Source organism: Anabrus simplex, chromosome 1 (assembly GCF_040414725.1).
Source record: "Anabrus simplex isolate iqAnaSimp1 chromosome 1, ASM4041472v1, whole genome shotgun sequence".
NCBI lineage: Eukaryota > Metazoa > Arthropoda > Insecta > Orthoptera > Tettigoniidae > Anabrus > Anabrus simplex.
In genome coordinates, this window is record NC_090265.1 from 154,670,842 (window position 1) to 155,138,907 (window position 468,066).

The 468,066-nt window shown below is 39.6% G+C and overlaps 1 protein-coding gene across 9 annotated transcripts; it reads left to right on the top strand.

The window, feature by feature from the left end:
- Nucleotides 1-4,062: 4,062 nt before the first annotated feature.
- On the top strand, nucleotides 4,063-444,458 carry DIP2 (disco-interacting protein 2). 9 transcript variants are annotated; one of them, XM_067157712.2, is made up of 27 exons: nucleotides 4,063-4,189; nucleotides 117,249-117,323; nucleotides 170,330-170,410; nucleotides 314,720-314,848; nucleotides 322,493-322,771; nucleotides 323,074-323,190; nucleotides 329,771-329,976; nucleotides 332,866-332,989; nucleotides 339,261-339,466; nucleotides 340,672-340,914; nucleotides 342,683-342,944; nucleotides 347,554-347,788; nucleotides 354,605-354,744; nucleotides 362,366-362,583; nucleotides 365,595-365,807; nucleotides 369,907-370,138; nucleotides 381,765-381,895; nucleotides 383,918-384,164; nucleotides 386,558-386,697; nucleotides 391,128-391,255; nucleotides 401,254-401,418; nucleotides 402,924-403,039; nucleotides 403,478-403,701; nucleotides 417,627-417,821; nucleotides 422,444-422,690; nucleotides 429,702-429,825; nucleotides 441,538-444,458. In XM_067157712.2, the coding sequence occupies exons 1-27, from the start codon at nucleotides 4,096-4,098 to the stop codon at nucleotides 441,788-441,790; spliced, it is 4,824 nt and encodes a 1,607-aa protein (XP_067013813.1). In that variant the 5' UTR covers nucleotides 4,063-4,095; the 3' UTR covers nucleotides 441,791-444,458. The 9 variants fall into 9 exon arrangements, with proteins under 9 accessions (XP_067013813.1, XP_067013796.1, XP_067013833.1 ...); XM_067157695.2 differs by lacking the exon at nucleotides 170,330-170,410 and adding an exon at nucleotides 175,484-175,579; XM_067157732.2 differs by lacking the exon at nucleotides 170,330-170,410 and adding an exon at nucleotides 175,484-175,579 and having other exon boundaries at nucleotides 422,444-422,633.
- The last annotated feature ends 23,608 nt before the right edge of the window (nucleotides 444,459-468,066 follow it).

Below are 468,066 nucleotides of genomic sequence, written 5' to 3' on the forward strand. Positions count from 1 at the left end.
CATCTTCCTCAATGAGATGTTCTCTTGATTTTCAACTTATTTGAGGGAACTACGGGAATGTTTTCTGTTTTCAAGCCACGGGTTACGTGCCACATCCGAGAGGTAATCAGTTCCAGTTATAGAGAGACAACAAATCAACCGGGTTTCGCGTGAAAATAACACAGCGTTGCCCCTCGTAACGACAGCATCAAGAGTGTTCACAACAACTGTTGTTATTGTTTCATTTAAGGAGCTTAAGATATTGTGATCAACGCCCTCATAATCTTGGTATTTGTGAAAAATTGGATAAATTGCTTGTATGTCGTGATCAAATGAAGCTAGTATTGGTTAATTATGCTTTTGTTATTGTGGCAAAATTAAGGCCAGATGGCCTTCTCTTGAGAAGAAAGTAGAAGTATTCATCCGAAGTTGAAGTGAAAAGCCACGGTACTGTTTTAATCCGCATCAGTCCAATCCCTCAAATTAAATTCGGAAATCGAATAGAGAACAGCTGAATAGGATGCTACTGTGTCATCCCATACACCGTAACTGAGTGTGTTATAGACTTGACTGTACTCGTTAGGTAAATCTAAGAACATACATGGTTTATTTAAGCGTTTAGAGTTAGCTTTTGAATTAACCTAGTCAGCGGTGTGAGGGAATATTGTTCTAAACCTTCAGAACCAATAGCTGATGAGATGGGTAATTGTTGTTGTTGAGCCCGCTGTCGGATTTCATGCCAGACAGTATGCATTGTCTTTCTGCTGGACCGGTTGCCATATGGTGGTGGTCTACGTTCTGAATAGTGTTCTCTGTTGTCTATTCAGTGTGCCAGACTACAGTTTATCCTTCTCCTGTCAAGTTACCATCCTCCCTTACGTATTACTATAGAACAGTTTACAACCAACCAGGCTGGCTGTCCGCATTATTCGGATGTACAATTAAATGGACATGTTTAGAGAGATAAAATAAATTATGTAATTTGTTATCAACTGACACCGGTACTTTAAAGTGAAAAGTTTAATTGCTACATAATTAAAGATGGCTGTTACAGACTTCCACATCTTTTTGACTGCCATTGAGTTGATCACTGAGGATAACATTTCTTGCAGTTGTATTGAATGAAGTTAAAGATTAGTAGTAGTTAACCGAAGTTGGAGTAATGTGGATCTGACCGCCTATTGGAAGCAAGGAAAATTGCGAACTCCAACTTCTGTTTTAGATTTGTAGTGGCCTGAAACGTAAGCAACTGAAGATGGCCGTTCAGGTAGGGTTGAAAGCACTCGACTGAGGTCCTTGATGTACCGTTAAAATATCAGAGGAGTTAGTATATTTCATCGGAACTTTTATCATCACTACAAAAGAGCATTATTATTGAACTTATTTGTTGTTGAATTTTAGGAGGTTAAGGGCACCATAGTCATCAGCTGCCTCTACTTACGTGAATGCAAGTTTTGTGTTTTTGTCTTTTATGTGTATGATTATATTTATTTGGGGTTAGGGTATATACTGTTGTTCTGCATTTCTATTAAGTTTTTCAATACTCTTGACTTACATTTTCTTCTACTTACATCTTACCAGTGCTTCCTCTTTTACCGCAATAGACAACACTTATCTGTATAGTCCTTAGTTGCTGGCTCCGTGATGTAGAGGTAGCGTGCCTTCCTCTTCGCCGAGTTTCATACTCAGCTCGTCCAAGCCATCCGAGGATTTCGGTCCTAGACTGAGGAATGGAATGGGTGAAATTCTCGCGAATTCTGCTCTCGGTCATTGATTTTGGGATCTCCATTGAAAAATATTATTACCTCTCCTTCAGCTACTGGTAATATCATCCTTATGATATGTTCCGAGCTGTCAGTGGAGAGATGGCATGGAATGACATTAGTAAGCTTGAGTGGAGCTTTACAAAGTAGGAAAGATCATAATATGAAGATAAAGTTGTAACTCAAGAGGACAAATTGGGGCAAATATTCATTTTCAGGACGAGGAGTAAGGGGTTGGAATAATTGATAAAGGGAAAAATGTTCGATAAATTTCCAAGTTATTTGAAAACATATTAAAGAAAAGGTTAGGGAAACAATTGATAGGGAATCTGCTACCTGAGCAACAGCCCTAAATGCAGATAATTGAATACTGATTGATATATTGGTGGGTTGATTGCGTTTACTCAGCCTTGTGAGGTCAGTTGAAGAGCTATCTAATATAACAGACAACGGATCCCGTCAAGAAAGCCAAGCAGTACGGCAATACACTGACCATGTGACAACCTAAGTCTGCAGACCATGTGGCCAGCAATCATCCTGACAGGCCAAAACCCTCAGTGGGCTCTTTTATACATCATCTTTTATTCTCGTTAGAAGGCGTTTGTTCTCGTATAGTCGACCCAGGTTTCTTATTTTTTTAGATGGTGGTGGTGATTGTTTTAAGAGGAAGTACAACTAGGCAACCACCTTTTTTTTAGAAGAAGAGGTGATTGTAGATACCATTATGAATCTAAATCCGCTTGTTAATCGACCTTAGACGGAAATTATTCCTTCTTTACAATAGGTAATAAGACTCCTTACATCGATTCATGTGATACGAACCATTTGAGTACTTGTTGGAAATGTTAAAGGTCTCTCAATATGGTTCACCTTATTCAGTCCACCTTGATGAGTAAGGTGAGTACGCGTACGTATAAAACAGGACAGATCCTATTCGAGGGTCTGCTGTGAAATAGTGCTGCACCACTTGGAAGAAACGACGCAATGAATTCCTTGTTCCGTCTTCAGACAAGCGAATCAGTTGATGAAAACATATAAGTCAATGTTGTGCGCTTGTCAGGAGAGAGAACGTTCAGATTGTCTCCATTTGTATTATTACTATAACAAGTAGACCTAATCACAAGGAGGATAGTAATCGCAAGATCTCTCTCTCTCTCTCTCTCTCTCTCTCTCTCTCTCTCTCTCTCTCGAGTTAAGGTGGATTTCAAGCTCAGATCTCAGAGTGATGATTTCCCCATACATTCAAGGAAAAATCTGAGAAAGGGCCTTGTTTTACTTTCTAGGCATCCGTTCAAATAATTTAGTTAATTTAAAGACATCCACATTACAATCACAATCTCTAAGCTAGAAGAGCTACGACTCTTTCGTTCCTTCCCTTTGACTAAACGTAGAATGTGATAAACTTTTCAATGATATCGCACATAACTGGTAAGAGATGAAATGTTCGGGTCCATTCTTGAACAAAGCGAAATTCAGTGTCAACGAGTCTGCGAAGATTATTCATAACATAAAATCGATGATCTGGATTGAATGAAGAGAACAAATTAATCAGTGAGTAACGTTCAATACATTAATACACAGATACTTGTTCGTATTAATAATTACTTGCCCAGGCGACCGAGGTTCGAATCCTGGCGAATCAGATGATGGAATTTCCACCTAGAAAAATTGCATTGCATCTGGAGGGGCATCTGGTCTTCAACCCCGGCCAAAACCCAAAATAAGTCAGGGTGGCACCAGTAGTCTCAGGAAAAAACAGGGAAAACTGAAGAAAATCTAAGTCACTATTAAGCAAACTGTTTTCTAATGAACAAACCTTTTTTTTTTTTTTTCAGAATTACTTCTTTGAGAATATTAGTATTCTTTCAACATCTTCGACTGCTTGTTTATGTTAGATATGTTGATTTGTTCTTTAATTTAACATCCTAGACAAAGGTGAATTAAAGATAGACTGTGTTATCTGTACTGAAAACACAGCTATTGGCATGTGTGTGTATTTTATGACTTCCTGTCTATGTATACCCTTTCTGTTTCTAACACTTATAGTCAGCCGAAGGATCCTCATATTACAGATGGCATTTTGAAACATCAGTGGTCGTAATTATAGAATTCCTAGGGGAAATGCATATGGTTTTATATTCTTAATACGATTCCATTGTTCTGTAATATCGATTTTTGTGGCAGTGGAAGTGTGTTGTGGGTGGGCGGAGCATGTAACACATGCGCAGAGCTGGGCCCACATGGTGCATGAGCGAGCCCGCAGGCCCCGGCCGGCTCGCCGCCAGTAGCAAGGCAAGCTGTGAGACGGCATGTAGCCCATTCTGTGCGTAAGTGCTCGTGTTTTTCGCGCGCCATGGAGGACGACGAGGAGGCTGCCCGCAAGCAGAGCGTCGTCGACTTGGAAGAGCTCTACGTGTGGTTGCAGCAGTTCGAGGATCCAACCATCGGTATGTTGGAGTGAAGTGCAGTGATCACATGTAATCTTACCGTTCGAAGTTCCGGAGTTTTCGATCTATTTTTGGAGCAATGCAGTTCTATCAATAACGGCGTTTTTTAAATTTTAAATGTAATTCCCTAGTTGAGTTTTTAATCAGTGTTCGATTGGTCTTTATTCAAGAAATGTTCGCGTACGAATTTCTCGGAGAGCTTAAACGACCTTCCTCGCTGGTCAAGAGCCAAATGAAATTGGCACTAAATCCCAAGTTTGTTGTGTAGGGACATTTCTTTCGTACTTTCCAACACCACCTATTGATGGTCCTTGGTTCGTTAATAGAATCGCTTTAACATTAGGACGGCTGAAAACGTCATCGTCGGTCGTTCTTTGCCAGCTTATTTATATTTTTTTTTCTGATAGATCGCTCGCCTGCATTCAACAGTTCGACGAAGTGCATCTTTGGTCCTTTTGTGGTTGAAACAGTTATGAGTGTTTATCTGACTTGCACACCTTTTAAGGGTTATTCGGCCATCAGGTGTTAGGAAGGTGGATTGTGTTTTCTGGTGCTGTTCATCAACGTTCCTTTATTGAATATACATTGCACTCCAGTTTGTTGGAGAGTTGACTGCCCTTCCGCTTGGTGAAGTGTCACTCTGACGTACCTGCAACTTACATCTAGACACGCTCTGAGCGAAATTACGCGTCTGGCGAATGAACTATTTCCTCAGGAGTGATTTCCTTCCGATCACTGCCATTCAGGAACGGTCATATAGTACTCGAGTATACATACATTGCATACCATCAAAACTAAAAGTATAGTGCTCCTACTTTGCAAAAGTAGCTATCTAGCAAAAGTTTCAGCGATGTTCATCTTAGTTACAAGCGACAGTTTTCAGTGTCATTCCCTTGGTATCTTGTTGGGATTAGAGATATCGCAGTCATTCACCTTGTTGTTCTGATTTAATAATTTCGTGTGGCTGTTTCTAGCCGGATAAGCCAGTCACATCATGCAATGGCACACTGATATAGCTCAGATATTAAGAACAACAGACTAATCCGGCTATAGCAGCACAGGTAACAAAGATCCGATTACTGATTACCATTGTAAGGCAGACCCTCTGATGAGGGTGGGCGGCATCTACCCTGTGTAGGTAACTGCGTGTTATTGTGGTGGACAGTGTTATGTGTGGTGTGTGAGTTGCAGGGATGTTGGGGACAGCACAAACACCCAGCCCCGAGCCACTGGAATTAACCAATGAAGGTTAAAATCCCCGACCCGGCCGGGAATCGAACCCGGGACCCTATGAACCGAAGGCCATACGCTGACCATTCAGCCAACGAGTCAGACGTTGTTCTGATTAATTTGTTTGATTGTTTTCTGATTGTGTTATTGCATCGGCTGTAGAAGATAATCTGTCGTTATATTTTGCAAGATTACGACACGTTCTCCAAGCATTGGAATATATCTCGTCAGCATTTGCTCACAGAAAGATGTATAAACCCACATCGGAATGACATCTGTCAATAGTGGGAATCAGCCATCGGATCTTTGTTACCTGTGCTGCTGTAACCGGGTTAGTCTGTTGTCCTTACTATCTGGGCTATATCAGTGTGCGATTGTATGATGTGACTAGATAGATCCAGGTTCTAATTCAAGTGTGAGAAGCTTTACTAGAATGTTGTACAATTGGCTTTACGTTGCATCGACACAGATAGGTCTTACGGCGACGATGGAACAGGAAAGTACTAGGAGTGGGAAGGAAGCGGCCGTGGCCGTAGTTAAGGTACAGCCCCATCATTTGCCTGCTGTGAAAATGTGAAACCACGGAATATCTTTAGGTCTGTCGACAGTGGGGTTCGAACCCATCATCTTCCGAATGCAAGCTCACAGCTGCGTGCCCCTAAGCGCACGGTCAACTCGCTCGGTGCGAGAATGTTGTATCTTCAACACTCTTCGTCTATTCGGAAAGCTGTAGTGCCGGAATTTCGCCCTGAAAATGGAATTTTAAATATGTCAACTAACTGTCGTATTTAAACGCTCTCAGATTCCAAGCCGAGGTTCAGTACCTTAACCTTGATCATGGGAGAGAATGTGAAACTGGAGTTCCTGTCGGTCGAAAACAGTATATAAATTAAAGTGAAATAAAAGTTCAGGTATAACACTTGAAAAATAACCTTTATCAAACACAGATTTTTATTTTTTACAGTTGGCTTTACGTCGCACCGACTCATATAAGTCTTATGGCGACGATGGGATAGGAAAGGCCCGGGATTGAGAAGGAAGCAGCCGTGTCCTTATTTAATCCACATCCCCAGCATGTGCATGGTGTGAAAATGTGAAACCACGGAAAACCATCTTCAGGGCTGCTGACAGTGGGGTTCGAACCCACTATCTCCCGGATGCAAACTCACAGCGGCGCGCTCTTAACCGCACGGCCAAACACAGAATTACATGTTTCGCAAAATCAGTTCATCTTCAGATAATAATATGAAATTCTAAAAGGATTTAATTGCGTGAAGTCCACCTGTTCAATACACGTTTGCCATTTAATAAATGGTCTGTTTTAAAAGCTACATAATTCTTTAAATTTCATCTTAAATATTATTTAAAGTCAATACGGAACCGGAATGTAGTTCATTAATTGTAATCTTTAGATTCATCAAGTCACGTTGGAATCATATAGACTACGTTACTGTATAGATGTGTTTACGGTATGTTACCTTATTACAGTACTGAGAAAGAAAAGCGGATTAAAATTACAAGCTGAACGTTATCGCACATATTATGATAAATATGTAAAGGCCATTTTTTTTCAATTATGTCTATAGTTTTTTCAGTCTTGTCGTTGGCAAATCGACACTGAAAAACATGACTTATGTCCAATTAGGTGGCGCGTAATAGGCAAGCGCCTAACCAACTTCGTTATTAATAATCTTATTGGCTTTATATCCTACTGACTACTTTTACGGTTTTCGGAGACGCCGAGGTGCCGGAATTTAGTCCCGTGGGAGTTCTTTTACGTGCCAATAAATCTACCGACACGAGACTGACGTATTTGAGCACCTTGAGCAGGATCGAACCTGCCAAGTTGGGGTCAGAAGGCCACTGCCTCAACCGTCTGAGCCGCTCAGCCCGGTACCATCTTCGTTAGTCGGCCGCTGTTTCTGTTATTGGAATCGAGCTTTGGTTCTTTAAATACTTTGAACCGGTCTTCAGCCATAACCTTTTTGGCTTATATGCACCCTTTCTCATATATGACCAGTTGTTCGGTTTAAGTCTAGCAATCTCATGAGACTTCGGGCAAGGGATTGTAACTTACTCGTCTGCCATATACGTTTTGTCTTATGCTGTTACATTAAGGATTGGAGAAAAGGAGTCCATGAAACCATGATGGTCGCTGCAATTTCTGCGACCATGATTCACACGGGTGCATTCTCCATAAACCTTCTCAGTTGTGCCACAACGGTGAAAAATGATTCTTTTCTACTCACCAATACCTTTCATCTGATATTGAGTGATTCAGTGGCAGAGTTACTGAGTTACATCGGTGTATGTCATTGTATCAGGTGTCCGGCTCCATGGCTATATGGTTAGCGTGCTGGCCTTTGGTCACAGGGGTCCCGGATTCGATTCCCGGCAGGGAATTTCGCTGGTACGGGGGCTGGGTGTATGTGTCGTCTTCATCATCATTTCATCCTCATCACGACGCGCAGGTCGCCTGTGGGAGTCAAATCAAAAGACCTGCATCTGGCGAGCCGAACTTGTCCTCGGACACTCCCGGCACTAAGAGCCATACGCCATTTCATTTCATTGTATCAGGTAATTTAATGACTCATGGTTCTCATTCATGATACAATGTGGGATGGTTGCGATACTTCTTCGAAGGCGCTTTCTCTTAATTAGAATCGAACCGATGTGCGTCATTGTGTAGACTATCCTAGAAGATACTCCCTCAGCGTACACATATGAGGAGACAGTAGAGGATGCTACTTTCTATTGTAATATGCAGCGATGGCTATGTGTACCGTACGCATTTCGTTACTTCCTGTATTGGGTGAGCCATAATTGATGTCATGAACTGCCATTGAAGGTGTAATGGGACAATATTATAGCATGTTATTGATAGAGCACTACACCTTTTGCAAATAGCATGGCATCTTGGAGAGATAAACCTTGAGATTCAGTGACATCATTGCCTTTACGTCAGTAGTAGTCGATGATTTCTGTTTGGTTTACACAAAGCTATGGGGGAAACATATGATACGCTTTCGTATTGTGTTCGTCACAACATTAAGAAGCTCTTTCGACAGATTATCGTGCAGTAACACAACGAGCGCGCATCACAGTGGAAACCTTTTGTTGTCTCCGATTGCAGTTTTAACAGGCACAATATACGAGAATTATGTACCAATTGTTTCCTTTATCCTAACATTAAACTTGTACTCTCATGTCGGTGTAGCTGTAAGTAACTGAACCAAGATATAGAAAATGATATTTTAAATTTTAATAAATCGCAGACAGCATAAATGGACCGGCTTCTAGTTGGTATGGCAGCGGCCTGCTAGTATTCAGTCGTACTTTATGCAACACTGGTCGTATTTTGACAGAATGACTCCCGCTCGTTGCTTTATGTGTGCTATGTTCATTCCTGTGTTTCATTAGGTTCGTCAAGTCAGGTTTGCTCACTTTTTGAACATAATTAGAGTTCTGAAAGCAAAGGATACTAGTTTTTTAAAAAGTGCTTGTAATTAAGATAATTAAACCAAAATAATTGTACTTCCGCTGATACAATTATATACATTTTCGACCGTTCAACTTTGATTCCTGGATTTCACACTTCTGAGTATATATATGGTAGATCCGCGGTATGGACACGATTTTTCGGATTAGCAGATGCGTCACGAATATTATATGTAAGGATGTAGACAACGGAGAAGAAAAAAGCGAGAATGATTGCTAGTGTAAAAGAGTAGGAGGGTATTCGCAAAGCTAGAAATTAACGCGCTGGTAAAGCTCTGCGTAACAACCGGCTTCTAGACTTCCGCGGGGAGGGGGTGAGGATAACTACGACGTACAGTATATGAGGAAAATGGAAGAGGATAGATTGCCTTTTTTTAATAAGTTACTTTACGTCGCACCAACACACAAGTTTTGTGGCGACGATGAGATAGGAAAGGGCTAGGAATGGGAAGAAACTGGCGGTGGCCTTAACTAAGGTACAGCATTTGCCTGGTGTTAAAATGGGACACCACGGAAAACCATCTTCAGGGCTGCCGACGGTGAGGTTCGAAGCCACTATCTCCCGAATGCAAGCTCACATCCGCGCGGCCGTAGCTGCACGGCCAACTCGTCCGGTAAGGGATAGCTTAATAATTTCGTGTGGCTATTGCTAGCCGAGTGCAACCCTTGTAAGATAGACCTTCCGATGAGGGTGGGCGCCATCGGTCATGTATAGGTGACTGTGTGATATTGTGGTGGAGGATAGTGTTATGTGTGGTGTGTGAGTTGCAGGGATGTTGAGGAACAGCACAAACACCCAAACACCCCCCCCCCCGAGCCACTGGAATTAACCAATGATAGTTAAAATCCCCGACCCGGCCGGGAATCGAACCCGGTACCCTCTGAACCGAAGGCCAGTACGCTGACCATTCAGCAAACGAGTCGGACAAGGGATAATTGAGCGACAGCGTTCTCATAAATGCGACCACAATTTGAATCCCCACCACAAGATATGGGATTCCGCAAATGTGAAGTCACGTCCCTGTTATTAGGGAGAGGGCCAGTGCTATGACCATGACAACAGCTTGCTTCCTTGATTGCTTTCCTCCAAAATATCAATTGACTATCAGCATAACGGGCTCATTGGATTCAGCCTTTAATGATTTCATAGAAAGATACTTTAAAACAAATGGGGCTACAGTGTTAGTTGCAGGCACATAATCCATTCACTGAGTTTTGCAGCCTGGACGCTTAAAGCACAGCTCATAATAACGTGTGCAGGCCTAAATTTCCTCTCTTAATTTAATATTTGCAACAAAGTATTTTCATTATGTTTAGAATTATAAATAGGGTAATAATAATAATAATAATTATAATGATAATAATGATAATAAACTGCGAGAATGAATCTACAATACCATGGTTCTGAAACAAAAATTTAATAAAACAGCTATATAAATTATTTAGCTTGCTGAAATTCTTCCCTGATTGAGAGAGACTATTTAGATATTAGTGTAATTGTTGGTTTAACTTGCAAGTACAACCTGGCTTTCTTAGACCAAACGGATGGGTTAAATCCTAGAACATTTAGTATCTGTTAGGACGTTAAACCGGCATACTCGTACATTACCAAGTGCTGAATGTAGGTAGAACCTCTCACCAGGAAGACATAGTCTGAGCCTTGGTGACTACTGTGATAATTTTGCCATGGGAAGTAACATATTTTTCAGTTATATTTACTCGTATCCTAGTACATACGTCTGCAAAATTTCGAGTGAAATGTGATAATTCTTAGTTATCTCCGACCAAGGTAACTGAAATACTTTTCTCGGGGTTAACGCACATGAAATTTTCTAAACGGGAAATCATGTTACAGTGGTTCATATTCTATGTAAATCTGCTGGGTATTTGGTTTGTGAACACGAAACTAATAATTGCTTAAATGCACAACGAAATGGCGATGGAAATGAAAATTAAGTCGTATAAGTTAAATATCGTGTAGGAATTTAGTAGTAACCGGGCGAGTTGGCCGTGCGCGTAGAGGCGCGCGGCTGTGAGCTTGCATCCGGGAGATAGTAGGTTCGAATCCCACTATCGGCAGCCCTGAAGATGGTTTTCCGTGGTTTCCCATTTTCACACCAGGCAAATGCTGGGGCTGTACCTTAATTAAGGCCACGGCCGCTTCCTTCCCACTCCTAGCCCTTCCCTGTCCTATCGTCGCCATAAGACCTATCTGTGTCGGTGCGACGTAAAGCCCCTAGCAAAAAAAAAAAAAAAAAAAAGGAATTTAGTATTTGCGTGTATGCCACTCACTTTTATGTGCAGTCGTTTTGAGTCATATGCCAGTAATGTTTATTAACTGGCGCGTGCATAGTAGCGTTGCTACGAATCATAGGTCGTCTAGATATTATATCTCTTGAAACAACGATGATGTTCATATATTGTAATGGCCATGGATTTATATTCACCAGTGCTTATCTAAAAAGTAGCGTTAGTGTGGTCCCTTACGAAGTTTAACCGTAATTATTGGGCCTCGGATAACGATTTTTCCCTAGTTTTTAAAATTCGACAGTACCACAGCATTTTGGAATGTAAATGCGAAAACATCCAAGTTGAACTGCACTCTGGGTGACCGCTAAAACATCACCGTGGAACAACTGTTCAGAAGCTGTTGACAGGAGGTAGAATCACCTGTATAGAAAAACCTACCTTTAATCGAAATAAGGGTTCAAAGATGAGAAATACACCAATGTTAAAGTAAAAAAATGTCAATTCAGAACATTATGTGCGTCTTCGTCTTATTTATAACTGTTACGTAAGTGTTTGAGAAGTACTTATACCGGTGAATAATAATAATAATAATAATAATAATAATAATAATAATAATAATAATAATAATAATAATAATAGCGTATGGTTTCCGCAGAGGCCTGGTGCAGGTCTTTTTCTAGTTGACGGCCTGTAGACGACCTGCATGTCTGTGAAGATGAGGCCCTACCTAAGATGATATTTATTAATGTAGGTGGCGCACACACACCCATACCCCGAACCAGACGAATTAACCAATTAAGGTTAAAATCCACATCCTGGCCGGGAATCGAACCCGAGACCCCTGAATCATAGGCCAGAACGCTAACCATTTAGCCATAGAGATTACTGTAATAATAATAATAATAATAATAATAATAATAATAATAATAATAATAATAACTTCAACCTAAAAAAATAGCCCAGCTAAATGGCCTAGACGGTAGAAGCGCTGACCTTCTGAGCCCAAGTTGGGAATTTAAATCCTGGCTTAGTCCGGTGGTATTTCAAGGTGCTCACGTAAGTCATTCTTTTATCGGCAGATTATTATTATTATTATTATTATTATTATTATTATTATTATTATTATTATATTCAATTTATTGGGTAAATAGTAATGATGTAAGAGTTTTCATTTGGGAGATTTTGGGTTCGAACAACATCGATTTTACGTACTTTACCATTTCACATCAGTCAGATTGTGGGGCTGTACCTTAATTAAGGTCATGGCTGCTACTTTCCCCCTAGTGCTTTTCTGTCCCTCGTCGCTGAATTCCTATCTTTGCTAGCGTGGTGTTAAATAATAATAATAATAATAATAATAATAATAATAATAATAAAGGTCCTTTCAATTATTATCAGCTTTTTTAGATTATGTAATGCCGGAAATTTCCCCTAAAACGAGACAAATACATCTGTTGACACTTGTTATCTTACGTGCATGTACTCTTCAAATGACAACCGACTGCATCAGGATTCGATCCTGAAACTTTAAACCCTGGATGCGATTGCTATCCCACAGGTCCACTGACCGTCACTTCTCCATCTATCGTAAATTTATCCCCGTAGTATAAAAAAATTCAGTCGAGCTTTGCTACGTGTTTGAGATGAAGGAATTAATATGAAAGGGCAATTGTGTACGTATTGTGCTCTTTAAGAAGCAGTGTTAAACACGCGGTTAACTAGGTGCTACTTCTCGAGTCTCTTGTCTTGGTGACAGTCGAGACTGAAATATCCCATCCTGTCAGTGTCATAGCTTTAATTAAACCCATCTGTAACAATTACAATGCTGAGCATGGGCATTGCTGTCCCCAGAGAATATGCCGCAGACGTTGCTTGCGTCACACCTTACGTCATCTGTTGTGTGAGTCGACTCTCGGCGAGGAATGTAACAGCATGACCTCCTCTAGGAAACGAAAATAACTTTTGAACCTGAGGATAAGGAAGATAGCTTGTTGATAAATATAAGTCTCATTTGTAGTGCAACAGCCGTATAATAGAATTAGTAAGTGCATGCGCGGGAACTACTTCTGTATATTTTTACGCATAAAAAATTGGACTATCAGAGGTGAAATGTTTATATATTATTTTATTGGACTTGATGAGATCTTAAAACACTAGTATTAATCCATTTTTTAATTGTAGTACTATTAATTATAATGTTACTGGTTTTTACGTTCCACTAACAACTTCTGAAAGTTTTCGGAGACGCATAGTTGCCGGAATTTTGTCCCTCCGTTCTTTTACGTGCCAGTAAATCTACCGACACGAGACTGACGTATTTGAGCACCTTTAAATACCACCGGACGGAGTCATGATCGAACCTGCCAAGTTGGGCTCAGATCAGCGCTGTACCGTCCTAGCTACTCACCCCGGCTGTAATACCATTGAACTGAACCGTCGATATATTGGAAGTAATTGAGTAATGGAATTACTTGTAATGATTACTTTTTAGTAAATTTTACTTATAATCTTTACTTTTTTCAAATTTTTACTCGTAATTTACTTCTCGAAATATAATTGTAATCGATACATTTTCCTAATAGTTACGTTCTAGTAATTGATAGACTACACATCGCGTCGTGGTTTGTCAACTTTGGAGCCCCTTCTCTCGTAAAGCGTCGCGCCAAGGGTATAATGCCAAGGATATGACGCGCACTCGTTCATTTACGGGCAGTTTGTTGCGGTTACTGGTTGAGATTTAGATAATCGTGTACTACGTGGTGGAGAATGGAGGCAGAATAAACTCGTGACAGCGAGGGGGTTAAGTAAGGAATTCCCATTCCATTCAAATATTTTGAATTAGTTATCCTGAAAACAATGAGAACATGAATCTGACTTGCAAATGTTGCTTGTGAGCAATCATTTTGAAAGTTTTAGTCTCAGTGTTTCTATGCTAAAAACATAAAATGGAATAATGATTTTTCTTACAAACTTTGATATCATTCCATCCCCACGTAAAAAAAAGGACTGTGATTTCCTGAAGACTCACGTTCTGTGAATTCATTGTAATTGAGTAAAATATTTCTCATGTAACTGTAATTCAGCCCGATTACCTTTATTGTGTACTTTTACCATCCCCAGTGATAAATTAGGGAAACTGCACCGATCTTAAAATAGTGGTTCGAATCCTAGTGCTGACAGCATTTATTTTCACGTTCTCGTCTAGAAATTGCTGGAATTATACCTGGTCTTAAAGTTAGTAATAGTACTCTGTATTCAAATATCAGTCCGCCTCTGTGGTGTAGTGGTTAGCGTGATTAGCTGCCACCCCCGGAGGTCCGGGTTCGATTCCCGGCTCTGCCACGAAATTTGAAAAGTGGTATGAGGGCTGGAACGGGGTCCACTCAGCCTCGGGAGGTCAACTGAGTAGAGGTGGGTTCGATTCCCACCTCAGCCATCCTGGAAGTGGTTTTCCGTGGTTTCCCACTTCTCCAGGCGAATGCCGGGATGGTACCCAACATAAGGCCACGGCCGCTTCCTTCCCTCTTCCTTGCCTATCCCTTCCAATCTTCCCATCCCTCCACAAGGCCCCTGTTCAGCATAGCAGGTGAGGCCGCCTGGGCGAGGTACTGGTCATTCTCCCCAGTTGTATCCCCGACCTATAGTCTGAAGCTCCAGGACACTGCCCTTGAGGCGGTAGAGGTGGGATCCCTCGCTGTGTCCGAGGGAAAAGCCGACCCTGGAGGGTAAACAGATGATGATGATTCAAATATCAACAGTACCTCAGATCTTGCAATAACGCAGGTTACCAGTTTCATCTCTATCTTTCTTCTTTCTTAATCCGTTTATCCTCCAGGGTTGGTTTTCCCCCTCGGACTAAGCGAGGGATCGCACCTCGAGCGCCTCAAGGGCAGTGTCCTGGAGCATGAGACGTTTGGACGGGGATACAACTGGGAAGGAGGACCAGTACCTTACAAAGGCGGTCTTACCTGCTATGCTGAACAGGGGCCTTGTGGAGAGATGGGAAGATCAGAAGGGATAGACAAGGAAGAGGGAAGGAAGCGGCCGTGGCCTTACGTTAGGTACCATCCCGGCATTTGCCTGGACGAGAAGTGGGAAACCACAGAAAACCACTTCGAGGATGGCTGAGGTCGAAATCGAACCCCCTCTACTCATTTGACCTCCCGAGGCTGAGTGAACCCCATTCCAGCCTTCGTACCACTCTTCAAATTTCGTGGCAGAGCCGGGAATCGAACCCGAGCCTCCTGGGGTGGCAGCTAATCACATTAATCACTATACCACAGAGGCGGACACCAGTTTCATCTCACAGAGGTAAACCAGATAAGTCTCAAGCACTAACAACGCCGGCCGGTGTAGCAGCTCAAGAAATAAGGCGTTGGTTTTGTAACTGAACTTCTCCTGCCTGCTGGTTTGAAACTAGTCTAGGGCATGGATGTGTGTGTTGTCGTTCTTTGCTTGTCTAATATAATGCGTTAATAATCATTTCTCCTAATGGTAACCCTGTTGCATACATGCATTTCTCCTGACACGAGTAAAAATGAAATTATAATTAGCTGGCTGAATTGCCCATCGATCCGACTGCCAAAAATATATTATTAAAATAGCCCTAACAGCATCAAGAGTGATGACCACGGACGTTATACCTCGCCCGGCCCTGAATGTTGTTCCTACAATTAGTACGAATAACTCGTTCGTATCCGGGTTCAGTTATTCACTGGCACTGCATCATGCAAGTCGAGTCAACAGCTTCTTTTTTACGGCTCGGTTGAAGAGCGACGGGTGCTCTTGTAGTGTTTTTACCGTTTGAACTTCGTCTTAATATGATGCATGACAATAACTCTGAAGCTGATGCGTATCTAACGTCGTCGCCGGCAGTTGTTTAAACGTACGATACCGAGCGAGTTGGCCGTGCGGTTAGGGCGCGCAGCTCTCACCTGCAGTCGGGAGATAGTGGATTTGAGCTCCACTGTCGGCAGTCCTGAAGATTGTTTTCCCTGGTTTCCGCATTTTCATACAAGGCAAATGCTGGGACTGTATCTTAATTAAGGCCACGGCCACTTCGTTCCCACTCCCAGCCCTTTCCTGTCCCATCGTCGCCATGAGACCTATCTGTGTCGGTGCGACGTAAAGCAACTTGAAAAAAAAAAAAAAAATCCGTACGAAGTCGTGTGCCTCTTGCTAGCGTACGCTGTAACTATAACCTGTTCATTTTTGCCCCAAGTTCTTAAAGTGGGTGTACAGAATAGCTCTATTTACCATCCACAGGAATTTACAGATTATATAATAAAAGTATGCCACTATATTTAGTGAAATCGAATCAAAGTGTAGCAAAGCTAATGAAAAGTGAAATGGAGTATGTCTTTTAGTGTCCGAGGACATGTTTGGCTCGCCAGGTGCAGGTCTTTTAATTTGACTCCCGTAGGCGACCTGCGCATCGTAATGAGGATGAAATGGTGATGAAGACGACACATACACCCAGCCCCCGTGTCAGCGAAATTAACCAATGATAGATAAAAATTCCCGACTCTGCCGGGAATCGAACCCGGGACCCCTGTGACCAAAGGCCAGCACGTTAACCATTTAGCCATGGAGCGGGACAGCAGAGCTAATGAAGTGAGCTTACGGTTGCGATTAACGGTATTCTGTAAGAAAGAAGCCAGCATCTGGACGATTTTTTTTTTATCATTTTGTTTTCAGACCGACTTTACTATACGAGGGTGAAAGGTATATAGACTCTGGATATCTTATTCATAAGTTGGAAATTGTGGACATGAAAGTGCGAGAATGATTGCTGGCAAAACAGATGGGAATAATAGGATGAGGGCTCCCAGAATGAGGAAATAAAAGTTAAGTGAGAAGTAAACTCAATGGGATCCGGCCCCGCGGTGTAGGGGGCAACGCGTCCGCCTGTCACCCGACGGCCCGGGGTTCGATTCCCGGCTGGGTCAAGAGTTTTTAGTTGTAAAATGATATTCATGTCCGTGGCCTGGGGACTGGATGTTTGTGTCGTCCTTAACGTTCCTTTCCTCAAGTTCAACACTCTACACTTCCTCCATTCCAATTACACGCAGGTTCATATCATATGGTGCAAGTAGGGGCAAAAGAACTCTATAGGTCGACACCCCGAACAAATAGCATTTTCTATTAAAAAAACTAAAAAAACTCGATGGATGAAGCTGTACGCATAAACCGGCTTCAGTGGTGGGATCATGTGACGCGAATGGAGGTGGAGAGTAATGGACACGGCCTTGGAGGTGAAAGAACTAAAGAGAGACCAAGATGACGATGGTTTATACGCAGGTTTTAATGATAAGGGGTGTGGAACTAAACGAAACCACAGAGCAAATAGAGAATTGTGGAAGCGGTTAATTAATTCAGTAAGGATTGTAGACTTTATGTGTGTATGTATGTATGTATGTATGTATGTATGTATGTATGTATAATAAAAGTTAAATCAATAATACAAAAATACTCTTATACTCTTCGAACTTCAGCGAGCGACGATCAACAAATATCCACTAAATATCCAAGTTTGTTTTGGGAGCTCAACGCCGTCATCGTCCATTCTGCATTTTGATAGACGAAAAACAAGCCTCTGCCTGGTGTTGCGGCTCGTAACGTAAAGTAGAATGAACTTAGAGGAGATGGCGTAAACTAAGGCACGTGTATAAGACTGGCATTTGCACACGTATAAAGAATTTCCGTGATGTTTCAGAATGTCTCGTAGTCTGCTTAAAAGATAATATCTAAGTATACAGTAGCTGATCCTCTTCATGACTCCTCATTTGGACAGTCCCTACGTACATTGTCGCAACTGTGATAAATTGCGTTTTATAATGCAAAAGACTTTTGTTTGAATAGACTATACTTTAGCAGTGTGTGAAAAACAACGTAAAATGCATTTATGAGCATGATCAGGCAACCTAAAGTACTGAAAGTGTGCAGCAGGTTGTGCTCGAGAAGCTTTATAGCGCTTTCCTCTAAAGTTATGAGTTTCGTAGGGAGCATACGTAGGGACAGTCGATTTGTACGTTATCCAGTTTTATTGAATATTGTGCAGTAATATTCCAGTGAAGACCGTATGAGGGAGTGTATTGAATTTTTATCACTGCAATGTATGGCAGTTCTGAACAATGTATTTTTTATAAAGCTAAGTACCTGGAATGTTTTTCTTGTTATTATGTCAATGTGCTTGCTTCAATATTGCTTCAGGTATTTCCTGGATGTGTCCCAGAGGCTGGTAGACTGCTCAGTAGTCGTCACAGAAGTTTATGCACTGCAGTTGTAGGGAAAATCTAAAGCAGAATTTCAGTGAGACAGCGAGATATTTTTTAAACACTTATTTTGTGGATAAGAAAGTGCTATTACATCATCCTTCGGGCAACGTCTTCTACAGCACCTACAGGGACCCACTTCCCTGAATTACTCTGTACCACCCGTACTTCAGCAGCTTCTCCAATATCGTAATCATAAAAGAGACTGCAACATTTCTGAAAGCCAGAATTATGGCGTGAATTCGAATCATTAGCGTTGACCTTCAATGCTTGTCGTTGTATTTAAATTACGTGACTTGATAAGTAAGCATGTGAGCTAAGAGACATGACTATTAATGTTAAGTAATGATCTATGATATATATACTGTATTTCAAGGAATCCGAACTACTGCGACGTGACTTTCCACATCTAAAAGCTCACTTTGATGAACTGAGATTAGAACCCAGGCCTCTTTGGCGAGAATCGAACGTCAAGATTATACTCACCACATTGGCTTTAGTTATTATTGACTTGAAATCATTAAAATAAATTTGCTTTAACCACGCATTGAGTTCATTCTTAGCTTTTTATCTCTTAGATCTTTTTGCCTGGTATATGTTTACTCGTTTCGAATGTTTTATCACGTTTTCAAAATGGTTCTCATATTCTTACAAAATATAACAATTCTTCTAATAAAACTGCAGCATACACTCGACTGAATACCACCAACAGACTGCCGACGTGCCGAGTACAGACTGCCAGTGTGCAGCCATCTATGTAAACAAGTTGTCACAAACGCAGTGGGTCGACCCTTTTTTTACTGCATTGTGAAAAGTATACACTGCTAGTGAGAAACATTGAAGAGGACCCGTACGATGTATCTGTAGCATTCAGGTAAAAGTGCATAATGACGAGTATTAGCATTTATTTTGCTGAACCACCGATTACAACTTCGTAACTCATGGCACAGTTTTTTTTTAGAAGAATCTCCAGATCCAAAGTGCACAAGTAGTTGCTACAAATGCATCATTTTGAGTCAGAAAACACATGTCCATTTATGTCATAGTCGACATTCACAGTATTTGTTTGCATATTACTTGATAGTTTTACTGCCCAGCTCCATGACTAAATGGATAACATGCTGGCCTTATAGTCCGAGGGAAACCGGGCGAGTTGACTGTGCGATTAGGAGCTCGCAGCTGTGAGCTTGCATCCGGGAGATAGTGGATTCGACACCCACTATCGGCAGTCCTGAAGATGGTTTTCCATGGTTTCCCATTTTAATTCCAGGCAAATGCTGGGGCTGTACCTTAATTAAGGCCACGACCTCTTCCTTCCCATTCCTAGGCTTTTCCTATCCCGTCGTCGCCGTAAGACCTATCTGTGTCGGTGCGACGTTAAACAAATTCTTTTAAAAAATGTCCAAGGGATCCCAGGTTCGAATCTCGGCAGGATTGGAGATTTCAACCTTAACTGGTTAAATCGCCTGGCTCGGGGACTGGGAGTTAATGATGCCTTCAACATTAGTAATTATTTTAGGTAGGACCCCACCTCACAGGCATGCATGTCGCCTATATCTACTATATAGAAGAGGCCATACGCCATTATTATAATAGCTGTACTTCTGTATTTTTACTCATTGCCTATATACGAAGATGTGCATCGTCCCCGCTATCTCGGGAGTATCGAGGGGAAGCTGTGTACCGTGTTCCACCTGTTCAAACATCCCGCCTAGTAAATCTACTGATTAACTGATTATCTATTGAACATTGATTTTCCCATTGATACCACTTGAGTATGTGCATTGTGCGCTAATCCCAGGCAGGTTCAGCTCCATCCCTTGTTTCCTCCAGCGCGCCCATCCCCTTTTGTTAGCTCGCAGCTGGCTGGCTGAGTGGGTGTTTGTTTTCGGAACCTACATTTTACGTGCAATCTCTCTCCTCTTGTGTTCCATTATAAACTAACACATTCTCGTTGAGATAGTGCTGACGTAGTTTGATGAAAGCAGATCACAATGGTTGACCTGAATCCTGCATGAATCTGTTGACCCAGCGGACCTTTAGCTGCTGACATTCAAAGGAATACACAGGCGTGGCGTATTGTGCAACAAGCGTTAGTTTGACGAGAGACGACACACAATTCGCTGGCTTTATACATTTTCAAGTGGAGCTGTTTAATTTAGTTGATTATAATTTTCATTATCGTTAATGAACTCTTTTTTTCATTTTTGGGTATGAGATGGACTAAAAGCGCTTTATATTCAGAGTATGCACATTACTTCTCATTCAAGTAGATTCTCATTAACATTGTTATCCTTTTCAGCCTTTGATCTACAATCCTTTGTGAGCAAACTGAAGTCTGAACAATATCTTACTCTCCTGGTGGTGACTGGTAATTATTGTTCTAAAAGGAAATATAAATGGGCAACCAACCGCCTCCAGTACTGTTAACATTTCAGCTTCTGCACTTCTTAAAATAAATAAATAAATAAATAAATAAATAAATAAATAAATAAATAAATAAATAAATACTGTAAATAGAGCCTCCGTGGCTCGGGCGGCAGCGCGCCAGCCTCTCACCAGTGGGCTCCGTGGTTCAAATGCCGGTCACTCCATGTGAGATTTGTGCTAGAAAAGCGGAGGCGGGACAGGTTATTCTCCGGGTACTCCGGTTTTCCCTGTCATCTTTCATTCCAACAACACACTCCATTATCATTTCATTTCATCTGTCAGTCATTAGCCATGGCCCTAGAGGAGTGAGACAGGCTTCGGCAGTCGCCACAATTCCTATCCTCGCCGCTTGATGAGGGTTTCATTCATTCATTTCATTGCTGACCCGGTCGAATAAGTGGAAACAGGCTCTGGATTTTTATTTTCATTCACATAAATAAATATTAGTCTCCTCCTTCTCTTATTGTGTATGACCGAGTTGTTTATTCTCCTAGGTACCTTGCTACCCCCGGTTTGTGTGATATCCCGAAACAACGTATTTTTCACTCATGTAAAGCAAAAACGGCCTGATAAGTGAGTATCAGTTTCGTAAGTGCCGGGCCAGGGAGCTTAGGTGGAAGAGCGCTGGCCTCCTGAGCTCCAGTTGGCGGGTTCGATCCCAGCTCAGTCCGGTGGTATTTGAAGGTACTCATATACGTCAGTCCCTTGTAAAAAAAACTCCTAAGGGACTAAATTCCGGCCCCTCGGCGTCTCCGAAAACCGTAAAAGTAGTTAGTGAGACGAAAATAATTAGCATTAAATTATTAGTTTCGTAAGCCACTAAGCTACTTCCATCCTGGGAGAAACCACCCAGCATTCACGCCCCTTCCTTACGATTATTATTATTATTATTATTATTATTAGTATTATTATTAGAATCACCACGCGGAATAACATTCCGGTATCTTCTTATTGTGGACACGGCCGATGTAGAAATACCATTCTTTTAATTCTTAGCAATGTACAGGCAAAATTCTTTATTTTATATATCGACGGCTTACTTCTAAAACCTCGTATCTCGCAATGCTCTTTCTACCCATTATTTTCCTTAAGACTGGTCACGCCCCCCAGCTACATATTTATATGCAGCCCATCAGAATAATTTTCTTTGAGTTCATTTTCCTATGCTAATTTGTAAAGGAAATTGAACCTTAAATGCATTATACCGTAGGAGTGCGTGAATACGTGATGCAAACAACATCCCTACTATACGGTATGGTAAGGTCCATTTTACTTTACACAACAGCATAGGAAAGTGAACACAATGAAAATTGTTCTGATGGACTGCATATCCATATGTGGCCGGGAGGCGTGGCCATTAAGGAAAATAATGCGTAGGAAGAACATCGAGACATACGAGGTTTTAGAAGTAAGCCGTCGATATACAGTTTTTAATTCTCAGGTTCCAAATCAGTGAAGGTTTTGTTTAAAAAACGTATTAATGTACACATTATCAAAGTATAAATAAATGTGTTACTTGCTCTCATGTTGGCTAAATATTCATTTAACTTGCCTACGCATCCTTGACATGCGTGTGCAATTAGTGGGCGGTAGATACTTTGCTGATGAAAAGCATCAGGCCCTATAAAGTTATAATGTCAATTTAAATATACTACATTTCGGCATACATTTAGTAATGTTACGCCCTTTTATGAGTTAGTGTTAATAGGCGCCAGGGAGTGCCAAAGTTTTGTGTTGAAAAGTGGTATTTTAACGAATAGGCCTAGTAGTAAATCATCCGCAAGTCTCTGTTATGAGTGGTATGAAAGTGTTGCTAATAGTGTCAGTTGGTGTGGACGTTAAGTAGGCTTGGCAGACTGATATGTAAAGCATATTCTGAGTGAGGAAAGGAGCGGCAAAATACCTCACTCCTAATTTCTCTAGTATGCCTCTACAGTGACACCTAAGTTGTTTGCGTACACTAAATCATCTGGGATGGTTCTTCCCTAACGCCTAGTTTACACAATGCCAGTTGATGCGACAATTGTCAAAAGACACTTGACTGGCTTACAATTATTGGCTACATGTGAACACTTCGATCCAGCTGTCTAGGCAACTGCCCTCACAATTGCCCAGACAATCGATTGTCTCCAAGAGTAGACTAAGGACAACCAACTGGGCCTACCTGCAACCCCCACCGCCCGTAGCTCAGTATTGTCGGGAGAGTTGGCGCCGTGTGAACGTGACAGCCAGTATCTGTATATTTATTTTGTGCCAGTTCGCTTATGTCAACCGGGAGATGGAGCCGCCTGCGTGGTCTTGATAATGTAAACACTTTAATTTTTAAATTACAGTGGAACCTCGATATCTCGAATCACCTCGGGAGCTAAATTTTATTTCGAGTTATCGAAATTTCGAGATATGCATAATATCGTTTTTGAGCATGTATAGCACATAATTGAATCATATGTATCTACGGGCTTTTACTGAATACAGTATTTTTAACAGTATTTACGAGGGCGGGTTGAAGAGTTCTCGGAATCACCGCTAGATGTCAGTGCTAGAGCAACGAGGTTCCCGCGCAATAATCACACATCCTTTGTGAGTGAACACGTGGCGTGTCAGTGCTCTAGCTGCAGGAGTGTGGTAGTGACAACTCTTTGTTGTTGTTCCCGTGTAGTGATTTGTGACAATGGAAAAAAACTGAGATTCGAGCAGTGATTAAGTACTTCGTAAAGAAAGGTATGAAAGCAAAACAAAATTCATGCCGACTTTCAAAACACACTGGGGGACTCTGCTCCTTCATTTTCAACTGTTGCCAATTGGACCAGCGAGTTTAAATTTGGTTGGGAGAGTTTGGATGATGATCCGCGTAGTGGGCGGCCAAAAAGTGTTACGACCCCAGAATTTATCGCAAAAGTGCATAAAATGGTCATGGAGGATCGTCGACTGAAAGTGCAAGAGATTGCTGAAGCAGTAGGGATGTTTTCTGAACGGGTATATTATATTTTAACCGAAGAATTGGGTATGAAAAAATTATCCGCAAGATGGGTGCCGCGGCTCTTGACATTGGACAATAAACGCACCAGATTGGAAATGTCCGAACAAAGTCTGGCCCGTTTTCAGTGCACCCAACAAGATTTTTTGCGCCGGTTTGTGACTACAGATGAAACTTGGGTCCACTATTATACCCCAGAGACAAAACAGCAGTCATACGATATTTAATTTTCATACCACCACCAAAGAAAGCAAAGGCAGTGCGTTCGGCCGGAAAGGTCATGGCCTCAGTTTTCTGGGATGCAAAAGACATTCTGCTGATAGATTATCTTCCTACTGGCCAAACAATTACAGGGCAATACTATGCAAACCTCCTAGACCAACTACAGGAAAAGATACGCGAAACAAGGCCTGGTTTGGCAAGGAAAAAGGCCATCTTTCATCAGGACAACGCTCCGCCGCACACAAGTGTTATTGTCATGGCAAAACTTCATGAACTGGGGTACGAATTGTTGCCACATCCACCTTATTCGCCTGATTTGGCACCATCAGACTTTCATCTATTCCCCAAGCTGAAAATTTTCCTCGGTGGACGGAGATTTTCTACAAGGGAAGAACTGACAGCCGAATTGGAGAGGTATTTTGCAGGCCTAGAGGAATCTCATTTTCGAGATGGGATCAAGGCATTGGAACATCGCTGGACCAAATGCATTAGTCTTTTTTTGCTAGTTGCTTTACGTCGCACCGACACAGATAGGTCTTATGGCGACGATGGGACAGGGAAGGGCTAGGAGTGGGAAGGAAGCGGCCGTGGCCTTAATTAAGGTACAGCCCCAGCATTTGCCTGGTGTAAAAATGGGAAACCACGGAAAACCATTTTCAGGGCTGCCGACAGTGGGGTTCGAACCTACTATCTCCCGAATACTGGATACTGGCCGCACTTAAGCGACTGCAGCTATCGAGCTCGGTAATGCATTAGTCTACAGGGAGACTATGTTGAAAAATAAAAGCAGTTCCACGAGGAAAGATACTTAATTCTAGTACATTCCGAGAACTTTTCAAACCACCTACGTAAAAATGTACAAACAAACTCTACTTTACGACATTACTTTAATTACAACATTATAGTAACTTTTTAGAAGACAGAATTCAGTACATACAGTAGTGAAAGAAGAAACATACCTCCGTTAACACCTTTGGGATAAAATCCGTTAGTCTCTTCTGTTTGTTACTATTAACCTTTCCTCCCTTCATGTTGAAACTTCTCGTCAATGCCACGCAGCCGAGATTCGTAAATGGATCTTGTCATCCGTGACTTCGGGGGTTGCTTTCGTAAGTGACCGGTAATTAATTCACATGCAAGAAACTGTGAGGCTTCGCCGATTTTCCGATCACTAGAAGTTTTAGTTTTTCAGTTCCCTTCATATTAACTCCCAGCATCACCCTTTTCTTACTTGTTAACATTACTGTTCCTCACAAACCACAAATGCCGTATTGCACAGTAATGTTACATAAAATTCGAGTTGCAGAGTATTTTTTGTTTTAAGGGAGGAAATATTTGCTTCGAGAAATCGAGAAATTCGTGTAACCGAATTTCGAGTAATAGAGAAATACACGTGAAGAATAGGACAAACGCCCTGGAAATTTAAATTACATCGAGATAATGAAAATTCGGGTAATGGAGGTTTGAGATATCGAGGTTCCGACTGTGTTTCTAAGCTGTTCGCGTAATTACGGCTCCAAAGTAGGATGACGATACTAACGTAAAATTCATTGAGCTATATAGGGAACGATTTTGTTTGTGGTACCAGCACGAAGACCTGTACAAAGACAAAAATCCTCGTCAGGCGGCACTTTCTGAGATTACCGATAAAATGAACATTCAAGGATTCGGTGTGATTGAGGTCAAAACTTTGCATGACTCAGCAATGAATTTTCTTCACATAATTACAAAATAAATTTAATTCCCTAAGGGACACTACCGGTCTCGAAAACCAAGAATAACGGCCGAGAGGATTCGTCGTGCTGACCACACGACACCTCGTAATCTGCAGACCTTCGGGCTGAACAGCGGTCGCTTGGTAGGCCAATGCCCTTCAAGGGCTGTAGTGCCATGGGGTTTGGTTTGGTTTTAAGGAACACTACAGATGCTGATCACTCAGTCATTTCTCGTCATCTACTGGCGTGGCAATAGCTTCCTCGTGTGAACGAGATCTCGTTCAACTGGACTGGCGAGCTATTATCCCGCAATAATTAGAGGAACTGTCCGCAACAATTCTCTCATCTGGCATCGTTTAAACTAGGCATTAATGCCAGCTGCCTGCCCCCAGGGCGCACAAGGATACTATGTGGAAGTATCTTCAGCTCACTAAAATATACAGTGAGCAGCGAACCTATACATTTTGATGAAATTAGTAGGAAGGCAGTGGAAGCATGCACTGGGAGCTGAAAATGCAGCGAGCTGGTATAATACCGGATGTTCGTTCTGGCCCTGTTTTCCAGGGGTTAATGCTCTTGACCCGACAGAGCGGCGGAGACAAAGTGCCATTATCTCAATGTCAGGTCAAGTTGGAATTCATATCACTAATTATGTACACTGAACATAGATAATAATTATTTGTGTGAGCTGTCTGTCTAATATTTACCTTCGAGTGTTCGTGCACTAGCGATGTTAGGACGAAGATTTATTATTTAATTTTCATTCTGCTAGCGACAGCTCTTCAGTACTTATCACTGAGCGAGTTAGCCATGCGATTAGGGGCGCGCAGCTGTGACCTTATATTCGGGAGATAGTGGGTTTGAACCTCACATGTCGGCAGCCCTAAAGATGGTTTTCCGTGGTTTCCCATTTTCACACCAGGCAAATTAAACTTAATTAAGGCCACGGCCGCTTCCTTTCTACTCCTAGCTCTTTCCTATCCCATCGTAGCCATAAGACGTAAAGCAGATTGTAAATAGACGTAGGCCTACATACATCCGAACGAGTTGGCCGTGCGGTTGGGGGCGCGCAGCTGTGAGCTTGCACTCGGGAGATAGTGGGTTCGAACCCCACTGTCGGCAACCCTGAAGACTGTTTTCCGTGGTTTCCCATTTTTCACACCAGGCAAATGCTGGGGCTGTAACTTAATTAATGCCACGACCGCTTCCTTCCCACTCCTAGCCCTTTCCTATCCCATCGTCGCCATAAGAACTAGTAGCTTAAAAAAAAGAAATAGAAATCAGTACTTCTCCATTGGTGGACAGTCATTTCACGTTCTCTGCTTGCGACAGTTGTACCTCGTTCTGATGGATACTGGATTCTTTGTACACTGTTGACTCTCATTACGTAGAGAATATACTATAAGAATGAGTGGTCTGCACTTATGAATTTGATTGGTAACGTCTTCACTATGTGTCACCGCTTCTTGTGGGGAAACGGGGAACAACTCTACATGGATGAAGTAGAACGCCCAAAGTAAGATCACCTATTTTTCCGGCGAGCAGGTAATGTGTGCACAAGTGCATATTTTCATGTCGATATCAGTGACATAGGTGTCATTAAAAGTAGATAATAATAATAATTATAATAATAATAATAATAATAATAATAATAATAAAACCGAGCTCGATAGCTGCAGTCGCTTAAGTGCGGCCAGTATCCAGTATTCGGGAGATAGTAGGTTCGAACCCCACTGTCGGCAGCCCTGAAGATGGCTTCTCGTGGTTTCCCATTTTCACACCAGGCAAATGCTGGGGCTGTACCTTAATTAAGGCCACGGCCGCTTCCTTTCCACTCCAAGCCCTTCCCCGTCACATCGTCGCCATAAGACCTATCTGTGTCGGTGTGACGTAAAGTAGCAATAATAATGATGATAATAATAATAATAATAATAATAATAATAATAATAAATATGAACTAATTATGCATATTGTGAATGGTCGATATTTTTATCACTTCTGGTTTGTTTTCTAACGGAGAGTCCTTGAGTGGAGCTTTTTAATCTTTGATGGCAGACATTTAATCGAAGTATTTTCGTAAGGCTGACTACCTTCTGCACGACAGGTAGAACCATGTACGGCTGCAGCATTCAGTTAGTCTTCTACACACGTAAATACCTAACATCCGGATAGCTGCACGCTTGTCGCCATGTACAGCCTCTCACTCTCTCTCACCGGGGGGGAAGGGTCGTAGTTCCTCTCGTACTGTGGTTTGGAAATCGGGCATCACTTTTTTTTTTTGAGGTTGTTGTCGGCATTTTGACACTTTTGCTTAGTAAGTCTATATTAGCTGCTAGATTTCCGAACCTGCAGTCGTTCTTAGTCCCTTTTGGCCCTTAGTTTTACGCATTTCCTCCAGTGAAGTGGTTGTATAGTGCCTTATTTTCAAGTACAGCAAAACGTTTATCACTCCGAGTGTCATCTTCAAATGGTGCACAGTTGTACGGACCCTACAACACCATACCCTGTTAATAAACTTAGAGACATTATGGCAGTATGAAGAATTGTATGAAGCGATTTGGTTTGTAGAGCTCTTGATATTGTTCACAGCATCTGCCTCTTGAGTATCAGTAGGCTATGGAAAATGTTAATTCTGATTTTTGGGAGACGGTGGGTTCTCTGGTTTCCCATTTTCAACATTTTCACACCTTATCTAAGGCTATGGCCACTTCCTTCCCTTTCCTATCCCATCATCGTTGACGGGCGATGTCGAAAAAACAGCTTGCCAGCTAGCTGGCTCTATTTCCCGGTCGACCCTCCTTGAATTTTTTATTTCATTGGTCTAGGGCAGGGATGGTGAACCTATGGCACGCATACCACTAGGTGACACGCGAACACGACTTCTATGGAACGTCAGACTACATCTATATATATAAAATAAGAGTTTTGTCTGTACATTGCTCAGAATTTAAAAAGGATGGTATTTCTGTATCAGTCGTGCCCACAGCAACAAGGAAATGACCTTTTTACTTTTCCGTAATGTCTGTCTGTCTGTCTGTCTGTCTGTCTGTCTGTCTGTCTGTCTGTCTGTCTGTCTGTCTGTCTGTCTGTCTGTCTGTCTGTCTGTCTGTCTGTCTGTCTGTCTGTCTGTACACGCATCACGAGAAAACGGCTGAAGAGAATTTAATGAAAATCGGTATGCAAAGTCGGAGAATACGTCGCTACAATCTAGGCCATAAATAACTTTATTCACGCTGACTGAAATGGTAGTTTAGTGGAAGGCCTAAAACTTAATTCTCAAATATTTATGTTATTAGTGGTCGTATCTGAATGAAAATCGATATACAAAGTCGGGGAATAAGTCTCTATAATCTAGGCCATAAATGATTTTACTCATGCTGAGTGAAATGGTAGTTTAGGGGAAGGCCTAAAATTTAGATCTCAAATATTTGTTATTAATGGTCGTATCTTAACGAAAATCGGTAGGGAAAGTCGCTACAATCTAGGCCATAAATAATTGTATTCACGCTGAGAAAAATGATAGTTTAGGGGAAAGCCTACAATGGAATTCTCAAATATTTATGTTATTAATGGTCCTATCTTAATGAAAATCGGTAACTTACGCAAAGTCGGGGAATAAGTCGCTATAATCTAGGCCATAAATAACTTTATTCACACTGAACGAAATGGTAGTTTAGAGGAAGGCCTAAAATTTAATTCCCAAACAATTGTTATTAGTGGTCGTATCGATAAATACTACATAAATAAAGTTATACAGCACTATATTTCCGATCATTTATGTCTTATACATTGTTACCATACCGGCTATGGTCAGATATTCATGAATTTGGATTTTTGTTGCTAAGTTCTTATCAACGCCGAGTCACGAGAAAATGGATTTAATGAAAATCGGTATGTAAAGTCGGAGATAAGGAATTACAGTCTACGCAATAAATAATTTTGTAAGACGCCCTAATATCGCAGTCTAAAAAAATATGAAGGCCTACAATATAGAAAGCTCATAAAATTGATCAACAATAACATTACATTGACCATTGTTTGTTGTGATGTGCTTTGTCTTCTGTTGCCACTCATCTCCGATATATATATTTGCTATTTGTTTTACGTCGCACCGACAAAGATAGGTCTTATTGCGACGATGGGATAGGAAAGGCATTGGGAGTGGAAGGAAGCGGCCGTGGCCTTAATTAAGGTACAGCCCCGGCATTTGCCTGGTGTGAAAATGGGAAACCACGGAAAACCATCTTCAGGGCTGCCGACAGTGGGGCTCGAACCCATTATCTCCCGATTACTGGATACTGGCCGCACTTAAGCGAAAATCATGGTAGTATTTGGTGGGACGTACTGTAAAAACCAATATTTTTTATTTAATCAGAACCTCTTCGACTCTATCCTACGTCCGTCCTTCCGAGTTAATGACCGAATTGTCGTCCCTATCTGCGCCCGCAACTCTCCACTATCATTTTGCAAGTCTACCGTGCAGAGATGAGCCACTTGAGTGCTCGTGGAGCAGGTTAACAGGATCTAATTACTTCTCAAACCCATAGGGTCGTCCGTTCGTTCATTCGCTTGCTGTATGGCAATTAAAAATAATTACCTTTGCAGTGTATACTTACGTAAGGGAGTGATGGTATGAGGTTTTCCACATACTGAATCATGTATGGAGTTGAAGGGCTTTCACTGACTTCAGAAGGTCGTGGTTTGTTTTCGTATTCGTCGCACTGCACTGTGGTCTGCTATTCAAATTCATTTTAATTCATTTTTTATACTCTCATCGTATGAAAATGATATACAGTAGTTAATAAGCTTTCCGAATTGCTTTGGAAGTGATTTTGTATTTTACAAAGCTGTCTGCTGTTATGGATTATCGTTAACACATATCACGAAATTATGATATAGGAGAAAATTATTACGGAAACACTATTGTACAAAATCCCTGGGAAAATGCAAAAGTATATTTCAGAGGGATGAAACGCTTCAAGATAAACTTCTGCAAATAATACTACCACTACTACTACTACTACTACTACTGATAATAATAATCGTATTAGTTTTCGTCCCATTAACCTAAAGTAACTCCTGGTGTCTCCAAAACCGTAAAAGTAGTTAGTGGGATCTAAAACCAGTAATATCGGAAAACCATCTCCAGGGCTGCCAGTGGTGAAGTTTAGTTTCACCAATTCGTGAATTCAAGTTTAGTTACTCGACCCATATCACGCACGTTACTATTAGTTGCGAATAAATTCTTTTAGGACTCAGCAAAGTACTTAGAGACGACGTTTATTTCCTTACTTATTACATTCTTTTGCTGTGGGTTATTTTTCTCCCTGGCATTCCCGTTTAGGCGGACTGCTCCAACCCGTCAGGGAGGGGAACAGAAATATTTCTCTCGCTCTTCTTTTCTCTCTTTGGTCCAAGTTGTTCCGGTCGTTTTCTTCGGTTTACCTTCTTGGTCAGCTTGCCATTTGTAAATTTTGGATCTAAAGGTCTCCATTTTTCTTGGATATCTTCTTGTGTGATTCCTACCAATTTAAGGTCGTTTCTTATTTCGTCAGTCCATTTCATAGCGTCTGTTTTGTCTGTACTCCTGTAGTAGAATTCGACTATTTGATTCGTGAGTCACTCAGAGCTGATTCTTTCGATGTATCCGTAAAATTTTGATCTGCGTTTTCTAATGTCACTATGAATGTCTGTGGATTGTTTGAATCTGAGTTTGTTTCTGAATCTGTATTGTTCACCTGCGAGTTTTGGGTGTAGAATTTTCCATATGACTTTGCATTCTTTTTTCTTATTTATGTGTGCTTTAAATCAATCAGTTGACCAATAAATCAAATCATCATTGATATTCATTTGCAGCTGTTGCCGAGGTGGCAGATTTCCTATATTCCTGTTCAAAAAGAATCTTTCCGAGCCATAGAGGCATTCTAGATTAATGCCCGTATTGGAATATCTTGGTTTTTATTTTATTATTATTATTATTTTCCGGCATAGCTGTTATTTTGGTATTGGGATCGAACCAACACAGCATTAGTTCCCCAGCAGTCTTGATAGTGGGCGCAACTATGGAGGCCTATATTCTGCATGTTATTGATGTTAGCAAAGAGGCCAGTATAGTTTGTGTATGTTTAGTTATTGTGCAGAATATACCTCCCGGAGTGTGTTCTGGGAAGCACGGCGCGCCAAATGAACCGTTGTGTATTCCGCTGCAGGTCTCGTCTCGCGCAGCTATGTATCATCGCAATAATGCTGCTTTAACTGCGCTTGCACTTGCCTAGCACACCATTTGCAACTCCTTTTATTCTTAGAACAAGTGCTCGTAAAATGAAACAACAGGACGGAGGCACAGTGTTCTGAGCTGGAAGCCGGAAGAATATTAATAACATTTAATACCTACCTTGGCCCTTTCAAGACTTACAGTACCTAGTCCTAGAAGGATAGAATCCTATACTCAAGAGGTCATATCTCGCGGAGGTTTGCCCTGCTGCCCCTATCATTTTCAATTCATTCTATTAATTTTTTTCTTACATCGTCATTGAGTTAGGGGCAACTCGATCAGAGATGAACCTCATTCTTCGAGAAATCAGAACTCGTCCTGCTGTTAGTGCTGCAATAATAATAATAATAATAATAATAATAATAATAATAATAATAATAATAATAATAATAATAAAAATTTCTAGAAAACTTGAAGATACTAAAGCTTCCCATCTACACTCACAATGTGGCACAAAAGGGTGGAATTTTGAAGAACTGCAACATCGTTAGAACATTCCTGAATGCTCACTATAGACCCTAAATGTGAGGCTGCAAACTTTGTAGCGACAAATCTAATGAAGATGTTCTGTATATTGTAAATGTATGTAAATATGACATTTATGATGAAATTCCATTTCTTATACTTAATGTATCGAAAAACGAGCTATATTACAAGCTATAAAGTTGTGAGATAAATAAATAAATAAATAGATAAATAAATAGATAGATAAATAAATAAATAAATAAAATAAATAAATACGCTGAGGCAAAACTGAGACAATGGCCAGAATAGAAGATCCTGCGATTGAGAAAAAGAAAAGAAAATTCTACATGAAGATCTTTGGACCCAAAAAAGTGTCTGAAATATTTATCATCCATTCGAGGGATTAAATGCGAAAATCAGAAAGATCACCATCGCATTGAGAAAGAGGAGGTTGGCCTTTTACGGACACCCGAAGAGAGCCCCGAGTGACTGCCTTATAACATACTCATACTCGTTCTTTAAGAAAACTGGAAAACCTATCCCCGCTGGCTGACGGAAGTGCACAAAGATCTACGCGAAGGTTACACTGATAAAACCAACTGTGGGCTACGAATACACAATCTACACGACATTTTCTCTGTTCTCAGATTAATACCTCTTTCTTTACATGATCGCCGAAGGTTTCTCAGACTTAGGATTCACCTATCTCGTTCTTTCTCTATTCCGCAACTTTCTTTCAAAAAAACAAGTCTGTCTTGAATTTCTGCTGCTTTTATATAACATTATATATATAATGTCGAAAATGTGTACCACATAATTTATTTCACCTGCCCACACATCAGCCGACACAAAGCTGGCATATTTTAGCACCTTCAGATACCCCTGGACTGAACAGGGATCGAACCAGTCAACTTGCACTCGGAAAGCGAGTGCTTTACTTTCGTGAGCCACTTAGCACGGTTTTTAGTAATGAGAGGGACTGGTATCTCGTTCGTGCAGTTTCTCCCTCAGAACAACATTTACGGGCGCTTTAGATATATAGAGAAACATTTTGAGAAGCGACAAAGTGTTTTTCGTCATCATTCATCTTTGTCTTCGAAAGTAAATAAAAAGCATTTTCAAACAGTGAATGTATTTTTCCTGTGTTGATTCACGTTATCTTACGAAGAGAAGAAGAAACGTTATTTCGCCTTTGTTGCCTCCATTTAAGCGTCCATATTTCACCTGTCACCCGACCATGCAAGAAGTCAGCTATCTGGCCTTGGTGAAGAAAAACATCTTTCCTTGCTATTAGAGCAATCTAAAGATTTCTTGTGGACCCAAGATTTTCGCCGCAACCTGTTTCACCAGTTCGTTTCCTATTTACATCGAGAGATCGGTTATTATCAGAATTGGTATACTATCCTGAGTTCGTTGCCTATTTACATCGAGAGATCGGTTATTATCAGAATTGGTATACTATCCTGAACTACCGAGCTCGATAGCTGCAGTCGTTTAAGTGCGGCCAGTATCCAGTATTCGGGAGATAGTAGGTTCGAACCCCACTGTCGGCAGCCCTGAAAATGGTTTTCCGTGGTTTCCCATTTTCACACCAGGCAAATGCTGGGGCTGTACCTTAATTAAGGCCACGGCCGCTTCCTTCCCACTCCTAGCCCTTTCCTGTCCCATCGTCGCCATAAGACCTATCTGTGTCGGTGCGACGTAAAGCAACTAGCAACAAAAAAAAACTATCCTGAACTTGCTATAAACATGAACAGTTCAACAAATAACGTAAATCCCTGAGAATTAAAACGAAAACCAGTCTGTATTTCATCCACGAGAACCTTTGTTTCATCGGTGCTGTTATCTTATTCGCTCTTGTCGAAATGCGATCAGCCGGATCAGTACTTACCTTGCTTACTTCTTTAGTTAGGAATGACCTATACGAACATATTTTAACTGATTCCATTGAAACATGTGTGTATATTCACTGCGAAATAATAATAATAATAATAATAATAATAATAATAATAATAATAATAATAATAATAATACACAGACAGCTGCCTTCCAGCTCATGACCTGATAGATCACTGCATAGATATTTTCACTTCGCGTCTAGGGTAGGGGAGAGGAGTGCGACAGGCTTCGGCAGCCGGTACAATTCCCATCCTGCCGGTAGATGGGGCTTCATTCATTCTATTCCTGACCCGGTCACATGACTGGAAACAGACTCCTGAGCAAATACATTGTTGAAATTTTCGTTACGGAAGTAGAAAGTGGAGCCTTAAGAAGACTAACTATGAAGACTATGTGTGTGTGTTTTCATTCATATCGCTTTTCATTATTGAATGTGTGAGGCGAATGGAATAAGAATTCCTTTGACATGTAGGAACCACTTTGGGTGTAGAAAGATGTGTACAATCTGTGTGGAGAAGACAAAAAGTGCCGTTCTCAGCTTGATCGTGTTACCGCTGACGTCACAGACGACGAACCGACCGCTTGGCATGTATAATGAGGACTCGTTCGTCACTACCAGGAATCACACTTAGGTCCGACTGTCACCCGCACGTGCGTACGAGTGCGCGTAAACGGCGAGCGATTGTCACGTTAAACTTCGTTGATATTCATGATTCATTAATTTTGCTTCTGCTTGTAGATGTGATATGTAACGGAGTCCACCAGAATGCAATTTTATATCAGTATCGCAAAGAATAGAAATTGTTAGAGTTCTGTTGGCTGGATTCGCTGTGTGCAGCGTCCTTTAACTATGATGTGTTTTATGTGATACATTACCATGCGTATTATTAATCAGTCTTACCGAGCTCGATAGCTGCAGTCGCTTAAGTGCGGCCAGTATCCAGTAATCGGGAGATAGTGGGTTCGAGCCCCACTGTCGGCAGCCCTGAAGATGGTTTTCCGTGGTTTCCCATTTTCACACCAGGCAACTGCCGGGGCTGTACCTTAATTAAGGCCACGGCCGCTTCCTTCCAATTCCTAGACCTTTCCTATCCCACCGTCGCCATAAGACCTATCTGTCGGTGCGACGTAAACCAAAATAGTAAAAAAAAATAAAAATAATAATAATAATAATAATAATAATAATAATCAGTCTTAATGACCAAGTCAGAAGACAACTGGTCTTATAAATCCAATATACTTAGGCAAGTGTTCGAGCTCTGATCAAGTTAATGTCCTTAAAATGCTTCATTCTAACTGCATTCACTAGTACATTAATTACTTGCTGGATACATCATTTTTCGAATCTCTAGTGTGTCTGAAGACCGGCAACGGTTGTTTATATTGTAAAGTTCGATTACCGTTTGAATACATCGAAACAATGCTGAATCCATATGTTACGTGGCAATACTGGTGGAATATTCGCATCGTTGCTGGCTAACCAAACTGCACGCATCTGTTCCTATGATTATATTGTTAATACATTAATATTAACCCGGAATGTTCAAATAATATTGGTAGAGGAAAACTAAGGGATGATTCACACTATTGGTACGATCACGGTCTGCTCACGCCACGGTCACAGTCCGATCACAAACAGTAGGTATTCACATTAGGACGAGCAGCCTAAGGGCAAGTTCCGGTCTTGAACACTCAGTTGAGATCAGGCCGTTGTTGCTGTATAGAGGCATGATTTTTTCGCATTAATTTATGTTCGATTTCGCGAAAAGGAAACATTTTTTCGCGTTATTTCGCGAAATAGGGCTGACCCCATCGCTTTAATTTCGCTTTAATCATTTCGTAAAATTATTCATAAATTCGTGATATTTATGAGTTATTTGTGTGAAAGGTAGATAAAGAGAAACAAAATTGATTATCATTAATTATGCCTTATATAATCTTGATTAGAACTATAATATACTGTAGGTCTAATCAAGATTAATAACAAATTGTCCTTTCTCTATATAGGGCCACAGCTGTAACTCTGTATGGCCATACCATTAAGGGATTTTACAATTTTAATTAATACGAAGAGGTACTTCTGTCGAACTGAGAAATCGTTATTCTGTCATCTGTTTCTCTTCACACATGTGATATTGGAATACAGTTTCAAGATCGTTATTTTCAACGAATTTCACTGCATTTTCGCACTTATCGCTAACTAAGTGCATTTCGCTTTAACCTGGCCTTGTCGCTTTAATTCGCTGTAATTCGTCAAAACAAAATCACTGATTTCGTAACCTGAATCATATGATTCTTTAAGATATCTCAAAATCGCTTCAAAATATTTCTTGTCGTGTTTATCGTTAAAGCGAAAATATCATGCCTCTATTGCTGTACAATGGCAGGCGAGTTCTCTACGAGAGAATAGGCAATTATTGCGATTGCGCTGGATGATGAAGAAGAAGAAAGAAGAAATGTGAACAAAAAATGTACAAGGAGAACATGTTGGATACATCCACGTTTTATTAATAGGAAAAATGAAGGGGAATATTATACTCTCTTTCCTCATTTAATGGACGGTGAAAGTAAATTTTTACAGCACTTTAGAATAAACATTGGTACCTTCGAAATGATCCTGTCAGAAATTGCTCCCGAACTTCAGAAAACAAACTCAGCATTTAGAGAAGCCATAACTCCAAGGCAGAAGCTGGGGTGGGTACTGAGAAGCGCAGGCACTACTGTACGCTCGCATGTGCGCTGCTTGCACGTGGTGTATTCACACTGCCGCCGGTCCGTTCATAGAACGGTACGATCACGCTCCGGTCAAATATTCTTTGGGAAGATCGTTGTTTGCTCGTGCTCGCACCGTGATCGTACTGTGATCGCTAGTGTGTACAGTTCCCATCAAGTCAGTTCAATAATATCTGACTGGACCGCGGCCGTGGCGTGAGCGTACCGTGATCGTACCCATAGTGTGAATAATCCCTAATACGTTGTCCTTTGTGCACTGAAAATCCGTTAATTGGTGGCGCCTATAATTTTAACGATAAGTACCAGTATACATTTTAAGTACTGTCAAAAAAAAATCGGTCGTGATACTCCTTTGCCCCGTTTTTTTCTTCTTTTTGGTTTGGTTTCTGCTTCGTCTGAGCAGCCCTCCCAATCACGTCTTCCTTTCTAGTGATTTAAAGTCGCACTGATATCAATTTTCAGCGACGACAGGACAGGGAAGGATATTACTCCAGCATTTGCACGGTATGAAAATACTCTCAAGATGTCTGTCGCAGTTGGTGAAGAAATATCTGTTGATTTAAGCATAGCAAGGAAACAAGTTTGTTTAAAATAAAAGTTGGAATTATATTCTAGCTCTGAACGAGTTGGCTACGTGGTTCACGCAGAGTACATTAGCTGTTAGCTTGTTATAATCGATCAATCAATCAATGCTACATTCACCGCTGATCTGCGTTTTGGGCTGTCTCCCTAGTCTTTTCTTTAACGATTTGAAAGAAGTTGGAAATGTATGGATCATCTCCACTGGTAAATTATTCCAATCTCTAATTCCTCTTTCTATAAACGGATAATTCCCCAATTTGTCCTCTTGAATTCCAACTTTACATTCGAATCGCACTATCGGCAACCTGGAAGATGATTTTCTGTGATTTCTCATTTTTACGCCAGACACATGTTGGGGCTTTAACTTAATTTAGGCTAAGGATATTTCCTTCCCAGTCCTAACCCTTTTCTATCCCATTGTCTCCAGCAGACCTCTCTGAGGTCCGTCTCTGTGGTGTAGTGGTTAATGTGATTAGCTGCTACCCCCGGAGGCCCGGGTTCGATTTCCGGCTCTGCTACGAAATTTGAAATGTGGTACGAGGGCTGGAACGGGGTCCACTTAGCCTCGAGAGATCAACTGAGTAGAAGTGGTTTTCCGTGTTATCCCGCTTCTCCTCCAGGCAAATGCCGAGATGATACCTAACTTAAGGCCACGGTCTCTTCTTTCCCTCTTCCTTCAAATCTTCCCATCTCCGACAAGGTCCCTGTTCAGCATAACAGGTGAGGCTGTCTGGGGGTACTGGTCTTCCTCCCAGTTGTATCCCACCGACCGAAAGTCTCACTCTCCAGGGCACTGTCCTTGAGGCGGTAGAGTTGGGATCCCTCGCTGAGTCCGAGGGAGAAACCAACGCTGGAGAGTAAACAGATTAAGAAAAATGAAAGAAAGCAGACCTGTTTTAGTCGGTACGACTTAAATACAATAGCAATAATAATATGATCTAGCAAACATTTAAATGTTAAAATAATTTGGCTTGTTTGTCTATAGCGATTCATTCTTAACAGTTCTGCACGTCTGTGGTTATTAACATAACCCTATGTTGGTTAATGAAATAGAATTGCGTGCTGAGCTGTTCTTTGCCACATTCCCACCACGTTTCGTTTACTGCAGTAAAATATATGTTCATGGTGATAGAAATCCGAGAACGAAGAGACAGGCAGCATTTTGATGAAAACGGTTGCTCGGTAAACTGTGATGTCACGTAATTTTAATTGCTGAACGCCATTGTTATCTGAAATGAAGTACGTAACACAAAAGCAAAATATTGGAAGCTCATTCTGAACCCACTGTAACTATTAGTATTATTGTGACATACTGCTATTGTGTGGCGCTGCGTGGTGATGAATGGAAGCAAAGTTCCTGAAAAACGGACAATGCTCGCTATACATGGCAAGTAAATAGCACCAAGGCAGATAATATATATTGGACATGTAAAATTAAAGCCAGTCTTTTCAAATACGAGTTTGTAATTTATCCTTATCGTACGTTCTTTCTGGAACAACTTGTTTAATTTACAAAGTTACTAGCTACTCTCACCGCTGGGTTCTGTGGTTCAAATCTAGGTCATTCCATGTGAGATTTGTGCTGGACAAAGCAGAAGTGGGACAGGTTTTTCTCCGGGTACTCTGGTTTTTCCTGTCATCTTTCATTCCATCAACACTCTCCAATATCATTTCATTTCACTTCATTTGTCAGTCATTAATCATTGTCCCAGAGAAGTGTGACAGGCTGCGACAGCCGACACAATTCCTATCCTCGCCGCTAGATGGGGGCTTCATTCATTCATTCCATTCCTGACCCGGTCGAATAACTGGAAACAGGCTGTGGGTTATCATTATCACTAGCTAAATTACCTGTTCCTAGTACGGATTGATGAGCAAGGATTAAAGTAGTTAAATTAAGGTGGCCCCAAGTATATGTGCGTCTTACAACACGCCAATATGAGACATACTGTGGAAGATGAGAAGTAAGGTGGATTGCCATTCCTTGCCTCACTGGGCCAGAAAGTGCTGCTCCAGCACGACCAGCCCTATAAATAGCATTATTCATAACACTCAGACACATAGTTGTGGTTCGAATGACATTATTTAGTACCACCCACACCTCAGCAGCATGCATGTTGTCACAGTCGGTGGAAGCTACATTTTGCTCTGGCCTGTGCCATATTGCATCCATCAAGAAATGGCAGCAGGTGGTATATTTGAACATTCTAAATGCGATTTATTGTTGCTGAGATTTAGTGTAAGAGATGGTTTCGAGCTGTGACTTCACTGCAAATAAAAACACCTATCTATCTATCTATCTATCTATCTATCTATCTATCTATCTATCTATCTATCTATCTATCTATCTATCTATCTGTGGGGTGTGATAACCGAGTGTTATTTTCATTAGCTCCTCTGTAAGGCGTTGGTTGTTCGATTCTCCCCTGGTTTGGATTCTATGTAAAACTGGAGGACTCATGGCTGTGATTACGATATCAAGTCACGTAAACATTCAAGCTAGCTTGCAGCTTTTTAATTATTTAAAGTTTACCATTTGCTTTACGTCGCACCGACACAGATAGGTCTTATGGCGACGATGGGATAGGAAATGGCTAGGAATGGGAAGGAAGTGGCCGTAGCCTTAATTAAGGTACAACGCCAGCATTTGCCTAGTGTGAAAATGGGAAACCACGGAAAACCATCTTCAGGGCTGCAGTCAGTGGGGGTTCGAATGCAAGCTCACAACTGCGCCACACTACCCGTATGGCCAACTCGCTCGGTTTGCTTTTGTAATCTATGAATCTTTTAGAAACTAGAACTATGTGAATTTTCACGTAGTTTTCTTTTTTTTCGGACCTACTTTATCAGAAGCGACATTCGGACATTTTCAGCAGCCGTATAGTGCATGCGTGTATTCTGCCCTGGTCATGGTAAACCTTTCTTAGGTATTACTTACCGAGCTCGATAGCTGCAGTCGCTTAAGTGCGGCCAGTACCCAGTATTCGGGAGATAGTAGGTTCGAACCCCACTGTCGGCAGCCCTGAAGATGGTTTTCCGTGGTTTCCCATTTTCACACCAGGCAAATGCTGGGGCTGTACCTTAATTAAGGCCACGGCCGCTTCCCTCCCACTCCTATCCGTTTCCTGTCCCACCCATCGTTATTATTATTACTATTATTATTATTATTATTATTATTATTATTATTATTATTATTATTATTATTATTATTATTTCATAATGTGAAAAATGCGCCTGTTGTACGTATTTAGTTTATCTATTTGTGCATTTTAAACTCTATTAGGGCAAATAATAATTGTATATTAGAACAAAATATTCATATACGTCTTCGATTGTGCTTTCATGCCTTACGAGCAGTACCTTGTACCGTAGTCAGTATCGCACACGATTTGAATGTTAATGGGCATGTACAAAGGTGTCGACCGAAACAGCATTAGGAAGACACCATAAACCTAAACCTGTACAAGACGAATTTACTTTCAGTAAACGCGTTTAAGCGTATTAATTGGCAATTAAAGATCCAACGGGTAGACCCTTCGCGAGCAGGACAAACGTTAAGAAGAAGGAAGGTGGTTTCCTCGTTGCTAGCCACGTTCGCAGCCGAATGCGCTGACAAGTGTTTCACTTTAAGACCACAACGCTGAATTGATTATTTCCCAGGTGAACCTTCATCCACACCGACTTATTATTATTATTATTATTATTATTATTATTATTATTATTATTATTATTATTATTATTATTTATAAATAGCGGTCCTTTAGTATTGTTGGTGTAATCACTCATATACAGTATATGAACAGTATTTGTAAGCTCCGTCTTCTTTGCTCAGAGCAGAGTGGAGTTCGTACTGGTGCACTCTGGCGTACTTGGTCAATACTAGCACTCCTAGGCCTTTCCTATCCCTTCGTCGCTATAAGAACTATCTGTGTCTGTGCGACGTAGAACAAACGGCAAAAAATTATTATTATTATTATTATTATTATTATTATTATTATTATTATTATTATTATTATTATGTATATCATTCGCTGGGGCCATCGAGGACCACGTTAAGTCTTGTTGCATTTGACACTGAACTTGGCCTTATTCTTATTATTATTATTATTATTATTATTATTATTATTATTATTATTATTATTATTTATAAATAGCGGTCCTTTAGTATTGATGGTGTAATCACTCATATACAGTATATGAACAGTATTTGTAAGCTCCGTCTTCTTTGCTCAGAACAGAGTGGAGTTCGTACTGGTGCACTCTGGCGTACTTGGTCAATACTAGCAAACATGCCATCTCCCGATCAAGTTACCGTTAAATTAGTATTGACGATACGGGGCAAATATGAGGGAGATTTGGTTACTAGATGGGTTTTCATGTTTGTTACGGTCAATAGCCAGTGGGCAGATGTGTTTGAACTGCAACAAAAAAAGAAGAGGCTTAGATGAGTGTGTTTAGTGAAGTGGGACTGCTTGCATTGACTACACACTTCTCTTGCTCCTCCATCTGCTACTATTGACTCTAATATGGAGCGTGTTGCTCTTTGTCAACTACGTTCGTAGCCACATGCCCTCATATGTCTTTCATTTTAGGACTATGGCACTAATTTGAATATTTCCAAAATGAATCTTAGTCCACACCGACTTCGAGCGATTGCCACAATTGAGTCTTCTTCTTCTTCTTCTTCTTCTTCTTCTTCTTCTTGGACTTTTCCCAATTTCTTGGGACGGATACTTAAGAAGGATCTGTCCCTGTTTTACGACATTACGCCTTTCCTGACGCCAATCCTGTACGGAGGAATGTACTCGCTATTGCGTTTCTCTGTGGTGGTTGGTAGTGGGGTGTGTTGTATGTAGATGAAGAGAAGTTCATTAAAACAAATACACAGTCCCTGAGCCAGAGTTATTAACCGTACGCATTTAACATGACTGGTCTGAAATCGAACCCAGGGCCCTCTGAACCGAATGCCACCACGCTACCGTTCAGCCAAGGAACCAGACCCTGCAATCGACTTTTTATGGGCCACTATTTCCGTGTGCTTCAAATAATAATTATTATCCTCGTGGTGTAAGGGAAGCGTGTCTGCGCTATACCAAGATGCTCGAATTTCGACTTGTGCAAGCTGAGGACCCAATATGCATATCGTCTTGTTTTGTCAGTGTCAACCGGAATTCGATCCTGCAACTGTTGGCCAGGTGGCAGACCCCGTATCAGTTGTTTACCTAGCCTTTTCTTAAACGTTTTCTAATAACTTGGAAATTATTGAACATGTCTTTTGATTATTCCTGTCCCTTATTCCTCGACCTATAAGTGAATATTTGAGCATAGAAGATGTGTACCTAATCAGCTGTGCTTCGCAGCTAGTAAAAGAAAATTAAATATGCACTTACGTGATCTAGTAAGCTCAATGCGAGCTGAAAGCAAATACTGTAGTAACTTGCGTTACAGGAATGTTTGCTCCCTTTTCGTGTTCACAACGTACTCAGTAATGGCTCCTTGTAGAATCTGGTAGCATACCAACAGTTTTCTGCCTTCCATTGTCCCAAAATTCCAGCATATCGAGACTGAAAACGATCTTCAGAAATATCGATGCTCAAGTTGGACGAGCTAGCCTATATGTTGTGCGGTACCGCCACAGTGATACAAAAGTGTAATCGATGGGTCGAGGAGCGGCAGATTTAATCACGTGAAGGATCGCAACGGCTCCACCGAACCACTATTCTCCGGACCACCTTTTGAGCAGACTAAAGCGGAAGTGAGTGTACTGACCAGGGGATGGAGCGGGTGACAGGGGCAGCGCCTACGGTGTTGTCACACGGTAGGTAAAGGGGCAAGGGGGGTGCGCCACTCTGAGCGAGTTTTGGCAATGGTGCAGTCAATGCGGAGCTGCCATACTTACTCAATGGATGTCCTGAACACGTGAGTGCAGTTCCAATCATAGTCTGTTTAAAACAGCAGTGAGATAATTTTATCAGTGTGCTTCGCTTTTACAAAAACAGTGTATGTGCGTATTGTGTGCTAATTCATAATATTCTTGTAGTCTCTTGTACGTTTGTGGGTTACTTCTTACTCGTTACTGGATATTATTGTGCAATGGATCCGAACAAAAATTCACCAGACTGTTATCAGTTGAAGAAGAAACGCAAGATTTTTACTTCCGGCGAGAGCAATATGATTATGTCTGTTTATAAGCATTTCCGAGCGAATAGTATTGACGGCGGGATTAGTTTACCTCGTGTGCTGACCCCGGCTCTGATTCCGACTTGGGTGTGCAGCCACTCGATAGTGACACAGATTAATTACTGCGGCACAAGGTAAGTTGACGTTGAAACCCCCTGAATAATAATAATAATAATAATAATAATAATAATAATAATAATAATAATAATAATAATAATAATAATAATAATATTTCTTATAAAAATATATTTTTAATTAATTTATTGAAATTGTTCGTTCGTTCGTAATCTGTTTACCCTCCAGGGTCGGTTTTATCCTCGGACTCAGCGAGGGTTCCCACCTCTACCGCCTCAAGGGCAATGTCCAGGAGATTCAGACTTTTGGTTCGGGGTTACAACTGGGGAGAATGACCATTACCTCGCCCAGGCGGCCTCACCTGCTATGTTGAACAGGGGCCTTGTCGAGGGATGGGAAGATTGGATGGGACAGGCAAGGAAGAGGGAAGGAAGCGGCCGTGGCCTTGAGTTAGGTACCTTCCCGGCATTTTGCCTGGAGGAGAAGTGGGAAAGCACGGAAAACCACTTCCAGGATGGCTGAGGTAGGAATCGAACCCACCTCTACTCAGTTGACCTCCCGAGGCTGAGTGGACCCCGTTTCAGCCCTCGTACCACTTTTCACATTTCGTGGCAGAGCCGGGAATCGAACCCGGACCTCCGGGGGTGGCGGCTAATCAGCTAACCACTACACCACAGAGGCGGACTGTTGAAATTGTACTGGACAAAGCGGAGGTGGGACAGGTTTTCGCCTGGATCCCCAACTTCATCTGTCAGTTTCAAGTTAATTCCAGTACGAGTAGGCCCCTACATAATCCTCACTTCTCTCGCTTTTTCATAAATCGCCCGTGAGTAGCAGCTCATTTCAATCAGGAATCAGGCCATATATTTAGATAATAATAGTGAATAATAAATAATAAAATATTATATATACTGTATATTGATACTGATGATGATGATGATGATGATGATGATGATGATGATAATAATAATTTAATGAATGTAATGCTTACTGTTTATGTCAAAAGAATTCGTTCCCAATGCTTTAAGCGTGAAATTGTAGTTAATACATTAAACTTGTGAAAGCCTCCATGGCTCAGGTGGCAGCGCGACGGCCTCTCAACGCTGGGTTCCGTGGTTCAAATCCCGGTCCCTCCAAGTGAGATTTTTGCTGGACAAAACGGAGGCGGGACAGGTTTTTCTCCGGGTACTCCGGTTTTCCCTGTCATCTTTCATTCCAGCATCACTCTCCAGTATCATTTTAATTTCATCTGTCAGTCATTAATCATTGCCTCAGAGGAGTGAAACAGGCTTCGGCAGCCGGCTCAGTTGCTGTCCTCGCCGCAAGATGGGGCTTCATTTATTCCATTCCTGACCCGATCATTGACTGGAAAACAGATTGTAGGTTTTTACATTTAAAATGTAATTCAGTAAATTAATTGTTTAAAGATGTAAGCCGTTAAAAAACTGTATGGGATTCTAACACGCATACGTGAATGTATTAATTATTTTAAATCCATTCGAGGTTCAATCCGTGAGCTGTGCAGTATTATAGTGGTGGAGTACAACTTTGAATCGCGCGCCGGCTCATTTGGCAACCACGGCGAGTGTGACGAGACAATGACGTCACTTCCGCTTTTGTCTGCTCAAAAGGTGGTCCGGAGAATAAAGTAGAGGACAACTACTGTAAGTTGTTCATGGCTATTTGGAGTTAGACAGCTACCTCACATTCGGTCAAGAACTCGGACATGTTCCACAGCAATCAGTCTCCACACGCACAGTTCGATGTAGTTTGCAATATTGGGGCTTTTTTTTTTCAAAACGTCCATGGCCACCGTAGACTGTACATCAAAGGCATCTGTGGCTGTAGTGACAACTAGAATGTCTCGTGTGCAGAAGCATTATTGACGTACCATTGGCTTTCAGTCTCTATGCGCAACGGTTCGTAGCACGTAACGACTGGATGCCTACTTTTTACTTGCCCGTATCATCAGATCTGCCGCCTGTTTCAGAAATGATCAAGGAGATACCTCAGACCTCCTGTCACTTCAGCACACACACACACACACACACACACACACACACACACACACACACACACACACACACACACACACACACACACACACACACACACACACACACACTCTCTCTCTCTCTCTCTCTCTCTCTCTCTCTCTCTCTCTCTCTCTCTCTCTCTCTCTCATGCGACGGTAACCTTCAACAAACTAACCTCAATGTAAGTATCAGTAATGGAGGTTCCCCTGCCCAAGTAAATGATCAATCAAGATATTCTAAGTCGGTTTTTAAGCTTAATGAGGAATTTTTGAAATAAACATACTCTCTCACCCTGACTCAATTTAATGTTACATATTTCTGGCTGTATTTTGATACACGCATTACTATGGTCCTGAAAATGGCGTATGGCTTTTAGTGCCGGGAGTGTCCGAGGATAAGTTCGACTCGCCAGGTGCAGGTCTTTTGATTTGACTCCCGTAGGCGACCTGCGCGTCGTGATGAGGATGAAATGATGATGAAGACGGCACATACACCCAGCCCCCGTACCAGAGAAATTAACCAATTATGGTTAAAATTCCCGACCCTGCCGGGAATCGAACCCGGGACCCCTATGACCAAAGGCCAGCTCGCTAACCATTTAGCCATGGAGCCGGACACTATAATTCTATTCTTCGGTGTTTGCCTGGTGTAAATAATTCAGCTCCCTTCTTGAAATTTGCTATTGTCGGACTGAAGTGAAACCACGCTGCAATAATACACACAAGGAAATATATGCTATTACCAGTGGCGGCGCCTGGATAAAGCGTCTGGGGGTTCACTGCTGTCGAAAATAACGTGTTGAGATTTATTGTTACTTGATGTTTATATAGATGTAAAATAGTGACATTGCTTGATTAGAAACGCGACTAGCTGGCAAGTTGGCCGTGCCGTTAGGGACGCGCGGCTGTGAGCTTGCATCCGGGAGATAGTAGGTTCGAATCCCACTGTCGGCAGCCCTGAAGATTGTTTTCCGTGGTTTCCCATTTTCACACCAAGCAAATACTGGGGCTGTACCTTAATTAAGGTCATGGCCGCTTCCTTCCAACTTCTAGGCCTTTCCAACCCCATCGTCGCCATAAGACCTATCTATGTCGGTGCGACGTAAAGCCACTAGCAAAAAAAAAAAAAAAATCCAAAAAAACAAAGAAACGCGACTTTCCTTTGAAGGGACACGGCTACAGCTCGAAGAAGTTACCAAAACAATGTAGATGAAAGACAGAGAATATGAGGTGCAATTACTTAAACCTGATCCAATTTCCTCTGATTTTGGAGACGTTGCTTGTGTATAAATAACTTCTTCAAGAACGTGTTAGGCAGACTACTGTTGTTTATGTATTGACGTATTTTGCTGCTTACTTTTCATAAAACACGTATTACTAATGAAAAGCTCCAAGGGTTCTCAACTTGGGAGCGTGGGTTGGCGACCACGGGGTCCTTAGCTGAGTCATGGCATTGCTTCCACTTACTTGCACCAGGCTCTTCACTTTTATCTATCCCATCCGACCTCCCTTGATCAAATCTTGTTCTTTTCCGACCCCGACGGTATTAGAGCACTCGAGGCCCAGGGAGTGTTTCATTTTCACGCCCTTCATGGTCTTTGTCTTTCTTTGGCCGACACCTTCATTTTCGAAGTATAGGATCCCTTCCATTTTTTCCCTAATTAGTGTTATGTAGAGGATGGTTGCCTAGTTTGTACTTCCTCCTAAAACAATAATCACCATCACCATTTACTAATGAAACGTTTCATTAATTACATAAACTTAGGCTGCGTACGCCTATTGATGCTAGACATAAGGTAGATACCAAAATATTCTGGCTCATTGCGGTTAATTACATCAGAATTACAAAATCGTCAAATTAAAACCCCTCCAAAACTTACCACATACGGCAAACTTTAACCGCGCGCTCTGATAGTGCTTCGGCTAATTTCGGAACTGCTCGATGTAACTCGTGTCTATCGCTGGTCCAGTCGCCAGCGATTCCTGGGCTATGTTTTCCCTGCTCCTCACAGCCCCTCGCCTTGTGCACCCGCCTTACTTCTCACGGCTCCGCGCCCGTAATCCTGAAATTGAACCTCTTCGCTGGTTCAGAAGAGCAACAGACTGTTGATGTCAAAAATAGCGCTACGCGCGTGGATATGCAGAGCTTATTAAAGGAATAAGGTGTAATAAACCATTTTACATAGACTTATTTATTTCCAGGGGGTTCATTGAACCACTGAACATATAGAACGCACCGTCACTGGCTATTGCATATGCCGTAAATCAATAACAGTAGCTACACAAACGGCTAAGTCTGCAATCTGTACCAAATACAAGGTTAGGTTAGGTTGAAAACGACATTTCCTTCCATTTCAACTGAATTGATCTTTATAGAGAAGGTGACGTAGCTTTCCTTTTCGGAGGACTTCTCGCTCGCAGATTTTTCTTGCTTCTTATACATCCTAATTGAATTCAATACATACGAATTGGACGAAATAAGACCGTGTTAATAAAATGCTGCGTTCGTCTTTTAGCACCAACTACGTTATTAAATCCGAAAATGCCACAATTCTACTTACCTGCTATTACCCAAACAGATTTACAATCCTCCAGAAAAGGAAAATATGCTTCACTTATAGCCGCAAATGTAACACTAGTGATTTTCACAATACGGCAGTGGCAGTACGTATAATATTGCAAGTCACGACAATATAATGACTATATAGTGCCAACATGCAAGATTAACAGTAACTATATCGGTAAGTAGGGTCCTTAAACTGTACGGTTAGCGACACTGAATCGAACCCAACATTTGGAAAATAACTATGAATTACTACCTTCAGTATTAACAGGGGAGAAAGAGTGAGTGTATGAGTTTACATGGCCGGGGCTATAAGTACTGTTTACGCATGGACTGAAAATACCATAGATAAAATTTTATTAATTATGGAGCGTTTCAGTATGTCTGTTAGCACACTAATTATCCAGATTTTTTGTCTGAACTTTGGTACACTATTTTTTACTGTTAATGCTATGAGTCCGCTGGATACCGTGGTTCAAATCCCGGTCTGTCCGTGTGAGATTTGTGCTGGACAAAGCGGAGGCAGGACAGGTTTTTCTCCTGGTACTCAGGTTTTCCCTGTCAACTTTAATTCCAGCAACACTCTCCATTAACATTTCATTTCACCTGTCTGTCATTTATCATTGCCCCAGAGGAGTGCGACAGGCAGCCGGCACATTTCCTGTCCTCGCCGCTAGACGGGGGCTTCATTCATTCCATCCCTGACTCGGTCAAATGACTGGAAACAGGCTGTGGATTTTCGATGCTATGAGTATTTACGTCTAACTGCCCACGTAAAATTACATTTTACTGTTATGTATTATACTGTTGAATCATATTAGTTATGATGATATTGCAGACACTTTTGCTGCAGTTACGACTAGGAGGAAGTTCTGTAATGTTGTATTTGTTAGTAAATAAAATATTTTCTCGTTATTAGATGTAGGGAATTAATAAAAAAAGTTTGTTAATGATGAAATTGTTGTTAATTTTAAATTTTGTAGCAAATATATAAACATGTATCTTATAAAAGGGGCCCCTAAAAGATTCAATGAGACGAGACCCCTACACCATAAATCTGCCCCTGTTTGAAAGTGTAATCTTTCCCTCCCTTATACCAGTTGATGTCTATATAGCATATCGTGGCTTAGATGACTCTTGCATAGCAATGTATAATGGACGAGTGATGTGTAGTGCCTTTGACAGTCACGAGTTTACAGTTCTATTAATCCGAGTACAGAGTAACGTTTTCACGCATGGGGTAACTGTATCGTAATAAATTTAAAATCATGTTGATATGAATGCTACTGAAAACGGTGCAATGCATTGAATATCCCCATTCCTGATTGACGGCGATTGACAAGTGAACGTTCCAGGCGAGCACTGTGCTGTGGTATGGCCTGTCAAACACATTTCGCATTCCGCGTGAGACTGATACACCATGGGGATGTAGATGTACAGGTTTATCTGGCTTTCTGGGAACATCATTTTATTTTTCAGATTATTATTATTGAGCGAGTTGACTACATGACACGGTAGCCGTAAGCTTGGATTTTGGGAGATGGTGGGTTTGCCTACCACTGTCGAAATCCCTTAAGCTGGACCACTCCAATTAAGGACATAGCCCCTAACTTTTTAGTTTTAGTCCTGTTCTTTATTGGTGTTGTTGGAGACCTACATTTGTTACTGCGTTCTTAAGCTCCTAGCAAAAAGGAAAAGGAAATCCTCAGACACAATCTACCCATAAAGAACATTAGTCTGTCAACACATCCAAATGTCCTGCATATATCGGAGTGTCACATAGTTCCTCTTTTTTCCTCACGTTCCAGCTCTATCTTTTTCTTCTTCCCGGCATTTTCCCCACTTTATTGGAGCCAGCGCTTAAAAACATGGATTTGGCCCAGTTTTATGGCTGGAGGCACTTCCTGACAACAATCCTGTGTTTGAAGGATGCATTCGCTATTGTGTGTGTGTGTGTTTGTGTGTAACAGTACGTTAAGGTCCGGCTTCATAGCTAAATGGTTAGCGTGCTGACCTCTGGTCACAGGGGTCCCGGGTTCGATTCCCGGCAGGGCCGAGAATTTTAACCTTAATTGGTTAATTTCGCTGGCACAGGGGCTGGGTGTATGTATCGTCTTCATCATCATTTCATTCTCATCACGACGCGCAGGTCGCCTACGGGAGTCAAATCAAAAGACCTGCATCTGGCGAGCCGAACTTGTCCTCGGACACTCCTGGCACTAAAAGCCATACGCCATTTCATTTTAGTGTATTAAGACAAACAAGAACACCCAGTACCCATGCCGGAAGTATTAACCATGTGTAGTTAAAATCCTCGACCGAACCAAAGGTCAGTACGCTGACCACTCAGCCAAGGTGCCAGACCCGTTCCAGCTCAATCTGTGATTGAAATTCTTCGACGAGTCGAGAATGGAACCACGATAAGAGGCAGACACGCTACCCTTACGCCATCATCAGAGAGTCAATGTTCCACGTTTCTCAGCAGTGAAGGAGGTGCCGACGGCAAGTTTCTACGGACGATTGAATTGTGCCTCGGCGTGTTGTCTAGACGGCGAGAGCGATCACTCTGCATTAGCATTGGCCCGTCCTTCTCGTATCGCACTACAAGTGTTTACACACAGCCACTGTGTTTATCGCCCTCGTAAATAGTGAGCTGCGTGGGTGGCTTCGGGTTCCACCTGCTTTTTGTCTTCTCTTCAGTCTCATGGTGATGTATTACAGGTTTCTTTATTTCAGAGGCATATTACATGATGTATTTTATGAAATTTTAAACTGTTAACGGAATCAGGAGGCTGTGGAAGTCAAGTCTTCATATTTCATTTGAAATACTATCTGTTCCTCTGTACCATAGGCGCGTGCCTCTGCCAAACAGTGACATTTATTCTTCTGAGAACAAATAAAACATTTATTTAGTTTCCTTTCTTCCTAGGTTAATCGTCGGCTCGATGGTCGTGCGATGTCTGTGGGCGGTGACGTTTAAAGATGTTTCAGCTGTGTGTTGTCGGACTGAGCAACTCTGACGGTAGGAGGCGCTGACCTGAGCCCGAGTTGGTGGGTTCGATTCCGGCTCAGTCCGATGATATTTGAAGGTGTACAAATACACCTGTATCGATAAATTATGTAAAAGAACTTATGCGGGACAGAATTCTGGCACCTCGGCCTCTCCGTAAAACGTAGTAAATAGGACGTAAAACTAGTTTATTATTATTATTATTATTATTATTATTATTATTATTATTATTATTATTATTATTATTATTATTATTATTTAGTCTATTATGTGTCGCTGCGGGAAAAAATTCCAGCGCCTGTTAAAACCGGTAATTCTTTGATAAGCTTAACCAAGCGTAGTGCGCCACGGTTATGGATCAAAGATCTGCATTCGGGAGACGCGTGGGCTCGAATCCTACCGTCGGCTGTCCTGAGAATGGTTTTCTGAGGTTTCCCATTTTCACTTCCAGGAGTTCCTATTCAAACACCACAGCCGATTCCTTCCACCTCGTTACCCAAATTTCATTCCTCGTTATTCATTTCATCCTCATTGACTCAACTGAGGTTGGCGTCGGGAAGGGCATCCGATCGTAAAACATGCCACATAATTTAATCTCACCTAATCCCTACGCCTTATAAGGAAACGGGATTAAGGGGTGGATATACAAACAGATTAGAATAGTTTCTTTTTGTCTGACTATTAGGCTATTATGCCCTCTCTTCCATCTAAACAGAAAGAAGGGATGTTAAACAAAAATAATATATTACAATACTGTACATATTAACTTGAGCAAAACAATGGAAAAACTCACTCCTCACCTTTCGCGGCACGCCACTTTAAACTTGCGATGAGAGGGATTGTCCCTAATGTTCGCAGGTCATACCAAATTCCATGCCCTGGACGCAGAGATTATAAAGGAGCGGTTGTAAGCAGCAGTGCGGTTTACAGGTGTGGTAAGAGAGGAGCCAGATCTCGTATTGCGGTCATGATATGAAGAGAGGTAAGAAAAAGGTGAAGAAAGATAGTTGGGAGTATTAGTGGAAAGTATTTTGTGCAGAAGTGATAAAATGTGAAATTCACGGCGCTGGTGCACTCGAAGCCACGACAATTCCTTATAATATGGTGATATGTGAGCATCATATCGCAGATTAAATATATATCTTACGCAGCTATTGAGGCTCCGGTCCAGTTTCTTGTTACTGTCGCAGGTAATTTCAGTCAACACAGTGTCATAATAGTCAAGTAAGTATAGGTACACCCTCAGACCACAAAAGACGGATTACGGAACGCTGTTCCTCCTTGGTGCAAACAGAGAGTGACACGGCTATCTTTACGTTGCAACAGCGCAAGCTGTACTGATCTGATAACGCTAAAATCTACCACAGACGTGGTCAACGGTGCCATCTAGCGGCTGGTGAACACACAACGCCACAGAGCCAACCTAAAGACAATTAGAGCAAAATTGCAGACACTTATTAACTTGCGTACGTAACGATGACAGCGTTACGTATTTCATATCTCTCCAAGTACTATCGGTCTTAGTAGATGCTGTGGAATAGGGTTCTGTAACATGCCGTTTAATCTTGTGACATAGAAATCTCACATTTAAACCCCCTTAAATGCCAACTGACTGCGCCGACGTTAACTATTGAGACAGACATCTAACTGAGCTTAGGAACTAGTGTCCGGATTCTAAGTCCAAATAATAAGATCCACGGATATCTACAGTCTACACAAATACAAAAGATCTCTAGTGACACATACTACCCTTGAGGGTCTTGTATAGCCAAGATAACTGCTGCCCACGCATATGGAGTGCAGATATTACATTGCCATTTGGTCAGTGTGACATTTTCAGTCATATTGCTTGAATCTCGTAACCGGCTCCTCTATCTCTCACATCAACAAATCCTATGTTGGTGCCTGCTGACTGAGTGAGCTCTTTTCCAACACTCACTCCAGAATTGAAGTTATTTGGACTGACCAGAATTCAATCCTGGGCCATCAGTCCGTAGGAAAAATGTCTTGAAAACGATATTTTCCCCAGGTTGTAACATGAAACAACGGTTTAATCTAGGAGTCAAGAGGAGTTGGTACTACTTCATGCAGTTCATCAACCCCGTGTAATTAGAGTTGCAAAATTTTGTCTGGAAGCGTGTGTCGATGTAGTGTATTCTGGTGTGTGTACGTCCAATTAACCGGCGCTATGATTGGAAAGGAAACGACCATAGTTCTTATGCTGCGTACTGGCTTGAAGTTGAAATCGAAAGCCAATACGTGTAAACGAAAGGTATTTAACCCAGGTCATAGGACAGAACGAGTAACGAGGAAGGTATGAAATAGAGGAAAAGGAAGACTACACAATTTTGATCCTTATCGCTCTTTACATTGTGCGAATTTTCATTAGCAGGGGAAGAAGTGAAATTTGGTTAGCGTAGGTTACAGAGGTGATTATTTCAGAGACAGCTTGGGTTCCTCGTTGTCCGCCTTACACTTCGCTTACATCCAGGGAACTGTCGTAGGTCAACCCCATAGATACCTCGAACACAGAACACCTGTTATAATCAGGGCTTGGATAGTTTTAGATTCACCTTATGTAAGTTTAATTAATTTTCATAGAATTTCGTGTATTTATTAATTTTTCAAGTTTAGGTCATATTTCCCTTTTTTGGGGTACAAAGATGTATTTAATTTGCATTTACTTATTTATAGATTACGTTGACGTTAATCTAATTTATGTTTACATTCTTCTTTCTTTTATCGATTTTGGCCAGCTGTGGACCACGTAAATAACTCCTCATGATTTAAACTTTCTTTGGCGCCTGTACTCCTTCATCCTCCTGCTTGCTGCTTCTTTTCTTTCAGCCGTCCATTGTTGTTTCTTATTGGTCGCTGTTTCTGGCTCTAGGAAACCCTTAAATGAGTGTAGCTTTTTTCAGAAGGTGGTTCTATTGCGGATGTCTTGATGTGGGATGTTCATTTCTTACATGTTTACATTCATTTACCTTATTTCTTTACAGTTTTAAGATTATGCGAATTTGCTCGCCTGTGTTTACGTGACTTCGATAAATTAAATAGATATTTGTATGATATTAATTGTACGTTCCACTAAATGCTTTCACGATGTATTGGAGACGCTGAAGTCCCGTAAATTTTGTTGCGCAGGAGTTCTTTTACTTGCCAGTAAATCTATAAACACGTGACTGACTTATTTGAACATCTTCGATTGAGCCGGGATCGATCCCACTAACGGACCCTGAAGGCCATCGCTTACTCTCAGAGCCACTCAGTCCAGGTTTGAGAAATTTAAGTGACAGTCATAAACCTATGTACAACCTGTGACAATACAGTTCGGTGAACGAAGTCAGAACGGTCGATCCGGCAACACTGGCGACACGCAACGCTGCACCTGCGTAGCAGCAGGTTTTGACCACCTGCTCCCAACGTTGTTCAGTTGATCATCGCGTGTGTGCCGTGTAAGACCTGTTTGACACGGTGCGTGTTTAGTGCGTTGGTTCTGAAGTGCGAACAGGAACATGAAGGACCAAAAGATCCATGCACAGGTTTGTTTTAAGCTTGGCAAGACACCGAAAGAAACGCATGCGATGCGGGTACGTGTTTATGGAGATTAAGCACTGTCCTTGAAGTGTGTGTACGAGTGGTTCGCCCGTTTTCGAGGAGGCTGGGAAAGTATTTCTGACAGCCCCCGTAGCGGAAGACCGGCGACCGCCGTCAGTGACGAAAACATAGAGAAAGTGAAGACATTAATTACGAACGATCGGCGATTAACTGTGCGCATGATAACGAATGAACTGCAGATTAACCGCGAATCCGTGCGACAAATCGTTACCCAGAAGTTAGGGAAGAAGAAAACATGTTCTCGTCTTGTGCCACATCACTTGACTGACGATCAGAAGCAGGCACGTTTAGAGGCTTCACAGGATTTTGTCGAAACGGCGGATGCGACACCAAATTTCTTGAACAGTATTGTCACTGAGGATGAAACCTGGTGTCTCAGGTACGACCCTGAAACGAAACGGCAAAGCATGGAATGGCGTTCTCCGGGATCCCCTCGTCGGAAAAAGGTCAGAGCCCAAAAGTCACGCATCGAACTCGCTTTGAAAGGAAAGAGATTTGACGATATTCCTGACATCCAACGAAACGTTATGAGGCTTTTGTATACCATCTCAAAGGAAGCTTTCTTGCAAAGTTTCCAGGACATGTATCGCCGATCTCAGCAGTGCATAGTTACGGGAGGGGACGATTTCGAAGGACAGTAAGGTCACTGTCGTGCATTGTTCATCTATGTTGATATGACAGGGCTATTCACCGAACTTTAGTCACAGGTTGTATGTCCAACCCTTGTTCCGTTCCTGTACGGGGTCGGACATGAAGTGATATGAATCTTCGTAGATAATTTTAAATAACAATGTTATTATTGGCTTTACGTCCCACTAACTACTTTTTCTGTTCCGCAGGAGTTCTTATACGTGCCAGTAAATCTACCGATACGTGGCTGACGTATTTGAGCACCTTCAAATACCACCGGACTGAACCAGGATCGAACCCGACAAGTTGGGGTCAGGAGACCAGCGCCTCAACCGTCTGAGCCACTCAGCCTGGTGTAGCTAATTTTTTTTTACCGTTCCTGACGTCAACCTCATCATAGGAGTTAATGAAATGAAATGAAATGAATGGCGTGATATATGATAGTTGGGAGGGAGGATGTGAAACCCGGTGCCGGCACATAGCCTGCTCCTGTCGAAGCTTTACGTCCCCATCCGACGGACGAGTCACGATCAAGAGCGACATATGCCCTCACTCCATACGAGCACTGAGCAGAGGTTTGTAATTTAATCCAAGCTTCTGGCACACAATCTATTGATGAGGAATTGTAAACTACCACATCCCCTAGGCCTACTGTGCCGACCAACATTCTAATGGTAAATATTTTTTCGGCTAACGGCTAACAGCGGTGCCAGACCGCACATACTTCAACGCCTGAAGGACCACGGCCACCAGGGAGGCTAAATGGCAGGCATGAATGAGTACGTGTTATTCTGGTGTTATGTGATTATGTCAAAATATACATCTATTGATCAAGTTGTCTTGTAGCCTTTATCAGTTCTTTTTAACTACGTTTGTACCCTGGAAAATGGAGTGGTTTGTGCGCAGATGTGGTCTGTCGTGTAGTAGCACTTGGCAACGTCAGAGGGGAGGTGAATTAGTTCTGAAATCTCGGATAGACGGAATTAAGCTCTTTCTGAGAGGAGTTGACGGGTGCGGTGAATATAATGCTCCAGATTGTGTATGGAATTGTATGATAACCTACATATGGCCTTTATTTTCTGAGAGGTAAAGATAATAGGTTGCCTGCACTGTAATATGCCTCTGCTAAGCTCTGCGAGATGTTTACACTGAGTTTGTAGATTATGTCTCGGCGAATTAATCCTATAAGTTAAAATGATCCGAGCAAATCTCTCTTATATTATCCCTTTAGCTCAGCTTCCAAGTTGTACATAAACGTTTTTTGTCCGTCGAGGTCTAACAGTAATCGTAGATCGCCCGGATTTGACTCCCGCCTCTAGTGAAAACCTACAACCTGTTTTCCAGTCATTGACCAGGTCAGAGATGTAATGAATGAAGCACATATAGGCTGTTAGTATGATGGGGTCGCCACTCCCAAAGTGATATATTAATGACTGATAGATGCTATGAAATGAGAATGGAGAGTGTTGCTAGAATGAAAGATGACAGGGAAAACCGGAATACCCGGAGAAAAACCTGTCCCGCCTCCGCTTTGTCCAGCACAAATCTCACATGGAGTGACCGGGATTTGAACCACGGTATCCAGCGACGAGAGGCCGACGCGCTGCCGTCTGAGCCATGGAGGCTCTCCCGCCTCTAGTACGAACTATGAATTAAAATCTGTTTTGGTGCCGATGACCCTAGATGTTAGGCCCCTTTAAACAGCAAGCATCATCATCAGCATCAAATCTAATTTGAGTGTAGTGAGCCACTGAGTGTAGTGGCCAGCTTCTTCATCTGCACACTCCCGCCTCTAGTGCGAACTATGAATTAAAATCTTTTTTGGTGCCGATGACCCTAGATGTCAGGCCCCTTTAAACAGCAAGCATCATCATCAGCATCAAATCTAATTTGAGTGTAGTGAGCCACTGAGTGTAGTGGCCAGCTTCTTCATCTCCACACTGTAATTAGTAACATTAGCACACCAACAGAGTGTAATCATTCTACCGTAAAAGTAACAACATAAATACTAGAGTTATTCTGATCTCTTAACAGCAAACCGCAGGTCGAGTTATAATAACACAAAAATCATTCTTGTTTCTCGCAACAGCAAACGGAACTATAATAACACGAAGATAAAAATCATACTTGTTTTTCGTAACAGCAAACTGCGTTTGACTGGCCGAATGTAGCCGGGTTTATCATTTTGGCAGGCGACTGGCGTGACGTTCGGAGAGAGCGGGTGCGCTCAGCTGCGGACGAAGGCCAAAAACTAACTCCCTGAACCTTTTACGCCTCCCAGCGTTGCCGACTTATGAGATCTATTGACAGACAGCAGATGCGCAATGACTATAGAAATTTGTCTATCAACTGCACTAATGAAATTTACGTGAACCGAAGGTGAGAAAACAGAATAGTAAGGGAGAGCATTTTATTCTGAAGAACCGCATTCGTGCATCAATTATTTACCGTATTACCGATGTAGTTTGTAAACTCTCTCCTTTGATTTACGTAATATAAATATATTTCGTTCTCAACCGGCCCTTATCATTTCGTTTCTCATATTTAATCTGCGATTCACCAACAGCTGTGGCCTTTATGATTTAAAAAAACTATGATTCAGGCTTGAATGAAATTTATTTTCCTGTAGGAGTTACTTATATTAAGATCGGCTTCATTTATACAATTAGAGATAATTTTTGCGTTTGTGAACCGGTACGACCTTCTCATGACAAATATTGTAGATGTTCGCTACTTTGTAGCTTTTAGTACTTATTCTTGATTGATATTGTGATGGTGTACAGTAGTATAGATTTCATTCAGAAAACCGGAGTTTCGTATGCCACCATCGGCAACCCATAGATGGCTTTCCGTGGTTTCACGTTTTCACAGCTGGCAAAGAAGGGGGCTGTACCCTTATTAAGACCACAGCCGGTAGTTTCTCACCTTCTCTAGCCCTTTTCTGCTGGGGACTAGTAGCACAACGAATGTTTATTTCATATAATTTTTTGCCATGTAATGGGCCTATATCGGCCCCGTGGTGCAGGGGTAGCGTGCCTGCCTCTTACCCGGAGGCCCCGGGTTCGGTTATCGGCCAGGTCAGGGATTTTTACCTGGACCTGAGGGCTGGTTCGAGGTCCACTCAGCCTACGTGATTAGAATTGAGGAGCTATCTGACGGTGAGATAGCCGCCCCGGTCTAGGAAGCCAAGAATAACGGCCGAGAGGATTCGTCGTGCTGACCACACGACACCTAATCTGCAGACCTTCGGGCTGAGCAGCGGTCGCTTGGTAGGCCAAGGCCCTTCAAGGGCTGTAGTGCCATGGGGTTTGGGTTTAGTTTGGTAATGGGCCTATATAGTGGATCGAATGCGTCTTACAGTATCTAGTTAATGAAAGTGATTTTTTGATTAAATGAACTTTATTAATTGCTCTAGTGATCATGATCTTTAAATGTAAAAGGTTGCTCATTTATCACCGGTGAGCTTTAGTGTATTAAAGAGAAATCTTGCTGGTAAAGTCGGTTCCATTCGATACGGTGCAAATATGGACGTCAAGCTATAAGTATTGGGAGGAGTTCGTGTTCTACATTGCAGTATTCAAATGGCAGGAAGCAAGTACCACTCACTGGGACTTTCCTTTCCCAATGCACTAAGAAGCTTGCTTCATGACACCTTTCATAAGTTGTTCATACCTTTCTCGTATATCATCTTCAGTGACCAGTGCACAGATCGCAATCTCTGTATGAGAAGTTTTTAGCTAACTGAAGCTTATCGGATATTCTTTTTTTTTTCTTTTTCGATTTGCATCCACAATTACACTACCAAAGTTACATTGAAGAGATAGAAATGGTACACTGTATAATATGTTTTTTGGTACTAATTTCTGACCCTAGCATTCGTCGGTGAACTGATTTTCCCCTGCGACCTAGTCCGAGAAAGGAAAAGTAACTGACTACCTATCCTTGTGTGTCATGTGTTGTGGACTCTCGGGGACTTGCGGCTGAGTCAGCCACAGGCGGAACAAATCGAGCGTCTTTTCTTTGGAATTTTTCCAGTTCTCGAATTAAGTTATACTGGGAGAGTCCCATTCACAGGAACCATACTCTCATTGTGCTCTTACCAGAGACTAATATGCTCTCTCCTTTACATCCTCACTGCAGCCCCTAAATACCCTCATAATTCCGTTTCGTCAATGAAGACTTTTCTTAGGTTAACACCTATGAGGAACTTTCATCCCATCAACTCAGTAATTAAAACTAAGAGCACCTTTCCTCTGTGTGAAACTAACAATCTGACTTTTCATCCCGTTGTCCATCTGTTGGCAGTCGCTCACAATCTTGTTACTTATTTATTACTCCATACAGTATAACATCACCCGCAGAAATCCTTATTTATGATTCCAGTTCTTTTTTACTCATGTCATATATGCAAGAAACACAAAGGTCCAATAATATTGCCCTGCGGAATTTCGCTATTAATGATCACAGGACCATATCTTCATTTACTCTCATTCTCTGAGTTCTATTTTCTAGAAATATAGCCACCCATTCAGTCACTTAGGAATACGAATTTAAATACATGAAGCGACGACAATTAAGTGGAACCCTGTATGATCGTTGGCTGTAGAAAATACGTTAATATTGTGTGATAGGAACCAAACTATAATATTTAATAGTAACGCTTAAAAAAGGAAAACATTACAGTGTGTGAAGTGGGATGCCTTGTAGCCTCCATGGCTCAGGCGGCAGCGCGCCGGCCTCTCACCGCTGGGTTCCGTGGTTCAAATCCCGGTCACTCCATGTGAGATTTATGCTGGACAAAGCGGAGTTGGGACAGGTTTTCCTCCGGGTAATCCGGTTTTCCCTGTCATCTTTCATTCCAGCAACACTCTCCAAAATAATTTTATTTCATTTCATCTGTCAGTCATTAATATTGCCCCAGAGGAGTGCGACAGGCTTCGGTACCCGGCACAATCCCTATCCTCGCCGCTAGATGGGGGCTTGATTCATTCCATTCCTGACCCGGTCGAATTACTGGAAACAGGCTCTGGATTTTCATTTCAAGTGGATGCCTTACCATTGGGAGTTTAATCGGGAGTGAATAATTGGTTGTTCATTTACAGCCCTTTGTTCTCTCTGTTAATATAACCTTGTCAGTCGCCGAGGGTCAGATGGAAAATTGCATTAATAGCTGTTATCTGTGTTTTACAATAACCAATTGAAATAACATGGATATGACGTGACAGAGGGAGATTGCCGTGGTGTGTATGTGTTCAAACGTGTGTGATGTGATGACGCACGAGATTTAATGGAGGATCCTGCTCTGAAAATACAGCGATGGATCGAAATCGCAATAACTTCGTCATTAAACCATTTTTGTTGCTTTGTGTGCTTCCTGCTGCTCAAATTAAACACATTCAATGGTAGCGTGAAACTATTTAACCACTGAATGGATTTATTATGGCTTAAAATCAATGGACTCTGCACATTAGGCTTCGTTCTTGGAAATAATAATAATAATAATAATAATAATAATAATAATAATAATAATAATAGATACTAAAAATCTAGACTGTTCTTGAAAACCTAACTTGATAACCAAGTGTTCGACGCAAACATGTTGCATGAGCGGTGTGGCGAAACTAAGGTGAATGGCTCGATCCATGAACTTGCTTGAACTTTGGAGTAATAATGTCTACGGCATCAGCTTGCAGATGGTCTGTAGCAACAAAGGCACAGGTAGCATCCAAAAGAAATCATGAAAGAATTAGAAAACTCGGTTCTGGGTGTCGGTAGCTTCAGAATGCCATCCCAAGTGTGATTTTCTCCAATATTTTTCGGCCTTTACTCCGAAAATTGGTAAGATAAAATGTGTTTTCGGGTCTCGGTACGTCTAGTTTATATATAAATAGCGGAAACGAAGATACGGTATATGCTTTTTATTCTGTCGCACTTGCAGTGAATCTTAGTTAATCGGAGGGAACTTCGTCGAGGAGAACAGGAAAAACTACGGGAACATGGAAGAGCATATAATACCTCAGTAATAATAATGTTGAGTTGAGAATGTATAAGCCAGGTAATAGAGTGCAGTTAATTAACATTATGAGTGGAATGTGGGACAGGAATGTAAAAGAAAAATAGACGAGAGAATGATTAATACGATGATTACTGAAGGTAGAAGAATTGATATTCTAATATTATCATGATGTTGAAGTGTAGAGTATGCTACTTCTTTCCAGTAATGAAATGAGTAAATTTAGTTCAAAGAATTGCAATATTATAAATAATTCTAGCACACTATCTTATCATTAGTTACAAGTATATAGCACCAGTGAATGTACGAATTTGTTCTTTTCTAGTTAAAACAGCGTCTTCTTATTTACTTTTGTATTTCTTCATATGGTTATGTCTTTTTTTCGTGTTAAATGTTTACTTTTTGTGTCGTGGCTAACATTTATCCGGAAGTGAAAAGTGAAAAGTGACAAGATCCATCAACCAGTCGATATTTGTGTGATAAATATTAAATTACTGTCAGTTTATCACAAATGTTTCACCTTCCTTCAGGGCTTGTTCAGTGCAAGATTCCTTTGTTCAACTATTCAGAACATTCATTAGAGAACCTACTTCTTTCTGGTTGTTTTGTTTATACGTCAATAGCTATTTCACTCCGATTGTCAAATTACGCAAATATATATAAAGTATTTTTTCATATTCTCAGATTATATTCAGCTTTGGATGACTGACTGACTGTTATGGTAGAAACAAACCAAACCCCATGACACTACAGTTCTGGTGGGCCAACCAATCTACCTCTGCTCAGCCCAAAGGTCTCCAGATTACTAGGTGACATGGTCAGTGCGGCGTATCCCCTCGGCCGTTATTTTTGGTCTTCTAGACAGGAAATTCTATCTCACCGTCGGATAGCTCCCCAATATTTTCCTCAAGTACGCTGACTGTACCTCCAACCAGCCCTCAAGTCCAAGTAAAATTTCTGATCTGGCCGGGAGTCGAACTCTGTAAAAACTTTAACAGTTTTTAACAGGATGGTGAAGTGTTGTGAAATTAGTAGTAGTGTCCATCACTCTCCTATCGTTATTTTTCGATTCAAGTTCATTCGAGATAGTTCTTGAATATATTTATTGTTTGCTTTTCGGACAGATTTTGTATCACGTATCGAAACTTACTTATGTCATTGTAAACATGTTACGTCACTGGCTGAACAACGGAATCGTGCACTGAAGAAGCTTTCGTCACTGTAATGATTCTTCTGGGCACTCAAAAGAGTATTTGAGATCAAGAAAACTGTAATATGTACCACTTCTTAAACGTATTCACATATTGAACGTATTTTGATGTAAAATGCGTTTGCAGCTTCGGGATCGTACTTGGGCCAGTAAGGTTTGCGCAAACATGAAAGTTTTAACATCGAAATAAGGACTAATGTTGTATCTAGCAACAAGAGTCTCGAAGTCGGTATGACGTCATCAGGTTACATTACCATTGAAACGCTCGTGTATTCTACTTTTACCAAACCCTTCAGTATAAATGCTCAAGAATTCAGGTTATCTGGCAGTGATCGTTCTCACATGTATTGCATGGGCTTCATGGCAAAGGCATCCGCACACTCTACAAGTGACAACATCCGTATTAAATCCTGCTACTCGTGGAACACCTCTACGTGCTTGAATTGATTAGTACTCATCAAATTTACTGGTAGTTATGCGTATTTAAGAGGTCGTAGTTTGAAGTACATAAGTTGTTTGGTTTTCTTGCCGCTTGGATAGAATCCAGTCAATATTTACACTCTGTTCGACATGTGTTATTTAAACATGTACGTTGTATCGATTAGGTGAAGTCATTGACCCTCGTGTGTCATTTTCTAATATCCTCTATTTAGCAGATGCCGTGGAACTCTTCCTGACATGGCTTATTCCTGTGTTTCAGTTGAACCGGTACGGAACAGTACGCTAGCTACATACATACATAATCATCATAGACCGTTATCCCTTTCAGCGTTCAGTCTGCAAGCCTCTGTGAATTCAATAAACGTCGCCACAATCCTCTATTTACAACTAGTGCTGTGGCCTCGTTTAGTTCTATATCTCTTTTCTTTAAATCGTTATAAACTGAGTCTAATCATCGTCGTCTGGGTCTCCCTCTACTTCTCTTACCCTCCGTAACAGAGTCCATTATTTTCCTACGTAATCTATCCTTCGTTCGTCGTGTTTATTCCTAACTTAGCCTATATATCCTCGTTCCGAGTACCCTCCTGCCATTATTCCCATCTGTTTGTACCAGCAATCATTCTCGCTACTTTCATGTCTGTTAAGAAGGAAGTCAGCTTTCGGACGAAACTATATTTACATCGGTCTGTTTTCAGACCAACTTTGCATTACGGGAGCGAAAGCTGGGTGAACTCAGGATATGTTATTCATAAGTTAGAAGTAATAAACATGAAAGTAGCGAGAATGATTGCTGGTACAACCAGGTGGGAACAATGGCAGGAGGGTACTCGGAACGAGGAGATATAGGCTTAAGTTAGGAATGAACACGACGAATGAGTTGTACGCATAAACCGCCTTCGGTGGTGGGATCATGTGAGACGAATGGAGTAGGTTAGGTTACGTAGGAAAATAATGGACTCTGTCATGGAGGGTAAGAGGCGGTAGAGGGAGACAATCAATCAATGAATACTGATCTGCGTTTAGGGCAGTCGCCCAGGTGGCAGATTCCCTATCTGTTGCTTTCCTAGCCTTTTCCTAAACGATTTCAAAGAAATTGGAAATTTATTGAACGTCTCCCTTGGTAAGTTATTCCAATCCCTAACCCCCCTTCCTATAAATGAATATTTTCCCCAGTTTGTCCTCTTGAATTCCAACCAAGACCAAGACGACGACGGTTAGACTCAGTTTCCAGTGATTTAAAGGCCACAAAACTAGTTACAAATGGAGGATTTTGGCGGCCAGATATTTCCTTCGAGAATTAGAATTAAACTTTCTCACCATTGATATTTTTAGGAATTCATACTGAGTTCGAATAATCCACGTTTTCAGTCAGTATTCTGCGAGTTATATCTGTTACCAAATGTGTGTGTCCAACCCTTCTCCCGTTTCTTTATGGGATCGGATATATATATACCGTCTTATCGGTTTGATTTGATATTCACCTCATTTGAGATTCATGAATACAAGTTGATTAAAAATGCAGAACGATACTTGTTGTGTATACATGAAGCAGAAAGCGATTGTGCCGCTGGCGCGACTGATCCTTGTTAAAGACCCGTAACGGTGTGTTCGAGAGTGGTTCGATCGCCGTATTCTTCGTTTAGTATTCACTCGCTCTCGTTAATAAATCCGATTCTCGGCACTGACTGGTCAGAGTAGATGTTATGGAAAAATATAGCTATTTTGAGTTCTTCACGACAGATAGCTTTTCCCCCGCCAATGCACACGATGGAGATTTTCCGACTCATCGGCATGTCGCGGGAACAGATGTTTAGAGAGGCATAGTTTTCGTCCCGGGATTCTCATGTCCTCGCTCTCAGCAACAACAAAAAAGTTAAAATATTTAGTGTTACAGGGCTGGCCCTGTGGTCTAGGGGTAGCGAGGCCGCACCTCACCCGCAGGCTGCGGGTTTGATTCCTAGCCAGATGAGAGATTTGTACGTGGATCTGAGAGCTGGTTCGAAGTTCTCTCAGCCCACCTGAGAACAATTCAGGATCTATATGACGGTGAGATAGTGACCCTGTTAGAAAGCTAAGAATAACGGCTGAGAGGATACGTCATAGAATCGACAGGTCTACGGGCTGAGCAGCGATCGCTTGATAGGCCATTGCGTTTGTTTGTTTGTTTGTTTGTTTGTGGAAAGGGATGAGCCCCACGTTTCCTAGACCAGTGCTTAAAAATATATTTCCATAATTGTTCAAATAATAGGTTTATTCATTCATTAATAATGTGCAAAATACATACTGTATGTGTACACAATTTCTCACTGCTCATTCGGTTCTATCAAGCAATTTGCTAATCAATTCCAATAAATTCATTCACTCATTCTTGTGCTCACATAGACCGACCTCCTTTCATTCTGCTGTACTAATCTGTTATTCAGTCATTTTCTCACATACTCATAGGGGCACATGTGACAGTTCCTTTAAACAGTGTTTTTCTTTATGTATAGTTAAAATGAAGGAAGATGCACGTTTCTGGCGTCCCCTGAAAACTAATTCCATAGATTTTCTTTTTCGTTTTGCGGAGAGCAAAAAAATCAATAATAATAATAATAATAATAATAATAATAATAATAATAATAATAATTCTAGTGGCTTTTATCGGTGACCTACCTATACGACTCCCGCACAGCCAGATAGCCTGCAGATGTCGGTGTGGCGTGCCTACTACTTGACGGAGTCAGCTGACACTCATGTCAGGCAACTCCTGATTTAAACTGAACAACGATGAGCGAACCATGTTTAACTCGTCTCTGTAGGATTCATATACTAGAAATATAATGCAGGGCCTCAGGATTAGACACAGGCACGCCACCCCTACTCAAGTAGTAGTAGTAATAATAATAATAATAATAATAATAATAATAATAATACCTAGTACTCGGATGTTTATGGTCCTAAACATCACAAGAGATCCCTGTGCCGTAAATATATGACCTAAAAGTTACAGTAATGCCTTCAACATATTTGTTAATGGTTTTTTTCAAATCAAGGAAATAACAAGGCGAAAATGCCATTAGCTGAAAAATCCTAAATCTGGTATTTTTAAAATGATCATTATTACCGAGTGATCAGACTGATTATAAATCGTGAAATAACACTGAAGTGCCGTAGTTAAAAACTGGATACATTTTAGCCTATCCTGTATAGAACAGGATAATGGGGAAGATCCCCATACAAAACTGTTGACTGGAAAGAGAGGTACGTTAGTAATTCACACTTAATTCAGCTGAAGTTCTAGTTCATCTACATCGTCTTCTTCCTAGCCTTCCGGGCGAGTTGGCCGTGCGGTTAGGGGCGCGCAGCTGTGAGCTTGCATCCGACAGATAGTGGGTTCGAATCCCACTATCAGCAGCCCTGAATATGGTTTTCCATTTTCACACCAGGCAAATGCCGTTGCTGTACTTTAATTAAGGCCACGGCCGCTTCCTTTCCTATCCCATCGTCGCCATAAGACCTATGTGTGTCGATGCGACGTAAAGCCAATTCTAAAAAAAATAATCTTCCCAGCCTTTTGGCCTTTTTCCCAATTTATTGAGGTCGGCACTTGATGTGGATTTACTCCGGATTTACAGCCAGATTTTTTTTTTTTTTTTTTTTTTTTTTTTACAATTTGCTTTGCGTCGTAGTTCTCAGATAGGTCTCATGCCGACGATAGAATAGGAAAGGGGAAGGAAACGGCCATAGCCTTAATTAAGATGTAGCCTCAGTATTTGCCCGGTGTGAAAATGGAAAACCACGGAAAACCATCTTTAGGGCTGCTGACCGTGGGTTCGAACACACTATATCCAGAAAATGCCCTTCCTGATGCCAACCCTATGTGGAGGGATGTTTTCACTATTGCATGTTTCTATGGTGGTTAGTAGTGCGATGTATCTGCAGATGAAGATAAGTGTATTAATAGAAACACAAGCACCCAGCCTCTGAGCCAGGTGAATTTAACCATCACAGTTAAAATACTCGGCCCGTCATCGATTTGAGCCCAGGGTCCTCTGAACCGAAGACCTGTACGCTGAGCATTCAGTGTAGGAAAACTGGACTTCTAGTTCATTTAAATTATATTATGTATTATAATATATACAGCGTACTACACTGGTCAAAAACGTGTTGCATATTTCGAGATTCTGTATTTCTGGACCAAATATAATACAACGTTGTTAATCCTACAATAGTGTACAGTGTAAACAAACATAAAACCACTTTACCTTAGAAATAACACATGGGTCAATGTGCAAAAAGGAGTGTTTCGTCGTACAGCAATGTAAACAAAAACTCACGTGATCCTTAAACCACAATTAAAGTCCATTTTCTGTGTAATCAGTAATGTGTGTGCCTCCATGAGCCCTGGGACATTGTTGGAACCGGTGTGGCATGCTCAATACCACGGTATCCAGTACATCTTGCGGAAGATTGTCCCATTTCTGTAGCCTATGACAGCAGAGGTAAGGTTTTGTACTGTAGAGCTCGTGGTTGGGGGCGTTGAAAATTGCTTTTTTCAGTAATCTCCATACATGCTCCACGCAATTCTAATAAGGAAGCGATGGTGGCCGGACCATCCTTTGAATACCTTGTCTTTCCAAGAACCTATTCACAGACTGTGTGCGGTGGGCACGAGCATTGTCGTCCATTAAAGTGAAACTGCCCCATTGTCAGCTCTAAATCCACGAACAATGGATTCAAGGACGTTGTCCTCATATTTTTGTGGCGTCGTATTGCCCTGGATGTCAGGAAAGCAAATGTAACGCGTTTAAAAATCATACAAAACAAAGATATGCAACATAATTTACCAGTCGTGTTCAGAATCTTGCATTACGCAAAACTTGTTTTGACCAGTGTAGAATTCTTCGTGAAACACTTGGGTTAGTCGGTAACAACGACTGTAGGTAATCAGGTGAACTGAACTTGTATCCCCAGATGTAAACGTAAAACGACTCTCAAGACACAAGTCACAAGTGATCCGGTCCTAAAATATTTATGCAGGAAGACCATTAATATGTAAATGGAAATACCTGCTATGTTTGCTAGATGATAGCAGTATGCAGTTACTAAAGTAAATTGAATCGATATATTACTTTACATCCCCCAAAATTGTAGAAATGTGATCTGAAATTGAAATGTATGTCTATCAACTTATACACAAAATAAAAACAATGTGCGTAGGTTATTTGGAATACGGGTGTCATACAATGTTTGTAATTAATTCTTCTTCGTTTTCTTTTTCTTCCGCGTTCCCACATATATGGGGTCGCGGGTGCGAAGTGTGTAGCAAATGGGAATTCGGGCGTTTTACGGCCGGATGCCCTTCCTGACGCAACCCCATATACAGGGAAGAGATCACTGTCTGATTATTAAGGGGAAAGTGTTAGGACAAACACAAATACACAGTCCCCGAGTCAGAAGAATGAATCAGAGGTGATTAAAATCCCCGACCCGGCCGGGAATCGAACCCGGGAACTTCTGAAGCGAAGGTCTCAACGTTGACCATTCAGCCAACGAGTCGGACAATGTTTGTAATTGATTAAGCTTTAAATATGGTAGGTGATTAACTGCCGGGCCCCATTCATTTCATTCTTTCATTTTAATCATAGAACATTGTTTTCAGCTTCTACAGCTGGCACCTGTTCCTTTATTTCAGTCTTTCAAGTACAGTCTAATCATCGTCCTCTATGTTTCTCTGACCATGAACTCGGCTTACATGACACAAGATTGATTATCGAGAGGTGTGAGCAAGAAGTTTTTTTATTTTTTTTATTTGTACTTTGTATAATTCAAACTGAAAAAAGGAAAGAGCAGCTAGTAGTTACTTGGCAGATAACTGACTTGTACTATAGCACTGATTGATCGCCCTGACTGCCTGTTTCAGCCTACTCATCCACGTAATTCAGACTTCGCTGACTCCCTGGAAAAATAAAATCCCGTGGCACTACAGCCCTTGAAGGTCCTGGGCGTACCAAGCGACCGCTGCTCAGCCCGAAAGCCTGCAGAGTACGAGTCATGTGGTCAGCACGATAAATCCTTTCGGCCGTTATTCTTGGCTTTATAGACCGGGGCCGCTATCTCACCGTCAGATAGCTCCTCAATTCTAATCACGTAGGCTGAGTGGACCTCGGATATTGTTCTCAGACATTCTTCAAGGAATTATATAAAACCAAACCCCATGGCGCAACAGCCCCGAATGGCTATGGCCTACCAAACGACCGCTGCTCAGCCCGAAGGCCTGCAGATTACGAGGTGTTGTGTGGTCAGCACGACGAATCCTCTCGGCCGGTATTCTTGGCTTCCGTCAGATAGCTCCTCAATTGTTATCACATAGGCTGAGCGGACCTCGAACCAGCCCTCAGATCCAGATAAAAATCGCGGACCTGGTCGGGAATCGAACCCGGGTCCTCCGGGTAAGAGGTAGGCACGCTACCCTTACACCGCGGGGCCGGCATCAAGGGATCATATAGCCTATATTATTCTTCCTTCTTCAGCTTTGCGACTGATGGCATTGAGGTTAATGGCTTTTGATCTGAAACGATCAGGCATCATGTGTGAAGTTTATATGAACACTAATTTTTGGATCTGATTAGCATATTTGATAGGTACCACTCCAATTATTGCAGATACGTATTTTTAAATAACAATATCACCAAACATTTCTAGTGCAGTCGGCTAGTCGTCGCCTCCTATTCCTAAGATAAGAATTTCGATTCCACGTGAGGGCGGTGGTATTTAAGGGGTTTAAATGATACAGGTTCTTTGTTTTTTGTGGTGTTTCAAATTTACAATACTCTGGCCTCTCTTAAATTCTACATCAAACTAGGACAATAATTACCTTATATACGACACAGGAATCATGGAGAAGAGTCACGTAAAACTGTGTGGACCGGGCTGAGTGGCTCAGACGGTTGAGGCGCTGGCCTTCTGACCCCAACTGATCTGGTTCAGTACGGTGGTATTTGAAGGTGTGCAAATACGTCGGCCTCGTGTTGGTAGATTTACTGGCACGTAAAAGAACTCCTGCGGGACTAAATTCCGGCATCTCGGCATCTCCTAAAACCGTAAAAAGCAGTACGTAAAAACAAATATTATTATTAAAACTGTGTGTATCTGATGGCGCGTCGTAGGATAAGGGAGTTTGGTTTCTGTGCTTGTTCCAGTTTTAAATCCTTCTCGAACAAACTTTTCCATTTTATTTCTCCCCGCAGAGGCATTGAGCTGGACACTATTACTAGGCAGTTAAACCGAAGAAAGGCAATTCGTAACCTCGCGTAGTCTAAGCTTATGGAGGCGTTAATTGCGGATTCATTACCTGACACCGCACTTCGCTGTATCAGGTTAAACATATCATCATCATCATCGCGACCGTCATCATTGTCGTTTGGAGCTGTCCTGATTGTTTATAACTTAGTGTCAGTTTCGTGAAAAACCTCCAAATTGCTGTAAAGTTTCCTTTTCTCTTCTTATATCTATAACTTTCGTACTCATACAATGATAGGAATAATCTAGGTAAATCAGTAATTGTTTATGTTCTCTTGATATTTAGTGCAAGGACTTCATAGGAGACAGGCAGTCAGGAGGGTAGGAAGTGGGAGGCTTCTCGCACCAGCTGTGTGCAGCCCGCTGTTTATAGCGCCACGCTGTGGCCCCCAGCCTAGCTTCACATTCTTTTCTTGTATCTTCCCTCTTCTGCTCGCTCCATGTCACATTTTGTGGAACGTGACAAGAAATATCACAACTTGTGCTCTGTGCTTCGCGGCGAGACTGCCTTTCCTGCTTTCTGTCCTTCCATTACTGTCCTTAATCGTCTTTTCTTTCTCTTTTCTCTCTACTCGTTGTTTGGCTCATCACTTTCCTGCTCCCCGCGTGCCATTACTTATTTACAAGACGCTGCGGACGTTGTGATAACATTAGGAACAGCGTTTGCAATATTTCAAGTTAAAGAAAAACTTAGAAAATGGAGAATTTCAAGAAAATCCTTTTAACTCTTAGTTTGTCATTTGTGACTGGCGCTAATTTCACTCGTGAAATATGTTCCAGTATGTTTTACCTTCTGCTGGCTGCTAGGGAACTGTCACTTTTTACTGCACCATTTTCCTCGGCCGCAAATTCATATCCTTTGTAAAACGCTGGTCTGTTATCACTAGAGACGATTATAGGCATTAAAAACAGTTAAAATAGGCAGGCATATAGGCTCTTAAATTAGCCAAATAGGCATGTAAATAGGCACTAACGTGTAAAATAGGCAACAAAACAGGCATGACAAAACTTATAATTCAATAACACGCTCAATTAGGTATAAAATGAATTTACAACAAGCAACGTTTCAATGTTTTCGGGTAACAATCTTATTCTCCTGTCGGACAGAATGTTTTGTACTGAGAGAAATCTCTTAACATCACAGGAAGTGATTGGACAAAACTTCAATGAAGCCACTTCATCTGGTTTTAGTTCAACTGCTTCATCTACCTCACCTCGTAGCATCCTGGCTACTTTTACCGTCGTTTTCCATAATGGATTCTGCTGCAGGACTCTTATGGAACATTTTACTAGACAGCGGCTACCTTCTCAGAGGTTCGGTCAGCATTTCTCCTGACTTCTTCCACAACCCTAAATGACTCCACCGGGGGAAAGCCACTCGTCTCCTACTCGGTGATTGCTCCCGGCAGCTTGTTGAATTCTGAAGGTGCTCCATTTTATGCAAGGGGGATATTAGCTGCCATCATTGCAGTACACAGGTCTATAGCAAATTGTTGTTGGTCGCTGTTCACAATGGACTGGTAGAAAAGCTGCGATTGCAACGCTTTCTGTACTCGTGTCAAATTCATCGCAGTATTTCTATGTTGATCTATATGGTATTTTTTTCACATTTGATCTGAAAAATAATAAAATTGACTTAAATTACAATGTTCTTATATTCCTAAAGCTGGGCTAATTGGCCTGGTGCGGGTCCTTTTCTTGTAGACGGCCTATTAGGCGACGTGCATGTCTGTGATTATTTCTAATGTTGAATACGCCACATACACACAGCCCCGGAGCCATTGGAATTAACCAATTAAGGTTAAAATCCCCGACCCGACCGGGAATCGAACCCGGGACCCTGTGATCCTAAAGCCAGTACGCTGACCATTCAGCCAACGAGTCGGACAGTATAAACATGCATTTGTTTCATTAAAAAAAGAGAAAGACTATTAGAGGTGATGTTTCTAGAAGTACAAAACTTTAAAGCAGGAACAAGAGAATTCGTAATTTACATGGAAATATGTCCTCAAAATGTTCAGTTATAAGCTGGCAGTTTCCTGTCGAGTTCACCGGGTGAAAAAATCATGAAACTTATGCGAAACGATACCTGAGTAGCGTAGAGGAGAGATCCTTCCTACATGCTTGCCAGAAACTCACCAAGCTGCCTCCAGCAGTATTTTTACTTATATAGACAAATTAAAACGGAGGCACTATAAATCTCAGATTTGTGAACATTTTATATGTTGCTATTCGGCTGCTTTGGTCATCCGGGTCAGCTGTCATGAAGACTATTTTCTGTTGCGTGCAATAGATCCTGCATCATGTGTGCCCATCTTGTACGTCTAGCCTCTGTGATATCGTTCTAGCTGCACCACATTCGATCTTCACCCTGTGTTTCGCGAAGGCATAGCGGAAGTGTAATAGAGCTAACTAGAGCCTACACATAGCGCTGGTGAAAGTTACTCACGATTTTAAAAAATTACAATTCAGTTGTAGTCCGCTTTTGTGGTGTAGTAGTTAGCGTGATTAGCCGCCACCAACGTAGGCTCGGGTTCGATTCCCGGCTCTGCCACGAAATTTGAAAAGTGGCACGAGGGCTGGAACGGGGTCCACCAAGCCTTGGGAGGTCAACTGAGTAGAGGCGGGTTCGATTCCCACATCACCGGACGAGTTGGCCGTACGGTTAGGGGCGCGCACCTGTGAGCTTGCATCCGGGAGATAGTGGGTTCGAATCCGACTGTCGGCAGCCATGAAGATGGTTTTCCGTGGTTTCCCATTTTCACACCAGGCAAATGCTGGGGCTGTACCTTAATTAAGGCCACGACTGCTTCCTTCCAACTCCTAGACCTTTCCTATCCCATCGTCGTCATAAGACCTATCTGTGTCGGTGCGACGTAAAGCCGCTAGCAAAAAAATAAAATTCCCACCTCAGCCATCCTTGAAGGGCTTTTCTGTGGTTTCCCACTTCTCCTCAAGTAAATGCCGAGATGGTACCTAACTTAAAGACGTGGCCACTTCCTTCCCTCTTATTTGCCTGCCCTGTTCAAACTTCCCATGCCTTCACAAGGCCCCTGTTCAGCTTAGAAGGTGAGGTTGTCTGGGAAAGGTACTAGTCCTCCTCCCCGGTTGTATTCCCCGACCCAAAGTCTCACGCTCCAGGACACTGCCCTTGACACGGGAGAGGTGAGATCCTTCGCCGAGTCCGAGGAAAAAACCTACCCTGGAAGGTAAACAGAAGAAAGAAAGAAAGAAAGAAAGAAAGAAAGAAAGAAAGAAAGAAAGAAAATATTTCAGTTGTAAATCTCTATTTTCGCGGGAATTGAATCTGAGTTCAAATTACCGATTTTTAATTTTCATCTACTCTGTGACAAGAGACCATCGGCGTTCTAACTCCTCGTTCAGTAATAAAATGACTATCTACATTTTAGTAATTTAAATTAATAGGCCTATAAATGCTACAATAAAATGCGATCGTAGTACAGTTAAAAAAAAAGATAAAAGGAACAAACCAACTTACCAAGCTTGGCAAAAGACTACCATTCCATCCGTAGTGAAATTGGAATCTCCTGTGATCCACCGCTTCAGCCAGTAGGACTTCAGACGATTTTTCTTTGCAGTTACATTTTTTACGTCACGCCGACACAGATAGGTCTTATGGGGACGATGGGATGGGAAAGGCCTAGGAGTGGAAAGGAAGCGAACTTGGCCTTAATTAAGGTACAGCCCTAGCATTTGCCTGGTGTGAAAATGGGAAACCACAGAAAACCGTCTTCATGGCTGCCGACAGTGGGGCTCGAACCCACTATCTCCCGGATGCAAGCTTACAGCTGCGTGCCCCTAAGCGCACATCCAACTCGCCCGATAATTTTTCTTCTGGTATTGCCACAGACACCCTTCTTCTTCACAATAAATCGCAACACGTTTTGAAGATAAAGCGTACGCGTACAACAGTTCACATCGAGAAGGAGGTATAAGAGTTCGACGTTGATTGGTTCTCGCATATGTCTTAGAATGTTGGAGGGGTTGAAGGCTTCGAGGTCAAATTATTCCTTGTTTCTCCTGACGGAAATTTCTCAAGAACTATTTCTGGTGACTTTCAAGAATTCCCATTTTTGTTCTTGGGGTAAACAGATCTTGAGAAATGAGAAGATAATACTGTCGAGCGCATCAGTTGCAATATAATGCACTGGAGGAAAATCGGCTTTTAAAATAGATTAAAAAGGCATCAAATAGGCACCGAATAGGCAATTATACTCCAAATAGGCACAAACCCCTGAAACAGGCATTTATAGGCACAATGAAACCAAATAAATCTAGCTTAAAGGAACCTGAAACAGATTTATATCTCAAAAGCCTACGTTTCTGAGCACAGGAATAAAATAGGCACATAGGCAAATTCCCATCTCTAGTTATCACATAAACTTCTCCTTGGCTTCTCATTTTCGTATAATATGTTGCAGTTCGACTGTGGTTGCTCCATAACAATCGTGTGTCTTGAGTGACGTGTGTGATATCGAAGATACCGACGGCATTGCTCGAAATTGGCAAGAATTTAATTAAATAGACTGGATATATTCTACAATACTTCCAGGATTCATCGGTGTGTCTTAGTTGTAAGCGTATCTTCGTTAGTGTTCTTGAGATTTTTGGTTCATGTTCATGTACCGCTTCGATTTTTTCTTGAACCAGTTTTTACTCAGCCCATCGAGAACAATATTGAAGATCTATTCGAAACGCTAGGTATTAACTTCATTGTCGGTAACCGCCATTAACGTCGGTGGGATATATCGATATAACGCTGTGTAATCGAACGGAATTTTCTTTAAATCAAATATTAGGAACATAAATGGTCTAGAAATCAGGAAATGGAATAGTACCGATGGATTCGTTGGTGGTTGAAGTTTGAATCTCGGTGATTGCGCAGTGGAATGTTCTGAAAAGTCATTTTGTGACAAGTGATTTGTTTTCGCAGCATTCACACACCTAGTCGTAACATTGAGAGTTCGTTTACTTCTATTGGTTTTTCGTGTAATAAGAATCTTTTTCATAGTTTTAAAATTTTCACTCTTACAGGATTTGTCGGTTCAGATTTAAATCTCGTTCATGATTGTGCCCCACAATCGAGTTTTCCAAGTTAAATGACGGTTTGAGATAAATTTAATGTAACGTGTTTTCTTAACCCAGCACCGTCTGCTCAAATCGCCTTTTTTTTTAACGTTTTAGATGATATTTGTATCTGTCAGTTACTTGTTATTCCTTTTCCCCCAAGTTTGATTGACTGACCTGAAGAGGAAAAGACATTGTCCTACCTATTCACCATACAGTATTTGCTACGTCTGTACTCATCAGGCTCTGTAGGTCAACGATATATGCCATGTTATGCCATACTAAGTGACGACAACACGTCATTCTTGCCATCAACTGAAAAATGTACTACCTCCCTTCTGTGAAAGAGGATTATATTTCTACGTCTTACTGTGGGCAGACAATGTAATATTTTCCTCATTATTTACCTCGTAATTGAGATATTTAAAGATATTATCACCGGGCGAGTTGGCCGTGCGGTTAGGGGCGCTCAGCTGTGAGCTTGAATCCGGGAGATAGTGGGTTCGAACCCCACTGTCAGCAGCCCTGAAGATGGTTTTCCGTGGTTTCCCATTTTCACACCAGGAAAATGCTGGGGCTGTACCTTAATTAAGGCCGCTTCCTTTCCACTCCTAGGCCTCTCCTATCCTATCGTCGCCATAAGATCTATCTGTGTCGGTGTGACGCGAAACAAATTGCAAAGATATTATCTTATTAATTCCATTCCGGAGTTTATGAATCGATCAATTTAAACCGTTTAAAAAGAGCCCATCCTGTGGAGAAGCTCATTACACCTGAAAAATATTGCTCTGTACGAGCTCTATGCTGAAGACATATCATTGGATCAAATGGATACGTGAAGATGTTATTCATAGGCAAAACAAATAGTGCGAAACGCTTCATCCCTCCCCCCTTTTTTTTCATTTCGTTTTTTCACGAATACTGGACGTATGATTCTGAAAGCAACTTTTGCTTGTTTTAAATTTTAGCTCCACTTAATAAAAAAATTCAGATACTGCTGCATATCAGACATTCAGTTAATACAGGCACTGTAAGTCAACTGAGATGCCATGTTATGCCATACCGAGTGACAAGTCTTCGTCATTTTTGCCATTTAAAAAAAAGTATTTCCTGCCTTCTGTGGAAGAGGGTTTGGTTTGGTTCCCCTACCCGAAGCCCAAAGTTGTCAGATTGAATCCCGATATATTCGGCTGCATTTAAGCATGATTAAGAGTCATTGAATCGACTGCGGACTTGTGAAATTTGGATGGATCGCAGCGTTGCAAGTGCTGGAAGATACCATGGATAGACCAAGTCACTAACGATGAGGTCCTCCGACGTGGCGGGAAGTCATGCTAAGTCCAACTCTCGCAAAATACAGGAAAGGAGCCTTTTTCTCTCACATCTTCGGAAATTGCAAATACCGCCTGTTAGGAATAGAAGGCAAGATTGAAGAGAAAGGTGGACAGAAAGGATTATCCCGGGTGCTGAAACTCCGACAGTGGTTCGATATCTGCGATACGGTAAAGTGAGACGGGTAGTGCAAAATAAATACCCCGCAATGGTGAAGAGACTGCACCGGAATAATAATAATAATAATAATAATAATAATAATAATAATAATAATAATAATAATAATAATAATAGTCCGACTCGTTGGCTGAATGTTCAGCGCACTGGCCTTCTGTTCATAAGGTCTTGGGTTCGATTCTCGGCCGGGTCAGGGATTTTAATCACTTCTGATTAATTCTTCTGGCTCGGGGACTGGGTGTATTTGTATGTATCCGTCCCAACACTCTCCTCATCATATTCAGACAACATACCACACTACCAACCACCACAGAAACACGCAATAGTGCTTACATCGCTCCATTATAGGGTTTGCGTCAGGAAGGGCATCCGGCCGTGCGACGCAGTTCGCACCCGCGACCTCACAGGTGCGGGAAAATGCGGTAGGAAAATAATAATAATAATAATAATAATAATAATAATAATAATAATAATAATAATAATAATAACCCGGGATATGAAAATTCAACACCAACAACACGACTAAGACACGCCTGCTTTACCTACCATTTAAGACTTTAGCTGCTCCATATTGCGAAGGTTTGAAACCTGATATGGGTATTCGATGAACTATGTTACAAAGACAGTACGACCGTAGTGTGTAGGTGACGGTGGAACCGGTTGATGGGCGTTCTGGGTGGAGCCCATAGGCTTGTGCCTGATTAAAGTGTTACATAAATATCACTTTCGTCGGCCTTTGACCTCTTCAAGGCTATTTTGCATCTATAGGTACGTAATCTGGCGTAGATTGCTTCAAAGGAAATTTAGAAAAAAGACGCAACGTTGTGAGAAGAAAGAGTAAATACCGTATGATCGCTCTTCTAGGTCGTGCGAACGGTAGTTTGCTTGTGAAATAGCAACATTTGCTCGTACGTAAGTCCCGCTATTGTATCCTCGTTTCTGTCCTCCCTCGAAAGTATTTGCCATCTCATGTTTGCAATCTCGTTACTACCGAGTGAGTTGGCCGTGCGGTTAGGGGTGCGTAGTTCTGAGCTTGCATTCGGGAGATAGTAAGTTCGAACCTCGCTGTCGGCCTGAAGATGGTTTTCCGCGGTTTCCCATTTTCACTCCAGACAAATGCTAGGGCTCTACCTTAATTAAGGCTATGGTTGCTTCCTTCTCACTCCTAGTCCTTTCCTGCCCCATCGTCACCATAAGACCTGTCTGTGTCGTTGCGATGTAGAGCCAGTTCTAAAAAATTAAATAAAAATCTCGTTAGTTAATTTAGGGGCTAGAGGTTTCTCTGGTCATTAGACAAAGATTACATCGTGCCTGAAGCAAGATGAATCGAAAAGTTTTGGGCAGTGTACAAATAGTATCATTCAACAGAATCAAACCCACGGTCTATATAGGACATTAAAATCCTTGGCCTACCAAGCCGATTGGTGCGGTCTGCAGATGTTGGAGTGTCACGAGGTCAAACTGAAGATATTCTCAGCCGCATTGCTTGGATTCCGTGATCGGGTCCACTGCCTCTCATAACAGCAGCTCCTTAGTCTCACAAGACTGAGTGAGCCCCGTTGCAACTTAAATCCATCATAATTTCTGCGTAATCACACATAGCTATATCAATAACATATGAATTATAACACAGTAGAGATTTCCACCTGTTCAATACTAAATTGTATTTATTTACGTTACATGGGACTAGTTTCAACCCTCCTCGGGGTCATCATCAGCCATATTAAAACATACACAGTGTATGACGAAATCCTAAAACATGTTTTTAAACGGTAATCATCTTATGGATATATAATTTACAATATGAACTGTGGTTGAAATGTCTTTCTGTCTCACGTTAGTCTTATCCATGTTTTTTGTTTGCAACATTTCAATCACACTTCATCTTGTAAAATTATATAGCCATAAGATTCTTACCGTTAAAAACATGTTTTAGGATTTCGCCATACATTGTGTATGTTTTAATATGGCTGATGATGACCGCGAGGAGGGTTGAAACTAGTCCCATGTAATGTAAATATTGTAAATACATCTTAGTATTGAATAGGTGGTAATCTCTGCTGTGTTATAATTCATATGTTATTCTCATTTCAATATGGACCAACAACATGAAATTTATAACCCTTGATAGCTATATCAAGCCATCTTGTACGCTTCGTTCTGGTGACTGTTAAACTGTTGTTGTTCCTATCTATGCTGAGGTTGTTGATTTACGTTTAGTATTTAACTGGCCTGATCTCTCTTTGGTGAGATAGATTGTACAAAGTGCACTGTATCTTCTGGTATGGCCTAGATCCAGTTTGTTACTTTCATTTATCTGTCTGTCTCACGTCAGTCTCATCCATGTTTTTTTGACGACATGAAAGTGACCGAATGTTGCTGTTAAGACCATTGCCTTTTCAGCTAGTTCCCGTTATGAATATTGTGAAAGTGTAATTCATAGGATCGGTTATTGTTTGCTTTAGATTGCGGTTGAACAACATGTGTCGTCTGTTGGTTTGACTTATTGCCAGACTGAGATAGGTTTTCGGTGACTGCTGACTATAGAATAGGAAAGGGCTAAGATTGGAAAGGAAGTGGCCGTGTCCTTAATAAAGGAGAAGTCCGAGCATTCATCTGGTGTGAAAATGGCGAAAACTACGGGAAACCGTATTCAGGGTTGCCGATGGTGGGGTTCAAACCCCTAGTACGCCTCGTCTGTGACGCCTGTGTTATCTGTGTTATGCTGATGGTGAATATGGTAAGAATCCAACCAGTCTTCGGGCTGATGACTTTTAACATACAACGGTGTTTCAGTAAACAAAGAAAGGAACAGCAGTTCCGAGTCAACATTTTACTGTACACACAACCGCACAAAAATTGGGTCGTCGCAGATGACTTTCTTTCAAAATCTTGTTGTTTGAATAGGATTCCAAGTATCATCTTTTCGGCCATTGGCTTTAGTTGAATATCCTCGCGTTTTGAGAATGTATAAAATTAAATACAGTCGAAACCGTTTTTGCGACATCAGTTTTAACGGCGAATTGGATATAACGGCGAAATACAACGGTCGCGTCTAAATCCTACATAAACAGTGTATTTAAAACATCGCTTAGTATGACGTCGCATATTACGATATATCGTATGAAATGACGTAGTTTGTTCACATTTTCGGAGAAGTGTATCGGCTATAACGTCCAATGTTGATTTTTGTTTGTTAAGTATTTGGAGATTGCTGACAACAATGTAACGCTTATTATTGTAGATTGCAAATCAGTCTGTCTGTTAAATAGTCGTGGCAAGCATCGCTGCAAAGATGTCGCAGAATAAACGGAAGGTGTTTAATATTGAACAAAACTCGCACATGCAGTAATATGGCGATTAGAAAATAGGGAAACAAGTATCAGCATCGCGAAGGAATTGTGTGTCTCACACTGCATGATTTCTACAATTTTGAAGGACAGATAGAAAATACAGTCTCTATTTGAAGAAAATTCTTTAAAAATCTGAGCACAAAGATATTGAAGAATCTTTACTTAGATGGTTTAAGCACTAGAGAACAAATAATAAATCAATCACTATTGATCTGCAGTCGCCCAGGTGGCAGATTCCCTATCTGTTGTTTACCTTGTCTTTTCTTAAATAAATAATGTGCCGATCAATTGTCCTATTCCTCAAGCGAAAGCCAATGGAATTCCTTACAGTCCCATTCCACGAATACTGTAAATACAGTACTTATTTCAGTTACGTTTTATGAAGTTTCAACTTAAATCGGTTAATTAACCACGTAAGTGTGCAACCTAAAACATACACATGGCATTTTTGCAGCAAAACAAACAAACCGGTTTGAACGGCTATCGGCTATAACGGTGGTGGTTATTATTGTTTTAAGAGGAAGTACAACTAGGCAGCCATCATCTGTATAACACTAATTAGAGAGAAAAAATGGTAGAGATCCAACATTTCGAAAAATCAAGGTATCGGCCAAAGATAGGCAAGGGCCACGAAGGGCGTGAAAATAAGACTCCCTAGACCTCGAGTGCTCTAATACCGTCGGGGTTGGAAAAGAACAAGAGTTGACCAAGGGAGGTCGGGATAGGATAGATGAAAGTGGAAGCAATGCTAGGACTCAGCTGAGAGCCCCGTGGTCACCAACCCACGCTCTTAAGTTAAGGACCCCTGGGTCCCCTTTCTGTCGCCTCTTACGACAGGCAGGGAATATCGTGGGTGTTATTCTACCCCCCACCCCCACCCACAGGGGGTTCGGCTATAACGACCGTTGATTGGCGGTCCCTTCGGAGTTGTTATAACCGATTTCGACTGTATTTCCTTCCGGCATATGTTTGTGTCGTTTATACAAATAAATCATTGTGTGTTCATTTCAGTGTGTTTCACTGTCTTTGCGAACAACTGTGCTATATTCAGCTGTGATGGAGTGGTGCTTTGTTGACAACAGACTCGGCGAACCGCTAAGTGATGATAAGAGTTCAGGTTATAGGCTGAGTGAAAGAGAAAGCCCTTTTATGATTGAGTGACGGGAACAATTTGTGATACATGATAATCTCTTAAGGACGTTGTGGAACTGAACTCAAATGAAGTCTGACGTTTTGACAAGCTGTGAGTAATAATCACCTTGTTTTTCTTTAGAGCATATAGTCCGCGTAAATGAACGAACGCCTTGTGAACTCGCTCTCGGGCTTCAGTGTTAAATTACCATCAAAATATGAGCTAGTGGAACAATAAAATATGAAGTTATGTCCCTCATTTGTTGCACATCAGCCCGTGTCATTCACTAGTGGTGACAGCGCGCACAGCCAAGGACGGTTGCTATTGTGTCTGGTGCTTGGCGCCCAGGCCTTGATGGCGCTTTTTATGAATTTTATTAATCGGACACCGGTATTGTTCGATTCCGCTCCTCAATTCTTTGTTTTCATCTGGTTGCCAACCTTCAGAACTGGTTTTGCTCTTCCCTTCGTTACGCACAGATACAAAGTGGATGCTGGACAGGAAGTACTGAAGTTAATGGTTAATTTTACACCTCGATTTAATTTTCATTCCGCAGGGAGACTTGAACGTCGTGGTTCATACGTATCTGTATGGTAACTGTCCTATAACCTATGGTGATATTATTGCTGTCTAGGTCTAGCATTGAGAAATGTGCCATCCCAGCATTCGCCCGAATTCCAGATGGAGAAAACCAGTTAATCACTGAAAGTTGGAGCAATGCCTTAGCAATACCAAGGTATTTCAAATAATATGTTTTGCCAACGGGGGCATATGTTGTGACCACTACAAATATATTTTATTTAGATGATTTGTGCTTTAATTTATAGGCATAGTGTTTAGAGTAATCATCGCCATCGAATATTCAGTCCAAAGACTGGTCTGTTGTCATAAAATGATGCCAAGCTGTACGGTTGATAGCAGCCCTTGTCATTGCTATGTAGTTTCCCATTCCGATATCTTCCTGGATTTGCTTCGGATATGTATCTAGTTAGGTGCAAATGTAGTAAACAATCTGCCCTATGCTGACGACTTGGTCTTAATGGCAGATTGTGCAGAAAGCCTGGAGTCTAATATCTTGGAACTTGAAAATAGGTGCAATGAGTATTGTATGAAAATTAGCCTCTCGAAGACGAAATTGATGTCAGTAGGCAAGAAATTCAACAGAATTGAATGTCAGATTGGTGATACAAAGCTGGAACAGGCAGATCATTTCAAGTATTTAGGATGTGTGTTCTCCCAGGATGGTAAGTGAGATTGAATCAAGTTGCAGTAAAGCTAATGCAGTGAGCTCACAGTTGCGATCAACAGTATTCTGTAAGAAGGAAGCCAACTCCTGGACGAAACTATCTTTACATCGGTCTGTTTTCAGACCAACTTTGCATTGAAAGCTAGGTGAACTAAGGATATGTTATTCATAAGTTAGAAGTAAGACATGAAAGTAGCGAGAATGATTGCTGGTACAAGCAGGTGGGAACAATGGCAGGATGGTACTCGGAATGAGGAGATAAGTTAGGAATGAACCACATGGATGAAGTTATACGCATAAACCGGCTTCGATGGTGGAGTCATGTGAGGCGAATGGAGGAGGATAGGTCACCCAAGAGAATAATGGACTCTGTTCTGGAGGTTAAGAGAAGTAGAGGGAGACTAAGACGACGATGGTTAGACTCGGTTTCTATCGATTTAAAGATAAGAAGTATAGAACCAAATGGGGCCACAGCACTAGTTGCAAATAGAGGCTACATTTAGTAAATTCAGATAGGTTTGCAGACTGAACGCTGAAAGGCATAACGGTCCATAATGATGTATGTATGTATTATTTTACTGGTGCTAACATCCCACCAGCTATTTTTAAGATTCCTGGAGACTGTGCCGAGGATTTTTTTTTTTTTTTTACAATTGGCTTAACGTTGCACCGACACAAATACATAGGTCTTATGGCGACGATGGGATAGGAAAGGGCTAGGAGTGAGTTGGAAGTGACCGTAGCCTTAAGGCCTTAATTAAGGTACAGTCCCAGCATCTGCCTAGTGTGAAAATGGAAAACCACGGAAAACTTCCTTCAGGGTTGCCGACAATCGGGTTCGAACGCACTCTCTCCCGAATGAAAGCTCACACCTTTGCGCCCCTAACCGCACGGCCATCTCGCTGGGTGGAAATTTTGTTCCACAGGGGTTCTTTTATGTGCTGGTTAATCAATCGTCTTGAGGCTGATATTTGAGCACTTTCAAATAAATACCACGGGAATGAATTGGGATCTAACTCGCCAACTTGGGCTCAGAAAGTCAGCGCTCTATCGTCTAAGCCAGCATGCCTGGATTTATTATTTTATTTGTGATTTTAATCCCTTGTCGGAAATGATTTATTTATGCTCGTGAGGTGAATATTGTTGTAATGTAGGAGCCTTAGCCTAATTTCTTGTGGCCGTACTGTAAGTTATAGTTCCCTATGGAAGGAGAATTCGTGACCAAATTTCGTTAAGGGTCTCGTTTTCAACTGCTTCGTCTTAGATTTGGAATCGTGAAGGTTACTCAACGTGTTACTACATATTTCTAAGTCCGGTGGTACTTGAAGGTGCTCTTATACGTCAGCCTCGTGTCGGTAGATTTACTGGCACGTAAAATAACTCCTGCGGAACTAAATTCCGGCACCTCGATATCTCCGAAAACCGTTAAAACGTAGTTAGTGGGAGGTAAAGCCAATCACATTATTTATTATCATGGTTCCAAAGTCTCATCTTCCCCCCCCCCCCCCATAAAGAAGAAATTCTCGAATTATTCCTCTTCCATACAATGATCAGACGTCTCGCTTGCTAGTATTTATTCCATGAACAAGACGATCAACTTCGGTAGTAACGACACATTGGAGACTACTTATGCATGTATTATTAATCTAGAAATCACAATCTAAATAAAGTAATGCCATGGAAATATTTCCAATTTGAAAGCATGATATTGTGCCCGTTATTGTAGCGGAATACGAAATCCTTCCCACTCAAAGGCCTAATCCTATTCCATCGTCGCCATAAGACCTATCTGTGCCGGTGCGATATAAAGCGAATTGAAAAAAAAATAAATTAAAACATAGAAAATAGTTGCGATCGGCAAGAAACATTAGTAGTGGCACCTCCAATGGTACACCAGCGTGTGTGGCGCAGGAGTTACCGTAGGTAAGAGTGTGGGTAAAGTAAATTCAAAGCAACGATCTATTGCTATCGGTGTTTACATTGCACTGACTCAGACAGGTCTTATGGCGATGATGGGAGAAGACAGGGTTAGAACTGGGAAGGAAGCGTCCGTGGGCTTAAATGGTACTGCCCCAGCATATAACTGGTGTGAAAATGGAAAACCACGGAAGGGGCTGCCGACATTGGGGTTCAAAGCGCGTAGTTATCTCGCTCGGTAAAGCAGCAACCAAAACAGAGAAAATCTCGCAGTCAGTGCACACGTGAAAGATGTTAAAAGTTTAGTTCGAATGGCTTTGCGTTCTATACAGCCAGCAGAAAGTAAGAAGTACCAACACAAGCGGTGTTGTTAAGAAACCACGGAAAACACGTAACAATATTATTAAGAAAACAACAGTACACCTGGGCATGGTATTGATGACCTGCGAGGGAAGTCGCTGAACTTACTACTCACTACTCGCTTTCTCGGATTGTGAGGGGTTGGGGTGGGATATTCTTGAGGTTAATAATGTGATTTCTTAGTTCCTACATAATGGATTGAGATAAAACCAAGTGCAGAGAAATTCTGTGTCTACTTTAACATTGACAAGTTTCTTTAAAAACAGATTTGCAGATTTTGTGTTTATTCAGTCTAAACAGAACGACAGGCAGAGAGACTGACAAAACTTTCAAAAATGATGGATGCCATTTCCGCATCGTGTATACTATCATCCCTCTCAAAATCGCAACACAAAACAAATAGACGGACAGACACAACATTCTTATTATGTTAGTAATTTTACGACAATAAACCAATATTAGAAGTTTGTTTTTAAATGGCTAAAGAAGGGTGAAGAAAACGTAGAGGCACGTCTCCCTCCACCGCGCAGCTCTGATATCGATCTCTCGCCTGTCTTGCTTCACGGCTCATTCATGCGGCACAGCCTCTCCCATTCAACCCGTCCGGCGAAATGAAATGCACGTCGCCCGCCTTTTACTCAACCCCACGCTAGTGTAGATAATAAACAGCGCGTATAGGTGTCAAAACATTCTGGAAGTGATACCTCGAGCAGGAATGAATACACAGTACTGTTAAATTCCACGTACTGAATTATGCTGCTGATGATCTCGCAAACGAGCAGACACAAACCGGAGTTTAAAAAAAGAAAACATGAGCGAATCCAGAAACAGAAGAGACAAACGACCTTGAACGAACAAAAATCAAAAAGAGAGCCATTACAGTAAAAGGAATGGACTCTTCAAGTGTGTAGCGTCTCTAGATGATCGCTCAACTTAGCCATATCCGACTCCATCGCTGAGTGGTCATCGTCTTGGCCTTCGGTCTTCGGGGCCTTGGGTTCGATTCCTGGCTAGTTTGATGGATTTTAATCTTAAATGGTTAATTCACGCAGTGCGAATATTGGTTGGTTGTACCGTCCCCAACGTTGCTGCATCTCGCTTTCCACACGCACAATCCTCCACCATACAAACACGCAGTTTCATATTAACGGCAGAAGCCGCCCATCCTAGTTGGAGGGTCTGCCTTACAAAGCCTTCATTAGGCTAGCAATAGTCATACGATATTATTATTATTATTATTATTATTATTATTATTATTATTATTATTATTATTATCCTTGTGTGAAATTGGGAAACGACAGCAAACCATCTTCAGGGCTACCGACGGTGGAGTTCGAACCCACCATTTCCCGAATTCAAGCTTATAGTTTCGTAATCCGAACAACACGGTTAACTCGGTTGGAGTTAAGATCTCCGTAGGTGCACTCAGTGTCAGCCGACGAATGAAATTAACTCAGTCATAGGAACCGCCCAGTAGAATTTTGCTTTCGGTGCTGAATAGCAGCACAATCGGAGTGTCGAAATTGGTAGGCAAGCCACCTAGTCGGCACTGCTTCAGAAGGTTTGCGGCTTGGTAGCTGAGCTCATATTAATTCTTCATCTCATCAGGATCATCACCATTAGTGAAGTCTTCGCCTTTGTGAACTATAGGCCCTACCATGGTTGTATCTATCTAGGGAACTATTTATTTTGCATTATTTTATTTTATTTTCAATAGTAAATCTGAGTTAGGCAATAATGACTGTTCATTAGCAAAATACGTCGTGTTTCAAAGGACAAGGCAGTAAATCTGAGATAGGCAATAATGATTGTTCATTAGCAAAATGCGTCGTGTTTCAAAGGACAAGGCAGTTGTGACGTTCGTGTGACTTGCGTGTGTATTTTTCTTTTATTAATTCTGCTGCATATTGTAGGCTGCAGTTGGGGTATAATTAAAATGCAGTGAACCGTGGTGTGGTGATCGAACAAACCACCACGCACAACCTTGCGCGCCGGAAATGGCTTTGTCAGTGCCCTTCCTGTGACGTCAGTTTGCCGCTTCGCCCGGCTTACCTTAGCTTCCGGCTGGACCAAACATTGCGGCTGATGTTAAGTATTCTTCTTCAGTTGTTCTGGAAACTGTGTCCGAGCCTGATGTTCGGTTCTTTTGGAATGCAATTTAATTAATTTGGACTTTATTACTGGAGTCTAAACGAGTATTGTGTCCCATCGCCTCTGCTGTCACTAGTCTGAAGGGTGTGTACTATTCATCAGCTTCCGGTAGCGCCCTCTTATGTGGGCGTATTTATCAACTGTGCAGCCGGAAGTGTCATGAAACCGACTTCGATGGGCTAATTGGAGATTCTACGCTAATTGATGATTCTGCGTAAGGTTCTGACAGATCTGTAGATGTTCCTTCGCATTCTTGATACGCGAGAAACTGTATTGTAAGTCATTTTTTTCCATTTCATTTATATATGATTTACTTTCGCTATTGGATTCTGAGATACGAATTTTTATTGTTTTTGATTGGATATTATAATGACATATGTCCTGTTTTCATGATTTAATTCCATATGTATTTCCATGACCGCGTTAATGCTCAGTGACTTATGCTGTGAACCGTACCGAGCACTGTTTCTTCCGTGGTTTACCCATTTTCATCTCCAGGCGATTGTCGGAACGGTACGTGCTCAAAAGATTTGGCCACTTCCTTGCAGTTCCCTTGCCGAAATCATTCTCATTTCTGAGCCATACAAATATATAGTTGGCTGTCACCTGAGCGATAGGCAGGTTGACGACAGTGAAATGATCCCTGGCGCAGCCTGAGGGTGAAATTACTTTAGAAGGTAATCTAGTAAAATAAAAATAAAAGGTAGTCCTAGTCCTCTGAGAAGGAGAAACACAAAAACGTCCATTATTTGTAACCATAGCACGAAGTGAGAGTAATTTGCTCTGTGCACGATCATCTCTGTTTCTAGGAATTAAATGGGTATCATTTCTAAGGTTAAGTGAACCCTAGAGCCGTGAGCTTCTCCAGGTTCTGAAGTATCATGTCTAAATTTCTTGTCTTCCTGACTGGGAATCAAATTAATATTCGTCCATGTAAGCCAAGCAAATGCCTTTGCTGGCGAGACCTAGTGTTTACAGTTCACCGTGTCTTCTAGTATGGGCTGGAGCAAATTTGTTACTTTCATTGATCTGTATCTTATCCTTGGCTTTGGTGATATGAAAGTGACTGAAGTATGAGTGATGCTAATAATGCCGTTCCTTATGCAGCCAGTCCCTGCTATGAATGGTGTGAAAATGCTCATAGGGTCGGTTGGTGCCTGCTTTTCAGTGGGCTTGGCAGACTGATGTGTAATAGCAACTTCTGGCTCGGTCAGGAAAGCAACGGGAAACTACCTCACTCCTCATTTCCCTAGTACGCCTCTTCAGTGATGCCTAGACCATCTATGATGGTGGAGCTGTTGAGGATCCAGCCAGCCTTAGGGCTGAAGAATGGTCATACGTACATACAAGCCAAGCAAGCCTTTTCTAGCTAACCACTTTTACAAATAAAAATTCAGAGCCAGTATAGATTATTATTATTATTATTATTATTATTATTATTGTTGTTGTTGTTTTACGTCCCCCTAAAACTACTTTTACGGTTTTCGGAGACGCAGTGGCCCTGGAATGTCCCACAGAAGTTATTTCAAGTTCCGGTGAATCTACTGACGCTTAGCTAGCGTATTTAAATATTTTGAAATATCACTGAACTGAGCCGTGATCGAACCCGCCAGCTTGGGCTTAGCGCTCTACGTCTGAGTTATTTAGCCCGGCCCTCTTAAATGTAACCAGTGTTGAATGCCGTCCGCTTGTGCCGGGATTTTGCGCTTTATCAGACGCAACTGACCGATAGAAGATCAACATGGAACCTGTGCATATAGCGTTTTGCAACTTTAGCATTATGAGATTGCGGAAGATTAGAAACAGTCGTGTTCGGGGCCCAGGGAGAGTCTTATTTCCATCTCTTTCACCTGAAGTATCGACCCCTTTTGAGAGAATTTACCCCTTCAACATCTAAGTGACTCCTTTTATAAATCAAGAACTACCCGGCAAGTTGGCCGTGCGGTTAGGGTCGCGCAGCTGGGACCTTGCATCCGGGAGATAGTGGGTTCGTACCCCACTATCGGCAACCCGGAAGATTCCCATTTTCACACCACGCAAATGCTGGGGCTGTACCTTAATTAAGGCCACGGCTATTTCTTTCGCATTCCTAGGCCTTTCCTGTCCCATCGCCGCCAAAGACTTGTCTGTATCGGTGCGGCGTGAAACAAATTGTAAAATATATACAAAAAAATCAAGAACTATTTGTCTCACAGTATTACGAAATCTTGCTAGCCTAATAGTCCCAGGCACAGTGGATGAATGTTCGGACATCCTTGAGGAATACACCAGCTGAACCATGCACCAGATGACCTTCTGTCGCATGTTACTTGGATATTTCTTTTATATAAGATAATTATTACGAGGAATGTTTGAATAAAACAATTGATGAGAGAAGATGTGCTGTATTATTTAGGCTACTTAACGCTGTAAGACATAATAGCGTGTAATTACAACACATGCGGGTTATTTATTATAATCATCTGTACAGACTATCCGTGTGGTGTTGTTGCGTTTTTATTATTTGGGGAACTTCCCTCTTTTCTTCCTTCAGATAAGTTGTGTTGAACCCACGCCTTTCTTGCAAGGACAACCGCAAACCCCACGTCACTGGAACACGTGACGGCCGTTTCTGGACAATAGGTAATAACAGTTGTAGTTAGTATGTAAATATATTACAGATGGATTACAAAAGAAGAGAAAGAATTGTTTCTACTCTGGCGTCCGAGACGATGAGCTGAATTAAGTGTTTTTTTGAACCCTGGATGTTCCTATTCTTGATCGTTGTTGTCTTGGAAAGTCAATAATAATAATAATAATAATAATAATAATAATAATAATAATAATAATAATAATCGTATGTTGTTGCTGCTGTTTTGTTATTTGGGGAACTTCCCTCTTTTCTCCCCGACCTCATTGGGGCAGTCGGTTAGTTGTTGTCCCTCTGTCTGTTCCGTAGATAAGGGTTCGATGCTGGGACTCTCTTTCTCACTTCACCATGTCTCAAGTTCTCTGGGATACAGGCTAGTTTGAATAATTATTGTTTCACACTCTTGCTAGAAACTTTGATCACGTATTGTGATACCTACAATAAACTTATTTTCTCTTCGACCACAGTTCAGTTACACTCTTCCTCCTTATCTTGAATACAGACTTATACCCTCGGTGCAACTTTCTTCTTGTTGGAAAACATCCAAGTAGCTACATTTTGGAGATAAAGTATAAAATACTGCGCCTACTTTCTGATGATAATGGGAACATCATGTTTTGCGCATCTTATTCGGAAAACAAAAAAATGTCACTGTCTTGTTCAGCAGACATGAGAAAGAGAATGTCAGATGGAAGAGTGTGTGAATGAATAGTGATATATGGAGATGTTTGAGTACATCTAACTGGTTGTAATCCTCGTTGAGAGGGACAAAGCCTTTTACTTCACTGTGACCGTGATGTGGATGATTTGATGAGGGTATGAGTCATGCTAAATAGACTCCTTCAGTTCGGAGGGCAGATCTTATCAAGACAAGAATGTGCAGCTCCACTGTTACTGTGTGTGTGTGCTCTTGACTAGAAAAGAACTTCTGCCTTTTCAGTTTCTACCTCTTGGCTCGCTTCGAAAATAGAAGAAAAACACATCTGGAAACACAATATTTCCCTCTGTCGGGAAGGAAGACTGAATAATTTCAAGTTGATTAATTCAGTATTGATTCTGGGTTTCCGAAATAAGAAGTTTTTCGAATAATATTAGTTACGAGTAACCGAAAAGTTAATTGTGCTGAAGAAGATAATAACGGCTGCTACTTTTAACGTTATTGGTTGTGTAAATTGTTAATGTTAGGCATGCTTGTAATCTGGATTTTTGTTGTTGCCCTAGCTTCATCATTTTAATTCCTTCATACACCATTAAGATCCTTTGCATTAATGTGAAGCCTGTCTGATAAACTGTGGATTGTCGTTGGTGTGTTTAGTTGTTATTGGTACTGGAATTCGGAAGGAATCGGTAGTGGATTACTTACTTCATCCCAGCATTCTGCTGAAGTTGAGGTGATAAAAGAGGGGAATGACGATGAAAAGCAAATACTAGGATGGTTGGAAATGGCATGAGAATGGAATGTGTTTTTTACAGTATTTGATTAACCCCCCTTCAGTTGCTGTAAATGTTAACGAGTGCCAGCTTGTCAGAATTTTGTCCTTCCCTATTTCTTTAACAGCCGGCGCGGCGGTGTAGGGGTAGCGTGCCTGCCTCTTGTCCCGGGTACGATTCCCAGCCAAGTCAATTACTTGATACGAGAATTGGAAAAGATCCAAAGGAAAGCAGTTCGACTTGTTCAGGGTGATTTTCGACAACAGGGCAATGTTATAAAAATGTTTCAAACTTCGGGCTAGGAAGACTTGGGAGTAAGGTAAACTCGAAGAGAGAGAGAGAGAGAGAGAGAGAGAGAGAGAGAGAGTGGTGCCGGCACATAGCCTACTCCTGTCGAATTGCACCAAGGGGTCTTTTCAAAACAAAACGACCCCATCTGACAGACGAATCATCGCCAACCGCGACATATGAGCAGTAAACATGAACTATGAGGCCACAATTTGAATGGTACAGACAAAATTATAATTTATTTGTGTAGATTTAGACAGTGTTTCCAGGAACACTTTAAACGTATAGAAGTATCAGAAGATAAAGGGCACTCATTATGTCCTAACTCACATAAAATCGACACTTGCGTTTGGATTTCAGTTTGCAATTCACAATCCTTACATGATATTTACTTGGATTCCATTCAGAGATTCGTTTTGTTCCCGTCTCTCAGGCGAAACTTTTTTAGATTGGCTGCCGACAGTTCTGAATTGTATTGGGTGGTGGGTTTTCCCTCAGTTCGAAAGTGTGTATTTTTCGCACTTCTGCTGCTGGTTCTCTCTTTTTTTTTTTTTTTTTGTCTCTAGCTACATCATTTCTAGACAAAAATCTGTAAAATATACACGACAGTGCAGTGTCAGATCTGGACTGGAATTAACAAGATATTTTTATATCCCAGTGCATTTCAGACTCCAATTTTGGTTCTGGATTGATCATCTTCATCTTCTCAGCATTTGTCCCGCAGTGGAGCAGGGTGCGCTGTTTTGCAAGCCAATCTCCACTTAATTCTATTAAGGGCATCGTTTGAAACAAGATGAAAATAGCGCATGTCTTCTTGAAGGCGATCAAGCCAGCGTTTCTTGGGCCGACCACATGGCCTATTTCCAGATGGAGTGATGCGAAGTGCCGTCTGTACAATAGATGACCCTTATCTATGCATTACTGGCCGGCACCTAAGTCGGGTCTCGCACATCTTGTTAACGATATCCCATGATTTTCCGGATTTCTAGGTTGGTGACATGATCTAACCGGGTCACTCCAAGCGACCAGCGAAGCATGCGCATCTCCATGACATGAAGTGCTTGCTCGTGCTTGACTATTGCTGGCCATCATTTAGTGCCATACAGGGTGACTGGGCGAACAACAGTCCTGTGGACCTTGCACTTCAGGTGGATTGATTATTTATTCTCTTTTCCGAAAGATTGCCAGCGCAGATTCGTGGACGCCTTCTTAGTTAAGTAAAGCAATCGATAATCATTGTTATTTTTTAACATAAATATAACTTAATGGCTGGGGGTTATCTGAAAATCTGCGTCATGAAGAAAAAGCGATACAGAATGTGTGACGCGATGTTACCTAGCAACCGTGCAGGTTGTGTAGTGAGAGACACACACAATGTGTGACGCGATGTTACCTAGCAACCGTGCAGGTTGTGTAGTGAGAGACACACACAATGTGTGACGCGATGTTACCTAGCAACCGTGCAGGTTGTATAGTGAGAGACACACACAGTGTGTGAAGCGATGTTACCTAGCAACCGTGCAGGTTGTGTAGTGAGAGACACACAGAGTGTGTGACGCGATGTTACCTAGCAACCGTGCAGGTTGTGTAGTGAGAGACACACAGAATGTGTGACGCGATGTTACCTAGCAACCGTGCAGGTTGTGTAGTGAGAGACACACACAGTGTGTGACGCGATGTTACCTAGCAACCGTGCAGGTTGTGTAGTGAGAGACACACACAGAATGTGTGACGCGATGTTACCTAGCAACCGTGCAGGTTGTGTAGTGAGAGACGTACAGAAGGCTCCTTTTTTCAATGAGGCCTCATCTAGTCGTACTCTAGAGAACTGATTATATTTCATTTGCGGTAGTTTTATAGGCACTGAGTAATTAGCCCCTTTCTATGTACTGAATTCTACACCTCCATATTCCATACAGATGTATCTAGAAAACAATTCGTTAGATGTAAATAAATTAATCGTTATCGATTTGAGTTTCATTTATTGAAAGATTTACGATCATTTGATTTTCCCAAAAGGGACACCATTTTAATGGTATGTTGAATCTCTAGATGCAGTATATATGTACTGTTGTTATTTACGGGCTCAGTCGGTAACGTTGCAAGAGACTACCCTCATTTTTTCCGTATTGAAAGTCTGTTAAAAGGAGAACAATAAAACTTTGATTTCCACCTATTCAATACATTAAAAGCAATTATAAAATTAGGATCTCATCCTTATTTTATGGCTTAATTGCTTTGTCATTTTTATGGACGAAAAGAATAATATTCAAGCCTAAACTCAGATGTTTTGAGAGTGTATTAAGATTCCAATTCCATATGGTACAACAAGTGGAAACGTTTACGCCAGTTGTAAGAAAATGTTTTAATGTGTACACAACAAATAATTTTAAGACATTCAGCAATTCAACAGATTGTAAATGTATTTATATAGAGACAAACTAATGGCATTGCATTTTTAAATATTAGAATGAGGTTTTAAAGTTTCAAACTCAATAAATAGTCATATTATTTTCAATAAGACGAGGTAATATACAAACATTTTATATTTAAGAGGTTTTGAAAGCTTATTATGGATAAGTTTGTTAATGGCAAACCATAAGTGTAAGTTTCTAGAACAATGCTATCAATTTAACCTTGTAAGGATATTTATAGTTGAAGATGTTCAAAATATGAACGAAACATGTCCTATGTTTTAACAATTAAGCAATAAAATAAGGATGAGATCCTGATTTTATAATTGCTTTTAATGTATTGAATAGGTGGAAATCAAAGTTTTTTTGTTCCTCTTTAAAACATTAACGTTCTAAAAATCTCTGTTCATCTTCATATTACCATAGTAACTAAGCATACTGTCGGTCAACTTTCATGATATCTAGAATTTCTCACTTACTTTACTAAGAAAAAACAGTTTGCCCTTCAGATTTATGATACAGAATACTATAACGCGTTGTATAGCGTTCGACCATTACATACAAAAACTTAAGCTCACACGGTGAACTGATCTTGCTAAGTTCTATATAATGGTCCTACATCATAAATACCTATGAAAGAGTGAGAAGTGAGAAGGGATGATGAAATTAGAAGAAACCATGAGAATAGGCCTACTTGTTATTAGTACCATTACATGCGGAACACCATGGGTCGACGTTACTTGCGACTAGTAGCAACTTGCGAGGAAAACCTTGTGTCTACGTTAAATAGGAGCGGTACTATTATCCCAGAAACACTACGGGTCTGGGCGTTGTTGGTGATAGTGGTCATCGTGTGTATTCCACCGGTCGGTTCCACTGTGTTCAGAATGGGTCTGCTTTATCTATGAATAGTGGCACTTTACGAGAAACACCATGGGTCTACATTGCCTATGATTAGTGCCTCTTTGTAAATGAGAAACAGCAGGGGTTTGGCTGGCGCCCGTGATTGATACCACTATGTGAGTAAAACGTTGCCTGAGAGTAGTCGTACCATTATGTGAGGAGCACTATGGATTTGTGCATCCTGTGGGTGTTGCCATAATGTGTGATACACCGTGAGTCTACATCGCCTATGATTAGTACCACCATGTGAACACCACCACGAGTATATGTGACCTGTGATTGGTTCCACTAAGTGAGGAACACCACGGAAATACCGGCGCCCGTGATTAGTCCCACTACGTGCGAAACACCATAGGTTTTTGTTACCTGTGAGTAGTGCCATTGTGTGTGACATACCATGGGTTTACTTTACCTGTGATTAGTACCACCATGCGAGAAACACCCTGAGTCTACGTTACCTGAGATTTTTTTGTTTTTTTGTTTCTGCTAGTTGTTTTACGTCGCACCGACACAAATAGGTCTTACGGCGACGATGGGACAGGAAAGGGCTAGGAGTGGGAAGGAAGCGGCCGTGGCCTTAATTAAGGTACAGCCCCAGCATTTGCCTGGTGTGAAAATGGGAAACCACGGAAAACAATTTTCAGGGCTGCCGACAGTGGGGTTCGAACCTACTATCTCCCGAATACTGGATACTGGCCGCACTTAAGCGACTGCAGCTATCGAGCTCGGTTTTACCTAAGATTAGTACCACTATAGGAGGAACACCATGGTTCTACTTTACCAGTGATTAGTACCATTATGAGGGGCCGCTGCCCTGGATTTTGGACCCCTGTAGATAATGAGTACCGTCCCAATAATGAAGGCATTTTGAATTGGATCTACTAATTGCTTTGTTTCACGATCATTTTTTTCATCATCATTCGTTTTATATTCTAGTCAGTGGATACATTTTGAAGTTTTAATTTTCGTTTCGTTCACCTCGTACCAGTAGGGGCCGATGTCCTGGCTTAGGCCCCTTTAAACAACAAACATCATCATCATGTAATGGGTTGTATGGGTCCCGGAATTTTAATTAGTATCAGATTATTTACCGGGCGAGTTGGCCGTGCGCGTAGAGGCGCGCGGCTGTGAGCTTGCATCCGGGAGATAGTAGGTTCGAATCCCACTATCGGCAGCCCTGAAGATTGTTTTCCGTGGTTTCCCATTTTCACACCAGGCAAATGCTGGGGCTGTACCTTAATTAAGGCCACGGCCGCTTCCTTCCCAGTCCTAGCCCTTTCCTGTCCCATCGTCATAAGACCTATCTGTGTCGGTGCGACGTAAAGCCCCTAGCAAAAAAAAAAGTATCAGATTAATAGTAAATCACTGAAATTACACAAACTTTGTACAGAGGGATGATTTTCAATTTTAGTGTTACTGTTACACACTGCCCATGTACATCATTTCTCTCTCTTTTCTTTTCAACACTACTTTTCGCATGAGTCGACCGTGCGCACAGACTCGGTTTGGGTTGCAGCCGGGATTTTAGGTCGTATGCCCTTCCTTCTCCCACGTGCTGCTTCTAGTAAGTGATCCCCACTCGAAGTCTGTGATATTCTAACATTCTAGATGAGTACTTATTCTCTTCAGTTTGTGTCGCACGTTACTTTAAATGGAAGGATGTTCTAGTCAGCCCGGCCACCCACTCGTATGTTCCTTTTGGTTTATATGATATGGGATGGACGTAATGGTTTTCCGCGGAACTGTAGCCACATTGACCAAATGACTCTACGATTATGACACATGGCATGCAATGGCACACTATAATAAAATTAGATTTGGTACGAGAAGCCAGTAAAGGACTGTGAGGGTCTGTCGCAGTGGTCGATGTGTTGGCATAATAGCTTCTCGACCTGTTGGCGCGAACTCGATTCTCGGTCATGACACCATAAATTAGACTGATCTGAAGAAGTGGAATGGGTAGCTGTTAATCTGATGTAACGCAGTGCGTTCTTGGAATTGATTCCATGGCTTTGGGCCCTGTTGACCATATAGCCAACTTCACTTCTTACACCTTTTTCCTCCCCCCTCAAATTTCGGTGGGATAGCGGTTGTGAACTATGTAGCACATGTAGACTTGGCCCTTTTTAACGGCCGTATGGCCTTCCTGATTCCAACCCTACGTGGTGGGATGTATTCATTACTGCGTGTTTCAGTGGTGGTTGGTACAGTGGTGTGTTGCGCGTTCATGAAGAGGAGTGTTTTGGGACAAAAATTTAGTTCCCGTGTTAGAGGGATTACTCTGAACCGAAGGTCTTGACGCTGACCGTTCAGTCGAGAAGCTGAACCATACAGCTTACTACATACTATATTTTACAAAATAAGTACGACATAGGTATGGGTAATAAATGAATGAATGATTAGATGAATGAATTAACACTCTCTCTCTCTCTCTCTCTCTCTCTCTCTCTTTCTCTCCGGCTCCATGGCTGAGTGATCGTCGGAGGACGTCAAAAAAGCCAAGCAGTATATCTGAAGATGTTGTTCGCTGTCCACGTGAAAGTCTAATTATCGACAAGCCGTTACTAGTCATCAACAGAAATTGTTGGTTAAATACTTTATAATAGCGTATGTAACGTAAGGGAAGTGTGACATTGATACCAATTAGACCATTCTAGAAGTCGAAGTACACACTGTCTTAATTTTATTTAGATGTGAGGCGAATGGAGGAGGAAATGTTACCTAGGAGAAAAATGGACTCTGTTATGGAGGGTAAGAGAAATAGAGGGAGACCAAGACGACGATGGTTAGACTCAGTTTCTAACGATTTAAAGATAAGAGGTATATAACTAAATGAGGCCACAGCACTAGTTGCAACTAGAGGATTGAGGCGACGTTCAGTAAATTCACAGAGGCTTGCAGACTGAACGCTGAAAGGCATAACAGTCTTTAATGATTATGTATGTATGTTATACAAGTAGCCTATGTTTAATGTCACCTTGCAACGCCAATGTTAGGTCGGTGGAGCTCAGGGGTTTAATCTGGGAATTACCCACAGGTTTTAAGGCTGAATGCTTTTTCTTACGCTACTAGCTGGTTTTATTGGAATAATTCCAGTCTGGCTGCATGGCTGAGTGATCAGCGTCTTGACCTCCGGTCCACGGGATCCCGGGTTCGATTCCCAGCCGGGTCGAGGGATTTTAATCTTAAACGACGTGAGGTCTGGGAGTTTGTGCTATTCTCAACATTCCTGCAACTTATACACCAAGCCCCAACACTGTCCTCCACCACACAATTTCTAATACGCGGAAGACGCCACCCACCCTCGTCGGAGGACGTACCTTACATGGTTTGCACCAGGGTAGCAATAGCCAAACAAAATTATTATTATTATTATTATTATTATTATTATTATTATTATTATTATTATTATTATTATTATTATCTGTCTGTCTGGTCATCAGCCCAGAGGCTGGTTGGATCCTCAAATAGCACCACCAAAGGTTATGCGGTTTTATAAGGAAACCCCAAAAACCAATGGCAGCACCAAAATGAGGCGTATTAGGCAAGATGAGGAGTGAGGTAGTTTGCCATTGCTTTCCTCACTGGGTCAGAAAGTACTATTGCAGCACGACTGACCCTATGAGCAGCACCTTTCATAACACTCGGATGCACTAGTCATGCTCCGAATGTCATTACTCAGCACTTCCCATACCCCAGCAACTTCCATACTGTCACAGCCATGGATGTTGACTGGGACTTCGGTGGAAGCTACACTTTACTCTCTCGATAGCTGCAGTCGCTTAAGTGCGCGGAGTATCCAGTATTCGGGAGATAGTAGGTTCGAACCCCACTGTCGGCAGTCCTGAAAATGGTTTTCCGTGGTTTCCCATTTACACACCAGGCAAATGCTGGGGTTGTACCTTAATTTAGGCCACGGCTGTTTCCTTCCCACTCCTAACCCTTTCCTGTCCCATCGTCGCCATAAGACGTATCGCTGTCGGTGCGACGTAAAGCAACTAGCAAAAAAACAAAAAACAAAAAAAACAACACTTTAATCTGGCCTGTGCCAAGAGATGGATGCATCAAGAAATGACAGCAGGCAGAATTATTTATTATTATTATTATTATTATTATTATTATTATTATTATTATTATTATTATTATTGGAACTCCCTTCTAAAATTGGCGGAATTCCAACATTGATCGATTGGGCTGGGAACCCAGTGGACTGACCCACTTTCATGTGGACAAGGGGAGTTATAATGTCTAGTGAAACCACATTTTTTCCGATAAGTATAACGTAAAACATACTAGGGTTATACTTTTCAGTTGCTGTAACTTGTCCTACTCTTCCCTTTCCAGTAGCTTGCAATTCCTTTCTTCTCCTCTTTGGAATAAACGTTGATGTGGATGTTTTCTACGGAGAGTCAGTGTTATATAGCTCACTCTTCCTCCCTCGTTCTTGATCAGAATTTACGCACACATAGAGCGACTTGTAAGACTTTTCTAGAAATGTGGCTCAGCCGTTCCCTACGAGGTTTCACTTGCACACGCGAGATCTTTTCAAAAGACTACGTACTGTACGTATAGAGCTATTAGCTGATGGGTCGTTGGAGCTCGGTTTTCAAGATGCGTTGTACGAAGTGATGCTGCAAGTTCCATTCAGAGACTAAATTGCCATTGCTGTAGTAAGCAGCAAAGAACATTCAAACTGTTCGTCTGCAGAGTTCCTAATGGCGGAGTTGAAATGAGGACGTCGCAGATAAAGGTTTACCAACACATGCATCTGCGATACTACCATAATTAACAAGACTGGTACTAAACATGAGCTGGTAATATTGCGGTGTACTGTCATAGTAATAACTAAGGCTCTCAAATTTATGACGTTAAGAGTCGCGGAATCTGTATTGTTATATATTTTTGTAAATATTTTGAAACAATATTGGTATTCTGTAATAGACCTATTTTACACTGGAATACAAGCATAACTGGTAATTGAAAGGAATTGAGTTCCTTCTTCAACTCAAGAGCTGTAACTTTTCGTAAGATTCGTTCGAGAGCAGAATTATATTCTTAGAGTATATTATCACGTGCAGAAACTCACTTTTCATAGCGAATAATCTGTCAGATCGTGAAAATCATTTCGCATTGTGCGTTTGATTGTGCCAATATCCAGCGAATTACTTATTTTATGCCATTGCGTAAACTTTCACTAAAACACACAACCTTACTGTACAGCTACGTAAAAGTCCTTTATTTATGAAATGTCATTCAGAACTAAATAAGACACTAATAAGATCCAATTAGTTGTTTTTCAGTTTTTGAACGATTTCCCATTTGCTCATCAATTTTTAGAGTCCAATAAAAGATCCGCAAATATTTACCGACTTCCCCGTTTCTATTTTAACAAGTCGAATGATCACATTTATCTGATCGGGTTTGTTATGTGCTGCGTTGTATCTAACAAGAGGGAAAAGAATGGAACTTGGCTGATACGTTTACAGTAGATTTTTGTACCCGGTGAGACGCGAGTGAAATTAGCTTTTTTTTTAGGGCTTAAATATTTGGTCCTTTTCTCATTGTCAATGCGAGCATTGATTAATGGATCATAAGTAATAGATAGTTCAATCAGACTTAATTGACTCCCTCTGTTTTGCAAGATCAAGAAAAAGTATGTTAATACGAGCCGATGTTAATATTACATTCAATATCCGTGAGAGTTCTTATCGTAAAACTGTGACACAGTAGATTTACTTTTCTTCCATTTGTATATTTAAACAGGATACTGATGTTTCGTATTCTTCTGTCGGTTTCCTATTCACTGCTACTCTTTAATTATACCATTACGCCATTCACCTGCGAAATTCATGTTGCTTTCAGCGAGAAGCCATCACACATAACAATACATTCCAATTAGAATTTGTGAGTAGCATAATCAACTCGTATAATAATAATAATAATAATAATAATAATAATAATAATAATAATAATAATAATAATAATAAGAAGAAGAAGAAGAAGAAGAAGAAGAAGAAGAAGAATATATGGTAATGGTCTTTCGGAAAGGGACCTTAATATGATAGCGCTCTGAATTCACAGTTTTCATTTTTTTAATTATCACTTTTATTCAGTAAAACGACCACGGTCAGTGTGAATTAAATATATCACAACTTCAGTGTGGGAATAACTGTTTGTTTGAACATCTGGTGTGAAAATGTCCCCAGCTTCATTTGTTATGTCGATCTTCAGTTGAAACACACTCACCGTCTGACCTGTTATCACTAGCACATATTTGTATATTTTTTAAACGCGTTAATTTTTTTTCCAAATTCCTAACCGATTCTTCTCTTTCCTGACCTAACTTACGCTTTTGAGTACCGTTTAAATATTTAGATTTATTTGAACTCAAGCTTTGTAATTCACTGAGCACACTTAATCGCTGACCGGGCGAGTTGGCCGTGCGCGTAGAGGCGCGCGGCTGTGAGCTTGCATCCGGGAGATAGTAGGTTCGAATCCCACTATCGGCAGCCCTGAAGATGGTTTTCCGTGGTTTCCCATTTTCACACCAGGCAAATGCTGGGGCTGTACCTTAATTAAGGCCACGGCCGCTTCCTTCCAACTCCTAGGCCTTTCCTATCCCATCGTCGCCATAAGACCTATCTGTGTCGGTGCGACGTAAAGCAAAAAAAAAAAAAAATAAAAAATAAAAAAAAAAACCTTAATCGCTGGCACCCATCACACAACTCAAGAGGAAACTGATCTTCTATGGTTCATAATTTCTCTGCATACCAATTGTGCATTGCTCTAGTCGGAGTTGCGCATTGGCCTACATATTAAAGAAAACCAGTAAGAACATACATTCACATTTGAAGTATATGAAGCTTATGCAACTTTTAATTCTGAGTTGAAATTAACTCACAATTTTCTAAAATTTAATTTCAAAACAAAAATTAGAAAAATAAAATAATTTAAATGTTCGCATTCTAGTCTTGCGTATGCAGGTCATTAGTTCGTGCGAGACTATTACAGAAAGGGATGAACATGTGTTGGAGAACTGGAATGGGGATTAACGGTTAACTTTGCGTCACAGGAAAAAAAAAAAAAAGGAACACATGAAAGAAATATGAAAGTTATTCAAAATGGAAGTAATGTCTTAATGTATACTACGGTTTTCTGGCCTCCAAAACCCATTGGTCTCCCGCATCGCGGGCCCTGCGGACCCTATATTTACGCCCCTGTCGTGAACATCCTCATGGTGGTTAGAACTGTAATTGTCTAAACACACCTGGTCGGTTGGGTCTGCAGAATATCGACATTAAATGGATTATCGTATCTTATAATCCTTGGTAATCAACGACAATAGATAATCTTTGTAGATGATGATAGTGCATTATCTAAAGCAATTGAAATCGAAAGAATTCTTGTTGTGGAATAGTTAAATTAAATATGACTGTTTGTACAAGCATATTTTTTCCCCGACAGGCATCGCTACTCGTGTAGTGGTGGGGCAAATTACTGCTTGGTTGCTAAGCAACGGATATTGACAGCGTCTGCGGCCGGAACACCCGTTGTGTTTCTGTAGCGGTTTACATTTCTTACAATGTTCCCGTCTACTTTGACAACGAGATCACAACAGTTGTGACTTCTTGTTGTCTTAGAGATCTTTTTCTCACTTTACAGATCAATAATTTAACAATCCACCTTCGTGGTTAAGAGATTAATACAGTAACTGTTGGGGTTTGGTTCGATTGTTACCACTGCCCCAAATTTAAGAATAGTGTAAGGGGTTGGAAAGGGTGGAAGTGAGTTTCAGGTGACACAATTAAGATGGGATTAAAAGTCGTAATCCTGGTCGTGTTAGAAGTATAGATTCACGAATTATGGACGGCCTCTTGCGAGAAATTTGGCGAGAACCGATTTCCACTTGGGTAACATAAGGAAAAATGGGAGTGATTTTTTGTGGTTTTCCAGTATGTATAACTTTTCTTTAGGATTATATTAACGGAGATTTCAAAATGTATCTTATGTTTTCCTCTTAACTACTTCTCTAGTATGCACCAATTGAGGTAATTTATAGTATTCAAACTCTTTAGGCTTTTTCAGTCGTGAAATTACCAGCGTTTCGCTCCGTTGTGGCAGTGGGCTGATCATTTGGCTTGCCACATCTTTCCAAGACGCTGGCGGCTAGTTCGTTCTTAAGATACCACCGTAAGCCTCCTTCGTGGGACAATGCAGTGACGCTGCCCTATGAGAGCTATGTTCCTCAATTATATACCTCCCTTATATACCTCCTTTGGTGTACTTGAGTACCGAGTTTCCTGAAATTACGCTCAGTTGTTTCCACGTACATCGTCACAAACACATACAAAAATACCACCGGACAAATTTCCGACTTTTCTCTAATACGAGGTAAAAGAAAACGTATTGTGTAACCAAAATTCTAAGTTTATGGACAAAATAATATTTGTTTAATATGATGAGTGGTTATACCAGTATAGTTCACTGAATTTCTGCTGAAGATATTTACCGTAAAAAGGTTTATATTTTATCAACGTCTATGATATTTAAGTGGAACGGCAGAATTTGCAGCCTCCGGAAACAGTAACAAAGGGTGTAGAGGAAAGAGTTCCGACATCTTGAAGAATGCGAGCATTGAGTGAGTTGAAAAGGACAATAAAGGGCCATTATATCGTTGGATTACGAAGAAGAAAAGGAGATTTGGCAGGAAAGGTGAGAAAGAAGGGAGGCATTAGTTGAAGTTCAGTACTGAATTGTGCAGTGCTCCAGAAATCTTTTGCATATTATAATTTCACGCGGTGTATGTAACGGTACCTCAAACATTTTTACAATATGCTCTGTATAGATTGAGGAAAACTTGGGTAGAGTACCCATGTCGCCACTCATATTGGAGTAAGTTAAAGTGTTGGCTCCGAAGTTAGGAGAAACTTCAAGGAGAGTCAAACGGTTGATGATCGACAGCTGACGGGACGCCCACGCAAAACAACTCTTTAGGGAGAAACGGTAATTGCTGCTTCCAGTGCGTCGTAGGCCCACCGCTACTGCCAGCGCTTTCAACCAGGAACTTCGGAGGGCTACTGGAGTAAATATGTTAAATCAGACAGGGTGAAATCGGTTGCACGACGGAGGACTGGTATCAAGGATACTTCTGCCCTAAGATCTTCTTAAACCACAGTATAGGGCAGCTCGTGAAGGCGGGCAACAAGTCAGAGCCCATTCCATCAGGAACGGTGAACGCATACTCTTCTTTCTGATAAATTCACCAAAAACTTGCTCCCATACAACAGGAGCATTCAATTCTAGAGACGATCCAGTGAGAGATGGAGCGATCCGTTCATCCTGAAGCGCCATCAGCAGCAAAGGGGTTATGGTATACGGTGGGATCATGTTTGGTCGACGTACGCCTCTAATTCCTATCCAGGGTAACATGACTATTGTGGTATACAGGTAGAACATCCTCTAACCTGTACTTGCAAAATTTGCTGCAATTTTGGGCAAGCGGCTTCACATTAGTGGATAACAATGCTTGTGCCCATCAAGCCAGAATGGACAACCAATTCCCTGAGACGAATGGCATGCAGAGAATGATGTGACCTGCATATTCTGTGGACGTGAACTGTGTTGAACATACATGGCGTGAAGTAAAGGGAACAATTTGCTCACCGTCCTAATCCCCGTTTTTAACATTCAACAACATTGAAGATACTATCCAAGAGTGGGACAGATGCTCCAAAACAAGTTCGAGTCTTTGGTGCTGAGAATGCCTCGTCGTGTTCGGACATGCCATAGGGTTCGAGGTGACTATGCACTGTATTCATCTGCCACACAATGAACGATCATTAATGTTCAGAATATCAGATTACCAACTTCGTGCTTTTGTTGCGTTTCAGTGTTTTTTCAGAGCTGATTGCCTGCTTTTTCTTTGTATATACCTGTTTTAATTTTGATTTACATACCTACACAAAGCAAAATAAAATATGCATTACACCAGAATATTCAAACATTTTTTCAACACTGTATTTCCGTGAACAACTCATTTGTCTCAAATAATGTGAGCCTCTAAAAGTAATTATTTGTGTTTCTGGGATAATTTTGAGTTTAAAAATCATTCATTGTGTGTAAAATTGCTGTTAGCCGTCTGCGAGATCAGAAGTCAATTTCTTTCTAGTATGATGCATTACCATATTCGTTTTCGTTGGCGGAATTTACAATCGCCTGCATGTTCAAGGCGAGGCGAATGTCTGCGTGGGGAGACAGGCTATTCTTCTTCCTCTAAACTGGAAGACCTTCATTTAGTGATTTCCAATATTTTATTGGCCACCGGCTACTGGGTTTTGATCGGCCAACAACAGTTTACAGTCTCCCAAATAGAGAGCAGCTGCTGTATGACCTCGTAGAATATTTTTACACAGCTGCTAAAATGAAGTCCACTGATAATATCGAATATGTGTAATTATTGCCAGCAGGCGTAGTTCAGCGTTATTATCGAAATGTCTCTTGCGTTCACTACCGGTTTCAATTGGTTTCTGCGCTGTTTTTAGTCATTTATTCGTTTCATTTGTTCTTACCAATAATATGCCAGATCGATGTAGTAAACAAACTGATTGCTGGTGGTAATTATTCCTTTAAGCGGAAGTATAACTGGGCGTACTTCCCCTCTAAACATTAATTACAGAACCTTCGGTGTTTGAAAGTATCAGGAAAGGAAAGGGCCACAAAGGACGTGAAAATGAAACACTTCCTAGGCTTCGCAAACCTAAAACCATCGGGGTCGGAAGAGAACAAGAGGTGACCAAGAAAAGCCGGATAGGAAGGACGAAATTAGGAGTCTCGCACAAGCAAGTGGAGGACAGATGGCAGACTCAATGTGAGGTTCCGTGGTCGCCAACTCACACTGTCAGGTTGAGAGGCCCCGAGCGTTTCCCTTTCAGTTGCCTCTTACGACCGGGCGGGGATGCCGTGGATATATTCTACTGCCTCACTGGTGGGATGTGGTGGTGGTGATTATTGTTTTAAGAGGAAGTACAACTAGGCAACTGGTGGGAGTAAAATGGTACAGCTGGGTGAAGATCGTTATTTGTATCGATTAGTAGTACAATTCCAGTCCGGCACCTTGGTTGAATGGTCAGCGTCGAGGCCTTCGGTTCAGAGGGTCCCGGGTTCGATTACCGGCGGGAACCGGCGATTTTAATCGCGTATGGTCAGTTCCTGTTTCCCGGGAATTGAGTGTTTGTGAATCGTCGCAACACTCTCCTCTTCATACACTCACAACACATTACACTACGAACCACCTTAGAAAATTTGCAATTGTGAACACATCCTTCCACATAGGGTTGGTGTCAGGAAGGGCATCCGAACGTAAAACAGGGCCAGGTCTACATGTGCTACACAGTTCGTTCGCGCGACCTCACCAAGGCGTGGGAAAAGCGGTAGAAGAAGGAGAGTGGTGCAATTCCAGCAATCGTACTGTTTTACTCTACGAGAGAAATTTTTAGGTGGACGGCGAGGGACAAAGAAAGAAAATATGGAGCAAACCGAAGCAAATGTATAGTCGCTCTAAAAAAAAAAAAAAATGAGCATATGGTATTGCATGTTTCTTGCTTTTAATACTTTATCACATGTAATTTTGATTATTATCAAAATACAATTCACCTCCCTTGCAGATACCCTCTGAATACCAACAACAAACATTATATCAATAGGTTCAGTTGTTTCTGAGAAAAGTGTAGTCTACCTGCGAGGAACTTAGTGAATGAATGCACTGCGTAATCTGTACAGGTAGTGTACCATGGCTACGTGAATTTACACCAGAGAGGATATTCAGGGTGTATCCGTGATGTTAGAAACTTTCAGGGATGATGGAGGACGGCAGATGGATCAATTTGAGATGTATGTATGTATGTATGTATGTATGTATGTATGTATGTATGTATGGTATTCAGCCCGAAGGCTGGTTTGATCCTCCATAGTTCCACCAACAGCTGTCATAGTCAGCCTAGGCGTCACTAAAGAGGCATACTAGGGAAATGAGGAGTGAGGTAGTTTCCCGTTGTTTTCTTCAGCTAGCCAGAAGTTGCTATTACATATCAGTCTGCCAAACCCACTGAAATGCATGCACCAACCGACCCTATGAGTGATATTTTCACACCATTCAGAACAGGGACTGGCTGCATAAGGAATGGTATTACTAGCATCGCTCATACCTCAGTCACTTTCATATTGTCAAAGCCAAGGATGAGACTGAGACAGGGCAATGAAAGTAACAAATTTATTCTAGCCCATGCCAGAAGACATAGCGCACTGTAAACACTACATCTCACCAGCAGAGGCATAATTTGAGATCAGGAACCGTATTCCAGAAAGGAAAGTCAAAAGTTAAGCAAATTTCTATTCATTTAAGTCCGTTTACCTGCACAAGTTTCACAAGCTGCTTCATTTACAACAAATGTTCGAAATGGCGTCCCCCTGCGTCAATGCAGGCATGGCATCGTCTCACAAAGTTCTGTCGTACCCATTCGAATATCCCCGGTGTCGTTTGAACAGCGTCTCAGGCAGCGAGAATCCTTGCCTTGTGTATGAGACACCTGTCGAGACTGAAGAGGATCTCTTAGCACATGTAGTGTACAGTGCAGTCGCAGGTATCAGACCGAGTTTTGCTTTAACTTTGACTGCCGGCCGCAGTGTTGTAGTAGATACGGCGGTGGTCTATTAATCCCAAGTTAACGGGTTCAAATCCGACGAAGGTCGGTGGCCTTTAAGGGTGGTTAACGGTGATAACCCCATGTCGTTGGCTTCTGGCACGTCAAAGAACTACTACGGGACGAAATTCCGATACCCCGGCGTCTGTTAAGAACGGACGGACGTTAAACAAGTTGGATTATTAATAACATCTGACCGGGCGAGTTGGCCGTGCGGTTAGGAGCGTGCAGCTGTGAGCTCGCATCCGGGAGATAGTGAGTTCGAACCCCACTGTCCGCAGCTCTGAAGATGGTTTTCCGTGGTTTCCCATTTTCACACCAGGTAAATGCTGGGGCTGTGCCTTAATTAAGGCCACGGCCGTTCCTTCCCATTTCTAGGCCTTTCCTGTCCTATCGTCGCCATAAGACCTATCTGTGTCGGCGCGACGTAAAGCAACTAACAAATAATAATAATAATAATAATAATAATAATAATAATAATAATAATAATAATAATATCTTACTCGAACATTTCCGGACTACGGCTCCTTCTCTAAAATTGATCTACTTGCCGTACTTCATCATCCCTGAAAGTTTGTAACATCAGATAATGTAAAGGCTGAGGAGAGAGATGAAACATATCAGAGAGGTTGATCAAAAATGATTTCTTATTGGATTGTTCACCGTTGTTACATACCCTTTCAGTGTTCAAATCGTATTTTAAATTCTGACTTCAATGCGGGCGGACTGTGGGTACTATTCGTTTTTTTTGTTATATGTTGGCAGTGTTTTATATAGTTCGGATACTGTGTGTTTGTTACCAGTGTTCTTATCTTGCTGTATGCAACTACAACTCTTAATTAACTGTGCTGCTTCGTTGATTAAACTGTTGTAAAATGTTCGGCAGTGTTATGTGGTGCTGCGTTTTGACCATCATGTTATTCCACGCACGTACTAAATTACACGCAACTGAGCGAAGTTGACGCTGTTGTCAGAAGGCGGGTATAATGTGACAGAAGCCTGTATGTGTCACACGGGAATAATATATGAGTCTGCACCTCCCTCGGTCTATAATTATACGAGTAATGCAGTGAGAGATAGACATCGCCCCGGACTAGCATAACTAATGGAGGGAGAATTGCGTTGGCAAAGCGCTCCGATTTATTCGCTATTGTAAAAGAAAGAAAGCATTGATTTTGAAGCTGTACTGGAGGCTGCAAGGTCTGTCACGACAAGGTATTGGCCATGGCTGAGTGCGAGGCAGGCAGTACTTTACATTCCCTGCACGCCAGATGGGAGGTGACATCACCACCCAAGGCGTGCATTTCCTCGTTGTTGTGTACTTATTCTTACGTTGAGCTCCAAAAACCATACACTGTCTTCGGATTAGTTCAAGAAGTGAAATGTATTTTGTATCTTAACTCTTGCATGTGAGAATCAAATGAATAAATTGGATGCACCCAGGGTGCGAAATCGCGGGGGGGGGGGGGGAGGTTTCCCCCCACCGGTGATTTTATCTCAAAGGTTCCCCCCCCCACTAAAATTTCCCAGGGGGGATTATTTCATTATAAAATGAGGAAATTATAACACATATATTACTGAAATCAATATATTTTACTGTGCATATTTTCATAAAAATATCAACAATAATACACGTAAGATATAAATAATAGGATGACTGCCAGACCTTGAGCAATAAAACAACGCACCGGTGGCAACTCCGCACATGCCGCCTATTTTTAATGTTTCATTCTGGCAAGTCCATCTGAAACCCGGGACTAATTTTCCATTGAACATCGTTCTTATTATAACAAGAGAATTCAAACAAAAACATTTTAAATTTACGTTTTTAAGGGGGAGGGTGTAATTTACTTAGAAGGGAATTATATACCCCTATATACTGTTTGAAATAAACACCAGTAGTTAAGCCCTACGATCCTTCTCCCCCACCCTCACCCCCACCCCACCCCACCCCCACCCCCACCATTTTTTTTCCAATTTCGCACGCTGGGTGCACCTTTTCTTTGCTAATGTTTTAAAATAGCACTGACTGAGGCAGGATTTTTTGGTAACAGTGGGATTCGAGAGGGCTAACTTACAACTGCGAAGAAAGCGACCAGAGCCTTTTTTGTGGTTCAGGCCCAGTATTTGCCTGGTGTGAGAGTGGGAACCCACGGAAAACCATCTTCAGGACTGCTGATAATGGGGTTCGAATTCGCCATCTCCTGATAAACGACTCGAGCTGCACGGCCAATTCGCTCTGTAAGCGTGTCGCTTCGATTTGTATAACATCTTTCCTTGCTGAATTTTTGTCCATCCGTCATTTTGTCAAAGGTACGAGGTGCATGTAGAAGACACAACGTGTGTGTTACATTTGGATTTTATGTTGAAAAAATATTATTTTTATTGAGTTTATCATCATTATTGACAAGTATTTGATATATAGTAAGTAGACTCCTAGATATTTTATTCCACTGTCCTAACATATAAAAGAGCACTCTCTTTTGTTTATTTCCATATGCTGTGCTTTTGTTAACTGGAATATAAATTTTTATTTCCAGTTACACAGATATACAATTATACAGGTATATCATTGACACAAGGAACAGAGACCAAGAAGGTTAATTGTTCTATCAACGTTCCTAGTGATTTCACGAACTCCCTCGTTTTATAACGAGAGAGCGCCCTAGTTCAAAATTGAAATCTTTCTTCATAAAAGGTAATATAACATTTTAAACTTTTCAGACTGTCGAACACAAAATAGGCTACACATGTATGTGAACACTGTAACACACGTAACATGCTTGTAAAAGATTTAAAAAAAATATTTTTACAATTTGCTTTACATCACACTGACACAATCAGATCTTATGGCGACGATGGGATAGGAAAGGGCTAAGAGTGGAAATGAAACGACCTTGGGCTTAATTAAGGTACAGCTTCAGTCAGCATTTGCCTGGTGTGAAAATGGAAAACCAAGGAAAACCATTTTCATGGCAGCCGGCAGTGGGGCTCGAACTCACTATCTCCCGAATGCAAGGTGATAACTGCGTGACCCAAAATACGCGGCCACTTGCTCGTTTTTTTTTTTTTTTGCTTTACGTCGCACCGACACAGATACGTCTTATGGCGACGATGGGACAGCAGGAAGGGGCTAGGAGTTGGAAGGAAGCGGCCGTGGGGTTCGAACCCACTACCTACCGAATAGTGGATACTGCAGCTATCCAGCTCGGTTTGCTCGGTGTTATTATCTTAGTGCAGTCCCGTTACTGTACTGTACATCTCCCCAGCAGCTGTTTCTATTATTTTGTTCGACAGACTTTTTTTTTTTTTTTTGCTAGGGGCCTAGGAGTTGGAAGGAAGCGGCCGTGGCCTTAATTAATGCACAGTCCCAGCATTTGCCTGGTGTGAAAATGGGAAACCACGGAAAACCATCTTCAGGGCTGCCGATAGTGGGATTCGAACCTACTATCTCCCGGATGCAAGCTCGCAGCCGCGCGCCTCTACGCGCACGGCCAACTCGCCCGGTGTTCGACAGACTGAAAAATGTAAAAGGAATATTAACTACGTCGACACTGAAAATTATGGCTTTCATCATAACAAACACAAAATAAGTTTAAAAAGTTCATCTCAAAATATGTCCAAAATCTCATATATTATGAAAAGAAATGGCATTAGTACGATTCATCTCCTCTAGTTCAGCTTATAACAAAATTAAAGTACTACTGTATACAGCTTGTTTTTAAATCATTTATCTTCTGTCGTTTTATTTTGATCTGGTACACGGTATTCCCATTGCAGCATTAAAGGCAACTTAACCATAAGCTAGTAGCAGTACAGAAAGAAAGAGAAAAAAAATATAACCGTTAAACTAAAAATACTATAAACCATTTGACAAAGATGTGATCGACGCCGGCTGTTGAAATTTGCATGCTACATTCGTATTAGTGATAGAAAAAAATGTTTCGACCTTGTAAGAGAACAACTTTCGTGAGAGATTATGGTATCATGAACATAGAGCGTATGCTTATTTTTAATGTAACATATAAAGGAAGTAGTTGTATAGTGTAACAACGTAGTCAGAATGAGCATGGGTTACGCGTTTACTTACCGCATAGTTCGGTTCGTTGACTTAAATTGCAAGAAAGTAAATATTTTTGTTGCCAAGGGTCGATATAACCTATCAAGTTTTATTGGAAATGTGATCGACATTTGATTTGCAACCCCCGACCCTTTGATGGATGGAAGTGAATTTATAGCCTGTTGTAACATGCCGGAAAAATCATTTCATGTTCTGAGCGTATTGAGAGCCCATTTGGGCCTACTGTAGGTGTGGAGTATATTTCTCACTATGTATTCATTAAAGGATTTAATTATTACATAAGGCAGATTCTGGATTTGAAAAATCTTCTAACAAGGTTTCGCTTTCCATTGTCGTGTCGGTCCTTCACAAGATGTCTTGTATGATGTAATGTATTTCCCTTGTTATTCAGCAGAGGCAGCAGCTGCAAATTAAAGGGAGATTAGACCCTGTTGGTGACATCAGGAACTATCTATAACAGTGATACAAACCCAAGGAAAAAAATGTTGTTTTTTTTTGCTTTACGTCGCACCGACACAGATAGGTCTTATGGCGACGATGGGAGAGGAAAGGGCTAGGAGTGGGAAAGAAGCGGCCGTGGCCTTAATTAAGGTACAGCCCCAGCATTTGCCTGGTGTGAAAATGGGAACCCACGGAAAACCATTTTCAGGACTGCCGGCAGTGGGGTTCGAACCTACTATCTCCCGAATACTGGATACTGGCCGAACTTAAGCGACTGCAGCTATCGAGCTCGGTTGTTTGGTTATAAAACGTTCTCGTCAAATACTAATGATAGATTATTCGTATACTTGTCCGACTCGTTGGCTGAATGTTCGCCGTACTGCCCTTCGATTCAGAGGGTCCCGGGTTCGATTCCCGACTGGGTCGTGGATTTTAATCGCTTATGATTAAATATTCTGGCTCGGGGACTGGGTGTTCGTGTCCGTCCCAACACTTTCCTCTTCATATTCAGACAACATACCACACTACCAACCACCACAGAAACACGCAGTAGTGATTACACCCCTCCATATAGGGTTGGCGTCAGGAAGGGCATTCGGCCGTAAAACAGGTGTGGGAAAATCTGTAGGAAAAGAAAAAGAAAACTATTTGTACACTTACAAATGGGGCGATCTGTTTCTAGAATAATAATTATACTATTCACTTGAACAATGTGTAGGCTATCTAGAGAAGGTTCTTCAGGATCGTTTACACTGAAATGTTATTTAATTGCGTTGGTACAGTGTGTGTTCAAAACGTGTACCACTACTTGCCACTCATTGTTCATAACGTTTCTGAAGATTATTGTACATGTTGATGATCAAAGGGCCGGGCTCAGGAGCTCAGACGGTAGAGCGCGCTCTCTGAGCCCAAGTTGGCAGGTTCGATCCTGGCTCAGTCCGGTGGTATTTGAAGGTGTTCAAGTACGCCAGTCTCGTGTCGATATATTTACCGACACGTAAAAGAACTGCGGGACAAAATTTCGGCACCTCGGTGACTTCGAAAACCGTTAAAAAGTAGCTGATGAGACGTAGAACCAGTAACATTATTGATGAACATAGGTTGCTATAAGATATAAAATTGGCTTTATCTTCTCGTGTAATTCCGTAATATTTGTAGGTGGATCAGGTATCTTGAAAACAGAGTCTTTTAACATGCACCGCGCAGTGTAGCGGTTTCATGTGAAAACCACATGTTGCAGAAATAATCTTTATCCCCATACGTCATGGACAACACTCGGCTGCAATACTGTGGTCGGACTCGTTTATCCCTTTCTGTTAGACTCTGAGCAGTTGAATGCCGTATGCAAATCCGCCCAGCTCTATAAACATCCGCCGAACAGGCCTACCGCTCAGACTGAGTTTCAGCGACGTTCGTCGTAACTACGCTTTGGGGACTGTAACACGAGTTGGAGGAGTTGTCTATGATTGTTGTTTGTGGTGATGCTTCCTGGGCGCCTTGTTCCTCCGTTTAGTTGACATAAGTCAGATTTCGTATGACGAAACTTGTCAACGACAGCTCACATTGTTCCGTTATTAGGTGCCTTCTTATTAAGCCGCTCCTCGTACTGTTCTTTAACGTAAAGCAAACTCGGCCCATTCTGACGCCTAACTCCGTATGACCGGAAATAATGGTCCACGATAACACCTTCTCCTCAGTTCTGAAAACCTTAATTGCAGAAATCAACACAAAACTTAATTCACAGTATGTCAAACTATTGTATATTAAACACGCAAAGTGCCGGGTTGTGGCTCAGACGGTTGAGGCTCTGGCCTTTTGACCCCAACTTGGCAGGTTCGATCCTGGCTCAGTCCGGTGGTATTTGAAGGTGCTCAGATACGCCAGCCTCTTGTCGGTAGATTTTCTGGCACGTAAAAGAACTGAGGGACTAAATTCTGGCAACTCGGCGTCTCCGAAAACCGTAAAAGTAGTTAGTGGGACGTAGAGCCAATAACAAGGAAAAAAAAACAGTCATCTCCGTACAGGCTATGAAGGCCCTGGGACGGGTCACCGTTGCTCCCAGGAATTAACCTGGTACTCATTTTTGGTGTAGGCTGAGTGAACCTTAGGACCATGGTGCACCTCTGAAAGTGGAAATCTCGTTTCTTAAATTTTCTGACAAATATATACTTCGATGCCAGGGATACGTGTTTGTTTTGGCACATACCGCAGTTCAGAGACCTGCAGCACAACGTTGAACCCGAACCAAAGGGATATGACTCTCAATTTCGAAATTCTCAGATGCATTGACTAGAATTCAACCGATAACAGTGTACTAACAGGAGAAATGGGTAAAAATCTCACATTCGGTGGTCCTTGATCTCACTGATTTTCCAATCGATGTTACTTAGGCCACTTGAGTTAAGATGTTACCTGCTAACCTACAGCTCCATATGATCATAGCAGCAGAAATAATAATAATAATAATAATAATAATAATAATAATAATAATAATAGAGAGCAAGTGGCTGCGTGGTTTGGGTCGCGTAGCTCTCAGTTTGCATTCGGGAGTTGTTGGGTTCGAACCCCACTGTCGGCAGCTCTGAAGATGGTTTTCCGTGGTTTCCCATTTACACATGCTGTATTTTAATTAAGGCCACGGTGGCTTCCTTCCAGCTCGTAGCCTTTTCCTATCTCATCTTTGCCGTAAGGCCTATCTCTGCCGGCGTGTCGTAAACCAAATCGCAAAATAAATAAATAAATAAATAAATAAATAAATAAATAAATAAATAAATAAATAAATAAATAATGACATTTTAAATTATTTTTATTTTGAACATAGTATTCGTTAAAAACGTTGACATCTCGGGGTGATAATAATTTCCAAGCAATCTAGATTCAGACCGACACCAAGGTATATTGTAGCTTCACCTGAGCGCTGGTCCTATGCTGATAGCCACATCATTTCGTGTGCGTGGGCCGAGACAAGTGTGCGCACGGTCGAGCTAGATATGTATCTACTCTATGGGAGGTTAATTACAACACCGCAGCCGTGATTTATCGCGTTCCGGCACGCCGCCCCCACTATTCGAATTTCCTCCCGTCTTACCTTGTACTGCAACAGATATGTCACCTGATCAAGTGACAATGCTGCATGCTCTTGTACTTCTGTCCTATTACCCTGAGCGAAGTGGAGATATCCTGATTCTTTTTAATGAAAGTATATGAATAAGTGGCGAGCTCGAGGGAGGTTTTGTGAAATTTGGAATATCAATTCGGAATATTACATTATTCATATCACTTCGAATGCAATCATCCGTCTACAACGAATCACTGTTCTTAGATCCTTAATAGTAGGGCTCCTGTAGTTGAAGACGAGCGACTGCCCTTCTTAAGAAATTGCCTGTGGGTTGCGATTCGTGATGTCATGCACTAGCCGACATGCAGCGAAGTTCATTATCTCAAAAAGAGGCATTATTGCAGTCAAAAGAACAGTTTTTCCGAAGGCAACCTGAAAGCGAATTTGCAGTCTGTGCATAATACGACTTCAGGTATTTCACGTCCAGTTAAGGTCAAAATGACATGTAAAATTCTGTAACTGATATAAAACAGTGTGTTCTTTCCAGATAAAGTTAATTTTATGAAAATGTGCAAGTGTATGTACCGTATTTCTCCTTTTTCAACGTCCATTAATTTTATTCTGGCTAGTTTCGTGCTATTTCTATGAAAATAAATTCCAGTACTCTTATAATTAAATTCAACGCATTGTTATAATACAACATAGACAAATTATTAGAGTAATCTGATGTCAATAATCTTTTCATTACTCGAAATACTTTAAATCGTCTGAAAAGAAAGAAGTTTAGTTGACACTGAAGCCGTATCGTTGAACCATGGATAAATAAGTTAAATAATACTGGCTCTAAGTAAAATAAGACGGAATAAAAAATAAATTCAAAATATGCTGCAGTTGTTATTATTACTAGATGGTATACCCGTGCTTCGCTACGGAATTCTCCATTGTACACAGAATTCTAGATGAAGTCGTATACACGTTGTGAATAAGATTTTATTAAATTGCATAGTAACATAGGCATTTAAAAATTAAATTTCAGGCGCTTTCCCCTAAACTACCATTTCATCCAGCTTGAATAAATTAATTTATGGCCTATACTGTAGTGCTTTATTCCCTGACTTTACATATCGTTTGTCATTGAATTCTGTTCACCCATGTTCTCGTTTCTCGGCATTGATATGGACTCAGCAACAAAAATCGAAATTCTTAAAATATCTCTGTTAACGTAGACGGTACGGTAAAAACATATAAGGCATAAATTATCGGAAATTTAATTCTCTGTAACTTTAGTTATGTAGTATTGATCGATAGCACCACTAATAACATAATTTTTGTGAATTGAATTTTAGGCTTTCGTCTAAACTACCATTTCATTCAGTGTGAATGAAATTATTTCTAGCTTAAATTGTAGTACCTCATTCCCGGACTTTATGTACCGAATTTCATTAAATTCTCTTCAGCCATTTTCTCGCGATGCGCGTACATACATACATACATACATACATACATACATACATACATACATACATACATACATTCATACATAGGCCTACAGATAGACAGACAGACAGACAGACAGACAGACATGACAAAAAATTAAAAAGTGCATTTCCTTATTGTTAAGGACGTGACCGATATAGAAATACCATTCTTTTCAAATTCTGAGCAATGTCCAGACAAAACTCTTATTGTTGTAAATTGTCTTTGTGATGTTTAATGTTCTTTCCTAATTCTTATATTCTCTCGTTGCAGGTGATATCACGCAGAAGGGCTATGAAAAGAAGCGGACCCGTCTCCTCGCACCTTACGTGCCCAAACAGGCGCAAGGTAAACGCAAACACTGTAGCTTATTATCTTGTTATCTTGTCGAGCAACAACAGCAGGTCTGGAGTGTAATATGTGCGAAGTGACAGCGAGGTATGCACGTGAGTGGTTCTGCCGTTCCATTGGAGCGGTGAATGAATATTTCTAGTTCCATTGGATCGGAATCAATCTTATCACTAGGTTATCAGCAGACAGTTTTACAATTCTTCCGCTGATTTGGTGTCATTGTGCTCAAGTTACATGTAGGTATGTACCGAACATCTCTTCGTCAGGGCGTTATCTATTAAAAAATCTGTGACCCTCTCTCGGTCTATGAAAGATTATCTCAGATTTTTCTAGTTTGAAATTAAAAGCCAAAGCGTTACAGATGTTCCTGTTATACAAGATGTAAAGAAAAGAGCTCCCGAAATGACGGTAATTGCTTACAAATCGTCTCGTATGCGGTTACTGTGCTTTAAAGAGTGCCAAATTAACATGCATTTTATAAAAACAGATCATCTAGTTGCGGTAGATGTAATAACACAGTCTGGCTTTCCACGCTTGACAGCTGCCGTGATTATAGCAGGGTGGAAATTTCATCTGAGAAGTCATGTGTCGCCCTGTAGGCACCTAACCAATTACTGGACAAAATTAAATAAACTAGAGTACATCAAGTACGTCCATAGACAGCTAGGATAAGTTAATGAATTTCATTATATTCAAACTGCTGTAACTACCTATATTGAAGTCTTATTAAAATGACTTTAATCTAAGCGGTAATTGTTTCAGGAAGGTGTGTAGTCCACTATTTAGATTAGTCCTTGACGTGCCCATTTACGGGGACGTATCCCGGAAGTAAAATAAATGCACATTGGTAGATGTTGTAGACATCTACAGGATATTATATGGAGCATAAGCATCCATGGCGTTACAACCGTGATGGGCCTTGGCCTACAAAATAATCGTTGCTCAGCCCGAAAGCCTGCAGGTTACAATGTGTAAAAGGTCAGCGCGGCGAATGCTCTCGGGCGTTATTCTTGGTTTTCTATACTGCAGCCGCTGCCTTACTCTTAGATAAGTTCTCAATTGTTCTCTGGTAGGTTGACTGAACCTCGAACGAGCCCTCAGATCCAGGTAAATATCCTTGACCTGGTTACGAATCGAACCCAGGGCTTCCGGATAAGGGGCAAGTTTATTAACCGCGGGATCAGTATTATTAGGCTAAGGTTAAGCAGTTATCGCCATATACTGTGACTGGTTGGACTACAAATAGACGTGAAGAGAGGTGTTGCAGGTGGTTGAGGATAAAGAATCTTCAGGAAGTCGGATTTTTTTCAAAAAAGTATCAATGTGTTTGCAGTTAAAAACACTTAAGGAGCACTTCATACGTTGAACGTGCCTTATAACACAGTGAAGGATGCACACGAAATGTTCGGTTTTCATTGTTGAACTAAAATACCAGTATCTTGCATACAGATGGCATAAGATATGTTATTAACATTCACATTGCAGGAGACTGCGGCTTTCGGATAATCCTCCGCCTTAGATCCGGGATTAGCATAGAAACTCTTGACTACGAGTATAAATCTGGTTGGACGGACTGAAATGGCGTGTACTGTGTACTTCGCCTCAGATATTAAAGTGACAAGAGAAGTGGGTTAGAATCCCTCTCTCGGCTGTACAAAACTAGCTTCCTGTAGTTTCTTCCCTCCATTTCAGGAAAATATACCGTATGACCGCTTCCTTCCCAGTTTGTGTTCCCACTAATTTGAAACATTACTCAAGTTATTAGATGACCTTCACATGTACAAAGTATCTGCGACTATTGACCTCGACGTCGGAAGTTCCTGATGTAAATCGGCAGCAACCACCCCCAACAATTATTTTTAATTGAAAACCAGGTGTTCTTCTCGTCGTAATATGTTTGCAGATGCGTGGTGAATGTACGAAGCACTCAACAAGAAAACAATTTTAATGATGATGAACGATAATGGTAGTCATTATTGTTTTCATGGGAAGAACAAATAAATGATCTATCTCTTTCAAAACTAATTTCCGAGCTGAGCGGCTCAGATGGTAGACGTACTGGCCTTCTGAGCCCGAATCGGTGGGTTCGATTTCTGCTCCTTCCAATGGTATTTGAAGTTCCTCAAGAACTCCTACGGGATATAATTTCCGCCATTCGGTGTCTCCGAAAACCGTAAAAGTAGTCTGTAGGATGTGTAACTGGTATTATTATTATTATTATTATTATTATTATTATTATTATTATTATTATTATTATTATTATTATTATTATTATTATTACTTCTTTTGTTATTGGTTTAACGTCGTATTAACACTTCGAAGGTATTAAGCGACGCGAGGATGGGAATAGGCTGAGATTAGAAAGGTGGCGTCCGTGGTCTTAATTAATGTACAGTTGAAACATTTGCTTTATGTGAAAATGGGTCACTACGGAAAGCTATCTTCAGGGCTACCGATGGTGCGATTCGAACCCACCATTTCCCGAATGCAAGCTCACAGCTTCACGTCCCGATCCTCGCGGCCAACTCCCTCGGTGGTCGGCAGAAACACTCATAGGAAATAAATGAGAGGTCGAGGCATTCGGATAATGAAAATACCGTCTAAAGAAAGAGCATGGGGACTACAGTGTGAAAATGAACTACTCGTATAGGCCATACGAATCTGTTATAATCCGTTCGTGTTGGAAGATGTTAACAGTTGACTAAGAGAGCTCCGAAAGGAAAGATGGAAAGATTAAGCATGCAGCGTGGCACAGATTTTGAAGCAATGTCAGGTTAAGCTAGGGCCTCACTGGTTCTCATTTCTAGAGCCTGTGGATTGATGATGGGCGTAGTGAGTCCAGGAAAACGTTTCATTGTTTTCTAAGTTCCGCAGACTAGTATTTAAATGCTACTAAGATGAAACGTATTTTATAGATAAATAACGGCATTTAGATGACAATAATCCCTCGTGTACTGTAGGTTGCTTTCTCTTGTAAAAGTCTTCGTGGCCCCACTCATCTTGTATTCGTGAGGTTCGATTAAAATAATTTTCGTTGCGAATCATAATTTCACGTTCATTCGCTCCAAACCTTGACATTTTAAGCTTACTAATTCTCTCGGGACGCACTTCTGAAGGACTGCAGCGTGCCCATCCTGTAACCATCATGCAGTCCTTGTCGCTTGAATAATTAAAGCTTCTTCAGTGTTCATTGCCGGGAGCTCATTTCGCTGTCATTTTTGTTCTAGGGATGAAAAAAAATGGATTATTTTCCTCTTCAGTTTGACAGATATTTGTGGACTGATAGCTCTTTCTTTCCTTCCATATCTAGAAGTGCACAGCGTTCTACTATCCCCTGTTGGTGGGGGACGCAGACGAAAAATACACTTACGGTATCCCCTGCCTGTCGTAAAAGGCGACTAAAAGGGGCAACAGGCGATGATGATTTTAGAACCATGAGACTACTTGTAATTAGTACCATTACGTGAGGGACTTCATGGGTCTGCGTTATTTGTGAGTAGTACCCTTAAGTGCGAAACACCATGGGTTTGTGTTGCCTGTGGGTTGTGCAATTGTGTTTGACGTACCATGGGTGTACATTACCTGTGATTAATACATCCATGCGGGAAACACCATGCGTCTACGTTACCTGTGATTAGTACCACTATACGAGGAACACCATGGTTCTGCTTTCCTCGTGATTTTGTACTATTATGAGGGGACGGTGACATGGATTTTGGACCCCTTTATATAATAAGCATCATCCCAGTAATTCAGGCAATGTGGATTGGATCCACTGATTTATTATTTCACCATCATTTTTTCATCACTGTTCGTTTTAGATTCTAGTCAGTGGGTACATTTTGATGTTTTTATTATTGTGTCTTTTCGTTGCACCTCGTACCACTAGGGGCCGATGACCTAGCTGTTAGGCCCCTTTAAACAACAAGCTTCATCATCATATAGTGGTGTACTTATACCAGATGAACTTCAAACGCTGGAAGTACTCTGGAGATCAGGCAGCAGCACCACCACCTGCTGAGGCAACAAGAACGACGACGATTCCGGCGAAGCTATAGGGAAGAGCACTCACGGTTTAGTAACATGAGCGACCGCTAGGTGGCGCACACCAGTTCACTGTCGCACTAGCAGCGCTGAGAGGGAGCGCCGAGAGGAACGACAATGCTGCCAACTGTTGCATTTTAGAACCACTGAATGACTTTTTTTCTTGCCGTGCGGACAGTATGCGCCGCGGCCATAGTTAAGAGCCTCTCGAAGGGAGTGTGGCCACTGTTCTCATGACAGAGATTGGCCTCGAGGTGCAAAAATACCTTAAAGCTAATAAAATAATGATCTCTGCAGTGGTTGGTGACAAATTCTCGGCCTCATCCTAGGTGTCAGTGACGTCATACTCTTACTTACGTGAACCAATCACCGTTATAAGCAATGGAGTATGGCGTCTAAAACAGTATTTCTTATTATAAAAGTAAATATAAAAGTAAATATACTTCTAGGGGCGGGCGGGTTGGTCTCTGGCAAGCGTAGTGAACACATCTCTCTTCCTCGATCATTATAAGGTAAAATTGGAAGCATTTCAAGTAAGATTCTATGTAATAATCGTTGAGTTCCCCTCTCTATATTTTTACCACGATTCCTGCCCTATACTGGATTCAAATGCCTCGTGTTATAAAACCATGATGTAATCCTTTGCCGAACACAGTTTTAAACAGGGTAAAGGTGCACATCTCAGAGCTCACATATTTCTCTATTTATAGCCGGGCTGATTGACTCAGGCCAAGTTAGCAGGTTCGATCCTGACTCAGTCCGGTTGTGTTTGAAGGTGCTCAAATTCGGCCTCGTGTTTCCGAAAACACTAAAAGTAGTTAGTGGGACGTAAAACCAATAACATTAGTAATATCTTCATTTGTATACGTTTACGTTTGTTGTTTGAACGATCACTCACTCACTATAACTATTGATGTTGAAGATCGCAGAGCTTCTGAGGAGTTCGTCATCTGGGTTACCGCATACCAATTTTGACGTCCCTCTTGCACTCCTGAAGATGGTTTTCCGTTGTTTTCCATTTTCACACCAAGCAAATGCTGGAGCTGTACCTTAATTAAGGCCACGGCCGCTTCCTTCCCATTCCTAAGCCTTTCCTCTCCTGTCATCGCCGTAAGACCTATGTCGGTGCGACGTAAAGCAAAGAAAAAAAAAACAGTAATTTCTTTGTAAGCCTGTCCTCTCCTATCGTCGCCGTAAGACCTATCTGTGTCGGTGCGACGTAAAGCAAATACAAAAAAAAAAAAGTAATTTCTTTGTAATCAATAACAATAAGTGTGGTGTTGAATAACGCTGCTCGTTGATATTACAGACACCCCCCACATTCTACCACGGCCATAATTTTCCCAATCGTAACCAATACGAGTACTGTATTTTATCTACAAGTCACGTACTCCTTTTAACAGAAACAGAATCAGACAACAAGAGCAATTCAAATACCAATGCCCTAGTTAGGACATAACGACATGTAACTGCCCGTAGTTCTTTAATGAAAGGACATTATACATCCAGTGATGTTTGACAACAGTTCGGCTGAATGAACTATGGTCTCGTTTGTCTCCTGAATTTTATTTTGAAGGAGATATTACGAATGTGCTGGTCTAGAAAAAATAACGCCTTTTCCAGCAGCAAGAATGATATATATACTACTTCTTTATCAACGATCCAAAACAATCCCAATTTAAATTTAATACTGCCGTGTTAACTGTAAGAATCCTTGGCTGAATGGTCAACGTAGTGGCCTTCGGTTCAGAGGGCGCCAGGTTCGATTCCCAACCTGGTCGGGTATTTTAACTTCGGTTATTTCCTCTAGCTTCTGCGCTGGGTGTTTGTGTTCGTCTTAGTGCACACTCTTATTTACATATAATGCATCACACTACAAATCACCACAGAAAAACGTAATAGGGAATACATCCCTTCATAAAGGGTTGGCCATCCGGGCGTAAAACTGTGCCAAATCCAAGTGCCGACCGCAGGAAGTTGAGAAAAGATAGAAGATTTTGTCTCCGACTCTCTTTAAATACATCAATCTTTATTTTAAATTGGTGAGCAAGAAAGTGAAATTTTCCTCATTCTGTAGTTGATATGGAAAGAATGAATAGGTCTACACTGTAAGAATTACGAGACTTCTGTGCTGTTTGAGAGACGCTTTATTAACTAACAGAGTAATTTTCCCATACTTTCAGAAAAGACTAGAATGAATCACATAAATGAACTTGTGTGCTGGGCTGAGTGATTCAGGTGGTTAACGGTGAATTTCTGACTCCCAACTCGTAGGGTTCGATCCCAGCTCAGTCCGGTGGTGTTTGAAGGTCCTCAGATACGCCAGCGTTGTATATTTTTATTGGTTTAATACTAATACTAATAATAATAATAATAATAATAATAATAATAATAATAATAATCTTTCTTTCTTTCTTTCTTTCTTTCTTTCTTTCTTCGTGTCTGAATCCGTTTACCCTCCAGGGTTGGTTTTTCCTCGTACTAAGCGCATCAAGGACAGTGTCCTGGAGCGTGAGACTTTGGGTTGGGGCGATATGACTGGGAAGGAGGACCAGTACCTCGCCCAGGCGGCCTCGCCTGTTAAGCTGAACATGGGCCTTGTGGGGTGATGGGAAGATCGGAAGAGATAGTCAAGGGAGAGGGAAGGAAGCGCCCGCGGCCTTAATTCAGGTACCATCCCCGCATTCGCCTGGAGGTGAAGAGGGAAACCACGGAAAACCACTTCCAGGATGGCTCAGGTGGGAATAGAACTCCTCTCCACTCATTTGACATCCCGACGCTGAGTGGGCCCCGTTCCAGCCCTCGTACCACTTTTTAAATTTCGTGGCAGAGCCGGGAATCGAACTCAGGCCTCCGGGGGTGGCAGCTAATCACGCTAACCACTACACCACAGAGGTGGACTGTTATTATTATTATTATTATTATTATTATTATTATTATTATTATTATTATTATTATTATTATGCTCTTGCAGAATTTCAGAATCGTATATCTTTTCAGGAAACATGAATTATTACCATGAATGAGCTTCCAGTGTTCATATCTATTGTCACTCCTGTGCAGTCTACTCTTAACACTCAAAAAAAGTTGGCGGCGGATTCAAGGGACAAAATGAGTTATCAACTTGTAAAGGGCATATTGTACGGCTGTAAATAACTATAATTTTTCCTTTTAATCCCCAGTGGACAACTGTGTGCATGGAGAAAGAATATTCGACTTTCAGTTTACATATGAATGGACTGGGTGTTGAGAAACATGTTTGGCGCCATTTTGAAGCACTGTATTTTAATACGCCAGTGCTTTCAGAAACCGAATTAGAGTCTCCTTGAAAGCTGAGGCATGACAAATGGTAATATGTTAGCTTTCTCGTTACCAGCGAGTGAAATATGAGCATTGAACGCCTACATATTTAATGTAGCAATGATTGATCGGTTTCCTCGCTCCTTTCTTTCTTCCTCACACCTTCACCGGTTATTAGTGTAACTTCGTTGCAAGCGGTGCTTGGTAGTGTATGTCCTCTTTAGGTGCGTGTATTCATTAGACATCGGATTTATATGTTGTATAAATCACCAGTATAAGCATGCGACTATGCTGAAAAAAAAGTGGTGAAATCTGCATTTATGCACTTATTTTCATGCTATTAAACACTTACATAAAATGCAAACGTAATATTCCTTTACTAGACACACGCGATTCACCCACGCCAGTACATAAAATCCTTACCACCCCCTGCGGGTGGGGAACGCACATGTAGAATACACGTCGTAAGAGGCGACTAAAAGTGGCGACAAAGGAATAATTGTCTTGGAACCATGAAACTACTTGTGATTAGTACCACCACGCGGAGAACATCACGGGTCGCTTTTACTTGCGCGTAGTACCATTATATTAGGTACCAAATAGGTTTGTGATTAGTAGCACACAGGAGCACCGTGCGGTCGGCTTTTGCAGTACCTGTGATTAGTACCACTATATGAGCAGGACCCTGGGATGATAGCTACCATGGTTCTGCCTTGCCTATGATTAGTACCCACTATATGAAGAACACCACGGGATAGTGCAGGTCCCTGTGGTTAGTACTCTTATGTGATGAACACTATAGGTTTGCGTTGCCTGTGAATGGCGTCGCAAAGTGAGAAAAAAACCATAGGTCTGTATTATATGTCGCATTTCATAACCTGTGAGTAGTACCATAATGTGTGGAATACCACGAGTCTCTGCTACTTTCGATTCGTACCTCAGCATGACAAATACCATGGTTCTGCTTTCCTAGCGATAAGTACCGTTATGAGGGGCCGATAACTTGGATTTTGGACCCCCTTTAGACTGCAAGCATCATCGATTCAGTGTTATGCTATAGCAGCAGTCCCTTGGTCAGTAATCCTGTTGTTTTATGTCAGTTTCTGTGAATGTAAGGCATTGCGGGTCGCATCCACTGATGGTTTTAAATTCGTGTCCATCCATTCATTCTTTGTCGTCACGTTTTGAATTCTGGTCAGTGGAGAATTGTGGACTTCTCATTTGTCATTCCATTTCGTCCCATTTCGTACCATTAGGGGCCGATGTCCTCGATGTTAGGCCCCTTTAAACAACAAGCATTATCATCAAAATCATTACCATGTACAAACAACTTACCGAAAAACAAAAAATCACACTACTTACAGTTGCGGCTGTTCTACTAGTACAAGCAATCCGTGTATAGTTCGTGAGACGTATTAGTCTGTCTTTGTCCACTGTACAACAATATGCACACTTCTCCTAGGTAAGACACATTGTGTTCATTAATACACGTGATAAATCTTACGACTCGTTTTAATGCTTTTACTTTATTTTATGAGACACCGTTTTTTAATCTTCCACATCCAGTCTTCTCTACAGAAATCTTACCAGTACCGGCATTTTTGGAGGTTCGAACCTATCTTCATTTTTTTCATTTATCGTTACGAGGATTTGACGACCTCACTTGTTCTCCTAAAACATCATCATCTTCACCATCACTGTTTCTGTTACAATTCTTTACCATCATACTGAGTTTCATTTTGCGTAATTCAGAAAATATGTTGCCGTGTTTTGATATTCGAATCAAAGGCACTCAGCTCGCTCCAAGTTGTTATTATAGTCCTAGAGATCAACGACACTGAGACGCTAAGAAGGTAGGGAATTGGTGACGATAATATGGCAGTTGACAAGTCACTCAGTTTGTGTTGGAGAAATGCATCAGAGTTGATGTGAAAACCCCATCTGTAGTCGCTTTGGTGACATGCATTTCTCCGTTCACCGAAAATCACGAAAAGTATTATCATTATACGTTTGACGCTATTCATGTCGATTGCGACAATTGCGACAAGCTTTTTTTCATTTTCGATGTCTCACGTATATGGCTCCTGATCTTAGAAAATAATTATTGTCTGTGTCTTTCTTGCGTCTTCTTTGGGAAGTGAAGTTCATGGGTTGAACAGGTTATTTTTTTTCAAATTGGATCATTGTTCCAATGGAAGATGTAATCATTTTATACCTTGTTTATAATTTGAAGCACCGAACAAGTGGTTGTGCGGTTTGGATCACGTAGCTAACAGCTTGCATTCGGGAGATAGTGGATTTGAACACCACTGTCGGCAGCTCTGAAGATGGTTTTCCGTAGTTTCCCATTTTCTCACCAGGCAATTGCTGGGGCTGTACCTTAATTAAAACCACGGCCGCTTCCCTCCCACTCCTAGTCCTTTGCTATCCTATCGTCTTCATAAGACCTATCTGTATTGGCGACGTAAAGCAACTTGTAAAAAGAAATTAGAATAATAATAATAAATAGTCCTCAGCCCCAAAGATCATTAGATCCCAAACAGCTCTACCAGGAGGTGGCTAGATATGCTATCCTCGTGAGGAGGAGAAATTAGGGGTGAGGTACTTCCCTGTTTCTCTCCCCACCCAGCCAGAAGTAAATATTGCCTATCAGTCTGCCAAGTCCACTAAAATGTATACACTAACCGACTACAGTATATGGTTATCCCCCTCACATCATTCATCACAGGGACTGGCTTGCATAAGAGTCAGAGATGAGACAGACATATTTTTGAAAGCAACAAACATGCTCTAGCACACAGCAGGAGATACAGCTCACTGGAAATACTATATCGTACCAGAGAAGGATCTAGGCTTAATAATAATAATAATAATAGTAATAATAATAATAATAATAATAATAATAATAATAATAATAATAATAATAATAATAATTACATCTTCAGCTACCAGGTTACAGATTTCTCGAAGTAATGCCATTTAGATATTCGAAGTTCAGACTCTACTTCATTGTAACATGCAAGTGGAGATGTAATAGATGGTTTCAAATGCTGTGATAATTTTGTTGGGCGAATGCAGAGTGCGCTGCCTGGACTTTACAATCTCAACAATTATGACAAGGAGATTTTTTCCTGTTCTAAAACGATCGGTTGCCTCAGACAGGATTGATCTCGCTATTTGGGATCCACCTTGGAAGTTTATTTGGAGTAGAAATTTGCTTAAATTTTCTTTCACTTGGTGCTAAGTCTATTGTGTTGGCGTAAACGGAACAGGCTCTGTTTGCCAGATAACTGATTACCAGTTTCCTCTGCTGTCACCAAGTAATTTTCTTGGTATCACAATGACGAAGCGTTCACTCACCCGGATGTTGTTCATTGAGGCTACGTCGATGATCTGCCCCCGACTATTTGAACTGCTGTCTTTCTTGGAGAGTTCTTTGTAGTGTCTTAACGACAATACATTCAACGTTCAACGTACTCTTCACTTTGTATAAGAAACTCTTCTCGAGTGAAGATTAACTTGTCCTCGTGAGCGGGACAGAGGGGAGAGAGAAATTTATAGTAGTGGCACGTTTGAAAATATCGATTAAGAAGTTACAACGAACTGACTAGCCTGTTGCTATTTCTTGACGAATGAAAAATGCTTTCATCTGTCTTTTGCCATAGGCCAGAGCAAAATGTACTGTAGCTTCCACTGAAGTCTGTCTCATCTACAGTGTTGCCAACTTGTATTTTCAAAAACCAAACCAAACCAAACCCCATGGCACTACAGCCCTTGAAGGGCCTTGGCCTACCAAGCGACCGCTGCTCAGCCCGAAGGCCTGCAGATTACGAGGTGTCGTGTGGTCAGCACGGCGAATCCTCTCGGCCGTTATTCTTGGCTTTCTAGACCGGGGCCGCTATCTCACCGTCAGATAGCTCCTCAATTCTAATCACGTAGGCTGAGTGGACCTCGAACCAGCCCTCAGGTCCAGGTAAAAATCCCTGACCTGGCCGGGAATCGAACCCGGGGCCTCCGGGTAAGAGGCATACACGCTACCCCTACACCACGGGGCCGGCACAACTTGTATTTTCAAGATCCGCTAAATACTACTATAAATCCGCTAAAATTTTTGATATGCTCTGTTGGTGGAAATATATCTAATTCCCTCCATGGGAACCTAGAATTTCCATTAAGAAATCCGATCTCAAATAATGAGCAATAAAAATGGGCAATAATAATAATAATAATAATAATAATAATAATAATAATAATAATAATAATTGTCTGCGCTCATCTGATCTGTAAGTTTCACTGGGATTAACCCCCCTGCCTGCGAGCCGGCGAGCTAAAACGTGTAGGCGTTTTAGTGCCGGGTGCAAACTAGGTGAATCCCCTACCTCAAGGGCCACAACAGAAGAGGCCAGTCCATTAAACGGTCTTCCTTCATAGCATAAATATAAATGCTACTCTCTCACAGTTTCATTATCTGTCGTCATTCGTCAACCAAGAGAAAAGTACCCTTTCCCCACGCATTACAAATTCATGATACCATGATCTCATAACATCAAATCCAAATAATATGTTTTCCTAATGTGACTGCTAGCTCTTGATAAGAAATACGGAATAGCTTGGAGAAAGACTGGAGTACAAATTTTTTAAAAAGTAAAATGGATAAAACGCTAAATTCCGCTGTAATAAATTTTGAATTCCGCCAAAAAATCCGCTGTCCGCTAAATGATATATTTCTCCACCGACAGTCCTCTAATTCCGCTAAATTTAGCGGAAAATCCGCTAAGTTGGCAACACTGCTCATCTATGGCTGTGACTGTAAGCAAGCTGCTGAGGTATGGCCGGTGCTGAATAAAGGCATTCCGAGCACGACTAGTACGTCTGGATGTTATGAAAGGTGCAACTTGTAGGGACAGTCTTGCTGCAATAACACTTTCTGGCCCAGTGAGGAAAGCAATGGCAAATTAACTCACTCCTCATCATACGCCTTATTATGGCACCGCCAACAGTTTGTGTGCTTTCTCTGTAACAGCAATAATCATTGGTCGTGCTTTCTGAGGATCCAACCAGCCTCCTGGCTGAGGACTTAACGGACAACAAACTAACAGGTGCAGCACGTAGAGGTGCCAATAATTACGGATGTCACCTTATGATAACGGCATTACGGCTAAAGGGGAAATTATTACGGAAAAGCTAACATTATCATGAAAAAATGTTCTATGGAAAAAAAAGAAAAGGAGAAATGTTCAACCCTTTCGAGCATTTCTGCTGAACTCTCCTCGTTTCAGTGCTTGTGAGATGGCAACGATACTTATTCGATCGTCACTTCCTTTTGCTACCCATAAGCGGTGTGAAATTTATAGTGAATGAAGGAGTTCTGTTCTCCTCTTCTCCACTATAAATCCTTGCATTTGCTATGTGAAGTGTACTTGACAGTTGATGGAAAGAATGAGACAGAATTCATGCCTACATTAAGCACATCTACACTGGAATCGCTTAAGGTTCAGAAGACGAAAATGTGATCACATGGGAAAGGATGATTCAAGAAAACCTAAAATGAAAAGCGAAACAAGCTACAAGGAACGTTTTGTTACTGAATTAGCAGGTAGTGTGTAAATGTTATTGTGTAATATGATATACATGAGAACAAACTGCCGTCGGGAAGGGCAAAGCGGGGGGGGGGGGGGTGATTATCGAGAAGGGAGGAGCATGTTTTGAACTTAACTCGAAAATTTTCTGCGTGGTGGAGGGTGATTACTAATAGTCCACTTCAAAGGTTGGCACCTCTGAGTACGTCATAGCTGTGTCTTTAAGAAACCCGCCGTAATGAATAGTAGGGAATAATTTGTTAGTACACAGCTCCATGCGACGAGGAGAGACAAATATAAATTAATATATCCGGTATGTTAATAAAATATAATTACAGGAGAGGGGTGGAGAACCTCTTTCGTAATACGTTGCTCAAAAAAGTTTTGCTTATTTTGGCTTAGTGCAGTTTTTATTTTGCAATGTGCATGCACGTACGTTGTGAAGGATATGTACATAGGAAAACAACATGCAGTCAGCTATGCGAAAGCAACAGAAAGGAAAAAATTCCCGAAATTGGTAGTGTGGGATTTTGAACTGAAAAATTATCCTTCACAGTGATGCAGATCAGTACCGTGTAAACATTAAACACACGCTTACATTTATTTCCTTTCTACTCATCAACCTCCGTCAGGTACGCTCATACTGACAGGCTTCACATACTGTTCACGTGGATCGTTGAAACACTGCCGTTATCCCATAGGAAACCAGACGCGAGCTAATATTGGTTCATATCAATGTGACCTTGCCGCGGTGGGGAGGCTTGCGTGTCCCAATGATGCAGATAGCCGAGCCGCAGGTGCAACCATATCGGATGGGTATCTGTTGAGAGACCAGACTAACAAATGGTTCATCGAAAGGGGGGTAGCAGCCTTTCGGTAGTTGCAAGGGCGGCAGTCTAGATGATTGACTGATACGGCCTTGTAATAATACTCAACATGGCTTAGCTGTGTTGATACTGCTACACGGCTGAAAGCAACGGGAAACTACAGCCGTAACCACCTCCCGAGGACATGCAGCTCTCTCTGTATGAAAGATGTACTGATGATGGCTTCCTCCCGGGTAAAATATTCCGGAGGTAAACTAGTCCCCCATTCGGATCTCCGGGTGGGGACTACACGAGAGGGGGCGATCATCAGGAAGATGGATACTGACATTCTGCGAGTCGGAGCGTGGAATGTTAGGAGTTTGAATCGTTGTGGTAGGTTAGAGAATCTGAAAAGGGAGATGGATAGGCTAAAGTTAGATGTAGTTGGTATAAGTGAAGTACGTTGGCAGGAAGAACAGGATTGTTGGTCAGGCGACTACCGAATTATCAACACGAAATCAAACAGGGGTAATGCAGGAGTTGGTTTAATAATGAATAAGAAAATAGGGCAGCGGATAAGCTACTACGACCAGCATAGTGAAAGAATTATTGTCGCCAAGATAGACACCAAACCAATGCCCACCACAATAGTGCAGGTTTATATGCCTACTAGTTCAGCGGATGATGAAGAAATTGAAAGAATATATGAGGAGATAGAAGATTTAATACAATATGTCAAAGGTGACGAGAATCTAATTGTGATGGGAGACTGGAATGCAGTGGTAGGCCAAGGAAGAGAAGGTAGTACAGTAGGAGAATTTGGATTGGGACAAAGGAACGAAAGAGGAAGTCGGCTGGTTGAATTCTGCACTGACCATAATTTAGTCCTCGCCAATACTTGGTTCAAACACCACAAACGACGGCTGTATACGTGGACGAGACCTGGAGACACTGGAAGGTATCAAATAGACTTCATTATGATTAGGCAGAGATTCAGAAACCAGGTGTTGGATTGCAAAACTTTCCCAGGAGCAGACGTGGACTCTGACCACAACTTGTTGGTCATGAAATGCCATCTGAAGTTGAAGAAATTGAAGAAAGGAAAGAATGCAAAAAGATGGGATCTAGACAAGTTGAAAGAAAAGAGTGTGATGGATAGTTTCAAGGAACATGTTGCACAAGGACTAAATGAAAAGGCCGAAAGAAACACAGTAGAGGAAGAGTGGAGAGTCATGAAAAATGAGGTCAGTAGGGCTGCTGAAGAAATGTTAGGAAGGAAGAAAAGATCAACTAAGAATCAGTGGATAACTCAGGAGATACTAGACCTGATTGATGAACGACGAAAATACAAGAATGCTAGAAATGAAGAGGGCAGAAAAGAATACAGGCGATTAAAGAATCAAGTGGATAGAAAGTGCAAGGTAGCTAAGGAAGAATGGCTGAAGGAGAAGTGCAAGGATGTCGAAGGTTGTATGGTCCTGGGAAAGGTAGATGCTGCATACAGGAAAATCAAGGAAACCTTTGGAGAGAGGAAATCTAGGTGCATGAATATTAAGAGCTCAGATGGAAAGCCACTTCTAGGGAAAGAAGACAAAGCAGAAAGATGGCAGGAGCATATCCAACAGTTGTATCAAGGTAACGATGTAGATAATTTCGTTCTGGAACATGAAGAGGCTGTTGATGCTGATGAAATGGGAGACCCAATTTTGAGGTCAGAGTTTGACAGAGCTGTGAGTGACCTAAATAGGAACAAGGCACCTGGAATTGACGATATTCCCTCTGAATTACTGACTGCCTTAGGAGAAACCAGCATGGTAAGGTTATTTCATTTAGTGTGCAAGATGTATGAGACAGGAGAAGTCCCATCCGATTTTCGGCAGAATGTTGTTATACCTATTCCCAAGAAAGCCGGTGCTGACAGGTGTGAAAACTACCGCACTATTAGTTTAGTATCTCATGCCTGCAAAATTTTAACACGTATTATTTACAGAAGAATGGAAAAACAAGTTGAAGCTGAGTTGGGGGAAGATCAATTTGGCTTCAGAAGAAATGTAGGAACACGTGAAGCAATCCTGACTTTACGTCTGATCTTAGAGGATCGAATCAAGAAGGACAAGCCCACGTACATGGCATTCGTAGATCCAGAAAAGGCATTCGATAATGTTGATTGGACCAGACTATTTATGATTCTGAAGATGATAGGGATCAGATACCGAGAACGAAGAATTATCTACAACCTGTATAAAAATCAGTCTGCAGTGATAAGAATCGAGGGCTTTGAAAAAGAAGCAGCAATCCAGAAAGGAGTGAGGCAAGGCTGCAGTTTGTCCCCTCTCCTTTTCAATGTTTACATAGAACAGGCAGTAAAGGAAATCAAAGAGAAATTTGGAAAGGGAATCACAGTCCAAGGAGAGGAAATCAAAACCTTGAGATTTGCCGATGATATTGTTATTTTATCTGAGACTGCAGAAGATCTCGAGAAGTTGCTGAATGGTATGGATGAAGTCTTAGGTAAGGAGTACAAGATGAAAATAAATAAGTCCAAAACAAAAGTAATGGAGTGCAGTCGAACGAAGGCAGGTGATGTACGAAATATTAGATTAGGAAATGAAGTCTTAAAGGAAGTAGATGAATATTGTTACTTGGGTAGTAAAATAACCAACGATGGCAGAAGTAAGGAGGACATAAAATGCAGACTAGCACAAGCAAGGAAGAGCTTTCTTAAAAAAAGAAATTTGCTCACTTCAAACATTGATATCGGAATTAGAAAGATGTTTTTGAAGACTTTTGTGTGGAGCGTGGCATTGTATGGAAGTGAAACATGGACGATAACTAGCTCAGAAAGAAAGAGAATAGAAGCTTTTGAAATGTGGTGTTATAGAAGAATGCTGAAGGTGAGATGGATAGATCGAATCACGAATGAAGAGATACTGAATCGAATTGGTGAGAGGAGATCGATTTGGCTAAATTTAACGAGAAGAAGAGATAGAATGATAGGACACATCTTAAGACACCCAGGACTTGTTCAGTTGGTTTTTGAAGGAAGTGTAGGTGGCAAGAACGGTAGGGGTAGACCAAGGTATGAATATGACAAACAGATTAGAGCAGATGTAGGATGCAATAGTTACGTAGAAATGAAAAGGTTAGCACAGGATAGGGTGGCATGGAGAGCTGCATCAAACCAGTCTATGGACTGATGACTCAAACAACAACATCAGTATTTTTGTATCCGTCTCTTGGCACAAGCCAGAGCAAAGTGTAGCTTCCACCGAAATCCCAGTCTCATCCATGGCTGTGACAATATGGAAGCTGCTGGGGTATGGGTGGTGCTGAGTAATTGCATTTGGAGCACATCCAGTGCGTCTTTTGAGTGTTATGAAAGGCGTTGCTCATAGGATCAGTCATGCTACAGCAGCACGGTCTGGCCCAGTGAGGAAAGCAATGGCAAACTACCTCATTCCTCATCTTGCCTATGAAGCCTCATTTGGGCTCTGCCATTGGTTTTTGTGGTTTCCCTATAACTGCATAGCCTTTTGTGGTGTTATTTGAGGATCTGACCAGTCTCTGGGCTGATGACCTAACACAGACAGACATTCGTATCAAGCTGGAAGGAATTCCAACGCGTTCAAAGCCGTGGGTAAATGCCAGTATTCATATAAACACGACAGTATTTCAGCCAAACATGCAGTATAAATAAATAAATGTTAGTCTATTTGTATGTTCCGGTATATCCTCTATGCAGTCCATAAATGACCCTGGAGGAGAGGCTTTCACTGTTCGTAATATCGCTCATAGGGTCGGTTGGTGCATGCATTTCAGTGGGCTTGGCAGACTATTACGTAATAGCAACTTCTGGCCCAGCGAGGAAAGCAACGGGAAACTACCTCACTCATTTCCCTAGTACGCCTCTTCAGTGATGCCTAGGATATCTATGATAGCTGTTGGCGGAGCTGTGGAGGATTAAAGCAGCCTTCGGGCTGAATACACAGCATACAACCTCGGCGCTAACCCAGTGCCCGGCCGCCTTTGCCCTTAGGAATTGACATGGCACTCACTTTTGTTGTAGGCTGAGTAAACTCCAGGGCCTTGCACCTCCGTAGAACTGGAAGTTTCGTTTTTAAATTTCTCTTTTTTCTGATGGAATCGAACCCACACCCTTCATGGTGAGAACACTTTTTTTTTTACCAGAATGTTTGAATATATCACGAGGAATTCTTAAATTGTAAAATTCTCTCATATCTCCCTTTCAGTAACGTCCTTTTTTTTTTTCACACCGAGAACACTGTAGACGTATTTTCTCCTTCTACTGAAGGCACAGCGGGGGTGGGGCTAGTCTTTGTAATCTTCAAGAAGAGGCCTTCTGTTTGATGTCTCTCTCTCCAGCTAACTTAGTTTTGGTTTGCTCTTGTTCTCACCTAACTCTTCTGCCTTGCCTCGTGGTCTGTCCTAGTCGTTATACTTGAACAAGCAGTGTATAGCAGCTCCTTCTCTCTGTCTGATAAGGAGCAAGTGGTCACGTAGCTATCAGCTTGCATTCGGGAGATAATGGGTTCGAACCCCATTGTCGGCAGCCCTGGTTTCCCATTTTCACATCAGGCAAATGTTGGGACTGTACCTTAATTAAGGCCACTGTTGCTTCCTTCCCACTCCTAGCCCATCGTCGCCATAAGATCTGTCTGTGTAGGTGCGACGTAAAGCAAATTGTACAATAAACAATTTTTTTTAAATCTGTGTTTGATACAGGAGAGTGGAACTGCGTAGCAGGCGACGTCTGAGGAATACTAGCCTCAGCAGGCTCTGAGAAAACTGAAAACTAAATTATTGATTTTTGTAATGCTGTTATTATTATTATTATTATTATTATTAGCCATCCCCATAGTGTAGGGGTAACGTGCCTGTTTCTTACATGGATACCCCGGGTTCGATTCCTGGCCAGTCTACGAATTTTAATTCAGGACTGAGGTCTGGAACGGGGGTCACTCAATCTCATGAAACCAACTGAGGGAGGAGGTGTGCGATATGAGAGGCAAGGGACCTGGTCAAGAAAGCCAAGCAGTACGGCAGTGGATGTGTCATTCGAGCACCTGCAGGCTATCTGGCAGGGTAGCAGTCGTCTTTGCAGGTCAAGGCCTTCATGGACTCTTGTGCCACGGGTTTGTTAATACAGTAATAATAATAATAATAATAATAATAATAATAATAATAGACCCCAGTGACACAGCCCATTAGTCTTTATCATTCGGTTTCCAGTATAGTGGCTTGTATGCAGAGTTAAGTACGGTGGAACTGTGCGAGTGTTTAAATGCGCGACATCACTGGGTCGTTTATCACCCGGCACGTTAAACAACTCCTGCGGGATAACATCTCGACATCCTGGCGTCTTATTACAATGTAAATTTAGGTACTCTGAAACGTTTATAGTCTATACAGAGTGTTCCCAGACATGTGGGAAGTAATCGTTGGGGAGGGACGTGGGGGTGGATGTGTGATGGTACACCCCAAAACAACACAACCTCCTGTTAAAAGCTAGCACTTGACTGACATACACTTGAGTTTATACTGTATATACGATAAACATAACACTGTAACTTTCATATGTAAATGCAATTATTGATGTATTTTTTTAAAAAAATGCTATTTATTCGGGGCGTCGACCTAACATTTTTTGCCCCTACTTTGCACTATATTTTATGAACCTGCGCGTATTTCGAAATTGCGCAAGTGTAAAGTGTTGAATGTGTGTAAAGGAACATTAAGGACGACACAAACTCCCAGTCCCCAGGCCAGGGATATTAATCATGTGCAATTAAAAAACCCAGACCCGGTCGGGAATCGAACCCGGGGCCGCCGGGTGACAGGCCCCCTACACCGCGGGGTTGGACATGCATTTGATTTAGTATTTAAAAAACCAACATTAATCTGCAGCGAGCGAGTCGGCTGCATGTTAACAGTCTTATAACTGCAAGGTTGCATTCCTCAGATGACGGGTTGGAACCCTACCGTCGGCAGCCTTGAAAATTGTTTTCTGTAGTTTCCCATTTTCTTTCACATCACGAATTGGGTTGTACCTTAGTTAAGGCCTCGGTCGCTTCCTTCCCTATCCTAGTCATTTCCTATTCCATTGTCTCCGAAAACCTGAGATAGTGCGACGTTAACCTGTTAGTAAAAGAAAGATAGGTGGAAAAGGTGGGGAAAGAAAGAAAATCACAGGGTTCCATGAAATTTACATCTTAACGTTGTGACACAGCTTGAGAAACGTTAGAACTATAAACTTCAACTATTTAGTCCTAAGGTTAGGTCTACTTCGGAGCGAGTAAATCCTGGGAATCCTTATTTCGATTACGCAGACTGATATTACGAACGTTAGTAGGATCCATCGTCGATTGAGTTGATGTAGACGTTCAGGCTCCGATTACGTACCGAGCGGAACGGCCTCCGGATGTTGCGTATGCGCTCTGCGTCAAACTTAGCCAGTTATTTCATATTGCCCTATTCGTACTTTATTTGTTGTAGCCACGTGGGAGCCATGTTTTCTCTGGAACAGATTATTTTGATAACGTATTAAAGTTTATTTTCGAAAATGTGTTTTATTTCTTTTCTTTTTCTAAACAAAAAGTGTCCTGAAATATTTAATTTAAACTCGTTTCTCTATGTATCCAGCTTTAGAAGTTTTTTTGTTTTTTTGTTATTGGCTTTACTTCCCACCGACACATACAGATCTTATGGCGATGATGGGACAGGAAAGGGCTAGCACTGGGAAGGAAGCGGCCGTGGCCTTAATTAAGGTACAGCCCCAGCATTTGTCTGGTGTGAAAATGGGAAACCACGGAAAACGAGGGCTGCCGACAGTGGGGCTCGAATTCACTATGTCCCGAATACTGGATACTGGCCGCACTTAAGTGACTGCAGCTATTGAGCTCGTATTTAGAAGTTGTAGCGATTCAGTGTTTTGGACTAACGATTTTTGTAATCTAACGTTGCGGTGACGTCACACCTGCAAATAATAATGCGGATGAAAAGTAGCCTATTTCCGTTCACTCTCCTCACTTCTCCGGAACTACTTCATACTTGCGGTTTGAGGTTTAGTCCTTGACTCACGCGGATACTCTGCAACGTTCATGGCGATTAGACGTGCTGGATATGATGTACAGACGAGACTTACGTCAGAATTTAAATCTGTTCAGTTATCAGTGTGAACATTGGTGCGCAGTGACCAGCCGAGAGCTCTTCTGAAGTGGAAGTGAGAGCAAGCCATTACGGGATATACATAATCAGTGTGGAGTGGAATATCGCTCATGTCTACCGTGTGCGACCTGTTAATAATTGAGGAACTGCTATGCCTCACGGGCATCACTAAGAAAATCGCGCTACCTGTGCTTCCGTTTCCTTTCAGCGTCTTGCAGTTACTGTGGCGGAATTCTATCTTTGAAAGGTAGGAAAACAGTTTCACGTTCTCTCTCTGCCTGTTAGCAAGTTGGTTTGAATTTGCAGTATTCCGTAACTAGAGCCCGGATTAGGCCTATATGTAATTACATATTCTGCTCCCATATATGTAGCTACAAGAAAAGCTAAAATGTCGGCGAATAACCCTAAAAAGGCCATTATTCAAGAAGTTTAAAGTTACATATTTTTACATATTTCGATGCATAATAAATATTTTGATAAATATTGCATAACATATTTTAAATAGTTTGAAGGATATAGCGCATATAAAAGAAAACACAATTCTCTTTTTCACTAATTTTACATCGACTTAAGATTTTTAATTAAACACTTGAAAATAGTTTTAAAAACCCGTACGTCTCTAACATCTGAAAATAATTTAATAATTCACAGTGAGGTATTCTGTCAAAGAATCGCATAACTATGTTGACGGCGCAAGTCTTGGGTGTTTCGAGCTGTGTTTTCCCTTGCACAAACTTTGTCACTTTGTTATCCTCTCAAATTTAGTGACTTTTCTTTTGTGATCCCTTCGACAGTCTTCGGTTTAATGCCACATGTTGAAAGCGCCTTTTCTCTTTCTTTCTTTTCTCTGTTATTGCCCATGATTCACTTCCATAAAGGGCCACATTCCATACAAAAGTCTTCAGCAACATTTTTCTAATAAGCATATCTGTGCTTCACGAGATCGAATTTCTTCTCCTTCCTTGCTTGAGTAAGTCTGCAATTACATATTTCTTTGCCGGGCAATTTGAAATCCGCGCCAGTGACTTCATGTGAAGTTGAAAGGTCTTTTATTATAAGAACATCCTAACAGATAGAAGGAATTCGATGACCGCAGAAAATTTGCAAAAATATTTAGTTAATAACTGAGCCTCCAAATGAAAATTAGAGGTTGAATAACAGCTGCACTTTTAACTTTTTTCGGTTTTGTTTCCTTCTCTGTGTTCAAGAATACATCAGTTAAAGCTTGGATATTAAGTTGCATATATTTTATTTATTACATACCTAACTACATATTTTGTCAATTTTAGCTGCATATCTAACATTTTTATATTACATGTAATCCGGGCTGTATCCATAACATACCACTCTTTCAATCTAAATTCAAAAGAAAGAATTCCGTAAGTGGAACATATTTACAACTCTATATGTGAAGTTCGCAGAATAGTTTAATATGATCAATATATCGCATTTGTAGCTCTATCTGTGGGTCAGTTTTCCGTTGTCGAATGTCGGCTTCCGGATCCGTAGATTGTGGCTTGTGGCAGAGGTAGTTGCATTTTTGAAGAATGTGTGTGTGGAGGGGGGGCGGGGGATGCTGGCGGAGTTCATTAAACACTCTATGCCATCCAAAGTCGGCATCCAAAAGACCTCTGGTGACACATTCGGTGTTTATCCGACAAAAATAATTAAATCTCAGCCATAGATCGCCCAGCAGAGATCTGCTTAATCTGACATTTGGTAGAGTAAAACGGAACGTCGAAATTGAAGTCGAAGTTTGAATTGATGCTTTCACGTCCCGGAATAATAGTCATGGTGGTCTTTTGGGTTTATACCACGTGAGACGAGGCATTCTGCATATTATTATTATTATTATTATTATTATTATTATTATTATTATTTTATTATTAATTAAAGAAGTCCAAATACTGGAAAAATATAGGCTATGGTATACCACCACTATTTGGTGGTTGCTGTAGCCTGGTGAGAATAACGTGAAATAATTACACTGAAACAAAGGAAATTCAGTAGGGCCTACGCAGGAGCTCTCTAATTCTATCGATGTGCTTCAGTTTTAAATATCTCTTTATCATGTATCTAAAGTATATTTAGACTTTCACTTGTCCATTGTTTATTATTAACTATTTTTCTTGAAAATAATTTCGGTCGCCTATATTTATATCCTGCCTGCTGTCATTTCTTGATGGATACAGTACTTTTGCATCCATCTCTTGGCACAGGCCAGAGCAAAGTGTAGCTTCCACTGAAGTCCCAGTCTCATCCATGACTGTGATAATATGGAAGCTGCTGGGGTATGGGTGGTGCTGATTAATGACATTCAGAGCACAACCAGTGTGTCGGAGTGTTATGAAAGGTGTTGCTCATAGGGTTAGTTGTGCTACAATAGCACTGCCTGGCCCAGTGAGGAAAGCAATGGCAAACTACCTCACTTCTCATCTTGCCTAGTATGCCTCATTTTGGTACTGCCGTTGGTTTTTGTGGATTACCTATAACTGCATAGCCTTTGGTGATGCTATTTGAGGATCCAACCAGCCGCTGTGCTGGTGACCTAACAGACAAACAGACATATTTATATCATGCTTGCAAATGTAGACATTTTTCATTGCATTAAAAGATCTTAATTTGAAGCAAACTAAATCTGTTTTCAGCCTATTTTAACCCCATACTGTCGATTCCGAAATTGAAGTGATAGCCCATATTAAGACCTTCTTCTCTATTATTGTATGTGATAATTCCTAATGGCTTTAACAGGTCAGGTTGTCAGAATGTTGTTCCGCAGGGGTTCTTTAAAATGCTGGAAGCCAACGATTCGGATTTGCCACGTTTGAGCACCCTTTAATACCAATGACTTTCTCACTTAGTTTACAAAAGGAGTACATTTATTGTTCAACCTGTTCAATACAATCAGTAACACGCTATGTGTTTAATTAGACATAGAAAACCCATAATACTCTGATTTTCTATGTCTAATTAACCACATAGCGTCAACCACATAGCGTGGTGCTGATTGTATTGAATAGGTTGAACAATAAATGTACTCCTTTTGTAAACTAAGTGAGATCGCTGTTTTCAATGCGGACAAAAAATGAAAGTGATGATTTGTAAACAATGACTTTGTCCAGGATCGAACACGCTTGTCTTGGGTACAAAGATCTACGACCAACCCACGGCATTCTAAGGTCGGCCAGCGGGAGTAAGGGTAGAAGTGACTGAGCATAGAGCTTATCCCACCTATTAACGAAGTTGCAAGGAGTTTGCTTTTTCCTTCTGCTCCTTCATGAGCCTTCATGACCTCTTTCGGAGAAGGCTGTTGTGACCAAGGCTACGAATGGAAGGAGAAAGGGAGTAGTTTCCCCACGTGTGTAGGTAGATACAACCAACACTGGTCTGTGAATAAGATAATCTCTGTGAAGCACTTATAGTGGGTCACGTTAACGAAGTCGGTGAGAGGAGGTCCAATAATAATCTACATTCTGCATGAATAATTCACATTCGAACACACAGTAATTGCGCATTGCGTACTTTTTGTACACGTCTACTGGTATGGAGACTAGGCAATTCAAATGGGTATTGACAATTTTGTTATTAAGTGAGTTGACTGAGGGTGTGACATGGACACCAGACTTTTGAATGTCGGTAAATTTATAGTAATTGGATATGTTGTTTTAGTTTGAATAGGTCATTCTATAACACACACTCTAAACTTTTCATTGTTCTAGAGGTTGCGTTGCATGGCGTGACTGATTCATGTTTTGTTGCCTAGTTTTGTTGCGTGAATGTCGCTTGGACCGCGTAACTCGGCTGTCACGCAAACTGTAACAGTTCCCAGCATCCTCTTTCCTCGGGCAAAAGTAGATAACTGTGTTTACTAAACCATTATAAAACTATCAGAGTTCCAAGGGCAATGCTGGCCTTCGGAGGCTAGAATATTGCGTGTCCTGTTGAGAGTACCTTTTTATTATGTTACCGAAGAATAGCATTAGACCTGCGGTATTCAAATGTTTTTCATTCTTTGTCATATTCATGCCTTTGTCCAGCCGCGACCGTTCCTACCACCTACACTTCCCTTAAAAATCAACTGAACAAATTTCGCCAAATCGTTTCCCTCTCCATCTCATCTTCAGCATTCTTCTTTCACACCACTTTTCAAAGGTTCCTGTTCTTTTTCTTTCTGAGCTAGTTTTTGTGCGTGTTTCACTTTCTTGCAATGCCACGCTCCAGTTGAAAGTCTGCAAAACAATTCTAATTTCTATATCAGTTTTCGAAGTGAACAAATGTATTTTCTTAAGAAAGGCCTTCCTTGCTTGAACTAGTCTGCATTTTATGAAGTCCTTCTGCCATCGTTAATTATTCCGGTACACTCATCTACTTCCTTTAAGACTTAATTTCCTAATATAACATTACCTGCATCACCTGACTTCGTTCGTCTGCATTCCACTAGTTTTGTTTAGCGTTTATTTCTTTTCATCTTGAACTCCTTCTCTAAGACTGTGTCCATATCATTCAGCAATTTCTCCAGATCTGCAGACTCAGATAAAATAACAATAACATCCGCAAATCTCAGAGTTTTGATTTCTTCTCATTGGATCTTGATTCCCTTTCCAAATTCATGTTTTGATTTCCTTTACCACCTGTTCAATATAAACACTGAAAAGGTGAAAAGCCAAACTGCTTCACTCAGTTTAGGATTGCTGCTTCTTTTTCGTAGCCCACGAATCTTACCACTGCAGACTGATTTTTGTAGAGATGCAGATACTCCTTCTTTCTCTATATCAGCCTTAGAATCTCAGATAGCTTGGTACAATCAACATTATCGATTGCCTTTTCTAGATTTACGATTGTCATGTACGTGGACTTGTCCTTAATCCGATCCTTTAAGATCAGACGTAAAGTCAGAATTGCTTCACGTGTTCCTACATTTCTTCTGGAGCCAAACTGATCTTCTCCCAACTCATCTTCTTTCCATTATTTTGAAAATAACACGTGTTAGAAATTTCTAAGCGGTAGTTTTCACACTTGTCATAACCTGCTATCTTGGGAATAGGTATAACAACATTTTGTCTAAAATCGCATGGCATTTCTCCTGTGTTACATAACAACAACAACAACAACAACAATACTAATAATAATAATAATAATAATAATAATTTTACTGTCAGTCAGTCAGTCAGTCAATCAATCAGTCATATCATTATGTCTGCATTTAGGGTTGTCGCTGAGGTGGCAGATTCCCTATCAGTTGTTTACCTAGTCTTTTCTTGGATGATTTCAAAGAACTTCGAAATTTATCGAACGTTTCCGTTGAAAAACTATTCCAATCCCTAATTCCTCTTCCTATAAATGAATATTTGCCCCAATTAGTCCACTTGAATTTCAACTTTATCTTGATATTGTGATCCTTCCAACTTTTAAAAGCTCCGCTCAAGGTTATTCGTCCACTATTGTTATACTATGTCATCTCTCCGCTGACAACTTGGTTAGTTCGATCCTGGCTCAGTCCGGTGGTATATGAAAGTGCTCAAATACATCAGCCTCGTGTCAGTATATTTACTGACACGTAAAAGAACTCCTGCGGGACAAAATTCCGCTACCCGGCGTCTCCAAAAACCGTAAAAGTAGTTAGTGGGACGTAAAATAAAGAACCATATTTATTATCTCCACTGACAGCTCGGAACATACCGCTTAGTCGAGCAACTGGTCTCCTTACTCTCAAATCTTCCCAGCCCAGAACAAATCATGCTGCTTTCCTTGGGATCTTTTCCAGTTCTCGAATCAAGTAATCCTGGTGCGGAACCCATACATAGGAACTATACTCTGATTGGGGTTACGTCCCATTAACTACTTTTACTAGTTTCGGAGACTACGAGGTGCCGCGATTGTGGTTCTTTTACGTGCTTGTAAATCTACTGACACGAGACTGACGTATTTTCGTACCTTCAAATACCAGCGGACTGAGCCGGAATCGAACGCGCGAACTTGGACCCAGAAGCCCAGCGCTGTGTTGTCTGAGCTACTCAGCCCCACTGTTGAAAAACAACAACTATTGTTCAGTGGTATTCACAATAATAATAATAATAATAATAATAATAATAATAATAATAATAATAATAATAATAGGACATGGCTTAAGTCGTTAGTCCACCCATTATGAATTCTGAATCCCCGATGTCTGTTTTATTATCCATAAAAAACAGTTTGTCTCTGACTATCCTAGACGGAACTAGAGGTAAGTATTTCAATACAGTGTTGGTCTAGAGAACATGGCGTGTGGTATCAGAACTCCATTTTCTGACTTAAGTCGTTAGTCCACCCATGTCCTCTCAAACTTTTAATTCTAACGAGTGACTGAACTACGCGTTATGTGCCGTGTAGCTGTAAGCTTGCTTTGGGGAGAAGTGGGTTTATTTCTTATCCTAGCCCTAATTAATTACAAATACGCACACAGTACTGTATATGCGCTCTTTAACTACGCTGTCCGCTTCATTAACAACATAGGTTATAATGATAATTTCTGTGATTATAATATAACCAAAGCTCCTTAATAAATCTAGATATAATCTGGAGATCCAGTTTTATTTATTTTGACTATTTAGTAATAATAATAATTATTATTGCGTGTGGCTTCCGAAGAGGCCTGGTACAGGTCTTTCGAGTTGACGCCGTATAGGTCTTGGTGATAGCGTGGTCTGTGGCCAAATGTATTATTGAAGATCTTTCAGGGCGCTATTCTTATGAATTTATATAAGAACAAGTGCACTAGGTGCGATAACGTGAAAGTGATAACACGAAAACGATAAAACTATGGTGATAGTCAACTGTTGATTGAAGTTCTTGATATTCTTCTACCGGATTGTTTATTGGAGCCATGTGCTAAATATTCTAATATATAAATTCATTGCCTGTTCTAGTGTTTTTTAATATATTCGCTTTGATTTGAACAGTTGGCAACCGGAAGACTACGAAATCGCACAATTAAGCATATCTGGATAGAAACATATTTTATCTCTTTCTGATTGTGAACCCAGCTGTCAGTCTGACAGACGACCCTGCCCCAGCGCCGCCAGATGCTCGTTCGGGCCACTGACTTTCGCCTTGGTCTGACACATTCCAGCGGAGGCGAGTTGCTGAAATGAAATATTGTAGCCGTAGTGGGTTGGCCATCAGATGGGTGTGTACAGTAGGAAGTATATTTTGATCGTTTTATAAATACGCTGTTATCTAGAACAGTTGTGGGCCATGAATCATTGCATTCGTTTTTCCAATTCTCTTTTTACAACCTGATGTATGTTTTTAAGCCAAGCATATTGAGCATGTGACTTTTTCAAGGACGTTACTATCAATATAGCTGTCTGATAGCGTGTTTAAGTAATGTGGGTTAATTTCATGCGTTGGAAAAGCCATCCTGGTGGAAATACGTACTGAAGTTTTCGGTAGCATTAGGCAAGTTGGACAGAAACACTTAAAGTTTGGATAAGACTTTGACAATACATTTTGACATTTATTATTTATTTAGCTTATAGAACATGTTAATCCGCGCACGTATTGTGGAAAGAACGTGATACAAACACAATAACCTACAATGCTGAATAAACATGAAAGCAAATGCTGGGCTGTACCTTAATTAAGGTCACGGCCGCTTCCTTCCCACTCCTAGCTCTTTCCTGTCCCATTGTCGCCGTAAGACCTATCAGTGTCGGTGCGACGTAAAACAACTAGCAAAAAAAAAAAAAAAAAAAAAAAAGTGTGTGGCGCTGAAGACTTCCGAGTGTCAAGTATTAAAACTAACACCCCTTACCTAAACTAGATGGCCTGTCGCCGTAAATTTCTGTCGGGGAAGGGGACACAGCTCCGCCTCGAGGAAGCTTCAAGTGCATGCATCACCCAAGCGACCTTAAATTTCGCTGGGGGTAGCTCCCTATCGCTCCGGCAAGGAAACCCAGCTCGCTGGAGAAGCTGAACTGCGGTAGTGCGAGCGGATTGTCGAGCCAGCTGTATTTGGCTTGGCTTAGATGTTCGCATTTTTTTTAACATTATAAAGTGTTCTAAGGAATAAATAGAAAATGTTAATACACAGTTCTTTACCCCAGCAGCGCTGGGGTAGATGGGGTTCAATGCACGCCACTAGCGTACAATGTTGTGTTGTTGTTTGTTACGCGTTCGGGGATTGCTGACAACAATGTAAAAAATTTCTAACTGTTGTTTTCAGTAGATTGTAGATTTCACATCGGTCTGCCTGTCTGTTAAGCAGTCAAGGCAAGCATCGCTGTGAAGATGTCGCAAAAGAAAGGGAAAGTGTTAATATTGAAGAAAAGTCACACATAATAAACGATTACAAAATGGAAAAACGAACGTCAGCATCGCGAAGGAATAGGCTATGGTGTATCACACTCAACGATTTCTACATTATGGAAGGACAGGGAGAACGTCTCATTTATTAGTCATAGCCGTTTGCGACATTATTGTTTAATTTATATTGTTGTTGCCTCTTTCCTCACTTATTATTTTATATTTTGCTGGCATATTATTGTTGTACGTACTGTGTAAACGTTAGCAGAAAAAAATCCTCTCATTACCACTCCAGAAGTACTAATTTCACTTATGTTTTTTGATGTTTTTACTTTATTCTGTTAATTAACCATATAAGTGTGCAGCCTAAAACTTAGATACTTTTTTTGCAACAAACAAAAGATCCGCTTTATGCGACTATCGCCTATAACGACTGTTAATTGGCGGTCCGTTCGGAGTCATTATAACCGGGTTCGACTGTATTTACAAAAGTTGAAAGCTAGCAAAGCAGCTTGAATGATGCGATTTCAGGGGATATACTAAAAACAGTGGGTTGATGTATAGTGCCATATAATTCGAGGAAATTTAATGACCACAGTTTCTTACGTAATATGGATCTTGTTCTCGCCCATTCATAAATACATTTGCTCGTATTTTCTAAACACCTTGTATAAAAGGTTGGTTAATGTTGATACCACCACCTGGAGGTTAAACAAGTATCATATCACAGCGAAACTACTATGTTTTAGATATGCTGTGAAATTTGAGTAAGTGCATGTAGGATGTGAGTATAAACCCGTGTACACGTTTACGACTTCCTGCCTCTGGGGAATATCGATCCATTATACGGACGGTGCTCGTGATGGTGTTACGTTGCGTGAAAACAAAAAAGTTACCACTAATCCTTTAGGCTGGTACATGAATGTGCTCTGCTGTACTCATGTCGACGTGGCTCGAGGGATAGGTCTCAGGTTTGGTGTTCAGTTACAAACGTTATGAATTTGAGAGACATACTCTATCGGATAACTGTGTTTCAGGAAGATCTGCCCAGAATATGGTTCTTATTTTGTCCTCCAGCATTTGGTTAGTGTGAAATTGTGAATCTAAGGTGACCATCTTCTGGGGTTTGAACAGGAGCGTAACGAATAAATGGGCCCGCATGCAGAAGACAAAATTGGGTTCCCTCAAGAAAATTGTACAAAACCTGTCAGTAACAAAATTATAAAAATGTAACTACAGCAGATACTTGAATGCAATCTGTATCCATTTAATATGTACAAAGGACAGGACTTACTATAAAATTTAAAAACTAAATAATTATTTATTTTATTATTTTGCTACTTTATTTTATTATTTAGACATTTAATATTTTGTAGGGATTGAAATACAACTTAAATAAATATATGTTCCTGTCTTTTGTCTTGACGTATCTAAAACTTCACTGCACTCACATATTATTCTTTAAGAAAAACTGGGCCGTGCAGCGTACTTTCTGGGATGCAAGGCACTGACGATTTCAGTTATATCCATGGATGACACATTCGGTGTTGAGGAGACTGTCTTCACGGAGTCTCTCTTGAGCCATAATATTTTGTAGGTAGTTCTTTATAAGTTTCGGTTTCGAAAATAATCATTTCGTGGAAGAAACAGCAACAGGAATAATTAGGTCTATCGTTTGATATTTTGGTACCAATTTTCATTGTTTCTTTAATAATAATTTGGCGCTGATACTTGTGCCGCTCGTGTTGAGAGAGAGAGCGCTCTTAGACTCAACAAAATAACAATAATTTGCAGCCAGATGCAATTACTCTACATACGCACTGTAAATAATAAGATAGAGTTTGAGGGATGTTCCACCATTCAATGCATTGTAAAAATATATTAAATTGTAAGAAGACCGGTTTCGACTCCCTTGGAATCATCATCAGTTCTTGGTGAAAATACGGGGAATCTGATAACAATCATCATAACGAAACACCATGTACCTATAGGTGATTGCATGGAAACACATAAGTGGGTTGTTAGACATTACCTTGAAATGCAACGTACACTTGGCAAGCAGAACTTGGAACTTAAAAGTTCCCAGTTCTGGCTCTAACCGTCTTGTGTTCATGGAACACGGAACACTGGAAATACATGTACTGGTTGAAAATATATACAAACTCGACACGGTGCTTTTAAGATTATTATTCTTCCTCTCATTTACGAATTATAGACCAAACGGAGATTAAAGTGGGTTCTCTCTTATTTGCATCAACGAAACTCTCGTTTAGTATTACCGCTGAAGGATGTGATTTAGAGTATTATGGCACCATGCCAGGGGCAACTCAAGTGAAACGTATGTGGCATGAAACTGAAATTGTCTCGGTAAGTTATTCACGTGAAAGACTAGCTTCTAACTCTTCAAGGCCAGATTTCTTCTCACTTTGTTATTTTGTTTCCAGATGGTTCACAAAGTCTTCCCTGTGGAGAAAATTATCACGTTTATGTTAAACACGCCGCGATCTTAATAGTCATATCCAGTATTTCATTTTAGCTTATATCGTCCGAAAGATATAAAGCATGCAATTTAGTCACTTCGGAGACTACTACTTTATTATCTTCAGGTTATGGAGTACATTTCCCCAGTGGCTTGTTCACTGGGGTGTAAATTCGAAGACTGGAAATGCGACTTATTGACTCTCCTTCAATATTTTCCTTTGTTCCTTAGTGTTGAGTTGCAATCGAGATTTCAAACCACTTGATTTCAACATACTTCAACATATAGTTTACGCTGTTGTACGTGTGCCTTCATTGTGGACGTAAAACCAGTTTGACTGTCAGTTCTACGTACAGTGCTTACGCGGGGGGACCCTGGTAAGTTGTCGCGCACAATTATTAGATTCACTGTCCGACTCATTGGCTGAATGGTCAGCGTACTGGCCTTCGGTTCAAAGAGTTCCGGATCATTGGTTAATTCCAGTGGCCCGGGGGCTGGGTGTTTGTTCTGTCCCTATCATCCCTGCAACTCACACACCACAGATGGCTGATGCCGCCCCCCTCATCGGAGGGTCTACCGTACAAGGGCTGCACTCAGCTAGAAATAGCCACACGGAATTAGAATTATTATTAGATTCACTGTTGAAGAGTACAGTAAGATGAAGCATATCACCACTATTGGATCAAAACTCGTAGATTACGTTTTGGTAGTGACTGAACATTGCGCTAACTTTGATTTTCCGCGACAACACCAACATTTGCCTAGTGCGAAAATGGAAAAAAAAAAAAAAAACCGGGAAACTATCCTGAGAGCTGTCGATAATGGAGTTAGAAACCACCATAATCTCTCCAATGCAAGCTAACAGCTACCCTGAGCATACCACGCAACCAAGTCACTCGGTATTATTATTATTATTATTATTATTATTATTATTATTATTATTATTATTATTATTATTATTATTATTATTATTATTACCGACACATCTGTTCTTGACCAGAAACGTTAACAATTTTAAACACCACCATGTTTTTTCGTTGTGCAGGGAGGTTGGTAGAACTGGTGGGATTGGTTGAAACTAGAACCACATCACCACCATCCCTTCCAAAGTATCATCACGGTAATTGGTACAATGCAGTAGATTTCTAAAAGCAGCTGTACGTCTTGACATTAGTGTGGGAAGTGTTAATGGTAAATGAAAGTGGTTGGAGCGGGTTTTGTGCTGTTCTGCCGCGGGCGTTACACAGTCGCTCTAGTAGGATATAATTATCTGTTGAGCTGTTACACTGTTGTTGATAACTTGTGTTTATACATACACAAATCGTAACAATACTGCACTACGAGCTGAAGCCGCGGGTGGTTTCGAATAGTTTTCGGAACCATCCAGAATACCAAGTACGTAGAACGTTTCTTTTGTAATGATGGTCGCTTTTAAAATGGGTTTGCAGCTTCTTCAACATCTTCAGCGAACTAGTAAAACATCTCCGCAAATTTTGAGCTCTTCACATTGCCAATAATTAATCGGATGTAGCAGTCGTGGTTGTTGGCGATGAGGGCACTTAATGAAGAAATTGCCGGAAACGAGTTTATTTTGGAATCATAGTCAGACATACGAAGATAGGCCTACTTACAAAGCTATAGTAATGTTCAGCTTTTATTTTCTGGCAGTTCTTAACGTAAGGGTTCTTTTATTTAATAATAATATTTTAATGACTGGCAAGATTTGTATTTGACAGTTCTCCTTGCTCGATCCTTTTCTTTAAAAATGCCAAGTATGTGAAATAACAATACCAGAGAACAGTCAACATGGAGTTTAGAATAAAGAACGTACGATTATTTACAGCAGGACAGGCCTAACATCTTGTCGTGCTAGAACTTATCTTGTTGCACGTTGGCCTAGGAGGAGTTTGATGACAATGTAATCAGCTATGGCTTGTAGCTCGGTAGATCACCCGATTTATATCCACATGACTTTTATATTTGTGACCAGCTTACATTTAAGGCGTATGAAGGAAAACATAAAATTCACCAAGTATGATGTCCAGCAGGAAAGATGAAATCTAACATGTAATTTGAGATTTGCTAATGAGTTACATGATATTCGCGTTTATTTGTATTTTCCTACAAAAAATCATTGTGTCTTCTGGGAGGTAGTAAGATTGCATTCGGGAGATAGTGGGTTCGAACCCCACTGTCGGCAGCCCTGAAAATGGTTTCTGTGGTTTCCCATTTTCACACCAGGCAAATGCTGGCGATGTACCTTAATCAAGGCCTCGGTCGCTTCATTCCCTGTTCTAACGCTTTCCTGTCCCATCTTAGCCATAAGACCTATCTGTGTCGGTGCGACGTAGAGCAAATTGAAAAAACAAAACTAAACAAGAAACCTAGACATTGTTACGAGTTTTTACGTGTACTCCATTGTAGTATCTAAATTCTTCTACAGGCAGAGAGCTTTCTTAGAGGTCGTTGGGGATACTGACTTCTACCAAAAGCTTATCATTCCTCCCCTGAACGGGCAGGCGGGCGTCTTACACGGTGACGCCGTCTCTCAGGCCGGGAGATTTGTTACGGTGAAGGAGATGCTTGGAGAAGGTGAAGGGGGTTGGCGGCCGTGGCCTATACCAGGAACTGTCCCGGTATTCGCCTTAGTGCAGGTGAATAGAAAACCACGGGAAACCATTCTCGGGACAGCCGACGGTTGGGGCCAGCCGTGAGGTCCAGCCCTGTCCCGTCTCCCGAATGCAGAGGCGTAGAGCTGCCGTGGTCACCCCTCCTCTGCTCGGTTGGCCGGTCAGAGTGCAGAGCTGTTGGACCACGGACCAGCCGTGGCCACTTGTGGGCCGAAACCCACTCTGCATCTACCGACGGATACCTGACGATACCACAAGATTTTGCTCAAGATTTATTGAGATTTTTCTGGGGGTTCTGTGAAATATTGCTGTGGGTTTTGTAAGAATTCGTGTTAAGTTGCAGGAGATACGTAGGGGGTCCATTAGCCAGAGATTTTTTTTTCTTTTTCAGAAGATTGTATAGCTGTCTTCATTTTGTTTTTACTGTAGTAATGTTCGGAAATAATGCACATAATTTAACCCACATACTCCACTTCTATAAATAATGCATTGATTCTCCGCAACAGCGATTCGAGTTTAAGCAGTTTAAACTTTTCACCGAAAACAACCATTGCATCATCGGTAAGAAACTAAGGTTCAAAAAGTAATTTGGCAAACTTTAGTTTGGTTAGAGATTATGTGCTGGGCGGTGTACTGCACGTGGCAAGTCGACGGCTAACTCACCTTATACTTGACTATAGGTTCGAGTGCGACCACGGACTTGGTTTATGTGCTGCTCGTAATTGTACATTTAATATAGCTTGTTGGTATATTACACACAGGAATATGATTCCCTAAATAAGGAAACCTGTCCAGTCGGCTACGTGGTACGAACTGCACCATCGGCAGCTCTGAAGATAGTTTTCAGTGGATTATTATTTTCACGTTAAAAAATATACTTGGACTGTACCTTAATTAAGTCACGGCCGCTACTTTCTTACTTCTTACCACCGGGCGAGCTGGCCGTGCGATTAGGGGCGCGCAGCTGTGATATTGCATCCGGGAGATAGTGGATTCGCACCCCACTGTCGGCAGCCCTGAAGATGGTTTTCCCTCGTTTCCCATTTTCACACCAGGGGTAAATGCAGGGGCTGTACCTTAATTAAGGCCACGGCCGCTTCCTTCCCACTCCTAGTCCTTCCCTGTCCCATCGTCGCCATAAGACCTATCTGTGTCGGTGCGACGTAAAGCAACTAGAAAAAAAAATCGTTACTTTTCACGAAATGTAATTTCTGCTCATAATTTAGACCTACTTCTTGGCCCGCTTCTGTTGTGTAGTGGTTAATGTGATTAGCTGCCACCCCAGGGGGCCCGGGTTGGATTCCGGGCTCTGCCACGAAATTTGAAAAGTGGTACGAGGGCTGGAACGGGGTCCACTCAGCTCGGTAGGTCAGCTGAGTAGAGGGGGGTTCGATTTCCTCCTCAGCCATCCTCGAAGTGGTTTTCCGTAGTTTCCCATTTCTCCTCCAGGCAAATGGCGGGATGGTACATTACTTAAGGCCACGGCCGCTTCCTTGTCTATCCCTTCCAATCGGCCCCTGTTCAGCATAGCAGGTGAGGCTGCCTGGGCGAGGTACTGATCCTCCTCCCCAGTTGTATCCCCGACCTGAGTACCCATGCTCCAGGGCACCGTCCTTGAGGTCGTAGAGGTGGGATCCCTCGGTGAGTCTGAGGGAACAACCAATCCTGGAGGATAAACGGATTAAGGAAGAGAGAATTTACTGCTTGAAATAAAAAATGCAATCGTTACATTTTATTAATCTTTACACTCTAGTAATCGATATACATCGCATCAAGTGGCAACTTTGGATTCCCATCACTCGGAAGGCGTCACGCCAAGGGTATAAAGTCAAAGATACGGCGCGTACGTGTTCATTTACTCGCAGCTTGTTGTAGTTAATGGTTGAAATTGAGATAATCGTGTACCACGACTTTGTGAGATTACGCGTGAATGGAACAGAAATAAAACATGTGAAGGTTAAGGAATTTCCTTTTCCGTATTTGAATCAATATTTTGAATTAGTTGGCCATCACAATATTGAGAACACGAGAGTGAAGTTCAAACTTTGATTGGGGACAATCATTTTGAAACTTGTTGGGTATCATGATTAGGTCGATTTAGTGATGATAGGCACTTAATGTCTCTGTGCTAAAAAACGAAACAAATTTTGTCATCATTCCAGTCTTATATGTAGCCCTCCTAGTGAGCATGATCGTTAAGGGGACAAATCAATCAATCAATCAATCAATCAATCAATCAATCAATCAATCAATCAATCAATCAATCAATCAATCAATCAGTCAATCAATCAATCAGTCAGTCAATACATCAATCAATTAATCACTACTGATCTGCATTTAGAGCAGTCGCCCAGATGGCAGTGTGGTCTGACACCGTAGTTACCAGGTTCGAGTCTCGTTGGTTGAAAAAGTTTCACCATCAAAATGTTCGCCGGCAGGATAGGAGAGGTGATGGTATACAATTTGTGATCACTAAATTGCGTGCCAAACGCCTTAACTCAATTCGAAACTTCTCCGCAGTGTTCATTTGGAGTGAGGGCATATGCGCTTTTGATGGTGATTCGTCCGTCGGAGGGCGACGGTAAGTCTTGATTCTATTTGAGGCTATATGCCGGCACCGGGTTTCACACTCTCCCTTCCTACTGTCATATATTACGTCATTCATTTAATCTCATGAAGTCCTCTGATGAGGTTGAGATTAGGAAGGGCATCTGGTCGTAAAATAATAATAATGTTATTTGCTTTACGTCCCACTAATCACTTTTACGGTTTTCGGAGACGCCGAGATGTCAGAATTTTGTCTCGCAGGAGTTCTTTTACGTGTCAGTAAATCTTCCGACATAAGGGTGACGTATTTGAGCGCCTTCAAATACCACCGGACTCGTCCAGGATCGAACCTGCCAAGTTGGGGTCAGAAGACCAGCGTCTGAACTGTCTGAGCCACTCAGCCCGGCTGGTTGCAAAAACTCGCTACGAAGATTAATCTCACTTCGCACTCGACCCCGTAGAGAAACGGGGTAGGGACTGGACACGCATATTCCAATCATATGAAAAACTAGCTGATGTACCCGTGCTTCGCTACGGGATTCTACATTGTATACAGAATTCCAGGTTAGGTAGTGTACGCATTGTGAGCAAGACTGTATTAAATTTTATAGCTCTTAACATTACCCTAGAAACGCGACGGGGAAATCACCAAACGTCTTTTCTCATTGTAATGGTAAGCCCGCTTGCCTACTATCAGTCACAATCAGGTTGGGGAATTTCATTATAATGGCAGACACTCACTCCCCACCTGCATGTTTACATCCTCAGAAAGAATGTCTGAGTGGTTCTCCCAACTGAAATGAACATAGGTCATTACAATGCCGTCAGTAGGAATGGCGCAAGTAAAAGCAATGCCTTCGTATGAAATACTCGATCAACTTAAAAACAACACATTTTCTCACTTTTAACGAACTAACAGTCCGAAGTTCCAGAGCTGGAATGACCAGGCCGCAGACAGCCGTTATCCGTGAACACTCTTTCGTCTTTTTTCGGAAGGGGGGGGGGTGCGTCGAATAGTGGAGAGTCCCAGGGTAACTATGCCCTTTTACTAATCTGCTTCCTGGGAGTACCCGATGAGTCGGAAAATCTCAATTCACTACACTGGCGACGGAAAAATCTGACTTGGCGGCAAATTTTCCTCCAAGCCGGAGGAGAAACGCCCTCTTTACTGCTAATTTGGAATAAAATGAATGTAGAATTTAATAAAAGTGAATAGGAAGAAGCTCTTCTTAAGAAACGACTCTTTTCAGGGTTGAATTTTGAATTGCGGTATTTAGTGAATTGTGGTGCTATAATTTGGAATATGCCTAAATTGTAATTCTAGACCAGGTCATACTACTACTACTACTGCTACTACTACTACTACTACCACTACTATTACTACTAAGTGAGCTTCTTCCTTAAGAGTGCACACTGTTCATTCAAAACAACGCGTCAGAGTAGGTATCGAATAGCTGGACTACTATGATGAATCAGTTACGTACCAGCAGTATCAGAAAATGTATGAACCAGAGCAATGTCATGCAAAAGAAGGAAATTTTCTAACTCCCCAGCTATTTCACGGCAATATTCAGCCAGGCTGTTATACTCGGTACGCAGCAGTAATCCCATCTATCGGAGTTGAGCGGCAGCGTAAGAGACAAAGAACATCACAACAAACAATGGTCAGAGTAATGTTATTGTTGATCAATGTTAAGCGCTTTCGATATTGTAGGCCGTCACATTTAGTTTCCTTCCGACTCTGAAATACCACTCTTATCATACTCGGTACCGGTACGGTAAAAGTGAATAAAACATAAATGATCGGAAATTGTATTCTCTATAACTTTTGTTATGTAGTACTTTTCGATGGGACGAATAAAATAGGTATTTAAAAATTAAATTTTAGGCGCTTTCCCCTAAACTACAATTCCATCCAGAGTGAATAAAATTGTTTATAACTTAGACTGTAGTTTCTTATTCCCCGACGCTATATACCGATTTTCATTAGCAGTGCTGCGGAAGAATGGCGAAGGTGAGATGCGTGAGATGCTCAGAACTTCTTCAGCTGATTTTGGAGGGAAATGTGGAGGGTGGGGGTGAGGTAAGAATGGTAGTAGAGGGCCAAGACATGAGCATGACAAAGAGATTAGACGTAGGATGCAATAGTTATGCAGAAATGAAAAAGTTAGTACCCTGTGCTATATGTTGGTATGGAGAACTGCAGTCTACTAAGTGATAACCCCCCAAAAAGTGTATAATTCAGACAGTGAGAGAGTTTTAACGGTGATTTTTGTTCATTGATTTTATCTTATTATTCTAATGCACTGATAAAATATATAAATTATCTCGAGCTGTAGGTTCATATGTAATTAAACTGTCATATGCTGGAAACTATGAACAAAGTAATTTATTATAAATATTTGCACTGTGAAATACAGAATTACAAAGTACCGCAGTCTGGGTATCTATACTTATAAAAAAAATCCACCAAAGTAAGTAACGAAACTTTCTCTACAAATTAGTGAAAACCGCTTCAGTTGTTTTCAGAAATGAAGAGGTCTCAAAAGAGGAATGTGAGTGATATTTAACTGTAGGACAGTAAGCGTGGAATGCAGTCCACCCGGATTTTCGATTTTTAGGATTCGAACTTCCCTTAAGAGAATCGTGCTCCATGCACCTGAACACGAAGCTGCTCGTCCGTGTGAATGGCGCGATGAGGAAGGCGGGCTCGTGTGTCTGGTGGCCACAAGCCAAAGATCACAGGTGTCCCGCTTGGTCGGTAAGAATAGCGCGCTTGCCAGCGTTCGTTGCCCTATTTACTCTTACCCTTGTCTAAGAGCCTACAACTCAGGATCTTTAAAATATGACGTCAGAATCTCAAAGCTTACGATGCTGAACTACAGTGTCACCTCCCAGTTATCAATACCCTTCTTTCCTATCTGGGTGTGTCTGTGTGTGGAGGAGAATGTAAAACGGGAAAAAAATTGTACGTCTCTGTAAAACGTGACAGATCCTCAATGGCTAACACTACTTCTCAGTTCGTGTTCACCTTCGTAAGTGGTAGTATAATGTATCGCTCCTCGTTAGGAGTGGGAATGCTGCACTATGTTCATATCCCAGCACAGTCAATAGCTATTCTAACGATTTTTCTGCTGGATTTTATGTTCCTTCCAAGCGAAATCTGGAGTGGAATCTTACTTCGGGATGGTTGCCTAGTTGTTCTTCCCCTTAAAATGAATAATAATAATAATAATAATAATAATAATAATAATAATAATAATAATAATAATAATAATAATAATAATACCGAGACAAACACCCAGGCCCTAAGCCACAGAGTTAACACACATTAAGTAATAGGGCTGTTGTCCACGATCTCTCACACCTCCAACATGAAGCAATGAAGTATATCCAAAATGGAATGCAAGCAGTGCAGTCTGAGTACCCGGAGAAAAACCTGTCTTGCCTCCGCTTTGTCCAGCACAAATCTCACATGGAGAAACGCGGTATCCAGCGGTGAGAAGCCGGCGCGCTGCTGCCTAAGCCACGGAGGCTTCCCTAAACTTCTCATATAAAATCTAAATCCTCAGAGATGTACTTTTACAAATACATGGGTCTAATTGCCTATGGTATTCCCAGCGGGAAAATGGATGCATTAGGGAAAATACTTTTACGAAGCATTTAGAGTCCATCTGGATTTTTAAATTGGTTTAGTAGACGAATATCAATTCACGGCTGTATTATCCCTGAGTTTTCCAAATTTGATGAAGGAATTACCTGCTCGAGTCCAGTTGCACGAATCTGCTCCGCCATTTACTACAGCGATAATTGTTCCCCTGGCTCCCGTATAAAGGGGAATGCATTGGCTGATGTATTGCCCATCAAATTCTGCAACCAGATTAATTTCCAGTCCTGAACCTACTATTTAATAACGTTCATCCCTTCTCATTGTAGAATTGACCTCTAATCCTTCCTAGTACGGACATATAAACATTTTAAACTTGATAACAGAAACAGGGTACATGGGCCTAAAAATAAATGTTGTGAAGTTCATGCGAATACTGTAGGTATAGCGGAAACACACCGACAGCAGACCAATTGGAATGTACTACGCGTTGGAAGTTACAACTTCCAAAACGTATATCGTGTTGCGGCTAGAAAACCGCTATCGTGTTGCGGCTAGAAAACCGCTATCTGATATTTCAGATTAGAACTCTTGAGTAGAAAGGTTCTATCATCTAAGATTCAGTATTTCACGAACTAATTCAACGAATTTTCGTTCTAAGTATTTCTCCCCTCAACATAGTCAGATAACGCAAAGACAATGTGATGTATCCGACAAAAACACAGAAGAAACAGAGATACTGAGGAGATTAAAGTCAGCAAACAGAAGCCTCCATGCTTGTAAATTTTTTATTAATTAATTTTGGCTTTCGCTCTGAACGACCATTTAACCAGCTACAATTTTGTATGTTTCTGATTATTAATTGACTTGATAAAGTAAACTCGTATCCTCATCCTGAGGTGGTGCAGCTCTTTTCGGGCACATCCCCATTGGAGGTGAGCTGCATGTACCATTTCAATCACGTACCAGCCCTCCTGCCAGTTTTAAATTTCTGGCAGTTCCTGGAATCGAACCCAGGCCCCCGAGGACGGCAGCTAATAACACTAACCGTTATGCTACGGAGGCGGACATTGACACTTGATAAATTGAACTTACACATTTAAGACGAACACAAATACCCAGCCCCCGAGCCGGAGAAATTAACCAGACGAAGTTAAAATCCCAGCCCCCTCCGGGAATCGAACCCGGGACCCCAGTAACCGAAGGCCAGGACGCTAATCATTTAGCCATGCATGCTTGTAAGATTATAATGGGATCCAAACTGTTGTATCACCACACCAAAATCCGTATATTTAAAACAACAGTACGCCCAGTACTAACATTTGGGCAAAGATCTGAATTTTGAATAAAAAGTCTGGACTTCGTAAGCAGTCCTCACGAATTTAATGCCTTGAGGGACTAACAAAACTTGATCAAGAGAGGTCGAATAGAATATATGATGGGTGAGCATCCAAGGGTAAATAGAATCAATTACCAGTTTCAGATGGTGCCTAGTGGTCACCACTTCTCCTTCGCAGTCGAGAGCCTCCGAGAAATTCTGTTTTATTTTATTATTTTCATAATATGCGATGGTGAGCCGTTGTACACCGGAGAATTTTTGAGGCGTTATTGGAACTGTTTAGAATTGGTGCCAGTGGTTATGTTCTCCGTCGCAACATATGCAGCAGAAACTTGGTCTGTGAATATGGCAGACGACCGCCGGAGGATCATAGCATGGACGGCACACTGCACCAACGAGTTGATCGTGGGACAAGTCGGCGTGAAAAAAAGACTATCGACCCAAGTGAGCCAACAGTTTTTTGAATACGTCGGACACATTCGTGAGGTGACGAGAGGCAAGGAACAAATTGATCATCGAGAGAAAAGTTGACGTGTACCATCACGATGGGCCCAACTGAAGAGCCTGACTTAAGGGAGCCTGCAAAATGTGATCCACCGTGTTCATGATAGGGAATTCTGGAACTTTGTAGGGAAGCCTGGAGGAGAATTGTCAACATGCTGTTGAATCATGATGTCATCACACCCTTACATTAGGGACCGATGACCTATATGTTAGCCACCTTTGAACAACAACAACAACCACCCCCTGTGAGTGAGGGACGCAGACGAAAAATACACCCACGGTATCCCCTGCCTGTCGTAAAAGGCGACTAAAAGGGGCGGCCAAGGGATGATCGAATTAGAACCATGAGACTTGTAATTAGTACCATCACGTAGGGAACACCATGGGTCGCTTTTACTTGCGCGTAGTACCACTATGTTAGGTACACAACAGGTTTGTGATTAGTAGCGACAGTGTGTGAATGCGGCTGGGTTTTACAGTACCTGTGATTAGTACCACTATAAGATCGAAACCATGGATGAGCGACACCATGGGTCTGCCTTCCCTATGATTAGTACCCACTATGTGAGGAACACCACGGGATAGTGCGATTCCCTGTGATTGGTACACGTATGTGAGGAACACCATAGGTTTGCTTTCCTATAAATGGCGCCGCAATGTGAGAAACACCATAGGTCGGTGTTACATATGCGCATTACATTACCTGTGAGTAGTACCATAATGTGTGGAATATCGCGAGTCTAGGCTACTTTTGATTAGTACCGCAACATGACAAATACCATGATTCCACTTTCCTACCGATAAGTACCATTATGAGGGGCCGATGATCTGAATTTTGGACCCCTTTAGACTGCAAGTATCATCGACAACAACAATCATCATCATCATCATCATCATCATCATCATCATCATCATCATCACACCCTTACCTAGGTTTAGAACATGAGAGAGATGAATTTTATAGCTGGCACTGAGTGTAGGGTAGCACAGTAAGAAATAGATATTCAGTTGTATAATGTTCTTTTTAATGTAACTGTAAAGATAGGAATGATGAAACATTGTGGCGGCACTTAGACTGCTCGTACTAAGACTGCAATACTGTCTTCCAGACTTCCTGTTTGTATTTAACGAGGTCTCCGTTACTAGAATTGTAACTTATTTCATACTTTGTAAGCACTGTAACTGAATTAAAGCCTTGAGTACTCAAGTAAGTGACTGCATCTCGCTACCCCACGTGCCAGCTAATATGACAGTGATGAGATTTTTCTCTTTTTATGGGACCAGCTACAAAATTTTGTTACTGCTTGAGAGAAGTTTGAGACATCTCGATTATTAAACCCGTATTCTTAGTGTGTAAGAGGATTTGTCTGACAACCTTTGTCATTGTGTTGTTTTTACTGAGGTGTGTATTTCTAAGAATGTGGGGCTGGGAATGAGAGAGAAGTGGTCGTGAACTGTGTATTATGTAGGCTACCATTCCGGTATGAGGTAGGAAACCACGGAAGAAACATTTCTAGGTTGGTTAAGAATGGGATTTGAAGCCACTTCTCTCCTCACTTATGCTTCCTATGCTCAGTTCATCCGGTTCGAAATCCTCATACTGTATCAGTACCGTATTAAATTCATGGAAGACAGGGAGTCGAAAACGATTCATACGGGTGGGAAGCTCTTTTGCCTATTCCTTAATCACAGATGCAGACGATGTAATGTTCGCAGTCATGTGAAGTTGGATGATATGAGATACCTAATAATAATAATAATAATAATAATAATAATAATAATAATAATAATAATATAATGCGTTCTCATACCTATTATTCTTTGGTTTCTAGAACTACGATATTGGTTATTTTTCATTGTGACCGAAAGCTTAAGGCTGGTTGCTTTTCCTGACACCACGTGATTTTTCAGTTTCAAATTCTATTCCACGGGGGTAGGATTCAAACCTCGGTCAAATCAGTGTCGTTTAAGCCAGTGGCTGTTAACTTTTCGAATCCTTTATTCTCAGCTGCCCTAACCTGGCTGTATGAAACCTGTTCCAATCCCTTAAACTGACCTTGAATTCATGCCACAGCCGAGAATCGAACGCAGATTTGCTGGCCGGGAAGCGAAATGAGGAGGTTTGAAGAGACTGAAATGTTTCCATGTATAATTGTCTCGCCCATGCGGTAAAATTATCTCTCTTTTATTATCAGAAAAATAAAGTACAGAGCTAATTGTCTGCGCGGTATGGAACCGTGTGGCTGTTAGGAAGATGTAGGTTTGAGCAGCACCGTCGACAACTTCGAAGATGGTTTTGCATGGGTTACTGTTTTCATATCTGGCTGTACCTAAAATTAAACCTAGGACCACTTCCTTCCCAGTCCCAGCCCTTCCTTCTCCCACCGTCGCCGGGGAAACCTTTCTCTATTAGTGCGACGTTAAACCGCCAACAGAAGTAAACAAAGACAAATAATACGGGTGTTTTCAAGGTGTTCTTTAGCATCGTAGTCTACATATTTTTAAAAAATAATGTTATTTGCTTTACGTCCCACTAACTACTTTTTACGGTCTTCGGAGACGCCGAGGTGCCGGAATTTAGTCCCGCAGGAGTTCTTTTACGTGCCAGTAAATCTACCGACATGGGACTGTCTTATTTGAGCACCTTCAAAAGCCACCGGACTGAGCCAGGATCGAACCTGCCAAGTTGGGGTTAGAAGGCCAGCGCCTTAACCGTCTGAGCCACTCAGCCCAGCATCGTACATATTAGTGATATACTGCTGTTTATAGACTCTATGATAACTTTATTAATTCTTTTGATTTAAACTGATCTCTCTTGCATATTTTTTGGTGTATTGCGTTAAATTCATACTTTGATGATATTCCGGACGCCGACGTTCCTGTATCAGTTATTCTCACGCTTGTTGCTCATTCATGTGCAAGAAGTCTCGATATCGTCTCGCCACTCACTCACTCACTCACAGACTTTGCTGCTACCTATTTTATTTTTATTTTAAGTACATCTTATAAGGAATGGTAGCTTTATGGAAACCGGTCTGTACAGCGCAGCACAGCATCGTCAGCCTTGTGAGTGCATATGACTTCCTTATGTCCTTGGCTCTTTTCTCCAGCCCTGCTGTTGTAATTGGCTCGACATGGTTGCCGGCTATAACGAGTGTAAACATTCTTGCATTCATTGAGCTCTGCTCTCCAGTTAAGAGAGACAGAAAAAACTACATACTTCTTAATTTTAAGATTTTATGGTGATTTTGTTTTTGTAGCTTTTAAATTGTTTTTATTTCTAGTTGTGTTTTCATGTGTTTTAAAGTGTACCATAGATTGATAAATTAGTGTTGTTTTTTAAGATTTGGAATGAAAACATTCTCACAATGTTCAAGAAATGGCGGCTGTACTCTATCTTCAGAATTCTAGGTGAACAAATGTTGGAATTTTGTGTCATTCTTCCACAAGATTGATGGTTGAAATAAATAATGCTATAGCCTGAATAGAAATATTATCTGTCTCACATATTAGCAAACTTTTGAACATGGTGGGAGAGATTGGAGACAGTATAAGGGACTATCCTGTACACTTCAGATGAACCTTGTAATATTTTATCGACGAGTAATTTCCCAAATTTATAAAATAAATCCATCTTAATTTCATCGCTCATTCCAGTATTATTGTTAACAATAGATAAAAACTTATGTTGTAGGGAAAAAGGCTGGAATGTTCACAGGTATGATGCCTGGAATATCGACATACGCTTTCCCGACAGGCATTAGCACGGTTTTTTGGTGAGGTTAGGACGTCATTCCTCAATCTTATTCAGTGTTATTCCCCATCATATAATTATTGGTATCATTTAGTAATTCTGTTTATAATAATAGTAATGACGTATAGTCTCCGAAAAGGTCCTAGTGTAAGTCTGTCGAGTTAACGTCCACAGGTGACCTGGGCGGCCGTGGGGATGAAATATAATGTTGAAGACGGCAGAAATTCCCAGTCCCCGAGTCATAGGAAATACGGTAACTAATAAAGGTTAAAAATCCCCGACCTGGCCGGGAATCGAACCCGGACACCTTGGGCCAGAGGTCAGAATGCTTACTAATTAAGGCCATGGATGTAGTTCTATTATAGGGGCGCTAATAATTCCTTCTTAGACATTTCTTCTTCTGGAAGCCCTCGCATCTAGGGATTTGGGGACGACGAATCCCTTATCCCTCTGCTATCCTTTTCAGCCATTATTTGTTCGTTCCCGATACATAATATTATGTCCAGTTGTACTCCGCTACTTGGATGTATATCGTCTTTTGTGGAACTGATGTTTGTAAAATTTCACGAGTCCGGTAACTAACTGCTGAAATATCGGTCACTTTCTTCATCTATAATTAATATACCTTAATTGTATGTCTGAAAATTGAGTTTTTCTCTACAATTCTTCTTTCTAGTCTGCCATGGTCGGCTCTCGTAATCTGCAGGTCTTCGGGCTGAGCAGCGGTCACTTGGTAGGCCAAGGCCCTTCAAGGCCTGTGGTGCCATGGGGTTAGGTTAGGTTAGGTTAGTCTGCCATGGTGCACGCGGGCTATTCCACATTGAATCGGTCAAAGCTTGATTTTAATACCCAGTTCAAGAACCGCTGATATAATAATGTGATAAAACATTTCTTTGTTATTTTGAACATGAAAATTGGCATTCTCTGTGCAATATGATGATTTTGTTTTAAGTTTCTGTGGCTGTTCCAAATGGTACTAGATAAATAAGATTTAATCCTAATCCAAGACTTCTCTCTGATCCTCTAACGACGAGTTCTACGCAGAAAACAATATTTTTAAAAAAAACCTCAGTGTAATTTCATTAAAATATATAAGAATGTAACTTTATTTTACTTTAAGGGAATGTTTTCAGGACTTGAAAGAAAAAAGATCTGAAATTACTTTCTCATTACGTTTCAGAACGTCAGCTAACGTTCAATTCCTTTACATATGCATGTCCAGCACCTCTCGTGTCATTTGAGCCGCCTGCCTCGGGTTGGAGATACTTCAAGCTAATAACGAAATTAGCCTGCTTTGTTTTTTGTAAGAAGAAATATTGAAATCTTTCGTGCAGTTCTGCCTCTATAAACTACTTTTGTGCGTTGTTTACTCGTCTTAATGGAAACTTATGATACTTATTCTGATCTTATACTGTATACATTCATTTTTAAGTACTTTCTCATTACGTTTCAGAATGTCAACTAACGTTCGATTCCTTTACATATGGATGTGCAGCACCTCTTGTGTCATTTGAGGCGAATGCCTGTTTGATTAAATTTTCAGATCTGTGGTCTTTCAAGTCCTGAAAATACTCCCTTAAAATAAAATTATATACTTCTGTGAAAAAATGAAAACCTACAACCTGTTTTCCAGTCATTAACCGGGTCAGGGATGGAATGAATGAAGCAGATATAGGCTATTAGTACGATGGGGTCGCCACTCCCAAAGTGATTTATTAATGACTGATAGATGCTATGAAATGAGAATGGAGAGTGTTGCTGGAATGAAAGATGACAGGGAAAACCGGAGTACCCGGAGAAAAACCTGTCCTGCCTCCGCTTTGTCCAGCACAAATCTCACATGGAACGACCGGGATTTGAACCACGGTATCCAGCGGTGAGAGGCCGACGCGCTGCCGTCTGAGCCACGGAGGCTATTATATACTTCTGTATTCATTGAAATTACACTAAGTTTTTGTTTGATTTGATTTTTTTTTTTCTGCGTAGAATTTGTTGTTAGAGAACTTGGATGTTGTCGGATTTGGCATGGAAAACTCGTGAAGTTCCATGAAGATCGTCCAGTTAGGCTCACCTAACAGTTGGGTTTCTTTTAGTTTGATGTAGCTTCGATATCTGTGAGGCAGGTGTATTTATTTTTCGAATCTGTCTATTGAATTCAGCTTCAGTTTAATTTTCTTTCAGGTATACTACCACGCCAGTTTCTCTGAACATTGCAGAATGTTTCCGTTTCTACATATAAAATATAATTTATGTATTTTCATTATTTATGCAACTATATAGGTATAGTTAAATACAAATGCTGCTGCTCCATCATTCCAGGCATACCACCTATTTAATGTCGTTCTTTCCACAATACAGTATATGTTATGCATTTATTTCATGTCTCTCCCGCTCTCTCTGTATGTTTTAACAAACACATATTTTCTAGTTATAACTGTCAGCTGAGTAACTGTATTGTTTATCCTGTGCGGATGGAAATTTAAAGCCGAACCTACAGCTTTTTTTTCAAAGGTCTTTACATAGCGTTATTCTAGTTTTATTCAGTGTTGCTTAATTTCGACCATCCGATGATTTTGTCATTGGTTTGCTAAAAGTTTGTTTTAAGTTTGAAGATTGAGATTTAAATTATTTTCATCTCGGTAGAAGTCACCACAACTGGAGACGAGATTTTTGCCACTTATATTTAGAAATACTTGTTAATGTGTAAGGGCATTCATCTACTCATACTCTCCCTGGCATTTTCGTAAGATACACAGCATGATATAGACGATTCACACCACTTCCCGTAACTAATTCTTGTTTCTGAATATTTGGTCCTTTAGAGAAATATGACTTACTACTGTTAAATCGTATGTTAAAAAATAGACTGGATTTCTTGGCCCACCCATTGTCTGTCGCATTGTTCGTTTACGACTGCCCTTGCAAAGTATTCGTTGTCAGTTTGGCTAATTAATGGGTGTAGTAGCCCTTGCCAATGCTAAGAAAGTCTAAAGAGCAGAATGAACTGAAAAGGAATGAACTAGATGGTGCATCAGAACTCAAGTTTGATTAAAATTTACGACTGTAATTCAACGATTTTCTTTATTTTGTCGTTGATGAAATAGTTTTCAATTGTTGTACATTTTGAAAGTGATTATCAGCGCCAGTAATCAAAAACCATACAATAGGTGTTGTATTTTCAACTGTGTATGTCACCTGCCTTTCATTGTTACATCCTTTATAAAATTCACGCATTCGAATACATTTTAATCTCTTCTATAGCAAATGTATGTTTAAAATTTAGTATGTATTGAAAGTTATCATAAAACCAAAGCGATAAGATATCATTTCTTCATTTTTTCTTCATTCAAATAAGTCTACAAACGCACACTCCTCTGCTACGTTTGTTCAAACAACTTCTCCAAATGCCAAGAATCTGCTCCTTTTATAAAATTTTGTATTCAGATTTATCTTTAAACTTTTTAAAAATCTTATTTTTAGAAAAATCTTTAAAGTTTCCAGTATCTTATAAATTTAATAAAGCCAGACAACATAAATAGATAAGAGAATATTTAGACGCATACGAGTATTTCGTTACTTAAGAGCATAAAATCTCGTCTCTTAGAGATAATAATAACCATCATTTTACGAATGTACGGAATGTTTCTGCATCATGTTCAGGAAGGTTGACTGCAGTGGCATGAGATATGTGATGTGGGTGCAGTGCCTGTAATGTGGAGCACGCATTCTCCCCAACAATCTCCCTTCCAGTCTACCCCCTTCTTTAATTTCGTATTGTGTTCGATCTGGTGACTGGGTATTATAAGATTTTCTGAGTGCTTTTTGTTGTATCCTTGTTTTGTTCTGTGTACTACTTCTAATATTTTGTGTGTTACTTCCAAGTTCACTACTGGCCATCTCATGTTATTTCGAGGAACATTACCGTATACTTACTGAATGTCCTGGTTCACCGTTTATGCGATTCATTAATAAATCCTGTAACTCTCAAAATGAGGGTTCCCACCTATCGCATTGCGAAATGCTAAATTTTGATATTATTATTATTATTATTATTATTATTATTATTATTATTATTATTATTATTATTATTATTACTGCAGATTTTGTTGTGACACGAATATCTTACTTCGTCTTTCGCAATATATATGAAAAAAGCCCCGGGGAATTATTATAGACCGGATGAGTAGCGTAGTTAGTCAGGGCCTTGCTTTCTACGTTCAGAGTTGTGGGATCGGATCGTGGTGTCGTCGGGTGGAATTTAACAATACGTGTAGCCCGTTCAGTCCTGTAAGAGCCGTAGAATTCCCGCTTAGCCAGATGGCCTAGAAATATTGGAGTGGCTCCTGGTTAAGGAAACGGCTCATGTATATTGCTTAACTTTCGTGACTGAAGTTATATATATGAGAGCTTAAAAGTGAACGACGCATGTCAGTATATTTTCCAGCGTGTTGCTTTGACCTAACATATGCAGGTAAACCGTTCAATTCTTGTGCTTTATGTTGTAATTAAGATTTTCTTTGGCTGACTTCTGTGTACCATTTCAGTATATGTCAAACTAGATTCACATCAATCGCGTAAATTAGGGTCAAGCTGGTTTTCTGAGCTCAAGTGCCGTATTTAATTCCGCTTCAGCCTGGTGCTTTTTAAGGATTCTATGATAAGTCAGCTCAGCGACAGTAGATTTACTGGCATGTACGAGAAAGAGAACTCCTGCGGGAAAACATTCCGTAACCTTGAAAATCATAAAAGTGGGACGTTTATATTATTCTTATTCTTATTATTATTATTATTATTATTATTAAGTAGGGAGTTCATAGGATGTGATGTCTTCACTTTCCAATGGCTTACTTTTATAATTCAGTCTCTGTTATCCTTTATTCCCATATTTTGTGTATGCCGTAATCACAAAGATTTCAAACCTTGGGTGAAGAACAAACCGATAAGGAAAGTTCTCTGAGAGAAATGTATGTCACCCATCTGTGATAAACATTTGGTATATGGATTAAAGCTGAGAGAATAATAATAATAACAATAATAATAATAATAATAATAATAATAATAATAATGTCATTCTCTAATCCACTTTTCTGACCCACGAGGTCATGGTTGAGCTATATTTCATTTCCGACATTACCTCCTCAGTCTTATTATCCATCTTTCGTGATCATATTATCAACAACGCAATATTTCCAAAGAATAAACGATTTTCATTCTTTAATTGTGATCGTAATGTGAACGAGGTGAAGGCAAGTAGTGGACTTGGAGTTGTGTTTGTGTGTGGCCTAACTAATGAACAGGTCAGTCACTCTGTACTTAGTGACTGTTCTCTTAACCCATATTAACCTCATAACAGCAAGAACTTCCTTTTCTCTTGGCTCGTCTACACTATTTGAAACTACACTTGTTGCAGCAGTGCAGACATAACTGTGCAGATCATTAACACACTGTTTGTGTAATCTGCATGAAACTGCTTTTCCGTAATCTGTAAATGCATGATGTAGTAGCAGATCGGAGTGATCTTTCATGAACTACCATAGCCTATTAATAATGTACAATTCAAAACATTACGTATGTTAATAAGCAGTGAAATCTGCTATTACACCATCTCTTCCTTCACCAAATCAGCTGAACATTTGTTATAATTTTGTTTGTATCTGGAGGATTCTGTGATTCTGTAACAGTGCCATTTCTTCTCTGTGCGAAGAGATAATATTTCTGTCATAAATACACCTCATCTCTTGAGGAAATTATTTACGTCCATCAATTGTATACCACTTCATGTACGTTTCTCATCTAATACAAACTTTTTCACGAAGTGGCTTGACGTAAGAATCACTAGAGTTACAACTACAGCGTAACCTTCACAATTATATGCGTAAAAGAAACATTTCTGATGAAAGTAAGATATCCTATTTTGCGAATTTAAAAGTACGTGTTTAGTTTGTAGGATCTCAACTACTGTTTATTGTCATTGAGGAAATTACATGAAACTATTATTTAAATTTATATATGATGAGAAAACGCATAAATATCATACATCACATTTTTAAAAGTTAAACTAAAATTCGAAAATTTAAAAAATCATTTATTTTATTCGTAGAGATAATTTACAGTGAGTTATACTTAGATATACAAATTTAGATCATACATTTAGTCTTACCTTTTGTCAGCATATCCTCATATTCCAACTTTTGCATTGCTTGAAGCTCTGGTTAAGAGATACTTGCTGTGGAACAGGGTTGATCCTCAGTGTGGGGATTCTCTGTTTTAAGTTGTACATTGTTAAACTAAATTGAAAGAAACTCATTTGATATATTACAAGAGTTGCCGGCATCTGTTTTAAGTTATTTAATCAGCATAAATGTTACCATTTTCAATCTCTAGTTGGATGAAAATATTTGCTATTTTATTGAAGAGAAACTCTCTTCTGTGCTTTTTTTTTCCGCTTCAGTGATTTTTTGTTTGCTACTGGTGAAGATAAGTGTAAAGGTGGTTTCGATGTTTCCTCTTAACAGAAAAAGCTGTGTATCATATTGTTGCTTACATTAGCCGTTGGATCTGGTGATCCCTTATTCCCTTCCACTCCTAATTTGCTTACATTTATTGTAAATACGGTACAGTCTGGTATATTAGTTAGAGATGATTGGGACGAACACATGTTGCTACATTAACCACCCATACTGTAACATACATACATACATACATACATACATACATACATACATACATACATACATACATACATACATACATACATACATACATACATACATACATACATACATACATATTCTACATACATACATACATACATACATATTCTACATACATACATACATACATACATACATACATACATACATACTGTACATACATACAATATGTACATCGACATTGAGAGCCCTAAGTCGGCTACAAACTGACGCTGGCCGTGTGTCTGCAGCTCCAGCGGCAGGACGCCAGCAGCCTCGGGCCAGACGCACGCAGCGTCGCGTCACGCACAACGAGAAGAGATATCACTCAGGTAGAGTCTCGAATTCCCTTTCTGCTCTGTGCCTGGCATGTTTGTCACTTATTCTGTGTTTTGCATGTGTGCTTGATGGACATCTGCATTTTCACTGAGCAATGGTGGTTGGTCTCCTATAATTCGGCGAATGTCCATTAACTTAATGCCCTTTCCTTCTTCTAGCACTGGTACTTGAAATAAATGTTCGTTCAATCTGGTTGCACAGAAAAAAAGAGAACAATTGATAGGTTCCGATAAATCTCTGATAGTTGAATGAATTCCACGGAAGGTACTGTATGTCTTTTTTTAGCATTAGCAAGTCATCCTGCTGTTTATTGATAACGGACCTGAAACACTTATTTAAAAGAACATTGTCAGAGTAGATAATCATATTACCTTTATGTTATATAACCTTTAAAGGAAAATAGTTCATTAACTCCAGATTGTTCTTTATTAGTAATTTAAAATTAGTTGGATATTTTAATTACATTAATCTGTGTATAGTTATTCTGGTGGAGAAATATATTAGCTAAAGTCCATTCTATTAAGTCACCATGTTTCACTTCTTACGGTCAGTATCTTCGCCATCCTAGATTTCATCCGTCGTGCAAGTGATGGATACGGATTTTTTAAAGTACCCGAACGAAGGAATTGCATCGATTGTGTTAATCACTTGTGTGTAATCTGCCCAATAAACCGCATATATATGTACTGAATTCAAATGAAGGTGCAGCTATTTCAAGTGTCACATTTTCCCAAATTCGACGAACAAAGTTCTCTGTGAAGGTTCTCAATGTCGCGAACTCCAATATCTATCCTGTCATGCGATTCATGTCTATAGTTTTAGTGGTAAGAAATTTGTGTATGGATGCAAACTCGTGCTTGCGTGGGGATGCAGAAGACATATCTGTTTTATATAGTTCCCGTGTTCTCGAGATGATTATTCAGAGAAGTTGTCCTCCAGTTTTAGTCAATACTAACCAATGCAAACCTCAGCTGCTCATTCTGACTCACATTTCCCATGATACGCATTTTCTCTAAAGAGTTTATTGGGGTCCAGAGATTAGTGTTGCAGATCATGGAGGTGTGTAGCGTTGAAAGTTAAGGGTGAATGAATGGTAGAGTGTCTGCCTTAGGATCCCAGGATTAAGAGTTCAAATCCAGCAGAGGCAGTTGGATTTTTGAAGGGTGAAAAAGAGTCCATTTGTTTCACCCATACCATCTGCACTTCCACTAGAAGCTCCATGGTCATGATTTCGAAATCCGGGTAGATCTATGACATTTTATTTCTGCAGGGTAAATACTAAATGTGCCACAGGGGATCTTTTACATGCCAGCATCGTACGACGAGGAATGTCGAATGGACGTCATAGTTATGTCGGATAGCGTTCAACGCAACCTCTTCATTGTGAGCAGATGTCACGGGATGATTTCGAACAGGTTTTCGTCCATCTGGGTAGCGTTCTTGATACAGGCGGTGTACCTGGAATGCATTCTTCCTAGCTTTTCCCAAAGGGAGTAACATATCCACATACTCGTCGGTGGAATACATCACGGGGAAGCTTTGGGACCTGTTTCGAAGGAGGAGAGTTCGCGGAACTACATACCAACCTGCCGTCGCATATTATCGTCCCAATGGGGCACGCTTTGCCTTACCTCTGCCCTACGAAGCTTGGAACACGTACGACGAAGCTTATGTGGTATGTCGGTTGCCTGTGTCCTATCCACAGACCATCACCACTTCATTCTCGTCCAACATAGCTCCTTACCCTATACCACGATACCAGCGGCCCTTTCATGGCCACATAAACAAATCGGTCTGCGTAAACTATTAAGTATGAAACCTTGCTACTGTCCAGGTAGTTGGCGTCAATAAAAACATTACTTTCTCTGTCCGTTATCATACTCTACCGCGCGCCTGCCAAGTGAGCTATTGCGAGGCTTGGCATGCAGCGCGCAGTTTCCAACCTATAACAATACCTGTTTGTGGTCTGTACGTCCACCTCCTATTCTAACGTACGTGTTCTTTATATCAGCACTCGTTTTACTGGTTAATTTAGGGTACCCACGATTCCTACTCTCTACTAGCTCGTAACCACACATCATTATATTACCCTGGATTAAGGAGAGAGACAGATATTTTTCAGAATTTTCGTTACAAGGCGGGTTGCATAAAACTAGATCGCAAAGGGTGGGCGGGCCAACCCGTATATTTACGACAGGCAGGTAAGAACACGGGGTCGACCAAGAGTAAAGTGGACTGGGTTAGGACATTGGTTCCCAAACATCATCTCGCGAATAGCTCTTCGGAGTTTCTATACAGTACGTAATGGGAAGTCCCTAGTGAGAAGGAATATATTACGAGTAATAATGTCTATGTACCAGTTCTTAAATGACGGAATTAAGGTAAACGTGTTGAGAAATAAAGATGGGAATCATTTCGAAACTCAACTGGAACATAATTAATTTTGTTAAGAAATAATGCCACCAGAGATCTTTAACATGCTGACATGCCAAGATTTTTGGCCATCCTTCAGAAACCAACTACCTCAACCAGGATTGAATCTGCTAACTTTGGATCATAAGTCGGACGCTCTACCACTGGTTTATCAAGGCGGTGACTTTCAGACATGACTCTGTGCAACACATATCACAAATGATGTAAAGTCCACACGCTATTAGCGCAGTAGAAATATTTCATCCAATGGACGCAGTATTTGGGATCAAGTGACGCTCTTATATCAATTATATTTTTATGGAAGTACTATTGAGTCCCGCCTAACGGACCTTCGCTTATCAGGTATTGTTTTAATCCGATACGTTCGTAGAAACATTGGCTAAAATTCTGACATTGATTAAACTGGTGCGGAAAACATACACAGTATTTGGCCTTTGCTGAAACAAATCCCTAGATATGCAGATGAGAGTAATGAAGACCTCAACGAGTGGTTTGCCCATCGTGATCAGTTTAAAGTGACTGATGAAGACATTGTCGGATTTGTTAAGAACGACGAAAAGAAACAGAAGGGGGAAGGAAACGTAGTTGTGCAGTTGTGCAAATGATTCTATAATATCGCACAGTGAAATACGTAAAAAGCCTGGAAGTTGCACCGAAATACGTGGAGCAACAAGAAAACGTCTTCAGCACTGATATATTACCTTTACAGAGAATATGTGACATGGTGGCACGAAAAATAGTCAGTAGGCGATCAAAGGTCCATTAAAAACCTTTTCAACAAATTTCAAATTGTATAGATATCTTTTTATGCTCAAATTTGTAATTGTGTAGTACAGTGAATGTTAATGTCAACTATATCAATGATGATGCATCTGTATCACGATATTGCTTTTCTTCCCTTTCTTGATTAACTAACACTCCACCGGGCGAGTTGGCCGTGCGGTTAGGGGCGCGCAGCTGCGAGCTCACATCTGGGAGATAGTGGGTGCGAACCCCACTGTCGGCAGACCTGAAGGTTTTCTGTGGTTTCCCATTTTCACACCAGGCAAATGCTGGGGCTGTACTTTAATTAAGGCCACGGCCGATTCCTTCCCATTCCAAGGTCTTCCCTGTTCCATCGTCGCATAGGACCTATCTGTGTCGGTACGACGTACAGCAAATTGTTAAAAAAAAAAACAAAAAACTAACACTCCCGTTAATTTGACGTCCCGCCGGCCCGTTTATGTCCAATAAGTAGGACGCTACTGTATTTCAGTTTCAAGGCGATAGAATTAACAGTTTATTAGAAGCACGTTTTTTCTGTAGTCTAATGCTTATTCCATGGAGAGAAAAAAAGCCAAGTTGAGCAGAAGAGAGAGAGCGGGGTGTAGCTAGCCCGCTGCTATTGATCGTCGTCGCCGCTGGGTAGGTGCATGCGGGGGTGTGTGAGTGTGTGTCCCGTTCAGTCCTGTCCTGTCCTGTCTTCTTAGTGGATGCCCATCCCCATAATTAACACTCCTTGTACCCCGTTGTGTGTGCTGGTTAAGCTCCCACTATCCAGGGTTCATTCTCTGGAGCATAAGTTGTACGCGAGTTTAATTTTGCTCTATACATGCTGTCGGTGTAGGTTTGTAATTCCACACTATTTGTGGAGATGGCATTGTCGAATCAAAACGGAGAGTCTCGTTAAATCGTGCGCGTAATTTGAAAGTTAAGTCTTATTGATTTGTATTGCGCCAGATTTGTGAAGATGATTTCAAAAGAGAAGACTTGTGTTACTATGGACTTCTGATAAATGTTAAGCGTAAGTGCTTAACTTCATATGCACCGAAAGTAGATTATTTTTGCTATTAATACATATTGAAACTTTTGAACTGTACATTTGCAGTCTAATGTTCTTTGTTGTATAAATGACAAAATATAATCATTTGTTAAAAATAATCTCTTCGGTATACTTTCTAGACTATAAAAATAATGGAATGCAGGAATATTGTATTTGAAGTGCAAAATAGAACGCAGCTTCTGGTACTAAAAACGAAGGTTTATTTCGGCCATAGAATTACATTTTAAGCATTGACATTCAGGTAAAACAAAAATAAACTAAAATGGTATATGTCTTCTATTCTTTCCACAATTTATGACTCTAATGAAATCGACTGTATTTTTTAAACTGTACCACGTTCAGGCTAAGGAAAGAAAAATGCTGTGGAAATATTGTGTCAAGTACCGGTTGCCTCTAGACTAATACTTCTCTTCTAGAATAATAGTTTGTCTCTCTTTATTAAACTTACTCGTGTGCGTGTGTGTATTGATTGCATGATTCTGAGGACATGGTCTTATTCTTATTCTTCCTCCTCTCACACAACCTCATATCTTCCTTGTCCGAACTGCACTGTGACAGCACTTGATTGCACTCCCTATCCAACACGGTGCTAAACAGCAAGTGAATGATGCGCCCTAACGTTTTGGATGACAAGCTTGACAGAAATGTGCCCAGCTAAGGTAGCTTGTGCCTATTCGAGCTGAATGCTGTAGCATTACATAAATGAAGAAGTACCTTGCTGTAAGCATGCCTTGACCAGCTTGTCAGCCATTCTCGTAATGGGCGAGCATGCTTATATGTAGTCGCATGCCAGAATGTGTGTCTTTGGCAGGTCGGCCTGTCCAGGGTGGCACGTCCAGCCCCGGCACCAGGGCCCGGCGTCGCGGCAACCGCCGTCTTACGCGCAACGAGAGTCGCTACCATTCAGGTAAGTGCATGGGGGCGGCCGCTTATTTGCCTGCTTGGGCTGTAATCTATTGCAATAAATCTTGTACTGTGTTGGACATCGAGAGAGACCTCGTAAAATGGTTGACAGGCTCTGTTTGTTGTCTATAATATCATTCGTCTGTACATGTAATAAAGAGTGAAATACAGAGTTATTGAGTGTAAAGTGCAGTTAAGGATTGCTTCGACTCTCTATGTCATCAATACAAGTGTACAGGGAAGTTTTGTTTCTAGAGTAGTGTATTTCTTCATTTCTTTCTAACCAGTGTCTTCCTTCGTTGTTAGTACCGAGTAATTCTTCGTGGAGGGATGCTAGGCTACGTATCTATCCAGTTTTTGTGATTGGGAAGGATTTGAGCAGCTTTTTGGTGCTGGTAAACAAATATTTATCCCATGACAAACTCTAAACATATTACACACGCAATCTTCAATGTTACATATTAGATCCCACATAGTAATTTTTTATCATGTCGTCTTCTGTTATATAAGGACGTGAGAAATGAGGTACAGAATTATTATTATTATTATTATTATTATTATTATTATTATTATTATTATTATTATTATCGTATGAATTTTAGTACCGGAAAAATCCGAGGACATGTTCGGCTCGTCTGCTGCAGATCTTTTTATTTAACACTCATGGATGATCTGCGCATCTGGATTTGGGATAATAATAATAATAATAATAATAATAATAATAATAATAATAATAATAATAATAATAATAATAATAATAATAATAATAATAATAATAATAATAATAATAATAATAAGAAGAAGAAGAAGAAGAAGAAGAAGAAGGTACAGAGAGGGTAAAACCCGGAGTCGGCACATATCCTGCTCCTGTCGAATAACACCAAGGGGTTTACCCTAGGCTTATCGTCCCCATCCGACTGACGAATCAACATAAACAGCTTCGCTCCATATGAGCACTATGGAGAGATTTGGAATTGAATCCAAGCTTTTGGAACGCAAGCGAGTGATTAGAAATTGTATACCACTACCTCTCCTATCCTGCTGGCGAACATTACCGGGCGGGTTGGCCGTGCGCGTTGAGGCGCGCGGCTGTGAGCTTGCATCCGGGAGATAGTAGGTTCGAATCCCACTATCGGCAGCCCTGAAGATGGTTTTCCGTGGTTTCCCATTTTCACACCAGGCAAATGCTGGGGCTGTACCTTAATTAAGGCCACGGCCGCTTCCTTCCAATTCCTAGGCCTTTCCTATCCCATCGTCGCCATAAGACCTATCTGTGTCGGTGCGACGTAAAGCCCCTAGCAAAAAAAAAAAGCCGGCGAACATTCTGATGGTGAACATTTTTGTCACCAGCGGTACTCGAACCTGATAACCACGGTGTCAGACCATATAGACTTGATAGTTTAACGATAATGGCCACCGGGTGAGCTATGCTGCCACTTCATGCAGAGAATGGTGAAATTAACATATATATATATTTATAATGTAAGCAGAAGTCATAAATATTAATTTCCTTGTGTGCACAAGATTAGCCTCGCAGATCAAACAGGCATTTATTATTGCGAGTTTCTACTTCCGAATACTTTCCATACCGGGTAGGTAACCAATAATAACGATTTATCATTACAGAAATCTATCACATTATGTACGTACCTTTGTTTCGATGGAGTAACTTCAATTTTTAGGATGTGCGTGTATAATCAATGTTTTGCAGTTGGAGCTAAAGTAGATCAGTCATTGTTTTCTGTCTTCATTGCGTTTATTTGTGCTTAAACGTTGGAGTTTTGTGATTCCTAAGTCCACGAACACAAGTTGTATCTCAGAATAAACTAAGAGAACGTTTTTTTAAAATTTTAATCTTGTGATTTGCTTCAATACGATTTAGTTTGCGGACGCTAAATCGAATTTTATTGTTTGTCTGCAGTTACGGTATGTAATTTTTAAGTGTTAATTTTTATTGTTTTCACTTATGAAAGGTAATTATTCCATCCTGTTCAATACGACGTAATATATTTTTAATTAACAGTTGAGTCATAAAGGGAAGCTGTGACTGAATGCACAGTTTAGAATTTCTGTTTGTTATTCGTTCTTACAGATTTATGCCATTCATCATCTTTCTGCTTGTGCTTTGCTACAGTAACATTTTAAGCTGTCCAAACAATACGTTTTGAGTGTTTATTTGATCATATTTGTATTAATTTCAAATAATAAACTTGAATCTGGGGTCGGTGATATCATCCCTGTAGTATACTAGTGGTCACTATTTTTAACACGGTAACGAAATGGCTCAGCTTCATTGCAGGTTTCACAAATATTGTATTCGCATCCATGATATAGTATAAAGATGGTGTTAAAACAGCATATTTCGCTCGGAATTCACATATATCGAATTTAGTTAATTTCCATGATATGTATTTCATTAAGAACTGAAAGAATCCACTAATATCTTGAGTATGATGGGATACCATAATTTCACTGCATCTGATAGATTGCCTCCTTATTTGAGATAAGTGAAAACACCATGTTCTGTGTCTCGATTATGTTACAATAGTCATTAGATACTATCCAAATTATAGCTTCGGATTACGTTAGAACTGAAGAGTATTGAACTTAATCACTGTATTGAAAACGTTCTGGATACCTAGCCTGCAATAGTGTCTGGTACCCAATCCAGCTCACATGAGGATAGCTGTGGCTATAAAAGTTCAGAAGTTCAGGGTGAGGTATGGCTATTCTTTTCCGAATGAAAAATGAAAACAAAATATCCACGAGACCTCCAGTTTTGCGTGTAATTCAAATCAGGGGCGTGACTTTTAATTTCAAAAAATTCATATGAGTTGGCTGGGATTCGAACCGTGGCTACTCTGCTGAGAAGGCAGTGACATCACTCACCATTCAAGTCCCTCCCAGTAACTACTGTTTTTTTTTACGTCGCACCGACACAGATGTCTTACGGCGACGATGGGATATGAAAGGCCTAGGAATTGGAAGGAAGGGGCCGTGGCGTTAATTAAGGTACAGCCCCGGCATTTGCCTGGTGTGAAAATGGGAAACCACGGAAAACCATCTTCAGGGCTTCCGACAGTGGGGTTCGAACCTACTATCTCCCGAATACTGGATACCGGCCGCACTTAAGCGACTGCAGCAATCGAGCTCGGTTAACTACTGATTAGCTGTTGGCTGATCGAGGAGGAGCCAAGATTACAGACAGCTTATAAACATATACTGAGACTCTTCTTATTGGAGTGTTTGTTAGAATGATTCGGACGCATTCCGGGAACTTCTCTCCACGTTTGAATTGCTTAGATTATAACGCCATTATTCCCATAATTCTTTCAAGGACTGCCAGAACTTTGTGTGTATTATTTACGTTGTCTTCGTTATTCACGGCTTACGTTTAAGCACTCCCTATGTTTGGTTCACTCAGTACCTTTTGATCGCTGTGAAATGCAACATACACTCTTTTAAGAGCAGACCATTTTCACTTTTAGATGCGGACGTAGTATGTAACAAAACTGTGTGTGGATAATTTTCAGTATACTTGTTAGTTCACGAACAAATGTCTGTGAGCAGGTATAAGCGAGTGTGTACGAGGCGTTGTTTACACTCAGTAAGACAATTTTTCTTTATCTTCACTGTAATGAGCAATTACCTTTGTAGTTGCCTGATTATCTGAAGACATCTCTTAGTGAGTTTCTTGCATTGTTGTTATTCTGTTCTGTGTTGTTGTAAGTGTTGCTAACATCTTAGAAACGTGGGTAACGAAATGTATGTTGGAATTCAAGAAATCAGATCACATCACATTCTGGAGATGTGGAATGGTGTTCGTGATTGAAATCCTAATGCATTTCATTGTCTCAGAAACTAGTTCACCTTACTCTCTACAGAAAAACAATCTTTAGAAGTGTGTTCGTTTGGGAATTCTAGTTTGAAACGAGACTACATTTCTTAGAAGCAGTACAATTCATTAATGAGATTATAATCATCACCAGTCACCACCTTTCTTCTGTGGGAAATATCTGAATGGGTTCCATAATTCTTTTAAGAGTGTTTTCACATTTTAGATGAGATTTGATTGTGATGCTCGTAAGCCGTTGAAGGAATTTCTGTTAAATTTGAGCAGTAATGTGGTGTGAGTTAAGTTGACTGGATATTCTGTTATCTATATGAAACCTATAAATTGACATGATAGTACGCCATATATCTGAAAACCATTTCTTCCACCTCAAGAGATATTACATTGATAATCTCAGCTAAATTTGCTGGAGACCAGTGTTCATCAAGCGAGTGCGTGTAATATTGGTTTTGCCTTGTTACAAAGTGAGCGCAGTCCAAACACACAATGAGGTAGAAGTATGAAAATATAATGTAATTGAAACCCGAATGCTTCAATCTCTGGGAAGGGTGCCTAAACCGATACCGCAAAAGCGGTTCGCATATGAAATAATTCATTTGTGATACTGACTAGTTGTGTGGTTTGACGTGTTGGGCAAAAATCTAATTACTGTGCTATGAACCCTCTGAACAATATTCCTCTGATAGCAACATCAAAATATGGCTAAATTTCCTTCTACGAAGATCCCTTTCACTCAAATACGTGCTGGCATGTATCTCTGGAACCACTCGATCTATAGACTTCAAATTTTGTTTGGGTTCTTATACCACTGGGGACATCAAAATTCATTTATCATTATTTTACAGAAGTTTATGTCCGTTAAGCAGCGACGCGTTATTAGGAGTAGAAGGTGGGTTGGGCAGAGGCAGATAACTTTTGGATTGTCCTATAAAGGTGGAACTATATCAGCCTGTAGACTTTATATTAATAGTTTGAAAGATGTGTTTTCTAATGAAGAGACACGGGGAGAGAAAATGCAATTTGCGTGTATACTTGTGTCTCTTTTCTGCATCTTGGATACTGATTGCACTTATTCAGGATTCTACTAGAGAAAATAATTTGGTTGTGTTTTAATGGTGAATATGGTGAATGGTGCACTTTATTATACTAAATTGCGTGCCCTGTCGCAAAATAATTCTTAGAGAACATATGTGTAATGTTCATAGTAATATGATTAAATCCTTTCTGATCCGAAATATTTTTAATACATTTTTATTTGTGAAAACGAATTTCTCTTGACAGTTCCGTCGTGCAGGTAGATTCATGAACAAGCATCGTAGCAGTACATCATTGGTGAAACCGTAATATTTTGTTGGTAAAATATATCATTTAGTTTTTCTAAGTAATGAGGTGGAAGAAGTCTAGTCAACTAAAATATTTTCATATTACTCAGATGTGCGTGATGACGCGATTATATAATAAATGATACCACACTGTACAAAATAGCGTAACTGTTTTAATTCTTCGCTATTTCCCGGATATGGTGTGTTAACATATTCTCCGCCACGTAATGTTTATTATTTTTAGGGTTGTTTATAGTCGCTTTAACTCCAAGGTATTATCACGACTCGTACATAGTATTACAGAGTAATAGTAATAATATTATTATTATAAGGAAAACACAAGGGTAATATAAATAAGTATAATGTTATTAGATTTTGGAGGGTAAGCCAGTGTCTTTGAGGATGTTGATGACTCAGTGCTGGAGAAGCCATTTCCTTAGGTATGTTGTGGTGTTGGTGCCATTGGTGATACATTTGACGTTCTGAGATGATATGCTTGACATTGAGAGAATAGTTACATTTACTGCTAAGATGCTTGTTCATGAATCTGCCTGTACGACGGAACTGTCAAGAGAAATTCTTTTTCACAAATAAAATTTATTAAAAATATTTCGGATCAGAAATGATTTAATCATATTACTATGAAGATTACACAGATGTTCTTTAAGCATTATTTTGTGATAGGGCACGAAATTTAGTATAAGAAAGTGCACCATTCACCATATTCACCATTAAAACGACAAAATAATTTTCTCTTCTAGAATCCTGAATAATTTTAGTTTAATCAGTATCCACATGCTTTTCTAGGAGATAGTTTTGGGTGATCTTGGTATGTCCTATTCTTAGTTTGGAGATTAAGACTTGTTCATGTCTGGTGAGATTTTGGAGAGGATATATTCTCGTAGATATCATTTTTTTTTTTTTTTTTTAGGTTGCTAGTGGAAGTTTTAAGCCAGTTCATTTTCCATTGCTTGTGTAGTTTGATTTTGATATAAGCGATGATATCAGAATGTGGCGTGGCAGTTTGAGAGCCGTTGATTGGAAGACTAGTTGCCTCTTTTGCTGCTTGATCAGCTGATCGGTTGTCTGGTATTCCTCTTTGAAATGGTATCCACATAAAAATAATCTTGTTTCAATACAATTTTGATCGCAAGGGTCGCCTACAGCATTTGAATTCCCACAGAATTAATTTGATTTTATCAGGTGTATATTAATGTATTTTCCCCGATATTATTTTGATAACAGACGTGAAATTAATTTAGAGTGTAATAAAAGTCCCTAGCCTGCCCCATGGTGTAGGAGTAGCGTGCCTACCTCTTACCCGGAGACCCCAAGATCGATTCCCGGCCAACTTAGTGATTTTTACATTTACTGGGAGCTTGTTCGAGGTCCACTCAGCCTACGTGATTACAGTTGAGGATCTGTCTGACGGTGAGATGGCGGCTCTGGTCTAAAAGACGAAGAATAACGGCCGAGATGATTCGTCGCGCTGACCACGCAACACATATACTGCAGGCATACCGGCTGATAAGCGGTCGCGTGGTAGGCCAAAGGTCCGTCTGGACTGGTAGTGCCAGGGGAATTATTTATTATTGATCAACGTTCATTCCTTCTGTGCACACATATGACTATCTCTTCGTTTAATCCACCCTACAGTCAGTTCTGCCTTTATCCGGCACTTACACAATATTTCCGTCGTTATTCCGCTCTAGCCAGCGCCCTTTCGTCCATGTTCTTCTACCTGAAGCGCCAATGACGAATATGTGGGCTTGTATTTCGTAAGACGGAATGCTCACATCACGGAGATTGGAGAAAGAAATTATCCTTCGACTACTTGAAAACTTCATCCTTTTTATTCAGGTACATAGATGTGTCCTGTAACCGACACTTCTCTTCCCATTCGCGAGCCACCAAGAGCCAGTTCTGTTAGCGCTAACTGCTCTGATGTAGGACACTAATGAATGGAGGGTAAGAGATGCATAAGGTAGACTGGGTGCTATGGTATCAATCATGGTTTCACAACACTCTCCCTTTCATCTGCATGTAGCAGTTTCATTCCTCCCTCCTTTTTTTGCTTTACGTCGCACCAACACAGATAGGTCTTATGGCGACGATGGGATAGGAAAGTTCTAGGACTGGGAAGGAAGCGGCCTTAATTAAGGTACAGCCCCAGCATTTGCCTGGTGTGAAAATGGGAAGCCACGGAAAACGATCTTCAGGGCTGTCGACAGTGGGGTTCGAACCTACAATCTCCCGGATGCAAGCTCACAGCTGCGCGCCTCTAACTGTACGGCCAACTCGCCCGATAATATTTTTCTTTATACATTTAACTGCCTTCTTCTGTTAATGGCCGCTAGGCCTAGAGGGGAAAAGAAGGTTCTCACAGCAAACAAAACTAAGCAACTGAATAGCAAGTAATGGAATCTAGAGTGCGTTATCTCAACTTCGGATATTTTCCATGTTTGTTCGGCTTCGAATCCCGTTGAGAAGCAATAATTCTTAATCACAATTCATGAAGTCAAAGATACACGAATGCAGGCATTGCAATAACATAGATTTTATCACTCGCATAACCGGAGCTGTTGTGCACGATGTTATAAACTCTAAAATTAATCCATAATGAACGAATCAATAACGCAACAATTTCTCGTTCCCCTCTCCCCATCCCACTTCTCTCTCGTGTGTAACAATGAAATCCCTGAATAGTTTGTATCAACTGCCTCAGAGAAGCATTTTGCAGTTCACAAGCAATTATATTTGCTGGCTGTCAAATATTTGATATGATACGCTTGTAAGTGGGCTGTGCGAGATAGGAAGCATTCGTGTGATCGCATTACCCTCACGTGGCTGCGAGATTTAATCATGTTAACTCCCTGCCGTACTAAAGCCAAACATGATGGAAGGACGTTCCATAGTCTCCATAATTTACTCTGCACTCGCTTACAGGCACGGTGGAAATTCGTATATTCCGGAAGGATTCGATTCAGCCTGAAAATATAAAACACGGAAGTTTATTTTGGTTCGATTCCTGGAGAAATATAATAGATGTGAAAAATAATAAAGTGTGATTAACTGCCTTTATTATACGATTGAAGATCAAAGTTTCATATAGGTTACCACTGTAAAATTTTAACTTTGTGTGGATCCCTCAGTTTTTATAGACAACAAAATTAATGGTAATCAGCAAATCACCCTCGACGAAAGCACCACTGAAAGGGTGTCGCCTTTCAAGTACTTAGAGAAACAATACATGCCTAGAATGAAACAAAACCATTTTATAGCAGTGCTCGGTAGTATGATACGAACATGATGACATTCTGGTCGAATTGTATTAAGTCGTATTTATAGACATCTTTCCTGAAGAAGATAAGTGTAGTGGAGTAGAATGTGATGCTGATATGGCCGATGTTTTGATGAGATTTCTTCTCACTCCGCCCCATGCACGGCAGGTTGGCGTTACGAAAATAAGCCTATCACAGACTGTTTCTGGCAAACTGATATGAATGAATGAATGAATGAATTAATAGCATACTCTTTTCTCCCAGTCATGGATGGCCACCAGCTAGGGAGAGATTTAAATAATAATTAATACAGCCCCTGTGGGTGGGGAACGCAGACGAAGAATACACCACGGTATCCCCGACCTCTCGTAAGAGGTGACTAAAAGGGGGCGACGAAGTGATGATTGAACCATGAAACTACTTGTGATTAGTACCATCACGTGGGGAACACCATGGGTCACCTTTACTTGCGAGTTGTACCACTATGCTAGGCACACACTAGGTTTGTGATTAGTAGTAGCAGCAGAGTGTGGTTCATTGTGGGTTTACAGTACTACTGTACCTATGATTAGTACCACTGTGTGCGGAACACCACGGGCTTACGTTGCCTGTGATTAGTACTCACTATTTGAGGTACACCACGGGATAGTTCAGGTCTCTGTGATTAGCATACCTAGGTGAGGAACGCAATAGGTTCGCGTTCCGTATGAGTGGCGCCATAATGTGAGAAACACCATAGGTCTGCGTTACCTGTGTGACGTACATTACTTGTGAGTAGTACCATAATGTGTGGAACATCGTGAGTCTACGTTACTTTTGATTAGTACCTGTTACATGAGAAATACCATGGTTCTACTTTACTAGCGATAAGTACCATTATGAGGGGCCGTTGACTTGGGTTTTGGACCCCTTTAGACAGCAAGCATCATCGATTCAGGATTGCTCTTTGGAAGCAGCCCCTTAGTCAGTAATACTATTGTTTTAAGATAGTTTCTGGGAAGGTGGGGCATTACGGGTCGAATCCACTGATTGTTCTAAGTTCATAATCATTGTTCATCGCCGCCTTTTTCAATTCCAGTCAGTGGATCGATTTTGGATTTTTTTAAACTTTCAGTATTGTGAGTTGGATCCGCTGATTATTTTAAATTCATATTCACCCATTCTTTCTTCATAATCCTGTTTTGAATTTTGATCAGAGGATGAATTCTGGACTTTCAAATTGTCATTACATTTCGTACCATTAGGGGCGGATGACCTAGATGTTAGGCCCCTTTAAACAGCAAGCATCATCATCAATAATGAATACATGCAGTTAGATTTTTTTTAAATACACAGTATTAAAGATAATCCATTTTGTAACATTTTACAAAATTATTTAAGTATGTATGTGTATGTTTAGTCCTCAGCCCGAAGGCTGGTTGGATCCTCAACAGCTCCGCCATCAGCTGTCGTAGATGGCCTAGGCGTCACTGAAGAGGCGTACTAGGGAAATGAGGAGTGAGATAGTTTCCGGTTGCTTTCCTCACCGAGCCAGAAGTTGCTATTAGATATCAGTCTGCCAAGCCCACTGAAATGCATGAACCAACCGACCCTATGAGTAATATTTTCACACCATTCATAGCAGGGACTGGCTGCAGATGGAATGGCATTACTAGCATCACTCATACCTCAGTCACTGCTGAGATAGGTCAATGAAAGTAACAAAATTGCTCTAGCCCATACCAGAAGATAGTACACGGTAAACACTAGGTCCCGCCAGCAAAGGCAAATTATTTAAGTATAATTTACTAATACATATACTTTATATCCCATAAATACTCTTGGATGTAGCTTTAATTAATAATTATTTAAACTTAGATTTTGAGGTGTTTCCTGGATGTCACAATAATCAATTTAGCGCGATGCAACGTCACGGCCTATAAGTCTTAGAGTCTAGGATACCTCCACATGATATCCTTACTACTAGCTAAATGGATTTTCTCTGTTTTCACCTTCATTGGATTTCTTTCCCCACATTCCTCTTATAATATTCGATAGTGTTGCTGTTCTCCCTGATCTCTTCTATTCTCTGTTTAATAACGTATTCCTTGTTGTTTAAAGAGGCCTAACATCTATGTCATCGGCCTGATTAGTAACTTAACAATGTTAAGTCCAGATTTATTTTCGATTTTACCTTTCTCCTTCCAGTCCATATATTTCTATCTGATCTTGTTTGTTTCTTTAAAGTCTTTTAGTAACTGTGCCTCTTTCGTATCTTTAGTGCATAAAATGCATCATTTACCTTTTTTTTTTGGTGTTTATGACTTCATTCTTACATACTCCCACCAGCCAAAAAATTATCTCATTTCCTTTTTTGTTTATCTTACAAATTTCTACAAATGTCCTGTTGCTATTACATTCTGTCTTAATTTTTTGTCTTTCATTTTTTATTAATTTTCTTGCGCAATCCCATATCATGCCCTGATAAATGTCTTTCTTAGTGGTACCCCATTCCTCTGTTATCTAGTAGTTTCTTCATTCAATCCATCCAGTAACCCTCATTTCGACGTTTCAGTTGGTGCTGGCATGGCAAACTGATACCTTCGATATTCCGATATCGCTAGATAACTCAGGACCTCAGGTGAATGTCACAATAATAAATTAGCGAGCTCGATAGCTGCAGTATCTAGTATTCGGGAGATAGTGGATTCGAACCGCACTGTCGGCAGCCCTGGTTTTCCGTGGTTTCCCATTTTCACACCAGGCAAATGCTGTACCTTAATTACGGCCACGGACGCGTCCTTCCCATTCCTAGGCCTTTCCTATCCCATCGTTGCCATAAGACCTATCTGTGTGTCGGTGCGACGTGAAGCAAATGGAAACAAAAACAATTAGCGCCGACTTCTGGGCTAGTAAGGATTTAGCAGTTACGAATGCATTCTTCAAGCTTAAGGCTATTCATCGCTACACATGGAAGGGTAGGGGTACCAGGTCCATAATAGACTGTATCTTAACCGACCTCGAATTCAGGAAATCTGTTAGGAATGTACGGGTTTTTCGGGGATTTTTCGATGACACAGACCACTATCTGATCTGCAGTGAACTAAGTATCTCTGGGCCTAGGATAGAAAAAGTGAAATCTGTCTGCAAACGTATAAGGGTAGAAAATCTTCAGGACGAGTAAATTAGACTGAAGTACATGGATATAATTAGTGAGAAGTTCCGAACAGTGAACAGTAAGCAAGAGAATGGGTGGCATAAAGGGATGCTATAGAAGAAACAGCAAGGGAATGCCTAGGAACAACTGTGTGTAAAGATGGAAAAAAGCTAACATCTTGGTGCAATGATGAAGTGAGAGCAGCTTGTAAACGTAAAAAAGTAGGCTTATCAGAAATGGCTCCAAATAAGGTCTGATACATACAGGAGATTGTACGTAGATGAAAGAAAAAAGAGCGAAACAAATTCTGTACTGTAGTTGTTGAATCCAAAAAGAAGTCGTAGGAAGATTTTGGTAATAAGCTGGAAAGGTTAGGTCAAGTAGCAGGGAACCTTTCTAGACAGTAACAAAGCATCTTAGGAAGGGAGGGGGAAAGGAAATGAACAGTGTTTTGGGTAATTCAGGTGAACTCATAATAGATCTCAGGGTATCAGTGGACAGGTGGAGGGATATTTTGAAAATCTTCTCAACGTATAAGGAAAGCTTCCTGGTGGTGTCGCGAACAACCGAGCTCATGGGGAGGAGGAAAATGATGTTGATGGAAAGGATGTCATAAATCAGCAGGAATAGACGAATTAGACCTGAAATGGTGAAGTATAGTGGGAAGGCATGGATGAAATGGCTTCATAGAGTAGTAAGATTAGCATGGAGTGTTGGTAAGAAACCTTCAGAGTGGACAAAAACAGTAATTGCACCTATCCATAAGCAAGAGAACAGGAAAGATTGCAACAATTATCGAGGTAGCTCGTTGATTAGTATACCAGGCAAAGTATTCACTGGCATCTTGGAAGGGAGGGTGCGATCAATAGTTGAGATGAAATTGGATGAAAACCAGTGTGTTTTCAGACCACAGAGGGGCTGTCAGGATCAGATTTTCCATATGCAGTAGGTAATTGAAAAATGCTACGAGAGGAATATACAGTTGTGTTTATGTTTCGTAGATCTAGAGAAAGCATATGACAGGGTACCGAGGGAAAAGATGTTCGCCATACTGGGGGACTATGGGATTAAGGCTTAGATTATTAAAATCAATCAAACGCATTTATGTTGACAATTGGGCTGCAGCGAGAATTGATGGTAGAATGCGTTCTTGATTCAGGGTATTTACAGGGGTTAGACAAGGCTGTAATCTTCCACCTTTGTTGTTCGTAGTTTGCATGGGTCATCTGCTGAAAGGTATAAAGTGGCAGGGAGGGATTCAGTTAGGTCGGAATGTAGTAAGCAGTCTGGCCTATGATGACTACTTGGTCTTAATAGCAGATTGTGCCGAAAGCCTGCAGTCTAATATCTTGGAACTTGAAAATATGTCTATGAGTATGGTATGAATATTAGCCTTTTGAAGTCTAAATTGATGTCAGTAGGTAAGAAATTCAACAGAATCGAATGTCAGATTGGTGATACAAAGCTGGAACAGGTAGATAATTTCAAATATTTAGGATTTGTGTTCTCCCAAGATGGTAATATAGTGAGATTGAATCAAGGTGCAGTAAAGCTAATTAAGTATGCTCGCAGTTGCAGTTAACAGTATTCTGTAAGAAAGAAGTCAGCTCCCGGACGAAACTATATATTCGTCTGTTTTCAGACCAACTTTGCTTTACGGGAGCGAAAGCTGGGTGGACTCTGGATATCTTATTCATAAGTTAGAAGTAGCAGACATGAAAGTAGCGAGAATGATTGCTGGTACGAACTGATGGGAACAATGGCAGGAGGGTGCTCCGAATGAGGAAATAAAGGCTAAGATGGGAATGAACTCGATGGATGAAGCTGTACGCATAAACCAGCTTCGGTGGTGGGGTCATGTGAGGCGAATGGAGGAGGATAGTTACCTAGGAGTGTTGTAGAGGTTAAGAGAAGTAGAGGGAGACCAAGACGACGATGGTTAGACTCAGTTTCTAATGCTTTAATGATAAGGGGTATAGAACCAAATGAGCCCACATCACTATATAGTTGCAAATAGAGGATTGTGGCGATGGTTATTAAATTCACAGGGGCTTGCAGACTGAACGCTGAAAGGCATAATGGTCTATGATGATTATGTGTGTATAATGTGATACAACATTCATTTGAGCCGTAAAGTCTCCGGGACTAAAAGACGCAGAGCGAATCTACTTGCATTCTTTTCGTGTCGCTGAGGATAAAAACACAAAGCGACTTGGAACTTGGCTAAGGGAGCCATCCATCTTGCGGCGAATGCTGGAGGCAACACCGGCGTATGTGCCCGCACCAGCCAATGTAAATATGACCTTGTTGTCCCCAGAGAAAGAAGGAATCCTTGTTCATCTTCTCGGTGCATCGGGGTCAACATTGGCTTTATGCTCCAGTGAATACCGAGATTGAAAATGCCTCCAGTGATTGAAGATGTTTCCCTTCCAGTGTCAAGATTGGTACATGAAAATATTTGTAATTCTAGGAGTGTGCTCATGTGAAATTCTCGTAAAACGACGTTTCGTTAAAATGTTTTACACACGGACGAACACAAGTGTCTCTGTTAATAACTACGACATGCTAGTCAAGCTGTGGGTAGGATATTATATAAGACAACTTGTTTTATACCTAGCGCCTCCGCTAAATAAAATAATATTTACTGGCTACATCTTCAGTTACGAGTAATAATGAGAATTTGATCCCACATAGGAAAATAAAGCTCAATGGATGATTATGTCCCTTAGGGGCAGGGCTGGGTGTTGTGTGGTCAGCATAGCCGTTGATGTTATTTCTTGATTGGAGATACGCCCTTTTTGAATGAGGTAGCGCCTTGCTTGTCCTTACGAGGCTGAGAGAACTCGTTCTATATTCTAATTCAGTCTATATTTCTGATAATTTCCGGGAATAGAACAAAATAATTTAATAATAGTAATAATAATAATAATATGGCAGGACAAACATTATTATTATTATTATTATTATTATTATTATTATTATTATTATTATTATTATTAATTAAGAATGATATTTAACCTCGAGTATGTACATTTTCTGAAATTCTGAATATTTAATAATGATGAGAAGATATTATGTGAATACAAGTTGCCCTTCTTGGGCAACTTTCAAAGGAATTCACATTGAGGGGCATTCCAGGCTCCAGTTTTTCAGTTTCAGTTACTCTTATTCAATAGCTTACATGTCCTTTCTTTCTTTCTTTTCTTTCTTTCTTTCTTTCTTTCTTTCTTTCTTTCTTTCTTTCTTTCTTTCTTTCTTTCATTTAAATGTCCTACTCGTTATCAACATAGGCCAGCAGTGAGATCTTGTTTTTTAAGTTTTCTTTTTATTACGGACTAAACCGTAGAATGATTCTTTTGTGGCATATTGTTGTACTGTTCTATAATTTCTCATCTTCCTTTATAGCCAAACGACTACTAATTTGTCACGAATTCTTCTTGGCGTTTGCTATAAAGAAGACCTTTAAGACAATTTGTGGTGTGATGAGAATTTATCAGGCAGTTCCGGAACAGTCGTGTTATTTTAGCTGGATATGTAGGTTCCTTCGTTTCATTATTTTGCTGTGTAAAAATGTGTTTAGTGCGATTAAGTAGCGAGACAAGATAAGCTAGCTCTGCATTGGGGAGCGTGGAAGTAATCATGGTGAGCCAGGACTAAGTGTTGGTGTGCAGTAATTGTACTACGACTGAACTTCCTGGAGCGTTAAATGGGTCAACATTCTATCCGTAGAGAGAATCATTACGAAAATCCAGGGGGAACACTCGTGCAGAGTAGTTTTCTTCGTTCTAGTCTTTCCTCAGGAAAACGAAAAAACAGTCGTTACTCCTAATGGAATTGGGCTGAAAAATGTCTGATACCATGAGGAACTCGAACCCGAATCTCGTGTGTTTCTAAGTAATCGTGGCGGGCTGAGTGGCTTAGACGGTTGAGGCGCTGGCCTTCTGACCCCAACTTGGCATATTCGATCCTGGCTCAGTCCGGTAGTATTTGAAGGTGCTCAAATACGTCAGCCTCGTGTCAGTAGATTTATTGGCACGTGAAAGAACTCATGCGGGACAAAATTCCGGCACCTCGGCGTCTCCGAAAACCGAACAATTAGTTAGTAGAACGTAAAGCAAATAACATTATTAGGTAATCGTAGTTACGACTACACCATGGTGACAAATGCCAGAGGGTTGATATTTACAGCTTAAGATTTTAAGCATATACGACCGCGCAAACTTGCCACATAATTGATATTCCCGTAATATTTCTATCACTGGTTGATAATAGATTGTATACTATACAGTTGGAGAAAACCATGGATGTTTTGTGCTAATGACCTTGGTGATAATGTCTCCTTAGAATGGGCCACCAATAGATGAATCAAATTGACATAATGCTGCAATAGTTATAGGGATATGAGTCGATCTGTAGAAAGTGAGATTTCGGAGGGTTTCGGGGATTAAAAAGAGACTATGTACTCATGGCTGAAATGGTGTCCTCCGTCGACTAAAACGTCGAGGATTCGGATTCTCCGTCAGGCAGTAGAGAGATTTAGAAACAAGAACTTCCGATTCTTGAAAGGGATGGAGATAACCGCTCTATCTCGGTTAGTGCTAAGATTCCGGGCGGTAGAAGCCGTTCCTTACAGCCATCTAGAAATGATTTTGGCATGTATGGGGAAGAATGCTTTTGATTTCTCCGGGTATTTAAAACTTTGATTTTAAAATGGGGATCAAAGATATTCACTTATTGTTAGAAAAATGTAATCTAGTGAATTAACACTGGAAAGGTAATATTTTGGCCTTTTGTTTCTTCGGATATTGAAAGAACGAAGCTTTTACCCGTTACAGTTGATATGAATCGTAGAGAAGGGATATTGTAAGGTTCATAGATATCAACATCGTATCCCTCTAAGGGAGTATTTCGGTTCATGCTAAAAATTTCTAATATTTTTGTAATGTTCTTTTCGATTTTTGATGCGAGAATTCTTGATCGAAAGGAGGTCTCATGGCCGTGGTTTGAGGCTACTCGTTTGGCTAGAAAGAGTGGAGGAGGAAGGTGAGTGATTTCTGGAACCACCTGCCCAGCTGTAATATATTGTTAAAACCGTGCAAGGAAGAACTCACTTTTCAGTGCGGCAGTGAAGCATACAGCTACATCTTGAGTGGCACCTGTTCACATGTTACGAACCTGCAACTAGAGTGTTTCCATTTGAATATTTAACATCCTTCGATAAGGAAGGCATAAACGTGTACTATGTATCCAATATATCACTCAATTTGCAAGTACAGAACATACTGTGAATATATAGAGCACGTGCTATGAATAGTGGTTAGTGTGACTGATGGTGATGCGTTCCTGGTTTGATTTCCAATTGTAAGAACTGTTATTAGTTTGAAGATCTGATCTGGCAACGGAAGAACGTCTTTATCTGCATCAGCATTCTTCGTGTTGCCGAACGAATTGGCTGCACTGTTCGGGCCATGCAGCTGTTAGCTTGCAGTCGGGAGGATAGTGGATTCGAACCCCCACTGTCGGCAGTCCTGAAGATTGCTTCCCGCGGTTTTTCGTTTTCATAGGAGGCAAGTGCTGGGGTTGTACCTCAGTTAAGGCCGCGGTCGCTTCTTAGCCAGTCCCAGCCTTAGGCCTTTCCTATCCCATCATCACCAAAACACCTGTCTTTGCCGGTGCGGCGTAAAACCCGATAGGAAAGAAGTAAAATCCTTCATATTGATCATATGATATCCAGCACTGTTCCGTAGAGATCGCCCCCCCCCCCCCCCCCGCTTCTCCCAGTAAGTCTTGATATAATGTTATTTGCTTAACGTACCATCGTCCACTTTCGTTAGCGCTATTAACTGCCGTCCTCGGAGATCTGTGTTCGATTCCGGTATTGCCAGAAAGCTAAGATTGAATACAGGCCTGCTCTGTGGTTAAAGAAGTACTTGCAGCTCACGTCCGTATGGAATGTGCCTTAAAAGAGCTGCGTCATCTCCAGACAAGGACATGGATTTACATTTGTAACGTACCATCAGTTACTACAGACTTTTAAGATTACTATATTCTTTCTGCAGAAATTATGTCACGTGCCAGACATCAACGATGCGGAGTTGTCACATTTAAACACCGGCCTGAAATTGAATCGAACCTACCATCTTCGGAACAGAAGGGCGGCGACTAATGGACTGTACTACTGAGATTGGCGTGAATTTGCTGCTCAGACTGTTATTGTCGCAGATTTTAATAATAATAATAATAATAATAATAATAATAATAATAATAATAATAATAATAATAATAATAATAATAATAATAATGTCGGGCTGAGTGGCCCAGATGGTTGAGGCGCTGGCCTTCTGACCCCGACTTAGCAGGTTCGATACTGGTTCGTATCGGTAGATTTATTGGCACGTACTCGAACTCCTGCGTGACAAAATTCAGGCACCTCGGCGTCTCCTAAAACCGTCGAAAGTGGTCAGTGGGACGTAAAAACAATAATGTAATAATAATAATAATAATAATAATAATAATAATAATAATTAATTAATTAATTATAATAATAATAATAATAATTATTATTATTATTATTATTATTATTATTATTATTATTATTCTGCCGCTATTTCCCACACCGGGTTAGGGTCGCACGTGATGTGGACATGGCCCTGTTTTACGACCGGATCCTTCCTGAAGCCAACCCAATAGAAAAGATGTATTCACTATTTCGTGGTTCTATGGTCCTTCATAGTGTTGTGTGTTGTTTTTTCTCTACAATTGGCTCTACGTCGCACTGACACATGTGGGTCTTATGGCGACGATAGGTAGGAAAGGGCTACGAGTGGAAAGGAAGCGGCCGTGGCATTAATTAAGGTACAGCCCCTTGATAGCGTAGTACGTTGTGTGTATTGAGATAAACATAAATTCTCCATCCCCGAGCCAGATGCATTAACCAGACGCAGTTTAAAATCGCCGACCTAGCCAGGAATCTTACCCGCGACCCTCTGAATGGAAAGCCGCGACGTTGACTTGTCAGCCAAGGAGTAGACATTTAGATGATGATGATAATTTGATTATATTATTAATTATTAATAAGAAACTCCCATTCTAGATACGTTCGTAACAGGCGTGTTTGAAGTCTGTATACCTTTTCTGATGGGAAGAGAAAGATGGAAAGGCCGATTTAAGTATAATATTCGCTAAAGAACAAGGTTCATAAATGGTTGGAAAATGAAGGACACTAAAGATGAGTGAAATGTTCTTGGCACATCCTTGTGATTTTACTGCTGCTGCTGATGATAAGCTAGAGGAGGGGAATAACCATGTAAAATACTTAATCTATAATTGTGATATTCTTATTTAAACAGTCGTGTGAGCATGTTCAGTGGCGATGTTTTGCAGCTTGTAGTGACTACTCGCCGAGACGAGCCGCTAGCTCGATAGAGTGAAGGAAGGTAAAGCCAGATAAGTCTCTTAAGAGGATCAGTGGCTGATGTGGTGGCTTCGTGATTGGTAGTATAGGTGTCCCTCGCGCTGAGACTATTATGGATTAGTTGACGTAAATTATGTTGTAATAATTACGTGGCGCATCGTGTAGTACCTTATAATCTCTACTAGTGCCTCAGCGCCTGCAAATTATTGGAGACGTAGCCTATACAACACGTAACTTCCACCATTCCATCTCAGAAGAAACCATCCTCTCCGACCTCCGCAAGACAGGAGTGTACAGCGCAACCAGACTCTACGAAGGCTCCGCTCCAGCACCAGAGGTCCTACTATTTCTCACCTCTCCGACCGACCGTGACCATCTTCTCGCCACTGGTGCCCATATTCGCCGTCGTCTTTATCGCGTGGAACCCACTCCTAGCCAAGTTCTTGAACAATTACCGGACTATTCATCTGATTTTCCTACATCTGATTCTTCTACGGCTGCTTCTACGTCATCTCCCTACCCCACCCCGCCACAACCATTGTCCTCTCTCTGCTTCACTTCTAACGCCACGATCACCACCACCACTATTACCACCACCAGCTCCTCTGTTCACAACCCCATCACAAACTCTCTCACCACTTCGGTTACTACCCATCCCACCCCTATAATGACAACTACTATCACCTCCCCTCCCAACCTTACTCCATCAAGCCAACAAGCAGCATCTGAACCTGACACCGACACGACGCCACCATTATCGCCAGCTTACACCTGCGTCATTCGAGGAGTGGACCCGCTCTTATCCACGGATACCATCGTCCAAGCCCTTCGCCAGACCGGAACACCAGTGCGCCGAGCAACCCGGATCTTCAATGCCTCAGGACCTACGTGCCTTGTTCGACTTCATCTACCGACTCCGGACACCGCCCAACACCTCATCGACAACGGAATTCATCTCCACGGCCGCCTTCATCAGATTGAACCCTCTCGTTCTTCTCCCCAAACTTCCACCCGACCTCCCACACCTCGTCGCCGTCCCCGGCCAGCGCCACCTTTCCTTCCACCGAGTCCACACATCCGTTTTTACCCGCCTCCACCCGATCTCTCTCCCCCACCACCAGCCCTATCAAACCCCCTCCATATCTTACTCACTTCACTGCATCATTTCTCTTGTATCTTCCACAACCTAGCCCACTCTTTCACCCCTCTCACACACCCCTCACTAGTCCCACAGCCTTTGCATTATTTCTTTACCCCACCATGCTTCCCTGCATGCTTATAATGCAGTGCATAATCTTTGTAACATGCCACAAACGAAATTGTAAATCTGTAACACCACTGTTAAAAATTTTCTGTACTTCCTATTGTAAACCCCTTGATTTAATAAAGCACCTCGCCATCTCCTACACATTCACATCCTTCCCCACCTCCTTCTTCCGTCCCATCTCCCCAACCTGCCCGCATCTCTTGGCCAGAGAGAGGGCGACACCCTCTAGGTGGCCCGCCCCACCCCTTCAGGGTGGGGAATGAAAGCATTTGATAGATAGATAGATAACACGTAACTATTTGGTCGGTAGATGAAGAGTGGGTTTCGGCCCTTGGGTTTCGTCCCTTAAGAGGCCACGGCTTGTCCGTCGTCCAACAGCTCTGTACTCTGACCGGCCAATCGAGCAGAGGAAAGGTGGCTCTACGCCTCTGCACTCGGGAGACGGGATATGGGCACGGGGCTGGACTTCACGCCTGACCCCACCCGTCGGCTGTCCTGAGAATGGTTTTGCGTGGTTTTCCATTCTCCTGTACTAAGGCGAATGCCGGGGCAGTTCGTAGTATAGGCCACGGTCGCCTATCCCCTCTCCTTCTCCGCACATCTCCTTCACCGTAACAAATCTCCCGGCCTGAGAGACGGCGTAACCGTCTAAGTGGCCCGTCTCCCCCTTCGGGGAAGGAATGAAAACGTGTAGTAGTAGCAGTAGTAGTAGTAGGCTATTTCTAACCTAAAAATAGATTGGTATTTAAAGATGTTCTTGTATAGTTTTATTAGCACTGAAATGTTCATTTATGCAAAATACAATTTCATTGGAGAACTCTCAAATGGAAAGGTCCTTATGCAAAATTGAAAACATAGAGTCCACAGTATTGCTTTTGGATAGTCTGCCATTAGATATTTATTTCCCTTCGTTTGTTGCAAGTTCCTGCAGTCTTTAAATTCATGAACTACACGTTTCTATACGTTCTCAGATGTATGTTGTTTCTCTCCGTGTGGTTATAATATTGAAATTTGAACTTCCGTAGATAACCTTTCAAGAACCCTTTAGATAATTTCTGCAGCACAGATCTCTCTGTAGAGTATCATACTTTTTATTCCCAAAGGAACTTGTTTCTCGCTCTGTCGTACCTAATCCAACTTTGTTGAAGGGCTTGGTACTGTGACCCGAAGATATTTCCTACCTGGCTCACTTCTTTCTGTTGTACCCTATCGTAGATGAAAATCCTTAGATCTAGTGCAAAAGTCTCCAAAGTGGGCTGTGGATTACCCGGGTGTGAGTTTGCTAAGAGCAGGTTGTAGGAAGCATAAAGGAAGAACTAATTGAGGTTCAAAATGAACTGAAGCTAAAATTTAAGAAATCTTATCAAGAGTTGTAGTTGCATAAAAAGATCTCTGCCCGCTATGCTTCACGATGGGGAGTGGTTAAGGAGATCATCGTAGCATTTCCAATATCGTATCTGGTGGAACGTGGTGGTGGTAATGTAGTCATGAAACTTCTTTCGAAACATAGAAATAGACTCCAGATAACTCAACGTGGATATTTGAGACTTCTGCTAAGTGATATTAAGCCAGACATAGGAAAACTGGCATCTTTCCATCAAGTCCATCATCACGTTAAGGATTTTCTGAACGTTAAAGTTTATAGCTGTTACTGAACACTATTACAAAACTTAGGTAGAATATGTTGTTGTATTTTAGTGAAAAGTTGCTTTCAAAGTTAAATGCTGGACTTATTTTTTTTAGCATTTGAATAAATGTAAATTCATAATATGTTCTGAAAATGATAGTACCCCTATGGGTTGTGTGAATCGCTTTTCTAATGTAGGATGAGGTTAGGTAAGGGACGATGAATTTATGGAATGGGTCGCACGATGGATCAAAATTGTTTAGGAACCACTGGTCTAGTGTATACGTAATTCTCATATTATTCTAATATTATTAATAAAAAACCTACGAAACTGGCTTCCTTGCTCGTTTGGCGTCGCTTCGGAACGAACTTTCCGCTCAAGTTGAGTGTTGGAATGAAGATGTTTTTAAAGAAATTCATTAAAAACTGATTAAACAATTGGACAGTAGAGTAAGAATGTGTAAAATGAATAAGTCATAAGTAAGTTAACTCATTTCCTTGTCCCGAGATGGTGCAGCTCTTTTCAGGCACTTCCTCGATGGAAGTTAGCTGCATGTGCCATTTTAGTCACATACCAGCCCTCCTGCAATTATTAAATCTCAAGCATAACTGGGAATCGAATTCGGGCCGCTAAGGACGGTAGCTAATAGTGCTAACCATTACGCTATGGACAGATAGGTCAGCCTCGTGTCGGTATATTTACTGGCACGTAAAAGAACTCCAGCGGGACAAAATATCGGCATCTCTCTGTGTCTCCGAAAACCGTCAATAAGTAGTTAGTGGGACGTAAAAAACAGTACCATTATTAAGTAGGCAGAGTAAATTTGTGTCCTCGTCCCGAGTTAGTACGTATCTTTTCAGGCACATCCCCAATGGAAGTGAGTTGCATACACCTTACTGAACCACGTACCGGCCCTTCTTGATAGTACCTGGTAATCGAGCCCGAGCTCCCGAGGATGGCAGCTAATAGCGCTAACCGTTACACTACGGAGGTGGAGAAAATGGGTGAGTGAAAAAGATTATTTATCGTATGGCTTTTAGTGCCGGGAGTGTTCCGAGGACATGTTCGGCTTACCTCCTGCAGGTCTTTCTATTTGACTCCCGTGGGCGATCTGCGTGCCTTGGTGTTATATAATGATGGTAGTGAGAGAGTGAAACCCTGTGTCGATACATAGCCTACTTCTGTCAAATAAAATCAAAGCGTCTGCTGAAGGCTTGACGTCTCCATCCGACCATCGAATCACCATCAAAGTCATCATAGTCCCTTATCTCATATGAGCATTGCGGAAAGGTTTGAAATTGAGTCTATGCATTTAGCACGCAATCTGGTTGTTAGAAATATTATATACCACCACCTCTCCTTCCCTGCCGGCCGACATTCTTATGATGACCGTTTTTGTACCAACGATACTCGAATCGGCTAACCATGGAGTCAGAACAAAGACTTGATGCCTTAACGATCATTTTAGTGAAAATGATAGTAACTGATTACTGCATGTATATACACATAATATTTTCTTTTTCTGCTGCTTTTGTGAGATTTATTTTTATTTTCTATACTAGGCTTGGGCCTCTCACCGCTGGATACCGTGGTTCAAATCCCGGTCGTTCCATGTGAGATTTGTGCTGGACAAAACGGAGGCGGGGCAGGTTTTTCTCCGGCTACTCCGGTTTTCATTCCAGCAACACTCTCCATTATCATTTCATAGCATTTATCAGTCACTAATAAATCACTTTGGGAGTGGCGACCCCATCGTACTAATAGCCTATATATATATATATATATATATATATATGGTTCATTCATTACATCCCTGACCCGGTCAACGACTGGAAAGCAGGTTGTAGGTTTTCATTTTCACGAGGCCTGGGGACATAATGTGTGTGTTGGACTTGTCTATTCTTCTGGCCTTGCATAATATCTGTAGTGATTTTATTGTAAATAAACCTAAACCTACCTACAACCTGTTTTCCAGTCATTGACCGGGTCAGGAATGTAATGAATGAAACATATATAGGCTGTTATTACAATGGGGTCGCCACTCCCAAGGTAATTTATTAATGAGTGATAAATGCTATGAAATGATAATGGAGAGTGTTGCTGGAATGAAAGATGACAGGGAAAACCGGAGTACCCGGAGAAAAACCTGTCCCGCCTCCGCTTTGTCCAGCACAAATCTCACATGGAGTCACCGGGATTTGAACCACGGTATCCAGCGGTGAGAGGCCGACGCGCTGCCGTCTGAGCCACGGAGGCTTCTTGTAAATAAACAGTATGAATATTAGAGAACAGAACCAACTACTCCACTTCAAGCATACTTTAAATCCCAAATAGCCGTGAGGGGAGCCTGCTCATCTGGCCGTGAGACCTTAACTGGGAAGAAAGCATTTATCTCCCAATTTTTCATTTCCTCTGCGGGCGGAGTTGTATCAGAGTGCTATTATAAACAGTGACCTGTATAGTTCTGTGTAGACTTGTGCTGAAATGTCACCACGAATAGAATCGCTATTAAAACTTCAGTTGAGGGGTGACAGGTGAAAAAGTTCAGAAGTTTAATGACCTCATTTTCCTTCCATTCCGCACATCTTGGCAACGGTTATGTCATGTTTCATATTGTACAGACTTAGAATATAGAAAAAAGTTAGTATGAATGGAGCACGCAGTGCGCACTGTACTTGTAGTTAATTTTATTTTCGCATAAGATATTACCGGCTTTTATGGTGTACATCAATTAAAACTCTGCCTTTTTAATTTAAAAAAATCCTTTTGCTTATAGTTTCTGTTTTGAAAGTATCTGACAGAAGAATTTTCATTGGATTGGTAGTAGGAAGTATTTTAGAGCAAAGTAGAGAACTTTCCCTCACAGATGTGATTTATAACCAAGAATATCTCATATTAGTAGAATATTTTGATAAATGCTTTTATATTCTTAAACTTCCGTTTCACTCAATTGAAAATCTGTTCACGAGGAAGTTGGCCGTGCGGTTAGGGGCGCATAGCGGTGACCTTGCATTCGGGTGATAGTGGGTTCGAGCCCCTCTGTCGGCAGTCCTGAAAATGGTTTTATGTGGTTGTCCATTTTCACACCAAGCAAATGCTGGGGCTGTACCTTAATAACGGCCACAGCCGCTTCCTTCCCATTCTTAGCCCTTTTCTACACCATCGTCGCCATAAGACCTATCAGTGTCGGTGCGACGTAAAACCACTTGTAAGAAAATATTCACGATGACTTGCATTACATATGTTCGGTAATGCCTTATGGTATCAGCAGAAGGAAGCTCGAAAATACATGCTCGTAGTTTCATGTTTAGGATGTACAGACTAGTTTCTTTCCATGGCAAAATGACTTCTCCCATCACCCCGTATCATTTCAGCATGAGAGAACTATAAAAGCAGTTGTACAAGTCTTGCCTTTTATATTCACCTCCTCCGTAAACATATCTTAATCTTGTTACTGTACGAAATGGCTTGGTTGTTTATTGCAGCCGGTGAATTTGTGTCATGATCCTAGCCGCTTACTATATTACTCCTCACGTCCCACTTCCCTTAATTGACATTGTGCTCAATATTTTCTTTGTTTAGTGTTAACAGCGCTTCTACGACTTGTTTTGCTATTTAATTAAATTGCTTATTAATGTCGTGGTTTAGATTGATGCCTTCACTGCCGAGCCGAGTATAAGGTCACGTTCAAGATATACATATTTACAACTTGCTTCCGTGGCACCGACCCAGATAGTTCTTATGGCGACGTTGGGACAGGCAAGGACTAGAAGCGGGAAGGAAGCGACCGTGGCCTAACAGCGCCAGCATTTGCCTGGCGTTAAAATGTGAAACCACGGAAAACCATCTTCAGGGGGCTGTCGACAGTAATATTCGAACCCATTATCTCCCAAATGCGAGTTGACAGTTACGTGACTCAAACCGCCCAGCTACTCGCTCGGTAGAGGGATAGTTACAAATATGTTCAAATTATAGCGCCCTTCGTCTCAGCAAAAAGAGAACCATCACAGAATGAGCAAGTGAAAGGAACTGCCTATCTCCTTGAGATCCATAATACCAAAGACCTGGTTGCTTAGATCCTCCGCGAGTACGGTATGAAAACGTTTTCAGCATCGTCACAGTGCTGAATATAGTCACTTTCCTTCGGGGGGGGGGGGGTTAAGGGGAGAGGGGAGCGAGAATACAAATGTCATAGGCACAAATTGTAATACTAATAAAACATTAGTAACACATGATCCCGTGTCGTGAATACATATACAATGGCTATTTTTTTAATCTAACTCTTTTGTGAAATTTAAAATTCGAGTTTAGAGACATTACTGGATTTTGGCAGGAATAAAGTAATTTGAGCCGGGAGGAAACTTAGTGATCTCTCTCTCTCTCTCTCTCTCTGGCCGGTCATAAAATTGGTAAGCGTTTCTGAACAAACAAGAAGTCTTTACTTATTTACTCGGACAAATAGCCGCTAGATGGAAGCACTAATCTAACCCAGGCTCCGCAAATTTTCTGAACGAATCAGTTCCACGATGTCTACTCTCAGTTGTCCACACGGGAGAAGTTTCCAGCCGTACTTCACTCAAAAAAATAGAAGTGAGTTGGTCAACGCAGGATACCTCAAATGTCAGGCAAGGACTTACTGTTGTTGTATGTCCGTATGGCATATTGTTTCGGGTGTACGATGCATCTCATATGTCACTGAACCTTGTATGTCCTTCCCTTGTGCTATACGCTAGAGCTGAGAACTTCTGCACCCATCCTGTATCCTGGATTTGGTATAGTCAGAATTCTATTTGTTCCCAACGTTGAGAGATATCACCTGATGGTGCTATTATGAGGTGCAAACATTCAGTATCACACCTTCAACCAACAGGACTTTGACTGTTGAATTCCCTGCCTAAACATGTATAGTACGCGCACCTTTTAGTGATAGATGGACACTCTAATCGGTCGACCTCGGTTATCTTCGACATTCGTATTGGCAACCTTTGAAACACAAACTAAGAATCGCTTATGCTTTGCTGTGCGACATCTGGCGTATACTTAACGTACTCGTACTGTTGTTGTCTACACAGCAAAGCCAAACTATAGAATTCATGCTAGGAACAAGATTCGCTTCGAGAAATGTTATGTAATGTTATATATTGTGTGTGTGACACAGTTGTTGACTTAAGATAATGAAGGTTTAGAAAATTCATATCGATCGATCATACTATCGATTCAATTCAGATTTCATTTCCATTCAGTTGGCAGTATTACCGGAACCGGCAGTGTTCCCTCCTTACTCCTCAACCCAGTACAAAAATCTATCACTAAAAAGTGTGCGCATAATATCTCACACGAGAAGTGGCTGTCTAAAAGGAGAGGAAATGGACTGGCTGCCTTTCGCAAGTTAACTCCTCAAGATGTCCGGTGAGTGGCTCCTGGCCTAGTTGGAATCATTGACTAAGTCACCACGTCCAGGACTGGATAAGACTTTTTTCTATGCATTATTATTATTATTATTATTATTATTATTATTATTATTATTATTATTATTATTATTATTATTATTATTAATTCAGTATGCCCAACTAAGGAACGCGTTTGAACTTATTAGCACTTTTTGTTTGTTCTTCTTCTTCTTCTCTTCCTAATATCTCTGCATCCTCTCGCTGTGTTCCTTTTAACGTTGTTCAGTCCATCCTGTATTTAGTCGGGTGGGTTTTACAGAAAATTTGTGTTTGTGAATTAAGGTTCTGAATATTATTCTATCTTGTATGGTTTCTTCATTAATGCCAATTTCATTTAGGTCTTCACTGATTTATTTTACCCAGTTATTGTGATTTTTCATTGGTAAGGCTAAGTTTAAAATTTTATTTGTGAGCCTATCATTATCCATTCTATATAAATGACCATAAAATTGTAATAGCCATTTCCTGATTGTATGTGTGATTTTTTCTGTAACTTGATAGATTTCATGTGATTTCTTTTTCATCCAAATTCTATTTTTGCTCTCTGGTCCTAAGATTTTCCTGGGGATTTTTTCGATCATTCTTCTTCTTCTTATTTTCTGTGAGGCATGTTCCCTTTCGAATTCTTCTTTAGATACTATAATATGCTGGCAGCTGGCTTATACCCAACCGTAACACCATCTAAATTAAATTAATGCCTCGGTATGTACGCCTGTAGATGTAGACCCTCAGCAGTTGTCCATGCCTATTGCTCTCGGTAAAATGTTTCGCAAAATTTGTTGTACAATTAATTTTATAACATTTTGGTAAAAAACAAGTTGTGTTGCTCACGGTAAAATTATTTCTAAAAATCCGTCGAAGCATCAGGATGGCCATCTATGAACTCACTTCTGAACTAAGATTTGTATGTGTTGCTATCTATCGATAACTTTTAAACCAAGAATCAGCTGTTCAACTTACAGTGTGTTTGAGAGTATGGCTCCAACAAACAAAGCAAAACTTGCTGCTTTAACTGTATTTATATGTTGTACAGTGGTAAAAAGGAGGAAAAGAAATACCGGGAAATGCTGGAATCGGGATTGGATCAAAAGAAGAGAAGAAGGTAGAGGATTGCTGTTCTTGATCGAAAATTAGTTTGAGACTTAGAAGACCAGCATTCATATAGGGATTCGGCGATTGCATTTCTGTTGTGGTAAAGTGGTGTTTTAACTTCGTACAAACAAGGATATGTCTGGTATTTGTCAGTAAAACACTAACAGCTTCCTTAGTCCACCCGGATCCTGCCATTTTAGAAAGAAGTGTTTGTTTACAATCGAGCTTCACAGTCTTCTCACGACGTAGCGCCAACATCATCGTGATGTCAGCTTCGCTGATTGGTTCGTTTCGTAAAATTAATTTTACGGAATAGAACATGTCCTATTTTATGAAAAATTTTATCATATGTTTTATAAAACTTGAATTTGACCGTGAGCAACAGAAATTTTATAAAATTAAATTATTGTACAATAAATTTGACAGAAAATTTTACCGTGAGCAACAGGCCTAACGGTGGAAATGACGGTAAAATATTTTACGTTTTCTGTGAAAAATGAAACTTATAGTATGTATAATCTTCGCATGGTCAGGACGGCCGTGAAACACATATTTACATACATTCAATCGACAATCTACTTCTGACATTTCCCTTTCAAACACGTCGTGGATAAGATCAAGGGCTCGGCTGTGAGCTGGCACCCACGCTGGCTCAGATCACGGAAACCTAATATTGGATGGCGTGTTTCGTAGTACACATAACTGTACTGATTGCTGTCCTACAGTTCATTATGCCATCGAGCGATAGTTCAAATATTGACATTGTACCTCGAAATCACCTGAGAGCAGGCGAGACGTGGACGTTTAGATAAGCCCCACGACATGCCTACTTGTATATATGATAATGAAATGTGAGTTTAAGTGAATATTACGAAGGTTGGTGCTATCATAAATCATGGCACGTATAGAACATGGTCCTGAATACCTTTAGATCTATCATAATATTCTTTGATTCAGGTGCAGATCTTTTGGTTTGACACCCGTAGGTGACCTGCGCGTCATGAGGATAAAATGACTATGAAGACGACTCATACATCCAGCCCCTCTGCCAGCGAAATTAACCAATGATGGTTAAAATCCCCGGGATCCCTGTGGCAGCCATGGAGCCGGACGACGTAAGGTGTGTTGCTTGTGAATACACGGGCAGTGTTTTCCGTCTGAGCATACTACGTTCTCAAAATAACATGAGTACTACGCGGCCGCGGCGTGCTCCTCACCAGTCCACACGACCATATGTTCCAGCTACTAACAGTACCTAGTTCGAGTGAGAAGGCTGGTCAAAAGACTCTGGGTTCGATTCCCTTATCTGCTATGTATTTTAGACTGATTTTGAGGTATCGGATGCACTCTGGTAATAGAAGATAGTTGTAGCACAATTTATGTGAAAAAGTAGCGGCAGCAAGAACCCGTTACTCTGATTTCATACCTCCCAGGTCCGCCTCTAATAGGAGTGGACGTCGGTTGGTGGACTTACAAAGGCAGCGTAATAGAGGTGTGATTTAAAAAAATTGTATGGTTTAGATAGGCGTTTGTGGTATCACTTTACTCTGCTGAGTTTCATTTGGAAGTGAACTGCAGCTGTGTGATTGTAGTTTAAAGTTTTAGCTTAGCAAAGGGTAATTCCATTCCTGGATGCGTTCGGGAGTATAGTGGAAAACTGTTACTGCCCAGAAACAACGGAGGCAGCTTCTCCAAGGCTTTAGCCTCCTCAAACATTCCTGGAACAAGATCACGAAATCGTGAGGTTACATCTTGTGCAAAACTTCGACCATCAAACCACGACTGTGTTGTGAGGCTGTACACAATGTATATCAAGCATTATAATTACTTGCGTTGAACTGATGGCTATTGTCTTTAAATGCAATGTACTTATGTAGACATTTTCTTGTGGACGTTCACGCTCCTAATATTGTTGGTACCGGGCGAGTTGGCCGTGCGGCTGTGAGCTTGCATCCGGGAGATAATGGGATCGAATCCCACTGTCGGCAGCCCTGAAGATGGTTTTCAGTGGTTTCCCATGTTCATGCCAGGCAAATGCTGGGGCTGTACCTTAATTAAGGCCACGGCCGCTTCCTTCCAACTCCTAGGCCTTTCCTATCCTATTTTCGCCATAAGACCTATCTGTGTCGGTGCGACGTAAAGCCACTAGCAAAAAAATATTGTTGGTTATTGTTGGGAGATTTATTTAATTTAGGTTTTTTCGAATAATAATAATAATAATAATAATAATAATAATAATAATAATAATAATAATGACATCTCCAAATCTTTCGATTTGACGTCATCTATGTGACTTGTGAGTCTATGAGGATGGGCCCCTACCTAAGATGAATTCTAATGTTAAAGACAACACAAACCGCATTTTCCAAGCCACAGGAATTAATCGATGAAAATGAAAAATCTCCGAACCGAGGGTGTTTCATATAAACAACATAAAGACCTTTTACCGAACACGTTTCAAAGACAGACAGACGAAATATCCTTTTGTCGTACGGATGCAGTGGTATCATGGCTAAGGAATTAGTCAAGAAATTATTCCGTTCCATTCCAAATGGTGAGCTTGAAACCCTCGTTGATATTTCAGTTGGCCATCCGAGGAGGTTGGAGGTGTATGTCTTAATCGTACAGCAGGTACTTTTCCTTCCATCATTATTTTCTCCACACCACCTGCTCCTCTGGCTATATGTCCTAGGAGCAGGAGGAGGTGTGCTTTCTTGTAAGTGAATGTGTCAGAAATCTTTCTTCTACTCTCACTTTAGATGGAGACACGGATTCGTTGCACCCTCCAAGGTACACCCAGCATATTACGTGTATCTCAACAATCCTTTTTCTGGTCTGACTTTTTTCAGTATCCACGTCTTACAGATGTGAGAAGCAAAAAATATCGATGTTTTGACCACCTTTATTTTGATATTCGTAATACTCGCGTCTTCGAAAGTCCCAGTTAATTTTGCTGTAGCTTTTCTTCCCATAGCTATACTACATTTGATATCGTCGGTGCAACCTCTCGAATTGTTTATACACAAGGTTATTTATCTCCCGAATGTAAGCTTAAAGCTACGCGACTCGTACTGTGTAGCCACACACTCGGTGTGTGCCTTCTGACGAGTTGTATCTGATAATGGATAGTGTACTGTACACTACTTGTCTCGAAGAAGAAACATTAAAGGCCACGGCACACAGAAAGCTGAGCTAAGCTACGCTATGCTACGCAACCCAACGAAAAAATCGCTCCAATGAAGTCACATAGAATGTTACACACAGACTGCTTTGCTAAGCTATGGTAGCCTAAGCAGTGCCAAGCTAAATTTTACAGATCGCCAAGGAGACGATTTTCATAGCTGCGCACGATCGCTCCTTTGCGCGGCATGTAACAAACCGTCGTTTCACGAGTGTGGCTGTCGTGAATTACCTCAGTTCAGTAGCTACTAGGAGCTGCCTCTGTGGATCAGCGGTAGAGTGTCGGCCTCCGGATCCCAAGATAGCGGGTTCAAACTCGGCAGAGGTAGTCGGATTTTTGAAGGGCGGAAAAAAGTCCATTCGACTCTTCATGTCGTACGATGTCGGCATGTAAAAGATCTCTGGTGGCACATTTGGTGTTTACCCGACAAAATTCATTAAATCTCAGCCATAGACGCCCAAGAGAGTTCCTGTTTACTCCGTCTGCCATCTAGTGGGCCTAGAGTAAAACGGAACGTCGAAATTCACGAGCAGACAGCCAGATGGCGTCAAATTGAAATGTCTGCACATGGTAGCTGAGGCCATACGATTATTATTATTATTATTATTATTATTATTATTATTATTATTATTATTATTATTATTATTATTTATTAGCTACTAGCACTTTCCCGCTGGCTCCGCCCGCAATGTACAAAGATAGTGTTGTTCGTTACTATCCTCACAGATGTATTTGCAAAGTTTCGACTTAATGAAATAAAGCGCATGATCTGCTGTGGTAATAGAATGTAATATTATGTCAACAAAACACTTGAAAATACACCACACAAAGAAATTGAATTAAACGTTCCTTGGAACAACACTACGCGCCAAACTGTTAAAAGTCCTCCAAAATCTTCGTCATGGAAACAAATGTACTCATAACTTTTCTCAGAATCTACCAATTTAACTAGTTGTTACCTCAAAAGAAAGCGCGTGATCCACTGAGTGTTTTTAGATCAAAACGAACTGCGTGCCTCAATTAGAACGAAAGATACGATTGTTTCAATGAGAAAAAATGTTGGAGAAATGAGACGTCAAATTGAATGTGCACTCATAACTTTCCTCAGAATAAACCAGTTTGAATAGTTAAGAGCTGAAATGAAAGGGCTTGATCCACTGAGTGTTCTTGGGTCAAAACTAACTCTGTACCTCAAGCAGAACCAAAGATATGATTGCTTCAAGGAGACAAAAAATTGAAAAAATCAAGTAATTTGAGGAAGGCGGAAGTTAAGTGATTTATAGTAACTGATGACAAATCTGTGCATGAATACCTTTCAATGAGAAAAAATGTTGGAGAAATGAGACGTCAAATTGAATGTGCACTCATAACTTTCCTCAGAATAAACCAGTTTGAATAGTTAAGAGCTGAAATGAAAGGGCTTGATCCACTGAGTGTTCTTGGGTCAAAACTAACTCTGTACCTCAAGCAGAACCAAAGATATGATTGCTTCAAGGAGACAAAAAATTGAAAAAATCAAGTAATTTGAGGAAGGCGGAAGTTAAGTGATTTATAGTAACTGATGACAAATCTGTGCATGAATACCTTTCAGTTAAAAAAAGAATTAAGGAAATCGACCGGATAGAACGGCCGGACTGCCTGCCTTTAGTTTTCATAATTTTTTTAATATATACATTATATTGCTTAATTGTTTAGTATTTGTAAATTATCATGGAAGTGGCACGCGAAAGGAAGAAAGACTAATTGAAGAGGTACAAAAATACATTTGTCTGTCAAATTATTGAAATAACCATGAAAACAACTGTTGGCAAGAAATAAATGAATCTCTGGAAATTGATTTTACGTATCATTTACTGCTTTTACTTACATTTTTACCCTACATTCTATAATTTGGGTACTTCATATTCATTTTTTCTTAATATCATCCTCGGTAATAGAGGGAAGTTCATGAAACTGTTCCTAATTTAGATGAAAATACAGTATTTTTTAATTCTTTATTTCCATGCAATGCTTGAATCAGATTATGAAATTCACCATGAATTATTCGCTTCCAGTTCCAGTATACAGAATCTTCTCTTACTGTTTATTTCTTTTTTTTTCATCCTTCTATGACAGTGGCCAATAAAAATAAGGCTTCTCTTCAATCATTAATCCCCGCCTAGAATAGTTTAGCTTAGCTTTTTTTTTTCGTGACCTAGCACAGCATAGCTTGGCATAGCGTAGCTTAGCGTAGCTCATCTTAGCGTTCTGTGTGTGGAGGCTTATCAAAGCGTTCCAATGATGTAGTCATAGAAAGTAAGTAAAATATGATTCTTATACAAGTGGTCCACTTGACAATAGCTTCCACTGCATATCAGAGGGAGAAGGCATGTTATCATATACAAGTTAAATTTACTAGGCTGAGCGTACTATGATAAAACTAGACTTTCGGTTCTTTTTTTCCATTTGGTTCAGTTTTATTCTCTGAATTTACCCAACCTCCCTTCCCTCTCTATCTTCCTTATCTATCGCCTTGTTAGTATGAGCAGGGGGGAGATCATGAGGAAAAATACTGCATATGTAGTGGTAACTTCCCAAATAGTTGTATTCTCATTCGGCAATGTGTTGTTAGCTCTTTTGCTGAGCTATATTGCGGCTGCCTTAATAAGCGTCAGATTACTAGCCTAACCACCCGCGCTTTGCTCTAAACGGGGATTGGGATAGAGTTTCCTGTTATCTTTGGAGCAATTGTACGTCCAAATTAGCGTAATGCTGCATGCAATAACAGCGTTGCTGTACCAAAGGAGAGCTTAGAATGAAATACGCCAGGTAGATAATGTGTCCAGTTTGTAGACCTATGTTGAACCTATTGTACTGAATGTAGCCTCCCCCCCTCCCCCTTCAGGGAGAGCGACGGAAATGAGAAATCTGGCACTGTTGTTTTGAGAGGGCGACTGAGAAGAGCGAGTCACACTGATATCCTCATTGGACGTGAGGCTGGCTGGCTGTAACGAATACAAACAAATAAAGCACGCCAATCTAATTACCGATTGTGTCGAGAACTATTGATCGCTCCATTTAGTGAACTGTTATCACTGGCGAGCAAGCAGCAATTAGTCTAGCTTATAGATGTACTTCGTTTTGTCATTTCTTTGGGGCTTTGTTGTTGAAAAAATGGTTTCGAGGCTACTTTTAAATAATGTTTTCTGATGATCTTGGAATGTTTTGTATCGTATTCAACTGTGATGGAGGACGGCCCCGGGATTCGAAAAATGCTGCGTGAACTACAAATAGTAGAATGACCAACAATAGAATGGTGTGTTGTGGTGATGATTGTTATGTTTAATGATAATAATAATAATAATACTAATAATCATTTGTTTCATTTATTCTGACAAAGTTAGGGATGCACTCCCTTTGTTACACTCAACCAGTCTTAACCTAGAACACTGTTAATAATAACTACTGATGACAATATTATGAAAACATTGTTCCAAGAGGAAGTATAACTGGACAACCATCCTCTGTGAACAGTAAATAGGGAAGAAATGGAATAGGTTTAGCCCTTCGAAAAATTAAGGTATCGGTAAAAGAAAGGGCCGAGCCATGAAGGGCGTGAAAATAAGACTCCCTAGGCCTCGCAAACCTAATACTATAGGGGTCAGAAGAGAACAACAGTTGGCCAGTGGAGGGCAGATAGGAAAGAAGTAGTGTGGAAACTGGCACGAGTAAGTAGAAGTTTCATACTCAGCTAGAGTAATTATCAACCTGTGCTCCCAAAATGAGAGCCCCTGGGGGTACTCAGGACGTCCTAATGATAGAATTCATCTAGGCCTGGACACTGTAGCTTCTCAGATTATTAAGAATTCACACGATGGTGGGCACCAACGTGTATATTCAGTGTTATATTATAACTGGACGTGTTATAACTTCTTTGCTTGAGTGATATTTAAGAAACTTAGTCGTGCAGTTCTTCACCAAGCTTTGCGGTTCAAATCCCGACCTAGGCGCATGAAAATTTCGAAACTGAGAAGTTAAATTCTTGTATTTGCATTCCTCATAAAGTTGTTGGTCCTGTCGATCTGAACTGTCTAAAAAAATCTGCTAAAAAGTGAATTTAGTCATTTTTTATTTGCTGATAATTCTATTATACTATTTCATATTGAGATGAGAACAGTAACAATGTTAAACACTATCTTTGTGTTTGAACAATAAAGAAATTCATTTGAAAACATTATTAGGAAACTCAGTAGATGACATTTTTTAAAACGAAGTGTCGTATATTAAGGTGGTTACTTGCCCTGTATTCTTATGGAAGCTTTTAATGGACACAGTTTAGCACGGTGCGTTGCCTCCCCTGGTGTGAATTGCAGCCTCAGAACGCATTTTCATGATTCTCACAAGACCGGCAAGTTCACTGATGGCACATTTCTCTCCTCCTCCACAAAGTGTTTCTTCGGAGGCTTCTAACGCGTGAGGAGATTGCGCTTGCCGTCAAATGCGTTGTTTCATTTGGTCCCAGACTCGCTTGATTGGATTCATAACTGGGCCTCAGAATGGCCACTCGATTCTTGGCAACAGTGCTTCTGTGGGAATCGACGGATGGCATTGGCATCATGAAGGTATTGTGTATGAATTTAACCCCAATTTTCTCATTTTGCGGAATAAAGCGAGATACTAAGATCTTATCAATATACCGGCGAGTGATTGAGGATCCATTTCGAATCAATTTTTGTGCCAAGTCTTATAACTCCTAAAAACATTACAGGCCAACCTCCGTAGGTAACAGTGGATCGAACTCTCCACGTCTTCTCCAAACTCGTAGACGACCACTTGAACCATATAAACAGAATCGTGACTCATCGGTAAAAAATCATTGGGCGCCAGTTTCTTAGCTGCCATTTTTCTTACAAACTGCAGTCTCATTCGTTTATGCCCTTTTTTTTTCAGTACAGAAGTCTTGACAGGACATTCAAACCATAAACCAGCAACTCAGAATCCATTTCTGATCGTTGGATCACTTTCTAGTGCTCGTACAGTCTCTTGGCGGTTTCGCAAAGCTTGTAGCCGCATAAAATGGTCCTGGGCTAGGATTGTTTTCTTTTGCCGACCTGTGTTGGGGCGCTTAGCACCACTTCAATTCTCTTGGAAACGTTTCCAAAAATGCTACGAGGTTCCTTGGCCACTTACCTCTGAGAATAGCTTTCTTGAAGCAATGCAACGGCGCGAGTGGTTTCATTTTACGAGAGCTGCTTCCCTCTTTCTCTGCCACGATCTGCCATGACTCATGAACGAACTCATGCATTCAGGCCATCATTTGCACACACTTTGATTTGTGTTACTGGAAGCTTTTAATTGGTACCGAAACACTACAAACAAACCAATGACAGTGGTTCCACTTTTATATGAACAACGAACGTTATTTTACCGTTGTTGTGATCCCCAACCCAATATTTAAAAATACAATGCTGTCGTGAGTATATAAAATGTGACTAAAATTATTTTTTTGAACAATATCATATTTATGTTGGATTATGGTCCAACACAGCTTCACTCTCGGATTAACAACCTATCTTCTCTCACCGCCGTAACGAGCAGCGTATTTTAGTTTATGGGTGTTTCGAATCGGAATGCAAATGGAGATAATCTCCAACACACATGTGACCGCGAACTGAGTCTTTGGATGGATGGAAGTTAAATTGGGCAAGGCAAGGAATTGGGAAGAGAGTGGCTGTAGCCTTAAATAATTTCATCCTCTTCCCATTCACCATGAGTTGAAAATAAGAATCCATGGGAACCATGTTTCTCCTGAATACGGCAAGCCTAGTCTCCAGCGTGTGGCAGACAGTGCCACTTTCCCATTTTTGTAGGGGGTTGCGGGCACTCTAGCTCAGTTTGAAACTTGGCTTGGGATTAACTTGAGATGCCTTTCCTTCTGACAAGCGCCGAGATTCGAACTCAAGACACTCGGGAGATGAGTGGCTAGGCGACAATCCGATTGTATCCCTTATTTCTACGTTGAACATATTCGTATTACTGTGTGCACCATCTGACTTATATTAAAGGAAACTAGTTTGCAGTGTTGTGTTAAGACTATATTCTAGGGAAAGGAAGCGACTGGAGAGCCGTATCTGGTACTATGCCGACATTCGCTTCAAGTTGAAGAAGAAGAAGAAATATGGGAAAGAAGTTTAAGGATGGCCGTTTGTGAGATTGTGGTACCTGTGGAGAGCAGTCTTAAATTCGTGGCTGAAACAAGAATCTAGCCTGGCCCAATCAGGTGAGAAGTTGTGATGGAGGTGGAACACAATATGGCGCACATATGTATTTTTTAATTTTAGGTCACTTGTGTCTGTGTGTATTACTACAGTAACTGCAGGGGCTGTGATTATTTGGGACTACGATTAGGGCTATTCGGCGCAGACTTTGAGATCAGACTGGATACCATTGACAGTTGCCGCCTGCTTGAGATCCATCAACTCAACCGTGACTTATACATTTTATCATTAGCTCGCTCTGCCAAATAAAGGGTATTTTTTTAACTAGCTTACGAGTAGATCCATATTTTCGTCTTATCTTCAGGCCTTGAACCTAAACTGTCGAAATAGAAGCATGTTACTAGTTCTCAAATCAATGCTTTCTCTGTGTTCTCTCAAAAAGGAAGATATTTAAAAATAATAATATCTGTGCTTGTCGGCTCGAATAGACCGACGGTATGTGATGTGTATCTTAATCGTATGAGTCACTATTTTCGTAACGCAATACTTAATTGGGCAGTCACTTTCACATTTGTCTGCCAAATTTGGTGAGTATTTTCTGCATTGTTTGTTTGTTTGTTTGTAGAGGCTAGCCTGTTACAAGTTGCCGTGTTTAAAGCAGCAACCAAAACAATGTATGTTAAAATTGTTCATGTGCGGTAGCTCATAGTCATTCTACATGGATTGTCGTCTCGTGAACTCTGCACTGGGAGGTTGGTAAGTTTTTACATGGCCGACTGCTTCCGTAAGTACTGTTTATCAGATTGGGATCATCTTACGCATGATAAATCCTCGTTTTAAAGTGCTTCGTATCTCCCAAGGACCGAGTAACTGCAATAATCGGTTAGACAGCTTATTAACAGTTTGTAGTCATAAAACGACACGGTACGTGTAATAGTCTATTAAGTTATTAATCCAATGATTTTCAGATTCTTCATATAGTCCTTTCATATTGCTTGGTGAGATATATATGTTTACCGTGTTTTACTACAGGAAAATAATATATGTATAAAACAAATAATGATGGGTGCGTAGTGGTGCAGAAGTATGGCTACTCGACTCCCAAACCGAATGTCCCTAGTTTGAATCGCTAGGACTCCAACTAGGTCAAGAGCGTGGCTTTGATTTTTCAAACCAAAGTATCACAGTTCTCTTGTATGTGGACTTACTCGGTAGGCCTGCTATTGATGCTCTCTTTCAGTTTTAGCTTGGGTAACACTTAAAAATATGATCTAGTACTGATTTCGTATGTTTTGTATTGAAAAGGACTTTATGATACACTTAACAGTACAGTATTTAGTGCTGAAATGGAAACTAATGAAACTCCATCGCATCAACAACTAAAATGCTTCCTTTCAAATATAACAAGAGATTCCTGCTTACAACTACTCTTCACAGAGTAATTAATGCAAATCGAACATATTCGGTAGGGTGGAGGCCCCGAGTTCGATTCCGAGATAGATGAGGGATTTTCAGCTGGACCTGTGCTCTGGTTCGTGGTCAACTCAACCTAAGTGAACACAGTTCAGAAGCTTCGGTCTGGAAAGTCAAGAAGAGCGGCTGAGAGGCTTCGTCACGGTGACCACGGGTCACCTCGTAATCTGGAGACCTGCGGGCTGAACGGCGATCTCGTGGTAGGTCAAGGCAAGGCCGATCAGGGCTCTACGGCGGGCAGCCTAACCAAAAGGACTATTCGAAGTTACTAACTTCTCTACAAACATAACAATCTACTTTAAGCTGATCTCATGGGCAAATTATTGGAGGAAATTACAGTAAACGCTATCCGTTATTAACATAGACATTGTATTCGACCATTTATAAAAAATATTCATGCATATTCTCCCTGAAAATGTGTTACCAGCCTTTACATCTGTCGTGCAACTTTTCTACTGATGTTTCCTAGTTTCGGCGTTCTGCTGGTACTAGATTTACTATCTCACTTTGAGAGTCACTGGATTAGATTGGATTAGATTCATCATCATCATCATCATCATCATCATCTGTTTAACCTCCAGGTTCGGCTTTTTCCCTGGGACTCAGCGAGGGATCCCACCTCTACCGCCTCAAGGGCAGTGTCCCGGAGCTTCAGACTCTTGGTCGGAGGATACAACTGGGGAGAATGACCAGTACCTCGCCCAGGCGGCCTCATCTGCTATGCTGAACAGGGGCCTTGTGGAGGGATGGAAAGATTGGAAGGGATAGGCAAGGAAGAGGGAAGGAAACGGCCGTGGCCTTAAGTTAGGTACCATCCCGGCATTCGCCTGGAGGAGAAGTGGGAAACCACGGAAAACCACTTCCAGGATGGCTGAGGTGGGAATCGAACCCACCTCTACTCAGTTGACCTCCCGAGGCTGAGTGGACCCCGTTCCAGCCCTCGTACCACTTTTCAAATTTCGTGGCAGAGCCGGGAATCGAACCCGGACCTCCGGGGGTGGCAGCTAATCACGCTAACCACTACACCACAGAGGCGGACTTGGATTAGATTACCAACTTCAGTCTCGACAGACATGTAGCTGAAAGCTCCTAAGTACGATGTAAATATCGGTGTTTTAAAGTCTGTCCTATGCAGGTAATCAGAGTGGGTACTCGGTAGAATATAACAGTTAATGTTTTATCGCATTAGACTTGTCGCCTGAAATAAAGTGACTCGAGCACAACTGTGTGTTGTTCAAAACAAATCTCGACCTCGCTCTTCATAAGCTCTTTAATCGAGGGAGCCGCTAAGATTTGATAATAGCTTACAACACACTGTATTACTACAAATGCGTACATTTATCTTATTCTTGCCTTTTTAACGATGTTCTGGAGTAGATCCTCTGGGAAACAGCCTACATTCAGACTCGCTTTTACTTTATTCCTCTCTTTCTGCTCCAGGAGGTTATGTCTATCTGCAGTGCCTTTTCTCCTGATAATAGATCTGTTTTACTTTATTTTCTAAACGTTCTCCATGGCTAAATGGTTAGCATGCTGGCCTTTGGTCACAGTTGTCCCGGGTTCGATTCCCGGCAGGGTCGGGAACTTTAACCATAATTGGTTAATTTCGCTGGCACGGGGGCTGGGTGTATGTGTCGTCTTCATCATCATTTCATCCTCATCACGACGCGCAGGTCGCCTGCAGGAGTCAAATCAAAAGACCTGCACCTGGCGAGCCGAACTTGTCCTCGGACACTCCCGGCACTAAAAGCCATACACCATGTCATTTCTAAACGTTATTCTTTCTGTGAAGTTTATTGAGCGAGTTGGCTGCCAGCTTGCAATCGGGAGTTGGTAAGTTCGATTCCCGCCGTCGGCAGCGCTGAGCTTGGTTTTCCATGGCTTCTTATTTTCACAGCTGGGAAATCCTGGGGCTGTACCATAAGGTCACGGCCGTTACCCGATACCCCTTTCATGCGTCGTCAGAAACCTTTCATGTGTCATTGTGACGTCAAAACAAGGAAAACGAAAACCGAGGGAGTTAGCCGTGCGGTTAGGGGCGCGCAGCTGTGAGCTTGCATTCGGGAAATAGTGGAGATAGTCTATTTTGGTTAGTCGGGGGCTGATTATTTGTGAGCGTCTTTGGCTCAGTTAATTTTGTCAGCTGACACTGAGTGAGCCACGAGAGTTCTTTAACATGTCAATGACATGGAGAGCCAAAATATTTGACCACCCTTCAAAGATGGACAACTTCAGCCAGGATCGAATTCACGAAGTTGGGATCATGAGTCGGGCGCGCTTACCACTGATCCACTTTAGGTAGCAAGAATGGTAAATGATGCTGTGCGTGTGAGTCGTTTATAAGTGGTGTACAGCAACGTAGTTAGGGAAGGGCACAATCATTGTTAACAAGTCGGAGTTTTACGGACGGGTTCCAGTATTAAAATGAGTTCCCCAATCTAATAAGATAATGATGCCCGTATATTTTTAGCGCGATTTACATTCTGAAAACAGCTAAACTAGATTGACGGTTTTAATGTTCTTTATTCTTGACAAGCAGTCATTTCCTTGTTATGCTGCTATTTCTGCTTATCGTTTGTGTACAAACCTTATATGCTGCTTCCATCTCAATCGTAGGCCCAGTTAACCACATGTACACTCACCGTAGCAAAACAGGTTATCATACAGATTTTTTATACCCAAAAGGAATGGTGCAGGAATCGTGGTCTTTTGTTTTGTTTTTACGTGACTGTTCATATCGTGATCACAGACAGGAACCACAAGGACTTGTCTCTTAAATATATTGTATTTAATTTAATTTAATTTTTAATATATCCGAGCGAGTTGACTACGCGCTACGGACCACGTAGCCATTTGCTTGCATTCGGGAGACGGTGGGTTCGAACACCACCATCGGCAGCACTGAAGATGGTTTTCTATGGTTTCCCATTTTCACACCGGCAAAATGCTGGGGCTGTACTTCAATTAGGCTACAGTCGCTTATTTCCAAATTCTAGCCCTTTCCTGTCCCATAGTTGCCGAAAACCTATATGAGTTAGTGTGACTTTAACGAACGCTACGCCGAACGAGTTGGCCGTGCGGTTAGGGTCGCGTAGCTGTGAGCTTGCATTCGGGAAAGAGTGGGTTCGAATCCCACCGTCGGCAGCCCGTAATATGGTTTTCCGTGGTTTCCGGTAACGGCCGCTACCCTCCCCTTCTTGCGTCGCCGGAAACTTTCGATATGTTAGTTTGACGATAAACCTCTAGGGAAAATCTAACCATCGTCATCTTGGTCTCCCTCTACTTTTCTAATTCTCTTACCCTCCATAACCGAGTCCATTTTCTCCTAGGTAACCTATCCTTCTCCATTCGCCTCACATGACCCTACCATCGAATCCAGTTTATGCGTACAGCTTAATCGCTCGAGTTCAGTCCTAACTTAGCCTTTCAATAAAATATAAATACTGTATACAAAATCACACTTGTATATGCTCAAATTCGAACCGGAGTCACCTTGGTGAGAAAACTGTGACGATGTCAGTCACTCTGATATCGCTCAAACTAGAAATCGACCCCATTTGTGGAAATTCTTTATGGGTACGAATGAGAAATTATTATGACTTGTCGTGAACTAGTGGAACTGGAACTGAAAGACAAACAGAATATTCGCAACCTAAAAAAAGAGAAAATTATTACGAAAGATGCAAGGGCATTTTGAGATAGTTATTTCCTTTGTCAGTGGAGTGGGATAAATGGGAAGGGGAGGGGGGTCGCATATGTTACGAACTTCATACATTTTGTCCACAATTATTATCAGATTCTCAGTATTACTAATTGCACACAACTGTTATTTTTGAATTACAGTATATAAACATTAGTAGCTTATAGGCCTATGAACATATAACTGTTAGATGTATTCCATTTGAAAAATAGCGGAATAACATCGCTTTGCTCAACATTATTCAATACTGCTAATGAGCTTGTGGACGTGTTTAGATCTGGTGTAGGGGAAAATCTGAATTTGTTATTTCTTGTGGAGAGCAGGATCAGACGTTAAGAAACCGAACAAACCTGTATCGCAACAGCTCATTAGCACCTTAGCCTACCAAGACGACTGCTGCCCAGCTAGATGGCTTGCAATATGGGAGTGCCACGAGGTACGTAGGACGACTTCCTCGACTGTATTTTTTTGTTTTCTTGACCAGGTCCGCTGTGTCTCGTTCCAGGCAGCTTCTCAGTTTTAGCTTCACGAGACTGAATTAAGTTCAAGTCCTCAGTCCAGAATTAACATTCCTGGGCTGGTCGGGAATCGAACCCGAGTCCACCTCCCCGGGTAAGAGGCCGGCACGCTACCCATACACCATCTTGCTGGCAATAATACATTAATAAGCTGGAATTTTGTACAACATACAGTATTTTTATTGAGAAAGAAAGAGGGTAAAGATGTGCTGCAAGAATATATAGGTGTGTGTTCCAGAAAAGTGGCACTGTGTCGTGTTTGCCAATTTCTGTCCTCGTGATCTAGTATTTCCATTTATCTAGAATACCGCCATTTAGAGTTGGTAAATACAATGACTGTTTTTCTACATCGAAGTCGCGCAGCTTTTGTCATTCGCGTACTGTACGTTGGAAGTTGAAAGTTGGAAGTCTCAAAGCAACGGCCGTGTGGAGGCGCTGCAGGCTACCTGGATACCGACCGGAGCCAGCGAGACGAGATTCCAAGCAAGTGGTCGCCCTTCGGAGTAAAACCACGTGTCTGCGTGCTGTGTCTGTTGGGTGCCATCAAGCCATTGGCTAGTAGTTAGTTAATAGTTTTTTTTTTGTTTTTTTTTTCCTCCACCGCTGCAACGTGCTCTTGCTCATCGTACATCGACGTGGGTCACAGACACCTTGCAATGAGGATACACATCTTCTGGAAAGAAAGTCAATGTTGTCGCGTAATACCTTAGAAAGAAAGAAAGAAAGAAAGACAGAAAGAAAGCAAATATGTGAATAGTGATTAATGAAGTTTATTTATTTATTTATTTATTTATTTATTTATTTATTTATTTATTTATTTATTTAGCGTATGATGCCGATGTACATGTACATTAGTTACATATTCTGTATATATAAATGTGCGGCTCCTCAGTTGAATGGTCAGCGTAGTTGCCTTCGGTTCAGAGGGTCCAGGGTTCGATTTCCGTCCGGGTCGTGTATTTTAACTGCATATGATTAATTCGTTTGACTGATGCTGCTCTCCACAAGAAATAACGGGGTGCTTTGTGTTTTTTCCAAATACACACTTCTCCATCTATACACAACACATAACACTACCAACTACCACAGAAACATGCAATAGTGAATACAATTCTCCACGTAGGGTTGGCGTCATGAAGGCCATCTAGCCGTAAAACGACTGTGTCCACATTTTTGTCGACTCCAGATAAGTAGGAAAAGGGCCAGGAAAGAAGAAGGATGATGTTACTTCCGTCTATCGTTACAAATATTCGTTACCATTTTGTTACGTCCACTTACAGTAAATGCAGTAACATAATCACGATGGTCTGCCATTCAGAGGTTATTTCGATTAAATTAATTGTTTTTCGTTTTCGTTCCGAATTTGTATATCCTCGAATTGCTGCAAAGTAAGGCATATTTACATGATTTGTAGATATCGTGATTATAACTACGGAACCTCTTAATTTTACGTGGAATCAGAACCACAGGAACGTAAGTTTTAATTTTTAAAATCCTAGTTGCCTTGTGCGGGATTTGAACCGCTGCTGCCTTGGTGAGAAGCACTCCCGTATTACACCCCCATTAGGCTTGGGTTGTACTGCTGATTGCAAACAGTTATCCTCAGCGAGAATTGGAAGGCGATGGGAGTTAAGTTTTTGTAAAGGTTGTGGGAAGTTTCTGTTAACTTTGTACTAACAACGCGATCTTCTTTATTTCAAAGGCTAAGTCTGAAATTAATATGAACTCCCCAATTAATAGAGCAATGAGAATTTAGAACAGTATTTATCTGTACGTTGATATTTCTAAGATTTCAGAAGGTATATTTACTTCTCAGTATAATTTCAATAGAGACAAGGAAATTTAAAATACTCCGGTGTAAACTTTGTGAATAATATTGCATTTCTTCATGTTTAAGGTAAATGAGTTTCTTTTCTGTGTAAAAAAATCTCCGTCGCATGGGTTATTCTAAATTTTATGTCACTACCTCGCTTCTGCGAATACTCAAATACTATATTCGCCTATTTCATTAAAGGCTTCATATCCTAATATGATATTTCTCACTTTTCCTGTGACTTCATACCAGTTCGTTTGTTCTCGATTTATTCACATTTCCTGGCGGTAGATCATTGGCCTTCTGAGCCCAAGATGACGGATTCGTTACCAGCCTTGTGTTGTTAGATTTACCGGCACGTAAAATAACCTCTTCGGGGCAAAATTCAGGTACCTCGGCGTCTCTAAAAACCGCATGGGACCTTAAAACATTATTACACACACTCTCTCTCTCATGACATCTTAGAGTTGTGTTGAACTCTTATTCCCATTCCAAAATTATCTTTGATTTCCTATATTATCTACTCTATATAAACATTAAAAATGGGAGGAGACAGGCTGCAGCCCTGCCTCTCTCATTTCTGAATAACTCATACTTCCCATTCCTCGATTGTTATGTATTTATAAGACCCCTCTTTCAAAGAAAGTTAATTAAATGCATGTTTTCTGATGACTACTGGAATGAAGAGAAGCAAAACAATACAGTTTTACTGGCCACAGTTAGCAATAGAAACCGCGAGGAAATTTGATCGAAGAGACTGAAGTGAGTTTCGCTTTTGCCGGCTGTAATTCCCTGGGCAGGAGACTTACAGTATCGGATGGTATTTAGGGTACAAAGGCACTTTGTTGCATGTTGAAAGCTCCATTTCGAAATTGAGATGGAGAATGAGCATAAAGCCTTCCAAGAATATTTTTAGCTGACTAGATCTTCATTGAGCTCCCTCCCTCGCTCCACTGTGCGGCAGCTGCTGGTTGAGCTGATCGATCCGGACCCGTGGCTACCCCCTTCACCCCGAACCGCCCTCCGCTGTCAATGAAACGGTAAGGAATTTGAACTCGTCTTCATTCGTATTGTACAATCTCTGTGAGAGCAATCTGAAATTATTAGATGTCTTTAGAGAGACCCAAGAATACCTAAAGTAAACTGACGATTCTCCGATTCATAGTGTACAGGCGGGGGAATTGTTTGACTTGATCATGAACCCTTGTTATACCATAGTCGGTTTGGATAGCAACAACAAATCAGTTTTAAAAATTAATTGGAAATATGTTACTTTCTTTTTCACTATTTAAACTCACGAATTTGATATTTCGGAATGCATACCGTTCAGGAAACTTAACTCTATGTTGCAAGTACGTCAGTGATAGGTAACGTAGCAGCAGTACGAATTATTCTCGGCAGGACCTATGACAGTAACCGTCGTTACAACGAGTTCGAAAGCCTTCCTCGCGTCTTAGTTCACTGCACTAAAAATAATTAATGTCACACGTCACAGCATTCGTTTCATTGTGGCACAGAGCTTAAAAGATTCCTGTATGGTCGTCCACAAAGAAATTCACGACATCTCCACAACTGGCAGGAATCATCCAACAGACATTATCAGTCATATGCCAGGCTCCATGGCTAAATGGTTAGCGTGCTGGCCTTTGGTCACAGGGGTCCCGGGTTCGATTCACGGCAGGATCGGGAATTTTAACCATCATTGGTTAATTTTGCTGGCACGGGGGCTGGGTGTATGTGTCGCCTTCATCATTTCATCTTCATCACGACGCGCAGGTCGCCTACGGGTGTCAAATCAAAAGATCTGCACCTGACGAGCCGAACTTATCTTCGGACACTCCCGGCACTAAAAGCCATACCCCATTTCATTTCATCAGTCATATAATAGACTCAGCTGCCATATTCTAGACATGTGCGACACGGCCAGAAGAAATCGACTTAGAGGAGGAGGGGGAGAAGAAGAAGAATAGATGCAGTCCATGTATATCCCCCCCACTTCTTATTCTCCTTGAAGTTTTTCCAGTGTTCTGGGTTCAGCTAGTGTAAGTATTTGGTCCAGTTTTATGGCTGGTTGTCCTTCCTAACGCAAGCTCTATGTGAAGGGATGTAATTGTTGTGTGTTTCTGTGGTGGTTAGTAGTGTGATGTGTTGTGTGTAGATAAGGATATGTATTGAGACGAACACACAGACATCCAATTCCGGAACCATTCGAATTAACGATACATAAGTTAGTTAAACCCCCAACTCGGCCAGGAATTAATCCGGGACCCTATGAACATAAGGCCACTACGTTGACCATTCAGCTAAGGAGCCGGAGCGTGTACCGCTTACTATCTAAATAAATATCACCTGCTTCCACACCTTGTTCCAAGGCCTGGGACACCTAAGTCCCACAAATTGAGGAATTCTCTCACTAGTGAAGGAATCACAGCTACTTGCACTGCATCTGCATTTAACGAGAATGATAGCCTTGAAACATAGAGACTCCTCGAAACTGTGCGTTGTACAGAATTGAGCGACACAATGAGGGCCAATTAAGTAAGGTTTATTTTGGCCTTTGTTAACACAGCAGTGATTGTAGTATTTGAAACTTTAATTCCCAGTATTCTGAAGTGACTGCAGGAGTACCGTAAGGATTTTTGACCCAGTCTTGTCCTCTTATGTTTTAAATAGTCTGCCTTAGTTCTGCCTTACCTAATCTATCAGAATCGTATGTGTGCTGGTGACATGCTGCTGTATTTTCATACATATCTGTAGTCTCTGCAGCGTAGCATTGCCCTGATTAAACATAAGTTGTACGTCTCTTTGAGTATGAACTGTATCATAATCTCATTGTTAACTGGCATATAGAAATACTTGGCAGCTGCTGGTGTAACATTACAAGGAAATTTTATCTGTAAGTGTACATCCTTTTCTATAGCGTTGCCTACGAGATGTACAAGGCCGGGACATAGCTACTAATTTACGGCTGAAAAGACGGCCCGACCGTGTTCACGGTTTGGCCGCTAGATGTCAGGTTTCTGTTCTGCTCTTGGCGGACTTTAACATTGTGATGTACGGAATAATTGGGATGTTGTGTTGATTTTATGCGATTTATTGTGCGTATTGTTTCTGTCGGTGAGTGTCCGTCAGGTTGAAAAGCATGGTGCACTGTTGTGTACCTCTATGTACTTCAAATACCGCTAAAAAGCAAGAACATGTGACCTTCCATAATTTTCCCTCGGAGTGCTGTTTAAGAGAGAAATGCAGACAAGCTATTTCTAGGCACGAGCATGTAGCTTGCATTTTAATACATTAGATTTCAATGTAAGCATATCAATCAAGTGAATTATCCACAACTAATTTCCTTCTGTTTTTAGTGTATATCCTGTTCACAACAGAAAAGTGTCAAACGCAAGAAGGCTCCAGCTTCAAGAAATGACGTATTGCCATCAAAATTTAGAAAAAATTATGATTCAGATAACGATGAACATACCATATCTTCAGCATATAACCGATCTACGTCACCCACAAACAAAAAAGAAGTACCTACAAGTCTCGTTTCTGTGTCAAGGAAAGGCTACGAGTATCTAACTTATGTTAAATCTAAATCTATTTGGATGAAATTTCAAATGCCAGATTACGGAAAACAGTCTTTATATTGAAAAGTAGGATACCGTAATGAAATCTTTTTTTTTTTTTTTTTTTGCTAGTGGCTTTACGTCGCACCGACACAGATAGGTCTTATGGCGACGATGGGATAAGAAAGGCCTGGGAGTTGGAAGAAAGCGGCCGTGGCCTTGATTAAGGTACAGCCCTGATGTAAAAATGGAAAATCACGGAAAACCATCTTCAGGGCTGCCAACAGTGGGATTCGAACCCACTATCTCCCGGAATCAAGCTCACAGCCGCGCGCCTCTAACCGCATGACCAACTCGCCCGGTGGTAATGAAATCAGAAAAATGATTTAAGATATCTGACCTTGACCAGAAAGTAAACCAGTTTCAAAATAATGGTACAAATGATTATTTAGGAGCTTTATTCCTGATAGAACAAGCTGAATCTTACGGGAAGAAAGAGTGAAATATGGAGAAACGACGCTAAAAATTTGAGTCCTCTGGCATAGGAAAGCACCTGCCGGCTACAGATTTCAGATCCTTGCACTGCCTAACCATAACACACCAGAAGATGCTAAAAATTATATAAGATTTTCTAATGGCGAAACGGGCATAACATCGCTCTCCAAACAGCGGCTTCAATACGAATGTCGCAACATCATATGTGTGGAAGAAAAGGTAGGATAGCTGATAATTTATAAGATAGTGATTAAACCCATATTTATGACCACACTTTCGACCAGTTTATCGGATACACTGAGGCAGAATTAAAGAAAACGGGAAGAAGTGACAAACTCGCTACTAGACTTCTCTGCTTCTTTCGTGAATTACTCATTTTGTTTAGGCAAAATGTAAGAAAAACGTTGTAGAAAGTAAGTCATACAACTGCTCTTGGCCTACTTTTAATCTCACATCTGTTTTGGTGTCTTCTGATATTGCTAGTTTTAATGAATTTTTATAGGTTTTCGTTCTGGAACGTGTTGTAATGAGCGGGCGAGACAGCTCAGTAAAGAGAACTCTAGCGGCGCTTGTCGGAAGTATATCGAGGCCGAGTCTAGTGTGCTGTATTTCCCGGCCTTATGTATCTCGTAGGCAACGTCTATAGCTTCCTTGTGGTATCCGGGTCCCGAGATCGCGTATTCAAACCCGGCAGGGATAGCTGCATTTTTGAAGGGCAGGAAAAAATCCGCTGTTCTAGCCCTTCAGGCAAGCAACTCAATGTTCAAGATCCTAGAGATATGAGCTACGAATTTTAGGTAAATAAAATATAATAAAGTATGATAATACATTATTTATTTCTGAAAATAACAATCCTGTTCTTAATCATCGTTATTCGGTTGATTAGATTAGTAGTTTGTTTTTTTCTACCACTTCGAGCGCTAATTTGAGTCAATGCAGAGTTTCACTTAAGCCCTTATAGCTATATTCGGTGTGGATATTATCCAAAAAATCAAAAACTCCTGAGGGTATTGAACCAAGGAACCCATTAAAGAAAGAATTATATAAATAAGTTAATTTGGGTAGGACTTGAATAAAAAAGAAAACTAGTAAATAAACAAGAGATTTTAGGCTGTTTTCTGGAACTACATTTAGTACATTCAGCACTCCACGTCGTACGATTTCGGCACGTAAAAGAGCTCGGTGACACATTTGGTGTTCAGTATTAAGTCAACTATAGATCGCCAGAGAGAGAGAGAGAGAGAGAGAGAGAGAGAGAGAGAGAGAGAGAGAGAGAGAGATATCTGCGTAATTCTGTCAAAATTGACGAGCAGGTAGTCTAGTGCGTGCCAGGTTAAAATGTCTGCACACGGTAGTTGAAGCCAAACAATTATTATTATTTTTTGATTCGTTGTGCCCAGCTGTGGAGCGCGTTTGAACTTATTTTGCACAATGTTTCTTCTTCTTTTCTTCCCAATATCTCTTCATTTTTTCACTGTGTTCCTTTCTGCGTGTTTCTGTCCAGCCTGTATTTTTTCTTGTTGGTTTCTCTGCAAATTTATGTTTGTTTACTAAGCTTCTAAATTTCATTCTATCTTGAATGGTTTCGTCTTCAATACCCATTTCTTGTAGATCTTCATGAATTTCTGCTAACCAATTGTTGCGGATTTTCAGGGTTAGAGCTAGATTTAGAATTTTCTTTGTCAGCCTGTTGTTATCCATTCTGTGTAGGTGTCCGTAGAATTTTAGTCATCTCTTTCTGATGGTATCTGTGATTTTTTCTGTGAATTGAAAAATTTCGTGTGGTTTCTTTTTCATCCAAATTCCATTTTCGAACTTTGGTCCTAGGATTTTTCTGAGAATTTTCCTCTCTTGTTTCTCAATGCTTTTCATTTGTGACCTGCCGCCAATGATCAGTGTTTCAGATGCGTACAGTGCCTCTGGTTTGATGACTGTATTGTAGTGTCGTAATTTTACATTTTTTGATATACATCTTTTGTTGTATCTGTTCCATGTGATTTTGTAAGCCCTTTGCAGTTTAGCAGTTCTTTCTTTGTTAGCTTCCTGATTTAAACCTGCTGGCTGAATAATTTCACCTAGATACTTGAATTTGTCTACTTGGGAAATTATTCCACAATTGGTGATTAATGGTTGATTGTCGAATCTTGATTTAGTTCCTTCCATAAACTGCGTCTTTTCAAATGAAATTTGAAGTCCGGTTTTTGCGGCTATTTCATTCAATTTTTCTATGGATTGGATTGCTTCTTGTCTGTTGTTCGAAAGGATCGCAAGGTCATCTGCGAAAGCTAAGCTGTCAAGGTGAATTTTGTCTTTAAGAAGTCTGCCAATGTTTATACCTTTAGTTTCTTTTCTCCATTTACGAATCACTTTTTCCAAAACTAAATTGAATAGTAGTGGGGATAGTCCATCTCCCTGTCGGACGCCAGTTCTGATTTCGAACGGTTCAGAAATTTCTCCCAAGAACTTAACTTTTGATGTTGTGTTGGTCAGAGTTTGTTTAATCAATTCCCTCGTTTTCCTGTCGACTTGAAATTCCTCTAGTATGTTGAACAGGGTCTGCCGATCTATGGAATCATACGCTTTTTTGAAGTCAACAAAGGTGATTACTGTTTGTTTGGTTTTGCGAATCTGTAGTATGGTTTTTAGGTTTAGGATTTGTTCTGCGCAGGATCTCCCTTTTCGGAATCCAGCCTGATAATCTCCGATCAGGTGGTTTGTTTGTTTCTCTAATCTATTAAGTAGAGCTTTAGAGAAGATTTTATATACGAGTGAGAGGAGAGAAATTCCTCTGTAGTTATTAATATCTGATTTGTCTCCTTTCTTGTGAAGCGGGTGAATCAATGCACATTTCCAATCCTCCGGAATTTCTTCAGAAAACCAAATGTCCTGTAAGATTTTTTGAATACTCTGGGCCAGTTTGTCACCACCAATTTTCAACATTTCAGCGATTATTCCATCTTCTCCTGGTGCTTTGTTGTCTTTTAAATCTCTGATTATTTGTTTGACTTCTTGTAATGTGGGGGGTTCTGAATCTGGATTAGGTGTTGGTTTTTCATAGGTGAATTGTTCCTTTGGAGATTCACAGTTTAAAAGGTCCATGAAATGGTTTGCTAGGAGTTCACAATTTCCCTTATTACTTGTTTCCAAAGTCCCATCTGTACGTTTGAAACAGAGACTAGGTGCCTGGTAATTGGATAATTCTTCTCTGAATGTTCTGTAGAAGTTCCGTGTATTGTTTTTCTTGAAATCTTCTTCTATTTCTACCAGTCTGTTTTGATCATATTTTCGTTTTACAGATCTGATGATTTTTGAGGTTTGTTTCTGTGTTTTGAAGAATTCATCACGATTTTGATCAGTTTATGGGAACTCCAGTTTAGCCAGGACCTAATTCTGACTTCTATGGCCTTGTCACAGGTGTCATTCCACCACCTGTGTTTGCGTTTCCTTGGGGGATTGCTGATGTTTTGTGAAGCTTTCAAGAGTGTGTCCTTGAGTTCTAGCCAGTTTGAAGGAGCATCGTTGGAGATATTCGCAAGGAAATTGTCTGAGTTCTGTCTCAGAAATTCAGGGTAGATTGTTGGGTTTCTGATTGTTTTGGTTTTCTTCCTGTTGGGTTGAAACTTTACTTTAACAAGAGGTAGGTGGTGGTCGGAGTCAATAATTCCCTTTTTGACTTTAACGTTCATAATTTCTTTTTGGTTTTTCTTGGAAATAGCCACATGGTCTAGTTGAAATTCTCCTAAATGCATGTTCGGGGATCTCCATGTCATTTTCTTTTGTGGAAGTGCCAGGAAATGGGTTGACATCAATTTTAGATCGAAATTCTCGCAGAAGCCAATTAAACGTTCTCCATTTTTATTGGTTCTTTTGTGAGCAGGGTAAAGTCCTACAGTGGTCCTAAATTTCTTCTCTTTGCCAATTTGTGCATTGAAGTCCCCCAGCAGAATTTTGACATGATGTTTTGGAACTTTGGCTGTAGTTTCTTCTAGTAATTCCCAGAAGTCATCTACCTTCTGTGGGTCTTTTTGATTGTAATTGTTTGTTGGTGCATGTGCATTGATTAGTGTATAAGCTTTGTTTCCTGATTTGATTGTCATTAGCGAAATTCTTTCAGAAGGAGATGTAAAGTATAATACCGAATTTGTGATATTTTTTCTCACTGCAAAACCAGTGCCAAATTGTAATATTTTGTTAGGGAGGAGGGTAGCTGGTTTACCTTTATAAATTCTATAGTTTCCTGATTCAAAATGATTTTCGTCACTGTACCTAGTTTCTTGGAGTGCCAGAATTTGGATGTTGAGTTGGTCTAATGTGTCTGTTAAGTGCTTCAACTTTCCAATTTTGCGAAGCGTGTTGATGTTTAAAGTGCCAATAAAATGTTTTTCCTTTGGGCGAAGAGATTTGGGAAGCTCCGATACATTCCCGCATGATGTTCTCGGTCCCCCAGAATCCGATGACCGAGAAAACCTAGTATGAATACTAGGGCCTGGGGTAGTAGTATCATTAACTGACGTTGCCATCATGCTAGTAAGTTGAAGATAATGGGGAGATTGATCTTTGTCAATCTCATAGTTACAACTAAGGTATTGAGCCTCAGAGGTTGCCTCAAGATGTTTTCTGGCTGTGCCTGTTTTTGGTCCGCGAGAGGTATTTTATTTCCCTCAAGCCCTCCGGACAAGTCCGGTGAGCCCCCCGATCGGCCACCTGGGACGCGCCCGATAGGGGAACAGGCAAAACCCCCATTATTATTATTATTATTATTATTATTATTATTATTATTATTAATTTGCTGTTGTTCAAATTCATTACCATTGTATTGCCATATTAAATGCATAATATTTTTTAGCAACTACGGCACTTACACGCTGTCGATTACAGCGAAAAAAATGTGCCATTTTGCGCACTGGAAACAGAAGGGAGCATCTTTTCTTCCTCTCGTGCAACTGAGCTCGTCTGATTCGCCATCTCGCGAAGCCATTCATTGCCGGGCGTCGTTACCGGGTCAATTTGTAGTTGTTATGGTTCGGAGTGGAAGTGATTTATCGTCGATATTCATAGGTCATAAATAGTTCAGATCCTTAACCCGGGTTTTTGGATGACTGAAGTACACATCCCGTGAACAAGTCAGCTATCAGAGGCGCAGTAAGAGGTCCAATAAATAATGAACTGCAGTTTTAGCAACTAGTTTCTTTTCATCTCTCTAGAGGTCTGTTAAAGGGGCTGCCTAACCAACCGGAGGCGGTACGCGATTCATCGTCAGAAAGTCGAAGAATTTAGAAACTGGATTTCTACTTCTGAAGAATATGGCTCTGAGTTTCACCCAGCCTACAACAAAAATGAGTATGGGGTTGATTCCTGGAGAGCAAACGCGCCGAGCATAGAGCTAATCCGTTTATCCCACACAATGCCGAGGTGAACGTTTTTATATTCCACTCGTTTAAGGGCTTTCATGGTCTGTACAGAGATAGCTTTTTTTTCCTGTTTGTTTTGGAGGTTAGTTAATCACTTGAGCCGCTGATTTCCCCCAAGTGGTATAAGTCTGTATTTGCTGGCTTGAGATATTTAAAGGTTTGATCACACAGCAAATTCTTGGACACATATAGGCAAACCTCGATGATACTTTTGGACTCAACATTTATCAAATTTTCAAGTCCAATGAAAAATTAAAATTTTATTTGGGAAATATTGCTTTATACATGTAAAACAAGCAAGATAATATTGCTAACCAAAATTTCGAAGCCAGTATTTTGTTACTTTTCTGTTCCAAACCAGTGACTAAATATTTTTCTAATAATATTTTGTTATATCCTCCCGTATTTATTTCATTTCAGTTACAGTTACACTCCGGCAAATTTTAAGAGTAACCATTAATAAAATTATAGAAAATCAAATTGAACATATAAATTACTAGGTCTTTTAATACGAAAATAAGGCCCACGTGCTCTGGACGTACGTTACCAGATCCTGAAGCTTTGATTTAGTTCTCCACACCTCTTTGTCAGTATATAAAGGTTCAATTAAAGAACTGATTTGGAGTGCCACCACTTAGACATAGTAACATCATGGTTAACAGCCGTATGTGTTGTGTGAGAACGAAAAGATCTGTTTTGTTTCTTGTGCTAGCTGCTGAAGCTTTCACATGATCTGTTAAACTGAATATACATTCTTTATCGTGCTCGTAGTTTTATCGACATTATGAACAAGTTGCCTATATTTCTAATTTAAAAACACTATTCTTTGTCAAGGTGGCAAAAATGCATTATAATCAATATTTAGTTGCGTACGGAAACTGATTACGTTGGGTTGTTTAGAAGTTCTTAGAATTGGAATATCTAAAAATATCTCATTGTACTCTACATTACCGTGTCTCTCGCTAGTACAATGATAGCTCGTCAGAAATCTACTAGGGGACGTATTCTTCCTCGTATTTCTGGTCTTTTATTTTCAGATTATTGAGGTGGCGGTAGTGATTATTGTTTTACGAGGAAGAACAACTGGGCAACCGTCCTCCATTAACACTAATCAGAGGCAAAAAATGGAAGGGATCCAACACTTCGGAAAACGAAGATATTGGCCAAAGAAAGAGAAGGACCACCAAGCGCGTGAAAATGAAAGACTCCCTAGGCCTCAATGCGTAATGCCGTCGGGGTCGGAAAAGAAGAAGAGTTGAACAAGGGAGGTCGGATAGCATAGTTAAAGTGAGAAGTCTGACACAAGTGTAAGTAATGCCAGGACTCAGCTAAGGGCCCCATGGCCGCCAACCCACGCTCCCAAGTTAAGATCCCCTGGTGCCCCTCTTAGTTGCCTTTTACGACAAGCAGGGAATACCGTGGGTGTTATTCTACCGCCCCCACCCATCGGGAGGGACTAATTTATAGAAGACAGCACTTGATGTGGATTTGGATCCTTTTTTCCGGCCGGGCGCCCTTCCTTTCGCCAAACCTATGTGGAGCGATGTAGCCTATTCACCATTGTGTATTTTTGTGCTGGTTGGTAGTTTGGTGTATTGTATGTGTATTAAGTGTCTTAAAACGCGCACAATACCCAGTCCCCGAGCCAGAGGAATTAACCATATGCTGTTAAATCCTCGACTTGGCCGAGAATCGAACTCTGGGTCCTCTGAACCGAATGCCAGTACGCTCACCAGTCAGCCAAGGAGCCAGACTATTGGGGGACGTATTACCGAGTTCTGATTAAATTTTTCGCATATACGCCGAATGCATCGCATCAACAGTAGTCTATTACAAGCCGATATCGTACGGCATGGAGTACCAAATGAACCTCTTCCCAATGATCAAAAATCTGACCACATCTGCCTGATTTGAACCCGTGATCTTGAAATCCGGAGGGCGACATTCTTAGGGGTTGTAGTAAGGGTGTGTAAGTCCCCGGTAATAACCCAATTGAAGTATGGTTCCAGTGTATGGGACCCCTACCAAGAATACTTGATACTAGAACTGGGAAAGATTCAAAGGAAAGCAGCACGATTTGTTCTTGATGATTTCCGACAAAGAATAATATTACGAAAATGTCGCGAACTTGGAGCTGTGAAGTCTTTGGAGTAAGGAGACGAGGTGCTCGACTAAATGGTATGTTCGGAGCTGTCAGTGGAGAGATGGCATGGAATGGCATTAGTAGACGAATAAGTTTGGGTGGAGATTTTAAAACTAGGAAAGATCGTAATATGAAGATAATTCAAGAGGACAAATTGCAGCAAATATTCATTTATATGATAAAGAATACCTAAGGGTTGGAATAATTCATCAAGGGAAATGTTCGATGAATTTCCAATTTCTTTGAAAATATGTAAGAAAGGGCTAGGTAAACAATTGATAGGTTGTTACCTGGTGGACAGCCCTAAATGCAGATCATTGATGATTGATTGCCCTCCCTCCCTCTCCCAAATATCTTCCAATTTTCGTAACTCTAGACACCCTAAAACGTGGAACGGAATTCTAATAGCAGATCGTGAAATAACATCAGTCAATGTAATATTGAATTAATAACCTACTGAAGACACATGGACTTGAGTGTATTTTGATTATGGTGGACTGAGTGCGCTTACGTGTTGTTAGATCTATCGTGCTACCTGCGATTAATGTTACACATTGTCTCCGTTGTTTGCAGAACAATTTTGAGCTCGGTGTTCACATTTTTTTTTCTTTACAAATGACCTAGTGGAATACTTTGTTGCCGGTCCAGCGGTGTAGGGGTAGCGTGCCTGCCTCTTACCCAGAGGCCTCGGGTTCGATTCCCGGCCAGGTCAGGGATTTTTACGTGCATCTGAGGGCTAGTTCGAGGTCCACTCAGCCTACGTAATTCCAGTTAAGGAGCTATCGGTGAGATGGCGGCCCTGGTCTAGCAAGCCAAGAATAACGGTCGAGAGGATCCGTCGTGCTGACCACACGACACCTCGTAATCTGCAGCCCATTGGATTGAGCAGCGGTCGCTTGGTAGACCACGGCCCTTCGGGGCTGTTGCGCCATAGGGTTTGGTTTTTAGAATACCTTGTTACATTTGACATTTAAAATATATTGATCTCAGAACTGAATCTGTACAGCGACATGACTAATGTACAAGTTACTTGCCAGCTCAATGTAATTCTCGTACCGTTCCTTTTTAGTCCTCTCCACTACCCTTGTTTCATTAGCCTAACAGTATTAATTCCAGTGCAGACTGGCAGGGGTTCTAATTGGAGAACATGAAATGATAAATGTCTGTGCAATATTGAATTACTGTTGGGCAATCTGGTAAGGTCTTCTGTTAGACCCAATTACTGTGACACTGATTCCTAACAAAGGTAGAAATGGAAGATGTAAAAGAGAGGTGGTGTGGTGTTGAATGACGAGTGCTATGTGTTTGAACGTTCAAGGAGATGTAGAAATGAACTGCATGGAGCGCTGCATAGCTGTGTTAGACTTTCGCCTCCTGTACTCAAGCCTGCAGGATCGAATCCCAGCCTAGACAGTTGAATATTTAAATAGTGCTTTAATGCGAAAAGGATCCATGCATCAGGAGACGTACTGCCACGTTAAAAATACTTTTCAAGTGTAATATTGCGGCACTTCATTGTTAAGATCGGTGCGAGTTAAAGGAACATTGAACATCAGTGTTACGAACTGTATGCTACAAATATTGTTGACATGTGTGATTCCATTCGAGGAGAGTTAACTCCTTTTTTTGGGGGGGGGGGTCATCAATTCATAGACTGATTTGATGCAGCCATCCATTCCAAGCTACTGGTCTTACCGCCCGCACTTTCCTAAAAACGAAATGAACAAGTTCTGGGTGTCTCAAGATATTTCCTATCACTGCATATCTTCTTCTGGTCAAATTTCGCCAAATTGTTTTCCTCCCACTAACTAGATTCGGAATCCATTCATTTGCGATCCATCTACCATCTCAACTTCAGTATTCTTCTGTAACACCGTATTGCAAACGCTTCTGTTTTCTTCTCTTCCTTTCTGTGCTTGTTATTGCCCAAGCTTCATCTCCTTACAGTCCTACGCTCCCCATAAGAGTCTTCAAAAGTATTTTTATGTAGTTGAATTGGGCAAATTTATTTTCGTATGAAAGATCTTCGTTTCTTGTGTTAGTCTGTATTTTATGTCCACCTTACTTCTGCCATCGTTAGTTCTTCTGCTACTCAAGTAACAATATTCATCTTCTATAACACTCATTTCCTAATCTATGCTATTATTTTGTGCATCACTTGACTTCGAGTGCATTACATTTCGCCTGTTTTGAACGTATTTATTTTTGCCATGTGTTCATTCTCCAAGACTGTATATACTATTCAGTAACGTCTCCAGATCTTCTCCTGACTCAGATAAAATAACAGTATTATCGGCAAATCTCAGAGTTTTGATTATCCCTCCTTAAACGTGATTCCTTTACAAAGTTCCTCTTTGATTTCCCTTACGGTCTGTTTTATGTACAATTTGAAAATGATAGGGAACTTACTGCAGCTCTGCTTCTTCCTGATAAGCCAAATGTAGTGGAAGTCGAGTGGTCAAGATCCACATTGGATTGAATAAGCAACGAGTTTAGTTTTTCTTTTTTCTTAACTGACAAATTCAACTAATCTGTAAACGAGTTGTACAGTTATTTCCTTCTCCTCGCCATCTCTGCTGCCTACTTTTCCAGGGAAATTCCGACCGACGGATAAATTTTGCGTGAAGGAAAACTATCGTATAATATGGTTTGGCATAATAGCAGGCTTCATAGCCTGAGCCCTGCCATATAAGAAAGGCAATAAACTAAACTAAACTAAACTAAACTAAACTAAACTTTTCGTCATATTTGCTTATCATTCAAAGATAGCCAAGGACTGTTTTGATACACTGGGTAAGATGATAGCTAAGGCCAACATGTTTCCGTGACATGCTGTTCCTTTAAGGAAGTACATTTACTGTCTAGATGTCGACTTACGAGTTCTTGGGGGAGAAAACTCACCCACCAAGGCACGTTTGTTTTATTCACTGGGGGAATTATAATATACATTTCTTATTATTAATAGTCTGTGGAACAGAAGATCTGTCTGGTTATAACATACATGATAACCTGAAATTCCTTTCTTCGACAGACAGGAGCCGCGTCTTCGCCGACTCTCAGTCTTTTCACTGAACCAAGCGTTTAATTGCGATGGCAGCGGGCCGGTGGTTTAAGCGGGGACGAGTATATAAAGTGTTTTGTAATGCCCAGAGCAGCGCTAGAGATGAAACTGGAGCTTTAGTACAACAGTTTGATGGCCAGTTTTATAGTCTCGCTGCTAGATACTGGAGGAAATGTGTCCAGCTTATGTTTTACAGCTGTCTAGCCTCACCTGGCATGGAATATGAACCAGGGAGAACACATTGTATTCTTGACAGGGCGGTGTATGTCACGACTAAATCTTAGATGTTTACGACCTTGTAAGGGGCAAATTATGGGTATAAGTGCATTCTTTATTATCTCTGACTTAAAAAATGAACCGGTAAATACATATTTTAGTAGTGTTTTTCGTATTATACCTTAAATCAAGGAACTTAAGATAATTAAAATCAGTCGACAAATCTTTAAATTATACATTTTATATTTATAACGAGGATTACCGATTGATTAAACTTACTGCACCCTACAAACATACCAATATAGAGTTTAAAAAACTGGAATTATTTGTTTACTACTGCTGGTCATTTAGGTAGGTCATGTTTAGAAATCTTTCTTAAACAACCAGAAGTAGAATTCAAATTTACAATTAAAAGAGACGTTACAGAATGTCAACGTACTGATACACATAAAAATAGTTACTGTTATTGGTGCAATCAAGTGAGTTGGGTACGCGGTTCGGGTCTTGTAACTGCTAGCTTTCATTCGGAAGATGGTGGATTCGAACATTTTTATCGACAGTTCTGAATACGGTTTCCGTTGTTTCCTATTTTTTCACACCAATTAGATGCTGAGGCTGCATGTTAGTTTAGATCATGGTCGCTTCCTCTCCAGTCTTAGCTCTTTCGCATCCTGTCGCCGCTACAAACTAGTCTCCGTTGGTGCAATGCAAAAAATTAAAGAAATATAAATGAATGTCGTTGGTGTATGCTCGACTCTAAAAGCACCTCAACTTACATATTTTAGGAATAGGTCTTCTTCCACTGTCTCGGATAGGAGAGTGCCAGTTACAAATGATTCCCGTACAGTTAATAGGTCTATATAATGTATAAAATTTCCGCTGAAAGAATAAACCGTATTATTAAGTAGCAACTGCACGGATAATTTAAGAAGAGTTCGATATTCATGATAAAGGTAGCAGCTGACCTTCAGTTGTAGGCAGGTCCTTCACTTGAAGGCAGGTACATTTGGCGTAGCAAATCTTGGCAGAAATATTCATTCTATTCTGCAATGATGCAATCACTTCTATTTATTATTTGTTTAGTGTGGCACATGCATTATCATTTGCTAACAAGTTAGTGAGCAGGATTATAAAGGAAGGGAATTTATGTTTCAGCATGAAACTGAATAAACTCATTTTAAAATTTGCTCTAGTGCTTGATACTACTGCTAGTCCATTACTCAATAGTATTTGTTTACAGAAGACAAGTATCAGCAAGTTGACATTGCAGAATGTATTTACTATTGCGTGTTTCTGTGGTGCTTTCTAGTATGATTTGTTGTATGCAAATGAAGATGTGCATTATGACGAACACAGACACCTAGCCTCCGAGCTGGAGGAATTAACTAGACGCTGACCATTCAGCCAAGGAGCCGTCCCTCTGATAATATTACTTGGCAAATGCTGTCATGGTTCTCACATTAGCTTCTTATTCAGCTTAGCCTTGAAGATAATCCAGGGCCGGTTTGATACACGTCTTAATATGATAAGGAGAATCCCGAATATTTCCTGACTAATTCTACGAATTTCTGCGGTAACTTGCTGAGGCAAGAAAAGACAATAATAGGAAGGCATAATTAATGCTTAGAGTGAGCAAATTATAAGAACGTGTTATATGTCTTAGCCACCTTAACAGGGGTGGAAAAAATTGGTGCAAGTCTACCATATGAATATATGATTCTGAATGAGGCTATATTGTAGAATTTCTAGAGTTGTTTGGTCATTTTTTAACAGTGCAAAGCAAGTTTGACTTCAGATACCGTTTCTTGCCAGTCTTCACGGAGGCTGTGATGTATGGCAGCATCTTCATAATATTAGAGAGCATATCACAGATCCCATAGTATTGTGGTTAATACTGCTTCAGTTGTGTGAACAGGAAATGAAAAAAAAAAAATGAAAATCCACAGACTGTTTCCAGTCATTTGACAGGGTCAGGAATGGAATGAATGAAGCCCCATCTAGCGGCGAGGATAGGAATTGTGCCGGCTGCTCCAGTTTGTCGCACTCCTCTGGGGCAATGATTAATGAATGACAGATGAAATAAAATGATATTCGAGAGTGTTGCTGGAATGGAATATGACAGGGAAAACCGGAGTACCCGGAGGAAAACCTGTCCCGCCTCCGCTTTGTCCAGCACAAAGCTCACATGGATTGACCGAGCCTTGAACCACGGAACCCAGCGGTGAGAGGCCGGCACGCTGCCGCCTGAGTCACTGAGGCTCTTGTGTGAACATGAACCATTTACAATTAGTGTATCTGGTTACAGTTTGGTTTTGGATATGGATAACTCTGGCTACACTTCCTCTAACACAATATTGCACTACTTGTATCCAGTGGTGTCTAGAGGAGACAGTCTAGAGCGGTGGTTTTCAACCTTTACGACGCAAAACCCTACATTTTAGATGACCATGAAATAACAAACACCGTAGACTCCCTGTGCTGGCAGCATTGCAAAGTAGTATTTTGCACATGTCTCCATATCTACTGACTACATTGTTTATTACTCTGTATTTCCTAAATCTGCCAGGAATGACAGGTGACCGAACACAAGGACCCAGAATATTACAACAAGTTCAAAAATTAATTAATGCATCAACATTTCCCCGCTCTCCCCTCACCCAGGCGTGAACTACTACAGATGAATGCATATCGTCCGGCCATATTAGTAGACGAAACTATATCCTTGTGAAGTTCGCAGTAGTCATGTTCATTCCAGATGTGGATAGCGTAATGCACCAGTATCAATCTGTCTAGCTCATATGGTTTGCAACCCGTGGAATATAAGTGATGGGTAGCTTAAATAAAATATCCGTTCATCTCTCGTGATTATAGGTAACATAGGAGTACTCGTGTTGCTCTGCTGTTAGCATCCAGAAGGTCCTTTACGCTGTCATGTGATGAAGGTTTTTGTAAGTGAGGATATTGCAACAGCATTGCAAACTGAATTACATTACTCAATTTGCAAGATAATTGCTCTTGAAGGGAAGCGAGGGGGGAGGGGGCATATGGTTGTTAATGGAAATATATAAGAATAAAGCTATATAAAAATAATCAAGATTAATGCTTTTTTAAGCTATAAAGATGCAGATGGGGCACACAAAAGAGAGATGTGAAGGAAGAAGTTTGGTCAATGGAAAATGAACTTGGACCTCACAGTCTTGTTGAGTTGCTAAAACAGACGCTGAGAGCATTCAGTTCATTCAATCACTCATTTAATTATAAATTATCCCTTCTCAGTTGGTGGCTATCCGTGACTGACAGAGGGGAGTGTTTATTCATTTACTCATTCATGCATGCATTAGCAGCTCATCCGAACATGCAGTCATCCATCCATTCATTCAATCGTACGGTCATTCAGTTAATTGACAATGTCTATTGTAAGCTAAGGAGAAATCTGTTCGGACTCGTAACAAAACAAATACTTGCGCTAATTAATAATAAGGGTAAGATATATGTTGTGCTAAACTATAAAACACTGTGAATGCCTAGGACATAAATATATTATTAACTGCAATTTAGAGATTGGGTGTAAATAGTAATTAGGTGTAAGTATAATTTTAATGCAGTAGTAGATAAATTTAAATTAAGCATGCATGCATCAAAATAATATGAATTGCAATACATGATTACTCTCTTCTCAGTTCCAGATGATCCGGAGCTAGGGGGAGTACTCTATTCTATTAAAACAGACTGTAAAGGAGGGAGAATAGTAAACTATGTAATGTATGTATGTTCAGAAGAATGTGGGAAAGGAAATCAAAGGAAGGCTAAAGAAACATGCGTTACATGTAGTAACGGAGGTGGATGTATACGAGATGATATACTAGAATCTATGATTTAGTTAAAATCAAGGAAATACTTCAGAATATGTGATTGATTATGTGAGAGCATTTCTAGGAAGGATATAACGGATAAACTCCTCAGAAACTCTGGACCTTTTTCCTCTTTTCCCATTTTCACACCAGACATAGGCTGGGGCCGTACCTTAATTGAGGCCACGGCCACTTCCTCCCCAGTCTTATCCCTTTCCCATCCTACCGTCGCCGAAAACTTTCGGGATAGCTGGGATTCAGTGCAGGCGCTGGGGTAACGAATTTTGTATTTACATTTACTTATTATTCTTTAGAACGTTTCTTTATTAAGTTAAAAAATGAAAACGCTAAGTCAAGGCATGTACAGCCGTTTTGATAACCCGTTCGCTTCACGGCAGTCCAGGTCTCTCCAGCGAGCTGGGTTTCTTTACCGGCGCGAAGCAGAGCTACACCAGGGTGATAGCTGTTGGCCTCGCTCGAGATTAACAGCATCTTACGGCGGCAGAGCAGCTAGATTGGGTATGCTATAGTTAACATTCGAAGTGTTCAGCGCCACACACCAAAGGCTACAAGACGAGTTATAGCCACTTGCAGTTAGTCTTGCTAGTAAAAATAGCCATTTTATGAAATCAATTGTAATGAAAGTATTCATTTTATTTTTGGATTTAGGCATGTATGAATGTTTTGATAGCGATTCATTGATGCCACGAGTAGAGTATGTTTTGCGATGCATTATAGGCTAGTTCTGTGGCAATGTTCGTGAATATAACAGTGGTATATGCCGTGAGGAATATTTTCCTCGTTTTGTCGTTGGTGTGCATATGTTCAGTAAGCGAGTGAAACTGTAAAACTTCGGCGACGGTAAAATACCTGCTAAATTTTGCTCATTCAATTTAGGTTAAAAGACAAGAAGTTAGTCCCCGTATATTTCTGTGAAAACCATGATTGTACTATTACTTTTTTTTTTTGCTATTTGTTTTACGTCGCACCGACACAGATATGTCTTATGGCGACCATGGGATAGGAAAGGTCTAGGAAGTGGAAGGAAGCAGCCATGGCCTTAATTAAGGTACAGCCCCGGCATATGCCTGATGTGAAAATGGGAAACCACGGAAAACCATCTTCAGGGCTGCCGACAGTGGGGCTCGAACCCACTATCTCCCGATTACTGGATACTGGCCGCACTTAAACGACTTCAGCTATCGAGCTCGGTTGTACTATTACGAAGCGTCATTGGGTGAAACTCTTAAGTACATTTTTTAAAATGTGCTGTAGCTGAAAATTATGGTGGTACCGTCACTGCCGTGAATACCAATTTGGAAATATGTGCGAGTATGTGGTTGAAAATATTCTTATTCAAGTGAGTTATAATAAATAAGTTATTTAATTTATAATAAATAAGTTATTTAATTAATTAGCTGTGCAGACTGAATTAGAGCCATAATGCGAGATAATTCATTATTTCTTTTTACTGACTTTTCGATTGCATGTATGTTTATTTTGCATTTTTAGCTTTGTATTTCCGAAAAAATACATTTCTCCAGTAGAATCATACCTTTACGTTAAAATGTTCGTTGAATATTTCTGTCCGTAAATTAGAAATGAGGAACTTGTTTCACTGACCCATACCATTTCGTAGTGTGTAATCTTCGTTTGCTCGTTGCGCTTCGCAATTACAAGTTTGGTGTAGAGCGAAAAGCAATATATAATCATTATTCCCTTAATCCTGCAAGGGTTTTGGTTTGTTTTAGTCTTATCTGCGTGGACGAGTTGCGATGAAAAAGATTACAGCAGATTGGCTTGGAGATCGATGTGAACTTTTGTTTTTCTTGTAACGCTTTGGATTAAATTAGATGTGGGGAGAGCTGGCTCACGAAACACTCGTAACTGCTCCTTCATAAAGCTAACCGGCCAGTGGCAGATAGCTCAAGTCAAAGTGAGGTGTGCTTTTCATGTTTATTTGATGTGTGGTCGAGAGTACACTTGGGATATCTTCAGATTTGAAGTGCCTGTCGTAGATTTTACAAATTATGACCCTATCAAGAAGCGCTTCTTAACGAACTTGTGAACCAGTCTGTACTTCAGTCTAAAGGAAACGTGCCCAATTGTCTACAAGTGCAGAAACAAGTTCCTCTAAAAAAATATCCAACGAGTCACTATCCTCCAGCACAGTTCTTTCGTTGGCTAACATGTCTCGTTGAAGAATGTAACTTAGTTGCAGGCTACTGTAGCTTGTTCTTGATAGATTATTGTTTGTACTGTTGCAGCAGTAATGCTATCTAGTGGAGATGCGTGGCAGCAGAAGAGACACAGCACGCTTCAGTTAATAAGTCATGTTGTGTTAGTGTTGATCAGTTTTAGGGGCTTCAAGCATTGTAATCCATCGCATTTTGTTTGCTTCCGGCTGGGCGGTATTAAAACATCCGAGGCCTAGAAAAACACCCCCTCCCTCCCATTCATGATGTTCCTTTCCTCTAATTTTTCGAGTCTTATGGCTATATGGTTTGGCTATACAAATTTGAATGAATTAATAACACCCTTAGGGTTGGCACTATTTAAAAGAACTACCATTACATAAAGTGCTAAAATTTAAATACGTTTTGTGTGTATTTATTTTACAGTTTACTTTACGTCGCACGGACACAGATAAGTCGCATGGCGAAGATGGGAAACCACGTAAAACCATCCTCAGGGCTGCCGACAGTGGGGTTCCAACCGCACTATCTCCCGAACGCAAGTTGATAGTTACGTGAATCAAACCACGAAGCCATTCATTCTGTTTGAAAAATGTCTAAATAAAGCTAAACGTTTTTAAAGTATAGTCAGTAAATCATTTCAACCCTCTCTTAGCTCCCTTTCCTACTTTGAGTGTCGTAATGGCAATACGCTCAGTTCATACATACATACATACATACATACATACATAGGGATGAATGTCGGAATAGTATCTGTCATACAAGCCACGGCAACTTCCTTCCCGATATTCCGATATACACTGGGCGAGTTGGCCGTGCGGTTAGGGGCGCGCAGTTCTGTGATTGCATCCGGAAGGCAGTGGGTTCGAACCCCACTGTCGGCTGCGCTGAAGATGGTTTTCTGTGGTTTCCCATTTGTACACCAGACAAATGCTGGGGCTGTACCTTAATTAAGGCCACGGCTGCTTCCTTCCCACTCCTGGGCCTTTCCTATCCCATCGTCGCCATAAGTTCTATCTATGTCGGAGCGACATAAAGCAAATTACAAATAAACTTCCCGATACTGCCCCAATTAATTATAAATTACAGTAAAGACACCGTATCAGCATATGCTGTCCGTCTCCATGGCTAAATGGTTAGCGTGCTGGCCTTTGGTCACAGGGGTCCCGGGTTTGATTCCCGGCAGGGTCGGGAATTTTAACCATAATTGGTTAGTTCCGCTGGCACGGGGGCTGGGTGTATGTATCGTCTTCATCATCATTTCATCTTTATCCGGACGGGCAGGTCGTCTACGGGCGTCGAGTTGAAAGACCATTAAGCCCCACGTCTATTACATGAAAAACAACCACCACCACGTGAATGAGGTGACTGGTGAATTGCTGACCTTTTTGTACCCAGATCGTTTTGAATGGCGCCATATTTCATGCGCTGCTGTCGGTTACAAAAATGTAGCAAGATTAGTTTAACGACATCATTATGGAGATGACAACACTGTATCTCGTGATGTTTATGAATGAGAAGTACAGTTCACTTGCTGTTGAATACATTATTCGAGGGGGCATGATTAAAAAAAAAAAAACAGTGGCAGTATGGTAATTACAGCCGACATGGGATAAATGTTAATTCCATCGGGGTCAGAGTATAGGCTAATCACCCGATCTGATTGCATCATTGGACAAGTGTTTGACCTGTATGTTCGTAGTCTTTCAGCTTTGCAAGTTGGTTTTTTTTTTTAAGTTGTACTCGCAACTCTGTTACTCTGCAGTTATTGAAAGTGATCGATTGAGATTAAGATGTTAAATCTGGAGTTTCATTTTTGTAGAACGTTGTAGGATGACCTCATTTCTTTTGACATAAATACGTCTTATGGTTGGGGGTCGTCTGAAAATTAGCTTTATAGAAGTTAGCGTCACAAAAATGTGTGACGTAAGTGTAAACCTATCAACCGTGCAGGCTGGCATAATAATAATAATAATAATAATAATAATAATAATAATAATAATAATAATAATAATAATAATAATAATAATAATAATGGTGTGTGGCCTTCGGAGAGATTGGTGCAGAACTTTCGAGTTGACGCCGTATAGGCGATCTGAGCATTTGTGAGGATGGGATCCTATCTGAGAGGAATTCTAATTCCATAGGAATCAAACCCGGGACCCCTTGGACCAAAGATTAGCACGCTAACCATTTAGCCATGGAGCCAGACGCAGGCTGTGATGTAAGGTAGGGATGGGTGACCAAACAGCGTTACCTAGAAACCGTGCTGGTTATGCCTGGTGGTCATCTGAAATTAACAGCCGGTGATGGATAGTCATGACCAAGAGACATATTTATGATCATTTGATTATCGCCAAGTTTCCCCATGCAAGAGAATTAATTATTTAAGGTTAACATTCCTCAACCCGGTCGCAAATCGAACCCACCCACGGTCTTGAGGACCGAAGGTTAAGACGCTCATCACTCAACCACGGAGCCGGCCATTTTTGAAATGAAAATACGATATAATAGAATCCCGATTATCGGACGTTATGAGGATCAGTGCGACATGGAATAACTGAAGTCTCAATTATGAATCGATCTGCAGTGTGGTTTGAATCTCTGTAGGCCTACTAGGGCTAGAATATTCTTAATCATCCTGACTTTCGCCTGGTCTTGAAATGAGAAAACAGCTATAAGCTTGCATTTAGATGATTGGGCGGGGGGGGGGGGAGGGGGGTGTTTTCAAGTTCGTCAGTGAGGTTTCCTATTTTCACGTGTCGGGGCTGTATCTTAATTCGCTATCTTCCCATTCCTACATAAAATTTTAAAAACATTGTTGCCCAGAACCTACAGCACCTGTAGTATGGCATTAAACAGCTAAGGATGAGAAAGGAAACTGGGAAAAACGCTTCTAGGATGGCCAAGTATAACGTTCTGTTTTAATGCATTTCTCTCCGTAGTTGTGTTTTAAGACTAAGGGAACGTTATTCCAACCATCCATTGCATCTTAAACTTATGATAGAATCAAGAACAGAACCCGGGTCAAAAAAGTGGAAAGCTACTGTGCTAAATCGGTATATTCTCTAAGGTATATTTTGAGTGAGCTTGAAGTCCGCATCGTGTCTTGGAGTTCTGAACAGTGCTTTTTTAATGATATTGGAACCAAGCAAGTTTTCAGTTTCATGTAAGTTGATATGATTATAGCAACGATCCTCCAGTTTAAGTGGACCTAACCAGAGGGACATTACTTTTCATCAGAAAACTTCCGTATGTATTGACCAGGATTCGAACCACAGCCGCCTTGATGAAAAGCTAGTGCAACCGTTACTCAGCTATCATCCTTTACAGCAATTTGTTGTAAGTTTTTAAGAATGTAGGAGAACCTCTGTTTCTTGCATGTGTCTTCAAAGATTCCGCAATGAGGGTAAAATATCCTACATTGCTTATCGCCAAAACTCGGCATCTTGTTTGTGTATCCGTGGAAGGAGCAGACGAGAGAGCGGTTGTGTAAGCACAAAGGGTGGTTCGTGTCACAAAGGGGAATGTTGGTCGGCCGCGTTGATTCGCTCTTCTGCGCTCCGTTCCACTTCACTTTGGTTTTGTTCCTCTGCAGCAACATACATACAGCCCCTGGGGTGGTGGTGAAGTGTGAGTCAGTCCTCAGAGCAGCTACAATACTTGCAACTCCTTGTGAAACTCTGTTGTCTTTGCCGTGTATTGTGGTATTCCTACATTGTGACTGCCATCTAACTAACGAAAACAAAGCAACATGAAATGAAAAGGGTGCTAATAAGTAAAATAAATATATATATATATATATATAAAACCAAGAAAGAGCCATGTGATACGTACGAGTGGTTTTATTCATTCTTAAAACGGCAGGTCTTGTCAAAAATGTGTTTTGGCCCAATTTAGGAACAGTTCTCCACAGATTGTCGTTGCAAGTGTGTTTAATATCATTATATCATAGTGACACAAGTATATACTTCTGTTAATAAAACTGAAGGACAGGTCGCCAAGCGTTGTTGGTTAGCCGATCCTCCTTTGCGCTAAGGGTCATAGTATCGAACCCGGCACAGTCAGCTAGATTTTATGATCGATGATTCAGCAGAAAACAATATACCAGTATCAGAGTGATATGCCGGATCAGGCTGTACTGTAATCATATTATTGTATATGAATTAAATGGAATGTTAGGAACCATCCGGTTAGACTTCCAGATAAAAGACAGCTTCAGAAATGAAATTGCTCATGTCTCATTTGAAATGGGTGATCACATGTCGTGTTCGATTTTTCGGCAATCCAATTGCGTTTCTAGACCTTACTTCACCCACATTCGTTAACGTGCTTCTGAGGGTAAAGTACGCTGGTTACTCATCTTACAGAACCAACTGAAATATCTTACGCACAATTAATAAACAAGGACTAGTTTATGTAGGCCTAGTAGAGATGATTATGTATTGTATCATTAGAAATACTTCATGTACTTGACAGAACTACTGTATTTATTGCATCACTAGAATAGTTATTTACAAAATGTAAGTTCAGTGAACAACAACCATAATAGTAATATAATAATAATGTCCGGCTCCATGGCTAAATGGTTAGCGTGCTGGCCTTTGGTCACAGGGGTCCCGGGTTCGATTCCAGGCAGGGTCGGGAATTTTAACCATCATTGGTTAATTTCGCCGGTACGGAGGCTGGGTGTATGTGTTGTCTTCATCATCATTTCATCCTCATCACTTCGCGCAGGTCGCCTACGGGTGTCAAATCAAATGACCTGCACTTGGCGATCCTAAAATGTCCTCGGACACTCCCGGCACTAAAAGCCATACGCCATTTCAATAATAATAATAATAATAATAATAATAATAATAATAATAATGGCGGCGTGTGGCCTCCCGAGAGGCCTGGTGCATGTCTTTAGAGTTGTTGACGCCTGATAGGCAACCTGTGCATCTGTGAGAATGAGACCCTTCCTTTGATGAATTATAATGCTGAAGACGACACATACACCCAGCCCTCGAACTATCGGAACTAACCTATGAAGATTAAAATCCCAAATCCTGCCGGGAATAGAACCCATGACCACTTGGACCATAGGCCCGCACACTAAACATTTAGCCATGGAGTCGGATTTTAAATTATTGAATCAAATTTTGAAGCTGGTGCCAGAGTGTTCCAAATGTGCTACTGTTTTAACTGTAGGGTGCACCGTCGCTATGTGTTATGTATTAGTTATATGACTGCGAAAAAGTAATATTGGGTTTAATTCCAGATTAGGATCGTGATGTTATCCCTTAGAAACCTTAGCATTTTTTTCCCATATATTTTACCGTTACATACGAAGAACTTGAGAGTTTTAAATCTTAATCAAAAATGAGATGTGACGTACGCAAGGCGATACCGCACGCAATCTAGCAGTTGTTGTAACGTATATGTATGTGTTTTTGTAGAGTCCGGGGATTGTTAATAAAAGGATTAGCTTGTAATAAACACGGTGTTGTTACTCCACATCATAATCATTTACGGACAGTTTCCGAACACTGTAACCGTCATAAAAATGGTCATTGACCTGATGATGCATGTAATTGAACAGCGCACGTCTGGTAAATCGAGTACGTTTGAATACTGTATTCTCTGGAAAAGTACTTTTCGGAATTTGAAAATAATAATACCTTCAAATTCACAGACAAAGATATAAGCTGAAATGTGTTGATGTAGCCTACTAGGTCTAAGTGCTATACCTCGCTTTCGTGAGGAATTTCGAAAAAGAAATCACATTCCAACTTCGATACGAGGTGAGATAGTCACTATAGTACTAAAGAAGAGTTGTCAAATTCTCAATCACCATCTTAATCCATTACCTCTCGGTGTTTGAAATTGATATTATATTATATTGTTATATTTTAATATTGTAATTATAATTTTAATGTTAATTATTATTGTCATGTGGGTATACTGCGTCCTTTGCGGCTACCTCCATTGGGAGCCAGGTTTGTAAATAAATAAAAAAAAAGCCTGTAATCCTAGGTACAGTCAGCGTGACGATTCCTTTAGCTGTTTTGCATGAGTTTGCGTCCTTTAGTATTCGGTCTCTCCACGTGTTGTACTCACGGCACAGGGAGCAGTTAGACTGCTCAATATATAAGATCCAGAATAATTATAGAACCCTGCAGACTAAACTGTCCTTGCCTGTTAAAGGGACAGCGGCAACTCTTAATTCAAGCCTGGTGGAGAGATGTTGGTTATTGTTATGCTGAGGAGTTCGACAGTATGCCATGACACTTCAAAATACCATATTGTTTCCCAGTCACCCCTTATTAAATATAATCTCCCTTGAACACCCACTGTCTGCAATAAATAAATAATGAAATAATGATGAAATGAAATGTCGTATGGCTTTTAGTGCCGTGATATCCCAGGACGGGTTCGGCTCGCCAGGTGCAGGTCTTTCTATTTGACTCCCGTAGGCGACCTACGCGTCGTGATGAGGATGACATGATGATGAAGACAACACATACACCCAGCCCCCGTGCCGTTGGAATTAACCAATTAAGGTTAAAATCCCCGACCCGGCCGGGAATCGAACCCGGGACTCTCTGAACCGAAGACCAGTACGCTGACCGTTCAGCCAATAAGTCGGACATGAAATAATGATAAAAATGAATATAACATTAACGGAGTGAATATAATTCAAGTTTCTTCGTGTTTATGGAACAAAGTATGTAATTATTACTGCTGTTCCTTTTAGTGGAATGGTACGATTTCAAACGTGTATGCTATTCGCTCTGTACTGACGACAGTGCGCTATTTATTTTAAAGCACATCGAGCTGCACGCATTACACTATCCAGACAAGAAGGTGATACGAGAGATGAAACAAATATGTGTAGTACATTTCATTGCCGTTTTTGTTCTAAAACTGTACGTTGGTAACACAGCAGTTGCGCATCCAGGCCTGCATTTGATGAAGCTAGAACAACTATCAGTCCTTAATAACACTCCTAACATACAGTTTTAGAGTAAGTGTGAGTACTGGGTGTGTACGAGATCTTTTCGTTCTATAGTCTGAGGGCAGACTGTAGTAACAGTTGTATGACGGTCTTCGCTGGGAAACAATGTTACAGTAGTTACTCGAAGTGATATATGTCTGCACGTTTGAGGCAACGCAACACGATGCACAGTTTCCTCCAACTTACGGATTGTAATCAACGAACATTTCGGGCAGAGCAGCTAGGACGGTAAAGCGCTGGCCTTCTGAGCCCAACTTGGCAGATTCGATCCTGCGCTCAGTCCGATGGTATTTGAAGGTGCTCATATACGTCAGCCTCGTGTCGGTAGATTTGCTGGCACGTAAAAATAACTCGTACGGGACAAAATTCCGCCACCTTGGCGTCTCCGAAAACAGTTGAAAATAGTTAGTGGGACGTAAAAACCAATTAAAGAAAGGTAGTATGCTAGACCGTAATTTTTGGCTTACTATCCTCCTCATCGCCCCAGTTACTTCCTGCGTTTTGCCGTAGAGGAGAGACTCGCCCTATATAGCCTATGCACTCCGACAAGGAGAGCAGTGTGAGGTTGTAGTGTGGGAGGTACTCATACTGCGGACGAATGCACCTTGTTCCTTCCGCTGTGCTCGGCTCGGCTCGGCTCAAGTCGAGAAGCGCTAAGATTGCCATGTACATAGCTAATGAGTTTGATGGGAAGTTGTTATTGAATAGTATTGCCATCATTTCACGTAATAGCAGTTTCTATGTCACTCAGATCTTTTTTGAGACAGTGCGAATTGCTGGTGGAAATGGATGTCATCACAGTAGGATGGTGCAGTACTCTGCTGGTTTTGGGAACTCTCTGTTATAGTTGTCAGTGCAAACGACTGTATGTCAATGAACATGTGTATTGAGCCGATCACTAATACCTCTCCCGTTAAAGAGGAATGAGCCAAACGTGGTTAAAATCACCGATTCGGTGGGAAACGAACCCAGGGCCGTCGGAACCGAATAACGGTATTCGGAAGGGCATGCGGACATAAAAATGGGATTAACCCACGTTAGAATCTACCCAAGATATTTGGGAAAAAGGGTCAGGAAAGAAGAAGAGGTGGAGACGGGATTCACACTTTGACACAGGAGGCAAACGGCTAATAACTAAGCGCGGTATACCAAAAAATGAGACACGCACTGCTCTTTGATGTTGATGTCGAAATGGCCGTCTTTGGAGACATTTATCGGGAAACAAACTGGAATGCTATGACATTACTTGACGAAACCTAGAATGTTTTCTTTTGGCCAGTGCTATAAACTATTTTATCAACTCTTCGTCTTACTGTTAGACGATATTGTAGTGACCAATGTTTTACCCTTTTAAACAACAATAATTATCAACATAATCATCATCAATATATTGGAAAATTTTCAGTGATTACAAGTCAGTATGCATTTCCTTTCCCTTGACTAGTAGATTTTCCTTATTGTAGTTCATTTCGTAGTTCATAGTGGGAATTCCGATGTATGACAACGCCTGGTGGTCGGCAACACAGGCGTCGCTCTTGTAACGCACGTAGCATAAACTACTGGGGCCACTGCAGTTCAGTGTAATTTTGTGCTTTCAGATGATGTGAACCGTGTAGGAACAGTCAGTTACTTCGTTTTCAATTTAGTGCGATTCTCTTCTACTGCAGGAAAATAATATACAAAAACAATTTGGATATTGGTGTTAGTATACCTACATATTCATACTTTCAGTTTCAAAGCCTAAATAATATAATATTTTGTCGGAGTGGGCATGATCAGAGTAAAGTCAAAAGTCTACGGGCACCAATTGAAAACATGCACATAATAATAATAATAATAATAATAATAATAATAATAATAATAATAATAATAATAATAATAATAATAATAATAATAATACTTCATGCAAGATTTTTAACGCCATCTAGACGTTCTGTTCTACTCTACAAGATGACAGTGTAAACTGGATCTCTGTTGGCGGTATTGGCTGTGCTTTAACTCATTTTGGCGGGGAACTTCAAACGTGTCATCAGAGATGTTTTACATATTGAAATAGTACGGCATGGAGAATGGAATGGAAATTTTTCCGCCCTTCAAAACTCCGACTACGTGTGCCAGATTTGAACCCATGATCTTTAGATCCGGAGGCCGACACTCTACCTCCGAGATCCACAAAGGGCCATCTGAGGCCTTTATTCACTTGAAAACCGAATCTTTCATGAGGCATAAAATCTATGGATTCGGATCTTTCGCATTTAAACACTCTTAAATATCTACTGACTGTGATGGTATTTGACTTCAGAATTCACCGGCAATGGAAATAAGGTGTCTTATAATGACGGACATACATTTATCTCCTACATCATTGTATTAGAAGTACCAGCCAGTATGTACAAGCTGCTAGGATGGTTGTTACACTCGCCTTGTTTTCGTAACGGCACGTATTACTCTTCCCCACTAATTGGAGGCTGGATAGTCTTCCTCCCCGTCCCGAAATCCGACACAAAATTAATTTGTAATTTTGGTGCGAGCTACATGGGTTGTCTTCACGAGGTCGATAATGTTCCTACGTTTTGTTCCTCGCCTCCGAACATGCCGCCTAGCCACACTAAAACCGCGAGACCTTTCTGCAATTTCTCGCCGTTGGCGATTCATTTTGATGAGAAAGGGCATAATCTCCTAATATACGTGCCTTGGCTAATGTAGGCCTATATTTTTGCAGCTCGAATAATAACCTACTTAGCATGGTACCGTCCCTGTGATGAAGCTCCGGCTAACGCCAAGGTACAGGAATGTGTAAATCTGTCTCTCACCCGAGGATATCGCAAGTTGTGGAGTATTATTGGAATTGATAATGAAATTGGCTTCGAAATCCAGAGATGACGGAGGAAAACCTGCCTCACTTCTAACTTGTTCAGAACAAATATTGCAAATGGATTCATCTAGATTATTTCCCTGTTACGGATTTCACTAGCGATAAGCATTCTTATGAACTTATCTGAAGTGGTAGGGAAGTGACATCGTCAGTGACTTCTCACCAAGGTGAACGCTGTTCGAATCTTGGTAATGCATATGTAGTTTTTTGAAATGAAATGGCATGGCTTAGTTGTTTGGATTCCATATAAAACTGGAGGTCAGCAGTCACATTATAAACTAACTTACCTTGCTTATGGACCTATGGATTTCCTAGTAGTCTGCCTCTATGTTTCATCCTGGAATGATCGAGAATTGTTCTGTAAACTACTACTCCTTGTATTACCTAAGACTGAGTGCAACCCTCATCAGCTCCCAAATGTATGACCGAGTCGAAAACGAACCCAGGACAAACAAGGAGGAAGCTACTATGCTATATTGGGTATGTTAACACAGTTTAAACCTAGGTTGCGGTAGCGGTCCTTTAGATTTTAAAATATTTTAAAATTCAACTTACTTTACTCCACACAGACAGAGATAGGTCGTATGGCGATGCTTAGATAGGAAAGGGCTAGGAGTAGGAAGGAAGCGGCCGTGGCCTTAATTAAGGCACAGCCCCAGCATTTGCCTGGTCTGAAAGTGGGAAACCACGGAGAACCATCTTCATGGCTACCGACAGCGGCGTTCGAACCCACTATCTCCCGAATACACGTTGATGGTTACGTGATCCTAACCGCACGACCACTTGCTCGGTATTCAGATTTTTATTTGAGCTGTAACGATAGGTGGACCGGGCTGAGTAGCTTAGATGGTAGCGTGCTGGCCTTCTGAGCTCGAGTTGGCGGGTTCGAACCCGGCTTAGCCCTATAGTATTTGAAGATACTAAAATACGTCAGTCTCTAGGTAGTAGATTTGCTGGCAAGCAAAAGAACTTATGGGGAAGTCTGGCACCTCGGCGTCTTCGAAAACAGATAAAGTAGCCAGTGGGACGTAAAGTATTATTACTATTATTTATTGTCAAAGATGTGTGTCTTTCCTGACATAATTTTAGGCTTAAATTCTGATGTCCTTCTTGGCATAATCTTCCTAACATATTTCTGGTTTTATGTCCGGCTTCCTTCGTAACAGTTTAAATTTCCATCCCACATTCCGTGGGATGGAAATTAAGAAGGAGTAAATATTACATGATTTAACTTAGCCTCCGCAGACGCCGAGTGCAGGTTTTTGATTTGACGCCTGCGGGCGACCTGATAGCTGTGATAGTTCTCCTTCCTCCCGATTTTCACCTAACAGTTTACGTTCGTGCGATGCACATGTAGACTCGAACGAACTAGTGCATTCACCCAGCTGCATCTTCATCAAATTACGTAAATGTAATTTTACACACGTGAATTGCAAAAACTATTTTAAATATTTGTGTCAACAAAAGGAACTGTTAAAAAAGATTCAGTCCGGTGAGAAATACCCAATGGGCTCTAAAATGTAGGTATGTGCGATGTGTGTAATATTTTGTTTGTTAATTATGTAAATATAAAACATAAAATTGAATTAATAATGTTTCTTTCGGGATTCGGTAGTCCTAACAGCGTGTTGGTCACTCCCGTTGAGGGTATTCTCATTTTGGGGTTTCACAATATGGTAACCCTAGCTGGGCTAATAATTGTCATTACAGTATTCAAAGAAGGAATGGGGCTAAGAAGCGGAAGGGATGGTTTCTTTCTAATATTTTGTAAACGGTCCGTTTTATTTAGAAGTGTTTCAGACGCAACTAACTTTTAATTTAATTTTGAATATTTGATATCCATGATGGATTTTTGATAGAGTCAATCTTGACTGACATAATTGCGAATAATCTAGAAAATGATATTTAGCTTATAATCGGCAGTAACACCCTACTTAACGACTTATTGTTGATTGACGTGTGCGCTCTCTCTCTTCTGCCACCATTCATCTCCACTAGATAGCATTACTGCTCCAATGGTACAAAAACTAACCCGTCAACGGCAGGTATAACAGCTAGTCAATTAATATAATGTTCGCAACACTCCCCTCTTTGTCTGGCTAATGTTATATTACTATGGAATGACGCAGCAAATGTGTTGTAATAGTATTAAAGTGGTAATATCTGAGGTGAAGTGAACTGCCCCTTCTCTACTCCTCCCCATACCATGTGTTCCTGTCAGTACCAATATAGAGCTCGCTTCGAATCTCATTAACCAAAGCGCCGTAGTTGATCTCTTGGGAAACTCATCATTTCACTGGACTTGATAGGTCTGGTTTTACATATCAAGTAATACATTAAATAAACAGATGACGGACAAAGTAAGGCGGACATATTGTAAATAAACATCGGTTTTTTTTCCATCTTTCGAAAAGGTTTACTTCGGACCACGCTTATTCAAGCGTGGATTTTGATCTTTGCGCAGTATTGTCGCTTCTTCTCCCAGAATAGCTCCTTCGACCAGGGGGTACCTTTCTTCTTCAGAGTTTTTCATGAAAACCCCGGACTTTCAGGACCTGTCTCACAGCCTGTCTGTTTTGTAAGTCTGTCAGCCCAATTCTTTTATGTCCTCCTCATTCTCCGTCGGCTATGTAATACAGACTTTGTTGTTTCGTCAGAAGGTAAACAGAGACGGTTGATCAGTCTGCTGGGAGACAGTCTTTCCACATGGTCATAGAAAGCCATCCTCCTTTTCCTGGCTCAGGCAGAGAGCCTCTCTATCTGGGAGTAAAGTTCTGCATTGTGACGACTCCAGTATTCCCCATCTTCCACTGTCAGGCATAGGATCTTCCTTATTCTTCTCTCTGTGACTTCCAGTTTTCCAGTCAAGTATTTTCTGTTGAGTGACACACTCCATGGCGGACAGGTCTTCCGGGCGGATGCGTAGACAATATATTTTAACATAAATACGTAGGTCTTATGGATGGGGGTCATTTGAAAATTCGCGTCACGAAATTAGCGATATAAAATGCGTGATGCGATGTTGCCTAGCAACCGCACAGGCGGTGATATGAAGTATTGCTAGTTGGCCATGACTGAGACATACAGCTCTTTTATAACAGGGGCCTCATCTCATCACACACTAGAGAACTGATTATTTCATTCGTGGTAATTTCATAGGCCCTGTCTGGTTTCCCCTTTTATTGCAGTGAATCCTACACCTGTCAACTCCAAATTCCATACAGATGTAACATATGAACGATTATTTAGATGCAAGTTAATTAATCGATATCAGTTTGTCTCTCGTTTATTGAAAGAAACATTTCATTCATGTGCAAAGATTTCTAGCGTACGGCCTGACTGGGTATTGAACAGGTGCAGCGAACTAAGGTAGTGGAAACTATAGGGCAGGTAAGCAGAAGTGTTTTCAGAAAGTTCATAGTACAGTACATAAAGTATTCGCATACAACATACATCTGTCGTTCAGTGGTAACCAAGATAACTGTCTGTAGAAAGGAGAATCGTGGACATTCAGACGTATGGTCAAAACATATCTGATGCAGGCATTTTGGGCACGTTGCAGTCTCATGCCTTGTTCATTATTTTTGTTAATAAAAACTCTATCGCTGCAATCGATAAGTGTAAACCTGACTGAATGAGCTATATTCTTTATTTGTCTATCATATAATTTTTGGCACATTGGCTCTTTGATCTAAACAGTTACGTCGCCAGTCAGAAAACTTAGAAAGGGGCATCATAGTTAAGTAACATCGTCACATGGCGCACATAAGGCAGCTCTGGTTCGAACCTCGGACTATGCATGTCGGATTTTTGGAATGGAATGTGGTTCGGAGTTCGTAAAAATGAACAACATATCAACAGTCACGTAAAACTACACGCTTGCTTGACTTTTTTTTTTTGAAATCGAGAGTAACCATAGCACGAAACACTATAATTCACCCCGTAGAAATAATACTGTTGTCTTATATTAATCGTTAATGTGTTTGAAATTTGGCCGAAATGTATAATAACTATTTGTGCCTGCAGTAGTAAGCCTACTAGTGTGGTTTGGAGTCTTCTACTTTATGTATGTTTCTTCCAAGTGCTTGTTGGAAACATTCCATACGTAAAGTACTGCCCTGTGCTATCTCCATTCAAATAAAGCACGCTTCTAAATAGTTTGCGAACTTAAATGCAGGCACACGCTCAATACACTTGAAAGTTTGTAGTATGCAAGTTAGTAGCCCATTAATTCAAGGCACATTCTTCAAGTTGTGTTGGAGTTGGTGAAGTATATGTCCGTCCCTGATGCAGCGTCGCTAATAGTGGAGGGACAACATGCGTTGCTAAAAACTGTGTGCTTTGTGAACATAGCAATTTCACAGACTTTCTTTTTTTAACTCTGAATATGACAGCCTCAGATGAAAAGATACGAGTTGCTAGTTTTAGCATTTTTGAACCCCACATGTTAACTAAATGCATAACGGTTCGGTCAGTCATGGATCTAGCTTTGTACTAGGGAAACAGGAGTTTTCGAATCCCCCGTCGCCCGTCGTCCATCTTCGAAATGGTTCCCGTTGTTTCTCACCTTAACTCCAGGCAAAATTTCGGGATTTTATCTTTCTCAAGGCGAGGATCGCTTCTTTTCCCATTCCTAGTCCGTACAATTACACCTACACCCACAGGCAACGCCCTCACACATCGGTACATACAGTTCAACCTCATGGGGTGTATCGGGAAATACAGCGACAGAACTGGCGAACCAAATATGTCGTCGGACACTCCCGACACTAAAACCTTGTTTTGAAGAGACTAAAGTTTGCTGCTCGGTTATTTAGGGGTTTTGAACGTCGTGGTCATCGTAAGTATTTATTTGCGGTTTTCTTTTCCGTCAAAATATCTGACGTATCAACGCAATATGCAGTCGAACGTCGATATCACGAATCACCGCGGGAGCTAAATAGCTAAATGTTATTTCGAGATATAGAGAATTTCAGTTTTTGAGCATGTACAGCACACAATCGAATCGTATGTATCTACAGACTGATATTGTGTACAGTATTACGGTATTTAACCATACAAAATAAACTCGAAGTGTTTCATCATTTTATTTACAGCACTTATTATAGCAACTTCTTGACGACAGAATATATATATAGTAGTGGAACGTAAAATATTCCTCGGTTAACATCTTGGAAAAAAAATCGTTAGTTTTTTACTCTTCTCTTCCACGTAATTTTCAATAACTGTTATGGCTGGGAAATCACTATAATTTACATTCGACTGACTCTGCATGTAGGATCGAAGTATAACCACTGCACTTTAACACCTGGTCTACTGACGGCGCTGAAGATGTACAGTAGTACGTTTAGGAACAATAATACACATGCGATATATACTGTATTGCGCAGTTAATGTTGTAAAAATTTCGTTACAGAATATTTTCGTCTCTTATGGAGGGAAATGTTTGCTTCGGGAAATTCGTATAATCGAATTTCGAGTAATAGCCAAATACACATGAAGAATGTGACAGACGACTCAAAATTTGAATTTACTTGTAGATACCGAAAATTCTAGTAATGGAGGTTGAGATATTGAAGTCGGACTGTATTTTTATTATACATAGTGTAGGAAATATTCTGTCCGATAATAACAGGCTGTGGTAAATGGAATCACGGCAGTTAAAATGAGGAAAATGAGCCAACTCTCTAACTTGTAATTGTCACCCGTTTTCAAAAGGAACAACTCGTTTTAGACGTGGTTTGTTGCCCAAGTGCCTCGAAAGGAATCCCCACAACGTCCAAAATCATATGTTGTGAAACCTACTTTTTCAGTGTTTGGTAGTAATGAAACTTTAAGATCACCGAGCTCGATAGCTGCAGACGCTTAAGTGCGGCCGGTATCCAGTATTCAGGGATAGTAGGTTCGAACCCCACTGTCGGCAGCCTTGAAGATGGTTTTCCGTGGTTTCCCATTTTCACACCAGGCAAATGTTGGGGCTGTACCTTAATTAAGGCCACGGCCGCTTCCTTCCCAGTCCTAGCCCTTTCCTGTCCCATCGTCACCATAAGACATCTGTGTCGGTGCGACGTTAAGGCAATAGCAAAAATAGAAATAAAAATGCAAACTTAAAGATCCGTCCAAAATAGGATGTCGATTTTGTGCGCAATTCTCCCTTCTCTGAGACTGTCCTTTCTTAAAGAGACTCCCACCTAATAAATTATTCATTCAGAACTACATTACTTTACTTTAACCCGGTTGGCTCTGGATGAAAATCACGAGTTCGAGGGTTGATTCTTACCTATATTTTAATTGTCCTGATCCCCCTTTATCACAGCCTGCGATTATAGGACGGCAGTTATTCTACTCCCTACAGAGTATTATGACTTTCTGCGTTCAGTCTGAACACCTCCGCGAATGCATGAAGTATCTTAATAATCCTTATTTTCAGTGAGCATCATAGCCTCTACTATACCTGTAGGAAATCAAATACAGACTCTATAGTCTTCTAGGATTCTTCATCTTACCTTCCACAGGAAATCCTGTGATTCACCCATATAATCCTACCGTCATCCATTCTCCCTGTATAATCGCACCACTAAGGATACAGTATTTCATGTCCATCGCTCTGTGTAAGTTCTTCTTCTTGTGCTTCTTTTTTCTCTGCCTGTCCACTTCTGAATGTTGGCGATCTCATCTCGGAATTTCGTTCGTTCAGAGGCTGCATGGAGCAGTTCACCAGCTGTTCTCATCAATGTCCAGTCGCTTATGTTTTTAAGCCAAGACATTTCCCTTCTTACTGTACTTTTTTGCTTTGAAAAATTAATTGAAACCCTTCATATTTGGAATCCCTCATTATCTGGTCAAAATATGATGACTGTTTGGATTAATTCTCTGTTTCCTCATCCTTCCATTCTCTATCAGTCGAGAGAGCTTTCAATGTTGGACGGTAGTCCACATTTCAGATGTTTCTAATTTTTATTGGTATTACTGAAGCTTTCAGTGCCCATATCTCTATCCCGTATGTAACATACGCCAGACTTCCTTAAGTTCAGATTAATTTCATGGGAATTTAAAGCTTCTTTGTATTTGCAGAAAGGATTATTAGCTATTTCAATTCTACATTTAATTTCTTTAGTGGAATCTCAAACTTCATGAAGCCAGCTGCCCAAATAACTTATTTAAATTAATTAAGTCGTTCGATATTGGTGTTATTAACTTTAATTTTTGCATCACTGTGTAGATTGTTATTTCTAATTTAACGTGTTTGTTAATAGCTTCTGTCTAAAAGAGAAAGCATGTAGTTGATATGATCGTTGCCACGGGACCTGCTTGTGGATTTCTACTGGACTCGAACCACAAACACGAGAATTTTAACTTCAGAAATTCTATATGTATTGCTTGGATTCCGAAACGAGATCGTCTTGGTGAAGAGCCAGTGATGAATGATGTCACTCGAGCCTCACACTCAATAATAATAATAATAATAATAATAATAATAATAATAATAATAATAATAATAATAATAATAATAATAATAATAATAATACGCCCTCGACCGTAGTGTTGCAGAATTTTATTTGACACATTTAAGCTGCCTGCGAGTCAATTTCAGCGTTCCGTTTTACTCTACCAGATGGCAGAGATCCAAGATCACTTGAATCTGTGACTGAGTTTTAATTAATTTTGGCGGATAAACACGAAATGTATCATCGGAGATCTTATTCTTGCCGTCATCATACGGCATGGAGTGTCGAACAGACATGTTTTGCTCTCTTCAAAAATATCTCTTTTGCTGCCGGGTTTGAACCCATGAATCCAGAGGACAGCACTCTACCGCCGATCTAAGTTAGTTTTACTACATCTTGATTAGATTTCTGAGTACGTTACTATAGCTCCTTATACTGTATTAACAATCGTCAACTGAATGTGCAAGTCTCTTTGTTCCTCGAATGCTTGATTAATAATATGTGGAACAATAATGTATTTATTGCCGACAGTGTTAGTTGTGTGTGTGTCATCGTCTGTTATCGGGAAGTGGGCGTTGTTGATCGCTACTATGAGCTCTTGGACTTGCCCTTCCATAACACGAAGGGGACGAGTGCGTGATATAGTGATCCTGGAGCCCAAAGATAAAAGCTATCGAAATATTGGTATCTGCCCACGGAGGCTCCTATATCCTGTCTTTTTTTTTCTTTTGTTGAATTTATATGTAAATATCTTCCGATTTGTCTCGCTTGGGGAAATATATATTTTTTCATTTCTTGTATATTACTTCCTCTGCTTCCTTTCTCACCGAGCTCGATAGCTGCAATCGCTTAAGTGCGGCCAGTATCCAGTATTCGGGAGATAGTGGGTTCGAACCCCACTGTCGACAGCCCTTACCGTATGTATCAATATACACATCTTACTTTGTTTTACCATTACGGTTGCAAGGTCGTATTACTTCTTGATTTTATCCAAATTTGTCTGTAAATTCCTAACAGTTTCCGTGGTTTCCCATTTTCATATCAGGCAAATGCTGGGGTTGTACCTTAATTAAAGCCATCGCCGCTTCCTTCCCACTGTTAGCCCTTTCATGTCCCATCGTCGCCATAAGAGCTATCTGTGTCGGTGCGACGTAAAGCAACTTGCTTGCTTCTTTTCTCTCTTGGTGACTGGTGAGGATACTAAACCTTACCGTATGTATCAATATACACATCTTACTTTCTTTTACCATTACGGTTGCAGGGTCGTATTACTTCTTGAATCTATCCAAATTTGTCTGTAAATTCCTAACAGTTATTATTATTATTATTATTATTATTATTATTATTATTATTATTATTATTATTATCATTGTTCTTTCTTTATTTCTTTCTTCAGTAAACCTTCGGTGGTTACACACAATAAGTTATGCGGGCTCAATCAGTATTTATGCGTCCTCCTTATGACAGCTGCCCTATATAGCTGCCTTCTGTATTTAGTTTCTCATAGTGGTGTATGACAGATTCAGTTGGTGTTGAGTTGTCTGTATGTGTTTTGGTATGACTCCAGCGGCTGAGGTCATAATTACAATAACGACAACTGTTTGTTGTTACCACAGGTGCTTAATATCTGCTACCAGGTCCATGAATTCGGTGGATCTTAATTTCAAAATATGGGAACTTGGTACTGCAAAGTGTGTGTCTTCTTACGCCCTTTATCTGTGACAGTGAGGTCAGGTTTTGTTTGCAGCTATTGTCTTGTTAGTGATTACAGAGGAATTGGTTGGAGTTTATATATAAGGTGGCTCTACATCTTTTGCTTATTCAGACTACTTCCACAATTCTTAGTAGATTTTGCTCTGCTGTCTCAAATGTGAAAGGCCATTGTTACTCATTTCCACGCGCTAAATTGAATGGTGAAGTCCATTTTTCTCTATCACGTAAGGTTTTTTTTACAAATTGCAAAAATAATCCCAAAATATGGATTTTTTAAGTGTAATAAAGAGGGCTAAAATTGAATAAAAAATTCAGAACTTTTTTTTACTAAAAAACTGACTACATACCTAATAAATGATCCGTTGCTGAAGATAAAATTTGTTTTCTTTGGCTGGAAGGAGGACTGCGTTTATTTCCGTTTATGTCCTTGCAACATATCTTGTCTTTTCAAGCACCAACAATAGTCCGCCAACATTCCTACGTTCCATCGTCCTTGGTAACTTCTCTCTATCCCCCTTATTTACTGGTAAAATATTTCACCCTGTTCGTCACCCAGGGTTCCCGAATTATTAGGAAAGTAGTCAAGATTAAAGTACAAAAAGTGGAGTTTTAAACTCATATTTCACCCATGTACTTGCAGTCTTCTTAAGATATTTCTCACAATATTGTCATCTTTTACATTTCCAAGAAACTTGCTGACAACATCTTCGAAATTACATCTTGCTTGAAGTTCTATATCGTTCATAGTGTCCAGAAATGTAATGTACCTGATAAGCTGTCTAATCTGAGGTTCGTCGAACACTCCTTTTATCTTAGCTTTAAACAAAACTGGGAATTTACGGCTTAAATACTTGAAGAATAAGCCACTCTTGCCTAAGATTTTCAAGAATTGTTTCATGATCCCGAGTTTTATATGGAAGGAAACCAGTAATGCATATATTAGGATCAACTAGACTGGCACAAGCGGTTGCTTTCTCCTAGGGTTTAACTTTTTTCTCTTTTTCCAATTGTTATCCCTTCTTCTACTGTCCCATTCGCATAAACAGCAAGGGTATTTTGTATACCCTCCTTGTTCGTGTAGTAAAATACCGAAAACCTTTAGCTCCTTGTTCGTGTAGTAAAATACCGAAAACCTTTAGCTCCTTGTTCGTGTAGTAAAATACCGAAAACCTTTAGCTCCTTGTTCGTGTAGTAAAATACCGAAAACCTTTAGCTCCTTGTTCGTGTAGTAAAATGCCGAAAACTTTTAGCTCCTTGTTCGTGTAGTAAAATACCGAAAACTTTTAGCTCCTTGTTCGTCTAGTAAAATACCGAAAACCTTTAGCTCCTTGTTCGTCTAGTAAAATACCGAAAACCTTTAGCTCTCCACACACTAGCCACTGATGTTCCTGATACTTAATTTATCTAAAATCAGTTGAAGATTTTCATATATTTTTCTCAGAAAAACAGAACAAGCAATAGAAATAGATGTAAATACACTCCTATTATGCAATGAAACTGCTTTGAGACTTTTTTGGAGGGTCACTAAATAGGCCAGTCCTTACTATCGTAAGTTACTTTTCCTTACTTATGTATGTCACACGAATCAACTAGCTGGTCTTCCATCTAGAAGAACTTAGCAAATTATTGTTTACGATTCCTATACCAGTAAAATGCTACTCATTTTCCAGATTTCACACTGTTATAGAATTGAGAACAAGTGACATCTCATTCACATTTAGGCTACAGCAATGAGCAAATTCTTGACGCATTCTGTAGGTAGCCTGTTTTGCCCAATGGACATTTAATAACGAAACTATCCTTTGTACGGCTGCGTAGGGTTAGGATTTCAAATAAAACTATAATTTTCAACACTTCATTAAATTTGTCTTTAGATAATCTGTTCAAGAAATGACACTACCTATCTAAAATGGTCTTTTCTAAAAATGTTGTTCTGTTTTCGGAGACTCTAGCTGTTTTTAGATGGGTTATTTCACCAAATAATGCATTTCTTCAAGTACAGCATACATTTTCTACAGTTTCCCACTCAAGTTACTAACAAAGAATTACCCAATTGATTACTGTTAATTTATCATATAGCCTCAACCATTTGCTAATGTAATCACTACAATTTTTAAAAAGGCATCCATAGTATTCCATAGCTCCTCGTCAGGTAACACATAGAGAAACCGGATTATATGTCCGTTTTCTTTGTGTTTAAGCGAGGCTGAAAAATTACGTTAAAAACCAGATGATCCTTGGCTGAACCGGACGATTTGGTACGACAATTATAGTTTAACAGTCTCGAAGATCTACTAATTATTAATTATTATTAGAGTGCTTGCTTTGCAAATCATATTTAAAAGACATATTTCCTGCAAAGTGACAAAAAATAAACACAGAGAGTTGTGTATATGGCTTGTGAGACTTTCATCTGGTCCGATTTGTTGAACAGGCTCATTTCAACGCTTGGCTCTCCCTTTCTAGATGGGGGTTCTTTATCTGGTTAGCCGAGTATTTCCAGTTTAACTATACATTTAAAAAGTTTCACTATTGTTTTCATGAACACATGAGTAGAATGACTTCCCCTGCAGGATTGAGTTGTAATCCCCCTTTACTCTGCATACAAATTGATATTCAAATTCTCGGAGCATAATATTACAAATTGTATATCCATACATGTTAACTATTACGCTTTAATGAATATACATATAAATGATATATTAATAAAGAGTAATTAATTGATATTGGTATCATTGTATTGTTTTGTTTCAGTTGCACTTCAGTAAAATCAAATACGATATTCAACAATATTCTGTGGTTTATTGAGTCGCTGGTATAGCTATTACTTTTCATCGCTTAATTTATCCACTTTAACAAAGCACATGGAATTGCGTATATGGTGATTATTTTGCGCTACTGCCGAGATCATAGCATCCTGATGAAAACATTGTGTGAGTGAGATTTATGAGTGCAACTGAATAAATATCTCATCTTTTGGAGATTGTTGTTTCAAGGGAGAATATCGACCTTACTATTCCCTAAAAAAATGATGGTATCCTATTATTTGATATGTGTATCAGCAAATGTACTGTCCACCTCCATAGTGTAACGGTTAGCACACTTAGTTGCCGGCTTCGGGAGCCCGGATTCGCTTCCGAATATTGTCATAAATTTAATCCTGGCAATCTTAAGTTGACAGGAGGGCTGGTATGTAGTTGAAAAGGTACACCCAACTTAACCTCCATTGGAAGTGTGTGTGCACACAGCTGCACCACCTTGGGACGAGAACATGAATTTACGTTTAACATGTTACTATTACCAATTTCCCTTACGTACAAAAAGCAAGTTGCTGCAAGGAGAGTACCAGTACAATATATACATATATTGAAGGTTTTATGACAGACCGTAGTCGAGGTTTCTGAAGATGCTACATGAGCCCTTTATTACTGACACAACAATGTCTGATATCAGATCCTCCTTCACCCCAAATGTCTTGCAAAAATCGACGAAGAAGCGTGGAAACGTACCTTTTGCTCTGATCAGAAGTTCGATGATGTTAGTTGTCTCGAGGTGGCACTTTTCTTTGTAGAATGGGATCGTTCCTTTGTATATCTCTTTCTTTTCCTCGTTCACGTCTTCAGACTGACTTTAGTGGGGCTCGAATCGTATGGTTGGGTCTATTATACTGTATGCGACAAAACAAACGATACTTAAATATTGTGTTTGTCCAGCATGTGTCCAAAATGTGTACCATAATTTTCCACAAATTGTTCATTACGTTTCTGAAGATTATTGAACACGATGAACAGGGGTTGCTGTAAGGACACAAAAAATGACTTTATCTTCTCGTGTAAGTCGGTAATGTTTACAGATGTGTCATTGTATGGAAAACGGATTCTTTCAATATGCCCCATATGTGGGCATCTGTGGCCATGTGATACGAGAAAAGAGTTTCACGAGAAAGCATCAGGCGATCTCCAAATTGTCGTTGAAGAGGGGTATGTGACTACCCCGCAGTGTGGGCTGTAGTCCCATCCCATCTTGCTGCATCTGTTACCATTGAAGGAGTAATTTTCTGGCGCAACAAAAACAGCGCAATTCCCGTACGAATGAGGTCTCTGTAGACTATACCTTTAAACATTCACCGAAGAGACCTATCGCTCGAATCAAGTTTCAGGGTAAACTACGCTTCGGGGACTGTAACACCTGTTGGAGAAATCGTCCATGATTCTCGTTTGGGGCTACTGTTCTTTTTTCGTTGACATAAGACTGATCCCGTATGACGGAACTTGTCAGCGACAACTAATATTGTTCCGCTATTTGGTTGTGTCCTTATTAAATCGCTTCTCATATTATTCTTTAATGCGAAGCAAACTCAGCCCATTCTGACTGCATTCCCACTGTATATGACCGGAATTTATCTTATGGGGAATGAGAGAACCGTTTGTTAAATAAAATAGTAAGGAACGGTTCATTGGATAAGCTTATTGCAACTTGTAGTGCAGACTGTTCTGTGAAATTGTTGAGGCACATTCGGATCCATTCTATTACGTTAGATTTGGTATATCCTCTGATTCAAAATACTCGTTTTGTTTCATGCTGACCGGGCGAGTTGGCCGTGCGCGTAGAGGCGCGCGGCTGTGAGCTTGCATTCGGGAGATAGTAGGTTCGAATCCCACTATCGGGAGCCCTGAAGATGGTTTTCCGTGGTTTCCCATTTTCACACCAGGCAAATGCTGGGGCTGTACCTTAATGAAGGCCACGGCCGCTTCCTTCCAACTCCTTGGCCTTTCCTATCCCATCGTCGCCAAAAGACCTATCTGTGTCGGTGCGACGTAAAGCCCCTAGCAAAAAAAAAAAGTTTCATGCTGCCCAACTAACTGGCGGTTTTCTATATGCCATGGAAACATCGGCCTTTCTGGGATGCACAGCAAAGACAAACGGATATCTTTGTGCTTACCACCTAACCATAATGGGAAGACATGCTGTAACATTATTAAACAATGGTAATCACGAGTGCTCTCTCTAAAAACACCAAGTGGGCATTGTGACCGCGTAGTTTGCCCAATTTTGTATTGTCACATGTTGGTATCTAACCAAAATTAAATACCTTTCTTTTTATTTGAATGAGACGTTGTTCAGTTTTATATAATTTTTCACTTGCGCCCATACAATTTTGTTAGGATTAAGTTCGCAGTGGCATGGTGGTAAGATAAGAACATGTTTTCCTGCTGAATTAGCCATGTCGTCAATGATGCTTTGTTATCGTATCTGTCTCTGTGACATGCAGGGCTGGGCGATAACTTATGAATGCTATCTGATACCAAGAAAATCCACAGCCTGTTTTCCAGTCATTCGACTGGGTCAAGAATGGAATGAATGAAGCCCCATCTAGCGGCGAGAATAGGAATTGTGCCGGTTGCCGAAGCCTGTCGCACTCCTCTGGGGCAATGATTAATGACTGGCAGATGAAATGAGAGGATATTGGAGAGTGTTGCTGGAATGATGACAGGAAAAACTGGAGTACACGGAGAAAATTCTGTCCCACCTCCGCTTTGTCCAGCACAAATCTCACATGGAGTGACCGTGATTTTAACCACGGAACCCAGCGATGAAAGGCCGGTGCGCTGCCGCCTGAGCCACGGAGGATCTTCGGATACCAAGCTCTGGTTTATTTTTAAAATTATTTCAGACATATATAAACATATCTTCTCTCTTAGTCACCAATTTACAGTCAATAAGAAAATAGGTTACTTGCTACCTACATTTTCTATGTTACCATTTGATAATTTTAAAGTAGCATTTAATTTTAAAAAAATAACTTTCCTCTTATGTAAAATGTATTTCCCTGCGAAGGACATCATTTTCTGTCATCAGGGAATCCAAAAAATAGTTAATCTGTTTTGATCATTGTTTTTTTATTTATCGCGTGATATAAGTTATCTGCATTATATATTCACGCCAAAATAACTTAATTGTGAAAATTTAGCCTTGTATTAGTTATATATGACATTACAATTGACAGCAGAAAGAGCGGAATATTCTCTATAAGACCACTCAGTCATTTTATTAGATTTATCACTTTGGATTATCGACAGATAGGCAACATTGCAAGTGTAGAAAAAGACGAAGCGAATTGCAAGACATACAAGTGCGAGTGAGAGGCAAATAAATACATACTCTCTTTTAAGGTAAAGACGCATTATATTTTTGTTTGAATGTGAAGTAGAAATAAGTAGACGAGCGAGTGGCTGCGCGATTTCAATTACATACCTGGTAGCTTGCATTCGGGAGATACTGGGTCCGAACCCTGCTGTCACGGCTTTTAGATGTTTAATACCTTTTAAGGGGCGAAGTATGGGTATAAATGCATTCTTTATCTCTGTCTGACTTTAAAAATGCCGGCCCCGCGGTGTAGGGGTAGCGTGCCTGCCTCGTACACGGAGGCCCCGGGTTCGATTCTCGGGCAGGTCAGGGATTGTTACCTGGATCAGAGGGCTCGTTCGAGGTTCACTCAGCCTACGTCATTACAGTTGAGGAGCTATCTGACGGTGAAATGGCGACCCCGGTCTAGAAAGCCAAGAATAACGTCCGAGAGGATTCGTCATGCCGACCACACGACACCTGCAGGCCCTCAGGCTGAGCAGCGATCGCTTGGTAGGCATGAGCCCTTCGGGACTGTTGCGGCATGGGGTTTGTTTTTTGACTTAAAAATGAACTAGTAAATGTATATTTTATTAATTGTGTTTTGTTTTATATCTTAAATCAAGGAAGTATCTTACGATAAATGACATTAATCGACAGATCGTAAAATTACACATTTTATATTTATAATAATAGGCGTATTGCCGATTTATTAAACTGATTGTACGACACAAAAATACTAGAGTTAAAAAACTGGAATTATTTGTTGACTACTAATGGTCATTGAGGTAAGCCATGTTAAGTTACAGTATTTCACCGTATTGATACACATAAAAATAGTTTTGTTGCTTCAACCGAGTGAGTTGGGTGCGCGGTTCGGGTCTTGTAACTGCTAGCTTTCATTCGGGAAATGGCGGGTTCGAACCCCACTATCGGCAGCTCTGAAGATGGTTTTCCGTTGTTTCCCTATTTATACACTACGCTTTACCTTAATTAAGGGCATGGTTCTTTGTTCCCACTCCTAGCCCTTTTCTATCACATTGTTTCCATAAGACATATTTGTGTCGGTGCGACGTAAAACAAATTGAAAAAAAGCAGGGACTTATTTTTTGGGATGTTATAAATTTTGAGACTAAAAATAAATGTTTATTGTACAATATTTTCTTTTAGATTTAAAGAAATGTCTACGCGAGGATAGGCTATATTAGACCTAGGCCTATATCTTATTGAAAAAATTAAAAGATTTTGTACTAAATCAGTAAAAACGATTTTAAATACTAACGTTACCGGTACCATACAAAATAAAGTTCATTAATTAATGTACTTGGCCAAACTAGCAGAACACATCCTTCATGTATTACTATCATAAATTGATAGGAAGTCCACTTATAACCCCTAGCCTTATTGTTGTTCTTTCATACAACTCTGATTTAAATATGTGTAGGTTAGCAGGTATGTTATTCGGAAGAGGAAGCTTTAATACTTATTCAGATTTCTCAAGGCCACATCCCATCCGTCATTTCCAGGAAAGTAGTATGACGTAATAATGAATCAGCTAACACTTCCTGTCTAACGAGGGCATTGTGATATTGTTTTGACTATGAACAAGCGAATTGTGACTGTGTGTCTGAACGGACCATTAGTGTGTCTACTGAATGTCGTATTTATTTATTATTTATCCCTGATTACGAAACTCAGAGCATGGAAAAGAATAGGAATCTCAGACGTCCGATTTTGTTAGATGAATACCAGTTTTAAGATATTACGTTTTTCAGTGTTTTAAAGAAAGTTGTATAAACTACAGTACTTGCTAAGAGACTGATGGAATTCTTATTTTGTATTCGTGCAGCGTTTATTTAAATATAAAGTGTTGCGCACTGCGACAGTTACGCACAGTAATCACGAAAACCGTGATTCTGCGCACATCAAGGTTTAAACACACGGTTTGTGATAATCGCGCACATACCGTACCGTGTTGTGACCGATTTGCTAGCATTGACGTAAACAATCTGCCAACCCCCTCAACTGACCCAGTTCTAGAATTCCAAGGTAGCTCAGTAGTTACGATTCTGCTCATTGGCAGCTCATTATTTATTGCAGCTCGTGCATGATCAGCGCTGTTTACGGAAATGGAAACCACTCATACTGAGAAAGAAAAACCATGCGCTTGTTTTGATAGACATTCTGTCGTAAATTTCGGGAGCGAAAGGATGGTGGTATAACTTGGCGTTGTCTTCAGGAAAAATTGAAAAAGTATAACGGTATGCTTACTAGTAAAAACAACCAGGTTTTACGAGTTGCAGGCCATCAGTGTATATCTGATACAGCAAAGCTTGAAGATAATAAAGCCATGGACACGATGAAGAAAAGGGCAAGGGTAGAAAGTGATTCAATGTCTACTGTACATTTTATTCAGAAGAACTGGTACCTTTGCACGATAAAGGCTGTGAATTTATCACAGAACTGCCGCACTGTTCGTTGCTACATAAGTGCTCATTGTATCGGTACAGGGACCAGATTTAAGGTAATTAAATTGAACCCAGTATGAGGGAGGAAATTGTCCTGGATGAAGACATTTTGAAGATGAGCAACGGAACAAGCTTTCCTTGTCGGATGACTGGAATGAAGAGAGGATAATCGTTTTGGCGAGCGATAAGAAACCCTGAAGGAAATGAACGACTTTTTTCTTTTCTTTTTTTGGGAACGTTTAGAGAATGTCCCAGGTATATATCCCAAATTTACACTATACACGCATATTCCAGCAGCATTAAATACAAAAACCAATTTTTGCCCTTCTCTCGAATAAGAAGGGAGCGGCCCTGCCTCGGAATAGTGTTTACGCGTAACTACTTTGACAGTCCCAAGGTCGATGTAAAGAGTGAAAAAATCAGTAGGCCTTATAAGTCACAGTGGGGAAAAAAAATGTTACGAGCTTGCAGACTAATATCCACTGTGCAGAACAGTCATTCCAACAAGTTTGAATTACATGTCTTCCTTCAAGTGTGCGGAATTATCACTGTGTGCAATTTTCAGGATACTGTTTATTTTTCCTTGTGGAAATTGCCGAAATTGTTTGGATATTGACACGCTAAAAGCAGTAATTGAAGTGACACATTTCCTTATCCTCAAAGGCACGGATATTGTCGGCTTTCTCTTGAAAATGTATTATTATTATTATTATTATTATTATTATTATTATTATTATTATTATTATTATAGTATTTTAACATTTATTCTAACTACTGGTTGTCTTAACTGACGCCAGGATGTCGAATTTTTTGTACCACAGTAGTTCTTTCACGTGCTAGAAGCCAACGACACGTAATTACTGCATTTTAACACCTACAAATTCCACGACTTCAGCCAGAATTGATATATATTATCTCGGATAAAGGTTTTCAGTTATATTGAAACGCACTCCGACCAACCAGACGAAGTAGACAAGGAAACGAACCTGCCTACAGTGCCGTATTATATAAATACGAGCTAGACGACGTAGAAACGAGGAATCTTCTGATCGGTGCGAGAGGGTCAGTCCCTAAGAAGACGATAGAGCTGATTAAGACTTTCAACATCAGTTTCAAGGAGTTCGTCGACTAGGGACAGAAAGCGCTCAGTTTTCTCTTTTGACTGAGACTTTTTTATTTTGTCTTAGACTCCAAGTGGAGGAATGTTTGTAAAATAAAAAATAACACACACAACTCTATAGTATACCTGTAAAAGATACACAGAGGTATGTTATAAGGCTTGGTTTCTCAGAACCGACGCATGCGAGGTGCGAGGTGCGAGGCCCGCCTCGCACAAATCCAGACTACACGAGCTTATGCAAGTGGTTTCTCAAGCTGCGCGGTGCGCAGTGTGCGCAACCTCGCAGTGAGACCTCGCAGCGTCACCGCGCACTGATTCGTCCGGCCAGATTTGTGCGAGGCTACAGCAGTGCGAGGCGACATTGTTTCTGTTCTTGTTTTTACTGCTTTAAGCAACACGATGAGCTTTACGGACGAAGTGGACGAGGAACTGATTGAAGAAGTTCGAATGCACCCAGTGTTGTATAACTTACAACACAAGAGCTATAAAAACAACGCTGTGAAAGACAACTTATGGAAAATGATATCACTGAAGTTGGATAGAACAGCTAATAAATGTTGCTAGTTTTATGTATTATACGATGGTCTTGAGAAGGAAAGAGTTCGTAAAAATAGAAACTCCAAAAACGGAGGTACCAGACGATTAATGTTAATTTACTGTCATTTGGAACCTCCGTTCTTGGGATTCTTTGTTTTTTCATTGATGTGGTAGCTGCCTCTGTGGATCGGCGGTAGGTTGTCTATTATTATTATTATTATTATTATTATTATTATTATTATTATTATTATTATTATTATTATTATTGATGTTACTTATAACAAATATAATGAATTCAGTTTCAAAGGATTAAATAATTAACAGATTTAGAAATGATATATCAACCGATAAATCCATTACTTTAATATCAAATATGCCGATATATATAGTTTTACAAAATTTGAGTTCAGTATTGTCATTTAATAAAATCGCGTGTTTTATTTTAATAACGGTGTTCATTCCGTTATTATGCTAATTGGGTCACAGAAAAAGTAAACTATAGGTAAACAAATACATGTTTGTCCGTTAGAAAAAAACTTTCACTCCAACCTGTTAGCATATTCTCTTTGTCATACCGATTCTTTCTCCCTGCTACAAAAATATTTCTTGAAGCTGTCTCTTATCATGAAAGCATCATGTGTAGAATTACCTCCGTTGTCAGCTGCCAGAGGAATCGTGTTTTCTTCTGTTAATTCCAAATTGCCAATAAAGTGTTCATTTGGGCAAGGAATTCGCTCATTCCGGAGAAGGTTGTGGACGATACAGGCTGACATCACAAGATCAACAGTTTTCATTGATACTGCTATAGGGGTGAAGAAAACCCTCCAGTACTGATACATAATCCGCTTCCTCTTCCAACAGTAGCGCATAGGCTGCAAGATCCAATGAACAAGACATGTGTTCGGCAACGGTTCGCAGCCTGGGAAACCACGAGCCTCGCAGCGTCATTAAGACGAAAGTACGCAACGTCGGCCTCGCACCTCGCACCTCGGATGCGTTAGTTCTGAGAAACCAAGCCTTTACGGAGTGCGCCGATCTCTCTGCCCTGAGAGACAACCTTGGCCTGCAGGAGACACTCGGAACTCATAGTAGCCAATGACGAGAATACTGCTGATCTCGTCATTCGCTTTATGTGTGAGAGTGGGTTAATCAAATGCTGGGGCTGTACCTTTATTAAGGCCACTTCCTTCCCACTTCTAGGTCTTTCCTATCCCATCGTCGTCATAAGATCTATTTGTATCGATCCGACGTAAAGCAAGTAGCAAAAAATCCTGTGCTTCTGAATTCCAAATTTTCAGTGTCCTTTTCGGTTTAATACAATCATTTTTGTTTTTAGTAATTTTCAAGCTCCTCCGTTTAATAAATAGCTTTGTTTTATTTTAATTTTTTTCCACTTAATTTATTCAGAGAGGATGGTTACTTAGTTGTTTTTCTTCTTAAAATAAAGCTCACCACTACTACAGCTCTTACTTTTTTACTTGCGAAATCGAGAGTTGAGTAGGGAAAAGATAGACTTTGGTGAGGGCTGGAAGCAACTATAAATTACCATTGAAATGAGGTCTATGATGTTTCAGTATAGCGTATAATTCATGTTTCTTGATTTTAAAGAGTACCATAATTATATTTTTCAATTTAGTTTTATTTATTATTTGAGTCATGCTCACTTAGTGCATATCTGCAATCATATTGTGGTTGAGTTGAATAGGAACCTTTTCTGTACATCAGTTAAGGAATGATGCATAACGTTGGATTGGTTGGGCTTCGTCATTGGGTTAAAAGTTAAACTTGTTTTGTAAGTAAACACTGTGTCTGTGCAAATAAGCGGTGTAACATCGGTGTTACTGCTGTACAGTTTATTTATTTCATGTTGTGGGGAAGACACTTGGACCCGTGATAGGCCCTTGCGGCATCTGTTCCACGAGGAGAGAAAGTCCTCTTATTGTTTATTTACCAGTTTGCAATGTTTTCGTGCTGCCGCCATGTTGCCATGGCGTTGCTAGGAGGTGGGGCAATGTCCTCTCCCGGCGATGACTGCTTTTGTCCTATACGCGTCATGGCTCACAAACCTGTTTCAGAATGCTATTAAGTCACTAGTCTGCGCTCAGATTTCCTATTACTTCATTCCTATTTAAAGGAATAAATATATTTATTAATCAGATGACCGTGCTTTCTTTTAACCTTCTCCAGCTCAAATGACTTTTCAAAATCGTAACCTGACCATGGCACTATCCGTATATATAAAATCTTTTCACGTGACCCTATATACAGATACTCGAAAAAGTATTCGTACAATCACATTATGCGAGAACGGGACGTACATGTGCGTAGATTTAAGGGCATATGTAAAAAGGTAATATAAATAAAATACGGATTGCACAGTTTGGAATGTTAGTTACTTATTACCATTAATAATTGCTTACAATATGAAGGTACGTCTGAAACAAAAAAAAGACAACCGCATTCACTCTAAAGAATCGCACCAGGAAAAAGTATTCTTGCACCGTATCCAATCCGAGACGTTTGTTCACTTTTCTATACTTCGTCGGGTTCCTCTTTGCTTTTATTATTGCCTGCAGTCGTCGTGGAACTAAGTTCACGGTAACCGATGACGCAATGTTGTTCCATGCTTCCAGTATGGCAGTTTGGAGATCATTCCTGTTGGAGATTACCCTGCCTCGTAATTGTCTGTCCAATATCTCCCATACTTGCTCTGTCGGATTAATGTCGGGGCACTGAGGGGGTGTAGGAAGATATTTTAGCACATTGTAAAGTATCCACATCTTCGTATTATGGGCGGTGTGTTTTGGATCATTGTTCTGCATGAACATGAAATTATGTTCCAAACCAAGTTTCCTAGCACTGGGTTTTGAGAATATTTATGTAGCATTTGTGATCCATGGTTCCATCTATAAAACACAAATTTCCAACACCGGCAGCACTCATGACCCCCCTCCCCCAGACAAGAACGGAGCTCCCTCCATGTTTGACTGTAGGAGTGGCATTTCTGTGTTCGGTTTTCGCCACGCTAATCTTCTCCCAACGGAACCAAACACGTTATATTTACTTTCATCGGTGAAAATCAAACGCTTCCGAAATTCGTCCGTCTTTTTTTTAATTTTTTTTTATTAGGGTTGTTTATAGTCGCTTTAACTCCAAGGTCTTATCGCGACTCTTACATATGATTACAGAATAATGGTGGTAATAATAATAATAATATTGTAATTATAAAAATGTAAAGAAAAAAATAAGTATAATGTAATTACATTTTGGAGTGCAAGCCAGTGTCTTTGAGGAAGTTGATGACTTGGTGACTCAGTGCTGGAGAAGACAGTGTCAGTTCCATTCCTTTAGGTATGTTGTGGTGATGGCGCCAATGGTCATACAGTTGACATTCTGAGATGATATGCTTGACAGTGAGAGAGCAGTTACATTTGCTGCAGGTGGGAGGTTGTTTCTTTTCTAGGAGATAGTTGTGGGTGATCTTCGTATGTCCTATCCTTAGTCGGGAGATTAAGACTTGTTAATGTCTGGTGAGGTTTTGGAGAGGATATGTTCTCGTTAATATCATTTTAATTTTTTGGAGGTTGCTAGTGGAAGTTTTAAGCCAGTTCATTTTCCATTGTTCGTGTAGTTTGATTTTGATATAAGCGATGATATCAGAATGTGGCGTGGCAATTTGACGGTCGTTGATTGGAAGACTAGTAGCTTCTTTTGCTGCTTGATCAGCTGATTCATTGCCTGGTATTCCTCTGTGAGATGGTATCCACATAAAAATAACATTTTTTCCTGCAATCTTGATCTTGTGGTACAGCATTTGAATTTCTTTAACAAGTAGGTGTGTTGTTGATGGATTTCGTCCGTCTTATCCACATGTTTTAAAGTGAATTCTGGGCGTTTCTTGCGGTTTCTTTCAGTAACAAAATAATCTCCTTGACACTCGACCATTATACCCTGCTGTTTTCAAGTATTTCGTGCAGTATCCGTACTACATACCTAAACGCCCCGCTTCTCCAACTCGGCAGCAATCTGAGGGGCACTAGTTTTCGGATCCTTTTTCACAGTTCGAACAATAATTGTCCTGTCCCTCTGAGACAGCACATGGAGACGACCGCTTCTGGGCTTGTTCCGTACACTTCGTCACACAATACCTGTCAATGATGGATTGAACTGTCGACCAAGGTCGGTTGATTATTCGTGAAATGTCAGGCAGGGACTTTGTTTCATTGTGAAGCTTGATAATTATTTTCTTTTCCTCTTGTGTTGTTTCGTGCGCATTTCGCCTCATTACGCTTGTTTGGACCTTGTGTCAACTGCAGGCGTACACAGCGATTGTACATGGACTGCAGTACTCGCGTGCCACTGCATGTACGCGGGCCTGGAAAGGGCCCTGCATGTGACTACAAGGACCTGTTTCTTGGTGTACGAATACTTTTACGAGGTGCGTAATGTCAGACTCAACCTGTACAATCAATGATCTAGACCTCTTGATGCAATGAAACAGGGGCAAAGGACGTTCAGACATTTCGTCTCATTCTGTATTCATCCATACAGTCCCCGTGCATATCAATATATTTATCCAGAGACGCCACGAATGTATAGTCAGCATTTTCACATGTACAGTACGAATACTTTTTCGAGTATCTGTAGAATGTTAACAGGCAGATGCTGGGCAAGTCCTTCCGAAAATGTTTTCATCTGTTTGGAAGATATTAATGATAATGTTACAGTATATGTTAAACTTCCCCTCAATTGCTATAGATTTTAAGTGACACTTCAGCACTTCTTCAAATAGTTGCACATTGAGGAAAATCATTTTAAGACTTCACTCTTTTTCATGCATATAGTATATGTTGCCGGCTCCGGGATGTACGGATAGTGTGTCTGCATCTTAACCGGAGGCCCCGGGTTTAATTCCTGGCCATGTCAGGGATTTTTATCTGAATGTGAGGGCTGGTTCGATGTTGACTCAGCCCACGCGATTACAATTGAGGAGCCATCTGACGGTGAGATAGCGGCCCCGGTCTAGGTCAAGAGTAACGGCCGAGAGGGCTCGTTCGACTACGACACCTCGTAATCTGCAGGCCTTCGGCTGAGCAGCGGTCGCTTGGTAGGCCATGACCTTTCGGGGCTGTTGCGCCATGTTTGTATATGGTTTATTGTTGATGAAAAAAAAACTGGGTTAAAGTTTTCGTTTGTAAAAATTTTAAGTCGTCAACTTGACAAAGAAATGGGCCTTGAGGAACTTCTGTTTTTTTTTTTTTTTCTGTCAAGTTGTGAACCTGGATGTCTTAAGTAGACATCACCATTACGCTCGGAATGTGGGAAGCAACCCGGATGTTTATTTATTCATTACCCTTGTATTACATCACTGCTTTGTCATGTCCTATGATTGCTCGGCGTTGTTTGAACTCTTTTGCACAGCAGCAGCACATTTCCCTAGAGGAAATTCATATGTTGGTTCAGAAGGTTGGGATCTGATAACTTTTTCTTGTTCTAATTTCGTTTATGAGCTACGATGATCGTGGCGGTTGGTCTTCTTAAAATGTGTAACTGTTATGTCTGATCCCCGTCTCGAAAGCCAATAATAACGACCGAGAGGATCCGTCGTACTGATCACACGACACCTCGTAATCTGCAGGTCTTCGGGCTGAGCAGCGGTCGCTTGGTAGGCCATAGTCCTTCGGGGGTGTTGCACCATGGGGTTTGGTTTGGTTATGTCTGATATTATAATTATTGTATGTTGTTATAGTAACTCTTCTGTGTAGGATTATCACTGCCATGTATTGCTCGAGGTCTCCCGTATTTCGTCTTTGTTCTTTATGATTCCCCCGCAATTGTCAAAACGTCTTTTCAAAAATACTTCAAGCAAATACTGTATTCCTACTGTAACAATTTGTTTTACGTCGCACCGACACAGCTAGGTCTTATGGTGACGATGGAATAGGAAAGGCCTAGGAGTGGGAAGGAAGTAGTCTTCATTAATGTACAGCCCCACCATTCACCTGGTGTGAAAATTGGAAACCATGAAAACGATCCTCAGGGCTACCGACAGTTGGGACTGTCACAGTTAAAGACAATGAGTAGATCCGTAAGGAGGTTCATGTCACTATGGTTCAGAGTGGTGGTGGTGATTAATGTTTTAAGAGGAAGTACAACTAGGCAACCATCCTATATATAACACTAATCAGAGAGAAAAAATGCAAGGGATCCGACACTTCGAAAAATGAAGGTATCGGCCAAAGAAAGACAAGGGCCAAGAAGGGTGTGACAATGAAAGATTCCTTAGGATTCGCAAACCTAATACCGTCGGGGTATTAAAAGAACAAGAGTTGACCAAGGGAGACCGATAGCTTAGATGAAAGCGAGGAGCCTGGCACAAGTAAGTAGAAGCAATGTCAGGACTCGGGTAAGGTCCCTGTAGTTGCCGAACCACGCTCCCAAGTTGAGAGCCCCTGGGGACCCTTTCAGTCGCCTCTTACGACAGGTAGGGAATACCGTGGGTGTTACAGATTGCACATAAGTTACAGTAGAAGCCTTGACTACGATCAACGGACTTATTAGACTAAACGCTATCTTCCATTCCTTAGCTTTGAAGTCTAGAGCAATCGATAACACAATCGTTTCAGTGAAATATTGATTACCGAGCGAGTTCACTGCGCGGTTCGGGGCGTGTAGCTCTTAAGTTGCATTCAGGATATAGAGGGTCCGAACACCTTTGTCGGCAGCCCTGAATATGGTTTTGCGTGTTTTCCCGTTTTCAAACTAGCCAAGTCGTAGGGCTGTACCTGAATTAAGGACGTAATCACTTCGTTCCCAGTCCTAGCCGTGCCCTGTCCGTCGTCGTCGTAAGATCTCTCCGAGTCGTTGCGACGTAAAACAAATAGAAAAAATTGAGTAACTTACTTGTATCTTTCTGCATTCGATACTGCATGCTATAATAATGGTCCTCCAAGCAAAAATGTCTGTACTTTTTTTTTTTTTGCTTTACGTCGCACCGACACAGACAGGTCTTATGGCGATTATGGGACAGGAAAGGGCTGGGAGTTGGAAGGAAGTGATCTTGGCCTTAATTAAGGTACACCTCGGCATGTGCCTGGTGTGAAAATGGAAAACCACGGAAGACCATCTTCAGGGCTGCCGACAGGAGATTCGAATCCACTATCTCCCGAATATTGGATACTGGCCGCACTTAAGCGACTGCAGCCATTGAGGTCGGTTGTCTGTACTGTTAGTGAAAATTTTCCCTGGACATTGCCAGCAAAATTAATCATTACTTTTCGGCTATTCATATACAAGAACTCGTATATTTAAAAATATATAAATTGATGTTTAAAATGCATAACATATTGTTTTAATGTATAATTGGCACGCCATTATCGCATCTCTAAGTAATATTAACGCAGAGTTCCTGAAATCCCTTATTTTTACCAACAATTTCGGAATACAATAGTTGGCAACACTACCTCCATGGCTCGGACGATAACACAGAGACTTTTTTCTCCCGAGTCCCAGACTCAAGTCTCTGCAGCTATACGTGAAATTTATTCTTTATAGGTATCATTCAGGTTTTAATATTTTACTGAGTGAGATTATCCGTGCATCGATATATTGAATTTTTTACTCTCGCTTTCAATTATTGTGGTATTAGGCCTACCATTTTCGGTTTAGTTGTAGGATAACGACCGTATTTTATTGACTTGTCTGTCTGTCCTGTGAAGATAGCATGTCGTAAGTACTTCATATTTGATTTGGAAGAGATGTGGTGAAATCATTATTGTGAATTTGACCAACACAACGGGTAAATACTCTGTACAGTTAGATTTCATTAAGATGTTACTCAAGGGACCAGATATAAAACCTGTCTTAAGTGGTGTGTATAAGCCTCACATAATGCTGGTTTATTCCATTATTTCCTTCAAAATTTAACATTTGCTTGAAATCGGTTGCGTTTTTATTAGTTTTCAAATGATACGTCATAAAACTGAAGAGACCTGATGGAAGTTTAACATATTATTTAACTTTCTATTGAAAGCCTGGGGTGTTTTTCTAGAAGCCTGCAAACAAGTGCGGATAAAAGATTAGGAAAGAGAACGAATTGTTAATCCACTGTGTAAAGTAAAGCAAAGCCATCGAAAAAGCAGACGCCCGTAAAATTCTTCTTCTTTTCCTTCCTGACCTTTTCCCATTTACCTGGGGGTTAAGCCCAGTTTTACAGCCGGATGTCTTTCGTAACGCCAACCATATGTGGAGGATCCACAATTGCGTGTCTCTGTGGTGGTTTATAGTGTGATATGGCTACTTATATCTCAAAAATTGAAGATGTTACAGACGTGAACATTTTTATTTGGAATTTCCTTTAAAAATAAAGGAACGCTAATTTTTTTGTTTTCGAAAAAATCACGCAAGGGGTGAAAATAAGTGAAAAAGAGATGAATTTTTAAAATGAGTATACCTGCAGTATATCTCAAAATTTTAACATGTTACAGACATGTAAATTGGTATCTCAAATCATTTAAACATAAAGTAACGCGCATTTTTGTTTTCAGAAAATCCTCTGAAGGTAGGGGTGAAAAGTACTGAAAAAGGGGTTGAATTCTTTTTATGGTCATACCAGTATTTACATCTCAAAAACTAAATATGTTACAGACGAGGAAAATGGTCTTTGGAAACTCTTTTAAAAATAAAGGAACATGTACTTTTTGGATTTCAAAAAATCCACTTGGGGATGCGGGGGGGGGGGGGGTTGGCTGAGAAAAGTGAAAAAGATTGAATTATTTTTTATGACATTGAATACAGGTATTTTGTCTCAGTGAGCCAAACGGACAACGCCGTCCATTACCCCGTAGAATTTCTTAATACTCTGAATCCTTCTGTTCTTCCATCACATGTAAACTCATTCTTCAGATCATCGGAGCACCCGTAATGTTACCAAGAAACCTCAGTCCGCCTAAATTCTATAATGGAGCTAGACTACAAGTAAATGCTTTGCATGAACACATTGTAGAAGCCACAATAATCACCAGCTGTGTTCGGGGACAATGCCGACGACGCCACAGTTTTCATCGCAATAATACCGTTAGTCCCAATTGAATATCCGTTGGAGTTTAAAAGAATACAGTTCTCTATCAAGGTGTGTGCTTTACCATGACAATTAATAAATTTCAACGTCAATCACTGAACATGGCCGGCCAGCCAGAATCGACTTGAGAGAGACTGTTTCTCACATGGACAGTTCTATGTCGCATGTTCCGATATCACCACCAATTTCAAAGACGCGAATTAACCCAGATATCACTTTTGTATAGGTTACCCAAGGTAACATTCCAACTTTTAACAAAGACTACTGTGTACTTTACTAATGATATTTATTTTACTGTAATTCAGGCGAGCACGTACGTATCTAGCACATGTAGATGGACTATCGGTCCATGTCATCTGCAGGTAATCATAAGAAATGGAGTTTGTCCGATACCATACGTCGTCTGATACCACCATATACTCCTCTCCTGCTACGTATTCTTGAAGAGTGATTGCCACGAACCCGAGAACAAAATTTCGTGACTCTTACTTTCCGAACATATGGCTGAGTTGTAAAACGTTGTCATGCCAACGTTGGATATAGTTAAAATTTTAACAAGGTAAGTTGATGTTGGGCGAAGCCTCCGTGGCTCAGGCGGCAGCGCGCCGGTCTCTCACCGCTGGAAACCGTGGTTCCAATCCCAGTCACTCCATATAAGATTTTGTACTGGACAAAGCTGAGGGGGGCCATGTTTTTCTCAGGGTACTCTGGTTTTCCCTGTCATATTTCATTCCCGCAACACTCTTCATTAACATTTCATCTGTCAGTCATTTGTCATTGCCCCAGAGGAGTGCGACAGGCTTCGGCAGCCGGCACATTTCCTATCCTCGTCGCTTAATTCATTTCATCCCTGACCCGGTCAAATGACTGGAAATAGGCTGTGTATTTTCATTTTGATGTTGGGCGAAGATATTCAATGAAGTAAATATCTGATATATTGCCGTCAGTGGTCTACAGTGAACTACGTTTCATGAAGACTCGGATAGATGGTTACCCAGTTATACTTCCCCTTCAAGCAATACACACTAGGATAGAGAATTAAATCTTAGACAATATTCAGGACGAAGAAATTAGACGGAAGTACATGGATATGATTAGTGAAAAGTTCCAAAAAGTAGACAAGTAGCAGGTTCAGGATGTAGAAAGAGAAGGGGTGGCATGTAGGAATGCTGTAGTAGAAACGGCAAGAGAATGACTATTAACAGCTGTATGTGAATGCGGGGAAAAGTGAACATCTAATTGAAATAATATCAGAGCTGCCTGTTAACATAAGAAGGCATATCAAATATGGCTCCAAACAGCTGACGTTGACAAGGTAGAGGAAAGAAACATAGCGAAACAAATCATCGCGGAGTCTAAGGGAAAAAATATCATGGGAAGATTTTGGTCAGTAACCTAGAAAGGTAGATGGTTTTATGTGGTTTCCCACTTTCACACCAGGCAAATGCTGGGGCTGTACCTTAATTAAGGTCACGGCCGCTTCCTTCCCACTCCTAGCCCTTTCCTATCTATTTGTGACGGTGCGACGTAAGGAAGGTTGTAAAAATTGTGAAAGAATATTTTGAAAATATTTTCAGTCTAAAAGGAAATCCTTCTATTGAAGTCCCGAACAAAGGAGTTCATCGAGAGGAGAACAGCGAAGACAGTGACAATGTGCTCGAGGAAGTGGATGGTGAATAAACTACGTCGTCGTAAAACAGCAGGCATAGATGCAATTACATCTGAGATGGCGAAATATAGTGGGAAAGCAGGAATGAAATTACTTCATAATGTAATAAGATTAGCATAGAAAATGTGAATAGTTCCTTCTGATCGGAGGCAAGCAGTAATTCCACTTATCTATAAATACGGGAAGAATTGCAATAACTATCGAGGCATTTAATTTGTTAGAGTACCAGGCAAGGTGTTCGCAGGCGTTTTGGAAAGGAATATACGACCAATGGTGGAGAGTAAGTTGGATGAAAACCAGGCAGTGTGGTATTAAACCACAAAGAAGCTGTCAGGACCAGAATTTCAGTATGCGTAAATTAATTTGAAGAATGTTATGGGAGGAATAGGCAATTACGTTTATGTTCGTAGGTGTAGTGAAAAGCATCAAGGGAAACTATTTTATTATGGGATTAGGGGTAATTTATTACAATCAGTTAAAGGCATTTATGTTGTCAATCGGGCCGCAGTGAGAATTAAAAGTAGAATAAGTTCTTGGCGCAAAGTAGTTACAGGGATTAGACAAGATCTTTCACTTTTGCTGTTCATAGTTTACACAGATAATTTATTAAAAGGTATAAAGTGGCAGGGAGGGATTCATTTGGGTGGAAAGTTTGGGCAGCCGGTTATATCAGCGCTGGTATAAACATATTTTCTTTTGAGCTTTGCCAGAAGCAAGATGAAAGAGAGGTTGGTGTTACAGGGGTAATCCAGCATGCAAGCATCTTCCAGTGTATCTTCTTAACACAAGCTAATCATATTAACAGGCGGTGCTAATATTTACAGTCAGTTGCACAAGTTATTTACGATGATTCTATTGCCAGTCCGCAGTCCTCATCATCTACTCTCTTCGCTCGATATTATTATGCTCATTGCACACTTGGAGATTCATTATGTCTAGGAGTTTATTGCCCGTCTTCCATTTACCCATTATAGGGGAAAATGTAGGGACTTTTGCTTATGTAAAGAAAGAATGTTTTATACAAGAAAATACCTCGTCTCACTGTCAACGCTTTATTGCTGGGATTTTGTAGCTGGGATATAGCGTGTATGTGCTACTTTAGTCTCAGTTCTTCTTCCATTCGACTCATTGGTTGAATGGTCAGCGTTCAGAGGGTCCCGGGTTCGATTCCCGGCCGGGTCGGGGATTTTAATCGCCTCTGATTAATTCTTCTGGCTCGGGGACTGGGTGTTTGTGTTTGTCCCAACGCTTTCTTCTTCATATTCACACAACACACTACACTACCAAACACCACAGAAACACGCAATAGTGATTACATCCCTCCATACAGGGTTGGCGTCAGGAAGAGCATCCGGCCGTAAATCAGGGCCAAATCCACATGTGCGACACAGTTCGCACCCGCGACCCCACAGGTATGGGAAAAGCGGTAGAAAAAGACGTAGTCTCAGTTCTTCTTCCAAATAGCCTATATACAGAGTGAACTCGAACTCCACCGACAAACTTTCGGAGATTGTTCAGAGAGTAAACAGACTCTATAACTTACGGACCTCTTAGGCAGAATAACACCCACGCTATCCCCTGCCTGTCGTAAGAGGCGACTAAAAGGGGCTCTGAACTTTGGAGCGTGGGTTGGCGACCACGGGGTCCTCAGGTGAGTCCTGGCATTGCTTCCACTTACTTGTGCCTGGCTCCTCACTTTCATCTATCCTATCTGACCTTCCTTGGTCAACTCTTGTTCTTTTCCGACCCCGACGGTATTACGTATGGAGGCCTAGGGAGTCTTTCATTTTCACGCCCTTCGTGGCCCCTGTCTTCCTTTGGCCGATACCTTAATTTTTCTAAGTGTCGGATCCCTTCAATTTTTTCTCTCTGATTAGTGTTATATAGAGGATGGTTGCCCAGTTGTACTTTCTCTTAAAACAATAATCACCACCACCACCACCATCTTAGGCAGTGGTCGCCAAACTTTTCCAGCTGGCACCCTTCTTTGCAAGATATACAAATATACCATGATCCCCACTCCCAATACCGTAATTAGACAAATATTTCTCAGAAACACGTTGAGAAATTCAGTTAGAATCATTTAGATGATTTTCAAATTCACAATAGTACAGTAACTAGGATATGCGGCGGAAATAAGAACGTAATAGAAATAATCATACGTCGGCAAGACGCTGCTTCAAATACAATGGGTTGAGAAGTTTAAAATAAATATTTAACTAAATTCTTTTAACGAATGAATTAATTATTTCCACTCACATTATTTGACCATTAAAAAGACAACAATAATAATATTGACTTAACTTCCCACTAACTACTTTTTTTACAGTTTTCGGAAACACCGAGGTGCCGGAATTCAATCTCGCAGGAGTTCTTTTACGTGCCAGTAAATTTACCGACACAAGGCTGACATATTTGAACACCACTGGACTGAGCCAGGATCGAACCTGCCAAGTTGGGGTTAGAAGACCAGCGCCTCAACTGTCTGAGCCACTCAGCCCAGCTTAAAAAGAAACTGCCTCTGAGAATTTAACTGTGCTTCAGTACATACTGTAAATACTCCAAGACAAAACTAGGAGAAGCATGTTGGGAAAATGAACAGGAGAAGGATATCGAAATAAATCATACATAGAATATGTGCACACTGGGAAAAGATATCTCTTGGAGACGTCCAATGGAAAGACAGACTGAGATCGTAACGCGCCACATGGTCTGATACTTGGCTGGAGGATGATGATGATTAATTCAAATTCACAGGAACCATTCTTTTTACTTTTAGCAGCCATTTTTGTTTTGTTTTTAATCTCTTACGAACAGAGAATATCAATGGAATGGATGTTGTTATTTTTCTTATCAAGTCGCATGTTTCTTTTTTCTTCTGAGTAGGTTGTCCTTGCCCCCACCCCGCCTTCATTAAAAGCTTGTAAATCCTTCACACCCTCTAGGGGATCTCGCCATCTGAGGGTCCTTACAATGGCGATTCACTGAGAACGACTCAGAATGCACCAAGAAAAGGTACGAACTCGATGCTATAGGTCACAATAACTAGACACAGCGGGAATGTATGGAGAGAACTTGACCTTGACAAGAGAGATCACCAGAAGAACTGCTGGACGCTCTTCTTATATTCCAGACCTTTTTCTAGAGCGGAGTTAAAATTATTTTGTTCTAAAGAGAGTAGTAACAATTCCTTCCTCTACTAAATTGGTTTTTTCCGAAGGATGAAAAGGAACATGTGCGAATTCGACAGGAAAAATGTACCATATCATTGAGTCGCGGAGATAATTCCAAGAACGCCTTGTGATTTCAAACGAAACTTGCGCCACTTTCAGTACCTACTCTTATTTCTATTACCTACGGAATTATGGGCGGGGTCGGGAACATAGAGTGACACGTGTCGTCCCAAAACTCACGAGTTTCAAAACTCACGAGTCTCAAAACTCACGAATTCCAGGAAAAGGATTTATAAGAGCAAGTTTCTCTACCTTGGCCAGTCTCAAAACTCACGAATTCCAGGAAGAGGATTAGTAAGAACAGGTTTCTCTACCTGAGCCAGTCTCAAAACTCACGAGTAGGGCCAGTTCTTCTTTGAATGGATAAATGTCCACCCTATTAGTGATGGGATAATAGAATAACTTATATCCGATTATTTAAATAATCGAATGAATAATCAAATCAAATAATGGAATGAGTTTCAAATATCATTCAGTTATATGCGCCATGAATAAATTTTTCTCTTTAAGTGTGTCGGGTAGATAATCGACTGAAATAAGCGAATAGATGAACTCTTACGAAAAATACAAACACGCCTTTTTTTCCAAATGAATCTCCAAATGTTGAAACTAAATGAGTGAATTAACTGTCTTCATGTATATCTCTAAATAAAATTCCTTATTGAAGTAAATGCCGCCTTGGCCGCATAATGGATCTAAGGCCCAGTACTACCAACTGACAGTTTCTTTTTACTGACAGCGGGCAATATACCTACTTTAATTTGATGTCGTCTGGCTTTATTCATGAATAGTTAGCATGCTGGCCTTTGGTCCAAGGGGTTCAGGGGGTCCCGGGTTCGGTTTCTGGTCGGGTAGAAGATTTTAACTTCCATTAGTTAATTCCTATGGCTCGGGGACTGGGTGTTCGTGCCGTCTTCAGCGTTAGACTTCACCTTAGGTAGGGCCTCATCCTCACAGACGTGCAGATCACCTGTACGGCGTCAACTCTAAAGACCTGCAGCAGACCTCCCCGGAGGCCACACGCCATTATTATAAATTTATGTGAAAGGGAAAAAATATATTATATTAGCTTTAAGACAACAGAAAAATAGCCTTTTTTAAAATAATAATTATACACCTCTGTCTCTTTCATTCACCACCCATTATTTTACCCCTGTGGGTTGGGGAGGCAGAATAACATCCACAGTACCCCCTGTTTGTCGTAAAAGGCGACTAAAAAGGGGCCCCAGGAGCTCTTAAATTATTTAAGAGCAGACTAGATAAACAACTGATAGGCAATCTGCTACCTGGGTGACTGCTCTAAATGCATATCAGTAGTGATTGGTTGATTGATTGACTGATTGAGCAAGAGAACGTGGGTTGGCCACCTCGAGGCCCTTTGCTGAATCCGGGCATTGCTTCCACCCACTTGTGGCAGTCTACTTGCTTTCATCTATCCTTAGTCAACTCTTGTTCTTTTCCGAACCCCGACGGTATTAGGTTTCCCGTTAAAACAGTAATAACCACCACCAAGTCCGGCTCCATGGCTAAATGGTTACCGTGCTGGCCTTTGGTCACAGAGGTCCCGGGTTCGATTGTCGGAAGGGTCAAGAATTTTAACCATCATTGGTTAATTCCGCTGGCACGGGGACTGGGTGTATGTGTTGTATTCATCATTAGTTCATCCTCATTACGACGCGCAGGTCGCCTACGGGCGTTAAATCAAAAGACCTGCACCTGGCGAGCCGAACACTCCCGGCACTAAAAGCCATACACCATTTCATTTTACAGTACCACCACCAACATTCATTGTTTTCAACCCTTACTGATTTGTATTGACCATTTACACTTTTTCTTGGCGTGGGAATATTTAGAAATTTCCTGATCCGTATTGAAGTGGGATTGCAATATTTAAAAATTAAGAGGGTCCCTCCTATTCAATACAAAATTTATTAATGTGAAAGAATCACATATCGTTCAAATGAGGTACTAGTTTCGGCACCAGATATGTGCCATCATCAGCCACAAAGTCAAATCGGGAAAACACAATAAAACCCTAAAACAACTGTATACACGCTATAACATCTGCATGGATGAATATGAAATATGACATTAAAACAACTTTAAAAACACACTATAACATTTGCACAGATGAATATAAAATAACATATGGTAGATGAAGTTGTATTCCATTTTAAAATCCGTTAAAATGATGACTACGTTGTTGTATACCCATGGCGGTTTGTCCAGCTTATATATAACTTTAGTTTTCTAAAACTGTTAAATTATGCTGTGAGGTTTATTGTCATATGAAGTTGACACTATGTGTGTTCTGTAGTTTGGTTCCAGAAAATAAACGTAAACATGAACTTGGTAAGATCCAAAGAATTAATTCCCACTTCAATATGGGTTGAGGAACCTTGAGCAGCCTGAGTGATCGGCGGACAGAGCTGGACTTTGTGGCTGATGATGGCACATATCTGGTGCCGAAACTAGTACCTCATTTGAACGATATGTGATTCTTTCACATTAATAAATATCTTTGTATTGAATAGGAGGAACCCTCTTAATTTTTAAATATTGGCGTAGGAAAGAACCAAAATCACTAAATATCACCATCATCATCGATCTGGAGTCTCTTTGAAGTCATTTAGCGAAATCATTTCAAAGAGAGCGACCAACGACTTCGCCATATTTTATAGAAAATTCTGACGCATTTTAATTTACGACTTGAGAAATTTGGTGAGCCAAGTAGCCAATACTATAGCATTGCACTTCGCGTAACCGCGTGGGCGCGTGATGCAATATATTAATATTTGCATTTTATGTAATAGCATCTGAGTGCACCACTCATTCATACGTGAGCAGCATGAGTTCGCTTTATTCTCGGAAAGCTTATCAGAGACCGTTCGTCCTACCCGTGCACTTCCTGTAAGGGGGTGGAGATAGGTGATTTTAATTTCCCTGTGATGAGATTGATGAGTTGATGACGTCAGGATTACTTTTCGTGCCATTATATCGAAAGCGTTCACTATCTATTTGCTCCAGTCATTCGAATGGAATTTCAAATGAATAATCGAAAAAATAATCGAATCGAAGAAATACTGTAATTGAATAAACGAAAAATTAAGCAAATGGATTAATAGAATAAAATTAAATAATCGAATAAGCGAATAATTTGTATTCGATTTTTCAATCACTACAACCTACCCACATAACGACTGTAGATATTTGAAAATGTCATCGGAATTGTGTGACAAGGTCCATTGTTAGCGCCAGCTGGAACTGCGTGCCCTCTTGTAATTGGCACCTCTCTCATCAAGAGGTGGGCCTGTCGTGTAGCCTCATACAAAATATACGCGACAGGGGGTTGAGAAACCCACGGATGCCATGGACCCGCGCGGATAACCGCACTCGGCCTTTCAAATGAAGGCCTAGTTCCATAAGCCGCTGTAAAGCTTTGTCTTTTTCAATGAATTTTATTTTTATGTATTTTTGTATATATATTTTTTTACTATTTATATATTTCTGTTAATTGGTTTAGTATGCTTAATTTGGTTCAATTGGTCTTTTTTCACTATTTACATTACTTTTATCTACATATTTACATGATTAATTCAAAAAGAAAAGATTTACTTTCTGTCTAACCCATCTTAAGGATGAAGGAAGTGACTCTCAGAAATGCACCTACATCTCTTGTCTCGTCATATTTTTCTTGTGTTTCGTTCGATCCTCGTATCAAGTTGGTAGTATTTCTTTCTTCTTTTTAAACCCTCTAGGTTCAACTCAATCCACATAATCTTATCTGATTTCTAAGCTTCTTGCTTAAGCCCTTTTATTAAGTCTTTTATTCGAGGGTGAGGTCTTCCCAGAACATTGTTTATTTGGTGATTCCACCCCTCCACAGAATTGTTTGTTCTGTGTCTTCTGTTATAACAGTTCCACGTTTCCACTGGAACTAGTGGATTTTGTAGCCAATGATCGACAAAATATTAAATAAATATCGTCAACATTTGGTCTTCGGGGGCGTTACTATGAATGTAGATCCACCCCTCGTCTACATCCTCAGGCGGCAGGAAGGCAAGTGCCGCACACATTGTAATTGTTTGTCGGACTTCCTGATTCGTTTTGTAGGCTTCAGTGAGGCCGACTTCCTGAACCTTTCGCCAGAGACTTTGACAAATGGAAGAAGCATCCTTGCACTTTGATAGAAGGAATTTTCTTTATTGCTTTGATAGCGGCTGCCTCAAATTCGACGTTTATTTCATTTGGGTTCCATTCTGGGATCTCATGTTTTATGATATTAAATAATCTAGCGTATGTTCCCGTGGTCTTATTAGGGAGAAGAGCAAATATGACAGGTGTTATGTTTGTTTCCTCGCTGGTGCTTCCAAGATCAGCATGTATCGTATATAGCTGTGAAAACTGGCTGCTGCAACTTTTGAAAGTACCATCCATTAGAAATGTCCTATGCGCTTTGAGACATTCTCTTCCCTTTTCGCTTGAAAATACTAATATTCTGTCTCCATCCCTGTTGTCTGCAAGAAGAAATGTACTGCCATCGGTCATGCGTAGAGTGTCTTCATCTAAATTAATGTCGTTTCGATGTTTTGGCTCTTTTTGGACTCCCTGGGCTTTATTTCGGTGCCTGTAGAGTGATGATTTTACACTGGAAAATTGAGGTTCCCTGGTGATAAATTCATATCTTCTTTGCTGCAAGGATTCAAATTCTTCTGTGTAGACCTGTAACAAAAAATATTATCCTTACCTTCTTGTACCTAACTTATAGTAATAACCAATAGTACCAATATGTCTTAAGTACTCACTTACTCGGAACAAATATAATTTATAAACCCTTTCTATTAATGCTTGTTGTTTAAAAGGGCCTAACACCTAGGTCATCGGCTCAATTTCTATTGAAACGACACAGATAACAGGCTGTTAGCTACAATGCAGGAGCAGACACGCGCGCGATATTTAACGGTCTTTAATTTCGTCTGCGGACTCTTCAAAAATAAAAACGAGTGAGTTGGCCGCGAGTTCAGGGGCAAGCAACTGGGTTCGAACCCCTCTGTTGGCAGCCCTGAAGATGGTTTTCCGTGGTTTCCCATTTTCAGACCAGACAAATGCTGGGGCTATACCCTAATTAAGGCCACAGCCGCTTCCTTCCCACTTTTAGTCCTTCCCTATTCTATCGTCGCCATAAGACCTATCTGTGTCGGTGCGACGTAACCAACTTGTAAAAAAAATGTTTAACTTACCTGTGTAACTGATGTTCCATGCTCTTCGCGAACTCGCTGACTGCTTTGTACACATCGAGACTTGCTTCATCAGGTACACACTGGTGGACTGTTTCACTAAAAACACTATTGTCACTTGCAGTTATCACTTTACCGGCACACGCGGATGACAGTCTTTTATAGCAAAACCATACTGTTTCGCCCGACTTGTTCTCTCGTTGCTTGTAAAACCTATAACCATTGTACACTAAATTTATTTTACCCTTTTGTGAAGAAATGAATTGCATTCTGTGCACTGTTCGATGGCACCAAGCAAAATAACTAAATAAAGATCAGTGTTACACTTTGGGAATTTGATCTTTGGTAGGATGATAATTCCCGTTAATAGTACATGGGAAATACCATTCTAAAAGTCGGTAGAAAAACACGGGTTGAAGGGAAGCGTGATTCATCGCACAGATCGTCGCTCCTGCGGTCATCGGAAGCACCTGCTGTCCGGAGTCGTGAATTTTGAGACTCATTAGAATGTTTACTTTAGTGACCAGTTTGTATTCGTGAGTTTTGGGACTCATTAGAATGTTTACTTTAGCGACCAGTTTGTGTTCGTGAGTTTTGAGACTATTTGTTACTAATTTTAGCCCGTGAGTTTTGGGACTCGTGAGTTTTGTGACATAACCGAGTGACATAGGAGACTGGGGCACACAATAATATAAACAGAGGCACTCCCCACAACATGCATACAGAGATATGAGCTAATCTAGGGAATTCCGCGCAGTACCAATAGCTTGTGTGCCAATACACACGTACCATAGATAAGTAATCATCACTGTTCTCGGGCGTGTAATGTTCCGTTCTGCTACTTCTAAAAGCCCTCGCCTGCAAGAAAAAAGAAAAACATGCCGGTCCCAACAATTAAGTTGCTTTCACGCACAATGTTTAGCTTTTCTTTTTTTTTTTTTGAAAAATATTAACGATTGATAAGAATGAATCACAGATTTGAAGATAAAGACACTTTCCGCTGAAAAAAGTTATTTTAAAACCGAGAATGACGTTGGATCGAAAACAAGAACAGTGATCATTATTGGAACCAGTCCGGCTCCATGACTAAATGCTTAGCGTGCTTTGGTCATATGGGTCCTGGGTTCGATTCCCGGCAGGGTCGAGAATTTTAACCATCATTGGTTAATTTCCCTGGCACGGGGGCTGGGTGCGTGTGTTGTCATTTCATCCTCATCACGACGCGCAGGCCGCCTGCGGGAGTCAGATCAAAAGACCTGCACATGGCGAGCCGAACCCCATACGCCATTTCATTACTGGAACCAACGGACACTTAACAGCGTATGGACTGATTCGCAGTAAATTTACGAATAAATAATTCATAAACACGAGATTGAAGTAACAATATAGGTCGGGCTATAAATTCGCAATTCAAATTCCAGCACTTAATTGCATGTGTCCCGTAAAGCATCATATATATATATATATATATATATATATATATATATATTTTTAAGGGCAACTCAGACGTCATAAAAGGCGGAACTGAAATTTTCCGGCTGGCATGATATTGCCCTCTCAGACCGTGATTTTCTTCCGAGTTACTATAGGAATAGCAAAGACATGGTTAGATATTTAATCACGTATGGTGATAGTCGCAGTGGTGCCGACTTTGGGGGGAGCAAGGCGTTTTCTGTCCCCCATCCCCCACCCCCAAAATGATCGTAGTGGGGGCAGACTGCCATTTCCGCTCCCAAAAATCTTCTCCTAGATGTTAAGTCCCCTTAAAACATGGAGTTTGGTCGTCTTCGGAGGCTGCTAAGGTGTTAAATCTGGAGGAGGAGGTCGATGGTTTTATATCTTCTCTTTTTTGGTAGTTGCTTTACGTCGCACCGACATAGATAGGTCTTATGGCGACGATGGGATAGGAAAGTCCTAGGAATGGGGAGGAAGCGGCCGTGGCCTTAATTAAGGTACAGCCCCAGCATTTGCCTGGTGTGAAAATGGGAAACCACGGAAAACCATCTTCAGGGCTGCCGACAGTGGGGTTCGAACCCACTAGCTCACAGCTGCGCGCTCCTAACCACACGGCCAACTCGCCCGGTCTAAGGTTTTATATCAAGAAATTAGATTAGAAAGTGGGCATTCCTTCAGAGAACTACATTTCCCAATGGAGACTGTTCAGGTGGTCCATCTGGTGGTAGAACTTTTCACATTTCGATATTTATTAAGAAAATGTGTTTATGCAGCAAGTTCTGTTTTTTTTTCTTTTACTAGCGATTTTCTGATAGCTTCATACATAAAACATTCCTTCAAAATATTTGCTGTATTTATGAATCAAGTTCTATTTTTCTGTTTATTTGTGAATATTATTTGAAACTCCGTACTTAAAACTCGTCCGAAAATTTGAGCAAAAAGCTCTATTATTCTGTTTTTTGTTTGTGAGTAATGTTATTATATAGGCATGTTTGCATTCATATTTGTTCCTCATTTCACATGCATGTGTTCATGTTAATCAAGCCCCTCCCAATAACTACCCGAAGTCGTAAACTATACAATAGAGCAGCTAGATGCAGTTTAAAAATCGTCACTAAGGTCTCGGTTCAGTATTTATATGTTTCACTGTACTGCTTTCCTCCAATCTTCAGAATAATATCCGCCTGATAAGATAATCTTTGCCTGTCTCATCACTGCTGAACGTATGGCGACTGGTATCTGCAATTGTTTTTTCTGGGCTGTGCACGTTGAGTCACAGAGTGACGTTCGATCACGTGGTCCAGTGCCCGCTCACTAGACCTGTTGACCGGCCAGTGCACGCTGGATGAGCGCAGACGAAGAAGCATGGCTGCGTTTTATGTGCAGTGGCCGCGTGGACCTGGTGAGTGGTGGCCATAGGCGTTTGTTATTTGTTGATATTGGAAGGTGTGATACCCCACCCTTAAGCCTTGCTAGGATTTCTCTGTGCCATTATTCTCCAAGTCTTTGGCGGAACTCGAGAGGAAAGGTATCCACTTTACCGTCAACCTAGACTAACTGGTTTGTTTCCCGTGGTACGTGCGTAAACTGTAGTAATATTTGCCGTGTAAGATAAAAACAGTGCTGTAAATTTGACTTCGAAGTTATAAAAATAACATGGTCCCTTGTATAGAAACACATTTTTTGAGAGGTTTCAGTAATGTTTCACAGTCGCAGGCATAGCATGAATAGGCTCGTGACATGTAGCCTTCTTTCTGTTGAAAAACTTCATATTTAGTCCAAATAAATAAAGACAGAATGAATAAAATAACTACTTCCCATGGTTACGTTAAGATTATCACTGCCTTTACTAAATTGTGGTGTGTGTGTGTTTTTTATTCGTTAAAAGTATGTGCCATTAATCCTCGGCGTGAGGGTAAATCGATAGGATTTTTGGTTTGAGTCCATTTAGCAGTTCCACTTGTACAAGAGTTGATTTTACATTATTGGAGTAAATAATGTATGATGACATGAAGTATAAATATTTGTGACTTCTAAATACACGTTCTTACTGTAGATAATGCACGTGCCCTCTCCTGGTCTACCCGGGCAATGATGAGTCATGCTATTTGACATCTGTCGTGCGTATCTTGTTCAGGCCGGGCTGAGTAGCTGAGGCAGTAGTGCACTGGCCTTCTGAGCTCAATTTGCGGGTATCGATTTCGGCTCAGTCCGGTGCTACTTGAAACTGCTCAAATAAGTCAGCCTCTTAACGGTTGATTTACTGGCACGTTAAAGAACTCCTGCGGGACAACATTCCGATACATCGTCTCCGAAAACCGTAAAATTAGTTAGTGGAACGTAAAATAAATAACACAGTCTTGTTCAGAACAGATTGAAGTCCATTTGCATGAGGATGGAAAAGAAAATATCGTTCTGAGGTCAGGCTGGTGGAAATATTGTACTGTAGTTGTCTCTGTCATTGAATGCTGTCGTTTGATTTGGTTTTAATAAAACTTATCAGAAGTCATAAAATTGTTTTTCCCCCGTCGTCAAAATAAAATTTGTGTTTATTAGAAGAATACGATAATATTATTGTATGGTATGGTGCAAGCAGTGGGCCCATATTACATTTTTCTCCTGAAATGCATACATTTCGAACTAAAACACTGGCAGTCGTGATCGTTGTCGTCTAGGACCCATTTGTGATTGTAATCCACCCTGTATTTCAGTTCAAACCATTTTTGTCTCTTAGAATTCGTTTTAAAGCACAGGAATTGAATTGTACTATTTTATACGACATTATTTTTGTTTATGTACTTGTAAAAAATAGAGAGAAAAGGTAGGCAGAAACAATAAAACTGGCCACGAAACTTGGCACTGCATTATATTCATCTGAGCCCAAGTCATTTACTTTTCATACTAGGTACAAGGGCCTAGCAAGGTGCGTGGCAGTAAGTTTAAAAGAGCTCTCTCTCCATACGACCTAGTTAGGCGAGCGTTGTTCGTGGAGAAGCCTTTTGTTTTATTGTAGAAACCCCTCTCATTTATTGTTCTGCGGAGTGGTTCTACTTCGCCATAAATCCTCATTATGCATTCGTTTAGAAATACCAACTCTTGAGTTTAAAATAGTGTCAGTGTGAATGTTGAAGGGATGTTCTAATTAGTTTTAATACTGTTATGTGGTTTCAAGAAAGGCAACTGGGCTCACGTCACTTCAGTACCAAGCTCGTCCAATTAGCTGTACTTCCCTGACCAGTCACTGTTGTGCTACCTTCACCAGTCACGTAGAGACATGATGCAGTTAGTCAGCGATTTCACTCTAACACCATTTCAACTACTAGTGCTCATACGAGGCTCCCGGTACTTTTGAATAGCAGTTCCTCAATATGTCAGTATGTCCTCTGACATGAGTGTCTCAATTGAAGCACTCTTAAATGCCGAGGATTATATTTGGATTCAGTTCGCTTCAGAATGTTAACTTCGTTGACTTGCGAGTGGATTTAGAAATTGTTTAATTGAACGGAATATACAGTATGTACTGTACCTATTCTATTCGTACGGGCTGTTTGCTTTAGTACTTCAACGCACGGCCAGAAAATAATAAACTGAAAAGGATTTTATTCACTGAACATACCTTCAACAAAGCCTTCAGAAAACATATCTACTGTATCTGTTTGCAATCATGTTAACAAAACATACAGCTTCTAATCAAGAAAAGCGCGCCCATAATCTTGTATCTTTCCTATTCGTACAAGCAAATTGAACACTTGAAATAAACAAAAAATACAGGGTTCCTGGAACATGTTAGTATCTAGTGGAATGTCCCCTAGCATTTGTAACTGCCTGACATCGTCACCGCATAGAATACACTAATTTATTGCACATGTCCGGGCTAATTTTCTGCCATTCCTGAAGACTCACACTTTTAAGTTCCTCCTTCGTATGCACACGTTGCCTACGGAGATTCCTCTTCAACGTAGCCCAAAGACGTTCGATGGGATTTAAATCCGGAGACTGGGGAGGTGTTCTAAGCTGCTTGGGAATGTTCGAGATCAACCCTGTTTTATTAACATCAGCAGTGTGTTTTAGGTCATTATCATGCTGGAACATATAAACAGTTGGTATCCCCATTTTATCAGCACTATGCTTCACGTTTTCCCCTGAGGATTGCATTATAGCCCTCGCTGTTCATTATTCCGTCAATGAAATATATGTTACCCACACCTCTGGCTGACATACAGTACAGCCCCAAAGCTTTACAGACCCACCACCGTATGTTACAGTTGGGAGTGTATTCGCCACATCATTGTCCGTACCAATTTTTCTCCATATTCTGTGGATGCCATCTGACCCAGATAGGTTTAGTTTTGTCTCATCAGACCAGATAATATCATTTCAGAATTCGTTCTTCTTACTTATATGCTCCTTAGCCAATGCCAGTCTAAACCATCCGTTTGTTCTACTTACTTTCGTAATGAGGATCCTTTATGTGCCAGTTTAAGTATAGTGTTCTTAAGTTCCGTACTTCACTCGGCAATCCTACCCATGTCCACCACAAGATACACTAGGAAGGGGAGTAACGCACTTGACCAGTCGTATGCGGTCACTGAGACTTTTCCGTGCATCACAACCAAACGGTGGGCATCATCCTGTCCAGGTGTACGAATACAACTGGTACACCCATTTGTCGATGCCGGCACATTCATAGCAAATCTTCTTGGCCGTGTGTAAATAAGTCTGATTTTCATTAACGAATTATCATTGACAAACCATGTTTTTACCCGTAAAGTACGTTTTATTTCAATTTTTCGATCGTTAATGTGAATATACGAGACTTGATAAGAAATTCAAGCCTGTAGGCCTACTAATAACAGAGCCACATACTGTACAAGACATGTGAAGCCTCCGTGGCTCAGGCGGCAGCGCGCCGACCTCTCACCGCTGGATACCGTGGTTTAAATCCCGGTCACTCCATGTGAGATTTGTGCTGGACAAAGCGGAGGCAGGACAGGTTTTTCTCCGGGTACTCCGGTTTTCCCTGTCATCTTTCATTCCAGCAACACACTCCAGTCCCATTTCATTCCATTAATCATTCATTAATCATTGCCCCAGAGGTGTGCGACAGGCTTTGGCAGCCGGCACAATTCCTATCCTCGCCGCTAGATGGGGGCTTCATTCATTGATTCCATTCCTGACCCGGTCGAATCACTGGAAACAGGCTGTAGATTTTCATTTCATTTTCATACAAGACATGTATTCTGGATTCTATGCGACATGGACTGATAATCTGGTCAGAGAAGCACGATTTACTGGGTTGAGTGGCTCAGGTAGCTATCTGACGCAAGTTGGCGAGTTCGAGGTGGCTCTGCGTGGTGGTATTTGGAGCTCAAATGGGCCTACGCCAGCCTCGTGTCGGTACAATTATCGGCACGTAAAATAACTCCTGTGCGACGAAATTCTGGAACCTCGGCGTCTCCGAAAACCTTGTAATTAGTGGGACGTACAGTTATTATTATGAGTTACTTCTTCGTCTATTGAAAGAACAGTTCTGTATAGGTGAAATCGAACATCAAGAAACAATCAATCCTCCTTGTTATGGAAGAGGTAGTGACGTTATTCCAGGACTACTCCTTCTTGAAATTTGGGTCAGCAGTCCATAGACTGGTTTGATGCAGCTGTCCATGCCGCCCTATCCAGTGCTGATCATTTCATTTCTACGTAACTACTACATCTACTCTAATCTGTTTGTCGTATTAATTCTTTCACAGCCTACACTTCCTTCAAAAACTAACTGAACAAGACCTGGGTGTCATTAAATGTGCCCTATCATTCTGTCCCTTGTTCTGGCCAGATTTCGCCAAATCGATCTCCTCTCACCAATTCGATTCAGTATCTCTTCATTTGTGATTCGATCTACCCATCTCACGTTCAGCATTCTTCTGTAACACCACATTTCTAAAGCTTCTATTCTCTTTCTTTCTGAACTAGTTATCGTCCATGTTTCACTTCCATACAGTACCATGCCCCAGGAGAAAGTATTCAAAAACGTCTCCTAATTTCTATATCAATGTTTGAAGTGAACAAATTTCTTTTCTTAGAAAGGCCTTCCTTGCTTGTCCTAGTCTGCATTTTATCTCCTGCTTACTCCTGCCATCATTAGTTATGCTACTAACCAAGTAACAGTATTCATCTACTTCCTTTTAATACTTCATTTCGTAACTTAATTTTCTGTATCACCGGACTGCATTCGATTACACTCAATTACCTTTGTTTTGGACTTATTTTCTTCCTGCACTCCTTCTCCAAGACTGTGTCCATACCATTCAGCAATTTGTCCAGATCTGTGGACTCAGATAGAATAATAATATAATCGGCAAATCTCGGAGTTTTGATTTTATCCCTTTGGATTGTGATTCCTAACACCGCTGGAAGATAATGACAAATTTACTAATGGAGATTCGATATAAAAGATGGTGTGAATTTTTTATTTCCAAAAGTGGACACAGTTCTGGGCTCAAGTCAATACCAATAATTGTATGCTGTTTCTAACTAGTTCGAAATATTTCTTGGTGGAAGCAGACACAATTTCAGGTGAATAAAAATCCTTATTTGCTGTATATCGTTTACTGATTTGAAATTAAACGCAGAACATGCTGGCCAAAATAATAAGATCGCCTATTTTTTCGTAAAAGTACTTTTTAAAAGCATTTATAACGGTGAGGGTCTTCCTGAGTTGGTACCCCCTGTGGGTGGAGGTGGTAGAATAACACCCACGGTATCCCGTGCCTGATGTAGGAGGTGACTAAAAGGGACCCCAGGGAGCGTGGGTTGATCACTGGTCCTTATCTGAATTCTGGCATTGCTTCCGCTTGTCCCAGGCCCTTCACTGTCATCTATTCTATCAGACCTCCCTCTTGTTCTTTTCCGACCCTGACGGCATTAGGTTACGTCGTTTTCACACCCTTCGTGGCCCTTGTCTTTCGTTGCCCGATACCTTCATATTTCGAAGTGTCGGACCCCTTCATTTTTTTCTGGTTGCCAATTTGTACTTTCTCTTAAAACAACAATCACCACCACCAGTTAATGAAGTAGGGACAGGCTGAGGAACCTCACAGTTATAAACTAAGTCGAAACTGGAGAGATACGACTTCCATTATAACAATTAGTTTTAAAATGTTCAAATCGGTAACATTGCAATGTGTTTCTGTGCTGCTATCAGTCACGTGGCTAGAGGATGTGTACTAGCAGATAAGACTATTTATTATATTGTCGAGTGAAAAGACTGTGTGGTTTAGGAGCCTGAGTGTGCATTCGAGAGATAGTGGGTTTGAACCTTACTGTCAGCAAACCTGGATATGGTTTTTTGTGATTTCCCATTTTCACACCAGGTCAAAAGCTGAATCTTAATAAAGGCCACGCTCGCTGCCTTCCCAGTCCTAGCCCTGGCAAATAGCAGAAGAAAAATGCAATTTATGCCGATTGCAGGCTGTAGGCGATCACAATCTAACCTGTCACTGTCAGTGGATTTTGGTGGATTATAATGGACATGTCAATACTGTCCCAGGGGATGCTAGACGCCTGTTGGACGCCCCGCGGCACTAACCCCTTTGCTTGCCTCCCGCCCAATAGTCTTATTACTAGCCGGAGCTAACCATTCCACACCAATAGTTTGGTCACTAGTCATGGTCTTGTTACGTCGCGTTAGTTACTCTGTAACCTCTCTTTTACGAACCACTTATTACAATTTTACCCAACCTATTGGCCCCTTGAATGCTACGCTCGATCTATATTATATTTATACGTTGTGTCAAACAGTCGAAATATACTAGGTCGTCAATCTCATTTCGAATAATCCGCTATTAATGTAAATTTCACCCTCCCAATGCCGTAAACCCATGACGTCACACAGACTCACGGCCTACAGCCGCGGAGCCCGTGCCGGCTGATCCTGGACTTACACTGGCTACAGTATTGTGTAGGTCATGTTCTTTCTGCGGTTTCCTTGTTGTACATCATTACGAATTATCACAAAGAGACGGGAAACCGCGAATAGTTAGGAAATTATCCGGAAATATGTTTGAAAAGGGAAAATACCACTGCCATTGCAATCGCGGATCGAAGAGAGATATTTCTTATTAGTCATTATCCCTGCAACGGTGTATGAAGAACGCTAGTCAATAATAAATCCATCTGTCCTAATCCAGGCGTTCTGAAAGTACTTAGGAGTGAAATCTGAAATATGTGTTGGTGGAACTCCGATTAAAGAAACGAAAAATCCATGTAGCCTATGGAGCTTCAGCTATTTTACTGATTGTCCAAATATGGCAAAATATACGTCAAACAGTATTTCAGGCTGTCAGGGGTTGCTGTTAGAGTTTATTCAGCCTGATGAAGGCCAAATGCCAACGAATTCCAATATAACTATACACTCAATTCTCAATTTACCGTAATCGCATCAACCGCGTTGCGGCTTAACCCCGATATCAATAACACCAAAAAACTTGTTTCGAGAAACTTGAGAAGTAAAATAAAGAAAAAGTGTTTCTCGGCACAAAAGCAGAAAACCATGACTGATTATTTTCAGAAACAGTTGCCTTATTAGTTTCAACGAAAAGTGCTGTTTATTTTTCTGTTTATTAATTGTGCTAAGTGCTACTTTTACTGCAACATATTGGGTAAATTAATAAAAAATATACGGTCGTACCATTTAATGTCATTTTAACTATACTTTCAGTACACCTGTTCTATTTTTAACTTTTTGCGGGTTAACCGCGATTTTACTTATCCGCGAAGCCTTATCCCGGGTAATCGAGAGTTCAGTGTATTTTCTCTCCTTTGCGGAATCTGGTAGTAGTATTAAGTTGTAATGTATGGATTGGCATGTAATAGAAACGCGATTATTTTCCAAACTATAAGGCCGTGGTTGCTTTTAAATGAATGTCGACGTCTCACCTCCTATAGGCCACAGACTGTGGAAATCTATGGAAATTCAACTGCTGTCTGGTATTCTAGAAGAATACACATTTCTGCTGTTATTGATCGGTGGAATACCGGCATTTCGCCTGAATAGTACCGTACTTTGAGCACTAGGTTTCAGATCTCTAGAGGATCATTGCGTATGATGATGATGATGATAATAATAATAATAATAATAATAATAATAAAACTACCTCTCTAATCTCCACTTCGTTCGTGAGTAAGCTCAGCCATTATTCTCAGAAGGCTGACAATCTATGAAATGCTCTGTAACTTAACAACCATCGGAAAAACATAATATCTGACTCATGAGTATACATCCGTGAAAACATTCGACGACTTCAAAAGTGTTCCAGTAATAGTAGACTGGGTGTTCTCCTCCTATGCTTAAGATTGCAGGATCGAATCCCGGCATAGTCGGTGGGATTTAAGAGCGCTTAAATGCGAGAGACGCGTGCCGGTAGATAGTCTGGGGCATTAATGAATTCCGTTAATATATCGACTCTGTAGTGTCTCGTTAAACAGACAGTATTTTGTAGAAAATTGAATGCGTACCATTACACTAATAATACATGTTAGGAAGCCCTGCAGACCACGGCTTCGAATTATTCTCCAAAATAGCATTAACAAAACACTATTCACCTCATTAACACCCAGTTCCAATAGACGGCAGACGCTCCCCACCCTCGTCGGAGGGTCTGTATTACAAGCTGCATCAGGCCAGTTGTAGCTACACGAATTATTATTATTATTATTATTATTATTATTATTATTATTATTATTATTATTATTTCTTTGGTTTGTTAGTGTCTGCCTGCCATCACTCGCATTTCCATGCCGCTCATTAGTTCAATCGCCATCAGAGAAGTCGACTTGGTGATTGTTTCTTGTTTGCGATATAAGCAAATCGCGTCGCTGAAGAAATCGGTTGTTTGTTAACTCCGCGCGAGAATGTACAGATGGAATGCACTCTGGGTTATACTGCGGGACATGGGAACTCCAAAACACCTCATCAGTCTAGTCAAGGCACTTTACGGTAACAACAGGTCACATGTTCGCGTCAACGATGCTCTCTCAGGATCATTCAAAACCGAGGCTGGCGTCAGACAAGAGCGCATCCTATCGCCTCTGCTCTGTAACATCTACTCAGAGCACATTATAAGGAAGGTGTCCGGCTTCGTGGCTAAATGGTTAGCGTGCTGGCCTTTGATAACAAGAGTCCGGGGTTCAATTCCCGGCGGGGTCGGGAATTTTAACCATCATTGGTTAATTCCGCTTGCACGGGGGCTGGGTGTAGGTGTCGTCTTCATAATTTCATTCTCATGACGACGCGCAGGTCGCCTACGGGAATCAAACCAAAAGACCTGCACCTGGCGATCCGAACATGTCCTCGGTCACTTCCGGCATTAAAAGCCATGTATGTATGTATGTATGTATGTATGTATGTATGTATGTATGTTCAGTCTTCAGCCCTAAGGCTGGTTGGATCCTCATCAGCTCTGCCATCAGCTGTCGTAGATGGCCTAGGCATCACTACGCCGTTTCATTTTTTCATGAGGAAGGTTCTGGAAGACTGGGAAAGAGGCATTCGACGAGGAGGAAAGACGATCAGCAACTTGAGGTATGTAGACGATACGCTCATCATAGCATGGAGCGCCAGAGAAATGGAGTTCAACGTTGGCAAAACAAAGGTCGTGATCGTGGACCGGGCAAACAACTACTTGCCACATTTGAGACAGATTGGAGGTTTTGAGGTGGTGAGCAGATTCGTTCATCTTGGTGCTCTAGTATCGAACAATGGGGGGTGCTCGGTTGAGCTCAGGAGACGCCTTGCAATGGCACGCAATGTGACGGCGAAGATGACAAAGATCTGGAAAGACAGAGCCATCACTAACAACACCAAACTCAGGCTGATAAATACTCCGGTTTTCCTCATCGCCACATACGCAGCTGAAACCTGGACAATTCATAAAGCCGACAGGAAGAAGATTGAAGCGCTGGAAGTGTGGGTGTACCGCCGAGTTCTAAGAGTATCCTGGGCCGAGCACGGCACGAACGCTTCCCAGCCGCACAGACTTCGGGTAATTATTGGCGAGGCATGATTAACATTAACACAGACATATGAAATGAGGAACAACTGTTAATGCAAACGTTCCTATATAACAGCAATATTCCGTGTGTGTGAATCGAAGAGGTGGGCATTACGGAGGATGCAGTCAACAACAGGGTTAGTTTCGGAATGATGGTGAAAAGTTATCAGGATTTTATGGTGGAGATAGGACCCAGAAGACGGAGAGGCCCTTTACCACAGGAGCGGAAGAAAGCGCTGATCGACAGCCTCAAGAGATACTGGCAGGATGTCAAAGTCGGCAGAAGAACAAGACACTGACACTGAAAACGAGATTGGTTGTTAACACGCAGTCCATAGAGGCTCAATAAAAAAACAATATTCCCAAACAAACAGAAAAAACTAAAAACAGAACAATAATAGAGCTTGTTTCTCAAATAGATTTTTGAACGAGTCTTATGTGCGCAGTTTTCAATAATATTCACAAGTAAACAGAAAAATAGAACTTGATTCATAAACAAATATTTAGTAGGAATGTTTTATGTACGAAGCTGTCAGAAATAATCACAACATACATACATACATACATTATCATTATAGACCAGGGCCTCTCAGAGATCATGCACTGTGCACGGTGCAAAAGACGACTTCGCTTGGTTGACCAGAGTGGAGACCCCCACTCCTCGATTTGGAGCAATAGCGCCGCCTCTCTCTTTCCTCACGCCTGTCTCCCTCTTCCTCACTTGCTCCGTAGCGCTCCACATCCGAGCCGAGCTTAGCCGAGTAGCCCAGAGACGATGCGTTGGTCCGATGCGAGCCGAGTGGGACCGATGCACTGTCCACAGGCACTCTGCGCCCCAGTCTGCACGCGTGAGATTTTGGGCGTTTGAGAGGCCCTGTTATAGTCCGTTATGTCTTTCAGCGTTCAGCCTGCAAGCTTCTGTGAATACTCCCATAGGTCTGAAGCTTGCTTAAAATGTTCTGGACTCGGTAAATTAATGAAGCAGGATGCTACCCTACTTACACATAGTCCAAGTGAGGATCTCTCCTTTAACGGGTTATGGACCACCGGTGGATTGTATAGTCCTAGCCGCCTGAGCACAAAGATGGCCATGACTCAGAACATGTCCGAGATGCTCACTCCCATTCCATAGCAACTGGTATCCCGACTCTCAGGACCACTTACCAGGGCACTCAGCCATTGCCCATGGTTCACGAACTAGGACTTGACTACAGTAACCCACAACATGAACCATAATCATAAGTAAAAACAAATAACTTGCTTCATAAATACATTTTCTTAATAAACGTCCTATTACTGTATGTTATACATTTCATGATACGAAATGTGAAAAGCTCTACAATCATGTGTGCCGGCTGAACAGTCTCCATTGGGAAAAGTAGTTCTCTGAAGGAATGCCCGCTTTCTAATCTCATTTCTGGATATAGAACCATCTGCCACCTTCTCCAGATTGAACGCCTTAGCAGCCTCCGAAGACTATCACACTCCATGTTTTAAGGGGACTTAACATCTAGGGCGATATTGTTTGGATGGGGGTGGGGGGCAAAATGGCACTCCGCCCCCTAAGATCATCGGGAGGGGGGCGGGGCAGAAAAACACCTTGCCCCCCCCCCCAGTCGGCGCCTCTGAGCGATTCTGTCCTAGAAGAGCTCAAGGTCAAGAAGATTAGCCAGGCCTGTTTGAGATACTTCGGCCTCATATAATGGAGAACTGGAGATTATGGAAAAAGCTGATCGTGGAGGGCAAAGTGCAAGCAACAAGGACCCGGGGAAGAGCTCCAGCAAGGTGGATCGACCAGATGAAGGAGGTGGTTGGGAGGTTTCTACATCAAGCGACGCAGCTAGCGCAGGATAGGAGAGCATGGCAAACACTCTCCAACCGCACGTGACATGCCACCACACCCTGTGAAGGGTACGTGGATAGGAGAGAGAGATGATTATTATTTATTATTTTAAGAGGAAGTACAATTGGACAACTACAGTCTCTTAACAGTAGTCAGAGGAAAACACGGAAGAGTTTTGACCCTTTGAAGAAAATATCGGCCAAGGTAAAGGCCAGTCGTTTATAGTCGTTCCTTGCAACAGGCAGGGGTACTGTGGATAGGTACATTCTACGGCCCTCATTCACAGGGGAGATTTTCTTGGACGTTAACGAATGTAATGAAACAAAAATACAGTAACACCTCGATAAAATGCTCCCGTTTATCACGCTACCCCAGTCCCTTGAAATTTCCTATAGAAAGCCGTATAAAAAATACCCCGTTATATTGCGCTTAGCTCCCATTATTATTATTATTATTATTATTATTATTATTATTATTATTATTATTATTATTATTATTATTTTAGAGGAAATAATATTCAGTTAATTTCTTGCGAAGTTCTGAAGAAATGGAACATTTTACCCCCTCGTCGCAAGTGAAGAAAACTAGCTAAAGGCTAGGTAGAGCATGTTGATATCCAGGCCTCGCAATCAACTTATCTTTTTTTCGCTACAGGGAGTCTGCAGCGTGCACAAAGTACACATGTGGACTAATACTGTGAGGCCAATGTAGGATTTGTTAGAAACAGATTTTTACGTATCAGTGTAGAAATCATGTACAAGGAAGTGAGAGGAGAAATTTTTAACACATCCCTCACTAGTTTACATGGGCAGTTCTAAGATTGGATTTACTATGTTCACGATTATGAATGTGAAAAGAAAAGCACTTCCTTATCGGATATGAGATTTTTTTTGCCAAAGCACCATGAAAATGCTAATTCTAATCAGAAACTGCTCGCTGATTCGTTGGAATTCCATCGTCTAATTTAAGAACGACCGGGCGAGTTGGCCGTGCGGTTAGAGTCCTGCAGCTGTGAGTTCGCATCCGGCAGATAGTGGGTTCGAATCCCACTGTCAGCAGCCCTGAAGATGGTTTACCGTGGTTTCCCATTTTCACACTAGGCAAATGCTGGGGCTGTACCTTAATTTAGGCCACGACTGCTTCCTTCCCACTACGAGGCCTTCCCTATCCCATCGTCGCCATAAGACCTATCTGTGTCGGTGCGACGAAAAGCAAGTAGAAAAAAAAATTTAAGAACGATATTAACAAATCATGATTGAGTCACCGCAGTCGCGGTGTCAGGTGGATGTAATACTGTATATGTAATACAGTGTACTGTGTTTCAGTAAAATGATAACCGAGCGGAGTGGCCGGGCGATGGCTATGGAGCCAAGCACTGCATTCGGGAGGTCTTGTGGGTTCAAGTACCATCGTCGGCTGTCCTGAGAATGGTTTTCTGTGGCAAATGTCGGGACAATTCCTGTTCAGATGTCACACAATTACTTCCATTTCCTGACCCAATTTCATTCACCATCATTGGCGTCTGACCGTAAAAACATGCCTTATAATTTTATCTCACCTCATTCTCGACCCCGTATCAGGAATCGAGGCATACATTTCAGTAAAATGATGCAATGAGAAGCATATTAATTAATTGTATTGCTTAGTTTCTTCTCTCTTAATACGCGGTATCCATGTGGTCTCCTGGACAGCGTCTTATCGAGAAAGAGTTGGGACGCCACTTTGAGAACGAACTACACTTGCACTCATTTCCCCCCCCCAAAGGCATTGTGCACTCGTGAAGGAGGTACTAAATTGCTAATATTACTATATCTGGGTGTACTAGATCTTTCCGTGAACACGTGTTTAGCTAAACTATGTTTGAATGCGAATTACACTATTCAACATGGTTGCTTTTCACGAACGTTGTTGAGCTTACCTCATGTTGTTAATCTTTATAGAGGAATGGCATGTTGGAGATTGAAAGAGTGTGGACTCTCGTTAAGTATTAAGTATAAATGTAGATCTAAATGCATATCTTAATTGAGGTTTACCAAAGAGAACAACTGTTTCAGAATGATCGTATCAATAAATCAGCACTTGGAAGCATGTAATTAGCTACGAAAGCGGACTTGTTGGCTGTTATTCTTCTCTGTAATGAAGTAAGCATCCTGCGTACCCAGAGCAAATAACTAAGGCCCGGTTTCATCAACACATGTTAGTACTTAACAAGGTGTTAAATCATTTTAACATACGATTTAAGAAAATTTGCGTTTCATCAACAAATGTTAACATTAACAAATGTTAAACTGCGTATTAAAGTTAACATCAGCCATTTCCAATGTTAAATGGCTAAGGCCCGGTTTCATCAACACATGTCAATGCTTAACAAGGTGTTAAATCATTTTAACATACGATTTAAGAAAATTTGCGTTTCATCAACAAATGTTAACATTAACAAATGTTAAACAGCGTATTAAAGTTAACATCAGCCATTTCCAATGTTAAATGGCTAACATTAGCATTTAGCAACCTTTTCCAAAATGGCTGCTGTGAATCTCGCTTTCGAGGCGGAATTGCTCTATTTAAATCTTAAAAAAAAAAAAAAAAAAAAAATCCTGATCGAAGAAGAGTTCGGCGACGTAATGACTTTTAAAATTTGACAGATCCGAAATTTCTTCATAGATACAGGTTATCGAAAACAGTCGTTGCTAAGGTTGTTGACGAAATTCAAGTGAGGTTAGAATATCCTACGAAGATAAACTTACCTCTTTCTCAAATGCTGCAGGTACTGATAATATTACGAGTTTTTGCTACTGGTTATTTTCACATAATGGCCGGAGACAATGCTGGAATTTGTAAAGCCACTGTTAATAGAGTTGTTTGTCGAGTGTCTGCAGCAATAGCATGCATGAGAAGGAGGTATATAACATTCCCTTCAGTAGAAGAGCGTCAGCAAATTATCCGCGACTTCTATGAAATAAGCCGTTTTCCTGGTGTTTGTTCTAAGTGCAATAGATTGCACACATGTAAGAATCCAATCACCTAGAGGCAATTGGGCCGAAATATATCGTAATCGAAAGGGATATTTCTCTGTTAATGTTCAGGTGATTAATGAGCCTAACCTCCAAATCAGGGATATACTTGCTAGGTGGTCTGGTTCTGCACACGACAATACAATATTTAATAACTCCCATATCAGAGCACAGTTTGAAGTGGGACAATTGACGAAGTGATTTTGTTAGGTGACAGCGGATACCCGCTAAAAAAAGTATCTGTTTACCCCCATTGAAACCCTCGCAGATTTTTCCCGCGCCTCGTCCTTTTCTTTTATCGTCAAGCCATCTGTGCGTTTGCACTCAATAACTTATATATATTTACTAACTAATTCAATTAACAACTCTTTTTCGAAGGAGGAAAAATTAGAACTACGATTCCGTTTCACTTCACGCGCCATATTTTACAGCTGTGCTCAAACAAAAGCGCATCGGAGCGCGCTGTAAAACAGCATGATCGTACCACTGCCTCCTTGATTCGCACCAGTTCGCAATATTGGGAGAGTTAACAGTCGATTAGTTAACATTTCACAAGAAAAGTTTGATGAAACGCAAGAAACCTAACAAGATGTTAAATTTCTAACTCTGTGGCCCGGTTTCATCAACACATGTTAAATATATACTAACAAGTAGTTAGTTAATTCGGAGTTAGAAATTTAACATCTTGTTAGGTTTCTTGCGTTTCATCAAACTTTTCTTGTGAAATGTTAACTAATCGACTGTTAACTCTCCCAATATTGCGAACTGGTGCGAATCAAGGAGGCAGTGGTACGAACATGCTGTTTTACAGCGCGCTCCGATGCGCTTTTGTTTGAGCACAGCTGTAAAATATGGTGCGTGAAGTGAAACGGAATCGTAGTTCTAATTTTTCCTCCTTCGAAAAAGAGTTGTTAATTGAATTAGTAAATATATATATAAGTTATTGAGTGCAAGCGCACAGATGGCTTGACGATAAAAGAAAAGAAAAGGCGCGGGAAAAGTCCGCGAGGGTTTCAATGGGGTAAACAGATACTTTTTTTAGCGGGTATCCGTTGTCACCTAACAAAATCACTTCGTTAATTGTCCCACTTCAAACTGTGCTCCGATATGGGAGTCATTAAATATTGTATTGTAGTGTGCAGAACCAGACCACCTAGCAAGTATATCCCTGATTTGGAGGTTAGGCTCACTAATCACCTGAACATTAACAGAGAATCCCTTTCGATTACGATATATTTCGGCCCAATTGCCCCCAGGTGATTGGATTCTTACATGTGTGCAATCTATTGCACGTAGAACAAACACCAGGAAAACGGCTTATTTCATAGAAGTCGCGGATAATTTGCTGACGCTCTTCTACTGAAAGGTATGTTATATACCTCCTTCTCATGGATGCTATTGCTGCAGACACTCGACCAACAACTCTATTAACAGCGGCTTTAGAAATTCCAGCATTGTCTCCGGCCATTATGTGAAAATAACCAGTAGCAAAAACTCGTAATATTATCAGTACCTGCAACATTGGAGAAAGAGGTAAGTTTCTCTTCGTAGGATATTCTAACCTCACTTGAATTTCGTCAACAACCTTAGCAACGACTGTTTTCGATAACCTGTATCTATGAAGAAATTTCGGATCCGTCAAATTTTCAGTCATTACGTCGCTGAACTCTTCTTCGATCAGGATTGTTTTGTAAAAGATCTAAATAGAACAATTCCGCCTCGAAAGCGAGATTCACAGCAGCCATTTTGGAACAGGTTGCTAAATGCTAATGTTAGCCATTTAACATTGGAAATGGCTGATGTTAACTTTAATACGCAGTTTAACATTTGTTAATGTTAACATTTGTTGATGAAACGCAAATTTTCTTAAATCGTATGTTAAAATGATTTAACACCTTGTTAAGTACTAACATGTGTTGATGAAACCGGGCCTGTATTAACTAACTACTTGTTAGTATATATTTAACATGTGTTGATGAAACCGGGCCTAACATTAGCATTTAGTAACCTGTTCCAAAATGGCTGCTGTGAATCTCGCTTTCGAGGCGGAATTCACTATTTAGATCTTTTACAAAACAATCCTGATCGAAGAAGAGTTCAGCGACGTAATGACTTTGAAAATTTGACGGATCCAAAATTTCTTCATAGATACAGGTTATCGAAAACAGTCGTTGCTAAGGTTGTTGACGAAATTCAAGTGAGGTTAGAATATCCTACGAAGAGAAACTTACCTCTTTCTCCAATGTTGCAGTTACTGATAATATTACGAGTTTTTGCTACTGGTTATTTTCACATAATGGCCGGAGACAATGCTGGAATTTCTAAAGCCACTGTTAATAGAGTTGTTTTGTCGAGTGTCTGCAGCAATAGCATCCATGAGAAGGAGGTATATAACATTCCCTTCAGTAGAAGAGCGTCAGCAAATTATCCGCGACTTCTATGAAATAAGCCGTTTTCCTGGTGTTTGTTCTACGTGCAATAGATTACACACATGTAAGAATCCAATCACCTGGAGGCAATTGGGCCGAAATATATCGTAATCAAAAGGGATATTTCTCTGTTAATATTAATGTTCAGGTGATTAGTGAGCCTAACCTCCAAATCAGGGATATACTTGCTAGGTGGTCTGGTTCTGCACACGACAATACAATATTCAATAACTCCCATATCGGAGCACAGTTTGAAGTGGGACAATTAACGAAGTGATTTTGTTAGGTGACAGTGGATACCCGCTAAAAAAGTATCTGTTTACCCCCATTGAAACCCTCGCGGACTTTTCCCGCGCCTCGTCCTTTTCTTTTTTCGTCAAGCCGTCTGTGCGCTTGCACTCAATAACTTATATATATTTACCAACTAATTCAATTAACAACTCTTTTTCGAAGGAGGAAAAATTAGAACTACGATTCCGTTTCACTTTACGCGCCATATTTTACAGCTGTGCTCAAACAAAAGCGCATCGGAGCGCACTGTAAAACAGCATGTTCGTACCACTGCCTCCTTGACTCGCACCAGTTCGCAATATTGGGAGAGTTAACAGTCGATTAGTTAACATTTCACAAGAAAAGTTTGATGAAACGCAAGAAACCTAACAAGATGTTAAATTTCTAACTCCGTATTAACTAACTACTTGTTAGTATATATTTAACATGTGTTGATGAAACCGGGCCCTAGTGTGCCAGGGAGCGCGAGGGATGTTATCGACTCATCAGTAAAATTCCCAAACATGGAGGGACTGGTGATTTACGTCCTGGTGTGGTAATTACAACATTGTTGGATCGATCTTCATGCTGTTTATTATCTATTTTTCACACACATAGTCAGTTCAAATTTTAATTCATAAGGATTTTGTTTCAACACTTAGGGGTTCAGTCTGTTAACGGTTTTGATGCAGCTCTCCGTGCTACTATATTCTGTGCTAATATTTTGCAGCCTGTGTTTGTTTGTCCAACCCTTGTCCCGTTTCCCTACGGGGTCGGGTATGAGGTGAGATGAATTTGTCGTGGCGGTTTTTTATGACCGGATGCCCTTCCTGACGTCAACCTCACCAGAGGAGTTAATGGGAGATGAAATGAATGACGTGATATATGATAGTAGGGAGAGGGTGAAACCCGGTGCCGGCACATAGCCTACTCCTGTCGAATAGCACCAAGGGGTCTGCTCAAGGCTTAACGTCCCCATCCGACGGACGAATCACCATCAACAGCGTCATATGCCCTCACTCCATATGAGCACTGCGGAGAGGTTTGGAATTTAATCCAGGCTTTTGGCACGCAATCTAGTGATTAGAAATTGTATACCACCACCTCCCCTACCCTGCCGGCCAACATTCTGATGGTGAAAATTTTTTTCGACCAACGGGACTCGAACCGGCTAACCTCGGTGTTAGACCGTTTTAGACTTCAGCGCCTTAACGATCATGGCCACCAGGCGGGCTGCAGCCTGTATTTAATTAAATCTGCATATCATGTTGCCGCATTGGGTTTCCTCTACCAAACCTACCCAACACACTTCCCCCTCGATTAAATTATTGAGTTTTGAATGAGCATGTTTTATAAATTCTTCTTGTGGTCAAGTTTCACAGAATTGTTCTTTATTAACCAGGTTCATCCTGCACTTCATCATTGGTGATTAACTCTACGTGTCTTACCTTCAGTAACTTCAGTACTTTTTTCTCTTCCTATTCTTTCTTTCATTATGGTGTATGTTTCATTTCCATTTAATGCTTCGCTCCACACACTCTCGTCAGAAATGTTTCTCTAAGACCTATGCTTGAAATGGGCAAATCTCTGAACCGTTGACTTAGATGTTAGGCCTCTTTAAACGAGGAAGCAAATTTCTTTCTTTCTTTCTTTCTTTCTTTCTTTCTTTCTTTCTTTCTTTCTTTCTTTCTTCGGGTAGTCTGCCTTTAAAAAATCTACTTGCTTTTGGAAATTATTACTATTTAACTACCCAAGCAGCAACCTTGATACCCTTTTAAGTTTCCATTTCCTAGTCGTACATTCCGTGTATCTTCTTTCGACTACATTCCCTTTGTTACGCTGCATTAACCGTTTCTGTTCTTCAGTACATTATCGTGTACCGTAGTTCCTTCCCTTGATCCAGAGTTTGTATTCCTGCCGTCTTCTGCCGTATCTTCTTTCCATGGAAGTGGTTTTCCTTCTGAACTCCTAAATATTCACGAACAGGCTCTACTTGGAAAATTTGTTTGTCTTACCTACGGTCATCCAACTTGTATTTTTCTCGCCTCACATTTCTTGTCTATCTCATTTTTAGTTACACCCCCCTTCCCCCACCGTAAGTTTCTATACTTCTGTCGTTCATCAGATTTACAGAATAACCCTTGATTTGTACGTTTATTTTTTTATTGACCTCGCCTTTCTTACTGGGCATCTTTTAAATGATCTTACCTTATCCTCAAGCGTAGTGTATTCCTTAGGCTAACAATTCCTTGTGCAATGCCCTTTCTGAAACTCTTATTTACTTCCAATCACTTTCTCGTCCTATTTCTTTATTTTTTCTGTTATATCTATTTCTTATCCAGACAGACCGTCTTTTTTTTTTAATACATTTTGAATATTTGGACACACTCATTTATGACCAATGTAAAAATCATCCAGTATGCTTCCTATTTCGCCCCTTTGCACCGGTCCATGTCCTCCCACTACGTTCCTATTTCTGGGTTTCCTTACATTTTGAGCACAGTTGCGGTAAGTAACGATTAGATGAAATTGTTCAAACTTCACTGAAGCAAAAATGAGCAATAACATTTAAGCAGAATGCCGTACCAACAGAACATGTTAAGAGGTGCGCACGTTGTCTATTTCAGTCTGGCTGGAATGAGGATTTTTAATTCTTAGCTGCTTGGCTAGAGTATGTTAGTAAGTGTCCGAATCTGATTTTAATTTTGAGATAGTCTAGCGGTATGTACTGTATGTTCATGTTTTCTAGTCTGCTTCGAGTTTTTTTTTGTATGAGATCGGTGATGTTGTTTATTGTGGGATATTATCAATGCGATTTTATGAATCCAAGAAACTCGGTTCTAGGGAAAACCAATCTGAAACTCCCTATTGATAAGATATTGAGTAGAAGATCGGGAAACAGTGAAGCTTAAATGTAGTTTGCTACTTGTTTATAGGGGTAAAGCGATTTGGCATTGCCGAATTCTTAGGCCTGTCCAGAAGATTATTCCTCAATGTGCTGCTGTATTACTTGTTAAATGATATAATTCCATTCTATGTGAGATGGAGGTGAAGTAGACATTAGTTAGGTTGGCTTATGTCTACAACCTTTAATGAGCGAAAGAGAGAACCAATTGTCTTGTTCTTCCTGGAGGTAAGTCCATGTCGCATGCCGCCTTAATTTGTACCCAAAATTACTCGTAAGTCAGTCACACTTATCGCTTGCAAACATAGATTCGAACCTGTGTCAGGGTGAGAGATTTTACAGTATCTATTGCCAAATTTAGCATCTCTTAAGTGTGACTTCCTTCGAGATATTTAATTAAAACTGAACGCAGTGTGTTTCTTGTTTTAATTATGATCCCTGCATTGAGTGATATTGAATGTCTAATTACGTACTCGTATTTGAAGCCCACTGAACATCAAAATAGATTCTTCCAAGGTCATTTCTCTCATACGTTTCCTTTACTTCAATTCATCTGTAAATGAATTTAGTCATGTCGTACGTATTAATAAATGTTTTTAGAAATCGTTCAGGGTGATGTTCAAATGTAGAAAGCAAGCAGCGTTATTTGCAGGGCAACGGAACTCTGTCAAACTGCATGAAATCGTAGTTCATGCTTCAGATCTATCTACGATATTGGAATGCAAAGAGTTGAGCATGGTTCAAACACTCCACTGTGCCGCTCTTCTACCACACTATTATTGATGAGTGATTATATATAGGTCGGTTTTATGATAACATCTGTCGGTTTGGCACTTATGACTAATAGTTTGCCCATTGATGTTCGTTTTGTTTTCATTTAACAAGTAAATGATACAAACTGATAGCTGATTAAGAACGTGAAGGGTCAATTAGAATAACAGGCATTAAAGTGCAAGTGCCAGCGTGTCGGGTTCGTGCCTCCGTTTCATGATTCAGTTCGATCATCTTTAGAAATCTGTGAATACCGTAAATAAAACTATGCAATTGCTGTAGTTGGCGTATTCGCTACAAACATCTGTAGATACAGCTTTGCCTTTTATACAATTTGAAGGTTTTACATTTTTAGTTTACGTTGGATTATCGTAATTAAATTGACACAATCAACGTTTTCACCAAAAATCCTTGTAATTATGAACTTGAAATGTCCCTCTTTTACAAAGTGACCATGGATAGATTAGGTAGTAATAAATGCGTGCTACTTATTACGCAACTAAACTTGGAAATAATCTATTTTTATGTGCTGTGTGCTTATTTTCTTCCCTGGTACCATTTTAAGATATAATTTGAGCTGCTTTACTCTAATTTGCGTTAATTTTAGTTGAGACATGGGTTAATTTGAGTGTGGCTTGTGCATGCAGAGGTGCGCCAGGAGGCCGTACAGCAGGCCTTGGCGGCGATGCAGAACCGACCCAAACCCTCGCTGCCCATGCCCTCCAAGAGAACCTCCGTCATGGCCAAAAGCCCTGACCGCGAGCGCCACGAATCTGGTGGGTATCCTGCATGCTACTAATGTTATTAGCTCAAACATTACAAAATGCTTTGATATAATTTTTATGTTTGTCTTGTGATAGCTCTTTCAAGGTTCGATGAAGTATTTGTAAACATATGCATTCCATTACCGGTACGTTCTTTTTCCGGATTGGACCGTGTTGTTGTTTTATTTAGGTGCCGACGGTGCGAATGCATTGCAGTATGCCCTCCACACATTGTAGCATTTCAAACGTTGTCAATCTGTACATAAGATAGATACAACAGATACAACACAGTCCAACCTGGAAAAATAATCTAATTGTAATTTAACAGACCGTGGAAGCTTCACATCTAAAATATGCATTATGCCGAGGAAATGTGCTTGTGTGCGATTTTCTTATATGGTAAACATTGATCAGAAATTTCGTTCTGCGTTTACATTGATTTTGATTCATGCCAAGGGCTTGCGACATCTTTTTCGATAGCCCTGTGTCCTTTCTGTGTTTTTATAAAAACTTTTGTAATTTTGTGTATGTATATTGTTTGTTAAATGGGGATGGGTTTAAGAATGCAGTTGTGGCTTCTAAGTTTGATATCATTCTGGCACTCATTGAAGTTGCTTATTAGACACCTCTTCTAGGACGACCGGGAGTGAGATTTTAACACACTTCTCTAATCAGTTATGTTATCAGGCATACTGGGTCTCATTTCAGTCCTTCAAAGCAGTCTTAAATTTGGGTGGAAAGCTACTGTGCTAAATCCTAGACTGCCAATGTCAGTGGTGTACTCAGTCATTGCCCTTGTGTTTCTAAGATAGCAGCTTCATCCGGGCTGAGTTTATTTTTTATTTTTTAAAGGTGATTATTCCAATACTTGGGATAAAAAATTAAGTTTAACGATTCCCCTCTGAGCTTTAGTTGGAAAATATGAACTACTAGTTTTAGTTTTTTCCATATGGATTCTGCTTAATGTCTTCTAGATGGCAACCAAATCTTCACATATAGTAGTGGATTAAACCACTGGAGTGTGGGTCTCATAAGATCAATAAACATTAAGTCTGCTATGTTTTTCATTAAAGGAGCATTTATAATGGGAGTTATAGTTTCATTCTTTATGGTGAAGGGTTGTTTACACCCAGTGGTATTGACTGCTGACAAATGGGAGAGGTCATAATCTCTTTTTTTTGCTGAGACTTGTATGCCTGCCTGGCATGAACAAAACTACTATTAAGTGGAATTCACAAAATAACAGGGGTGGCCAGGTCTGTAGAGACAAAATCTGAAGTAATAAATGAGGAGAAACTAAAAATTTGTCATTAGAACATTCATGAGTACTGGAGCTAACCACTGCTTTCTAACACATACAGAAACTTCTGGTACTAATTTATCAACTTTTTTTCTAACTATATAGGCCTACTTGTGCAGTGTACTGGTGAATATCAGTCCAACTAAACCCCTGCTTCCCACCAGGAAGAAATTCAAAATATATGTAGAAGCATATATGTGGAGGCATCTCTATCGTGAGACCAGTAGCACTGTATGCAAGCGAGTGCTGGCCTGTTATGAAGACCATGGAGAAGAAAGACAGTGTGCTTGAAATGAATATGCTGAGACAGTCTTTGGATATCACCTCACTAGAAAAAAAGTCAGAGATTTGAAAGTGGCCCGTGTTGATGAAAAGATCCTAGAGATGAGACAGCTAGTATGGGCATGCTAAAAGAGCACAAGCAATCTCTGTGGCAACTGTGGCTTCCAGTCTGGAAGTGAATTGTTAAAGAGTTCCTGGAAGGCAAATGTAGCAACGGATGGACACTATTCACAGCAACATGGAGGTAGCAAGTCTAACGTCCTACAACATGAATGACAGAAGTGGAGGCAGCGTACACAAAGTGCAGACACTGCGACTTGGAGGAAAAGGTGGTAAGAAGAAGAGAGGCGACTACTCTCTGTTGCTGGCTTCTGGCTTATTAAAGAAAAATTCTGACAAAGCACCGTTTCTTAAAATCAATACCTATAGAAGGGACATTAAATAACAATATTAAATAAACTCTAGACCAAAGAAATGGACAACTATTGTTTTCAATGTCATAAATATAAATGAATGTTGTAGTACATTGTTACTTGTTCCACTGAGCAGACTTTGAAATTTTAATATTTGTCAAAATGTGGTTTTTTAAAGTTTAAAACATGGGTTCATGGTATCGCTGGTTGTAATATTAGTTCTAGACAACTTATTATATGGGGAACAAAATGTTATGATTGATATTTCCATTTAAAAGTGATTAAAATCATGATTATTGAAGTGGCCCCTATTGAAGAAAAGGTCCTAGAGATAAAACAGCTGAAGAATCTCTGTGGAAGCTGTGGCTTCCAATCTGGAAGTGTCAGGCAGCGGGAACTAATCCGACAACCCAAGAGAGCCAACAGCTTCGGTGGGGATGAGCTCTCTTGGGAGGATGATTGGTCCCCCAGTGGAGGAAATGCCACTGAAATCCATCAGGCCATCCTTTTAGCCTTGGGATAAGGGATTATCTCTAAAGGAGGATGAAATGGAAACATCTGGTCAATGGCACAGGATTAGGCAGGCAAGGAGAAACCACCAGAATACCTCATTCCCATGAATATATATCATGGCAGTATGAATGTATGTATGGATTGAAGTTCCATGTGATAAACATCATGATATGATCCGTATTGACTTACACTATAGTTAGACAAAATTTCTTTATTAGAAGTTATGTTTAAATTATAGTTTGAAGTTGCGAGATACTCTCGTTAGCAGCTGGCACTCTGCTGAGCCCGAGTCAGACAGTATGAAATAGGTGACAGGGCGTGACTGTTTAAGTGACCAGGTATCCCATGTGAAATCGTCAACTGGAAAGAGAGGAAAGTTTCAAGCTTGAAGAAGCTTCCAGACTGGCAAACTCTACATACTGGAACGAGAGCTAATGATAGAGGAGGATGGCGTAGAGAAATTGCCAAAACATCTAGAAGGAGCCAGGGCATTTGACACATTGTGTACATCTCAGGAGTTCAGAAAACTGGCATAAATGGAGTAGCTATCTTGGTCAACCAGGCAAAAGAAAAGAATAAATATCTTAACCTCAAAGTGAAGGTCAATAGAACATCCAGGGACATTACGTTTTTAAAGGAGTGCTTAAGATATGGATTCTTAGGATGCCAAATATTTTAAGGACACTAGGTTCGGGGCCCTGACCTAACTTTAGGCTAAGATTTATTTTGGCTGATGATGCTTACGACAGTTAAGCGAAACATGTCCCATCTTACAACACCTGTTGTAATGTTTATATCCTAAATATAAGGAAAAATAAATATTGGAAAGGTGGTGTTAACTATTATTCTTATTTTAATGTTCATAATCTGATGTCCAATACTGCCAACAATGAAATTTATTACTTGTAAAGCATGAAGTGTCAATTTGGAAATGTGATCAGAAGATCACGATCATATTTTCAATCATCTACAAGTTGATGAATGGAAGTACAGACTCTTTGGAAGAAACTGAGAGATCAGCAGTTTGAAACATGGAAAAAACTACCACACCGTGGAAAAGGTGTCTCGCATTTTTCAGAATGGACACAATCAAATATCTGGATTACAACGAATAAAGGACTTTCAACTTCCCAGTGGACTAATGCCATTAAAATGAACTGCAATGTGATAGCAGTCCGAAGCGTTCCTGGTAGAAGCCAAGAAAACCGTTGCCGTCACTGCAACGAGATAGAAACCCTCCCTCATGTTCTTGGTTTCTGCTCGAAAGGGGAACTATTGAGAAATAACAGGCACCATAGGGTCAGGAGCAGTATTGCAGAACTTCTTAAAAAACTCTGGCAGATTTGAAGTCTTTGAAGAAGTGCACTGTATCTTTAGTGATGGATCCAGTAAATGTGCAGACATTGTCATGATTGACAGGAAGAGAAACATCGGCGTTGTTATTGATCCAACAATAAGGTTTGAGAGTAACAGTTCACAGGCCAAAGAAGTTGATTCTGAAAAGAAGAGACACTACGAACCCTGTTTTAAATACTTTGAAGAAAAGTATCACATACCTGCCAGTTGCTGGGAAGTGATAGGGTTACTCTTCGGTGCGTGAGGATCTGTCACAAAATTTTCAATGAATTTCTTCCTTCGTTTTGGTATTCCCGTTTCGTATCTAAAAGATATTTGTTTATATGTTTTATGAGATTTTTTGGCAATGGTAAATCATCATTTGTACGGTATGTGTAAAGAAAGTTTTCCTGATCGGGGATAGCTGTAGGGCTACAACAGGAGAAATTAAAAATTAAAAATATATATAAGCTCATTTTATCCTAAGATAAATAGTGTGAAAATAAATAATAATTTGATGCTGTTATCGTACGGTACCCCTTGTTCTAGGGCAGCTATCCCTTGTGGCTTCTCTCTCTCTCTCTCCCAATGGACTATCAGCACAGTACTGGTTGAGTTGTATTTACCGTAATCAGTTCCTTGGTATGATATCTTAAGGAACTTGATCTTCTGAACAGTATTTTACCCATTGTTCTATGTATAAGGCATCTTGTATATTTACATAAGAACTCACACTGAAGGCAGATGTCTTCTGTAAACAACTTTCAGATTAGTGTAATTTTATAAATCTATAAAATAGGAACCAGGCTTTTGGCAAGTTACTCACTCAAAATTATTGTAGGGTACGTTATTTTTATTGTTTTAAGTTTAGTCCTCTGATATTGATTCTGTGTGAATATACAGTATAACAACCAACCACTTTATTTCAGTATAATTAATTTATACAGTTTAATTGTAGTGACCGCAGAATTTATGACTCAACGTCGTACTCAGTTGGAGCATCTGTTAGTTGTAAAATTTTCACTGTTTGTATTTATGAATTGTTCTACTTTGGATCAGTTGAATATTTATGGTATTTTTTCATTTCAGATGGGCCTGTTCATTTAATTTGTCTACAGTTTTGCCAGAAAGTTTAGGGACACACTATGATTTGAACATTGCTACCCTGTCCCTATATTATTACATGGCATAACGATGTTTTTAATTACCATTGGGGAAAAGTTTTTTTTTTTTTTTGTGCAAACTAGGTGTTTATATGGTGATGGTTACTTTCTTTTGAAAATTTGATATTTCTTTTAAAGAAACTAGAACTATAGACTCTTTTTTGACAAAATTCAAAATAACAATGTTAATTAACTGTGATGCAGTTTTGATGTATTGCTGGATTGTTTCTAATGTATTATATTTAAAATTAGCAAGAATGAAATGTTCCTTGAAAAATTATTTTGCTATTTAGGGTTTTGTTTTTCTAGTCAAGGGTGGGGTAAATAGTGGGATAAGTTGCTTGATGTAACTTCTGAAAGGTGGTGCACTGCAGTTTACACAGCAGCATTCCTTGGGATTCACTCTGTAGGCAAGACAGGTTCCACGTTGGTAGGTGCTTCCATTTGGAAGTTATATCAAACAACTAATGCCATGATTTCCCCCACCTTTATCTACAGAAAACAAAACACAGAAAATTCTCGGACCTTTGTGAAATAATTTTTAAAGGGAGATTACATCCTTGCCAATTTAAAATATATTGGAAACAATCCAGCAATAAAACAAATTGCATCACAGATACTCAGTTGTTTAGCATTTTATTGCCAAAAGAAGTCAAATATGTTGCTTAAAAGAATATACAATTTTCTAGGAGGAGTAACCATCACCATAGAAACGCCTAGTTTGTTTCAAAGAACACTAGTTTTCCAATGTTAATTAGCAGTTTAAAACATTATGCAGCTAAAAATATAGGATCAGGTTCATATATGTTCAATCATAGTATCCCTAAACTGTTTGGCAAAACTGTATCTAACATGTATTATTTGTTTGTATTCTTGCAGCTCTTTCATTATGCTATACTATCATTCACTAAGTTTTATTTTATGAGTAACTGTCAGCAGCACATTTTATGTAGGCATTTTTGAAATTCTAGTCTCATTTAAAATGTAACATTTAATCATTTTTATGGATGACAGAATTTAATTTTAAAAAAAAAAAACCGGTTATTATTTTTAATTTGTGCTGATACAGACTGTATTTGGTTACTGTTGTGTTGTGAATTAACAGCTCTGTTTTAAATATGCCTTTGTTATTTTATTATGACCCTGGACCACTGTCCAGTTTGGCATTGTTTTAACCTCTTTAACATACCAATTATTTACAAAATTGTGATCTTTTTTTTACCTAATTTTTTATTGTTAAAATGGGCTATTTATTGAAAACTAATGACAGTGGTAACAATGAAAATACATTTTTCGAACTTAACAATGAAATATAAGCCACCGAAAAGTTCCTGTTTTAAAATCCTGAGTATACTCGTGATACATTTTACGGGTTCTAAAATAAATAACACAGCACTAAACATCCTCGCAACACGGCTGGAAATGTATTTTAGGATTAGCCTTGAAAGGAAAACGTGGTGGGGCAGGTGGTAGTGTTCCGGAAGTATCAATTTCACACCACTGTCTGGCACTTGCAATATCACAATCAGATGAACTAGAACTACCAACTTCTTCTTCTGAACTGTCTTCAGAAACTTCTTCAGAACTATCAGACTCACTAAACTCAAAATCAAACTCTTCTTCACTCTCCATTTTCACCTAACAGACAAAGTACACTTAGATAGCAACAAATACGGGAAAGCCGCGAAAACGAACTGCCTGAGTCACCGACATCCACTACGGTTGAGTCAGAGACATCTGTTGGCAAAAATAGGACCCTAATGTAATAATTTCATAAACATCTGGCGAAAATATTGAGAAACAACAAGAAACGAGTATACTCGGGCTTTCATGTTAAGAGGTTAATCAATTAAAGATAAAATTTGTGGATGTGACATTAACTGACAGCTACAGCCATATAATTGAGAAATGTTATTTTGTAGACGTTTCTAATTGGCCTGCAAATGGAAGCTAAATTCATGTAATTAAATGAGAAAAAATTGGAAAATGTGTTGAATCAGTGAACTAATATTCTTTAATTTTGTCTAATATAGCTTCTATACATTACACTGCTGTATATTTTTCCTTGAATTTAGAGTGATTTTACCATTTCTCATGTCGCTTTATTTAATTGGAAGAGTTGATTAAATTGGAAAGAGGTATTTCAGTGTAAATCATCATCATAATTATTAATTACCATACCATTATCACAAATTTATCACCTATAGTTTGCATCCAGTATGTGAATACTGTCCTCCTTTGTTGTCTTGGGTAAATTTTCTCCTCTTCTGTCTGTTTCCATTTAAAGCCTCTTCCTGTTATGTCTAATTCTGCACACTCTGGCTGACCCTTTTGCATTAATTCTCTTGACATACCCAAATCATTTAAAACTTGATTTTGCTATGATGTTATGGAATGGCTGTTTAACTCGTGCCTTAGAGACAGATTACAGATCTTACCCTTTGTCATTCTCTGACCAATGTGATGATGAAGTGTGAAAGTTAATTAGCTTCTTATATTCACGTACTAGTAAAGCTGGAATTGTATATTAAATACACTAAATGTATTTCTTTTCCCTGAACCTTGAAATAGGTTTCTTCTTCTAGATATGACTACCGGTACTGAACATTCTGTAATAAAAAATATCTTTGCATTGACATTTCATGTTTAGCATCAAGTTCCGATGAGGACAGTGTGGTGAACGAGGGTGATGTACAGAGCACGCCAGAACGGGAGCGTGCCCGTACAACACCTCAGCTTCTTCCTCAATCCGACACGAGTAGTACGGGTTCTGCTCGTGAAACACCACCTCAGCAGCGGCAGATCCATCGGCAAACACGATTACCGAACGGTGGACCTGGGCATACGGTTTGGGAGGAGCGTGATGATCGTAAACGTATGAAGCAGGAGATTACAGATCTGGCTGATGTAATGCACAACTTAAGACCTTGTAAGTAAAACTGCATTATTCAGGTGACTTCACTGCCATCAGCAAGAATAGTGTGTCTTGTCTCAGTTAAGATATAGTATTCTGAAATTTTTATTATTAATCTCCTTTATGTTCCTGCAGATAATTTCTTTCTTAAAAGTGTTGAAATGAAGGTCAATATGATCTTATTCAGCAGTTTATTCATTTAAAAAAAATAAAGATTTTAAAGAACTAATTATCAAGACAGCAGCATTTTAAAACTCTACTGTGAATTAAGAGATTGATAATTTTCTTAGTGAAATAAAAAAAGAAACTTTTTTCAGACACACAACCACCTGATGTAACGCACAACACTGCCCAATCCAGGCGTTTAACTGCAGCGGACCGAGTAAATAGGTACAACCAGTCCCGACAGTCATCTGCATCAGATGATAATATGGGTTCGTATTTATTCCTTTTACTTCACTTGCATTATGTGATTGTTAAACAAAGTCATTGTAGTACAACCAGTTACATTGTTCTTCCTTGTACAGTGAAACATTGAAATAGTGCCATTTAAAAATATTTTGCATACATTCTTTTAACCACCATGATATGAAGAAAATCAGTTAATTACCTATCTATTTATATATATTTTCTTTTAACAAGTGTACACCTAATTAAGAGAAACTTACCTTCTGTGATTATGAAGCATACATACTCTCTCATATGTCATTTTGTAATATTAACCCAACAAACTTAATCACAGTAAGATTACATACTTTGCTTGTATTAATTTCAACTTAACAACTTCAAATGCTAATGTACTCTTGAACATTCAAAAATTGACTCATTCAAATTTTTAAATTCCTACATTGGGTATCCTCGGGTGGGGTAGTACAGCTATGACAAAAAGTGATGCAACTCGGTTACTGTTAAATGACACGTTCCTGACGAAATGAGACTGTCACTACACTGTGCAACTGTCCGCATATGAGAATTACATAAAGAAATACAATGAAATGGATGAGAAACTGTAAGTGACCATTGCCACCGGGATATTTCCCATTTGCAATGTGGGTTATTATTATTATTATTATTATTATTATTATTATTATTATTATTATTATTATTGAGCCTCTGTGGCTCAGACGGCAGCACATCGGCCTCTCACCGCTGGATACCGTGGTTTAAATCCCGGTCACTCCATGTGAGATTTGTGCTGGACAAAGCGGAGCGGGGACAGGTTTTTCTCCGGGTACTCCGGTTTTCCCTGTCATCTTTCATTCCAGCAACACTCTCCATTCTCACTTCATAGCATCTATCAGTCATTAATAAATCACTTTGTGAGTGGCGACCCCATCGTACTAATAGCCTATATCTGCTTCATTCATTACATCCCTGACCTGGTCAATGACTGAAAAACTGGCTGTAGGTTTTCATTTTCATTATTATTATTATTATTATTATTATTATTATTATTATTATTAAAATTTAATACAAAACTCAAGAATACGCACCTCCACTTTACCCTTCAACAACACATATATTTTCAACCGAGGGACACAAAGATCGTAGCGTCTGAAGAAGTACTGGGAGGACCACAAAGCCCGAACAATCCCTTCAAAGAGACCTGAACGATGGACTGACTAAAGTGATACCGTGAAGTCGGAGGCACGGAAATACCCCAGTACTACATACACGAATGAGACAAAATCAAGAATCAAACCAAAACAGATAACATACTTCTCTACACACAACATAAACTCACTCATGCAAACCGGTAAACTAAAAGTGATCACCGACATAATGGACCAACACAAAATTCTTATCATGGGATTACAGGAAATTAGAAACACTGACCAGGATGCCTTGGAATCTCAAGGGTACAGACTTTATAAAGGTATACCCGGGAAGAGAGTGATGAAGAATGTCCCACAATTTGGAACAGGATTTTTGGTCAGCCTTAAAATAATAAACTCAGTTCAAGAATTCAGATCACAGTCTCCACGACTCTCAACGCTCACCTTAAAGGCATCTAATAAAATCTATACTATAATAAATGCCCATGCTCCCACTAATGATAAAAACAACTCCTCAAAAGACCAGGAGGAAACAGGAGAATTTTGGGACCTATTGGACCAGACCATAGATAACATCCCCAAACACCATATAAAATTATTAATAGGCGACTTCAACGCTCAACTAGGCAGAGAAAGAAAATACCGTGACATCATCGGAAAATGGCCAGCACACAAGAAAACAAATAAAAATGGAGAGAGACTAGTTGACCTGTGTAGAAACCATAATTTAATCTCAAAATCTACATGTTTTAAGAGGAAACCTCAAAAACTCAAAACATGGAAACACCCTGACTACACTAAAGGAGAATGGCAACTGGACCACGTCTGCATGGACAAATACCACCACAAAGAGATCTATAACGTCAGAGTCCTCCGAGGAATAGACACAGGTTCAGATCACTACGTAGTTAAAATTAAAATTAAACTCACTCCCCAGAGGAGACAACAAAAGCAAGCCCTTAAAACTAAAAGAAAAATAGATCCTACCCAGCTAATCAACAACAAAAATTACCAGAAAGCAACTGAAAAAATAAAAATCACAGACAAACTTGAAGACTTAGTACACAACCTTAAACAAATTGCAGAAGACCTAGCTCCAATTAAACCACGTAAAAAACACCAATGGTGGAACAGTGAATGTGATGAAACAGTGGAGAAAAGACATCAGGCATGGCTATTATATCAGTCCCAAAAGACAGAAATATCCTATCAAAAGCTAGTAAAACAGAGAAAAGAAACTACCCAAGTCTTAAGAAGAATAAAAAGACAACATCATAAGGACACCCTGCAGTTAATTGAAGAACAGTTCAGTAAAACTAAATCAAGGGACTACTACAAAACCTTCAGAAAGCAGCTCCAAAAATATGAACCCCCGACCCTACTGATGAAGGATGAAGATGGTAAGCTGGCCCATAACAATAAAGACAATGCAGAAATTCTGGCTAAACATTTCAACAAGCTTTTAAATTGTGAGGAACCTACAGAACTCCTTCATTTGGACACCAACACCCCGATAAAAACATCACCAGAAAACATCAATCCCCCCACAATAAAGGAAGTCTACCAAGCTCTGAATAAATTAAAAAACTACAAAGCGCCAGGAGAAGATCAGACCTTTGCGGAAATCTGGAAATATGCAGGAACCTCAGCAAAAGTTGCCCTCCATCAACAACTTGTCTCTATTTGGATTAAAGAAGAACTACCAGAACACTGGACAACAGCCCTCATTCATCCTCTGCACAAAAAAGGGGACAAAACCGACCCTAATAACTACAGGGGAATCTCTCTCCTAGACATAACATACAAAATATTTTCAATAATCATCCTTAATAGGATAAGTTTACAACTTGAGAAAGAACTAGGAGAATATCAAGGAGGTTTCAGACCCTGGAGGAGCTGTCCTGATCAGATCATGAGTCTTAAGTTGATAATGGACTATAACAGGAGAAGAAACAGAGATATGGTGATAACATTTGTAGATTTCAAGAAAGCTTATGATTGCATCCATAGAGAATCTCTGTTTAAAATTTTAAGACACCTTGGACTACACCCCAAATTAATAAACATGATAAAATTGACTCTCACCAATACCAAGTCAAAAGTGAAGTTTAGGTGTGAAACATCAGAGACATTTGAAATTAAAACTGGACTACGGCAGGGAGATGGGCTCTCACCACTATTATTTAACTGTGCTCTAGAAATGGTAATGAGGGAATGGTTTAGAAAATGTCCCCCCAAAATAAAGATTGGCCGAAAAATCAAAACACATTGCCTGGGTTTTGCTGACGATTTAGCATTACTAGCAGTGGACATAAAAGAAGCAAAAACCCAGATATCAGAACTTCAAAACATTGCAAATAAAATTGGCCTCAAAATATCATTTGAAAAAACAGAAATTATGCCCCAAAAACCAACACAGCTGAAAGAAGTCACCATAAATGGTAATAAAATCAAAATAGTAACTCAGTTTAAATATCTTGGAGAAGTAATAACACATAACTTAAATGAAAAAATCTCAATCCAAGTAAGAACAAATAGATTAGCTAAAGCACAAAAATTAACATGGGATATCTACAAAAAGAAATGTCTATCAATAAATACAAAAATAAAACACTACAACACAGTTATAAAACCGGAAGCTACATATGCAGCAGAAACACTCTTTTACCTGAATAAACAATCAAAGACTGACAGACTTCAGAAAATTGAAAGGAGGATTGGAAGAACCTGTATCAACAAAAAATATCAGAAAGATGGACAGTGGCGGTTAATACCTAACAAAGTCGTGTACAAAGAGCTAGAACCCATTACAGATACTATGCGTAAGAGGAGACTGGGATTCTTTGGACATATCATGAGGATGCAGGACTCGAGACTTCTGAAACAACTAGTACAACACAATCTCGTCTCAAAAAATACCACAACAGGATGTAAATGGATCAGAGAAGTAAGAGAGGATCTGAAGGAAATAGGCCTTACAACAGAAGACACCAAAAATAAGATAAAATTGAATACAAAACTCAAGAATACAAACCTCCGCTTTACCCTTACACAAAACAAACCAACAACACGCACATTTTCAACTGAGGAAAGGGCACGAAGATCGGAGCATCTGAAGAAGTACTGGGAGGACCGCAAAGCCCGAACAATCCCTTCAAAGAGACCTGAACGACGGACTGACTAAAGTGATCCTATGTGGTCATAAAAGAAGAAGAAGAAGAAGAAAAGAGTTTACTAAAAGCGGCTTTGGCAAATCCGTCCGTTCTACTGGACCGATTTCCTTCATTTCTGTTTTATTCTCTCTGGAATTACTTGCCGATGAATCATGAGACATTGATAGTGTTTTAAGTTCAGCCAACTTTGAGTGATCATAAAATCAAATCACTAAATGACCACTCCAATAATTACAATTGAAGGCTGACCCTAACCCGCAACACATTCTGTACTTAGCTGATTGCTAAGCGACTAAGTCTGTCATTAATACGTAATGGTGATTTTCATCCTTACTAATGTCATTGCATACAGCCATGTTTGATTATTACCTGTCAAGCCAGAGAGTATACACTTCCTCTGATGATGGAAGAATACTATTCTCTGGTAGATCTGAATATTCTCAACAGATGGCAGAATGTTCTTAATAAGTTACATGCTGCTGAGACACAACAGTCAACGAACGCACTGACGTGAAGGTATCAAGTCTACTGGCCTTGTGTACAGCCATTAACCTTTTAAGTGCTGAGTTACCAGTTGACTGTTTGATACCTCAGTGCTGAGTTTCTTAATTCATATGTGAAATTTTTTGTAGAAGCCTCAATTTTTAACTTATCATTGGGATGATTAGCTTAAAATGTTTATAAATGTTGGTTCTTTAAAAACCTAAATGCAAATGGAAAATCTTACACTTATGTTCAATATTATTTTGAGAGAAAACAAAATTACACTTATGTGCCCATGCATTCATTATCTTTATACAAAGTAAAGAGCCCAAAATAATATTATTTCCTTAAATCTGTAGGCAACTATTGCATGTAATTTCGTAGAAGTATATAAGTTGATATTTTAAAATACTTTCTAAACCTGGAATGTGGTGATAGTTAAATGTTTTCTACTGGTTGTTTGTGATGCTGATTTGTTCAACTATCTGTACCAACTCCACTGGCACAAAAGTTTTTAAAATGTCATTGATTTTCTCATTGTCATCAAACACTTCTTGGCCCTCAGAGCCTGTCACAGTTGCTTGAAACTCTGGTGAACAGAAGTAATCCGTCCGCCACGAAAATAGTGATAAAATAGCTTTTGTATTCACCGTGTTTTTCTTCTTTCGTTTAGGAGGAGGCTCTGTTTCTCTCTCACGTACAATATTTTCGGCACTCTATCACTCTCACTTTCAAAATCGCTTAACAATTCCTTAAAGTGATCATCTCCATCATCACTTCCTGCTGTGGTTAATAACTGAAAGATTCTGTGATGAGAAATAACATCGCTGCAAGAGCAACTAGATTGATGTTCCGCCATGTTTGTTTACATCACAGATGAACTCCACAGACTTCTACAAAAAGCTCTGTAAGTTACTTCCCGAAGCTATAATCTCTGATCAATTAGTTCTACATAATGCCCAACAGATGGCAGAACATATCAGAGATCAAATTGGCACTCAAAAGTGAACCGGGAAACTCAAAAATATTAAAATTCTCGCGCACCGTCTATAGACGGGCATAGCAGTGCTGGACCGGCCGCGTAAGCCCGTCTATAGGCGGGCGCAGCACTCATTGGGTTAATAAAATGCAGGGACAAACTCTTGAAAAACTGGGTAGTCTGCTTACCCGAACCAGTATTCAGCCATGGCCAATTGGATGTTGCACTATCTCGAGCAAGATAGTTTGAAAATGTTAAGATCCAGATACGGCTGAATGGTGGAAGCACAGAGAATATTCTATGGAAAGAAGTGTTATAAACTACATTACTGGTATGAAAGGTTCATAAAACTATTGAATGGGGCGATGACCTCGATGTTAGGCCCCTTTAAACAACAAGCATCATCATCAAAACTATCGAAAAGGACAGGCAAAAGAATATAACTGTGACAGGCATATTAAGAGGAGTTATCTGACCTATTTATAAGGAATGCTGCGGAGCAGCACGAGTCCACTAGTTAATTATTATTTTAGTTTCATAAGTAGCAAGCAACCCACACAATTACTTTCTGCAGAACAGGTTTGCATAATATCTTACTTGTCATCTTGCTTGGTTGTTTTTTGTAGATTGAAGAAAATGTACTTTATCAACCAGATATTACTTATTTTGCAAATTTTGAAAATGTATCACTTTCTGCATAATGCCGCTCAGTTCTTGTTCATAGACTATTGATGATGATGATGATAATAAATAGCAATTATTTGTTGTTGTTGTCGTCATTATGAATGTATTTCCATCTCTTCACATAATTTGTATTGTCTAGGAACTGTAACAGGAACAGGGCGGTGGAAAGTGTCTGCTAAGATTCAGCAGCTTCTCAATACGTTGAAGAGGCCAAAGCGGAGACCACTGCCCGAGTTCTATGAGGATGACGACATAGAACTGGAAATAGCTGCCAATCCAAAAGATCCTAATGCACCAAAGCCAGAGGGAAGCACAATGACTCCAGCAGTTGGAGAGCAGCTAGTGGTGAGAGTTTTGCTCATTATCATCCTATTGAATTTACTGATTATCTTGCGCTTACTGAGAACAATTCAGACTCTGGTTTTGTGTAATTTTATATATTACTTGTGCAGTATCCTGTGGTTATTCAGAGTACTTGAATACTTTTTGAGTTCTTTTTTGGAGGGTGTATGCTGCAATAATTGTACGTAAAGGCACATATTTGTTAATCTGCGATTGCCTAGTTTGTAAGCAACCCAGTAAATTACGAAAGGTGAAGGTATGGGAAGTGTTCAAAGTGCATCATGCAGAACCTATAATGTTGGAATTAAAAGACTAACAATAGTAAACTGTCAGCAAACAAGAATGATGGAAAAAAATTTGTCCCTGGTGAGTAAAAGCAGAGAGAGAATAAGTTTATTGCCCTCTGGTTGCCTTTAATATCTCGACCATTTCAGCTCTTGGGTTAGTGATGGTCTATTTGGTAGTGTTGTTGCTTCTCCAATTTATGTAACATGGAGTTTTGTGTATTATAAATAAAAATTGATTTGTTCATTGTACAGTTAATTTCCTTTGTCACTCTTTTGTGAAAATATGCTGCTTGGTATTGTTTAGCATCAGTCAGTTTTCTCCTTGGAATATTTTGAATTTGCTGAAATGCTCATAGACTTTCTCCTGATGTGTGTTCCATTAGGAGACTCAGAAAACTGATGAGAGTTTGCGCAAAGCTAAGCAAGTATCTGTTAGTTGTGTATTGTCTGTATATAATTTATACTATAAAATGTGAAAACCATACCTTAAGTCGGAAAATTGCATTTTTGGTTTAATTCATAATTTGATAGTAGATAAATTTGTGAACATTTTTGTGAAAACCAGAAGTCTCTAGCTTAAAAACTGACCACTGTATATAACTTTGAAGTCATAAGACAGAATTTCTTGAATTTCGAGAAAATCGATTGGAAAATATGGTAGAGTTCTTCGATAACATATTAAGGATTTAAGAAAATCTGAATATTTCACTGGATAAAGGAATATTAGCTTTGTGTATTAAAATAATCTTCATAAATATTCAGGAGTTTTATTCTCCAGAAATTAAATAATGTAAACCTGTTTGGAATTTGAAAAAGTGAAAAAGGATCTTTTAGACTTGCGGCACTTATATATGTAGTTCTGTCTTAAGATGTACAAATAAGATAAGGACACAATAATTATAATAATAGTAGTCCTAGTAATGCTAATAATAATAATAATAATAATATTTATTTTTAAAATATTTTGCCTGTGTTCAATATATTAGTTGTTTTAAGATCTTCGCTAATTGGCTGATGATGACACTTGAAATGTGTTGAAACCGGTCCCAATAAACAGGTTGTAACTACTTTTTACTACGGAGTATTGAAAGGTGGATCCTTCCCTATAATATTGTACATCTTCTTAATCCCTTTTTCGCAGTAAAATGACTGAAGGATGTGATCTAAGGAACTCCTGTTCAACCATATTGCCGGTCACGTATTTATTAACAGTTCGCCAGTTTCTTTTGTGATGATGACAGCTTAGTTAAGTTTTGTCTCAGCGGTGCTATCTTAAATGACCAAAACAAAATCTGTCATGCGATACTTCCTTTTGATGAGACAAATTTTTTTTGTATGACTCGCTGACAGAAATGAAATCGTTATTTGTTCATGTAAACCTGACTTAACTCTCCACATGATAATGTGCGATGCAGTTGTCAGCATGAAGAAACAAATCACAGCACTATGACCGGGCTCCTGTGTAGGCAGTCCACCTCACTTAAAATTACCTATTATAAAATATGCAACTAAGTAAATGTCTACAATTGTAATTATACATTATCTTGATACACAAGCTGCTTGTTTCATATTTTAGTACAAGAAGACAATGCAGGAACTTCATTTAAGAAACCATCCCTTAAGTCGCCAATTGTAAATTTCCATTGTGACTTAAGGTATGGTTTTGTAAGACTGCACAGCTTGTTTCCAAGGCTATTTTGTAGACTTTTCCATATGGTCACCTCACAGTCACTCCTTCCATCACATAGTTCAAGGATAAGGCTAAAAGATAGCACTCAAATCTAAGAGTAGATATTTCTAGCCTTTCCCACCTTTTTCCTTCGTAGCACAAAACTTTGTCACATGACTTAAGGTATGTTTAAATCTATTAAAGAAACTATTTAAAATAGTTTGTTAGGTCTACCTTGTCAGTACACTTTTAATGATTGAAATTTTTAAAAATTCTATCATACATGTTTCAGGAGCAATATGCATTCCTTTCATCATTGAAGTCGATTCAAATCATTTGACAAGGTGGACCCAATATAAACTATTTAAATAGTTTCTTTAATAGATTTAGACAAGTCAATACAGGATCAAATAAAATACCTATTATGCTTAAGTTTAACAACATTAAGGTATGTTTTTGTGGTGAGCATCACATATGAATATGAACAAGTACGTTCCTCACCTTTTGTTTCTTCTTTCTCTTCACCACTCCCTTCCGTCTGTCAGCACCAGGTTTTTCAACTCTCTTTGCTACTCGGTTCTTTACCATGCCAATTGCCTTACTTCATTTCAGTCTTTCTCTTTGTGCTTTGTAATTTCACTGAACATCTGATTTACACCATACATAGACATTCCTCTCTTCTGTTTCTCTAATGTCTAACTCCTAACACTTGTTTGGTATTCCTTTCAGCATCCATACGCACCTGGTGGCCAAACCGTTTGAATCATTCTTATCAGTGTCATCCACTGCAAACCCGTCTCTTACAGCTGTGTTCCTTATTCTATAGTATCTCTTGTAGCCTTGTTGACAACTTTATCTTGTTGAGCGTATTATTCTGTTATATTGCTTCTTCGACCTTCTTTTGCCAGTGTTATATTTCCTCTCAATGTTGTTTAGGTTCCATCTGGACTTCCAAGAAATCTGGAGTCGGCTATCCAGAGGTATGGTTCCGCAACATATAAAGCACCTGTCGCAACTGTCTTGGATCCTAATGGCAAGCTTAGTATAACCCTTTCATATGGTAAGTTGTATTTTTTTTTTTTAATAGTTAAAATGAAGTGCTTTTTTATTGAAGATACCACCTTAATGTAACTTCACAGCTTTTCAGTCAGTCAAAAACACTAACAACACTATAACATACTTGTAAAAAATATACATTATTAAACAAAGAATGGCATGTTTCCTTCTACAAGAACATCCTCAGATTCTATCTAATCACTTTGAATCATGCACAGGTACGTTGTTTATGTAGCATAAACAATGTTGTACATATATGTACGTATATTGTTTATGATCAGTAATGTAATGAAAAAAGTGCTAAATTCAACTCCATTGTAAACCAGATGAGCAACTGTTTCTGGCAGGTTTTCAAGAAACTTTTCTCTATTGCTAAATGAACATGGAATTTTGTGTTATTTTTTACTATCATAGATGTTTAGCAGGACTGTTCTGGGAAATTTAATGTCTATTGTGTGAGGTTCTGCCAGTGTGTGCCCATATGATACTCAAGTTATATTTAACAATAGGAAAATATTTTGACTGTTGACTTTGATGTGAAGTCGGTAAAGGTAATCTTTCAATACAGCAACATACATATTTCATCAGGTTATATATACTGTAACTGTAAATGCCGTACTTGGGCTAGAAGAGCATAGGATTCAACGGGGCGTGTACGGTTCGGAAATGGAGTGCTACGGAGGGAGAGAGGTTTGTTGAAATAATGTCTGATTCAAAGAAAACTATTTCAACAAACCTCAATGTCTGATTCAAAGAAAACTGTCCGGCTCCATGGCTAAATGGTTAGCGTGCTGGCCTTTGGCCACAGGAGTCCAGGGTTCGATTCCCGGCGGGGTCGGGAATTTTAACCATAATTGGTTAATTTCGCTGACATGGGGGCTGGGTGTATGTGTCGGGTGTCAAATCAAAAGACCTGCATCTGGCGAGCCAAACTTGTCCTCGGACACTCCCGGCACTAAAAGCCGTACGCCGTTTCATTTCATTCAAAGAAAACTGAGTTTATTAACAAAAGTTCAAATTTCATATCACCTCTGTACAGAAGAAATACTGGGAAGTGTTCTTTCCTTGTCCTGCGGCTGGCGACGTCCCTTGAAGTCCGGCTGCCACTCTTGTACTACCATGGGTCTCCTGCTCCATGGAACCACAATTCCTCCCTCGATGGAAATTCTAGACGTTCTGGAATTTCTCAAAGATCGAGACAGCCTAGGAGTTCTAGTAGAATGGACGTCGATATTGGTCACGTATAAGATGAACATGAATACACGCACTAACACTCTGGACGTGTTAATTTGGAAAGCGGCTTCTGTACAGATGAGAAAGAGATATGATAATGATCTTAAAGTTTATAGCACGTAGAAATCATGTACTCAAAGATAGAATCAATAACTATCACACGGTAGAATGTCACTGGAATCTACTCTGTGTTCTATCACTAATCATTTAATGCAGCCGAATGTCAGTAAAATCGAACACTCAATTCAGTCTTAACCCTTGAAAAATAAGTAAGCGGAGTTGAATGTCAATAAAATCGAACTCGCAAAAATAAATAGCCACTTAGAATTATATGATAATGTAACTTCACATTGTTGAATGTCGATGAAATCGAGCTAGTAAGTTCGAAGAATGTGACACTTGGAATAAGTTAAAGTTTTTCATTGGATAAATATTTCTAAGTTTTTACATAGTTTTGAAGACAATCACTTTGATCAGATGGAAACGAAAATATTGTACTTGTGAAATTATTCCTGTTCACAGGTGTTAATTGAAAATAAACTGAAACTGACTCTGTTTGTTAACAGTCCTTGGTTCAATCACTCGTAAGGTTGATGAATACAAGTTCAAATATACAGGTCGCAGCCTATCACCTACAAAATTATTTCCAAGTGTTTGAGAATTATTTACACACAGGAAACTTGCAAGTCCGGTGATGTAGGTACTGAGTTTAAGTTAACGTTATATTCAATCACTTGTCAGTGTTCGACACTTGAGAAATTCTAAGTCTTATAGCACTATTATATCAATGAAAACTCTCGGAATATTTCAATCACTTGACGAAATGCAAGTACTGTTCAAGAATCTGTCACCGATTCAAACGTCTCATTCACTTTGAAATATGAGCACTTGGAAAATAAACACAAGTCTTAAAAACACTCATCCTAAATAATAAATCACGAGTAAATGTTCATGTCGGTGAAGCACAAGTTGTATTCAGTCACTCACGAACTGGAGAAAATTTATAAGTTCTACTGTTCAACACCGTAGAAATTCGACTATCACTTGATGCTCCATCGCGACTGCCATGAGCCGACCGACTGGGTTCGATTGTGGTAATAGACACACTGATCTGCCTTGGGAATTAGTCCTCCTTATATAAGCAAATCGTGAAGATAGCAGTAATTGTATTTCATTGAATACCTTCTATAGCTTCTGTCGGATTTGCACCAAACTTGGTGGAAATGGAGAGAAAAGGATTGGCAACATGATGATGTTCTCATAATTTAATTCTTATCCTAAGGAAAGTTATTAGGCGTAGAACATTTTTAATGTTCTCTGGCTGATGCAATCTTTCTGTCGCAAGGGGAGGCAGGCTGTGATGTCATACGCTCCATCTCGCATACAAACTTCATGTTGTAGGTAGCTGTTTGAGTCGGTGCACAGCGCGTAATTTAAGTTCAATTTGTGGAGACTTTATCTTGGACCAGCGTTCCTGGTACAATACACACATCTAAAAAGTTTTGCATAATGATGAATAGAATGGAAAATAAACATATAACCTTTCTTTATGGCTCCTACAATATCATTTATGATCTTGTAAAGTGTGTTTATGAAACATCACATGTTCACGCACTTTTGTGCAACCAATCGCCTTCCCCATTTTCTGCTGTTTATGGAGGAAGAGGAGATGCAACAGCCTGTATACATTCGGTGCATGTTGTCAGTGACACTGTTGTATCTACAATGACTCACACAAAATGCTGTCAACTTGTGTACACGGATTTATTTACAATTATTTACAAATTAAATGCACATAACCTAAATCACTGCCGTCACAACGAAACAGTTCACTCCTTAAAAATCAAAAGCCGCTGTTTTAACAATTGCCTATCACTATGTACGTGCCGCATAGAGATTGCAACCTTAAAACACAGTTGAAACAGTTGACTGCTGACGCTACAGCATGTCAGTTCAACACAGCATGAGTATACTTCTTGTTAAATCATAACTCCCCTAAACAATAACTGGTCTACCATCAAGACCACCTCTTTGTATATGTGCCTGGCCAGGCTTCTAGAAAGATACGTTACCAAAATACCTTCTCGTGAATTCTCGAGTGCCTGACAACTTGGGTATAATGTATAGAATATTCTGCCATCGCCTCATCTAATCTAGTGCCGTTCTGGATGTTACAGTGTGTTTCATAATTCTGTAGTGGATTACACATCATATACAGGTAATAATAAATTATATAATATTAATTTACAGGTATTTACATTAACTGAACTCATATGAATATTTATGTACAGCACAAGTGTCATGACATAACCTCACAAACAACGCGATCTTATCGTATGTACATATGATGTCAAGCTCGATACTTGCATTATTTACCCATGGGTGAGAGAATGTTGTTTTCAAGTTATATCTGTTTATCACTCTTGCATCGACACAAACATACCACCAGGGCGACCCATTACATCAGTTTAACCAGTCCTGCATTGTTGCACTGGTCCAGGAAGGCCTAACTGAGACAGCTGTTGCAAATTGTCTACGAGTCAATCAAAGTGACATATCTTTGATATGGAGAAGGTACCAGCAGACACATTCAGTGTCTGATCATCCTCTGACAGGTTGTCGGTACTCTACAGCAGCAGCTCTAGACAGCTTTCTTATGATAAGCATCACTAGTGCTCAATGGATAGTGTTACAGAGCAACAGGCTTTAGAGGATGGAAGTTTCCACTGCTGTCAGAGATGGGCTCAAGCGTACCGTGAATGGGAAGTTGCAGAGTGGCGTTTTGTTCAGTTCACAGATGAAGCTAGGATTGCTGTGCACCCCAAGGGTTTGGAGGTATAAGGGCTGCAGCCTGTCTCAGAAGTGCATGCATTCTGCATAGGGTATGTCATATTTTGCACTGGGATAATGCTTGGATGGTGGACTCCTATTATGCTTCTTGACTGCACTAGGTCATGCGAGCATTACATTTGTGCGGGACTGTGATCAATTGTGTGTCCATCCTGATGATAAACTGGCAATGAATTAATTCATTTGAATGACAGAGCAAGACCATGTAGAATGGAGGTGGTACAAGACCTCCTCCAGAGGTCCAACATTGGCTAAATGCAGTGACCTGCGATGTTGTCGGACATGAATTGTATCGAACTGTGTGGGATATGCTGAAGCATGCTATTATTGAGCATCCACACTCTCCCGTGACCCACCAAGAGGTCCTCAAGGTTACCGTTGAAGAGTCAGATTGCCTACCTTAAGAAGACCTGGACAACTTAACCCATAATATGCCACAGTGAGTGAGATCCCTGCTGGATGTCTTAGGACGGCCACGTTTCTTACTGAAATGTCAGTCAGGCAAAATTCAGCAACATATCGGTCTTTGTTTAACTGACTAAATTTCTTTCTGTATATCTTTTGTAATTTTCTTTTCAGACATGAATACATTCTTTATACTACTACTACTACTACTACTACTACTACTACTACATTAAATGTGTTCAAATTGATAGGGAAGATGTAAACCTGCTGTTTTTAAGCCATATTTAGGACAAGCCTTAACTATATTTTGAAATACAATCCTTATTTTATGAAGAAAACTGAGATTAAGGAAAGAAATGTACCTACAAAATATTTTTCTTATTTTTGAGTGTATCTTTAGGTATAATACCATTTTGGTTTTATGAAATTTCATATAGTTTTATTGATCCTCCATACAACATCGCATATTATTAAACAGTTTATCCTTCAAATCAAAGTTTTTGGTTTTGTCACATTTATAATATAGGTAAACGCATGTGGTCATTTCACATTTGTCACAGAGAGTTGTTACATTCTTCAGAAAATAAGGTAACAAGAGATCACACAGAGAAACATTATTATGTAGGCAGATATAATGGCAAATGATACACAGTACTAGGATACTGATATGCATTGCTATTCAACATAGTCACTATTCTTGTCCAACCACTTGTTTCAACGATTCACTAAGGCATTGAAGCTGGCAGAAAGAAATGTGTCCAGTCCCTGAAGCCACGTCATTCTGAACAGCTGTATCATCGTTGAAATGCTTACCACCCAAGTACTTCTCCAGCAGTCCGAAGAGATGGAAATTGCTGGGTGCCAGGTCTGGACTGTAGGGAGGATGGTCCAGTTGGTCTATTTCTTCACGAGCATTATGACAGTGAATGCTGCCAATTATTGTGACGCAGTGGAGCGTTTGTGGGTAGCAATTCACAGAAAACAATCCGAACTTCTCAACAGGTCTCGTGTTGCTGCATAACAGTCAGTCTGTCCAATCAATCAATCAATCAATCAATCAATCAATCAATCCTGGTCTGCATTTAGGGCAGTCACCCAGGTAGCAGATTCCTTATCTGTTGTTTTCCTAGCCTTTTCTTAAATGATCGCAAAGAAATTGTAATTGAACATCTCCCTTGGTAAATTATTCCAATCCCTAACTCCCTTACCTATAAACAAATATTTGCCCCAATTTGTCCTCTTGAATTCCAGCTTTCATCTTCATATTGTGATCTTTCCTACTTTTAAATAATGGCAGACCATGCAGCCAATAGCTTGTGTGAATTGTTACAGCATTTCTAGTGGGATGTACTAGACCATCCTACCTTCAGCACCGACCTGACCCTTCGTGATCTTCATCTTCTCAGACCATTTCAGGTGCACCTCGTGGTAAGCAATTGAACGATGATACGGCCGTTCAGCGTGCCATCATAGTGTGGCTTCAGGGACTGCATGCAGATTTATTCCATGCCAGCATCGATGCCTTGCTGTACGATTGGAAAGTGCTTGGAAGAAAATAGTTACTATGTCGAATAGTAATATGTACCAGTGCCCTAGCACTGTGAACCGTTATATCTGCGAGTAAAAAAAAATTCTTTGTGCAGGCTCTTGTTCAATTATTTTCTGGAAGCTACCTTGTCATTCCCATATGGGATTGATGTTTTCAGAAATTAAATGTTATATTTATAGTTGAAGGACATGTGTATAATATGATTGAATCTTTTACAGTACTATGTAAATGTTTGCAGGTAAACTTCTGAGTCGATCACAGAAGATAGCTTATACTCTGTTGAATAAGGCATTTAGTAAAGGTGGTGAAACATGCTTGAAGTCTGGTGATCGCATTGCACTCGTCTATCCTAACAATGATCCTATCAACTTCATCTGCGCTTTTTATGGATGTCTTCAAGCAGGCATTGTGCCAGTCCCAATTGAGGTGCCTCTTACAAGAAGGGTATGTGGTCTACGTACCTGTAATAGTACACTATAATTCTTGTATTAACTCCAACTTTCCAAATTAATCATGATTTCAGTGAGGAAAACAACAGGAATCTACCACACTCCTCATTTCCATAGAAAGCCTCTTTAGTAGCAACCTGATAGTGGAACTGTTGGGGATCCAAGCAGCCTTAGAACTGAGGGCTCAGTTTATCTTCATCCTTTTCCTTTATTTGTATTTATCCAGTTTTCTCCTTATCCCACACTTCCCACATCAAGACTGAAGATCTATATAAGTGGCCCCTCATTGATTATTAAAGCCTCTCCTCCCTTGAAGCTGGGAAGCAGACATGAGTTTGCAGCTCTTTGTTCCTTTCCTATACTCATATAACATTTCATATGTCATTGAGTTTATCCTTATTTGTTCCTATTCCTGTTTATGGCTTGGGATGTGAAGATCTCTTTTTGATTAGATATCACTAGTGTATCTATTCTTGGCTTCATTCATTTCACCATTTGTTTTTATTCAGTGAGAAAGCTAAAAGTGATTTGAAACCACACTTCTTACTGTTGCTATGTACAGAACTTTCTAGTCAGTAGTTTGCTGCGTTACTGTATCACAGAACCAGAAAATATATCAATATATTACAGCACATTTGTAAATATTACAGAGAATGACTAGTAAAAATATTTCCTCTATATTGTTTTTGTAGAGTTTGGTTATCAGAGTAAAATTATGTTGTAGTTTGGAGATCCTTTTTTTCCATCACTCCTCCTAAATTCTTACCTCTTTGTTAAATTGTGTGGTATAGACACATTCTTTCTTTAATATTTGATTTGTTGCATGTAGTCTGATTTACTGATGTGAAATAATGGAAAATGTTCACTTTTGCTGTGAAATCTTTAAAATCCTTAAAATATGTATCACAATAATACTTTTTTGAAGATAGAGTTGATTAAATTAACATTGTTTTCATTTTTAATTGTTAATTTTTCTTGTATAATTTCAAATGGTAAAATAAATTCATTTTTTGTAAGGGAGAGAATCAAATTAATTTGGCCCATTCATTAAATGATGTAGGTATTTTACAACTTAAGGTAAATATATTGCATTTTTGTGGAGGATTAAATTCTTGCAATTGTTAACAGTAATAAATATTCACTACTCTCTAAGCTGTGTTGCAATATTCATTATTGCTATCATGAGTTGTTCTGTTTCAGGATGCTGGCTCTCAACAAATTGGTTTTTTATTAGGCAGCTGTGGAATTCAAATAGCTTTAACGTCGGAAGCATGTCTAAAGGGACTGCCGAAGACGACGACTGGTGAAGTTGTGGCATTTAAGGGATGGCCTCGATTGCAGTGGTTTGTCACTGAACATTTAGCCAAAACGCCCAAAGACTGGTTACCTCCTCCTCGTTTGTTAGACGATACCCCTGCATACATTGAGGTATTTAGACGAATGGTATGCTATTGATATAATTGATTGAAGAAATTTTATTTTGATTGCATGAATCTAAAATGATGGTTAGAAGAATTTCTAGTCTCAGAATTTTACAGAGTTCAAAGAAAGTGCATTAAATGTTTATTTCATAATATTTTATTACATCTGCAAAAGGAAGAAAGTCAAGTACAGGAAAACAAAGTGAATAAGATAAGGATGTAATTGGAAACCACAGAGTTGATAATAGCCTTCAAGAATGGAACTAAAGGTCTGAAGTAAACTTAACTCGAAATGGCACTGTAAGGGATTCTGTCATATGATGTATATTTCTTTTGCATCCTTGCCATGGTAAAACATCCTTCTTTATTTTATTTCCCTTTGCATTGGTGCTGCTGGATGAATAACCCATCAGAGTATTAGATAAGGGTAGAATTATGATTAGTATCTTACAGTGGATATTGTGCTAGTACTACAATCAAAATATCTTATAATTAAAACTTTCAAGCTCTTTCAGCATCCTATTGTGAAATCATGAGCGTTTTGCCCAGGTCTAGCAGTGAGCTCATCAGCTGGATTGCCACACTTTTCCAAGATGCTGGCGGCTAGTGGGCCTTTGAGACACCACTGCAAGCCTCCTATGTCGGACAGTTCAGTGACTGTGCACTGTGGGAAGTATGTGTCTCCACTTGTAAATTGTGGTTTCCTTCTGAGAACTTAATTCTGAACATTAAAGCCTAAGATGGGAATTTATACAAGTGGAAGTACACTAGAGCAAAGTCACTGCATTTTCCTACATAGGAGGCTTGCAGTGTCGTCTCAATGGCACACTAACCACCAACATCCTGGAAGTGTTTGGCAATCGAACTGATGAGCCCATGGCCACACTAGGGTGAAACGGTGGCAATTTCACAATTGAAGGGACCTAAAGAGCTTGAATGTTTTAACATTTGCAATCTGTGCAATTAAATTGTGGTTTCCTTAATTATTAATTTATCTTAAAATTGTTTGTTGTTATGCCAAAATGTTTTATTTCCAGGGATAAATATTTTAACTCTTTGAATAGTGTGTATAAGTATATTCTATTGAAACTAGCCTCTTTAGTGAGATTTTTTAAAATGAATTTTAAAAAATTGGATCACAAGCATTTTTACTCTGGCTTTAATTTGATCCTTTTCTTCTTGATCATCATCATTATCATCATCATCATTATGATAATCATCATCATCATCACCACTGCCTCTTATAGTCACCAACAAGCTCATCCTTAAGGTTGGAATTTGCCAGTATATTTGGAATTTCTATGTACCAATATCAAGACCCTTCCTATGATGAGTTGCCATCTCTTACGGTTAACTTATAAACAAATAACAATCATTAAATTGAAAAATAAGTCCAGGTGGAAGAGAAATAGGAACTTGGATCTTCCAGCTTTATCTAGGCTGAACGTTATCACAAGGAAATTTACCAGTAAAATAAAATAAAAACTACATAAACTCCCTTTCATGCATGTTTTTGCCACAGTGGAGAGCTGTCAGAACTGATTTTAGATATAAGGAAGAACAGTATGTTTTCAAAGCAAATTTGAAAGAAGGGCAAAGGTCCAGCATGTTGAGCACTCAAAATTTTAATCTAGATGTCAGGTTACATTTGTATGGCTGTGGCACAAGATCATACATATATTTCTTCAGGTCATTTGATGACATTACATGTTCATATTGCTCAGGGGATTAAAAAGTTGCTTTACGGTGTATGTATTGTATCTTTGAACAAGAGGATTGGCTTGTTTCAGTATTCGACTGACCGCGATGGATCTGTGATGGGTGTGACAGTAACTCGTGCTGCTATGCTGGCACACTGTCGGACCATCACCATGGCCTGTAATTACACGGAGGGTGAGAATATGGTGTGTGTGCTGGACTTCAAACGGGAAGTCGGCTTGTGGCATAGTGTTCTCACCAGTGTACTCAATGGCATGCACGTTGTGTTCATCCCATATGCACTCATGAAGGTGAATCCTGCTTCATGGATGCAAATGATTACCAAATACAGAGGTATGTTGAATGAACTGGATATTACTAGTAAAGGGATCAAAGTTGAATTCTAAAGATGTAAGTGTCCTGAAAACCAGGGTTTTCAAAATCCAATGAGAATTTTTTTGTACTCTAGCATAGGGTGACCAGACATCCTGTTTTGAACAGGATTGTTCCTTTTTAGAGCTTCTTGTGTTCCCTGTCCTGGGAAAATTGTGCTTGGGGTGCCAGATGTCGTGCGTATAATATTTTGTCTGAAATCTCTACAGGCCTGTGCATCATTTCAGTTGAAAATTTGTGATTCTCCTTTACCCAAATATTACACTTAAAATATTCTTTATTTTTCTTAAATTTTTGCCTCACATCCTCCTTTAGAAAACACTTCCAGTTCAAACTATAAAAGCATGTTAATTACAAAGTGGAATTTCAAAAACTGTAACTTGCATGGACTTCTATAATAATCTTCTGAAGGAAAAAGCAACACTTTTAGAGGAATTTCACTTATCATAGAAATATGATGCACATTAAACAGTTGATCTTCCTGGAGAATGTTCAAAGATAATATGTCACTTAGTATTTAAAGCTGTTGTGGAATATGTTAAGAATACAATGGCATGGGTGTTGTGTATGGTCTAATTAACCAACTTTAAACAGTTAACATAAACCAACCTAGTTTTAAAGTCAACAATCACTGAAGCCAAGTATCCATGTTTTATATACTTAATGTATATAATATTAGAGCCTAGTTTTGATAAATATAGTACCTACATTTATAAAACTGAGCACTTGTTGCACACTGACATTATCTAAATATATAGTAATCAGGAATGTTGAGTCATGTCAGATTTAATTAGTGTCCCATCTATATATGTAGAACACCTAAGTGTATATTTCACAAAACTCAAACTCTTGAACTACATAGAGTTAGTTGGTGTGGTTTGCACTAAAATCTTCCAAATCATCTGAATAATCGAAAAAAAAAAAAAAAAAATCTATATTTCTTAAACAGTCAGTGGAATTATTTTAGTTATACAATGTACTCTGTGTGCATTATCAGACCGTTGTCATTGAAATACGGTCAGGGCATTAACAAATCTCCGTGCTCATCTACTCATTTCAGGTGGACATCAACCCGTAATTAGTGACTCTTACTTTATTTACTGGTACTTACTTTCCGTGTGTGGGAGACACACTAAATTTTCCTTTCCAGAACTCTGCAGCTTTTATCCCTGCCTTTGGCAAGCATGAGATCTTCCCATGTTCAGGAGTCATTCGTCTCTTGGCATGCGAGTAGGCGCTCCGGTGACTGATCTCTCCACAATCTCATCTTGTGTCTGCAGTATGGCCCCTCTTCAGATTATTATTTTGCCACTCCCATGATCATCTGGTTTAAGGTCTTTCAAGTGGTATGCAGTAATTGATGCCCACTAATCAGTTCTTCTTTAAGAAGGAAGCCTTCCTGAATTGTTGCTGTTCTCTTCAAGAGCACCACATGCTGGATCTGTGGTTTGGCCTGCTGGGGCACTGTACACCTCATGGATCTTAGACAGGGTGGGGTCACTGTATGGGTAACCATTAGGTGCTTGGGGTCCTTCTCAAGTTTTCACCTCTTTACTTCCACTACCACAGCATGATTAATGGCTGTAGGCAGTGATGCTAGCAGGAAAGTAGACCTTCTGTGCTAGAGTTGGTTTCAGACAGCCAGTGACTTGTTCAGGGCTATGTCCACTAGTTTGGTGTGAGCAGATGCTTTCCAGTCTTGTGCCCGTACTTTTCTGCCGGAACCATAGTCCGAAGGCTGATTAACACAGGACCTGAACTCCCCATGTCAAGCTTGTCGGCTTCTGCAGGATACCGTTCCTTGAACTGCTTCCTGCAAGTCCGAGTGTAATCCAGTTTGATGCCCAAGTACCAGGGCGTGAGGCAGTGTGCAAACATTACATGTACTCATAGTCCCCTTATTGACAATTTCACTACTTTGATCAACACAACTGTGAAACCTTCAGATATCGCATGACCAATTGAATCCAGCTGCTTCATTAACAGAATATCGACACCTTGGAAGACTGATTTTCCATTTTAAAAAGGACTTGAAAAGTTTTTACTTTAACCAGAGGAGTTTAGACGAGAGGACTTTGTACCTCAACATCAGCACATGTTTTTTTAAATGTTTTTAATTGTTCTTTTAATTCTACCCAATTTTCTCAGTGTTTTATTTGTTAGTGTATATATGTAACATTTTAAGATTTCTACTGAAGGTGGCTTTTAGTTAAGCCAAAACGTGTCTAGACATTGTCCCATCTAACTTAGGTGGATATTTTTGTACTGAAAAAGAGGATAATGTTAAGACTTTTCTATTTGTAAAGTGATAGCTGTCAATACAGAATGAGATTTATAACATGCATGAGTGTAATATGTAATACAATATGTTGGTACTTTTATTGAGCAAAGGTTTTCATATTTGTTGTCTGGTGTTTTTTTTACACCTTTCAATACACTATTGTTGTTTTATAAGTCCCAGTGGAAAAGGTTTCCATATTTGTTCTCTTCTGTTTGTGACACCTTTTAATACTCACCTTTCTTCTTCAGAAATGGTAGATAAAGCTTCCACTATATTTACATACACGATGTAAAATGCATTCTTGTCAAAAAAAAAAACCTGCCAGTATTTCCATAGTTTTTATTCGTGTATTTAATTGTATGTTTTCTCACTTAACACATTCTCTTTCCTTGTCCCCTGCAGAGGTTCTACTATATTAAACATGAGAAACAGAATGCTTGCAAATTTGCAACATTAAATTTTGTTAGTAAACTGAGGGACTATTTCATCCGCTTGTTTCTACAGTCGGTGCTGTTGTACCACAGAGCACAACACAGTTTAGCATTGCTGCACCTAGGACTTCAGTTCAGGATAAATCTATTCTTAAGAAGTCAACAGAATGTCTTTTTTGGATATCACACTTGCCTGGGAACTATAAGCTATGTGTCTTTCCACTTCAGGCAAGCTCACCAAGCCAGACCAGGAGAGTCCCACCAGAAGTTCTTGAGTTCAGTCTTGCACCAATGACAAGTTTTTAATTTCAGTGTTATTATTTTGTTAGAGTATTAATTTTTCGCATATTCTTAGTGCTAGATACAGTGAGTGAGTTTTACTGTGGTGCTCTTTCTTATATCACATACATGTAGCATAGTGTTTCTGTTACGAGACTTTTTACATAAGTGAAGCTGATCATCAACTAAGTCGTGAACAATCATAAATTCCAGGCAATGTCACCCATAACCCCATGTGACCTGAGATTTTAAACGAAATGCAGGACTTCCAACTGCCTGAAAACTGACCAGACTTAGTCATATGGGTTTTCAAAATGAAATCAACAGAACTCTTGAATGATCTTCTTAAATGCAACACCCCCCAAAAGTTTGTGCATAAATTTTGACACCTTTTAATACTCGCCTTTCTTCTTCAGAAACGGTAGATAAAGCTTCCACTATATTTACATACACGATGTAAAATGCATTCTTGTCAAAGAAAACAAAAACGTGCCAAGTATTAAAGAAAACAGGCTACCAGATATTCAGATTTTACTTGCATTGGATTAAATTTCAAAAATTTGCATAAGGGGTGACTTTTTAACATCACGTAAATGCCACAATACCTGATCAGAATATCAACCCAAGGCATTTTGAGATCATAACTAATGAGGATGGTTGCCTAGTTGTACTTCCTCTTAAAACAATCACCACCACCATCATCATCATAACTAAATGTGGTGTAATTAATCAGTGTTCACCATGCATGAAGGATGGTGCATGTTATAAAACTTCCCAACAGAGTTCAAAGAAATAACTGAAGGGTGTAGTAATGGATATCTTATGCACAGAAAACAATATGTAGTAATACTGCACAAAAGTTCATATGGTATTGTCACAAAGTAGAAAAGGATAACTGGGATAGGTTATGCTTATGAAATTTATACCTAGTTAAGGTGTTAATAAAACAGAAACCTATTTTCATTTTATATTTCAATATTTTATTAGGAGAACAAATAACATTTATACCATTCTTTTTATAAAGGAAATTAATACAACTTATTTTTCATGTGTATTACTTTGTCTTGGATATAGGCAAATTAACACAATATTTAATGCACAGTAAATATTTTTGAGCTTTTTGAGTATTTATTGATTTCAATTTTTGCAGTTCAATTTGCTATATTATTTTTTGGCATTTCTAACTTGTTCAAAGGGAAAATTCCAGTTGCATAGAAACATGACCTTCTGACTGACAAGATTTTGTATAACTTAGTTAACTAAAAATACGAATTGACTTTCCAGAAATATTCTTATTATAGATTCTTGAATAAAGCTAGTTGCACAATTTGAGTATTTCTCTAATAAATTAATACATTTTTTAACTCTCTTGACAACTGTTGGGTGTACAGACTAAATGATGATGAACACACACTATCCTGTTTGTTATTGGAAATATTTAGATTTAGAATTTTTGTAATTTTTTATTTGCACTCAGGCATGACATCATTAGTTCAGTTCAGTTAGTATGGCAATGAATCTAACACATATCTTGAATACCGATATTTTGTTTATAGTATAATTCCTTGTGGTGTTGTAGCAAGTGTGGCTGTAGTGAAGTCCAGAGACCTGCATTGGGGTCTGTTGGCAACTAAGGATCATAAGGAAGTGAGCCTAGCATCCCTAAGACTGCTACTTGTTGCTGATGGTGCAAATCCTTGGTCTCTCTCATCATGTGACCAGTTCCTTAGTGTGTTCCAGGCAAAAGGTCTGAGACCTGATGCCATCTGCCCATGTGCCAGCTCCAGCGAAGCACTTACTGTCTCTGTCCGGAGGTAAGCTAGTTCCATCATTTTCTTGTTTTACATTGGAGGGTACAGGACAAGGTTTGGATGATACTTCATCATTGTTTCACTGAATGGGCCATTAAACACAAGGTCGATATTTGGCAGTCCAGTTTATTTTATCTCCCAGATCACATTGCATACCTGCCAACTTTCCCGATTTTCGACAGTTTTTCCCGCCTCCCAATTATTCTATTATTTCTCCCGATTTGAGCTTTTTTTTTTTTTTTTTTTGGTGAACTTCAAACATTTGTTTTCAAATCCCGCCTTTTCAGCTTTTTTACGCCAATGGCCAGAAGTCCTTCGCTCATTGACGGCTTCCAAACTAAATATCGACGTTTATTAATGCGAGAAATGTGCGCGAATGTGCGATGTTTGTTGAAACCTATATATCGCGACACGTATATCGATTATCAATCTCTTGTTCTCGTGTGCTATGTTCGTGTTCGTTCACATCAGTTTAGTCGATTCCATTCTCTTTTTCGATTCTAGAGACTAGTCGCTAGATATTGAGTCTTTCTTAGTAATTTAGTGACAGAATTTCAATGATAACGGCTAGTGACTTTTCTCGAGATTGTAGCAGCCATTTGGAGACAATTCTGACTAATTTTAATTTATCTCAATATAAATCAAATTAATCAAATAAGTGTGTCTATACATTGCTCATAATTTAAAAAGGATGATACCCGTACCGGTCGTAACTATAGTAACAAGGGAAAATGCACGTTTTAATTTGCCATAATTTCTATCTTTCTGTCCGTATGTATGTACGGACGCACGTTCATCACGAGAAAACGGCTGACGAGAATTTAATGAAAATCGGTATATAACGTCGGGGAAAAAGTCGCTGCAATTTAGGCCATACATAATTTTATTCACGCGGAGTGAAATGGTAGTTTAGGGGAAGGCCTAAAATTTATTTCTCAAATATTTATGTTATTATTGGCCCTATCGATAAATACTACATAACTTAAGCTATATGTTATTACATTTCCTATCATTTATGTCTTATACACTTTTACCGTGCCGGCTATGATAAGAGATATTCATGAATTTGGATTTTTTGCTAAGTCCATATCAGCACCAAGGTACGAGAAAATGGGTGAACAGAATTGTATGTAAAGTTGGTGAATAAGGAACTATTACAGTCTGCGCTATAAATAATTTTATTCACTCTGTTCGAAATGGTAGTTTAGGGGAAGGTGCCAAAAAATGAATTTTTAATTACCTATCTTACTGGTCATATTGAAAAGTACTACGTAACAAAAGTTATAGAGAATACAATTTCTGATTATTTATGTCTTATGTCTTAATTTTGAAGATGAATATAAGAATGAGAAAGAAGTCATGAAGGAACGATCGCTTGAATAACACAAGAGGGAGCCATGAAAGAAAGGACGACTCACTTTACATTAGATGTTCTAATATCACAGATTCGGAAGAAAACGAAATGTGAAGGCCTCCAATATAGGAAGCTCATAAAATTGATCAACATTAACATTACATTGACCATTGTTTGTTGTGATGTGCTTTGTGTATTCTGCTGCCATTTATCTCCGATAGATGGGATTACTGCTGCGTATCGAGTATAACAGCCTGTCTGAATATTGGCGGGAAGTAGCTTGGGAGTGGGGAGTTAGATCTCTCTCTCTTCTTTAGCATGCTATTCGTCTGGTTCATAAATTGTCTGATACTACTGGTACGTAACACACTGGATCATCATAGTATTCCAGCTATTCAAACCCTACTCTGAGGCAGTGATTGGAATGAGCAGTGTACACACTTAAACGGAATAATTACATAGGAGTGTTCGCGGCTGATTGCAGCTTGGTCATTCTAGCTCTGAACTTTGAACTGTTAGATCGACACAGTAGTACTTTTCGCTAAAAGTGAAAAAATGTGTTGTTTTCACTTTATGAAATGTTTCATATGACAGCATTGCTTTCAATTGCACCATTCATACTGGTGTCATTGTAATGACCTATGTTGACTTCAGTTGGTAAAATTATAAGGACATCCTTTCTGAGAATTCCGTAGCGAAGCACGGGTACATCAGCTAGTTATTTGATCCAGATAGCATTGCGCTTCGCATAATCGCGCGGGCGCTTGATGCAATATATTAATCTATGCATTTGCTAAGTAATGGTATCTTTAAGTCCATGACTGATTCACACATGTGGAGCATGAGTTCATACTATTTTCGGTAGGCTTATTGGAGACCAATCACCTCACTCACGTATTTCCTGTGAGGGAATAGAGATGTGTAATTTTTAGCCTTGTAGCCTCGTATAGCAACAGTCGGTCAATAAGATAAATATATCGTAGTACTGTATTGTACAAGACAAGTAGAATAAGCAGTTTTGACCAATTCTACCTCCTGATTTCTCCTGATTTTTCCTGATTTTCATATCAACTTCTCCTGATTTTTGGTTTAGTAAAGTTGGCAGGTATGCATTGCATTTTTATTGTGTTTTTAATCTTCATTCTGTACTGAATAGTAAAATGACATGTAATTTACTGAAATAAGTAATAGAAAATGAGTAGAATATGTATGATCTCTGATGTAATGGTACTACGTGGTGGATATGGGCATAGGTTATGTGATTCACAGTGTTGTAAAGGAAAAATGAAGCCATCTTTGTACAGACCACAAATGCCTATTGGAGGAGTGGAATGAAATTGCTTCCACTTTCCTTAATCTTGGCACTAACTGGGATAGAAAGGTGACCATATTTTCCAAACCCTAATCTTGGACAGGGGTTTAGATTTTACCACTCCACTGGAAGAAATAAAGTAGTGATTTTAATTTTAAAACATAATTCTCTGTTTCCTTGTTGAATTTTTCTTGCACATAATTAATTTCAATTTTTTTCTGAATATTGAATAAGAATGATTGAAAATAACATTTGAAATTTACATTAATGTCATTTACAAGCAATTGACGGGGATTTTATAATGCCTAAAGAAAATAGGCCTTTACTATTTAAGCGAAGAGGAGAGAAATAATCAATGATACTTAAGATGAAGTAAATTTGCTGTACTTCTCAGATGAGTACATTTCCTAAAAGGTCTTCCTTTCTAAGCAGTATTGGTGAGAAACAAACTCTTGCCCAAGTAAGGTTGCCATATTTTGAAATGCTGAAATGAGGGCACTTCTCTCGACATTGCCTTTGTACAATATTTTAAAGTTGCCGGTACCCATTTCATTATGTCAGGATTTAGTAACTGATCACAAGAAATTAAGAGCCTTATTATTGTGTACAAAACATGTTGCAAGTTTGTTATGTGACATTTTTCGTCTTCTGATGCTATCTCCTCACAGAAGGTTATAATTATAAGCTATAAATTTCATTTTTGTTCTGTATTGAAGTGCAATTATAAGAAGTAAATTGACAAAAGGGTCCACCTTTTCAATACAATAAATCAAGTAAATAATATTACATCAGGTTTGGGACTAGTTTCAGCCACTTAGTGGCCATCTTCAGTGAAATAAATGTAAACAGATTATGTGATAACTAGAACATATGTATACCAGACAAAGACAATGTTGCAGAAATAATTATAACATTGAAATACATATAATAACAAAAATTATGATTATGATCTTGCCGTAGTACGAGTGCTTGTTCTACATCAGCCATTAGAGATTTACTTCTTTGCCTGAGGTCCTAAGTCAACTTAAAGACACCATATTATGACAAGAAGATCATAACCTTAATTTTTGTTATTATATGTATTTTAATGTTATAATTATTCCTGCAACATTGTCATTATCTGGTATACATATTAGTTATCACATAATCTGTTTAATTTTATTTGGCTGAACATGACCACTATGTGACTGAAACTAGTCCCAAGACTGATGTAATACAATTTACTTGGTATATTGTATTGAAGAGTTGGCCCCTTTTGTCAAATTATTTTTTTATATCACAGAAGGTTGGCAACCATCATGAAGTAAGTTTTCCTATTTTGAGTTTCCCATATCAAAGTTGCCGTATTGTGACTTGGAACCACCGACAGAATAAACTTCTCCACCCACATCCTTGTTTCCCTTCAGTTTTGTCTTCTATGATCAGTGGTATCAGGCTGTATTTGTCATTTTGTGGATTTTTCTGTTGTTTTTATTATAGTAGAAGCCATTTCTTTACAGTATCGACTTGGTTAATGTATAACAGTGAAGCTTTTCAATCTGTTGAACCTATTGTAATGCAGGATTAGTAAAATCAGAAAATACCTTGAGGAAAGCAACAGCGAACTTCCTCGCTCCTCATTTCCCTAGTATGCCCCTTTTGCTGATGCTTAGGCCATCTATGAAAACTGGTGGTGGAGCTGTTGAGGATCAAACCAGTCTTCGGGCAAAATACTCAACATACAACATACACCTGAAAAAGAAAAAAACATTTACTGACACATTATACCTGTAGAAGATATGATTTACTGTAATTAATAAGAGAATTACTTTTTTTTATTTTTTTATTTTTTTAAACAATTTGTTTTATGTTGCACGACACAGAGAAGTAGTATTATGGCGACGATGGGGTAGGAGTATGAGGGAAGCGGCCGTGGCATTTGCCTGGAGGAGAAATGGGAAACCACTTCAAGGATGGCTCAGGTGGTAATCAGACCTCCTTCTTCACAGTTGACCTCCCGAGGCTGAGTGGACGCCGTTCCAGTCTTCGTAGCATTTTTCAAATTTTGTGGCAATTGAACCGTGGCCTCTGGGATGGCAGCTAATCACACTAACCACTACACCACAGAGGCAGATAATAACATGTTTTGTGCTTGAAAGAACATCATCAGATTCTATCAAATCACAGTTTAAAAAGAACAAGCTTTTTTTTCTCTTTTTGTTGTAGACCATCAAGTGAAGTCAATGTGTACACAGGCCATATGTGATGCTTGAAGACTGTGTTATAGTCAATCTGTTGTGAATCGCAAACTCCAGAAGCCTGTCTCCCAGTTTTCTTTCTCCAACTCCATATCTTCCTATCAATGTTCTGCTGCTATGTTGAACTAATTTTGGCATTAAACTCGCCCATTACAATAGTTTTTTCTCTGTTTGCAAAATATGAAAGAGTAGCATCAAGATGTTTATAAACAAAAATCAATATAAATTTTTGCAATATCTATTGCAACTCCATTACTACATTGTTTTTTCATCACTTTCAAAAAAATAGACCCAATGATTAGCACTCGTAAAATGTTTGTTGTTTTTGTAGTGAGTTTTACTTAGTCCAGCCACACGTATGTTATACTTTCCCAACTCTTGTTTTGCAAGATGACTTTTCCTGGAGCTAAATGTCCTTTTACCTTTCAAGTAGTTACATACCGTTTTGTTTTTTTAGTCACAAATTTTGCAAACCCAAATTTTTACCTACATACATTGGCTCAGTAGCACATTTTGCACTTTGGAGCATGGAACTGTAGAAGTGCCAGTTATCCGCTGGGTTGCATAACAAACTATATCCGTTTCATTGCAAGAATCATGATAGTTTTCATGGGTATAATAGTGTTGTAAGGCCCTTCTCTTTTCCATACCACAGTACCACAACCAAAAAAGCAATAGTTCAATCAATCAATACTGATCTGCATTTAGGGCAGTCACCCAGGTGGCAGATTCCCTGTCTGTTGTTTTCCTAGCCTTTTCTTAAATGATTTCAAAGAAATTGGAAATTTATTGAACATCTCCCTTGGTAAGATTTTCCAATCCCTAACTCCCCTTCCTATAAATGAATATTTGCCCCAATTTGTCCTCTTGAATTCCAACTTTATCTTCATATTGTGATCTTTCCTACTTTTAAAGATGCCACTCAAACTTATTCGTTTACTAATGTCATATAACGTCATCTCTCCGTTGACAGCTCGGAACATACCATCCACGGCATGCACGAGCCATGTGTCTTGGTGTGCTATTTACCAACTGATGAGCCCAACTTAGCACACTGGGTCAAAATGCTGGCAACCAGGAATGAGTTAGCTGGAAAATTTATGATGTCCAATAAAGGACCATTTATATTGGTAGTATAACATACCACTTAGTCGAGCAGCTCGTCTTCTTTCTCCCAATTCTTCCCGGCCCAAACTTTGCAACATTTTTGTAACGCTAATCTTTTGTCAGAAATCGCCCAGAACAAATAGAACTGCTTTTCTTAGGATTTTTTTCAGTTCTTGAATCAAGTAATCCTGGTGAGGGTCCCATACACTGGAACCATACTCTAGTTGGGGTCTTACCAGAGACTTATATGCCCTCTCCTTTACATCCTTACTACAACCCCTAAACACCATCATAACCATGTGCAGAGATCTGTACCCTTCATTTACAATCATATTTTTGTGATTACCCCAATGAAGATCTTTCCTTATATTAACACCTAGATACTTACAATGATCCCCAAAAGGAACTTTCACCCCATCAACGCAGTAATTAAAACTAAGAGGACTTTTCCTATTTGTGAAACTCACAACCTGACTTTTAACTCTGTTTATCATCATACCATTGCCTACTGTCCATCTCACAACATTGAGGTCATGTTGCAGTTGCTCACAATCTTGCAACTTATTTATTACTCCTTGATTACACCTAAGACTAAATGTATAAGAATTGAAATTAAGAGCCTGTTTACAAAGATTGTGTGAAGATACACTCCTTCCCACTTGTGCTGTTATAACTGCATTAGATAATATTTTAAAAATGTATCTTCATCAGATTGGCTCGGAAAGTAATTGCAGATAAAATAATGAAGCATAAATTATTGTATTTCTGTACATTTAACGATTTTTCTTCTTTTTGTATCTGTATTTCAGACCGGGCCGAGCAGGAGTGAATGCCACGGGACGAGGAGTTCTGTCTATGTCAGGGCTGAGCTATGGAGTTGTTCGAGTGGACCAAGAAAACTCACTCACCTCACTTACTCTTCAAGACTGTGGTCAAGTTATGCCTGGATGTAAGACTTTCATTCAGCTTGATTTGTATTGCAATGGGTATTTACTTTCAGTGGGTTTTAACTTTTGGTTTGAAACACACACTGAATTTTACAAAAGCATCATTATGCGTATCATACAAACATATCAGATGTAAGGCTTTTCAGGCGTTTGCTCTATTAACCAGCGTTTTGTCTTAGGTCTGACACTAGACTCGTCAGAGTGGGATGTGTGATACCCTACCCACTGACGCTGGGTGTATGCAGGTGAGCTTATCAGAAGCCTTTTATGAGGCACAGTCTGAAAACTGCATACGGGAGATAAATCTCCACAATGGAATTATTGCCCGCCTAGCAATTCCGAATGGTTCTTGGTGGGTGTGCTTGCATTTTCTTCCTTTCTTTTTGTAAATCTGTTGAGTTAAATTAGATATTTTACCTCTAACCATGTTGATATTCATACCTCACACCTTGTTATTTACTATATGCTGTGCATATGACAATGCCAGTGTAGGAGGTTTTACTTTTAATCCATTAGCATTAACTTCCGATTCTTGAGAAAATCTACCATTTAACTAGATTACTTGAATTGGGCTATTGGGAGATATTCTAATGTGCTGACATCAATCCTTCATTTTTGAAAAGAAAATAGATGCACATTTTGTTTTTACCTTCCTTCAAATCCTCAGTATAACCATTTAATTTCCAATATATTATCTTCACTCGCAAATTTATGCCCTCTCATATTTCATACATCACAAATTTAGAAAAATAAGTAACCTTTAAAAAAATTACACACCTGTTTACATAGGCCATTTGTCTCTAGAAACTGATTCTATCAACAGACCAACATGATTCAAGATATTGCAGTTGCCACGTTATCGGTGGCAGAGCCAGAATTTTTATCTGGGGTGGGTTTTGATGATAAGATGTCTCTACTGCTACAAATCATGTACAATCAAATAAGCTGTCCACTAGGAGGAGATGCAATGTATGTTCATGATTTTTTTTTTAATAAGTCTTTTTACGTCGCACCGACACAGATTGGTATTATGGTGATGATTGCCGTAATTAAGGTACAGCCCCAGCATTTGCTTGGCGTGAAAATGAGGAAACCACGAAAAACCATCTTCAGGGTTGTTGAAAGTGGGGTTCAAACCCACTATCTCCCGAATGCGAGCTCACAGCTGCACGCCCCTAATCGAACAGCCGGCTTGTCTGTTCCGCATGATGTTTTAAAGCCGATATTATTCAAGAATTTTATTATTGTTATACAAAATTGCATTCATATCAGAGTAGCTGAGTAGGTCAGTTGCTGAGTACTGCTGGGCTTCTAATTCCAAGTTGGCAAGTTCAAACCTGGCTCAGTTCGGTGGTATTTGAAGGTGTGCCAGTAGATTTATCAGCATGTAAAATAACTCAGAATGGGAAAAATTCCAGCACCTTGGCATTTCTGAAAACCATAAATAGTTAGTGGGATGTAAAACCAATAACGTTATTACTTTTTTCCATATTTGGAATAAACATTTAACATAACTTGAAATTATAATCACAGGTGAAAGTTCTCTTAGCTGCAATTCTTGGATCATGTTTTGAGAATTTACTGTTCTTTCCCTGTTGATATTCAGGTTAGCTAGACCAGTCATTCCATTTTCACTCATCCTATTTCTCACTTACATCTTGATTCAGAGAAACGTTGAAAAGGAACAATCTGTTGAGCTCGTAAAAACAGAGAATGTACAAATTATTGTCAGCAACTTTTACTTATTGGGAAATGCACATTGTTTACAGCAGTTTAGGGCTTCTATAGCACTCCTTGGTATGTTTCTTCCATTTGAGTGTGTGACTTCCCCTCTCGGAGAACAATCATCATACGAGAAATGCAACCAAGCAAGCAAAGGGCGCCAATCTTTAAGTTGAGGACTTAAAGATAAAATTTATAATCAAGCTTGGACAGACTCTTATCACAGGGGTGGGGTGATAGTGCACTAATCATTAAGCAGGAGAATTAAAAATCAAAAGGCTAATTAAGGCAGATTGATTAAAATGAACTAGAAAAATACTATTTATTATATTTAATATAAATGACGACGGTTTAACGAGAACTGAATTTAAAAATAGAAAATGAATTTAACAAAAAATTGAATGACTCTACTTCGCGAAAACTTGCAATATCTTTAACTCGCTTGCTCACCAAGTAGTCTTGTTCTGCTGGTCCTTGGAAAGCTTCCATCCTTGTAGCGGGAACATCATCGGTCGTCTTTGAGATCTCTTCATTTGCAGCTAAGTACCATTCCTGCCTTGCAAATTGCACCTCCCACTAATTGGAAAATGACTTCAAAACTAACACTCCCTATTATGCTTTATCCCATATATTGGAGATAAGCCCTAAGTCATAGTTAGAAGAACCACCTTGGGTTATATGGAGAGGATACTCAATTAAGAATCCTTCCAACTTTACTGAAAATGTTCTCTGAAGTTTCATTTCTATCTAGATTAAAACTATCTATTGACTTAGACTGGTTCAAACCGGTCTTGTAGCCGTGCTGTACGTAATTCCTGATGAGAGTGGCTCTACACCCCTCATTCAGAATTTCTAAGTATCGAAACGCAGAATCAAGTAGATTATCACGTAGAAGATCAAGTAGCGAATGAATACGTAGAAGATCAGAAGATCATAAGAAGATCAGTAGAAGATCATAAGATCATAAGAAGATGAAGCCACGAGCTCCAACACGCCCTTTTATAACCTTCTCTCGCGCTAATTACAGGTCGCTACACGTGGTCCAATCAGATGACACGTCTCTCCCCACTCCAGATATTAGAGTTGACGGGCCATAACCAAGATATCAACTGTTCTTCTATTCGTCCTTTCACTCAGTATCCATGGCAACATGACGCTCCTTTGAAAATATAGGCGGTGATCAGTTCGAATAATTCTGGTCGAAATACGGTAGCTTACGTTACCACGCTTGAACACGTGCTCGCTTTTCTCAGAACTTGATGTCTAAATTTGTCCTTCCTTCCTCCTCGGTGATGTGGCAAGATAGAGGAAATCTACTGCAAGTTAATTTTAACCGACTGTCACAAGAATCTAAGTGAATATGAGGATATTCAGCCCTCGTTTACAAGTCGTAGTTACAAAGTAATGAAATGATAATGAGCAAATGATTAAACATGAATTATAATACACTTACATACCAAGATAAATATCATGACGTTAAATTCCTGAATTAATTACACATAATAAAATTAACATAATTACACTGTAACGTCTGGAACGTTACAAGTGCTGTAGTTAAATGTCAGCTCAAAAGTGCATTACTGGGGTGATCGAGGTCATGCTGGTAAAATATAGCCAGCACGATGACATTTCCTTGTTTCTTTTTGTCAGGTTTCTCTGTAGGTAGAAGGATCAGGAAGTTCTTCAGAATATCTTTATGCTTCATAAATCTTCCCAACATGGTATTTACAAAAGACTCCATAGTATAAATATTCTTAGTAATTTTTGGATGATACATTACAATAGTGAGTTTGCCTTGCTGATGTACCGGTACTTGGTACTCTGATAACAAATCTCTTCTTTTATTTAGTGCTTCATCAAATAGACTGCCGAACTTGATGTCACTTTCTTGTTAATAACAAATTGGAAATGTTTAGAGCTTTCTATATAGCAGACCAAGTTCTGTGTCCAAACATTGGGAGAATTTTACTCAAGCAGTGTAGCTCAGTAGTTTCTCTGTGTTCAATAAGGCAGTGATGACGTCATTAAGTTTAATGTCAGTAGAACATAAACTTCAGACAATGCTTCATTATCCTCCTATGTCTTAAATATCTCTTCGAGGGCATTGATTATTGGCAGTAGCAGTTCAGCCATGATTAAAAGAACATTCTCTCTATACATATGATGTGGCACAACTGCTTATTTTTTCTTGATCAGTCAGTCAGTCACCACTGCTCTGCGTGTAGGGCTGTTGCCATGGTGGCAGATTTCCTAACAGTTGTTTACGTAGTCTATTCTTAATTTCAAGGAAGTTTGAAATACACTTATGTTCATAAAAAAACAGAACACCTTGAAAGACTAGAGATAGGAAGTTCATATTCGCAGGACATGTTCATTATTATGTTCTACAGAAATGGTTAGCATTTCAGTCACCTAGGTTCGGCATGTGTCCTGTTGCCTAGTAGGAACTGGGTCCTCCATGGGCACTGATATGGTGATGGCATCGACACGTATAAGGTGCAATAATGACATCCTGGGGTATAGCCATCCATGTTGCATTCACCTGGTTCCACAGTTCATCTTTGGTGGTTGGCACTGGGTCACAGCGCCGCACCCGTCGTTTCACCATATCCCACGCATTTCAGATTGGGGACAAGTCCGGTGATCGGGCGGGCCAGGGCAACAGTCTGACATCCTGTGACAACAAGAAGGCACGTGTTCGTGCAGCAACATGTGGCCGCGCATTGTTCTGCTGAAATATGGCGTCTGAGGTGTCATGCAGAAAGGGCATGGGTACGGGTCGCAGGATGTCATTCACGTAGGTCAAACTGGACACAATGCCCTGGACACGCACCAACTGTGATTTGTGGTTATACCCAATAGCACCCCACACCATAAGGTCTTCAGTTGGCGCTGTATGTCTTGTACGAATGCAATCAATGTGATGCCTCTCCCCCTGTCTGCGGCGAACCAAAATGCGGCTATCATTTTCTAACATATGGAACCTGGATTCATCCGAAAACACTATCTGCTGCCATTGCTGTCCCCAGTGACGTTGTTCCATACAATATTGCAGTCGAGCATGTTTATGCACATTAGTCAAAGGTAGGCGGAGTCCAACTCATTGGCTGACTGGTTAGCATACTGGCCTTCAGTTCAGAAGGTCCCGGGTTCGATTTCCAGCCAGGTCTGGGATTTTAGTCGCTTCTGATTAATTCTTCTGGCTCGGGGACTGGGTGTATGTGTCCGTCCCAACACTGTCCTCATCTTATTCAGACAACATACCACACTATCAACCATCACAGAAACATGCAATACTGCTTACATCCCTCCATATAGGGTTGGCGTCAGGAAGGGCATCCGACCGTAAAACAGGGCCATATCCACATGTGTGACGCAGTTCACAGCCGCGACCCCACAGGTGTGGGAAAAGCGGCAGAAAAAAAGAAGAAGAAGAGGAGTCAAAGGTAGGTGGAGAAGTGGACGACGCGCCGGTAAACCAGACCATACTGAATGGCAACGAACTGTCACTCGTGATAGTGTACGATGTGTTACATTGTTCTGCTGTTGCGCCAGAGCCGAGGAGGACGCAAATCTGTCCTGCAATGCTATTCGGGTGAGGTGTCGATCTTCTCGGGGAGTTGTCTGTGTGGTGTGATCAGACCCATCTTGTCGTGTTCTTCGGCCTTCTTTGAATCATTCTGAATACACCCGTTGCACTGCTGACACACTTTGTCCCACACGAGCAGCAATTTCCTGGATGGATGCATCACGTTCTCTCATGCCAATAATGTGCCCTCTTTCAAACTCGCTCATTTGATGGTACGGTTCTCGCATATGTATGCAAGGCATCCTGCACGTCTGCTCAAGTCACATTGATACATTACCTTCAGTTTATAGTGACAATGGAAGCCGCAGGCACATTTTACAAGTCGGTGGTGGTGCGCTGAGATATCGATCTGGACCTTGAACCTGAGGGCTGACATGGTTCAAATGCTAATCATTTCTTTAGAACATACTAATGCACATGTCCTGTGATTATGAACTTCTATCCTTAGTCTTTCAAGGTAAACTGGTTTTTATGAACATGAGTGTATATAGAATGCCGTATAATCCCGAATACTACCCGCACTTTTTTCCATAAAATATTGATTCTAAATCTTGGGTGCGGGTTGTATTCAAGCCGTTCATTCTCGTAAATATTTACTACGTTTACATGGAGTATTGAAATAGATTTTCATATGGTTACCGTACTCAATATACCACATGTAAACGGGCATTCATGTCTTATCATGTTTTAGTTGCGTTCTAGAAAACAAGATCGATTTTTCCTCAATACTGTTACAGTTGCATGTAAACGCGAAATTCAAGGTAGTTAAATACGGTAAATCAAAGAATATGGGCAAATATGCGGTAAATGAAAGCCGCTGATCTCGCGGATATTGTACTTTGCGAGAGTCGAGACTGTTGGTTACGGAAGTCTACCTCGCTCACATTCGAGTTCCGTATCTGTCCCGTGAAAGTGCTGTCACAATAGTAACCAATGGATTCAAAACGGCGTCTGCGGTCATTTACTGTGCATGAGAAACTTGGCAAAAAGTATGATATTGATGAATAGTGTATTTGTGATTGGTGGAAGAAGGAAAAACTTCTTGAAAGTAAGGGCTATGCAGAGTGTTATGTGGGCGGAGTGCAGTGTTTCTGGAAATTGAAGAGTGACTCCACAGATTTGTGAAGGAAAAACGTGAGTTAGGATATGGTGTTGCGTTAGTTGAGGACTGGGTGAAGTGTGTTTGGCAACATCACCCGAGAGCTTTGTTACAAAAACGAAACATGCCTGTGTTGTTACCAAGGACACGCAACTGACACTGTAAAAGATATGATGAGGAAAGGAAAAACCGATCTTGTGATAATTCTCGGAGGACTTGCTTCTATTCTACAGCCATTGGATGTGTGCGTGAACCGGCCTTTCAAAACTTCAATGAAACAGTTGTACACCGAATGGATGTCTGATGGTGATCACGCATTAACACCAACCGGTTGAGTGAAGAGGCCTGAAGTGGGACTAATATGCAGCTGGATCAAGACCGCATGGGTGCACATTCCCAACGATCTAGTGTCCAAAAGCTTTAAGAAATGTGGAATTTCAAATTTAGTGGGCGGTAGTGAGGACGACTACTTATGGACGAAAGTTCCTATGGTGAAACTTCAGATGACGACGGTGAATTGTGAATAATCTGAGTATTGGACCGATTTTATTTACAATTTTTGTGATGATTTTATTAATTGTAAGCTGTTTGAATTTATATTTGTGGTATATTTGAAGAAATTTAAATAAGTATGTAAGTTATTTTATTCCATATTTTCCCGTTTTAAATTTAGGGTGCGGGCCTTATTCGGTGGCGGGTAGTATTCGGGATTATACGATATCTTCCTTGATAAATTATTCCGATCTCCAACTCCTCTTCCTATAAACGTAAACTTGCCCCAGTTTTCCCTCTTGAATTCAGTAGAACAACTGCCTTGTTGAAGAATTGTATTCATGAGCTTACTAACTGAGAAGCTATATATAATGTAATTAGAATGTAAATAGAATTTCTATTTCAATTTTCATTTCTAGTAAGTTTTGTTAGATTGTTCCTAAACAAATTTCTTTGATGCTTATGCTTCTGCAGCAGGATTTGAATACTAAATATACAACATATTTTTCTTGTTTGAATCTGTTCATAGTTCCTGATGATAATTTTTCTTTCATCTTCAATTACAGCAATCTGGTATTTTAGAAAGTGCATACAAAATATTTTTTTACTTCCTGTCTTCTTGAAATTGTCCATAAAATAATGCATTATTATAAATTTATAAATCAATTTTCCTTGAATGGATTTATTACATTATTAATTCATTTCTGCCTTTTTCTTCCAGGTGCTATTGTGGTTGTGAAAATGGAGGGTGCGTCTTACCTCTGTAAAACAGATGAAGTGGGAGAAATCTGTATTAATTCAGGAGCAACTGGCAGTCAGTATTGGGGTCTTCAAGGCCTTACCAATAACACTTTTAGAGTTCAGCCGCTACATAGTGATGGCAAACCTCTGGGAGAAGCTGAATATGTTCGTAGTGGGCTACTAGGATTTCTTGGGCCAGTAAGTCAGTGTTCGGTGTATAATTTATAACATCAGAATTATTGCTCATTCCTGCTTTTTGTGCATACATGTGCTTTTAACTAAGAAGCTGTTATTTCATATAAAGGATGGTAATTAATAAGTAATTAACATTACTAAATTTAATGGATTTTTCTTTTGTTCATTCAGAATCAATCAATCAGTCACTACTGATCTGCATTTAGGGCAGTTGCCCCAGTGGCAGATTCCCTATCTGTTGTTTTCCTAGCCTTTTTTTAAATGATCGCAAAGAAATTGGAAAATTATTGAACATTTCCCTTGGTAAGTTATTCCAATCATTAACTCCCCTTCCTATAAACGAATATTTGCCCCAATTTGTCCTCTTGAATTCCAACTTTATCTTCATATTATGATCTTTCCTACTTTTAAAGACACCACTCAAACTTATATTCGTCTACTGATGTCCTCCCACGCCATCTCTCCTCTGACAGCTCGGAACATACCATTTATGATACAAATTCTTATAATTTTGTTAATTACCACCTATTCAATACAATAAAAACGTAGTATAAACTTATATATTTATTAAGATGTTGATATGGTACATGTTTCGCTCCTTTTTCATGAGCATCATCAGCCAATTATTATTTACTTAAGGTTATATACGATCATGAAACAATTCTTTTGGATTAAGATTATGCCTATAAACCTGATTGACAAATCTTATTATATTTTTACAAGTCATATAACAGTAAAATTATGTCTTTAAGTTAAAACATATTTGTCTAAAATCTATCTAAGTCTAACATTTTATTGACGAAACTCATCTGGTGAACAGCCTTTAAAATTATTTTAAAAAATAAAAAACACTTATGAGATCTGGCTAATTGTATTGATTCAATGTTGCTTAACTTGTATGACTGTCTTTAAAACTTCGTTAACTTGTTCTCAAGAGGCTAGGAGTAACACTAAACAATTAACGCAGCAGAAAGAAAAATATACCAACAAGCCATTTTGGAACATACGAGAACATTTTAAATTCTATATCACATTAGAAAGTGTTTCATCAACAAGTTTGTTCACGAACAATATTCTCCTATTGACAATATAAAATTAATGCCAGTACATTTGTATAAATGTTACTCCAGCAACAACGAGAACAAGTCAAATGTCCATAACATAGGCAATTATCAACTGCAGAAAATTGTCAATATAGTTAACAAAGTTTTAACGACAATCATACAAGTTAAGCAACATTGAATCAATACAATTAACCAGATATCAAAAGTTTTTTTATTTTTTAAAATAATTTTAAAGGATGTTCACCAGATGAGTTTCGTCAATAAAATGTTAGATAGATTTTAGACAAATATGTTTAAACTTAAAGACATAATTTTATTGTTATATGACTTGTAAAATATTATAAGATTTGTCAATCAGGTTTATAGGCATAATCTTAATCCAAAAGAATTGTTTCATGATCTTATATAACCTTAAGTAAATAATAATTGGCTGATGATGCTCACGAAAAAGGAGCGCAACTTGTACCATATCAACATCTTAATAAATATGTAAGTTTATATTACGTTTTTATTGTATTGAATAGGTGGTAATTAACAAAATTATAAGAATTTGTATCACAAGCAGATCTTCAATACGGACAAAGAAAATGAAATTTATAACCTGCAACATACTATTTAATCGAGCAGCTCGTCTCCTTTCTCCCAAATCTTCCCAGCCCAAACTTTGCAACATTTTTGTAACGCTACTCTTTTGTTGGAAATCACCCAGAATAAATCGAGCTGCTTTTCTTTGGATTTTTTCCAGTTCTTGAATCAACTAATCCTGGTGAGGGTCCCATACACTGGAACCATACTCTAGTTGGGGTCTTACCAGAGACTTATATGCCCTCTCCTTTACATCCTTACTACAACCCCTAAATACCCTCATAACCATGTGCAGAGATCTGTACCCTTTATTAACAATCATATTTTTGTGATTACCCCAATGAAGGTCTTTTCTTATATTAACACCTAGGTACTTACAATGATCCCCAAAAGGAACTTTCACCCCATCAATGCAGTAATTAAAACTGAGAGGACTTTTCCTATTTGTAAAACTCGCAACCTGACTTTTATCCCCGTTTATCATCATACCATTGCCTACTGTCCATCTCACATTATCGAGGTCATGTTGCAGTTGCTGACAATCTTGTAACTTATTTATTACTCTGTACAGAATAACATCATCTACGAAAAGCCTTATCTCCGATTCCACTTCTTTACACATATCATTTCTATATATATAAGAAAACATAAAGGTCCAATAATACTGCTTCGCCTAATCTAATTCTCTGAGTTCTATTATCTAGAAATATTGCCACCCATTCAGTCACTCTTTTTTCTAGTCCAATTGCACTCATCTTTGCCAGTAGTCTTCCATGATCTACCCTATCAGATGCCTTAGATAGGTCAATCACAATACAGTCCATTTGGCCTCCTGAATCCAGGATATCTGCTATATCTTGCTGAAATCCTACAAGCTGAGCTTCAGTCGAATAACCTTTCCTAAACCTAAACTTCTGCAAAGCTACCTCTCCATTTCATTCAATAACTGCACTAAAATACATTTTGCTACAGTTCATGAATTATTATTATTATTATTATTATTATTATTATTATTATTATTATTATTATTATTATTATTATTATTATTATTATTATTATTATTATTATTATTTCCCCTTTTCCTGCTGACATGAGGAATAGAACCTTTCTTGAGGATAATAGTCTTGTATGTATTCTCTCTCTGTTTTCATGTGAAGGTGTTCAATTAAAATGGTGCATTAGATCATTACTTCTATAGAAATATGCACTACTGTCAGCATAATTCATGAATTGACATTTACATAAAGTATAAGAAAAGTGCATTTTTTTAAATGTTCACCTCACAGACTTATTTTATGTATTTTAATTGTGTGTATTAATATAAAACCTTCAGAATAGAAATTTTATGATGATAATTTTTTTTAGGGTGGCCTTGTGTTTGTCTGCGGCTCTCGGGATGGGCTGATGACTGTCACTGGGCGGAAGCACAATGCTGATGATATTATCGCCACAGTATTAGCAGTAGAACCAATGAAGTTCATCTACCGTGGTCGTATTGCTGTGTTCAGCATACGAGTGTTGCGGGATGAACGAATTTGTGTTATTGCTGAACAGCGGCCTGATTGCAGTGAGGAGGAGGTGAGTGACTTTATGATGTTTAATGTATGCTGTGGCTTACTTCAGAAAGGAGTCCAGGAGTTTTGGGCAAGATGTAAATTACCATAAATTTTCTTATCTCTCTGTTTTGGAAAAATTACTCTTGGAGTGTAAAGTTCAATACGTTATTTAAATATAGGCTTATAGCTTTCCATTCTCCTCAGACCATTACAGCATAGCCTGCTGTTTAAAATAAAATGCAGCGGAACCTCGATTATCCATTCCCAGAAACTACATTTTCCCGGATTATTCATTCAAATTACGTGGACTCGTAAGCATCCTAATTAAATAATGTTTTAAAATTCCTACATTATCCATTCCTTGAAGAAACCACTTCCTGCAAACTGCCCAGAAATTTCAGTCCCATAAATGCTAATTTCTCAATCAAACTTTTTTCAAGAAACAGATAGCTCGCGAAAGGATGGTTACAACGTAACTATGGATTATGGTGTTACGTCCCGTCATTATGGTAATTAGAATAAATACTGTATCGGGAAAGCAATTGGTGGTGAACTTGCATAAGGGACCATCTTACCATTGCATTCAGCTGGTATTATTTAGGGAAATCGTAAAACAGAGAGTGGATGTAACAATTGGAAGGAGACACAGCACATTCCGATAACTCTACTTGAAGATGGAATGAGTTTCGTCAAATGTTTGTTCGTGATGAGCAGCATTCACTTGGTAGCCATAAGTTCAACATAACCTTTAAAAGTCGATGTAGGTGTAATTTCTGCAGTATGAGACTTCCAGAAACTTACTACAAGCAGTATACCGATATACAGCCATGAAGGTCTGCAGATTATGAGGTGACGTATGGTCAGTTTTTAATGAATCCTCTCAGCCACTATTCCTGACTCTGTAGGCCGTACTGGTATGATTTCATTTTGGTTAGCAGTGTGATATTTTGTGTGTATGGGAATATGTATTTTAAGATGTTCAAAACTACTCAGCCTCTGAGCTAGAGAAGTTAACAAAATGTGGTTAATATCCTTGTCGTGGCCAGCCCATTAGGGCTGTAGTTTGGTTTGGTTTAGGAGTGTTTGTAAGATAATAATTACAGTAAAACCTTGCTAATTCAAAGTCATCAGAATGCAAAAATTGAACATTAAATTACGTGATTTCAAATTAACCGCCAACTCGTAATTCAGAAATATCAACTCTTGCTGCATCACAAAATATTCTAAGACCCGTTACTGCATGCAATTAACCTTGATTCACAGCTTAAACCTTTCAAATGCCATGGAAAAAACTATTTCCAAAATGTACCCAACAAGATGCATTTACAGTATTTAAATAATGAACTTTGATATCTCGCTGACAAACATTTCCTCAATAAACGAAAGGAAAAAAAAGCTTGAATAAAAGACGGGGAGAAATCTGTGCTAGCTCCCCTGTGCAAGTGCTTTATTCACCGGATTGCTGTACTGTATGCATTTTAGATGCCCTGTACTTGCACGGAAATTACCCGATACTCTTTAAAACTCGTGGCTTATGGAACTTTCCTATAGTGAGGGGGGAGAGTCTCTCGTCTCCATGTGCATTGTAACACAGTACAACGACCCCCACCGTTGTACGATTTCCCGGATGGCACACTTCTCTGCTTTAAAATAATAAGTCCGTTTAGGCTTGGCACAAAAAAAAATAAAATTGCAGTTTCATCAGCATTGGCAATATTGTTCTGTGCGTACAAATTGATTGTGAGCCATGCTTTTTCGCCAACTATTGGCATTGCCATTGTTCGCGGATTCTGCTTTTTCACACACTGCCTGCTACGTGATATTGTGGTGTTCCTTAAAATGCTGAATAAAAAAGAATTAAGATTTCATTCCAACTTAGCAATTATGAAGCACACTGTAGATGCACCGAAGTGAGTGAAAGTGCGGAAAGCTAGCCCTGCACGTTCCAGAAGACACATTCTATCATGACGTGGATAAATTTTGAATTTAAATTACTCTGTAAAATACTATTTTTTTTAAAGATGTAAAGGCAGTTTTGAATTAAATGTCTGAATTTTGGTAATTGGACCACCATTGTTCTTCGAATTATGAATTATCCGTATTTTGAATTAAAACCATTGAAATGACATGCAAAACCGTACATCATGTTTCCAGAAACGAGAGTGTCTTTGAATTAGGCAGGATTTTGTATTAACCAATTTCAAATTATTGAGGTTCTACTGTATACATATTTCGTTATATGATATTTTGGCAAATAGTTGATGGTTTCATTTCATACCTGGATTTTCAATTGTCATGAATTGTACATTTTCTTCCCCGGTCCTTCCAAAAATGGAGAATTGAAGTTTTTCTATAAATTTCTTTAAAAAAAAAAAAGGCATATGTAATAATCACCTGAATGACTGTGGAGGTAGTTTGATAATGATGTATTAGGAGTACATTAACAACTCCATTCCTCTTCCCTTCTTAGTGTTTCCCCTGTTATCTGAAGTCAGCACTAATGTGGATTAAGCCCTGTTTTATGGCTGAATGCCCTTCCTGAGGCCAACCATATGTGGAAGAATGTATTCCTTATTGTATGATTTTGATTTGGTTAGCAGTGTGATACGTTGTGTGCATGTGAATTTGTTTATTTGTTTGTTTGTTCATTTATTCATTCCTGGCTTACATTCTTGGCGAAGTTAGATCTCATGGCCCTCTCTTACACTTAATAACTTTAAAATAATATTTAAAAATGCAAGGAAAAAGGTAAGATACAGTAATTCTATAAAGAAATAATATTAAGGACAGATAAACAAAGATTAGGTTAAAAATCAGTATGGCAATTAGTGTGACAATACTAATATAAAGAGGAGATGATGATGATAATAATAATAATAATAATAATAATAATAATAATAATAATAATAATAATAATAATAATAATAATAATAATAATAATAATAATAAGGATCGAAGCGTATAAAAGATTTAAAAAAAAAAACATTTACGCAATGACACACAACTGAGTTATATGTTCCTAGAAAATGTTTTCAGCAGGCAGATTTTAATTTTTGAGAGGAAATAACATGGCAAATGTCCATTGGGAGTGTATTCCAGAGTCTCCATGCAGTAACTAAAAAGGAATGATTGTAGGAATTTGTTCGATTTAGTGGAATATCAAGTAGGGAATCAGAACGGGTACTAATTTCAGGGAATGGAAGACTAGGGCAATTTCCACATCTTCAAATAGATGGGTTCATTCTTCACTAATCCCAGTTCCTATACATCTATTTCTTCTCGGACCCCAGTGAGCTTGTTTTTCTTCAACATCAGGAGGGCAGGCATCAATACTATTGAGGAGGCTTTTCTGACAGATCATCAGTAGAACTATTATGATTGATGAGGAGAGACCTGGTGGTTGGGAAGACTTCTTATTCATTTCAGATATGATTGAACCCACAGTGCAAACTTGATAAGTAAAAAATCCTCAAATAAAAATTTCAGTAGTAAAAGTATGTATATTGGACTAGTGGCCTCCAAGAAAGGTGAAACTGAATTATGTACTTCTTGCACCAAGTGTATCACCGAGCGAGTTTGTCTGCCTTCATAGTGTAGTGGTTAGCGCTATTAGCTACTGTCCTCAGAGGCCCAGGTTTGATTTCTGGTACTGCCAGAGATTCAAGAATGGCAGCAGAGCTGGTATGTGGTTAAAATGGTGCATGCAGCTCACCTCCATTGGGAGTGTGCCTGAAAAAAGCTGTTCAGTTTACTTTTACTTTACAAAGTGAATTGGCTATGCATTTCACGTCATGAAGCTCTGAGCTTCCGTTTGTGAGATCATGAGTTTGAACCTCATTGTCGGCAGTCCTGAAGATGGTTTCCCATTTTCACACCATGCAAATGGTGGAATTGTTCCTTTATAATGGTCATGGTTGTTTCCTTCCGAGCCCTTGTCCTGTCCTATCCCATCATCACCGTATGATCTGTATGTGTTTATGCAACATAAAACTAATAGTATAACTGTGTATCTGGAATGAGGAGATGATGCATTGGAAAGATAATTTCAAGCCATTTCATTCTTCATCCTTACAATTTCCTATGCTGTTCTTTCACTGCTAATTTTAATTGTGATTTTGCAGAGCTTCCAGTGGATGTCCAGAGTTCTTCAAGCTGTGGATTCAATCCACCAGGTTGGCATATACTGCCTTGCATTAGTGCCACCTAATTACTTACCAAAAACTCCTCTCGGAGGTATCCACCTCTCGGAGACAAAAAGACGCTTCCTGGAGGGCACATTGCATCCTGCGAATGTGTTGCTGTGCCCACACACGTGTGTCACCAACCTGCCCAAACCACGTGAGATTCACTCAGGTATGCAGACAGTAATTTGTTTGCTTGCTGTTATATTTGTGCTTGAGTTATTTTCTTAAAATTAACTATACTTGCTTGTTTCACCATACTAATGTAATACCTATATACTGAAATGAGAAACATCCGTCCATACATGCATTCATTCCTCATGTGGATTTATTAATCATCTGTTCAATATTGTCATCAGATACATTAAAAATTGTAAACGGGAAATAATATAATACATCATATATATGTACAGGAAACAGATGGAGAGCAACTTCTTACCAGGTAGTGTTGTAAATGTAGAACACCCATGAAAGAAACACATATAATGTCCAAAATGTTTAGCTATGGCTTCGCCATTGGAGGATAGAGTAATATTGTCTACCAGCTTCGATGCAGACTCCCCCAGCATTTTTACAGTTGCGCAACTACGAACACTACCACAGTGGTCCTAAACCTCTTTTTCTTCATGACACACTGTCCTATGTAATGAATTACTGTGGCACACTACATATGAACTGTCAACAGTGCGGAAGACTTGTTCTTGCCTGCACAGCTTGCCTTCAGCAGTTAATTGTTTGTAGGCCTGTAGTTGTAAGCTGTTTTGGCCATATTCTAGCATGTTTTGGTGGGTGTAGTTTGACGTATGTTATATGCATTGTGTTACTATTGCTTTTAAAGAATGTAACTTCAGTATGGATAAGTTTATGATCATTTAGCAGTGGTTATTGCTCTATCCGTGTGAAATTTGGGTTTAGCAAATTATAATTTTTATATTAATTGATATAATCTTAAAAGACTGAGAGAGAAGAAATTTTTAGAAAATATAAGCTCAACTGTACACAACTGTGTATGCAACACCACCTTCCTTTCAGCATTTTGATTGCCAATACAGGGCATACACCTCTCCAATCTATCTCCAGTCCTCCCGAACTTTCATCGGTATGGCCTCTTTATTTGCGTGCTACTTACTTTATGTTGAGGTCCCACCAACCCCACTGGTTTTATTGTATAGCTTCTTTGTATACAACATTGTGTGTCTTATCCACGGAAACACAGATGTGCAGATTGCTGGTGTTGCTTACTGTAGAGCAAGCCACGTAAAGCTGTCTTAAGGAGAAGCAGCTTGTTCATAGATTGACGATTACAGTGCAGAGCGTACGACCCTGCAACTTGTTGATAGCCATAGCAAAAGAGACGCTCACGGGGAGCTGCTGTTGCTTGAACTGGAACGGATAGTTGTTAGAAATGAGATGGATACACGGCCATTGCCTGTTGGTATGGTCACCTCCAACACATTTGTTTGTTGTGACTTCACCAGCAGCCATGTCCTATTGCACAGCTTGGGAGTGCTCAGGTTGGCAACAAGATTATAGGAGTACTGACTTTCAAAGTGTGCCAGAAGTCGGGGAGCATTCAGAAAGTTGAAAGGCAACAGTAGGTCAGAGAACTCTCATGTGAGCTCCCTCCTCCTCCCCATGAGTTGACCTTTTATACTTGTCATAAACTAGAGCTTTCTTTATGCGAGACCAGAGGGTGGATCACTGAGTTTGGCACTGTATAGTCTGCCACATGTCTCTCCAGGGCCACTGCATTTGAACATAAGGAAGAGTCTACATTATTCCCGATGGCTTAATCATTTCAGTACCAACATTTCACTAATAGAAATTGGACATGCTTTGGCAGTCATCACTGTTTCTCCTTTTAACTCTTCCAAGGACAAGGACTTGGAAGTGCATCAAGAGACAAGTGATGTTGTAGTTGTAAGCTGAAGGCAAATGTCATTTTAATACATCATATACACACACAAATACTGCACTCATTTTAGATTTGCAATTTTAACTGGAAGATTTTAGACACAATCTGGAGTTTAATTTTAGAATTCCAAGGTTATATTTTGAGATATTTTTAACTAGATAGGAGTGATATTATTCCAATAGGTTCAGAAATGCTAAGTGGTTTTAAATTACGAGCTGAAGAAGAGAATTTATGTTCTCGAAGTACATACTCCTATGTTAATATAGACAATAAATAAACATTGTATTTTCTAAGCATTGACAGGGCAGATCTAAAGAAAAAGCACATTAGTTGATAAGTCAATACGGACCAATGGTGACCATATTATTATTTGTCTACATGTGCTTACATGGTAAGTTGCTGTTCTCCATGATGTTTCTTATGTTTTTTCTTCTTGTTAGCTCTCTTATCTGAATACATATAAATATATTCAATAAATTTATTTAATAAGGACCAGTTGATTAATAAACTCAAGAATTGGTTATCAGTACAGAGATAGCTTTCTTTTTTACTTAATGATTCATTCTTCATATTGAAACCTTCTGTAAGTTCAGAAATACAGTACAAGAAATATCATACATAAGGCCTACCATACAAAACATGATGAAATAATCAGCATGACATGAAATTATGTACCCATCTGAATTAGAAGAGGGTGTTTAGCTGTGTTGAATGTTTCTTTATGCTTGTTCTGTGATGTTTGAAATGTTACATGTGAGATGTGCTTAGTAATTAATCTCACTCTCCATTTCCTCAAACACTGAGGTGTAGTGTAGTCTGCCTCCACATTATACACCCTGGGACTACACTTCAAGCACTCACATCTGGTGAGTATGGGAAGTGGCAATCCCCAGGTGTTCTAAGCTAGGTCTGTAATTCATGTTTATATCTCACTGAGACACATATTTTCCATTTTATTACAGTTTATTTCTGCTATCTATCACACCTCTTCGTCTTCTCATATCAAAGAATTTTTTGTTGTGGTAGCGATCTTATGACTTTTACAGTATATGTGGATTTGTAGCACTCATAGTTTTCTGTTCCCATATCTACTTCCATAATCCACACGTTAGGAAAAGAAAAGGGAAGATACTGGCCAAATGTCAGATGCTTAATGTAATAATATACTTTATCATGATATATCAGACAAATTTTTAAAACTAAAAGAGTAAATTACATGAAAAAATTAATTGGTTTCCTGTACTTGCTTGGTATATCCCTTGAACCAAAGAATTTCATTAGAAACCAGATACCTATTCATTTTTTAAGGGAATAATTTAATGTATTCCAGCTATGAAATAGTGTATGGCTTTTAGTGCCGGGAGTGTTCAAGGACAAGTTCGGCTCGCCAGGTGCAGGTCTTTTGATTTGACGCTCGTAGGCAACTTGCGTGTCGTGATGAGGATGAAATGATGATGAAGATTCCAGCTGATTATTTACAACTTCCAGAAACATGCTGGTATTGGCGAGGGCTGTAGAATGTTTTATGTGATGTATTAGTATTATGAAGTGCAGTGTTCTGCTTCCATCAGTACTGCACATTCCACCAGGATTTTGAAAACTTGCAACTTGCTGTTTCTATTCTGATGTTTGTTGCATAACTGACTGGCATGTATTAGTCATTGTTATGCGAGTTATTACTCCTTGTAGGTCAACATAATTTGCTCATAAATAAAAAAACAAAAACAAAAGCAGTCAGAGGCCTGACAGCCAATTGGGATTGTCACTGGCTTCTTACTGGTGGCTGCAGTTCGAATCTGTGAATATACGTGGGATTTTTAAACGAAAAATCGTATGCATGTGGTTCAGAATCCATGTAAAACTGGAGGTCCTGGGGCTATGAACACAGTATAGACAGGCACATGAAATTATCAGTTTAGCTTTTTTAAAGCAGTTTGGTATGGAGCCTTGAAGCAGGAATACACCAAGTGATTGGAATTAGAATGCAAGTATTTTGAAATAAAAGGGTGTCATCCACACCAAGGAAGCTGTCATAAATGTATTCCGAATCAGTAACACAGTCACAATACTTGTGAGTAGAAAAGTGCAAAGTGCCAAATTTATCAACAGTACTTTGATAAGAAATTCTCTGACAAATAGTTTAATGAATTTATTTTTGAAAATCAAATGAAAGGAACAAATGACAACTTCTGATCGATCCTTAGCAATAGACTGATGTGAATGTTGCCACACTGAAATATAAACAAAAACCACAATTTTTGGAAGTTTTTAAGTCCTGCAAACATTTCATATGTTTATTATTTATAGATCTGCAAATAATATTCTTTATGTTTTTTCTTTGACCAAGTAGGAAATCATGGCCTTCAAATGAATTTTTTCTTTCTTAGGTACATAGAATGTGTACAGGAGCTAACTTCTAATGTTGCTGATGTCTTTTAGTCGTTTCCCCTTTTTTCAGAACTTTCACTTTCATAGGTGACGTTGACAGGTTTGGAAATATTTTGAGTTTTTGTTTTGTTAATCTTATCTGCCACAGTCTGAATATCAAAGGTGTTCGCACTACTCATAGGAACTACCTTAAATGGATTTACTACCTTAGCTTCTTCCACTAAGATCACTGGGAATATATATCTTTGTGGCTGCCTTCCTTTTCTGTATAGGCCTAATAGCAAAATCAGAATCGCAAGGAAGGAAACTATGTTCTTTGACAAGGAACCATTGCTCTCTACTTTCAAATAACCCATTTGCCACCAGAAAATGAAAGAAAAATGCAAATTAATGACACAGTGCACCTTTCATATGCGAGACCTAGGACTTAACAATACCAACATCTTTTGGTGGCCTTAAGAACTGGACCCAGCCCCAATGTTATGTAATGCTCCTTAGCACTTTGCACCTTTCTAGTGATAAGTATCCAACTATTATTAAAATTACTGTTGTCTTTAGGGACCATCCTTTTGAAAGGAAAAAAAAATACACAAAAACATTTCCTTGCACTTTGAACTTGAAAAGATTGGAGCGTGTGAATTATGGAAGTAAATACTGTTGTGTCTTGTAAAGTACTCAGCACGAGTGTGTTAATGTGGTGTGTATTACATGCTACTATTTTTGTCAGGAATACAGAAAGAGAGAATCATTGAAGGACATGGAGGTGCAAGAGCCATACCTTTGATGAATGACCTACACCACCATTCTGTTCTCCCAAAGATCTAAACAAACACACCAATTTGTAGTAAACTGTACTGCATTTATAAATACACTCATTTGGTAGCTTTTCCCTTACACCATCCATGCCTTTGGGAGTACTTGCCACATGGTATAATGCTCCAGTTCTGCCTATTCCTCTCTTTTTAGTGGTGAAAGAAAGGTGTGTATTTTTACTGCAACAAGTGATAAAATGAGGAACATTTCTCCTTTCTGTACTTTCTTGTGCTTGAGAATTTTTTCTTTTCTTATGCTTGAGATTTCTTTCTTTCTTTTGGATGAGATTAATGGTTCTATGTATTATGTGAGACTTTAGTATTTGAATGGCCTAATTCATTCACAGAGGGGGCTCTGATACCAATAGTTTGAACTTGCTGTCCATCATACTAATAAGAAAGTCCCATTTACTGGGTGGTTCATTAATTTTTTTTTTTTACATTCCATTGTGAATTATGTGGTTGACATTCAAGAAGGCAGGAAAAAATATGTAGAACTATGTTTTATCATCTTATCAGTAAATAGTAGTTTAATACTACTGCCCGTGCTCTCCTACCCTATGGTATCTTTTTTCACCTCATTGGAACTATTCTAGCTTATCTCTCCTCTATTTTCTGGTCCTCTCAGCCATCCTGCCACTTTTACATCCCTTGAGACCTAATCAAATTTATGCTGGATATCTCTTCTTTAAAATTTGTCTCCACTATAGTCAGATTTTGTCAAGTTCTCCTGGTTTCAGAAATGTGTTTTATCTTTATTTGTAATTCAGGCTACCCATCTTACGTAACACACAGATTTAATTGTATTACATTTCCTTCATCATCAGTTATTGTCCGTTTTCATTTTCACCTCCAACAAATCAACCTAATAACTTTGAAGTGAGCAGATTTTTCTTTATCATGAGGAACTTCCATGCCTAAACATGTTATTTCATCCTAGCAATCTCCAATTGTTGCCCTAACCCAGTAGCAAAACTACTTTTAAAATTTTGCATACTCTGCCTTAACATGATGTATTCTATTACTTTAATTTACTTTTCCCCATGCCCATCTTCCAATTTGTGTTCACAACTGTGACCATACATTCAACAACTCCTCTAAATCTGTTGCAGATTTTGGTTGAATCATGATACCGTCAGCAAATATTAGTTTTACTTTCCCTTCTATGAAATTTTACTCTGTTTTCCTACTTTTCTCATGTTATCTTCAAAATACTCGCTGTGAGGGAGGAAGAGGACGAGGCTGCAGTTACTTGGTTACTTTTGTTTGGTATCTTCTTTTTTCTTACTACTCTGGGGAGAAATATTTAATACATATTAAAGTTATTTAGAGCTGAATATTGATTCTAAATGAACTGATGCTTATTGTCTAGGAGTTCTATTACCTTCTCTGTGATCAGTTATACCACTCTTTGTATATGCAAGAGTTTTGACATTTTACTTGATGTTATGGAATAATGACTGAGCTTGCATCAGCTATAGTAGATTTATTTGTTTGAGACAAGATCTTCATGCTTTTTAATGGGAATTTCAGCAGATCTGCACATATGGTGTGGTAGTCGTGTAGCTCAATCACTGGCTTCTCATTAAGGTCACCACTGTTTGAATTCCGGCCAATGTATGTAAGATTTTTGGAAAGTCTTACCCTTAATGATTTGTATTCCATGTAAAACTGGAGGTCCTATGGCTGTGATCACAATATCAACGGTCATGTAAAACTACAAGTTTGCTTATGCACGCACACACAGTTGTTACACCTTTCAGCGTTCAGCCTGCAAGTCTCTGTGAATGAACTAAGTACTTCCATAAACCTTCACTTGCTACTAGCATTGTGATCTATTCCGCATCCATGCATCTTACATGCTTTCAGCTTATCACCAAGGCTGATTCATACAGCTTTTCAGCGTTAGCTTCCATATTTATCTTCTTTACAAACATTTCCCACCATTGTACCCACCAGTTTGTACCATTGTTGGTGTTGGTACTTAAAACAAGTAGAAATCATTTTATACCTCTGATGTAATAATGTAAAAGGTTTCTCGTTGTTCAAGCTCAATGATAGATATTTTAATATGTAGTGCCATAAACACGTATGCAATTTTTGTTTTGCAGATTTGGGGTAATGGTTGCTTATTTATTCTTTTGGCATGTGAAAACTTTAGATTTCTCTCTTTTATTGCAATTCATGTTATCTGGTTTATTAGACTAATATTATAGTTTGAAAGTAATGGGTAGCAATTTAGGATGCACAGTTGTATATCAGTCCAAAAAACGTGATAGTACTGTCGTTCTGTGTGCAGGGATCTTTGATTGAAAACTTTATGAATCATCACATCTATTGCATGATATAGGTAATCATGTCTGCTGGGTAATACGATAGCCCTAAACTGAAGAAGGCCGCAGTGTTTGGGTACAACAGCACTTCTAGCCATACTGTACACAATCCGTTCATTAGAGATTGAGTGTTATTTCTTTAAGGTGTTATAAAACTCTCATGGATTCTTTTCCAAGCATTTTGTTAATGATATTTACCAGTGTAAGACAGATGTGTGATTCTCTGTGCTATTGTGGCATTTCTGATAATGTGAGCAGCTGAATATGTTTTGACTCAGGATTGAAGTAGCTTCCTTATAGCTTGAAATCAGGCATTATTTTTCAGTATTTACTTGAAGCATGGAGCAATCACAATGAAGATAGCTGCTGAAAAAAATTGCTGTCACTTGGGCTTCTCATTCAGTTCTACAGGGTGAGCAGATATGCTTTACTCCAGTGTGCAGTGTTTTTTTACTATGGGCGAGCATGCACTTGTTTGTTGCATATGAGTTGAGGTCCATAGCAGGAAGGTATACCATACAACAGAAACATTTTTAAGAAGTTCATTACGTACCAAATTATGAAAGGTGGTGTTACTGTCCACCTTCATTCTCCACACATTTTTGGCACCTTGCTAGGAAATTATTCATCACTCGCTGTGTTTCATGTTGTTGAGTAATCCCGACAATTTCGTGACGAATATGATTTTTGTTCTTGCATGGTGTGTGGGTTCATCTTGCACACAGTATTTTTTAATTTACGCTAGAGATAATCATTGCGGGAGGATAAATTGGAGGACTGAGGGAGCCCAGATTGCCACTAATAACTCTGTTCTGTTGAAGCACTTTGTGAATTTCTCTTATGGAATTATTTGCAGTGTGAGCAGCGGTATAACCCTGTTGACAACATGCAAAATCCTTCCTATTTTTTATATTATTATTATTATTATTATTATTATTATTATTATTATTATTATTTCCGATGAGGCCTGGTAAGGACCACATGCCAATTTCAATTCAGTTCTTCATACTTCGTTGTTTTCTCTTCTGTTTCTTCATCCTTTCACTATGCTGTTTCATTCTGTCCTCGGACCACTTAGCACCAGGTTTCTTGTTTAATCTTCCTTGGAATCTTTCCATACTTGCTACTCTCTTTAGGATGCACAGTTGTATATCAGTCCAAAAGACGTGATAGTACTGTCGTTCTGTGTGCAGGGATCTTTGATTGAAAACTTTATGAATCATCACATCTATTGCATGATATAGGTAATAATGTCTCTGTCCATAGTTTCTTCTTCTCTTATATTATTTCTTTCTAAATCTTTCTTTACTTTTTGAATCCAGCTAGTTGCTGCCTTTTTGTCTGAAAGGTACTTGAAAATCTTTTTTGTTAATCTGGAATCATCCATTCTGTAAATATGTCCAAAAAATTGTAATCTCCTTTTTCTTATGGTTTCTGTTATGTTATATATATATGTATTACATAGTTCACGCCCCCATTGGAGCACTTGAATCAGTCATATACATTAAAGTCTAATAGTATTAAATAGTCAGCTTTTCAGCTTCTTCCACTCCCAAATCTACTTCATCCTGTCAGACCTGGCCGCCCTTTGGCTGTCTGTAATGGTGTACTTCCTTTGTTCAAATGTTATGAGTTTGAATCGTAGGTGTTTATTCCTTAGAATCCTCTTCTTTTCTCTGCCTTCAATTTGGAGCATTGATAAATTTAATTCTTATAAATCACTCGTGATCTCTGTTGTTGTTATTGTTGTTCTTCTTCTTCTTCTTCTTCTTCTTCTTCTTCTTCTTCTTCTTCTTCTTGTTGTTGTTGTTGTTGTTGTTGTTGTTGTTGTTGTTGTTGTTGTTGTTGTTGTTATTATTATTATTATAAAGGGGTTCAGTATGGTATTCACATAAGTAACAGAATTAACTTTATTCTAAAAAAAAATTGGTCCAATGATTCTTTCACCACTGATCCCGCACTCCAGTAATGATTGTTTTCTGTACCACCATGGAGCTGGAACCCAGCCTCGTTTGAGAATAATATAAAATGTGGGTCTGTTTGTCCATTATATAAATTTTCCACACTCCACTCACAAAATGTGTGCCTACATACAAGGTCACATGATTGAAGAGGATGTGCCACAATTATTTTATATGGCTTTAACTGTTATAATTTAGGAAAATTTTCCAAACGATGACCAGTGTCATCTAATTTTTCCTCGGTGAGAACTCTTAAGCTGCTATCATAGTGTCTTTGGCTGGATACATCCAGTTTACTGAAATTCATTATAAAGATTATGGACTGTTTTCAAACTTGGAATGCTGGGCTGATTGGCTCAGACAGTTGAGGTGCTGGCCTTCTAACCCCAACGTGGCAGGCTTGATCCTGGCTCAGTCCGATGGTATTTGAAGGTGTTCAACTATGTCCAGTAGATTTACTGGCATGCAAAAGAACTCCTGCGGGACTAAATGCTGTCACCTTCACGTCTCTGAAAGCCATAAAAGTTGTTAGTGGGATGTAAAACCAATAAATTACAACTTGGAACGTCTACGCCAGGGAGTCTTTCTTAAAACCATGTTTGAACCTCATGAGCTGACATAGTTAACATATATGAATCGTACATAAAGACACGAGCCGTAATACCCTTTATGACTAAAAACAAAAACAAAAATGTGCACATGGGAATACCGTAGGTGAGATACAATTGCGACATTGGACATGTATCAGCTAGCAGGGGTGCTGCAACGAATGAACGGGGATCTTTCCTGTAGAAAAACACTGTGTGCACTGGAGTAAATCATAACTGATTGCTCTGTAGTTGTTCTAGTGTGTGTATAAAACAAATCTTAAACTGACATCCATTTTTTATTGTATTTCATACATAAAGCCTAAACTTACTGAAGAAAATATTCTCATTCATGCATTGTCATTAGATGGCTTCTACCAAAAGCAAGGCAAAACCAGTTATCTCCATACAGGTTATGAAAGGCCTTGGAGAAGTGAAAGGTAAAGTCTTCAGGACTGTAACCTCAGTTCTAAGTTAGAGTGGTTAGGCGTATGCTTGATTGTCTTTGCCTCCAGGAGTTAACCTGGTACTCATTTAGGTGTTGTCCAAGTGAAACTCAAGACCATGTGCCTCTGCAAAGAAGAATTTTTTTAAAAACTTCCTGTCGGGGAACTGAACCCAGATCTTTCTGGATGAACCAAATACGCCTTTACCTTGGCCAAGTAGACTCATGAGGTTTATCAACGTAAAATGAAATTCAAGAGTTTGTATGTGGAAAGTGAATATTATTAAACTATTCAATTAATGAAATGTGAGACAAGTATAATCATCCATTTTTCATGAACTTTATGATCATATTTACATAAAATTTGTGCACGTGACACCTGGGAATGGCATCATCACTGGGTATAAACTTTAAATTATTTTACATATGGATAGTTTTTGTTCACTGTGGTCTTCTTCTAAGCGTAGTCTTTGTATTACTCTGCTGTAAATCAACAGTGGATTGAAATACATGCCTTTATCATTAAAATACTATCCTATAGACTAATTATTTTGCACGGTATTCTGTAAGACATTTACCTTTTTGTTTGTTGTTGTTGCCTTATCTGTTGTTGGAAAAGAGTTTCATGTCGATGTAAGCTTACAGTTGGAGCATACTATTGTCTATCAGTAGACTTCAAAAAAACCTGGAGGGTTCTCTATTAATGGGAGTTGGAAAGCTTTTTTCCCCTCGTGTTTCATTAATAAAGCATTATATTTGTGTACGGAAATTGCCATGATGGATTTGTAGAGTTTCTGACTCATAATCACAAGCTCACTGTTTTGATCCCAGCTGAGGTAGATTTTTGAAGGGTGGTCAAAATCCTGACACTCAATGTTTTTGTTATGGGCAATCTCTGGTCTCTTGACACAATGAAATTGTCTAGTGCTGTTCTGCTTTCATTGCTGGATAGCAGCATGGTCAGATATCAAAATTGGTAAGTCAGCTGCACAGATGGGACCATTTCTGATGGTCTGCAAGTTTGTATCTGAGGTCATAGTTTATTATTATTATTATTATTATTATTATTATTGAGGCATTGATTACTTATGTGTGTATGCTCTTTCTGTATTCTTACTTTAGTATCTTCAAGTTCCTGTGTTTTCTTTTTGCTACCTATTTTGAATAACTTTCTATAATGTAAAAAGTAACATTCAATCAGTACCAGTCTTTAAATGTCTGTAAAAAGTTGTATTTTGGTTACTGTTATTTTTTTAACTAACATCATTCTTTTTATTTGCTGTGTGATTGTGTGTTGTGCTTTTTTGTGTGTTTTGAACTAGCTACAACAATATCTTTTTGTAATGTGGCTTCCTAGCTGCTGACTTTGTTACAGACGTAGGACCTGCGTCTGTAATGGTGGGCAATATTGTCCAGGGCAATCGCCTGGCCTCTGCTCAAGGCCGGGATATGGGTATTGTGGATGAAGAATCGGATACAGCTAGGAAGGTGAGTCTAACGCTCTTCTCTTGTCACAGGGTGAACTTGAATAAAGCTTGTTCTTTCACTTAGAACTTGAAATTTTCAATTGATTGTATGGACTTATAAAGCTAAAGTTTTAAGAAAAGCTGGAGGATTTTTTCCAAAACAGTATTAGTAGTAGGCTTTCAGAACATTTTTGAAAATTTCAAAAGTCTTCATATGAAGAGTTAGAAATCACACTTCTACAATGTTTCTGGTAAAAATGGGACAGACAAAGTTATCATCACTGGTACAATATGTACAGAGGAAGTAAAATTATTCCATGAATTTTCATTGTATTGAATTATCTGTGTTCTTTAAGTTTCTTGTATGTTCTCCCATTTTAGCCTAAATAATCAGGAGTTTACTATATAGCAGTTTTCAAGTCTTAAGTAAGAAAATACTAACAATTTTGTACAGGGATTTATCTAGGTTCTAAATCCACATGACGATAAGTAAATTAAAATTTATATTGATGTGGGATTTAGTGGATTTCTCAGAGCATATATCTGACTTAATAAAGATTTCAATTCAGAGACCTCCAATTGCAGATGCCAGGCAAGAGAACACAGTGACAGCAAAGAAAGAATAATCTTAGTAATAAAGTAGTTTATGTCTGGTTCATGAAAAACCATAGGATGTTTGCACGTGGTAGGGAAATATTGTTTTTATCGTGACCTGTTTAAGAATATTGGGTATGTCTCTCAAACAAGTTCACCGGGCGAGTTGGCCGTGCGCATAGAGGCGCGCGGCTGTGAGCTTGCATCCGGGAGATAGTAGGTTCGAGTCCCACTATCGGCAGCCATGAAAATGGTTTTCCGTGGTTTCCCATTTTCACACCAGGCAAATGCTGGGGCTGTACCTTAATTAAGGCCACAGCCGCTTCCTTCCAACTCCTAGGCCTTTCCTATCCCATCGTCGCTATAAGACCCATCTGTGTCGGTGCGACGTAAAGCCCCTAGCAAAAAAACAAACAAAAAAAACAAGTTCATGTTAACTAGATTTTACTGTATAAGTATGAAACTTTTAATTTGGTACACTTTCTTGTTTTGAGGGGCTGATAATCTTGTTGTTTTACCCAGTAAATCAACAATAACCAGTAATTAGTTTAGCTTTAACAATAAAACTGGGTAAGGACAGGGCGAGTTGGTCATGCGGTTAGGGGCACGCAGCTCTGAGCTTGAATCTGAGAGATAGTGGGTTCGAATCCCACTGCTGGCAGCCCTGAAGATGGTTTTTCCATGGTTTTCCATTTTCACACCAGGCAAATGCTGGGGCTGTACCTTAACTAAGGCCATGGCTGCTTCCTTCCCACTCCTAGGCCTTTCCTGTCCCATCGTCACCATAAGACCTATCTGTGTCGGTGCGACATAAAGCGAATTGAAAAAAAAAAAAAGAAGGGAAAGGAGAGATCCTTAGTTGGCTTCTCAGTCCTGATATACCACTTTTAGCCTTATATCAAATAAATCGGTATGATCTAATAACGGAGAACCTAATTTGATATATCCTGTATCTACTTTTTTTAAATAGTGTTTTCTTTTTGTAATCCCTGACCTGTCTTGAAATAAATCTGCAGATCTTCAATTATAATCAATTGTTTGTAACTTGATTAAAGTGAAGAAGGAAAAATCAAGCAGAAAAAAAAAGATGAAAGAAAAAAGAAATTTAATCTCGAAATTAAATACTGTATATGCTCCCAATCTTTGACTACAAATACCTACTTACATGCTTCATAAAATGCAAACCATAATCCTATGAAAAAACTGAATAAATCAAGCTGGATTTCCCCATTTTAATTAAAAAGTCATATTGAAGCATTTATCAATTTTTTTTTTAAAGAAACACTTTTCAATCGCTTTCCAGCTGATGATGGAAACATTAGGTATTAATGTTAATTTACTGAAATTAGTGGGAAATTTTATGGGGCTGAATATATTGACTACTTTGTACTGTCCTCTTCTTTGACCTAGCTATTAAATTATAGAGTATATTATAAATTTGTGTTCACAGTACCAATTCATCTCGGAAATTCTGAAGTGGCGAGCTCAAAGCACTGCAGATCATGTCATCTTCACTCTTCTGAACTCAAAGGGCACGGTAGCTACCATGCTCACCTGTTCTCAGTTGCATAAAAAAGCAGAGAGAGTTGGTAATTTGCTGTTGGAGAAAGGGAAGATCAATACAGGGGACCACGTTGCTTTAATATTTCCACCAGGCATCGACCTAATATGTGCATTTTATGGCTGTCTATATGTTGGTAAGTGTAGATATTTATTTCCATATTAATGCTGATTGTTTCCTTTCATACTGCATATGTTTGAGACTTAATAAGTGAAAATCAGTGACAATAAGTAACAAAATATTATTGTGTTTGTGCTATGATTTGAATCATTATGAAGTTTGGGAGAGATGAATATATCACTAATGTTGAGGCTAGGAGGAGTATTTTCATGCAGCCTTAATGTTGCACCAGCATTATTTGGTTTTTGACGAAGTCAGCGTAGTAAGAGGGTTAGGAATGGAATGCTAATTAATGTACAGCCCTATCATTTGCCTCGTGAGTAGGAAACCATGGAAATCATCTCTGGGGCTGCTGACTATGGGCTTTGAACTTGCCATCTCCTAAGTGGAAGCGTATAGTTACACAATTTCTACGATGTAGCCAACTCACTCAGTAATATAATTTATCCATCATAATGAAACAAAGTAGTAGTTTATTTTAAAAGTTATTCATAATAATAATTCTGCTATATTATAGCAATGTTTTAAAATATAAACTATACAGAGTGATCTAGTTTTATGCAACCCACCACATTTACTATAATTCTGAAATACATCGGTCCCCCTCCCTCAACTGGAGTAATGTAAGGAGATGCGTGGCTACAGGCTAGAAGACAGCTGGAATCATGAGCACCACTATTAATTCATTATGGATACCTTGAATGAACCATAAAACAAGAACAGGTATGAAGAACATACACCTTACAACAGGAGGTGCATGCACAGACAAGGAACAGGTATCGTTTGGGCTGGGAACTGCCCTCTGCATGTCAAATCTCGCAATAGCTCACTTGGCAGGGATACTGTCAGAGATGTGATAATGGACAGTGCTCGAGAGTGCAGAGTTTAGAATCCCACGTAAGTACATTTTTTACCACCAGTTGCTTGGGATTGTGCCATGGTTGCATACTTAATAGTATCCACAGACTGATGTGTTTATTTGCCTCAAAGGAGGGAAGTTTGTGGAGCTACATACCTTCAGCCATCACATGTTGTTGTCGTTCCAATGGGGCACACTTTGCCCTATCTGTGTCCTACAAAGCTTCGAACACGTACATCGTAGCTAACTGGTTGCCTGTATTGTAGCCACATCATTCTCGTTCAACCCAGCTCCATACCCTATATCACGATACCAATGGCCCTTTACAGGGTCAGATAAGCAAATCAGTCTATGGAAACTATTAAGTGTGCAACCATGCTATATTGCAGGCAATTGGCGGTAAAAAAAATTAAATTACTTGTATGGGATTCAATCCTCTGTACCCTGGAGCATTGTCCGCTATCACATCTCCTACTGTGCCCCTGCCAAGGGAACTATTGCGAGGCTTGACATGCAGTGGGCAGTTCCCAGCCTGTACAATACTTGTTCCTGGTCTGTGTGAGGTACCCATAATGAATTAATAGTGGCACCCATGATTCCTGCTGTCTTATAGCCCGTAACCACACATCTCGTTATATTATTCTGGTTTTGGGAGAGGGACCAATGTATTTCAGAATTGTAGTAAACTAAGATCACAAGGGGTGGGTGGACCACTCGGTATAATATACGATTACTTAGTATGAACAAAAACAGGATGTCATAGTACCTCTTTAAAGAAATTGTTCCTTTTCTTTTTTCCACATTCATTGTAATAAATATAAGGGTATTTTGGAAAACTCCTCCTTTTGTTTAAAATTTGTGAGACTTTCAGATTTTCACTTTAAGGGGATTTATTTCATTGTAATAGAAAATGCATTTAGGGTCTTTTGTTATCTTCTTTGTAGTTATCTTTACCATTCACAATTATAACTTCACATACCAAATCATATTGGCTGCAAAGTCTACAGTCAATCAGTTTCAATGCTTTACTTTGTACAATTAATTTCACCTCATTTTAAAAGCAAGAAGTTCCTTTGTTGGAAAACTTCTACTGTGAAACAGTAATCCTCACCAATTGAATAATAATTAAAAAAAAATCTTAAAATTCTATAGGCAAAGCCTTTTGCTGCACGTAAAAGGCACATTACTTCATTATTGCTTTTCTTTTCTGTCCAGCTTATACAGCTCATTTTACTCCATATCCACATTTCTACCAGTTTCTAGCTTCTAGCCTGCCTTTTTCTTGCTTGTTTTCGAAACAAACATTTTTACAAAGACTCTCCATGTTTCTATTATACTTCTGCCTGCCTTTTTCTTGCTTGTTTGCGAAACAAAGACTGTCCATGTTTCTATTATACTTCTTGTCGGTCAGCATATCCTCCTTATTTAGGAGAGCTTTCTTAGCCATTACTGTCCTCCATTTTTCTGATAATATTTAGTAATATATTAATTCATTCAGATTTCCATGTTTTATTTTTCTAAATGAACATCTATGTTTGTTTTATTTGCAGGTGCTGTGCCAGTTACAATACGCCCTCCTCATCCGCAGAACTTGCAAACCACACTCCCCACGGTGCGAATGATTGTGGATGTTAGCAAGTCTGTGTTAGTGCTTTCAAATCAAAATGTCATCAAGCTTCTCAAATCCAAGGTAAGAAACTCAACAGTTATAAATTAATTTTCCAACTCTAAAATGTTAAGCTTTCATAGTGGGATAAGAGTCTATTCTATCATTGGATCTATTAACCCCCTCCCTAATGTATCCTACTAAGTCGTAGCGAAAAATCGCATTCCGTCATATATCGTGCTAGGTCTTTCCTGTGTTTTATGAGTATATACCTCTGCCATCTCTTCGTAAATTTTAGAGTTAACTGCTGGCACTCTTAGCATGGAGTATTTAGAAAAGATTGCTGCATATCTTAATGTTTAGTGATCTTTGGATAGTAGTATAAAATGCCCTTGGAAAACTGTTACGCACGTATCACGGCAAGGTCATGCTCGATGTAAACAGAAATGTTGGCATGGTGAACGGTGGGTTGTGTTACTGATGAGGAATTACTGTATTTGCTGGATGAACATGTGGCTTTAGGAGGTTATACCAATGAAAGTGATAACTACAGCAGTGGTGGTAGTGATTTTGAAATAGAAATCGAAGGATTTGAAGATGAGGAATGTTAAATGCAGGAAGATGATGGAACTCCACTGGTGAAGATATCTCAACGAATTAGGCCTACGCCTGTAGAATGGTCTAATAATTTGGATTATATCACACCCGACTCCTTCACTGAAGATGAAGGTGCATTCCACAACTTACTTGTAGGATGAAGTGTGTTGGACTAGTTTTCACTATTGGTTGGAGAGGACTTACATCAACTTTTGGCAGACAATACAAACTAGTATGCTAAATTGAAGCAACAAAATAAAAATAGGATAAAAAGTGGGAACATAGAAGTATAAAATTTGTATTATATTTTCAAAAGTAAATATGCCCTTAGAAATAAAAACAAAATTGTTACATTTGAACTATGAGTTAGGTCCCTCCAGTTGTTCATATCGCCTGTTAGAAACTTTCCAAATTACTTTAATCTGTCAGAATTAATCTTTCCAGTTTTGATTAATGAAATTTTCATTTTCCTTTGCCACAGTGTTCCATGCTTCCCTCATAAACATTACAGATACATATATATATTTCTCTTCTTAAAAATGTTTTGTCTGGAACCAAGATTCACTGCATGTTCTTGGCACATTATACGGAAGTGAATAGAAACTGTAAAGTTTTGATCATTACGAAACCCTGATCATATTCATAGCCAACAACTCTTCCTACAGAAGCATTATTTTTGGCAATATGCCACTCCATCTTGCACAAATCTTAAGTTGCTGTTGTTGCATTCATTTAAAGGAAATTAGTTTCTTGAGTTAAACATCTGTGTTTGTCATACTTACAGGTGGGGATATTCTAGGGTCAGGTTATAATCGGTGACAGAATTAGAAATTAGGTACCGGGCGAGTTGGCCGTGCGCGTAGAGGCGTGCGGCTGTGAGCTTGCATCCGGGAGATAGTAGGTTCGAATCCCACTATCGGCAGCCCTGAAGATGGTTTTCCGTGGTTTCCCATTTTCACACCAGGCAAATGCTGGGGCTGTACCTTAATTAAGGCCACGGCCGCTTCCTTCCAACTCCTAGGCCTTTCCTATCCCATCGTCGCCATAAGACCTATCTGTGTCGGTGCGACGTAAAGCCCCTATCAAAAAAAAAAAAAAAAAAAAAAAAAATTAGGTACCGAAAGTATACTTGGGATATAGACTTTTACTTACTTTAACGGAGTACGAGCATTTCCCTTTTTTTGTCTGAAGCTGAACTCTGTATATGGTGTTATTTCTGTATCACAGTTTATTGGTTTTTCTTTGTCTTGTCACCAAGAAGACAGTATTTACTACTATTAGGTTATATGCTTCTGTTCTCTGGCAGTTTTCTTTTGACTGCCAGGCTGAATGGCTCAGACGGTTAAGGCGCTGGCTTTCTGAGCCCAAGTTAGCGGGTTTGATCATGGCTCAGTCCAGTGATATTTGAAGGTGCTCATATACATCAGTGCCAACGGCTGTAGCCGTGTTGAAACACTGGATCCCGTGTGATCTCCGAAGTTAAGCAACATTGGGCGTGGTCAGGAGTTGGATGGGTTGCCACGCACTGTTGGTTGGGGATAAGGGAATGGAGGAGCGGAAAGGAACTGGCCACCCTACCGCACATAAACTCTAGCTCAGGAACACCTCTGCGGCGGTTTGGACAGAATAACCCTTACCTACCTCATATACATCAGTCTTGTATCGCTAGATTTACTGGCACATAAAAGAACTCCTGCAGGACAAAATTCCAGCACCTCGGCATCTCCAAAAACCATGGGACGTAAAAACATTATTATTATTATTATTATTATTATTATTATTATTATTATTTGAGTTGTTCATTAACAGTTTTGTTGTGATTACATTCAAACAAAACAAACCCCATGGCACTACAGCCCTTGAAGGGCATTGGACTACCAAGTGACCGCTGCTCAGCCCGAAGGCCTGCAGATTATGAGGTGTTGTGTGGTCAGCACGACAAATCCTCTCGGCCGTTATTCTTGGCTTTCTAGACTGGGGCCGCTATTTCACTGTCAGATAGCTCCTCAATTCTAATCACATAGACTGAATGGACCTTGAACCAGATCTCAGGTCCAGGTAAAAATCCCTGACCTGGCCGGGAATCGAACATGGGGCCTCCGGGGTAAGAGGCAGGCATGCTACCCCTACACCACGGGACCGGCGTGATTACATTCATTTCTTTATAATTAGCTTATTTAAAGACACTACTTTCTTTCCTCAAATTGTTCATAGATTTAGTCAATTTTAATTCCACCTTTTTATTTTTCTCCATTTCGCCTGATATTTGGTTTTCTGTTCCTCAATTTTATCTAAGCTAATGTAATTTATTTCCTCTTTTACAACCTTCAATTTTTTCCTGTAGTAATTCACCTCCTGTTGTACTTTCCTCTTATGAAGACACCTCTGTTGCACAACATCCCTTTTTCCTCCTGGTTCTTAAAACAATAGAACTATACTGACCCCTTTTTTGCTCCTTACTTATGATTTCTTATTCTTATGATGATTCAATCAACCAGTCAATCAATCAATCAATCAATCAATCAATCAATCAATCAATCAATCAATCATTAATGATCTGCATTTAGGGCAGTCACTCAGATGGCAGATTCCCTATCTGTTGTTTTCCTAGCATTTTCGTAAATGATTGCAAAGAAATTGGAAATTGAACATCTCCCTTGGTAAGTTATTCCAATCCCTAACTCCCCTTCCTATAAATGAATATTTGCCTCAATTTGTCCTCTTGAACTGCAGCTTTATCTTCATATTGTGATCTTTCCTACTTTTAAAGACACCATTCAAACTTATTCATCTACTGATGTCATTTCAAGCCATATCTCCACTAACAGCTCGGAACATACCACTTGAATGAGTTAGCTGGAAAATGCATAATGTCCAATAATGGACCAACAATATTGGTATTAGAAATTTACTCATTCGGGAAAAATATTTCAGGTTCCCTATCGGAATCTACATCTATATCATCTGATCGCCAGTCAGGCATCAATTTTTCATAACGAGACAAAGTCTCTCATAGTGCATTGGCACTGCTGATGGCTCCAGGTAGCCTACGCAGTGGCCTCCACGGTATGCACTAGTCATGCGTCTTGGTGGGTGTGCTATTTATCAACTGATGAGCCCAACTTAGCACACTGGGGCAAAACGCTGGCAACCAGGAATGAGTTAGCTGGAAAATTCATAATGTCCTATAATGGACCAACAATATTGGTATTACTTACCACTTAGTTGAGCACCTTGTCTCCTCCCAAACCTTCCCAGCCCAAACTTTGCAACATTTTTGTAACGCTACTCTTTTGTCGGAAATCACTCAGGACAAATCGAGCTGCTTTTCTTTGGATTTTTTTCCAGTTCTTGAATCAAGTAATCCTGGTGAGGGTCCCATACACTGTAACCATACTCTAGTTGGGTCTTACCAGAGACTTGTATGCCCTCTCCTTTACATCCTTACTACAACCCCTAAATACTCTCATAACCATGTGCAGAGATCTGTACCCTTTATTTACAATCATATTTATATGATTACCTCAATGAAGATCTTTCCTTATATTAACACCTAGGTACTTACAATGATACCCAAAAGGAACTTTCACCCCATCAATGCAGTAATTAAAACTGAGAGGACTTTTCCTATTTGTGAAACTCACAACTTGACTTTTAACCCATTGCATATTTTAAAGGGAAGGGAACAACTGAAACTTGTTATTTTAAATGTAGGTTCTAAAAACTTGTACAGTACATAGTACTGAAAAAGATATGTTGATTGTTCACTGTAAATGTGTGAATGATCTTAAACTGCTCTCTTCCCAGTTAATTTTCTGATAATAGATGGCTCTGGTGTTCTGATGAATTTGTTGTGCTTTTCTGAGTTTTACATGAAAATTTATCAGCTTCAAAGTATGTGTTCAATACAATTACAGGAAGCAAGTAATGTTGTGGACATCAAATCGTGGCCAGTTACGTTAGACACTGATGATATGCCCAAGAAGAAACTGCCAGTAATGTACAGAGCCCCGACTGCTGAAATGTTGGCCTACCTCGATTTCAGGTAACTGTTATTTATCTGCTGAATTTTTTCTTAATGTTTATTAAAAGAAAACTAGACTGGTGACAAATAACAACTTGCTATATCCGTTTGATATTTTAAGGGGAAGGGAAGAGTTGTCAACTGTTACTTCAAATGTAGGTACTGCAAGCTGCTGAGGAAGACAGGGGTTTACTCTCATAAATGAAGAGACTTCATTCATAGAAGTGAGCTTCATAGTGATATACATTTTCTAATAGCCTTGCCTCGTTAATCAACACAGACACATACTTATTTTTTGACTGTTCAGTAAATGATTTTCTTGAAATTTATACTCCTAAAAGTTTCCTCTTTAAAAAAAAAAAAAAAAAAAAAGTCACTCTGCTGTGATATTTGAATGGTATTATTGATAATAATTGTTTGTACTATTTGCTCAAAATGCTTTTATTGTTTGATTCAGTGTGTGGTTTCAAGTGTTGATCCAAGAAGCAATCCTTCTATTTATCAACTCTTGCTTTTCAACTCCACTTATGATTCCTGCTGTTCAAGTCCAGCTACATACCACCCTGAATCAAATATGAATATGAATTAAAAATGCACTTTAAGGCTTTATTCCCATTCTGTGGATTTAAAACTCATTTTGGGGAGTTTTGTGTTACTTTTGTCTGTATTTTTGTTTCAACTAATATTCTGTTCATTTTTGAGAGGTTGACATAATCACTCTGTACACATCTGGCAGTTTTGTATATTTTATAGATGCAGTACTGATAGTAATCCCATTTACAGAATTCAAATTTAGTTAGACTTTTGCCAAAAATAATTCCTTCCTGTAAGTTAGCTGTGATATGAAAGAACATGCTGTTTTATGCTAGGATTACTCTTCAATACAATGGAAGTTGTTTTTATTTATGAGAACTTCTGGATTAGGAAACAACAGTGTTTTAAAATTAATGTATAATTTTTTCTGTGGTATTTGTGGTGTACTTGGATAGTAGTTATGTGTAGTTTTATTCTTTTTTATAAGCTGTTTTTGCTTCTTATATATTCAGCTTTTTAAATTGAGTCAATTTTCACATTATGTTACCTGTTGCTCGTTGACCCAGCTTTTGAAAGATTTACTTAACGATCTTTATTAAAGACATATTTTATTAAATTCTTTAGATATAAATTATTTTCTTGTTTATTAAGGATTGTAATGTGTGTGATCCCCAGTGAAATTCTCAATATGGAATGATAGATGATGAGCAAGGTTCAATGCACTCAGTCACCATTGATCTTCATTTAGGGCTGTTGTCCAAGTGGCAGATTACCTATCAGTTGTTTACCTTGTGTTTTCTTAAATTATTTCAAAGAAGTTGGAAATTTGTTGAACATAATTTATAATAAATTATTCCAATTCCAAATGCCTCTTCCTATAAACAAATTTTTGCCCCAATTTCGTCCTCTTGAATTCCAATTTTATCTTCATATTATGATCCTTCGTACTTTTAAAATCTCCATTCAAGCTCATTCAGTTACTAATTCCTCATCATTCCTCTACTGACAGCGAGGAACATACCCCTTACTTCGTCTCATCTCCCTACCCACAAGTCTTCCCAGCCCAAACTTTGCAATATTTTTGTAATACTAGTATTTTGTTTGGATATCACCCTGGTGAAAGTCCCATACTTCTTACCAGTTACTTATACACTCTCTCTTATACATCATTATTGCAATCCATAAATACAGTTGCAACCATACGAAGAGAGATCTGTAATCTTTATTTACAACCATATTAATTTGATTACCCCAGTGAAGATCTTTCCTTATATTAACACGTAGGTACTTGCAGTGATCCCCATGATGTACTTTCACCCCTTCATGGTAATTAAAGCCAATAGAAGTGAAACTTACAGCCTGACGTTTTTCCCCATTTACTATGCTGCCCATCTCACAACATTGTTGAGGTCTTTTTTTGCAGTTGTTCACAATCCTTTAAATTGTTTGTTTTTCTTTATACAGTCTGCAAAAATTCTTTTTTTGCGATTCCAGTTCTTTACTCCTATAATTTATATATATAGGTGAACATAAATGTCCAATAATACGACGTGATAATGGTTCAACTACTCTAATTCTTGGAGTTACATTTTCTAGAAATGTGCCACCCATTCAAACACACTTTTCTCTAGTCCAGTAGCCCTCATTTTCATTGGTATTCTCCCATGATCCATGCTATCGAAAGCCTTGGACAGATCAGTAGTGATACAGTCAATTTGACGTCCTAAATCTAAAATATCTGCTATATTTTGTAGGATTACTGCAAGTTGAGCCTGACTGAAATAACCTTTCATAAAACCAAACGTCCTTTTTTTTTTTTTTTTTTTCTTTTCATTTTTCATTGCACTAACACAGACAGGTCTTATGGCAAGGATGGAATAGGAGAGGGCTGGGACTGGGAAGAAAGCAACTATGGCAACTATAGCTCCCATATTTGCCTGGTGAGAAAATGGGAAATCCAGAAAACCATTTTCAGGGCTCCTGACAGTGATTTCAACCCGCTATTTCTTGAACTGCCTTTTATCAAACCAGTTAGTAATTTTACAAACTTGTCTAATATAATCTAATATAATGCTTTCCCAGAGCTTACATGCAGCACTTGTCAAGCTGGCTGAGCTATAATTATCTGTGTAACTGTGTTTCTATCACCTTTACCTTTTGTATACTGGGACTGCGATAACAACTCTCCATTCATTTCGTATAGCTCCTCTTAACTCTAAAGGCAAGAAAACTATTGTAACATGTTATTAAACAAAAAAGTATGGACAAGACACTTTATGTTCAGGTGATAGAACAAATGAACATATTTGATGTACATGATTACTTGCAAGAGTCTGAGAAATTTGATTCTGGTCTTCACTAACAGTGCTGTGTTCTTCTTGTGTTGGCCACCTTTCATTGACTCATGATAGAAAATGCAAAGCAGTTACTTGCATCTTCAAACATTGGTTGGGCTGTAATATCTTAGTGTCAAATGTCTCACGTTAATGCTCTCAGCGTGCTGCAAATCACAGATCTTTCTCTTTGATATTAATATTTCATTACCTTTAGTCATAACTCCTGTAGGCTCTTAATGTATAAATTTTGCTGTAGTATTCTTGATCCTTGTGGGACCATCTGTTATTTCAGACAGATTTATTTTCAAAAATTGATTAGAAACATCCTTGGCTTCAAGGCAATGGAAATCATATCAAAAGTATGAATGTGATGAGACATGGAAGCTACCAGACAAACTTCACTTGGAAGTTAACTTTTTCCATGACAGAAACTTATTTCACAAAGGTAGGAATTGATTATACCATATTTTCTCGATGAAATAAATAGATAAAATTTTGGTTTCATGAATTATTCATGGAATTCTAATATATGAAAGATTGATTAACAAAAACATTTTAAAATGACGTACATAAAATACGGCATACACAAAAAAATATAAACTTAGTACATGTCATTATACATCATATTAACATGTTTTATCAGGTTGGTTTACAAGTCAAACAGATTGTCCCTTAGGCACTTTGAACATAAGGATACTGGAAAGCTCCCATTACAAGATGAGAACAGTACCTGAAGTAAAATAAGATCAAATTAACTGAGAAACTGATCGTAACATGAAATAGCAGAAATAAGTCTTACCTCAGCCAACAGTGGCTGCTACTCCATTATTGCTACTGCAGGAAGAATCACCGCTGGTGGTGTTGCTTGCTTTGCTCCATAGCAAGTCGTCTTCACTGCCATCTTATGTACTTTCTTTAAGCTGTTCTCAATCCTTTTTTGGAGAAACCTTATCCCAAGTACATAATATCCACTCGCAAAGCAATTCAGAATCTTGCCGGTTGGAGTAAGTTGTGCACATTTTCTGCCATCCAGTACTGATGGAGTTTCTGTATATTTTCTTTGATAAGTTAGTTGATAGGAACATCAAACTGTTGAAGTACATACGTCAGCCCACCAGAAATTGCAGCCAGATCAGTTTTCTTATTTTGCAGCAATTTCTTTGTGTCATCTGTTAGGTGGCCACGAAAATTGTCCTATACGAGGAGAGCTGGACATCGAAGGAGTAACCCTGGTTGGTTTCCTCAGACCATTTGTATCTAATCTCATACAAGTGGCACATCCATCTAGCCTTTTTCTTGGACGTGAATGTGAATCTCTCAGGAAAATTTGACATTTGGTATGGTTCTTCTTATGAAAATGATATATGGCAACAATTTTCTGCTAACAGCTGTTGCAGCAAGCTTGACTGCACATCTGTTTCTTGCTTCTAAACATGTGCACAGTAATGCTCAATTTCCCTTTTGCATTGATTGTTCAACTCTAGGGCGTATTGAAACTGATTGGCATTGCCAGTTTGGGAAAGCAAATTGCTTTCCTATTCTTCTTATGACAAACCACTGAAAATCAAACACTTTTCCGTTATAATCGCTTCGTTTTAGTTAGCATAATGATGTTCTCTGTCAAAGAGAAAGGCCATTTCTCCTGATTAAATTTACTGCACTGCCTTGACTTACCTTAAATTCTGTCATGCTGATGCCATATGTTGCTATTTCGTGTCCTTCAAAACTGTACCATTTTGAAACGGCAAATACATTGTTGCGTAATGATATTAGGTATTCCATGAAGTCTTGTTCAGCTTGTGGAAACTTTCCATACTTTGGCGTAGTTTATCATGGTGAGTTTAAATGGCATAGTATTATTTGAATACTTGTTTATGGTGCTGTAATGATAATTACCATATCTTATATTGAAAAAAGGAAGGAATGCAAGGAGATGGGATCTAGAAAAGTTGAAAGAAAAGAGTGTGGGGATTGTTTAAAGGAACATGTTGCACAAGGATTAAGTGAAAAGGCTGAAGGAAACACTACAGATGAACAATGGGCAGTCATGAAGAATGAGATCAGTAAGGACACTGAAGAAAGGTTAGGAGGAAAGGAGAGATCAGGTATGAATCATGGATAACTGAGGAGATGCTAGACGTGATTGATGAATGATGAAAGTACAAGAAGGCAAAAAATGAAGATGCCAGGAAAGAATATAGGTGATTAAGGAATGAAGTAGAAAGTGCAGGACAGCTGAGGAAGAATGGCTGAAAGAAAAGTGCATGGAGTTGAAGGTTATATGGTTGTAGGAAAGGTAGATGCTGTATACAGGAAAATCAAGGAAACCTTTGGAGAAAAGATAACTAGGTCTATGAAAATGACGAGCTCTGATGGAAAAACGCTTCCAGGGAAAGAAGACAAGCAGAAAGATGGCAGGAACATATCCAACAGTTGTATCACGGGAAAGAAGTAGATGATAATGTTCTGGAACAAGAAGAGGCTGTTGATGCTGATGAAATGGCAGACCCAATTTTGACAGAGCTTTGAGAAACCAAAATAGGAACAATGCACCTGGAATGGAATTAATGACATACCCTCAGAATTACTGACTGCATTCAGAGAAACCAGGGGAGCCTCTGTGGCTCAGGCGGCAGCACACCGGCCTCTCACCGCTGGGTTCCGTGGTTCAAATCTTGATCACTCACTGTGAGATTTGTGCTGGACAAAGGGGAGGTGGGACAGGTTTTTCTCTGGGTACTCCGGTTTTCCCTGTCATACTTCATTCCAGCATCACTCTCCAATATCATTTAGTTTCATCTGTCATTCATTAATCACTGCCCCAGAGGAGTGCGACAGGCTTTGGCAGCCGCCCCAATTCCTATCTTCGCCGCTAGATGGGGGCTTCGTTCATTCCATTCCTGATACAGTCGAATGACTGGAAACAGGCTGTGGATTTTCATTAGGAGAAACCAGCATGGCAAGGTTATTCCATTTAGTTTGTAAGATGTATGATACCAGGAGAAGTGCTGTCTGATTTTAAGACAGAATGTTGTCATACCTGTGTTCCCAAGAAAGCAGGTGCTGACAAGTGTAAAAACTACCACACCATTAGTTTAATATCTCATGCCTGAAAAATTTGAACACGTATTATTTACAGAAGGATGGAAAGATAAGTTCAAGCTGAACTGGGAGAAGATCAGTTTGGCTTCAACATAAATGTAGGAAGCCCTGTAGCAATCCCAACTTTACATCTGATCTTAAAGGATTGAATTAAGAAGGACATGCCCATTTACATGGCTTATGGATCTAGAAAAAGCATTCGATAATGTTGATTGGACCAGTTTGAAATTCTGTTGGTGATCAGGATTGGATACAAAGAATTATCTACAATCTGTAAATAGAAAAAAATCAGCTGATTTGAAAAAGAAGCAGCAATCCAGAGAGTGAGGCATTTATGTATTTATATAGAACAGGCAGTAAAGCAAGTCAGAGGGATTTGGAAGGGAATCACAATCCAAGAAAAGGAAATCAAAACTGCAAGATATGCCGATGATATTGTTATTTTATCCTAGTCTGCAGAAGATCTGGAGAAACTGGCTGAATGGTGTGGTCAGTCTTGGAGAAGGAATATAAGATGAAAATAAGTAAGTCCAAAACAACGGTAATGGAGTGCAGTCAAACTAAGTCGGGTGATGCAGGAAATGACATCTTGAGGAAAGTAGATGAATATTGTTGCTTGGGTAGTAAAATAACTAATGATGGCAGAAGTAAAGAGGGCATAAAATGCAGGCTAACACAAGCAAGGAAGTCCTTTCTTAAGAAAAGAAATTTGCTCAGTTTGAACATTAAAGTAAATGTGTGTCCTCATCCTGAGGTGATACAGCTCTTTTCAGGCACACCCCCAATGGAGGTGAGCTGCATGTACCATTTCAACCACATACCAGCCCTCCTGCCATTCTTAAATTTCTGGCAGTACCAGGAATCGAACTCAGGCCCCTGAGGACGGCAGCTAATAACACGAACCGCTACACTACAGAGGCGGATAGTTCGAACATTGATATAGGAATTAGAAATGTTTTTGAAGACTTTCATTTGGAGCATGGAATTATATTGGAAGTGAAACATGGACGAAAACTAACTCAGAAAGAGAAATTTTGTGGTACAGAAGAATGCTGAAGGTGAAGTGGGTAGATCGAATCATGAATGAAGAGATACTGAATCAAATTGGTGTGGAGAACGATTTGGCTAAATCTGATCATAAGAAGAGGTAGAATGATAGGACAAAGACACCCAGGACTTTTTCAGTTGGTTTTTGAGAACGGTAGGGATAGACCAAGGTATGAATAAGACAAACAGATTAGAGTTAGAGGTAGGATGTGGGTGTTACGTAGCACAGGCTAGAGTGGCATGGAGAACTACATCGAACCAGTCTGTGGATTGATGACCCAAACACCGGGCGAGTTGGTTGTGCGGTCAAGGGTACGCGGCTGTGAGCTTGCATCCGGGAGATAGTGGGTTCAAATCCCACTGTCGGCAGCCCTGAAGATGGTTTTTCGTGGTTTCCCATTTTCACACCAGGCAAATGCTGGGGCTGTACCTTAATTATGGCCACGGCCACTTCCTGCCTACTCCTAGGCCTTTCCTATCCCATCGTCGCCGTAAGACCTATCTGTGTCGGTACGATGTAAAACAACTAGCAGATGACCCAAACAACAACATATCACAAAAGGTAAACAAACTGCAGAGGCCAGGTGTCACTGTGTCATACCAGCATAGACTGCCAGTGGTCATGACCGTCTTGTAACACACAAATGTCACATTCCTCAGTCCAGAAATTCTGAGTTTCAAAATGTGGAGATTGCAGATAAGACATCTATGTTCCAAAACTTGCCGTAAACTATGCTATAAATGTTCAAGAAAACAGGCATGTATTTCTTTTAACCAGATTCAACTTGAAAAAATGGGGGTGCATGAATTACTGGGGAAAGTAATGGTATGTTAGTAGGGAATGAGGGAGATATTTTATGAAAAGATGTGCTGATAGCACCAGTAATGATTCAAGTGATAGTAATAATTATTAGCAGTATATGTATATTTTTGATATCCTAGGGTACTCCAATGTGTTTATTTTTTTTAGTTGTTTTTTCCTCCTTAGACATTACCTTTAGCTGCACAATATCAAATATTAGCAAGAAGAATATCTTTTCAGGCCGATTTCTATAGGTGTAATGGTAAAGTCTGCAAGATTAAAAAGCTACTTTGTTTATAGATTTGAGGTTCTAATCCTTCTTCTGACAGTGGCCATCCGAAGTTACTCTGTTTTCGCACACAAGTGCCTTATTTGAGTGTACCTATCCTAAGTCTAGTTCTGAATATCTTCAGTTTCTCCCACTGTTGCAGATTCCACAGAACAAAGGTTTTCAGATAGTTCCTACCCTTTGAAGCACACAAGGCTGATGATCAAAGATGCACAAGGCCCATAATGCGACTTGTTAACACAACCACCATCTTCCTAGCAGATCTTAGCCACATTTCACTATGTGCAATTGACAGTAAGAAAGGAATGCTATTCTTGGCAGATAAAACAACTAAAACTTACTTGAACATACTTCAGTAATTTCATTTATACTGCATAAAATATTAGTGGGTTGTGGGTTGCAATACCTTTTGTACCTAAATTTTAAAATCTGAATAAGTGTGCAGATTCCGCAAATAAATTGTGGTATTATATTATTTTCGTCATGCCCATTGATTTGATGAGCACAGATTGGAGATAGATTTGAATCAGCTGTTAACATTTATATCCTCTACTTCATTTTTTTAAAATACACTCTCTGCTGTCATAGAACTATGGTAAGGCATACTGGCCTTTGAGAGGAGGGCCTGGAATATTTAGCCTTGTGAAAACTTGTATCGTTCCCTTGCTTCAACCTTCTAGGTAACTTAAAATTAAAACCCGAGTTGAGTGTTAGTACGTTTTTGTTTCAATAACAAGTATGTTTATGGCGTGTCCTATTATATTGTCATAACCAGTTGAATTTTGAAGGCATATTACTTTGGTGTTGTAAAGCACATTTTTAAAATGAATACTTCTATCCTTGTACGACTCTGTAGAAGAAAACTTCTTTCAACTCAAGCTGTGGTATTGTGTAATGCTATTTACAGTATGTATAAAGTCCAGAAAGCAAAACTGTTTCTGAAATATAGGATGAGTCCACTATTTTTTTTTTTGAGTATGTGGTAAATACAATACCTTTAAGTAAAAGTGCTCTAAATTATATAAGCAATTTAAAATTATGTAATGTAATATTAAGTCAATTTTTTTGTATTTGTTACACATTTAAAATGAAGCATGTTTCAAGGCAGTCTTATATTTGTTGCTGTATGATATATTTTGTTGCTTCCACTCAAGTGTTGTTGTATTCAATTTTGATAGTTACTAGTCAAACAAAGCAAGTGTTTTAAGGAGCATACACTAAAAATATGTATTTTGTATTTTAATGATCCTCTTTCTCCTTCTGAGCTTTATATAAAATGGAATTGTTGATATAACAGTTTTTCACAGTATTCTACAGGTCTTATTAAAAAGAAAGTAACTGTTCATATCATTGTCATACCATGGGACCTCCAATATTACGTGGAATCTAAACAACTGAGCCGTGGTTTTTCATTGTAAAATTCCATGTGTGTTGGCAGGGATGCAAACTGTGGCTAGTTTGATGAGAAACCAGTGACAATGCCACGGTTTGTAGTGCCTTATCTTTAATGTTTACTAAAGCAAATCAGTTTTGTAATTATGAAGATTATTGTTTTAAATTATGAACTACTTCTGAACATGTCTTCACTTACATGCAAAAACTCTGAAGCTTGTACTTTGTTATATAATTTGTGTGAGTACTTCAGATGATGATGATCATGATGATGATGATGATGATGATAATGATGATGATGATGATGATCTTCATTTTAGTAAACAAATGTTTTCTTAATTAATGTATAGCTTGAGTTAATTATGTCTGGTTCATGGCTTAAATAAGTAGTTTTAGAATTTTCCTTTTCTGTAAGTCAAATCCTTAATGTACAAGCTCTCTTTTAAATACCTAGCTCATATTAATTATGGTAACCTTGCTAGAGCTTTTTCCCTTACCCTGTGTTGTTTGTATTTAGCGTTTCCACCACTGGTATGCTAGCTGGCATTAAGATGTCCCATGCTGCCGTGACCTCGCTCTGTAGGTCTATGAAGCTTGCCTGTGAACTCTATCCCTCTCGCCACATTGCCCTCTGCTTGGACCCATATTGTGGATTGGGATTTGCACTCTGGTGCCTCAGCAGGTGAGTTTATATTTACAAAAACAAATATTTATATTCGATCACATCCCATTCATTAACAATGGTTTATCAGGGTACTGAATTGAAGGAAAATTTTTGAAGTGAATGGAAGACTGATAGATGCCAGTACCTTGTTAAGTGAATGCAGTTAAAGGACATAACACATCAAAGAAGTTAACTCAGATTGTTTGATAACCTTAGTTTCCTTCTATTTACTTACTGCTCTGATATTATGTTTATTTCATGTAGAATTTCTGTTTGATTGATGAATAATTTATAACTTGATGTAAAAATTACTTTATATGATAATTTTTTTTTTTTTTTAGATATTGTTTCAGCCACGTACAACTATGGTTCACAGTTTTCAGCCTTTCTAGACTTCCAGACTCCTTTATTTTGATGGAGAATACAGTTCTTCACTCTTTGAACCACTTTGCACTGGCTCTTCTTCTCACTCTTTCTGGAAGATCCTTTATTTCTTGAGGCTGATGACCTAGATGTTAGGCCCCTTTAAATACAAGCATCATTGTCATCACCTTTATCTCTTGTCCCAAAATTACTTCTTTCTTGAACCAGTGTCTCAGAGGCACTGGCAAGATCCTCCTGCACTTGCCCATAAAGTGGTATATTTCTAAGTTATGAGAAGATAAAACATTCTACATGATATTCTGGTATTATTCATTTGAGAGATGGTCATAAAACATGAGACGATGCTTCCTCATAACAAGAGAGACCTTTCCACATTTAGAGTACAGCTCTGCAGTTGACTTTGGGCAATATTTGCCAAGGATCTTTCTTAGGAATTTCCTCTCTTTCATTTGGGTTCTCTCTATCTCACAGTGATGATTGAGGGCTAAACATTTGGAAGTATACAGGGTTTTAGGAAATACAACTGTGGTGTAATTTCTCTCATTGAGTAACTAGGGTTGTGATTGCTGTTTAAGGGACAAAAAGATAAAATATGAGACATTTAGCCTCAGCAAGTATATCTTCCTTCTAATTTTCTTTTCTTGTTCTAATTTGACCATAATTTCCATTTTTGTGACTTTTATATGACTGAAAGATCCTTAATTCTGTTCCGTTATATGTTCTGTTACTTGAGTCTATGTTATTGTTTTCTGCAATTTCTAGAAAGTGGCACTTGACAGATACATTTGCTATTACTTGCTAATCAATCATTTATAATAATTATTTGAGTAAATATGTTCAATGAACATCTGAGTTGATGAAGGTTCTTTACTTCATTTTTTAAATTAGTTATCAGTGTCTTCATACATTAATTTCTTTTAAGTTTTTCCAATAATTGACCAGGAGTGTAAAAGACTTTCCTACCTCTTATACAACTTTTTTCAGCTACATTTGCCGGTTTCCTGGAAAGTGAATAATTGGTGAAGCAGTTGAACTAAAACTTGTGGATTGTTGCAAATTTCTAATTGTATAGTTTTTGTTATTACTACCTCAAATACATCAAATACATCAAACTAAATTTATATATTTCTCAATTTCAGTATTTATTCCGGCCATCATTCCATTCTAATTCCTCCCTCGGAAGTGGAGGTGAATCCTGCACTATGGCTGACAGCTGTGAGTCAGTACAGAGTACGGGACACCTTCTGTTCATATGGTAAGTAGTCTATAATTATCAGATATATTACTTCTGTATATATTTACACGTATAGTGATGCTTGAATAGGGACCAAAAACTTAAGAGTATGGTTTCAATATCAGAATTCATGAGATGTACAGAGTATGTAGTTATTAGAAAAATTTAATCCACTGTGGTTTTGTGCCAGAGTTCTGCTTTAATGAAGTATTTTGTGAGGAAAACAAGCCTCCAGGATTATATTTAGAGATATAGGGAAAATTAAATATCAATTTGATTCTTCTCATAATCTTATCACTTAATGTAAATGTTAAAAAGTACTTCCCATAAGTATGCAAAGTTGTGATTATTAATTTATTATATTATCTTCATATTTTTCTTATTACAGTTGCAATTTTTTAGTATCAGAGTGCTTGTAAGGAGCTATTATAATAAACATCTTGTTTATTTGTGTTAAAGGGGTGATGGAACTGTGCACAAAGGGTCTTGGCTCTTCAGTGAACCAGCTGAAGCAGCGAGGTGTAAACTTGGGCTGTGTGCGAACGTGTGTGGTAGTTGCTGAAGAAAGGCCACGAATCACGCTCACTACTAGCTTCTCCAAATTATTCTCAGCTTTAGGTCTGAGTCCACGGGCTGTGTCAACAAGTTTCGGCTGTCGTGTCAATGTAGCCATATGTCTTCAGGTAGGATCTCCCTAGAATGAGATTTGTAACTGGAAGTTACCAAATTATTGTATATGTAAATTTACAAGACAGAATGCAAACTTTGGAAAGGCAAAATACAAGACATTCACCAGGTAATCCCACCTGTTATGTGCGGCAGCTATCAGCCACAATATTAATACTTGTAAGTGTGAAAGAACATGTGAATAATTTACGTACTGTGCAGTTCATTAGCTTACCTCATGAAAGATACTGACCATTGTCCCTTATGCATTTTTTACATCTTTTTAAACAGATTTTGCTGGTAGCTTTAGATGGATTCTCCATTTGCTTGAATTAGGACTAGGATTGTTTGTTGTTGTTTATGAGACTCTAGATCAAAAGCAGGCACAGTGAGAAGCGTTCCAGCTCAGGAAGGTAAAAGGGCAGTGTTTGCACTCCGACAGAAGGTACAGCCTAACAGTTGCTTGCATGGTTCGCTGTTTATGACATCAAAACAGATTAAAACTTTTTAACAGTTTTATTGTACTTACTCTTTTTGCTGCTGAATTCTCAGACAGTGCTGGATTATTTCAGCCAACAACCTCGTCAAATGTTATTGCCAATTTGAACATTACAAGCACTAACTACAGAATAATATTTTGAGATGATATTTTAACTCATCAGTTTGTTCCTACGGTGTTGGAGACACTTCATGTTTGGGATGCAGGGTTTGATTCCACACAAGGTAGCAAAAATTTTGTCCATTAGGAAGATGCATAGAAATTTTCATTTGTATAATGGACTGTGCCTACTATATTGATGCACAATACCAAACCATGCACACGATTAACATCAGAAAGATTAAATTAAACACACAGTATTGATCAAAATTGAGTGGAACTTGCCATGAACTTAGCATCAGCTGTCTGTTTATAAAATCTGTTTGCTTCCTCCGCTACCCTTGCCGGCATCTCTTCATTCAAAAATATCTTGAAACAATCCATTTCAGGGCATTCAGGGGTCAAATATTATTTGAAATAACTAGGTTTATAATCATAAAATGAAGCAATCTTGTTAACAGTGCTGATGGTAGTAATTGGCGTAAACTTGTCCTCCGACCATGTGGCCAGGCCTAGGTCAGTGTCATTTCTTCTTCTCTGGCAGCAAATCATCACCTCTGTCAACACTATCAACGCTCACTACCACTTCACTAATATCTTCAATATCACTACCGTCACTGTCGAGGTCCATATCTCAATCTCCTCTAAAAGTGTAAGATTTCTTCCATTCATAAGTGGGAGCTCTCATTCAAACAAGATGTCTACAACTGTGTTAAAAGAAAAAATGTTTTCCTGCAGAACTACTTGCGGAAAATATAAACTACTTAGTTTGAAGTGTGACTACCGAGCAAATGGCCGTGCGGTTAGGGTCGCGCAGCTGTGAGCTTGCATTTGGAGTTCTAACCCCACTGTCGGCAACCCTAAAGGTGGTTTTCCGTGGTATATGTTTTGTTGGAAAGATAAAAGGAAGTAGCAATTACCACAATCAAATCAACTCTTTCACTTTTGGAGAGTGGTTTAAGAAAATTTCAAGCTTTTTGCCTCATAAGTCAGCTATTGTTATAGATCAGGCAGCACATCACACAATGATACAGCCATCTACAAGGAATCTTAGTGTGTGGTGGAGAAAGAAAGAGATTACATCATGACTTATGACGATAATATTTCACCACTGCTCCAAGCCGATAGATATGACCAGTTTATGAAGTCAAAGCTAATTGATTGTACTAGACCACACTTCAGGACACCACAAAGGAAGCTTGACATACTGTTAAAACATCTCCAGCCTGACGTCCAGCTAGTCTGCGAGCTCGTCACTGAATCGGACCTCACCCATCAAGAAACTCCCTGATAAACAATAAAACAATAATATCGCAAAATATAATATGCGGATACAAAACCATGGACCGTGACTGGGAAAGGCCGACGAACTAAAGCCCCAAGCTGGAAATCGGGCTCTTATCTTAGTGCTATTAAGAGTCCAAATGCTACTAGAATGAAATCCGAATGAGCAAACAACAAGGTTTATTCAATAAAGGTGAATTAAATTAAAACAAGAAATAATTCAAACGCATACATACGTAGTACAGTCGCCGGCATTTTGGTAGTATCCTGGCCATTCACAAACTGACATTCAAAAATGTTCCCACATCGTAAAACCTTTCATATTCAAGGGCAATTTCTATTAATTGTAAAAACAGAGCCACGAAGGTCACACTTTCCTGGGTATATGTTATTCCTCGAAAACGTGTAATTCCATCCACCTGCGTACATCACATCTCTCTCTTCTTTTATATATAACAATCTATTACCTTCCTTCATCGCCCCTGCATCAAGGAATAAGCCAAGCTAATACATGTTCCGAGAGCTCCAGGAAGTTAAATAAACAAGAGAGTAAACGAGCTCGTAAATCAAAGACCAAAACAAAATAAATGACTGAGGTCAGAACATTTGCGAATAAACAATGGGGACAAATAAATTTAACGTGTTGGTAATTAAAAGAAATAATACACTGAGAAGCCAACACGGGCACAAAACAACAAGCCTACAATCGGCATAAAAAGATAAAATGGAAGTCGATAATCTAAATGGGTTATCGATATGACACATGTACCCCAACACACCCACACCGCCATACATTTCGGCACCAATATGCCAACATAAGACAGGGCACATAGATCCAACAGCAATATAACATCACAAATATCACAACGCCAAGGATGTCCAAGGGTCACTCAGATGAGCACAGGGACGTGCATAAAGGAGCATGCATGAGGTATACGGCACCAAGACTGTGTAATCCAAACCACCAAAGTATTCCCATCATGACTGCGATTCATAGAAGGCAAAAGTGTTTTTGCGATGACATGAAAGGCAATCACAATCTGATGGTTCATGGCAAGCGACAAAGCTGGCACAATAATACAGTATATGCAGGACCCATCTCGTAACCAAAAAGCACATCAATCAAGTGCCAAGATCACATAACACAGTCCATTCATACAACGGGGTAAACATTGTATATCGAAAATAAGAAATACCGTATTTACTTGCGTATTAGACCCCTTTTTTCCCCGCTTCTACAGCCAAAAATAGTAAAGGAGAGTCCAATATGCGATAACCTCAGCAGCGAACACACGACTTCTAGGTTATAAAGAGCTAAAATTGTACGTGTAAACATTCTATACGTACTATTATTTAACAAACTTAGAATGTATTTAAGTTATGCTGGCTATTTTCATTGGAAGGCAGTATTTCTAAATGTAAAAAGACGATAAATGGTGAACATGACTTTTAGGCCTATGGTACATATAAAAGTCCGTTTTAGATACATCTTATTAATTACTGACGTCAGGAAGGGCATACAGCCGTAAAAACTCACTACAAAGATTCGTTTCACTTCATACTCGATCCCATAGAAGAAAGGGATAAGGGTATCGTGTTATATAATTATATATTGATACAAAAGAACTTAATGGCCAGTCATTTGTCTCTGTCAGTTCAGCAGTAGGCCTAGCACACAGTAAACCTGATCATTGCTTTCATTTGAATTATCGCCTTGCGCCACCAACTTCCCTGCCTTGCTATTGGCGTGTCAGCATTCTAAGCAACGTCATCTTCACTGCTATCTCTCGCCAGTCGCGTCAGCCATGCTTCATTCTCTTTGAGCCATGCACTGCAATTAAGAGCATACCAGGTTCTGTCTTTTTGAACCTTTTAAAAATAATTTCGTTCTCGACTATAGAGTCTAAACAGTGTAAATCTATTGCCAGATGGTCTCTGATATTCCCAGTTGGTATACATGTAGCAGAAGCCACTCCTTCCGAATAAAGAAGTGCTGTAGAAGGCATGCCAAACCATCAGCTGATAACTAGCGTATGTTACGAGTTGACTTCCGAATGTAATACATAGTAACTGGAAACATTCTTTTGATAACTGTGGCTGTTGAAACACAGACCCTTATTTTTAAGTACATTTCATGCTTGTTCTCTACATATATCACATTAGGATTTGCATAAACAGCTGTCCATGAGATAAGACAGACCATATTGTTTAGGTTAGGTATAGTATCGCCCTGATAGTGCCAAAAGTTCGACGGGAAAAATAAAAATAAATAACAGGAAAATATACCGCATTTATGGATATCTACAGGTGTGGCGGTAATGCGTTTTATTATCATAATGTTTAATTTTGTACGTTTGTTCTCTCTCTTTTTATTCACGCATACCCTAGTATGTTTTGTTTGGCATCTCCGAAAATCGTTTAAAGTACGTGGGGACATTGGACAATGAGAGAGGCCCCTGCTCCTTGAGATAACGGCATGAGTGCTGTAAGAACAGAGAGTAACTGACTTGTAATAGTTCGTGCTCTAAAGACTAGATTGTTGGCCATGCAGTTTGGGTCGCGCAGTTGTGAGCTTGCATCCAGGGGATAGTGGGTTCGAACCCCACTGGCGGCAGCCCTGAAGATGGTTGTCCATGGTTTCCCATTTTCACACCAGGCCAGGCAAATGCTGGGGCTGTACCTTTTTTTTTTTTTTTTTTTTTTCTCTTTATGTCGCACCAACACAGAAGATAGGTCTTATGGCGACGATGGGACAGGAAAGTCCTAGGAGTGGGAAGGAAGCGGCCGTAGCCAGCATTTGCCTGGTAAAAAGCAATCTTCAGTTCCAATGTGTGGAGTAATGGCACATTTACTGCCCCCAGATTGTGCTTTAAAACCTTCGCACCATCCATATACTTGTTGAAGTTGCTGCTAAAGCCATGTACAGTACTTTCCTACCTTCCATAAATTAAAGAATAATTTTGACCACCCCAAGTCTAACCAATGTAGAAGATTGTTTATCTTCCAGAATGAAAGGTTCTCGATTTCTGTAGGAAAGTACATTAAGAGGTAACAACTTTTGACAGTTTCCATGAGAACAAGCTTCTTATGAAACATCTAAAATCTAAACTATGTGGCTGAGAGTAGATGCAAACATATAAAAGAAATAGAGCTTCATATAAAGATAAGGATACACAGTTTTCTATAATGGTGTAGGTCTCATAACTAGAAAAGACCTAAATGAATACCTAGAATTGGTGGAAAACATGAATGACAGGTTGATTAAGGTCACATTGAGACTTGAAACTAGTGTTACAGATAAAATTCAAGTGTTTGCTCCACAAACAGGAAATACAGATACGGATCTAGAGGAATGCCTTGAATATCTGGAAGGCCATATACAGGACAAACAAGTTGTGATCATACAAGACATGAATGCCAAGTAGGTCAGGAAAGAAAAGGAGATAAGAGATTATAGGACTATTTGGATATGGTAAGAGAAACAAGCCTGTGGAGATATTTTGGAAGACTTGCAGGAGAAATGAGCTGATCATTGGTAACACATGGTTTAGAAAGAAAAACAGTTAGAAGATAACAAGATATAGTTGGGATAACAAAATCAAAACTCTGATAGATTACATTTTGGTCGAGAAAGGTAACAGGAAAATGTTCGTAGATGTAACAGCCCTCCCAAGTGAATCTTTTGAAGGAGATCAGAGTTGTGATAGCTTAGTTAAAGATGGGAAAGATACAAAAGATGACTGAGATTAGGCAGAGAAAGCTAAGGGTGTGGAAATTGCTGGAGAAGGAAATAAATCAATAGTTCCAGACACACATTAAGACAAGACATCGCAAGAGTTGAAGAAGAATGGGCGTACTTTAAAACAGTAATGGTGGAGTCTGCAGAAAAGACCTGTGGAAGAGTATCAGGAAGGAAGAAAGATCACGAAATGCCCTGGTGGAATGACAGGATAAAAGATATAGTTAAGTGGAAGAAACAAGCTTGGAAAAGATGGCTGAGAAACAGAGCAACAAAATGCAAAACAGAATACAGGCACTGCAAGAAGGAGTGCTCCAAGGTGGTTCAAGAAGAGAAAAAGAAGTACTGGCAAAAATTCACTGAATCTTTGCAAGAAGATACAACTGGAAGCAAAAAGATCTTATTCTAGTGGGTAAAAAGGAAGAAAAACCCAGGTGAAGGTGCTAACTTCATTAAAAATGAACAGGAGGAAGTGATGACACAGAAGCAGGATACATTGCAGAGCTGGGGAAAATACTCTGAACAGCTTTACAACATGCAAAGCACCTCAGTACAAGGAGAAATCGAAGAACCAGATTTAGTGCAGATGGAAGATAAAGAAAACAAGGTGTCCATGGCAGAGATTGAGTGGGCCACTAAAAGAATGAAACGAGGCAAGGCAGTTGGATTTGACGAGGTCACCATAGAAATGATACTAGCAGCAGGAGCAATTGGTCTACACTAGTTGCATAGACTCTTCAGAGTGATATTGAGAGAAAAGACTGTTCCAAAAGAGTGGACAAAAGGGGTCATTATACCAATTTTCAAGAAAGGAGACAGGAAGCAATGTGAAAATTACAGAGGAGTGACACTGATACCTCATACAGCTAAGATCCTTGAAAGAATCTTGGAGAAATGAATAAGAGACAGAGTAGAGGGAAAATTGGCAGAACACCAGTATGGATTCAGAAGAGGCAGGTCCACATTTGACCCAATATTTACATTGCATCCAATGATGGAAAGGTATTGGGAGTATGGAAAGGACATGGTAGTAAAATTTCTAGAAATTGAAAAGGCATATGACAGAGTCCCAAGGAATTTGGTATGGAAAACATTGACAAAGGCATAGATTGGGAATGAAATAATGCAGATGGTAATAGCATTGTATCAAAATTGCAAAAGCTGTGTTAGAACCAAAGCGTGTCAAACTGAATGGTTCAGAGTTCAGACAGGCTTAAGACAGGGAAGTGTATTGTCTCCCTTACTCTTCATTAACATCATGGATAGAATTCTACATAATATCAAGGAGAAGATGATGGGCGAGCAAGCAAAGTCTATGCTCTTTGCTGATGACATTGTACTTTGGGGAGATAATGAAGAGGAAGTACAGACACAAGTCGATTTATGGAATGAGGAGATAAGATATTTAGGAATGAAGATTAGTACTGCAAAAAGCAAGACTTTGGTCATGACGAGAGGTAACAGAAAATCCATGGGAGTGATAAAAATAGGAAATGAACCTCTTGAAGCAGTGAACATTTTTAAATATTTGGGCAGCATGATGTCACAAGATGGAAATTTGGATGGAGAAATTGATTTAAGAATACAGCAGTCTGCAAGTTTCTACCAGTGTGTGAGAGACATTATATGGAACAAAGATGTGCCACTGAAGTGCAAGAAGGTTTTATACTCGTCCAATTATAAACCTATATTAACCTATGCTTCAGCAGCCTGGACATTGATTAAGCGGAACCAAAGTAAGATATAAACAGCTGAAATGAGGTTCTTGAGGAGCATACAGGGAAAAACAAGATGAGATAGAATACAAAATGAGGAAATAAGGAGAAGCGTGGGAGTGTGTAAACTTCAAGAAGAGATTTATATAGCAAAGCTGAATTGGTTTGGACACACGATGAGAATGCCAGGAGAGAGAATACCGAAGAGAACATTCATGAATACAGAGACTGCAAAGAGGCCTAGGAGACGGCCTAGAATGAGATGGAGGAGCTCTGTTGCGGACTGTATTGCAAATAGAGGAGCCAATAGCAGTAAAGTGCTAGAAGAGGAGTGGTGGAAAGATCGAGTTGGAGGGCTTTGGTACGCTACCCAACCCAAAGAGAATCTGGAAAAGGGAATGGATGGAGAAGAAGAAGATAAAGATTTTCAGCAGTAGGGAAAAAATCTTACTCATATGAAAGTCGTACTGTTTGTTGTTCTGTTCACTCCAAGAGTAAACTCGTCTAAGTTGATTTTTGGATGAACTTGTGTAACATCTTTTCTCTTCCTTGTTGCTAAAGGGTGTTTCCTCCATTTTCTTTTCTTGATGCTCCAATCTTCTTGAGTAAAGCAATTTGTAATAAAAAGAGAACAAAACAAGAAAACACTATTATACTTTCTGATAAACTGGATACCTCTTACCTTTTGCATTTTCTCCTATGATTTCTCTTCTTCTTCTTAGCGTGCCTGTCCACCTTGGACGTTGGTGATCAACATGGCTATTCTGGCTTTATCCATTGCAATTCGAAACAATTCTGCAGATGTTTTGTTGAACCAGGTTTTAAGATTGTCGAGCCAGAAAATTCTTCTTCGCCCAGGAGATCTTTTCCCTTCTATTTTTCTTTGCAGGATAAGTTGAAGCAGCTCATATCTTTTCTGATTCCTCATGATGTGTCCAAAATATTGTAGTTTATGACACTTGATGGTGTTGATCAGCTCTGGTCTCTTGTTAGCTCAGCATAGAACCTCAACATTGGTAATTTTCTGAGTCCATGATATTCTCAAAATTCTTCTGTATAGCCAGAGTTCAAATGCTTCCTATGATTTAAAAAAAAGTAAATTTCATTGACAATCACAGCTCTCTCTTCCAAAAACTGTGATCTTGGTGGCGTCTTGATCCTGAGTGAGAACTGTAGAAATGCGACTGTCAGTGTTCCACTGGCTTATAAACAATTCTGCATTGAGCTGTTGCTGGAATACTAAGCAAGAGCAGCAACATCAGGGAAATCATTCCTTATGCTGTAGTAAACATTTCTTCTTCTTTAAATAAAAATCAGTGTACCTATTTGGAAAATATTAAGAATACCTTAATTTATACCATGTACAATGATGCTAAGTACGCCTTCATTGGATTTCACAATACTGAGAAACCCATTCTACCGCATTGTACAGCAGCCCCTATTCATTGAGTTTTATGCAACCTGCAGATTATAGTCTAACTTTAAAAGTATTGGTAGCCTATCCAGGCACATCTACCACGCGTAATTCCGCAAGCTACTTGCAGCATGAAAGTTCAATCCTTATAACTTTGTATTCACAAGAAAAGCGAATGTTTTAACTTTGAAAAGTTACTGATGTGTTACAGTCTGATGGCCCGGTTTTATCCCTTTATTGAATGCTCTCGGTAGTAATCACATGGCATTAGCTATCACACCTGCTGTACAACATTTGAGTGCAATCTATATGTATAAAATAAGAGTTTTGTCTGTACATTGCTCAGAATTTAAAAAGGATGATATTTCTGTATTGGTCGTGTCCACAATAAGAAGGATATGCACTTTTAAATTTTCCGTAATTTGTGTATGTATGTAATGTATGTATGTATGTATGTAATGATGTACACACACATCACTAGAAAACGGCTAAAGAGAAGGAAAATCGGTATGCAAAGTCAGGGAATAAGTTGCTACAATCTAGGCTATGAATAATTTTATTCACTCTGAGAGAAATGGTAGTTTAGTGGAAGGCCTAAAATTTAATTTTCCAATATTTATGTTATTAATGGTCCTATGTTAATGAAAATCAGTATGCGAAGTCAAGGAATAAGTCTCTACAATCTAGGCTATAAATAATTTTATTCACTAAGAGTAAAATGGTAGTTTAGGGGAAAGCCTAAAATGTAATTCTTAAATATTTATGTTATTAGTGATACTGTCGATAAATACTACGTAACTAAAGTCATATAGTATTAAATTTTCGATCATTTATGTCTTATACATTTTTATCATACCGGCTATGATAATAGAGATATTCCTAAATTTGGATTTTTGTTGCGTAAGTCCACATCAGCGCCAAGTCACGAGAAAATGGGTGAACAGAATTTAATGAAAATCGGTAATCGAAGTCGGAGAATAAGAAACTACAGTCTACGCTATAAATAATTTTATAAGACGCCTTAATATCACAGAGTCCAAAGAAAACTAAATGTGAAGGCCTACAATATAGAAAGCTCATAAAATTGATCAACAATTACATTACATTGACCATCGTTTGTTGTGATGTGGTTTGTGTCTTCTGTTGCCACTCCTCTCCAATAGATGGGATTACTGTTGCGTACCGAGTATTTATTTTAAAATTTGCTTTATGTCTCACATCTTATGGCGATGATGGGATAGGAAAAGGCTAGGAGTGGGAAGGAAGCGGCCGTGGCCTTATTTAAGGTACAGCCCCTGCATTTTCCTGGCGTGAAAATGGGAAACCACGGAAATCTATGTTTAGTACTGCCGACAGAGGGTTCGAACCCACTATCTCCCGTATACAAGCTCACAGCTGCACGCCGCAAACTGCACGGCCAACTCGCCTAGTCGTACCGTGTATAACAGCCTGCCTGAATATTGGCGGGAAGTAGCTGGGGAGTTAGATAACTTTCTTATTTAGCATGCCTTTCCTCTGGCTCATAAATTTTCTTATACTACTGGTATGTAACACTCTGGTTTATCATAGCATTCGAGCTATTCAATCCCTACTCTGTGGCACTGATTGGAATGAGCAGTGTGCACACATAAATAATGGGAGAGGAGTGTTCATGGCTATCTGCGGCTTGGTTATTCTGACACTGGGACTTTGAACTGTTAGATCGTCACTGTAGTACTGTTCATTAAAAGTGAGAAAATGTGCGGTTTTTCATTTGATCGAGTATATTATATGACAACATTGCTTTTAATTGCTACATTCCTACTGACGTTTTTGTAATGACCTATGTTGACTTCAGTTAGAAAACCACAAAGACAGTCTTTCTGAAAATCCCATAGCGAAGCATGGGTACATCAGCTAGTAGATTATAAAATACTGTGAAAAACATGCTTCCGTCAATTTTGATGTGATGAGACTATACATAATGATAGTGAATGGACGTGTCTGTACTTGGTCCTAACCTATCATATTTTCTTTGATACCGTGACTGCCCTTTTCTATCAAAAGATAATGGCCTCTTGGACCAATCAGGTACGCAATTCTCTATCGATAGCTATAGGAATGGCTATGGTTTGAACAGTACAGTAACATTTCGTAAAAATAACTAGAGTATTGGACTCCGCTCTACGTAAAATGGTACAATGTTTTTCAGGTGGGCCTCACGTACTGCCTCTTGTACAGTTTTTGCATTGTGCGGGGAAGTCTATATCGAGCTAACTACACACAAAATTGCTGTAAGATGTTATATAAGATAGGACTAAAAGATATTTAATTCCTAGCTGGTTGCACATTTTTGGGAAAAAATAAAAGCAGCTGTACCACCTGGAATATCACATGGATAACTTTCTTAAACAATGATGATAGAAGCCTGTAATCTTCATAACATCTTTAGAATATATAGGAATATGCCATATTAAAATGTAAGTATTATCATATACCATATTTTTTCATTTAACAGAATGTTAAATTAGAGGAATGTAAATAGAAGTCTATTTTTTTTTTTTTTTGTGGTTACAATTAAAAACCAAAAATTAAAACCTGGGAACTGAAAAAAGTAGAAAACAAAATGTTTACAAAAAAGGTGGCCTCCAAAATACATGCAGACAGAACACAGGGAGGAAATACAGAGTGCAACAGATTCAAAGAATGTCTTGTTGGAACTGCTGTGGAAATATGTGGCAAAACTAGTAGTAAAGTAAAGGAAAGAAAAACAGCCTGGTGGAATGATGAAGTAAAGAGTGCAGTTCAGGAGTAAAATGAAGCAAGAAAGGCTCAAGATAAAGAAATTCAGAAAGGAGATGAAAAAGATTAATTAAAAATGAGATAGTTACAACAGACATGCAGAGATTGTAGACTGCAAGTGAAACGAATAGTAGCAGAAGTAAAACAAAAGTCTGAGATTGATTTTACAAATAAATTGGAAGAAGATAGTAAAGCAAATTCCAAATTGCTGTACAGTGTTATTAGAAATACCAGGAGTAATTATGAGCAAGTAATAGCTTTACAGAAACCAGATGGGAGCATCACTAGGGATGACACAGAAAGAAGAGAAATTATGAAATTGTACTTTGAAAATTTATACAATGGCATAAAGAAGGACTCCAGTCCTAATGCACAGAATCAGTCAAGCTGTAGTGATAATATATCTGAAGAAACACCACCAACTTGGAGTGAAGTAGAATCAGCCCTTACAATGAACGAGCTACTGGCTTTGATGAACTAAGTGCAGACATGATTAAAGCTGCTGGCCCACAAGGAATTCACTTGTCATACAGGGTGATAAAGGCAATATGGAAGGATAAAATAATACCAGGTGACTGAAAAAAGGGATTTATAGTTCCCCTGTTCAAGAAAGGAAGTTGAAAAAAAGTGCAGCAACTATAGAGGGATTACCTTACTGTCCCATGGTTTAAAAATATTTGAAAAAATTCTTGAGAAAAGATTAAGGAAAATTATTGAACCCCAACTGCAAGAACAATAATATGGATTTAGGAAAGATAGGTCGACTATAGACCTCATATTCACACTGAAAATGATTTTAGAAAAGCACTGGGAGAAATATCGTAACTTGACATTTGTATTTATAGATATCGAAAAAGCATTCGATAGTATCCCTAGAACAACTATATGGGAGTGCCTTAAAAAGAAGAATGTATCTATGGAATTCATTCAGAGAATAAAAATGCTTTATGCTGTGTTCAAGTAGGAAATAGATATTACAGATTAGCTCCAGACATCTGGAGGAGTGCAACAAGGCAGTGCCCTTTCACCATTACTGTTCATCACAATCATGGATGAAATCATAAACGAAGTGAAGCAGAACACCAACATGGATCTTAAAGCATTTGCAGATGATACAGTTATCTGGGGAAATAGCGAGATGGAAGTCCAGGAAATGCTGAACGCCTGGAATGATTATCTGAAAAAATATGGACTGAATGAAGTGCTACAAAACTGCTGCAATGTCTATTAATAGACAGAGAAGTAAAGATAATATAATGCTGGAGAGTGTACAATTGGAAACAGTAAACCAGTATCAGTACCTTGGATGCATAATATCAAGTGACAACAGAATACAGCTTGAATTAAATAACTGTATTCAAAAATCTAGTCAATTCTATCAGCAAGTTTGATATCTGCTCTGGAATAAACAAGTGCCACTAAGATCAAAACAAACTGTCCCTATATTGACTTATTGGTTGGAAACATACACAACTACCAAAAAAGATGACAGCAGACTTCAGGCTTCAGAAATGTTTCTAAGAAGCATGCTTCAAAAGACTAGGAAACACAAAGTAAGAAATGAGAAGATTAGAGAACAAGCTAGAATAAATCAGTCCCTGAAGGAGACCATTACTAGGGTGCACTTGTGATGGTTTGGTCACGTCAAACGTATGACAGAAAGAAGAATTGCAAAACAATGGTTGCATACTGAGATTACTGGAAAGAGACCTGTTGGAAGACTAGGAGGAGATGGCTGGACCAAGTGAAGAAAGATATCACATCCGAAGGAATCAACTGGGATGAAGTCTTGAAGAAGCAGTGGTACATGAATAGACCAAAATGGAGAGCGCTCGTAAACCACACCCGGGAAACTGGAGTGGAAACGATGATGATGATGATGATGATGATGATGGTGATGATTAAAATGAAAGAACATGAGAGAAAATATTGTGTACTGTCACTAAACGCAGAAAGAATGCAGCTGTAATTTGGTGTGGTTAGATTTGCAATTGAGCCACTGTTTTTATTGATGTTTAAACTTTAGTGTCCATAATTCTGATTTGGACAGTATGTCACTATGTTGTTATTTTTCTTTAGATTTCCTTTGACGATGTTGACGCCAGGAAGTGCATCTGATCGTAAAGACTTGCTATGAAGATTCATTTCACTGTAGAGTAAAGGGACAAAATTTGGACACACAGTCTGTATATATTTTTTTTCTATAATCCATAAACATGAAGCGGGATTATATTTATTATTTCACTCTTTGAAAAATGGCAATGTTTTCTTGAATAATGCTTCACATGATAACTTTTTGTTTATTTCAACTTTAAACAATACAGGCAGTGAAAATGTTCCCACTTCATATATTATTGTGAGACATGTTTTTAAAATAACAAAGCCTTAATGTTTTCCTCTGTTTGTTTTAGGGAGCATCTAGTCCAGAACCATCAACAGTGTACGTAGACCTTCGTGCGCTGCGCAATGATCGTGTTTCTCTCGTGGAAAGAGGTAGTCCTCACTCACTCTGCCTTATGGAGTCTGGCAAACTTCTTCCAGGAGTGAAAGTGATTATTGCTAATCCAGAGACAAAAGGCCAGTGTGGAGATTCGCATCTTGGAGAGGTAGGTCTGCTGCCAGTTAATGTAAGCAACATGGCATCCGTTGTCACTCTTCTTATTAAATTATGTTAAATAGTCATTGAATAGTAATTTGTGCTAAGTTACTGTAGCTGCGCAGAGAGCAGTGGTGTGACTTTACATTAATAAAGTTTATTTCTTTCCAAAGTTGTAGTAATAAAACACTGTTACAGACAGACACATGGGTTTGGCATTTAAACAGTATAGCATACCTGCCAACTTTCCCGATTTCGGCGGGAGACTCCCGATTTATGGCAGTTTTTCCTGCCTTCCGATTATTCTATTATTTCTCCCGATTTTAGCTTATTATTTGGTTAACTTCAAACATTTGTTTTCAAATCCCGCCATTTCAGCATTGTACGCCAGTGGCCGGAAGTCCTTCGCACATTGGCCGCTTTCAAATTTATTAATGCGAGAAATGCGCGCGAATGTGCGATGTTTATTGAACCTGTATATCGCGACGCGTATATCGATTGTAAATGTCTCGTTCTCCCGTGCTATGTTCGTGTTTGTTCACCATCACATCACTCTAGTCGATTCTAGAGACTAGTCGCTAGATTTGGAGTGGTTTTTTTTTTGTTAATTTCATGACAGAATTTCAGAGGTAGTGACTAGTGATTCTAGAGATTTTAGAAGCCGTTTTGGAGACAATTCTGGTGAATTTTAATTTATTACTTGATCAAAATAGCATTGCGCTTTGCATAATTGTGTGGGTGCGTGATGCAATATATTAATCCATGCATTTGCTAAGTAATGGTAACTAAGTTCATGACTGATTCACGCATGTGGAGCACAAGTTCATACCATTTTCGAAAGGCTTATCAGAGACCGATCATCTCACTCACATACTTCCTGTGGGAGAGTAGAGATGTGTAATTTTAGGCTTCGTATAGCAAGAGTCGGGTTTTAAGACAATAAGTGTTATAATATATACCACAGTACTCCTGTATTACGTAAGACATGTAGAATAAGCAGTTTTGACAAATTGTATCTCCTGATTTTTCCTGATTTTCATATCAAAGTCTTCTGATTTTTGGTTTTGTTAAGTTGGCAGGTATGGTATAGGCTTTGTTTGTATATTATAACATATTTTAAATCTTAACCATAGACAGTGGAGCTGAATCTATTCTTCTGTTTGGACATCACTAACTAGCTATCTGCAACCTTAATCACTATAAAATAATCCATCGTGCTGAAGTAAACTCGTGTTCAAATAATTTAATTCACAGAGCACACACCAATTGTGTACTGGTTAATTACTATTTTGTCAGTGCTGTTATGACTGTTCTTCCTTCTTACCAAGCCTCTCCAGTCCATAGTCTGATGGAGGTTCATTGACGTTACCTATCTCCTGTGGCTCCATGAACACCTCGACTCTTTCCTGTACCATGTCAACTCAAATTACAGTGTCCATTTTTACTTGGCAGACCTCTCCCAATTCTCTCACTTGATACTGATGTCTTTTTAACCCCAACAATGACAGAAGTGACATTTCTGTACACACTAAAACAGGTTTCCACCCATATCACACCAGTGATCACTAATATTCAGACTTTCTGTTTGAGTTAAAACAGATTGTTCAACCCAGTATCCTTCCTAATAACCAATATGACACAACACACACACACACACTCTCTCTCTCTCTCTCTCTCTCTCTCTCTCTCTCTCTCTCTCTCTCTCTCTCTCTCTCTCTCTCTCTCTCTCTCTCCTCTCTCTCTCGTCTCCTCTCTCTCTCTCTCTCTCTCTCTCTCTCTCTCTCTCTCTCCCTCTCTCTCTCTCTCTCTCCTCTCTCTCTCTCTCTCTCTCTCTCTCTCTCTCCTCTCTCTCCTCTCTCTCTCTCTCTCTCTCTCTCTCTCTCTCTCTCTCTCTCTCTCTCTCTCTCTCTCTCTCTCTCTCTCTCTCTCTCTCTCTCTCTCTCTCTCTCTCTCTCCTCTCTCTCTCTCTCTCTCTCTCTCTCTCTCTCTCTCTCTCTCTCTCTCTCTCTCTCATCTCTCTCTCTCTCTCTCAGTCGAATGAAGTCCAATATATGTTGTTTTAGGAGGAAATTAGTTAGTGCTTAGTTAAAATATGATGGTAATTTAAAATCCAGGACCTGTTGAACTGTCAGTGTCAGGAGTGCCACACAATAGGACACAAACATCACCTTTCAAGAGGAAACAGCAGGGAAACTCTATACACTGGAACAATCGGCGAATTCCAACACGTTCCTTTCAAATAACTTAAATTATCGTCTGAAAAGAGTTTCCTGTCAATATTTTACTTAATTTGCATGGAACATATCATCATCATACATTTCCTGTCCAAGAATAAAATCTAGTTGATAAGATCTGGAGTTGATTCTTCCACCCTCTAAGCTGCTGGGGAATACTACTCTTCCACCTTAGAGGTTGTTGACCAGTTGCATTTTTTATGTCGGCTGATCCATAGGTCCTTACTTGGCCAGGCCTTATTCACACCTGACCTCCATATCTACAACACGTCCCCTATCAGCCTAAGGGACAAGTCGTGTCAAGGTTGAGATCCCCAATCTCAGTGTTCTTTTTGCAGAGCTATGCCCAGGCCTTAATCAGTTCAGATACTGACTCCTGCATAAACTAACCAGGCATTTATTATTGTTGTTGTTATTGTATTATTATTATTATTATTATTATTATTATTATTATTATTATTATTATTATTATTCCAGTGAAAATCTAAATCAGAATACAATTTTCTGTTCTAACAGTAATGAAGGAGTAATTTTTGACAGTTTGTGGTTTTTCTTTTCTAACAGCTGTATGACTATTACAAATTCTGGGACACAAGCTCAAGGACTCTTGACATGGTCATCTTAATTTGAATCAGTAGGATACCAATGTTAGTTTGTCTGAATAAGTCATTTAGTACCAAAATTGAAGCATTCACATCCCTGGCAGTCATACAGAAATATTTACCATAATTGCAACTGTATGGGTTTCCATAAAAGAACTCTGGGGTTTTAAAAATTCATATCTTAATAACTGTAGAAGATAGCAAAATGTAGTTAATTTCTCTGAAACGAGTAGCTCATCAAATTTTACTCGCACCAATTGGGAATGTTTTCATCAACAGTTGGCAGCGCTGCGGAGCGTTGACCTTGAAACAATGTAGCGGCAGTCAGTGCTGTCTGGATTGCCGCGCTATGGTGACGCTGCAACAAAAGGCTCAGTGTGTTATTTGGCTAATAGAAACTCATTCTGTTGTTATGGTACAAAGAAACTTTCGACGTAATATGGTGTTGACCTGCCTACGGATAAAACCATTCGCCAATGGTTAAGTGCTTTCAAACAAACAGGAAGTGTTTTAAAACAAAACCGGGTAGGCCGCGTGTGTCACAAGAGAATGTGGACAGAATCCGAGCTTCATACCTTCGAAGCCCTAAGAAATCATTGACAAGACACAGTCTGGAGTTGGAGTTACCAAGATCAACAGTTCATAAGGTAGTTCATAAAAGACTTCATTTAACTGCTTACAAACTTCAACTGTTACACCACATTAAACCGACAGACAAGATTAAGAGATTTGACTTTTCTGTTTCTATGCTAAACGAAATCGATGAAAATAACGATTTTTAAAAAAATGTTATTTTTAGTGATGAAGCGACTTTTCATGTGAACGGGTCTGTAAAGAGACATAATTGCAGAATTTGGGGATCAGAGCTGCCCCATGAGTTTGTTGAGTATGAACGTGACACGCCAAAAGTGAATGTTTGGTGTGGTCTTATGCATGATAGAGTAATAGGTCCCTTCACTTTTGTTGAAAGAAATATCAATGGTGATGTCTATTGTGATATGTTAGAGGAATATGTTTTTCCTCAGTTAGATGACATTGAGGCGGAGAAGGGTTTAGTCTACTTCCAACCAGATGGGGCACTGCCACACTTCAGTTTGCGTGTGTGTGAGGCACTTGGCGCTCGACTCGGCAACAGATGGATTGGAAGGGAAGGACCTATTCCATGGCCTCCAAGGAGCCCTGATATGACTCCGTTGGACTTTTTCTTCTGGGGGCATATCAAGAATCTTGTGAATGCAGAGAAAATTCGTGATGTTGGCCATTTCAGGGAACGAATAATGAATTGTGTGGCAACCGTCCCCCCAGACATGCTGGCCAGGACATGGGAAGAGGTGGAATACCGTTACGATGTGTGCCGTGCCACTAAAGGGGCTCATATTGAACTTTATTAAATTGTTAAAAAACTTGAAAATGCAACCTTTCCATGTATTAAACATTAATATAAGTTTTTTACTTCATTACAATATTTTGCCTAAAAATCCTGGAATTCTTTTATGGAAACCCTGTATTTAATTCCAAAATAAAAATCCTATCATGTTTGATTTGAGATGGAATGTCATTAATTTCATTGTCTTTATTCACATCTATGACTAGTGTGTGTTTATCATAATTTGTATCAACTGGATGCAGATTGTTAAGTTGTCTGAATGAGTGATTTAGAGCCAGAATAGGAATATTTACTCCCTTGGTAAACTTGTTGAAATATTGACCATAATTCTAAGCAAGTTTAAACTGTAAACTTACTGTAGTTGCAAAGGCAAACAATTTGTCTAATGTGCCTCTTTGTCTTGATTCAGATCTGGGTCCAGTCAAGCCATAATGCAAGTGGCTACTTTACAATCTATGGCGATGAGACTGATTATGCAGATCATTTCAACGCACGGCTAGTGACGGGCACGACAGGCGAGACCTATGCTCGCACGGGCTATCTGGGCTTCCTGCGCCGCACGGAGTGCACGCAGCAGCAAGCAGACTCGGCGAGCGGAGGTGAGGAATCCGAGTCGTCTGCCCCTGCTCAGCCCCAGCCCCAGCCAGACGCACCAGGTGCAGCTCAGCTTCTTATTACAGTAGCCATAGCGCGGACACAGCCCGTCAAGCGCTGGAGGACGCAGTACGGACAGCCACATCTTAGTGATAACCTGCTAAGTTTGCGTTTGCCAATTGACAAGATTCTGTACAGACTGTGCACTTTACAAGTAGAATATTACATTAAAAATGGGAAATGTAATAAAGAGATAGAATTTATGAAGTAATGGCAGGATGATGAAAGCTCAATGTCATTAACGTTTTTGAACTTCATCATACTAGTATCTTGTCCTCTGGCAAATTTGGCAAAGGGAATCCTGAATGTTTCAGAAGTTCATGTTACTATTGAGATTTGGCTGTTTTTATTTAGCATGTTTACTCTTAGTTATAATGTATGTAATGTGGGCAGCAGTGTTGCAAGTCAGCTTTCAGTAGTGTGATGTTGAGTTGTCCCACTGCTATGCTCCAGTCTTAATTTATATATTCATCTTGATGTTGATGTATGTTAGTTTCCTGTATTGTGCATGTATTTTATAATATATTAGTTTATTTTTATCACGTAAGCTTTGTTAATGAGAGGGAAGGTATGGGAAAGTCGAAATATTGGCTCATCAGAACAAATATATTTTGCCTTCACTTAAAAAAGAAATAATTTCCTTAACCTCTGTTGGTATTAAACCTGCACAGCTGAATCAACGAGACTGTAGTGATATAACTTCACAACTATTTCATCACTTTTAGTTGAATGCACTTTAAGTAGTATGTACATAATAAAATATATACTTAAACTTGTCCTTGGTAATCATACAAGAGAAAGAAAAAATGGCACTGAGCTCTGTGAAAAAGGAACTAATTCTTTTTAACAACTTTTTCTGTTAATCGCTTACACAAATATTTTATACATTACTGTTTATTAATATACTTACGTTATTGCAGTCTTTGGACATAAAACTGATATTTAACGGTCAGAATGAACTGGAGAATAAAACACAAACTACTGTTTATATGCTTGATGCCTCATTACCCTATTCTTAATTCAAGAAGTGCAATCATTCTTAATTGTTAAAATCAAGAAATAAATGTAATATCTTCATTCAAGGGAAGGAATATAATGGAAATATAGGCAGAATTATTGCTAGCATCCCTTCTGTAGAATCAATCCAATTACATCTCTCCAGTTTATTGCAGAATATTTTCCATTACAACCACGTTCCACAAAAAGGGAATTTTATTGAAGTTCGTTAATTAGACCATAATTCTTTCTCTTAGAAGTTAAGGCTTCCTTCTCCTCCTCCATTCAAATTCAGAATTTGCCTTAGTGGATGAAGACTTTCACTGCGTTTATCATTCAGAAAGCTTTATACTTCTGTTATTACCATTAAGTGGGGTAAAACCGGTCAATTTTCAATGTTTTTGTACAAAGTTATTAATCTGAACTTGCATTTTTAAATGTTCAATCTTTTTGTCTAATCAACTCTGAACATTGGAAATATTTAGCACATTAAAATTAAGATTTTGAACTTTGCTCAATTTTGTGCTGTAAAACCAGTCAGCCATATATTATGCCTGAATAATGGTTTTGCTCTCCAATCAGTAGTTATGTCAATCGTAATATTCTGATTAGACACCATTTAATAAAATTTATCGTTTTTCTTTTTTATACATCTTTTCTAAGAGAAAAATATTTTTTTTTGTTCAACATGAAATTGCTTACAAATTTGATTTAGAATCTGAAATGGCAAAATTAAGTTACTAAAATTCCAATTAACAGAATAACATTAACAAAACACTTAATTTGAAAGAAATGATCTCGACCTTTCAAGACTTCAGAACAACAAAAAAAACACGCCTAATGTCCCTGTTTATAAGTCTTTTGCAATTTGACCCCCCTTTACACGTTTTTCTATAATACCAATATACAGCCAAAATTGGTTAGGACCTTTTTGGTGGGGACTGAACAAAATAACGTCCTAAGGAGGGAGCATGCTAAAAATCTCCATCTCTTTTTCCAATGTCAAAACTTGACTGGTGGTCTTCTGAACATTTGAACGTTATGTATGGCATGGCATATTTCTTGGAGGCTTTGAGTGTTTTACCACTGGATGAGTTGGCTGTGTGGTTAGGAGCACACAGCTGTGAGCTTGCGTCCAGGAGATAGTGGGTTCGAACCCCACTATCGGCAGCCCTGAAGATGGTTTTCCGTGGTTTCCCATTTTTACACCAGGCAAATTAAGTTCTTTACCAAATCCTCACCCAGGCCAGTCATCGGTGGTGCATCGTGTGCGCAACATGGTCGGGAACACTAATTTGAATTTCTTATGGTGGGAATATTACTGATGTACTTAAGAGTGATGTAAATGTGCTATCCAGGTTTCTTTAGCGTATATTTAATAGGACATAAATTAAGCACCAACACGTCAGCTGTATACGTACGTACAGTAGGCCTAATTTACGTACATTGTTACACAATGCTCTTACGATCATAAAATTAAGCACCAACACATCACACAAGCTACTGTTGCGCGATACAAACACACGCCCACATCAAAGACTGGCTTGAGACTGACGTTCCCTGCAGCTGTAGGCAGACATGCTAGGGCTGTGAAATTAAGTTCTTTACCAAATCCTCACCCAGGCCAGTCATCGGTTGTGCCTCGTGCACGCAACATGGTCAGGAACGGTAATTTAAATTTCTTATGGTGGGAAGATTACGAACGTACTAAAGAGAGATGTAAATGTGCTATCAAGGTTTCTTTAATATGTATTTAATAGGAGATGGACTGGGGCTTTGGAATAATGACGTAATAATCGGGGAAACGCGCTAGAGATGGACGTCTTAACCAGTTCAACTGTAATGGGTCTGTTATTGGATATCATAAATTGTCAGGCCAACTCATTTCTGTCACCAGCTCTTCGCCCCTGTGTGCTGATTTGGACTCATCAGTTGGTAAACAGCACTAGCCATGCATCTGATCTGGTAGGTGCAGATAAAACTCTTATAAAGTGGAGCTTTTCAGTTAATCATTTCATTATTCCAAGATGTCCAGCTGTGATGGAAGAAGCAGAGAAGCAAGCTTGCAGTTCTCTGACTGTTGATATTGTGATCATAGCTGTGGGACCTTTATTTTTTCATGAAATCCAAACCACGAGGATATGACTAATCGGTTCAAAACTCCCACAAGCATGGGGCAGGATTTGAACAGCAATTGCCTTGGTGATAAGCTATTGACAATATCACTCGGGTATCACGCTTCACTAAATAATTGAAAAACCAAACCGAATCAAACCACAGGGCTCTACAGCCCTGATGGGCCTTCGCCTGCTGAGCAGCCATTGCTCAGTCCGAAGCCCTCCAGATTACGGGATAACTTGTGGTCAGTGCAACTAATCCTCTCGGCTGTTATTCTTGTCTTTGCTGACTGGGGTCTCCATTTCGCCATTAAATAGCTCATCAGTTACTGTCATGTAGGCTGTGTGTATTTCAAACAAGCCCTCAGATCCGGCTAAAAACCCTGAACGGACTGGAAATCAAACCTGGGGCCTCCAAGTAAGAGGCAGGCTTGCTACCCATTAATTGTGAAGTCAGCACTATATAGAGTGAGCAAAATTAAGAAGATACATGAAATATTGCTCACACTTCCATTTGATATAAACTAGATCAAAGAAATATTTACTAACAGGGTTCAGAATTTCAGATGTTCTTTAATGTACTTTTAAATCATGCCAGTGTTATGTGTCGGTCTGTTAAACCCACTGAGATGTATACACTCACTGACCCGGTGAGCCATACTTTTACACACTTCATTATAGGGATTGGTTGAAAGTCAAACATGAGCTGGAGATGGATTGATAAAAGTAATAAAACACGTTCTACTCCATACCAGGAGGTACAATCCACTGTAAGCACAATCTCACCAGAGATGGTTATCGGCTTAGTTATCTATCTGGTTATATATTGTGTAAGCATGACGTTCAAGGAAAATGTCTTTATTGAACAGGCTTTAACTTGAATAGAAATTACACTGTGATATTTTTAAGGAAAAAAAAAAGAGTGAATTTAAAGTTCAGATCTCTCATTAGGTGACTGAAGAAAGGATATCAATATTTCTTGCTTTAGCCTTCAAACCATCATGACTTTGTAAGTTAATTTCTTCTGAACTACTTTTTTTTTACCAAGGGCTCTCCAGAAATAATTTTATTAGCAATTTTAAATCCTCTGTATTGGCACTCAAGCCAACCATTTTCAGTATTGAAAGGTTTTAATTTTTCTCTCAAAAACTATTGCTCAAATTGAGAAACATCCCTGTACTTTCTCCCTATACTATACCTCCAAAGAATTTTTTTTTTTTAAATTTGCCTCATATAAGAAATACATTTCAGCTAAAAATACTAAATAAGATTGAAAAAAGAAAATAAGAAAATTCAGTTCATGAGGCAGGTAGAAGGGAATATTCTTACTTGGTAAACTGCTGCTCTCCTCTTGTTTCTGGATTTCCTAACTTGCATTATGGTTAGTAATATGTTATAATTTTAGAACATATCATTTGTAACATACTGATGGTGCTCTTCAAAATTTAATTGAAATTTTTTATTTATAAAAGTCTTGCAGGTTAACATTCTTAATCAAGTGATTATGGAGTAGAGATGTTCGATTTACCTACTTGCTTGTATAGCCAAGTACTGTAGACCATGACAGAAACTGGCCATAAAAGTTGAGTGTTTTGACTTTGGTCAACAGTTGCTTCTGTGGAGATCTGTATAGTTAATCCTAATTTTCTCCCTTTAAATAGAGAAATATAACACAATCATAATGTGATGCATTTAACGAGTCATTGTATCAAATTGCTGTACTGCATTACTTATTAGAAATCAAAATTCTTCTGAAAATTTCTGAATTTGTTGACTTCTGATTTAGAGCAGGGAAAGAAGGTACTCAAGTAATATTGTTAACATATTTTTTGTGCTTGCTATCTTGATAAGGAGCTTTTTTAAAGTCACACAAGGGGATTCTTTCCTTGATGCTTATACAACAGAAAATTAAATTTCCCAATGACAACATAGTAGGCCTACCGTACTTTTCATGTAGACTGATGGGAATTAAAATGTAGTACTGTCATTTGTCTATCATATGGTTTATAAATGCATTCTGTTTTGGACTTTGAAATCTGTACCAGTTGCTCTAGTTTACGATTCTTTTAGGTTTTTCAAACAATTTTTTCTCTGCAACCATTATAGTTTTTTGTGAGCTTGTGTTTTGCATTAGGTTTGGTTGGCTTTTGTTCATCAATTTGATATATAAATGTAAAATACAGCTTGCACAAGTTGTTTTCTTATTTAAAAGAATAATTACCATGCATTAGTTAAAGCAAATGAGTCAACTGATGCGTGTTATACATATTTCCATTGTGCAAAAAACAAAAAAATTAAAAGTTAATTGAGGCAGAACACATTATTTTTAATGAAAAACCACTATCATTGCACAAAATATTTAAAATTGGTCGCAGTCTAGCACTTCTCCATGTTGCAAAGTCATGTTTAGAGAGCAATGTCAGAGGTAGTATTCTAAGATATAAATGCTCAGAAGCACATGGAAAATGTTGCAAATTTTGGGCTGGGAAGACTTGGGAGTAAGGCGACGAGCTGCTCAACAACCAGGAAATTCCGACTTGTCAGTTGAGGGATAACGTGGAATGACATTAGTAGACGAATAAGCTCAAATGGAGTTTTTGAAAGTAGGGAAATCTATACATAATATGAAGATAAAGTTGGAATTCAAGAGGACAAATTGGGGGGGAGGGAATTTGTTTATAGGAAGAGGAATTAGGGATTGAAATAATTCACCAAGGGAGATGTTCAATAAATTTCAGACTTCTTTGAAATCCTTTATGACTAGGAAAACAACTGATAATGTACCACCACAGTGACAATCCTAAATGCAGATCATTGGTGATTTGAGTCTAGTTGATTTGATTTGAAAATATCACACATCATTGACTTGGGCAGTAGTAGTGCAGTCTTGCAACACATGAACCTAATAAAGCTTCATGGAATCTCGTAAACCACTCTAATGGCATGCATATTTTGTTTTCAATTTTTAATCTCTTTTCAAAATCAACTGCAGATGGTGCTTGCAGCACAACCGAAACATAATTTCTGCTACTGTGGGTTATGCTCGCACTTAAGCCAGAACTGTTGAGTAACCTTGATCCTCCCCTCTTAAAAATTACTCAATTCATAAGAGGGTTCTAGTCTCCTATCCCAAGCATGTTACACATACTACTGTCACAGGTTTCTATACATTTTTACTGAGTGGGGCAATTTAAAATTATTTGCATAGGCATTAAATGAAACAACAGTGCCATTTATTTAGGTAATGGTGTAATAACCAGGACAAAATAGGAAGATAAAAATACCTTTGTGTAGCTGAGTGATTGAAGTCTGTTAGTTTTACTGGCTTGTATGTAGTTCTTGATACGTTTCTTCAGAGTTCTGGCAGTTCAAAGGAAAAGGAAAGAATAGTGCCATGAATTCAGGAAAGTAAGACACTGAAGTTTTTGTGAATCTAATAGCACCCTTGTGAGAAGTAAAAGAGAACAGGATGTGGGAGGTTAGACAGAAAAGGAGAGGTACCTAGTACAACTGGATATTGTGCCAGATTTAGTTAGGGTTGCTGTAGTCACCAAATACTTCTTGCTGAGAGAGATGGGAAGTCTAAGGATAGTTTTGCATGTGTTAAGATACATGTATGGTATGACTGTAAATATTTTTATTTTTTTTGAGACTGGATTATGAACAGAGAGCATGCATATTTCATGTAAATTATTTCTGTTTTACATGCTCGATTCAAAGTAGCGCTAATGCAGTAGATCAATCCTGAATATGTCATATTTTCCCTTGTTGACATTACTATTTAATACATTGACTGCATGGAGCACTGTTTCAATTCTTTAGTATTCCTTGTCAGTTCTCTTTCAGATGCAGATTTACTTGAAAAATTTCCCTTATCTAATAAAACTCATTTTATTTCAGAATTGCATGATGCTGTGTTCGTGGTGGGGGCGCTGGATGAAACCATCATGCTGCGTGGCATGCGGTATCACCCTATTGACATAGAAAACAGTGTAATGCGCTGTCACAAGAAGATAGCCGAATGGTGAGTTCTCTTTTATTGCCCCCTCCTAATGTGATACTGAAAGTCAAAGTACCAAACTCGATAGCTGCAGTCGCTTAAGTATGGCCAGTATTCAGTATTCGGAAGATAGTGTGTTCGAACCCCACTGTTGGCAGCCCTGAAGATGGTTTTCCGTGGTTTCCCATTTTCAGACCAGGCAAATGCTGGGGCTGTACCTTAATTAGGGCCACGGCCGCTTCCTTCTCACTCCTAGCCCTTTCCTGTCCCATTGTCGCCATAAGACCTATCTGTGTAGGTGCGATGTGTTTGGGACTAAGGGTTGTCCATAAAATTCGAAGTCCATTAAATCACAGATTTTAGGAATTGTACTGATAGTAAAAGATTTTGCAGTAGGCCCTGTTAGTATACCTAACGGGAATAATTTCATATGCATACCATTTTATAATGGATTTGTCTTGAAAACAAGCATCTAGTTTTAGTTGCTTTCTGCTTGTATACTGTTCTCGATAATTACTGATAGAAATTGTTGAAAATATTCGTAATAAGTAGGGCAAGGCATTTAATGACCAAAAAATAGCAAGAAAATGCAAAATAAAAAAATGCATTTATGACCTAAAAATGGTTAAAAAGTGACACAAAATTTGAAAAAAAGACCAATAAATTAATCGTAAGTCACTTATTTATTAATCCTTTAAGAAACAATTAGCTGATTTGAGAGAGAATTTTAATGGATGACAATGCATTAAGTTTAAATTATTTTTGTTACTAACAAAGTAAATACCACTTTGCACCCCTGGTTAAAAAAAAAAAAAATTTTTAGAACTGGCATATTCTTCAAATACTCTCCTAGCAAATAGGTGTCATTTAATTAACAAAGAATATTTAAGAAAACAAACTTCAGTGGCTGTTTACAATAAATTCGAATTGAAATGCACAATAAAAACTTTGCGTAGGTTCTCAGATAAAAACGATTGTATATTGTCTGCAAGTAACGATTTGTACATGGAAAAGCTTCTCTCTACCTCAACTGAAACAATTGGTGCATACTGAAAAACAAGCAATATCTCCCGGATTCAATTCACAGTCGGTAAGAGAAAAGTTTCACCCGACAATGATTTGCCAATAGAACACAAAGTTTTATACCCACTGTTCTTTTGCAACACCTTATTCAATTTCATGGATACAACTTCACCCACTGTACCACACACACGATTCAGATCATTCACAACTTTATACACAATTTGCAGCTGCTCCACTAGTGGCACTTGGGATTTTGCTAGAGCACTTATTGCATTAGGAAGGGATCCGAAATTTGTTTTTATGTAGGAAAGTTTACCTGCAATTTCTTTGTCAGCCAAGAGTTCCTGGGCTGTTTTTATTGATCCAGCCTCAGTTTTGTCAAAGGAATCGACCACTTTCTTTACAACTTCAAAGTTCTCGCAGTAATAACAAGCCTCAATCCACGTTCCCCATCTAGTCAAAACAGGTGAAAAGGGCAAGAGAATTTCAAGAGCTTCTGTTTTGAATGCTAGAACTCTAGATGTGGCTTTTAAAAACACTTTCTTTATGCACCCAATTAACTTGTCAATTTCAGGAAAATTATGTCGTACCTCTTCCGCGGTCCGATGTAACGCATGGGCTAGGCATGTGACATGCACCATTTTCGAGAAGAGCGCTTGTAACAAATTTGCAGCCTTTACCATGTAGGGTGCTGCATCTGTTATTAAAAGCAGCACATTGTCATTCCGAATGCCATCGGGCCACAATAGCCTCAAAGACTGGTCAAACAGTTTGCTAATTGTTGACCAGTTAGCTTTGTCCAATTGCTCACAATGTAGTAGAAATGGTTCTCCAGCATTCCCTGCTTCCAGGACGCCTACAATAACGTTGGCTATATATCGTCCCATACTGTCTGTTGTTTCATCTATGCATACCCATACGTTTCCGTCTCCTACCCTTATCCTTATTTCTTGTAACGTTTTGTCATAGCATCTTCCAACGTAGGTTCTTCTTAATGTTCTGGGATCTGGCACAGATTTTCCAGTCTCCTCTTCTAAGAATGTACGCAGCTTTGGATGGTTCAATTTGTTCAGTGGAATATCGGCGCATAAAAATGCTGTACACAGTTTCTCACAAAATGGAGAAAATGTTGAAGATTCACCCAGTAGTGTCTGGTGTAAGCCACGGTTTCTTTTATCTTCAAGTCGCTGCACACTAAGTTTATGTTTTTCTCGCGAAACATGTTGTTCAACTGTAAACTTCTTTTCTGCTGAAACTCGCACATCACACACTTTGCAAAATAATATTTTCCCATCAGTGGAAAATATATTTTCTCCATATTGTGTAACAAATTGTTTTAATTTAACAATTGTACTTCCTTTAACTTTGGGCATCTTACAGTACTTGTCAACAAAGAATTCACTCGACTCTCAGCACGCGGGCGACTGACTTCCTTCTTATCTAGCTGAAGATAAAGAGCAATGCCCAGCTTAGGCGAGTCCATTATGCGTCTTACGTATAGGGGAAGCAGGTACTGCTTATAGTATGTTTTCTTGCAAGTGCAATCGAGTTGAAAATACTCTTTCCTTGAAAACTAGTGGCAGCAGGGTATGTTGCAAGTCTACGTTCTTTCTTGAGCAAGTTATTTGTCTAAGTTAAACATAATAGACAAGTATTGTAAACATAAATAATATTAATTAAATATCCAAATATAACGAAATATAACACTTCCCGGAAAACAATTAAAAATGCCAAAAATGACCATAAATTGCTCCAAAAATGACCTATCTCTTGTAAACGGCAAAAAATGAAAAAATGCCCTAACAAATTGCCCTTATTTAATCAGTCAATTCATGAAACACATGTACATATACTCTAGCTATATTTTGGCCTTCACCGGGCGAGTTGGCTGTGCGCGTAGAGGCGCGCGGCTGTGAGCTTGCATCGAATCCCACTATCGCAGCCCTGAAAATGGTTTTCCGTGGTTTCCCATTTTCACACCAGGCAAATGCTAGGGCTGTACCTTAATTAAGGCCACGGCTGCTTCCTTCCAACTCCTAGGCCTTTCCTATCCCATCATCGCCATAAGACCTATCTGTGTCGGTGCGACGTAAAGCCCCTAGCAAAAAAAAAAAAAAATTAAAAAAAAATTTTGGCCTTCATAAAAAAAAGATGCAAAATCATCAAATGCCTTGCCCTAGTAATAAGAAATTGTTGAAAATATTCGTAACAAGCAGTCACCTCTGGGTCTTACTTATGATATCAACATGTTCTTTAACCACTGATAGTTTCAGACCAGCTGAAACCACTTCTTTATCTTCATTGTGATAAGCTTTGTGATTGCCCTTTGGAATATCTTCAGTAATCTCCTCCTGACTTCGAATTTGGTAGCGTGGGTCACCGTTGAGTCCAGCCATTGTTCACTGTCATTCCCACTTTGTCACCAGTCTGCTTCAAATTTTCACAAAAGTCATAGGATTGAAAATCTGTAAAATTGTATTCCGGTTCATTTCTCTTCATTTAAAAATTTTAATTATTTTTATTATCTGTATTTATTTGTTGAATTATGTCTATTAAATCCGAAGCTTGTTGAATAGGCATTCGTTGAATATAGAATTTACCGTATTGCAGCGTTAGGAGAGAGAATAATTTCTATACAGAGAATTATGTGCAAGTTCTTTATCAACTCAATGAATTTGTTGATATTGGTTAAGTGCGGTCAGGGGCACACGGCTGTGAGTTTGCATCCGGGAGATAGTGGGTTCGAATCCCACTGTTGGCAGCCCTGAGGATGGTTTTCCGTGGTTTCCCATTTTCAGACCAGGCAAATGCTGGGGCTGTGCCTTAATTAAGGCCATGGCCGCTTCCTTCCAACTCCTAGGCCTTTCGTATCCCATCATCGCCATAAGACTTATCTGTGTTTGTGCGACGTAAAGCAACTAGCAAAAAAAGAAAAAAATAGGTTAATTTCAAAAAATGTTATATGTGTAGGCCAGTTTTAGTTAAAATTAACTTGAGCAAACTATTTTTAACCAGCCTGCTACTTAGTAGACAATGCCATGCCTGCTTTTACGTAAAATATGCCACAGTATATTGCACAAGCCGAATAAATAAAATGACACTACTTAGAGGGAGTTTGACATACCTTGACCCAGGAGAAAACTAGCAACAGGGACTGAAGAAGATGAAACAACAAAGAAATAAAAACACAGTATCATAGTAGAGCAGAACTTGCAAGCCATGCCTGTAAATCCCCCTGTAACCTTCCATAAGTTTGCAACTCGGAAACCTGCTGCAAAAGTGAAGGCTTCTGGTGGCTCATAGCCTCCTACAGACGTACAAAATAAGATACCAGCTACAGTCATGGATGAAGACTATAATAATGATTTAGTGAGAAAATTGGGAATTCAGGAACATTACTGGGGGTTGTACAAACTTGCAGCCCTCCTTGAGGAGCTACATCTGAATACCATTTAGAATATTCCAAATTCAGAGACTTTAAACTTTATAAATTCTGGCATAGACTTTACTGTACTGACAAGCACATGCCTGGCTTTTCTCATTAGCTGCATTTCCTTTGGCTGCAAAGTTATTTTGGGATCACAGTCCAATACACACAGTCTTAACACTCACTGGGGGATAAGTTGTTCCCTGTTGACAGCACAATACTAGAGCTTGCAGTGGCTAGCAAGCTCTGTTTTGCTATGATACTGCGTTTTTATTTCTTTGTTGTTTCTTCTTACTCACTGTTTCTAGTCCTCTCCTGGGTCAGGTTATGAAGCCAGCACTTAAATCATTGCCTGTCTCTCCACCAATTTTCCTGCTTCTTGTATTTCTTCCATCTTTCCTTCTCTCTTCTCTATACTCTTCTCCACTGTATCCATCTACCTCTTTGGAGGCCCTCCTTTTGGTCTCTTTCCTCTTGGTTCCTCTGTTAATACTTCCTTTGGAACTCTGTGTTCTCTGATGTGTCCAAACCATTTCATCTTGCAGGTTTATCTTCTGTCCTGTAGTTTTGAAACTTTAATCCTTTTTCTAATTTCTTAATTTCTGATTCGACTTTTTGTCTTCCCTACAATACCTCTGAGGAATTTCATTTTGGCTGTTTGAACTCGACTCATTTCATTTTGTTGGTGTTCATGGACTTGGTCTGATATCTATATGTGTGTGCTGTACAATTTTGTATCATTTGCACTTCTGCTCTGTCTACTTGTTTCTTCCTCAGTGCATCCCATACCAACTGCCTTGGTACACTGTCATAGGCCTTCTCAATGCCTACAAATGTGATCAACAAATCTCTTCCAAACTCCCATTTTTCCCTCCATCATGTTCCTTAGTGTGAAGATCAGATTAAATGTTAATTTGTCTTTCCTAAAGCCATATTGTTCTTCTATTTTCTTTTCTAATTTCATCCTTGGTCTTCCTTAAATATACTCTCTCGAATATCTTGACTACATGTAAATTAAAAGTGATTCCCCTGTAGTTGTTGGGTTCTTATTACCTTTCTTGAATAATGAAATCCCTCCTACACAGTATTCCACTGATAACAGTCTCTTCTTTCTTAAATTATTGGACATTTACCCCAGTGTTCTGGGACTTCTTTTTTCTTCTATATCCCTCTCATTGATCAGTGCAACTGCTGTATTCCTACTGTTTATTTTATAATTTTATTAATTCACAGCATACACATATAGACTTAAGTGTGGTGAATCTAATGAGTTATAAATTGCTGTTTAAAGAATGTTTCCAAAGAAATGTCACATAATTCTCCATCTTAATATATTCATTTTAGTGAGACTTGAGTTTAATGTTTGCAGTATGTCATTTTTATCACTTATTAACACAAGATAGGAAATTAGCCTGATAGTTTGTGAGACAAGTAAAAAATGAGATTTTTTAGCAGCTTACATTTCTGCAGCCAATCAACTATTACTGTTGACGGCACTTCAGGTGGCTTACATGACTCTACTAAGAGGATGTGTGAGGTGCTAAATAACTCCAGCAATCATACCTGTCACTTTGTGCTTTTTGACTTTCCGCTTGACATTTTTGACTTCTTTGCCACAAGTTTTAAGTTGAGTAGTTCTGGATTTAAAGATATATGCAGAGATTTGTTTAGTATGTGAAATACAGGTGAGATAGTATTTCTTCTTTTTTAAGTTCTAAATTGATTAGCTTCAAAAAAAATTTTTTTTGACAGACTGAGTGACCCAGGCAGTTGAGTGCTGGTTTTCTGAGTCCAAGCTGGCGGTTTTGAGATGCTGGCTCAGTCTGGTAGTATTTGAAAATACATATGCCTAAGGTGACCAGATACAAGAAAAAAGAGTAGAAAACTATTTAAAAAGTATTTAAAAAGGAGGAAAATGCTGGAAGAAAGAGGACACACACATCCTCCACTGAGAGTCTGAATTTAGACTTACATATTCTAATTTTCACATACATAAACAAAATTTATCCATTTCTATATTATACAGTAAATTCTTACAAAATTTAAACACTGAAACTAATTTACACACCTTGCTAGTACTTTTCTGAAGATTCAGTTGCCTTCGGGAGTTTTTGTGTGTCTAAATAATACTTACTGGGCGAGTTGGCCGTGCGGTTAGAGGCGCGCAGCTGTGAGTTTGCATCCAGGATATAGTGGGTTGTACCTTAAGACCACGGCCGCTTTCCTCTGACTCCTAGTCCTTTCTTGTCCCATCGTCACCATAAGACCTATCTGTCTCGGTGCGATGTAAAACAAGTTGTAAAAAAATACTTATAAAAAGATACACTTGTAAATTTCTTTAGATTATATTGAACCATTAAGAAGATTTTAACAGATTCTACTTTGAAACGGTTGCTATTATCAGGCCATTGTGCTGAGATCAATTATAGTTGATCTACATTTGCTTTGTGCCCTGGTATAGAAAAAAAGTATTCTGCAAGTTTTAATAACTCTGAACTACAATCAACTGACTTACATGAATTGAAATACTTTGCCCATTTCTAACTACAAGGTAACTTGTTAAATTCAGGGCCATTACTACTCTCATTCAGAAATCATTTGAAATTGTAGAACTGATCAAAAGATTTCACATCATCACGTAGCTTGCAAATACAGAATACATTTTTCAACATCACATTCAATAACAATCCATTTAAAACAGGCTTCCTTCAAATCCTGGATATCTCCTGTCGTCTGTCACGTCAGCTGTCGCACGTTAACATAGTGTTCTGAAAGGGCATTGCTGAGAGAGAAATATGCAATATATAGTCTATTATCACTATACAAGGCATGCATAGAATAATCACATGTACTGTATAATCAGTTTTTTTTATTTTTGATACAATATCAATGATGCCATCACATAATGAATACTTGTAAAAAAGTAGTAGTAAAGCAGATTACCCCAAAATAAGCAGATTCGCTAAAAAAGGAGGACATTTTGTTTTTTAAAATAATCCATCCGGACCCCAGACAATGGTCTAAAAAGGACATGTCCAGATAAAAGGGGATGTCTGGTCACCGTACATATGCCACCCATGTATAAATGGCTTTGCCGGCACTTAAATTAACTTTTGTGGGACAAAATTTCAGCATCTCTGAAAGCCATTAAAATAATTTACAAGACTTAAAATCAGTAATAATAATAATAATAATAATAATAATAATAATAATAATAATTTTTCTATGCTTGCAGTTTAACATCACATTATCATACGTAGTTTTTTTTCTTCTAGATATTACATGAAAGGTCTGGGAAGAAAACAGATCTAGCCTTAATGATGGTATAGCCTCATCAGTTGTTTGGTATGTACTGTAAATAAGAAAGCACAGAGGACTGTGTCTTGGATATACAAAGTCATTTCAATTTCAGAGAATTGAAACACAGATTGATGAAGCCTGATTATACTAATAAAACTAAATATAATTTTGCCTCTACATTGTTTAAGTAATATCCTCTTAGTTACACATTTATTTGATATTAATCTAGGAGAACAATTCTTTAAAATTTACTTGAATACCTTCATAATGGCATGTTAAGTTTGTACAAAATTCCTTGTTCAAGCCTTTTCTTTGAGGGGTTTCAGGAACCTCAAGAATGATATGTCTGGTGTCTTCTCTCACTTACAGGAAGATTTTACTGCATTATACACAACTTCTTTCATAATCCTCATATTAAAACAATGTAAAATATATTACCTTTCTTGAGGCTATCATATGCAAACTCCATACATACACCAAGCACCCCTGTGGGTGGGAGACGCAGTTGAAAAATACACCCACGTTATCCCCTGCCTATCGTTAGAGGCGACTAAAAGGGGCGACCAAGGGATGATGTATTAGAACCACGAAACTACTTGTGATTAGTACCACCATGCGGGAAACACCATGGGTTGCTTTACTTGCACATAGTACCACTATGTTAGGTACAAAATAGGTTTGTGATTAGTAACAACAGAGTGCGTTGCTGGCTTTTACAGTACCTGTGATTAGTACCACTTTAGGAGCGACACCATGGTTCTGGCTTGCCTATGATTAGTACCCACTATATGAGGAACACCACGGGATAGTGCGGGTCCCTGTGGTTAGTACACATATGTGATGAACATCATAGGTTTGCGTTGCTTGTAAATGGCATCGCGATGTGCGAAACACCATAAGTCTGTATTACATATGCGAATTTCATTACCTGTGAGTAGTACCATAATGTGTGGAATACCGCGAGTCTACGCTACTTTTATTAGTACCGCAACATGACAAATACCATGGTTCTACTTTCCTAGTGATAAGTACCAGTATGAGGGGCCGATGACTTGGATTTTGGACTCCTTTAGACTACAAGCATCATTGATTCATTATTATGCTATAGAAGCAATCCCTTGGTCAGTAATACTATTGTTTTATGTCAGTTTCTGTGAATGTGAGGCATTGTGGGTCAGATCCACTGATTGTTTTAAATTCATATCCATCCATTCAATCTTTGTTCTCACGTTTTGAATACTGGTCAGTGGAAGATTTTGGACTTTTAATTTGTTATTACATTTCATACCATTAGGGGCCAATGACCTAGATGTTAGACCCCTTTAAACAACAAGCATCATTATCATCATCATCGTCATCATCATCATCATCATCATCATCATCATCATCATACACCAAGCAGTATTTAACTTTGCGACTATGTACTGTGAAACCTCTTGAAGCCGACCAGAAGATAACAAAAAAATCTGTCTTTTAGAGGGGTGGTCATCTTGAAGAGAATGTCAAACAATTTACTACTACTACTACTACTACTACTACTACTACTACTACTACTACTACTACGTTATACATTGCAATATTCCACGCAAACTAATTGCAAGATGATCTTGTATCATACGATATAAGTTTCATATTATCCGAATTGATGGTTCCTTAAATCAAAATTTGAATTCAAGGGTGGGGATTTTCCACTTGATCAATACACAAAGTTTTAAATTCAAATCTTATATTTTACATTTTAAACACTAGTACTAATTTTTACCCTGAGTGGAGGCATCCTAAGCTAGATGCATAAATAATCCTTAAAAACTATAATAGCACTCTTCAAGGTAGTTTAAAACTATAAAATATCACATTTTGTTGCTGTTCATAAAATATTCACAAGACTGGTAAATAAGACTTAATCTTGCTATGCACCAGAAAATTATTATTGATGCATCTAGCTGAGGATGACCCACCTCAGGTCGAAAATACTACTGTTGTTTTAATATGTAAAATATAATATTTGAATTTATATCTTTGTGTATCAGGTGGAACATCCCTTCCTTCTAATTTAAATACACAAGAACCTCGTTTATCCGGATTAAGTGGGACCGGAACTGATCTGGATTATTGGAAATCCAGATAATCCAGAAAAACTAAAGTAACAAATACAATACTTGTTATATAATCAATTAAAATAAGTTGTAAAGTAATACCTTTTTTCAATTGTAAAAAAAATATAAGAACACTTTTCGTACAATTACGACTCTGTTTTATGCACTAAAATAATGTGCAAGTTTTTTTTTTAAATTTACATTTGTATAGCGTTTGCGCGCAGCATGTTCACGAAGACTTTTCACTAACAATAGTTCTGGTTGTGTGGTTTCAGTCAAGGATTCTGGCCATCAGTTTGTTCAGCTTCATTGTGGCCTCTCCACGACTCATGTCTTCTGATGGAGCGCCAGTTTCATTTTAAAATTCATCATCAGTGAATTAATAGTGCGTTGCATTTAGAAGAGCATGGGTTCAAATCCCACCTCTGGTGTCCTGGGAATGGCTTTCCACGATTTTCATTATTTCCAGGAGAACGCTGGGACGGTACCTTTGATAGTCGGTGGACAAATTACTTCCAGTTTCTGTCCTTAACTATCCTTGGCGGAAAAGATATTCAAAAAGAGTCGACGCCGTAAAAGAAATACTGTACAAGTAAAAATATTTTTATTATTTTTGATCTGGATAAACCAGAGATCCGGATTAATGAGGGCCGGATAGATGAGGTTCTTGAGTACTGAATCAGATGATATTATGTTGCTTGCAGATAAATTAACTACGTCTGGCTTGTTTGATATATCACACTGAGATATTCCTTTATTACAGAAATTCATTCTTGCACTTCACTTTTCTCATATGCACAGTTACCATGTCTGCACTTGCTGCTCTGTAGTAACAATAAGAATGAGACATTCCCAGAATAGTGCAAGTAAGGGTGTACAAGGATGTACAACACTGCACTGTAAATCTTTTTTCGCAATTTTCTGGTCGTCAGAAAGAGGATGAAAATATATTAGTCTTATGAGATCATTCTGTGTCGTGTAAAAGTGGTCTGGAATAGGTGTGGTCAAATGGAGAAATTTCACTGTATATTATACTGTTGTTAGGATCTTTGACAATATTTCATTCCAAGGAGCATTATTGCCTGCTTTACACATTGTATAGGTCGGAGACACGCTTCCTGTGCTGTAAGTTCACATGTATGTCCATAACTCTCGTTTTGGTTGCTGAAGATATTTTGATTAATCTTTCCTCTTTGGTGCAGTTGATTTGTGCTGCCTTCCATCTACTTTTAGAAAATCCTAGACATGTGGTATCGGGTGGCAAGATGATTTCCTCATGCCATCTAGAGAGAAGTTGAAGCAACTAATTTTCTTGTGTTCTCATGTTATTCACCTGTACTTATTCATAAATATAGCACAAATACCATGATTTCTTCAAACTGAAATTGAAACCGAGGATGCTAAAGAAGTAGTAATAATACAGATTACGTAGATTTTTTCCTATCATTATTTTGTATGTTTTTGAAATTCTTGATGTTAACACTTAAATACCTTCAGTCTTGATCCTCATTCTTTTGGAATGCAGTTACATTTTTCAAATATTTTTACAAAAGCAAGCACAAAATTATATGAAATAATTTTGCCTGAATTTTTGGAACCGAAGTGTGAAAAAAGGGTTGGAACACAATGTGTAAAGTCACTTCAGAAGCTAGAAGTTTCCTACATGATCACTTCACATTTCATATGTGCACTAGAACTGATATGGTTCATTCCTCTCTTCCCTCCCCACTCCTTTCCCTTCATTAACTTTTGAATGGTCTCAGCCATCAATTTAGAGATAGCTTATTTGAACATACTTTGTAATAACATCAGTGCTGCTAACTGCTAATTATATTGCATTCAAATTCTATTCTTTGACTCGGATGTTCTAATGATATTTCTTTCTTACAGTGCGGTGTTCACATGGACAAACCTGTTAGTGGTAGTGGTTGAACTAGACGGTAATGAGAATGAAGCCTTGGACCTTGTACCATTGGTGACAAACACAGTGCTAGAAGAACATCATTTGATTGTGGGGGTTGTGGTTGTTGTGGACCCAGGTGTTGTGCCCATCAACTCTCGTGGGGAAAAGCAACGAATGCATCTCAGAGACGGCTTCCTCGCAGATCAACTGGATCCCATCTATGTCGCTTACAACATGTGAGACATGCTTCCCAGCGGAGTGAGTGTCAACTAATAAGGCCTACAAGCCAAAGTGGCTAGCATGTTGTTCATCACTGTGGAATAGAAAGCAAACCTGGGTGTTAATTGCTCAGAACTTCCTTTCGGTTTCCTTATGAGTTTTTGCTTTGCCCTTGCTCCTTTCTTCATGATAAATGTTTGTATTCTTGATCTGTAATGATACAAAAGTTCTTTTTTTTTCCCGTCCCCCTACTCTGAGCGACATTTAAAAATAGCTCTTTTATTGATGCAATCATGGCTAGCTAGTCAGTGAATTGTGAAAGATTCACGTGAATTATTATTTTAAGTTAAACGGAACAGATTAACTGCCAAGTAGAACTTTTATTAATGGCAGTGATGTGCTGCTATGGAACTCAAGAACCCGGTAAACGTGTTGTGAAAATTGTGCTTGTGGGAAACTACCACAGCATTTGTAAAGGTGGTCTGAACTTCTAATAAAAGAATGTTAGAGAAAATGGCAACAATTAGTGGTTTAGTTGAGAAATGAAGAAAACGTGAGATTGGTATGTGTATGGTACATATGGACTGAATGGCAAGTGTGATTGAATGTATGATTGATTAACTGTGCGTTTTGTTTGTATCAAGTTTCTCCTTTTTCGAGTAATACCGTAATCACTCTTTATATTATGTTTGAAAATTCACATATATATATATATTTACATTTAACGCGCATATTGTATAATCAGGAATAAATAATGTTATATTGATAAATTTGGAAGAAGTTGCTCTAGATGAAATAGAGCATTTGGAAGGATGGTAATCCATTGTACACCTGCGTCATATACTATAATTTCCATCAAGTCTGATTCTAGTTTGAGTAGAATTTTATGTAATGAAAATATATTTCACATGTCCTGAATTAATTTGTCCTTTGGCATATTATTCTTTCCTGAGATTTCTCATTCATAACTATGCTGATGTTATTGCATAGTAGTTTCACATGATAAGTTTCACAAAGACATCACAAACTGAGATTGATTTGCTTCTGACAGGATTTTCTTACTTTAAATATATGAATTTTTAGCAGAAAATGAGATGTTCTGAAATTTGGTGCAATATGTAAATGTTAATATTTTAAATGTCCTCGAATCTGTCAGATTTTAAAATTTGTGTTTCTAGTCTTCAGAAGTAATCACTTTTGCCTGTTGGAAAAATCAGTGGAACAGATCTGTGAAACTTAGATATCGCTATCTTACAAAGAACTTGATTAATTTTATTTGTGCCAATCTATGAAAGTGTATGACAGATGAGTCATTTAATTTTATTTTACAACACATATGATGCCATACAAAACGTAAGGTTGCTGTTTGTCAGGTAGGTACGGTAAAAGTGATATGCTTAATTTCTACTCAAAACCATAAAATAAGGAAGACTGTTCCCGAAAGTCAACTGATATGTTGTTAATGATGACCAACGTCTTTCATTATTTGATGCAAACAAGTTGAAAGAAGATTGTGTTATTGTATGAGGGAGGATAAACTTTATTTATATAAAAGCCTAGATTCAATTGGATATTATTTTAAATACAGCAGCACTTGGCCAGTTTTTATATAAAAGGTTTGAAAATAGTGCATTCGCTCATGTGAATATTATGCCACTATGCTCAAACAGAAACAGTTTTTTACGTGTAGATATTTTTTGCACAAGCTCCAGTAATTATTATTATCACTGACATATAGGCAGTGAATTTTTCAGGTCATTTTAGCATATGACATGTTTTGTATTAAAATTCATTCTTATTCAGTGATTGCATTTTACTTGTAACTGAAATTTCTGTACTGTAGTCTGTTAAGTTGCATTTTGCACTGTGAGTTCTGTGTGGCAGGGATCTGCAAGGTGATCAGGAATGGGTATACTTGTAGAATAAAAGCATACCATGTGGAGTAAGGTGTATGTGAAATTTTTAAGAAACTTTTTACATAATTTGTATTTATTTTAAATGAAGAAACAATTTCCTACATAAATATTAGTTTGTAGAAGACTGCTCTGTACAAATATACATTACAAAAATGTCTTGTTATTTGGAATAAAATCCTGATGTAATAATTTGCATAACTTACATTGTTTCTTATCTTTGGATATTTTTATACTAAAATAAATATGCATTCCCTTACTTCATGTGGTAGTGTTGAATAGAACCTTTTTGAAATGTAAGTTCAGTTTAAATCCTATTCCTGTTGTGAATTTGCTACAAAGTTGGTTATATCCTCCCCTTAAACCCCAAAGTTTCCAAAATGTAAATGTTCTGTGCTGTAGTGAATGTGTTAAGTTTTAAACTATAAGATTATTTTGTTATTTGGTTTTATTTGTAAATAATATAGCAGAGCTGAATTTTTCCATGATTTCCTAGCTAAGCTAATACAGTATACCTCCTAATTTAAAAGGAACACTTAAGATATCAATGTTAAGGTGTCTGTTATAAGATACCTTTTGCTTTTTCATATTTCTGAATTAGTATCTTTGGCATTGTTCGAACTGTGTAACTGCAATCTTTTTTTCATAACTCCCTCAAAATTCTTGTAAAACATAACTAATGTATGAAATGACCATGTGAATATTGAACTAAAGAGTGATAAGATAGTGTACAATTCTTTCATTGTGTTTAGAATAAATGTTCTGTAAATTTTGCACATTTTATTGTTACTTGTGAGAAAATAAATCCTCCTTCCTGCTCTGTTTACACTCTTTAAGACTGACATTACTTGTTTCAAATGACAGCTACAAGAAGTACTTGGGCAGTCGATACACAAGGTTGAATTTACGGCTTTGACATGTCTTTGGTGGGGTGATGCAAAAGCTTATATCCGTCTAGTTATTGATTTAATTGGAAAAAATATATATAAGAACTTGCCTTATTAATTCTCCTGTTGCCAAATGTACACAAACTGGGTGTCAAAAGGAGCATCCTTGTGTCTCCAACATGCTGTTTCATCAGCCGAATGTCTCCCTTATTGCAACTATTCACATATGTCTGTGGGATCTAGAGGTACAAATAATGCTTGATCTTGCAGTCAACAACCTATTTCTCTTTTTAGTGAGAGTCTCTCTCATTATACTGAAAGCTCTTTCACCTTCTGCTTTTGAGATTAGAACTGACTAAAGCCCTCAGCTCCACTAGAATTTCCTTAGCCTCTATCATCATCATGATCATCATCAGTTTTGCTCTTCCAGCTCCTGCTGGATGGAGATGTTCATGCCATCTTTCCATCCTCTATCCAACCACCATTGTTCCTCCTGAACTGTGTTCCAAATTTGGTTTCTTCCCATTTACTATTCTTGACTGTTTTTAAACCCATTAGCCTGGGTCTCCGTCTTGTTCTTCTTCCCTCTACCTGGGTCCCCATCGTCTGTTGCGATATCCTCCTTCCGTTCTCTTAACATGTCCAAACCATCTAATTTTATTATTTTCCATTCTGTCGTAGAGCTTTTCCACTCTGATTATCTTTCTGACATTCTCATTTCTTACTATGTCTTCCCTCTGGGTAGGGGACACAGACGAAGAATCCACCCACAGTATCCTCTGCCTGTCTTAAGAGGCAACTAAAAGGGGCAACCAAGGGATGATAACATTAGAACCATGAGACTACTTGTGATTAGTACCATTATGTGCGGAGCACCATGGGTCGACGTTACTTGCAACTAGTACCACTTTGCGAGGAAAACCATTGGTCTATATTACCTAGGAACAGTACAGGTCGGGGCATTGCTTGTGACGACTGTCAGTATGTATATTCCACCGAGACGGGGCGCTCAGTTGCATAGACAATTATGTAGCGAGAGTAAATGCCGAACGTTGCGCTCGAATGTGTTGGTCCCACTGTGTTCAGAATGGGTCTGCATTACCTAAGAGTAGTACCAATATATGAGGAACACCATGGGTCTACATTGCCTGTGATTAGTACCACTACGTAAGAAATGCCACGGGTTTGGCTGGCGCACATGATTAGTAGCACTATGTGAGGAGCACCATGGGTTTGTGTTGCCTCTGAATGGTGCCATTGTGTGTGGCATACCATGGGTCTACGTTACCTTGCTTAGTACCGCTGTAGGAGGAATACTATGGTTCTGCTCTACCATGATTAGTACCGTTATAAAAGGCTGGTGAGCTAGATTTTGGACCCTTTTAGATAATAAGCATCATCTCGGTTATTAAGGTATTGTGAATTGGATCTAGCGATTGTTTTTGTTTTACAATCATTTTTTCATCACGTTATAGATTCTAGTCAGTGGATAAATGTTGAGGTTTTAATTTTAATTTCTTTGCACCTCATACAATTAGGGGCCGATGACCTAGCTATTAGGCCCCTTTAAACAACTATGATCATCATTATCTTAATCGTACTCTGTCCTTTCCTCTTTCTTATCATACTTCTTAAAAACTTAATTCCACTGGCCTGGATTTTATTCTCCTGTTTTTTTGGCATTGTCCAAGTCTGCTGCATATGTCAGTGTTGGACAGTAGTATATCTTACACATAACCTCTTTACACCTCATTGGTACTTTCTGGTTTCTCACACTAGTAGAATGCATTTCCCAGTTCAATCCTCCTATTGATCTCTATGTCCAGCCATGCGCTCTGTGTCAGTTTGCATGCCTGTACCTGAAGCTTTCTGCAATTTCAAGGTTTTGTGCCCTAATCTTTATAATCTTTTCCCTTCCATTTCTCCGCTAGTCAACACCATTGTCATACTCTTTTCCACACTGATTTTCATTCCATAATTTACAATAGTCTATCTCAACATGTATAGTTGCCCTTGTACCTCCTCTCTGTTTGCTCGTCACACTACAATATCATTTGCAAAGAGCATTATCTTCAGCTCCCTGTCCCCATATTTTTTCCTTTGTCTCCTTCACAATTTCGTCCATAACCATTATGAATAATAGTGGTGACAACACACTTCCTTGTCGTAGTCCAGTTTCATTCCAAAACCACTCTATCCTGCAACAACTTTTTGTACATTGCTTGCATATATTCTGTACTTCAATCTTAGCATCCATATACTTTCTAAAACCATTTATGTATCTCATCTTCTAAAAAGATGTGGAAAATATAACAAACGTCTGGCTCCATGGCTAAATGGTTAGCATGCTGGCCTTTGGTCTAGAGGGTCCTGGGTTCAATTCCTGGCCAGGTTGGAGATTTTAACGTTAAATGGTTAATTCCTTTGGCTCGGGGACTGGGTGTTTGTGCTGTCCCCAACACCTGTACTCACGCACCACATATAACACTATCGAACACCACAATAACACGCAGTTACCTACACATGGCAGATGCCACCCACCCTCATCGGAGGGTCTGCCTTAAAAGGGCTGCATCCAGCTAGAAATAGCCACACAAAATTAATTAATAATACAAACATTGCCAACACATTCACCACCACAGCAGATATCCAAAGTAGAAGTGGAAGGCCAATTATTTTTGAACAGTACCTTTGAACAACTGATGATTTGTGTCATTCTATCATCTTTCTTCTGACTGGAACTGATACTTCGATGGGGTACTGTGAATACATTTTGCACAAGCCTGCTATGTAAATTATTCACAAGACTCCTGCAAAACTGCTGTCAAATGTTACAATTTTTTTATAACTATGTATCTCTGTGTATAATCTTTTATCTTTTACTGCTCTAAGAGCTGTTCTCTGGTACCTTCCAGGTGTTGAACTCCACCAGACACACTTTAAAGGTGCGTTTGATTGAATTTTTGCCACTATGCTTGGATTCTAAACAAATTTTTTATTGATCTGAAAAGCATAAAATAATAGTCGAATAATAATAATAATAATAATAATAATAATAATAATAATAGAATGACATTCTAGTCCAATTAAACAACTCCATCTAGCATAATTCACAATTTATCATAATACTCTCCAGCATACTTTGTGTTTTTTTCTAAAAACTCAACCAACCCTAAAAGTGTTCTATTTCACATACAGTTTTTTCTTTAATTACTGCCCTTATGATGAGTCTTATCCTGTTTCAAAAAAAATGATTCTCTTTCATGAAAATGAGTCCCCTCCAGAATCTCCAGTCATAAAATAGCACCAACTTTCCTTCATCCAGCATTTATCTAAAACCCTAATTGCACTTGCTATGCACATTTTCCTGACACTTTTTAATTGTGCCTTGCCCTGAACTATTCAACTCTCTCTCTTCCGTTGTGCTGAAAATTTTTGACCTCTGCTGTCTGTTTCATTTGCTTATATTATTCAGCATTTAATTAGATTCTTTACTTGATTTTTTGTTATAGCTATTGCACAAATGTCAAGATCAGCAGCCCCTTTTAATACTCAAGAATGTGAGATTGCACTTTGTTGGGTATTGCATTGATTAGTCACTGTGTTCTTTAATTTTAAATTGCTTCACTACTAATTTCCTTAATTTCATTACTTTTCTTTTTTCAAATTAGAACATATATTTAGAGTCCAGGTGCTTGGCTGAATGGTCAGCATACTGGTCTTTGATTCAGAAGCCCCAGATTAATTCCTCCAAGAGTTTTCTTTTCTCTGTCTCTCTCTGTGTGGTCCATTCCCTTCTTTTCCCTCTTAGCCACTCTGTATTCTTGCACAGCTTTTCTGGTATGTTTTTGCTATATCCTCTTGTATGCCTCATTTTTCAAAGCTGTCACACATCTACACTCTTCATAGACCTTTGAAGTTTTTCATTCTGTCACAAACACTAATTTTAACACACACACACAAACTATAACATACCTGTAAAAAAAATACACACAATTAAAGAAACAAACAGGCATGTTATAGTTTATATGTGTTAAAATATTGTTTTCGACAGACTGTAAAGCTTCAACTTTAACTGAATCGACACTGAAAAGTATGGTTTCCTTCTTAACGAATCTACACACATCAAACCAGCCACTGCATTTTTGTCAGTCTGCTCTTGTTATGGTACCTATTATCTGCAGCTGTGTCAGGGACATCCTTGAGGTTACTCCAGATCTCACCACTGTTCTCACTATCCATCAGTGCCTTGTTGATTGAACCAGTGTACCTGAGAGCAGTCCTGGTTCTTTCAGTCTAGCAGTGTTCAATTTCCTTGCCTGAGAACCATGTGCTTTCCTTGCATTAGATATTCTGCTTCTAATTTTTGCAGTAAGCCAGGTGGAGTGGCTCAGATGGCTGAGGCGCTGGCCTTCTGACCCCAACTTGGCAGGTTCGATCCTAGCTCAGTCCGGTGATATTTAAAGGTGCTCAAATATGTCAGCCTCATGTCATAGATTTACTGGCATTTAAAAGAACTCATGCTGGACACAGTTCTGGCACCTCGGCATCTCCAAAAATTGTCAAAAGTAGTTAATGGGATGTTAAAATACAATAACATAATTATTTTTGCAATAACAAGGTAAATGTCATAGTCAACATTTGTCCCTTATAACTTCTTAAGTCCTTTTTAATCTACAGACAACACACCACTCTACCAACAATCACAGGGGCCAGGAACTTATGTTTAGAAGGGGTGTAAATAAAATTTTCTGTGAAAGATTTTTTTTTTTTTCTTTCTTTTGGAGCCTGATGTAGTGTAGTTTGCTACTCTTGTGAATATGGATATAATATACTGAAGAGTGAATTCTTTTACTTTTTGAGTTTCAATACATTCACAAAGACAATTTTAAAAAAGCCATAGTGGATGCTATTTACAAACATTACTTTTAATTTTGAATAAATAAATGTATATACTACCTGAAAAAGAAGCAAATTAATTAACATAGAATGATATGTATCATTCTTGGAAGAACATAATCAGATTCTATCAGATGACACTCAAAATACTTAGAAATGTATAGCTAAAAATTTATGTTTATTTCCATTTAAATCCTTAAAAACTTGAAATTTGGAACTTATCTTAATGAATTCCTCACTTCTTTCCATTCTAGCATAGAATATGATTTGAAACTGAAAAGAGATAGCTTCAGATATATATTTAAAAGAAGAAAAGGTTTTTCATTAATTTGCATTGCATTGAGTTTAGTAGACATGTTTTTATGTCGCAGGAAAGGAAAACCTATTTTACAAGCGATGGAATTCATTGAACAGTATGTCAAAGAAAAATTTATCACTTGACCACTCAGCCACCACTCCAGTTAACTGCAGTGTAACTCTCCAAGTGTATATGCATTGCATTGGAATCTGGGATTTATCAATTTTTCAGAAAATATTTTTCTTCTTTCTCCACAGACATCAACATTCAACAGCATCACTTTCAAATTAAAGCATCCACTACAAGCAACCAAGGATGTTCCCCCAACTCCTTGGCAACTTTGTACATAGGCCTATTATAATTCATAAATAAGTAACAGCTGGGTATATCCCAATTCTGTATCCTTCGACTGCCTTAACATAAGCACACTTACAAGATTTTTCACAACATTTAAAGTGTGAACTCTTGACACACAGTTTTACCCTATTTGACAGTTCCACTATGAATAAATTAACCGAATGAAGCGTTTACATTTTTAACATGTATCTTTGGTTACATTCACAGCATCTACAGAAACTTTAAACAATTCTCAACCACAAATTTTTACACAATATTTTAAAACTTTGCTTAAAAATATGCATACATGCTCAATTATTGTGACTTGGACTTTAAGGAAGTCATTTAAAATTCAATGTATTTTTATGACATTCAACTCATGTTAACAACTTTTAAGTGTATTTTTGCCAGGCGAGTTGGCCATGTGGTTAGGGGCACGCAGCTGTGAGCTCACTCCGGGAGATAGTGGGTTCGAATCCCACTGTCGGCAACCCTGAAGATGGTTTTCCATGGTTTCCCATTTTCACACCAGGCAAATGCTAGGGCTGTACCTTAATTAAGGCCACGGCCGCTTCGTTCCCGTTCCTAGGCCTTTCCTGTCCCATCGTCGCCATAAGACCTCTCTGTGTCGGTGCGACGTGAAGCAAGTAGCAAAAAAAAATTAAATGTATTTTTAAGGCATATTCCATGTAAAATGTGTATTAGTCCTGATACCTTTTCTGATTTATGTATTTGTTTGAACTGATATGAATCCAAAAGAATCAAAACTAGTCTTCATTTATTAAAGGTATAAATGATACACATTATATAAAGTGTTGGAGGAGCCTCCATGGCTCAGGCGGCAGCACTTCGGCCTCTCACCACTGGGTTCCGTGGTTCAAATCCCAGTCACTCCATGTGAGATTTGTGCTGAACAAAGCGGAGGCGGGACAGGTTTTCCTCTGGGTACTCCAGTTTTCCCCGTCATCTTTCATTCCACCAACACTCTCCACTATCATTTCATTTCATCTGTCAGTCATTAATCATTGCTCAAGAGGAGTGCAACAGGCCTAGGCAGCCAGCACAATTCCTATCCTTGCCGCAAGATTGGGCTTCATTCATTCCATTCCTGACCCGATCACTGACTGGAAAACAGGCTGTAGGTTTTCATATATAAAGTGTTGAACGGTGGAACATCCCTCTACTGATTCCTATCATATAAATTATTAGGTTGCAGAACTGACCAGTTTAAGTAAAATTTATTCCCCTTTTAGTTTTCTGTCATTTCTAGTTCGTCCAAAGCGGATCCTGCATCATGACATTTCTCCTCAATTTTTTCAAAAACGAAAGCAGATTAATCAAAACCCTTATACACGGGTTACTGTTGAGTGTCCTCCAACAAGCACATTGAAGCTTGTTGAAATCGGTTGGACACAGGGTCTGAGGCCTCTGCATAAAGAGAGATGGTTGTTGGCTCGTGAGAACTATACACGACTGAGTCTCAGTCAAGATGACATTCACCTCAAAATAGCCACATTGGAGAAAATCACAACCACGTGGAGGTAGAAAAGCTTGCATGGGAAATTTGCAGCTGAACTGGCTGACGTTAATGTCAACAAAGAATGGTTAAACAAGTGGCTTACTGTAAAATAAGATTTCAAAAATTTTGACCCCTCTGGGGGTTAAATGGGGTTTAAGACCTGAAAACAAAAATATACATTCCTCCCAAACCGTTTGATGCAAAAAGCCAAAACTTCATATTGTGGTTGCCTTCTGATATCCTAGATCTGAAATATGAAATATGAAATATTTCAAAGCATTCTATCCTCAAAGTGTTAAAATCGGGATTAACTGTGGAAGCAGTAACATTCGTTTTTTCAAAACTGTTTGAAGTATGAGATTTAAAGTTCACATGGTTGCTCTTCTACATCTTAGATATTAAAACATTCCACCCCTAAAGGCTTTGAATGGGAGTTAGACCTGGAAATCTGACGTACAAAGTTAAAACTTCACAAGATGGTTGCTTCTATGTCCTAGATGCAAAAGTAATAAATATTTTAAAACACTGTACTCCAAGTGTTCTAATGGGTTAGATCTGAAAAGGAAAATTTTAATTTCTCTGAAACAGTCTTACGTCCAAGGTTAAAATTTCACATGAAGGTTTCTCTTCAGTATCTGACATATTGAACAAGAAATGGTCTTAAAACATGCCACCCTATGGGGTTTATTTGTGGTTAGACTCTAAAACTTCTATTCATTACTCCTGAACTGTTTGACATTGGGAGTCGCAGTTTCACATGATGGTAGGTTTTTAAATCTCATATACAAAGTATGATATATTTATATTTTCTGGGGTTATAAATTGGGGTTAGGTCTGAAAAATATATTCATTCCTTTGAAACCATTTGACATACCGGTATGAAGATGAAATTTCACATACTGTCGTTCGTTTATGTCCTAGATGTTAAATAAGAAATATTTTAAGAAAAGGTTAGGTCAGAAAAGTGTTATATTCATTCTTCCAAAACCTTTTGACGTATAGAGATGAAATTTCAATTGATGGCTGCTCTTTTATGGACTAGATGTTAAATATGAAATATTTTTACATCCTCCCACTGAGGGGTTTAAATGGGTTCAGTTCCAAAAACAGAAATATTCAATCCTATGAAACTGAACCCATGAAACCACCAGAGGGTGAGGTCGTGTGTAATAGCGCTGCATCTTACATCCGCCTATACAGAAAACCTGCGCTTCTTTCATAGTTTCTGAGGAGAATTTGTGGCTTATTTTGGGTGCTGAGTTTGTGTTAGTGTTATCCAAAGAATATACTCTCGTTTGATAGTGCTTTTAGTGTAATATTTATTATAAATTTTGTGCAGTAAGTGTCAGCCATCTTGTTAACTGCTACAATAGTTCCATAGATAACACTACCTAGATAGCCACTCATTATGTTCGGCTAACATCTTTGCCCTCACTTTCACCCATTTTGTTTGTTTTGTCTTTGCTACCATAGAAACTATGATGAAGATTGGCACTGTGTTTAGCATTCTTAGCGTTGCCTAGGTCACACAGCCTGCCCATATTGTCAGTCATCTTTAAGATGAGTAAAGTGAGACTTCTGTACTGAACAGCATATTACACATTACCTGGTCAGCTTGCGTGGGGGTTTGGCTCTTAAATGAGTAGGAGCTGAACATAACCCTGCGTGAGACACTGGGGTGGGGGGTCTCAACCCAGACACGGCGCATCCCAATGGCTGATAGGGGACGTCCTGTAGATATGCAGGACAGGTGCGAATAAGGCATGGTCAAATAAGAACCCGCGGATCAAATGAGGCTAAAAAGAAAATGGTCAACGGTCTCTAAGGTGGAAGAGGAGATCTCCCAACGGCTTGGAGGGTGGAAGAACTAATCCCAAGTCTTACCAAGTTGGTTTTATTCTTGGATAGAAGATATGGACCGAATACCCCCGGGATAAGGGGGCCCCCCTTTACCAAGTGCCAACGGCGTCCAAGGAGGGAGGATGAGCGGGTATAGGGTAGGGCACTCTCTTGCCCTTGGAGTGGGAAACTGCTCCTAAAGGCAGATGAACCAGTATGGTTAATGGCATAGGATGGAGAAGGCCAGAGGGAAACCACTCCATTAAAGATCCACTGGATATCCCTTGTTATGCAGTAATGATGGTGGGCTTTGGAACTAAATGTAATTCCAGAGGTAAAATAGTCCCCAATTCGGATCTCCGGCTGGGGTCAGGGACAAAGCGTGGAAGAAACACAAGAAATATTATCTTAGGAACTTGGAATGTACGATCTCTCAACATTTGTGGTAAGCTAGAGAACTTAAAAAAGGAGATGGCTAAACACGACATAGACATATTAGGAGTAAGTGAAATAAAGTGACCTGAGAGGGGGGACTTTCGGAGTGATAACTTTAGAATTATATACTTTGGAGAAAAAGAAAGCCATGCAGGTGTAGGAATAGTATTAAGTAAAAACGTAGGTGTATGAGTTCAGAGCTATGTACAATACAATGATAGAATAATTATGGTGAGAATAGAAAATGAACCAGTTGACATGATAATAATACAGGTGTACATGCCAACAACGAATCATTCAGATGAAGAAGTGGACAGGTATATGACCAGTTAGAGGAGTTGATGGATATGATTAAGGACAATGAGAATCTCATTTTTCTTGGAGACTGGAACGCTTCTGTTGGTGAAGAAGAAGATGGGAAGACTGTAGGACAATATGGTCTTGGAGTAAGAAATGACAGAGGACAACAACTAATAGACTTTTGTAAAGCAAAAGGACTAGTAATTACAAACACCTTGTTCAAACAACCCAAAAGAAGAAGGTATACCTGGACAGCACCTGGAGATAAAGCGAGATACCAAATAGATTGCTCTTTCATATCTTATTTTACTAATATAACAAAGAATGTAACATCTGTCAGTACAATCCCTTTCTGTCACCATTTTAAGAGGATTGATATATACAATGGAGACAAGATCCAGAAAAACTGTTAAACTACCTTTCATTAAACTTACCAATGTTAAATTATTGGCATTCAGAAATTTCCTGCATTTGGTTTTATTTCATACAGAAGTGAGCAACAAATTAGTAACTTCCCTCACGAGTCACCATTACCATACTCAGCGGTTATGTTTGGTAATTTCTTGCGTTCTGCTCATACATACACACATACATTATCATTATAGACTGTTATGCCTTTCAGCGTTCAGTCTGCAAGCCTCTGTGAATTAACTAAATGTCGCCACAATCCTCAATTTGCAACTAGTGTTGTGGCCTCATTTAGTTCTATACCTCTTATCTTTAAATCGTTAGAAACCAAGTCTAACCATCGTCGTCTTGGTCTACCTCTACTTCTCTTACTCTCCATAACAGAGTCCATTATTCTCCTAGGTAACCTATCCTCCCCCATTTGCCTCACATGACCCCACCACCGAAGCTGGTTTATGCGTACAGCTTCATCCATCGAGTTCATTCCTAAATTAGCCTTTATCTCCTCATTCCGAGTACCCTCCTGCCATTGTTCCCACCCGTTTGTACCAGCAATCATTCTTGTTACTTTCATGTCTGTTACTTCTAACTTATGAATAAGATATCCTGAGTCCACCCAGCTTTCGCTCCCGTAAAGCAAAGTTGGTCTGAAAACAGACCGATGTAAGGATAGTTTCGTCTGGGAGCTGACTTCCTTCTTACAGAATACTGTTGATCGCAACTGCGAGCTCACTGCATTAGCTTTACGACATCTTGATTCAATCTCACTTACTATATTACCATCCTGGGAGAACACACAACCTAAATACTTGAAATTATCAACCTGTTCTAGCTTTGTATCACCAATCTGACATTCAATTCTGTTGAATTTCTTACCTACTGACATCAATTTAGTCTTCAAGAGGCTAATTTTCATACCATACTCATTGCACTTATTTTCAAGTTCCAAGATAGAGTGCAGGCTTTCGGCACAATCTGCCATTAAGACCAAGTCGTAAGCATAGGCCAGACTGCTTACTACATTTCCACATAACTGAATCCCTCCCTGCCATTTTATATCTTTCAACAGATGATCCATGTAAACTACGAACAGCAAAGGTGAAAGATTGCAGCCTTGTCTAACCCCTTTAAGTACCCTGAACCAAGAACTCATTCTACCATCAATTCTCACTGAAGCCCAATTGTCAACATAAATGCCTTTGATTGATTTTAATAACCTACCTTTAATTTCATAGTCCCCCAATATAGCGAACACCTTTTCCCTCGGTACCCTGTCATATGCTTTCTCTAGATCTACGAAACATAAACACAATTGTCTATTCCTCTCGTAGCATTCTTCAATTACCTGGCGCATACTGAAAATCTGATCCTGACAGCCTCTCTGTGGTTTGAAACCACACTGGTTTTCATCCAACTTCCTTCTCAACGACTAATCACGCCCTCCCTTCCAAGATGCCAGTGAATACTTTGCTCGGTATACTAATCAATGATATACTCGATAGTTGTTGCAATCCTTCTTGTTCCCTTGCTTACAGATAGGTGCAATTACTGCTTTTGTCCAATCTGAAGGTACCTTCCCAACACTCCATGCTAATTTTACTACTCTATGAAGCCATTTAATCCCTGCCTTCCCACTATACTTCACCATTTCAGGTCTAATTTCATCTATTCCTGCTGCTTTATGACAATGGAGTTTATTTACTAACCTTTCCACTTCCTCGAGCGTAATTTCACCAACATCATTTTCCTCCTCCCCATGAGCTTGGCTGTTCGCAACACCACCAGGATGATTTCCTTTTACATTGAGATGATGTTCTTCTCACTGTGTGGAATATAGTGCCATCTGATACACCTTACCGTTACATGATAATGCTGCTAAGCTGTCTGGAAACCCCCTTTGGCAGTTCCTGGAAGGGATGAGTGAGTCAGGCTGGGGAGCTCTTGGCCTGCCTGCAGTACTTGTGACCACCACTGTTTTTATTGTCAGTTTTGTCTGGTGTCTTCATCAATTTTCTGGAAGGCAAAAGATACTAGAAATTCATCATCAGGTATATAAAAGCAGGCTTGTCTCAGACAGTTGTAGCTTGTGTTGTGTTGTGTTGTGCTGTGCTGTGTTGTGTTGCATTGCGTTGTGTTGCATTGCGTTGTGTTGTGTTAATCAGTGGACATGTTTTTGAATCAGACTACATGGAACTGCAATATAAAGCAACTGTGGTGCATATGCAGCAAAGTGAAACTGAAAGGTAACCTATCAATCAAGGTTACTGAGGAATGCCATTCCAGGTAAAGACTGCCAGCTGAAGACCAGCTGTGAGGACAAGAGTCTTTTGTAAATAGCCAGTAATTAGTGAAGTGGGTCATCCTCAATAAAAATAGTTCAATAAAACAGTGTTTTATTTGTAACGTTATTGTAGCATCAAAAACGTTGTTCATAGACCTCAACTTTAGTGGTGTTATGTGGTGTCCACTTTAAGTGATTTTCTACGGTTTCTCAACATTCCTACAGAAAAATATATTGGTCGCATTTTGATTCAGTTTCCAGCACTCATCAGTTCTATAAATAGCCACAAAATTAATTTCCACGAGGAGCGACCAAGACTCAGGTACAAGGACATGATGAAAACTGACACTGAACAGCGAGGACATACCTTGGAAAGCATCAAAGAGGGAGAGAGGTTTAGAGTCCAGAACTGGTGGAGAAGCCTCCTTCGCCTAGTAGCGTGGGGGCAGTTTTGTAGTTAAAAAATGATGGTAGAACTCAATGGAGGTGCAAGGATGACTTGTCATTATAAGGACATTGATATATATGAATTACAGATCTGTTGGTTCTACAATTATGTCTCTGAATGTTTATTTAGTTGATTGTTTATTGGCAGTTTCTGTTTATTTTCTTTCTGTACAAATCATATTCTTATAGATCAAAATGGGTGGAAAAATGTCAATGATGTCACGGTCATTCCAAGTGAAGACCTTGGTGGAGACCATGGACTGTTGGATGCAGTTATTGCAGAGAAAAGAACTCCCAAAGTCTGTAACAAAAGTGTCCCAAAAATAAAAACATGGCAACTAACTGAGCCAAGTGTAAAAGGAAGAATTCAGGGAAGGTGTTTGCAGGTTGTTGCTGAGAGAAGAACTGAAATTAGTTGATGAAGAATGGGATACTCTAAAGAAGGTTGTGGTTGGTACAGTAGAAAAAGTATGCGGACAACAGAGTCAAATCAGAAAACCTAAAGAAAATGCCTGGTGGAATGATGATATTAAAAAGGCTATCAATGACAGAAACCATGCAAGAAGATCCTTCTATCAAGCAAGAACACGGGGAGATCAACATGAAATAGAGGAGAAGCTGTCACTTTACAGAATGAAAAAATTACAAGTCAGGCAGTTGGTTGTAGCTAAAAAGCAGAAATGCAAGGGAGATCTGGCTTCCAAAATAACGCAGAATGGAAATTAAAAAATTGTAATACAGTATTGTTAAGATTAGAAAAACTCAGAATGAAACTATCCAATCTGTAGAACTTCCTAATGGTGAGGTGACTAGGGATAAGACCAAAATAATACAGGAGTTCCAAAGGCACTTTGAAACTTTGCTGAACTGTTCTGAAAATGTCACTCCATTAGATGACAAACGTTATGATTTTGACAGCATAAATACCATTAGCCTGACATGGTTGGAAGTAGAGACAGCAATATCTAAGCTGAAAAACAACACATCAACTGGATCAGATGAATTAAGTGTTGAGATGATCAAAGCCCTAGGAGAGGTTGGACAACAGTGGATGTACAGGTCACTAAATAGAATCTGGAAAGAGAATGTAATACCCAATGACTGGAAGCAAGGAGTCATCATCCCATTGTTGAAAAAAGGTGATAGAAAGAAATGTACCAACTATAGAGGTATAACTCTGCTGTCACATGGCCTCAACATCTACGAATCCATCCTTGAGAGCAGGATTAGGAAATATGTTGAACCTACACTTGAGGAGGAACAATATGGATTTAAACCTCATAGATCAACTATAGACCTCATTTTTGCCACCAGAATGCTCTATGAGAAGTATTGGGAGAAAGGTAAAACACTTAACTGTTTTTCTGGACACTGAAAAAGCATATGACCATGTACCATGCAGGCATATAGGAGAATGTTTGAGACATAAGAAAGTGCCAATCAATCACTACTGATCTGCATTTAGGGCAGTCGCCCAGGTGGCAGATTCCCTATCTGTTGTTTTCCTAGCCTTTTCTTAAATGATTGCAAAGAAATTGGAAATTTATTGAACATCTCCCTTGGTAAGTTATTCCAATCCCTAACTCCCCTTCCTATAAACGAATATTTGCCCCAATTTGTCCCCTTGAATTCCAACTTTATCTTCATATTGTGATCTTTTCTAGTTTTAAAGACACCATCCAAACTTATTCGTCTACTGATGTCCTCCCACGCTATCTCTCCACTGACAGCTCGGAACATACCACTTAGTGGAGCAGCTCATCTCCTTTCTCCCAAGTCTTCCCAGCCCAAACTTTGCAACATTTTTGTAACGCTACTCTTTTGTCGGAAATCGCCCAGAACAAATCGAGCTGCTTTTCTTTGGATTTTTTCCAGTTCCTGAATCAAGTAATCCTGGTAAGGGTCCCATACACTGGAACCATACTCTAGTTGAGGTCTCACCAGAGACAAATATGCTCTCTCCTTTACATCCTTACTACAACCCCTAAATACTCTCATAACCATGTGCAGAGATCTGTACCCTTTATTTACAATCATATTTATGTGATTACCCCAATGAAGATCTTTCCTTATATTTATACCTCTAGGTATTTACAATGATCTCCAAAGGGAACTTTCACCCCATCAACGCAGTAATTAAAACTGAGAGGACTTTTCCTATTTGTGAAACTCACAACCTGACTTTTATCCCCGTTTATCATCATACCATTGCCTACTCTCCATCTCACAACATTATCGAGGTCATTTTGCAGTTGCTCACAATCTTGTAACTTATTTATTACTCTGTACAGAATAACATCATCTGCACAAAGCCTTATCTCTGATTCCACTTCTTTACACATATCATTGATATATGTATAAGAAAACATAAAGGTCCAGTAATACTGCCTTGAGGAATTCCCCTCTTAATTTTTACAGTGACAGATAAAGCTTCACTTACTCTAATTCTCTGAGTTCTATTTTCTAGAAACAGAGCCACCCATTCAGTCACTCTTTTGTCAAGTCCAATTGCACTCATTTTTGCCAGTAGTCTCCCATGATCTATTCTATCAAATGCCTTAGATAAGTCAATCGCAATACAGTCGAATTGACCAATCCAGGATATCTGCTATATCTTGCTGAAATCCTACAAGTTGGGCTTCAGTGGAATAACCTTTCCTAAACCCAAACTGCCTTCTGTCAAACCATTTATTAATTTTGCAAACATGTCTTATAGCACAAGTACAACGATTATGTGATGAAACCAAGTGTTGTGTCCAGGTCCAGGATGGAAGTTCAGGTTGGTTTGAAACAAAGAGTGGAGTCCAGCAAGGAAGTTGTCTTTCACCACTTCTCTTCATAATCATAATGGATGAAGTTTTAAAAACGGTTAAGAGAAAGGATCCAACAACTAATGCCCTGGTTTTTGCTGATGATGTAATGGTATTGGGTGAGACAGAAGTGGAAGTACAAACTAGACTAGATCTCTGGCATGAAGCTTTTACAACCTTAGGTCTCAAAATCAGCAAAACGAAGACAGTTGGCTTGGTGATGAGTAGAAACTCTCCAATTGTTCATCTAAGAATTGGAGATGAGGAGATTACAAAATATATCTAGTACCTATATTGACATATAGCCTGGAAGCAGCAACACTAGTTGTCTTCAGGCAACAGAAATGAAGTTCCTCCGTTCTTGTCTACAAAAAACAAAAATTGATAAAATAAGGAATGTGGATATCCGGCAACAGCTTGGATTGGAAAGAAGCTTGCTGGAGACTCGAGAAGTGAAGAGATTGCAATGGTATGATCGCATGAAAAGAATGGACCCTCACAGAACTCCTCGAACATACTTTGACCACAATGTTCCTGGGAAGAGAACAAGAGGAAGAACTTGTGATGTTTGGGAAAAACAGATATAGAAGGACCTTGAAATTAGAGATGTGAACTGGTGTCGCATATATGAGCAATATCTGTGGATATATAGGACAAACTGGAGGAGGCTCGTACACAACCACACCCGGTTTGCTGGAACGAAGAAATTATGATGATGATGATGATGATGAAAAATTCCATGGTGGGTGTTCTAACTCCTAGTACCCCCTCCCCCCGGTTATGACCTTACCTTTGCTGACCTACCGTACTGCTTAGGATGGAACGACATGGGATGTGTATGAAAGAGTATATATGAAGCTGCGGAAAAGAGCTAGTGAGGCTATAGGAAGTATACTGTAAATACTATTGTTGTACTCTGCTATATGGTAACTAATTGATTTACACGTTCATGAGCCAAAACTGTAATTAATAATGTTCATTTTTCTGTTTTTAATATAGCTTTCAAAGAGACTGAAACTCTTCAAAATCATACAACAGCCTTGGCAAAAAAGCATTCGTAGGCCAAGTTGTTGTGGACCTAGGTTATGCTATGTGCATAGCTCTCATCTAGGGGGCAGGAAACCCATAAAGGAAGAATAATACCACAATATGCTCATTTTTATTCAAGGCATTGCTAAAGATTACGGTAGCAAACTATGTGTTAGGCACTGCGGACGCATTCTATAACTTCCGCGTCATAGTCTCGGTAGTCACCAAACCGATAAATGCCCTTTCTCTATGTTGACGTCACCCTGGCCACTGAAAACAAGCTTCATCTCCAACGCCAAACTCAAGAATGTAAAAATATGGGTTGCGACTTAACAAAATCCGAATATAGGTATACGTCAGACCCATGAGATGACGCGCAAAATCATGAAGGGTTAACTTATTTGTTACGGTGTCGAAGGATGGTCATTAAAGGCTTTCGTGAATGAACCGGCTGCAGATATTTTGAAAATGGAAGTATCGCAGAATGTTCAAAATCCATGGGTAGACCACGTCAACAGCGAGGAGGTACCGTAGGCCGTTGAGCCGGTAAAGCATTTGAAGTTTTAACCAGTGCAAAAACACAGGAAAGCAGCCTATTTCGGTCAACAATGAGGAGGTCTGTGCCGGAAAATCATGTGAAGTCTTAATCTTCACAAAATACTTGAACTCTTAACCCGTGCAAAACAAAGGAAAGCAGCCCTATTTCGGTCAACAACGAGGAGGTTTGGGCCAGAAAATCATGTGAGGTCTTGACCTTCGCAAAACACAGCAAAGCAGCCTATTTCAGTCAACAATGAGGTGGTTTGTGCCGGAAAACCATGTAAAGTCTTAACACTCGCAAAATACAGGGAAGCAACCAGAAAATCATGTGAAGTCTTAACCTTCACAAAACATAGGAAAGTAGCCTATTTCGGTCAACAACGAGGTGGTTTGTGTCAGAAAATCATGTGAAGTCTTAAACTTCGCAAAACACAGGAAAGCAGCTTATTTCGGTCAACAACGAGGTGGTTTGTGCCGAAAATCATGTGAAGTCTTAAACTTCGTAAAACACGGGAAAGCAGCTTATTTCTGTCAACAACCAGGTGATACCGTACTCCGTTGTGCCGAAAAATCATGCGAAGTCTTAATCTTTGCAAAACACAGGAAAGCAGCTTATTTCGATCAACGAGGAAAACTTCGCAAAACACAGGAAAGCAGCTTATTTCGGTCAACAACGAGGTGGTTTGTGCCGAAAATCATGTGAAGTCTTAAACTTCGCAAAACACAGGAAAGCAGCTTATTTCGGTCAACAACGAGGTGGTTTGTGCCGAAAATCATGTGAAGTCTTAAACTTCGCAAAACACAGGAAAGCAGCTTATTTCGGTCAACAACGAGGAGGTTTGTGCCGAAAATCATGTGAAGTCTTAACCTTCGAAAAACCCAGGAAAGTAGCCTATTTCGGTCAAGTAGGTGGTTTGTTCTGTAAAATCACGTGAAGTCTTAACCTTCGCAAGACACAGGAAAGCAGCCTATTTCGGTCAACAAACAGGAGATACCGTACTCCGTTGTGCCGGAAAATCATGTGAAATCTTAACCTTCTCAAAACACAGGAAAGCAGCCTATTTCGGTAATATCTCCCGAAATGACAAATGAGCCTGATACAACTGATCATGGAAGGGAATTGTGGACGTGGCCGTAGAAGTTTACTCTGCGAGCAGAGCTACGCACAAATCTGATACGGCAAATACAACATAGGAAAATTTACTTCACGATGTTGCCTGCCTTCTGTGAAGAGTCGGCATCAGAAGAAGAGGAAGATCCACAAGAAATTGGAACAATCTAACTCGATGGCGAAGACTTGCCGTACGTGACAAATACATGTGTACAATTATTGCTGACGACGCTCAACCTACTGAAGAGATTGATGGGAGGATTTGCGCATCCTGAATGAAATGACAAAAGATAGCTGGTTTAACATGCGATCGACGAATGAACAATCATCTGAAATCATACCATTGCCTCTCCTGTCGCGCTCTCCGAAACGGAATATTGGCCGACTACATTAGACGCAGGACGGGGACAAAATATATTCAGATGGTCAGCCGGCGTGCTGCACTAACCGAAAAATGTCCCTTCTCTAAGTTGACGACACTCCCGCCACCGAAAACAATATTGATCTCCAACGCCAAATTCAAGAATGGAATGGTCGACATGCAAAGTATGGGTACAGTCCTGCACGAGGATATCTGCGAAAGTGATGTCTTGGCTGATGCAAACTGTATGGCAATGCGGATAATTTTGCCGATAATTTCTAAATAATGAAGTTTATTGATTTTCACTCAGGTACCTATACTCTTATTTTTGCTTGTGGTTAGGCGACCCATGACATTGGTATGGGAAAATGGTGATATATATAAAGAGCCCTGAGTCCATAAAGCCGAAAATCTGACCGAAGCCTAACTGGCTCCTGCCCGCAATCAGTTGTCGCAAGGGGAAATCCCTCATAAACCTGTGACTGTAGGGGGTCTGGTATCAGATCTGTTGTATTGTGTTAACAGATCTATCCGTTTAAATACCTACCTTGGATCCGCGGTGCGGGTGCAGATGGAGGAAATGCGGATGCGGATAATATTTTGTATATACGTGACTCAACAAAAAAATCCGAACGACGACGTGCCGACCTAGGAGAACATGTTCATTTGAAACTTGAAAGTTACGTTCACGTTACCTACCTCTTAATTTATGATTTCTACCAGGCACTAATTTAATTTATATTTCCAGACTGCCCATCCTTTTAGCTCATTCCTGACTTGGTGCTTGTAGTAGGCCTAATACACGGCATGTTATAGATAATTCTGTAAGGTACTACGCGATATTAATGCAATATTCGAGGCCACAGCCACTGAAAATATTTTCTGGTCACGGCCTTAGTTGCTTGGATCTTCCACGGAATTCATCCATCAAATGGAATTGCAACTAACTCATTGGATTGAGACTTGTTGTTGATGACATCATCTCCAACTCACAGGATCCACTCACTAGACCAGGGGCCTCCAAAATACGACCCACGGGTCACCATCCAGCCCGCGAAGGAATTAAATTAGGCCCTCGCCTTGCGAAAAAAAAAAAAAAGTATTGCATTGAATGAGGAGGAGAAAACCCCGTTTTACCAGGAACACAAAGAGGAATAAGCTTGTTTGTAAATGCAGCGCGCAATTCTTACGACGTGTCTAACTTTATGAGGGACCGCTAGAAGTCTTACTGTCTCTCCAACCATGGCTCTTTTAAAAATCGTTTTGTGGGACTACAGTAACTATAGGTAAGGGCAAACCTTTTCTTTGTTCAAAATGCATAAAATCAAAATACAGAGATAAATTGGGGCAAATATTCGTTTATACGAAGAGGAATTACGGATCGGGATAATTTGCCAATGGAGATGTTCGATAAATTTCTAACTTCTTTGAAAACCGAGCTCGATATCTGCAGTCGCTTAAGTGCGGCCAGTATCCAGTAATCGGGTGATAGTGGGTTCGAGCCCCACTGTCGGCAGCCCTGAAGATGGTTTTCCATGGTTTCCCATTTTCACACCTGGCAAATGCTGGTTCTGTACCTTAATTAAGGCCACGGCCGCTTCCTTCCAATCAATTCCTAGGCCTTTCCTATCCCATCGTCGCCATAAGACCTATCTGTGTCGGTGCGACGTAAAGCAAAAAAAAAAAAAAAAAAAAAAAAGAAAAGAAAAGAAAGCTTCTTTGAAATAATTTAGGAAAAGACTAGGGAAACAACTGAACAATTTATAGGGAATCTGCCACAGCCGTAAATGCAGATCAATAGTGAATGATGGCCATTATTTGAAATAGGTTATCTTTTATTTATTCAATAGGCTAAATCAGACACACAGTTTGACAGGATTCTACAAGGTACCGTACAAGGTAGGAAGGGTTCACGGGAGAGATGCGCAATAGCAAAGCAGAGTTCAGTCACCATTGATCAGCACTTAGGGTCGTCCCCCAGGTTTTCCTAACCTTTTCTTAAATGATTGCAAAGAAATTGGAAATTTATTGTACATTTCCCTTGGTAAGTTATTCCAATCCCTAACTCCCTTCCTATAAACGAATATTTGCCCCAATTTGTCCTCTTGAAAGTTGTGACGTCACGCAGGACCCTCGCGTTGAAGCTGCCCTAAATGAGGTCAAATACAGAAGAGACAATACGCGATACTTCTGGAGTTAGCCTTGTTAAAATGGGAGACAAGTCGCAAGTGGCGCTCCTAGTGGCTTGACCAGAAAATTCGCGCTAAATTCAAATATCAATGGAAATGTATATACGGAAATGGATAAATATATTACGTCTAGAAAGAAAGTGTTGCTAAGATATTAACTTCAAAGTTGCTAAAGCAATTCTGGATAAATGAATGAAGAATTATTTAACATAGGCCCCTATTATTATTTCAAGACTGAAATTAGACATATAATCAAGATGTGAAATGGACTGCTGTGAAAGGGCTTGATCTTTCATTTATGCACTACATTTTTAGCTTTAGAATTACTGCTTGAACGTTCACGGCTAGATTCTTTTTCTAATTTAAAAGCATTGCATCATATTAAAAATCTATAAATTTAGCCTCAAAAACATTCAAACTTTCCCTATAAGCAATACTTGCCATAATGCCATTACATTAGGGTAAAGCAAATTTGCATCATCATATTGTTTCAACAAAATATGTACTTTTCTTACATCACCCATATTTTCTTCAGTGCTTGACAACGCATTACGGCATTCCAAATGGGGGAACTTGGAACACAACCAGCCACACTCATATGCATATGTATTTTCCTGAATTAAATCAAACCCATAGGTCACACCTACAACAACACATCGGTATTGAAGGTTAACTGCTGCACTATACAATAAAATATGCGTATTATATTTTAAGCCAGTTAAAATATGGGTCGAGCAGGTCAGAAGATTATGAAGCTCTATAAAAATCTCTTTGTCACTGGAAGAATATATTTGTAAACACAATATTACTTACATTTTCTTGTCACGAGAGAAACGGAAGAAAGACCGCGCATTCTTCTCTACTTCATAGTTACTGCAGCCAAACACAGCACATACCTTTCTCCCCCATGTTGAGAGGAGATATCAAGGAATGACACACGCTACTATTTAATTATGACTGTCAACTCACTGAAAATGCATAAATAACACCAAAAACTTCACACACAAATACACGTGCTCTTATGACAGAATCAGTAGTTCTCAGGTCAATCCGCTAGAGAGAGCTCTAATAATCGCTGTGCACACAGAAGCTGGGAGCTAATAATACACGATAGTAATATGCCTGTCTGTATGTCTGCCTGTCTGTTAGGTCAATAGCCCAGAGACTGGTTGGATCCCCAAATAGCACCACCAAAGGTTATGCGGTTATAAGAACACCCCAAAAACCAATGGCAGCACCAAAATGAGGCGTACTAGGCAAGATGAGGAGTGAGGTAGTTTGCCATTGCTTTCCTCACTGGGTAGAAAGTACTATTGCAGCACGACTGACCTGTGAGCAGCACCTTTCATAACACTCAGATGCACTAGTCGTGTTCTGAATGTCATTACTCAGCACTACCCATACCCCAGCAGCTTCCATATTGTCACAGCCATGGATGTTGACTGGGACTTCGGTGGAAGCTACACTTTACTCTGGCCTGTGCCAAGAGATGGAGATAGTAATATATCTGTGCTGTATAAGAAACCGTGTGTGTTTATTTTATGTGATAAAACGTAAAAACGCTGTAATAGTGTACACTTTTCAGTATGGTTTGTTGTGCCATTGCAGGCTACACAAATAATAGCAGGCACGCGAAGGAACGAAACATACACTTTCATGTATTCCCTAAAGTCACTCGTGGCAGTAAGAAGTGATGAAGACATTAATGAAGCTATCTTTCTCAGCTTCGAGGGTTCGGAACATTTTATGACCATCCTCTTCCGACAGCTGTGACGCAAAGGGTAAAATCATTGCTTCTCAGCTTCACTGCTTCCGAGGCGATAAGAAATTCCAACTGTTCACCGGAAGATTATGAAACATTACGTCCAAATATGTTATATGCTACTGGAAAAAAAAAAAAAAAAAAAAAAAAAGAGGATTGGCGTATGGCTTTTAGTGCCGGGAGTGTCCGAGGACAAGTTCGGCTCGTCAGATGCAGGTCTTGACGCCCGTAGGCGACCTGTGCGTCATGATGAGGATGAAATGACGATGAAGACGACACATGCATCCAGCCTCCGTGCCTGTGAAATCAACCAATTAAGGTTAAAATTCCCGACCCTGCCAGGAATCGAACCCGGGACCCCTGTGACCAAAGGCCATGGTGCCGAATTATATGCTACTGATGAAGTCGATCATACCTCCGATATCGTGTGCCAGTCTAAGGTCAGCGTTGAGTCCACAACATCCTGTTCTTTACCGGAGGATGAGCAATGGTTAAATTCCTTGAAGAGCTAGCGAAACAGCTCGAGGACAGTCGCGAAACCAAGGACCGTGATGAGCTGCTTGGAGACTTCACCGGCTATATAGCTTTTAGGGTAAAGAAGAAGAACCTCGATAGAGAACGCGATTATGGAGAGAAAACAGGTCAACCTACAAGGGAAGTTAGATTCCAAAAACGTCTAGAGACAGTTTGATGCAGCTCACAGAGAGATGGCACATCACGGTAGTGCAGATGGAAAAAGAGTTCAAATTTTACGACAGTAAAGAACTGAAAGAGGTTTCTAACATCACCACAAACCTTACGGATATCCTGAAGAAGAAATTCCCTGAAATTTATGAGTTTGCAAGTTGCTTCGTGAAAAGCCGTTCTTTTATTCGAATGAACGCTTTAAACAAAAGTAGGGGCCGATGACCTCGATGTTAGGCTCCTTTAAAC

Coding starts and splice junctions, on each gene's coding strand:
- DIP2 (XM_067157695.2), top strand. CDS start 4,096: ATGGAGGACGACGAGGAGGCTGCCCGCAAGCAGAGCGTCGTCGACTTG. Junction 354,745..362,365: donor TGGTCAAGTTATGCCTGGAT/GTAAGACTTTCA, acceptor TTTTTCTTCCAG/GTGCTATTGTGGTTGTGAAA. Junction 384,165..386,557: donor TTATGGCTGTCTATATGTTG/GTAAGTGTAGAT, acceptor TTTTATTTGCAG/GTGCTGTGCCAGTTACAATA.